General features: G+C 24.4%; 6 protein-coding genes and 3 long non-coding RNA genes across 13 annotated transcripts; 4 read left to right on the top strand and 5 right to left on the bottom strand.

Moving 5' to 3' along the window:
• Positions 1–2,644: 2,644 nt before the first annotated feature.
• Positions 2,645–3,529, bottom strand: LOC129607747 (uncharacterized). The gene has a single exon (XM_055518921.1). The coding sequence runs from the start codon at positions 3,487–3,489 to the stop codon at positions 2,755–2,757; it is 735 nt and encodes a 244-aa protein (XP_055374896.1). The 5' UTR covers positions 3,490–3,529; the 3' UTR covers positions 2,645–2,754.
• A 562-nt stretch (positions 3,530–4,091) lies between these two features.
• LOC129607673 (uncharacterized) lies at positions 4,092–9,852 on the top strand. Its single transcript, XM_055518825.1, has 19 exons — positions 4,092–4,246; positions 4,319–4,460; positions 4,528–4,803; positions 4,893–4,963; positions 5,025–5,178; positions 5,245–5,396; positions 5,488–5,638; positions 5,726–5,892; positions 5,966–6,077; positions 6,143–6,222; positions 6,302–6,458; positions 6,515–6,669; positions 6,723–6,873; positions 6,982–7,151; positions 7,240–7,452; positions 7,514–7,661; positions 7,722–7,891; positions 7,974–8,857; positions 8,914–9,852. Exons 1-19 carry the CDS (start codon positions 4,232–4,234, stop codon positions 9,638–9,640), a joined length of 4,095 nt encoding a protein of 1,364 aa, XP_055374800.1. The 5' UTR covers positions 4,092–4,231; the 3' UTR covers positions 9,641–9,852.
• Positions 9,853–9,977: 125 nt separating this feature from the next.
• LOC129607773 (uncharacterized) lies at positions 9,978–18,210 on the bottom strand. The gene is made up of 2 exons (XM_055518947.1): positions 12,664–18,210; positions 9,978–11,910 (listed from the first exon to the last, which is right to left on the bottom strand). The coding sequence occupies exons 1-2, from the start codon at positions 18,106–18,108 to the stop codon at positions 10,102–10,104; spliced, it is 7,254 nt and encodes a 2,417-aa protein (XP_055374922.1). The 5' UTR covers positions 18,109–18,210; the 3' UTR covers positions 9,978–10,101.
• A 514-nt stretch (positions 18,211–18,724) lies between these two features.
• Positions 18,725–19,901, top strand: LOC129607738 (iron-sulfur cluster co-chaperone protein HscB). 2 transcript variants are annotated; one of them, XM_055518913.1, is made up of 4 exons: positions 18,725–18,823; positions 18,887–19,176; positions 19,287–19,399; positions 19,475–19,901. In XM_055518913.1, the coding sequence occupies exons 2-4, from the start codon at positions 18,889–18,891 to the stop codon at positions 19,851–19,853; spliced, it is 780 nt and encodes a 259-aa protein (XP_055374888.1). In that variant the 5' UTR covers positions 18,725–18,823; positions 18,887–18,888; the 3' UTR covers positions 19,854–19,901. The 2 variants fall into 2 exon arrangements, with proteins under 2 accessions (XP_055374888.1, XP_055374887.1); XM_055518912.1 differs by lacking the exon at positions 18,725–18,823 and having other exon boundaries at positions 18,830–19,176.
• A 114,676-nt stretch (positions 19,902–134,577) lies between these two features.
• Positions 134,578–134,898, top strand: LOC129607752 (uncharacterized). Its single transcript, XR_008696841.1, has 2 exons — positions 134,578–134,632; positions 134,770–134,898. It is a non-coding gene; the product is annotated as an uncharacterized LOC129607752 (long non-coding RNA).
• A 10,498-nt stretch (positions 134,899–145,396) lies between these two features.
• LOC129607749 (uncharacterized) lies at positions 145,397–148,482 on the bottom strand. Its single transcript, XM_055518926.1, has one exon. It carries the CDS (start codon positions 148,480–148,482, stop codon positions 147,955–147,957), a length of 528 nt encoding a protein of 175 aa, XP_055374901.1. The 3' UTR covers positions 145,397–147,954.
• Positions 148,483–148,506: 24 nt separating this feature from the next.
• Positions 148,507–442,148, bottom strand: LOC129607748 (TWiK family of potassium channels protein 7-like). 4 transcript variants are annotated; one of them, XM_055518922.1, is made up of 10 exons: positions 441,753–442,148; positions 403,792–404,203; positions 331,734–331,794; positions 287,640–287,757; positions 271,119–273,212; positions 267,756–268,815; positions 259,683–259,842; positions 231,163–231,259; positions 219,258–219,384; positions 148,507–149,342 (listed from the first exon to the last, which is right to left on the bottom strand). In XM_055518922.1, exons 6-10 carry the CDS (start codon positions 267,934–267,936, stop codon positions 148,507–148,509), a joined length of 1,401 nt encoding a protein of 466 aa, XP_055374897.1. In that variant the 5' UTR covers positions 267,937–268,815; positions 271,119–273,212; positions 287,640–287,757; positions 331,734–331,794; positions 403,792–404,203; positions 441,753–442,148. The 4 variants fall into 4 exon arrangements, with proteins under 4 accessions (XP_055374897.1, XP_055374898.1, XP_055374899.1 ...); XM_055518923.1 differs by lacking the exons at positions 287,640–287,757; positions 403,792–404,203; positions 441,753–442,148 and having other exon boundaries at positions 331,734–331,804; XM_055518924.1 differs by lacking the exons at positions 287,640–287,757; positions 331,734–331,794; positions 403,792–404,203; positions 441,753–442,148 and adding an exon at positions 285,726–285,775.
• LOC129607751 (uncharacterized) lies at positions 163,834–209,871 on the bottom strand. Its single transcript, XR_008696840.1, has 3 exons — positions 209,508–209,871; positions 169,665–169,852; positions 163,834–163,967 (listed from the first exon to the last, which is right to left on the bottom strand). It is a non-coding gene; the product is annotated as an uncharacterized LOC129607751 (long non-coding RNA).
• Positions 442,149–442,977: 829 nt separating the features above from the next.
• LOC129607750 (uncharacterized) lies at positions 442,978–467,936 on the top strand. Its single transcript, XR_008696839.1, has 4 exons — positions 442,978–443,313; positions 455,985–456,152; positions 456,975–457,147; positions 467,386–467,936. It is a non-coding gene; the product is annotated as an uncharacterized LOC129607750 (long non-coding RNA).
• Positions 467,937–492,428: the final 24,492 nt, after the last annotated feature.

The raw sequence follows: 492,428 nt of genomic DNA, 5'->3' as shown, positions 1-492,428 counted from the left end.
TAGTATTCATGAGTAATTATAATTATGTGCATAAATATAGTTAAAAATTTATTAGATTTTTATATATTATTTATTTTCATATTAATTTTTTATTGTAGGTAAGTAGGAAGTTAGGAAGGTATAAAAAATTATTATTTTTTTCCTCTTTACAATTACAAATTAAATATTTTATTAATAAATTTATTCTCCCGTTTATATAGGTATTTTTGTATATTATTTTTCTTAGACACTTTGTACAATTCCTCCTTCGAAAGTTTTTTTATATTTGCATATATTCAATATATTTTTCATTGTTTCCACATTATAGCTATGTGCAATTATTCCTAAAAACACAAAAATATTTAATTTGTACATAAATATTTTAACATTAGAATTCGTTTTTTTTTTTTAACAAAGTAATATTTGTGTTAAATATTTATATTTAATTATTATAATTTTGAAAGAAATATTCCATTCTCATTTATGTAGGTAAATACTTATACATAAGTTATATGCATATATTACAATATAGAAACGTATGTAATTTAAAATAATTTACAATTTTATACTCATAACATGTAAACTGTAAGTACTTGTATGAAAATATAGGTAGGTACTTGACTACATATAACTGAGTTGTATTCTTTTAGAAGGAATTGTATTGTAGTACCTACAATAATTTTTACCTACATAAATACAAAAAAAATAAAAAACAAAAAATCATAATCCAAAGAGCAAACGCTAAAAAAAAGAGAAAATTGACATAAAAATATAAGCAAAAATGCTAAAAAAAATTTGTAAATAGCCTAGGAGGCGCTTTTGTAAAATGAAGAAAAAATCAATGCAAAAAACTTCAACTAGGAAAATAGTGTACAATTAATTTTTTTTCGTAAATTTTGTTTTTTCTTCAAAATTTTCCAAACTAAAAATTAATTACAAATGGTTATTTTTAAATCTTTATATAAAATTCTTATAAACTTTATTTAAAAAAAAAAATTTAATCGCCACGTCTACATAGACTTTAAACTTTTGAGGTAAAAAAAAAAATCATCTTTCTTTTTTTTTTTATTTAAACAGAACGAGCACAGCACTTCCAACTTTTTTCCCTTTTTTTTATATCTAACGATTTTTTTTTCCTTCTTTTTTTTTTATTTGTTCAATTTTTTATTCTCACCCAGTAAGTTTATTAACACTATTATTTTTGTTGTTTAAAACCAAGAGATACACACATATATTTTTGTTTTCCAATTAAAAGATTATTAAGATTAAAAATATTTTGATTTATTTTTTCCCGTCCCAAAAACAAAAGATTTTTTAGATATAAAAAAAATTCCTTAATTTTTTTTTATATTAAAAAAAATTCCGCAACTTCTTCGTAGCAAAATTTTTGACACAAGACAGAGTAAAATCGAATAAGCGAAAATCTTACAAAAAAATAAATAGCAAAAAAAAAAGAACAAAAAATATAATTCTTTGTATGAAAAAAATACCGAAATGACATATTTGACAATTATAAAAAATTTTAATTCTGATACAAGTATTGCCGCTATTTAAATCTACTACACAGTATAGTATTTAATTACAGTTATAATAATATTTAGCAATATTCTACTTGGCACGTCTTATATAAAGTACGTTAACATATTTGTCGGATTATGCTGGATATATTTTGTTGTCAACAGTTGCTGTAATAACAAAACACAAATATATGACGAAATACAAAAGTTGCTATAAAAGTAACTAATCAGCAGCATTTTCAAAATTTGAGTTAATGGAAAATTCATTTCTTCATCTTATACATTTTCTTCATCACAGACATCTTTCTTTCTTTAATTTCCGTTTTTAACTCAGAACAAGAGCAGAACAGTAAAACCAACTATTCAGTTTTCTGTAAATAAATGTCAAACACGCTACAAGAAAACGGGTGATGTCAAAAAAAAACACCAGTGGCAAAATTAAAGGAATTTAGGATATTTTACCACCGGTGGTTAAATTTGCAGCGATACTGACCAGCGCCATTTAGATTTATATGTGTTATTAGACATTTCGAAATTCATATTTCAATTCCATCACTTCTTTTATTTTATGGTTCTGTCCGTTTAATATAATTTGAATATTAAATGAAAAGTGGAATAAAACTGGAGTTTATACTTTGCGGCAGAGAGCATGAAACATAGTGCGAAAACAAAAAAAGAAATAAGGATAAGTATTAATTTAATAAAACTTTTTCCATCCTTGAAAGAAATGTTGATAAACATGAACTGAGCCACATACGTAATGACATAATCCCGGCTGACAGCAATACTTTTGTTTGTCAACCATTAATAATAATGCAAATATGCAATATACATATGTATAATTTTGACATTACATTCCAACCGGTTTGACACTTTTGACGTATTTTCTGATTACATTCTCCTGAAAACAAAATCAAAACATTAATAAACCCATGTATATAAAAAAATTATGGTGTGCAAAAATTTACTAAGATAATTTACTTTCAGACATTTTAATATCAGAGTTAATTTATACCGACATTTTAATACTAGAGTTAATATTGCATTAGGGAGAAAAACCCTTCTATTAAAATAAGATAGAAATAAAAAGTTAAGATTAAGTCGCCAATATTGCTACATATGTACTATTGAAATCACAAATCATGAAATAAAATATAAAGTGAGATATTTATTTGATTAATCTGTAATTTGGTACATATTTTATACTAAATTTAAAGGGCTAAGAAATTCCGATTCCCTCGCAAAACAAAAAGACAGATCACTTGTTTACTATAGAATAATTGGTTTGCCTCGATATTTTTTTCAAATTCCAATTATTTTTTCTTCGTAAAATAGTAAATTCATTGTCAGGTTCTACAAATTGAAATGGAGATCCAGATATACCTTTGTAGTGATATACTCGAAATTTTTTCCTTTCATTCCAATGTCTTATATCCTCTTTATTTATTACACATTGCGGGTCTATTACAGCTAATTTAATTTTTTCCAAATGGGATAAATTTTCACTAGGATCTGAATCAAATTTTCTCCTTTTTATCAGTGGTTTTTTTTTTGTATATAATTCAATGATATCACTCTTTTCAGGATTTATAAAACTATCGCATTCTGTTAACAACTTGACCCCGTTAACAAAGGACTGAGATTTTTTAACTTTTTTAATAGGAGGCAATTCAACAAATTCAAATTTATTTTCAATCATATTTGATAATTTTTTCGCAACAAATTCTTGCATTGTTTCTGAAATTTTCAAATGATCTTGTTCAAAACATTGATTTTCCAAATATCTTTGGGAAGGTATGACTTCTTTGATTGTTTTTGACGGCTCATTACATGTGAATAAATTGTTATTTTCCGATAAATTTGGATGTACGTCTTTTGCATCTTGAATATTCCTACTTTTCCCATAAATATCATTAGGTAGAAAATTTGTATCGACTGCTTGCAAAATATCCTTTATTTTTCTATCATTTATTTCATCTTCTGAACTTGACATTTTCAAGTATTTTATTTCTCAAAATAATTATCTTATATTTTGTTTTTATTTCTCATTTAAAACAGGGGTGTTCCGTATAAGTGTTACCAAAAGGTTTGCTTATAGTTGTATATATATTGAAAGTTACGCAGCACTTTTATTTGACAATTAAGTGAGTCCATATCGTGACACAAACTAGCACTTTTGGCACTGTCGATATAAATTGTTTTTTCGGTCACTCAAATATTTTTTCACAACACATTTGTCTAGCAAATTAAGTAAATTACTAAAAAAATTCTTTAGGAGTATTAAAAATATTCACAAGAATTTTCAGATATATGGTAAATTCTTAAACGTCAAATTTTACAAAATCTGAGTTGTCTGAGTTTACGAATACTCTACTGCGTTTTTATTTTAAGTCAAAGTTTAAATTCTTAAACGTTTAAAAAAAGTCAATTAAGCGTCAAAATTGCAGATTTTTTTTTTTACATGCAGACAGTCTGGACGTTAAAGAATTTGCGGATAATCTAGCTTTGTTTTTCTATGACGACAGCAATAAGTGACATTGACTGACACATGAAAATAGCACAAAAAAATCAATCTCAAAAGTCAAAATCAAAACGTTGCTTGAGTGTAGGACTGTTTTATTAACTTGATTGCTGAACGCTGATCCTTGTAATTAAAAAAAAAATATATTACAAACAAAATATATTATTTTAAATAAACATAAGACATATGAGTCCATTTTTTTAATCTACGCGATATGGCTTCATCCTGGGTAAGAATGGAAAGTTTTTTGAATGTGCATTTTTATGAAGTTAAAAAACAAAACAAATTTGAATATTTCCAGGATAAAAAAAGTATTGATGTTCTACTGAACTACCTGAAAGATAATGAACACATTTATAACCGTCTTCATCCGATGTATAAAACTTATAATGTTATTACAGAATGCTCTCATTTAGCTAAAATGTTCGATCCACCAAAAAATTGTGAGATTTTTATTTTTGATAAATTAATGTTAACAAAGTCTTATAATTTTAATGTTTTTCAATTTAGGTAAAGAAGTGCTGGACAAAATAACTTCAATTAAAAATTTTTTAGCAAAAAATAAAAATTTGCTAGAAGAAGGAAATATGATTATTGAAGATCCTCAATTTTTTAACAAATGCTCTTTTATGTTTTCGGCTTTATTTGGATATTCCATTGGAACGAGTTTAAAAAGAAAATCAGGAAACAGCGATAACTTAAAAGAAAAAAATAAGAAACCGAAAATGGAAGATGTCTGCACGACCAAAAAACAACAGCAAAAAGGTTTAAAAGGCTCCGATAAGGGTATGATAATGTATTAATTTCTATTATAAAATTTAAAAACGATTATATTCGTTTAAAAAGTGCATTAATTCATATTTTATTAAATTTAGTTACCAATACTTTATCGAGGAACCTACGTTCAAATAATATCACCGAGACTAAACGAGATGATCAAAAAATTGTGAGCATAAATTAATTATAAGTTTTTTAAATCGCTTCTAATTTTATGTACCTATATATAGGTTGATGAATTGGAAAGAAAGGAGTTTATAGATGTTATTAATTTTATACGATATAGACCATATTTATGGGACAAAAAACACCCCGCTTTTTCTGAAAATATCAATGACAAAGTTCTGGAAAACTTTGGAAACAGTTTAAATCCTCCATTAACTGGTAAGAAAACTACAATATAATTATGTTCATAATGAGAAAATAATTGTTATTGTTTTGGTTTTCAAGCTACTTTGATAAAACGAAGAATTCTTGCTTTGAAGAAACGATATCTTGAAGAAAGTAAATCCAAACGTGCAAAGTGGCACCTATTTAAAGAATGTGGATTTTTCTCTAAAGATGAAAGCAGTTATAATGATCCACCGCGAAATGGCGACGAGGTTGTAATATTAAAATTTACAGAATCTTGTTATAAGTTCCCATAAAATTTTTAACTAAAATTTTTACTTTTATGCCTAAAAATACTTTAAGATGGATCGCAACAATGATGATTTTTATAGGCTTATATTATTTATCAAAAATAGACCATACTTTTACGATTCAAAACTTCCAAAATATAATTCAAAAATTAAAGACAAAATTTTAAATGAGTTTGGAGAAACGTTTGATCCTCCTGTGTCTAGTTAGTATACTAAAGAATTTAATAAAAATCTTAACATTTCATGTACAAGAATTTGACTTGAAAAAATTAAAAATAAAACCATTTCAGTTTCTTACCTAAAAAATCGTATTGGCTTAGCAAAAGCAGAACTTTTTAAATTTTTCGATGGTGAAAGCTTAACAATTTCGGAAAGGTTTGAAGAATGTGAAACTTCCTTCAAAGAGGATGATGAAAATAGTTTAAAATCAGACACTTTTGATGAAACACATCCAAATGTAAATTACACATTACCACTGTTATTGTTATAAAATCAAAATAAAAAATATGTAAATTGTTTTTTCTTTTTAGCTTGAAAGCGGACCAGAGCAACTTGAAAATGAAATATATTTAGAAAACAGTGAGGAAAATATTTTTCCTCAGACAGGTTATGAAACCAATGATTCTGAAGAAAGTATTATTAGTAAGTAAAATCTAAATAAACAAGAATACATTTCTTAATAGATACATATATTTTAATAATTTTAGCTGTTTCCGATTCAAAAAATGTTAGTTCAAGTGAAGATGATAGTGACGACGATAATGAAAGCACAGAGAGTTACGATGATGTAAGATAAAATATTAATTGCCTTAGTTTTATCATTCAAAAAATAACCAAATGTTATATTATACATTACATTATTCAAGACAAATTACATGGAAAAGCATCAACTTTTACGTATAATAGAATTTATACGCTTTAGAACATTTCTGTGGGATAGTGAACATCCTGCTTATCAAAATGTAAACTTTAATAAGAAAATTTTAAAAGCTTTTGGTGAAACTCTTATCCCTCCAATGTCAGGTAAAAATGAAAATCACAAATAATATTAAAAGACAATTTTAATTAATATTTTTTAGTTGATTCCATCCAATATCGAATCTATTACTTGGAGAAAATGTTTTTCAAAACTTTAGAAGACAAGAATTTTGATTGGCATTTGAAAGACGAATGTAATTTTTTTTTGAAAAAAGAAAGTAACACAAGTAAAACAGAATCACTACAAATTGAAGAGGTAAAAAAGCATACAATCTTAGAGAAATTACAAAATATTTATTTTGTTTGTAGAAAATGGATGAAAACGATATACACAAAATCCTTCAGTACATTAAAAATAAACCGTATTTGTATTATGAAAATCATCCACTTTACAATGATTCCTTGCTTAAGAATAAGACATTAAAATCATTGGGTGAATCATTAAATACTCCTACATCTGGTAATTAGTAATTATAATTTATATAAGAGTATTTTATTAAGTTAACTAACCTTATAAAATATTAAACATAAAAATTTATTAATGTATGTACTTAATAATTTCTTTCAGAAATTGATCTCACAAATCAAATAAACTATTTGAAACAGAAATTTCTAAAGACATTAGAGCAAAACAACATTCCTAAATGGAAATGGTTTAAACAATGCAAATTTTTTATTAAAGATAATGCAGATCTAAATAAGAAATTTTTAAAGAGTGACAAAAAAGGCACTCAGATTGTAAGCGATGCAAATTTATTTTAAAATACTTTTTTTGTTTAAGATTTCATTTTAAAGGAAAAGAAATTGTATAAAATCTACTTTTTAGATTAACACCGCAACTCAAAACAAATCGGCAGCCGTTTGTACACCCCAAATGGACACCGGAGATATACAACAGCCGGAACTAATTTCAAAAGAAGATTCACAAAACCTATTAACAACACAACAGAAACAAAATAAATCGGATTCAAAAAATTCATCAAAATTTTCTGAAAATGTAACAAACAGTGATGTTTGTAAGAATGAAAATTTCGAATTGGTAAAGAAAAAATTTAAAATTATTAAATTGAAGAAATAATAATTTTTTGTTAAATTTATAGAACAATGACACTAATATGCACAAATTCCTTCAATTTCTTAGAGAAAATCCTTATTTTTATGATTCAAAGCAAGAAAAATATACACATTACACTCAAGGGAAGAAAATATTAAAAGATTTTGCGAAATCTTTGGACCCTCCATTATCTGGTAAAAAAATTACAATCAATATTTAATTAAATTTATTAACAAAAATATAAAAAATTTTAGACGCTGTTTTAAAAAGCAAAATAATTTATCTTAAATTAAAATTTTTAAAGTCTATAAAAGAAAATAATAATCCCAACTGGAAGTGGTTTAAAGAATGTGAATTTTTTATTAGAAATGATGAAAAATTAAAGAAAAAATTTGAATCTATTGTAAAGGCGGAGAACATGAATGTAAGAAAGAAACTTTTTCGTTTAATACAAATTAAAAAATATTAATTAATTTTATAACTAAAATATTGAATTAACCTTTTAGCATAATAATAAATCTCAAAATGACTTGAGCAACGAGGTTATTGTGGAAAATGTAGGTATTAATAGAGACATCGGTATTCAATGCAATTTGTATGAGGAACTGCTGGAAGAAAATCTTAAAAGCATCAAATTAAAAGAATGTGAATGTTTAAAAGAAATCTTAGATATTATAAAATCTTTTAATCCAATCGACAAAAATTTTTCATTAGAACCTGTTACAAACAGTGATTATTCTAATAATATTGAAGATGATACTTCAAATTTGAAGGATGAAGAATTTTTAAATATTGATCTTGAAAATGTATTTAAAGGTTTAAAAGATTCCGCTGATGATTCTAGTGATTATGGCTTAGAAGAGATTCCATTTCCAAAAATTGTACATTCCAGAAAAAGAACAAAAAAGGATAATTACAAATGTGATGAGTGCCCCATAATATGTACATCAAAACATTATCTTGCAAGACATAAGGAGGCATTTCATTTTCAACACAGTCTTTTATGTTCAAAATGTGGGAAAACTTTTCCAACACATCGTAGAGCACAAGCTCATGAGAAACGGTGTCGAGTTTCTCGAGATGAAAATCTATTTTGTTATCTATGCAAGCAACTATTTTTATCAAAAATTGTATACGAAGATCATTTTAATGTAATTCATGATAAAAAAACTCCATATGCTTGTGGTTGTGGTCGAACGTTTAGCAGGTACTCCAAACTTGTACATCATTTAAATATATTTCATTGTAATATCGATCTATGTACAATACCACATTATGTATCTAAAGAGTATCTGAAATCGTTTATACAAGGAAATGATGTAAAACCAATTGATTATCAAAATTGGTGTAGAATATGTAAAACAAATTCATGTAATAGAAAATCATATGTGTAAGTTAAATTTATGTAATTAAATTGATTTCACTAATATTTTACTTTTTATATAGATCTCATTTTAGAAAAGATTTTCATATGAAAGCTGAAAAAAAATGGCTTGAGGAATTTGGTATTAAAACATTTCAATGCGAGATATGCGAACATAATAAGAGTTTATTCAATGATATTGCAAGTTTAGTAGAACATTGTTTACAAATACATCGTAAACATATTCATAATGATTTTTTTGAAAAACTTGAAAATATTTCTTCTAATAAAGAAATTTTAATAGTTCCACCGACTGATCTCCATAATATTTATTCTACTTGCCATATATGCAGTAGAAAATTTTTTATGGGTTATTTTGAAGATCATTTTAATGAAGAACGTCATATACAATTGGGGCAGAAATGGTTACAAAAGTACAATATTGAGGAGATACATTGTAACTCCTGTTTTAATAGTTTTGGAAATTTACTTGACTATTTGTTACATAATTATTCCAAACACAATGAAGTACCAACTAATAGTATACTAAAAAATATTGTGGGTGAACAATCACTTGAAAATCCAGGAGAAAAATTGGGTAAAATGACTTATAAATGCTTAATATGTGATAGCAAACCACTTCGAAAAGGTACTTATATTATCCATATGTTACGTCATTATCCAGAAAAATATATTCAATGTTCTTGTGGAGAAAAATTTCATGCAGTCCCAGATTTAAAAGTTCATCAAAAATTATCGGGATGTGTTGAAAGAGGTAGTAAAATACCAAAATTCAAAGTAAAAATTTAAATACCTACTTTGTTTTGCATGTCTTGATACATTAATTATTATTTTAAGTTACACGAGTTGTTATAAAATAAATTTAACAATGTAACTTTATGATTTCGTAATTTTCTAGATCTTGTTTAAGGTATAAAAGAAGATATAAATTAGTAATACAATTTCAATTTTCCGAATTTGTACTAAATGTAAGTTCTACTGCACATGTATATTGTTAGAAGTATTTACAAATTCTTTCTTACAACGCTGTAATTACTTTTAATAAATCCAATAAATATAACTAAATCACGATTAAATTTTTATTTAAAAAAATAATAGATATATCAAAAAATATAATGCTAATTACTGGCGATTCAAAAATATTTAATGACTGGTTCTGCATGTACATATAATAAATCCTAAAACTACTTATAATGTGTAATAACTACTTATAATAAGGAATTAACTATTTTATTTTATTTTAAAAAAAATTAATTTTTCTTCTGTAACTGTGAAAGAACATCCATTAAAAATTGATACCTAATATTGATTTCATTTTCTAATCTTCCAGTTAATTTTTTTGCAATTCTATTCATTAATTCTTCGTGTAATTCAAAACCTAACTTTACTTCTTCTAATATAATTTTATCCTCTTCTCTTGTCCATTGCTGTTGTGTTTGTTGAATATCGCAAATTGATGTATTTTCGGAGTTTTCAGTTTCACATTCAGATTCGTTTGATTCTGGTTGATTTTCAGAACCGCTATCTTGATTTTTTAATTTAGTTTTCTGAATTTTTCTTTTCCTTACTTTATTGGATTCTTCTAATTGATTCTCATTGATTTCTTCTTCACATAGAGCTTTAAGTTTCCTTGCAGTTGCAAAAACATTTGATTCGTTATTCAATGGTTTTTTTATTAAATTGTTCGGTACAGATAGCGGAGATTTTAAAAAATTTTTTTTTGGAGATTTATACTTATCTTTGTTGTTGGGGCAAGACATGGTTGTTGTTCGAGCAAATTGTTTTTTTGGTGAACATTTGCCATCTTCAGAACGATTTGCTTTATAAAAATGCCCAGTAAAATTTTCTGTAGCGTATAAAGAAGGATTTAATCTAACAGCATGCATGCGTAATGTTGCTTCATCACAAAACTCATATTTTGGATGTTCTTTTATTTGATCATCGTCTTCTGACTTTTCATTTTCACTACTGTTTGTATAACTGTCTTTAACTCTTAAATATTCTTCTCCAAGTTGTCTTATATCATGAACGCATTTCATTTTAGATAAGGGTTCATTATAAATTGAGCTTTTATCAAGCTCATCATTTGCATGTTCAGCCATGAAAGATAATTTAGCTGGAAGCAATAATCTTGACCCATAAAATATTCTACCATTAAAATACTTTAATTGACATGATTGCACATCTGTTGGAAAATCATCTATTAAATCTTTTAGTTGTAAAGTTTCATATATTATTCCATTTTGATTTGAATCAATTTCTTTCAGATTCACAGTTTCATTAATTTGTAAAATACTTTCGGGAGGTTTTTCACTTGGAAATACTTGCAAAAACCAGTCAATAAGATATTGATTTCCTTTCAAAAGTGGTAGAATTTTGCTCTTAATTTTATCTAGTGTGAGATCATTGTCCTCAGATAATTCATTTAAGCAATTATAAATTTTACGAATTTGTGCTGGTTGTTTATTAAAATATATATTTAATTTATTGATAAAAGTGCTCATATTTGTAACTATGAAATGCTCAAAAAATTTTCCAGCTTGATAAGCTTCTGTTGGCTGAAGAAATGTCAAAAATATTTCAATTAAATCTGGATGATTTGGAAGGAAAAGTTTTTCTAATTTTTGATATAAACCAACAGCATTATCATTCTCTGGATCAAAAGATTTCAAAATACTGACAAATTTTTTAAATTTATGTTCTTTTCCAGAATTAACAAATGTTTCTTCGACCTTTTCAAAAAAATTATATGCATAAATTGCATTTTTCTTCTTAATATCCTGATCATCTGGATTGTCAGCTAATAACATATGCCTTAAATTTTCTTTTAATCTATTTGCTTTTTTCAATCTAGCTGCATCCTCGTCATGTTTGCTTTTTTTAATAGGAAGTGCTGTGTTTGGATCAAGACAATCTCCTTCTAATTTAGTTTTTTTCAAACTCATATTGAAAAAAGAGACTGTAATATTTTGTCTTAAATTCTTTTCAAGAAAAAAATACTTTTTCTCAGCCGATTTATTTTGTGTACATGAAAATTTGATAAATAATAAATTATTGGATTATGATGAGAGTCGAGTAGTGTCTGTTTTGCTAATTTGGATAAATCAGCTGTAACAGCAGGATTGCAGAAATCATAACAAATTTACTCATCACTCTCAGTGTTGTCGTTTCTGCAATGTCTTGTATAGTAAATTTCTAAATTCACTCAATTTTCGAGTGGTAAAAAACAAATTTGCTAAACAAGTTCCTTTCTTGGGTTACTTCATGTCAACCGCACATTAGCATAAATTTAAATTTAATCTCAAACAGGATCGGAATATAAAAATCTGTTGAACTTTCACACATGATTCTTTTATAAACTTTACGTCAAACTTTTGACAGCAAGTCCAAAAAATAGTTCACTCCATTTTGTTTTCAAAAATTTGGCTATAAATCTGATTTATTTTGATATCAGACTTTGATTACACATCAGTTTTTCATCAAATTTAGATTTAATCAAAAATTTCATCTGTTGTGTTACCACCTATTTTTACCTATTAAACAAATCAAGGAGTTATCGGTGCAGTCAAAGCATATAAAATCGTACTACCGGTAACGTGTGAGTAAAATGATAACAGGTAAACATAACACCCGGCCATTTTTAAATCAACGGTTGACATAGATTTCGCTTCCTCTTACCGCTTGAACTTTTGAATTGGTCATTATGTGGATATTTTATAATACGTGGTTATTTCATATATTTATCTTAAATTTTAAACTTAACTACGTATGTATGTATGTATGTAAATACATGTAATTTTTTTTATTTAAATTCTTTCTTTATTTTTTAATTGCGACAATAAGTTAATTAAAAAACTATATCTATCATTAATTTCTATTAAATTTCTGTTAGGTAATTTTTCAGAGATTGATTTTATTAAATTTTCATTTGTTTCAAAATTCAAACTTGCTTCTTCTAAAATTGTTCGATCTTCATCTCTGCTCCATTCTAATACACTTGGTTTTTTATTTTTGATTAAATTCTCATCACTTGGTTCTACATCCGTACAATCTGAACTTTGTTTTATACCATTATCGTCGTTACTTTTATTTTTTTTAAAGATTTTTTCATTAGCTGTCTTGTCTTTTTTCAATTCAGTTTTAATAATTTCTTTACTTTTATGTATTGCTTCATTTTTCCTAGAATTTTTGCACCGTATTTCTTCATTTGAAAAATTTAAGTCCTCCCTTAAGTCGTGTGATATCTCTTCAATTTTATTTCCATTTTCATTTAGATTTTGATGCACTGGTTCATCAAACAATGACTTTGTAGAATTATCTTCATTAACCAAAAAGTTTTCTTCACATTCTGCTAAATTTTCATTTTCATTGAGTGAACTCCTTTCACTTCCATCATTTGCCCGATTGTTAAAATTTTGCGATGTGCTTTTATTATCGTTATTATTTTCGCTATCTAAGCTAATATTCTCAATTAAATCCTTGATATTTTTAAATTTACATTCTTCCTCCGATTTTTTATTATCGATTACTACATTATTTTCGACAATATTACGTGCTCTTTCAATATTATTTTTATTCAGTTGCGAATCATCTAAGCTAATAACTGCAATTGTTTTATTATTTAATAAAGAATTTGCTAAAGAACAAAGGTACCCTGGTAATAATACTTTTGAAATTGATGTTGAACGAGCATCAATATATTTTAATTCAGAGGGTTGAAGCTCTGATAAATTGCTTATTAAATCGCTCACTTTAAATGTGATACTAGTTTGACTGGAACGAATATTTGAATTTTCCTCAAGGTTTTCTTCAACGAAAATTTGCTTTAACCATTCTTCTAAAAACTTGTCACGATTTATAAGTGATAATAATTTTATTTTTATATCTTCCGTTTGTAATTCTAAATTTTGTTGGTCTAACTCCATTAGACAGTCATAAATTTTTGGAATAACTTCTTCATACTTTTCAAAATATCGATTCAAATTTTCTGCAAAATTTTCACTATTTGATATCATATAGTTTCTAAAGAAATTACTTGCTTCAGACGCTTCAACTGGCAAAAGAAAATGTAGAAATATTTGCGCTAGATCAATATGGTCCGGTAAAAATATTTTTTCCATTTTATTATAAAACCATAAAATTGAATTATTTTCTGGATTAAAATTTTTTAAAATAGAAAGAAATTTTTTGAATTTCAAACCTTTTCCAGAATTGCAAAATTTTTCTTCCACTTTTTCAAAGAAGTTTTTTGAATTGATTATAGATTCTGATTCTTTACTTATATCAAAATTTTTTGGCATTAAAATTTGTACTAAACTTTCTCCAAATGTGCTTATTGTATCCGAAGATGATTCTCCATTTTCAATTCTTGAAACTTTGAATTGTGTAGAATTAGGTAAACAAGTGTTATGACATAAAATTTTTAAATTTTCAAGAAAATCGGAATAAATTTCAATTTTTTTAAAATGTATAAAACATTTTTTTAAAAATATGTTTTTGTATTTGTTGCACATTTGATATAAGTATTTCCAATATCGAAGTAATAAATTTTGTAATTTATTTCGCAAACATTTTCGATCTTTTAAGCGTTTTATAATTCGGAATGATCGAAAACCATATCTGGAACGTCTAAGAGAAAATTTTAATCCTTTATTTTGTAACTTAAATAATTTAAGTAAACGTTTCTCTTTCTGTTCATGCGTTGGTACTGAAATTTGAGATTGCAAAGTTTTCTCCGATATAAATATTTTACGTACGTTACTGTTATAAGCTATTGATTCTGATGATTTGGTTGTTTCATTTTTATTTGGGGCTAAAGAAAAATAGTCAGTTAAACGTTTTTGATCAGTACTCTTATCTTTTACTGAATTATCTATAGTAAAATCATTTTCAGGTTCTATGTTTTCTATGATTTCATTATTAGTAAACTCATGAACTTGCACAGGATTAGAATTTTCTACATTATTTTTAAGGGGATATTGAACATTTAAATGATTTAAATAACTAGCATCGTCTCCAAATTTAAGATCTAAAGGCTCATGTATTTTTGTAAAAACTTGAGAATAATCTGTTGTAGATGTTCTTCTCTCCATTTTTGTTACAAGTGCTGTAGAACCATTATTATTATTATTATTGTTTTGCATATTATTTGGTTGAAAAATACGTTCTCCATTATTATCATATTTACTAGGATTTTCTAGTACATAATTTAAATTAATAATTACATTTTGTCCATTCGGTTTTTTATTTTTTAGTTCTCGTGACCTTTCTTTTTCTTTTTTCCTTTCTCTTTTCTGATCTTTTCGTTCTTTTCTTCTTAGTTTTAGATCTTGTTTAGTTTTTGCCCATACGATTTCGTTAGTAAAATTGTTATTACCTTTTTGTTTTATATCGTTCTTGTTTTCAGATGCGTCAAGTTCTGTGGCGAATTCCTTCCACAACATTGGTAATTGTTGTTTTTTTGCTATCGGTGGTAAAATACAGTTAGGGTCAAATGGTTTTATCAAATGTTCAAATGGGGGTGCTTTTCCTCTTTCGTTAAAATATTTAATTGGATTATAGTTATCACTTTCTAATTCTTGTTTATAAAAATCATATAATCGTCTACCAGATTTTCCAGTCATAATTTCATTGGAAATTTTATCGCAAGCCAATTTAACTGCACTAGTTTTTTTGTGTGCGTTTTTTAATAAATCTAAAACACCAGGAAGATACTTCTCTAACTCAAATGCTAAAAGATGAGATTCTACCGGCGCTAGATCATGATAATCAGCATGACTACTGCTAACAAATGGTAATCTTGGTAAAAATTCTGGATATAAAAAAACATTACTTTTTAACACTAATTTCATAGTTTTAGGCGGAAACTTAATAATTCTATGACTACGAGGTCTTCTATTTAATTCAATCCGTTCGATTTGATGGTGAACAAAATCCATAAAATTTTGATTTTCTTCGTTTTCTTCAGATAATTCGACTTCCCAGCAGTTTATTAGTTTGATAGCATTCTTTAAATTCCAGGCATTGAAAGCTGAGTTTTCATTTAATGAACATTTGCTTTCTAGGTCTAATAGCAAGTCTTTTTGCGATTTAGCTTTTTGCCAAAATTGTGGATGACTGTAAGTTTGCAAGTAGTTTTGAGTTAAAATTTGGACATGAATTCGCAACTGCTGTTCAAAAAGTTTCTTTTGATCAGAGGTAAATCCAATTTGTGTACTGTCGTAGTTGTTGGTTAATGTTGCGAAACGAATATTATTTAATGTTGTATTGTACTTCCTCTCATAGAACATTTTATAGTATTTTTCTGCAGATTTATGTGCGTCACCTTTCCACATTTCAAAAAGTTCTGTATGAGAAATGAATCCTGACTTAGTCCGAAATGATGATCCGTATAATTTTGGCTGTGGAATACATGTAAAATCGCTCGTCAAATCTACAATATCGCTGAATGTTGTTGTGTTTGCATTCAAAGTTGCAATTATTGGCGATTCATTACAAAAATTGTTGTTCTTGGGGTTTATTAAACTAAGTGATGAAATCGGAACTTTTTTGTAACAAGGGGGACCACCGTTTGCAGGGTAAGCTATTAAGGTTACTACACGTTGATGTGACCCTATTATTTCATTATTTACGGATTGAGGTTCAATACTATATGAAGATATAACCCTGGATGAATAATTTTCATTATTCTCATATGGACATACTCGAGCGTTAGGAGATATACAATTTACCAGTGTTGTACTTGAACGCATTGGAGTATAGTTGGATTGACTGTTAATATAACTGTAATCAACAACTTTTGCTTGTGATAATTCTTGTGTTGCTCGTATTGTTCTTGCAGTTTGGGTATTAATAAAAGGAGTAGACATAACATTTGGAGAAAATACTGAATCATTTTGATTATTTATCAAATGTTCATTCACCTCCTGACAGTTTTGAGACACTACTCCAGTTGTATTGGAACTTACAGTAATTAAGTTTTCAGACCGCACTGGTTCATTCGCCATATCCAAATTGTTATCTGAAAAATGTTCATAGGTTGGTGATGTAAATATTGGCTGAGATTTAATACAAAATTTGCTTTTTTTCTTTTGAGGACTTTTAGTCACTGATCTTTGAACAATTACTTCATCTGATATTTTCCTTGGAGTTTCAAGCTCAGGTATATCTTCAAGAAATACGCCTTCTTGTATTAAACCATCAAACAGTTCGGCTACCAAGTCACTCAATTCTTTTTTAGAAATATTAACCTCTTTCAGTTCTTCAGCATCAATTGGAATTTTGTCAGCAGCAACATACTCCGGATCTTCTGGATCATCTTCTTCTGCATTTGCTGTATGATTTAATGGTTTTGAAAATTCATTCAAAAATTGTGCCCATTCCTGATCGATTTCGTTATCGATTTCATACATGTCTCTTGTTATATCAGGTGGCATAAAATTTGATTCGATAGCTTCAATTGATGTTGTTTGTAAACATAATTTTGATCTAGTCCTCTTAGCAATTATCTCATCCTCTTTTGTTAATCCACTAGTAGTTCTCTCTCTTGGTATTTTGAATACTCCATCACTGGAATATTTTTGTGATGTTGATTGAAACTTATTGGGAGATTCAGCCTCAGAACAATAGCTTATATTTGCTAATGGTGTTCTAGGTTGTGAATCGAGATCTGATGTTGTTGTATTAAAATCATCTTCGGAATAAACATAATCTTCTTCTTTAGGTTCATATTCATCATCTTCGTCATCAGTGTTCATTTCTTCAGTTATTAGGGCTGTAACTTCTGGTTCTGGTTCAATTTCATTTAACGATGGCAAACTAACTGGTTTTTTATTTAAAGCTTTAGCTTTTGCTCTGGTTAATTTTGGTGTACTATCTATACTTTTATCATCTTTTGAGGGCGTTGAGTTCCCATTTTTAGATGGAGTACTTAGACTTTCGTTTTTATTCAGTTCTTCTTCTTGAAGCTTAACAAGGGCTAAAACATGATCATTTCCCACAATTTTCCTTAGAAGTTTTTTAACTTCTAATGGGGATAGATTATTTCGTTTTGCACATTCTCTCAGCTTTCTTTCTAATGAAATATCAATTTCCGACTCCTTTTCCGATTCCAAATCAATATCATCGTCTGAAGGTGGCCTTTTTCTTTTTCGTACTTTGCGGCACCGGGATTTTTCTGAATTACTTTTCTTTTCAAAGGATGGCGATATACTTTTCCGGTTTTTACTAAATGATGCATTTCCTTCAATATCTGCCATTATTTTTATAAATACTTTCAATATTAGCTCTCCTTACAATAATTTAATAAATTGTAATATTTATAATACATACTTATTTTAAAAGTATATAAAATTTCCCAAAGTTTGTTTTGTTTGGAAATTGACAATTGACATTTCTATCTCAGAAAAAAATTTTCTCGGTTATTGCCAAACAATAAAAAAAAATCTCTAAAAACTTTCAAAATTATACATTTTACACACTCTGAACTCTTTTTTATTTTGAACTTAAAATCACAACGTTATAAATGAAACTTTTTAGTAACTGATAAAACTAAATTTTAAATAAAAGATGGTTGAAATATTTTGGGTCGCGTGTAATAGATGCATGAAAGTGCAATACAAAAATTTTTACGAACCAAATTTCTAGCACATAAAGTTAATACATTCATTTGTTATCGCATGTTGCGGTGAAAAATATTGAATTTTCTAAATTTTGCTGTTCACATTTTATTCTTTCATTCCATAATAAACCCACTCCAATATATGATATGCATTCTATAATATAATTGTCGTTAGTCCTGTTCTAATTCAATCGATTTAATGCCAGTAAAATTATTAGATGGTCACACCGAAAACATGAAGTCATGTGACAGTTCTTTTGTTTACTTCAATTTGAAATTTACAAATGTTTATTTATATTCTCCACTCTTACTTTTAGATTTATAAAAATTCTGAGTGATAACTGATTGATTAGGTAATATGTACAATAAATATTAATTTTTTTAAACTGATAAGAAAATAATGGTGTTTATTTTAGAAATGAAGAGAATTTTAAATTTAAACCCTAAAAGATCAATTAATTGCTATAGAAATATATCAAGAAGTACTAATAAACTATATCAAAAATCGGTTTATCAAAGTCAAGTGGAAAAAAATGGAATTTATGAAAAAATTGGTGGTTTAACCGCAAATTTTAATTTATTATCAAAAATAAACTTTTGTCAGACAAAAACACAGATATGCTGGAGTTGCGAAAAAAGCATAACATGTGAGAGTCCATTCTTGTGTGATTCTTGTGGAGTAATTCAAAATGTAAACAAAAATGTTGTAAGTTAATGTTTGAATGTAAACACTAAAATCTACACACATATGCACCTATGTACCTAACCTAGCATTATTTATTTTACTAAAAATTATATCTCTATTTTCTTATATAGGATTACTTTAAAATTCTGTCTGAAGAAGAAAAATTTAATATTGATGTTACAAGTTTGACAAGAAAATTTCGAAATATACAGAATGTAGTACATCCGGATAAATATAGTAATAAGTATAATAAATATGTTTGCTCACTTTAGTGTAAATTATAAAATAAAATTATCTGTTATTTAAATTATGCTTTTAGATCTTTAAAAGAACAAACAAACTCTCAGGAATGGAGCTCCTTTATAAACAAAGCTTATAAAACCTTGCAAGCACCTATAGAGAGGGGCATATATTTACTAAAATTGAAAGGTATCAATATGCCACAGGACAACAGCTCATTAAATAAAGAATTTTTAATGGAAATGATGGAACGTAATGAAGAAGTTGAAGATGCTACTCCAAATCAGTTAAATGATCTACTCCAAAAAATAAAAAATGATATGATCATAGAAGAGAAGAAATTAAACAAAGAATTTCAAGCAAATGAATATGAGTCAGCTAAATTCACTTTAGTTAAAATGAAATATTTTAAAAGTTTAGAAAAAAGTATAAAAGAAAAGTTGGAAAACAATTTGTAAAACAAACAGTAATACAAATTAAAAAAACAAAAATTTCATATGTATGTATATACAAAAAAAAATTAAAATTTATTGAATTAAATTTTAATAGAAATTAAAAAATTATTGTACCTATAAATTCTGTTGGTTAACTAGTCTTACTAGGATTCTAAATCCGTTTATAATTTAAATGTCTTGTTGTTTTTAATATCAAATGTTAAATTCTTGATACAAAAAATTTAGGCTTTTATTATGTTTAACGAAATTATTAATAAACGAATCGAATACAATATTACAGCTTAATTTATTTTTTATTTATCGTATATATAAAACATACATATTGAACGAAATTGAATATAATAATTTCAGTATATTATATATTTATAGTGAATGAAAATTAACTATCAAGAATAAAGGTGCCGCTAAGGGTCTTAAATAATAAATGTTCAATTTTCCATAACTAGTTACCATGCAACTATATATTAATAATCTTCCATATTATAGGGGTTATTACAAATTATTCGGCTATAAACATTTAGAATTTATTTAAGTATTACATACATTTACAAGACATACTTAAAAATACAATTTTTATCCTTCAAATAATAAAATCCTTACTTCAACTATTGATATTCTTATTTTAAAAGATAATATTTTATAGTTAAAAGAAGTACATTTAGTACGTTGTTACCAAATATATTTTTAAAAAGTACATTCATTATTTAAATAATATAATTGGAACTCTAGTAATCTCTTCTGGAATTAAGTTATTTTATGTCATACAATATTTTATTTTTTCGAATATATTCTAATGAAACCAATTTACTACCTTCAATCCTCATTATACAATTTGATAATAATGGATGTTTAATTTTAAAAGTGACCTACGTCCTTTTGCTATTTTAAAACTTCTTTATTTCCAAAGCAATGATAATGCCAGTAGTTTAAATGTAAGGTTATGTAATTGTACCAATCAAATAACCAGTTAACAGAATTTTTGGTTACTTTAAACCCAGACAGATCAATATTTCTTTTTTATTTGAAATTGCTTTAGGACACTTTCAAAATTATCTATCCATATAGCCTATATTACACATTTTTTGCTAGAAAATAAATTTCTTACGTCAATTCGTAACTCAGTTTTTGTAGTCAGATGCAATTATTTTTTATTCTAGTTTTCTTTTTTTATAGATCTTTTTATTATATAACAAAATTATTTATCATACGCATTACATCTTCTATAATATGTACATATTATATAATTTATTTTTTTTTTGAGTAATAAATCTTATTTGAAAAAAATTGAAGCAATAAAAAAACCATCCAACGTCTTAACATCAAATACCATTTTTTATGATCAACAATAGAATCGAATCGTAAAATATTCTATAATAATTAGAATTAGAATTTAACATTACACAGAATTCGGATATATGAGTATAATAGATTTTGGTAAAATAAAACGTAAATTTTGTCAATTGTATAGTTTGGAAAAAATATCAATGTAATGCTAGTTGGTCTACCATACCCAATTTTGTATTTTCTTCAAGTTTCCTAACTAATTCTTAGGAAAAAATTAAAATTTAAGAAGAACCTATTATAAACCTATCTATAAAAGATTATGTTGGATGAAATTAGAATTGTGTAAATTCAATATTATGACTGCGTGCCATATGTGTGTATATTTTATTAAACCAAATTTTTTTTACTGGGGAAATAAATCGTAGTTACTGCATGAAATTATCATGGATACAAATTACTTTTTTTTTTCAAATTTTTTTTTTAAATCTTAGTAACTTTAATAAAATAATTGACTTTGCTTTTCTGTTTCAACTATTTGTCATACTTTTAAAGATTTGTGTATACGCAATTTGAAATTGAAAATTTTCTTTTAAGTATAGTCCCTGCTCTTTTGAGTACCTATTGCTTGGAGCCTCAAGTCACTTCTCGCAGTCACTGCCTTCATTTCCTCGCTCTCATATACAGGCCAAAAATAACCTCTAACCTAAAAGGAGTTGTAGCACACAATGTATTAGTCATCTCCACGTATGCCTTAGCGTCTTCCAGCAACCCATTTAGCGAATAACCATTTAGCAGATAATGTTACTTACCCTCATTTATTGTGGCCTATATTTTGTAATCCTCACTTTGCTCTGGTTTTTTCAATAAAATGTATATTTTTTTGGTAAAATTATATCTAATGACATCCATGTACAAATTAGTTGGGCATTCCGAATATAGGGATTTTTTGTAATAACCTCTACTCTATAAACGCTGACAAAACAGTTGCACTATTACTACATTTTCTCTTCTTCTTTACTGGAGAATTTTATTGTAAAGTTCAAATCTTCTCACGTGCCATCATGATATAAAATGGTATCTTTTGAATTTATTATTTGGAGGCCTTTTTTGTGGTCAAAACTATCATTTTCGTTAAATATTACTTATGCTTCTTTTTTAGCTTTTTTTTATTAGTATATTACAAGTTTATCCTTTGAATTATCCTTTTCTTAGTCGATACATATATCTAAAAAAAAAAACAAAAAAAAAATAAATTTATTTTAGTTAAAATTGACATGAAATTCGTGAGGATTTTCATTTTTTCGTCTTATTTTTTTATAATTTAGTTTTACGTTTTATTATTTTTGTGCGGTATGTACTTTGCATGCATGTATGTTTGAGCAACTGTAGAAATACATACTTAAAATGCCGTAATTCTTTGTCGTAATAATTCTTTCTAGAGCATGTTGTAATGATATTGCAAATGATGAGTTAAAAGAGAATTCGGATATTTTATTTTATTGTTTGGGGCAGAGAGAGATAATAATACGTAAAAAATTAAAATTACAGAGTAAGTGAAAAAATGAGAAAAATTTTGATAATTTATTCGATTAAATTTATTTATTTTTTTTCACAGATATCCGATTTATATTTTAATGAGCTTGCAATTTAACAATTGAGTTATAGCGACTGCATTCGTTTATGGAAAATGTACTACTAAATATCCAATTTGGATAATTAAGGAAGGCGACATTTTAGTAAAACCGATCTGAAATGCGCTTAATACTAGCTTATTTTTTAAAATGAGGGCCCTCACTAATATTTTTTTTACCTTAAAAATTAAGTTTGAGTTTTATTTGAGTTGAAATTCAGAAAAAAGGAAAATGAATGGAAAAATATCAGGCAAAAACAGATGATGCTACTTAATTAAAGAAAAGAAATCCTGATTCTTTCTGTTCCTGATTTTGGAAAACCACTTATTTCGAAATTTAATTAAAATTAAATAAGAAAACTCGTAAAAATAATAAGCGAATACGAAAATCTCTTCTAGTTTAGCCAAATTTAGCCATTAACGATTCTTTCTAAAACAGTAGTATTGAAGAATGAAAACGATTTTTGAAATTTTACATTTTTTGTATTTGTTTGATTAGGGTTAAAGTAACGAGCGAAGAGTGAAACATTTTATATGGTATAAAATTCATTCACTTATTGAAAAATAATTTTTATTCACGAATTTTTATTTTCTTAGGAACGCCATTTTATTTGGCATGTTTTTTAAGATCTTTTGTAAACTTAACATTAATAATAAAATTCAAAAAGTAATAAAATTTTCTCATTTCATGAATTTTGTTCGTACACTAAAAAAATATTCTTTACTTTTTTTTTTGTTTTCACTTTTGTTGATTTACCATAAAAAATGGAAAACATTTGAAAAATAATATCAAAATTAAATTTGGTTTTATTAAAATGTTAAAAAAAATAAGGTGAGTTAAAAAAGTTAAAATTAATTTTTTACATTCTGTTTGCATTCTGTTGTGTGGTTATTTTTTTTCCTTTATATGCCATGAATTCCATGAGGCATTCAACCGATCACGATTAAAATAATTTTATTTAATACTCTTTAATTTTAATTTTCAATAAAGTGGACACAAAATTAAAATTTTCCTCGTAAAATTTTCATTTTGTTTTCTTTTTGCACATTTTTTTTTTTTGTTTTGCGTTCATTTTGAGTTTTCCGTACGTAGAAACTTTTATTATTTATTTGTTTTTAAGCGGATTAAATTCTCCTTAACCAAAAAATAAATTTTTGTGTAGGTCGTCGGTATATACAGGTTAATATATAGAAAATGTAAGATAAATGACTAAAAAGTATATTCTAGTAAAAAATTAATATCCAATTTTTTCTTTTGTTTTTTCGGGAATCAAGGGCTTTCCATGTAATAATTTTTTTACGGGGTTTTATACGTGTTCTTAAGATATTGTATTTGTTCTTATGGTAGGCTGCCCTTTAAAATTTGTTAGAGTATTTTTATAGGCATTAAATAGAAAAGTATTTTGATTTTTTAAATTGGAATTTTTTTTTTTAAATTTTAAAAATTTTTAAACTCTAAAATATATATGTATTTGGTCAAATAATAAATTGAAAATATTCTATGGAAGTTCTAAAAATCAATCTTTTCTCGAATATCGTTCTGAAGGGTTCCATATTTTTCGAGTTTTTATGAAATTTTACAATTACAGGTATGGTTTGCTCAAGTCATTGGTGACATTAGAAAATTTATTTATGAATAATTTTTTTTTGTTATAATTTTGAATTGAATACTTATTTTATCGGGTGTGTATTATTAAGCAAGGTGATATTGTATGATAGACCAAGTTAAAATTGTACTTTTGGTTAGACCCACTCATACATTTTGTGTGATCAAACCGATCTTTGTAAAATAATATATGTAAATTTTAATTTTCTTGGAAATGTATATCAGGTTTAATAAACGATGACGGCAATTCGGTAATTGACAATCAAATCAAAAAATATTTTTTTTTTGCAAATTTTTTTTTTAATTCTTTGTTGATGTTAAAAAGGCATTTCTATATTTTTCCTTTTATATATAGAATAATAAATACATAAAATTTATATTAATAATAAGAAATTAATATTTACTTGGACATTTACTTCAAACTTTTAATCGAAAAATCAATTTTACATTTTCCTATATATATGTATGTATATATATGTATATATATATATATACATGCATAATATATATACATACATACATATGTACATGCATAACTATAATTCTCATGGCATTAAAAATTAAACAAAAAAAACGATAAAATTTTTTAATTTATTTTGTTTAATTCTTTTTAAATTGAATACATATGTACATATATTAAAAAATTTCTTAGGGGGAAAAAAATTTTAATCAAAAAATTGATGATTTTTCTCTATTCTTCTCTGTACTATATAATGAAAATCAATTACAGAAGCACAATAATTAAATAAAGACTGAGAATTAACTGTAGGCTCCGAAAAATTATAATTTGTTCTGTGAGAGTCCATTTCATAATTTATTGAACAAATTATAATTTGTTCTTAGAGAAACGACGAACTTCGTGATAAACGACAATTGGACCATAAATATTATACATATTTAAAATAAAAGGCCAATTCATTCTTGCTGATAAAATGTCATATAAAAATGTAACTGATGCAACAGTTTGAATTTCTATCAACTTATATTTGGTAATATGTAGCCAGTAGTATTCACCTTTTAACTAAACTTGCGTAAACAAAATCTAATTATATTTTTCTGTAGACTGATTCAATATCCCTAATATGTTATATCCTAGTATACGACGGCATTCATATACATGGATGTGGCATATTCAAGATCCGGGCGAACTAATAAAGTAAACAAGCTTTTGAAAGTGTAAAAATCAGAAAATTGTGAAGAGTGTCGCTTGATAAAAAGAAGCATAGAAAATAATAATATAAAATTTTACTTAGATTGTCGAGAACTTTTCCAATATTACCTTTTTATACTATGTATTAATCACATTGATATATACATATATATAACGTAAAATTTAATTTAATCTTTTATTACTTTAATATTAATTTATTTCATTTTCATTATTACTTTAAATATTGACACTATTTTTAATATATATATATAATTTATTATTTTATTATTAGTATAGTTTTCTTCCGCAATCACATTATAATGTGTGTGTATGCTTGTGTGTGTAACATTATATATTAAACGCATTTACATAACAATAATTATTTCCCACAAGATTTATTCTAAATAAATAAATTACAATATAAATTATAAATATTTTATTTTAAATTAATTTATTCTAAAATTAGTAAATTTCAATTAAAAACTTTGCCGAAAATTAAATTTTCTATATATTACACTTAATTAATGATTAAATCAAATTATTTAACAAAAATTTATATTATATATATTTTACAGATTTACATATCTATATATATAGGGGTAAATATGCTATACTTGCAAATTCAAATATATTTACATGTGTGAGTATATGTGTGAGTACATGTGAGAATACGCAGAAATCTTTTGTGATTATTTACATAAGAATAATTGAATGAAAATGAAAATTTATTCATTTTCTTGTATGTTTAATTGTTAAAATATTTATTGTAGAAAGGTAATATTTATATTATAGAAAATCCTTAAGTGCATATATAATGTAAAACATTTACATATATTTTCTAAATATTTTCGAGGTAGATTGATGATGCAGAGGTTTTATATGCGATATAAGTTTTTTTAATTAGGCGCTGAAATTCCTAAGATTCTAAGTAAGAGTTTGGAGTATTTCATATTTGAAAATTGTAATTTATTTTTGTGAATGAACATGAAATTCAAACAGAAATATTTCGATTTAATTTCCTATCAACTTTTGAAGTATATTTACATACATTCATAATTATTGTCTTATAACAATTAAAAACCATAAATATGTTAGAATAAATATTAGAATAATTCAATTTTACTTTTATTAACATTATCCTCATACAAATTAATTATTATAACAAATTATCTAGGACCTAGGTAATTTGTCTTAAAAATATATAATTATCAAAAATTAATGTAGATTATACGGTAAATAAATAAATAATGTATAAGTAGTAAATCGAGCTTCTGCAATTAATGTGAACTAACACAAAAAATTCGATTTCTCGGGTTTATAAAAACTATTGAAAATTTAAGTTATTTTTATACCTATTAATTATATAAGAAGTTTGATTAAGTAGATTGAAGAAAATTCATTTATTTTATAATGTAAATTAGCTTGAACTTTACATTATTTTGATTCGAACTCAGGTGGAGTCTACGAAATGGTAGGACGGATGCTATTTATGTATTTATATGATAGATCTACAAATATTAAAAATTTTTGTCTTAAAACAGAATTAAGTTTTTTTAGAAATATTTAACAATTAGGGAAAACTTTCAATGTAGTAGCTATACCATAATTTTATTTGTTATAATTAATAAAATATTTATCACTTTAATTAAATAATATAATTTCATTACAATTCAAAATTTATTAACCGTACAGTAAAATCATATTTTTAAGAACCATATTAAAATAATTAAAACTGTTGATGAATAAGATTGTTCTATGTCATTTTTAAATAAAAAATTAAAAATGAGAATGTGAAAAGTAAAAAACTGCCCGAACTTTAATGGGAATGTGTAAAGTAAAACACTTTGAACAAAAATGCCAAAAATGGATTATTGTGTGCAAAGTGGTTGAGAGCTTGTACTATAAATAAATAGTGTTCTCCGAATACAACAAAAATGTGTTCAGATCAGTTTGTAGAATCTGATTATTATTTTAAAAAAGTCCTATTAAACACATATTAACTTAAAATAAAAGAAAATTTGGCTATATTCCTATATTAAATTTTCAATGAAACCCGGGTATAATAGGCAGTATAATAAATTTATCAAAAAGCTCCAGCAACTACAATAAAGCGAAAAATTTGGCAGCGGGGGGCCTTGCAGACATGCAGTTTGGATACAGAAAAGGGAGATCTACTATCGACGTGGTGAACACAGTCACCAAAATTATAGGCTTTGCAGCGATTAGCAACAGAAAGATAGCTCTATTAGTAACACTCGATGTCAAGAATGCTTTCAACTCAGCAAGATGGATCGATATAATGAATGCCCTTCAACATGAATTTAATATTTCTGGATACCTACTGAGGATAATATAGACAACTACTTGAGGAATCGCAACCTGATTTATGAAACAGAGGACGGAACACGTGTAAACGAAATAACGGCAGGAGCGGTGCAGGGATCAGTGTCGGGATCGGATTTTTGGAATGTCATGTGTGACGGCCTGTTAAAAATGGAAATGTCCGAGGGTATTCAACTAGTAGGATACACAGATGATGTTGCAGCGATAATAACAGCGAGAGAAATAGAGGAGGCGCAGATCAAGTTGAAACAGATAAGAGCAAACACGTGGATGAGTAACCGAGGATTGGAGCTGGCAGTGGCTAAAACGGAGATATTAGTCATTACTAGGAGAAGAATACCAACCAGCATATCACTTCAGGGTGGCACAGAAATTATTCAAACAAAGGAGGCAGTTAAATAATTGGGAATAAACTTGGATATAAAATTACGCTTCTGGCAGCATATCCAACAGGCGGCAGATATGGCCGCAACAGTAACCAATCAACTAAGCAGATTAATCGCGAATATTGTTGGTCTGGCGCCTTTTAGGAGGCGGAGTTACTTGTCCGTTATCCAGTCCGTAATGACGTATGGAACGGAAGTGTGGGCAGACGCACTTAACAAAAAATATTGCAGGAAGCGCTTAGCATCGGTACAACGTAAAGGAGCTTTACGGGTCGCGTGCTCCTATCGCATGGTTTCGATTTGCTAGCGCTAGAAAGAAGGAAAATCTACACAAGAAATCAAAACATTACTAAAAAAGAAGCGGTAGCGGAAGCGAGAGAACAGACGATGGAGATATGGAAGGAACGCTGGAGCAACAACCACAGAGGTAGATGGACAGCTAGATTGATACCTGACGTCGACATGTGGGTTGGACGTGGGCATGGCGAAGTTAATTTTTACATCACGCAGTTTTTGTCGGATCATGGATATTTTCGGGCCTACCTACACAGGATGGGGAGGTTGAGGAGCCCTGAATGCAGGCATTGCGGCGGATTGGAAGATACCGTCTTCCACACTTTTCTCGAATACAGCATTGCAGAAACTGAACGTTGAGACTCCAAAGAACATCGTAGGACGAATGTTAGAGAGCGAGGATAATTGGGTCGTAGTAGCGAAATACATAGAAATGTTGTTACGCAAGAAGAAGAGGCTGAAATATCTGGATTTTTATAAAACTTATGTTCTAAGGAGGATTAAAATATAGAACACGCATTAAATATCTGGAGGAAGCAGACGAGATAGAAGCGGCATAATTTAAGATGCGTAGAAGTCAAAAAGAGGAGAATTAAAAAGGAAGATAGGTTTCATCATAAAAGAGAGCAGCACGGTTCAATCTGAGGTAATGCGAAGAACGGTTCCGGATTGGATCCACCGTGGGATGGTGGGTGTTTTTGTCGGTAGGAGTTCGACAGTATTGAGGTGTGCGTAACCATCTCATTTCCCATAAAGGGTATTTATGGTACACACCTACTTGCCCACGTGGACTAAAAAAAAAAAGCGGAAAAATTATGTAATCTTATCTTTTGATGAAATGGAGATAAAATCTATCCATGAATGGGACAGAAAAAAAGACAATATTATAAAATAATAATACAAAATTGTGATGCTTTTAATTTTTCTTTCAATTCTTAGTAGCACTACTTTCATATAATTTTTCAGTTTCACGTCCTATGACGTCACAGAAAACTGTCAATATTGCCTTGTTTGTATGTCGTGGTGTATTCATATGATTAAGAATATGCTAAGTTGCATATTTTAATTTGCATTCGACTGTTAATTTGTATATAAAAATGATTTTCAATCTAGTTTTTTATTATCATAAATTTGAATTTATATATTTAAGATATATAAAATAAATTCTCTAATAATTCTAAATTAAATTACATACAAGTGTTTTATAAGACTTTTATGAATTTTTGTAATACTAATAGTGAATAAAATTATTTTTATATATTATATTATGTACATATTATAATTATAAAGTTAAACCAAAAATTTTGTATTGAAAAATTTTCATTTTTGATTTATTTTACATAATATTTTTCACTTAATTCAATTTAATTTTGTAATATGTATTCATTTTCAGTGAATTAAATTTTCATTTAATTTAATTTACTATTTGTATATGTATATACACATAGTGTAATATTAAATTTCTCGCATATATACAAATATACGGAAACCTAAAATTATAAAAAGAAATAAATGCATATAACCTAGATTGTATGTAATAGCAAAATAGTAAAGAATATGCTTTAATAGTAGATTCGTAGCTGCACTTGTATACTCTCTCTATATATGAAGATTCTTCCGATGCAATTTAATGTATGTTTAAATATTCATATATATATATATATATATATGTATGCAGGTTTAAGATGTTAAATTCATTTATCATAATAGTCTACTTGTGTATAAAAACTTAAAAATTCATTTTATATGAAATTTAAGTGAATTTTATAGTTGACTATGTAATATGGTGTGTGCTGTTAATTTCACTTAAATAAAAATTTTATAAATTAAGTTGATTATGTTCAACTGTAATACTAGTTTTCATATACGGTACATAAGCGTATTTATAAATAAATATACGATCAATAGAAAGTACTCGTAATTCTCAAAATTTTCTTCGTAGAAGTAGAGTCCTAAATTTCGCCTTATAAGTCTTTAAAAATATTATAGTAATATAGTATAATACTATAGCTTTTTTGTATAACCTTTAAAGTATAGTTAGATTTTAGTCATATATCTAACTAATCTTCAATGTCAATTTTATCTGACAACTTTGGCAGTGTAACTTCTTTTTTATTAAGTGCGGCAATGATCTATTAACGTAAAAATTTTGCTTACAGAGGTGGGCTGTTTTTGTTTAAAAAGGAAAACTGAGTTCATATAATAATGCTATTATATTTCTTAATGTTCATTAACGATAACGCAGCTTATGAATGACAAGCGTTTTCAAGTTCTACATTGTTACAATACGATTTTTAATTCGGTTTAACCATTAGGCAGCTTAATACAAATTCTTTTTCTATAAAATTAACAAATTGACACATCTTGCTTTATTAATAAAATCGCAGGCATTAAAATCAATTCTATTAAAAATTCTATATAAAGTTTTCAATTCAAAAGTTTCCTTCCTCGAAATTCATAATTTTATATTAGTATTTAATTTTTATAACACTTATGTTCTAAGGAGGATTAAAATATAGAACATGCATTATGTAGAGTATGATATGATGTTTGAAAATATTTGTAAAATTGTTCATATACACTTCTGCATGTGTGTGTTCTAACAACCAAAATCTCTAATTTTAACTTTAAAAAAATCCATTTCAATTCTTTTTCACTAGATCACTATGCATTTTATTTAATTTTACAAAAATTTTGGTTGTATCAAGAATCGCTTAGTTTTTTATGTATCCTTGAAAATTTTCTTATATTATAATAAAATGCAGAAAAGTGAACCATAAAAATTCACTTTTTAAATTTTGAATATAGCAATGATTTTGTAATAAAAAAAAATATAATTTTTTTCGAATGCAGGTGCAAAAGATTAAATTTAAGGTGGTTTTCGTATAAAAAAAATCATTTTAAATGAAATTATATTAAAAAAACGAGAAAAAATAGAGTTGAACATATCAACTCTTTGATACTTGTACGAACTTGTTATATAGTTTTTCAGTGAACCAATATGATGACAATGGGATATACTACCTTTAATTTACCTCGCTTTTATTTTACAAGAAATGGGATAAATTATCCACGTGATGTTGAACCTTTTGTATTCGACTGTATTCAACAATTTACTCGACAAATTCATTTATCCAATTGATCAATCAATACAAACGGTAAGGCAAATTTATAACAGTTTTTATATACGGGTATAAAAAAAGAGAGTTTTTTTGCTTTTTTCTATTTTTTAAATTAAATTTTGAGTTTTTGGTTTAACTCTAAAAAAATCTTTCTACTTTATAATATTGTAAAGTTATTATTTCGGTCTTTTGGCAACCATATTAAATATTGTAGTTAATAAGTGCACAACTGAGGTAAAATTGAACTTATGCATATATGAATGAGTGGCTAGATTATAATAAGTTTTCAATCACACACAACTTAACAAGCATATTGAAGTTTTATATACCTGCAATATTACTATGGTGAATAAATATAGAATAATTTCATATTATGGTGAATAATATAGAAGAACTGTTTTTTTTTTTTATTAAATTTTAATTTTTAATTTATTATGCTTATGTGGTGGTATTTTAATACTCGTATTTAAAAATTTAAATTGAGAATTTCCAGGAAATATTGTTAGTATTAGTATAGATGTATACGAATGAATGTTTGAAGGATGTATATATGTTATATAACAAATTTAGAATTCCGTCTGTAGCGTTGAGAAATAATTGTCCGAGATATAGATGCGTATGTATATATGCAAATTCTTGCTAAGTGTTGAATTCTAAGTCGAGAAAGCACAATATTTTTAATTGTATTTGATTAGCTTAAGGTTTTATGCGCATCTGATATCTAAAATTTAATAAAAACTGTTCTAATTCTTTTAAAAATATACTTTTTAAAATAAATATTGAATCATAGATTGTTCATGTTAAAAAATAATTAATAATTTTTTGTTTATTTATGCGTTTGTACATAACAGTAAAATATTTTGATAAGCAGACAATTAATGTGAAATAATTATTTATATAGGAGTCCTATACATAAGCACTCAAATATAATACAAAAGAAACAAAGGAGACAGAACAAATAAAAAAAAATGTTGTTATTTTCTAGTTTTAATTTTGTATTAGTATTCAATCGAGTGCATATACCTGCAGCGAAATTTAGTAAAAATGTGTAATAAAATTTCAATTTTAGGTTAAATTAGAATATTATTCTAAAGCACTCATGTATACAGTATAAGTAATATAATGTAATGGTTAATTTGAATTTTTCTACATATATATATATATACAGTGGACAGCAACTAATTAGCACACATACAAAATCTTTAAATCATTTGCGTTCTGTTCGTTTCCGTTTTCTGGTATTATATCTTATGATGAGCATAATGACTCTTTATAATATGTTGCAACAAATTTTGTTACATTTTATAAACTAGCGCCTTCAATTTTTAGAAAAAAATTAGATTATTTGTTTACGTTCTTATTTTTGAGCCGCAACTAATTAGCACACTTTATAATTTTGCAAAATCAACGTGGTTCTTAAAATTTTTAAGTGATAATTTCGACATTTTGGTTCAGTTGGATTACTACAAATCTAATTTGAGTGATAAAAAGAAAAATAATTTCAAAACTTCTGTAGTTATTTGGAATGAAATGGGTAAGTCGAAAAGTTGTAGACCTGAACAAAGAAAGACTATATGTAAATTAAAAGAAGAAGGTTTTAATGTTTCAGAAATATCAAAAATGCTTAAGCTTGCTAGAAAAATGATTTATAATGCGATTAAACATGTTAACATACATATTTCTTATGAAAATCAGAAGAGAAAACTGTGGCCGAAGAAAACTACTGCACTTTAAGATAGAATAATAGTGAGATATGTAAAAGGAAACCATTGTCGCTCCGCCTCTTAAATTCAAAGAGTCTTAAAAAAGTTCTTATCGAGTTGAAATTGGCAAGATACTACTAGATGACGATTTCATGATGGTGGAATAAAATGTTATGTTTCAAAACAAAAGACCTTTGTATTAAAAAAAGAACTGTTTAAAGAGATTAAGTTTTGCGGAGTAGCATATCGATGAACCCCTTTCATTTTGGAAGAAAGTGTTATGGTAAGTCGAAAGCAAGTTCAACAGAATGGGTTCAGACCGAAAAGTAGCTGTATGGCGTTTTAAGGCTTGTGAGCTTAACCCAAAATATACAGCAAAAACAATAAAGCATTGGAGTGGAAATGCTAAAGTTTGGGATTGTGTGCCACGATGCGGTATAAATCCAAATGTATACATTAAGTAAAATTTAACTCAATATTTGTAGTTGGAAATTTCGAAAAATACGATGGTAAATCAGGTAGATGAAGAAATGTCGATGTCCTGGACCTTAATGCATGACAACGACACAAAACATCCGGCAAGGTCAGTAAAAAGATTGTTAAAAGATGAAAAAATAAATCCTTTGAATTGGCTCCCCACAAAGCCTCGACCTCAATCTCATTGAGAATTTGTGGAATGATGTTGACAAGATTGTAAAACAGAAAGAAGTTAAAAATTTACGAGAATTATTTGAAGAAGTTCAGAAAGGTTTGAAAGCGACTCCTGCTCAAATGTGCCACCGGTTGGTGGAAAGCTGGCTCACACGACTTGCCGAAGTTATAAAGGACAAAGGCTACCCTACTAAATATTTATTTGTTAATATTTGAATAGCACATCACAGTGGTTAAAAATGCGTTTCTTTTTAAGTGTGCTAATTAGCTGCGGGTTGAATATTCTTAATTTTTGATATAAATGAGTTGTTATATTGAATTTTTCAAAATTTATGAAAATAATTTTCTTTTTATTTATTTAGCATTTATTGAAGTTTTTAAAAAATAAAAAAAATGGATGAAAATCCCCAATTTTCAAAGTCAAATATACGTTGTTTTACAAATTTTGCATAGTGTGCTAATTAGTTGCTGTTCACTGTATATATATATATATGTATATGTGAACATGTATTTAGGAAGTCATTGTTTTGTGTAACTTAAAGTGTATAAAATATTTTGAATCGTACATTTCGTTGTGTGTGATGATTTTGGTATTTCTTTTATAATGTATGGGAATAATATGAAAGAATGTTGTATATTTGATTTTGCAAGTTAAAAAGTTGAGATCTCCTTGCCTTAAATTGAATATTTTTTAATAATTCAAAAACTTCAACACTTTTAATTGCAAATTTGAATAGTATATAGAAGCGATACGTCTATATTATTGTAAATTCAAGATTTTTAGCTGTTGTAAATTCAATTGCTTTATTAACATATTACATACTATACACAACTAAATCGCAGTTCTTATTTGAGTTATTTAAAATTCATTGTGTGAATTCCTGATTAAATGAGGTCAGCACCTTTGTATTGGCACGCTCAACCTATTGACATGTACATACCCGTTTTTTTCTCCATTTTTTTCACAAGTTTACTTTATTTAATTTATAATTAAATTTTATCTTGTAAAATATTTTATTATTTTAGAAAATAATTCGTTCATTTTGTTATTTGTTCTAAATTCATTTAAAAAAGTAGTGTTTTTCTGTTATATAAAACAAATGCTAATATATGTATGTGTTCATGTAGATATATTACTTTTTTGGGTCTATAACATTTTTGCAATAAAGCCGGATCCAATTGCCTCTTGTTTAATTATAAAATGATTTTATCCAATATTTAGCAAGCTGTTGTAAATATTTCTTATTTTTTTTTCGGAATATTCATTATTTGAATTGGATAAAAGAGAACGAAAAACGCGTATCCATTTTTTTTCAAATATGGGTTAAATTTGCATGGTTATTAACATGAACCCAAGTAGGTATTTTTAATATATTTTTGTATATTATAGATTTCATGAAAATTTTATTCATGTTAATGAAGTACAAATAAAATTTATTTGAAAATGAATTTATTCTACATGCGTATTTTATTTGAATTTAATAAAATTTGTTGTGTTATATAATAATAAATTGAATAAAATAATTGAAATAAAAATAAGAAAAATAACGGAAAACGGAGATAGTGATGATTTGTTCCTTTTTGATTTGAATCAAGATTCATTCTAAGTCCCATTTTAAAAACTTTACAGGGGAGTGCATTAACGGTATAAGAGAATTGGTAGTTCTCTGCCTATCTTGGAGGGACATAGGACATTTAAAAAAAAACTATAGCACCTTATGTTTTCACAGCAGCAACAAAAGAGTTGGCTAAATATATTGAGCGACAAAAATACATTTTGTCAAAAGTTACACTTAGGATAGCTGTGATCTAAGTTGACGAATTGTAAAGAGTACACGAACACATTTACATATTTATATAATTTAGTATCGAGTTTTTAGCCATTTGAAGGAGTTGTCTGCGGTAGATTTGTATATTTCAAGGAAACCTAGTGGGGTAGGAGAACCCTCGAGCCACTACATCCTGGCTTATTGTAGCCTCTCCACGCTCCCGTCTATAATATCATCGTCCGAAGTATAAAGTCAAAAATATCCCTAAGGGAGTTGGACAGCAGTTGCCGAACGTTAAGGAATCTCTGTCCAAAACAATTGCGACGCCAGACGGCGGTCTCGTCACCGCCCATACAAAATCTGCATAGGGCGGAACCCGATTTTCCTAGCCTATGCAGGTTATACTCCAGTGGACAGTAACCTGTTAAGAAATTCGTAATATCGCGAACCCGGCCCCTGTTCATCCCCAACAACTCTGTGGTGAGTCCCATCATTGAAAAGCAGCGGCTGCATAAAGTCAGCTCCATATCCCCTCCGCGCCAGTCCATCGGCGATCTCGTTGCCCGACACCTAAAAGAGCATGACTCTGTTAACCTATGCCAATTCCACAAGTCCAGTAAGGTATCCCCAGACCACCTTAGATGTAACCTGAGCTGAATGAAGTGCCAAAAATGCCAATTCTTGCTGCCAGAGAACATATAGATGATACGGTTTTTATATGACCTTTCTAAATTGACTCCCAGACAGATCTCTATTGCATGTATTTCGGCCTGGAACACCGTGCAATACGGGTCCAGGGTCGCATATACACGCGTGCCCGGGCGGACACCATATACACCCAAACCCACACCGTTTTGGACCCGACTGCGTACCACACGTACCGGCCTGCCCCGATCGGGAAACAGAATCGGATCGCTCTCAATGAAGCCTCTACGAAACATGTGGGCAAGCTTTCGTTCTGCCTTGTCCTCGACAAAGAGAAGTCGGTAAGTCACTAGCCGAGCTTCACCCCTATCACTCCTAGGGAGGCCAACCCCTGTAGCTTTTCCAGCTTGACCCGCACACCCGTTTGTTGAGCCTTGCGGCACCATACAATCGACGCGTGCGTGGCCTACTAACAAAGACCACAGTGCTGTCCTGGGACTGATCCTCCAGGTCCCCCCGTGAATCTTTTACCCGCCCATAAGGCCGCTGTAGCCCTTTCGATAAGTCTATCTATATGGGTATTCTAGGAGAGCCAATCATCCAGTACTACCCCCAGACACATCACTTCCCTGGAGTAACTAATACGTTCACCAAACAGAATTGGGCTTATTAATTCATTCTTGCTTGTGCATCTGGTGAAGGCAACCAAAGTGCTCTTGCTGGGATTTATATTTAACCCAACGTATTCGCACAACTTTTCAACAAAACGTAAATTTTACAGTATAAGATCAGAAATAATGCTCTCAAATCCGCCGTATGACGAAGGTCACATCGTCGGCGTAACTGCAGACAAAAGCCCCAGAGCCCCCAAGAGCAGCGATTAGATCATTTACTACAATGGAGCACAGACGGGGCGAAAGAACCCTGCCCTACGGACACCCTTTTGCAGCGAAAATGAAGAGTGTATCGTCAGCTATGATGGACTTAGTAATCCTATCCTGTAGCATCCGATTTACCCATATACCCGTCCCCGCATCAATCCCTCGTTTGTGCAACGACTCACAGGCGACGTGATATGCAGTGTTGTCAAAAGCACCCTCAATATTAAGGAAGCAGCCAACTGTTAATTCCTGCACTTCCGGTGAGTTTTCAAGGACCCCCTAGACTTTGCAGAACGAGTACAGTACACCTTCCCGATTGATAGACGTACTGAGACTTTCCTTTGCTTTCAATAAAAAAGAAGTACGGCTGATGGGATGGAAAGATCTTAGGTGGTTGCTTGGTCGCTTACCTGCCTTCGGAATATATGTCACTTTAAGTATGGAGATGTAATCCTCCATACCTGGAGGATGTAATGCTACGCATAGCTGGCACGAAAAATTTCCAACAACGTCCTAGCGATATGTTGGAAACCCCTCTGCAAAAACGTAGGATATATCCCGTCATCACCGCATATTTGAAGGGCCTGAAAGAGAAAACAACCCATCTATGAGGAGACTCCAATTTGTGGATTGAGGCACCCGATAAATTCCTTGTGCCAGACCCCCGAAGATCATGACATCAAACCTAATCTGCCTAAGGTCAGACATGGATGTCTCTTCTAAGACATACCATCCACCAATCCTACTGCCGACGAACTCAGTGTAAAGGGTGATTCCAAGAACCTCTTTCCTAATTGCATTTATGAATGTTGGCTTATTGCCCTTATTCATAATCGTTAATTTATTGCTATATATAAATTCAAGTAGGCACTCACTTTTTTTATTTATATTACTACTTTCCCAGACATTAACATCATTTCCTATTATCAGCTGGAAGTTCTTCCTTCCACAGAAGTCCACTATGTCTCTAAATTGTTCGTCTGAATGGGCACACAGGAGGTATGATGAGCATACAATAAACTGTGTTAAAGTCTTGGGAGATTTCACCTTCATCAACGCAACTACCTGATCCTTGGAACAGTAATCTGGAATGGAAAGATATGTTAGCCTTTTACTAAATAATATGCAGGCTGTAGGACTGCCCCCAATTGTGTTATCATACAATAACTCACATGTTAAGCCCTTAAATTTAAACTTAAGTTATCTGCGGTATCAGCGTGTATATAATTCTTGCTCAGTGTAAAATTCTGCTAGGCTTTATTATTCAGTCGGTTAAGGTCGACGGAAACTTTTTTACGTGTTACATCTTGTACTCGTATTTAAATTAATTTATTAGAAATTGCAAAATAGGAGGCTCCACTGATTAGCAACACTAACAAACTACATAAGCTTTCAATATAATAAAACTAAGAGTTTAAAATGTAAACAGGTGTTTTAAATTGTTATCGCTCATATTTCGATTAAAAATTTTCTTTAAATAAAATCACTTTTCAAGCAAAATTACGTATAAAAGAGTAAAAATTATTTTATTTCTCATGAACATGAACTATGCTTATATAATTAAAACATTTTGTTAAAAAAAATAAAGTAAGAATTTAGAACATTATAAAAAGTAAAATGAAAGTTTTATCAATGTTTAATCGGGCATAGAATTAACAGATAAGAGAAAATTTTTGTCGAAAAAATTTTAATCGTTAGCTTTTATTAAAAAAGTTTTTTACTCTCCGTTTGCCTTTCCATTTTGTTTTTTTCAAAAACATTTTTTAAAGTGATTACATTGCGTCCCACCGCCTCTCCATCTACTTAATATTCGTTCTTTTGTTCTATTCAAAAACTACAATACAAAATATAGAAACTATTGTTTATTTTTATTTTCTAATCTGAATGTTTGTGCGGTTATAAAGAAAAAACTTTTGTTTCATACCAATGTACAATAAAAATTTACGCTACATATAAGATAGGTAGGCCCAAGGAGACAGGGGGGACATAAATAAAAGGTTTCAATATCTAGAATCTAGTTATTTTAATTTAAATTTTGTATTGTAGTGCATAAATAAAGAAATTTAATTATTTATTTTAAAACCCACTTTGCTATTGACTTAGAAACGTTGATATTGAAGAAAAGTAGTTCGGTAGAAAAGTTAGGATATCAAGTTCCTTATTTACAATAAAGATTTTAAGAGCATAAGATTATGTGTATAAAATTTCGATTTTACGAGTATAGTTTTTATTAAAAAATTCAAAAAAATCGTTTACATCACACTCGGAGAGTTTCACCTTCTTCTAGTCCGAAATTGTGCTTTGATTCGATAAATGATAGCTTCCTTCATAGTTATACACGTGCCCTTAAGCATTTAAAGAGTTTAGATGGAATTATACGGAGAATGAAAAGCAACGGGCTACTCGTGACTCATTTCCTCGGTAGCATTTTCCTCGTGACATATCTCTGCACTAAACGGTGAATCTCCTGAGCAATTGTCACCTTTCAGCCATTTAAGTTATGGGGGGTGAACAAAATATACTCTCTCCTCCTGCGAAAGGGTCAAGACTGGGTAATTCCGTGTTAACGAACACATTTGGAAGTAGCCTGGACATTCGCTATATCCTAGAGCTTCTGCAGAGGGTCAAAACTTTACGCATTCCGAAGAGGAGGGACGTTGTTTATTTATTATTCAGGCAAATAAACCACACATCATTTTTCCTGAAAATGATGGAAATGGTGATTGAGCAGTACCACAATACGATCGTAATGTAGGAGATTCCGTTAAATAATAATCATTATGCTGTTGGAACATCGACGAAGACTGCCTACTCGCACATCATTTTTTCTAAAAATAAGGGAAATGGCGATTGACTAGTACTTCAAAACGACCTTGCTGTAGAAAGTTCCAATGAAACGCAACCGGCAAGTCGATGAAAACTGCCTTGTACAGATTGACCAATATAATAATTGAGTTTTTGAGGCGTAAAGAAAAAACGATGTACGCAGTCTTGGGCTTAGGTGACACAAAGCCTTTATAGAGTAACATGCTGTCGATAGGACCTGCCGTGAGACGAAATACCATGTGTTTTTCGAATCTGGGGGTGTCCAGAAGATGGCTCCTTTTAATAGAAAGAAAAGTTTGGAACGCCTGCGAGCAATAACGATGCATTGAGAATAATTGAAACAAAGAACGAGATTAAAGGTTTAAAGTCACGACGGGTGTAGCATAAAAGTGTAAAAAGGAATTTGGAGCAGTGGCATAGGTCAGCATGTATGGTCATCGCAATTGCTATGGGAACCTGCTCAATTAACTCAATATTAAGGTGTATAATTTGTTTAAATATAACAGTCATATGTTACACATAGATTTGCAGTGACGTTTATAGGTTGGCTACGAGTTAATTTTCAAAAAATACCAAAAAAACTAATAATATTTCAAAGCTTTTTTTTTCAGATTTTATTTATTAAAATGAAATTAAATTCGATTCTTATTGGTATGTTCCTAAATTTATGCTTTCAATATAAAAATATTTAGGTTAAACATTTAAATTGTTCTTTTGTTGCAGATGCGAATAGAATTGAATTTGGAAACAAAAGTTAGCATACAGAAAATATTAAATATCAGGACGAAAATTAATTACGTAAACCTACATATGTATGTACATATGTGTATAATATATTGTGCCGTCCTTTTAAAATTATCCTTATGAACTCTTTAGGAATCTATTTTCTAAGTTTTTTTTTTATTGTTAAAAGAGAAGTAAGAAATTTACTGAAAGATATGGGGACTACTAAACTTAAAAATATTGTCAGGTATTTTTTCCATATTTTTACGTTTCTCTCTATATTTTAAAGATATTTAAATATGAAATTGGAAAAAAAGGACCTTCATTTTTTCTTTATTTTCCTTTTTAACATTTAAATATTTACATATATAAAAATATTGTGGAGATATGTATGTACTTGGAAGGAATAAGAATGGAATTTTTTGGACCAGGACAAAAACTTATTTTAAAATTTTTAACATTTCGTTTGTGTAACAATAAAATAATTTTATTGTATTTTTTTTTTGGTTTTGTTTGGATCCTGTAGATTGTTTCGTTGAAGGGATCACATTAGAGAAAATTTAAAAGTTTAATGTCTTAAGTCCATTTTTTACAGAATTGAGGAAGTTAATTTTTTATAATAATAACTGACAAATTTTATGTTTGTTGTTCCAATATACTATACTCTAGAAGTTATAAGGAAAATGGAAAGTGCTTTAAGTAGATTTCTGTGTAGAAGCACATATACAAAACACATTTTGAATATTAAAGTTAAAAATCAACTCAAAATTTGAGAAGGAAAGCATTTTTTAACGTCTCGATTTTTTATCACCGGTGAATTGGGGAGTAGAAATATCCACAGTAGGCATACTTGTGGTACGAGTCCACTAAAATCCGCACAAAATCTAAGCGCGTTAGATCTAAAAAGGACGGCTTACTGGTTTTACGTCTAAGAGGGACGGCAATAGTGAAACCGGGTTTGGGATAATAACCATATATGTTCAATAATACGAATATAACTGCGGTAGGGATATGTCGGCGAATGGCTGAATGTGTAAGACGTTCAGAGAAGTTACTAATAGCAAAAAGAGAACACTTCCAATTTCGTTTACTTAGAACTATTTGGATCCAAAACACAAACATTTATATAGACGCATATTACACATAAGAGTATGTAAAATTTCATTTAATTCAAATTCAAAGATCCCTTCACATTATTTGGATACAATTTTTTTTTTTCATTTAAAACCCTTTTTTTTCTCTTTTAAAAGATAATCTGGTTTTTGAATATAATGGGTGTATTTTGGTTTATATATATTCAAATTTACAAGATTATATACAAACGTACATAAACATTGGGTCAAGAAATTATCATTCGGTAGTCGAATTTGTATAGAGTCGAATGTATGCATATGAATATTACAGCCATTGTATATGCAAAATTTTAAGAGTTTGAATTGAAATCCGTACGTGAGCTTTTCTTTTCGTCGTAGATATTTGTAAAATGATTCAAAATAAATAATTTTCATATTAAAAAAGAAGTCACCCTTTAATTATTTTGAAATCGGTCCTTCTAAAAGACAAAAAAATTTTTTTTTTATTTGTTTTTAAATATTTTGTTTGCTATTGGACTTGAACCTTTGTTATATTGGTTTTAATTTGTCTCTATCTGTCTAAATATTTTATTGAAGATTTTATTAAATATTTATTTTTATTTCTTTTTAATTTTTTATTTATATTTTATATTTTTTTAGTTACTGTTAGGCAGAACATTTTTAATAATAATATTCTTTTAGTTTAATTTATGAAAATTGTGTAAAATTCAATGATTTTGTGAATTAAATAGTGTACTTATTACCTTTTTAATGAACAAGCTACGTCTCTGATTTCAACTTTCGTAATGTATTCATTCACAATAGTTGTGAGCTTAAATTCAATATTATGTTAAGCTATAGCTGCATAACATTTATTGCCATTATTTACTAACTCACTCTTTAATTAAATTCTTTTCTCGAATAATTGTGTACTTAATTTTCCATCTATCTCACATTACTCGGAAAATTTGATGAATTTTTTTTTTTTTGTAAATTAATTCGAACCACAATGAATATAATGTAAATCATTCCTCTAACATATAAACATACATATTTAGTTTTAAATAATAAGAAAATCCTTTTCCTGGATTACAAAAAAAAAGGATCATGTGTAAATGAGGGTATAATTATTTTAAATTGTCGCCTTAAAATTCACAATCAATTTGTTTTTAAAGATTATTTTATTACATGGGGTATTTGAAAAAAAAAAAAAAAAAAACAAAAAAAATTAGGATAATTTTAATTGAGCCTCTACATTGTGTGTGTGCATGTGTGCTTATTTTTTTTCTATATTTTTTTGTACTTTGCTAGGTCAATATTTAAAAAAATTAAAATTCAATGAAATTTAATTATGAGGATGACCTGAATTAACCTGAAATTTTAGAAATTGGCATAAGAATTTAGGTTTTCTTTTTTGAAAATTTATTAAGGCATTATAGTGTAGTATATGTAACTTTGAAAATAATAGTTAATGTAATATTGTTTATAATAATAATATGGTACTAATTGTTAGGGTATCACATAGTGTTATGTAATTATTTTATATAGAAAAAAAATAAATGTTTCGTAAAATCTATACGTTATTTATTTTCCGACAGTAGAAGAAGTTAGTATGTTATATAAAAATGGTTATTAGTTTATACATAGATTGATTTATACAACTATGTTGAAGAAAGCTTGCAAAAATATGGCTAAACAGTGAGGAGTATGCTTCTTCAGCACCCACTTGAAATCCACAGCCCTGATTAACTCGAGGAGCTTGTCGAAATCGCAATGCCGCTGCCGTCAGAGCAAAATTCTCTAGTATTTCATTTCTCCTGCGAGCTTTCAAGACAGTTCCATACTGCCGGGGCGGGGGTACTGAAAATGAAATCAGCGCACCGATAGCAGCCCGTCTATCCAATATAATAGTTATCAACCAATCATATGATTAGGATTGGAACAAGTTCGTAAATATTCTCGTAGGATTGAAGAATTTAATTATAGGCGGATTATATTAGGCCTTTTCCTTTTTCTATCTTCATCTCATTAAATTCGAATAAATCAACACATTGACATAGAGTAGAAAAAATTTTTGTTTTTGGAAAATAAGGATATTTCTAAAAATTTTTTAAGGATATTTTGCGATATAGTTTTGTACACTATATATAACAGAACATTTGCTTAAGTTTTATAAAAACAAAAATTATTGAAAATTAACAGCCGGTTTTTCTTCTTCTTTGTTGTTTAATTTCTTTTGAATTTTTTAAATTAAAAAGTTTTAATTTTTCTCACTTTCAAAATTAAAGTGTTAAGTGATAATGACTTTCAAGTATAATACACATTTCAACATTATAGAAATCTCTTGGCTTGGAAGTCATACATGTGTGTCGGTTAATTTATTATATAATTTTTATTTATTGTTGTCTGGCAAGGAGCCTTTTATTGTTAATGGATTTTTTTTCTTTCTTCAGTTTTCCTCTTTTATGAAGTTTCTTTTTTCTTTTCTAATATCATAAGAATTTTATGATGTATAAGGAGTTTAAATTACTTTTAATAAGAAATAAGGGTGACCATATATTTTTTTGGGTAAAAAATTATAACCTTTGTATGTGTGATTACAGACACCGAATAAATTGTAAGAACATTTGTGACTGAAATATAAACAAATCATTTACGTATTTCCGGATAGTTTAGCTTCGAATCGGTTGTTTAATAAATTAAATCGGTTATGTAATAACAGTTGTCTGTAAGTGCTAATGAGACATGGACGATGGGGGCAAATAAATTGAAATGTTATACCTGTGTTTTTCTTTGTTCTTTTAAAATATTGATTTGGACGATTTGGACAGCGAGACGTGGCAATGGCGGCCAAAATTTTTCATTCGTGATTCATTTTGCAAATATTAAACATCAGAGCGAGAGAATTGTTGAATCTAAGCGGGAATGAATTTCTGCTTACTTTGTCGGGATTAGTATTTTTGCTTAATGGGCACAAATTGAGATTAATTATTTTCTTGCAAATTTCAACACAAAGTTCTCCGCAATTGTGGTGCGTGTGACAGCTATTAACTACTATACCATTGTACAACTACAGCCGATCGGGGTTTATAGTCAAATAGTGACCTTTATTTTAAAAATAATAATATGGTCTCTCATTTTATGCATCCAAAATATGTAAACGGACATTGTTATATGTGAGCATAATGTAATATGATAACACTTCATTTAAAGGATCAGAGAAATGAAATCAGAGAGAATAAATAATTATTGTTCTTTATTTTATATAATATGATACCATATTGTTGTTGTTGGTTCTTATTATTAAGGAGTTTTTGAATTTGATTCTTTATTTCTAGTATTATGGAACTATAATGTTGCTCTATATGTAGTTTAAAAATAAAATTCTATTGCTTGCTCTTGTTGTTGTTGTTGAAAAATGAACATGAAAACAAACGAAAAAAAAATAAATAATTATTTGGCTGAGAAAACAACTAATTAGTCCTTTGGGTGCAATTAAAAGAAATTCTTTGCAATTAAAAGCCTAAAGGATCTTCTAATTGGAAAACTTATAAAGAATGAACAAAAAAGCATAAAATAAAAATTCCAAAAAAAGAAAAATTTCGAATATAAAAACTTTTTTTTTTTTTTTTACAAAATTCAATTCTCATATTAAATATAAAAAATATGGTATGAAGGTGTGTATGTTCCGTGTGTTTAAAGTTAAAGGATATACATGTAGGCTTAGTTATATGTTGAGAAAATAAAAAAAAGAGAATGGAAAAAAATAATAAATAACTCTTTGTGTAACAAAAAAAAAAGTCCAATACAAAAGATTAGCACCGTATTGGAATTTAATTTTAACTTTTAAATAAATTCCAATCACATTTTTGATTGCATAAATTTTCCAAATCATTGGGAAGAAATCATTGAAATATGGGACTGCGTTGTATTGAAATTTTATATTTGTTTTCATTTTAATGTTCAAAGGTAAATTTAATTATTTACAATTTAATGAATTGAGGTAAAGAAGGTTGGTATAACAGTTTTGCAAAGCAAAAGAAATAAATCTTTTACCTGAAAAAATCGATTTTATAAAAAACCAAAGATTTTGATTAAATTGATCAAATTTCTTTCAGCAATCTCGTTAAGTAAAATCTATTAAATTGACTTTTGATATGGGTGAAGTTGATTTGTGGTGAAATTAAAATATGCACAAACAGAAAAGATGTTTAAGTGGAGATCTTATTGACTCCGATAGCAGTAGAAATTTGGCCGTTGAATAAACAAGTATTTTAATCGTTCTTATTTCATTTTTATACATAAATAGTAAAGGTAATCATGTGTTTTGTGTCACAAATAATGTGTCATGTGTTATATGTCATGCAACCTGTATAATAATCATATGTTATGTGCCATGTTTTATGAATCATGTGCTATGTGTCATATGTCAGGAAACATGTGCCATTTATCGTATGTCATGTATCAAGTGTCACGCAACATATATCAATGATTATACATCATCTGTCAGTGGCCATTTGGCACTTTTTATCGCATAAAATTATATTTTTTATTTAAGAATTTGCGGGACTATGTAAATCATTCCAAATAATATGTAGCCAAATGTAGAAAACAAGAAGTTTAAAATGTAGAACGAGGTTATTCCAATTTCATTTTATTTTATAAGCTAAATAAACGTGGAAAATTCATGAAATAATATATAATAAATAAATTCATTATTAATATTTTTTAATTAATCGAAAATAAATTATTCATTAGATTTATTTAGAGTCTCATATAATCTTATTTATTTGGTACTTAATTCATATTTCCGGATATTTGAGGAAAATAAATACAATTTTGTAATTATATTATTTGAATTTTGTTAAGCTAATTAATAATACTCTCGAATGCAAGAGTATTATATGAGAAGTTTAAAATTATTATGTTTAATATAACAATCAATCGTTTTTATCATATTTATTAAAGTGAGCACATATAAAGCAACTATAATTAAGCACACATAACTACTATAATTTGTGATTTCATTGATCATAGCGTTGAGTTAATTTCGAATAAGATTTGGGAAAAATGCTTACAATGATTGGTTGTTACAGAGAAGATTTTTTGTCACATTATTTAGTTTCAATAGGCGGAGCAATTTCTTTCCGCAATACCATTCTAACCTTAGTTCTACATAATACGAGTATTAATGAAATTAGTTTTAATATTGTGAAAACTTTAATTTAATTTTCTAATGGCAAATTTTTATAACTATAAATTTCCTGATTGTGTCTAAATAAAATCTTTATTTAATTTTCCAAATAGTTTCGTATTTTGATGGTTTTGCGCATTAATATCCTATAGTTGACTTAATATAATATAGAAAATATTATTGTCTTTTATTTAATTTAATAATACTTCTTTTAATAATCTTTTAATAACAATAATCGGATCCAAGTAATTAATTTCTTTATTGTGTCCATGTATATATAAAAGTAAAGTGGGAGTGTATTACGTAACCCAAAAAACGAGTATATTTAACACCTTGTTAATTATTCATTGAATAAATTTTGTAAAATTTTTGTTTTTATTTTCTCTCTTGTTCGTTATTTCTCTCTCTCTTTTTCTTATTATCTCTTCGGCCCTCTTTTGATTCTTTTGACAAAAAATTTAATTTTTATTTTTTTTTTTTCTTCGAAAATATTTTAGCCTTTTTAGCTTATCTTTTTTGTGTTGGTTTGTTATTAGGAAAAATAAAAAAAAAATTTTGGGAAATGATTTTTTTTAACAAAAAATTATAACTTGTCCTTTCTTAATTTTCTGAGTTCTTTATTTTAAAATTTTTGGTTTTTTTGGTCGGTTTTTTTTCTATTTTTTGCCTTAATTTTTACTATTGGTTACTAATCCCTGATTTTGAATATATTTGAGTTTTTTATATAATAAAAATAATTTCGGTCTATCTATTTATCCGTCTGCACATTTTGTTATGCGTTTCTATTCATTATGTATAGAAGGATCAGAGCTATCAGAAGGAATAACATAAGTTAAAGTGGTGTTAAAATAAATAATTCCAAATCTTTCAATGAGCTTTTTCAAAAAAAGCATACAAATGGATTTTCGATTTAAACGAAACTTTATATACTGTTTCTTCAAATATTGTCGTACTGAGTAATAGCAGCTATGTGTTTACAAATAACTTCACATTAAATAGCTGTGTTTTAACTTTTGAACTAAAGATTATTTTCAATATTAAATTGTAAAGAAATGACTGGCTATAATCATTCTTCAAACCTTTAAAGCAAAAAAAAAAAAAAAAATTGCATATTTCACGGGGCAGTTTATTGTATTATTAGAAAATATGAGTTATAGTGTTATCCCGTTAACGATTGAAATTATCTACTTACTTATATTATTACATTTTGAGTTTTGTTACATCACAAACTGTGTATGAATGTATAAATGTATACATTTACACATACATGCACATATACATGTGTGTACACATTCTTGTGGAATTAATTTATCGCCAACATCCTGTGAATCAAGAATGACCATCATCAAGGACAATACAATCCATTAAGAGTAAAATAAAAAAAAAAAAATTAAAAAAGAAAATGAGAAAATTGATTTCCCTCAGAGAAGTAAAGGACAGTAAATATAAAGTTTTAGTAAAAAAAAAAAGAAAAGAAAATATACAATTTGTTTTTGTATATGGTTTTTCGATTTTTCTTTTTATTATACGATTACGAATTGATTTCGGTAAAAAATATTATTAATTTACAATCCAGTTTGTAATACCGGAAAAAAAGGATTCGGCAATAAGTCGATAAAAATCGAATTGTTGACTAATTTACCCATATACGGACATCCTGTATAAAGTTTCATATAAGATGTTAAGAAAAAAGCGTTTAAATAAAAATTAATTTGAGCTTGCTTTGGAAAGCGTATTTCTGGTTGCTGCCTTTTAATAACATAAATTTTGAAGTTAGACGGTTTGTACATTGAAAAGAGTTTCCGGTTAGAAATGCTTTAGTAACTTGGGGAACCTAAATAACATTCAATCCTACAATTCTGATTGAATGTTATTTAGGTTTTTTTTCTGATAAAAATTATTGAAACTAAGAATTCACATCGAACTTAGGTTAGGGTAGGATAGACCTGTTGCTGTATCATTGAATCCTTCTTTTTCCGCCACTGATTCGAGCCAGCCCGAACTTTTCAAAAACAGACTGAGATCCCTAACATTTACAAACGTAGTCAAATAATCAAAAATTTATGGTAAATTTTTGTAACTAAATTGAATAAACTTTTACACATCAAATTAAAATTGTACGATCAAAAGAAGATCAAAATAAGAAAATTAATTTATTTTCATAACATCCTGTATATTTAAATATTTTAAATGTAATATGTGTTGCCATAGGTTAAATATGAGCAAAAAGGGCTTGACTTTCAATCTTATTGTTTTTTAATTTTTTTTGTTTTGTTTGTGCTTCTTTAACTCTATTATTTATATATTTATGTATATGTAGTAATCATATATTTGTAAGTATAGGTAAATAAATTGTTAATACAATACCATATATATTATTGAATTATATAAAATTATCCTTGTGGACTTCTGTGTGTGTATGTTTATTGTATGTGACTTTGTGGCTTTCATTTTAAGATTTATTTCATTCAGGACATGTCAGTGTTATTTTTTTTTCAGTTTCTTATTTTTTTCTTGTTTTTGTATATTTTGTGTTTCAAAAGAGTTTTTTATTTCAGAGTCCTTTGGTACGCATTACTTTTAATATTTTTCTTTAGAATTAGTATTCTTCTTAAATGTGTTCGTGTTTGTCTATAGTTTGCTTGATTTGGATTAAATTTTATCTAGAAATGTAAAAAATTTTTTTATAAAAGATGGGAAAAACGCAATATCGTTAGCAGAACAACAAAATTTTTTATGTTCTTTTAACATATGTTATGCCTTAAGATACAATTATTGCCTATTTGTTTGTAATTGGAACTGAAGTTGCAATATTCTTATGTATATAATTTAATTGATTTTCATATTTTCTGTGAAATAATTGAGAAGTAGTTCGAAATGAAGCATGTAAGTCGTGGATCATTATATGGGATAACCATGTTTTGCGACCCAATAAGTCAATATGCAAGTGGCCCTCCAGGCGCAATTACTTAATTTTTACATTGCTCGATATTCATCGCGCCGAGTACTGTACTCATCACCACAGAAGATATGAATTACTTTATCTTCATGCAAGTCTTCGTATAAATTACTACAAGATTTCTTTAACACTCTGTACTTCGCTATAAAACTTTTATTAAAATGTTGGCAATTAAAAGACTTAAAAGTATAAAGCAGTGAATTATTGTATAGTTCTTTGGACTACATATGTACGTACCAAATCAATGTTCAACGTCACCTATATAACTTAATATAAAAAACAAAACGAAAAAACGAAGATTTATGACTGACAGATTAGTGGTATCATTTTATAAAAAAAAAAATATTTTTAGTTTTTTATTTTTATTTGTATTTGTATAGCTTTTTTTGCATGATTTGTTCTTTTGTCATGAAATAGACTAATACTCGCATATTCTGTGATACAAGCTTTGCACTATAGAATTCACAGAACGTATCAAACATTGCATAAAAACACAGGTTTTAAATTTTGCGTATCATGTCATTTGATTTGAGCGTTTTAGTGTGTGCTTTGTTACAGCAAGCACTTGATTTTTTGATTCAATGTACTCTTTTATGTTAACATGTATATATTATGGTTACATATATTTTATGACTGTCATAGGGACCATTTAAATGGCTTAACATTATACGAGTATCATATGTCTGTAAAGATTATAGTTTATTTTAAAATATTTATGATTATTTGTTGTAGCTATATGGATTAGGTTTAACCTAGAAGTGTAACTGCACAGATACACTTCTATATTATAACTATATATATATGTTTAAAATAAATGCAGAAGATAAGCGTTTTTCATTCTCTATTCAAAATGTTTCAAATTGAATAGAACGAAGTGTTCACCAAAGAAAAATTTTTCTAAACAACAAAAAATTATTTTGTAAATTTATGAAAAAAGTATTCACCAGTAGCTAATTCTAGTAAAGCACTATTTCAAACGTAAACGGAAGCGTTTCAAGTAAACGAAGCGGCCAAATTATTAGGAGATATTTATGAATTTACAATGTGAGATTTCCTTTAAAATAAAATAAGATTCAATTTGGCAGTATATCTATTGAGGAGCGAAAAAGAAAATGAAAATCATGAATCAATTAATTATGAGCTTGTTTTTGATACAGTATACATGATGTATGAGAAATTTTTGGAGTCAGAAAAGTAATAGTGTAGACAAGAATAGAGGCAATGCAGAAGCTATAAAATTTAACATAGTTTCCACTATAAAGCATTAGAGAGCATAATTGGGTTAATCTTCTCCTTAACAAAAATGATATGGGAAGCAAAATATATAGAAACAGAAATCACCCTCCCAGTCAACTCAACAAATGAGGGACGAAGGCACCAGGGTCGCCCAGGTGAATGTCTACCACGCCAGAGTAGCTTCGGCTGTTCTGGCAAGGATGTTCACCAAGGAACATCTGGGCATAGCCATCGTACAGGAGCTCTGGGTATACAGGGGAGCACATCAAAGGACTGTCAATTAGGGATGCGCAGGTAGTATGGGATTGTGGGCAGGACCGGCCCAGGACCTGCATTCTAATTAGAAAAAATATTAACTTTATTTTACTTTCAGAGTACATAACAAGGGACCTCACACCTGTCAGGGCCCGCATTAATGTTGTGGGCAAGGACTTGGAGATACTGCTCGCATCAGCGTACTTTCCGGGGGATGGAGCATCCCCTCCGCCACCGGAGGTACGGAGGCTTGTGGAGCAGTGCAATAGGAAGAGGTGGCCACTCATCATGAGCTGTGATGCAAATGCGCATCACGTTGCATGGGGGAGCAGCGACAACAATACTAGAGGTGAGTCCTTATTAGAATTTGTAGTTAAAGAAAACCTAGAAATATTTAATGTAGGGAATGCCCCAACTTTTGTGACTAGAGTTAGAGAGGAGGTATTGGATATCACATTCGGCAGTCCGAATGTGGGGTTTCTGGTACGCGACTGGAAGGTATCGGGGGAGGTTTCTACGTCAGATCATAGAATCATTCGAGTTTGTCTGCGTGGGTTGATGGAGCAGAAATTTTCCTTCAGAAACCCAAGGCGGACAAACTGGGAGGAATACAGAAGGGCAACCTGGAGGCAAAACTGTCGGGCGCCTCGGTTAGAATTGTGGCCAGGCATCCCCTGGTGTTGGAAAGGGCTGTGGAGGAGCTCGGGGGAATTATGGTCGAGGCCTTTGAGTCGAACTGCCTCATTAGTGTGCCAAGGGATTTCACGGATGCACCTTGGTGGACCACGCGATTAGAAAACCTGAGAGTCAGGGTTCGCAGGCTTTTCAATAAAGCTAAGCGAGAGGATACTTGGGAAGAGTACAAGATGAACCTGACAGCCTACAGCAAGGAGATCCGCAGGGCTAAGCGCAGAAGCTTTAGATCGTTCTGCGGGAGCATAGCGGAGACGCCGGCGGGTGCGAGGCTGCACAGGCCCCTGACTAGAGACAGGGTGCCAGTGACTGCTTCTTTAAGGAGGCCGGATGGCGGCTACACGGAGAACGAGGAGCAAAGGGCTCTTCTCCTCCTGGAGGCGCATTCCCCTGGCAGTACTCCGTATGTCGGATCCGAGGCGTGGGAATGCAGAAGACCACGTCCAGAGGATTGGCGGAGAGCTGCGCGCATAATTACGGAGGAAAGGATAAGGTGGGCTGTTGGCACTTTCCAGCCCTTCAAGTCGTCGGGAGTGGATGGGATTTCACCTGAACTTCTGCAACGCGGGCTGGAGTTAATTATGCCTTTCTTAATAAGAATATTTAGTAGTAGCTTGGCTCTCGGATACATTCCCGAGTCCTGGCTAGGTTTGTCTTTATTCCCAAAGTGGGCAGAAGGGACATGGTGCCAAAGTCATTCAGACCGATTAGCCTCACTTCGTTCTTGGAGAAAATAATTGATAACAATGTCCGGGTGGAGATGCTGGCGAGGAGGCTGCTGAGCGATTGCCAGCATGCGTATCGGGCGGGGAGGTCAACAGAGACTGCTCTGTTTCGCCTTGCCAGTACCCTAGAAACCACAATAGAACAGGGAGAGGTGGCGCTATGCGCGTTTCTGGACATCGAGGGCGCCTTCGACAACATTTCTCATGAGGCAATTGCGGGTGCCCTGAGGCGTAGAGACGTGGATGATGGCGCCTCTCTATGGATGTGCAATATGTTGGCTACGAGGGTAGCAGAGACTGCTGTGGGGCAGAGCACCCTAAGAATGCGCGTGGCCAGGGGATGTCCACAGGGTGGGGTTCTGTCACCGCTAATGTGGAATTTGGTAGTGGATGAACTCCTTAATGAGCTGCTTCGTCAGGGAATCGGTGTCCAGGCTTATGCCGATGTTATAGTCATCATCGCTAGGGGTAAGTTTGAGGAAACTCTTTGTGATATAGTCCAAAGGGGATTACGGGTGGCCCGGGCCTGCTGCGATACTGTGCGCCTCAGGCTTAACCCTGACAAGACGGCCCTGGTGCCTTTCACTAGGAGAAGGAAGCTGGAGCATCTGCGCACAATATACGTGTGCGGAGCGGCTGTAGAAAGAAAATCGGAGGTCAAATACTTGGGAGTGGTGTTTGATTCCAAGCTTCTTTGGCGAAGTCACGAGGAAGCTGTGTGTACACGGGCAACTCGGGCACTTATGGTTTGCAGGGCCATCTCGGGCAGGTCGTGGGGCTGCTCCCCGTCTGTCATGTTACGGATGTATACCATGATGGTCGTGCCGCTCCTAAGTTATGGAGCAGTGGCATGGGCAAGAAGGGTGGCTCTTGGTACGGCTAGAAGGAACCTGGAACGATTGTAGAGGCTCGCATGCGTCTGCATCACTGGGGCTATGAGAACTTGTTCAACGGCGGCAATGGAGGTGATTTTGGGACTTATCCCCCTTTTGGGGAGAAATGGAGCTGGAATAATCGGTGTGAGAGATCGTGGTTGTCTTGTCGGGGAGGTTCCGCTCCAATCGATGCCTAGGGACGACATGGTAAGAAGGTACAGCTTCGAGAAAAATTTTGAAGGGACTGGGAGCGTAACTTTTCGGGCCTCCCAGTTGGAACACACGTTATTAGATGGTACGCAAATGGGTCAAAGACCAGTATTGAGACGGGTGCGGGGGTATTTGGACCAAGGACCAAATTCTCCGAACCTATGGGAACTTTTCCGAGTGTGTTTCGGGCTGAGTTGCACGCCATTGAAATTTGCGTGCGGTTCAGCCTAGAAAGAGGGTATCGGGGAAAGGAAATAATGATTATGTCGGATAGCTGGGCTGCGATCGGAGCGCTGAACTCGTTTTCAGTATCCTCCGCAGCAGTATGGGGCTGTCTTGAGAAGCTCAATGAGTTAGGCAGATGCAACCGGGTCACACTGTGTTGGGTGCCAGGCCATGTGGGCGTGGAAGGAAATGAGACCGCTGATGCGCTTCTGAGGAAGGGGGCAAGCACACCTCTTCTTGGGCAGGAGCCCTTCTGCGGGATCGGACCACATACTGTTCGTTGGGAATTAAGGAAGGAATCAGAAAGAAGGCGGTCGGAGCGCTGGGGAGGTCTTCCGGGGTTGCAGCAAGCCAAAGAGCTCCTGGGAGATTATGACCAGAAGCGATTTAAGAAAATTATAGAGATGGGCAAGAACCAGGTGAGAGTCCTCACCGGCATTTTGACGGGTCACTGCAGGCTTAGGGGACACCTCAGTCGGCTGGGCCTGGAAAATGAGGATGCTTGCAGATTCTGTGGGGAGTATGGAGAGACCTCAGTGCACCTCCTGGGGGAGTGTGATTATTTATTGAAATCTATTAATCTACAATCTATCCTATAGTATAGGTATACAAAAATATCGCAAACAACAATAAAAAAGTAGTAGAGTTTAAATATCAGAAAATCATATCATTCAGCGGAATTCAAGGTCAGTAACGTATGAATATATAACAGTGAAAATCAAAGTTCTAGTAACATGTACGAGGAAAAAACAAAAAGGCATGGGCCCAAAATTTTCATATAAAACATAGCATATGTTGTTAATATTTCATAATTTTCTTTTACTAGCTATGTATAGAATATCAATGTTTTATTTTTGTACTTTAATAATAAAAATATAACTTTTAAGTACTCGTATTAACTATTTAAGATTTATTGAATTATGAAATTTCACTTATGGAATAAATATTAGCTAGAATATTTTAGAGAAGTTTCTGGCTATTTTATAAATCTTGGTACATTTTCCATACTTTTGGGGGAAATTAACAACAACACTGTTTTGCTTGTTTTCGATAATAATTGTAAGTTTAAATTTATTACTAGATATTTTGCAAAAGTTGATCAATTCGTGACCAAAACTCAAACCACCGAGAAATGTGTTTCCTCCGAAAACTTGATATGCGAAATTTGGTGCCATAACATACTCGTATACCTCCTTATTTCACGCAATGCGATCGCTATAAACAATATTCATATATCGAATGTATTTGTATGTGTTAAATGTTTAAAAAAGAACCAAATACGATGAAGTAGAGACAGTGATCTTTATAATGGATTTTACAATGTTTATTTGTTGTCATTGCCCCACCTTTAAATACCAGGAACATCAAAAATATTTTTCTTTTATCAGAAATATATGGGATAAAGTTAAAAGTAAGTCCGATAAAATATACATATGAAAAGTAATTATATGTACCATAAACGGTAATAATAACGATTTCATATAACGATAAAAAAAATTATTACATTTTTTCATTTTTACCCTTAAAGCGGTCGAAAAACAAAAAAAAAGAAGAGGAAAAGAATCGAATGAATGTTAAATTTAAGTTTGTAAAAATATTTTTCTATTTTAATAACGATTATTACTCGTATCTATACAAACTCATGTTCTTATATAGAAACGCTTTAAAAACACACAAATTTAGACTCGAAGATTTTTCAAAATGTAGTGATGACTGAGTCTGAAAAAAAAATAAAACGAGAATCAGTAAAAATTATACTAAAATAATTTTTATATGTACCGATCGGACCTATTGTAGGATAATATTCAGGAAAAATGAATTTGGATGGTTGTAATATCAGGAATTTTAAAGTGTTTCCATGATTCCTGAAGTTCTAAACGGCAGCGGAGTACACCAGCCTTAGATGAGAGAATGGAAGAACGTGTAACACGACAACCTAACAAAGCTAACCTTCCGTCGCATAAGGAATTAGATTTCGCACGGACGGGAGGATGTCGGTGCTGCAGTAGGGGATCTGATATAGCAAACATAGAAGGAGGATAGGCATCCTCTTAAAATATGTTATAAAAAAAATATTATTTTGTGCTTTAAATATTGTAGTTGCAAAATTGGAACTTCAAATTTATTATACTCTGCAAAATTATAACAGAATAATTACATTAGAATAAGAGAAGTATAATATAGAAAATAATAAAAATAAAAAATAAACTAAAAGAGTTTAAATTAAATTCAATTCATTGTAATAGAGTTTACTAAAAGGATAAATTTTAGAGAGCAATGAAAAATACACAAAAAAAAAATGAGAGGAAGAAATGAACTAAAATTTCAGAATATAAATTAGAATTAAGTTTCTATATACGAGAATGGGTATATTATTTGTATGTCGATATGTACGTATGCAATGAGATTTTGATATAGTTGAACAATGTTATCAGCAAGAATTTTATTTCCTTGTTCTATTTAAATCTGAGTACATGTATATGTATGTATGTGCATTTAGTTGATGTTTTCAGATTCTTGTGTATTCTTTCGAATTATTAAAATTGAAAGGTTTTATAAAACTAAAATAACGTTTTTTAACAAAATGAATTCCAAACTAATATAGCCAAAAATTTTTTAAGAGATTTTCATAAACGCAATACTGCAAAACAATAACCGCAAAACGCAATGATGCAAAAACATAAAATGATGACAACTATATGTAATACGATAATTCTATGTACAATATCAAAACAGTTCATTAGATTAAACTACGCTCCTCACACAAATTTCGGCATATGGTGAAAAATTAGCCATGGTTATGAACAAACTAAGTTAGTAAAATTTGTTTACGAGCATAAATATAGCAATACTGCGTTTTCAATTTTACGATGATAGCTACATACTTCAAAAAAGCAACTGCCATTGTATCATGTCATTACTAAATGACCTCTCAGTTGAGTAACATTAACTTGTACCATATTAAATTTTCATATAGAGATCCTTTTCATTTCATTTTTTTCTTATTGTTTTTATTAATGATAGAGAGAGAGATAGAAGAAAAGGGAAAGAACGAGTACTATTTCTTTCGGCGAGGATTTAACGAAATTTTGATGATGGTATTTTGTGTTATTAAATAATAAGATTGAAAAACAAGCAAAAAATAAAAAAAAATTGTGTTCTATAGAATTTGAAAAAAAATCTATTTTGAATTTTTGTTTACACCCTATATAGAAAAAATTTAAAATTAAAATTTAAAGAAGAAATTGTTAAAAATTTAAATAAAAAAATTTTTACTTTCTGAACTGAAAGAATTTTCAAAAATTTTTAATAAAAAGTATGTTGATTGAAAAATTAATTTTGGACACTTTCGAATCAAAAATTATAAACTTTTTATTATTTTGATGTAGTTAAGTTAAGGAATTTGTCAATGAAAATGCTTAAAAGGACAAAGAATTTTTAAAATTGGAACACTTTCTTCTACGTGGAAGAAAGTGTACAAAATTGGAACACTTGTATACCGAAAGGTTTCTCGCCTATCCAAAGTTCTTCATTGCTTATATATGTTGGCTAGAATATTCGGTATATATTATTTTGAGGCATCTTTTTGCGACTACTTGCAACTTCTAGCTGACAGTTTTTGAGGATTTTTCACAGCACCGCAATATTCGAAATTTAGTCGCTCTGGATATCTGGCTGCTTCTCCATATCGGTTGTAGTCTGCCAAATGCTGCTCTAATTTTCTTAAGTCTTCTGTTGCCTATATTTACCTGGACCCTGTCATCAGATATTGCTCAAGTTGTAGAAGTTGCTGATAAACTCTATGTCTTGGCTATTGAGTTCCAGGTCGGTTGTACTAGTAGAGTTTGTTTTCATTGAATTAGATTCATATATGTTTATTTTTAGACCCTAATGTCGGGCAAGTTGTTCAAAGTGTTTTAATTTGCTTTGTATGTGGCCATCTAGCATGATTGTAGAGAATAGTTACGAAAGTACCCTGTGTGAGTCCTGATTGAGTGATAAATAGCTCGCTTATTTTTCCTCTATATATTACTGCAAGCTCGGCTTCTTCTGTTTGCCATCGGATCATCCGGATCATTTTGTTCTTTTTGTATTTGAAAGCCCTGTCTTTTAGGGCTTTCAAATACATAATTCAACTATTATGCAAAATGTGTTCGTTTGATCGACACAACTGGATACAGACAGAACCTGGCCTGCTCCTCACGTTTTTTAAATTTACTTTACACGTGCACAGTTTTTGTTAAGTAATAAACATTGAAAACAAATTAAATGAAAATTTTACATCCATCTCATAAACAAAAATGAAATTTCTCTTCATTTCTCTTTCTGTTTCTAATTTATTTTACATTAGTTCTTGTTATTTTAGTGATTTTCATTCCATAAATAAAACATATAAAATTTTAATTTCATTAAATTTAATTTGATATTTTATCCACTTAACATATATACGTTATACATATGGCCGAGAAAATAAACAAAGTGATTCCCAAGTAATTCCCAGGGATAAAGAACCCTAAAAAAAAGTCGGTTTTCGTTTTAGAGAAAAAGAAACAAAGAATAACAGAAAAATTAAAATAATGGAATAAATCTTTTCCATTGAAACATCCTTTTTTCTTCATTTTTGTACTTCAGAACCTTTTTTTTCCTTCCTTAGTTTTTCTCCGAATTTTTTATACGTATACATAATTTGAAAGGGATATATGTATACATATACACAAATAATTTTTGTTCCTTAAAATTAAATTAAAAACAAAAATACTCTGCTTTTCTCATTTTGACATTTTTATTTAATTTTATGCCCTAATCTGTGGTGCGAAACCGAAATATTTTAAATATATTGCAAGGAATAAAATATGCTAATTTACGCAACAATTCCATTTTTGATAATTCAATTTGTGTTGAATAGAAAACCAAAAGGGCGTTTACCAAAATAAAGATCTATTATATCAATTTGACTTATTCTAGTAATTGAAGTTTTTTACTGCTTAATAAGTCAAGTTGACGTTTGATAGACATTCTTTGTTTTCTTTCCCCCCCTAAATTCTCTTGTAATTTAAAAATTTTAAAAGTCAATATTTGAGCATTTGTTTATTTTTGGGATTAGCTTATAGCATTTTCCCGTTTTTATAAATACATAAGATATGTACGTCTTAGTTGCCACCACAGAAAATTAAAAAATGAGTGTATTATGAATGGAAAAGCACATAAATATAGAAATATAAAATATTTAATTTAATGTTACAATTTTCCAATTTTCTCGTTATTTTCAAAAGTGGAAATAAATTTAAAAAAGAAGTGTTTAAATTTTCAGTGTTTTTAAATCAAAAACTAAAAAAAATAAAATTTATTAATCTTCGTTTTTCTGAGAATCGCTGCGGTATTTCGAGATAGTGTTACGAGTAATAAAGTTATACGAGTAATGCTTTGAGAACCGTCTGTAAATAAAATGGTTTTTCATACTCACATTTTTAGGATGTTCCTTGAGTTGATAGTGAACAGTTAAGACACCAATCTTTCTTTTGATTACACAATTTTTTTAAATTAAGATTTAGTTATTATTTTCATTTCAATAGCAATTAATAAAATCTTAAGTAAATAAGAAATTGTAAGAAATACTTCGGAGCTGGTACTAAATTTTCGCCCATATAATAGTTTTTATAGAAATTAACAAAATAATATTAAGAACCACAATTTTAAGGACAATTTATATAATATCTTTGTATGTGTACATTTAATTTCAATTTTAACAAGTCATAAATATTTGGGTACAATTTTTTGGTTTTGGTTTAAAAACAAATTTTATTGAGGTGTCAAATAATTTGTAAAACACTTAAACAACAAAAAAAAAAAGCAAGAAAATTTTTTATTAATTTTAAATGATTTATATTTCGAAGCTTTAAATTAATGAAATTTCTTAAATTTTATTGGTATACAAAATAAAAAAGGTTTTATACAAGTATATTCAAGGATATTTTTAATACATATGTAAAATTAAATTTTTAAAAAAGTGTTGAAGAGCAAAAAGGTAAAAAAAATACAAAATATTTTGTAACTTTATAAAATAAATTTTTAAGAAATTATAGTTTTTCAAAACAAGGATTAATGAAAATTTAATAAAATTTCAGAAATGAATGAATAAGACGGAGATTAAAAAGATCCTTGTTTTATAGCTTATTCCACTCACCTTATTCTCACAAAAATGTTAAAATCCTTCGAATTGTTCAGAATAAGACGATTAAAAATTTGTTTGGATATAGGCATAAGAACGGGCTCACTTTCTATTCATAAGGATAACAACATCTGGTCATTCAAATATATCTCACATATATAATAGCGTAATAACATAATAAGATCAACGCTCAACAGTGATATGCACGAAACACTCAGAAAATTCGAATCATTTTAACTAAATCCAGGTTCAATAACCAGGAGACAATTTGTAGAGAACCGTTCAATATACGTATATAACAACATACCAGCTGAAACTAAAAACGTAATTATTGTAAATTTAAAAATCAGATAAAAACTTTTTCTGGCTAAACTAGAAGAGATAGAGCGATTTTAAGTGTTTTTTGTGATCACTGGGAATTCAGATTCTGCCAATATGTGATAATAGACTGTAGCAAAAATAGTTTTGGAGATATTCAAAAAAATCTTTTGCAAAACTTTAAACGCGTTTTCTTGCTAAACTAGAAGAGATAGAGCGATTTTAAGTGTTTTTTGTGATCACTGGGAATTCACATATTCTGCCAATATATGATAATAGGCTGTAGCAAAAATAATTTTGGAGATATTTAAAAACATCGCTTACAAAACTTTAAACGTGTTTTCTAGCTAAACTAGAAGAGATAGAGCGATTTTAAGCGTTTTTTGTGATCACTGGGAATTCACAGATTCTGCCAATATACGATAATAGGCTGTAGCAAAAATAATTTTGGAGATATTTAAAAACATCGCTTACAAAACTTTAAACGTGTTTTCTAGCTAAACTAGAAGAGATAGAGCGATTTTAAGCGTTTTTTGTGATCACTGGGAATTCACAGATTCTGCCAATATACGATAATAGGCTGTAGCAAAAATAATTTTGGAGATATTTAAAAACATCGCTTACAAAACTTTAAACGTGTTTTCTAGCTAAACTAGAAGAGATAGAGCGATCTTAAGCGTTTTTTGTGATCACTGGGAATTCACAGATTCTGCCAATATACGATAATAGGCTGTAGCAAAAATATTTTTGGAGATATTTGAAAAAATCTTTTATGACAACCTTTTATGGTAAAAACTATGACGAATAATTTGAAATCTGGAAAACTGCTAACTCTGAATTAGACGTATCTTTATTATAAATTTATTCGGCAATTCGATAAGTTTTGTTGTAAAATTTGAATCTTTACAATATTTTGGTTTACTACTCTATTACCCTAATATTGTTGTTCCTTCATAAATCTGTCTAAAAAAAAACTTAATTTAGTACATACAAAATAAAAAAAATATTCTCTATTCTTTTATTTTATTTAATATTCATAACAAAATCTCTTTAAAAACATATAAATTATTTTGTGAAATGACCTGTCAAAATAAAAGAAAATTGAGTATAGCTAAAATTTAGGTTAAAATTTCATTTCTTTTCCCATTCTATAGACGTTTCTTCTCAAATATAAGAATAATATACGAGTACAAGTAAATATTAGAAAAGTGAATGAGAATGAGTAAAATTAGGCAAGAATAAAAAATTAATTTTTTTTATAATCATAATACATTTAGCGAATTACGTAAATTTTTCTATATTTTATACATACATCTTAATGTGAATTCAGAGGCTTACAACACAATAAATGCTTACTTTATTTACAACACAAAAAATATTCAAAAAACTAGAGAGTTCTTTAACTTCAAAATTGCTACGTAAAATTTTAAGTATTGCTATAATAGAGCTCACAAGCTGAATTTACCGTTACTGTCGTATCTCTCACATTTTTACCGTATCTGTCGTATTTTGTCACATTCTAACTTCTAATTAATATCTTTTTTCAGGGTTGTATGGGTCCGCAATGCCATCTAACAGAAATTATGATCTATAAAGAATTAAGCAGACAACTAGGGCAGAGTAAAACATGAAACTGAAACTCTGAACATGTTTTTACGTAGCCTTACATTATTTCATGAATGCAGATAAATCATTTGCGGAGAATCTTTTTCTATATTTTAGCATTTCTTTATATATATGTGGTTCATATACTACTACATTTTATTCCCTTACCCCGACATTTTTCAGTCGTAAATACTGAAAGAGTTAATTTAGAGTAGGAATATGATTGATTTTAGCGGTCTTAGAGCAGTAAAATTCCAAATTGAATATCTTTGAAACTTTATACATATGTCTGCTTATTAGTTGAATAATGAGAGCATATGTTGCATTTAAAACGATACACTGTACACATTTTCATTGAAGAGAAAAAAAAGATAAATAACGTCTAAAATTATGCAATTTAATCGTAATTACTTATAAAAATGTTTAAAGTTAAAATAATGTAGGATAGGTCGAACATATTTGATTTAATAATGGTCCATCTATTTTGTTTTGTTATAAGTTTTTTTCATATTCATATATAATTACATACACACTTCAATATGCAGCTTAATTAATATTATTTTGATAATTTAAAAGGCTTCAAATTCCTTATATCTATGTAAATGAAAAATTCCGATAGCTACAATATAAGAAAATTTTTGACTTAATTTGGTTCTTACGTTCCTTTCTTTAAGGTTTAATTTCAAAATATTATAAGAAATAATCGAAAAAATAAAATATTTGCAAAGTTGACATTAAATATGATTTATTTTATAACTTTTTATATTTTATTTTTCTTTCAAAATATTATTAGACTCAATAATATAGAATTTCATTCATTTAAATATTGTAAATATATGTATGTGTGTATGTATAGGTACATAAGTATTTGCATAGTACTTTACCCTGCCAATTTTAAGAACTTCAGATTTTAAAGAGCAATGAGGGAATTTTCTTTTTTTTTTTAAAGTGAGTTTTCAAAATGACGAATAATATTCGCAACAATACTGATAGAAATTGTATACGACACCGTCTCGAACCACCTTAGAAGGTTATGCGAAAAATGTACAGTAAATATTCGCGGTTATCAATCTCAGGTTTTTAAGGTTGAACTATTACTCGAATTATTACATGTAAAATTAATGAGACTGAAACCGTTAAAAAACTCACTTTCCCAAGAAAATTAAAAGAAAACTTGTAAATAAAAACAAAAACATGATTTATTAATTTATGCGAAAATATTGGGAAAGGCAAGTAAAAAAATTATTACAAAATTTATTTTAAAGAGCAGGTGTATATTTCCTTAAAATTTATTGAAATATTTTATGGCAACGGTAATTTAAGGTCTTATAATTAGAAATTAAAAGCAATAACTACATATAATTTTATTTTTATTTATTTTATAATTTATATACCTAATACTATTAATTCAAAAAGTATGACAATATCCTGCAATTCTGTAAGTATTTTAAAGTCCAGATGTCCTAAGTCTATTTGTGAAAAATTTTAACAGAATATTTGTTCAAAATTTTTTTCAAAATTAAATTTAAATTCCGAAATAGCTAGTCAGCCAAAGTTTTACAAATTTTAGGATTCCCACAGAATAGACTACCATGCTTCAGATTTCTATTTTTATATTAATTTTATTATAAATTTTTTTAATTTCATACAAAAATAATTACAAAAATAAACATAATCCGCAATTTCGCAATTTTCAGTATTTTTAAATAAAACATGAAAATATTATGTAATCTGCACCATTTTTTCTTCCGATTTCAATTCTCAGATGTAAAACAATAACAAATAAGGTAATGGAAGGGGAAAAAACAAATTAAGTAAGAAAATAGCGATTAATAACCTGGATAATTACATTTATAGTATTTAAATTAAAGTATGCGTGTAACGGTCATGTAATACAATTTTGACGCAATTATTTTCAATTGACATTTTAGTTTTTTTTTTCAAGGTGTACGAGTACTCACATAATATAAAATTTAAAAAAAATTCCAGGTGGAATGAAAGAAAATGTAATTTAAAGAAAAAAGTTTTTTTCTTTTTTTTGAAATTCATTAGCATAATATTTACATTAGATGCGCAACATTATGCTAATAAAAGTACAATTTCAAAGGTTGAATTTCAAAATAATAAGGTTTTTTCTTTGTAAATAAAAAAAAATTTATTGAGAGGAATTCCCTCTGGGAATTTATTTTTGTAATTTTACAAGATGAATAAGTGAATATCAAAAATTTGTAAATTGTAAATTTTGAATGAATATGGAGAGCATTTAAATTCTGTCAAAAAATGCAGTTGATCTTAAAAAATTTTGCGCGCCAATGGACCAGTTACTGGAGCAAGTTTAAATATTAAAATGCATGTGCATATTGAAATTTCGACAATGTGCCTTGATTTTTGATAATAAGTAAGTCCACACATACGTATGTATATTCAAATATAATCAAACCACACAATTATAAATTTTAGTTATAAATATAAATTTGTTACAATTACTTACGATTTTTATAAAATAAACTTTCATTTAATACTTATGTACTTATGTATTTATTTATAATGTTAAAAATATTGATTCTCAAATTACTATTAGTAAATTATAAATCTTAATTTTTATTTTTTGAGTTCTTTTCATGAATGATTAATACATACTTTTTATTTCTTTATGTTCTCTATATACACATATTAGCACGGTGACATTCAAGAAAATAAGAAAAAACACTGCCTATTAATTTAATTAAGTATTGTAGGGTGGTATAAATTAACTGTCACCATATAAGTACGTAGACCTATTAAAATAATAGTTTTACTTATTTTTCTTAGAAATTCAAATGATGCGATAAATATGCATTAAATTGCATTGAAATTCCAATAACAAAAAAATTTAGAACAAATTTCGTAAGGATTATTGCATAATAAATATAAAAAGAAAACAATAAAATGAAAAAATGCACATTTTTTTTCAGAATAACGCGCGTGTAAAAATAAAAAGGATTTTTTAGTTTTCTCTTTTCTTCTTTATTTATTTTATACAATTCTTAACCATAAATTATCCTATAAAGTGTCAATTTAACAGAAAATTTGCTGAAAAACACTGGAAGAAGCAAAGTAGTACAAAATGATCTAAAGAGCAAGAAATATTTTTGTTATAGCGGTGGCTTTATTATAGCAAATGAATCGTTATACATTTATTGAAAATCATGTATAGCTGTTTTAGAATATGTATGTATGTATGTACGTATGTACATACAATGACTAAAAATAAAAATAAAGAAAAGGAATGCTTTCAGGAGAAAACATAAAATCTATGTAAAAGAAACACAGAGAAGCAACAGAAAATTACCATGAATATTTGAGACACGAATAATCATTTGAACGCTAAAAAATTCGATACTCTTGACGACATGAGATGATGATGGTGATGCGATGGTGGAATGCAAATACAAAAAAAAAAATCAAAACATAGTTTTATTGAAATTTTGTAAAAAAAATGTAGTTAAAATGTTAGATGTCTTGTTGTTTACCCAGTTTATTCCTTTTATGCTCTTGTTCTAAAATAATGCTAGTTATTTTTATACATAATGTATATACACTTCTTAACTTTTTCACTTTTTTATTGCGATTGGATATTATGCAGTGGCGTGATGTTATGCGATGCAGTTATTTTGAATCTTTTTATATTTTTTTCTAGTTATTTGTTCTTGTTTTTTACTTTCTTTTAGAAGTCGAAGTGTACTTCTTTCTGTTTTTAAATTCATTTTTTTTTTCACCAAATGTACTCGCAATACATTATTGTAATGGCACTAAATTTCACTAAACTATTTCACTCTTTTTCTTAATTTAAATTAAAGAATTAGAATACGACACCTTAAATTTAGACTTAAGAAAATTTATTTGTGTATTAAATGTTGCTTACATTTTTGTAATATAGTAAATTTACTCTTACGATTCTATTACATATTTTGAGCGACATATAGAAACATAACCCAAGCAGTGAGCGGCAACGGCGGACGATTTCCTTCAGCAAAATAGAAACATCAAAAAAAAATAACAGCAAAATAGAAAAATCAGCTATTCAGTATTTTGTATTTAATATCACAAATATATCGAAATAGATAATGTTAAAGAAACCACCACCAGTGGTAGAATTTTATGTTATTTTACCGCTGTTGGTGGAATCCGTGGCATTAATTTCATTTAATAGAAGTCAGTCCTATTTATATATGTACATATTCTATATGAATTTTGTTATTTCGTAGGAGGAAATCTTCCTTCTTTTGTTTTCACTTCAAGTGATTTATAATGTAGATTAACTTATGGCAATAAGGAAATATTGAAAGATGATGGTCAACAGCTTATACTGACAGCGTCTGTTTCTTAAATCTAAAATGCAGTAAAGTACACAATAATTTGATATTTAATGGAAATGTTGCTCTTGTTTTGTCATTTGAATAATAAAGCAAAAGTCAGAGTGTATCCAAATGTGTAATTGTGTAAAGTATTGTTACTTTTATTTGAATATCAATTTGATTTTTCTTATTATATAAAATTACTATAATATTATAAAATTTGTACAAACAATGAATACAAGTGAAGTATAATATTTTAGAATTCTCTATATTTAGAATGAAATACGAAATTTTTTCTAAAACTTATCGTATATAAGTATAAAATTTGAAATAGTATTAAGGTAAAACAAAATTTTTATAAATATGTACATATGTAGGTATTGTTTGAAAATTTTAATCAGTTTGGAAGGATCGAGTATAGACCACAATAACGCATACGAGGAACGATATGTATATTAATGAATGTAATATTTATGAAAAGCAGCCGCTGTTAATGTTGCTCAGAAAAGCTGGACAAATTTTGTGTCGTCAAACTTATAATTGAATGTTCACTTAATATTGTTTAAATTGTTATATGTATCTACGTGAAAAAACACATATTTTAATTCAAATCATTGGCACCATGAAACTATCGTTGTCCATATACATACATAGGTTTTACTTTGTTATCCCCTAGGATTTTGTTAATTTGCAGCTTAAGGGTACAATTTTATATCTCAATTTTTAGTTGATTTAATTTTGAATATAAATATTCTCGTTAGTTTACTTCCAAGGTTTGGTAAATTTTGTTTAGTTATTTTTTTAAAAAATAACTAAAATAATACTTTTTTTTTTTTACCCATCCCACCACTTTGAGTATCCCACTTCGACCACTGTGTAGAACTATGTTTGCATACTCGTAAGTCTATACGAAGGAAAAAATGGAATAATATATGATAACATGTATTTGAACTAATGTCCCGTTGAGTTTTACAAGGAAAAAAAAAATTAAGGCGCACAGAATACAAAATTGTTATTTATGTAATGAGAAAGTTATTTTTATCTTATGTGCAATTTATGTATAATGTGTACTTTGAACTCAGTTTTTTTTAAAGCTTTACAAAAATGGTTTATAGGTCTTACGGTTCCGTTTATAATATTGCTTGCAGATTAGTTGCAGATCTATTGATATTAAAACAAGTAAAGTAAAAAAAAAGAGTAGTTGTCTTTCTTGGTCAATGTTATCAAGTAGGTGGAACTTCACTTCTGTGCACATGAAATTTCCAGATATGCAAACATATGCATATAACTCATTAAGAATTCATTAACTTTGGGTCTATTCATGTAAATTTAAGCTAATTTTTTTTGCAAATTATACTTAAGTCATAATTCCTGAGTCTTAGAACTCTTCCCATTTCTGCAAAAAAAGACACATATAACTTAATAATAATGGTATTGTAAGGTATTATGCGGCATACCTACTTTTATATATCCCTAGGAAATCCGAATGATAAAGCTAATTAACATCTAACTCATAAATCAGTTGTCAGTTGAGTAATCCATATAAAGTCTAGAAAGAGATATAGAATTTGGTGTTAACCAAAAAAAAGGAACAAATATTAAGAGAAATAGTGAGTGGTTTTCAGTTATTTTTTCTATACTATTTTTATTTAACTATTTTAATATTATAATGGTAATAAATATTGAAGTTGAGGCTAATATTATATATAGATTTAAGATATTTGTATAAGCTTATACAACGTTTATACTTAAGTTAAAATGTACCCGTTATATCATAAGGATACTTTGAGAAATATTGGTGGTTTAATTTCTAATTGCAGCATAATCAATATTAAGTATATGCTTGTAAAATGCGAATAATATGTAGTTGAAAATAAGATATAGTGAGTAATTTATATACACTAGAAATTTTAGTAAATAAAAAATCACTGTAAAGTTTAAAAAAAAAAAATAAAATGCCTGTTCACTTTTAATTTAGAATGTTTAAAATTCTTAGTAAAAAGTAATTTGTGTGAAATTTTAATTACTTTCTCCATCTCTAGATAGAGAAAGTGATTAAAAGGATTGAAGGTATTATTTTCAAAATGAAATTTAATTAATACGTACATATATACATACATAATTAATTATTATATTTGAATATTGCCTACTGATAAACTTTTGTTTCTACAATTTTTTTAAATTCAATAATTTTTCTTTTTCCATTTTTATTATTTTCAGTTGGATTAACGTCAATAATTTTAAAATGATTGCCGAAAATGATTTTAATGTTAAACGATTTCCAACGTTGAACATTCCAAATACTGCTGGTTGCAGATGAGTCCAATCGAGCCATTCAAATTTTTCTTCAATCTGTAAAGATAAAAGTATATGTAGCAAGTATAAAAATACAAAAATTGGAAGAGTATATTAGCTGATAAATGATAATTTGAGTGCAGAACTTAAATGGCACCATAAATTTGAAGCATTCAATGTAATGAAGTTAGTGTTCCAGAAAACGGTCATGATGTTCAGGAAACTGATACTTATGAAAAATGTAGAGATGTGATATAAATGCTTTTCACGCTTAAGCTTTTAAATAATTTTTAATTACGTACCCTAAACAGTTCTAAAGCAAGTAAAAGCTTTGTTTGTTGAGTGCGCTGAATTCATTTTACATGGCACTGAATACAGTACCCTTTTTTTTTTACTTAATAAAAATTTTTCAAGTATTCAAAATTTTAATATTTGCTTTGTAGATTCAAAATTTAAAAAAATATGGCTAAAGAATTAAGAAACTACAAGATCAAAGGAAATTTTATTAGCATCTGTAATTGACTCAGAAACAACTTTGAAAAACATTCAGTTTGCAAGTTATTTGAAATTTGGTTTAAATATTACACAAAACCGAAAAAGGAATATACAAACCTGTTTATTAATTATTTCATAGTTATTAGTTTTCTTGCTCTCAGTGTTACGAACATTACAATAATTATTATTTTTCTTATTTATAAAATATATCCTTTTATAATTATTCAATTCATTTAATAATTTATTAATAACTATACCAAATATTATAATTAATAAAATATTACCAAAACAAATGCATAATGTAAAAAATATTTCACCTTGAATTTTATCATATTTTATATTAACAAACATTTGATATGTATGAACTGTAATTAAACTCAAATTAAACCAAATTGATATTAATATTGGTAATTGATAAATTTTAAATAATTTATTATATAATTTTATTAATTTTATATTTATTTTAATAAGTTTTTGTATTAATTTTAAATTTAATTCCATATTCAAATAATTCGTATTATTACTTTGTTTTTTTAAATTTCTTATATACATTTTATTCATATTATTAATTACTAAAATTAATAATAATTTTTTTATTATAATAATATAATATGAAAATATAAAGTTTGTATATAAATATGAAACAGCAATACGTTTTAAACTAAAATATAATTTGTATATTTTTAATATAATTGCAATGAAATGTTTAGTTAATTGTGTTGGTATACAAAATATTGAAAGTTCTAATATTAATAGTAATATTATTACTATATGTATAACATTTTTACCATTATTATTATTATTATTATTATTATTATTATTGTTGTTTTTATTATTTTCATTATAAACTACGAAAAAATGATTTATTTTATAAATTATTTTCATTAATAAATTTATATGAATCCGTAAATTTTTAAAATTTTTTAATTGCCAATATGTTAGTATAACACTATTTAAAATTAATAAGATTCTAATATAAATGACTAATATAAATAAATATCTATCATTTGTTAATAAAATTTGTCGTGTCATAAATCCTAACGTTACTATATAAATTAAAAAAGTAAAATGTATTATTTTTTGTATTATAAAAATTGATTTGATCAGTTTGAAATTTTTTACATTAAAATCATATTTAAAATAAAATAAACCAAAAAAATATAGAAAATATAATTTAATATAAATTATATATTTAAAAATTTTTGACATTTTAAACTGTTTTACTACAATATAGTTTAAATGTTTCAGTAGATCTGTGGAATATATGAAGGAAAATAGTTTTACAAGGCACATTTTATATATTTAATATTATATTTGCTATTTACTGAGTAGTATAAGAAATATTACATGCAATAATATTAAGTTAAAAGTTTTATAAAATATTTATAAAACTTTTAACTCAATAGTTTTAATAACTTAATATTGAGGTCTGTTATTATCCATGTAAATGTTTTATTATCTAATTGACTATGCTTTATAAACTATGTAATTATAAGGAAAGGTCAATAAAAGAAACAATAATTTAAATTAGTAATTCAGTTACACAATATGTGCAGGTGCTATAGAATTTATTTTAGAGGTTAATGGAATTTTGTTCAAACAAAAGTTTTAAACAAGTCGGGTTCATTAACCGATTTTGCTTACTTACCATAAATACATACCTTAAAAGGCAGAACTATAATTTCACTCAACTAAATAATATAAAACAATTTAATTTATTTTAGTTTTCTATTCTAGCGGAATCAGAAGTAATTTGAGTATCATAGTGTACATAACTCATAACTTATACGAATATAACATTTACATAAAATTATACTTAATCTAAATAATTTGTTATGCTAGTGTTACAGTTACTGTGACAATTCTTAAATATTTAAAATTTAGCATTCCTTAATCATCTTTAGTTGGACTATCGTCATTAGATTAATAATAATCGCTGAAAATAATCGTAACGTAAACTTATTTCCAATGTTAAAGGTGCCAAAAACTCTAGTATCAATGAAATGCCAATTTAAATTTTTAAAAATATTTTCGATCTAGAAAAAAAAATAAACACAATAATATTAATGAAAATTTTGCAACTATTTCAAGCGTAATTAAATTAAAAAATTTTGATTTATATACATAGGTAACTTACAATTCTGTGATTTCAAGTAAAAAATTATTTCAAAAAAATGTATATGGAAAAAAAAAGTAAATCTACAAATTCTAATTTCAAAATTTAATTTACATATGTATGTGCTTTATTTAGTTTCTAAGTTATGAAGTTAGAAAGAATAAAAAGGTTCAAATTTGCTTTAAAAATGATTTCAAACTTAGAAATTACTTCACTCGCATTTTTTTTCTTATTTTGGCAGTTTTTTAAACTACAGAATCATACAAGTAACAAAATCAATATGCATTTTACATGAGGTTGCACTACCAAGTTAAGCAAGCGAAGTTTTATAAGTAATCCGAATTAAAACATTTAGCTTAAAAATTAAATTAAGAATTTATTTAGCAAACAAACCTCTTCATTAATTATGAACTGACATTTAAAATTATTGTTCTTATTTACATTATTTCTGTCATTATTATAATAGTAATTAAAATATGGTAATTTAAAAATTAAATCAAATCTTTGAAAATTATATAATTTAACAATTGATAAATTTACAACAAAACCAAATATTGTAATCATTAAAATACAACTGAAAATTATTAAAATTGAAAAAACTATTTCATCAATACTTCTTTCATATTTTGATGCAACAAAAATACGATATGAGAAATCAGTTAATAAAATTAAACAACCAAACATTGACATAAATATTGGAATTTGAAAAAATTTAAATATTTTATTTATTACTTTAATTAATTTTATATGAATTTTCATTATTTTTGTAACTACATTCAATTCTATTCTATTATATTCATCATATTTTTGAAATAATAATAAATTTAAATTTAGTTCATAAAATTTATTAATTTTATTCATTATGATAATTATTATAAGAAATTTAATTAATATTATATGACTTGATGATATTAAAAATATATATAAATAAATGATAGAAAAACGTTTTAAATGAAAAAATATTGTATATTTATTAATAATTATTAAAAATATATGTCTAAATATTTGTATTAATGGACACCATAATATGATTTCAAATATAATTATTATTATTATTAATTGAAAATTATATTTAATATAATAATTTTTAATTATTAAATTATTAATATTAAATATTATATTAATAAATAAATTTAAAAAATTTTCAAATTTTTTATAATTAAATAATTGCCATAATGTTAATATTATATTATTTAAAATTAAATATAGTCGAATTATTATAATTAATATAATTAAATAAGTATCATTGATTAAGGTTAAATTGTTTTTTGAAAATTGTAAAAAAATTACACAAATTAATAAAAAATTATGTAAAAGTTTTTGTATTATAAAAAGAAATTTGAAAAATTGAAATTTATTGAAACGAAAATTGTATTTAAAATGGAATAAACCAAAAGTGTATAAGAATATTAATTTAAAATATATTAAATTTTTAATAAATGACATTTTTATATGCTTTAATTTAATACTATAATGGTAAAGTTCTAAGATTTTGAAAAAAATTTTGTTTTGTTATTTCATTATTAATGTTATAATTTTTCTTGTATAATGTAAAAATAGTTTTTATTATAACAATAATTTCTTTGATAATTATAATAATCCTTTATCTGAAAAATATCCGAATTTTCATTTTTGTAAATAATTTTCTTTTCTAAGAATTAATAAACTTGTGCCTATTGCACGTGTGTTTTTATATAAATTTACATTAATATTAAATAGGCAGTATGTATTATGTATATAATAGGCAGCAAGTATACATTTATGTACATAAATTTGCAAAATATAACATTATTCAAAAAATGAATAATAAGATTAATGACACGCAAAAATATTCAACTAAAAGAAATAAAAATTAAATATTCATAAATAACTCAACCATAAGTACATAGTATTAAATAATTATTGTATATTAGTATATTATTTCCGAAACAAAGGAATTTCATAAAAGCCTTTGTGATATTTTTAAATCAATCCCGTTAACATGTTCCTATGATTAATTTTTAATATCTTCGTTCTCTTCGCGAATTGCTTGCATTTAGTTTATTAAGATTTTTGTCCAGATTTTTGTGATTGTTTGGTTATGCTTTATTTTAGATTTAATAAAAATAACAGTGGTTTCCTAAAACAACAAATAGAATTTCAAATATAATATTTTGAAAGTTAGCTTATTTACTCACTTATACAGTATTATCTTTTGGTCCTTTTACAAGTTTCAATTGTATTAATGTTATTAAATTTACAATAATGGCTGAGAATGATCTCAGCGTAAAATTATTACCAACTTTAAACATACCAATTACTGTAGGTTGTATACGATGCCAATGGAAGCTCTCAAACATTTTTTCAATCTTCAGTTTAAAAAGTTTTCAAAATAAAAATTAATATTAATTAAAAATTATTAATCGTAAGATAATCATAAATAAACATAATTAAAATTGCATGGACATTTTTATGTCCATGCATTAAATATTTTAATATAGATAGAATAGAAGATTTGGTTTAGTGAATGTTCAAAGAATTTAAAAAATTATTTGAATTGCAAACCTCTTCGTTATTTGATGCAAAGCAAATATATGACACCAGATCAATTTTCTCATAATTTTCATTTTTAAAAATACAACTAATTGTTTTGAATTTATATAATATTTTAATAGTATTTACTGTACATAATCCAAATGTTAATATAAACAAGCTTTTACTAATTACAATTATAGTACCATAAATTGAATCATAAATTTTATTTTGAAAAATCATAATGCTCATGAAAGTGTAGGCTAATCCAACAATTATACTAAAAGCACTTAATGTTGAAAGAAATATTGGTATTTCATAAAATTTAAAAATTATATTAAATAATCTTATTAATTTCATATGAATTTTTAAAATTTGTTTTATAATCATTAAATTTCTAATATTAATTTTAAAATATTTTGTACAAAACTCATAAATATTATTTATAATTTGAGATATTATAAAAAATTCAATTATAAGTGTATAAATTGAAAATCTAAAATTATTATATAAATTATTGTAAATGAAATAAATTTTATTTTAATATTACGAAATCTAGTTAAATTATTTGATTTAATAATTAATTTTAAAATTAGATTAAAATGAATTTCTAATTTTTTTAAATTTTTAATTTCCCAATATATTAAAAATATAAAATTTATGATTAAAGCAATATGAATAAATTTTGTTAATATTAAAGAATAAATATCAGATGTTAAATAATAATTAAATTTTTTTGTTACACTTAGTACAGATAGAAATATAACAGAAATCAATTGTAATGTTTTTTGTAATATAAATAATAATTTTAAAAATTTAAATTTTTTTAATTGAAAATTAAAACTGAAGTGGAATAAACTAAATGAATATAAAAAAATTAATTTGAAATATAAAATCCATTTAATAAGCATAATTATTATATTTAATGGAGCACATAATTGAAAAATTAATAAAATCTTGTATACTCTTTCTAAACTATTTAATATATAATAAGAGTGTACTGCCTTTTTGACTTTTTTACACTAAAATATGCCTTAATGTATTTAATGTTACATTGAAAATTTGAATGGTGTAATAATTATATAATAGTTCCAGTTGATTGTCATTGAGATATCAATAAGTGTTATAAATTATGACAAGACAATAAAATTAATCAAAGATTTTTTGAATAAAATAATTATACTTAAGTTAATCTTTAATAGATAATTATTATTACAAACCTTTTCATTAACAAATCCATAACAAATATATATTGTTTTATGATTGCTACCATGATTTTCAATTATTTCAATTATAAAATTAAAATATTTAAATTTATTTAAAATATTTACTGTATTTGTTATACATAATCCAAAAATTATTTGAAAAATACTTGTTCCAATAATAATTATTTCAATATCACTCAATCCATTAATTTTTTTATTAATAATTGCAATACTTAAAATGCTGTATGTTAACCCAGCAATTATACTAAAACTACTTAATATTGAAAAAAATATTGGTATTTCATAAATTTTAAATATTATTTTAAATATTTTTATTATTTTCATATGAATTTTTAAAATTCTTACTGTAATAATTACATTTTTTACATTTTTTAATTTAATTTTAAAACATTTACCATAAAAATCATAAATATTATTTAAAATTATTACTAAATGAAAATATTCTATTATGATTACATAAGTTGTAAATATAAAACTTATATATAAATAATATAAAATTGTAATTTTCAAATTAAATAATTTGTTTTTATCTTGTAGTATCATCAATGAAATTCGCCTTAAAAATTGACTTGGTATGAATAATATGGAAATTTCTAACACCATTAACAATAAAAACCAATTAAATTTGATTTTGGTATTTGATTCAATTAGTTTAGTAGAATATTTTATTATTTTTAAAAATAGATTTAAATGATATTTCAAATTTTTTAAATATTTATTTTCCCAAAATATTAAAAATATACCATTTATTATTAAAACAATTTTTATAAATTTTGTTAATATTAAAGAATAAATATCGGATGATAAATTTCGATCCCAATTTTTTGTTACACTAATTACAATTATGAATGTAAGTGAAGATAAATGAAATAATTTTTGTATATTAAATAGAAACTTTAAAAATTGAAATTTTTTTAATTTAAAATTATATTTAAAGTAGAATAAACCGAAAAAGTACAAAAAGAATAATTTTAAGAGGATCAAGTGTTTAATGCTGAACATATTTGGCCAAGAAAGCAAACTGGGCTTCCTATATGTGCACAAGTCGGCGAAAGAAATTTTTATAGAAACAATTCATTTTTTTGTAATAGGAAAAATGGTTTAATAAGTATTTTTTTCTACATTAATTTATTGATAAAAAGTGGTAATTTAATTTTTTTTGTAATGTAAATTTTAATGAGTCATTTATTAAAATAATAATAACGTTTTTTTTATAATTATTTTTTTTTTAATAAAAACATAACAATTTTAATAGCAAAAAAAATTGGAAAAACGGAACGTGAACCAAGGTGTATTACAGTTGAAAGTCTAGTAGTTAAAAAGACTGTCAGGGAGCCGTAAATGTAATTATGGAATTGGAGTTAAAGTTGTAGTCAAGGATTCGAGAAGTCATAAACAAGGAATAGGAACTAAAATAGTCAGAAGTCAAGCAGTTAGAGTTGGAATCGAAAGCAAAATGCTTAAGTCAAAGAATCGAAGTCAAGCTTTTAAATCTGGGTTTAGAATTAGAGACAAGTTAAAGCCCCGCTGCTGACTAAAGGAATCGAAGTATATGTATATTTATAGAATCTTAAAAAAAATGGTATTCATTAACAATAAAACACTCAGTTTAATAAAAAAGATTTATTTCTTTTAGAACTTACAGGTCGTTATCAGATAAATTGACTTGTTTTATAGGGACTTCGTAAGTTTTCGAGATTTCTTTAGGTATTGAAATAAAAACAAAAGGAAAATCAATCTTTATTTTTAATTTACAAATTTTTTTATTTTTATAATTAATTAAAATTGCTGTATAAATTTAAGTTCTATATATAGTTAAGTTCTATATATAAATACATATGTAAGTTCAATCGTATAATACTTTAGCGTCTATCATTTAGTTCTTTAAGTTCGAAATGTAAAATTACTTTGAATTCATTTCCTGTATTATTTTCAACTGAATTAATGTTGTTAAATTTAAGATTAAAGCTGAGAAAAATCGTAATGTTAAATTGTTTCCAATCTCAAACATACCATATATTTTTGGTTTAATTTGATGCCAATAGAAATTTTCAAAAATTTCTTCAACCTGAAAATTAAAAATTGAATTTATTTACTATTTACATACATAATTCGAATTGAAAGAACAGTATTAATTTTTAAATTTTTAAAATTAATTAATAGAATAGAATAGACTTTGGAAAATAATATCATACATACAAACCTCTTTAATAAAATTTTTATTTTCAAATTGTAAATAATTTTGACAATTTAATGAACATTTTATCTGATTTATAGACTTTATTATAATTGTAAAACCAATTAAATTTAAATTAATAATTAATATAACTTGTGTTGATTTGAAAAATTTAATTTTTGCAACTGTTTCAAAATAACGATAAAGAAAATTTGTGATAAAAATTAAAATATGGAAAAATGTTATTAAAATTATTGATTCATAAAGTTTAAAATTTTTTTTAAATATCTTACATAATTTTAAGTAAATTCTAGTGTAAATATTAATTTTTTTATAAAAGTAATTTATGTCAACATTACTTGAAATTTCTTGCGATTTTATTACAAATCCTTTTAAAACATTTTTCAATTGAAAACTTATATAATAAAATAGTATTGAAATTGTAAATATTGTCATAATTAAATGCGCATTTAATATTGTAACCGTTAAATAACGAAAATATTTTATAATTAATATATTTTTGATATTTACTAAATATATTGCTATTAATATTATATCATAAATAATAAAAAAAGTAGTTGATAATATCAACATTTGGAAATATTTAATTGAACAGTAATTTTCATTTATTCCAAATATTTTAGGTGTAATTTTTAATAGAATATTTAAACAATTAATAAAACAAAAACTATATTTAAATTGAATGATTGAATTTATTATTATATATTTAATAATTATAGAGCATGAAATCGTTTGTAATATTACATAATCTCTTTCTTTAACAAAATCAAATAAATTGTTTTTTATAAAATATGTGCATATCATAATTATTGCTGTAGAATATCGGAATAATGTTATTAAAATATAAAATTTAATAGAAAATTTAAATTTTACTTTATTATCACTAAATAATATATTAGGACCGCCAAGTAAATTAATTAAAATCAATTGAAATTTTGTAAATTTAATAAAAATTTTATTCATTCTCCCAAGGTATAAAGATTTCAATGAATTATTTTATAAGTTAGTTAATCTAATAGTGTTTAATATGATACTTGCATTCACTAACAGTAATTATTTCAAATTAAAATGTTTTTTCAAGAAAATAAAAAATCAGATGGTAATTTAGTAAATGGAAATAAACAGATGCTTAAACCTAGTAAAATATTTAAACAAATTAATTTAAAAAAATTTAAAATGAATTTAAACACTTAAGATAATTGAAATTTTTTTTTTTAATTTTAAAATGAAAATAATTATAAATAATTAGAAATGTTTTTTAATATTTTGCTTTCATTTTAAATTATTTTAGAGTCAGAATTTCAGATACATATTTCAAATTGAGCTACGATGGTTAAGGATCGTCACGCCAGTACATTTCAGAATGTCACGTCAGTACATTTTCTTCTGGGAGGAAAAGTGACTATCTTCTAAATTGGCCAACAAGTGACTAACAATTTTAATTACAAGAATAAAAAATTTTTTATAGTAAAATATCGAAATATAATTTTAAAGCATATAATATAAAACAATGAATATTAAACTGTTGTTCGGATACAAAATACATAAAATCGCTTGAAAAGAATAATATTTTCGTGTGTACCTTTATTTCATGTATACATTTTGCTTTAACACTAAATTTCAGACACAATTACAAAAACTGTATTTTTAATCACATTTTTGAGAAGGCATACAAAATCACAACACAAAACAAAAATATATTTTTTTATTCAAATTAAATACAAACCTCTTTATTTGTATTTCTTATATCAAATTGTAAAAACTTTTTATGATTTAATAAATATTTTATTAGATTAATTGATTTTATTAAAATTATAAGACCAATCAAATTGAAAATAGTTATATAAATTTGTTGAAATGATCTAAAACTTTTACTTATATTAATTGTTAAAATTAAACGATATAAAAAAAATAATATTATTAATAATATATAAAATAGAGCAATAAAAATTGTTGACTCATAAAATTTAAAAATTATTTTAAATATTTTATATATTTTCATATAAATTTTAATATAATTATTAATTTTTTTTAAATAATGTTTTCTATAAACAATTGAATTTGTAATATATTTAAATTTTATTAATAATATTTGTAAAATAATTCTTTCCAATACGAAACTAATGCAATAAATTAATATTGAAATTATTAATATTGTAAGAATTAAATATGAATTTAAAAATGTAATACACATTCGACGTACATATAGTGTTACTGATGAATTATTAAAATTTATAATAAATATTAAAATTAAAATAAAATCATATATAATAAAAAAAGTTATTATTAATATTAAAATTTGAAAATATTTAAATGAATAGTAATTTTTGTTTCTTTCAAAAATATTCATTATTATTTTAAATAAAAAATTTAAACATTTAATAAATTTGAAACGATATTTTATTTTGATAATTGAGCATATTATCGTATATATTGTTAATGTTAAGCATGAAATCATCTGTAATACCATATAATCTCTTTCTTTTGAAAATTCTAAATCATTATTAAAATAATATTCGCAAAGCATAATTATTGTTAAAGTATATTGAAATAATATCACTAAAACATAAGATTTAATACAAAATTGAAATTTTATTTTATTATTATAATAAAGTATATTAAAGCCGCCAAATATATTAATAAAACTCAATTGAAATTTCATATAACAAATTAAAATTTTATTTATTATCGGGTGCATTTTATGTTTTATACTTCAAAAGCTATAATGAAATATTTTTCTATTTAATCAAAATATCATGATTTTTAATGTTGAATATGAATAAAAATTATAATAAATTTTTTACTAACATTGATTTAATTTTGTATACTATAAGACAATTTTACTGTTTTGTATCAGTATTTATTTTTGTGTACAATAAAACACTTTTATTGTTTTATATCATTATTTATTTTTGTATACTATGAGACAATTTAATTAGCAAACAAATTATTCAAATCGTGTAATCTTATATATAATATAGATACTTAAGTACTTTAGATGATTGAAAAGTTTTTTCTTATTAAATTATTACTTTGTTTTAGTATTAAACAGCATTTGATTCGTACGCACTCTGTATAAATTTGAACTAGTGTGTAAGAAATTAATAGAACGAAAGGTACGATATCCTTGCTAGTTTTCTTCAATCTTTTCCTGATAAATTTAAGCATCTTTTAATATTCGGTTTATTTTATATTATTATAATAAGCTAAGAGTCATAAATAAACTATTTTTGAAACTAATTAAAAATTTCTAGCCAATAAATAATAAATTACATAACATATAAATACGATTCTTTAAAACTACAAGTATATTTTACATTATTTACATACAAAATTAAAACAAAAGAAACTAATTTCATTAATTTTAAACATAATTTTCTTTCACCATATTTATTTGAACTAATGTTAAAATATTAATAATAATTGCAGAAAAAAACCTTAATATTAAATTATTTCCAATTTCAAACATTCCAAATATTTTCGGGCGTACACGGTACCAATGAAATCTTTCAAAAATTTGTTCAATCTATAATAGAAAAAAAAGCAATTATATTACAAATTTTGGGTTTTAAAAATTAAAATTATTAAATAAAATATTGAGAAAGTAGAAATAAAAAAATAATCTGATGTTATAGAATGTAACGTCCAAGTCTTTCTAATAACGTGAAGTGGCCTTCTTTAAATTCTAGTCTGTAGCCTGTATTTTCCTATGTATTGACTTATTCAAAAAATTTACAAGATTAATTCAGTTTACGGAAATCGGTGGGGTCTATTTGTCCTTAAACACTAAAATTGAATTTTAGTGTTTCAGGACAAATAGATTGATGGACACATAATAATGAAAACAAATGTTTTGCAAATAATTGTGCAATACAGAAAAGGAATTCGATTATAGCACCATGCAGGTGAGCTGTTATATTCAATTCTGTAGTTTTATTTTTTTTTTCTTAAATAATACTAACTTCTTTAAAATAAGCTTCTTCTTTAATTTCTTTATATTTTAAGACCATTTTATTGTAACAATTATCAGTTAATATTAAATTATCAATACTTTTAAACGAATTTATTGAATTTGCACAGGTAAATTTTAAAATCATTGGTAATGCTATTGTTGTACATACAAATATATTATAAAATATATAATGTACGTATGTATAAAATAAATCAATTTTATGTGTTATTAAATTACGATATGTTAATATTATTATAACAAAAAATATAAAAACCAAAGAATATAATAATGAAAATTCACATAATTTAAAAATTTTTCTATATAATTTTATTATATTTGTATGTAATATTAAATATTTGTAAATTTTTTTTAATTTTCTACTATTATCATTATTATTATTCAAATTTAAAATATATAAATTAGTAATTATTACTTTATATAATTTATTGGATATAATAATTAAAATTAATAAAAAATTTGATAATAAATAATTTGATGATATTAGTATGATATCTAAATAAAATAATATTATACGTTTAAATGTTAATATTATTAATTCATTATGATAATAATTAATGTACAGAGAATGAACTATTGTTGATATTGTTACAAATATAATAATTGATATTATTAAAATGAATATTATCTTATATAATTTTAGGTATATTGGCGGGTTAATTAAAATTTGTATATTATTAATTTTATTATATAATTTTAATAAATTATTTAAAAATTTTTCATATTTATCACGTTCTAAATATTGTTTAATTGGTGTTATTAATATGTAAAATAATAAAAGTTTTGTTAATAATGAAATATAATAATTAAAATAGAATTTATCAATTATTGAAATTTTATCATAAATTTGGTTGTGTAACAATAATGCAAATAATATAAAAGAAATACGCAAAATTATATTAAAAAAGAAAAATTTTTTAGAAAAATTTATTAAATTTTTAATTTTAAAATTATTATTTTTGTTATTATTGTAATTATTACTATCTGTATTATTATTAAATGAAAATAATAATATTCCATAAATATTAAATAAAAGCATTTTTATTTTTATTAATTTATAAATAGAAATCATGATTTTTTTTATTATTTATTTGAATTTTAAAGAGTATATGCGCACTTCATGTATATATGTGTCTATTTTAAAGTTTTTAAAACTTCGCTCTACAGATATTAAATAATAATTTTGTTAAAATTAAATTGAATTCTGAAATATATTTTTATAATTCAAAGCATTTAATTAAATTAATTTCTTACACAATCTCCTTTTTAATCTACGTTCAATAAGCAATGAATGAAAAGAAAAAATTTATTTAAAGTATGAATTTTATAATGAAAATTTTGTGCATATATGCATACTAACCTATTTAAAAAATTCAATCAATTTGTTATTTTGATTAATTGAAAATATTTGTAAATATTGATTTGTTCATATTTAATTTATGTTAGTGAAAAGTCTTTCTAATTTTATAATTGTAATTGAAAAACTCTAAGTATTTAATTTAGCTAAAAATTTTTAACAATTATTTAGTATTCAATTTCACATAATTCAATTTTAGATGAATGAACAAAATTTGCTTCCACATTCGGTCTATTTACAACATAATCCAGTTAAACTAAAGCTTACATTTTGTATTGATGGTATAAACGAGTGCTGCCGGAACGGGTCAGTCTTTTTTTATTATTTGTTTTTAAAGGTTATCTAAAAATTAATTTTAAAATTACAATATATTAAGCTGCTACAAAAATTTTAAAATGCTAAAAGAATATTTTTTATGTACCTACATATACACACATAATATGTGTACAATATTAAAATAAAATCATAATTGTTTTCTTCAAAACTAATTTTTTATTCGCAAATTTCTATTTTCTTAAATACTAAACATGTTTCTATAAAACAATGACCTTAAATATTTTACATAATGTAAGTAACATTATGTAAAATTAAAACAATTAAAATACAATTTTTTAATTTCATTTTCTTACATAATTTTTTTTTACATATCGACTAAACCGCGATACTTTACTCAATAATATTATGTATGACATTGAAAAAAAAATGTGTATCATAATAATGAAAATGCTATTGCTACTGTTCAAAAATATGTATAAGAAAACATTTTTTACTTCATATTATTAATTCAATAAAATAAATTAGAATATTATTGTTTACCAATTAAATTAATGGTCTTTTAATATGTATAGAATTTTTTATGTCCGCATAAGTAGTTTATACTTAATTAGCTTAAACAAACACAATATTAAAAAAATTTCAACTTAATTGACTAGCGTAATAATATAAAATAATAATATTGGTGTTTCATTATTAATACATAGAATATTGGTGTTATTAATTTTAGAATTTTAGTATTATATACATTTAAACATATTTAAAATAGTTTTTTACAATATTTACCAATTTTATAAAATATGACCTTGTAAAAACTGCGAATATATTATTTTTTACATAACTATAGAATTTGTTCTAATTTCAAAATTTTTTCACTTATTCTATTCAAACAAATATCTTAAAAGTATGTTAGTACGGTTCATATGCTTAAAAATAAATATTATAAATAATTTCATGAAAAATGTTTTATTACGATTTTGTACTTATAGAATGTATGATTATTAACTTCTCACATTCAGTAAGTATTTGTTTTTATTTTGTTTCATTTTGTCATTAAAAACGAATTTGAAGAAAATTTCAACACTATGTGAAGAGCATAAAAACTTTTTACTTGAAAATTTAAAGAAAAACAAAGCAGTTATGATCAGCACATAGATGGCTAGTTATATATTAGATCAGATGGAGATAGATGTTAAGAACCTATATACGAGCTAAAGCTGAATAAACGAAAACCTCCTTACTTTACACTACTCTCCCCTAAATGTTAGTTTATTACATTCACAAAGAGAAGTAAGATACATTTTCACAAAGGCCACATCAGTTTAGCTGAAACTTCTATATCAGTTTAGTGATCTTAGACAGAGACCGCCAGCATATTAACAATTAATAAAAATAGTTTCTTAGTTTCGATTTATTAAATTTGGTTTAATCGCTAAACCTCTATAGTGTATAAATCCAAATTGTTAATACTCGCATTTTTTCGGTTTTTTTATTTAAAATGTGGAAACGTTTTAATCGCCCTTAGTCTAGCAATCGGATTATAAAATCAATAGCCAATTGAACAAAATTTTATGGGAAAGTATAAACTATAGTTCAGTTAATTAGAAGTCAATGTACAGAATTACTTTATTATAATTAATTAGTTGTGCATTAATAACTAAATATCTGAATCATTACATTTGATTTATATCTTAACAAATGGATACGCGACAATTATGAATTCAATAAAAGAAATTTCATATTATTTTAAATATAAAAAATGTATTCGCTTGTATTTTCTATTAAAAATAATTTTTTATACTTTTTTTGGTGTTTTCAATTTAAAATTTACAAAGAAGTCGAGATTTAATTTTAAAAATCATAATATATTTTTTTTATTAATACGTTTTAGTACAATTTTAGTGATGTCTTGATTTATTTATAAAAGAACTTTTCAATTAATTAATAATCCACTTCTTACAAATGCATTATATGATTTGTTACTTGGAATAATGCAATTGATAATATTAATCCTAATTGTATTTTTTAACATAATATCATTAATAACATATTATGAAAATACTTTAAAAATGCAATGTAAATTCAATGAAATTTTACAAATTTACTATAAAATTATAAAATGTCATCAAAATGAAATAAAAATAATTTCAATACCATTTAATAACATTGAAATTGAAATAATTTTAATATTTTCATATATCTTTTACCATTATATTATGTCATTAAGAATGCTTAAAAGTAGAAGTATTGAGGATTATTTTTTTACATTTTCTTTATGGTATTTAGGAATGGCGTTATTAATGCAAATAAATTTAATTTGTTCAACAGTGTTAATTATTAAAATTTCAGTTAATGAAATAAAAATATTACATGAAAAAATTTTAAAATACAAAAATGTTCAAAAAATGTTACGAACTAATGATGTACAAATTTCCTAGAAAGTAAAATAATACTTATGTTAAAATTAAATTTAAAAATATTGAAATTAATTAGAAAATTTTTTAAAATGCATGAATTTTTAATATCAATTTATTTTTTATTTAATTTTTCAACTATTTTTACATTTGTGTATAGTGTATATTTAGTGAATTTTTATGATCCCTATCAAGCCATGGGAATACATATTAGATTTAATCCATTAACTTTAGTAACATATTTTATTAATTTCATGTTGTTAATTTTATGTTTGAATCTTGGTAAAAATGTAAAGAAAAATTTCATCAAATGGGATTATTTACATGGAATTTCTACAAATTTTCAAATTAATGTTAATATAAATGTAAGTTCTATTTTCAAAAATTATATTTAACAAAAAAAAATTGTTTTGACCGATATTATTTCAAAGTTTCTAAGTTTTTGTTTCTCTGAGAGCATCAATTTTACTTATTAATAGACTTCTATATAATTTTACTTATCACATCTTTAAAAAGTCACTGTATGCAGTGACTTTCGATTCGATGGTCTTTCTTCACAGATCAATAATTATTATTTATCTTTAAGACTACATTTTATTTGCTCCGGTCATGCTCTATTACTTTTTAAAAGTTAAATGGCATAAAATTTAATATTTAAAGTTTTTTCTTTTTGTATTTTTATGTTGTATGCTTGTAAATAAATACTCTTAATATCTTAAATTGAATATTAACCTAAGATTATAAAATACATCAAAAGTAATATATGAATATTCAATCGATCTTGTATTATTAATTTTGTTGCCTTATTATTTATTTACACAAAAGCACTATTGCTGTCATAAAAAGTTACAGAGGTTGATATGTTATAGTTATTTTTTTTCTGAAAAGATATAATTTTAATAATTTTATACAAAAGATAAATTAAATAATAATAGTATGTATTAGGCTTTGATACTTTTTCTATATTCTGTGAAATTTGATTCGTAAAAATATAAAATTTCCAAGAAAACAAAATCTTTTCCATTCTCATATAATTATGTATATGACTTGTGTTCGATTTTATTTTTTAGTAAAAATAATTATTTATACTATTTTTGGAGTTCTCAATTTAAGATTCATGAAAAAAACGAAATTTTTTTATAATGCAAAAGCCCCGAACTTATTTACTATATTTTTGCGTTTTGGGGTTGTTTTAGTGCTATCATGATATATTCATGGGGGAATTAATCAGTTGCTGTACTATCCATTTTTTAAAAATAATCAAAACGACTTTTTACATGGAATAATACAAATAATATTATTAACATTGATAGTGTTTTTTAATATAATATCATTAATGAAATATTACGAACATAGTTCAAAAATTCAATATGAATTTAATGAAATCTTAAAAATATATTATAAAATTATAAAAAGTTATCAAAATAAACTAAAAATTTCAATACCATTTAATAGTATTATAATTGAAATAATATTATGCCTTATATACATATTTTTTTTATATATCATAATTTTAAGAGTACTAAAAGCAAAACAAATTGAAGATTATTTTCTTGCAATTTCTTTGTGGTACTTAATAATGTTGCTATTATTGCAAATGAATTTAATATGTTCAACATTGTTAATAACTAAAATTCTAATGAATGAAATAAAAATATTATATGAAAAATTATTAAAATATAAAAATATTCAACGTGTACAAAAAGTATCGTCATCTAAAAATGTTGAAATTTTTTTAGAAAAAAATATATTACTATTGTTGAGATTAAATTTAAAAATATTAAAATTAAATCGTAATTTTCTTAAAATTTATGAACTTATAATATTAATATATTTTTTATTCAACTTTTCACTAATTTTCACATTTGCATATGGTGCATATTTAATAAATTTCTATGAACATTATAAACATATAGGTATATTTGTTAGATTTACTCCTTTGAGTTTAATAACATATTTTATAAATTTTATTTTATTGATTTTGTGCTTAACTGTTGAAAAAAATATTAAGGAAAATTTCTTAAGATTGGATTATTTGTATGAAATTTCAACAAATTTTCGAATCAATTTTAATGAAAATGTAAGTTTTGCCTTTTATATAAAACGTCATTTTACAATAGAGCTAAAATAAACAACTTTAAGTCCCTTAGATACACTCCTTGGATTCGATATTCATAATACCTCCCTGAACAAATACAATTAGTTGATAAATGGTTGATAAATATTGTAATTAAACACTACAAGACTGATTTTAGTAAATATATATATTCAACAAAATATTTCATTTTGAAATTAATAGTACACCTATACCCATATCTTGGATTCACCATTATACTAATTCAAAAGGTTAATTCATCTATCTACTTGTGTTTAAATTTTAAACATGTCATATTAACATCAACAATAAAATCATTAAATACCATGGGTTTATTGAAACCATACCAGATTTTTTTAATAAGTTTAAGTGCATTTCAATAACAATTCAAGTGAATTATGCTAAATACTTTACATTATGGTCAATGTAGTGTGCAATTTTTCAATTTAATGATTAGTTGATTATATTATCTGGCTATTATAATTTTTTATTTAATCAATAGTTTTTATGATAAATTTAATAATAACCATAATAATTTCGATTTGATTAATACATTTCATTTGTATTATATTTCGATTAATAGATTTCATTTTTATTTCAATTAATTTCGCATAAATATGAGTTTTGCAAATAAAGTATTACATTATCTTAAATATAAGAATTGGATTCGCTTGTACATTTTATTAAAAACAATTTTGTATACATTTTTTGGCGTTTTTAATTTAAAATTTACGAAAAAATCAAAACTTAATCTAAAAATTCCTTGTTTTTTTGCTATATTATTACGATTTTGTGCAATTTTAGTGCTGTCATGGTATATTTATCAAAAAATATCCCAGTTAACAAATAATTTATTTTTTAAAAATAGTTCAAGTGATTTATTATATGGAATAATACAGATAATATTATTAATGTTAATAATATTTTCTAATACAATCTCATTAATAACTTATTATAAAAATATTTTCAAAATTCAATGTAATTTCAATAAAATCTTGCAAATGTATTATAAAATTTTAAGAGGTTATCAAAGCAAAACCATGTTTTTAATATCATCCAGTATTGCAGTTGAAGCAATTTTTTGCTTTATATATATATTTTATACATGTACAGTGACGCTAAGAGTTCAACAAGACAATGGCATTAAAAATCGTGTTATAGCAATCTTTTTATGGTACTTAGTAGTAACGTTATTAATGCAAATTAATTTGATATGTTCAAAATTGTTAATAGTTAAAATTCCAATGAATGAATTAAAAATATTAAATGAAAAATTATTAAACTATAAAAATATTGGCAAACTATCTGATAGTGTTCAAAATTTTGTAGAAAAAAATATATCGTTATTATTGAGAATAATTTTAATAACATTAAAATTAAATAGAAAATTTGTTAAGATTTATGAATTTTTAATATTAATTGTGTTTTTGTTTAACATTTCAGTGGCTTTTACATTTGTTTACACTTTGTATTTAGTAAATTTTTCTATAAAACCTATTGGCATTTCTGTTAGATTATCTCCAGTGAATTTGATCATATATTTAACTAGCTTTTTTCTGTTAATTTTATGTTTGAACATTGAGAAACAAATTAAAGGTAACTTTTTAAAATTAGGTAATCTACAAGAAATTTCAATAAGTTTTTGGGGTAATTTTGATGAAAATGTAAGTTATATTTTATTTATAAATAGAAGATATAAGTAGGTGGATACAATAAGTTGGGTATCCAATAAATTCTTCCGTTACGATTTTTTTCTGGGCCAAATCGTGACCCACGACTAGAATCTACATCTTATTTTAAAACGTAATCTCTTTGAAAATTTTGAAAACCCAATTGTACAAAAGTTTGGATCTGGAAACGAACTCAAAAACAACTCTGACCAATTCTGTAAGAAAATTTTATGATTCGAACAAATCGAGTTTCACCTTCAAGGCTTTTTAGTTCGAATTTTTTTCCCGAATCAGTAACATATTTCTATTCAACTTGAAATTTTTTCGTACAATCGATAGAAATGTTTTTAGTGCATGTAGCTTTCAGAAAAGCGTATTGATCTTCTCCAAACTTTAAAATCTTCAGAAGATTTTGGGAAGTTTTGGGTTACAAAATTAGAAAAATCGTAATGTTTATTATTTCCTTTATATGTATTGAATTCCCCAAATTTTTGACTTAATGTAAAAATTTATAACATTTTTTATATACTTTACTTTTCGATTAATAATTACACATTATACTTTAATTTTTGATTTCAGATTGATAATTTACACCGTGACTTTCATTTGCATCGCAGTGAAATGAAAATTTATGGAATGTTTTCAATTGGAAATAATTTAATTTTAAATTTCTTTTCCTTTATACTATTAAATTTACTAACATTTATTCAACTAAAAATTGTCAGTGACCAAGGAAGCAAATTTTAACAGGTAGGTCGTTTGAATTTAAATATTCCTGCCAAATTGTTCCTATTCCCATCAAATTTGCTAAATATTTGTTAATCAACTTCCATCCTGAAAAAAGGAAGCGATATTGGTCAAGACCATTTGGTATTTACCTACGAGTATATTTACGACTGATGAAATACAGCAGCATCCATGCTATCATTATTATTTGATCCATCATCATGCAGATTAGTACGGTGGAAATGAGGAAATTATTTCTTTGATGGACTTCCGATATTGGCTCCTAAAATTTTTCCTTGAGTCGGAATGCTTTGATTTAACTCATTTGCTTCAATTAGTCATTTACTCATTTTTTTTTGGATTTGTGTGGAACGGACCATTGCTTATTTGATTTTAGAATTCACTAAACTAGTTCTTGTCACATTAAGTTGAAGAATTTTTTCAACTTTTGATATTTTGAAGGGATTTTTAACCTTCACTTCAATCATTAATTTGTTTTCCATTTATGTGCTAGAACTCCTGTGTGTTCAAAATATATTTTTGGATATTTAAAGGAATTCCACCTAAAAAGATAAATAAAGAAAAATTAATTTAAAACATAGTGCAAGCGTTAGGAGTTATAAAAAAACCTTCATTAATTGGAAAAACTGTTGTACAAAACTGGTAACTGATGTTTGCTTCCATTTATCAACAGACAAAAATTTTAGATATACTTTTAACACGTAATAGATTTAAAACATATTTATGTTCATTGGCAAATATTTATAAAATAACTTGAATTAATTATTGATATTGCCTTAAACTGTAGTTAAATAATTATATTACTGTTTTTTTTACTTAATTTGTTTTAATTAAATTTTAATTAGTTATTATAATAAATTTTTGATTATGTTAGATATTATAATGAATTAACTTTATTATTCACTACATTATTATTTATATTAGAATATTACATAATTGTTATTTCTCTACCTTCAAATATACGCAGCAAAAAAGCAGGATAGGCATAAATGCATAGTGTGTCTTACTTGAAAAAATTGTCAAATGAATTGTAAAAAAGCAAGTAAGATGTACCGTTACTTAGAGTTCTATACTAATGAAGTTCTATAAACAATGAATTTTTCGGTAAATAGTGCTGTTTCATCGAAAATATTTGTTAACGAAATTTAACATATCTAAACGTGTATAGCAATGAGTAAGTATATTTGACAGAACAACTTAAGCATTTAAAGCTTATGCATATATTTAAAACTTTATGTCAAATTTCGCTTTCCTTTTACACAAAAGAGGGTATTTTAACCAACTGTACTAAACCGTATAATGTCTACAGTAAAAATTTTTTCTTGTAATTAAAATTATTCACTCTGTAAGTAAACTAATATAAAAATTAACTTACATTTAAGTCAATTCGTTGACATTTAAAAACTCATTTATATTGTTCATCTAATTAATATTATCTTCCTATTTAAATATCTTTACCCTTCTATTTAATTTAGTTGTATTAGGAAAAATGAGTAAAAATGTTCTAATTAACATTTATTATTTATTTTTAAATTGTTCATTAATTTATTCTCGATTTTTTGGTGTCTTTTTGTACAAATATAACAGTAACGATAATCGATTTAAATTTTCTCTGAAATTTTTTATTATAATTAATACAATACGTACTTTACTAATTATATACTTTTTATATACAATATTAACAAAGAAAACGGAAATTTCTAGTAATTCTAATAGCAATCAAATATTAAAAATTCAAATAAGTAATTTGTATAATTTTTTAACAGCTACAATTTGCATTTTGTTAATTATTGCCGAAATAAAAATTTTTAAGAAAGTTGAAAAATATTCAGCAAAAATTTTAAATTTACTTCATAAAATACAGAAAAAACAAAATTTAATAATTAATAAATTTTTTATAATTATAAGTACAATGTCAATTATTTCAACAATTTTCGGAATATGGAGTACATTGTCCTTTTCTTTTGTGGGTACAATAAGGCAAAGTATTTTCTTTTTTGCAATGGCTTCGATTGATGCATTAAATATTTTGCATGTTAATTTAGTAATAATTACTTTATTATTATTTAAAAATATTTATAAAGAACTGAATTTAAATTTATTAAGAATAATTAATAGTGCAAGGAATAATGGAAAATCTGATTGCCATGCAAAGTTTTTGAAAAAATTAAAAAAATTAGAAATTTTAAAGAAAGAATTGCAATTATTATTAAAATATTATTATGAACTACTAAAATATATTAACAACATTTTAAATCTATATAAATTTTCGATATTATGCATATTATTTATACAATTTTTCGGTATATTATGCTTATGTTATTTTTTAATTTTAAATATTTATATAGGAAGATTAAAATTATATTCGGTTAGTTATTATTCAAACGTTTATATATCAAGCACTTTTACCATGATACTTATTGGAAATATTTTAGAAATATTTCTTTTTATGTTATCAGCTTATTATTTAGACAAAGAATTACAATTTTTCAATAGAATAAATGATATTTTTGAAGATTTGCCAACATATTTCGATGGAAGACTGAAAAGAGAAGTATGTCAAATATTTGGAACTATACTTTAATATTTTCATTAGTTATCTTGAGAAACAATTTCTAAAGCAATTTGTTATTTTTTTTAAATATGAAGACAATTTAAAGCTTTCTTAGGTGCTCGAAAATAATTTTTTAATTTTTATTATTTCAATTTACAGCCTTATAGAATTTAAAATCTAACAAACGTTATTAACGAGTCCTTTCTGTTATCCATTTAAATAATTACTAAATCAAAAACGAATTAAATTATAATATATAATTCTGTCAATTTTTCATGATCCTTCCAATCTTTTATTATTCAATATTTGCTCCGCATGATAAGTAATGACACTAATATTTTAATTGGTATGATTTTGATTTCTTTTATTTTCTTTATAATAGATGACAATTTTTTTATCATAATTAATTAACGAAACAGTTAATTAAATCACATTTGCTGATAAGTATTTAATTAAGTATTTAATGAAGCATTTACTTCATTACTTAATAATTATTAAGTAATAATAATTACGTACTTACTTCAATTAGGTATTTACAAATATGTACATATCTTAAAACCTATTTCTGTTTGAGCATATTTAATATTTTAGTTAATGAAATTTAATGTTTTAGTTAGTGAATATACTATAGTATAGTGTATTATACAATTTTTTAGTTGATTGATTTTATTTAAAAATTCCATAATAATGAAGTTTTTGTTTCGAAATTAGTTCGAAATATTTTCGGAAATTCTCATTTCTTTAGAGTGTTTCGTATTTAGCTTTCTAATGTCTAAAAATTTAAATATGTATTACAGTAATTTACTTTTATATTGTAAATTTGAGCATATTATGAAAATAACTATGTTTACACGACGACTCTTGCATAAATGGTTGAGATACGTGTGACTCTCCTTGTCAGCAAGCTTATTTTATATTTGTCAATTTGTCTTGAAGAAATCGTCTTGCAAGCTAATGATTACCTTTTTATTCTACAAGTGATACACTTTATAAACTGATAAATAAATCATTTAATTTGGTTTCGGTTAGAATAGAATGTTCAATTAAAATAATAATTAAAGTTTTATAATTGGGAAATCTACTTCCCATATTTCAATTTTTATTATTTTTATACAAAACTCATGTAGGTATGAAGACAAGAAGTTGTTGATTTAACTTGAAAACTTTTGTGTAATTGATTCAACAGAAATGTTTAAAAACATTCCAAGAAATATATATAACTTATTTTTAAATTGTTCATTAATATATTCACGTTTCTTTGGTGTTTTTTTGTACAAATATAATAGGAAGTACTGTGAATTTAAATTTTTATTTAAGTGTTTTATATTAATTAATACAACGCGTATTTTACTTATTATATTTTTCTCATATACTGTGTTGAAAAGAAAACCTTCAGTTTCTAAGAATAGCGATAGTAATGCAATTTTGAAAGAACAACTTAATAATTTTTTCAATTGTTTGGCAATAATAATATGCATTTTTTTAATTTTGGCTGAAATAAAGAATTTTAAAAAGATTGAAAAATATTTGACAAAACTTTCTAAATTACTTAAAAAAATTAATAAAAAAATTAAGAAAAATCAATATTTAATAATTGACAAACTTTTTATAGTTATAAGTATAACTTCAATTATTTCAACAATGTTTGGAATTTTAACTACGTTTTCCTTATCTGTGGCTGGTACGCTAAAACAAAATATTTTCTTTTTCTCAATGGCTTCAATAGATTCATTACAATTTTTACACAACAACTTAGTAATAATCGGACTTTTATTAATAAAAAGTATTTGTAAAGAACTAAATTTAAATCTATTAAGAATAATTAATAGTGCAAGGAATTGTGGAAAACTTAACTGCCATGCAAATTTTGTGAAAAAATTAAAAAAATTAGAGATTTTAAAAAAAGAACTGAAATTATTGTTAAAATATTATTATGAACTGCAAAAATATGCTAACAACATTTTCAGTTTATATAAATTTCCGGTTTTATGCGTATTGTTCATACAATTTTGTGGAATTTTATGCTTAAGTTTTTTTGCGATTTCAACTTTTTACTTTGGAAGATTGAAGTTGTATTCAACACAAGTGTATAGCGATAATTATGTGATAGCTACATACTCAATGTATTTATTTGGAGCTATCCTGGATATATTTCTTTTAATGTTATCCGCTTATTATTTCATTAAAGAATTTAAATTATTATCTGACATAAATGAACTATCTTTTATTTATATCGAAGAATCAGAAAAAGAGGTATATTTATACATTTTGGTTTCCAAATAGAAATTAAATAGAAAATAAAAATTATAGAAAATAGTACTCTGTATTTAAGGTCCATAAAACTGAGCAAAGAGTATATTGGACAAGTGTTTAAGAGAAAGAAAGTTTTAAGCCAACGATAACGCTCCATAGATGAATTACCCGGGAAGCGAAAAAAAATCTAGGCCACCAAAGAAGTCTTTAAACGCGCCTGATTAAGATTGCATAATAGGCCGATGATGCGCCGTAACGTAAACGATATATTGTGCTCTCCCACACACACCCAGCGCCTTGCCTAGCACACCCCCCCTCCGAGACCCACATTTTTCCGAGCAATTTTTCCGAAAAATATCCCACAACAGCGAGGGTTCGTTCAAGAGCCTTTCCCTGATGGACCAACACACCATACTCATCGAGAAAGTGAATCAAAGCCTCCTCCCCTTCCTCACAATACCTGCAGGACCCGTCAGTCCATAAGTCCAATTTGTTTTTTTAACCCTACAGTATCCCGTTAGGAAAACCATGAGCATCCTAACATAATTTCTCGGCGTCTTCATGATTGTAAGGGCGGCTCTCTGCCAATCCTTCGAATTTGGTGTCCTGTATTCTATTATCCTACTTGTCGCACCACCCAAATCGTTGCCAGAAAAATGAGTTTCCAGTAGAACAATATTTCGCTCGATTAGTAAGCCCCGATGATCGTTCCATTCAATTTGTTTACCACTTGTTTTAGATCGAAAAGGTGCCACGAAAGTCTTCTAACCGTCATTCGACCTAAGCCAACCGAAAAGTTTTCTCTATACATTTCCCAGTTCGTGTCTCGAGGGTTTCTTGACAAGGAAATCTTCTCAACGAGCCCCAATGTTGAACCAGATGATTCTATGGTTTGACATGGAAGTCTCTTGAGATACTCTCCAGTCCCGCACGAGGTTACTCACACCTAGATTATGAATGTAAGTTGTACCACCTCTTCTCTAACCCTAGTTATAAAAGTCAGGAAATTACCTACGTTATATACATATATCTAGCTTTGCTTTATATAAAAATTCTAGTAAGGCGGGGTGGGAGGAATTCATTCAATTAATTCTGCGGATAAATTACTGTGGTTTTCATTAACATACCTCTTATTTGAATTAGAGAACACGCTTCTAGCGTAAGAAAACTCGTGTGGGACTTAAGGGTGTCTTCCCAGAACACGATTTTGGATATTGCTTTATTTATTTTAATATTTTATACTGCTAACAAAATTTCATTATTATTGTTTTCATTTTAAAATAATATCAAACCCAAAATATAATTCCTTTTGCATTAGTACTCGTATTTTCGGGCGAAAGAAGTCAATTGATTTTGATTAATCGACTAGTTTTTGTATGTATATATTATTCATGTTGCATGTATTCTTCATCCGCGTACTTTATATCGATACACCAATGGTTTCATTAGTATGATTTTGATTTATTATATTGTCTACATAATAATAGACAATATTTGATCATAACTATTTCACATATCAAATTTTGTGATAGGTATTTAATTACGAATTTTTTTCAATTTTAGGTTTATGTGTGGGTTTATGAGTATTTGAATATAACAAAAATATAAGAAGCATTCGCTTTAATTAGTGAAAAATGTTGTACAATTCTAAAATTTATTGATTTGAATTAAGAACTTAATGTTTTAAGAATAAGGATGTTTTTAACGAAATTAATTCGAAGTACATAAGCTCGAAATAATTTCGAAAGTTTGAAAAATTATATTTAAGCTGCAGTAAGTGAAGATTACTGTTTTTAAAAATTTTTTCGAAAAGCTTGAATTTCAGAGCTCGGGATACTGATAATATTTGTCGCAATCATTTCACACATGTCGTTGATTTAGGTTAAAGTTTTGTGTAATTGGTTCAAGAGAAATGTTAGAAAACATTTGGAGAAACTTATATTACTTATTTTTAAAGTGTTCATTAATTTATTCACGTTTCTTTGGTGTTTTTTTGTACAAATATAATAGGAAGTACTGTGAATTTAAATTTTTATTTAAGTGTTTTATATTAATTAATACAACGCGTATTTTACTTATTATATTTTTCTCATATACTGTGTTGAAAAGAAAACCTTCAGTTTCTAAGAATAGCGATAGTAATGCAATTTTGAAAGAACAACTTAATAATTTTTTCAATTGTTTGGCAATAATAATATGCATTTTTTTAATTTTGGCTGAAATAAAGAATTTTAAAAAGATTGAAAAATATTTGACAAAACTTTCTAAATTACTTAAAAAAATTAATAAAAAAATTAAGAAAAATCAATATTTAATAATTGACAAACTTTTTATAGTTATAAGTATAACTTCAATTATTTCAACAATGCTTGGAATATTAAGTACATTTTCGTTATCTGTTGTTGGTACGCTAAAACAAAAGGTTTTCTTTTTTTCAATATCATCAATAGATTCATTACAATTTTTACACAACAACTTAATAATAATTGGGTTTTTATTAATTAAAAATATTTATAAAGAACTGAATTTAAATTTATTAAGAATAATTAATAGCGCAAGGAATAATGGGAATTCTAATTGCCATGCAAAGTTGTTGAAAAAATTAAAAAAATTAGAGATTTTAAAAAAAGAACTGAAATTGTTTTTAAAATATTATTATGAATTGCAAAAATATGCTAACAACATTTTCAATTTATATAAAATTCCAATTTTATGCATACTATTTATACAATTTTTGGGAATACTATGCCTGGGTTATTTTGTAATTTTAAGTTTTTATTACAAAGGATTAAGGCTGTATTCAACACAAGTGTATAGTGATAACTATGTGGCAGCTACCTACGTAATGTATGTATTTGGAGCTACCTTGGAATTATTTCTGCTAATGTTATCCGCTAATTATTTTATTAAAGAATTCAAATTTTTATCTGGGATAAATTTTTTCATTGAACTATCATTAATTTATTTCAAAGGGGTATCAGAAAGAGAGGTATATAAATTTTTATTTCTAAATTATGATAATTGTCCAAATAACATTTGATAATAATATGGTTAATGGTTGGTTGGCGACAGGTGTACCACATCTCAAAATGTGCCATTTTGCCCACTCCCATGATCACTACGGCGTCATTTAGCCTACGATTGCAGTGACATTGCTAAGTCATCCGGTTTGAGGAATCTATCTAAATTTCCGATATCAATCTTTGATACCGCGTCACTCTTAGCTTATTTCACGTGCACTCGTAGATATGCGACTAGACAATTGCATATGCAGTTCCATAAGACATCAGCAGAACCCCATCCGATTACTTTAGGTCGTATTCTGACAACAATTTTCTTGTTGATTTTGTTGTTAGATAATCGAATGTTTTCGACTATTTCATTTCATTGCCCTGCTGTTTATTGACTAATATCTAATTTAATAATAATTATAATAATAATAAAATCCTAAAAATAATTTTGACCAAATAGCATTCATACGTAAAATTTTTTTTTGAATTATAATTGCGATGGTATCATAACATTTTTTACATTATTGCATGTTGCACCTATTATAGAATAACATCGCAACTTTCAAGTAAATTATTAAAATTGTAGACCGAAACTGTAATTTTCATACACTATTTTGCATTTATGGCGAATTAGTGCAATTACTTGACTAAGCGGTATATTTTTCGGAATGCAACGATACCTCTCGGTTGCTTATTGGATCAAATACGTGAGCAAATTTTACATATCAGAAAATTCAATTTAATTTGAAATGAGTTCAATTAAATTTGAATTTGAAGTAAAATTTCAATTTAGTTGCAGATTTTGTGGCTTTATTTCTTGTACAAGCTGTAAAGTAAATATTATTGCTTAATATTAAAATAGTTTATACTCCTTACTGCTATAACTTGCTATAAAATAACAAAAAACGATTTCGTAAATCAATCTAAGTCGATTTGACGCCGACAAATGTAACGAATTATACGTGTGAAGTATAAGAAATCAATACACGAAATATTATAACATATTGTGTTATTCTATATATTATACGGGTATTTAATATGAGAATAGGTGAAAATTAATTAATGTTGAAAATTAATTAATACTTGTAATTATTGATTAAAAAAGAAAACTAAAACTTACACTATACAAATAAATGTATTGCTATTTATACTTAGTATGACTAACAACCGAAACAATAATTGAAGTTAAAATTTTCAAAGAAATTTTTTATCAGAATTATATTTTTTTATTTAATAATCTAGAATTGAATATTATTTTTTTTGTTTAATAATATTTTATACTGTTGATTAAACATTGTTTCTATATAACGTTAATTATATCTTGCCTTTGATTCCTGGTATAGGACATCGGCTGGTATTGTCATTTTCCATACACTTCTATAATTGGACACAAAATTTTGAAGCATTTTTAATAAAAGTTTGTTATTTGAATTTTAACTTGCTATTCGAATATTATAGTTAAAGTTGAGCTGCAATAATAAAGTTTAAAATTATACACAATAGTGTTGTGAATAATAAATATTTTTTTTAATAATTTAATTTTGGGAGCAACAAAATTCTTATTATATTTCCATTAAAAATAATAATGTTGTTTCCAATAGATAACCTTAAAATATGTTTTATACTTTTAAAGTTTATTTTATTTACATTCAAGATATTTGGTATTTTTTTATTTAAATATGATAAAGAAGAAAATTCTTTCAAATTTTACTATCAATTATTTATTTTATACCATACAATACGTTTCTCATTACGAGTGTTATTTTTTTATTTAGAATTAAATCATATATTAAGCCTTATTGATTATGGACCGAGTACAACTCAAATAATTTATTTGATAAGATTTAATTCGATAATGATTTACGCTGTTTTAGTATTAAATGATTTAAAAAATTATTTAAAAATTGAAAAAAATTTGATGAAAATTTTAAAATTATTAAAGAAAACTAATGAATTATTTTATAAAAAATATTCATTTAATAACAAATTCTTAATTATAAATTCATTTATATTTTGTTTCAATGTTTCAATTTTAATTAGTGCTTATGTATTCGTTCTTTTACCATTGTTACTTGATACAATACTAATGTTTACTTGGAATTTTCTAACAGTTGGATTTTTATTAATGCAAAATATGTGCAATATATTTCATAAAAACTTATTAATTTATTACATTAAAAATTATTATAATGAAGATAAAAATAAATATTCTATTGCAAAAATTAATCAAATTAAACCAAAAATCCAATTGGAAAAGAAATTTGTTTTATTAATAAAATGCTACTATAAATTATTAAATTGCATTAATAATATTCTTCATTTTTATAAATTTTTAATATTATTTATAACAGGAGTACAATTTTTCTCAATATTTTCTATAAGTTATTTGCTTATGTTAACAATTAGAAATCGTGATGAACTTACGATGAAAACTCATAGTTTTATCAATCAGTACATCATAGTATATTTGGCTGGGAACGGTCTACAAAGTATCATACTAATGTTGACAATAAATTTATTCAAGGAAGAAATGAATTTCATGACAAAACTTAATTTCATAACTAAATCAATATTTAGCTGCAACAATGTGCTAAAAAACGAGGTAATTATTTCATAAATACTGACAGTCCTTATGACCATTAACGTCAAGTGAGAACTGATGACGCTCAGTTTTAGTTTACTTTTGGATGATTTCGCCTACAAAATTTTGTTAAGCCAAAAATGACTTTAATCCAAAAAGTACTGAGTGTAATTTTTCTTCTAATTTTGTATTCGTTAACACATAGTACACTATGCATACGAAGAGTTTTTAAAAGCTTTTTTTAAAGTGTTTAAAAAGAAGATTTAAGAAAGTAAAAACCAAGTTAAAACCTCACTGGTCTGTTGACAAAACATTTTCGGCTAGATGGCGAGGAAAGCACTTTGAAAGTTGTGGAAGAATCTTTTGCACAGATATTAATACATCTCTTGCATATTTGCTCAGAACTGATCGTTAAGCATGGTGGACCTACTCGGATTCATTAAGGATTTTCATTTAGATTTCTAACAGAATTAGATACGTAAATGTAGAAATACTAAAGTATGATCCAATAAAGTATAAAAATTTCCCCAGCATATAATGTGTGTACAGAAGTACAACTAATAAATTTTAATTAAGATTATTTTGATTAAGTATGATTAACTATATGATTAAAGATTATAAGAGTAAACAAAACCGTAAACACTAAGTAAAATAGACAGTAAAGTTTTTAATTATATAAATTTCATTTATAAGTTTGTAACTCGGTATAGTAAATCAGAATATTTACTCAGGTTTTCGGAAATTCGTATTCACTTAATATAAACCAATAATGTTTAATATTATAAAAATAATAACAAAATATGTTAATTTAAATAATATATCCATTCTATTTTTAAAATTTTGTTTATTTTATTTGCGAATATTCGGAATATTTTTGTATAAATATAACAAGTATACTAAAAAATTAAAATTTTCTACTTTACGTTTTATTGCAACCCACATTTTTTATATTTTTACAACTATAGCGTTCTTACATTTGGAAAGAAATGTATTATATATAAAAAAATATGGATCTTTTGCAATTCAAATGCTTGTCTTAATAAAAATTAATGGGATTATATTTCGTATAATTTATCCAATAATTGAATTAAGTATTTTTAAAAAAATTCAAAAATATTTTACAAATTTATTTAAAATATTAAGAAAATTCAATAAAATTAATGAAGAAAAAATTTCTTTCAATAAGAAATTTTTAATTATTAGTTTTTTATCGGTGACTATTACTCTCTTTTTAATATTAGTTGATTCTTTTCTCACTATTTTGCCTTACATTGTCAATATATTGCAAATTTTATTAAACTGTTTCATGACAATCGGATTTTTATTAATCCAAATGATATTTAATAATTTACATTTAAATTTTTTACAAAATTACATAAAGTATACAAATACAATTAATGAAATCAACGGAAATCAAAAGAATAAATATTCATTAATGAAAGAATTAAATAAAGTAAAAAGAAAATTTTATTTATTTATAAAATATTATTACAAGCTAATAAATTATATCAATAAAATTATTAAATTACACAAATTTACAATATTTTATATGATGTTAATGCAATTCTTTTCGATATTTTCTCTATGTTACATTTATTTGGTAAATGTAGCCGAAACGAATTTGCCGGAAAATAAATTTGCACAATTCACCAATAATTTTATTTACTTATTCATTAATTTTTATTTGGTTGGCAACACTCTTCCATTTATTATATTAATGTTTTCAATAAATAATTTTTTAAATGAGATGAAATTTTATACAAATTTAAATTTTATTATCGACTCACTGTTAAAATCTAATGAAACTTACAGTTTACAGGTAATTATTATCTATATAAATATTTAAATTATTGTAGCATAGTAAAAAGGGTGCTCATTGTGATGAAATATGTAATTTAAGAAAATTTATAAAAAAGGTTACATTATAAAAAGGTTTCTGTAAAACTAATGTTACTAATGTGATTTAAATAATTGTAACGATAAAATGTCGCTTATCCTTTATTAAACGGTAGCTTTATGGCTGTTGCCTATTGCACGTGTTATATTCAAAATAATTGCAATAATTCAATAGTATTTTAATTTTTAGAAAGAAGACATGAGAAAAAACAATGTAGAGACACGTCTTTACAAACTTTACTTGCCTGTCTATATGAATCTAAACCTATAAACTACAACTTGTTATTGGTATTAAGACATTAGTATTTTTTTTGAGGGAATAGGTTCAGAGTAACATATTATGATAAGACAGACATTTAGGTGTTATGGTTAAATATACGGCAGTTAAATATATATAGCAAATATGAGCTTGTTTTATGTACACATATTCATATTAGGGTAATTAGAAATGATTCATTTAAAATTTATTTAACAAAATTTGATTAAAATTCGAACCGTGATATGGCATAATTATTTACATGCAATCATGTCTACTTCATTTCAACATAAAAGATTTATTTATTTTGTTATGAATAATATTTGTTCAAATTTAACTTTAATCAATTTTTTTTAATTAATATTTTTAAGGGCGATGGTAGTTAATTAACTTTAATTTTAAGTAAACATTGTTACTTTTTTCACTTTAACTGTATCTAAAAGAAAAGAAGATATCTTAACTATAAATCTAAAGATATTTAAAATAAATAAGTGAACAATTTTATTTTTGATTTTATTTTTGTTTCATATAACCTGTAACCACACTTCACACTTAAAAAATATCTAATCACACTTTTTATTTTAAAATAAAATTGTGATATTCCGAACTTCGACAAAATTTTTCCTTGTTATTTAAAAATGTGTAATAAAAATTGTATAATTAAAATATCTATTATCCTTCTAAAATCAATACTAATTTATTTTAAAATATTTGGTGTTTTTGTCTATGAATACAGTAACTTTACCTATAAATTTAAATTTTCCTTGAAATTATTTAATATAATTAATTTTATACGTTTTATATTTAGCATATATTTCGCGTATGTGTACATTACAAAAAAATATAATATTAATCGGAATCATAATGATAAATTGTATATTTTAGAAATAAATTATTTAGTAAGACTATCATCAGTTTTCATTTGTATTATATTAATATACACACAATTAAAAAATTACTTAAAACTTGAGGAAAATCTCAAACGAATATTTAAATTAATACGAAAACTTCATAATTTATGTGATGAAAAATCTCAATTATTTGATAAAAACTATTTGACTTTCAGTATAATATCAACATTTTCAACTCTTATTGTTATACTAAGTGATCTTTCATTAACAATCTTACCAGCATTAAAAGACAAAATTTTATTTTTCGCAATGATAGCAATTGATTCAATGCAAATGTTAACTGGTAATTTAATAACTATCGGATTTTTATTAATCAAAATTATTTATAAAAAATTACATTTAAATTTATTAAATAATTATATGAAATTAATTGAGTGCAGCAACAAAATCAATAATAGTTCTCAAAATGAAAAACAATTAAAAAAATTAAATAATTTAAAAAGAAATTTCTATTTATTCTTAAAATATTATTATAAATTATTAAATTATGTTACTAATATTATTAATTTATATAAAATAACAATATTTTTCATAATAACAATACAATTTATTTCCATATTTTGTTCGATATATTTTATGATATTGACGAGTAGAAAGAGAATTCATTTACATAGAGAATTATCATTGTATTCTGATAGTTTTGTAAATAATTTTTTATTACTTTATTCATTTGGTAATGGTTTACAGCCAGTTATATTGATGCTGTCAGTGAATAATTTTATAAGAGAAATGACTAAATTGACAAATACGAATTTTATAAATAGTTCCATGTTTGCAACATTCAATGAAAATTTTAAATTAAAGGTATGAATTAAAATATATAATTATAAAATATTTTTTCTGGTTCTAAGTATATTATTTTGAAAACAAGCAAGAAAAAAATAACATAATTAGTGCTAAATTATATAATTAGTACTAAATCATATAATTAATATGAAAATTAATTTAATTAATTTACAGAGATTTAATCATTAATTTTTTTTTTTCAATTTTTGATTAAACAAGCAATAAATTATTAATCTAATTTATTTTTACATTTTGCCAATATTTTTTCAGAAAATTTATTAATTAAAAAAATAAGAACAATTGTATCAATAAACTTTAATAGGTCTTTAATTCAAATAATCAAAGTTATTTTAATCAACTGTATTAAATTTGTACTAAATTTGTATAGAGTTTTATTTTTTATTGCAATAGAAATCCAAATATTAACATTAATAACTGAGTGTCTTTTGCAATAAAACAACTACAATAACACCAAACATTGCATAATTTATAGAATAGTTCTTATCGATGATAAACGCTGATAGCATAATTATTTTATAAATAACAAATAAATTACAGCTGAATTTTATTAATACATAAATATACCAACGAAATATAATTGAAATTGTTCCACAAATAACACATTGAAATTGAAATCATCGTAATTTATTATGTAATAGTGTTTTCCCAAGCAAAAATAGAAATCCTAAATTACATTAAAAAAAACAGACTTACCAGTTCAAATGATTTCGGGCACATGATTAGTGCGGTGGCTTTTCTGGACAAAGCTCTTCGTGTAACATTGCTGAGGATAACTTTTTGCACGTTCTTAGACACTAGTACCGTAAATATGTAGATGCCATAAATATAAATAGATGATATGTAGGTCATCACATGTGGCAAATTTTGCTTGTTAACAACTTTATTGAAAAAAGTGCCAAATGTCCCAATGCGATGTGAAAGCTCATGTAACTGTAAATCCTTTTTTTTAAAATTCCATGATTCCATAAGAGCAAAAAAATAAACGTAAAGGTATGTTTAAAGCCCCAATGAAATAAAGTTGTTCATATAACAGCTTTGCTGGTAAACTTAATATACATATATTTCCAAATTTTCATTTATTTTTGATTCTTGTTTCCCTTTGTTATTCTTCATAGTATTAAAGATACAAAATCATATTTGATGAAAGTAAATAGACAAAGCAAATATGTATAAGTATAAATCAGCAATTTTCTTTATATTCTGGAATTGTGTATGTTTCTATATCGGTACGCCATTATCAATTATATAAAAAATTTTGAATGAATACTGAAAATTTTAAATTTATTATGTAATTTTATTTTCAATTCTTATTGAATTTATCCAAATTATGTTACTTATTTACATAAATGTAATTGTATTAGCTTATGTTGGCTTTTTCTTAATAAAACGTTATTAGACTTGCCGCATTAGAAAAGTAGCTGTAGGTATCAATTTAACAAATAGTATAACTCTTGTTTACACAACGAGTTTAATGGCAAAGATATAACATAGTGCACAAAGTTTGTTAATAAGGGGAATAAAATTTTATGTCAAACTAACATTGATATAAAATTCGTCATCTAAATACAGGCATAAGTATTATTTTCAATCAAATTACTTGAAAATTGAGAAATTATAAAAACATAAATTAAATATTAATTTTAATAACATTTTATAGGACTTGTCTTTCAAAGGACATGTCCTTTCAGTTTGTTCAAAAATTTTTTAATTAATAATAAAGTGTACTAAGTTTTCTATGTAAAAAAATTGTATTAAATTTTCACTCTATTTAGTAATTGAAATTTGTTTGAAGCGTTACTTTATTTTGTGGGAAATCTATATGTGTAGCTATTCTTAAAAAATAATGTCAAAAAATATAATCATAAATCGAATTTCAATAATATTCTTGAAGATATTTTTGAAATATTTTCATATATATGGAATATTTGTGTATAAATATTATTACTATAATAAGAAAACAAACAAAAAGATAATATTTAAATTTTCATACAAATTATATTTTATAACAAATTTATTTCGTTGTATAGCAATAATCATAATAATTACAAATCCACGTCATAAATATATGGAAATGTCAAATAAAATTCATTTGACATTTTTATTAAAATTTGATTATTTAATACAAATAATTTTTTGCATTTTGTCACCTATTATTGTTATAATTAATTTCATAAATCATTACAAATTAGAGAAATATTTAAATAAAATTTATTTAATTATTGAAAAAACAAATAATATGTCATTAATGAATTTTGATTATAATTTTTTAATATTGTCTTTAATAACAGCAATAATAATAATTTGCATATTTATTTGTGATTTAACTATTATAATTGATTCATCAACTAATGTAAAAATAATATTCTTAGCAATATTATATGCATATTCTGTACCAACTTTATTAAATAGTTCATTAATAATGGGTTTATTATTAATTAATACTAAAGTAAAGGGATTAAATAAACAATTTCTAAATATAATTAATAACATTAATATAAATTTTAATGATAATAAAAATGTTAATTGGAATATTTTATTATATTTAAAATATAATATAAATTTATTCATTAAGAATTATTATGAAATTTCAAAATATATTAATAAAATATTTTTATTAGAACAATTGACAATTTTATGCTCAATTTCTTCAATATTTATTTCAATAATTAGTACAAATTATGTATTAATTCTAATAAATACAGAATGTAGCAATTTATATGAAAATAAAATACATTTCACATACAATTTCATGTTAAAAATTTTATTCTTTTATATAATCGGTGGTAGTGGTCAAATTTTGATATTAATGTGGACCGCAGAAACTTTTTCTAGAAATTTGAAAATTTCAAATAATTTAGATTTCCTTAATAAAACATTTTTAATTAATAAAAATGATATTAATTTCAGAGTAGTTGTAAGTATTGTAAGAACATAAGTTTAATTATTAATTTTAGTATTGTAAGGACATAAGATTAATTATTATAAATAATATAAATTATAATCTTAATGGATTGCTGCTTTATTATTTTATTTTTATAAATTAAGTTGCCATTATAAAAGAAATTTGACGTTAGAAATCCTATATCGTGGTTTTAAAGATTTTCACTTCATTATTACTTCCATACATTATCATTTAAAAACTATAATACATTATTTTTAATAATTAATTTTCATAGAAATTTTTTTGTTCACAGCCAAAGAATTATCATGTAAATGATTATTGACAACTACGTTCTTTTATAGTAAATTTAAACTAATAAACATTTTAAATATACTCGTAAGTATATATAATAAGTTAAAATGTTTTCTTTTAAAAGCTTCGTTAATACATGATAATGTCTTCGGAATTAATCAATTATAATGGAAATTCTTTTGTAATATGTATAAAAGTAATTGAAAAAGTACATTTTTACGGAAACATAATCGATTAAACCTAAAAAGTTAAAATTGAAGAATTCGTTCAAATTTTAAATTTCAAAATGTTTAGAGTTTCAAAGTATAATAAGTATAATTTCGATTTAATGAATTTTAATAATCTTTTTTGAAAATATTTCCCAGTTGATATGGTTAAATTTGTCTTCAAAAAACTGGTTGAAAGCTTAAACTGAAATTGGTTTTTACTAACGTCAAAAAAAATTCACTATATATGATAATAACGTTACTCCTTCTAATTTCAAAATTGATTGTAGTAAACGATATCGATTAAAATTGATAAACTCGACTTTTTTGTGCGTGACTAGTTTTTTTAATCAAAATTTTTGTCTGAATTCTTTTTTCAATTTTGAAAAATGTTTAAGGAAATAAAGAATAAAGTTTCAATAATATTATTAAAATTTACATTAATATATTTTTATATGTATGGGATATTTGTTTATATATATAATAGACGAAATAATAAAAATCAAAGATTTCAATTTTCATACAAATTGTATTTTCTTACAAATGCAGTACGAAGTGTAAATATAATTACAACACTATTATCACCATTTTTAATGAATATAGCAACTCCGACTAACATACATTTAAAATTTTTAATAAAATTTGATTATTTAATGCATATTATAAGTATTTTAATTTCTGGATCGATAATTCTAATGGAATTCATAAATCATTATAAATTACAAAAATATTTAAATAAAATTTTAATAATAATTGAGCAAATTAATGATATAAAATTTACAAATAATTTGTATTTAATAAATTTTAATATAAATTTTTTAATATTAATTTTATTTATAACAATTTTATCAATTTTAACTTTAATTTCTGATTCAATACTTATAATCACTTCACCAATTAGTATGACGCTTCAATTTTTTTCGTTTTCATATGGAAATGCTCCACAACATTTAATTAATAAAGAATTAATAATTGGAATGTTAATTGCAAATATTATATTAAATAAATTTAATAAATATATTCTTAATATTTTCAATAATATTCATTTAAATATAAATGAAAATTCTAATAAAAATTATTTATTGCATTTAAAATATAATTTAAATTTGTTAATTAAATATTATTACAAATTTTTAAAATATACTAACAAAGTATTTATTTTATATCAATTATCACATTTATTTGCAATTTCAGGAATATTTTGTTCATTACTTGGTATTAGTTATACCACAATTCTAACATATAACAATATCGGTTATGTTTATTTTAATAAAGATAATCCTATATATGATTCTATAACAAAAATTTTAGTGTTTTATGTAATAGGTTGTGTTATAAAAATTATTTTAATAATGCTAATAGCAAATAATTTACATAAAAATTTGAATATCATAAAGAATTATAACTATTTTATTGAAGAATTATTATTAAGTAATAATGATTTTAACATAATTAGTGTTGTAAGTAAAAATTTAATTTAATTAGTAAATATGCACAGCTTCAGCTCAAAACGAAAAGAAACGAGCAAAAAAGTATTTGTTCTTCTCTTTTATATTGTCGCAAATTTCAGATTTTAATTTTACATTTCCTAGTCTCCTCGATAATAATCAATTTCAATAATTGATAAGTGCTGTCATACCAAATGTTCCTTTAACTAGACTTATACTTAGGCAACAACTCCACTCAATATAGTTTACTTGTGTTGTTTCACTAATATGCAATTTTATTTCTTATTCTTATAATGTTATAAATAATTCTATTGCCTTGAAATTATTGTTCCAATCGAATTACGTTGCATTTTTTAATATATTTTATTCAATTTTATATCTCGTAAAATATTTATAAAATATTTTTTTAATTTGTTTTAGATTGATGATCTTTTCGAAAAATTCATTTGGAGGCGTATTGATCTAAAAATTTATGGACATTTTGAAATTGGAAATAAATTGAGTTTATCATTTTTTGGAGCTATAGTTTCATATGTTATTGTATTATTGCAATTTACTTTAGAAAAAAGGGGAAATTAAAATATTTTCAATTAAGTGACGCTGCATATCATTATACATATAGAATACATAATTAAATTATCTAGATAAATTAAATTATAAGTTTTGTGAGTATTGTGTGAAATTTAAAATTATATGTATAAAATGAGAATTTTATGATTTTTTTTTCAAGTTGTTTTACTTTGTTTATACACTTTAATCTAAAGTTTATCAACTTGTCAATCAATCCTACACATTCCTACCATATTAATAATAAAACTTTTCAAACTAGTGTTTTTACTGTAAATTCCTAAAATTTTTTTGAATTTGACATGAAAAGAAAATTTCCCGGTTCAATGAAATTAATTTAAAACAATTGTTTTTTAATTTCATTCTTTATTCTCAAAAGTTATGCGATCCAAATTGTGTAAACAATTGAATTTAAATTCAAAATATTTTTTCTCTTTAAACTTCAGATATTATAAAAAGTAAGTATAAAAAGAATAAGGAAATTTTTGTCTCTTTATTTTGTATTTAACAAAAAGATTCTAATTTTCTTTACAATAGAAATATCACATAAAAATTATTTTATTATCAGAATAAGAAAAAATAAATTTTTATTTTTTAAAAGAAAAAGAAATCAGAACCACCTACTTCTTTATTTTCAGTTTCTCATTCAATTTTTTTGGTAAAATAAAAGATTCTTTAGAAAAATTTACATAATTACATCATAATTTAAAGAGGCGTATACATAAACGTAACATATACATTATTATCAGCAAGGTCATCTCTTCCATTCAAAAAGATATAAAAGTATCGTTTACACAATTCAGTTACTACACTTAGTTTCTCACAGTAATTTATTTACGTAATATATCTAGACCGACCTTATGGTTAACATGAAATTGTAAAGTTTTAAATTTATTAGTTTTTTCAAAATTTGTTGTTATTTTGAATTAAATAATAATATTTATTGTTTATATTGTGTTGGTATAAAGGAATTGACAAAGGAGGTAGAGAAGTCGTTGTTTCGATACTGATCATTAAAAAGAATTCATTAATTTGACAGAATTCGTTAGTATTCTTCCAAAATTGTGTAAGTGTAAATGCATCTTAATATGAATATATTTTTTTTAAATTCAGTTCTACAAAGTTATTTATTTACAAATTCTTACTTATAACAACTTAAGTGACCAGATGTAGATCTAAGTATAGAAATTATGTATTCTCAAAGAGAAAAACAGAAATTGTAAAGAAACGACCACAAAAAAAGATAAAACAAAAATAAAAATCAAATGCTAAATGAACAGGAAAAAATGTTTTTTTTTTTTATGCACAAGCACAGCAAATATTATTTTTACATGTATATTTTTACATATACTCGTATATACGTATTTTTTTCAATTGTGCTAGAATAATGTGAAAAATTATATAACAATTTAATGCTGAGCGTATATCTACCACGCGCGATTTATTTCTAAAATGCTACTAACAAATTGTTAAAGACTCTTTTGACCGAATACTCTAGGTCTAATACTCTAATTGAGAATAGTTGAAATCACTTAATGAATAAGAAAAACAAAATTTTTAAGATATGTATTCGGAATTGGTAATAAGTCGAATCACGGAAATATTGAAAATTTTTCATATAATAAAAAGTGCTGCATTCTTTTTTTCTTGTAAAAAATCTGCCGTTTTACAAAGTTAGAAAATTTAAAATGTCTGATTTATAAAAGAAACAGAAAAATTTAATAAATTAACGACACTTAAAGTGAAAATAAAAAATAAAATTTAATGACAAGAAAAGGATGAGTGTAAATCATTTACACATGATTATAATATGTATTTGACATTTTTTAAGCTGTTGTATCTACGTTTCCATAATACATTCAGTACGTAGGTAGGTACTTAATTTAAAATAGTAGATAAAAAATTATGCCTGGTAATGAATAGCAGCCTTCAACTAATTACCGTAGTTATTGTATAAGACTTTTAATTTTTGTATGCTGTCATATGAATGACAAATTTTAGTCATTCAATGCATTATAAGTGGTCAATATCAAATGTGTGTATTTTAATATTTATTTACATAATAATTTATTTACGTTTTCAAGTACATTATGTAAATAATAAAGAAATAGGTCTTTTCTCATAGATCGTATGCCAAATTTATTTTAATAAGCGAAACGTTAACGTGAAGGTGTGACCACTATGGCATTACCACGGCACAGAAAATTTGTGTCGACATTTTGACACCGTTGACATTTAAAGGTGCGTTTGGTTTTAGTTATATCTAACTAAATAATTTTTAAAATTATTTGAATTATTTTAAAATAATTGCTTAGTATTAAGTTAATTTAAATTATTCACATAAGTTTTAGAAATTTAACAAAAATGATGCTTTTATAGCAGCAAAGAGCATAACTTCTAATTTTATACTTCTAGAATGTGGAAGAAGAAGATTTCTCTGAAATGAAGCTGAATTCCCAATAAATATTGGCGGGAGGATTTGTATATCAGACATTGCCGGTTTTGGTTTATTATTGCTGAAGATAAAAACTTTAAAATTAAAATTAAAATCTTTGTTATTGCTCAGAAAAAAACGAAGAAATTCATGCTTTTCTTCAATTAAAGTGGCACCTGATGTTAATTAAAATATCTGCTTGGTTTCTTTTTTGTATATGTACATACAACAAAGATAGAATTCGGGAAGTTTTCATTTTGTTTTTTGTTGAATACGGATATAAAAAAGGAAAAAAAATATGTTAAGTAAAGTTTAAATACCAGTAAAAGTAACTTTACTTTTGTTATAAATGCCGCATTATCCAGTTTAAAATTTGGTACATATATACATACATTCATGTATGTATATGTATTATAAGCATAAAATGATGAAAAAAACGTTGATAAATAAGAATGAAATAAAGAAAAGCGGCAACAGTATTAACTGGACGACAAAGTTTCAAATTAAAATGAAGGGAATTATGTTACATAAAAATTAAAATAGTAAGAAAATTAACGATAATATTGTTAAGAAAATTTATTACTTCAAAGAAAAGAATTCGCAAAAAAGGCCGAGTCCTATAACAATTTGTATATAGTATGAGAAGTGTAGCATCGCTATGAGAAGAACAATACAGTGTAACTACATTAACATACATATACATATGTACATATGTATATGCAATTAACTGAATTTAAATGGAATTAATTATAAGGCAATTTATCATATACATATATACGTAGTATATTAACTTGGCACGATTAAGGTAAGGTCTGAGTTTTTTATTTTGAAAGTTATATTGCACAAACAATAAATTGTATAATGTCAAGTTCCTCAGAAATTTAAAGGAAAGTAGGAGCAATATATATATGTACGACAGCAATAATTGGCATTTATACTAGTCATACCATTTACTTGCTTGTAGCTACTCAAAATAATTTATTTTAATTTTTACATCAAGTTGGGTTATCTATTTCATTTATCAATAATATTTCTTCATCTACTTATATTTCCCATATTGAAGCCTAAATAAAATGTAAAATAGATAGTATGATTGGATAGTATGCAAATCGCGTTTTTATCAGATGGTTACTTACAATTTTATATTTTTAATGACTATTGATGTAAATCGTATTACAAATTTAATAGTTTACTGATTTTACTTTTCTGATTCTCTAAATTATAAAAAAATTTATTAAATTGCCTGGTTAATTGAATTTGTAAGATTTTGATTTATGAAAGAGGAACCTTACTCTAATATTTCGTCTTGTAATTGAATTAGGTATAAATATTACACTATAATTGTATAACTAGGTATAGGAATCTTCAACTTCATATAAATTGAAATCCGGCAATTCCTATTAAAAATCTCATTATTTTTTAATTACATTTACCTAATTGTTTCGAACGCTTGTATTTTAAGTAGCGAAAAAATTCACTATTTATTTTACCAAATCAATTTTCTAAATCAATAAAATGATCGATAATAAGTAAAAATAAAACAATCGATAATAAATAACATACATAGTTTCTTGTAAGCCTTGTTGGTATTTTGTAACATACATACATATATACATGTATACATATTATGTATACATAAATAAATTTTAATGCAAACATAAGTATTTTATAGCTTGATTATATGTACACATAATAAACTTCATACAATGTATAAATCAAGAAAATAATTTTCTCTAAGGATTTATTATTTTTAGGGAATGAAATAATGAAAATTTAATATCCGTAAAATGAAAATAATAATAATAACAATAATAATAATAATATGATGACGATAATGATAATGATTATAAATAACTTTGATATTGATAATAATAAATGATAATGTTTTATTTAAATATTTGGCTAATGAGAATGAATAATGGAAAAAAGTAGGTAGGTACAAAAATACTTTACAGCGGGTTAGGTGCCTATGTACATATATGTGTACATACATATATTAAACAGAGTATAGGGAGACATGTAAATTGTTGTACATACTTGTTTTAATATATTTACATTCGTAAACATTTTTATTTCTCTTTTTATTATTGAATCACTGTAATTTAGATGCGTGCTACTTTTGATACGTATGCGTGCTGTAGGTTAACCCTAATACAATTCTTGTATACGGCTTCAAATTTTATAATACCATTTTTGTTTTCTAATACTTAGGCATGTAGGTTTTTAACGTTACAAGTAATAACATTCCTTTATATTGATATTTTATTAATAAAATATAATGAGTAAATATTTTTTAAAATGTACGATGCATATTAATTAACTTTGTTTTATAAAATTATTTAAATGTTTACATGAGCTCTTTGAAATTATACTTTAAAGTTATGTGTATCAAAGATAAGGATACTTTATTATATTCATTAGTTTTACAAATAGTTTATTTAATATCTTCGACCTTCTCGCCATTACCAGAGAATAAGATTCGAGCTACTATTTACTTTTGTGAAAGATTCTTTAGGGACTGTATTTTCCTGACTTTTTTGTTTTAATTTTATTGAATTTGCACTAGGCATGTGACTCGTTGGCTGCAATTTTTGATTTTTGTATTCCAAATTATCTGTAAAGAAGCTCTTCTGAATAATTGCGTTCTAGTTTTCTGAACATAAGTACAAGTATCTACTTGCTCTTGAATCGCGTTTTTAAAATACTATATAAATAAGTATAAGATGTTACTCAAAATTAAAAAGCTCAAGCAAAATTTGTGATTTCAAAACTTTTATTAATATTATTTTGAAGTAGAAATGCTTTATAAATAGAAGATTGATTAAATTAATTCCGTGACACATATTTATAAAACCGTTTTATCCGCTAACTAACACTAATTAATTTATTAATTAATTAGTTAATTAATTAATTAATTCACATAATAATGATATATAGTATGTACTTTTAAACCATATAATTTAAGTTAAGTATGTTATGATTCTTGCTTAAAAAACAAAAATGGAACTGAAAAAGGTAAAATAATTTTACTTTTAAAATATGTATGTACATATGTATGTACTTATTTATTCAATTTTAGAAATCCTAATAATATTTTGAAAAGGAATTAATTTCAAAATATTATTGTTTAAAATAAAATAATATTATTTTCTTAACATTTGAAATAAATTAAGAATGATGCACACAATATACATATGCATACAATAATGAATTTTATATTTTATTTATTGTTTAACTTGTTGCAGGTTATTTGATTAGCAATTTAATATGGAAATGTGATTGAAAACTAACATTGAAAATTTTCAGTAAATTTCATAGAATTTTAACATAAAATTGAATAGAAGTATTGAAAGTATGATTGCTTTGTTGTGTGGAATTTTTTAATATTCAAGATACCTTAAAGGCTTTGTACAATTAATTAAATATTCTCATTGAATTATTCATGTGGATTATGTATGTAAACAATTTATTAACAAGATTAATATAAATACAATAGGTTTGATTTTTCTATATAGATTTGTTTTTTTTTTTACATATGAAATCAATTCAATAAAGCTTATCATAATGTTTGCATATGCAAAAGGGTTCTTTTCAAAAATTAAAAGCAGTATTGAAATTTGCATAACATATTTGTATAAAATTTTTTTAAATGTTTGTATAAAAAATATTGTAGTTGCTGTTTTTTTTTTGTGTAAAGAAGAAAATAGTAAGATTAAGTTACTAAAATTCTTTTGTTTCAATATAATTAATATAATTTTTATTTTTTGTAGTTTTAGTTGCACAAGAATGGAATAAAATAAACTGTTACAGAATAAGATAAGAAACGTGGATTGTATACGAAAAATTAAGTTGAGCAGCACACTATTGTTTTTGAAAATTACTCGATAGAATTATGCAAATTAGACCTTTGTAAATTGCTGCAACAAAAAATTTTACGAAAGATAGACAGAATTTAAATTGGAATATGGAGAATTCTTAGGAAGATAGACAGAATTCAAAGCTTCAACTAGGGATTCTTAGGAAAACCATAAATGAGAGTATTTTAGATATCTTAGTACGTTCTGTAAACGAAGGAAGCAGAACAGGAAGTAGAACATGATTTCATTCTTAATAATTGAAAAGTGTAAGTATCAAAATATTTTATAATATCAGTACTATAAATTTAATTCTGTCTAATTTTTCTCAACTTCGTTAAAAATACTGTGCAACAAAACTGTAAAGTAGTTTTTAAAATTGAACAACGAAAAAAGTTTTCATTTTTATTCAAAAATTAATAGAATGTTTGAACAAATTATAAAATACCAAAGGAAAAACAAATTATAACAGTATTTTATTTGAAAATTTTGTGACTTTGTCAAAAAACTTTTACTGTAGTGTAATAATTATGAAAAATTTTTCCTAACTTCCGCTCATACCTTTTTTTTTTTGAAATAATTTTTATAGTATAAAAAAATTGTTAAACATTAAAAATATTACAAAATTAAACAAAAACACTACACTTTTAATTACTTGTTAAATATTATTAAATGTCTAGTATAGAAATAAAGTATCAGAGAGTCTTAAACTTTAATAGTTTTTGATAGTTTCTAACATTTTTTTTCTGTTCTTTTAATAAATAATGAGACTTTTTAGTATATACACACATTTTTTATCATCTTATGTAAATAGCATTATTTTAAAATAGTATAAATATTGTGGCTTATTTATTATGAAAAATATTTTGACAATTAAGTATTTGCACCAAAAACACTTTTACACATTTACTTTTAAAGCGAAATTAAGGTTTAAAGTTCCACATTTTAAGTACTTTTATGTAGTAGAAAAATATTTTTTTGTGATGGAGTTTTGGATATCTCACTGTCATAATTATGGAATGTTAGAATCTCTTTAGAATCCGCGGTTTAATTTTACTCGTTCAAGTGTATTCTCTCGTTCTTTATTGAAATTTTTTTAAGCAAGTGTAGGTTAGAAACAACAGAAATAAATTATTTCTTTTTTTTATTAAAAACTATGTTCTAGTACAGACATTTAAACTGGTAGAAAAAACTGAGTTAAGCAAGCAAAATTGGACTAATAGAAAACATAAAAATAAAGCAATATTATCAATTTAATAATTCTAGGTCTGGATACGTTTCTTCAAAAATAGACCTTCACGTATGTACACAAAATGCCAGTTGACTATACAGTAGCTAAGGAGTAAAATTATTATTTCCTTTTTGTATAATAGAATATAAATCTAATGATACTTTAGAGATTATGTTTAATACAATTCAAGATTTAAGTCTATTTAAACTGAAAATATTTTTAGAATTTTATATTTTATTTCTTTTGTTTTTTTATTTATTTTTTCTTTTAAAGAAGAAAATAAGGTTTTTGTATCTTTTCTGGCTTTATCTTTTAGAAAATAAATACATAGATAATAATGTTATTATCGTTTTACAGACAGAAAGGAAACTTATCTTAGCTAACGAAGTCAAAGAACATCAAAAGTATATAAGTTCAGAAAAGAAACTATGTACTTTATATCTTTATATATAATGATATACACACAATGGATATAAAGACATAATAAATAAAACGAAATTTCTTAGAACTTTGTCTTTTTGTGTGAAATTTTCCAAAATTTAATAATGATATTTTGGTAAGCTCATTCCTATCATTGTATTATCCACTCATAGTTTATTTTTAGATTTATGTAATAATCTCATCAACATCATTTATTAATAGATATGTTCATTATTGCTTATAAATGTGTGCTAATATGTCTTAATTACTTGCACGTGGGTACGTTTTTTTCTTATATATTCTGTATAAACGACTTTTTTAGGAATCAGGTGTGTTGTTATAGAAAAATATACCTTGGAATTGTTATAGTTTATTTTTATAATATATAATACTACTCACAGCGCCTTAGCACAAAGTGCGTAGTATTTTTTTGGAATAACAATTTATAGAATACGAATAAGTATAATGTATTTTATTAAATATGTTGCATTTTATAAAAAATTATCAACTTTTAATATTAAATTGTATGAATTTTAAGTTATAGCCTAATTTTTTTCACACGTAAAATGATTCTGATAATTGAACATCATTTTTTATAGGTGTGACATGAATTGAACTTTCTCTTTTACACGTTTCTTATAAATTTAACTAAAAGAAATTTTCTTTTTATAATAGGAAAAAATACTTGTAGATGCCTAAACTTTAAACGATATTAAAAAATTAATTTCAAGAACTGCAATTAATTTAAGGATATCACGGTGTATTTTTTATGTTATTCATAAAGAATCAAAAATCTTTTTTTTAAATCAAAAATATTTTTTTTTTCTAAGTTGTTAAAAAACTTGTTAACCATGTTTTTATTGTGTTTATCAATTTCATACACGTAACATGATTCACTCATAAAAAGGATAAACAATTTTTATATTGAATTGTTATGAGTACAGTTTCGAATGGTACCATTAATTTTCGTTTCGGTTTATATGAACCGAAAAATTAAATAGCAAATTTAAAAATTTTAAAAATTAAAAAGGAATTTTTAAAATTTTTATTTTATATTTAAGGAGACTTTTAAATATTGTCAAGTTAGGTCATTTTTGTTGTTCGTATTTCTGGAAAAATGATTTGAAACATTGTGATTATTGTTGCATACAGTTTTTGAATATTATTGAAGTCAAATTTAATAAAATTATTTAAAGAAACCTCACTCCTGCGATATGATATCCTATAATTGCTTATATTACAAAACTTTTTATTTCTTTTAAAATGTACAATATTGTAGACACAATTTCCATTAATTTTTTGAACATTATTGTACAGTTTTGTATAGCAATTTGCAATACAACATTTTGATATACGTAGCTATATTATAATGTAAATGAAAATGTGTGTAAGTTTTGTATAACTGGCATGTATTTTTGATCAATCATTTAGCTTGCTAGCATATGTAGGTATTTATTTTACTGTATTGAATTTTGGAAGTAGGTATATTTATTTTTAATTATGCAATCTTTATGTAGCAACAAAATGTAAGTTAGATTTTACTAGTCTGTGACTGTTATAACAAGTTAACTTAAAAATAACTAAAGAAAACAAAAAAAAACGCTCTGCACTTAAACGATTAGTTGTTCTTGTTTAAGGGCATTCCGATATTTGAAAACAGGGTGTCCTGACAAATTAAATGAACAGTTTGAATTCAACATGGCGGAATTACTTTCAAATAGATTTCATAAAATGTTTTAGAAGCAAAATTGCTTTTAAAATGTACCGCTGCCAATTTAAAGTAGAAATAGTTTTTACTTGTTTATGATTTAGTAAAATGTTGTATTGGACACCATGAGGGTTCTTTGTCCTTTTTCTAATTATTTCAAATTCGTTCACAAAGCTTGTTTTTGTATTTGAGAGTCTGAAAAAATCCCTCTGTAAGAGTATTACTATTAAAAAAAATTCCACAGTTAAAAATAATAAAAAATTTTTGTTTTAGTTTTTTAAATCTTTTTTTCATTTTAAATTGCTAGTGTTTATTTTGTTGTTACCTTTTTAAACAGTTTTTTTTTTTGTTTTTGCTCTTTACTATTGTTGTTTTGTTTTACTTTTACAATCCCACAGACCCAATTTAGATTTGAATCTTTTCGGACTTATTACAACTTCGAATGTGCACGTATTCAGTAGATACATGAAATGTAAATTTGTAATGAAATTGTTTAAAAAATAAATAAAAGAAGTTTTTTGGTTCCTTTTTCAGTAATTCATAAAATACGAATACACATGGAAACATTAATATACACATATATTGTTCAGTACCTTTGTTATGAGTCTTGATATTTATATCGAAGAATTCAAGAAATAAAATGCTCTAAAAAATTATTCAAAAAATCAACATCAAAAGTATACCAGAATCTGAAAAAAAGCAGGAAGTCTTTTTATTCAATGTCGATGAAACTGATGAGATAAACTTTGCAAATAAAATTAATTGCTGCAAATATTTTGTGAAATATGTATTCGGTTTTTATCGTAGGGATGGTGCCGTATGGATGTTGATTATACAATTTCTTAATTGAGTAACTATGCTGATGAGATAGTACATGTCAATTGAGAGCTAATATTAGATTACACAGTGATGAAAGTACGTGAAAGAGTTAAGATTTTTATTAATATCTTATTTATATTATAAGTTTCATTAACCAAATTTAATAAATTCCAAATTCTTTGTTCAGTACATTCGGTGATGGCAATGATAACAATAATCATTTTATACTTTTCAGTCACAAAAATTACGATTACTTGGAAAAACATAAATTGTAAAGAACAGTCTTCATTGTTATCAACAGTTATGATCATAGTGTTACATAAAATAGATAAATTGTTTGCCTTAAAATCTACCATCATAAAATTGTATAGTTATACACCTGTTTTGTATTCAAAGCAGTTAGTGGTGCAATAAAAGAAACATTGTTGCAAGTCATCTTTCAAAAAAATTCTTACCCTTTTTTATTACAATTTGTAATAAAAGTAGTCAACAGGATAGAAAATAATGAACAAAAATATTATTTTACTTTTTTTTTGTATACATTTTCCCTATTCATTTTAGAATAGAATAGAGAATATTGTACAGAGTAAGGCATAAATAGAACCTTCAAGAAAAAGAGTATAATATAACGATTGGGTTATGCAAAAATGTTAAGAATAAAAAGTAAGAAATCAAGAAGGGTTCGTAAACACAAGATAAGGTCTATTTTTTATTATTAATTTTCTGCTAAAAATGAAAATAGGAAAACTTGGAAAAAAAAAGAAAACTGTTTGTCTGTTTCAGCGTTTCAGTTTTTGTGTTTTTATTATTTTTTATTGTGCTATAATCATGAGTAAATTTTATTGCTTTTCTAATCCATAGTGTTATTATATAATTTAATAATTTTTTTTAGGTATCGAGAATCTGTTCTGCACGTTGGTGAAAGAGAAATAAGATTTTGAAAAATTCATAACATTACATGCATGTATATTTTTGGTGGCGTAAATTAATTGAATACAAAACATTTTGTCATTACCAAGACGAATAACGAAGACTGAGAAATTGCCAATTGAGTAAGAAAAATAGGTGAATAGGTGAATATTGCATAAAATTATATTTTTGTCTAATTTTTAATGGGCAAACAGTAACATTCTTGATGGAGATCCCGACTTCAGATTATATTAGATTCAAAATTAATATGAAAATTAAAATTAAGTAGTATTTTCTTCAATATTACTGATTATGAAAAATTTTTCACACATTTCTATAGTAGAATTAGCTAAACTTATTCAAGACATATCAAACAGTTTTCATTGACTTAACGTTTTTAGCAAAAAAATTTAATTTTTAGATATTTTATGATCTTTATTTTATGAATAGCAACTTTAAATCAAATATTCCAAGCTATTTTAATTAAAGTTCCAAGCTATTTTAATTTAAATTTTTCCATTTTCTTAATACATTGGTGCGAAACTTATGATTTTCATATACAAAAAAATATTTGGTATCTAAATATATATTTTTTATACGCGTTTTAATATTAAAATACAAGTAATTTTCCAATAAATTCAATTGGAAGTTCTTTATGTTTAGGTCAATTGGAATGTTTTGTTTTATTTCTTGTTAAAAAATTTTGTTACATTCTATTAATTCTTATACTTGATTTATATCATTTTTCAATTTATAAATTATATGCAAAAATTTCAATCCTACGAAATTTTGCCTAAAATTCATAATGTGATCAATTGTTGTAATAATTATTAAAACAAATATTTTATTTCTGTATTTCATGGAACATTTTTTTTTAAATGTTATTGCCGGTATATTATAAGATACATATGTGTATATATACATTCTAATATATTTTTGATGTGAATTCATAGATGGTTTCTTAAAAGCCTTATTTTCCAAATCAAAGAGCATTGTTGTTTTCTTGTAAATATTAGATGAATTATTGTGCTTCGAATTTATACCATAAAACCATAATTTTTAATAATTTCAAATTAATTTATAATATTATTATAGTTTCTTCCAATTTTGACATTGATTGATAGAATATTATTATAACTTATTGCTTAAGTGTTTTTTTTAAACACAAAATTTGCTTTACACTAGATCTTTAAATCAAAAAGTCCTTTAAAAAAAGGATTTATTTGTCTGATACTTTTTTATTGCTCATTTATAAAGAAACATAACTAGTTGTACATTCTACATATTTACATACATATACAAGCACATATGTATTTTGATAATAATTGTAAAAATTTTGAAAAATATTCTTATATTTTCTTCGTTTTTTCGACTTAAGTGTAGGTCTAGCTTGGGTATATTATTTTCGTAAGTTTGTAAGTAAGTACGTAAAATATAGAGAAAAAAATATGTTGTTCGCATATAATATGTAGAAGAAATTTAAGAATTTTATTTTATTGCTTCAAAGAATACAAGAGTAGTCAAAAATAAATAATATTTAAGGAATAAAAAGGAATTTATTTTTTTTTTTTGGTTCATATGTTGCTTAGGGTTATTTTGCAAGTGTTATGCTTCTGCTTCTTCTACTTCTCCTGCTATTTCTGTACCTACACTTTGCTGTTTTGTTATTGTTCATTTTATTCATATTGTAACTTTGTTGTCCTTCATAAAAAAAAAGTATAATACTAAGAAATTACCATGTATTTTCAGGTTTACCATATTATGACCCACATATATACTAAAAATATGGAACTTTATGCAAATAACAAATAAATAATGTTTGTTTTTTTTCATAAAGAAATAGAAAATTTTTTATTTATTTTCTTAGTTTTTGTTTTTTTTTTAATTTATAACTTAAAAGTAAGAAATTTACGAGTTCTAATAATTTCATTCATGATGAAAATATTTCTTTTTTTTTGTTTGCCTTTTTTTTAGGTTTAGTTTACTTAAAAGTAGTATAAAAAAAAAGAATTTCCATATAAGTATTATTATGAAAAAAATTTTTGTATTAAAAATGCAGTAGTTTTGCTCTAAATATTGGATAGAAATTGTGTGTATTTCTTGCTTTTCTTTACTTTTCTTTTTAGTCAGAAAAATGTAGGACTAGATTTGAACTTATGAAAAAAATGCTCGAGGCATATAATATGCTATTCAAAAGAATTGAATAGAATGTCAACTGAAGCTGTTTGAAGGTTTTAAAATTCAAGTTATTTGTAATATTTTCAAGTAAATTTATATAGTTCATTATATTTATGTGCCTATTTAAATGATAAAAATAACTTATGTCTGAGATTTGGTACGATAGCCGGTGGTATATTTAGCGATTGCTTAAAAAAACGTGTGGAAATAAATTTAGAAAATATAGTTAAATACCAAAAATTTACAAGTTCATAATAGATATAAATTGAGCAATTTCAAACAAAATAATCTATGTCCCCGATCGATGTTAGGCTTAAAGTTTTCCACAAAAAATTCAAAGACCATGAAGATTTTCGATAATTCAAACATGCACTTAAAGTTCTAAATTAAATCATAAAAGTATTTTCACACATACTTACAAAACTGGAACCGAATATTTTGCTCTTCAAGAATCAATATTCGTATATTATGCTCTTCTAATTTATAATTTTATTGCAGTAGTTATAAAAAAACTTGAAAATAATTAATTCTTTTTATTTAATTCTGCTTATTTTTAAAAGAAATTAAGAAATCTAATCGAGAAAATTAAAATTCTATAATAGAATATTTTTTTCTTATTCAGCTGACAAATATTTTACTTAATTTCATCTCTTTATTATCGTTTTCAGTAAGTCCGAATAAATTAAAAGTTGCCGCAATCCGTGACATCCAAAATGCAGTGAAAGAGATTTACCTAGAGTTTAAATGCTGAATACTAAACTTAATACTGAATATTGAATTTAAACTTTAAAAACGATTTTGTTGCATTGTATAAATTTTTAATTCTACAATATTGATTTACAAATACAATGTGGCACTACATTAGTATGTACAGCATTTTGGATGTCGGGTAATATTAAAATTTTACACCAAATGCTATCATTTTATTTTGATGACTTAAATTGCATTAGGTATGTACCTAAACGTAGAGCATTAATACACTTTAAGTTATATAAATATTTATATTGCCTTGATCTCTGTTATTAATTTTGTCAAACAATTTTTTCTTACAAAAATTATCTTCTAACATGCCTCCTATTGCATAAAATATTTATTTGAAATTTTCAAAAATTTAATAAAGTTTCATATTCATATATGTATAGAAATAAGTTGTGAAATAAATCTTATATAAAATCTACGTTAATATATTTTATTAGGAAAAAAAAGGATCACACCAAAAAAAGGAGAATTTTCATTTAAACTGCAATAACAATACTAAAAGTGCGTTTATCCAAAATCCTGAAACCAAAAAAGATTAAATATAGAGAAGAATTTTAATAAAAAAGTTATTTAGGTAAAAGACAAAAAATAAAATGAGAAAATCAAAAATTTGCTCCCACTTTTTTTGAACAATGGAAAACAGTTAGAATTAGTTTTTTCTTTCAATTTCTGTGTTAAAAAAATAACTGTGCAAGCAAAACAAAATGCAAGAGTAAGAGAGTGTTCATTTGTCATAATAGAAAAAAAGAGTTGAGTTGAGCATCAGACATTTTTTGTTGTTTTTTTTTTTGCTCTTGTTAATGCTATCAACGTTTTACTATCTCCTGTGTCCTACTTTAAAAAAACAAACAAAAGCGGAAAACCAAAAAAAAAACAAATAAAATTAAATATCACGATTTTCATTTACGGGTAATTCCGTTTTGTATTTTTGTGCTCCACATTTTATGTTTTAATTGTTTTCATTGTTTTACAGTTTTTATTTTCGTTTTTGCCGCCCCCCTCCCCCCCGCATTTAGTGAAATGAAACTGTTGAAGCCTTTATTAAATGGGAAAACGTTTTATCAGAAATTTTAACATACACATAAACTTAAGCTGTTTTTTAAGAATCTCTCAATAATCGTAAAAAAGATACAAAAAAATTGTGTATTTTTTTTATTTAGTAAAAAAATTATGAGAAATTTAGGTATGAAAAAGTATTTTGTATTAAAATGAAAAAAAAAAAAACAGAAATTATGATTGAAAAAATTTTTAACAAAGGGTGATGTAGAGTGTAGAGTTAAAGTTAGTAGAAAATTGTTTTTTTTTATTACGTAGGTGTTTATTTTTTTTTATCGTACATTTAAGTTAATTTTTATTGACAATATTGTTGATCCTTTTGGAAAAGTGTAAATTCTTTGAAGAATTCTTTTATTGTAGCACTATCTGATCACTGACAACTCTACTCAGCTTTAATGAACACAAGTAACCTTTCATTATTCCATTTTGTATCATTTTCCAAAGGTTTCTTAGGCTGCGAAAGTATTAAAAAACTTCCTTAACAGAACTACTTAATTGTCAATATTATTACTATTTTCCAGTAATTTCTGTCAAGATTGAATCGGACACATTTTTTATGACATGTACTTCCATATAAACAAAAACTAAAGGTAAACTATATAACTGATTTGAAATATTTTGTTTTTTCTTTACAAATATATTTAAACTAGCCCCTTCAAATTATCTTAGATTAATCGATCTGTGAACTTTGATGCAATTATCCAAATATGTATTGAATTTTATAGTTGTTTGAATGTCCAAAATAAAATTTCCAGAAACTTTTAATTTAATTTCTCGTTCAATAGTATATTGCTATCTCTCATATAAGATACGTCCAATATTTCAAAAAAAATTTAATTTCTGAAAAAGAAAAATTTAAATAATTTTACATTTACAGATGGCAATTGCAAATTGCATTCTCTTAAACTATAATATTTTTGATATAAAATATAAATTTTCATTTACAACATTTTTTGTCACGATTCAATTGTATATAGCTCTAAGAAAAACTCTTTTTCAGTACAGAAAACACTATGCAATTTAAATATTAGAGCAACCAGTAGAATTGTAATAAATTTCATAAAAATTTAATAAATTTCCATTTATTTCTTTTTACATTCAAGTTGTTCATCTTGGAGATATTTAAATAACAATCTTGCGAGAGTATGCTCAGTAAAAATTTAAGAGTATGAAAATTCATAAGCTCATGCAGCATTTTATACATACATGTGTAAGTGTTTTAATCAAATCAAGTATAAAATATCGTTAACTTCTGAAATATTAATATTTATTTTAAAGTTTTTTTTTTGTTTTTACATGTACTTACAATATTTTAATAAATACAAATAAGAGAAATTTTAGTTTCGGAAGAAAAAATTTATGTTTTTAAAAGCATACACAAAATTTTTTATAATTTTTTTCCGTTGGGGGAAAAAACTGAGGTTCGTGATTCCCATTGCCACCTACATTATCGCTATGTCTAGGCTCCTGACAAGTTGCAGTAAGCAAAAATACATTAAAATATTTTCCTGCAAAATTTTTAAATCGCAGTTAGTAAAGATAATGTTGGGTAAAGAAATAAAGGAAAATTTATGAAATTATCGTGTTTCGCTTAGAGAAAGCATGTAAAGAATAGAAAAATTGCCCTAATGACGAGCAAATAGGGCACCTTTCTATAGTAATCTCGTCATAAAAGTAATCTGGCTATTTCTCGTCAATGATTTTCTTGCAAAATTTTACACAACAGTAATTTACACAATTGTCAAAACTGTAATCGAAGCTAAGCTTCCACCTGTCAAAAACGATGTATAAAAATGCTGAGATGTTTGAGAAATCTGAATTGCAGTCTCATGGAATTTATGTATGTTGCATGTTTGTATTATTATCAATTTTACGCTTCTAAAATCCCAAATTACATAACAGTCCTTTATTTTGTTTTTTATTCTCCTGTACTGTATGTAAGAAAGTTTTCTACCGCAAAAGAACAAAATATGAACACATTATTGTAATTTGTAAGATTATTTATAGAAAATTTGAATTTAATTTATTTAGTAATAAAAAATAATATGAAATTGAACAACAGACTTTTTTCTTGGTGTATAAAGTAAAAAGTAGAAAACAACTTTTAGAACATGATAACATGTTGTGTATGAGAATTTTCTAAATAATAAATTTTATTTTTGATTCAAAGAGAAAAAACTAAGATAACACCATTACAGAACAGAACAACACTTTTCATTAAGATTTTTTATCTCATATTTTCATTTACAGTTTTTTTATGACGAAATTATAAAAGCTGCTGAGGGGGAGTAACTGTTTAAAATTAACTTTCGATAACACAGCTAGATTGCGTATGCAACTTGTCTTATTGTGATTCTAAGTGCATATTGAGGCAAATTAAATTATATTGTATGTTTACTCTGGGCCAATTTAACGTTTTTCTTCGAGTTACTTCCCTGTAACAGACTTTAAGTCTATTGCTTTAAATATTTCAATTGTTACAAACAACAGTAGCTCTTGTGTTTTTTTAAAGTCTTCAGAAATAAAGAGATGGCCTTTGATAGAAAAGAAAGGAAAGGATTAAAGTGCTTTCCTTATATTTTTACAGTTAGTTTGTTCTTTAACATAATGGTCCTATTACTTTCTTATTATTTTTTTCCTCTATATTTTTATTTTATTATTCCTTTTCGGTTTTTAACATCAAAAATATAAAAATTTGGAAAGGCTCTTAAACAAAAAAACATAATGCAAAAGTGTTTTTTCTTCATCTGCTTGTTTTTTTATTTGTTTTTGCATATAACTAAAATTTTTTCTCTTTGTCACGTTTATTCTAGGACGAAAAGTGAAGAAAATACAAAAAGAACGAATAAACAAATTGTGGAGAAGTAAAGATTTTCAATTTCTGTTTACATCCTTTTTCCCTATACCAGGGATTAACAACCAGAATAACAACATGTAACAAATATAAGGGAATGACGAGCAAAATAGGATTTCATTTTATACTTAATCAATTACTTTAGAACTGATAACAATAGTCAATAAAGTGGAGGTCTCTTTTGCTTTTAGAATTTTAATTATAAATCACGGATTCAAAAATCATTCGATTCAGTAATCCAGTACAGACAGGAAAAGAAAAAGAAGCTTTGTACTTGTAAAAGCAGCTCCCCAATTTTACTCAATCAAAAGGACCAGCGATAGCTATTTTGTTTATGTTAAATTTTCTGAGAAACAATAGTGTGATAAAAGTTACAGCAATACTTGCAATTATAAGTTTTTACAGGATTTTCATATCTTGATTTTCTTGTACAAAGCGATATATTGAAGGAAAAAGGGATCCTAACCACTTTATAAAAGATATGAGTTTCGAGAATTTCTCTAGCACAGTTACTGTGAATAGAGGTAAGTAAAAATTCATAGATCATTGTCTTCAGTAATTCTATACACTTTCCTTTTAGGATTAAAAGGAGTCGATTACCTTTATCACGGGATATATACACTATAAAATAATAATAAATGGAATTTCTATTGTTCCATGAGTCGCAGTTATATAGTTAAAGAAGATAGAAATAGCAGTATCAATTCAAATTTCCATTTTTTAAGAAGAAAAAATAAGAAAAATTTTTCATATTTCAACAAGTAATTTCTACAAGAGGCTGTTACACTTGATGCCATATGTTGTTGTCTCCTGACTTACACAATATTCAAAATTGAAAATATTTACAAAACATATACACAAAAATGCAAAACATAATTTGTATAGATTAACATAATCGTGTATATTTTCAACAACAACAACAAAACAAAAGAAATTTTTTTTTCATGTTTTGAGAAAAACTGCTGCAAAATTTTCCACAATTCTAAACTAAAAGTAAATTGTAATTTTGTTAAAAAATTGTTTTTGTGTTGGTATTTAGGAAAAAAAATGTGGGGAAAAAACATTACTGAGAGTATGAAAACGGTAAATATAAAAATTTGTTGCTCATTCTTGTTTTTTCTTAATTTATTACTCTTATTACTCTACATTTTTCTACTGTAACATTGTAACTATTTTTTTATTTTGTTTTTTTTTTTTTTTAGTTACCTTTGTTGAGTGTTTAGATGATCTAGCAATTTGTGAATACAGTGATCGTAATTTTTTGATAGAAATTAAGAGTTTCGAAGCAATCCTAAAAATTATTTGGAAACCAGCAATTAAACCAATGCGGATTATGAATTAATGAAATGATGATAGTCGAAATGTATTCTACTTTTTCCAAAAACAATGCATTTTCTGCTATTTGTTTTCCATTAGGATGGTTGAGCTTTTCGGGTTTTTTTTACCTCGAAATTTCATTTCAGCCTGAGTTCTTTTTTCATATACAAATTCTTCTATAACTACACAAAGTTGATGTTACATATTTTTAATGTGCAATCGAACACAAAACTAAAACGATTTCAGGGCTATCCCTTCATTGCCTTCTAAATATCTAATATACATTTAATACTTAAATTCAAGATGTTTGTTCAAAGATTAAATGACAAATTAATTAGCAAATTTTTCTTCTAAGATAACAACTACTGTGTATTCTGTTTATTCTATTTTATTATTTCATGATATTTTTTCTCTTTGGCAAAATACATAATATCCTGTACCCACATACTGTAGTTGTAAAATGTTAAAAAAAGACATAAGTTACTTTTATGTTAATATATACTATGTAAACTATTTACTAGTTAACTGAATTTATTAAAAGAAAAGTAGAAGAAAGCGAAACCAATGAGATGATAAAGAAGATGTCCTTGGTAACGTAGGAAATAAACAAACAGTTGTGTTGAAAACTTTAGATATGGAATTGGAGCTAAAGAGTGAGGTGTTTCATGAAGACTTGGAATTAAAATTTCTTCATTCAATAATACCCGTAAATGCTTTGTATTTAAATTCCTCATAAATCCTTTCATAGTTATTATAAACGCAAGAACTAATGAATGGAGCCTTGTTTTTTTTTGTATTTCATTAGGAAGAATAAACAATGTTTGCTCATGTACGGAAATTCTAGACGTGTGACAAAGTAAATAATATACGGGGAGTTTATTTTGTTAAAATATCTTAAAAAGAAAATTGAAAATATTGTGCGTAGGAACTCAAAAATTTATGATGTCCTCTGCCTTATAAGTATCTACGTTATTTTGGAGGAAAAAAAGACAAGCATGCGTTTCTATAGAAAATTTTTTCATTATTTTAATAAAGTTAAGTAGATGTCATGAAGAGAAGGTCAAGAAACTCAGATTTAAAAAAAAAAATCCCGAATTTTTAAGGAAGGGAAAAATAGGTTTTCGTAGAAATTAATAAAAAAAAATCCGAAAAGTTTTTCTTAAATTTAAAGCTAACTTTTTTTGAACCTTCATAAATGTTTAAACCTCTTTCTTATTTTTAAAAGACATTTACGCTTCTGGAGAAGTATGGGAACTAAAGAATGATTTCTGGTTTATGAAAATACATGGGCAATCTTTAAGATTGGATATTTTGATGTTAACTTGTATTTAAATAGGAAAAAGGTTCTGTGATGAAAGTCTAAACTATAAGTTCATCATTTTACTTTATTAAAATAAAATTTTTAAGCAAATTTCAAATATTTTATATTTTTAAAAATTTTTTCCTATTCAAATTAAAATTTTTTATTTATCACTTAAAAAAAAATTAAAAAACACTCATAAAATATTTTAAGAATTCTGTTATCCTTGTACAATATTAATTAGGCATGTTATAATTACCAATAATAATTACGTTTATTAAACTGTTACAAAAAAGTACAATTTTCAATAAGAATTCAACTTAATTATCCTTATAAACGACAAAAACTGTTACCTTAAAATTTTCGGGCTTTTTTCAAGAAATCAAGAAAATTACTAAGAATGAAAATCTTAATCCATTTCATTTTTGTTGTAAAAAAGAAAATATAAAAACTTTTCTTAATAATAAAATCCTAAATAATAATGAGCAAAAACGATGGTCGATAAATAACACGATTATATTGAAAAAAAAAAAAGAAATCTAACCAATTTTGAGTACAATTTTTGTATAAAAGAACGAACCTTAATAAAAATGTCTAGAAAATATTTTCCAATTTCGAAGTAACAATAAAAAAAAATAACAGAAATTACACACCCAAGAAAGTATATTGATCCCATATAAAAAAAGAAAAGTCAAGGGCATGCCACCAGGGAGAAAAGAAAAAAAATACTTAATTGATGGCAATATATTGAGTGCGGCACATTTTTATTTTGTACATTCCCGGCCTATTTTCAGTAAATTTCAAATTTTAACATTCATTTTTCCATTATTCCGACTGCAATTCGTCAAATTTTATATAGAAAGTAAATTTTTACGAAAAACCGAGTTCTTTATAAAATAGCTGGTAGATACTACTTCTTTCTATCGCGAAATAATTAGCAAAACATCATAAATGCGTTTTTATGTTTTTTACTTGATTAGCCGTCTATTTTTATCGTTTGTTAATGCTTTTTTGGATTTTTGATCAACTTTTTTAAATAATTTTAAAAGACATATTATAATATTAAGAAAATAAAATAAAAACAAAATATTAAATATAAAATAGAAATATGCTATTAGAAAATGTGAAAATTGAAACAGAAATGTGCTTATCTTACAAACCATTTATTTGTTCGACCCGAATTTTTTATTCGAAAAGAATAAAAATGGTTTTTAGTTGAATAAAAATTTTCAATAATATTTTGTAATACGCACAATTTTATCTCTAACCCATATTATATTTTCCTTCTCCATTCTATTTAAATATTAGAAATTTTCTTTGTTCAGATATTTAAAACTCGCGGCATATACTTGCTAGGATTTTGAGTATAATATTGAAAATACACTTTAAATAATTTCCAAAATTTGTAATTTTGCATTAAAAAGAACTGCACTAATTCTGCGTTGCGATAGTTAAATCCCGACACGTATAAATTTCTTGAAGGTTTTGTAAATTAAAAAATCTATATGGATTTAATTTTAAATTTTGAAAATTTTAGTGACTTATCAAATTCTAGTTTCTTAAGAAACACTTTTTTATTAACAAATTAATGTTGTAAAAGAATTCAAATTCCAGTTGATAAAAATGTCATCAGATTTTGTGAGAGTTTGGGGAATCAAGAATCAAAAGTTTATTTACTATAGGGAATATTTCCATCCTGGGAATAATACAAAATGTTTTTAAATTGGTTAAGATTTTGTCCTTGAGACTGAAGTTTTATAAACGTGGTAAAAGACCTATATGTGTATACAATAAGCCTATTGAAAATATTTGGGAAAAAATTTGAAAATTTAATAAAAAAAATCAAAAATTCCTTTAAAATTCTTACACATTCTTAGAATACTCTAAATATGGGTCCATACGTATTATGTACCTCTTTTCTTTTTTTATGCTCAATTACGTATGCGGGTACACGAGTACATTTTGTAACCAAAAATATAAACTTAACAATTTAAGGATGAAGAAAAATTGATTTTTTCTTCTCTTACTTAGTATATGAATTGTAGTAATTGAAGTTGTATGTTGTTTTTATCTTTTACTAATTTAGGATTAAAAATATAAGAAAATCTGATTAAAGTTTTTACATTATAACAAGGATTTAAAAAATATTATTTAAGGATAAACACTTTTTGTTTTGCTCGTCTTTTCTTGATTTTGATTCTTTTTCAAATTTAAAAAAACTTAAGTCAAGTAAATAAGTAAACTAAGAATATATGTATGTATATACATAAGTAAACTATAAAATAAACAAAAATTTTTAGTCCTTAAATTAAAGTCCTTAATAAATAAAAATTATTAGAAATTTTATTTGAAAATATTCAAAAAAAGAACGAAAATTTAAATGAAAAGTTTTTTTGTGTACTTAAATAAAGAAAAACTAAAAAAAAACATGCAAAATTATTATCTTTTTAAAATACATGAATATTTAATAAAAAATTATTTTTTTCTTTTTCTTGTAGTTGACTAAAGGATTACAACAAAATTTAGAATTTGTTGAAATATGGTTAATCATTAAGGATATTGTAATAATCTTGCAATGAAGTTGACAAGTTTTATATTATTAGTATGTAAATGAAAATTAAAAATTGTGCTTTAAATGGAAGAAGAATTGCCGACATATGACCCGACGAGTGATTGAGGTGAGGAACAAAAGGTTAAATTAGATAACATTTGCAATCAAAATATGTGAAAATGCTTTCCAAAACTGAGATTTATAATCAAAGGTGTATTTTATCGCATGGTTTGAAAAACTCCCATAAAAACAGTTTATAGTCCTATATTAAAGGAATAAAGGAGTTAAATGAAATACTCAAAGGCTGAAAAATTAAAAAACAAATATGAACGAGTTTCAGTATCTTAAGAAACGTTTGTTAGCTACAAGTTGCCAATCTTGCCTAACAATTTAAAATAATTTTAAATTTAAAACAATTTCAATTTTGAAAAAATCAACCTTCATTCCAAATATTTTGCGTAATTTCAAAATAAAAGTATATTTTTATTTTAATTAATAACAGAAAAAATGAATAATCAACGTTTGTGACCTCTAGAATTACATTTCAACTAAAAATCATAAAAAAAAATATTAATTTCTAAAAAAAATAAACCTTTATATTGTGGTTGCATTTTTTTTTTTGAATTGAATTTAAATAAAATTTTGGTTAAAAAAATATAAAATAGGAAAAATCACAAAAATATCAGTGAAGTGAAATGATCTAAAAATGAAAACATTATTTGAAACCACAATACTAACAAAAATAGTATTATGTGCAATTTATATTTTGCATTATCAGGTTCCTGAAATCAAAATACCAAAAACAAAAATAGATAAACATAAAATTACTTGAGTTGAAAAATCACTTGCTATTTTAATTTCAAAACGCACACTTCCTAAAAACAAATTTGTATTTAATTTAAATTAATAGGCGTAAAATAAGTATACATTAAAAGTTAATCTACGTGTAAAAATTGCTAATACATAGTATTCATGTACACGTACAGGGTCGAATTAAGAACGATATACAGAATTGTAGATTTAAGCATAATAATAAAACATGCACTTAATTCGAAGTTATTTGATTCAGATTGAGCTTTAGCAGGTATTAACAGGTTTATTTCGGATTTTAATAAAAATTAAATGTGATGTACAACTTTACCTTGTAATAGTACCTATTCTACAAGGGGCATGTACTACGCAAGTAATCTTATAAACCATAATGTTATAATATAATAATTAAAATACTTTAAATGGGGAGCTCAAAAACTGACTCTGCCAAATTAACACAAATTTTGGATAAAAAATTTATTATGATGTTAGGAAGTACACGTTCCCAAATAGGAAGTATGCATTTTCAAATGTAAATATCAAATAATTTTTCATCAAAGTAATATATTTTTAATTTATTTTTGATTTCAGGAACATGATAACTTTCTATTCTTTCAAGATGATGAGATGTGAAAAAGCGGAAAAGGTGATTTTCATTGAAATTTCATCAATTCCTTAATATTCTTTTATTTTTTTAACATTATATAATTTAAGACTTTTTCATACTCTACTTTGGGTACTTAATAATATTTTCATTTTAATATTTCTTTCGTTTTTTTTCAGTAAGAGAAAAAAGAAAATCATTTCGTGAATCCTATTATCAATTCACCTCATTAATTCTGAAAGTTAAGCAATAATTTTTTACTTTTACCACACACATATAGCAAATGTCACCTATATATTCGGAATTGTGTACGTATATATTTACATAAAAAAGCCTGAAGAATAAATTACTAAAATTAAAAAAGAAAAAAATGATTTTAATAATATGCTCAATGATTAAATTAAAAAAATATAATGATATTAGAGGACAGTTTTTATAAAAATCTGGTTTTTCCTGTAAACTTATAGGCTACACCGTGTCAAGTTATTACCAACTAATACAGCATTAACATATACTGTAAGAAATACAACAGGGAATCAAAAATCTAAAAAATTAAAGAAGGCAGGCCCTAATTTCCCTAATAATGGCAGCGAAGATATCATATATTTTAGTACAGGACTGCAGTATTTACTTAGCAGCTATTACATAAACCACAAAAATCCCTTAAAAATGATTTATTTCGTAGACTTAACTTAAAGTCATTTGATTCATAGAGCCAATTAATTAAAGGATAATTTGCAATCAGAATGAAAATGCAATTGCCTTGGTGGCAAGTAATTTAACCTATTCCATAAAATCGAACTTCTATTATGAAAGGAAATTCAATGATTGTAATAATTAAAATACGTACAGAAGGTAAGAGAAATTTCCATGATTAAAACTGTCTATCATCAGCGTTAATTTATAAATTAAAGGAAAAAAAATAATGCGATTTTCGTTTAAAACTTTTTTTCATAATCAAAAAATCATTTATTTTTTTTTTTAAATTCATTATGAAAGCGATATAATCTTTTCATTTGTACTACTTTGCAAAACCTTGATATATAAATATTTCAATTTATACCAGTATAGTTTTAGTATATTTCATTATGCAGTTTAAATTGTATTTATTGTAATAGGTGAACCAAAGAGCTAGCTGTTAGTTTATAATAACAATTGAAATTATGTAATGGGATTCGTCAAACGTAAAAGATATGTTCACTCCCGCTGTATAGTCACTTCCAAGTTCCAAGATTGCTACTGAAATCTTAGTTGCAATTGTTGAAATCATTCAAATCATCAAACCACCCATTATGATAATTATGTCAATATGTAATGAAACAAATCACTTCACCCATTTGTGAGACATTCGTTCATCATTCATGTTTTTAAGAGAAGTTTTTTATAACCTAAATCCCAAACGAAATGATTTTTCAATCAAAAAACTAGAACTCAAATTGAATCACTTTGTATATTTTTAAAAATTACTTGCGTTAGCCGCCAAAAATTAAGTGTATATTTTTTCAATTATTGTTAAACGAGTAAAAAAATAGAATCCCACAGCTGTGTGATACAAGTATAAAAAGTAAATGCATGAATCCTCTTAAAAGTGCCATGATTTTTTTTTTATTTTTCAATTAACTATCATTTCTTTGAGTACCTATTATTCGTTCTGTTTTTTGTTTCTTGTACCAAAGGTGGAAAAATTCAATTAAGTTTCCATAATTTAATTTTTTTATTTTTGGTTTTTCAACCAAAAAAATTTGCACAATATATAAAATTATTTTTTTTCATTTTTTTTTTCAAATAAATTTAAAATGTTTTTGTGGTTTATGATAAAAGATCAAGGAAATTGGTCACAAAGAGAGTGAAAATATTTTTTTTCATAAGAAATTTTATAGGAATAAGTAGAAAATAAGATCTGCTAAATAATTAGTTTGAGCCTATGAGAAATGTTCTCGATTTTTATTATCAAGTTGAAGTTTTTCCAATGATAATTTCTTTAATCTAGTATTTTTATATTGTAAATCAGTGATCAAAGTGGGAATGCATTGTGGTCAAATATGTGTATTGTGTCTCTTTCCTAAACGCCTCAGTATCTTTTTTAGAAAGCTCGCTTGAGACTTTTATCTTCGAACTTTGAATCTCACTTTTAGATAAAGTTTTCTTAAACTCTGAATCCTTGGTCATATAATTAACGGGTAGGCATAATTTTTTTTCAAAAAAAAGTCTTGGCCTGATCCTAATATTTTCTTAGCATTCTGGATTTCAGCCTAAAGAAAAGAATAGCGTGACGCTAACAGTTTTCTTTTCATTTATATTTTATTTAATATTCAATACAATAAATAATTTGTTATCCTTACTTGGTTTTTGACCTTTATTTCACTTCAATTAATTTTTTTTTAATTCTTCCTATTACTATTGCCATCAACTTCAATATCAGTGCTATCATCATATTTTTTTAATTTATTTTTCATCATCTCATTTAATCAAGAAAAAAAAATGCAAAGAGAACTATTTTCAAGTTTTTTCTGATTCTTAATGCCGCGCAATTGTAGAATTTGAGGTGAGTAAATTATATAAAAAAAAACAATAAAAAACAATTTTAAGTATTTTTTTATTTTTCTTTATCATTCTAGTTGTTTGCTGGTCAAAGTAAAGGTAATAAAATGAATGAATAAACGCTTAATATGGGGTACATACTTATTTTATTAAATAATCGAGAATTTTTATAATGAGGTGACGTATATAAATTAAATTTTTATAGTAAAACTCGTGCAATACTGTCATCGTTCAGGTGGTAAAACATTATATACAGATACAAATAATATACTCTTTTGGTGATGGTGAAAATTAGAATACTAATTTCATATCAAGCTGGTAGCACGATAATTTTGCATATCAGAAGAGGAACGTTTTAGAGAGGAACAGCTTCTTATAATCGTTTGAAAGGCACCACAAATGTTATTTCTGCAAATCTAGTTCTATTTGTATTCAGTATGCTTCTTTTGACATAATTAAAAATATTGGTGCTGTATCATAGTATTTAATTAAATATCAGGAATATTCCCAAAAGAATTATTCTCTTCTTCTTTTAGCAAAAAAATATGTGATGTATAACGACCGTATAGCGTTTGCAGGATTTTGGTAGCAAAAAACGATTGTACTAATTGGAATATTAAGTGATCCGGTCGCAATAACCGTTCAAACCGAACCAAGTGAAATTATACTCCTAATAATCTTACTCAAATAAAAATTGTTTTTAGTACTTTCGTAATTTTCGAAAATAGTTTTAAACTAATTCAAAAATTTTAGAGGTTCATTTTTCGTTTTAGGTGGCTGAACTGTAGAAGACGGCCAAAGCAATACTACTTCTGTATACTTCTGTATTTCGCAACTCATTAGTATATATTATTATCCTTAAATTGAATTTTAAAAAACCTAATTTGAAATCTAAAAAAAATATTAGAATTAAAAAACAACTGCTATAAAAATATTGTGGTATATACTCAAAGCACCTCTTATACCTGTCGATTGCATTATTAGATAAAGGTGCATTAAAAAAATATAAAGAATAAATTTAAAATAAAAAAAAAACATTTATTTTTTAACCTTTCCGAAACAGATGTTCTAATTTAATATAATAGCAATGTACAATAAATACAAATTTAAATTATTCAGAATTTTATACGAAAGCACAAAAAATTGAATTTAATTCATAATAATTTAGTTTACGCCACAAACCTGCATGTATGCTTTTTTTGTAATTGAAAAGAAAAACCATGTAAAATTAGATAACAAATATGGCACTGGTAACTTGTGCTGGAAACTTGTAACTGAACAAGTTCAAAACTTATTTCAAATGAATTAAGTCAATGTAATAGTCATGTTCCTTTTTATTTATACCTTAACGCCTGAAAAAAGGATTTAAAAATATTTAAAATGTATAAAAGAAGGAATTCATTAATTATCTTTAAGTTTTAATTTCTCTAATTATAATAAGGAAACATACTGCCTGCTATTAGTTTAATTTAAAGATTTAAAGTTTACTAATTTTAGGAGAAATTCAAAAGATTTCTGATAATTTTGTAATTTATGACATTTTAATTGCATTAAAAATTGAAAAATTGTTATTCACCTAGTTTTAAAAGTTTGTTAATACGAAAAATTCTTTTCAATTGGAATTTTAAATATTCATAATAAGTTATACATGTAGGTTTGATAAATTTACTTATTTAAATTTTACAATAAATAATTATCGTTTTTTAATTATGGTTCCCCAAAATATATTTTAGCACGTTACAACTTTCATATAGACCCGTGCAGTAAAATTAGCAAACTATACAATATGTAGCACCTAGCTAGAGCTTTAGTTAATAAAAATTACATTGTCACCTTAAAAATTTTTTTAATTAACTACGATTATATTTAAGTTAACTTTATTAAAAGTAAAGTTTAATTTTATTATCGTATTATTTAGTGAATTTGTGGGACAAAAAGACAAAAAATGAAAATCTTTGTAAAACTTTGCATTAAATTCATTGTAAAATTTGCACTGAAAGAAGAAAACTTTTTCATGTACCATAAAGAATATTTATAATAAGAGACAAAAGGGATAATTAAGTTTATCACATCTTAAAATCTAGATTTAAAAGTCTGGTGAAAAATTACTTTGCCTTCTTAAATTTTTCTTTTAACAAAAAAAAAGAAGAGTACCTATTAATTATCGTTATGTAATTATTAGTACATGTAAAAGATTACCAACTCTAAACCTTGGATAAGAAAAATACATATAGAAACAATGAAAATATTTTAAAATCATAAATATTAAATCATAAATTTTGGGATTTGGATTTTTATTGCATTGAAAGTGCGGTCGCCGCACTCTTCAATTATAAGAAAAACTACTTTAAATTTGAATTCTTGTTTATTTCAAGAGTAAATAATATTGTTAGGTTACAATTCATATTTTATTGTATTTTTTAAATATAATAAATTGTTTTCTTCATCATTTCGTTTAAGAATCTAACACGAGTCAATTGTACTTTATAATTAAAATAATTTCCATTAGAAAATTTTTTATTACAACACATGGTAACCTTAAACTAATAATTTGCATTTTATTCAAACTTGTTGCAATATTATCTACTTATGTATACATAATACACATTATAATGAATACCATAGCTACTGAAATTTATTAAAAAATATTCTGAAATATAGGGTTAAATATTATACATCTGTACATACTATAGAGTGTTTCTCAAGTTAAGTCTAAAAGTTTTAAACTGTATTAAATTTTTAAAAGTCCAAGAAAAATATTTTCATAAGAAAGAAGAATAGAAAAAAATATAGGGAAGAATATAAATATTATTTTTTAGATGAATTTTGTTTAAAATTCGTGAGTAACCACAAAACTATTTTAAAGTAGAAAATGAAAGGGTAAGAAAACTTTTACCTTTATAGATGTCAATCATATGAAAATTAAAAATTTTAAATTTTACAGGTTTTTGCAATATGACCAAGAGTTTCAATGGAACTCTTCAAGCTTTCCCGAAATATTTATTCTGGGTAAGTGATTTTACAATATTTTCAATGCTAACAAAATTATTTGACTTGTTGATCCGTGAATTAAAAATTAAAGTAGTTCATAAGCCTATACTTCTCTCCGCTAAACCCAACCAAATTCCTTGATAAAATTCAGCAGATCTACCAAGGTTACCCCCGAAAACAAGTCCAATCCATCAAACCGATATCTTAATAAAAAGCGTTGTTCCATCTGAATCAGAGCGAAGTATTCGCAAAACACGTATTGCCACGTACAATACTGGGATCAATATCTCGTTCTTGCACCGTTTGCTCACTATCTCAAGGTATGTTCCTCATCTAAAATGCTTTTCAACTTCCATTCAAGCGAATTTATCGAATATTTTCTTTACTGTTTGACTCCATTAAATTTACAGTAAAATTAATAAAAGAATTTTTAGTTTAATGGAAATGTAATAACTACTTTTTTTCCCTTTCCTTGGTTTTCTTCTTTACTATACATATTTTATTTTTAAATATACTTACGTACATATATAGAAAAATTAAGTTGATTTTATTGTCCAAAGAGCTTGCAACAATTTTTGGTTATTTGAATTTCAGTGTTTTTCTTACAGAGAAGAAGAAAAAAAGTAAAGTAACTTTATTTTTTTCTTCATTTTATGTAAATGTAATGAAATAATAAAGTTCCTTCCACTGAAAAGTAATCAAAAGAATAACAACAGTCAAACAAAAATAAAAGTTATTAAAATATCATTAAAAAAGAAGAAGAAAAATAACAATAATGGTAGCATATCCTTCATTACTTGGAAATTATTCTTCCACAACCTCTTCTTTGTCTCCATTAACTCGAGTCTTTGCTGCTTGGTAACCATTTGAATATTTTTTAAATTTTAAAAATATGACAATTTATTAAGAGTTTTTGATTTACTAAGATCAATTCAAATGAATAGCTCAATAGCTCAATCTAGCTCAGTGGCTCAATCAAATCGCAAAATTCCCTTTTCTTTTCAAATCAATTATTTATTGTTAATATTATTTCAATTATTTTTATGTTTTGCTTTACTTATCTTAAATTTAAATTAAATTCCAATCAGATATGAAACATTGGAATTTTAACGAATGTATAAAAATTAAAGCATGTGCAATAATTATTTTTTTGGTGCTCTAAAATTAAAAATTCTGTTATTTGATGTTTTATACAATGGTCACTTTATCAACAATATTATAAAAAAGAAGACTTTATTTTAAGAGCAAGTCAATCCATGAGAAAATGATGACAATGATGTTGAAATTAGGATGATGAAGAGTTGGTGCAAAACAGAATTTTTCATTGCTATTTTTAAAACGCAAAAATTGCAATTTCTTTTTGAAAATATATTAAAAATTTCGTATTAGGTTTGTAATATTGAAAAAGTTCATCTATTCGCTAAGAATATGCCTGTGTAGTTTGCAACGGGAAACATAAAATGAGATGAAATATGTGAATTTAGAAAAATCTTATTTGATTCTAAAAGCACTTACTAATTCGTTCGATATAGACCTTGCTTATATTACCTCTTCGTCAATGAACTTTCCAAATAAAATGCCAAATCTGTTTGCCTATGCTTCCCTATCCTTATTTTGCGTTACTTTTGGTAAACTTTTTGTTTTATTTTGAACAATTTTCTCTCTTATTCGTTTTTTTTATTCAAAAAAAAAATATTTTTCATCTTTGGATAATTTAAAATTTAAATTTACGATTTTATTATTGAAGAGATGGTCAGAATAAAATATAATTCCAAATTAATGGGGCAAAGTTTATAAGGGAAAGTTGAGATAGAATATAGTAGTAGTGGAGGAAGGAGTAAGAAATGAATAATTAGAATTAGGGTACTTTCTTGTTTTTAGAAGTTTTTCCTATCTTTGCCCACCTTTCCATCATTCCAATGTTTTATGATGACCTATGAAAATAAGAACATAGAAAATCGTTTAAAAAATTTAATTTATTTATACAAACTTACATACATATATGTATACTTTGATTCGATTTTATATTTTATATGAATCTAGAAAATTTCATTAAAGATTTTTAATTCATTTGTTATATTTTTTTGGTTGATATAGCTAAAACTTTTTAACAATGAACTACGATACCTTTTAGGGAACTGAGGATTTAATGAAAACGCATTGGAAGATTTGTTACTCTTTTTTGCATATTTTTTATTTAATTTTACAAAAAAAAACAATAGCCTAAAGCTGTCATGGTCAATGTCAAACTAAGATCAAATACAAAGTTATTTGATTTATCTATTGATGAAAGTGTGACCGTGTAGACAAAAAATACTTTTGTCATACTTAGGTAATATAATATGTTTCTTATGATAAAAGTTATTTGACAATTTCAGGTAGAAATTTTTCTTAAAAAAGCATTGACATCAAAAGAATTTAAAAAAATTGAAAACTGCTTAGATACCATAGAAAAAGCTTAGCAACTCCACAATCGAAAGCAGTTTTCGTATTAAAGGGAAACATTCATGGCAATTAATACTCTATTGTGTATCTTTTGAAATAAACCAAATTGAATCAACTAATTGTCTTAGAAACTAGAATGCAAAGTGTCATGTTAGAAACTAAAATGCCAGCCATCATTGAATTATTAATCTAATTATTATAAATAGTTTTATGTTTATATTTCTTGTTCTACTGGTAATTTTCCGATTTGCTGTTAAAAATTTCAATTTTTTTTTTATTTATTAGTTCAGACTTTAATATTAATTTTGTTTTTTTTTAAATTTATGTCAGTATTTTCCGAACTCATTGCTTTGCCTTTTTAAGCAAAAGCAAAACAACTCTGTAAAAAAATTTTAATTTGACTAAATTTCAAATTCAAAACTCGCAACATATTTGCAATTGGCATTTTAGGTTAATTGTGTCTCATTAACCTTAATTAGGATCATTGTGGCACTTAATAAAGAGTTACACTGTATGTTGCCAGATAAGAGTGACATTGAAAGTTATGTGACTTAAATCTAACTACAAATGCATTTGATGTTAGTTTGACTTTAACGATTATAGTTTAAGAATGCTATTGCTTCTTTCTAAGTGCAATTTTCGCTGAATTTGCTACCACAATCGCTAAAATGGTAATATGATGTATGTGCTTATATTTTCTTTGTTCTTATTCAATTTACTTTTAGTTTTGTATTCACTTATGTAAGCTGCACTAGCACTTTCGTAATATTTCTTTTATTCAAAAAGGATAACTGAAAAAATTTAAGGTGTTGAAATTAAGAGTAAATTCAAATTTGGTTTCTTTTTTTTTTTAAATAATTTTTTTTCATTTTATTTGTTTTTTTTTTATTAATTTTTATTTCAATTTTACTTATAAATAATTATTTTAATTTATTTTTTCTCATTTGATTTCAATTTTTTTTTATTTTTTTTCTTTCAATTTTTATATTTAGTTTTATTTGAAATTTTTGTCACGAATTTCCAAAGGATAATTTTTTTAATAATTGTTTTGTTTACATAATTTGTGATTTTTTTTTGTTTTTACTTTTGATTTTGAAAATAAATTTCTAATTACATTTATTTTTGTGTTTTTTTTTTTTTATATTTTTTAAACATTATATTTAATTATTTTATTTTTTTTATAAATTTAAATATAATGGTACTTGTATAAATATTTTAATTATTTTATTTTTTTTTTCATATACGAATTTGTGGTGTATTTTGAGATAAAAACAACGATCCTTTTTAAAAAATGTTTTCTGTATTTTTTTTTTGTATTTTACCCGTACATAATATTTTTGGAAAAGTTTTTATTTTTATTTTAGATAACTACGAATTAGTGGAATAATTCAACATGGAATAAATTTACTGACAAATTCATGAAAGAAAAATATAATTTTTATTAACTGAAATTTAAATTTCAAAATTCAAATATAAGGCGGTGGACACATCATATGTTTGTACAATTAAAATTTATTATTTTTGGTATATGTATTGATAATTGCATTAATTTGGAAGTGTGGATTGAAATTAAAAGCCGAAAATTGCAACACTGAAATTATTCTTGAGAATAAATTAAATTTAATAGAAGTTGAAAGAAGAGCGAGCGAACTAAAGTGTAAAAATAAGTTCAAAATAAAATGGCAGACAATTTACTTAAATTTTTTATAAAATTTAAAATCATAAATTTTAGGCAAAATTCTTTGTATTATTGTTTTAAAGAAGCAATGAATGAACTTTTCAATATTGTATTTAAAATAATTATTTATAAACAACACTAAGTGGGTGCTTTCAGTATAGTCAAAATGATCGTTATTTGACGCGCCCAATGACGGCAACATTCCAATTTAATTATTGTAATTGTCATAATATAGTTGTTGATTGTTATTTGATTTTATTGAACGCAATTTTTAAAAATTTAACATTTAAAGATCAAAATGGTTTCGATTTATTTACTATTATAACTAATGTATGTGAATTATATAAAAAAAAATTCTTTACGACGTATTAGACTGTCCTAGGAATTCCTTAGAGTGTCCTATACTTAGATAATACATACGATACGATAATATGATCATTTTGACTATGCCGGAAGCAGGCAAAGATTTAGGTATGATATTGAAAATTGCCTTTATACTTAAAATGTACTTAAAATTTAAATGAATTTTATACAGATATTACCTTTTAAACAAAAATAATAAATGCAATTATCCTGTAAAAATGGTTAAATTCTTAGCTTTCAATTTTGTAAAATTTAAAAATTAAATTTTTCACAATTTTAAATTATTCGAACATAAACTTAAACATTTCACAATTAAATACTATCATTTGTTTATAAATTTTAAGTTAATACATATGTACTATATATATATATTTATATATATGCAAAATTATTGTAATTGAAACTAAAATATCCTTTTTTTTAAATATTTTTCGATTTTTTTTTCAATTATATTTTGACTTACATGTAAATATTTTAATATTAAATGACACATTTATGACATTTATTTAATTATTTTTATTTTATATATACAGTTTTTCTAAATATATTTTATAATGTAATATATTATGCATACATTATTATAGTTTATTATGTACATAGTAATAATTACATATTGTTAAAATTATTTTAATTACTTTATATTTACATTAATAATAGATTTTTACTAAATGTGAGTACCCAAATTAGGGTTTTTTTTGTCTTATTCTGAAATTTTCCTTTATGTAAGATCAAAAAATAATAATTATATTAAAAAACATTTTAAAATATTCTGAATTTGTTATGGCAGTTTTTATTTCTTGTCTGTGAGAAAATTATGATATTTTAACATATTTAAATCAATGAGAAATTTAGAAGAATTTCCCAGGAGTCCATTAATAGAAATCATTTAAATTAATATTAAAATAATTAATTATTCTGATTTCTTTCTAATTTTTACCATTACTTTCAAATGATATAAACCAATTTGAACTGCCTAATTTTACAAATTTAAAGAAAACTCATATGATTAGTGGAGAAAATGAATAAGCCATGTATAGTAATGATTCTAAAAATAATGCCAGATTTAGACTTATTATAATCGGCCGAGCGAATTACATTTTTGAGGAATATAAGTTTTTAATCATATGAAAGCTCTATTTGCAACAAGCTTAGCGAATATAACAAAAATGTTTTGGTTAAACAAACTATTTTGAAGTTATGATATTGTTATTTTTAATGTCTCGTTGAAATAACAATATTTTAGATTTGGCGAATGATTGTGATTTAAAATGTTATTGAGTTCACTGAGCTCCTTCAGTGATAAAGCTGGTAATTTTAATTTGTTTAAATTTACTGATACAAAAATTTATATATATATGTACATACAACAATTACAAAATTTTCAAATTAAAAATATTTTTAATTGATTAAGTTTAAAATAATAAAGTTATTTCAAAAATTTTGTAATGTGATAAAACATTGATTTTTGCGTTAATTGACAATATTAATTAATTAAATAAACGATTTAAAAAATTAATTAGTCAAATAAATTGATTTGGGGTTTTATGTGAAAAAAAAAATAAATTTAATTTCTATTTTATTAAATTCAGTTTTTATAAATAACTAACAAATTGAAAAATTAATTATAACATTTCCTACATTTTTTAATAGTCGTTATTATTAATGGATGAATTTGAATTGAACAAATTAGTTAAAATTCATTGTACACCTTCTCATTCCCTAATTTTACTAAAAACATTTTAGCATTATGGGAAATAGTAGGTATTTATAGTGTGCATATACATGTTGATCCGATATAGATAACATTAAAATTGCTTTTTATTTGGTTATAATTAAAAAATATTTTTTTAAATGGATTTTAAGAATTTTTTTTGAAGCATAATACTTTCGGCAGTCTCAAAAAAAGTACAGTAATTAACCAAGTAAAGTTAATCGTATTTGTGAGTGATAGTTAACTTTTAAAAATAATTTTCTAACTTTTTGTATATTTAATTTTACATTTTTATTAATTAAAATGTTGAAAGCAGTCATCTTAGATGTTTTATACTGTTTTTTTTAGAACAATTTTCAAAAAATACTATAAAATTGTAATGGAATCTTAGACGAAAAGGTCAAAATGAGTCGAAAATTCAAAAATCAAGAAAAATGGACCGGATGTGTAAATTACAAATTACTGCATATTTTTATTTGATCCAGCTACTTTAATGTTTCTATAAATACCAATTGTAATTTGTTCAATTAATCCAAAAAGTAACATTTCCTTTCATCCATTTCTTTCTAATTTGCAATAATAATTTACAAATTTCAATATTTTCTGATTAGATTTAATTTACATATTTTATTTACACTTAATTTTGTTATTAATCTATTATTTATTTTTAATTTTTTTTCATTTTTTTTAATTTTAAAATATTTTCTAGATTTAATTTGAATAAATCTTCTAGAATTTTTGAGCATTTTTCCATATTAAAAATTTTATTTGTTGCCAATTTTATATTTGTTTGAAACTTATTAATTAATATTTTATATTATATTTGTTTTTCTCTTTTTTGTGTGTTTTTCTTTGTGTTAAATAAAAAAATTTATCTATTATCTATGATTTAATAAAAAAGTTCTCTGATTCCTCTACAGTTCAGTAATAATTTTCTCTTCAGTTTTATGAATTTTAAATACAAAAATTGTCATTATTATTTTTTTTATATAGATAAATACTGTGAGTTTATTTGATTTTCGTTTTATTTTATCTTAGGCGTTTACTAAACAAACCATGTATATAGAGTACAGCGCATTCTAAAACAATAACAGCCAGCGTTAAAGGGTTATTGAAAATTAAAATTTACTGCCTCGGGGGGAGTACTAATTTTGTTCAAAAGTTTCGAGAATATAAAATTAGTTCCGGATATTTACCTGAATATCCGAATGAGTTTCAAATATTTATTAAATTTTCGAATTAGTAAAATCAAAATGATTTCGTCTCTTCAATTGAGACCTTGTAACACTGGTTATAATTGAATTTTGTTCATTATTATACGTTTTGATTATAATACATTTAAACACGTATCACATCACCGGGACAATGTGTTTTCTGTTCATTATCATTTTCATCGGTATCATTATTATCGTTATCATCATAATCTCTATCAATATCAGTATCATTATCACTATTTAATCTAATATTACAATTAATTTCATCTAAATCTGTATCAATATTACCATTATCTGTATTATTACAATTATTTGTATTATTTACTAAATTAGAAGAAATAACAATTCCATCAATACCAACACCATTATTTTCATCTACTATTAATAAATTTAATTCGTTTACTCATCTACCACCCTCTCGTCACATAAAAACATCACTGCCAACAACAGATGACTTTCTTGGTGTTGTTGGTATACCATGTGGACATGTCTTGGCAGTTGATTCATCTTCAAATGTTACCATTTTTTCACGTGGTGGCTTCATTAAAATTTGTTGTCCAGGACCACCGCCACTTCCAACACCACCACTACTGATACCGACACCACCACCAGCAATAACTGGTGGTAATAAAATTGTTTGTGTTTGTGCTATTGGTACAGCATTTGACATACCAATATCTAAACCCGCTAAACCACCGGGTGTACGTCTTGGTGGCGGTAATGCTAAATCACCGACACCAGATAAATTAAATTCACTAACACTTCTTGGTACAAAATATTCCATTTGATTTTCCATTATACCTGTTGATCGTCTTGCTGGAGTATTTCTTTGAAATGCTGTTGATCTACGTGGTAATGAGCTGTATTGTGATGTTAAACTATAATGTGGATTAACGCCGATAATACTTTGATTAGGACCACCTAATATACCATTACCATTGCTACCCATTAGATCACCAGCATTTTGTCTATGTCAGGATTTTGATTGTACAGATGATACAGCAGAAACTGAAACCAATGCAACATCATCTTGTCCACCTAATAAATTATTTGGATTCGATGATGACGATGTTATTGTTGACGATGAAGATGGTGGTAATACTTGATCTTGTACACCAAATTTCCTTAACCAAAGTATTAATTCAGTTTGTATTAAACTAAAACACATAGCTACAACGGCCATACCAAATATTATATAACCGGATGCCAAATATTGACTTAAATTACCAGTTGGTGATAAATCACCAGAACCAATTGTTCCCAAAGAAGTAAAACAAAAATATAATGATTCTAATACACTCCAATTTTGAATTTTATGGAATAGTAGAGCACCTAAGCTAATATAACAAATTAAAATTAAAATGCATATAGAAATTGGCACACTTGGATTCGTATGACTCGGTCTTATTAAATTTGATGATCCTGCTGATAAACCAGATGACGAATGTAATTGATATGGACTATTATTACTATTGTGTAATTTCGATGAATGTTGATGATGTTGATGATGACTAAAATGTAAATGAGATGCTGCATTACCACCATTTGTATTTGAATTATTTGTATTTGTTCCGCTACTATCTAATGGTGGTGTTTTATTGCTTCCACCCGATGAACCAGAATTACCACGTTTTTTGCTATTACTACTACCACTACTGCTACCGCTAACACGAAATAAACAACGTATTGCCGATGATAAACCTTCTCCCATTGCTGATAAATATAAAAGGACAATGGGTATTCCAAATAGTGCATATATAAGAGCTGCTATACGGCCCCATTGTGTTCGTGGTGATATACCTCCATAACCTGAAAATAAATAAGCGAAAAATAACGTACATTAAATGGACTTTATTAAGTTATATGTAATTAAAATATGGAATTAAAATTTTTCTTAACATTTATTGTTTTGTTAATTATTAAGGACAATGAGTAGAAGTTAAAATTGGGACAAACACTTTTTTAATACTTTGCAAATATCATAAACTAATTGTTTGAATTTCGAATCAATGTGAAAAGCGCAGAGTTCACAAAAACAAGAATATTCATTTTATTTCCAATTACGGTCATGTGTACGACAAAATTTTAATTTTTCTTTTCTTCTTCATTCTAATGATATCCTTGTTCAATATTCTATTCAATTATGTTCATATCATGTTTCCAAAAGGTCTTTGTTTAGAAGAAATGGTAAAGTTTATACATATGATTTCTCCTTGTAAATATGCAAATTGTTTAAAAAAAAATGTTTATGTTAATTTTTTTATTAATCGAATGTCAAAACTTATTTTTTTTTGCTCACTTTTTATTTTTACAACGTAATTTGAATAATGGGTAAATTATGGAAAATCACTGGCGAAACCCATATGTTATAGAGATAATCAGGTCTTTTACCTTTCAACGCATGATGGCAGTATGGCACTGAGAGAGAATAAACGCTTTAAAATAAATTCAAAAGAAAAATTTTTTAATAGATTAGGAAAAGCGGAGAAAAGTATTTTTAAAAGTTTTTAGAGAGAAAAAATTTAATGTGAGTGAGAGTATAACAAAATTATACAAACCAATTTGTTTAAAAATTACTCTTATTGCTTAAATTAGTTAAAAATTTCTTTAAAGACACAATTTCTATAAGATTAAATTCATTAAAAATATAATGAAATTAAACTGGAAAAAGTGAATAAAGAATATAATAAAAGTGGGTCACATTAATAATGTAGATAGCCGCATAAGTAGAACTCCATCAGCGTCAGTAAATGAAAAACAAATGGCACGAGTCACATACAATAGATACAATGAATGTTAATTTTCACTTGTACAGAAAATTTATTATAAAAAAGAGAATGTAAAATTAACTAAATATTAAACCAAAAAAAAAAGAGGGGAGGGAAGAGGAATTTTGACATATATACGTACACACACATGAATATTCTCATAAATTTATTCAACTGAAAGTTTATAAAAATTTAAATTGTAATAAGCAGTAAAATTAGATGACCAGAATATTATAAATTTAAAAGCGTAACATAAAACAAAGTTTTTTTGAATACAAATTAAGAATAAAAAGAAATTAAAAAGTACCAGAAAGATTTGAAAAATGGAGGACATAGACTGAGTTTTTATTAGTACTTTCTTTTTCTATACTTTTAAAAATACTTTAAAAAGTTTTAATGCATAATGACAAAAAAAAAACACTTTTACCATTAATCTCCTACATAAAATGCACTATCATCTACATCATAATCATCACAGTTATAATAATCATCATCATCATCACACTATTCGTAAAATTTCATTTTATTTCATTTCATTATCCGACCACTTTCAGTCAGTTAAAATTCTCTTTTTATATTATTTTTCGTTATAATTTTCATTAAAAACATTAAATTCTGCCTAATTTTATACAATTGCATATTTTAAACAAAAAAAAAAGAAATTTTAACTCATCAAATATTCATAATGAAGAAAAATAATTCTAAACTAGAGAACTTACAGTTGTATGTATGTATGGAATATTCTCTATATCCATACATTAACATTAAATTATAATGTTGCAAGTGAAAATTATCATACGAAAGTAAACGAATGCAATGAGAAAAAAAATTATAACTGTAGAGTAGATGCTCTACTTTTCCGAAAATATTTTATAGAAATTATATGTACATACGTTTAAATTACTTAAATATATGTAGGAATACACAGACTTTATTTATGTATTACTTGGTAATATCAAACTTACTAAATAATAAATGGTACAAAAAACAAAGGAAGAAGAATAAGTGGATGTGGGACAATGAAATGATACAGTAAAAGTAGTTGCAGGACATGTTAAAAAAAATGATAAATTTGAAGATTTATTTTTATTGGATGATACCAATGATAAATAATAGAATGTATAATCAATATGGGGAAGCAATAGTATAATAATTATAATGATTAGTGCCGTGGTATTTTGGCCACATATTTCTTGTCGTCCCGAATATAAACAGAAGCTTTTAATGTGCGGCGGTGGTTTCAATGTTGATGGGAGCGAAAATACGTTCTGCGTTGGAAATGCACATGAATACGCTGTGCCGAACACACTACTGAAATGGCCCGCATTTACTGAAATATCCAATTTCTACACCTTTTATGAATATATACAATGATATAGAATTGACCCATTTCTCTATGCAGTTTCCTAACTATAATGCAGTTCAATGATTCGGAGAAGAAAATACACATTATAAATGAAAGTACAAATTTTTTCTTAACCTTATACGATAAGAGAACAAATATCAGTAAAATAAAAAAACAAAATACAAGTATAAAAAACAAAAAATTCGATTGTTTCCCAATTTCATAAATCGCAAGTCAATCGTTTAAAAAGCCAATCAAATTATATAAATCATAAATGTCAAAACTATTTGCTATTGCTTTCTCTCTTTTATATATTATTAGCTCTTAGTTTTAGAATATAGTTGTAAAAATTAATAGAAAGAGAAAAGTATGTATAAAGTTTTTTTTGTCCTTTTCACATATTGGCTATTAATATTATAATTTTAATATCTTTATTTTTGTCTGTGATAAGAAAACATTTATTTTTCTATGGATTTTTTTTATTGAAAGAACAATAAAAAGGAGAGGTAAAAAACCATTAATTTAATATTAAAAATCATAAATATAGTTTTTGGAGTTTTTCATCTTCTTAAATATAGGATTTGGTGTTTTATATAATTTGTTCTTCGATAGATTTACGTCTAAAGTGCTAAAGACAAAAATGAGGAGGAATATAGAAGAAAATTCGAGAATAGCCTACTTTAATACTCAATTATAGATACACAAGTGTTGAAACACAGTGAGCTTACCAGGAAAGTAATTTTGTCAAAAAGGAAAAAATTGTGTAAAATTTTAACAGCATTTAGTGTCAGAACCAGCAATATTTATTTATTCAAGCATATTTATTATTTATGAATCTCATTTTTTGTTAGAAATATATAGTACATGTAAATTTCCTTTAGCAAACGAATAAAAATACGTGGCCAAAGACCACATATGCATACCTATGTATTAAACTGTATTTAGTCTTTGATGCATTTAATTCACACAAGCATTCCTATTTTGTTAAACTCTGAGGAGTCTACATCAGTGAGATTTCGAAAATTTTTTGATATTCGACAACTTCTGCATAGTTACTGCAGAACTCTAATCCACAATGCAGTACAACCTCTTTATATTTTACTGCACAGTAAATTTTTTTAAGTTGCGGTACTCGTACTGCAGTGAAACTTTTATTACTGCGTTTTGGTAGTCACGGATTATTATGAATAAATCAAACTCTCACCAAAAAAAAAAAAAAAACCATCAGGCACTAAAACATTAAATATATTTTTGAATCTATTTTCGATTAGATAACATTGGTTTTTTGATAATTAAATGTTACTTTATTGAATAACGGATATAGAATGAATTATAATTGTCATGACGTGTATAATAAAATAACATCACATTTACATAATATGTATTATGACAATACTAATTAGGGAGTGTTACCATGTATAAATATATTAATGCTAAATCTAACAAGTTTCCATATTAAACGTCCGCACTATTAAAGTTTCCAACTATGCCTTTTAGCTGCCCCTTTATCTTATCCGCACGCATATACTAACAAAATTATAAAAATTCAGATAACATGGTTAATTACAAAAAAAAAATTATTTTGCAATCCAATTTGGCAGTGATACCGCTCCCTTCTACTCTCTGTTCCCTCTACATTCTTTTTTAATTATTATTTTCGACATTAAGACTTCCGGGTATTTTTTTTTTGTATTTTCGATTATTTTGATGGCAGCACACAATAAGTCAAATAAATTCAACAATATATCTAACGAGTATTTTATTAAAATATTTTTATTGATTTTTGCTTCCAGTTTTCATTTTTTGCGGGTATTATTTTCATTAAGTTGATGCAAAAGTGTAAATATTGACAAGGATATACAATCATTCTTTAATATTTTTCGATTTCAATATTTATTTTCATTCTATTTAGCTATGTATGTACATAACTATGTACGTTTTTATGTAAATGATACTTACTGGGTATTTATAGGACACAACGACTCACGAGTTGAAATTAATAAAAATAAAATTATTTTGAAGAAGCCGGAATGAAGAATAATAGTATTGGTAAGAAATGATATTTTTTTTTTTGCAATTTAATGATTGAAACGATTATATAATGAAAAAGTATAGAAGAGACCGAACAACTAAGAAAAAAAAAAAACAAATAATAAAAATAATGAGTGGGTGGGTGAAAAACAAAATATACAAAAAATTTAAGGATGCCTTTTATATCCTTTTCGTAGAAGGTGATTGACACCTAAAAAGGATTTTCTGTTCTAAATTTAGACTGTTTTTCGTAGGTAAAAACTTAAACTAAATTATTTAAATTTTATTTAATTTTCAATGGTATTTAAGTTAAATTTAAAAATTTTAGGATTTTTCTTAATTCAATTGGTTAATTCAATCTCAACAGAATTAAATTTTCAGAATGTGATGCTTTACGGGTCAGAATTCTGGGGTAAGTTGTAATACATGTGGTTATTTTGCTCGTTATTTACAGAGAATCTATTACTTCAAAATATCTCTTTTAATAATTTTTAAATATTTTTGTTATTTTCTTGGTACTTTTACGCTTTAATTTTTTACTTTATTTTTCTTTCCCTGTTGGTTATTTGCTTTTCTTATATTTCCAAAATAGCCACAGTAAAGATAATTTATTGGCTTCTTTATTCATCCTGTTTAAGGATATTTTTTTTTCATTTCAGTACTTTCCATATTATAAAGCGATGCGTTTGTAACATTTTTTTTGTTAAAAGTTTTGTTTTGCTTATTTTCATTTTTTATAATTTTAGTTTTTGCTTCGGTTATTAGGCATTATTACCGTTATTATCGTTATTTTACTACCGAAAAATGAAGAGAAATAACAATACAAATAATATGAGAACAAAAGAGATGGAAATGGGAAGAGAAAAAGTATAAAAAATTTTTTTTTTCATAATATAAGGATGAAAGCTGCTTTAGTTTCTTTCTTGTTATATTTTGTTATTTTCTTTACTTAACACATTTGATGCTTTAGGGCTGATTTTCATTCATTTTGCTTTTCTAATTCGAATCGTAATGGAAGGTTATTTTTTTCCCATTTATTACAGACGATTAATTTGGTTTTATATTTTTATATTATCGTAATAATATATGAATACATGTCCACTTTATATTATTCTGGCATACACAATGGTCTATAGACATGTAGACTTTCATATATAAAAATTAATACAGAATCTTGCCAATGTTTTAATATATTCTGTTAGTTACGGTATTTCTATTATACATCAGCGTGTGGTTTTATCAAAAACTTAAATATAAAGAATGGTAAGCTTTAATTTTTTAACTTATAAGTATTTAAGCATAGAAATTAAATATAAATGAATATTATGCAAGTTAAGTGTATAAACAGTGTCACGGGTTTTTTTTATTAAAAAGAAAATTACTATTGCTACCTCTAAAGTTCGCCTCCTTGAAATTTAACAATTAAGTTTCTTTCACTTTCAAATCAGAACTACCCGGTTTCTGATGAACATTTCCAATAAGATTACTAGAATTTTTTTACTTGAATTTTTTTTCTTAAAGCCTAATCGTGTATCTCGTTTTTTCATTTTATTTTTAATTCACTTTCATTCTCCGTTTTTCTAATGTATATTACATTTTTTCGATGTAATTTCTTATTTTTCAATAGGTTTTTCTTATTTTTTTTTTTTAAATTATCGACTGAACACGTCTCACTATCAAAAACAAAGTGAATACATTTTGTTATACATTTAAGAAAAAACGGGATACGAAGTACGGAATAAATCTTCTCACTGGAAAAATAAATTATACAAATATATGATTTTATAAATCAGAGAATCATATTCTTCTGACTCATCGAATAAAATAGCGAGATACAGGATCACGCACTAAAATTAGCATAGTGCGTATCTACATATATACTATTTTTATTTTTTGTTCAAAACAGAAAGATCATAACTATATAATGTGTCAGTATAATTTTTTTCAAACTATACATTTAAAAAGAGAATAAAATAATTTACTTAAAAGTAATTTTATTTGCTTTTTCCACATATTCTTTATGTTATGACCACATAATGGGAAAAATAGTAAATTAAAAAAGTATAAAACAAAGAGGAAAAACTGCAATACTTCTTCATAATTGTAATTAAATTATAAAATTCTTCACTTTTAAAACTAAATAGTTCAAGAGATTAAAAGGTCATATAATAACCTCCTTTTTGAAATAGATACCGTTTTTTATAATGTTTATATGAGTATCATTTAAATTATGTTAAAAGAAGGAAGAGTGAAAAAGTATTTGTTACTTTAAAGGTAGAGAGATGTTCAAATACCATTATCTTAAAGTAAACCATTGTAGACGTTTTATAATAAAAAATTCAACAATTGGTTATAATTGGATCAAAAATCCGGGAAAATATTAAAACTAAAAATTGTCTTAGGACAGTGTAAGTTTTGCTTTCAGTTATCACTAAATTACTTAGTTTTGTGTAAGCAAAGCAAGGAAAAACTACTTAACATCGCCTTAAAGGTCACCTGCTATAATAAAACTGTTCCTAAGAAATAATTTAGTACTATGAATTTAAAGCATAAAACATAATTATGTTATAGTTTAAGTGAGAGTGGCGACCTTGAACCTACTACACTAGCAAATTAATGTTGAGTGTTAATGTAGAAGCTGTCTACTCAAAGTTGACAGCATTTTTTTGTTTACTTTTAATTTTAAAATTTCAAAACATATTTCATGATAAAAAGAAAACTAAAAACACTTTCAAATCTTCCATTTTTATATAGAGTCTACTCCCATATATTTAATTTGCTATTATAATTACATTAAGTAAAATTGTATATTTGCTTGTCATGACAGAATAATTCTTAAAGAAATTTTTATGTAATTAAGTAAACCTTGTAAAAAATTAAAAAAAAAAGTATTTTTATAAATTAAAATGTTAACTAAGCTTGGAAAATTTTTTAAATGAAATTAAAACGGATTTTAATTGAGAATTTCCTGTTTGCTATACTTAGGTTTAACTACATTTTCTTTCTGATATGATGCATGTCGCACCAACATTAACACATTTTTTTTTGTTTTATTCAGGTGTTCTGGTATTTTGTTGAAAATATTTCATGTCCCAGAACCTAGAGAGTAAGATCAGATTTTTTTTACTTTTCAAAAGAAAATCCAAGTTTCTTTTTTTTTCTTCTTTCTTAAAATGGGAAATTTTATTTGTACAGAATTTTTTTCTGATTTTGAAAAGTTTTTGCTTTATTTCTGTGCCGTACTTGATGTTAAGAAATTGATAATGCTTTTTTTTAAAGTTTTTATAACGTTGATTTTAAAGAGTGCAAAATGCATTATTAATTTAGTTTTCCGATTTTGTTCTTTGAATGAAAAACGGGAACACGCTAAAAAAAATTGTTTCTTGTTTGTAATTGTTTGGTGTTTTTTTTAGTGCTGCTTCATTCTTCCTTGCAGATTCACTTTGTGAATCTTATTCCGCACTCCATTTAGTTCTCTTTGCTGTATTATAATAATTTATTTGAAAATTCTGTTTATTTTTTGTATTCTAATTGAATTTGATGTCAAATCCCATTTACTATTAAAAGTCCTTGAATAATTAATTCTAAAAACAAAAATGGAAATGTTTCTTATTAAATTTATATAGAAATCTTAAATAGGATTGTATTAATTCGAATTTTATAAAATATTTTTCAGAAATCAAGGAATATTTTTGTAAAAATTTATCATAAAAATTCTCTTAAATTATCATATAAATATTTTGCAATATTTCCTATTGCAATGTTCCTATTGTAATATTTATACGTTCCTCAAATGATATTGTTTTTTATACTATCCAACTTTTAGAGCACAGTTGACAATTTAAAAAAAAATCTTTCCAATTTTATTTTTTTTATTTCTCTACTTTTAAATTGCATTAAAGTTGAATATGTATAGCAAAAGTAGAAGGACTCCCTCATGCTTTCTAAAAACAATTCTTTTTTTTTTTGTAATACAAAAAGTGAACTTTACTTTTTGTTTTCTTCTAAAATGTTTTTCTTTAGTATTAAAAGAGTAAAAGGATTAAAATAAGTAAAATTTTAAGCAAAAAAATATAAAAAAAAAACAACAACAAATAAACAAAATATAAAATGAAATATATGATGTGTATATAAAGGAATATGTATATATAGAATGGCAAGATAAAAAGGATAACAGAAAACAACAAAAGACAAAAACCATTATTACTTTAAAGTAATTATTTTTTTTTGCAGTTAAAATGAAAAATGAATTAATGTTAAAAATAAAGAGCCATTTTCAGTCATATTTTAATTACCATTGCATGTATAAGAACATATGTATTGGTAAGGTACGCAAGGAATCTTCTAATTAAGTGGTAATTCAATTGAGCCCGCTTTTTCGAGCAATAGAGGATTTTTATCGTTTAGAACGTGGAAAAATATTACTGCCAATTTTGTTCAAGATCTTAAACTAAGGTGATAATGAACTACAATTCAAATGAATTTTAAGTTCCGCCTACTTAAAAGTCATACACTTTGGTTAAATAACTCCACTCGAACGTTCCAGAATTATTTAACGATTTCTTTTGTCCACATCGTGGGACTTTCCGGAACTCTCCTCTTCCTCATTCAAATTATTGTAGTGATTTTACAGGTGACAATGCTCTGTAAAAAAAACTCCGTAAGAACATTTTTTATATAAATACAATATTTTAATGATTTGTGGTCACAGAGTAAATCGTAGTGTTCGCCGTGTAATTTAGAAATGTTTTACGGGATCTTTTACTATGTATTGTAAATGATCTTTTATATTTTTTTTGTTATTTAAAAATAAATTAAAGCAAAATTGTTTATGTTAAAGCGTAAAATTAAATTATAACAGTCCCTCTTGTATCTGATATTTTCCTTCTTACATACTTACAACAGCAATTATTTATTTTATAAATGTTATATAACACACATTTTATAGTATATATATATAGATGACATTTACCTTGGAAACAATATGAAATCTAACATATATTATTGTCGTTCAAATTGCATATATAGACAATTTCCTACACACCCAGCTACTAAAATTTAATTTTAAAATCTTTGAAATGGAAAGAAGTTGTAGCAGAGCATCCAGAAGAAACAACATATATAATTGTTACACACTTATTGCTTAATTATATTTTATCGAATATAAGCTATAGATAAAAACTAAATAAGAGTAAGTGAGGCAAATTAAGAAGATAGTATAGAAGACTGCAAAAAGAAGTTAAAATTTAATTTGAAAAAAATTTGAAAACTTTTTTTTTCTGTAATAACTTTTTATTTTCTTAGAAAAAGAGAAAATAAATTTTAAAGATTTCCTAGTTCGCTAAATATGATAGGGTCTGTCCCATTATATTAATTAAAAAAGGTTCTTTTATATCGGTTGTCTGAATGTGATCAGAAATAAATATAGCGAATATAAAAGGTATGATTTTTAGCAATAATAAGAGTTTTTAACCTGAATGTAATAAAAAAATATTCACTGATTTTATACAATATCGAGGCAGAAAGATCCATATTAATTTTTGAATGCATCTTTATACATTTTATACTTATATATTCTTTCGATTTACAAATTGAACTTTAATCTGGCATCGGCAAATGCTTCTAGTAAAAAAAAAATGAAATTGACATACATATAATACAATAGTTTTTAAAACTCTTTTAATTCTGCTTACAGCAACTACCTTGCATAATTCTCATCCATTCTTTATTCTAAAAATAAAAAAAAATTTAATTCTTAACAAAAATGAAAATTCAATGAAAATAATTTCTTTTAAATTTGTTCTTGAAATAAATTTTTTTCAATTGAATTGCCTGCCCTTTCATTTTATTATAAAAATAATTTATTTTTTTACAACTAAAACCTTTGTACATACATATGTATACAGACATAAAATCTGTGCATATTAAATGATTGTATAATAATTAAATTTGTAACCTTTGATATTTAATTGGAAAAAGATTTTAATTTAACAATTAAAAATGAGTAATAAATCTGTGTTATACGCCTTTTTTCTTAGAAGAAAAAAGACTTTATAACTTTTTAAAAATCATTTTAATTAATTTTTAATTGAAATAATTATTGTCTAAAAGTTAATATCACATTTAATTAGGATTTAAAATGTAAAAAGGATAAAATAAGGAGACAAAAAAAATTTAAGATTTAAGAATTCGAACAAAAGTAAAGATTTGAAAAGTTTTATCAAGGTAAAAGTTTTTTCTGGATTAGGGGGTGGTACTTATATAACTGAAATGTACTCTTACACAAAGATACGATAAAGCTATAGTCGTAAATTTTTACTTAAATTTAAAATGCATACACATATGGAATGATGACAAATTTTCGACAATTTAAAAGTGATTGAATTAGATTTTAGAAAGAGAAATAATATTTATTTTTAATCAATGGCATTTTAATTTAATATTTTTAATGTTAAATATATATATTATTTATAGTATATATTGGATATGAAAGAGGTGATTCAAGTTAAAGTGCCTTTTTGATTACTTCGAATGGTTTATAAATATGGATTAATAATGGATTACAAATGGGAACTGGATCAAGTCAAAACCTAAGAAAAATAAAAACACTGCAAAATAAAGCAGTAAGCAATCGATAACAACTCGGCATATTGAACAATAACAGAAAGCTTGTACCCAACATCCTAACCATAACTTAACACAAGGAAAAATGTTACACTAATATGGAACGAAAAATGCAAATTCCTATAGAAATTTAAAACTGGCTGTTAGCAATATATTTAATAATTGATTATTAAATTGATGAATACTCTTGATAATTGTGATAACAAAAAATTCAAAAACATTATTAATAGTCATGTTCTATCATAATATATTTTTTACGACTCGTTAATTTGAATATTTGATGCTAAGTTGATATTATATTAGTTCCTTATTTTAGTATTTTCTTTCTCTTTTTAAATCCATTTACACTCTACTATATTTTTGGTAATTGTTTGTTTTCTACTACAAAATATTTTGTTCATATATCTCATGCTTTAAAACTTTTTAAGATATTATATCAATTATTTTTCAAAATTATTTTAATTTAAATTTAAGTTTGATTTTTTTTCTGTTGATTATATTGAAATTTTTATATATGTATGTATTAAGTTTAATTTTCATATTTTCAAAACTAAAACTAAAAAGAAAAGCAAGCAAACTTTAAACATACAAACTCTGCATGAGCTATCGTTTTGTTGAGTTCATTTTGAGAAATTTTCTTGAAATAAAAAAAAAATTGTTTCCCTTACGAGAAAATTTATGCTACAATAAATTGAGAACAATCGGCTACTGCATTACTTTGGCACTGCATTCAAATCGGCTACCTTTAAGACATCTAGGTATTGTGTTCCAAAATTATACTTATTTTTGGTAATAATTTAAATTCATACTAAAAAGAGAATTCAAAATTGGGGTTAATTTAAATATTTTTAAATTCTTTAAAAAAAAATGCTTACGCTTTCAACTTGGGGGACGTTGAAGTTTTAGCATAGGTAAATGATTTATATTAGAAATATTGAATTCATAAATTAAAAATAATATCATTTGCAATATCAAAATCCATAAGTCTTAAAATTGCAGTTAAATGACATAAAAAAAAAAAAAACCAATCACATAATTAAATGTTATCTTTAAAATGAAAATTAATTACTTAAATAATCGAAATAAATTTTTTTTCATATTATATCTTTTATTATCCCGAATTGATCATACATAAATTTTTAAATTTTAATTTTATTTTAATATATTTTTTTTTTTTTAATATTCGACCATATTTCGTAGTATACAACAACACAATTGTTTTAATAATAATTAATTAATTAATGAATTTATTCATTTTGTCTCCTTGAAATTATCGAATAACAACAAGTATACATGAGTATATAAAAATATAACAATAACTTTTATTTTATTGTTATTGAAAATGAGGTTTAAATTCCCCAATTTTAATTTTAATTTCAATAAAATAATTTTTTTTATTTTCTCAATTTTATTTATATACTTGTATTCATATTTTCACATTAAAATAAAAAAGTATAAAAATCGAAACAAAAAAGAAAAATTACAAATAATTATTATTAAATGAAGTGAACTTTTTTTTCAACTTTATTATAATTACTATCAATAATAATTAGTTTAAAAATAGTTAAAATAAAAGTTTAAAATAGTACAGAAACAAAATAAGACAGTTATTTAAAATAATATTATAATTTTAATAATTTTATTAATTGTAAATGAAAAAGAGAATAATAATTAGTGTAAAATTTATTATAATTATTTGTCATTAAAATATTTGTTTTTTCTTTTCCGTTTGCATATTTATGGGCTGTGAAGCAGAAACATTAGCTGTGTACTGAACTGACAATAAAAAATATTCTTGCCAGCTACTTGGAAAATATTTGAAGTGGCCGTATCGTTTTAAAATCACCAAATTTCTTAGAAATAATAGTTGACAGAAAATACAACTGCCCATTTTTTCATATTTGTTACATAACTAATTAGTAGTATATAGTATCTGATTTTGAAAAAAAATTCCTTGACATTTCTTGTTAAAATAACCCATTACATATAAGTACTTACTACTAAAAAAATTAGAACTGAGTTTTCAAAAATACGGAATTATTGTTTTTCTGAGAAGATTGTATTGGCTTGTAACAACTATTTAGCAATGAATCGATGCAATCTATGCTGTCCTGAAGAGAGAGGACTGCTTTAAAACACGAAAAATTTAATATGTACAATTAAAATCAAACAAATTTGTAAATGAAAGTTGGGTAAGTGCGAACAGAGAATGATTTGATTACTCTTAAATAAGTTTACAACAGCTTTGAAATTTGAATAGGTAAGTAATATTATTTTCCCTTTGATATATTATGTATAGTATTTCTTTTTATTTTTAAGAAAGCCAATTTTTTATATTTTATTATTTTCATTTTTTTTGAGTATTTCATAAAAAGCGAAAGCGAAATGCATTAAAAAAAGAAAAATATAATATTATTTTTTAAAAAAATGTTTTCTTTTGTATTTTCGTTTCATAACGCTCTTTTGTAGTAGGACATCTCTTTTATCTGTGTTTATTACCACTTTTAAATAATAAAAAAATAAAAATGAAGACCAAACGAATGTTTAAAAATATAAAAGCGCAAAAAGAAAATGGGAAACAGAAATTATTAATAAAATATTTAAGTATTTATAAAATATGTGTGTGCTTTAAAAAACACACAATGTGATATAAATTATTATTGTACAATTTAAATTTTATTTTAATTATAAAAATGCTTGTACAGTTCCTTTGCTTTTGCAAAAATGTAATAAGTGATGACTTAATAAATAAATAAAAAAATGTATATACTATTAATAAAAATAATTTACTCTTTCATTTTGGTTTTGACTACCATTCTCTATAGTAATAATTTTTTAATTAATAAAACCATTCTATCAGTATTCTTGCCATCTACATCACAATTGTATTGGATGATTCTATGTCTAGTACTAGCCACATACTTAATTTGTACCTTTCGGAACTCTATCGGTGTGTTTCTCCTACCATTTACATTAAAATAGAATGAGAAGCTGCTTAAGATCTATACATATAGTAAAAGTATTTTGGTAGACACGAGTTATCTATATTCGCTCTTTATATATAATATTTATGATTCCTAAATTGAAAAATGAATTTTGGATATTAAGTCATAATCAAATATATATAAAAAAAAACAAAAACACAATTACTTTTTAACATTTTTCAAAATAATTGATTGAAATGAATTTATAATCATGATTATATTGGCATTCAAAGTGTGTTTAATAATATTTATTATTTAATTTTAATTAATAATTTTTTAATTAAATGCAGTAAAACAATTTTATGATTCGTTAATATAAAAATTACAAAGTTAATTAAACATTCAAAATATTGGAAAATTGAAATTAAAAATAAATTTTAAATAATTTATAAAACAATTATTGATAATGCAATTATTTTGTATTGGTATTTTATTGAAACAGTTTGCATTTTTACCAGTCGAAAAAGTAGTTACTACTGTTTTATTATTCTGGATATTATTTTATCAACTAAAATTATATACTTATGTATTTATGTGTAAGTATTTCCAATTTACAAATTTTTCTTCTTTTTAATAAATAAAAATCAACTATTAAGTATAAAAAAAATTAATTATAACTATTTATTTCAGAAATATCCTCGTGTAGTGTGAATTCACCTTTCTCCTCTTTTTTTAAGGTATTCTAAAAATAAATTCAAATTAAATTTAATTATCAAATTTGTTTTTTTTTTATTTTTTTAAACATTTCCAATGACAATTTTTAATTATAATGTTATATCATTATGCAAATAATTTATCAAAACTATGTGAGGTGCATAATCAATTGTATAAGGTAAAGATTTCACTTAACATTTACTAAAAGGGAAATACGATTATTATATCCCATTTATAAAAAAAGAAAATGGGAATCAATGAATTATGAAACTTAAAAATATGCTAATAAAGGGCTATGGACGGTTAATGAGTATGTGGAGTAACTGCAGAGGTTATTGAGTAAAAAAGTGTAACACTACGTTTAACGAAGCGTAAGTGCCAAAAATTAAATTTTTGTAATATCTGTAATAAAAATCTCACGTATATAAGATTCGAACTTGCAGCTTATTAAAACCATAATGCAAAAACGGTATTTCCCAAATAACACAAATATTCAAAAAACTCTTTCACTTATTATAACTATCTTACTTGCATATTTGATCGATTTACTTTTTCCAATAATTAATTCTGCTAGTCTACAACTCAAATGTGGCATATCTAGTTAAATTTATACCTTAATTTGGTTATTATTTAATCTTACAATTGGATGGAAATTATTCTTCACATTATTTTTATTATTTTTTACTAAAAAAAAAAAACAAAAATCAATAAAACGTAAAAATAAATTTTTTTTAACAAATTGTCTGCTTTTACTCAATTTTACTATATAAAAAGTATTCCCAACTACATTTTTTAAATATTTTTATATAAAGAGAATTTTAATAAATGAAAAATCCTTTTTGACATTTTAATTTTAAAAATTTTTACATTAAAATATTTTTTCAATATTGGAATTGAAACTTATCGATAAAGCATTATAATGACGTTCAAGTTAATTAAATTTTATAAAAAAAATTTAAAATTTAAAAAAATAAAATGATTAAAATATTTATAAATATTTTTGATATTTGATGTACTGCCCTGATAAGTTATTAACTTTAAGAAGGAGAATGAATAATGTTTGAAACTTCAAGAACTACTATAATTTTATATTTATAATTATTGTAATTATTTATTCAGAAAAACTCCTTTTGTTCTTACCTAAAAACAAAGATAAAAATTTTTTTGTACAAACTTATATTTTTAATAATTTCTGAGATCTTCAAAAAACACTCATAAAAAATTAATTAAAAGTTAACATTTAAATTTTAAATAAATTTCACTTTTACCCAACACACAAGTATAATAATCATTACACTTTGGAAACATTATAAGATTTTGATATTTGCCACTCACAACCCAAAAGCTTCAATAAATTTTTGCATATCATGAAATTTTCAATAAATTTTTATGATTCATTGACCATTTTATAATTTTTAAATATCCATTTTATAATAAAAAGTTGATTAATTGAAAAATAAAGAAGAATTATAGTAAATTAATATTTTTTTTATATTTATTGAAAATGAAAAAAAAAAAGCGAAAACAATATTATCCAAAATGGTTTATGTGTTGAAAAAACGAGAAAATAAGGAGAGAGAAACAAAACAACAAAAAAAAAAAATTGTCATATATTGACAATTACCGCCATAAATCAATCCCATTTGACTACACAAAGTGAATAAAAAAAATATTGTGTGTATTTAATCAAAGTTAAAAATAAGTTTTATTTGACAGTCAATCATTAATAAAATTATATAATATGTATTTCAATATTTGTCCATCAACATGTTTGTTTTTATCGCCATTTAAATAAGGTGTGTGATTGTGGATACAGATCGAATTTTCAACTTGAAATGGAGTTAAATGTAGAAGTAGCAAAGACTTTTTATTATAATTGCGGTATCTTTTCTTCCTACGTGCTGAGATATAGGTAAAATTGCTAATAAAAATTACTTGAATACTTTTTTTAATACATTTCCTAAGAAGTTTATTGAAAATCATGTCCGATATTTTTTTAATACATTATTGATGAGAATTTTGACAATATGTAACACTTAAATACAATGCTTGAACTACAAATCGTAAAAAAATGTCAAAAAACTCATGTAGGTTCTATCCAAGAACATCATCAATCTGACGATCATGTCAATCAAGTCCATCGGTTTCACTTGCAAATGACACTCATATGCAAATAAAGCAACTCGTGTCAGTTTATGTTTTACAGTTTACAAATAAAAATCTTATTTTTCTTATGTTTTTCTTTTTACATCAAAATCAATCATTTTTAACAATAAATTTTTGTAAATGTACTAGCACACGAACAAATATAAAAAAAAATCAAAAAATGACAATCAATTGCGTTGGCAACAAAAACTGAAATTCATGACTCAAAAAGTATTGAAAAGCGTAAAAAAGTATTGAAAATACATGATTTTTACAAATTGTGGTTAAATGACTTTCTCGGAAAGTGCTCTACTCATCTTCGCTTGAAATCTTATTATAAAATAAAAATTATAACTAAAAAACTAAATTTTGACATTTTATTTATAAAACAAATACCCTATAATATAAACGTAAAATGTATCATCTTGTAAAGATTTTATTTTTGAAATTTTCCTGTAATAATTTTAAAGAAAAACAAAAAGTGTATGCGCTGTTGATATGGAATTTTAATTTCCAATGTTGATGGATCTACAATTCAGTCCCGTATGATGTTTGAGTATTTTTGCTTTATTATGTTAAATTTTTTTTTATATTTATATTACATAATCGTATAAAACGATTGCAACTATAGTTTTATAAGTTTTAACAAAAAAAGTTTTTTTTATTCAATAAAGTGTTAATTTTTAGTAACAAAAAAAATTTACAAAAATATTTATTTCTTTTGACATTTTCCTGTAAATTTATACCAAGTAACATTCAATAATCGAGCATTTAAGATTATACAAATAAACAAACTGCTCTTACAGCATTAAAATGTAATGTTAATATACTGGAATTTGTAATTTTGCAAAGAAAAAAACAAGGAATTTAAAACAAGTTACAGTAAAATTCTTGGAAAGAATGAAAATGTTTTAAGAATTATACTATAAGTACCCAACTATATGTAATCCTGCTAAAGATGCTTGCGCATTTATGAAAACTTTAATTGAAAATTATTTTATGACAAATTCCTGCCATTATTTTACTTGATTTATATTGAAAATTATTTATAAAAAGGATACAAAAAGTTATAATAATCATTCTTTTGTATTAATCTTTTTTTTCTCCATATTTTTAACATTAAAAAAAACTTATTTCAAAAAATATCTGTCATTTCTCAATAAAGAGATTTAAATTATTTTTTTCTGATTTGCCATAATTTTTTTATTCTCTTATTTTAAATACAAAAAAAAATTCAATAAATCGATCAAAAAAAAGACGAATTAAATCTGCATTTATTTTAAATAAAATCGCATTTTATTGAAAAAAAAAAAACAAAATTCAACAGAAAATAAAAAAAATATTATTCAATTTAACAATGAAATTGTCATAAAATTGCGTCAAAATAACACAACCATTAACAGTAAAAAAAAGAAAACATGATTATTAACGCTAAAGTTATTCATTCATTCATTTGTTCGTTCAGTCTACTCGTACCCTCCTATTTCCGCGTGCCATACACATACTCATTTTTTTTTTTTAAATAAATAGCACCAGTCAGTCTAAAAGTGAATTGTGTGTTATATATGAAATATTTCAAGCTCAAAAAATATGATTGATGACCTTTTTTTTTCGCTGTTTGTTTTTCTGTTCGTTTAAGAATATTAAAATATAAATATAAAAACGTACATTATGTATGTATTTATATAAAATTCAGAATTCACAGGATGTGTGTCAAATCAAAGTTATAGAAAAAAAAATATGAAAGAAATAAAGAAAGAAAATCTGTCACCATTGAAAATAATCATTATTTTAACGTCATTTTACTGTGATATTTATTATGTTGTATTAAACGTGGGTATGAAAATGTACGTGTCACAAGCATGTGATACAAACTTGCTTAATATATTTATATAAGTTATGTATAGAATGATTTTATTTGTAATCAATTCTTCTATATACATATAATATGTAAATATATTTGTAGAGATTTTTAAGCTTCTACAACCACTATAGTATATTAAATAATTTAGGATATTAATAGTGTTATTGTCACTATAAAATAATTTGTCAAAAATTTAGACAAATATTTTGATTCCTACTGTATACAAGAATATAAAAATTGATTTTTAAAATACACATACGTATACATTTTATGTTTTAAAAAAAACTGCCTATTTTAGTGGGTAACTCAAATTTTTTTTCTTTAAATTTATTAAAACCTATCTTAATAATATTAAATAAAAACAATACAAATATGACATTAATTATATGATTTTAAAGCTACCTAACTGGGAAAAACCTTTGCGGAAAAAACCATGTTAATTTGCTTCGAGTCTAGACATATCCTGTCTGCAGTCATTTTCAATGTTTTTATAAAATTAAAATATTCTAGCTCATATGTAGTAAATATTTTGGCAAAAATGTTCAAATCATTTTCAAGATTCTGAAATAAGACAAGCAATTTAAAAAACAAAAAATTTATTTTGTTTTTTCTTTAAAGATAAATGAAAATTTCACATTTGAAATGGTTTTTAGTTTTTAAAGACTCTATTTTTAGATTTTCTTTAGAACAAGTATAAAAAAATCATAGTGAAAAGTTTCGTTTCCCAAAAGATTTTCTTTTTAACTTTAGTTAGTATAACTTTTTCTTCTTCCTTATATATAAAAAACAAAAATAAGAAATACTTAGGCGATCAGTTTTTTATAGAAATTGAGATTTTATATAAAAGGATGAAAAATCTTAAATAAATAGTGAAAAAAAAGAAATATATATATAAGAAAAATTTCTTATCCTTATTCAAAACTATTTACAAAGTTTTCTTACAAAACAAAAAAAAAATAAACATCAAAAGGATAATAAAATTGCAAAATAGGTACTCTATGTTTGTTTACTTGTTTGTTTTTTTTTGGGTTTTTGTTTCTAATTTTAATATTGAAAAAGAAAACATAAAAATTTAAAGTAAAAGAAAAAGATAACCTAATTTTATATGCAACATTGCAAAGAAAAAATGGAAAACAAACAAAACAAATAAACACTCTGAATCCGAGCAACCATTTTTATTTTTATAATTTTATTTTTCTACTCTTCCAACATTTTAATGCATTTTAAATATTTGATATTTTTTTTGCTTCCTCGGTTTAGTAAATCTCGGCTAGAATTTGTTAACCTTTTAACATCTTTCGGTACACAAATTGAATTTTGTACGATTTATTTAGCGATTAAATTATTTTATAAGAAAATTTCAATAATATTCGAATTAAGAATTTGTTTTTATTTGGTTGCTCTAAATTATGAATTCAATTTTTAATTACGCCTAAACAAGAGGGTCGAATGGAATGGCTTTGTATTGGCAATAAGTGCAGTAATGACAGTGTAATTCTACATTATCGTGTTGTTAGTTTTCTAAAAAAAAAATGTTAATAAACAATTCATCTCTTATTTTAATAACAATTTTCGATAAATTTGTGTTTATTAAATTTCTAAATGTCTTTCAGTTCGTGAATTGTTTAAAAATATCCGCGAACCAAAATTGTAAAGTTTTTTGAATCGTTTTCAGATTCTTTTTCAACTCTCCGAGACCTTACGGAAAGCCCTTACCTTAAAAATTTATTTTTTCGTTAATTGCATCTTCTTGCACGGTTTCCCGGAATGTCTCAAATTGAAAAGGGCAATTTTCTAAGGCAAATTCCTTCTTCCTCATCTTAGCCAATATTATTTTGGTTGTATTAAAAGTTGACTTTTTCAAAAGTTTAAAAAGAATACCATATTTTTATACAATTGAATACCTAAAAATATGTAGAACAGTTTGAATGTTAAGGGTTAAAAAGTTTTAAATGTTATTTTTTTATTTTACTTCAATTTCAACTTCTTTAAACATTAAATTTGATTTTATTTCTACAATTCCACTTATAAATAGTTGTTTTTAATTTTCTTTCTACTTCATTTTTGTTTTTTTTTTTAAGCAACGCTAGTTACAACAAGGATTCATAACAAAAAATTTAAAATAGATAAAACATGAATATTAATTTGTAAAGTTTTTAAACTTTGCTAAATTGTAGGAAATTTGAAAAAAATAAGTTTTATAGTTGTGTTCGAATAATACAGAAAAAAATTAATACTATTTCTTTGTCTCATGAGTAAAATAACATCATAAAGCTCTATATTGGTAACACATGTGTGTTATAAGGTAAATCTGAGAGCTCCTAGTTGGAAAAGAATACCATAATTTTTAATTAACTAAAATATACTAAGGATGAAACAAGAATTTTAATTATAATTTTTAAAAAAAAAAGCGGAAAATGCTGTAGAATGTGCGAAATAAAAATCTTAATTATAATAACTATATATACGAGGACGGTGTTTCTGGTTATTGCAAGGCAGAAAACTTATCATATTTTAAAAATTTTAAATTGTCTAATAAGACATTCAAAATTTTTAAGAATTCAATAATCAGTGAGTGGAAACGAAAAACTATAATTGTTTTAGTATTGTTCTATTAAGAAACTATGCAAAATTTTTTTTATAAGAAAATCAGCTTAAGGTACGTCTTCTTGATTTAAAAAAATATTCAATTCTGCGTTATCTTATAGTTCTTGCATAAATTTCCTGGCGAATCAGATTGATAGCAAACTAATTAATTAGCCATCGCTGCTTGCGGGATTGTAATTTACGTAAAAACTGTTATAAGTTGGCCATTAAGTTGCAAATGTTAGACTTTCGGATTTGTAACTTAATTACAATTAATTGTCAAAAACAGCAGATAGTGCAATTGCTTTTTTTTGGTGCATAACGAATTCTAATATTTAGTATTCATGTAAAATTTACTTTAGGTTTAGAAATTCGGTTATTTTTTGATTATACAAGCTACAAGATTCTTTCATCAGAAAAATCTTAGAAAATTAGGAGGAGGTGTCTGTAAGCTCGGAAAAATTAAAATAGAATAGCACAGATCCATTTACTTCATTTTTTTGGTTTACATTAACCTTATCTACACTCGTCAATGACAGTCCTGAAAGCAGAATATTTAATTTTAGAATTTAACTTTAATTATGGGAATTTAATTATTGATTTTATTATGATTGATTTTATGATGATTCTTCTTAACACAACAATTTTTATATGCTTTTACATTTTTTAGTCACACAAAATATTGGACTTTTGAGAAAAATACAAAGATTGTTCTTTGTTTTAAAATGAATTCATATGGAATAAACTTTAAGTCTTAAAAATATCATTACTTTTTTACTGACATTATACATAAAATATTAAGGAGGTAGAAATCATAATAGATTTTTAAATTTTAATAACTCCGACAAATTGTTAAAATTTTTTATTTAGATGACTAGGCACGAATTTATAATAATTGTTGATAAATTGTATTACACTTCCTTGTAAAATACATACCGTTAAGTTGTAGTATGTCGGCACAAGGAGAAAAAAATTTCATATTAAGTAAATCAACTATTAAAAAGCATAACTCTTTTATTTTCATTTTAACGTAAAATTGTTTTACCTTTAGAAATCAAGGATATAATAAAAATTGAATATTCTCTTGTGAAAAATAATCAACCACCAACTACCACCATCCCATCCCATCTTTTTAAAATATTTTATTAAGGATTTTATGGCATAATTGTTGAAATGGGACCATCGGGATTCAATTTATTAGATTAGCTGTAAAAAAAAAGAGGGGATTTTTGTTAGTTGTTAGAGGCTGTGTACGATGATTTGTTTTCCTCCGATGCCATTTAAAAAAAAAAAGTAAAGGAATCTTAAAAAAAAATAGAAACTTTTTAGTGGAAAACTTTTTAATAGATGAAATGTTTTTATGACCGCTATTTTTACATATACCTACAAAAAACGAAATGGTTGTATAAAAATATTACAAGGATTTCTGTTTTTTTCTTCCTTTTTTTTTTTTTTTTTGATTTGATCTCAGAGTCTTGTACCTCAAAAATGAAATTAAAACTATTTTGTAAGAAATTACAAGTTGATAAGAAATTAATGCTGTTAATTCAAGTAAAAGAAAGAACTTAGTGAGTATATGGGAACAATTAAATGATTGATAATGCAATTGATAATTGCTGCTGCAATTCAAATGGGAATATGTTTGTTTTTTAATGATATTGAATCTGTAAATCTATTTTTCGAGATTGAAGTAGAATCTTTATTTTTGAGTGGTATACCCTAATATAATATTTCTAAGACTTCCAAGAAAATTTTAATTTATTTTCTCCTGATATCACCACTTGTACAATATGGTATTCCGGAAATCATCGATTCGAACAGTACATCCATTCCAAAGCCATTGTTTTAAAAATTTAAAGAAAATTTTTGCTTTGCTAAAAATATAGTCATAAAATGAGTCCTGTCCTTTTCAGTTACCGACCATCATATTATATCTAAAAATATTAAATACCAGTTATCATAAAATTTAATTGAAATTTCAATATTTTATGTTTTTTTTAATAACTAAAGCAATTAATACATTAAATGTATATTAATTTTAAATTTATTACAAATTATTTATGTTTAGCCATAAAACAAAAAAAACATGAACCGGAATAGTCCTTTTGTTTCTTTGTGTTATATAAACTGTTACATTGATTGAAATTTTGTGGTGAACGCAACAATATTCCAATAAAATTTTATGAACTAAAAATATACGGTCCAAAATATTCGATTTTTTATTATTAAATTTAGTGAGGGAATAGCCAAAAATCTAAAAGAACATTTAAGATAAAAATATTATTAAATAAATATTTTTATTCGATTAATACAACAGTTAAGTCACATATTGATATTTATAGTCATAATGTCCTAAAATATCTTTTTATATAGTACATATTATTATTTTATAGTACGCATATGTATTTAGGATTTGCATATTAACAGCCTATAAATGAGGTTATATTGTGTTTAACTATGACACATAATAATAGAATTATATGGACAGTATCGAAATTACGAAGAGATTTTTATTTATATTTTGTCTCATTTTATATTTGTCATATTATATATTAAATAACATTATGGTTAAATATGAATATTGAAATTTTTGTAAATATTCACTTATATTAAACTATTTTATTAGGACAAACGAAATTTTATGTTTAATAGTTTTTTCATCGAAATTTTTTCGGTTTTAATTATACATTTGCAAAAAATTGGGAACATAAAAGTAGGAGGAAAGTGAAATATGACGGCAGTGAACAAAAATATCATTTTTACGTAGCAGAGGGGATGCCGTTTATAGCAATTTAAATACTCTTACTCGGACTGACCCTAAAAAGACAGCATATCTAATGTTTTCCTCGTGACTAATCTTGTCCTCGTATACCACACAAGTTTTCATAACATCCTTGATAGTTTGAATACTTCATCAACATTCTCTATTTAATTTTCTATCATAATAATTTTGAATTTTCTATTATCGTTAATTTTATTCCTATTATTTAGTTGATTCTGTTTTAAATATCTAAATAAACCTTATATTGTCAATATTATTTCTATCTTATATAATAACATTAATATCCTAGTATAATGTATGTACAATATAAATGTTAACATTAAGAATGATAGACAATTATTTATTTGATTACTTATATTTAGAATATTGGTCTACAGAAAATAGGTATGTATATACTTTTATTGCGAACCTTTTAAGATCTTTGTAAAATCTTAATAAAATGAAATCAAGCAATCGAATATGTATTGATGTGGCAGTATTTTATAATATTTATTTGGTTGTAAAATTAAACAAAAAAAATTATTGTTTTGATTTTTCAAGGTCAAATCTCTTAATTATAAGATTGTTAATAATTTTTCATATTAGAGGATTAGTATAACCTAAAAACCTAAATTTGAAACCTAAATTTGAAACCTACTGAAATGATAATAAAATAAATTCTAAACGAAATTGAAATTGATTAGAAAAATAAAATTAAAAATTTTTCTTGATATCTTATATTTAAACGTTTGATTAAGGTATAAAATGAAATCAAAGAAAATACATACACATATGTATTAAAAAATTTAAAAAAAAATAATTAAATTTATTCACACGTTAATTAAATTTCAATGAATAATAAAATTTTGCTAATATTATTCAATATGCTTCACTAAATTTATTTGTAATTAATTTTAATAATTTTTTGCCTTAAGCTTATTTATATTTAGTTGCTATTATGTTATTTAAATTTTGTTGAGTTTGAGTTCAAGTTTTAGAATTATCTTCAATTTTATATATTTAATTTGCTCATTTAAACCAAATTTTGCAAGTATACGCCTGTTAACCATTTAAAACTAATTTGAATGTTGAACATTTAAAACTAGTGGATTATGGAACTTAAAAAATTTAATCATATTAAATATGACTAGACGCTAAACAAATCACTGGAAAGCTTTACGTTCGTAACAAAAAACAAAAAAAAAAAGAAAAATTAATGATTAATTTTGCTATCTCTCCCTTCTCTGTTATTCAAAATTAATCTCCTTTAGGTAACACTAAAATAAAACGGTATGAGGCTAACAAATAATTCAAGATTATAAAAAAGACGGAAAGATAAAAAGTTTTTCTTAAATTGGACCTTTACAACATCATTTTGTTTTTATTATTGGGACTGAAAATATCAGAAAAAATTTCTATGTACAAAAAGGATACCATTTTTTTTGACCTTAAAAATTACTTTTTCTTCTCTCTGCTTTTGATTGTTTTCTTTTTAAAGGAAAAAACAGAGAAAAGCGACTGCTGTTTTCTGCTTTTTTTGTTTTTAATTTTTTAATTTCTCTAAGGCTTAGATCACTAAAAAATGTGATCTGGGAAGAAATTTCTCTTTGCTATCTATGAGTTTTTTTTGTAATAAAATTACAGCTAGGACGTGAGAAATTTTAGTCTAAGTTTGAGTAATCAATATTGTTTATGTTTTTTTTTCTTGTTTTTTTTTTTGAGTTGAAAATTTGAAAAACTTGGGTAACAGAAACTAAATATAGCCATATATAAGTTTAAAGATTTTTTTTTATAATTCAAACAAACAAAAAAATTATAAATTTAAGGATTTTTTTGATCCTAAAGAATTTAATTAATATTAATAAGATCTTTAATAGTGTTTGCCATTCTCGGTTTTAGGATCAGAGATCTTTACAATTCAATTGCAAAGACATATATTATGAAGTATTTGCATCATAGAAACTATGAAAAAAAAAAATTGAAAATCAAAAATTTTGTGAAATTTTTTTTTAATTTACTTCAACTTCAGTTAAACAAATCATTAGTGGAAAATTCCATTAATTGAATTAGTTTCGTTCATTTTAAACAATTTAGATTTTTTTTAAATATTTGCAATTAAAATAGAGATTTTCAAAAGATGCAATCCCTTATCGTCGCAATAAATTCGTACATAAAACACAACTGTTTCTTAAAATGGAAATTATAAAAATAATTCCTATATAAATCATGACTCATCTTTTATCTCAAGGCTATCAATCTCATATATTTTAGTTGTTTTAAAAAATTATTATATTGTTCCAAAATCAAAGTAGAGGAACCGAACTTATATATTATGTAATAAAAGAAAATTATGTAAATTTAACAATCCCCATATTGTCATTAGTAAAAAATTCTAGCTGAAAAAAAGCAACAATTTTTGAAAATTTGAATACAAATTTAACAGCATTCAGACAAAAAAAAAAGGAAAAATAAACAAAAAACAAAAATTAAAAAATAGAAGGACACAAAAAATGTTTTTGCTTTTTCTTATTGTTTTAACTAAAAAGACTGTTGACACAAAGAGATTCTAATGCTCAAATTGGTTTAATTAAAGAAAGTATAAAAATAAAAACAAGGAAACAAAAACAAAATATGTACATTTTCAAAACTAGAAAATTTCATTGAAATTCTTTAACATTTTCCCAAAAAATTTTTTTCTGTTATTGTTCGTGTTTCTAGTCATATTATTTTTGAACTTGATTGACTTTGTCCTAGACCTTTTTTCTACATAACTTTATACTATATTTGTTAAAATTGTTTGCAAATTTTAAAATATACAAATAAAAAGAGAAACACAAAAAAAAGGACGAAATAACTGGAAAAATATTTCTTTTCATGTTTCTCCAACCTATATTTTTCTATTCAAATTCAATGTTTTCCAAAATGGCAAAAAGAGAACAGATAGAAAAAAAGAATTGAAATAACAAGAAAATATTTTCATATTCAGCATTTTTGTGTTTCTTTGCATATATTAGGGCGAAAGTTACCAGATCAGTATTTTTACATAATTTAAAATTATTTAGTAAAATTTGTGGTAGTCTTTCTTTTTGAAGGCAATGAAAATGCTTTGAAGTATATGATCTCACACGCATGATTTTGTCAAAATAATGAGATGGCAGATTTTCCGGAACAAAGAGAAGTTTCAAAGAGAATAAATTTAGAAAGAAAGTCCAAAATATCAAAAATTTATTGCGACAAAACTGTGTAAAGCTAATTTTAAGTGCGATTACCCTACTATACCTCCTATTCAAAATTTTTGCTCTAAACTTGCGTATATGTATCTGTACTGAAAAATTCTAATTCGGCCAAATTCGGGTTCTGACAATTAAATTTTTTGGGTAGAGGGAGAATCTTCTAATTCAACCAATTTCATGAGAATTTTTTGAGCAATTTTAAAGAATCTTGAATTAAAATTCCTTACAATTTATTTTTATTATTTTATATTTTCACACTGAATTTATGTCTAGTCAAATTATGAAAGGGATGGCAACTTTTATTAGAAAACACAAAAAAGAACAAAACGTTTGATATTTATGACATTAATCCTTTGAAGCCAAGAAATTAAATACAAAAAATAACTAAACATACAAATTTTTAAGCAAAAGTTAAGATGAAAGAATATCTACAAATATCTAGTTATCTCTGAATTTTTTGCCTCTGAATGGTATGAAGCATTTATTATGGCAATTCATGTAAAACCAAAGGGAAGAAAGATTCCACAATATTTAAAATGGAAATTGTTATTTTTAGGTTTTGAACAAAGAAACATAATCTTTTTTTATTTTTTAATATTATTTCTGAAAAAAAAATTGCAAGATTTTCATTTCCTGTTTAAAATTTATTTTTGAATAGAAAATAAGTGTGCGTATCGTATTTAAAATAGCAATAAACTCAAATTTTATCATAAATCCTCACTAAAGAATAGACTTTAGAGTAATAAATTGAAAAAGAATCACATTTCTTGGTGCCTAAATAAATTTAAAAATTGAATTACACAATATAATGTTAGCAAATTTTTCTATTCAAGTCATACATTTTTTCCTTGTACCAATTCACCTGAATTTTTAATTGAAAATCAATTAAAGTACTCATTTTGCTTTTTGACTATCAAATTGCAAATAAATAAATTTAAATAAAATTATTTTCTATATTCATATTTCAAATATTTGGTCTTTAGAGCACTTAACCGTAATTTATCATTCACAAATCTTTGCACTTTGAACTGCAATTTCAAGTCCTTTGAATACAATTTATGCCACTAAAAATGAAAATTATTAGTGCAGAGAATTTTTACAGTACTAATGTTAAGAGTAGAAATTCTTTAGGGACTATTTTAGAAGCACAATGAAATTTATCCTTTTTCAAATGATAAAAATTAATAAATTGCATGGTAGGGTCAATTTAAAATTTTTGTTTAAATTGGTATTTGGCGTCCAAAATATAAAAAAAAGTATAAATTGAAATGGTTGAATTCCTCTTCATTTTTTTTTGAGAATATTTTTATTTTGCTAACATTTATGAGTAGTTATTCGAAATAATACAAAGTTTTGATACTAAAAATAGTATTGCCCTTTTAATTTTTTTGTTTTCTTTTTATGTTTTTGTTTTCCAAGAGAAATGATGCATAGAACAACATTTTAGGCAAAATGTAAGTTCAATGTTCGCAAATGTTTTTTTTTTCTTTGCTATAGTTATGGAATCTCTCAGATTAGCAATGCGGTTTTAATATTTATATTTGGAGGATATGAAAAATTAAAACATAAAACTAAGTCTATTATCAACAGGACAAAAACCATTAAAATTATCAAATTGCTATTTGAAAGTGTAGAAATTTAAAACTGTTCAAAATACGTTTAGGATCATAAGCAAAATGTAAAAATTTCTATCTCCACAGTTTTTTTTTCACGTTATGTGCAATGTGATTTTCTAGAAATAAACATTTAAAGACGCCTTGTTTTATCCTAATTTTTTGTTAATTCCTTTCTTTTTTTCTGAAGAGTAAATTCAGTCACTTTCACAATGTAAATCTACGCAAAATGACATCTTCATTTCCTTTTTATTAATAATTTTGTTCAAAAACCTTAAGAAAACTGCAGCCGCTTACGAAAAAAGTGCTCATGTTTCTACAGTTACAGCTATCATTTTTCTTATTAAACTTTTTCTTAATGCAAAACAGTTTGTCGACCTCCTTATTGCTATGAATGGAATACAAAATGTTTTGTTCTAAAAATAAAAAAAAAAAACGAAAAAAAAATGAAAAAATTTTTTAACAAAAAAAAAAAAAACAAAAAATGACATAACTTCTTATACACACGCCGTTTGCAGCTAAATATGTACATTAAAGAATTTCGATAATATTTGCAATTAGTTTTGTTAGTTTAGTGTTTTAGTTTAATTGAAATATTACCACAGGCGTAAAAGATTCCTATATATGTTAGTTATTGTCTTTTTACATTTCGTATTTTGTGGTAGCGTACTGGCGAGAAAAGCCAGAGTAGCTTGAGAATTTTATTTAGAAATTTAACAATCACATTTTAAAATTGAAGAAGCTACGTAAATCGACCTTATATTAATTAAAGTTTGAAATTTACGCCCCCTTTAAACGTACATTACTCTGTTAGAATGGACTGGATGTTACTGTTTCCATATCTTCTCACTCTGGTTTTTTTCTACCTTTTTTTATCATAAAACTCTCAAATTTAATCAAATTTTTGTAATTATTTTAATAATAAAAAAAAGCTTTCATTCACATTTGATAGACTTTTGATTTTACCATTGCAGAACTTTTGACCTGATAGCTTTACCTAATAAATGAAACCTTAAAAAAAATAGCTCCTTAACATTAAAATCATTTATTTTTGGTTTTTATTTTCCTTGCTTTTACATTTACCTTTTATTTTTGTGTTCCGTTTATTTGTTTATTTATTTTTGAAAAAAAAAATATATTTTTAATGGCGGACTTATTTACTTTTAGAACTTTGAAGTCCCTATGAACATGTTCCTTTTTTCTTGAGTGTTTTTAAATAATAAAAAAAAATTTTTTTTTGAATTATTTTTGGAGTGAGGTGAGTTTAATTTTGTATTTCTCTTTTTTTTATTGTTATTTTGTTTCTCTTTTCTGCTTGTTTCTTGTTTTGTATTTTTAATAAAACAATTCCTTTAGGATAATTGTTATAAGTTGTAAAAAAATTCAAGAGGTATATAATTATTATAAGTTAAGTATAAAATTTACAGTGTCGAGACTTTTAACAGAGTGCGATCTGTTAAAAGTCTCGACACTGTATGGAGAATTTTTTTTAAGCAGTCGTGAATTTTTCCCGAGCATCAAGATTTTACCAAGTTGGATTAGGTAGAGTTAGGCCTTCAAAATCATTCAAGTAAAAAATTTTTGCTGCTAAGGATAGACTTATTGATGGCTCAAATTCTCGCAAAAAGGAGTCTAAATTATTTAATTCTAAGTATTTAATTCTTTTCAAAATTTAAATTGATGTAAATTAATTTCCACTTACTTGTTGAATAAAAAAAATTCACTACCTCCTCATAATATTCCAGAAATAGACTACGGCATTTAACAAAACTGACCACGACAAGAATATTTCTCCCTCTATATGTGCATAGTTTATTGACTTGATAAGAAATTTTTGTTTTCAAATGCCGAATATAAATTAAGAACTACCTTTTTTTTTTAACTTTATTGTTGCAGGTTAAATTCATATTTTAACTGTGCATCTTATATACAAATATACTCATAATCAAAGGAGATAAATAAATAAAGTATAATAACATGAAATTAAAAAAAAGCAGAGGTAGAAAACTACATGAAAATATTAATAAAGTAAATAACTTCCACATATTCTACAATCCATTACATAATAATAAAATATAATAGGAGGTATGGAATATGTTATTTTGTAAAAAATGCAAACCTGACAAAACAAAACAAAAAAGCAAAAAGTAAGATGAAACCAACATCAACAACTTAAATGAATATTGTAAAAATTTCTCTGGGGCATAATACAAAATAATTAAGAAACTTATGGAACAAAATACAAAAAAAAAGGTGATATTTATGAGCTTAACATTATCGTATTAAGGTATGTAAATATTTATTTTATTGGTATGTGGAAGGTGTATGTAAGTATAATGCATATGAATAAATCGAAACCATTGGATGAAAACGTTAAAGTACAAACAATTTTTTCTCTTAAATAATGTATGCTTCTCACAAAAAGAACACTAAAAATATAAAATATGCAAGCTTCTGTGATTACAAGCAAAGATTGCTTAAGTCGATTTCTTTGGTTTTTAAATTCATTGTAAATTCGTAGGCTAAATAAAAGGTTACGATTCAAAGCTTCACCCGAAATTTACTAAATCGAGTTCAGCAAGTCAATGAAGATTAATTAATTTCCGACCATTTATTATTTTAATCATGTATATTGAACAAAATTTGATGAATTTAAATATTATAGATTTAATATAGAGGTTGAGATATAAATGTGTAAAAAGTTTCAATATTTATTTCTTCGAAAAATGTTTTTTTCTATTTAGTTCTATTTAAGTACCGTTTTTCTTAAAACAAAAGTTTATTGCAATTAAGATGATGAGGTATATTGATACAAAAATATAATTTTAAACCCCGGTTCGGTTCGGCACAAGGTTTGTGTTTGTATCTGTTTTGTTCTATCGAAATAATACAAATGCTAATACTTAAAATTATTTAGCTTTTTGTTTTTACTAAATTATGAGTTAGCCAACAGAATATACTTTGAAATAATTATAAAACTTTATGAGATGATTTGAACTTATATTTAAAATAGTGATTGGTAAAATAAAGTGTGTTACTGCAGTTAGCTACTTTTTATATAATTGATATTCTTGCCAATAGAACTAAGTATAACAAAAATGGCAATATTATTGTGATTTAAGCGTATTTATATATGGGAAGCATTTAAAAGACTACTTAATCCCCCTTTGGCAGACTTTCTTCTTTTCTATTCTTTATATTAAATTTGCATTATTAAATCATATTATTTGCATATATGGCATATTTATGCAGAATATTTTTATAACCAGCATTAAGGATCAAGCAAAACTAAAAAAAAAAAAAAAACAAAAAAACAACATGAAAAATAAATGAAAATTAATCGTTTATTAAACAGGATAACAAATTAAAATTATGCTTATAATGAGGGACAAAATTTTTAATGCGTAAAAATAAAAGAGGGAAAGAATTTTAAAAAGAAAATTTTTATATTTTAACTTTTAGTTAATAATTTGTTTAAGCAACATAACCTTTTCTTTGTTTGTATTTGCTTTAAAGGGAGAGTTTTTTTCTTTTTTAAAATTATTGTAAATAAAAAATAAACGGAAAAACATTGATACAGTTTAAATAATGTTTTAAAATTTTTTTTAACTGAGACTTAATGAGATTTAATTTTCAAAAAATTCTATTATTGTTTTGAAACTATGGTTTTTTGAAATTTGAAATATTTTTATTTATTTAACACAATGAGCTGACTGCATTGGAAAATTAAAATAACCATCGAATCTACTAAATTATCTTCAATTACATTCATTTTGGTACCCTCACTATCTGAATTAAAATCTACCTTAAAATAATCGAATTAAAATCTACCTTATCAAAATTTATTTTCCATTAAAAAGAAATTTTCAAATTAATTTTGCAGCAGTTTTTTTTTTAATTTCAATAAAAAAGCGGAAAATATTTTAAAATTATTTGCAATGAATAATAAAAAAACTGAAAATATTTTTATTAAATTTCAAAATTTCTTTTTTTTAATCAAAAAATCGTTGAATTTCAAGTTCGTATTGAAAAAAAAAACTGCTTTTTTAAACTGTGTGTAAAAGAATTTATATATTTTGATAAAAAATGCATTTAAAATTGTTTTCAATTTAATTTTATATAGAAATTGTAATGAATTTTGTGATATCCCTAAATTTACAAATGAAATACACAGTACAAATGAGTGCACGAAAAAAATATTTTTATGTAGTTTAATATTCTATATTATTTGTTTTTCCAATAAGAAGACGACATATAACAAGGACATTTAAAAAGGATATGAGAAAAATTTTAAACTGTTTTCTAAAAATTCTTTATTCCTGTAAGAATTGATGCAAAAATTGTAGTAATACGAATTCTTTGATATTAATTGCATTACGGGATCGTCGGTCACAAATATTAAGCTTTAGAGGGTTATACTTTGTAAAGAATTTCCAATGATCATACGATATTTGATTCACTTAAATGAATTAGTTAAGTAATAAACTTTTCGTATTTCAAATATAAATCCAAATTAATAGTATTATTAAGAAAAATTTCAATTTTTATAATAGCATTTAAAAACTAAATTCCATGAAACAATTAAACTTTAAATACATAAGTAGAATTTTCCCAATTTATTTCTTTAAAAAATATTATTACTACATAGATTGCTTTACTTAAAACAAATTTTCTTATATGAATTTAGATTTTAAATTACATAGAGAATTTAAGTAAGAATTATAAACATAGTAAATATTTATTGCTCTTTTGAAGGCTTAAACATTTAATATGGTAGTCCACAATGTCCTATACAAAAAGGCTAGAAAATTTCAATATTATTCCTTGCTTTTACTATACTTTTAACTGTCTAAATTAAAGCAATCCTATAATATTTAAAGAAGGATTTAAAGAACAATTTATATTATCAAATAAAGATAGAATATCCTATATTCGATATCCTTTTTTTTATTCCATTTCGTTTTTTTATTGAATATAATGATATAAAAATAAAAACTTCAAACAAATATCAAATAGTTTTCGATTTAACCCACTTTAATCCTTGAATTATATTTATTTATTTACTCTTTTTTCGGGTTTTTCTCGGTTTTGTTATTTACTATTGGATATGTATTGAAAAAATAAAAAGAACTGCAACCAAAAAAAGTTTATTTTTAATAGTTTTTAACCTTTTTCGGCAAAATAACACTTTTGCAAACCGAAATTGTATAATAGTGAATAAATGTTGTAGGGGGATAAACAGAAAAAGTTTTATTAAAAATTAAAGAACAGAAAAATATTCAAAATAAAAAAAAAACAGAAAAATTGTTATCCGTGTACACCAGACAAGATCCTTTTTCTATTACAAAAATTCATATAATATGCAAAACTATATAATAAAATAGAAATAAAGAAAAAAAGCAGAAGGATAAATAAAACGAACAAAAATGTATAGGATCTAGGAGTGAAAATTATTTCTGGTATTAGAAGGGGTACAAAAAAAAAAAAATACAAAAAACAAATAAAACTTTTCGCTACAATACTCATTTGAAAACTGTATCAACCTAAACAAAATATCTTTTCTCCTAAAAATATTATTGAAAACTATTCAACAAAACGTAGAGGATGCAGATATAGTACAGGTAATGGTAACCAGTTTTTTTTTCAATTTAATTATATAAATATAAAAAGTATATTGGATGTTCAGAAAGGCTGAAATTCAAAAAAGCAAAATGAGATTTGAAAACTATGCCTACATGCTAGCAAAATCTCTACGGAATTATTTAATTATCTTTAAAAGATAACAAAAATGATTAAAACTATAAGGTTAAAGTTATATAGGAGAATTTTCAATAAGTTTATTTTTGAAAATTTCAAATTGTTTAGTCTTAATACGTGGTTTTCAATTTGTTATTGTCACAACAAAGTTTTTTAAAGAATTTCTCCCAAGATTTCCCTTAGTTTTATTCATAATCCACAATAAATTCTGCCACTCTTCTTCTATTTGTGTATTTTTACTTGTTTACCAGGTTGTTGTGTTTGAGGTTGGCTCAAGTGTAAAAAATTCAATGCATTAAATTGTTCGATTATTAGCTAAAACAAAAAAAATCAATATTTATATTAAATAATCGCTTTCCAGATATCCTTTTCAAACCATTTTAATAATAAAACCATAATAGTTTTTAAAATAAAAACATAAAATGTTTAAATTTTGGCATACAAAGTACTTATGTACACAATGATGTTATGTAATATAACTTAAGAAAATTTATCAGATTATAGATATACGGTGGCGTATGCTTTTCAATAATGTTATATAAAATATACGGTCCAAGGAATATATCTATTTATGTATGTAGATAAATTTGAATTCAGATTGAATAAACAAATATCTTGAGAAAATTGATAAGAGGATTTTGGTCTCAGTGCGGTCTCTTTTTGGTTGTAACGGCTTCTATATGTTCATAAATTGTGCTTATAATATTGAAATTTAAGTAATATACAATGAAACAATAGACATTAAGGATTTAATATATTTGATAAATTATGAATAATGTCTACATAACTTATGAGGATTATTTATAGGAGTAGGTATATTGTGTTTATTTCGTTCATAAGACATTATTTAATGTTTTATAGAGCCTTATACTTCAATATTAAGTACAAAAATTACATCCTAAATAGATTTCTTGATAGGTGAAATTTATTTTTTTTCTATTTTTATATGGATATAAAATTCAGACTTGTAGGCTACTATCTCTAGTTCTCTAAAATGAAAAAATATGGCATATCCTATATTCCAGTTTTCATTTAGGTATGTGGAAAATGTATTTTTAAAAGCTCGACATAGACATAATGAGGACCACATATTGTTTTACATGCATTACGGACTTGTGTACAAATATTTACATTATACTCTAAAAAATTTGTGAAGTTACCCACTTTATATGCATTGATTGCCCTAAAAACATTTAATATTTATTTTTTTCACCTCAGGTATTTCGTAATATATTAAATATTGCGGTAGATATCTGAAAAGGTAGATTGTACTTTTAACTGGAATTTAGATTTTTATATTGGCCATGTCGCAATTAATAGAATTGCTGCAATTTCAATTGGATTTACAGTTCGATCATAAGAACATAGGATTTTATTGTTGTGAAAACTATGAAACTGAAGATAATTTTATAATAAATCAAGGTAAATCAAAATAGATTCAGACTCAACAATACGAAAATTTCAAAATTAATCAAGTGTTGTTTGCCTAATTTATTAATCTCTTAAGAGTTTAATTTCTTTCATCTGCCCAACACAATAATTGTTGAAACAGAAAATTAAGATGTACAGTTAACGTTCAGTATGTAAATTGAATTATTTTGATATCTTAAGTATTTTGACTGATTCTTAATTAGCTTTCCATTCTTAATCGAAAAAATTAAACATTTTACAGAATGTGTGTCTATTAAATAGAATTTTTGTAACATCTACATGAATAATCAAACTGATATATTGAAGAGATTCTGGAAGATAAATTGAAAAATCTTGATTGCAAACAAAATTTAGTTTTTAATTTGAAAAGCTCTAAAAAACACAAGTTTTTTTTTTCTTTTATTATTATTTACTTTATTGTAGTATGTTTTAATGAAAATAAATGGTTCTTCAACAAAAACATTGCAAGCATATTGAAATCTAATCCAGATATACCAATATGTACATAATTTTACAATTAAAGATTTTTCATATACCTATATGCATGAATCACTTCAGAATCAATATTTGTCTTTGTATCTTTGCTCGAATACTTCACATGATTGTGTACAAATGTATAAGGATAAGAATTGACTGCGTTCAATATTTTCAAATGCATATCAGTTTCTATGTAAACATTTAACATTATCAAAAATTTATGAGCTTTTTTTATAAGACATATATTTTAAATAAAAATGTTAATATTTATTGTCCTATTTAACTATTCTTAAAAACTTTTTAACAGACTTATGTGTTAAAGGTTATTTAATTAGTGAATTTGAAAAATCCAATTCCAAAGCAAAAACAACCTTTGTACTTTGTCGTAATTTCTTTAATGTCAATTGCTTTTATACCCTCTGAGTTGTTGATTTCATAGCATTAGTAAGGAGATCGAGAAAATCAATGACAGTGTAATAAATTAACCTAAAAGTACATTTTGGTATTAACAATGAAATTTTGTTTTATTATATTAAATTTTAGAAATATTTTATTTAATTTAAGAAATATTTTATTTAGGAACCCTTAGTTATTGTAATTTTTATTTAAATTCATTAATTAAAAATTTAGATATATAATAAAAAAACGGAGAGATTTGAAGGAAGCAGTAAGATAAAAATAACTGAGATCTAATAAAATTACATTATGTAAGAGAATTATAGAATTCTCTTACATAACATTGATTTAATAAAAAGACACAGTGTTATGTAAATTTGAAATTATGAAGCACAATGGTATGGTCTGAACTAAAACGGCACGACCTAATTAATTTTTAGTTTAAGGAATTATTTAAAAATAAATATACACATTTCCTATACACAATCAGATATTGAAACAATAAACTGTTATAATATATTGTAATACGCCTATTGGGAACATTGTTTCACTTTTTATTGACTTTATTCCATTTTCTTTGACAAACTATATGTATGTGAAAATTCACTTATATAATCTATAGCTACTAAAATACGTTAAAGAAATCTACTAGAATGACAAAAAAAAAAAAAACAAAACAAAAAACACAAAATTTTTTTTTTTTTACTACCGCGTAATATTTTTCGCATAAAATTTTCAAATTTTTTTTTATGCAAATTAGTAAGTAGTCAAAATAACAACCTTAAAAAACCGAAAACAAAAACTCAAAATATCTAAGAAGCGATATTAGAAATACAGAGAAAACGAAAAAAAGCAGAAAATAGCGTGTATTATGCGAGTATGTACAGTGATATCAAAACAGGATATTTAAGGATATTCAGGATATTATTTAAGTGAATAAAAATAAAAAGGATACGGATATTGATAATGTATTTTGGACATAATAAAAACAAAAAAAAACAATCAAACCAAACAAAGTGAACAACCGCAGGGCAAAAGAAAACGACAAAATATAGAAAGAAGTGAAGATGGAGGTTAAAAGAACAAGAACAGAGAAGAGAAAAAAAAAACTGTAATTCACAATGAAAATGATGATAACTGTAAATTATTTTTGTATAACGTTATGCGTTTTGTGCTCGTTTAAATTTTTTTAACTGTTATACTTTAGACAAAATACTTTCAGTTCCAAATGCGTGTTGGTTTGCGAGTGTGTTTATAAAAATAACAATGAAAAAAAATAAAAATATATAAACGGAACTTTTTTTTATATTTACTTCACATTATTTATTTTTATTGTTTTTATTGACTGCGGTATATACAGAAGGAAGAAATCATTAAAATTTTTTGAATGAAAACAAACAATAGTATACAATACCAATATAGAATAAAGAAGAGTGAAGAAATAAAAATGGAGAAAAAGAGAAAAGAAGAAAATGAAAAATAATAATAAGCAAATATTGAAACGGTATCAGTTACAATATAACGGTGTAATATATTTGATATTATTACACATTATCTTTTAACGGTTTATTTTCTTTCAAAAATATTATTATGGTTTGTCGTTGTTTCTGGGTAATATTAGAAAATCTTCTTGTAACTTATTTAAAATAAAATTTATGCGTATGTGATAGAAATTATTTGTTTTTTTGTTTTTTTTTATATTTTTTAGAATTTTTATTGTTAAAAAAGTTAAATTGAGAATGAAAAATGTTATAAATTTTAATATAAATGTTATCCTTTTTATGGAAATTTTTATAAAAGGAACAGCTAAAAATAAGTAAGCATTGTATTGAATTTTTATTTCTTATATGAAATCGTAATAATATTATATTTAAAAACGTTGAAAATTGAGTATTTTTATGAAATTTTTTAATAAGGCTATAAGTTTAGTTTTAAAAATCAAATAAAATTATTAATAGAAGTTGAGCACTTAAGCAACAATCAAAGAAGAGAGAAACAAATCCGGGAAATGTCGGATTCAAAATGTTGCTAAAATTTTCATTCGAGAGTTTCAACAGTTCTTTCGCTAAAGTATGGTAACATAAGAAAGTTTTTAATAATATACGAGCATTATAAATCGGGTAACCTAACACTATGGATCAGAAAGCCTATTTTTTTTAAACAATCACGGCGTAACTGGAAATCGAACTATGTACTTATGATTTATCAGATATTTGAAGTTTAAATCTACAATATTTAACATTTCAATTAATTTTCAGTTTAATAAAATTTATAAAAAAGACATAAATTAAAATATACTAGCATTATAAATCGGGTAACCTAACACTATGGATCAGAAAGCCTATTTTTTTTAAACAATCACGGCGTAACTGGAAATCGAACTATGTACTTATGATTTATCAAATACTTGAAGTTTAAATCTACAATGCTTAACATTTCAATTAATTTTCACTTTAATAAAATTTATAAAAAAGGCACAAATTAAAATATACTGAATGAAGCGTATATTTTTTAAGTCTAAAAGCATTTCATCAATCTGATATAATTGAATTTCACATTAAAGACTCTTTGAAGCCAAATTATTAATAGCAAATTTATCAATTTTCGATTCGCCCAGAATTTTTTTTTATCAACAGTTAATTAACCGGCGATAGAGTTTTTATTATAAATAATATTCAAAAAAGTTTGAGTTTAAAATGGAATAACTGATAAGAACCTATTTTTTTAAGTTAAAATTTGCTATAAAGAAAACTATTTAAATTTCTTTATCCGTCTTTTTCTTTTAATGATTTTAAGGAATGGAATGGTAGTGCGACATGACATTTAAAGTTACTCCAAGCACCCATTATACCATTTAAAAAAAATTACTTTATTTAATAATTTTTTACATTTCAAATCACATTTTCTTATTTTTTTTTTATTCTTCTCTAAGTAATTTTTCCCACTTTTCAATTGATTTTGTAAAAAAAAAAATAGAAAGAAAAAAAGAATTCTATAATCAATTTAAATAATTAAATTTTCTATATTATTTATCCTTTCTCATTTTATATTCTAAAAAAAAAATTGAAGAAAAAAACTTTATCTTTAAAATCAAAGTTTTTGTATTTGTTTCTTTCTCTTTTTTTGTCCTTTAATTTTGAAATTCCATTTTTAAGGATTTTAAAGTCCTTTTTTCTTATTTCAATTACTTAAGAACATTTAAATGCTTTTATCAATCTGTCAATCATTTCTATTTTATGTGGTAATTGTTGATATTTTGTATAATATATATAAAGGACATTTCGTTCCAGTGACTTTTATTATAAAGAGAAACAAAAAATCAACCACATTTTATTGAAAAATTCTTATTCTAAATTAAAATCAATTTTTTTTCTCACAATATTTTCCAATTCACTGAAATAAAAAAAAGAGAAGCGACGTAAAAATAAAAAAAAAATGATATTTTTGGAACTTTTCTTTTCATATTTGAAATAAAAGAATGGCAAACGGCGAAAAAAATGCAAAAAAAAATTTATTGAATCTTGTATTAAAATAGGAAATTGAGGAAAATAAAATTGAACAGGAAAAATAGAATAATAAAAGAAAAACGAAAGAAAGTTTTTAATTGGGGTATGAAAATTTTTAATTATATTTTACGCTTTCAATCCTTTTTTTTATAATTTCAAACAGTTGATAAAAATTGCAATCTTTTTATTTAAGTAGATAGTTCATATAAGTAGATTAAAATCGTTAGAATATTAGAACTGATTAAAAAAAAATTTTCCATGACAAAATTCCGAACTATAAACGAATAATGGGAAAAAAGTAATTGAAGAATTAGGATTTAAAATAAGAAAATTTTAACTTTTTGATGTTAAAATATTGTAATCAATATTCTACATCAATTTTTAGTAAAAAATATTCCAAATTTCAATTCCGAAATCGCTCAAAATTTACCTTTTAACAATTACATTGTATTAAGAAACTAATGAAATTAGTTTGTAGTGAATTAGTAATGCAACGAACGCATTTAATTGCTTACTTTTTATTTTCCAGTTATCATATTCCATTACTCTAGTGTAACGGATTTGCAGATAAACTTACCACTATATTATTTGATCAATACAATAATATTCATGGAGTTTCTTAGATTTACAATTCTGGATATCATTCTCCATAGTTTAATATAAAATTAAGAGAAAAATTTCCCTAAAATTAAATATAATTTAATTATTAATTTCAAATAATCAAATAATGTAATTTTCTATAGAATTATTTATTTGTGTTTAATGATAAGATTTTAATAACTAAAATGTTTCATATAATATCTTAAATATTTATTCAAAATTATTAATAAGTGATATGCGTAACCTTTGTATAAAATTATGATGTAATATCGATGGAAATGTTGAATAGATCGCTGTTAACTTAACCATAATTTAAGGGTTAAAGTATTACAAGAAAAAAAATCTCAATAATAATAATCGAATAATATTGAATAATAACAATAGAAAATTTCAGTAAAACTTAAATAATAGTAAAAACATTTCAAAAATAAATTTTTTTTTTGCAAAATTCATTTTTTTTTTGTTGGCCAAAATTTAAAAAGAATTGAAATTTTATGCAGAATTGAGTGGAACAAAAAGAAAATAGGAAAACAAAAAATCAAAAATATTTTCAATTGAACCGTTTTCATTGTTATGAGAAAAGTTTGCTATACAAAAAAAGAAGAAAAAAGAAGTAAAAGAAAGTTTTTTGAATACAAAAAAAAAATTTTTTTTTCCTTCCATTTTCTTAAAAGATCCTTTTATTTTGTTGAGTTGCTCCATGTCTATTGTAAAAATTTTTCAGAAATTGAATATCCCAACATGAAGATATTTTTTTTCGAAAATCATTTCTATTTGAAAATACATAAGTACCTTTGTATATTATATACAATAAATATAATAGAAAAATTTTCGAAATCGACTAGATAACGACAACACAATTGTTAGATTTAACATGGAATTTTTTTATTTTAATACCTACTAAATGCATAATGGAGGAGTATTGTCATTTTCACTTGAAATACAAATATTTGTTTTCACTGCAGCAACACATTGTATTCATATATTATTATTATTATAAATTAAAAAATCTTAGTCCTTTGTTATAAAAATATTCAAAAAAAAAAAAAAGATTGTAATAGAAGGAACTTATTGACATTTATATAGTTATTTGCTCATATTTGTAAGGAACAGCTATGCAATAAAAATATTATTATGTATAATTTTGCTTTCTTGTATAGAAAAATTGTGCTATTTACTCGTTTATCACATCATAAAAAAGGTTTTTTGCAGAAAAATGAAGTTTGCAACCGAAGAGGGGCCTATAACAATAGTTTCTTATTAAAATATTGGAATAAATTCTTAATATTAAGCAATGTAAAAGAAACTATATTTTAATATTTTGTGAAACTATTAAAAAATTTTATGACACTCTTAAGATAAAAGTGAACATATAAACTAAATATCTGTCAACTTTCACACTTAACACATTTTGAACAAGATTAAAATTGAATCGTGATGATTTTAATTGATTTTAATATTATTGGTGTTTAGAAAATTCCTCTCTTGCATGCTGAATCTGAATAATTCACTTATTCTTACAAATTGACTTCTGTAATCTAGCATTGACTGCTGGAAAACAAGTAAAAATTATAATTATAAAAACAAATGTGATATAAATTTATATTTGATTTCTTTGAATACAAAATTTAATTCTTAATGCCATAATTTATTAGTATCATTAGATGCAATAAATTTAAACAAATATTCTTTTAATTCTGTGCTTGAATGTATGGATGGAACTGATTTATTATTAATATTCGAATTCAATTTTTATTAATGATTTAATGCTAATGTGATCAAAATCTAATTTGAGATTCCAATGACGAAATAAATTACATATTGGATGATGGAACGCACTTTTTCATTTAGGAGTTTAATATCCCATATAACATAAGGCGATGTGTGTTAAGTCTAGACTTTAATTTTTATTATATTTTTGTTTTTTTTTCTTTTATGTGAAAATGTACGAAAACTTTATCCAAATGATAGAAAATGTTTGTATTAAATCTTTTTATAGAATTCACTTGCAAATTTGAAAAGTTTTAAAGAAATAAAATTAATAGATTAAAAAAGTTTTTAAAATATCTAGTTTATTTTGCTTTTTCTTTTTTCTTTTAAAAAAATCTAGGAGTAGATCACATTAACAATTTAAAATAAAATGTCGGGGTAAAATCAATTTTTGTACTTTTTTTTCTAATAGAAAATTTTGTTTCTAACATTCCACATGATGCACAAATATTTATTTATAAGAATAATAAATGTGAAACTTATAAAAAATTGATACAATTGGAACACCTAAAATTTTCTGTTACACTCCTGAAAGGTGTATATATGTAGGTAAAAATTTATTTGAAGTCTATCATTGTGAGCTTAAAGTTGAAGTATACCATCATCAATCATTTTTGGTTATGATATTAAAATTGATAAAGTTTCGGCAATGGTGGGGAGATTTGTTTGTATTAAAAGTTCTACAATATAAGATTCGTTTTGGAATTGAATATATAGTAGCAAGAGTGTTTTCGCAGAACATGCGATTGCAGATGCCAGTTAAATTGTTAAACGAGCCCGTTTAACCTTTTGGTGGACATTTTCGTATAACTTAGGGTAGCGGAGTGGTCTGCTACATGAAATATGGATTGAGCGGTCGATATATTTTGAAGTCGTTCTCCTTTGATTCAGATCCAATACACTAGTCCAAAACAGGTGTCAGTAGAAAACTAATTCAAAATAGACAATAACGTCAGTAAAAAAATCAAAAAATGGATTTATGTAATTTTATAGCCGCAATTCAAAGTAATATACAATACTTTCACAACACTAAATTTATTAATATAACACTTAGATCTTACATAACATAAAAAAGGAAAAATTTCAAATTAATTTCATAGAATATTTCATGTATCACTATGCAAAAAATTAAATTAAAAATAATTATTTCTTTCATATTGTCATAATTTTTTTTATTAAGGAAGTACTTCCTTTACATAAATGCATAAAAGTGCATATACAACTTTAGATATTGTGTCATTTATCTGGTGTATATGTGACTTAATATGTGCTTTGAATGTACAAGTTTTGCTTCGGTTATTAAACACATATGACATAATGATGAACATTTGTTGTCATGTTAGTTATTCTCTTCTTTTTAAATGACTTTTTGAAAATACATGCATAATGAATATTATAAGCTTGTAATCATTTCTATGTATGTTGGATAAAATTGGCCGTAAAAGAAAAGTTCTGAAATAATTATAATTTTATACATAGTATAATATAAAATTTACGAGTACCACAAAAATATGTTTAGTTGAAGATGCTTTTGCAAAATGTAAACTCGTAATGTAATTTTTTTTAAAATAGAATAATGAATTTTCTTCTCAATATTCTTATTAAATGAAATTTTAAAAATTTTGCATTTTAAACAAGAAAAAACTATTCATAATGAACCCAAACGTCATTATGATAACACTTGCAGAATGACACAGAAAAATTTCGAAGTTTTTGTACCATTTGAATCGTAATATACCTAGTATGAATTTAATGTTAATTTTATAGGGAAGCTTTATTTCAGTTATCAATTCTGTGTATTTAAAATTATGCAATATTCAGTTGATATAAAAATAATGTTTAAGAAAAATTGAAATTTTAAATTAATCCACTAGAAATAGAATTATTATAATACTGATGAACTGAACAAACTTTCCCAAATATTGAATTAATATAAAATATTGCAATAAGCACTAAATTTAGACCATATAGGTTACATAAACGTCAAAATCGCACATAAGCTATGAAAAATCATAAAACTTAACAAGCTTTATTGTATTTATGAAAATTTCCCTATGATATCCTAGAATACCACTACATTGTGTAAAAATTTAATAATCTAATAACAAGGTTCCGTATATGCACATATGTATAATATAGTAAAGTTTGATATTGTAACAGATACATTGAAAAAAATTGACTGTAAATATCCTGAAAAATGAAAAATAGTTATGAAACATACATTATCCTTGATTATCTTTTATAAACTTAAAAAATTTTCTACATAAATGTATTAGTATTACATTTTAAAAATAACAAAAAAAAAAGGAGAAACGAGAAAAGTATGTATTAAAAATTATTATTTAGTGGTTTCCTTTTTCATTCTAAAAAAAATATAAAGGTTAACATAGTTAATTATCAATTCTCTTTTAAATAAAGAAATTATTTTCAGAATTCCATCCATGTTTACTAAGGTACATCTAACTTATACACAGCTTATATTTTTGAACAAAAATAAGTATAAAATTAAATTTTATGTAGAATACAATTACAAGAAAAACAAAAATTAGTAGAGAAAACGAAACGAAAAGGATAATAAAAATCATATATGATTTTTAGTTTAAATTAGAACATATTAAAAGGATCAGAAATGCTTTTATATTATGAAAAATTATGAATATAAAGAATTATTATTAGCTATTCACAAATATTTTAAAATTTAATGTGCTTTATTCACATAGTTGTGGTTTTTTGTTGAGCATTTTTGTATCATTAAAAATATCATGTTAAAAATATTTCATAATAACAACAGATTCTTTATATCATTGAATGGTAGAAGGAAAACACCAGATTTTTTTTTTGCTTTTTCATTGTCCTTAAAATGTTGGAGTTTCCTGTACATTTTATTTTTTCATTTGCTTTCTAATTATTGTTGTTGTCTAGTTAATAACAGGGTTAAATATTTCAAAAAAAAAAGTTGAAGTTCATCCATTACATTATAGGGAGTTGAGAGTGAGTGAGTGAGGAGCTATAATAATGTTTTATGATGATTATGAAAAATAATTGAGGTATTATTTTGAATAATTATGATCTTTTTCGTAATTAATAAAAAAAAGGATCATAATACTCCAACATTATAATTATGTCCTTGTATATTTTATTTTTCTTAAGAACCATTAAAGTACTATTTAATTAAAAAATTTAAAAATTGAGAACCTTAATTGAACAATGTTAAATTATTATTAATTTGTTTGAGGTCATCTTGGTTTTTCGTTATATGAAACTTAATTACTTCTTCTAGAAATGTATGTACATATATCCTTAAAACAATCCCTCGATTTTTAAATCATTAAATTTCAAAGCAAAAAGTTCTTTTTCAATAAATTATGATCCGCAACATTACTACATTAATTTTACAATAAAACTAGACCCCTTCTGCACACCTATCTACCTGATAATAGCTTATATAAATTTCATATTTAATGTAATACCTTGTTTACTTTAATTAAGTAAATTTTACAGATTACGTTCAACAAGTGCAGTAATTTTGCAATATATTATTAAAATACAGCGCTATTCCAATTTCATTGATTACTACATGGAACCTCTCAAAATATTTTGTAATTCATTTTACACTGTAATTATGTTTATTGTATTACATTTAATTACCTATTATAAAAAAACTACATATTTTATTTTTAAATCAATTTAAAGAAAAAAAAAAACATTAAAAAAGTTCAGTAGTTTTAAAACAATAAAATTCTCAATTATTTCCATCAATAAAATACTAATGAATCCTAGCTGTTCATTGTTATTCCACAGAAATTAAATAAACTAAAAAACTAAAAAAAAAACTTCACTTTTTCTATAGATAAAAATTTTCATCTATTGAATATGGAACATTGATTGGAAAATTGATTTACTGAAAGTGGAAAAAAATTAATTTTAATTTATTATAAAAATGAATCAGTTTGCCTGTGATTTGAACTATATGTGAAAAACATTTTTAAAGTTCAACAATATCCCTAAAACTATCTACGTATAGTTAAATATCAATCAACATCCAAGGTTTATAGTGTTTGATGGTTCATAAATAAACGCTGCGTATTATATGAATTTAATTTAACTCAAGATAAAACTGGATAGATGCAAGCGCAGCTACTAATATTATTTGTGTATATCAACTAATATTATTTGTGTTTTTTAAATGCAAAAAAAAAAAAAGAATGAAATATTTACGTATTGTTAATAACAACGAATGAAATATTTACGTATTGGGTGAGCCGAAAAATACGTCAATGCAAATTAAAATTTATAGACATTCTCTATTTTAATAAGTAAGTTTAAAATTTTATTTGTTAAATTTGTTTCTACTCTAATTTCATTTATCATAATACATGGTTTGTATATGGAAAAATTAATCTAGTAAAATTCTTTTTGTTTTATCAAACACATGTATGTATATCTACATGCTTTTATTTGTAAATTAAAAGTTGTTGGAAATTTTGCGATTTTTTGTGAAGATATTACATTCATTTTTAGTTCAGTTTCACAAGGCATTATAGAATTCCTACAATTAAATGATATAGATACAATTTAATTTTATATGAGGAGAACTCTTGAATTGTTTTAAAACTAGAACACATTTTGAACACGGTTTGAATCCGCAGTTGTGATATTCAATTTTTTTCTAATCCCTCAGCACTTTTAAATATTATCCTTTATGATCTATGCACGGCGTCTACACTTCCAAAAACACTAAAACAATAAAAAACTGTTTTTATTATATAAATTGAATAATTTTTTTTTTAAATGAAAATACAAATGATTAAAAAAATTTTGCTTTGACTAAAAATTGTATTAGATCTATAATAATATTAATTTGGTCAAAAATTACTTAGAAACAAATTAAAAGTTAAATTTTCACAAAAACTAATTTGAAATTAAATTTTCTTAAATTAATATTTGAAGAAAAGGAATTGTTTTCCTTTTTTTTCATTTTAGAGACAATAGATATATAAATAAAATTTCAAATTAAAAGTGGTAACGAAAACTTTCTGTTCTTCTAAAATTTTAGAAAAGCAAACAACTTTTATTTTTTTAGTTTTTCAAATTTAAAACTTAAGTGTGGGAAGGCCGCTAATATAAAAATAGCTTTTATCAAAAAAGAAATAATTAAATTAATTTTATTTTATAGACAAAATGAAAGTAGATTAATTTCTCCTTATAAAAAGTGCTTTTGTTGCTATTGCTTTGGTAAAAATACTTTTGATAAAAAAAATGTTTTACCTTTGTTTTATCAAAATAAGCAATGCGGTAAATATTCTTTTTAACATTATACCAATAGTTTTATTGATGATGCTCGAGAAACGGGATTGCTTTACCTATATTTTATTTAATTAAAAATGAATTGTGAAATTTGCTATTGTACAAGAATGGAATGTTTAATTAATTTTTCTTTGAAAGTGAAGGTTGCTAGGCTAATTGAAATAAAGTTTTTTTCAAAACAATAACAGTTTTATATAAATATACCAAGTATCATTATGGTGATATTAGAAATAAAATCTAATTTATAAAGTGTAGATCCAAGTTGTTTAACATTTTGTTATTAAATTGTTGCTTTTTAGATTAAAATTTGACTATTTTATAAGATTTAAAAATATATTGTGAAAGAAAATTTGCACATGATGTGCTGGAGATAAAAAAAAAAATAATAATTTTTTGAAATTACTGTACCGTTTTTATTCTTTAATAAAATATTTTTATATGAAAATTTATTTTAAATAACAAAACCTATATTTTCCTTAAATTCATTGACCTTGTTTTCAAATCTTATCAACTCTTCTACACAAAAATTGGAAGACAAATTGTACGTAAAATATTTTTGACGCCTTATTTAAATTTGTGCGCATATCTAAATAAATAAATCACACTTATGTTTATTCATATTAAATTTTTTTATCTTATTTCTTATGATATTTTTACGCATATGTGTAAAAACCAATAAATTTTATAAATTTCTTAAGAACAAATTCATTTTCCTCTTTTAAATTTTCCACCTTTTATCAGGATTTTTTTATTTTATCAATATAAGTGAAAGCACGTCAATTTTTATGCTAAGTAATCGAGTTTTGTTTTATGTTTACCTATAAAACGTTAAAAACATTTTTTGACAAAACACAAAAAAATTATGGCAATATTCAAATTAAGCATAAAATTGCTAATAAATCCTATTAAAGTCTTAGAAAATATGATTCTTCAATTGAAATTTTCTCTGTATACCTAAATATGTAAAATAAAACAACATCAAAGTGGGGAATATTTAAAAGCATAACAAATCATAAAAAAAAAATTAAAATAGAAAAAAAAATCTAAGGAAAAACGGTTAAAGGAGAGGTGTGAAAAAGGTGTTACAATTTTTAGACATGAATAAATTTGGTTTTTTAATATCTATAAAAAAATAAATATTTGCATGGTTTTATAGATAAGACAGAAGATTATTATCCTGGTGAAAGGAAAAAAAATATTCAAATTTTTTCTATTCGTAAATCAAACAAAATATGACAAGGATTTTTAAAAGTAGAAATTCAAAATATTAGAATTATTTTTTTTGAATTCCGTTATTAAAAAAATTTACTGAAAATATTTGGAAATTTATGTGTATGTTGCGTCTCAAAAGTGGTCGTATTACTTACTATTCATTTTTATATTTGAAGTATTTATTTAAAGTATAGAATATTTTTTGGAGTATAGGTATATACATATATAATCTGCGGCAGTAAGAAATTATTTCCTAAGTCACCTTAAGACAAAAACGGTATTAATTATTATATTAGTATTCTTCATGATAGTATCTATAATCCAGCAATCAAACAATTCTAAGGTCAAATTCAGTTATTCTCCCTAAAAAGAAAAGTCTTTAAAAAAATATTATTTTAAAATTCTAGTTAAGTTCAATAAATGATAATAAATAAATTTTAAGAAAGTAAATTAACATTGCAAACAATCGAGCAACAGGCAAATAAAACCTGATTGTGATTAAAAAAATGAAAAAAAAAAAACTCATTCATTAAAATTCAAATCTTCCAGTAACCTTAGGATAACAGGGTTTTTCCTCCTTATTTTCCTATAAGGAAGCTTTAATTTAATTTTTTTAATAATATTCTTGTTTACTTACTCTTCAATTTAATTTCCTTGATTTAATAATACAAAATAACCCATTAGATTATAATGTGGATTTTAATTATTGTTATGGAAAATAATTTTAATACATTAAAATAATATAATTAATGTTAAAATATAATGAAAATAAAAAAAATGGTGTACTGAGCTAAAGACAATATTTTCTCTTTTGTTTTTTTTTTTTAAATTAATTGAAACATAAAATAATGATGTGTTGATGCCCGTATTACACGAGACAAAGAATAATAAAAACAAAAAGAAATATAAATAAAACTTAAAGTGGCAGAAAATATTAATTTAAAAAATAACTGGTTGTGCACCTCCTTCTCATCGTATTCTTTTATAATTACTGTTTTGTTGTATAAATTTGAAAAAGGCTTTCCTATTCAATATGTACGTAGGAAAAGATAATGGGGTGTTAATATACATACGTTTTTTTATATGTGTTACAGGTAAACTTTATGATGCTTACATCAAATTTCATTAAACAAAACTCCTGCATATTACGGTTTATTGTTTTGCTTTTTATATACGGTATAGGTAGTGCGATTACAGTAAATTTTTTAATTTTTTTGTACTTTTCCCTATTTAATTGTATTCTTTGTACGAATATAAAATTAATATTAATACAGTAAATTAATATATTGCGGAACCAGCTAAATTGTCATAATATTTAAGAACGTTTTAAAAACCTCAAACTGGTAACATTTTCGTGCTACTTTAGCCCGCCCTTTTCATTTTGGACCATAGGATTTATAGTAATTATAATCCCTATATGACCTTCATTTTAAGTCGGTACTCGATAGAGAACTAGGGTAGCTGGGAGAAACTCGTTAAAGAACCTTCTCTAGACCATTCAGTTGAACCCTCGTCTAGGCACAGATAAAAAAACTTAATTCTTCACGTAATCCGCCGTTTTTTGGTGAAGCATAGATTCCATCAGTAGTCTCTTGGTTTTGATACTGTCTATTCAAAGATTTGGTATACATAAATGACAGACTATCCACATCATTTTTAAAATGCCTTATCTAGTTAGTATTCTACATTTCATTTTACATATTTTACATATTTTACAGTACCTCTTGACGAACTTCATAATACCCAATCGAGTTTATAATTGACTGGCAAAAGTACTTAAAAACAGTTCTTAAAGACTTTTGAAATACTAAACAATATCACTGTGTACAATTTCTGTGATTTCTTTTTCATTTTAATCACAGCAACGTATTTTTAAAAATAAAAGCTTATATTCATTTCTGTTAATATACATGATTATGACAGTAGCTATGTGTATACATAACTATGCACATTTTAATAGGCACATTGTTTAAAAATAATTTTAAATGTACTGATTAAAAAAATGTAAATTTTTTTTTGCAATACGCGCATTTTATTCATTTCACTCTCTTCCTTAATTCTATACTTTTAAAATGTACACACCTGAAAAACACCAATGCAATTGTATGTTTATATTAAATATGTAAAAATATTTTGGTTATCAGAATAATTCATTTTAAAAGAAAAGAATATAAGAATTAAGGGAGAGAAAGTTATTACATCGTCTTGTACAACAAAAAAAAAATTCAAACGCTTATTCATTTAATCTTTTGTTTGTAAAATAATGATTTCTTTTCCCTTTTGTCATTTTTACCATACCAACATATAAATAAAACGTTAACATGAGTCTGTTCTTTTTTCTGCTTCTACAAAACGCGGAAATTTAATGAACTGTTCCATTGTCTTTTTCAATCTTTTTTTTGAAAATTTTTCTATAAAGGAAAACGAGAAGAACTACAAGAAGATAAAACAAGAATAACAGTATTTTAAATATCTTACAAAACATTTACTTAGCATTAAAAGCCTCAATGTTCTTCTTAAAAATACTTTTTTTACTTGTTTACCTTGCATGTTTCCCACCTTATACTTGCTAGTTCCCTCATCATTCTGCTATCATTTAAAAAGAAAACAAGGAGTAAAAAATGTTACGGGAAAAGGAATTTTACGGAATGCCAGAATACATGAAAAATAAAAAGAAATAAAAAACAAAAACCGAAACAAAAATTGTATGTAAATTTTTTTAAGCGAAAATATTCCTAAACCATCACCCTCCTAGAGTTCAATTCATATTTTGTAAATGGATTCAGCTTCATGCTTACTTCTCTTTTGTATTTATTCATTACCTATTTTTTTTTACCTAAATTTTAATTTTTTAAAAATTTACAAAAATCTTAATACAAGTTATATTCCATTCATAATGTCTCCGGTGACATACATATACATATATGGCGTATATAGCTTTTACAAGTCCATGTGTTAAAATCTTAACCCTTTATTTCATATCTAATCTATGGCGGTACTATGGCTGTTTGAAAGTGCTCTTGCATTTTCTGTTTGTAATCACGACATTCAAAAAAATCTTTGCTAAAATAATATAGGATTGATTATGATTTTATGAGTCCACTGTTTTATATACTGTTAGAGGTATTGAAAACTCTACATTTCATTTTTCGAGTTACTAATTGTTTAGATACTTTTAGAAATAGTTAGAGTTTAGAGTATTTAAGTAATATATAAATTCCTTAAATATTCTACAGAACAAATGTTATTTGAAATAACAAAGTAAGCGTCCAGATTTCGAGATATAAAGCCCTTTAGTTCAGTTTTGTTTTCTTATTATTTTAACATTTTTTTAAAGAATTTTAAACATTTTTTAAAGAACTGCTTCATTTATATTCAACCCTAGAGCGTTAATTGAAATTGAATTTCCTTTATTATTAAGCCTATAGTTTCGGAATGTAAATTTTTTCATACTCTTTGTGCTGAATGTTTCTCTTAATATTATTCAACAGAAAAATTTCATTTTTGTTCTTGCGTTTTATTCTAATCCAGGTAAACGGATTTCCATTTATGGGATATACTCTTGATGGTTTTGTTAAATTCATCACTTGTTTCCTTTTCTTGTTCCTCTCTCGTTTTTTATAATACATTTAATCACAAAAGGTGCCAAAAATACTAGAAAAGAATAGAGAATTGAACAACTGTGTAGAACTTGAAGTTTTCGGTTTAAATTATTACGAAGGAAGATTTAAGGTGATGTAAAGACTTTTTTCCCCGTTTTTGGAAATGCAAAATGGTGTAAATGAGAATTTTAATAGCAATTTTTTTACACGTCTCCTAAAAACATACATATAATATGAGGTATAACGCATAAATTTTATATTCAAAATATTCAAACGCGATAATTGTAACAATATTTGGTGGGAAAGTTTGGGAAGAAAGACATCATTAAAAGAATATGTGTGGACGATGGCGGGAGTATTGAAGAGTGTAATTTTTTAGGGAAGATAAAAATTTTTCTAAAATAAAATTTTGTTAGCATTGTTGCGTGTAAATAAATGTTAGAGTAATGTGTTAAAAAAAGAAAAGATATTATAAATTTTGTTGTGAATTACGTCCCTTAAATATCGTTAAAAAAATTTTTTATAGTCATTTATATCAAATCAAATTTATGTGTAATTTTAATGGATCATATGGTGGGAGTACATATTTGCTATTTTTAATACTTAGAAAAATATAAATGTGTGGAAGTGCTACCCATGAAGAAACTTATTTAAAAAAAAAAGTGAAAATATTTAAATGTTTTATTTAAAGTTATTGAAATTTTTATGAGTTTCCACATTTTATTTTTATGTCAAGTGCAAGTTCTTGAAAATAAGTAGTAAAGCTGTACATTGCAAGAGATTGTTTTAAATATGTTTTCTAGGTAACTAGAAAAATCAAAGTGGACATGGGCGATTTTATGGATTAACTCATAATATACTCGTAAGATACTTGAAGCACGTATCCGACCATATAGTTTTGATAAGATATAGAGACATTTTCTCCAATAATTTACAGATTTAGGTTACTTTAACTCTTTCGAATACTAAGATGTCTCACCTTTTTTAATAAACGTTTATAATTTTTTAATAATTTCGCTATTCTTTTTAAAGAACCTGTTATAAACTGACATAAACTTTCTCAAAATAAAAATCATTTTTCAAACAAGAAATTTTTCTATTTTCTACTACCTTCTTCCAGGAAACAAAGCAAGTAGTTGTTTTATGCAAAAAAAACTTATTTCAATCTACCTTCAATTCCCTAAACCTTCTAATTTTTTCATTTATAACGTCTTTTAACATTAATTTTAATTTGCAATTTTTATTCATTTTTAATTTGCAATTTATCCCTTTTATATTGAACTAAAATATAACCATATGAATAAATTTATGCAAAAAATAATGCTTAGTCAACTGAAAAACAAGTTTTCAAAAAGCGCAGAAAAATAAAAATTAAGTGTATATGTACCACTTCCTTAAACAAAAATTAAATTCCAGAAAAAAAATTCTTTGACTGCTTCAAATATGAATATAATTTCCGAGTTTACCTCGCAACGAAGACCTTAAAATAGACCATTACTATACGAGCACAAAACAGGTATGAAATTAAAAATTTTTAAAAATTAACTCAGCTAACAAAGAAACACTGTTGAAAATATATACAACCAACTATTATGAAATTGAATGAATTCACATTAAACTTATAAATGACAATGTGTGTTAGAGTTAAAAATTAATTGCAAATAGTACGTATTTACATTTTTGCTTTTACACAAAACTATATAAATACAAATATAACATTCTGGTATTCCGGTATTCTGACTTTTATATTAACACAACAGTAAGTATATTTAGCGAAATAAATCAAGAAAATATAATAAAAATAATAAAAATATATAACAGTAAAGGTTAAATCGTGTTATCACATTTTATTTCATTAAAAAAGCTTTTACCGATATCCATATAATGGAACCGATGCGGTGTAAAGGAAATACACAAGGATGAATGGAGAAAGGTTTTATATATTGTGAGGAGGTGGTTGAAAAAACAAAAATTATATAATAAACGTGAAATATAATTTCTTAAGAGAAAAGGGAATAAATAATATTATAAAAGTATTAAAAGGACAAAAGAAATATGAAAAAAAGAGTAATAAAAAGAGAACATTTTCATATTTTTTGTACGTAATTATGTTGAGTGTCATATGAAATTTTTTCCGTTGGTTGCCTTCAACCATTTCCGTTTATTATTACACTTTAATTTCCATGATGATTTTTTTTTTACTTTAATTATCTTTTGTATAAGTATTTAATACAAGTTGTATACACACATTACAAAACTTTATGACCATTTTTTTTTGGGGATTTTCGTGGATAATTCATTTCGTTTTCAGAGTAAAGTTCAAAAGTTGGAAAAGCATACGTCGTGTGTCTACCCCTACATTTATATATGTGTATGTAGAATATTGTGTATAAGCATACTGGTTTATTAATATCTCGTATATTACGTAAGTTTGTACAATAATTGTATTTATTTTAATTAAAAAGAGGTGTACTTATTAAAAATGGTGGCCTTGATAAATTGGAAGAAGTAATAATGATGTATAAATTAATTTATACAATGGAAAAATATTATCTTGTAAAAAAATTATTCAAATAAAAATAATATGTAAATTTATATGATCTTAGTTTACTTTTCCGCATTTAGAAACTGCTAAATAATTTCAGTAATTTAAAGATGAAATTTAAAACAAGAAATTTCAATTTGAAATAGGTTTCGTACAAATTTGAAATATTATATTTGGGTTCGAGCAACTTTATGACGTACAATTTTTAAGATCACAAATGTTATGAGAACTTTTTAAAACTTTTGTAGTAAGATTAATCACAAACTAAGCTTGAAAGAGAATTATATTCAATGGAGTCCTAAATATTTATTATTCAAAACCGCTAACTTGCTTGTCCCTTTCATCTTTGTTAGTTCTGACTTCAATTTTAAATTTAAATCCGGAAACCTAAAATAATAGTTTTCTTTTATTCCAGTAAAGAAAAAAAAATTAAATTAAAAACAAAATTTAAGTTTTTTTATATGTACATATGTATGTACATAGAAAAAATATCTTTTTCCTTCTTCCAACAACAAATATATCGTTTTCTTTGTTCTTGCGTATAAAAGTGGAAAACAATTTCCTGAACGATAGAAGGAATTGAAAGATCGATAAGAAACATAAGAAAAGAAAAGATTTATGTTTTAGTGTAGAAGATTTTAAAAGTCGTCATATGTGCGATTCTTACGTTTAGATCCTTGAATATATTATTTCAACGAAGATAAACCAAATGACCTCAATAATTTAAGGTTTTAGATTGATGCTTTTATATATGTATGTATAATTATAGAGAACAATAAAATTTGATAATAGTTGAAAATGAAGTGAAAATCAAATAAAAATTTTTTTGTTGGAATGGTATAATATAAATAGGTATTATACTTGTAATACAACGTATATAAAAGGCTCATTTCTTAACAATAATTGTGATACTCAAGGGAGTCTTTTACATACAAAAGATATGTATACATAGAAATTTTATTTCATTTTTCACCTTTGGATATTTACCGTTTTTATACTTTTGATAACAGTATAATTTTTATAGTTGGTTATTTTTTTATATTTTAAAAGAATAATAAGGCCATAACTGAGTTCGTTTTTCTTATTATTAAAAATAATTGTGTATATATATATAAAGGGACCATAAGTCATTGCTGATTTAATGACATATAAGTTTAAATTGATATACTGACGCATAAGAAGTTTAAATTCAATTTGAAGAATTATTTGAAAATCTTTAGCAGCGATGGTTTACATCGCCATATCTACCATATATACAAAATATGCATTTCCAATGACCGCCGAAAAAAACAGGGGCGATACTGAAAACTTAAAAGAAAGTAAATTTTAAAAAATAAAAATTTTTCGCATCACGCATTTTCCAAAAATTTTCCAAAAATATTTCTATTTAGATTGAAATTAATTTGAAAATATGTACCTACGCTCAAACAAAAAGAAAAGCTGAGTGCTTACTTTAAGGCTTTAATTCTATGACTGATCTAGTGTTCAGTTTGTAAAACTAGAAAAAAGTGATTATTATGCGTATTTTGCAATATTAATTGCATATTGTCGTAAACTGTAAGAGTATAATATATCGCAATCTCCGGTTTATCAATATTAAACATTTTATATAAATGGTTATGATTGATAATTAATGCAGAAAAATTAAGTTAATATAATATTTTTATAATCCTTCCTTGTTCGTACCAATTATTGGTCACTATAATCATTTAAAATTTCATATATTTTTAAATCTACTATAAAAATATTGTTAGACCCATAAATTCTTAAGATTTTCTTTATTTTACTTCTCAATTTTGATTTTTTGTATTGTTCATATTCTACCAGCTTTGTTATAAATTTTTATTTCATCCTTTTGTTTATTCAACATTTCAACATCGAATTAGGGGGCTAACTAGCACTATAAAAGGGGAAAAGAAAGGATAAATTCCCTTATTTTATTTTTATTTTAGTCCATTTTATACTATTGTTCAATTACAGCGATTTAATGTTGAAAATTTTATCCGTTTTTTGTTATTTATTTCTTGTTCTCATTTTACCCCTTTAAGGTCAAACAGCTGAAGATTTTTTTTCCAAATTTAAATAGACTAGATTATGTGTATTTTGAATAAAAATGAGAAAAAACAAAGAGAATTTTGCTCCAGGAACAAAATTCTTATAGAATAGAAAAACAAAAAATAGTAAAACAATCTCAGAACAAAATAAATAAAAAAGGATAAAGAGATTTATTATATAAAATTTATGATAGAATTACGATCTCTTAGTTCTATTTGATATGGTTACTCCTGTAACTTTCTTTCCTCCTGTAATTTATTAATTTAAGTTCTACAATTTTCTTTCATATGTATATACACACTCAAGGTAGGTTAAGGACTATAATGTACTTTAAGCAAATAAAAAGAAAATAGTTAATAGAAATTTAGAAAAAAAAAAGCAAGGCGTGTGGCTTTCAAATTCTTGATTCTATTACTTATGATTTTTGCTTAGCTGACATGGTATTGGTTGTGTACTTTTTGAACAATAAACCACTTAATTTAAAGAAAATATTGTTTGCAAAAAAGAGCAATCCCAAAATAAAAAAAATGGCAATCATGTCAAATTAAGCTTGTAATTCGAGACCAAATGTAGACAAACAGTAATGGAAACAGATTTTAGAAAATATTTATTTTCTACGGGAATTATAATAGTTATTTCAACTTGGTTACTTAATATCAAATTATTCGAAAAGTTTTGAAATTTTTAACATCTCATTGCTATTAAATCAAATACAAAAAATACCTATTTAATATATATTAATTGAAATTTGTACACTAAAAGCCCTATAAATAATTGAATTTTCTACCTTAAAATTTCATTGAATAAACAACACATTTTACGTATATAAAAAAAATTAAAAAAAAATTTCTGATAAACACAAACTTCTTTATGAATTATAGTAATTATAAATTTATAAGTGTAGTATTTTGTCAGATAACAGGAAATTTATTTTTTAAATTTTCTTTTAATATTTAACAAATCATATAATCATGTTATATAATATGTATGACTATAACTCTATATATATTATTAACAATTTTCACTATAAATTCTGGAAATGTAAAAATTAGCTTGTTTATTGAAGTTAAAATCAATTTCAGCCAAATCTAATAACGGGAAAAAAACTGGGTATTCCAATTATTGCAATCAAAGAAAATTGAATACCTACATTTTCATAATTTTCATCACAAAAGCCTTAATATTACTGTAATCGAATATAAAATTCTTTCAAAATATTCTATATTAAAAATTTCCTCTACAAATACAGGAAAATTGTTAACATCACCATTAATAACATACGTGATAATGTTATAACAATCTATTTCATTTCCCATATGTTCACTTAAACCTATAACTTTATACAATAAAGTATAAAAAGTCTCTTGACCTATTTATGATTTATTTTACAGGGTAACTACAATTATTATTATCAATTACTTAATAATATTGTTATTATTTAACATTGTAATAATTGGTATAATTTATTCATAATTAGTTATACATTTAATATTTAATAAGTGGTTTATTACTATGCATACCTTATGGCTTATGTGATGAAAATATGGTTTTAATTCTGTATAGTAGTAAGTTTAATATTATATACATACATACTCATGGGTATACATATGTAAAAATAAAATGTGTAATTTTAATAAATCCCTGTTCTATGCGGTATTTTGAATGAACATAAAAATTGTGAAGTAAAAACAGATTATAAAATTATTTTGTGAAATGTGTAACATAGAAAATGAAAGAAAATAAGCTACCTCTAATAAAATTCTCATTAAAATAAATCCCGACAAATACAAAATGATGATGGTTATTCAATCCGTAGTCACTAATTTTTTTCCCAACAGGTATTTAAGTGGGTAGGTAGAAACCTACGTCTGTGTATCTTATCTGTATGCGTATTTGGTTATAGTCGAGAAAATTTCAGATGCCATAATTAATTTTACATGTTCTTACTTTTTCCTCGAATCAGTGAGCATAAATACATTATTTTTATTACAGTTACAACATTGACTGATTGCGCATAGGTGAAATATAAAAAGTGAAAAGTGAATAAAAAGTAAAAAAATAAAAAATCCAACATTATGATGGAGGGAAAAGACTGGTAATAAGAGCGTTGACTTGGCAAAGTATCATATTTTTCTTTTCACCTCTCTCATCTCTTCAGCCTATGATTTATGCAAACTGCAGACGCGTTTGTGCTCCTTTTTTTATTAGATTCCTTATTTTTGTCATTTCAGTGTGCAGTGACAATTTTTGAATAATGTAGAAAAACTTTTCATAATAAAGTTAAAATAACGATCGATGTAAAAGGAATAAATGAAATTAATTGTTGAAAGTGTGATTATGACGATGATGGTAATTAACGGAACCGAAATATGAGAGCAAACCAATAAGTGAATGAAAGTTGATGAAAATTAAAATGTGTGCACGTAAGATGACCAAGAAAAACAGCTATCTATAAGTGATTGATTTTAATTTATTATTCTAGTAGAATATTCTTTTAAAAAACATTAATAATGGGTTAAAAAGTGCTCTGTGATTAGCACTTTTTTACCCACGTATTTTCATATGTATATACAATACACCTACCTACAAATTAAAATTAATATAATTTTTTGATAAAAGTAACTGAACTTATCATTGAAGCATAAAAATTTTATAGAAAAAGTAACACGTCATAATACCTTATGTTTATTCGGTTCAAATGAACTTACCCAAAAGACAAAACATGAAAAAAATAAAAGAACTGCAACACTACAACAAATCGGTCCATTGTTCGTTGACTTGCAGTTGGGGTCCATCGAAGCACCTGGATCCACCTAGCTCGGATCCAGTCGATGTTTACGTTGGGAAATCCACCTAGCTCGGATCCCCTTATATTATCCAACACAGTTACGATCATAAAAATAATCTCAAAGGTGTAAAAGTTGATGAAATCCAAAAAAATACAATTAATGCATCTTGAAACTTAAATCCTTTTACTTAATTACACCATTGTGAGTTGACTTATAACTTAATATCCAGAAAGCACTTTCACTTTATTATACACAAAAAAATTTTACATTTTATATTTTTAGAAAATTTTATAACGGTCTGCACTGAACTGAAGCCATTTTGCTTTCATATTAATTTAAATTTTTATTTTATAAAACGACACTTCAAAACGTCAAAATGTCAAAAATGATCTGCAAAACCAACTAACTACAAAATTTGGGACTGCGTCGATGACACTTAACGAAAAATGTATTACGTTTCCCTAAGGTTGATATTATAATAAATTAAAATATTAATTTTTATGAAATAAAAAACTAAAAAAGAAAAGTATCATATAAAATATAAGTTCTATAAATAAAATTTTTTACTATTTTTCTGATGCAAAGATAAATTCAATTTAAACTAAAAGGCAAAAAAGAAATGAAATGGTCACTCAAAAAAAATTTTTATATACAATGTATTCATTTTTATTGACAATGTCAACTTTACAGAGATGAAACACATTATTCGTCTAATAGCAACACGGCAATTCCAAGTTCTTTCGTTAGCTGTCTTTGCAGATCAGTTTTGATGTTTTGAAGTGTCGCTTTTTTATAAATTAAAATTTTAAATTAATATCAAAATGGCTTCAGTTTGCTTCTCTGACCGTTATAAAAGCATTTTGTGAAAAAATCAATTTTCCGATTAGTTTGCATCTATAGAATCTTTTTATATTTTTGAAATTATTGTTTAATATCAATTGCCATGGATAAAGCAAGTGGATCCGAGCTAGGTGGATCCCTCAACATAAACAACGACTGAATCCGAGCTAGGTGGATTCAGCTGCAACGGTGGATCTCAAATGCTTGTTTTTAACAATTGTCCTTTTTTAATTTTAGGTAAGTTTGATATTGTTGATTAACATTGTAGATCCACTAGGAAATTATAATTACAATTTTAATTTAGCTTATTTTAAAAATAAGCTAAAGTTATAGTTTCATATTATGAGACTACATTAGGTTATACATACATATATAACTACATATGTACATACATACATACATATATGCTTATATTTCTTGTAAAAAGTGTTTGCCTTTTGAATTCTAAATCTAAAAACAATCATCTTTTCAATATTAAATATATTTAGTTGTGCTTGTAAGTTAAGTAGATTTAATTTAATGCTAAGAAATGAAGCAGCTAGTATCAGTTACATACATACATAAAACTAAATAATCTAATCATAGTATGCATATGCAGGTTCCTACATTAGATTCATACTTGCATACCTACCTATATTATACATAAATTTCATATTTAAATTAAACAAAATTTTTAAACTGCTTTAATGTTTTATTAGAAACTTCGAATACAACATTACGTAATGACCTCTATTCCAATAGTATAATTTTATACTATTCAAATATTTTTAAAGGATTCAATTTTTATGTTTTGAAACAAAAAAAGGAAACAACAACATGCATAATAAGCAAGGATGTACTAAATTTCAATTACGGTAGAATAAACAAAGGTTGGGATTCGAATTTCCCTGGGTGTATGTGTATTTCTTCCTGCAAAGCAAAAAAAAATTTACAATTTTTAATTTAAATAATAAATATTTTATCTATACGTACGTGCATATCAAACAATCAATATCTCTGTTTTATTTTAATTTTTTTGTAAAACAGTAAAACATTGAAAAATTTCTAAACATTTTTTTGTTTATTAAATACAGAAGTGAAATAAAACAATTGGTAAATACATATGTATGTATATATGTACATATCTACACGAAAATCTAAATGTGAGTTGCATAAAATAATATTCCCGATTCGATTTATTGGATTGATTTGAAAACTTCAGTAAAATATTATCACACACACATAATTTCAATGCCCACGTATTAGGAATTTTTATTGTAAACAAGCGTTGAAATTACTGGTTGAATTAACTGATATTGACATAAGTGTATGAGTATATTTCAAATAATTTCAGAATATTAAAATGCGTATCTACCTAATTTATTCAGAAAAGAGAATTTTATTTGTTAAGTAATGAGCAAATTTACATTGTGATAGGTGCGCTTTATTGAATTTAAACGAGTGGTAATTTAGTTGATGGACAGTGAGGATTTACAAGATTTTCAAAATATTTTTCCTTGGATGTAAGTAATTAGGTATGTTATACTTAAATTGGACAGAAAACACTGTTAGGGAAGATCAGTCAGCTAAAAGATGAGTTATATTTGAATCCAATAACAATTAAAGCTCTAATAAGAAAGTATTCGAAAGTTGAATAATAAATATTTTTATTTGAATTTCGTTAGAATTTACTTTAACCCTTTTAGTTTTGTCTTGTATTTAGATCCGCAAGATGCGGGAAATAAATTTATAGTCTAGCCCCTGGGGCTTAATAATTTAATATTAAAAAATTTATTTCATTGTTAATAAATAAACAACTACGTAGGTACATATACAAATTAAACATTAAAAATATAATTTTAAAATTACTATTTTATCGTTTTTTAAAACTTTTAAGTGCATAAGTATCAATACAATTTATAGATATAGTAATAGATAATTATAAATTATCTATATCTTATTGAAGTGTTAATGTAAAATATATCAAAAATGTGTAAAATACGCCGGCATTTAAATTAAAATTAAATAGTAAAAATTTTAAATTGCATTTTTTTATTTCATTTTATTAATACATGCCTAAAATATTGAAGTAGGAAAGTATTTAACAAATATCCTATTTTAAAGCAGGCTTATTTTTATTGGTCAAATAGTATGAAATGTACGATGTCGCATAAAATCCTTGTCCCATTGTAAATTCTCTATTATTGTTTTCATGAAAATATATACATATTTAATATAAAACAAAATATTTTTTTCAAATGGTTTCACTTAAAAAAATGTTCTTGTCCATTTAATTGTAAAATTTTATTAAGGTTTAATTACGTACAAATATGAAAGTCTCATTGGATTTAAAAATTTAATTCTTTTTAATTTTATAATTATGGTGCCTATATATGGTACATAAATTTTTTACTATTGGGAGAACTTTAATTCTCTCTAATAATTTTGTTTCGATATTTCTTTTATAGTAAATTTAACATATTTATTTTAGGTGAAAAAAAATTAAATTCTTATATTTTCTAAATAAAATCAATAAATTAAATATACGAATATTAAATATTTGCAAAAAAAAATGCAATCTCTATTTACACGTTTGTAGTGTTTTAAAAACATAATTATTTTTATTTTATTTTCAATTTACTAATGTGTAATTTTAATATTAAATAATATAGTATTATATTTTTATGTCCAATTATTATTCCCTTGTTGCCAATTAAATTGAGAAAAAATTATATTTGAACAATTCAATTTGTGCAATTCAAAAAAAATTACAATATTTTATTAAAAAAAAAATTCATAATGGAATACGTACATACATACATATGTATATGTATAGGTGAAAATGAAATAAGTTTCATAGAATTTAAATTTCAAAAACAAATGTGCTGGTGACTTTAATATCAGATTTGAAGTCATCACTATAATGGAATATTGCAAATGTTTCTAAGATGAAATGAGAATAGGTGTGAACCTACCTATATACCTATCTGTTTTTGAAATTCCTGTTAGCATTGTGCATTTTAGAGCAACGTAATGTTATTCCGGCGGCAAAGTAAAATGCATAATGCAGAAAACAAAATAAAAATTGCAATAGAATGAAGAAACTTCAAAACTTCAAAAGCTCGGAATTTTTATTGTTATTGAAATCATTATTATGCATTTCTATTTTATATTAAAAACAAAAACAAAAAAAAAATTTCTTTTACTTGCATATGCAATTTTCTGCAGGAGTCTTAATGTTGAAATAAATTGCAGGAAAAAATAAATTTTATAAACTTTTTTATTTTCCTCAACACATTTTACATTACTTTTTCTCTTTATTTTTGTTTTTTTTTTTTATTATTTGAAAATCTTTAAAACAAGAAACCGACAAAAATAAACTGCCAATAAATAATTGGGACGTGTTCCAACATGAATTTTAAAAATCTTTCTTAAATTTGTATTATATACATATGTATATGTAATGTGAATATATATATATATATATATATATATATAAACCTAAAGGATAGCAATAATGTAAAGGATAACATACGCTATGACTAGTTCTTTTGTATATGATGAAAAAGAGAAAAATTTTTCTTGAAACTATAAATTTTTGAGCGGGATTTCATGTCCACCTCCAGATGGTAAAATTGCTTTTATACAATCTTCATAGATTAATAATGAAAGCGAAAATATTTTTCGTTTAAATTATTTGTAATATGAAACAAAAACAAGCAAAAAAACTGAATTGCTTTCGAAAGAGAATGATCGAAAAGTTTTAAAAATAATTTCGAAAAATAGATGTTTTTCTTTTATAAATAATTGTAATATTTAAATTGTCGGTTGAAGCTTTTCAGAATCTCCTTTAATTTAAGTTAGTAATAAAATGTAAAAATGATCTTATCTCACTAATGTATTTTGAAATATGTACACACATAAGTACTAAGTAGACACTTTTGAATTTTTAAAATCTAAATTAATTTGGGAGGCATACTTAAAAGAAATACATACTTTAAAGAAAACTAAAAGCTTCCAAAGTCGTTGCAATCCAAAGATTTTTTTGTAGGTTATTTATTAACAAGAAAATTGAGCTCAATATAAATTTTAATAGACGTTGGATTAATAAATTTTTGACAGAAGTTGTCTTGCGAAATTTTGATATGCCACTCATAACAATAAATTACTCTCGTATTAGTTGAAAATATCTTATAGTCTCTTATAATTTCTTACCATCTTTGAAAATGTGAATAATATTTTTTTAATGAAATATTAGACAAAATGATTTGCACAGGAGACAAAAATTAATAAATTGCTGGTGCTGATTATTTTGTGAAGAAACTACGTACATTAAATTATGTATGTACATACATATTTATATTTCATGTATTTCATATTCCTGTTTACGGAAAAAAATACTTCTTTTTAACAGCAAATATTTTTTATTATTCGTTCCTTTTTATATTGTATTGTTTTTGTGCAGCACATAAATGATAATATGTACAAGTAAGAATAGAAGCAGAATATCGTAAAAATAGAAAAATAAAAAAACCATTAAACGAATTCTTACCATTTAATCTCATCTTTTATTTTATATCATACTGAACATAGTAAGCAACCAATACATCTAAAAGCTATTATAGCTTAACATTAAGATTTTTCACTTTTTTTCTTCCCCATTATAAAAACGGCATATAATTATAAATGCTTTTGAATGAAAAGTAGAGTACTAGTAAAGAAAATAATACAGAGAAGCTATATGAAAAATATGATCTGAATTTAATGTACTATGTACATTCATTTGTACATTATATTATTTGTTTTATATTATTTACCTATATATGTTAAAATGAATATTACAAGAATATTTTAAAGAATTTGTTTTTAGCTCATTTGGTGGCAATATTTCATAACTGACTTGGTTTTAATCTACTATTATTATTATTTTTATTATTATTGTTATGTATTTGTTGTTACTGTTTTATTTGCCCTTCGTCTAATATTTCATATTACTATTATGTTTATATCATATTCCGTTTAATATGATTTATTGTGTAATAAAAATTTGATTTAAGATTTTTTACAACACCATCTGTTTTTTATTGACTAAGTCTGTACTTACCCCTTTTGATATTTAAATATTTTTTTCTCTTTTCTTGTAATGGAATGTAAAAGGTAGATACGAGCGTTACTAAAAGTACTAAAAAATGTTTATTGTATATAATTATTGTATGAATGTTTATTAAAGAATATATTGCTGTACTATTCGTATGGCAACACTGAACTGAATAAGATGTTGGAATTTAATAAATTATTTGATAAGTTTGGTTTTGTTTTAAAAATTTGTTAAAAAATAAAGAGAAATTAAAAATCGTGAATAATTTCTTAAGAGCTTTTTAGAAGCCCTTTTGAATGGTAGTTTTGAACACTTTGCGGAATCAGCAAACTGGAACGAAAGTAAACTGGGATAAGATGTTTAGTGCCAATTTTTAGTAATATTTTTTTTCCTTTTGGAAATTTTTATTATTTTTACTTGTAATTTTATAATTTATTTATTTTCACTATTATTTTATATATTATTTTCCTTTTTTTTAGAAACTGAATATGACCGTGTAAAACGTGAGCAGTAGCTATTTAGGAGATTATTGTCATAAAATTAAGTGGGATTGTGGGATAAAACTAATCACACAAATTATTGAAAAATTTTTAAATTATATTTAATTGTAGTATTAGGAAAATCAGATTATAATTCACTAAATTTAACCCGCATCCTGTTTTCTTTATTTAAAATGCATTAAAAATTTTGCAAAAATATATTTCATTTTTAGTAAATTATAATCTTTGACTATTTATGCATAAAAACGTACAATTTAAATTGAATTACATTTTAAAATTTTTTCCCCTTTGAAAATTTATAATATTATTTTCATAATTTTATTGAATTACTAAAATTTTATTTTTCAAAAAAAGAAATTTTCTCTTAGTATATAATTTAATATTAATAATATGGGAATTATATTATTTGAATTTTATACGATAATATTATTAGATGAAATAATTCACATATAATTATGCAAATAAAGTTTATAAATAACACAAATGTACCAGACAAATATGGCAATTTAAAAAAAACTACTGTATTTTTGAAGATGTGAAAATTACGTTATCACAAGAGTTTTGAATTGTAACGCGAATAATTGTATTATGTTTGGAAAGGCCAAATATCTTCTAGTTTAGCTTAAAAACATATGTACATTTTTCATAGATTAAATTTAGACAAATAAGATTATTTTTTTATAGGCAAATAAGGTTATTTGAAACTAATTCGTACAATAAAGTGATTTAAATTTCTTTAATTTTAATTAAACAAAACGACTAAACGCGATTTTTGCTTCTACTACTTATATTAAATTTATTTTCTTTCCATAATTTAAAAATTTTACTAGCGAATTTTTTAAAATACTCTACTTTTCCAATTATATTTACCAAGATCGCATGCACATTAAAATTTTAATTACCATTATTATAATTTCATACCAACCTAACTAATAACTAAAAAACTAATAAACAAAAATCATAACATGAAACAGATGACCAGTAATAACACTTAAATTTATTATTTTTAATTTTAAATATTTTTTTTTATATATTATTTTAGGTTTTCGCATACAAAACATAATTCGCAGAGTGTTTTGGAAAATGTTACTTATTAATAAGATAATCCGTTTGTGAGTTTGAGTTAAATATTTAGCTGTATGATACGAAGTATCATATTCAAAGATCAAATAGTCATTATTTAATTATAAGGTATTTCAAACTCATTAGGAAACTTTGAAAAAACTCTTGGAATACTTTCAAAATTAACTTAGGTCACTCTTAGTAGTAAACATATTAAAATGGAAACAAGTGCCAACAAATTGAATGTCATAACAAAAATGTTTCAAAAAAAAAAATTAATTGAATAAGCTTTTTCATTCGAGTATAAATCTTTTTCTGTAGATTCTTGCCGAATTTCATCCAAAAATATTCAATTAGCATTTTAAGTGAAATGAAAAAGAATCTTAGCATTAATTTTAACCACAACCTGTACAATAGCGCACTAAATATTTTTATCCTTTATTTCAGGATAATAAAAAATTAACTTTATAACTTTCAGATTAACTAAATTTAATTTATATTAAAGCTATTATTATATAATAGTGATAAAAAAAGTTATATTAATTCGCTACATTAATGAGATCATAAGATCATAATGAATACATCATATAATATTCTCTCCCATTTCTTTCTTGCTTGTTATGCTTTTTCTTCATAACATATAAAATATTTGATAATAAAACAAAAACCATATGCACTCTTTATTACTCTACTCAGCGATAACTTATGTCTATGGGGACATTAACTATCTGTATATGAAGCAGTGTGCATACAATATTCTTTAAAAGTAGTATAAATCAACTTTAAATCGAAAAAAAAATTATAAAACTAAAACGAGTAAAAAGTTTTATTTATTTTGCTTTAAAGTTTTCGAGTTTGTTTATACCCTACATTTACATTTATAATAAAATTTCAGTTAGAGGAAATACAATTAAAAGAGAAATCAGTTTTAGGAATATGTAAGAGAAATTTTTGGAATATAATTAAGTTTCAAAGAAACACTTTCAGAAGAATAACAAATAAGTACTATTCAAATTTATTGAACTCAAATTTGTAAACGTATATTAAATGTAGGGTTTAAAACTCAAAACGTGTAAAAAACAACTGGTATTATCCTTTTATTTCTATACATATAATATTTAAACATTATTTACATTGTATTCTAACTTTTTCTACTTTTGACTTCTTTTAGTTTCGTTGCCATCCCAGAAAATATTTAATGTGCAAAGAGTGTCGATATGTTCAGGTACTTGAAAAAATGACCTTTAATAATATTTTTAACATCTTTATAATGTATGTACTTCATTTTTTATTGTATTTATAAAAGCTATGAATCCCAACTGAACTATTAAATTACATTATTATTACTTAAATTTTATTTAACTATGTAATATAAAATCAACATCTTAATTGTATAAGGATAGACGTAATATTTTCTGTATAAAAGATCTCCTAAGTGATTTGAGTTATAATTTATCATGCGATCATATAGTTTTTATTTTGTATATTGTTTAATATTTGGACTTTTGTTTATAACTTCCAGTATAATTTTATAATTCTCCTATACATACTTATATTCTTATATGGATAATTAAAAACATGCATATACCTACGTATATACTTAGTTATATTTTGTTTTTATAACAGAGTTAAAGTTTAATAAAGATCTAGACAGCAACAAATATAACGTGAAATTACACCTTTAATAATATTTAATGATTAAAAAATCACATATGTACATGTTTACAAAACGTGACTATGTATTTTGTATTTAGCTTGGGGATAAAATTGCAAAAACCTTACCGACAAAATATATAAGGTAAATATATTTGCACCAAGAAAACGCTAAATATGCACCAACTAAATATATTAATGACTATAGTCAAACCGAGGCGCGGTGCTAGTTGTAGAAATTAAGAATTCAAGTTTAGTTAAGTCCAGTATTCATTGTCGGAAGCTTAAAATAGCTGTCATTGATTTAACCTACAATATCTCGGCACATACTAACGTAAATAAAATTAACCTGTAGTTGGTAGACTCTATTTAATGATATATTATAGCATATATTATAGTATCGTGTATGTATATAATAAGAGAATTGCCCAAATATATTTAAAAAAAAAGTAAGGGGTATGAATTTATTGATTATTTAAAATTATTTTAATTTCATTTTAGGCTTGATATAAATACGAAGTACATAATTTCACTTACCGATTGTTGTTATTAATGTTAATGAATATAAAAATGCTGAAGCATATGACCATTTATGGGACGGTATACTTGGTTGAACACCAGGCTCCTGAATTTTTGATGCTCTCACAGCACGTAGTAAATTATCCTGGAAATTGAAAAATATTTCATATAGTATTTATCCTGGAAATTGGAAAACATTTCATATCACATTAAATAATTAAAGGTATATTTGTGGCAAAGATAATACATATATAAATATTAAAATTTCAAGGAATATGTAACTAAAACGTGCATATTATTATTCATCCTCGACTGTATACATTTATGTATGTTCGGTATATGATTGAATGTTTAAATTGACTTATTCATTGTAAGTTTTTACCTAATTTACTATTTGCTTACTATTAATGTAGTTAAGTTAAACAGTAATTTATTATCTTTTGGTTAAGAGCATTTAAATTGCAATGTAAATCTTAACATGTTCATAAGCAAGTACATACAAACGTCATGTATATTTTAATAAAAATAGAAGGAAAAGAAAAATTCTTACATTCCACAAAATTATTCAATTTGATAAGAAATAAATATTTACAATGCAGGTAGCTTTTACTTCTATATATTTGAGAATATCTTGAGTAAAATATTCTTCTTTTTCACTTCTTATTTTCTATCTTAAGATGCGAAAGATATTTAAAAACAACACGTTCAACAAATAAATTTCAATAAACTGGAAAAAAAATGGTATAGAAACATTTTTTTCTTGTAATTTAAATTGACAGTTACATACGCTTAAAATCAATTTATTGAATATCAGTTAGGTAGCTATACAAATAGATAGCAGCAAGTTATACAGGCACACGTTAACGTTCATACCATTTACAATACCAAGTACAATATAATTTTTTTAAAATATTAAGACTTTGGATCGTGTACTCAATGATGTGTAGCACGTTTTTAATGAAAGTTACAAAAAAAATGTATTTCCTTAGAGATTTTGCAATTTAGATTGAAAATAATTTTCAGAAAAAATATTTACTCCATATTCAATATATTTACTGAACGCTCCCGTATGTAGGACAAGAAAAAAAACAAAAGTTTCAATAAGTACAAGGTTTTCGATTTTATTGTTAAAAAAAAAATAAAAGAAAAATTTTCAGCATATTTAACGACAATTTTTTTGTAAATTTGTTAAAATATGATCATTCAATTGATAAGTATATAAAAATGAAAAAATAAAAATATTTTGTTCACAAGTTTGTCAAGAAATGTGTGGTTTCTCATTGATTGTTGTTGGTTTCTTGTTGATTGTTGAACAAGTGGCAGAACATAAATTTTAAATGTTCTGCCGTGCACCCTTTATAACATATCCCGCCTCTCTAATTTTATCAAGCTTTGTGAGCTTTTTAAATGGTTCAGTTTCGCAAAATTCATCTTCATCGTATAAGATTTGAGCATTTGCGAAAGGGGTTACTCAATATCCTGAAAACTTCGAAAAATATCTGACGAGAAAATAAGCAATCTGCTTGGATATTCTAGTTTTCTCCACATTTCGTAAGTCATGAAATATTTTGATTACTGTTCAGGCGTGAAATAACGAAAACTTTAGATAATACATAGATTTTTAGATTTTATCTTTTTGAGCTCCTTAAGTTTTTGAATTTAAGTTGAGCTCAGAGCCAAAAATTTATTAATACATGCATTATAATTTTCATTTCACGATCTTGGTCCTAATACGGTACTTTTTCATTTTTGTCTTGAAAATTCAGGAAAATGATGTCGTAATTATACTATTTTGTATGACAACACCTACTGAACCCAAGTCTCAACTTCAAATAAACTTTATTTTATATTTATGTACATATAGTAAGGCTTATGAAAAATTGTACAATTTAACCGCAAGAAGTTCAGCTCACCTTTGTTCTACCTTAACAATTACTTCATTTAACATTGAACTTATGGCATAGATAATAAATTAGTTTTAACATTAACCTATAGGCAAGCCTGTCAACATTGTGGAAAAATTCCATTTAATGAATTTCATACTACAATTGTAATGAGCATCACTCATAAGGGTGTGCCTTTAAAGTTTTTTAAAAGTACAACTATTTTTCATATTATTTTCCTGAAAAATTGAAAACTAATTACAGTGTCCAATGGTATTTTGAATTAAATTTTTCTAACATTTTCTACCACTCTTATTTTTGCACTCATTTTGTACCAAACAAATCATACGATTATTAATAATTTATGTTCTAGTTTTTCATAATTGTAATCTCACCTGTGAAAATAAATATCACAAAAACGAAAAAAACAGAATATTGTTATTTTGATGCTCTGTTTGGAAGTAAAATCAATCATTTTGTGGTAAAGAGCAAGAAAAACAAAATACTTTTTTTTCTCTAGGATGCTAATTTCATTTTCTTGGAAAAAATCATTTTGACTAACACTAAAACGATATAGAAGAGAAAATAAATTATTGAAGTGAGCCAGAATAACAAAAAATAAAAAAAGGAAAAATAATAAAAAGCAAATAAAACTTTTTGTTAAGTAAGGACTATTCTTGCTATAACGCTTCACATGTACAACGTTCATATACAAATCTTATTGAAAATCAAGTGGCTCAGAAAAGTAAGAAATGTGATAAATTTTCACCTGTTACACATAAATAAAATAATAAACTTGTTCAGGAAATTGTCTATATTTTATTATTAATAGGTAGTTCTAAGTTTGGAGCGCATTTTAATATAATCAATTTTTATATTTCACTTCATTTACTAAAGTTTTCTTTTTAGGTTAGGAATTTTTGAATACATTTGGGGAAAAATTGGAAAATTAATGGAAATCAATCACAAATACTCGGAATACATCCTTATGAAAGAGGGCAAACTATTATTATTCGGTATTCTTTGAAAGATATTTCATTCTACTTATGTATATGCATTTTCACATGCTGTGTATATGAAACTATAAAGCGTACATTACTTCAAATCAAAGCGCATTTTTAGGATATTTGCTAAGACAATTTTAACAATCTGTATTCACATTTCGTTTTATGTTAAGACTTTCAAAATTTATAAAAACAATTATTTTAGATAATTGTTTGTAATGACCCCTTGGAATTCGTCCGTATAATAGCATATAAAACTATTGGATATACATATATGAGAATTATATATTTTGCCCATACTTTGTGTTTAAGAATTATATATATTTTCTGTCCTATTCATATTTTCTATTCTATTCATATTTTCAATTTATTTCGTCATATACATATTTGTGCTTATGAATTTTTGGGAAAGAAAACTATAAAGTTTAGGAAATTTTCTAAGAATGAATAAGTGAAATAAATTAAGGAGAACAATCTTTTATACGTTTTAATTAAGGTAAAAATTGTTTTATTTTTGTTGTACATAAGTTATTCTAATTAGGTACATGTGGAAAAGTACTCGCTGTTCATTTATGCATAATAAATAATTGAAAATGTAGAAAAAAATAGTAATTTTGTACGTAATTTCTTAATTTTGTACGTAATTTATATAATTTAAAAGAATTTAGGAAAGAAGGTTAAAGAAAATTGTAAATTGTGTATTGTAAATTGTGTATTGTAAATTGTGAGTTACCATAATCAGCAGTGATATCGCTAGCTAAACGTTCATTGTAGTAATTCAACCCCTTAACCTTTTTTGCTTTTTGAAAATTTAATAATTTAAATGCGGAAACCAGGTTTTATAACGATTCTCTTTTGAGATAAATTTAAAAAAAATCTTAAAAATATTATTAGAAAGATACCAGGTTGATTTCTTGATTTTTTAGGTTTCTAAATGAAAAAAACGAATCCCATTCAATCCAAATTTCAATTAATTCTAAAAATAAAAGCTCAAAATTTCAAAACGAACTTTCTAATAGTAAACAAAATATTGATAAAAGTGTTTATTGTAATCAATTCTTTCATGTTATATTTCCATTGAGATTTAATAGGCTTTTTTCCTTATATAATTACTTACACATTTACACTTTACATACATATAAAGATTGAACTATAAACCATTTTTCTTTCATTTTAATAACCAAATTTCTAGTTAAATAAATTCAGAAAAGGAAAATAATTAACTACATTTGCACTTAAAAAGTTCTTAATTTTCTTCTTATTTACCTATTAAAGTTATAGGTCAAATTTGAATGTTAACCTAAAGATCTAGGAGGATAAAAAAAAAAACAACAAAATTAACATGAGAACTCCATTATATATAATTTCATTTCGTTCCAAATTGATGAGTTTTCGAAACAAATTCGAAAAGAAAAAAAGACGAAAGGGAAAATTTAAGGCATGAAATGAGGAAAAAGGAAAACCTTTTTTCTTTTCATCCAAAACTTTCAGATAAAATTAAACGTAAAATCTTGCTTGCTATAGAAAAGGGAAAAAATTACTCTTAAAACAAAGAGTTTAACTTTTTCATAGACAGGCACCTTCTGATTTAATCGCGTTAATTAGGTTTTTTTTGTTTTCCTTTGAAATCCGTCTCTGTTATTTAGATACTTTAAAAGTTTCCATAAAAAAGAGCTCACTATTATAATAATATTTCCTCCTACGGCATTGAATTGAATATATTTTGTTTTAATTTTTGATTGAAATTAAGTTTTACTTTGAGTTAATATGCGGGTGTTAAAAGAATTATTGGAGAAAAAAAAGTTTGTTTGTACTTTAATAACTTAAAACTTTCTTCAATAGCATAAAAACTATAGGATTATAAAAAAGAGTATTGGGAAAGGGTAGTGAGCTGAAAGTAATAATGTATACTGGTTAGAAGGTGACTTGTGCTACTGCGTCTGTTAAAATATTTATGAATTTACAGATTTTATTTGCAGTAATCGGTTGACGATACTAACTAGGTCTGAATTTGATTCCGGTTGTATAACACACCTTTACAGAAGTTATGACATAGTGTGCCTCTTTTTATAAATTTAATTTAATTTATTTTTCATAGTTATATTTTTTCTAGGTATTTGGAAAGGTTAAAATTCCGGATTTCTCAGTTAATACATAAGTATACTTACATTTCTATAAAATACCATTAAAATTATATTGAAAATCCTATGCTATCACATTGGCTATATCCTTAAATTTATATAGAAAACATTTAAGTTGATAGAACACTTTCACGAGAATTATTTATTATTAATTGTATTTTGGGTATATACCTACTTCAAAAAACCAAAAGTTAGGAAAAAAAAATAACTAATATATAAGTTAGAAAAAAACTTGGATTAAAAGAAAATTAATGATACATGTGAGAGCAACAAGTTTACCTTTGATATATTCTCTTATACTTTTTATTTTCATTTTGTTTTTCTACAGTTACGAGTATATCCCATATATTTAAGTTTTGTTTCTTAAGAAATTACAAAAATTCTAAACTAAATTAAAATAACAAAATATATTAATATATGTATGTATATATGTATATATGTATTATAAAGATTTAATAAGGTTCCAATTCAATTTTTTATGTAAACTTATAAAGTAACTACCAATATTTATATGTATAGTTAAGGCGCAATTTTTAGTTAAAATGTCGTGTAAGAGTAGGAAGGAAATTTTTAGAAAAAGAAGACAAAATTTATGAATATAAACTGGAAATTTATTTGATTTATTATTTTAATGCTTTTGACATTTTATTTCCTCTGTTTGTGAATTTTAATTGATTTTGTGAATAAATTGTGTTAACAGGAAAATAGTGAAAATAATATTGTGAGCAGGAGTGTGAAAATATTTAATCAAAGGGTTTTTAATAAAATATAGTGTCAGTTGAATTATAATAAATGTTAAATTATATTATTTAATTATATCAATTTTATTCTGTAAACTAAAAAATTCTTTACATGTTATGTACAATTAATTTTACGCAATATGCAGCAAAATTCATTAAATTTAAAAAAACAAATGATAAAATTAAAGTTTAAAAATGGTTGTAAAATATTTTTAAAATTTTATTTTGTCTCACAGTAATGATGATTAACACTCGAAGATTAAAGCCAAACAACATCTTATAGTTTTTTCTTTAAATATTATTATTACAAATGTTCTCTTTAATTATTTAAATTATTATTGTAATTTAATATACATAAATAATATTCTTAATTGAATTATTATAAAATTAAATAAAAATTAATATGAAAAATATAAAATTTAATCCTAAATGTATGAGAATGTATGTAAATTTAATATTTAAATTTTATTTAGTTTTTTTTTTTTTTATTTTTAAAATTATAATATTTTCAAAAAATATAAACTTGTTTAAATTAATTAAACTCATCATTTATATAAAAATTTTAATGTATTTAAAAATTTACTCTTTTCTTCCGCATTTTAAATTCTATTCTTATTGTAAATATTTGTTATTTAAAACAAAAAAAGTTTTGAGGCGAAATTTTAAGTACTATTTGTATTTTTTTATTCCATTTTTTAAGATTTCAATCAAAACTTATAACTGCTTTATTTACGCGATATTTTCAAAATTTAATCTCATTAATTATGATTTTCTTATTTCAACATCAATCTACATTTTGATTGTATATATATATATATATATATATATATATATATGTATGTGAGATTTAAAAGTTAATAAATGTAATCATAGTATATTTAAAAAAGAAAATTAAGAGTAAAAGAAACACCATAAACACACATAAGTTTATTTTGATTGCTATTGCTATATAATATAAAATTTAATTTTCTACATAGCAGAATTTACAATGTGTATAAGTATATATTTCTTTTCACTCATAATTAACATACATGCCAAGTTTGCTACAACTATATACATACATTGTACTTTTATTAAAATTTCTAAACTGTTTAATGAAGACATCGAAAAAAAGTTGAAAATAGTAAATGTAGCATTTGTGCTACAAAAAAATTTACTTAAAAGAGCAGAAATTAAAAGAAATTAAGATGAAATTTTAATTTTTGTTGCATACCTCTATAGTTCAGTTAATAAAGCGTCTGTCTATAAAGCGATAAATCAATGATTTATGAGTCTAGCGACTTGACTCGTTCCTTTGGCTAAATTATCCATCAAGATTAAGTTATATTGCTAAATTAAGTTACACACTCTTTACCTAACAGTAACGAAAAGTTATTTCAAATCTATTTTAAAGGTCTATTTTCTATAACGTTAAAATTCTTGATACTAAAACAAAGAAGAATATTCCACCAAAAACTAATGGAAATGAACTTTTTCATGTTTAAATTTTGCTTATTAATTTTTTTCCTTATTTAAGAAATTTGTTTACTATATTTATGTACAAAAAGATTTTTTTCTTTTTTGAATAAATTTCATTTAATTACACTTAAATATGAAATGTTAAAAAGTTTTTAACGTGTTTCCTATTTTTACTTTAATTATTTTAAGAGAAAGAGAATAAAGGAACAGAAAAGTTTTGAAAATGGTTTAAAAATTGTGGCAAAGTTCTTCTCTCGTAATTCCTGTTTTCCTTTTTTTTCTATTAATACAATTTTTATATACGTGTATTGTATACACAATATTCGAACTCATTAAAATACATACATGTGTGTATATTCTTAAAATTATTTTATTTATCAACGTTCAACACTTTAATGTGTCACCTCTATTTCCTGTGAAATATTAAGAATGACGCATAAATTTTAAATGCCATTAATATAACATTTAAGGAACTGTAAAAAGAACAAAAATATAGTTGATTTGAAATAATTCTAATTGTCATCATATCTAGAGCATAACCGCACATAATTTTACATCTTCAGCTACTTGTAATTTAAGAAAATTTTTAAGGAAAATATATAAAAAGAAAAAAAAAAAATATTAAAGAAGGCAGAAATTTCTTTAAAAGAGAATTTTTAGAAATTTCATTAGGAAAAAAGTAAGACATACTATGTATTATCTTTCATTTTTTTTTTTTTTGAATTGAATTGAAAATTGTACAAAGAAAAGAAAAATTTATTGGGAAAGAAATTTTTTAGAATTTATCAATTTAGTAAAAATATTTTTACTTTTGTTTTTCTTTTAAGCTTAGAAAGACGTGAGAGTATTCTATGCTTCCATGTCGTTTTCAAATATTCCTAGAAATTAATAAATGAAATGGAAGGAATTACAACGTGAAGTTTGTGTGTGTGTGAATATCTTAAGCATTCTTTTTGTTTAGATATGTGTAGAAAGCTGCTACACTGTGCAGGTGTCATGAGATTTCAAAAACACAAATTTTTATGTGCTCAAGTTTTATATAATAGGTTCAAGAGCTTTACTGTATACATAATATTTCTAAAAATTAAGACGAAAAAGAGGTGTAGGTTAAAATGTATGTACATATTTGTATTTTAAAGTTAGATCGGTTTAAGTGAACAATTGCAATTTTAAAAAAAAATTTACAAATAGAAATTTATGGAAAAAATATTTTATAAATGCGTCTTTAATAAAAGTATATTATTTTAGTTGAATAAAACCTAAAGCATCATGAGGTGAGGATCCGAATGCACAAGATAATCGAATTTATCAGAAGCACAGGTTTCGAGGGAACGCTTGTGGGCTGATGGGAGGAGGGCGGGCCACAATAATAAAATTTAATTTGAAGAGATGATATTACTAAAAATGCTCTTTCTCTTCGAAAAATTGTATATGAATGCATTCTTTCATAGTTTTTAATTAAAGATCTAATTCAAAACAATTCAAACAATATTTTTCGAAATTGATTTAAATTATTTCATAATTTTTGCTGTTTTAATTTTTTAAATGATTTTTTTTTGACTTGCGTCAAAGAAAATTCATATTAAAAATTAAAATAAAAATTAAAATAAATTGTATTTGTGTATATTTTCGGTACCATTAATTGCAAGGAAATGGGAGGTGATCGACCTATAAAAGCTATACAGAATATTGGTATTTTTATAAATAAATTAATTTTTTCAAGTCTCTTATAAAACTTGAAATAAAACATTTTGATTTGCATATTATGACTTCGAAGGGCATATTTTACAAAAATTTTTTATAGCTATCTCATGAACAAATAAAAAATAAATAAATAAATAGAAAAATGTAGACAGAATGTGACAGGAAATGTTCATGTCATATTTCATAAAATCTTTTTCCTTATCCCTTTTACTTTTGTTTCATAATTTTTCTCTTGCCGAACACATTAACTGTCTTTATAAACATTGTACTAAGGTGCCTTGCTTATATTACATTTAATAAATGTATATATAAATGTAAGTTTATCTCAAATTTTTATGTCAAAGTTTAAGACCCCCAGAGAATTAAAATTAAGAGTTTCTTGTATTTTTTTTTTTATTTTTACTTTGAAGACAAATGTGGCACACATTCAGCTATTTACAAAAGAATTCTTTTATTATTTATTTATTATATTATCCTTGAAAAGTAAATGAAAAACGAATTTTATACGTTAAAAACAGAAAAGAAAAATAAGAAAAAGTTTTTGGGTTTTTCAAAATTTTATGAAGCCATTTTTATTTTTATTAATTTTCTTGTTTTTTTTTTTTCGTTGGATCAATAAAATTAATTCGCAAGTAATTAAAAGTTATTTTATGTAATTATTATTTTAATTACTTTTTGTATGTAAAATTGAGGAAATTATTTCAATTAAACTTAAATTCTATGATAATAAATTTAAAAATTTTTCTGGTAATTCATTTGCAGTACCTATAAAAATAAATAAAGTGCAAGATAAAGAATTTTATTATTAAGTTGTTTAATACTTTATGTAATTTTTCAAAGAAAAATACCTTTACTTTGATGAATGTATATATTCATATGAATACTCTCAATGAAAATTAATAATACTTCTACCGCGGAAATCAATGATAAAATGCAAAGTTTTGATTAATTATTATTTTATAATAATTGTACTTTTTTAGAACAACTAATTTCTCTTATTTTTAAGCAAGTTTCATACTACATTTTGAATTTTAATGAAATATCAAAAAAATACTACTGAAAAATACAAAATTTCAAAACAAAGAACAAAACGTTTTCTATTATAAAACTTTCTACTTCTATAATAAGTACATATGTAGTGTGTAAGAAATTTAATTCAATATTTGTAATTTTTTTTATTACAAATAACAATCCTGTTGCCTATAACAATCTATGTACTTCATTTTTTAATTATGTTGTAAAAATCATATTAAATAAATACAAATGTAAATTAATATAGCCGGAAGATCACTACAATATTATGATTTTGTATTTGTTTAGAGGAGAGTCGAGTATTCAAAAATCTTTATGAAAATTCGATTATTAAAATTAATTAATATTTTAATATAATATTATTATTACAAAGGTATATTTATTTATTTGTAGGTTTAGATTATTGTGTATCTATATGCAATTCAATAGAATGTTCATTGAAGCAATAGACAATAAATTTATAAATTTTAATTAAAATTTATTGTTGTGTATACATATATTTAAAAAGTATGAGCAGAACATACATTCATTCAAAGGATCATATTTTTCAAGTGTATTGCCTTTAGGCAAAAAAAATCATTAAAGTGAAATAATAATTTAAGAAATATTCCAATTAATTATTTTTTAAGCTATCTACAAAAAAACATATTTTTCCATTTGATGGAAATACAAAATTTCGAAATTATTAATATTATATATGTGTATACGTACATACAAATTTTTATTACTGTTATTTATTAAACTCGTATTACCACATTTTATTTTAGTGCGATCTTGTGATGGAATCACCATTTATTGCATGAATCAGATATTTTCGACCAGAAAGATTTTCGCCAACTGGGAGCTCCAGCGACATCATGGTGAGGAATAAATGTGTTATAACATCCGGTGTTAGTTTGCATAAATCTTTAAAAACGGTGTGAGACTTATCGAAAAAATGGAGCGATTTTCACCTTTAATGCCTTTCCGAAATCTTGCTGGAATGTGTTGTTTAAGACAATAGGAATGCTGCCAATGTTTCGGTAAATATGTTATGATGATTTACCTTTGGCAGATAATACTGGAAGGAGTTGGTTTAAGATTAGTTGTGGCAGGTACCCTTATATGTATCTATAACTATAAAGCATTTAGTCATCAATGTAAAAGCTGGCTAACAAACAAATTAAGATACTAAGTATATAAAGACAAACGTACTCGTATTTTAAATATAAGAAAAAAGTTTCCTATCAAATTCTTATTTTATTTTTAGATTCTTAAACCAAAATTCTAACACTTCAACAAAAATGAACGAGTACGAGTAAGTAATTTATAAAATTTGTGTTACTTTTTCGTTTGGCATCTAAAAATTTCACAAAATATTTCTTTTTCTAATGTGCAAAGAAAATTTTTTATTCTTAAAATTTCCTAGAATTTCTCAATGTACAAAGTTTCAAATTTAAAAACGGTTGTTCGAAACATCGTATGAGCCTAAACTTAACTATATCGCAAGGTGGTATGATAAAAAAGGAATGAAAGTTATTTCACAATATAGGGTTTGTGGAACTTGTTGAAAAATCATTTATGTTAATTTTCCAGAAAAGTCGAAGGTTGTTTTAAAACAAGAAATACCACATGACATTTATAAACATTGACGTCTTGATCTACTCAAAATAATGGAGGAAAAAATTATTTGATTTTAAAAGAAAATTTTTATTCTCTAATTATTGTGTAGAGTTTGAAAAATTACTTTTGAAATTTAATGTTACTTTTACATCTGCGCTTAGCGTACTCTTGTTAAAATATGTCATTCTAATTTTAAGTCCCCACTGATTTATTTTCGAAATCATTTGTCAAAAGTACATTAAATTTAAAATTTAATATTGCTTGAATTCAGTGTATATACATGGTTCTCATATTCACAATTTTTAATAGAAAATATTTCAGTTATACTTAATGAGTTCAAAATATTTATTTAAAATTACCTGAAACATTCGTACAACGTCATCAGCCATCTTCGTCCAATTATCCTTATATAGAACATTTAAAGATTCAGTTATTGACCATAATTTATCCACAGTCCTGAAATAAAAAAATAATTTCTCTTTATTATTATTTTAATTATAAAACATTTTAAATATTTATTTGTGTTTAAAATAATTTCAATAAATCATTATGGAATTCAAAGTTTATATTGCTTCGAAAATTTTTTTATTTTTTGAAATTGCAAATTGTTGTTGTAAAATTTCTGTTCGCCGATTTGAAGTACTATTGTCAAAAATTCTAGAACAAAACGTCACAAAATATGAATCGATTTGCGGCCATGTACTACAAAAAAATTATTTCTGAACCTTATAATTACTTAATATGAACTTATAATTCATAATAAAAAATAACATTTTCAATATCATTACAAATTCAGTAGCAATTAAAATTGAATCCATTTGTTGAAGCAAAAACATTAAATACATTAATATAAGCTTTACTCTTAAAGCTGATATAAATTCTTTGAACTTTAATTTGCCTTTTTTTGCTTTTTTTGCATACTCATAGTTTTAAAATTTTACAAATGTATTAAAATACCATATTACCATAGAAACTTTAGAGAATCAAAATATCCTTAAGCAAAAAAATACATAGTGCAATCAAAACAGTATTAAAAAGTACCATAACTGTTATATGAAAATCTCATAAATGTTTTACATAAAAATTCTAGAACACTCCGTGTTTCATGATATAAAAGTTGAATCCTTGAACTTTGTTAAGTTGAAATTTCATAACCATTTTTTTTTTTTTTTGCTACGAGTATAAAGATACAAAAATTAAATGTTGATTTTTTTTTCCTAGAAATGTCTTTGTATTTATGATACTCGTTCAACGTTATAAAAAAAAAACAAGTTTTATTTCAAATCAAGCATTTGTAAAAAGGTGTTATTGTTCTTTAAAATATTCTTGTATTAAGATATCTATACACTAACTTGTATAGATATCTTAAAACAATATGAAATTCGATTTGTGAGTACGAATTCGTGATCATTTAATAAATAATTTTATCAGTGTGTCATACTTGGAATTGAAATTTACAGTAAAGTTTAGGGTGTCAATGTAGTTTCGATTTCATCCGAATTTCAGTCAGAATCAAAATCATTGGTATTACCATTTTAAGGAATTGAAATGTTACACTTAATCAAAAAATTTGGTTTTTTTTCTTTTATGAACTAGTTCTAATGGATTATGATATTGGTTGTTATCGATTAATTGTTCTCACATGATTGTTGGAGGCTTTTAATTTGAGCTTTTCTTTTAATCATAATTATATTTCTCACTAAAGAATGGATTTACTAAAATCAAATATCCAATAATATTCAATTTGCTAGATTCTGAATTTTTCAGATTACTTATAAGCGCATATCTCAGTACAATACAAATAAATTACACTTTTCACATGGTAGAAAGGAAAAAGAATTTGAAAAGGTCACAAAAAAAGAAGAAAAGTAATAATCCTTTATGCTTTGAAACTGTAAATCTTCTTGATGCGATTTATAAAATAAATTTTGGAAATACAAGAAGAAAAAAAAAACACACCAGGCATTCATATAACACACACAATTTTAGTTTTTTTTTCTTATCCTCATTCTCATGTTATTTTTGCGTGATTCATCGATTTTACATCGTATATTGTTTACGAACAGTTAAAGTTCAGATTTTATGCTGATAACTCATATTATGCAATTCTGCATATGATTCGAAAAATTTATGTACTTTTCTTTTTTCCTGCAACTTTTCATTTCTATCCATGGCAAATACCCTTAGCTTCAAACAATTCCCGTTTTTTTTTCGTAAAATATTATTTAATTTACACTCATAGAAGACATGGAAATTTATTATTTTATTACAGTTGAAATAGTGCTATATTGCATGATTATTACATGAATGTGAGTTTAAGAAGAAAAACTCGTTGTAGAATTCGCAGTTAATAAACGGAAATTTTTCTTATGTATTATGTATGTATGTAGCAGTTATGCAAGTGTGAAAAAAAGAATTTAAACATAAGTCTTATACTTTAATCCACAAGCAGAATAAAAATATATACACTTACTGGGACGAGACTTCTATCAGACAAGGTTTATAGGTTGGTCGAGTTCACAAATTTTTAAGTGGTGTATCTTGGCCCAATGGTGGAATATGTATGAAAAAGTGAGAGGCTATTTTGAGTTTTAAAGAGACTGTGTAATAATTCGGATAATATCAGTTTGATATATGTGTGTATGGTAGCATCCACTAAAGGTGTGTTGAAGATGATAACATATTAACGATGAATATGATAAACTACAATGGAATTTATATGATTAAGAGGTTCAGAGGTTTTGGGCTAATAAATATATTCTATAGATATCTGTGAAACTTTTCCGGTACTTCGACGCACACGGGTGTTGCAAAATTTCTCATTATATTAAAACTACTTATAACTCCCTTGTATTTTAAGTGGATTTGGCGAACTAACTGGAGTGGAATTTGACATTATTTGATTAATATTTTCCCAACAACTTCTACTTGTTCCTTAACGCTTTCTTTAAATTAGTTTCTTAAACGTAAATCATGTTAAAAAGTTTAGACATTAAGTATTTATTTCAAATATTTATTATTTTTCATTTAATTCACATATGCGTGAGTATTGGAATCAAATTTCAAAAATTTAATTTAGAGCGAATATCTCATATTTATAGTGATTTCTTAAATATACTCAGTATAACTTAAATAATATCCTTAAATTTTTAAATTAAAAAATCATAAATGAATATTATGTTCATTTGCAGAAAAAGTTTTAATAAACTACTTTTTTTTCGATGATTATTAATTTTCATAAAAAAAAACTAATTTTAAATTTCGATATAAAATAATTAAATATTAATTTTCTAATTTTTATGCCCTATTTATTTAAAAAATGAAAAATTAAATTAAATGATCTAAAAAAAATTAGAGATTATATGGAAGATTTTAAATGTTTTGTTGTACTATCGGAAGGAAAACTATCATTATAATGTAAAACTACAATTAATATTGCTTTTTAAGGATATGTTTTGCATTATTATTACATGTACGTAAATATGTTTATCTTTTCCCTGATTTTCCATTACATTATGTTTATTTTAATTAAGTATATGGTAAAAATCTGTACATTGTATAACATTACCCTTATATGGTACTTTCATTATGAAAATGTTAACCAATTAAAACAAAATTACTTTTTAGTAAGTTATTTTATGTTACCAATTTTCTATTTAAAACGACACAATTATACATTATGGAAACCATATACATACATACATTATTTCAACGTTACCAATGTGTTTAAGTTATAATTGAGTTTATATTTATATTGTTTCGATTATTTGATTCAAGTTTAACCTTTAGAGGAAAGCTTAATTGGATATAATCACATACTTTTTCAAGAAAAAAATGATCTTAAAATTTTCAATCAAATTGTAATGGGTTGATAATTACATTAAAGCCAATCATATTCATTATCAATTTTCAAACTTTGTTAGCATTTCACTAGAATCTCACGCTATACAGAAAAATATGTTTGCAAAATTGAAAAAAAAAACAGAATTTCTTATTATAGTTCATTATTCTTACCATATCATAGCAAAAAAATAAGCATTCGTTAGTGTTATCCCTATAATTTAAGAGCAATGTAAAAGTATATAAACCTTTTTTACTTTAAAATTATTGACACTAAAATAATTTCAAATTACCATAGAAAACAACAAATTTTTCATACAAAATTTTTTACTTTCGTTAAATCTAAATAGTTTTATAAGCAGGTACACTAATATTAGTATATTCATATCATATAAAACAATATAGTAGTGCTCTAAGTATAAAGCTTTATTATATATACATATAGAGGTTTCCAAGGTAATTGACATCGTTTTTGTAAATGAACCACAAATAAAAGTATTATATTTTGTTTTTACATATATACCAGTATACATTCTTGCGCAAGTTTTGTTGTAACCCATAACCGAAATTCACTCGTCATTGTGTTGAATAAGTTAAATTAGAGATTTTATGAAACACTATAACATAATAGTGAATCAATACGAAACCATTCAAAAAATAGGAGAATGAAATTTTATTAAAACTAATTTTAATCTAATAGTTAATACGAGTATGTTAGTTCTCATATTTATAATAGATTACGATTACAGCGCAAAATTAATTTTAATTTAATATTAACAATGCATGTATGTAGTTGTAACACTGGTTCGACTTTATTACTTTTATTTTTAAAGATTCATTGATGAAATTTGAATGAAAATTTGAAAACGAATTTTCCAAAAATTTAATGCTATCATATACGTACATATAACAATAAGCATTTTATAATCAAAAAAGGCAGAATTTGTGATATTGTGATTAATTTTCCACATTATATTATTTTCAGGAATATAATACATACAAAACTACAAATAACATGAAAAGGTAGAAATATAAAGGTTAAATTTTACAATATACAAAAAAAAGATATATCAAATTAAATGATTTTATTGTGGTAGGAATAGTAAATCCCTTACTCCATTTAATTTTAAATGAATTTTTACTCCAAAAAGTTATCATTGAAAAAATAATAAAAGATAACGACGAACAAATTTATCAGAAGAAAATGACTCTAGATGAAAATCCTTTAATTTTCTATTTTACGAAGTAAATGAAACTATATATATATCTAAAAAGTTGTCTAGTTATATACATATGTACATGTAGGTAAATATACAAAATAAATAAGATAGGAAAATTTAGACATTTTGATTTTGAATTTTATTTTAATTAGAATACCTTTATATTACTTTGATATGAATTAGATAACAAAATAATTGCTTCAACAGTTTCTGATTATACTTTTTATTACAAGTTTAAAGCCTTTATCTTTACTTTTAGGTACTACAATATATTGGCATAAAAGTGTCTATTGTAAGCGGAAAATTTTAAGATCAATGATGTATAAGTATTTTGAAAGATGAAGTTGCATGAAAAATCATAAGAATCATTCTAGTACACCTGCAGGCGGAAGCCAAATTTTCAATTTCAATATTGTATGGCCGAAAGTTTTCCAAACTAAAAAAAAGAGTAATTTTGGTGAAGAGCAAAAAACTCTTAAAAATACTCTTAAGAAAACAAAGCAATAATAAAGGGTCTATATATGTATATCTAAAATAACAAATTTTTCTACTACTTATACATATATACCTGCAGCCTTCATTGGTAATTTACAGTAGACAATCTGATTTATCTTAGAAATACTGTAACCGGTTCTATTTTATTCAAATTTCAATTCTTTTTACGTTAAAAGTTAAAAATTGAACGTTATTTTCTCTTATTATTTTCCAAATATGAATTATGTATCTACTTATGTGTACGTTTATAAACCTATTCTTGCTATAGAACTGTATTATTTATGTATATATATGGTAAAATTACATTTTTCAGATTAACGAATCAACTTAAAAATTGATATTCTGATAAAAAATGCTTTCTTTTTCCGATTCTTCTTGAAACTAGAATTTTTGACATTATTATTAAAATATTGTGTTATTGAAATATTTGAACAGTATATGACTAGATATGACTATGTACATTAAAAGAAGTAAAACCCCAAAAAAAATTATAAAGTTTATTTTAAATATGGGAGTAAATATAGTTAAGATTAATATTAAACTCAATAAAAAAAGGAAAAGTTCCACAAAGTTTTATCAGTCATCATAAAGAAGGTATTGTTGTAAAGCAGTGAGAAACGAATGTGATGTGGTGAAAGGATCAAATATAAAAATAAATATACACTTAAGGATTTAAGATATTTTTCAATTAAATTTAAAAAAAAATATCATAATTTAGTTGCACACATCTTTGTATATTTAATAAAATCATTGAAATTTCATTTTGAAAAGCTGATTACGTCTCGTTCAAAATTCAAAACCTTATTTTAAAACTTGGCTCCACTATAATTTGATTATAAGGCATTAAATTCACATTAAAAAATTATAAATTTTTAATTATTTTTATTCAATTTTGTAAAACAAAGTTATGACAATACTTAAAAACATTTTTTTACCTACACTTTAATATGCTTTTCACTATGCTTTTTTACTCTTTGAATTTTTCAATAAATTTTAATTAAATTTTGCACTTAATTTTTTCTGAATGCATGCATATATGAAATTATTACTAAAATCGGGGCAAAAAAAATAAAGATCAAATAATTAAAAATAATGGTACTGATGATATTAATATCACAATACATAATTGTATTTATTAGCACATGATAAAAGTAAAAAACAATTTCAAACTAAAATTAAAAAAGAATTCCAGTTCAAAAATGTTAAAAACCATGTACCAATAAACATTAATGTTGAACAATATTAATGTAGATTGCTCTTTAATTGTAATTAAATATGATTTTAATTATTTTATATGAAAAAATATTTCAAAAAACAAAAAAGAAATTTCATATTTTTTTTTTTGTTAACCATTTTGTATAATTAGCAAAATTACTTTGGAATAAGAAACAACAGTTTTTTTTATTTTCCGGTAATTTTCTTTATTTTAAAAATATTTATTTAATTAAATTATTGTAATCATAATGAAAATTTCTCAAAATTTTAATTTCAAAACTTGTAACTACTCTTAGAATTATAATATATTAATTTTTGTTTTATAAAAAAATGTGTTGATAATTAAATGGGAATAAAATGTTTTTATTTTAATTTAAACAACAAGTTTTATTTGCAATAAAAAGAGTTTTTATAAAAAATTTTAATTTTTTTAATGTTTTAACAAAGTGAAATAAATGTTTAAAATGCTCAATTTTATAATACTTGAATATTATTATAAGCAACTCGATAGCATAAAATTAAAATTTTGATTAAATTGATCTAACTTGTAATTTGATGTGGTAGAGAGGCGTATCACACAAATTTATCTCGATAATTTTTATAAGGTGCAGAAGTAATATAATTACAACGACATATCGATTCTGATTTTCCGGTTAAAATATAAAAGTTCGGACGTTATAATCAAACTTTAAGTTAAATCAAAATTACTATGATATACTTATTATGAAAATTTAATATTTTCTAATAAAAAATATTAATAAATTTTAATAACTTAACAATATTTAAAGGGTACTCTTACTTAAGCTCAATCATACCAATTGAAGTTTAAATTCTCGAATACTTGAATTTAATTTCGTTTAAACTACATATTCAATTTCACATACATGTATGTATACAAATATTTTTTAAACGAAAACTTTATATCAATTTTGCTTAGTTTTAAAAGCATGGTATGGTATTTTTACCCTGTTCTATTTGTATTCATAGATATATATTATGATAGATATAATCACAAAATATCTACTTAATTATTAGTCTGCGTATCAGAGCAATTCTGCATTTTGCTTTTTTATGTCCAAGTTCATATTTAAATTTTCTAAACAAAATAATAAATTATTTCATTTTATGTTTATTTTCTTTATTTAAGCTCACTTTAAAAATATTCTGCTTATTTATGTTTTTGAATGTTTTAGCTCTTACGAACCGCACTGCATATTTATGAAAGGGGCGGTTGTGTGATGGCACCAAAAATCGCATATCGAATTTTGGGCGAAAATACATTTTTTTCATGCTGGGAAAGCGTAAATAAAACACTTGTAGAGAAATGTTTGTCTGGGTCTTTGCACTCTTTTAGCTCTAAATCGGCTGAATTGATTTTCACGAAAATTACTATCTGAGTTTACCTGATTTTTATTTGATCAACTTGTGAAATATGTTAGGTTTCAAGAATGTGACTTTTGCAACGGGTTGAATTCTACAAAATTTCATCTTAAATATGATAAAACAGTAAATCAGTAAATTTTTTTCGGAAATATCAGAGCTCGAAAACAAGAATCGATTTTACAATTTTTAATGTATCTAAGGAACTAATTAACAGAGTTTCTTAAAATGTAATATATTTTTGAGTTTTGATTATCAACGACATTAACAGGGAAACTTTGAAAGAGAATCGGTTCATAAAAAGTGAATCTTTCCTTAAAACAAAATTTACATAGTTCTAGGTACATGTATTAGCTATAAAGGCCACCTACTTGCTTCATAATCTTATTTTTGTTAAAAACTCGATTGGGTGCTGATCACATCAGATTTCTTTTAAATATAATTATGTCTAGATATCTAAATTTAAACTTCATTATATTACCATCTTGTATTTTATTTAGATATTTTATTTCAAAATCCCATCATTTTGTTAAACAAAATAAAATTAGATTTTTCATATTTACATTGTATTTCATTCTTTATAATAATAGTGGCAATTAACATTTTGTTATAAATAGCAAGAACACCAATCTCTTTTTCGTTTCTAGAAACAAAAGCAAAAAAAAAAACAAAAAGCAGAAAAGATGTAAAACCAGTAAAACCAAAAAATAAAACCCATTATAAAAGTCAAAGCTAATTTTAAAATATGTCATTTTATAACATACTTGTTTGTTATGTAAGCAAAATATACATACATATATTACGTATTACACAAATGTTTAAATTGTCAACATTCACAGTAAAAGTACGGGTCGTATAAGAAGAACGAAAAAAAAAAATTACAGTTAAAATATATAACTATAAAATTCTCTTAATGATGTTCACTGTTTATTTAAAATTATAACTATATAAATATTAAGACATATATGATACAGTTATAGTAATATACAGGATGAGAATAACGTTCTGGTACAAGAAATGAATGAAATGCATGACAAAGATAAAATTTGTTAGTTCTTCAAATTAAAAATAAGAGGAGAAATAACTCGAAAGCTTTGCTACCAAAAATCGACGCTTACTTATTTTGGCGAAAAACTTTTCGGAAAAGTTTGAGACGTTAAAAACGGCAAAGGTCAAATGTAAAACTTTCAAGGTCAAATGTAAAACCGAAACTTTGTCATTCAAATAAAATACCTATTGATATTTATCGCTGGCAGAGCATTCGAGATAAAGTAATATGTTTTTTTTAATTATAGCACTCTAGATATCAGAGATTCTGTAAATATAATTATTATATAATTATATAGTAATGAAATGAAAAATGTGAATATAATCAATTTATTTTTTTCACCCGTAACCAAGATTATTGATTATAAATTATTTTGTTATTTAATTTTAATTATTAATTAATTGAATTATAATTTAAACTCTTTTTAAGGAAAATTATGAAATTTCCATCCTGTTTATAGTTAAAAAAAAATAAAAAAAATAAAAGGTTATTTACATTAAAACATGTACATACATTTTATATTTGTAATCTACATGTATATACGTAGTTGCTTATATTATTATATAGTATTTATGTAATTGTATAAAATCTTATATGTTATATGAAATATAAATTTACTGAACCACATAAAATGCCATTAAAATCTACATAGTTGACTAAATATTTCTTGTTATATTTTAAAAATTACATAAAATTATACATATGTACAATTAAGTATAAAACTTCATACATAGTGCACAGAACATGTACATATGCACAGACATATAGATAAGTACAAGAGAGAATACAAGAAATTACAATTTTGGAGAAAAAAAATCTATACATAAATTGAACTTTCTGTGAACATTGAAAATACATGCCCTTGCAATTCATAGATTGAGCACAAAATTCTAATATTTCTATTAATGTTTTTACTTTACTTTTACATAATGATTTTTTTATATTATATTACATAGGTAATTTTTTCTGATGATCGTATTAAAGTAGAATAAAAGATACAGCAAAAAACATATGTATATAATGTAATGTGAATTTTTTTGAAAACATACTAATGCATTTTATTTTTAGTGAAGAGGACGATAAACTTAAACACACCATAGGAATATTCTTGGAAAGTCAACTTAAAAGATCCTGTTGTTTTCGTTGCATGATGTTCAAACAAAATAACCGTTGTAATATTATTTAAGGATAAATTCAATTTTTTGCGTTTAAGCTAAAAATATTAATTTCGTTTACAACTTATGAAAGAACGATATTTTAATAGATAAAGTTTTCAACGTTTTCAAGATTTCGATACCAAATGATCTGTTTTTCAACCACTACGGCACATCATTAATTTAACTCAAAAAATACGAATACTCGGGATTTCGGACCAAAGGTGAAATACATTAATGCGGCAATGTAAATAAGAACCGTCCCTTTTCGAATTATATACACTAATAAGGACATCACTTTAACGTATTCCACCATAGTAAAACTTAATGAATTTTTCTTGTCTACAAGATTCAGTTCATAATTATTTACCCAAATTCGTACAATGACCAGGTATTTATGTATGTATACATATACATCTGAAATTGAATATGGTCGACAAATACAATATGTATATACTTTCACATGCTTTTGATCTTTCAGTTCAATGTTTAACAAAATGTTTAAAATTGAGTTGCAGAGAAAAAAAATTTCATGGAGAAAAATAGGATTATTCAAAAACAAAAGAAGAAAGATATTGTTTAATTATTAACGAGAACACAGAAAGCTAATCTTAAAACTACCATCAACCATTACCCGTGTTCTTATTATGACTTAAGAAAAAATGAGATAAATGTAAACAGTGATAACGTACTCATTGTTATACCCATACCCTATCCTAAAACCTAAATTTTTTTCCTATGTTAACCACTTAACGTATGTCTGTATATATACGAAAACATACACGACTCACACCATATAGTTAACAACAAAAATTACTTGTTCTATTCACTATTATTTTGAAATCAACTTGTCTCTCTAATGGCTTGTTATAAGGCTATTTAACTTTATCAACTCATAGCTATCATTTTTAATGGTGTAAATATACACAAAAAATTACAATAGAAAATAACAAAGCCAAAAAACAGCAATAACAAAAAAAAATATCTAATTTTTACTAACTTGAAGCGAAAATGTCCTTGAAGCGGTCGGTTACTGTGTCTCTTTCGTATTATGTCAAAAAAATACTTAATAAAATAATAAAAAAAAAGCATAAAATTGTTTTTGTTTTTACTTTTACAATAATTTTATGATGTCCTTTAAAATTTCCTTTTTTTTTCCTTTTTATTATTTTATCCTTATTATCATTATTATTAATTTTATATGTTGTTGTTAGATTGTTTTCTTTTTATTTTTTGAAATTTTTTGTTTAAAAAAAACTAGAAAGTAAAAAAATAAATAAATAAACGAAGATATAAGCATACTTAAGTGCAAAAAATAAAGTAAAAAAATGAAGAAAAATTCAATTCAATGTCCTTTAAAAAGGAAGTCTTACTATTATTTAATTTTATTTGTTTTTCTTGTGTATTTTTTACTTTTTTCTTATTTTTTTAAAAATACATTCAAAACTCAATTGTTTTCTTTAACAATTTCTATGGTATTCTCGGTTTTTTTGTGTCTTGTTTTTTCTATAAAAATATTCCCTTTTAATATTAAGCTATAAGAAGAGTGTGTACTTTGCAAACAGTAAATAATTTTGACTCTAATTTTTCAATTTTATTATAAAAAATATACGAAAAACACATTAATATTAAGTTTTTTGTGATATTTTTTTCCTAGTGAAGTGTAAAATGAAACTGTTTTTCCGACAATGATAGAGGGAATGAAGTTAGAAGTTAGTAGATATGTGTTCAATTTTTGTTATACGTACATATATAAATTTTTTGCTTTTAAAGCAAAGCTAAAATATTATTGCGCAAGAGCTAAAAGGTCTCAAAAATATAAGGGACTTACTAAAACAGGTTTTCTTTTCATGCAAGTGCGGGGATTTTCGAAAATTCAAATTAAACTTAGGTCTTAAGCTTAAAATAAAACACGTTCGATAAATTCAAACTGCAAAATTTGCAAAAATAACATGTGCGAAAAATGTTGGATATTAAAAAATTATTCGGGTGTGTTACAAATTTGCATTACTAAAATACTCAGCTTTTTCATATTTGTAAGTAAGAGTGAAGAGACTTAATATTTGATTTAAAACTTTCAGTGTATGTCTGAATTATCGAAAATCCCCTGCCTTAAGTCCAGATTCTATTATATGTAAGTTCTTCATTATTTTTCAATATTACTTTGCAAAAGTAAAATTTTTGTAACCTTCTAGTAAACAGAAAATTTTAATTTTTTTCATTCTTGTGTTTTTTGTTTTTTAAATTTCGCAAGTTTTGCTAAGATATTAGAACATTAGCTTAAATAAACTCGAATCGAACTAATAGTTTATAAAGCAGCACAATTCTTTAAAGTATTACGTTTCCTATTTTTTTTAAATGTTATTTTTTTTGCCCTATTCAATAATATAATCTCTTATTAAGAATGAAAACATAAGTTAAAATATATTTAACAAAATAGCTAACTAAATTTAACATTATGTATATTTTAGGATTATAGCACGAAGACCATTATGAGATTGTAGTACGAAGATCTTGAAGTCTGAAAAAGCATACAAATATTTTTAGTTTCAGAGGAATAAATTAACCAAAATTTAAATATTACTAATTTTGAGAGACGATAATTTAAGAAGAAAAAGGAGATTGAATAAAATTATGTTTTGACAAAATAGAACATTTATAAATGTTTAAAAACTGTGAAGGCATCCCACTTTTACAGCTTTATTATTTGTATATCAGGCAATTAAAAATTTAGCAAACAGTATGTGACTATTAAGTACATTTTTTTTTTCATTTTTTCTAAAAATGTGCTAAGAAAATAAACGAGAAAAAATATAAAAAAAATATGTTTTATTTTAAAACTATCATCTATACAGAAATATGTAAAAAAAAAAAAATAAAATGAAATAATTTTAAAAACGTTTATTGTTGAAATTTATTAGAATACATAAACTTTTTTATTTATTATAGATTATAAAAATTTAGTTTATTAAGATCAATATAGTGAAAAGTTTTAGAAAGTAATTTTATTCGTTCATTAAAAATTATGGTGTCACACATAAATACCATTTTTATTTTGATTACTTTAAGTGTTGTAAATGATCAGAATGCGATAGATTTCTGGAATTACTTGAATTAATTAAAAATCAAAACAAATTATTTTGTAATCTAAAATGTTAACGGAAAAATTAAATAGTTAAAAGTTTTTGTAAACTAAAAAAGTCCTTGGAAACTGATTTTAAGATGTTGAGAAGTTGAATTAATGTTCCATGGATACAAGTTTACGTTACTTCATTTGATTTCCATTTCATTTTCTTTATAATTCATTTCTTACATTTATATTTCATTAATTTTTTTAAACCTGAAATATAAATTTCTGGCTAAAATTTGCAATATATCATTTTGAAATTTATACAAAAAGAAATTTGTACAAAAAGAAAAGATTCAAAGTAACTTGTTTGCAAAATTTTTGTTTTAAACGTTCCTTCATTTCATCATTCTAAGGGGTTATTTACAAATTATAGCTATGTTAAAAAAATTTCAATTACTTTTCCATTGTCATTATTTGTAACAGATTTGTTTTTCTCAAAAATTCTATATCATACCAGTTTGTTTATGGCATGTGTACATACTGCAAGTTTTGTATATACATCTACGAATGTTACATGCTACATGATCTATATTTAATATTTTTGTAGATATTTATGAAGTTACGTGAACACATACAACCTTTATGATACAAATATTGTTTTTCACTTGCACATTTTTGTTGCTTCACATAATTAAAGACGTGATTTTAGTTGAAAATTATTTACTTGTTCCATCGTTTTAATGAAATTGTGGTATACATGACATACTTATAAAAATAATAGGAAAAAATGATTAAGAGAACTTATTGGTTTAGCATTATGTAATATTTTCAACATGAAAATTACATGAGAATTTTTTATTAAATTTCAATAGATTTTTAATTAGGTGTTTTTCGTTACTGAATCCTCCAAATTGATATCAGAATAAACTTTCTGATGTACCTATGCAAGTATGTAGGTGTGTTTAAACTACGTAAGACATCACTTTTAATGAAGGAATCTATATATGCATGATGCGTTTCTAAAATCTTTACCTATACTGTTATAAGAAAAATTTTGAATTTTCAGAAATGCACTAGTTTTCTGCTTTTAAATTTGCATGCACCTTATAGGTATAATTTTCTGTTTTTTTTTCAATTTTTCAATTAAGTAAGAGTTTCGTGACCAAAAATACAATTCCAACCGTAATAGCGTATGTGACAATCGCGAAGTGGTAATCAAAACACGAGTAAAAGTAACGAAAAATAAATTTTGGTTACTTGGACTAATAAAAAAATAATGGTTTTGATTTAACAGTACTTATGAAAGTATTTGCGATGAATTATTTCCAATTTGTAAAAACTATACTTTTATCTTTCTTTACGAAAGTTAATTTAAAATGAAAAAATTCTTATTTAGGACATTTTTGCACAAATAGTTAGCCTGGCAGGATTATCAATATTAATTAGAAAATATTTAACACAAACAATATTTGTGTTAAAGATTAGCTTTAAGAATGAAACTTTCAAAGTTTTCCATTTTAAATGTAATCCAATTCTAATACTACATATAATATTTAGTTTAACCTTCAGAATTTATTTACGATTCATTAAAGTTGTTTAAAAAAATAAAATTATTTTGAAAACGTAACCGTAACGCAATATTCTATGGAACATTGAAAGAAAATAAAATTCGAAAAGCAATTTTCATTTATTTCATCTTATCTAAACATGACTGCACATACTCAGGAACACACACATGCATAAGTACATTCATACATGAATGTATAATAATTCTTGTTGCAAGGATATTTTTATTGTAATTTGAAACTATCATTTTAAATTTTTCAAGATTCCATTAAAAAGTTATAGGGGTAAAGTGGTAAATGTAAAATGAGCGAAATAATGGTTATTTACTTATTTTTTTTTCATTTTAATTCTCTATCCTTATTTTAAATCCAATTTACAGTTAATACTATAATATTCATTTTATTGAACACCTAAACTAACCAGAATTTTATTTCCCAATAAAATATTCAATAGTAATAATTCTAAAATTACATTCTTTGTACAGTATGTATAAGCATTCGGTTATACAATGTTTCTGTGTGTGTAATACAAATTACATTATTTGTACAAAATTCATTTGATTGAAGAAAGGTTTTCATGAATAATTTTATGGCATTACTTAAAACTGGCTGTAAACTCTGACTTTAAAAAAAAGTCGTAATAAACATTTGTTTATAAAATATGTGCATACATATTGATATTATGTAAAACGTAGATATATATCTACATATCTATTTTATTTTGAAGAAAGGATCTGTTAAAAAATGTAGTGAAAGTTATCGGTACTTCAAATTGTATAAGTGTAATCAATCATTTAAGGTTATTTAAATTTGTAAAACGACATACTTGTTTTATAATAAATAAAACTGCCAAGCTTGTTGTTAAAATCATACCGAAAACTAATTGTGTTTCTTTTATTTGAAACCACCTATAAAGTTAATTTTCAATCCAAATGTGGAATTTTTTTATAAGTTTACGTATTAAAAAAAAATTTTTCTTTGTGCCATCTGTGTTTTATTAGACAAATTAATGTTAAATGTACACTTACTGACATCAATCATTTGAAATTTTTTTATAAATCTGTTGTTCACATTGTGAAAAAGTATTTTATGAAACCTTTTTGCTTCGTGTTTTACTGTTCCGAGATCTTATTGTGTTATTTAGGAAAACCTTGTTTCTAAATTTTGCGGTCTTTAGTGCCGTGACACACTAAAAAAATCTGGATAATTTTGATAACAAGCTCAAAAATTTTGAAAAATTAAAGTTGATTTGAAGAAAAATCAAAATCTTTTATTTGACAGTCAGCGAAGTTGATCAACATATTTAACGGGGCATGATATTTTTAACATAAAAACGAACACAATAAAAAAGAAACTTTATTTCGTACAAAGTTCTTTAAGGGCATATTTTTAAAAAATTTTTATATGTATGTATATTTATTTTTAAATAATTTTAGTTTTTATATGTATGTACTTGTCAAAAAAGTCCAAAATGTATTGATTTTGCTTTCTTTTCTTGTTATTTTGTCGCAATTTACAAGTACGACAGTCGGAAAACGCTACATTTATTTTTATTGGCTAACTTCTTACTTCTTGTAGTATCCGTTTTAAAAATTCATAGCAACAAAATTGCTTAAACGGCATCCCTGAAATAATTTTTAGGTATTGCCGTACTAGTATTATATTTTAATATTTTATTCAGTAAGCAACATAGCAATAAGCGTTCATTTAGCGAAAAAGAGTAAAACATAAAAGAACAAAAAGGAAGCCAAAGTAATTACTGATGAAAAAAATATGATAAGCCAAAAATAAAAAAATTGAAGGAAAATTAATATTAAAATAATAAAAATTAAAGGATTTAATTACAACTAAAATTGGAATATATACATCTGAAGCATCATCACGTTTAAATTTTCATCACTAGATTTTTCTTAGCTTGATTTGAACTTTGTATCAATTCCTTACCAAGATATGGAACTTTGCTTCTCACTGCAGAAAATTTCGTTAGAAATCATTATTTCTTGATATTAATGAGCTATTGAAGGAGTGATTTACGGATATTTTGATAAATAGGTAAGTAAATTTACAGTTTTCTATGAATATAAGTACACCAATATTTCGCATAGACTACGCTTGAACTGACAAATATATACATACATATGTACATATTTTTCAATAAATTTACCGTTCATCGGTGCATGAGAACATAGAGTGGTCTAAAAATCGTATTTGATTTAGTTTTGATTTAAAAATATTTTATTACTATCCATAATAAAAAAACAGTTATTGAGATTCTATGCTATTGAGCTTTAAAATGATTTAAAAAAAAAATGTTAGCTTTTGAAAATTTTTCAATAAAGTTAGAGTCTAGGTATTATTTACACAATTTTGTATTATTACAGTAACAATATTCTGTATATTACATTTTTTTTTATTGCTTCTTCTTTCATTGTAGGTTTGTAATGCTGTGAAAAATAGAAATTGATGTTTTGTTTGCACTTCTAATGAAGAGTAACAGATACATAAGTATGTAAATGCTTACTCACTTTAGAGTTGTATATTGATTTCAAAGTCACCTAAGGTACTTGTAAGTCAGTAACATAATAATGTCCAAAAAAATTTGCAATATATCCACTTCAAGTCTTCTAGTAAATTTTAGTAACAGAAAAAAATTCATTTAAGCTTTTCTTATACTCGAGCGTTTGAAGGTGAGATTTCTAAATTGTTTTAAAGCAAACAATTTCTAAATTAGAATATTAGCAATTTGCTTCGGTTAAAATTTTAATTTCATTTTTATTGATTTTGTTGCTTATGCTTTTACTTTCCTTGAACTTTCTATCCTTGATACAATTTTTAACAAAAGGTATTGTTTTCTTTACATTTTTTTGTCAAAAAAAAATGAAATGAAGAAATAAAAGGATTTCGAACAGATTCTTATAATGTTCAAAGTACACACGTATAGGACAGGATATAATTTGAAATACTTTACCGGGTCTTTTTATTATTACAAAAGCAATTGGATCAGAAATGATAATAAAAGAAGTGGATGTACATAAGAAAAATGTTTATATAAAAGTATAGGTCTACCCATGGTCATAGTATAAAGATCTTTTAATCTTTATATATAGGATTCCACCTAAGATGTCCATTTGAGTATTTTCACGTGTGCATACACTTACATATGATAAAAATAATATAATAAAAAAGAGGAAAACATTTAAAATGTCCAGTAAAAAAAATTTTTATGTCCCTTTATTTGTGTTTTTGTTGTTATTCATGTCTTCGGATTGTTACATGTTCATGTTTTTACATTGTGCTTGTTTTTATTTTAACATTGGTGTCGTTATTATTTTTGTTTTTATGAAGAATAAATTGTATACAATTATTTTGAGTGTAAATAGCATTTAAAGGATTCTCGGATTCAAGGATATGTTATTATTATCATTATAATAGAACTATGTACCTATGTAGGTATCTAGGTAGGTTAGTAAGTAGGTAGATACATTTGCATATTACACACAACAGTGTTTAAAATTCATATCAAATTTTCAATTTTCCATTTTGGTGAACATTTTTATGTAAAAAAATTTGAATGTGACCATTCTAAATTACAAACGAGAAATATCTTATTCATGAAAGGTTAAAACGAAAAAAAAAGGAATAAAGAAAATTTACTTTTTACTTGTTTTTCTTTTATTTTTTTAGAAAATTTTCATGAAAAGGAAATACAATATTTTATTTTTTTTCGTTGTTTTTTTTCAACAGGGCATCAACATTATTTTGTACAGGCTCTTCAATAATAGTAACTAGATGAACAATAATACTTTTTTTTAGTTACGTCGCAATGCAACAAAATTATTTTTTGTGCTTCAGGTTATCTGGGTGTTAAAATTTTAAAAGATTGGTCTAATTCTTTAGGGTGAAAAAATAAAAGAAATTCTACACATTTTAACATAATTTTAGAAAATAATATCAAATTTTAATAGAAACCACAAGCATAATATTTTTATGGTATTTTGTACCAAGAAAAATACCACTTTGTATTTTATATAAAAATCATTCTATATTAATGACGCCTTAATTTTGAATGAATTCAAAAGAAGAATTGTATTAAAAAGTTTAAAAAATTTAAATTTGTAGTAAATTATATTGGATACTTCGTTTTTCTAATATAACAATATATTTTAAGTTCATTTTTTGATTTAAATGACGTAAAACAATTATTAATATGTAAAATATAAATGTCTAGGCACTTCTCCGAAAGCCGAATTTTGAACTGAATTTTCGAACCAATTTGAAATTTAAAATGATTACCTACTACTACTTCTTGCATTAAATGGTTTTAAATTATCTCCACCACTATAACATTTTCATTATTTCAATTTAACTTACCAGTAATTCTTCGTAGGAACAAACAAGACAGAACCATTAAAAAATGTAAAAATAGCAGAGAGTAAATTGGAAAATAAATTTGTATAATTTTTAATAAAATTTTTTCTCGAATTCATGATGGTTAGTATTTGTACTACAATCAATGTTCATACAGAAAAAAGGAAAACAAAAGAATTAAAATAATAAATTAAAAAGGAAATAAAAATAAAGCAAAATAAACATAAATTTATCAACAGTTTTTTTCCCCATTATTATCCTTACAAATTTTTATTTTGCTTAAAATTTTTTGATATTTGCTAAAATGAAAAAAAATAAAAAACAAATTTTGTTTGGACTATGGGTACCTTTAATAGAGACGAATTGAAGGTCCTGCAAACTACAATAAGGGGTTTTAAATTGAGGTCAAATTTAATTGGAGAAAATGAGAAGAAAAATAAACGAAGCTAGGAAAGAAAAATCCTAAATATTTTCTACTTTTTATTGTTATTTTTATAAAATTTTTGTTGTGTTTTGCTGTTTATGCTTGTTTATTAAAAAAAAGGATCAAAAATTAAAAAATTAGAAATTAATGATTTACAAATGAACTCTCGGTAGGTAACATATATTTTGCATATAAATAATTTATACTCAAAGGATTTTAAAAAATTGCATAAAAAATTTTCATTTATATAATTTTTGCGAAATAAAATCAATTTGATGTCAAAAGTATTGACTCAATGATAATGGAATTTAATTATAATATTTCATCACAAAGTTACTGCAACGGCCTTGCGTGATAAATTTGTTTTGTTCTTTACCTTTAGACATACATATTTGTATGAAATTTTATTTTATGAACAAATTTACCTGATTTTTAAAAAAAAATTAATTTTATTTTTAAAAACTCAGGATTATTTTTTAGGAACTTAAGTATGTTATTTTCTGTGAAACAATATGAAAGTTTTTAAAATCGAAGACTTTTATAAATATTTAATAAAACATTCATATTAATTTGAAATTCTAAAGAACTCTTCCAAATCCTGTTTAATCCTTTAGACGTTACTAAAGTTAGTAATCGAAATTAAAAATTTTTTTGTTTCAAAATTTGAAGGTAAAAATTGAATCGGTTCTACAAACTTTTTAACATTATTATAATTTACAAATCGCCATGCTGAACAATTTTAGAGATTCTAATTATTTGCTTTAATTTGTTGAGTTTTGTAATTTTTCATATAACTTTTTTTATTTTTCTTTAAATTGTTAAATTCCAGAATGATAAATATTTTGCGTACCTAGTTAATAATAAATAACATAAGAGATTTCTTAGTTATATAACTTTATTTCTGCCGGCAATTTTCAAATGAGATTGCCATTTTGTCCGACATTATCATTGTTTCACTGTGTATATTATTTCTAAAGTATTTTCCTTGAAGTTAGAAAAAAATTAAATAAAAAATTGCTTTTCAATAATTTTTTTGCTGAATTTCATTTTTGAATTTTCCCTTTTATTTCTCTACCTTGAAAATACGATGAATTTTCTCAAATATCATTTTTAACTTGAAATGCAACTTTGTATTTATAAGTATTGTATATTATTCTTATGTAAAATGTAAATAAAAGGTAAATAATAATAAATATAAAAATGAAATAAAAGCAAAAATAGTAAGCAATGATTATTGATAATTTGAAAACTTAAATTAAAAAACTTGTACGTAAATATTGAATTTATTTTCCTTAAATTTATAATAAAAAAAAACATTGAAAGTAACAAATCTCATGTGAATTTTTGATTGCTGATATTTTTTAACCGAAAATTTTTTGTTAAACTATAATTTTTTTTATATTCTAAATCAATATAAAATTGATGATTCTGTTATATTTTTTTGCAAAGTAGAAGTTAAATAAATATTCAAAAGTAAAATTTTTATTAAATAAGTAAAACTCGCAAGAAATTGGAGAAAAAGTGAAATTGAATAATTGAGTTGGGAAAAAAATTTTTTTAAAGGAGTAAAATTATTTTCTTTAATATCTAAAACAAATCATTTATTTAATTTATTTAAATTTTTTTTTAATTATAGAGGCTGAATAACATCACTTGAGGTATAGAAAATTAGTTTTGGAGCAAAATTAAAATTTTCAAAATTTTATTAGAACCAATGGGTGTAGGACGATTTTTTTGATGTTCGAATTTTCATAATTTTATTTTTGTTGTTTCGTGTAGATCGTTACAATTTTCAATATCAAATTGACTTAGTTTTTGGAGAAGAAACGTTCAAAAAATGCTTTCCAATTATTGAATTGTTCAAAATGTGAAAAAAGATATTTGATGTGCTGTTGATATAACATTTTTATATTATTTTCATGGATGATATTTAATAGTAGTAAAAATATCTGGTTTATGTCACCATGCAGCATCGGCTGCAATTTTGGAAAACAATATTGCACGTCTCCTGTCTTAAATTTATCTTATCCACGTTTCCACATATCAATTGTTTGTGACAAATCGTCAGATATTTTTATTTCTTTACTTTTGTGAATCCAAAAATTACTGATTTCCTTTACTAAACTAAAAAATATTTTAAAATATCCCTTTCATACTTATCAGGTTTACATATTATTTACGATATATTATATTCTTTTAAGTTTCATCATAAATTTTTTGATTTTTTTTTTAAATTAATAATTTCTACCAAAAATCACTTTAAATTTTTATATATTGTATGCACCTACACACATTTCTTAAATATTTTATAACATGTTGATATTTATCTACTTAGAAGTGTAGCATATTTTTTTATATAAAGTTCGTATTTTTTTATTTTTTTATGTCTTCTTGACATAAAAAGAAAATTTATTTCCTTAACCTCCACAAGGAAACGAATTAAAATGTAATAAAAGTTTTTTTTTTTTCTAATATTTATGAATGCAACAAGAGTTAAAAATATTATATTTATTAATGTAATTTTCAATATAATGCACATTATATGTAAAATGTATCATAAAAATCCTTTACATTTTTGCTCAAAAAACAAACCTTATACTCTAAAAGATTCTTATTGTATGTTGTGCACATTTTAATACCACAAAAATATTATGGTTGTCAGTAATATTTTAAAAGTTTATATTTAGGTAAAATTCATGAAACTAGGAACTTATATTATTTGAATATTAAAGGTTTCAGAAAATAGAAATATTTTGGTAGGTAAATGTTTTTTGTAAAATTTTCCCAATAAAATAAACTTGTTACCTAAGCTCATGAAATTTTTTTTTTTCGGTTATAGACTTTTAAAATTAAAGTTTTGTTTTAAAAATTTTACAAAGCTTAAAATAATATTTTGATATTACATATTATGTTTTAATACAAAATATGGTGTGTAGAACTATTTATTATGGTTTTTTTGACTTAAATAATGCTGAAGTTATGAATATTAATAATGAATTGGATATTAATGAATATTAATACTGTAAAATGTAATTAAATTTAAAAAAAATTCTTAAAATTATACCGTTTTAGTTCTATATCAGCTTAACCAGAAAATTTTGTGAAAATTAAAAATTTTATTAGTTTTCTTTAAAGTACCTTAAAAGAAAACCGAGTAAGCTCGTTCTCCATTGGGAGAGCAACCGCCTAGAAAAAGGTACATTATGAAAAAATCTTCTTTGACTATTCTTGTCCAATATATAAGATAATTGGATTCGAATAAATTTTTTGCTTTTCGAATAATATTGTAATTTTATTAAATTCATGAATCTAATTTACAATAATTTTCAATTTAAATTGTGTTAAAAATTATAAAAAATTTTGAATTAAGACAAAAAAAAGTTTTTCTGCGAACCAATAGATTCGAAAATATCAATGAACCATGAAATTAAAACATTGACTTGAAATAAGTTGTTGTAGACTTTTAAAAAGAAAACATATTTTAACTAACAAACCCAACAAAAATGTAATATGCCATTTATTTGAAGAAAATTACCGTAGATTATATAATATTTAATTCGGGTGTAGTAAGAATGCATGACTTGTCTTTGAATATCTACCTAATTTCGAATTATGTTTTCCAAATATAAAAATAAATTATACTGTGAAAATTCTAAACACAACGTACTATTTAATTGAAAATAAGTTCAATTTTCCCAGTTCTTTCATTTTTTTTTTGTCTTATAACAATCCAGACTTTGCCATCACTCTAACGCACAAAACTGTACGTAAAATCCAAAAAAAAAAATAAATTTCTTTCCTTTACGACTTAAATGCGTTCCTAATTCAATATTCTAGCAGCATAACTTTCATTCTATCAATTTTTTTTTATTTCTTTTTTATTTATTTATTTCCAAAAAATATTTTATTATTCCTCATGCTACTTATTCTTTATTAATAAGGAATACTGTAGAAATATAACCAGTGCCAAAAAAATAATAACCACGTAAAATTCATAATTTACACGCCGTTACATGGACTCGAAAAAAAAGCAAGAGAGTATAATCAAAATTATCATTTCAAAAAAAAAATTTTTGTCTTTATACCACGAAAACCACTCAAAAAAATTGCTCCTATCTAGATCTTTAAATGATGAGATTTCTGCCATAATAAGACAAAAAGTAACGGTAGATGGTCGTCATGTCAAAAGAAACCGCAGCTTTCATAATAATCTTAAATAAAACGCATATTGAAGCACGAAAATAATGTAACTCGCTCTAATAGAAATACCGAAGGAAAAAATACAAATTGCAAATAACGAAAGAAATAAAGAGCTTCTGAACAATAAAAGCAACAATAATTCTTTTAAACGCAAAAATTTATGTAATTTCTTAGGTGGAGGAAAATATGGGGACAATATAATTTTTTTTTTGATAAAAACAGCAGGACAATTGTATAATATATTTTGCGCTTTTATTGGATAATAAAGCGAATTCACAATACAAAACATTTATTGATTTTTTCAATTCTCGCCCTTTGTTGTTTTGAGTTTCACAGCAGGGGTTCATAAGAACATTTAAGCACAATAAGAACAAAATGACTTAGAATAGAAAAATAATATTTAATACAAGCAAACAAAAAAGAACAAATAACCTGCAATAGATCGTAATTATGTAGCATAAAAAAATCGAACTCTAAAATGAATTTTAAGAAAAAGGCCTGCTTTGTTTTGGTTTAATTATAAAGTTGAGATAGTTTTCTGCCAAAATTTTAATTTAATTATCAATATAACAGTTTTAAGACACATAGTCTTCTATCATGCCCTCTGCTCATATTCTAAAACAAGAATACCTAATAGATCATATTATTTATTGAGAAATTTATAAAATCTATTGAATCATTTATTAAAAACTTTCTTTGTATTTTTGTTTTTGTTAAAATATTTTTGTACTACAAATTTTGTATTTAAATAAATCAAAAATTGCACAAAAGGAAACCCTATATGTTGTTCATATTTCCAACTAAGGATGAATTATTTCTATTGTCATTGAAATATTACAACAAAATGGACAATTAGACAAAGCCCAAAAATATTTCGAAAAAAATAAACTGCAAAAACAAAAAGTCGATCAATATCTAGTATAAAATCATAATACATGCTGACCAGAAACAAACACAAGAAATTAGATGGGGACACAAAAGTGATATAAAACAGTACAAAGAAGGTGGCAAAATTATTATTTAGGTTTTCGTCTGTATGCAAGAGAATTTCACGAAATCAAGAAAAAAAGAAATTCTCCCACAACATTTAGTCGTGTCTTTTTGTACTTTTGTCTTTTTTTAGGGTAATTATCAAGATTGCTCTGAAGGCTTTAATTTTTTAGAAGTTCTTTCAGATGATTAAATTCAATTATGGAAGAAAGAAAAAAATGATAATGAAGAAGTATAATAAAATTGCAAATTTATAGGGTCACAAAAAACTAAAATAATGTGATTTATAATTGAAAGATGGTAGTTTTCAATAATATTCCGGAATGTATTTGGCAAAACTGATCATCGATTTTGGATCAGCCTACTCGTGTTCAAGTAGACTATCTCGCATTAGCGAGGGACGAAATAAGAATATAGAAGCGTGTAGACGTACATTTTGGAATGTAAAAGAAATTATAAAAAATTATAAAAAAGTGTTGAGGAAAGAATATACTGAATTTATTAACTCTCAGCACTTTAGGGGTAATAATAGAACAATCAATTTAGAAAGTCTTCGACATGTTTGACTGAAAAGTTATAATCTACAAATAGAGGAATTTTGCAAATTTTGATAGAGATATGAGTTAACAATATCCAACTTGATTCTCTTAAAAGCAAATGGCACCAAAATTTTAAATAACATCAAGATTTTATTTTTTTCTATTTTTCTAATTTTTAATCTAATATATATTTTATTTTTTTTTTTTATTGCACATGTAGTTAAATAACTTTGATAAAATTGATATTTAGTGAAGATGCTTTACTGGATTTTGAAAATTAATCGAATATGCAACATTAATCTCGGCTTTGACAGTACTTTATGATGAACCTAAACTACAGTGATAATAAGAAAGTAGTTTTAATGAAGTGAAGATGCATTACTGGATTTTGAAAATGAATCGAATATGCAACATTAATCTCGGCTTTGACATTACTTTATGATGAACCTGCACTACAGTGATAAAAAGGAAATATTTTCAGTAAAAATTTACAAAATTAAAGTACAATTTTTCTAAACAAATTGTAATGAATGATGCAAGTCGGTTTTGTCGTGTTTATCATCAAAATCCGAGTCTACATGCGATCATCGTATTAGGCCTTAAATTTGAATTTATTTCAATCGAAGGCATTTTAGGTGTTTTAGGTTATATTCACAGTGGGAAATGTAAATATATAATGGACTTGTACTTAAGAGGAAACAATACATCAAGAATGCTCAGAATACATGTAAGAAAATGATTTTTTTTTTTAGAATAATTATTTAGTTTAAAATTTTTCGTAATTAGCGATTATCAATGTTGTAATGTCATATTAATCTTCCATTGATAAAATATGCGCACTTTTGTAATCGCCCATTTTGCAATATTGCTTTTAGTTTAGAAAATTAAAATAATATTAGCCATAACCATTAGCCGACAGGGAATAAAATTATATTTCTAATTAAAAAATGCCCTGAAAATAATGAACCTTGGTTTTGGACCTTCGTAGGTTCTTATGTTATTTTCTAGTTCATATTCAAGTTGGATCTTTACCGATTTTATTTCTGCTTTCCATAAATCGATAAATGAGGCGTCGTCTAAAAAGGTTTATTTTTCAAAATCAAGTTAGTGGATTTGTCTTAATCTGGCTGCATTATGGGGTGTCTCTCACTATAGCTTAATTTTGAAAAACCGTTCTAAATCTTAGTAGAATGCCATTCTAATGTAAGAATGGTCAATTACTGTAACCGACCAGGTTTAATTTGCGAATTTTTTGTTTAATTTGCAAATATCTACATACTTGCCTTTCAAGCAATCAATGATTTGTAATAGGTATATTATTGAATAGACAAATTTATTATACAAAGTTTCCTTTTTCTCCAAAGAACTTTTGAGTCTTTTTAAACTTAATCTGTTAGTTACAAGTTGTAATATTAATATCTCCGAGCAATCTATACTTTATAAGCTTTACTTACTTTATCTGTCTTGTGAAATGATTTAGTATCTTTCAGAAATTGGTTAAGTGACTTACAGAAATATTGTATTCAAATTAGCATTTATACCAAAAAAGAGAAAAATAAGTAGAAGAAAGGAACAAAACTTGTATTGAATTTTGAGTTGACTACTGAAGAGAAAAGTAGGAAAAAACAAACCAATATGATTTCAAGATAAAATAGGATTCAAATCCTTTTAATATAAAACAACACAATACGATAACAACAAGAGCGTTAAATAATGAAAAAAAAAATTGGATACAATTTTTTGCTTCTTTTAACAATTTTATATGGGTATGAAATTATAAAAAAAGTAAAAAGTTTTCCTTTTCTTTTCCTTTGCTTATGTTATACATTTGCTACAGTGTTTTTCAAATATAAAGAGCACAAAGAAGATAATTTGAAATTAATTCTTATTTCTAGTGAACATAAGAATGATTAGTATAAACTCTTAGGGAAAACTTTGGCCTTACCCTACTGCCGTTAACTTTAGAAAATTGCTACATATCGAGGTGATTTTTAAAATTTAATCGGATTTTCGATTATTTATAATTAAATAGAACCTTTACTTTTTTAATCGAAAGTATTGCGTTATAAAAATGCTTGAACAAATATAAGGCGGAGACTCGTAATTCTCTAAATTACTACTTCAACAAACAAACAAATAGTTCACAAATTAATAATAAAAAACCAGTTCGAAATACTTTGAATTAAATGCGTATAATTGTTGGAAGCTTGTCTCCCAAATATTCTGTAAATTTTTTTGGAGCGTTCTTTCCCTAAATTGTCGATTTGTTACAAGTTACAATGCAACAATTATCATTCGAATTTTTCATTATTTTTGTCGTTCGAGAAGCCCTGTTATCAAAGAACTCAATTGAAAAAAAAAACACAGAAAAGAATAATATTTTAAAGAACATTAAAAATGGAAAAGTAGTTTGAAATAACAGACTGAGGTCACAAGTTTTTTTCTCAAATCTTCTTTATGAAATTAACAGAACTTTTCTTTTGCTTTACTCTCTAGTCTATTTAACAAAAACCAAAAAAAAAAAATCACCTTTTGCTTATCTTTCTTGCTTTTCTTCAGAAGAAAAAAGAGAAAAGCATCTGGGATAACATCTACATTAAGTTTCACTTCTAAAAAAGAACTTTTCTACATAATTTTTCTTAAAATTTAAAAGCGTAGATATGTTAGCATTTCGAGTATTTACAACATTCGTATGTACAAATACGAGTGATTTAGGGGGAAACTGCAGGAAAAAAAAATGAAATTAAAAAAAAAATATATGTATATATTTTTTAGAAATAATTTTTCATTTTTAGAATTAAAATAAGCACAAAGTGCGGCAACTTTGTGTCTTTAAATATAAAAATGATAAAATAAACTTATTTGAATTTAAAAAATTTTTGCTGCTTTGAGCTCGTATGTTTCTTTTTACAAAAATTATGAAAATTTTCGATAAGATTTCTATTTTTATTAAGTTTCGAAAATTAAACAAAAGTTTGTACTAAATTTGCTGATTATAAAAAAGATGAAATCAATTTACATAAAAGCCTCATACTGTCGCTTAATACCATTATTCCTTGTAATTATTTTTAAAAGGAGTGGCGTTTTCATTCCACATCAAGGAATATGGGTTCAACTAACTCTTTCCACTTTCTATTTGGTACTGCGTAGTGATATAATACATCTTAGCGCATTAAGTTGCTTATTAAACTGTATTGATTAAGAATAACTTTTATATAGAAAAGCTTACTGTATAACGACATGATAACAATTGTATGGCCTTCTTTATAATTAAGCTAAAATCAAAACAAGTTTGTTAAATTTAGGGCCTTCTCAAAAAAAAAAAAAAGTAAAATAAAATCCAATATACAGAATTTTGAATTTCCACTTACATGTTTCGTATTTTCTCTGCATCTTCCAAATCAGTTCTAGTATAATGTTTTGATTCTGCTACTGCTGTTTCAATTGACGCAATATCCTCTATTTCACTTTCAAGTGTTACAAAAATTATTGAACCCATAGCAGTATATAGAAGAACTAGTATTAGAACTCCTGCAAGGATAAATAAATTCTATTGAAATAAGATAAATATTAGAAATTTAATTTATTTAATAAAATAGTGATATATTTATTTTTATTTTGATAAAAATATTTGGTATCTGCAGTTTTTCATTAGTATGCCAGAAACCTAATTCGCTAAATTAACTTCCTGCTGGCTTCTTCTTCGAATTTCACTATTTAGCTTTTACATCCATTAAATTTTACTTTTTTCTCAATTTTGATTATTTCTTTACTCCATTTAATTTTAATTAGGAATTTAATTTAGATTACACAAAATTGTAGACACGGCTTACCAATTAAAAATGTAATATGCTAATTAAATTATACTAAGTAAATCAGCGTCATTAATAATAGTAAAATTATATATAATCTTTTTTTTGGAATTATTTAAACTAATTTAAAGCAGTGATTATAAAGTATGTAAGGTTCGCATATTTAAAACTCGAAATTCATCATTTGATTTTTAGAAATAAAACTTAAGGGTATAGACATCCCTATAGTAAATCTTCTAAGGGTATAGAAATCCCTATAGTAAACGCATATAGAACCCAAAATTTGTTTTCAAAATATTTCAGAAACTCTATGATTACTTACGCTTTAATATTGTCAATATATTTACGAAGCCTTTGATCTCAGATTATGTTTCTGAAATTTTATTGTCAAAACCAACAACTATATTGAATATTCTTGCATAGAAAATAATGGCAATGTTACCTTAATATTTTTTAATTTTTTTTTGTTTGTTTTTCCATTTTTTCATATAAACAAAAGTAAATTTTCAGTTGGTCCAGTTTCAGGAAATTAAAATACATTTTATGTCTGTTTGGTAACGTAATATCCCTGCTCATTCCTACAAGTCGTTCGAATCCGTCAGAGACTTGTGTCTCGAGGAGGTGTTGTAAGTGGTTTTTACTGAATGAGAGGTAAATACAACAAATCTATTTGGGTTGAATTGTGGTGCCACAACTACACTTCTACATATACATTTCTGTTACTGGGTATTTAACTATTCTTGTATAGTTTACTTCAATTAACCTCTTTTTATTTTATATAATGTTTAACAAAAAATATTTGTATTAAGTTCTTTTGGTTTATATGTGTACTTAAAACCAAGTCTTTATAGCCAAATTTGAATGTATTTAATTTTTATATCAAACTAAAACACTCCGCACATAATACTAATTTTTTATTTCTTTGGTCATTTTTTTAGTAGATTTATATTTACTTCAGTTTTTACCACAAAACTTATATTTGAATTTTTTTTATTTTTTTTCACTTCACTCAATTCCGTTTTTGAAATCGCAGTGATAGGATATCAGATAAAATTATAAGTATTAGGTGAGGATCTAACGTAGGCAACGAAGTTAAATTGAAATTGAATTGCGGGTTTTATGTATAAAATTATTTTTAATATGTTTATGGCAAGCAACGATAATTTAAAGTATGTTTTTGTACTAAGAATACATTTTTGAATTTTTAGTTTCCTTAGTTTAAACACTTGATACTTTGATATTATGGTTTTTTTGTCATACATTTATATAGATTCTTTTATATTGATTTTTGTTTTATATTGATTTCAAATTTATGCAAATATTCAAAATTGATTTATATATTTGTTGGTTTTTAATGACTAGTGCAGAAAAGATTTCGATTTCAATATGAAAATAGCAACTTATTTCACATATTTTGACTACAGATTTTGTTATTCTTGCTGTGATTAATTTTTCTCAAGCATTTAGTGTCAAATATAACCTTAAATAAATTAAGTTTGAAAAATAATAAACAAAATCTAATACTAAATAAGTATTGAAAAAACAAGTTTAATAAATTCGTATATTACGCCGTTAGGTGTTAATTAAAATCTTGTACCAAAAGCGGAATATTTTCCGAAAAGGATAAATACATTATTTATTCAATGTAATAATAATAAAATTTTCAATTTAATTTTATTTTAATATAGAAAAATGATCTATAAAAATTAAATAGAAAACCTTTTCTATATATGGGCTAAATAATTTCCGTTTCCTCTATACTAAACTGTATCAATATAATCACATCCTTTTGTAATGACATTTCATTAAGTTCTTTTATTATCATCTTTTTTAACTGATGCATATCAAATGCAATTACAATTAAAACAAAGGTAAAATAATTGTTACTAAAAATTTATTATTTGAAGTTATAATTAAAATTTCTGTAAGTATAAGTTGGTTTGTGGCGATATATAATATTTGAATTGGACTTCCTTCCTACAGGCAATTATAGGAAGTTTACTATTTATACTATAGCAATAAAACGTTTGAAACGTAACGAAGAAAAGTGGTGTCAAATTTGCGAGATTGCCCTTAATGGTTTGGTTAAAATGTTAGTTATGATTAATTATGCAAGGTAGTCCTGTGCTGGTGTTAAAGCTCTTGGAGCTTTTTTTAAGAAAAAAGTTTTCATTCGGGGGAGGAGCAGGTGAGCTCTAGGATGTCTAGGATTATTTTTTTTCTTTAACGTCTAGGGATAGTTGAAGGTGCTAGAATATTTTCAATATAATTATTTTTAACCTTCTAAAACTATTTCTAATACATTCAGGACATGTTGAATATATTCATTGCTATAATAAGAATTTTCGCAAAAACGCATTACTAAACTGTGAACCTTTAGTAAACCTAAGATAAAACCATTTGGTACAATTTTTTTTACATTTTGTTGAGTTTATATTAATTAGAAACTCAAATTCTATAAAATTATAAAAAAAAATTACTTAAAAATTAAATATCTTCCGTTCTTTGTATTTTTGCATACTTTCATATTATTTGAAATTCCTGCTTTGCTTTTAAATGATAACCGATTTAATAAAAGAAGCAAAACAATGACAACTGAAATAAGGAGAAATATGTTTTTTTTTCTCCACAGTAGATATAGAGTAAAGTAATCAACACTATTCCAGGAAGGACAATAATTACATAGTACAATATATAAGTGTTTCCACATATAATATATTATATGGTACCTATAGTCTACATGATTCTATATAATAAGAGCTGCAGGCAAAGCTTTATACTGTTTGCAAATGTAAAATAAATATGTATTAGATATGTGGATATAAATATAGAATTTTCAGTAGAAAACTGAATACGTACAAAATTTTTAATCTAACTTTTTTCTTCCTGTAAATACTTTCGAATAGAATTTTCTTTAATTAGAATTTTTATTGCATTTCCATGATATTTTCGACATTACACTTCTCTACTTCTTTATATATTCTAATATGTTCATAGTGGAAGCAATGGAAATAACAAAATACCTAAACTTTAGGTGTTATATTTGCACCCATTTTATTTTTATATTATAAAAATCAGCTTTTTTTGTCTGTTTTTGGAAGTAAAAGGATAGTGATAAAATTTATTTTTGAGATATAAAAAATAAAATGTATGTAGGAAGATAATTATTGTTAACACAGTCTTATAGAATTTCTATAGAATGATGGTAATAGAATTTGAAATATTAAGTTTTTTAATGAGAGTTTCACATTTACAAAGTAGGTATCTGTGTGCCCTTCGAAGTAAAAATGAAAAAAAAATTATGTAATGTTTAAGATTTATAGGATTACGGAAGTTAATAATGTAGGGAGCTTTACTTTTTGTTAGATAAAAAATGTGATCTAGTACCAAACTGAGACAACCAACACCGTGTTGCAAAAACTTTTTCCTTTTTCAATTTTTTTGGCATTTTGAAAAATCTATCTCCACCATGAAAACCGAAACATTTTTTATTAAAACTTATTGAAATTCTACTAAGTGTTAGTAGTAAGGATTTCTAGGAAATATATGGCGTGAGCTGAGTAAGAATCAATGATTTGATTTATATGAATTAATGATTACGTATAATTGTAGCTTCTTCTAAATACCTTTTCAGATTCAAGTGTCAAATTTATTTTTATGAAAGCAATGACTATGTCAGACTATTTAAGCATTATTTTACTTATATTATTTACTTTACTCTTAGTATTATTATTTTTACTTGAAATTTACCCTATACAGTAGTATCAAAGAATGTTTATAAAATTATTAAGGAATCTTGTTTTTCACTTTTATAGATACATAATATGTGTAGTATATTAAGAAAGAGTAGAATAAGTTAAGAGTATTAATTAATTTTATGACTTTCAGGATTTATATTTATGTGACTGTACATAATATACTGTTATACTATTTATATACCCATATGCATATGCATTATATGATGCTAGTTACTCTTACAAAATAGATTATTACTTGTAATTACACTTTGGTGATAACTATTAAAAAATTTTTGCTTGCTTTTATAGACATTACATTCATATTTATATACTTGTTATAGAGATTCCATAGATATGTAGATTATTGTGACAGAAGAAGATATTCTGTAAAATAATTGTTTTTTATTCGAATTATGAAAGGTTACTAAAAAAAAGGAAAAAAATAATATTTTAGATAGATAACCCTTAATAGATGGAAAGGTTAATTATGTTACTAAAACGATTAAGGTTGTGGTTACTATATAACTATTAATTCGTTGCACGTGCACACTTTCGTATAGAGAAAATAAAGATTTTATGATGTATCGGATCGTATTCATACTAGTTTAAACTTTAGTTGAAAAAAAAGACAAGGGAAAAAACTATTTTTTTAGATGTTGGATTGTTAAATAAACAAATTTTTTTAACATTTTAAATGTGAATAAATTAAAGTTTGTTTAACCTACAACAATAATGATATAGACTACATTTGTAAGTGAACAGCTTTCAATAAAAGAGTCGATTCCATATACAATGCTGTTTTTTAAAAATTTTTAAATGATTATTACTTTGGGGAATATTAATTTTTAAAGATATTTACTTCTAAAAATTTAATGAAAAAGTTGAAAGCGATGTTTTAGCTAAAATCAAAATATAATGAGAACAAAAAATTAGATAGAATATTTTTAAAATTTCCGAATACTAGCTGCATTTTAATATGAGACTGAATTTAATTTCGAAACAATTAACATTTGTGATGCACTATTCAATTTAATAATAATTCATTTCGTCCTAAAAAAAGGTAGGTAGTATTCAATGTTTTACTTGGCCAATTCTTCAAAGATACTTAATAAGCTCTTCTTACTATGTGAAATGGCGACAATTTAAATTTATGTTAGTTAAATAAATTTAAGTAGTTATGAAATTCACATGTTCGATATCCCTTTTCAGTTTATTAATATGGATTTTAATATAAAAAATATTAAATACTAATAATTTAAAACCTAAACTGTTTAATTTTTTTAACCATCGAGATTTATGCGTAAAATGAAAACTAAATGTATACAAAAAAAATTTGAGAGATTTTCGATTAAATTTCGCGGCCAAATTTTTTTATTTAAAATGAAAGTTGAAAAAAAAAACGAAACGAAAATTGAATATAAAGTTAAAGTTTTGTTCTTTTTTTTAATAAAAAAAATTTTTTAGATTTTTTCAAAGATTTTTAATAAACCAATATTCTATGCTAATAATTGAAGAACCCCAAAAGTCACATATTATGTATGTATTGAAAATTATAAAAGTTTATAAGAAGTTATAACGACGTGTTAAATTGTAAATAACGAACAAAAAAATTAAAAAGAATGGGAGTAAAACAGTAATAGATTAAATAATTAAAATTGAGTAGTTTTAAGGTTAACAAACCAACGTTTTAAATTTTCACCATTTAAGATGAATTAGTTATTGTTAATTATTTTTAATGTATATTATTATAAGTTACTTCGGGTTATAGAGTATATATTATATATAAAATATTTTGTGAAACTGTAAAAAAATTCAATTTGAGATTTGACTCTTTATACGCAAATTTCTCACAACTATATAATAAATTAGTTTCTCAACCAATATTAAAAATTGAAAAATTTAAACACAACATGTTTTATATTTTTCTATAATAGCTCTCATTCTCAAAATATATATTTATTAATTGCATATTTCAAAAGTAAACAACATTTTTTTCATAATGTTTAACTAATTTAATTTAAAATACTTTTTAATAAATACAAAATAAAAAATAATTTATTAAGTTGTCCTAGAAAGTTTATCTACAACGTTAAAAAGTTTACTATTCAGTTGAAATGTTTTACATATTGCCATATAGCATGAAAAACTTGTTAAGAAGAATAAATTTCAAAAGACAAAAATATTTTTCTTATAAAACTAAATTCGTGTATGTTATAACTAAAGTATAAAATACCACTTAGGAAAGTGAAGATCCTAAAAATATGTTATATAATAATTTCTTAATAAAAACATGTAATATGCCTATTATATAATGTTCTCATATAACAATATAAAATTTTGTTTATTTAAACTTTATGAGATTTTTTTTTTAAGTTAAAAACTAGGAATTAAGAAATAGCGAAAACTTTTAGTTTTAGTAAAAAAAAAACTCTTGAAATTTCAATCCTTTTTCAAATCATATGTATTATAAAATATTATAAAATTATAAGTATACAACATTATATAAAATGAAGGTAATAAAAAAAACTTTTTTTAGGAGAAAAGTTGTTTTGAAGCTAGTTAGGTATTTTAGGTATTTAACAAGGATTTTTAAAGTATTTAAAAGCAGAAAATAACAAGAAGAAAAGCAAATATAAAAAATATTTTAAAAGGATAACATTTTACAGTATAAATACAATCAAATATAAATTTTTGAAGAATATACTGTTTTAAATGTATAACAAAATGAATAATAATAAAACTGTATTTATAAGTATGTGCTAAACAGCCATTTTCTAATCCTGTTTATATAATTATATTCAATTTAAATTTATAAAACTTAAAAACATATTTGTTCACCTAAATGAAAATTCAACTAGATTAACTTTTTCGCTATATCTGCGTTTTAGTTAATTGGGTTTTGTTGAGAATTATTTTCCGATACAGTTTCTATTTTAAACACTTCGCACATGCGCATACTGTTACATGATACTACTTCTTTACTCCCTTCTTCGTTCTATCGTTTTGTAAACATATCTTTAAAAAAAACTATAAATACCCCAATAGTTTAACATTATAAAAAGGAATTGAAAAAATTTAAATTTTTAAATTTTTAAACAAAATCCAACCGAATTAATTCAAAAAATTTATTAAAGTTTAAATAAAAGATTAAATTTGAAATATTTTAAAATTCACTAACTTTTTTTTAATTTTTGTTGAATTAAAATTACAATAAATTTAAAGGAAGAGAAAATAGAAAAAAATGAGAAAATTTATATTTTATTGCGGTTGAGGTTTGCATAAAATCAAAATAAATTACAAAAGTAAAACAAAAAAAAAAAAATTTTTTATAAATTTCAAATTTTTAATTTAGAGTATTTTTTCATTGTAAGGGATCACACATAAATATAAAATTGAAACAGTCTTTATTTCATTTATTCTGAATCAGGTCAAAAGTTTTTGTAATAATTAGGCAAAATTAGTAACTAAATTATTATTGATTGAAAACAAAAGGATAATAATAATTTACTTTAAAGAATTAAAGAGGAACTTTATATTTTACAATATTCACAAGTTTAAAATTAAAACGTTTGTTTGGTTTCGTAGCTTTTTCTCGACCCGTAACATGATTTTATTGAGGTCTTCTGCAGATTACAGTGTGAAACTATTTTTGATCTCAGAACTTCCGCATAATTACAAAAACGAGAAATATCTTCCAATCACAATATAAATTTTTCCCAATTTCACCCCTATGTCAAAATACTTATTAAATTATCAAATTATTCATTCTAAATTCGTTTTTTTTGGTCATGTCCTATTTCCTTGCAGCTTAAAAAAACTTTTTATTCGATTCATTACAACAACTTACATTAGTAACGGTTCATATATAAATAAAAAAAAATTTTATTAAACTTACCGATAGCTGATATACAATGTGATTTGGGTGCACGTTGACAACCGCATAAACCTTGATGTTGCTGTTGTTTATCGCGTTTATCATTTTTATTTGGCGATGGGAAGCACATTGAAGGACTCGGTGGTGATAAATTTAATGTATCAGTAAATTGAGGCACATGTAATGGTGCCTTTTTGCTCATAATTTCAAATTTTGTTTTATTTTTACTTTATATTGTATTTTGATATTATGTTTGGAAAGCTGCAACTTTTCTTTTTTTTTTTGTAATTCAATAAGAACTTCTTCTTCTCAAGTTTAACCAAATTGAGGACGTTTGTTTTTTCTCTTTCAATTTTTTTTTTATTATTCAAAAGTTACACTTTTTAAAGGTTTTTCTTCCTAACCGAAATTAACTACTATGATTTTAATACCGAAGAATACCAAAGTATTTTAATTAGTATAATTTTGGGAGCCATTTTCAATAATGGTAAAATAGCTTTATGGTTTTTTTTTTGGTGCTATTGTTGTTTTTTTAATTTTTTCAATGATTTTTTTTGTATAAAAATTAATAATTTTATGTTTAACAATTAGTTTTATTATTTGAACTTTTTACATTAAATTTTTTTAATTAACAAATTTTTCATTCACGATTTTTTTTGTTTATAAGTTGGAAACTCCTTAAGAACTTTTGTTTTAAAGTTTCTAGCCCAAAAATTTTGTTTCTTTCCCGTTATCGTTAAACTTCATCACACCAAAATAATTAATTAGAAAAAAATATGAGAAAACAAAAATCCTTAAACCTGCTTTTGTTTTTTTTTTTGCTTTGCACGTGATTGTACAGTTTTTGTTTTATAACTGCAATAGTTTTTGTATGGTGGTGTTGTTTTCTAAGAATAAATGTTTATTTTTAATTGAAAAATGAAAATAAATATGTATATATATTTTCATTTATTTTACTATAGTAAGTATGATTTTCTACAGTAAATAGCCAAAACGAACAACATTTATAGAATTTAAAATGCTCCGGCAACCATTTTTTTTTTACAATGTTCATTTAATCGTTATCTTTAATATCGCAATCCTGAAATGAAAAATAAAGAAAAACCATTTTAATTATATAAATTTTTTTGTTTTACTAGAAAAAAAAATTAAGTAAAGTTATACAAAAAATTAATAGTTTCAAGATTATTAAAATATTGGAGGAGAAGTTATATTCCCATGTTGAATAAACGAGGTCAAATTAGCCAGGGTAAATTTTGTTTGCATTTCATGACAACCTCAAGAGGGTGTTAGCAAAAATGTAATAGAAATAAGTAGACGTGGACTTCTATACCACAAGTTTTTTCAAGAAATTCTATACCTCTAGTTTTTTCAGAAAAATAAACTTATATGAGTTTGTTCATAAATTAAGAAAAAAATTTAGAACATGATATTTATGAGCACCTTTTTTTAAAACTTATTTTCAAAAATTCATTATATTATACTAATGTTATGTTACTAAAATAGTTCTGAGACATTAGAGGGTTAAAATATGTGTTTTCTTTATGTTATACATAAATAAAAATGGATAAAAAATATGATCGTAAATTGGAAAGAAACGAACAAAAAAAATTAAAATAAATAAATAATTTACAGTCGTCATCATATTATTTTACTTGTGTAATGAAAGGAATGACGGAAAAATAACAGATTGGTTTTTATCTCTTTCCTTTTCACATGTTTATTATTTATACTCAAATAGTAAAATGAAACCGACGAAAAAAATTACGAAAGGAAAGAACAGAGGGAGAAAATTGAAAAAAATTAATTACTAAAAAATAAATAAAAAAAATTGGATTCATCTGTTCTTCTACTAATTTTTTCACTCATATTTTAACGGAATATTTATTGTTTGACTCGCTTATACAAAAATATAACGGTAAAAGGTGTAATTACTTTCATATTCTCTCTTCTTTTTTGCTTTATTTCGTTATTTTTACTGCAGTTATTTTTTCTCTTCGGTTGATCCTTATTGTTGTTGTTTTGTTTTCACATAAAATTGATATCATTTTCTTTAATATTTTTTTCCGCTCATTTTCACAGCAAAACACAAATACATCCACCCAATTATCTTGTACAAACACATTTTTTCATGTACACCTTCACCTATCCTTGTAATACATTTATTTTTTCTTAAAATAAAATAAATATGCAGATATAAAAAACATTTTACGAGACTAAAAAAAAAGAAAACGCGCAGGCAAAAAAATAAAATTAAGACGCGTCACGTTAAGCACAAATTATAATAATTAAAAAACTGAAACTCAGCTGACAGTTAGAGTATAATAAAATTAATTATATTATGAATGTATATGCATACATATTTTGAAGAAAGTTGCATTTATTAGTTAAAAATTTTAGTGTTTGTCTCACCTATGAAGTTTTTATTGCTGCATAATACATAGTGCCAAACGCAACGTTAAGAGGGAAAATTCATATGTTTTTAATTTAATCATAAAAGTAGTTGTGGGATAAACTTGCACCATACAAAAAGGATAAGTAAAAATTTGAAAAATGGAAGTCCATAATAGGTAAATGAATTCATTTTATGGGAGAAGATATTCTTGTCATTTTAACCTTTATGAATTTTTTGCATGTACACATTTCGTCTTCTTTGATATTTGGATAACAATTATGAATTTTGATCTAATGTTAGAAATTACATTTGAGATTTTTTGAGCTTTTATAATTTGAAATACGTTGATATACTTTAAAGAGTACTGGAACAATATTATTATTCTTTATAGAGTCTTAATACATGCTGCATGTGGTATTTGTTAAAACAAATACACTTTTTTTTACACTTATTTCGTTGGTAATTGATTTGAAGACTTTATTTACTTGACTTCCATATTTTTGTATAAATTTCTACTCGTAAAATTGAATATTAGTGATTTGATCCTAAAGATATTCTTAGTTTCCAATAAAAGAAATCATTAATTACAAAACCTCGCCATTGTTAAAATTAATTTTGAAGAAAATATGGAATTACAAATGATGAACTAATTCATAATATTTTCGCAAAGTTTTAATCTTGAACGTCTCAAAATTTTAATTTAATTATTTTTATATATTATCAATGTGAGATATCATTAACCTATAAAAATTAAGAACAGTTACTGTTTTAATTTAAAGGAATAATGGTTATCTAAATTACTTATATCAAAAAGTAAAACTTGAAAAAAGACAAGGACAATCGCTGAAAAAGTTTATCCTCCCCAAAATGCAATTCAGCATCCAATTATAAATTTCGCATACATAATTTGTACAATATACAAACTTAAATTCATTAAATAAATTTTTGTTTTCCTTTTCAATTTTTTTTAAATTTAATTAAATCATTACCTTTATTTGTTGCACTCAATTTTATCCTCCATAAAATTTTCATATGAAAATAGTATGTTTTTTTTATTTGTTTGTTTGTTGCTTATAAATGAAAAAGAAAATTAATTAAATCGACAATTTAAAATTAATTCGGAAAAAGATGGCGTTAAAAATGGCGGTGTTGTTTTAAAAATTGGTTATTTACAGTTTGTTTCTTTTTTTTTCTCTCTCTCTCTTTATTTGATTTGTTGTTTAATTTTTATGTATTTCTGAGTACGTTTCCTTTTTAAATATATGTTTTAAAAAAAGTTGAATTTATTTTTATTTTTGTTATTTGTGTTTTTTCGCTTTCTCTTAATTGTAATTATTAACATTTAACCGTTAACTAATTACGCCATGTTGAATTTTAATTTCCTTTTTATACAAAATATCATAAACGTTTTCGTGCATATTTTATTATATTGTATAATTTTTATTTTACGTATTACATGCATATACATGTATTTTTATTTTTTTTTTTCAATTATATGATTTGCCGCTTTAAATATATTTTTTGCTATTACTTTTTTTTCTTAATTTTTATTTTGTTGCAAAAAATTTTGTTCTTTTTTTTTGAGAACTCTTTTGGAGAGAAAATCACCTTATTAACGACGTCTTTTTTCTTATTTTCCTTTTTTTTTCTTTTAAATAACAAGGTAATTCTCTTAATTATATGAAAGTTTATGTTGTGCACGTACATATATTATTTAATTGTAATATTTTATGTGCAGCAGATGTATTTTTAAAGTGTTAATATTTAAAAAAAGTGAAATTTTTTTTTTACTTTTCGAATAAAAAAAGTCATGATGATGATGATGGCGTATTCTTTTTGTAAGTTAACAATCACTTATTCAAATCGCGTTTACGTTGTATGATGACTTTTTCACTCCTGTATATTTCGTATATAAATGTGTCGTATTCTTATTTAAGGGGGTGTTAACATTATAAATATTAATATTATTTGAGATGTTGACATTAGTATGAAATTAAAAGTGAGTCAACGATTTAATTTGTTCGTTTTAATTCCGACACAATTCAGTTTAATTGTAGAATTTATTCTTAATTGCTTGATTGTTTCCTAAATTATAAGCATGTATTGAATTTTATTTTTTACTTTTTTACTATTTTTTTTTTCTGAGTGTGCAATTTTTCTTGTACTCATTTATTTTTTTCTTAATTTTCAGTGGTGTTTTATAAAATCGTTGGCACTAGTTTCATTTTCTCGTAACTATTTAAATTATAAAATACTCTTCTTTTTTTGTTTATTATTTAACTATAATTTTTATTTTATAATTTTATAATTTTTTTAACCTTTTTAGTCCTTTTTTTTATTTTTTAGTTTAATAATAATAAAAAAAAGCATTTTCCTTCCATTATTAAATGATCATATTATTTTGCATTTGGTAGTATACATGATAAAATTATGCTATAATATCTCGTTCGGTCTTTTATGAGTTTGTTACAAATTTTTTAGTGAAATATGCAAAGATGCAGTCATTTAAAATATCATATACATATGAAATGTAAATATTATTTAAAAAATTATTTCACATTTCAAATATTAAGATATTTTTATATACAACGTTTTTGTGTCAATGCCACTAAATAGCGCGCTTGAAAACGAAAAAAACGGAGGGAAAGCTTTTATATATGAATTTGGCACTTGATTTTCTTTTTTAATTTTTTTTTATCTGAGTGCATTAAGGTTGTCGGGATGTAAAAGGTTCTAAAGAGGAATTGAAGCATATACGAATTAAAGGGAAAAAGAATTATATTAATGAACAGTTTTTATATGGACTGTTTTTTTTTCACTTTGTTGTCAATTTTGTATGTTGCATTGCACTGTGTTTTACCAATGTTGTCATCAAATACTGTGAAATTTTATGCTCTTTTTTTTGTTCCAGAACGATGTTGACTGACATGAAGTGCGGTAGCTTATATTCCACTTAAATACAAAATTACGACTACGTAAATATGTTTAAAATTTGTTTGTATGTAGGAGTGTATGATCTTATAAATGATTTGATTCCCTATGTTTGGTGTATGACATTTAGTTCTGCTATTTTGTACGTCTGACTGAAATGAAAAAAAAAGTAATAAATGTTAGGGTGAAAAGGACACGTTCACATATCATATACTTACATATATATGTATGTATATGTACTTTATTATGAAATATTTATACATAAAGAAGAAAATTGCATATTAAATTTTTTTAAACATTTTTTAAAAATTTAAAAAAAAAGACAGGATAAAATTTAACGGATTTAATTGGCAAATTAAAAAGTTTTTCTATAAAACAGGAGATGTGCACCTGTTCAAAATAGTTCTGTATTGTGTTATAAGCAGTTTTGTTTTTTATTTATTATAAAGCGGACCGACATTTTTTTAAAATTAATAACTAAGTTTAATAGGGAATTAGCAACAACATGGAGTTCCTTTATTCAATTTTATAACTTTAAATATGGTATTAATTTCCGAACTTTATAAGAGAGCATTTCAATTTTAGTCATTGAGTAAACATTACTAATTGAGTCAAGAAAAATAAGTTCTTTACAAGTGAAAAATCCTTCATTTTTGAGATATTTGGAATTACAACTTAACAGTTCTAGTATTTATTCCAACATAATCGCGTAGAATTTAAAAACCCATCAAAGCCGCTAATCTTTTGCTCTCTATATAACCAAGGTTACTGATTAAATTTCAAAGTAATTTTTATTCAAAGAGAAATTATAGTTCAGCAGAAGTATTTCCAATAATCTTTTAAATTATATAATATATGACAAGCAATTCACACACGGCGACTTCTAATAAAAATGTTTCGCTTCGCTGAAATATTTTTCATATAATTTTTTTTTTTAATTTATGCAAGTGCAATTTTATACAATTTATTTTATATTTCTTTGAACCCTACTTATAACCGACATTATAAATATAATGAAATTTAATTAATATTACATACAATTGCATGCATCAAAATTAAATTTAAAAGAAAATTTTTAATAAGCGTTTACAATTTTAAAATGACATTGTGAACATTTTTTTTATTCATCTTACATACAAATTGATGATGGAAATAAACATTTGGTTAATTTTTAATATTAAGTAACATATTAAATTAATTAATGTTATGGTGTTATTGAAGAATTTCAATTTAAATTTTATTGAATTCAAAAAAGACTGTAAATTGTTTAACAAATGCAAGGATATTAAGAAATTTTCTTTTTTAAAAATCCTACTCATTCAAATTGAAATTAAAAAAAAAAATCTCAGTTTATATGAAAATGGAATCTCAGCGTTTCTACTTAATTTGAAAAGAAGGTTCTACGTTTAAAAATTTATAAGTATTTGCAAATATTTTTCTTAGATCTCATTAGAGTTAATTGATGTTAAAGGCGTCATTTTTAACTTTTTACGTAAAATTGTCATTTACATCGGTAAAAAATATTTTTAGAAACCTAAAATGCCTTCACATTTTCCCGACCGTTGAGTTATTATCAGATAACAATCGCTTGCTTACTTCAATTAAAATTAAAAAATTTTGTTGACGACTTTATAATGTTGACAAATTTGGGGACTTTGTAATGTTCAGAAGTTCCGTTGTTGTTAAATTGGCTGTTCTAATGAGGCTTTTATTCCGATCATAATATTGTTTTCCTACTACAAAAAAGTAAAACAAAAGAAATATTTTTGAAAAATACCTTGGAAATACTTTTAAGCTGTTTTTTTTTCAAAGTTTTAAATAACATTTGGTTTTGCATAAATATAATTTAAAACTTTAAATTTTCTTTTAAAATAATAAAGAAATTTTCTATTGATTTAAGCACGATATTAATTAATTTTATTATTATCCTTAAATATATAACCTCAGAATAAAGTATTACGGTTAAGAAAATTCTCATATTTAAATATGTTTCTACGAACTTATTCTCATTTCACTGGCAAATAGCTTTACTAATTATTTTGCAATTTTACATAACTTGAAGGTTGGATTTTTCTTTAGATTTGTATTCTTAATTCTTGAGTATTTGAATTATCACTATAAAAGTTATATGGAGCATTTTCTATTGTTAAAAGTTTGTTATATTATATTATAAATATTTTTTTTCTGTAAATTATCCTTAATAATTTTAACCTATATTTTTAGATTAAAGCAAAAACTTTTTCTTAAAATGGTGTTAACATTTTTTAAAAGCATTTAAATAGAGAAAAATTATTTTTAAAGCTTATTAGAGTGAAAATATAAGAAAGCAAGAGACAGACTTCAAAGAATCAACACTTTTTTCGCTATAATAAAAAAATACGAGTAAAGTATGAAAAGAATTTGATTTAATTCAACCTAAATAGTCCAAATATCAGTTTAATAGTAATTTTTTAAAACTAGAAATCAGGTAAATCTCAAAATCAGTATCTAAGCGATGTTTCTACGTTTAGGATTTCAAAAATTTTGTTCATTTAATAGTAAACAAGTCTTAAAATTCTGAGTGAACTTGCATTTTAATTAACATAAATTTCTCGGGTCATAAAATACTTTACATGCTCCTTTAAAATTATGTAACGTAAATTAAAGGACCAACAATAGTATACTGAATAATTGAGAAGATATCTTGAGATGATGATTAAAAATTAATAATGATGAAATTTCGGCCTTAATTTTTCAGATCAGAATTTCTTTTTCTATAATTTAATATTACTTCATGTGCTTTTTCCTTTCTTGATTTATAATATGAAGAAAAATCAGAAAAGCACTCAGATTATAAATTAATTACTTATTTAGAAAAGTTAAAAGTAAAAAAAAATTGTTTTATTGTTTTTTTATCTTAATTTTGCTGTAGAGATTAATAAAAATTCTAAGAATTTTTGAAGCAATTTTCAGTATAATTCCATATTATTTCGTACGCAAGAATGAAAAAAATAAAAAAATTTCTTTTTTTTTTTTCTTTTGAAGTTTCCTTCATTTTTGTAACTTTTTTATGCTATTAAAGAATAAATTTAATTTTGTTGTTTTCAACGCTTTTTGAATATATTTTTTTTATATTTATTTTATTGTTATTCTAAGGATATTTAATTAGAAATTGTTTTTTATATTCTTTTATTATCATTTTTTTTTATTAACTAATGGCTAAAAGTATTTGTCTATTTCATAATAATTCAATTGAAATAAATAAAGTCATTCGGTAAATATGTTCATTCGGACCATGTAATTAATTTTGTGTCGCATTAAATACAATTTTTAGACGTTGTATCATGTTTTAAAATTTCTTAGCGGTATAATATATAAAAGAATTAGAGCTAAAAAATCTAATTTCAACGATACAGGATTCAACAGAATTTCGCAAAAATTTTTCTTGCCCAAATACGTTGTGTACTAGCTTCCGTTCTAAGAAAGGTTTCGTGAAACATGACTCTTCAAAGCAAAACTTTTTGAAATTTTTGATTAAATCTAATGAAAAGAATACAAAATTTAAATTACCCTGTATAAGTTACCACTACTATTTGCAAATAGCATTTAGATAAAAATGCTTATATTTAGAAAATAAAATTTTTGTTTTTTTTCTTTTTTTTTCATTACAACTTTAAAATTTATTTTGGGAATATAAGGGAAAAATTGTGACATAGGGAGGCAGGGACTTTTATTTTATAAGAAGTAGTCTATTTTTTGTTTTTTGATTACAATTTAATAGATATATTTCTAACCTAAATTACTTAAATTATTAAATTTTTAATTTAAAATATAAAAAGAGCATGATTCTTTGATGTCCCTTTGTTACGAAATAAATTCATTGATATACACCCACAAAGAATTTCCTAACAAAAGATTTGGAATAATAATAAGTTCTAACTTGATACTTCTGATCTTAGATTTTTAAAGAATTACTAACTAAATCGAATCTGAACATCTTATTAACATAAAGAAAATTATGTATTAAAGGACAAAATATTATAGTAAAATTGTTATAAGAATGTTTCTAATTTTACACGAATACGCATTTACTATTTCACTATAATTGAATAATGAACTTTTTACTGAAATTTTTATTATCAATTTGCTACCTACATACATAGGTATACTTCTAATCTATTATCTTTGTATACAAGAATTGAATTATATAACTATTATCTAAAATATTAGAAAAAAAAAAATTTAAAAGATTAATACAATATAAAAATTCAACAAACATAAACGTAACAAAATGATTATGACTATAACTATAATGTGATCGAATGAGATCTTTTCTTTAATAGAAGGTACATATATAAATGTTTAATATTTCAATATTGAATAGTAATCCTTAAATATCAAAAATTAATAGAAAAAGAAAATGAAGAGAACGAAGAATTTAAATAATCGTATTTCGGTAATTCTAATGGAATTTCCAAGAAAATTGAAAAATTGTTAGTTTCATCTACCCACATATATAACATAATATATAACATAAATACCTATAATTTATATTCATGTATGAATATATTATATGTGTAGATGCTAAGATATAAAGTACGATATGGTTCCCCCTCTTTCGATATGTTTTTAAAATGTATATAATGAAATTTTCCTTAATCCTTAATCTGGTATTTTCTCGTTTCCTTTTATATTTTTTTCTACTATGTCTTCGGTTTCTTCTTGGTTTCTTTTTTTTATATTCTTGGTTTTTCTTTTACTTTAACAGAATTTTTAAACTATATAATTAGATTTTTTATGTTATGCTAAGCATATAGAATAAAAATACATATGTACATATACGAGTATTTCATTATTCTATCGAACATTTAATTTTTATATGTTATATATTGTAGTTGGCTTGAAATTTAGCAATTCCGTACTCTCGGAAGTACGAGTATTTCTATACAATTATATAAAATATGCTCTATACAATCATATATGAATACATAATGTTTATATCATAGTAGATCAAATATACGCATTTTTTTTATCAATATATGCATATTATCATACGTTATCTATTTAAAACTTAATTCTACATAAAGGTCAAATAAAATATTTTTTTAAAAGTATTCGTTTAAAATAACATATGAACGTTTAGAGTGTGAGTGTTATTGAAATTATAATTTTAAAATCTTATTTTATTTGACTCTTGCCCATAATCTAAAAAAAACATAATTCCACATTTTTCACGTCGCAAAAAAGGAATGAAAGTCAAAGCCATTTGAAAATTTTAAAATTATTAAATAAGTGGTGCTTATTCTGAGAATCGAATTCCTAAGTGATAGTGATAGTTATCTTATAAAGTTCGATATTATTATTGTAAACACAAACCAATTCAAGAAAATTGACTTTTGCCTATAATAAAGTATTTACAACTTTTACGAAAAATATCATTGTCACTTAGTGATTCGACACTCAGAAAAAGACCCATTAAGTTGACCACAAAAAAATTGAATTTTATTTATGACATATTTTTATTATAAAAATTACTTTAATTTAGAAGCTGTTTTACAATTTTTAGAAACGTAACTCAAATTAAAAATTTTGAAAAATAATTTATTTCCATTAAAATTTTCCAATTTCAAAAAAAGTATTACATGGAATAAAAAAATTGTAATTTGCATATAATTATGGGTTACACTCAGTCATTCAGTTAAATTTAGTATGATGTTAGTTTTTTATTTTTTCGAGATTTTGTAGAACAATTACATATTATTCGTATTGGAAATGCACTTAAAGATTCACATATACCATACATATCATATTTAAAAAATATTTATTTAGATGATATACATACATATGTATATCGTGTACAAAGTATAGTATTATGTATGTACTATGTATTTACTATGTATTGAATTATATTATATCTGCTATGTATGTATATTGAATTATATTATACTAAGTTATTTTTGAAATTTAAAAAATTTGAAATATATGTATGTGACAATAAATTACAATCCAATTTAAAAATATAACTTAAACAAGATATTTGACGACAAGCTGAAAATATTTATGTGTACTTAGATTTGATTTTAGATATTTAACGTTTTTTCGAGGTTTTAAAGAACATCAAATTCAATTATTGAATATAATGTATATAAACAGAATTTGCATATTGTTAATAAATTCATAATAATAATATAATATTCAAATGACAAAAGTTTTATAATTACCGATGTTTACGAAAGTCTAAAGAATTTTTTTTTACAAAATTACTATTTATATGAAGATTTTCCTTCATAGTCATCTTCTTAAAGTGAACCGAAAATAAAGTTATTTTTATTCAATATAAGGTAAAATAATAAGGTTTCGTTGATTTATAAAATTTCAGTTAAAATAATAGCAAAATTCTATGAACTTCTTTATTCTTATATAGATTGATATCAAGGCTAGCAAAATGTTCTAATAACCAGAATGAAAAGAATACTATAGAATTTTTCTTGATTTTTGGAAGAATGTGGCATTATTGTATGCTACGTGTTGTGCAAAACTGTGGCAAAATTTTTAAAGCTTTAAATATGCTAGAATGATGTAGATACTGCTTTTTGATTAATGCTATGTTCATTGCCTATATATTCCTTATAATAGAGTTATAAATAAATTTAGTGGCGTCTGAACATGCGTCCTTTCACAAAAATTTTAAACAAACTTCTAATAGTTTTTAAAACATTTAGGTTCATTATGAAATTAACGCAAAATAATTTTGTATTTTATTTTTCAAATAAAAACAAAAACAAATTTTCTAGGGTAATTTAACTGTCATAAAACGATTTTACATCTGTTTATTTGCAAGCATGTATGGCTATTAACATTTACAGTACATAAAGAAAACGAACATCATATAAATCTTTGTTAAAAAAATACTTTTTATACATGTATCAACATCAACAGAAATCAAATAAATCCTATAGGATGTAATGAAACAAATAGAATTATATAAAAACCCTTTTAACATATACATTCTGTTTTGAATATATATAAAACCCAAAATAGGTAGATATGTGAATGATATCGGCTTAACTGACCTTTAGAGAGTTAAGAAGAAAAACATAGAAAAAAAAAAAAAGGAATGAATCGAACATTTTTTTATTTTCTCATTTCATTTTCATTTCAAGGCATTCTATCACTTTAACCTCATATTCAGAATCATTTTTTATATGTTCTTTACGACTTATTGATTATACAAAATAACGGTACCCATACATATATAATGAAAGGATAAGAATAAAAAAAAAGGACTATATTTTCCATTAATGTTATATTCTGTGTATAAAGTAAAATATCGATGGAAAAATGAAAGGGTGTATCAAGAAATCTTCTCGTAGTGTCATAAAATTTATTGGCGAAAAGTTTAAGTATACTGTTTTTAAATAAAGTTAAGAATACTTGTCACATAGCAGCCCTTTCATCACGAAAGTAAAACTCATAAAGTTAAAGAAAAGCTAAAGTGAATTGGTAAAAGAAATAAAAAAGTCTATTTTTAATATAAAATCTATTTAATATCAACACGTGCGAAATAGTTTAAAATACGCACTTCAACTCCAACAAATTTATAATTGTTCGGTATCACAGAACATTGCCTAAATTTTTAACTTCGAAAATCACTCATTAGTAGCCCAGGTGTAAAATTGCTCAACAAAAAGAAAATATATATAAAATTTTGGTGAGTAAAAATTGAATAAAAAAAAGTTAAAATATACTATCCTTTCTTTGTTTCATTTAAAAGGATTAGAAATATAAGGAAAAATAATATAAACCATAGAATGTGCACCATACAAATGAAAAAATAAAATAAAATCTCTATAGGATTTATTTAAATAGTAGTTGAGATATAAAAGAAGAATCATTTAGTCGCCACCTATATAGATCAATAGAGTAAAGAGTTACGTTTACATGAACGTATTATATAGACAAAGATGCGTTGTATCAAATAGTCAAAAAAATTTCAAAAGATGTCTTTGCCATACGCCATTGTATTTTGTGTTGTTGTTTCTTTTACCATTGTTTCACCAAACAGCATTTAACTGATCTTTTGTATAATTTTTCGTAGGTGTTTTAGAGGTTTTTAAAAGTGAAATGACCTAAATATCCCGCAATACATTTAAAATTGAATTAGGTTCTTTCTTTGCTTTTAAAGTATAAAAATGCCTTTTGTAAATGAATATATGTTCAGCACAGTAGAACAAAAACAGAAATAAAAAAAAAATTGGGAAATGTTATGACTTTAATGAAAAAAATTGTGTTTTTCTTTTTTGGTTAAAATTATTTCAAATTTAATCCTTATTGAATGAGGATATTTTTATTATATTATGGGATATAAAAGCATTTCAAGAATTTCTTCACAAAAAAAATTATGTAAATAAATTCTGTAGAAAGAATTATTAAAGGTTTTGCAAAATATTAGAATTATTTAGGTTTCATTTTAAATTTTTCAAGGATATTTTTTTTTTCATGTCGTTGAATAATAACTAGAGGCGAAAAATACGCATTATACATTATTTCGTCAAAAAATATGAAAGAGAACTTAAGAAATTCGCTATTTTTTGTTCTTCACATTTTAATTGAGTTAAAATCTCGAATTATGATTGACGTTGCTGCAAAACTGGATTCGGGGCAACAATTTTATCCATAACAAAAAATTAAATGAAATACCTCGACAGAGATTCAATCGTTATTTATATTTAATTTTGTTGTTCTGAAAGGAATTATATTCTCAGAAATATTGTATTCTTTAGTATTTTCAAATTTCTTAATGAAATTTCTCAGTTTATCATCTTATATTATTAAAATTAATAAAAAATTTCCATGGAAATCACCCTACGCTATTTCAAAAAAAAATTTTCTTAAAATAAAAAATAAACTTTTTAATCCCCATTTAATTGAAATGAGAGGCCAAGACAGTAATGGAAGTTTTTTTTTCATTATTCATAAAATTAATCGGTTTAATAATTTACTTTTTATACTCATATATACAGATCTCTTGGAATCAATTTTATTTTTAATAATTTTTAATAGCAAAATTATTTCATAGTATGCGCGATTGAAAGGTCATCATCATCATAATTCTTTTTGACCTTAAACAGGATTAAATAATAAAGAAAAAAATAAACGAAAAAGACAAGGGAATATAAAAATTTAAAATTACTAAAATGTTTTACACGCCTTTAATTGGTATAGTTTTATTTGAATTGTGAATATTTTTGAAACTTTATTTTAAAATCGAAGGCCTCAAAATATCAATTTAATTTGCTAGTATCATGAAATAGCGACATAAATAACTTGAGTTTTTATTAAAAATTAATTATATAAGTTACAATTAATAATCGGATGATTCTGTAAGATTTTCTTGAATTGTTTGTTGATTTTTCGCGTTTTGCGTACTTTTTGGGAGAAAATGAAAACTTAAGGTAAAACATGAACAGTTTTCGGAAATATTACATTAAGAAAAGCTGATTATCATTAACGGTTTTATAATTTGACTTTGAGTTTTTGGTAAAAAGATACTCTATTATATTTTTTTTACTTTAAATGGATTTAAAAAAAAGGTTTTTTATCTCATTAAAATAAACTTTAATCTGATATTTCAAATTTTTTTTGCTGAAGTTGGATGCATCTATGATAATAAAAGAAAATAATAATAATTAAAAAGTTATATTTATGTTGTAGAAAATTTCCACTTATAAAAATTTGATTTTAATTACGTATATTAAAATATAAATGTTCTCATTTTAAAAATAAAGAAGCCCATCGTTTAAAATTGAAGTAGCCTTAACATTATAAATAATTTTTATATAATTTTTATTTATAGATTAAACTTCTAATTTCAAGTAATTTTAACTATTCCTCTCACTTAGAATTTGATAACTTTAGTATTCTTATATCAAAGAATTATTCATTTCATTTTTCTTATTTACTAGAAGAAAGCAAAATTCTATTTTTTATACATGAAATTCAATATTTAATGCTACCAATTTCAAATAAATTTGAGCATAACATCAGTATTACTCTTTTTCTATTCCAAAAGAAACTAATATATAAAGACGAAATCGAAAGAAAACAGCAAAATTGGAAATCTATTAAAAAATTCAAAAAAAACATCATGTGACTATCAGTTCATACAATGCTAAGCAAAACCGAAAAAACTGAAACATAAAAGAGATATTAACGCAAAAAATATGTTATGAATACATTGGCAGAATAACAGTCTCAAATATATAGGAAATTAAGGAGAAAAACGATAATTTTATGCACAATTTATTCTAAATTAACCCTTAGAAGCAATTCACAATTTACACTCAATCTACTTAAAAAAACATATCACACATATTTTACGAGTATTTATGTATACCTATAGATATTATATCTAATATTCATTTATATTTCATTGATGAGATTTCTATACCCTACATTCAGAGTTTAAGATAAATTATCAATAAAATTTATGAGATATATACAATATTTAAATATATAAGCATATTATTTAAAATCTTGTCGAAAGCTTTTGAACAATATTGTTTAACTGGAAAAATTCTTCTTACTATTGAATTTTAAATATTGTATCTCTCTTTTGTGGAATACTACGGTATATTTGTGGTATTCTTACAGCTTGACACCACAACTTGTCTACACAGAAGTTATATGATTTTGATCTTTATTTACCAAAAGGTTTATTTATATTTTTTCAAAAGAAATCGTTGGTAAAACTTCACAAAAAATTATTTGTTATTCCTTACATTAGGATGAAATTTTCTGGTAATTCTTAAACTAGTGCAGAAAGGATCTATATTTCTATATTTTTAAATGCAGGGTATTTATAAATTGACATAGAAATTTACCTAAATATTTTTCTTTTCATGTATTCGTATAATACTAAGGCACACAAATACACAAAAAATTATCTATATAAGTAAAATAAAGAAATTTTGTATTGTAACAAAAGAATTATTCATGAAAAATTCATCTACCTTCAATATTTGTGCGTACCTCAACGCACTTTTAAAAATCTTGAACTTCTTATCACATAAATGTCCTTAATATTCTCAAATATCCTTAAAAAAACCTCTTAAAAAATAATAACAAATATAATATGTATGTATCATTTAGATATATGCGAAAGTAGACTCGAGAAAAGAGAAAATTTTGAATTTTTCAACCATATTTTTTTTTGTTATTCAGAAACCCTACACACTCAATTATATACCATCGTATAACATTATAATAATATGATGTTTTCCCTTTGTATCTGTTTAAGGACTATAGTGTATTCTACTTAAATCACCACCGTCGCTCTCCCCAAATCACCTGCAATGCCTACAACTAACTATTTTCAAATATGTGACCATTTAAGAAAATTTTATTTTTAGATAAAAATGTTTTTATAACATACAAGGAGAGGCCTGGTATACTTTACTTTTTAAATCTTCATATTATATCCTTAAAATGATTATTCACCTCACATCATCTCATTTGAGATTTATATGAAGGTATATATGATAGCTTACATGTGTGAAGAATTTGTGTTTTAGTGCCAAAATATATATGTATGTTTTTTACCATTTTAATAACAATTCTCTTCATTTTCTTTCATAATTTTTAGAGTTAAGTTATAATGATTTAATCAAAAAGTGTTATTTGAGTGCAAAGTTTTCTTTTTTATTCTTTCAAGAAAAGTTAAGATAAAAAAAGAAGTAGAATAACCAAAAACCAGAATAATATTGTTTGCTTTAGTATAAAAAATAGGAATAATAGAAAAAGTGAGAAAAATATAATTTTTATCCTTATTGTATGAATGTTTCTTTAAAAGTATTGGATAATGAACTAGAATAAAATATATGTCAATAAATGGAAATAATAATGCAGAACTTATTAGGAACTTTACTGATAATTGATTTTATTAGGAATTTAAAGAAGAATTTTAAGATATTGTAGCTTGAATTGATATGAATTGTTAAAATTTATTTTGTAGATTTAAAAGAAATTCTGAATGATAATGGAAAATTTCAACGAACTTATATAAAAGCTTATAATTTGTGGTGATTTTGTAATATGTAGTACAGCATGCTGGCGATTAATTAATAATTTATTAAATATTCCAGGTCAGGGTAAAAGTGTGTTGTGCATTGAATCAGAACAGCTTTCTAAATTTTCATATGTTGTTGATTTCTTTTCACAATTACTGAAATAATCATTCCTGTTTTTGTCCTCCTTAAAATTTCTAGTTATTTTCCGGAAAAGTGTGTATTTGCTTTTTTAATTTTCCTGTGTGAGGCTCAACACGTCATCACGCGAACGGTTTTTTCGCTATAGTTTTCATTTACTGAAAATTGTGGTTCACTCCCTATATTTTTTTTTAAACAATTTTTCTGTTCAATCTTATTATTATAATAGTTTATCAAGGTCGATAACTTAAAAAGTATTTAATTTTTATATGTTATATATATACATATATATATATATATATATATATATATATATATATATGTATATATGTGTGCATATCAAATACATATTGTATTGGGAACGTAAAAATATATGATAAAGTTGTGTGAACTATAATATTATCTCAAGGATACTGTATGATAATAACAGATATAATAATAATAATAATATGCAAAGATGATAAAATATTGTGTATTTACCATAGTGTTTTCCATCTTCCCCTTTTGATTTTTTTTTAATTCTACTGAATTTATTAATATAATATTGAACTGTTTTAAAAATTTTATCGGGATTGCCGTTATTAAAATTTTATAAAATTAATACCATTAGTACTTCAACACTGCAAATGTTATTAAATAATCACACATGTTTTTTTCATTAGGAAACAGCTCATGTTATCGTACCTATAACCGTTACACCATTCTTCATCTTATTAACTGCTCTTTTTATATACCTTCTTTTAATTACATTTTGTTTGACTCAATTTCAATTTCACGGTAAACTTTTTTTAAGCGAATTTTATTGTAATTCTCTTTTTTAATTATACGAGAATAAATTATTATAAAAGAATTTATTATCAAAATTATTTTATCACATTATTTTTATTATGAATATTCAAGTATTTTTTTTATTAAATGAAAATATTCTTTCAGCTAAATTTAAGCAATTCATAAATTTTTTCATATAATTAAATTAAAGACAGAAACGATAGGAAAAGGAAACTTCACAATTTGACAATGTTAATTTCAAAAAATTGTTTCGTGTTTATAAATATTTACGTATGAGCTTTTTAATATTGTCCTACATACGTACATATGTAGCCCTTTATGAAAATTTAAAGTTAAAACAGACTTTATTTTTAAATAACAAACCTTAAGTTTTCATAATATTTTCGCTTTGAGTTAATTGAAATTGTTTTCGCTTTCTAATTGAATTATAATTTAAATTTCTTTTTTTAATTAATTACAAAAAATAAAAATTGTGAAAAGAAAAGACAAAATTAAGTAATCTGACCATAACCCAAAGCCGAAAAATGATTTCTGATTGAAATATTGTTATTTTTAAACACATTTTATTTTTTACAAAAAATTCAATTACAATTTTATTTAATCTTAAATTAAGCCTAAAACTAAAAACTTAAAGTAGTTAATTTTAATAATTATTTAAATCATTTGACGTAAATTTTAATTGTTTGGGAAATATTTGTAAAATTTGCGTTCGTTTTATGACACAATCATAATTGAAAGATTTAATTATAGCAATTGTTGACGAAATATTAGCTTACTATCTTGTACTCCTTTTTCTACCCAGTGTAAATACTATATTAAAATATATATGAAGATGTCAAAATGTAGAAACCTGTAAGAAAGGACATTCGATAAAGCTCACTCGCTAAAGTTTCAATCAAAATACGTACTTATGACACCCTGAAAAGTTTTACAATTTTAGATTAGTAGAATTTTCCGTATAACGAAGTGTAAAGTTGCCAAGAACAAATTGAATAGAAATAATGAAAATATAGCCTTGCATTATATTGTTAAAAAGATAACAAATCAGTCATGCGAACTTTTGCGTTCTTAGAAAAATTTCTAATTTATAATTTAATAATTTTTTAGTTTTATCACATGAAAATATTTCAAAAGTAGTTTAAAATGTATAAATATTCGAGGAAATTGTGATTCGGCTCATGGATTTTTTAGATTGCGTTATTATGCGATAACAGGAGGAGTCCAATCAACGAACTTGATATCTAGTCTTAGTTGATACTCAAGTTAGTCATATGAGCTTGATACTTAGCTTTGCAAATATTTTAAAATTAGTCTCTTTAACGGCATCTATTCGTATTCAATATAGAACTTTTGATCAAATTATGTGTTGTAAAAATTTGTGTATAAATTGTTTTTTTTTTACTTGTTTTTCCCCTTTTCTGAAGAAAAATAAATCATTTTCTGTTTTTTTTTTTATGAATTTATTATCCGCTTTTTCTCTTTGTAGTAATATTAATTTTATTAGGATTGAAAATATATTTTCCTTATTTTGCCCATTGTGTTCGTTGTGTTTTTTTTTTTTTTTTACAGTATCCTTGTATTATATTATTTTATGGTTCAACATACCCAAAATGGTATTCTTGTAGGGATGAGGAAGATACACACAAAAAAAATTATTTCATGTTTTTCCTTTGATTTTGTGTTTTTTTACTGTTGTTTCTTTTGTTGATTTGAAGGAAAGAATCTGAAAAAAGTTGTAAATTTATGAAATCGAGGAAATAACAGAAAACATTAAAATACATAAGGATCTCAAGTGTAATATGGATTGATGTTAATAAAAATAATAAAAAAATGGAATAGGTTTAGAACTAAGTACGACAGAGACAGATTGACAAGTTCCATGGTTATTACTGGTTCTGATATGAGTTTGTTTTTATATACACAAATTGAGAAAAATATAAAAAAAAATTATCAAAAAGAATAAATATAGAGATTGGAGATCGAGAAAACAAGAAAAGGTTGCACATATTGTGTAACTTACATTGAAAAGTTTTCTTGTTTTTTTAATAACAATCATGGAATATTAGTCCCAAAACAAAATGGTTGGGCAATGAAAAAGAACATGTGAATTTAAGAAGTTCAGATTGATTTTGTGAAGCATGTTGATATAATAATTGCAATTTGTGATTCCGTTTTTCTTTTTTTTTAATAATAAAGGTAGATCAAGTTTCATATTATAACTTTAAATTTAGATAATTAAATCAGATAAACATAGAAATTATTTGTTTTATTATTGAAATTCGACCGTAACTTGAACTAATCTTCTTCAAGATCTTGGAATGATAACAAGCTATAATTTAAGTAATGACCTTTAACCTTAGGGGCAGAAGTGATTGGGTTTTTGTATTTTATGCAGATATTATAGCGTTAATAAAGTTTAAAGTTATGTTTTTTAATAGCAACACTAATATATATAGACTAAGATGTCTCGATTTCTTCAAATGATTTGCTATTTCATAGCTAATTCATGGATTTTAAATAGCAACTTTCATACTTAGTTCACACTATTTTATATTACTTCACTATGTACTCTAAAATTCAAGGGAATAATATAATAATTCTGGACCTAGAGTTATCATAATAATATTAAAAAATACACTTATCCTTATCCTTATAAATATACTTATTGTAAGGCCTAAAAGCTTTCGAAAAACTAACTCGTATGTATGAAAATATCTCCATTTTCTTTCATATATTCCTATATAAAATTTAGTAATAAAGCAACAAATAAATGAATTGTTGAACAGAATTATGTTGGTTTTGGTAGATAACTTTACTTTATTTAAAAGTATATTTTGGCTTTCTAACTTTAATAAAAAAAAAAAAAACAAAAGCAATCTGCAAACATATTTAGGTAAAATACTTGCTGTAAAGTTCACTTTAAAGTAAAAATGAGGGAGGCAAAAACAAAAAAAGGAAAAACTGAAAAACAAATAAAAAAAATTATTATAAGATTTTTGTCGGACAATAAAACCAAAATTTCAATAGAATTCTCAACCAAAAGTAACAAAAAAACTAGGATCAGCAAATGGGTTTTTTTTTTTTTTGTTGAAGATATATTGTTGTGTTAACTTAATAGATAAGAAAGAAGGTTTTCAAAATGTTTCGGTAAATAAAACCCTTATCAATTAAATTAAATTTATGTGGTTGGCCATATATGGATTGGCAATGTAAACCTACCAACATAAAAATATATCAAAATATTTATTTATATGCGTATATTATGTTAGTAAAGTATATTATGATATTTGTAGTATACGTATTATCGCCCATTGTTTTTGTTATTGCCCATATTATTCAGGAAGTGTAAAAGGTATCACGGCATCTGTATAAGGCACACACGAAAATAGAATAATCAATAGATCTAAAGGCGTGTAAGGTATGCACGGTAGAATTTATAAACTAAATTCCTTTTAGTTTTCTTTAGGAACTTTGTTGCAAGTTACGAATCAGCAGAAATTTGTCGTTATTTCTAATATTACAATTCTGTCAGAAATTTATAAAATATCACGCTTTCTCTATATACAAAATAATAATTTTGTTTTTTTTTTTTTTTACTTACGGTTCAACGAAATTTTTTGGCTTAAAATCGAACTTTCGTGCCATCGCTCTTATGATCACATATTTAATTAATGAAGAAATAAAACATGATCACATATTCATTTCTTTAACACATCTCATTTTTTATATTTCTTTTCTTATGTGATGAAAATTTCGAATATAATACAGTTGAAGGCTTTTGTAAATCAGTAAAGGCTTATTTTCATTGAAAAATACGTATACTACCATTCAATTTCAACCATTTTAAATTATGTATTACCTTTAAAGCAAAAATTAGGACAACTTCATGTTTCTTCTTTATCATCCTAAAACATTTTACAGTTCGTTTACCAGTTCATGTAAGTGCATTAAGCTCTCACATAGCATAACTGAGCACAAATATACAATATTTCTAACTATCTGCTATAATTTTCATCTACTCTTCTCTAAAACCCTTTACATTATTCTCATATTCAATTTCAACTTATGTAATCACTAGTGTATAATTAATACATATATCCTTTTGAATACGATTAGGCTTCAACATAAAAAAATACGACATCTGATACCAAAAAAATATTTAATTTTGGGAAAAATATACATATATATGTATGTATAATAAAAAAAGTAAATAAAAATACAAAATAAAAATATGAGATTTCATATAAATAACAAATAAATCATGGAAAAAAAAATATAATAAATAAAACAATAATACAGAAAAGGTCCTTAGAATTAATTTTAATATAATTAACAATATGAATAAAACAACTAAAAATTGAATTATTCTTTATAATATATGGGTCTATAAGGAAAATATACAAAGATCTAGGTTTTTTAATATTGAAGTGTGTTGGAATAGTACTTTATTTGTGGTCTTATACTTGAATATTCTACTTGATAGGATATTAAATTTTCAAAAAACGAAAAAAAAGAGAATTTATTATATTAATTTATATACACGTATATATACACATATTTTATTTAGAATAATTATTAGTAAAGAAGATTTTTTACAGAGTGTTTCTAAAAATCCAGTGCGATAGAGGTAAAAAATCCAGTGCGATGTATTTAAAAATTAAAATAAAATATGTGTCAATTTTGTTAGTTAAATTAAGTAATACGTATTTTGCATTTATTTGACATACTTGTTATATAGCGACAATGAGACAAATGAGATGTTTTATTTACACAAAATTCCGAATTTCGAATTTTCAATGGACATGTATACTTCTTTTGTTAGAAAATTACTAAATTTCAGCAATACTTTTATTGGTCTGCCGATCTATCTCACCGTATATTCATGTATTTCCATGTAAAGCGTCTAACTTAGATAAAAATAAAGAGGTGCAAGGTATTATTCTATCAATGGCTGCTAAAAGCTTTGCCATAAAAATTCATATTTATTTTGAAATGAACTGAATTATTTTTGAGGTATTTTGAGTTGTAGAAAATGTATGTTCACCAGGATTGTATTTTTGACCTTAATATTGAATAGCGCAAGAATTTGTTTGCATTAATAATAATTACATTGCGAACAGATGAAATTGAATTCTGTGGAAAAATTTTGATCATAGCTATTAGGTTTTTTTTTTAAGTTTTACTATATGTTGCTTGTCTCAGTATCGAACTTGGGGGCGTATTATATTAGTATTGGGTATTGTTACACGTTGTTCAACTAAATAAAACAGAAAATATTATATAACTAACAATATAGTAATATTTGAAAAAAATAGTTGTTTTTTTCTTTTTGTTTTCCTACCTTTCCTTTTTTTTATTGTTATTGTTAATGAGCTGTACATAACCTTTCATTATTAGTATATATTACATATATTATCCTTTATATGTTTGAATTTCGCATGGGTTTGTTGTTCTGTTGCATGCATTTTTACATACATACATAATTTTTTTCTTGAGTATAAATCAACATTAGTAAAAGGATTCTTTTCTGGTGGATACTTTTTTTTTAAGTGAGAGGTTAATTGAGATCTCTTTCATGAGATTAATATCCTGTCAGGAGAAGATTTATTTATTATCTATTTGCTCTGATGTTTAAAAATCAAAGTATATTATAATAACATAGGAAGTACATACATGTGTGCAAATATAAAATAATATGCAAATATTCATGCATATTTATAATAAAATAAAAAAAAAATCTTTCCATTTTTTAAGAGATTTTTGGTACAAAAACATTTTTCTTTTGTTTATTATATAAGAGTATATTATAATAATGTCTGTAGAAGAATAATTTATATTGAATTTTATTTTTAACCTTAAATTAAAATATATATTCTTTATTTTAAAAATATTTGTGTAGGAAATGTTGAATTCAAATCGTTAAATTTGCCAAAAATGAAGTTTTAAATAAATATATTTTTTTTAAATTAATAAAGCAGAAATGGCAAACAACAACGAAGCTTGTTATGAATGTTTCACAATAATTAAATGTTGGAGATTGCTTTTCACAGCCTTTATAATTACATATTCCTAATTTCAGAAGCCTATGGCCTTTTCCTAATACTATTGTTGTTAACAAAAATTGATGGTACTACCCCTTATCTATACTATGAATTAATATATAACAATATATACAACGAAAAATAAAGTTATGAGTTCAACATAATACATTAAAGATAAAAATTTACTCACAAAATTTATTTTAAAACCAATACAGATTTTATAATTTCCTGAAGCATATGGCTATAAATTCATCCTTAATCAATGATATTTTCGAAGTTAAACAAGAAAATATGATTTTAAAACAATTTTAATATAAACTAGTTTAGAATTGCTAGTTTCTCTATGATTTTATTAAATCATATCAATTAAGTCTTTTCCCTTAAAAGTATGTAGTCAATTAATTATTATGTATATTATAGATTGTATGTCTAATAGGTGTAAATTACATTTACTATTGAATCCTTCCTATTAAAATGTGTGCATTTTGGTTTATATTACGAGTGCATACTAAAATACAATTTTTCATTTTAACCGAAAATAAAGTAATAAATTCATTTATAAAACAAAATTATTATGAGGGAAAGAATTAGAATAATAATGAGATAGAGAATGAAAGAATATTCGTAATGGTAGAAAAAGAAAATGGAAAACAAATATAAAATATCATTATTTCTATTATTATTACTAAATTACCTAAAAATATGCAAGTATAACTTATTTTTATTATATTATTATGTTTTATCAATATTTTGTTACAAAAACTATCATCAGCATATCAGGAAATTTATAAAGCAACGAATTGTAAATAATAATGTGTGAAAATATGTGAAAACATTCGTAATATTTTACAAAAAAAATAATTGAAATAAAATAAAAATAAAGAGAAGCAAAAAAAAATTAGAATTTTATTTTTGTTTTTTTTTTTTTTTTTTTTGCTTAAGTCTTCTTTCTTTGTTTTTATTGTATTTCTTTATTTCTTATAGATGTCCTATATAAAGAATTAAAGGGAATTATTTTATACGGTATTATGACCCTAGTATTAAATATACAGAAAAATGAAAAAGTTTTGTTTCTTAAAGATATACTGAGAATTTTATATTGCACATTCATACATACATAAATACATATATTGAAAAAATATCTTGTAGGAGGAATATTTTTCTTTTAAATCAATGCTGCAAAAAACCACTCTTCGATGAAAATATTAGAGTAAGATCTACAAGTTACTGGAAAAACTTAATAAAAAATATGAATCGAGAAAATAGAAAATAATATTTTTTTATTTTATTTTCCTTTCTTTTTTGTTTTCATTTGAAGTTGAATTCAATATTTTCGGTCGATTCGAAAATTTCTTAATATAAAAACAAAATATTTAGATTCCATGGCCTTTTCTTTTCGTTGAGGTTTGAGTAATGTATTCTTAACTTTATTTTTTTATGTTTTTTTCAGCTTCATAAAGACGTAAAAAGCATAATATTAGATTACGCGTGTGAAAAACCTCTCACTTGAATAGATGTTTCAGAACATGTGACAAGTGAAATATAAAGTATTTCATAAAATGATGTTTAAGTATAAAAGAAATTTTTCGGTAAATTTTGGGTGTTGTTTTTTGCTAATATTTTTTTAATATTATTAATATGAAAAAGGGCCCCGCAAAACTTTTTTTAGTTCTTTAACTTTTGTATGCAACCAAAAGAATTTTTCTGTTTTAGAAATTTCATCGTTCATGTAACTATATCAGCTCTGTCTCTGTTTATTTTGGCCAAAATTCCATAAATTAGAAAATCTCACAAACGGTTCAAAGGAACTCTTATTTTCGCTTCCTCAACGTTTTTATAACAATGTATGAATTTCTTTAAGGTGTTATTTAAAATTCAATAAACGCTTTTAAATATTACGTATAAGTTTAAAATTTATTTACTAACAACTATAAGGTCATTATTAAGCCAAAATATGTACAAGTTATCGGATTATCACAATATCATAAATTTATAATGTAATTCAGTACTCGAATATCTACATACATGGTTTTTGTTTCTTAAATAAATCGTCATCTGTTTCTCCGATTTTCAATGAAAAATGTGTTGAGATCGTACATAATTTTATTTTAATATTTTATTGTTAAATCTTTTAATATGACAGCTTGACTAAGTGCCCTGTAAATTATGCGTTTTTTTTTTTCAAATCCAACGCTCTATAAATTATTACACATTGTTTTCAAAATCAAATTTGCCTTTTAGCTATAGGTATATTATAAATTGGAATATATTTTTCATGTGGCTAAATTTAAGGAATTCGAACGTAATGCGCCTTATACATGTATTTGTTTTAGCCTCTTGTAATATTGTTATAGGTGGCCCAAAAAACAATTTACAATACAATGTTTTTTTTTAATACAAAGAACATAATTTTGTGGCATTTTTTCATTTCAATATTTTCCCGCTTATATTCTTAAGCACAAAGAAAAAATATTTATGGTGAAAATCTTTCACGTGACACGTGTCACATATATGTTGAATTAAACTCTTAATTTACATGATATATTACTTAAAAAAAAATTTTATGTTCACTTTATATAACATTCACCAGCCTTACCTACCCACTTCACAAGTATATATGTAGTACAGTATATCGGGTTCAGATTAAAAATTATTCCAGTAACCCAGAAAGGAAACAAGATACAAAAATCATGTTGTATACTAAATGTAATAATTCAAAAAAATGTAATGTGCACCATTATATCAAAATAAAACATAAAAATTTAAGGACATACACACGTATCCCACTTACATAACGTTAAGTCTGTATGTAATGTAAACAACATTATGTACTACATAATATGAATTCCATATTAATATCAATTGAATTTCACCTCATTTAAGGAAACAAAAGAAAAATTAAATATATTGCGGGTTACATACATACGTCCATACAGAAATTTATAGTAATGTAGAAAAAAATGTATGTGTATGTTATACGACGTATGTAGCAATTAATGTTAAAGATGGGAATGAACAGCATCACTATGATGCTAAAATATAAAAGCAACGTAAGTAAATAGACGTGAAAATTTTTTTCTTCTACCGCATTGCACGTGTATGTATGTATCTATGGATGTATCTATGCACGTGTATGTATAGGTAAATTAATAATATTACGGGCTTATATGAGTATAAAATAAAAAAATTATTTGTATAAGACTAGTAAGTCGTTTAAATACTTGTAATTTACACATATTTATATTAATATTTATACTTATATTTTTTTTCTACATAAATAATATTATGTGATCTTGGGTATGCTAGAAGCTAGAGTACATTTATGTTTACGGGAAATCTGTTAAGAAAGTCTTGTTTATTGGTTAGGAGTGAAAAAATTTAATTAATTTTACAGTGTTAAGTAAAAGAATTTTATGGTGGTGGGAAAGAATATAAGAAAATTAAAGTAGATAATAAGAGCAGAAGATGGAGAAGAAGAAGAAGACAAATGAATGTGAAAGAGAAAGAAATATATTTTCAAGTTAATTTTATTTACCGTTAACATTTTTCTATAAATCATTTTTTTTTTTTTTTTTCTTTTTTTCATTTTTCAAAAATAAACATTCTTTATATCTTTTTTTTTCTTGTATTCCAAGTAGGTGTAGGTAGGTGTATAATAGTCGTAGTGTATGAATTGCAAGAATAATTTTAAATCTGTAGTGCCGTTATTTTTCGTTTTCTTTTAAGAAAATTAGATTTTTAAGTTTTTAGTGTTTTTAATAAATTTCAAAAAACAGATTCTTAATCATATTAAATATTTGGTTGTGTGGTGTATATACAGTGATTTGAGAGACTTGAAGGTAGCTTGGACAAAGTAAATACATGAAATTTTAAGACAAGATATTATTTTAATATTGAGTTTTTAAAAATAGAATTTATTAAAACTATGCTTCTAATCATCAACCTGCTCTCCTGCCAAAAAGGATATCGGTTTGAGTCTTCTCTGCAGAGTATTCTTTTTAATATTCCCACATAAATAATGATGACCTCAGCTGACACACCGCCCGCCATCGTCAATCATCTCGGCCTGAAATACACTACTGTAGAACGGCACCCTGACAAACATGTCCAGTCCCATTTTCTCACAAAATACTCCTGCCCTAGTCAAACTGGATAATTTAGAATTATCAGTGTAAATAGAGAGACCTCACCCCCAAAGGGCTACTTCCCAAACTTTTCTTTTCGAAATTAATATGTCGTAATCCACCGGGATCGAATAACCAGTCCACAGATTTTCGACACTCAACCCTTGTTCCAACAATCCCGACTTGTTTGCGAATGAAAAAATTTGTTTTGAAAACTATAGACTTTAAAATTATTGTGAGGATCACCACTCAAATTGAAATTTTCATTTGTTTTTTTTTTAAATAAAAATTTAGAACGATTTTTGACGAACAAACATTTTATTACAAATATGAAAATAATTTAATGGTACACCATCGCATTTCTTCTGCAGAGTGTTCTTACTAATATTATTGAAACACAAAAATAATTCATTAACTTGATAGCTTTCTTACATTTAATTATTTTTCCTGTTTAATTCACTGTATATCTTAAACAAAGAAAACTCACTTATTTATTCTTAAAAATAATTTTGTTTTTACATTCTCATCCGTTATTAAAGAAATCAACACCATCATTATCATCACCATCATCATTACAAAACAAACAAAAAAAATAAGAACACACAACCCAACAGAAATGAGAGCATAATCCTTTTGTTATTTTTATATTTTTTAAAACAAGAAAAAAAGAAAAATTTAGCAAACCAAAAAAGAGAGTTGAGTACCATGTTTACTTAATTATTTTGTATACATATGATAAAAGAATACAAAAAAAATTTCATTTATGAAGATTTTATGTTTACCGTTAGTTTTGTCTCTCCTACATCAAGAATTCTAATAAATTTCTCTTTAAAAAAAAAACATAAAAAGACACAAAAGAACACCGTAAAACCGTTATTGTGTTAAAACATTTCGGGTGTGCGCTTGAAGTGCCATGTATTTATACATATATACATATGTTGTTAACCGTACAGGTAATGTGCTACCAACTATATTATTATTCTATTCCAGCTTCTATGAAAAATATTTTTTAACATATCATGTTCTTCTCTCTGTTCTTTAAAATATAAAGTCATATTTTTCAGTCTTATTTTGTGTGCAAACAAAACACGAAAAAATTTATTTAACATGTTTAAAAACCAAAATTTGAAAAAAAATTTAAAGCGGAAAAGCAATGTTTCCAAAATATTTTCCACTCTACTTCTGGTTTAAATTTTACAGAAACATACAACCTCTTGATTTAACATTTCTTTTCGGAATTAATTGTTGACCAGAAGTACAAACATTGTTTTCAAATACTAATTTAGAAATTGTTGAGAATATAGTTGATTCTATAAAATGAATAAGATATGAAAATTTCGATTAATTTTATTTTGTTGAAGAAAAATATCTTCAGCTTGAGTTTAGTGATACTGTGTTGCGTACTGTGTTTAATGCTATAAATCATCCACTTTCACTTTCTTCTCGTTTGAATACCGATACATGCTTCACAAAAAACCTTAATTCATCTAAGGCATCTGTTGATGATTACTTGTAAAATTTAGAAAGTGTTTCGCGTTAACCATGATTCGTACTTAATAAGCTTTGTTACTTCTTAGTAACAAAGTTTTTACTTACTTAAGTTTTTTTTTGCACTTGATTTTTGAATACCTTTTTATATCAGTTGCAACTTTACAAATGTTCTCTCATTTTCCCCAGCTTGTTGTCGATTCCTTTAGCTTCAACCTATGTTTAAGTTCGTTGTACTATTGTTTCTTAGAATTACCATTATTGAATTCAAAACCTTATTGGAACATATTGGTATATCTTTTCATTATAAGGAAATATTAAACTATCAAAAAGCACATAATAGTTTATTACTCATTCTTCCTAAAGATATGCAATCTAAAGTTCTACACGAAATTATTTTGATCACCTTCATTCCATTACACTGTAACACTTGATTTTAAAGAGAAAAAATTATGTTTTAAATTTTTTAAATAATTTTATGTTGAAGTACCGGTTAACATTTTCCTGTTCATATGCATATAAGCCTCACACAAATATTTACTTTTCAAGGACAAAAAGGAAGGAGGCAGAACATAGCCATACCTATACGGCAACTAACTAGGTGGTAGATTTTGAATATACATAATTTTTTTTGTCCCTGTTTTCCACCCTCCTGACTTAATTTACTATAATGGGAATTAAGTTGTTGGTCTGTAACGTAATGTACGTATGCATACAAATCTATATAAATATAAGTAAAAAAACTTATAGACAAACAAGTAAACCTCAAAAGACTAAATATGTTCATATATACGTATACGTATGTTCGTGTATGTTCGTGTATTGTCTTGATACTCTCTCATTTTATTAATTAGAAATGGAAAATTATTATTAACAAAAATGCTTTTTACAGCCCATTAAATTAAATGTTATAGATTATAGTATAGTGAAGGTATAATAATTACTATAATAAGATATGGTTGATAATTAGAAGTTATGATGTTATAATTGAAAGATTTTCAACGGTATATGCGCTTCTTTTATACTCAATTATACAAAAATAACTTAACTATAACAGTATTTTAAGTAGATTATTATTTTTCTTTTTTTGCATTTTTATTTTTGGTATTTTATTTATATTGAATAAATGTAAATTGCAGGTTGTTCTTATTTACGTCTCTTAAATGCGAAAGAAGGTTGAAAAACAGAGTATGAGAGAAAGAACTGAAATTAGAATTACAAACAAATCTTCTTATTCATCATTAGTTTTACACAATATAATTTATTATTGAAAAAGCAAAATTTCGTTACATAAATTAAATTTTGTCCTTGAGCTGTAATTTATATAATAATGTAATTATAATACCCTTGTAAAATTTACTTCACTTTAAAATTTTATGTTTTACATTTAAAACTTTGTTACGCGACGGAAATTATTTTTAAGGAATACTTTTTTTTTAAATAATTTAGATATTAAATTTCATATTAGAATTAAAATTTAAATACAACCCATGTATTCAAAATAAATGTTAAAAAATGTTAAATCAAAATTGATCAATATTCATGATGTGATGTAAGGATTTGATAATATAAAAAGATACCATTAACAAAGCCCCTGTCATAAAAACACTTTCATGTGAATTCGGTTGTAAATTCCATAATTCAAAATACGCGTCCTTTCTTTCAAGAAGGAGATTCGAATAAAATCTATTTTACACAAAATTAATTAAATCTTGTCGTATAAGCATATTTTTAGCATAAAAATATACAAAATGTAAAGAAAGTCTTTTCAAAATGAAAAAATTTTAAAAAATTTACTTTCAGTCACTAATAAGTTGCATGGCATGCATTGATTTTGATTTTTTTTTGTAAATGTCAGTTTATTAATCCTTTATAGAACCTAATTGCGTTAAAATAATTTTTCTAATGAGGAAACCACAAAAGAAAAGGGACAAAAACTAAGAAGTTCGACATATTACAATGTAAATAAAGTCTTTTCAAAATTAGTTTTTTTAATCTAATATTACACAAAAAAATAAAATGCAGCTACAATTGGTAAATTTAAAGCTTTACGTGGTAGCCCGTAGATTTGGAACAGCCCAAAGTCATCGTTTCATAGAAGTGGTCAATTTTTCCATATCAATTTAATCCAAAATTATGGACAATTCTTCTATAATATGTTTTATAAGGTCACTTTTGGATTTTAGTATCCTTTTCGCTACACTTTTCTTCAAGTGGTCCCAAAAATTCTCAATTGGATTGAGGTCTGAACTTTGGGGGAGTGTTTCGAACACTTTTCGGCAGTCATGAAGCAAACAGCTTCTTACCAAATAAGATTTATGCTGCAAGCGGTTATACCAATAGAATTTATAATAACCAACAAAACCAAATTTTTCGACTTTGTTTACCAGGTTCGTTTTTAAAATGTCTAGATATTGTTGCTTATCTATATGACCATCTTAAAAAAACAAGTATAACACCCCGTGACAACATATACAACTCCAAAACATTACAAATAATTTTCCAAATTTAACGGTTGGTATAATATTTCTGTTGTTTGGAGCCTGTAACGGATTTCCTTACACTAGTTGATCCTTGCTTGTTATATAGCATAATTTTAAATTCATCACAGAATATAACATCGTTGCAGTAACGTTCTGGTTCATCCTTATAAGTTTCGGCAAAACAAGTATTATACCAATCGTTAAATTTGGAAAATTATCTGTAATGTTTTGGAGTTTTATATGTTGTCGCGGGGTGTTAAAGTTGCTTTTTAAAGATGGTCATGTAGATAAGCAACAATATCTAGACATTTTAAAAACGAACCTGGTAAACAAAGTCGAAAAATTTGGTTTTGTTGGTTATTATAAATTTTATCGGTATAAGCGCTTGCAGTATAAATCTTATTTGGTAAGAAGCTGTTTGCTTCATGACTGCCCAAAAGTGTTCGAAACACTCCCCCAAAGTCCAGACCTCAATCCAATTGAGAATTTTTGGGACCACTTGAAGAAAAGTGTAGCGAAAAGGATACTAAAATCCAAAAGTGACCTTATAAAACATATTATAGAAGAATTGTCCATAATTTTGGATTAAATTGATATGGAAAAATTGACCACTTCTATGAAACGATAACTTTGGGCTGTTCCAAATCTACGGGCTACCACGTAAAGCTTTAAATTTACCAATTGTAGCTGCATTTTATTTTTTTGTGTAATATTAGATTAAAAAAACTAATTTTGAAAAGACTTTATTTACATTGTAATATGTCGAACTTCTTAGTTTTTGTCCCTTTTCTTTTGTGGTTTCCTCATTAGAAAAATTATTTTAACGCAATTAGGTTCTATAAAGGATTAATAAACTGACATTTACAAAAAAAAATCAAAATCAATGCATGCCATGCAACTTATTAAAGACTGAAAGTAAATTTTTTAAAATTTTTTCATTTTGAAAAGACTTTCTTTACATTTTGTATGTATCATTTCATTATTTTTCCAATTATATTATGCAAGTTGAAAAAAAAATGAAAAAAAAAGCATGATTGTCCTGTGATCTCAATATTTTTACATACGTTAAAATACCATAAATATTTTAATTTTATGTTATTGTTTTTATTACTTCCATTCACAGTATCTGAAAGAAATCGTATGTAATATTTCTGTAACATGATTACTGTGATGTTTCAGAATTCTAAATTTGTTTAATCAATTCAAAATATCCTTAAAACAATTGAAAATTTGAAGAAATTTTTTAGCTATGCCAGCGACTTTTATAACTGCTTTTGGCGATTCGTAACCAAGACTAATTATTGATATATTCAATAGAAATATTTTCATTCAATCGCATGAAAAGCTGACTTAAACTATAGGTGGCGAAACGCTTTGTGTGAACGCAAAACTGTTGGCTTCCTAAAGTGGAAATGTTTTGGTAAGAGTCCATGGAGGTATCCAGCAAGAGCGGGAATTTTTAGTTATTTTATAAATTCTAATACAGATAATTACAATGTTCTTTTTTAACAATAAAAAATTTATTGTCCATTTCATAATTATTAATTTATCAATGCGTCTTAGTCTATTTATTCCCTTTTTTTTTTGATTTTTTTAATTAAATTTCAATTAATCTTCATTGAAAACACTAAATTTTTTGCTAAATAAAAATAAATAAAATAAAGAAAAAATTTTGCAATAAACATAGTAAGTTGAAATTTATTGCTTTTTTTTATGTAAATGCCCTCGATATTAAGTTCCTCTAACACTTTGTTTATTTGTGCACCACAGTCTCGAATAATAATTATCGTGTACTTGTAATAAATTTAATGGCCAATGACCTTTTAAAAAAAACAAATTCATATTATAAAAAGTCATATTATCACAACTTTTTATTTTTGCCATAAAAATAATCAGTATTTTTTTTCGTCCTTAAATTCATGATGTGGAAGTAATAATCCACAATGGTAAGATAACTATAATTGGAAATAGGTTAAACTACAACAGTGGTAAAGTAAAGAAACGTAAGAGAAAAGTTTTCAGCATTGCATTTAAAATTCAATTCGTTGCATAATAAACAAAATAAAAGTATTCACAATTTTTATTTATTTTTTATGTTTTGAATAATGACTTTTTTTTAAAACACAAATAAAAATCTTATATCTCATTATATTTCGAAATTGTGGGATGGAGATGAAAAACAGTAACTATCATTACAAATATTTTCATGTCATTAAACATTAAAACCAAAAATGTAATTTTTTAATTTTACAGTAAACATTAGATTATTGATCTAAATCTTAAGTTTTTGAACTAAATGTTGAATTTTGAATCAAATGTTAGTAATTTCAAATTGAAATACTTATATAAGACATAAAAGAAATAATATTTAATATAAAATTATGTATGTATATATTAATTCTTTTATTTCTAAAAAGAAATTATGCATTCAAAAGAAAGAATACGTTTTTTATTTTATAGGCCTACGTTATTATGTTTGGTGTTAGGTATGTTATATTAGTATTGTCAATTTCTTTACGGAATGGCATTATTACACACTATTGACAGTGTTTAAAGTTAACTATCACAATAAAATTTTTTATAATTTCGGCAATTTCGCGTACTTGTAACAACATAGGCTAATTTGAAATACATAATAAGCTTATAGATATGAGATAAAAATATAGCAATAATATCTAATTTAAAAGAGTTTAATATAAAAAAAAAACCTATAATTGCACGAAAGTTTATTTGCATAACATCAAGAATATGCTTTATAAAATTGTTATGAAATGGTCCCCTTGAAAATAAAGGGTACTATTTGAAAAATAAAATTTAGATATGAGAGTTCAAAGACATTCTTTTCTTTATTCACATTACAAAAAATTTGACAATATATATGTAAGTATACAACATGCATCCAATTTGAAATGCATTAGGGTGAGAAGGTTTTGTACTTGTAATGCAATGGTACGTGAGCATAATATATGATAAAAATGTCTTTGTTTGTTTCGAAAAAATTATTTAAAGTATGTAGAACGAAAAACAAAAGGACAAAATTATATTCTTTATGTGTCCATCACTTACAATAAATATATTTTAATAGATCTATTATTTTCAACTATTCTCTTTCAAATTCAAGACTTGTATTTCCAGCAACACTACCATTGTTTCAACTTTTTTTGTCCAATAGTAGCTATCCCAATAATTTTTCCATAAGAGAATATAGCATAGTTAAATTCAAGTCAATGAATAATATTTTACTTGTATGTTCTTTATTACCATAAGGAATATATTGAAGAATAATAGAAAAGATGGGTTTAAAAAAAAATTTTATATTTGAAATTTTTCAATTCTTTTCAATTCTCAGTACCTTTATTATTAAAAAATTTTATATTGTAGTTTTATATGTGTAACATTGAAATGAATGATTTTTAAAATATACTACCAAATTTTTTAAATTAATGTTCATCTTTGACTTTATGTTCACATTTATATTATGTACACTTATGTACATACAGCAGAGGCACTATACAAATGTAAACTAAATCGAATATAATTTTAAAGAATAAAAATACATTCTGATTCAGAATCTAAAAAATTCCCTAAGCACTAATATTCATTGTGTCTTGTGTATCTTATTATCTTAATTGATTTCATATAGTTTACACAATTAGTATCCAGAATTTGTACACATGCACGAATACTAATATCACATTGGCGTCTGGAGCATGAATGGCAAGTATAATGTGTACAGTACTTAAAATTCAATTTGAATGTTTAATTTAAAACAAAAAAAATGACATACATACTAAAATTTTTCTTCTTATGAATTCAAATATTTTTTTTTTATTACCTTAGAGGAATTAGAATTTAACATTGTATTGAAAATTAATATCAATTACCTTAATTAAAAATGAGTCGCTTGTTTACCCGCTGTCGAATCTGTATGAAACTCTTGATATAAAGAAAATATTGTTAGTTTTAATTTCAAAAATTTGTTTCGCAGTAGCATTGGTTTTTGCTTCATTAGACTCGCAATTTTGATTTTTGCAATTACAGATTAATTAACCAATTATACTTTGAAGTTACTAAACTGTAATCAGTTTATAATAAAATACAAACTGTTTGAATGTTTAATTTCATGCGATCTCATACAGTTGCAAAACTATAAATTGCGTGTCTTTTAGAACTCTGAGTGTTCTTTATAAAAAGATTCCATTTTTATATAATTTAGATCTAAAACAGCATTATGTTTTTAAAAATGTTTTTCATTAGATCAATTTTTTATATTACTCACATCTAAATTTCAAAAAATAATAATTCAATTTTAATCTTGTTTTAAACAAATTATATATAATGGTATATGTGACAACATCAGAGCCATAGTACCAATTTAGAGAATAAATAACCTTTATACATATTCATGGATATATTGTAATAAAAAATGCTAAAATGTGGTGTCATCCTATGGGAAATGGATCGTTTTTTTAAGAAAAATTTAGAAAAAACATAGCATAGTTTACACTATATAGTATAAAAATAATTTTGATGTCATTTTAATTTATTATTCAATATAGAAGTATATCATTCGGCATATGTATATGTTAAAATGATGGCACTTAGGTAAAAATATACAAATAATAACACATTACAAATAACAACGATAATTGTAATTTAGTTAAGGATAAAAAGGCTAGACGTGTCTCAATAGAATACAGTTAATATATAAAAAAGGATTCTGTAATCATTAAAATTTGATTCAATGTCAGTTACAATTTCTACATTTATTACATATACATATGTAGAAATGTAGAAACATTATATAAATTCTTTTATTACATAATATTGAAATTAATAAAATTTTTAAGAATATTAAATCACTATTACTACACACTTTAAGACAATTTAGTTAAGTCCATGGAAAAATGAAGTTCATAGATTTTGTGAAATTTTTTAACAAATATAATAAAATTTCGTGTTCTAACAACTCTAATATAATCCGTCCATAATGTTTCCTCTATGATATTAAAAATAGCTTTTACGATAATTTAAAAAATAAAAATATAGAAAGAACAAAAATTAATTTTTGAAATTTTGAATAACTTCCAAAATTTTTTTTTTTGAAACATTAAGAAAGAAAAGTTCCTATTCCCTACGATTCAATTTACAATTTTATTATTTTCTGTTAGTTTAGTCATTCAAATAATTGTAGTATTATAGATATGAATGTATACGTAAGTAAGTAATGTGTTGCAACATCATGCCGAAGAAGAGCTCACTGATGTCTTTTGAAGGTTCCAAGGCGTGTGGAACGAATAAGATGTTAAATGTTATACTCTTTTTTTTTTCCTTTCCTTGTTGTTTTTTTTTTTAAATTGTTCGACATGAAATTGAGGGAAAAAAGTTTTTTCTTTTCATTCTTTTAAAAGCAAAAATTGATTAACGGACAAAGTTTTCTTCCTCTTTACTTGCAAAAATCTGTATGTATACATAAGAAAAGAATGAAACGGATATTATAATAAAAAAAGAAGAAAAAGCAAAAATAAATCAAAAATTGGAAAAAAAATTTTTCAATAATAGATTTTGTTTTTACATTACATTACATTCAACCATATTTACAAAAGAGTTTTCTGGAACATTTACACTCTTAAGAATGACTTTTAAGTAAATGAAAAAAGTTTGATTTTCCTCTAGAAAATGAAAAAATTAAAAGAAAAATCTTGGTCATATTAAAAGTTACTTTCTATTAAAAAATAATATGGTTTTCTGGTAGATTACCTAGCGCGTATACTTTTAAAACATTTTACATTAAGGAAAAGAAAGTTTTCTTTTGATTTTGATTTTATTTTATGTGTGGTTTTAGATTATTAATAAATTCAGCCAGCATTACCTTCAATGCAGGGCGAAATACTCTTATACAAATAGTTATACAATTTATTCTATTAACATGGCTTTTAGTGTTATTTCGTTATCAGGAACTATTAAAATATATACAAATATGCTTAAATTAAAAGATCTATTAGAAGTAAGATGAAGAAGACGAAATCACTTATTTTTTAAAATTATTGATATGCAACTTTGAATACTTTATCAAAAGACAATATAAAATTTTGCAAGGTATATGTTTGTTGTTAGCATGGATAATGCGTCTTGTATCATAAATTTTAACTATCTACATTATTTTATTGTTAAATTTGTATAAGCAGGTATTTCTTTTTTTTTAACATATTATAATTTTGCTTTTACGAACAGATAATCTTTAAGGATACTTGCCACAGATTACCATACACATATTAAACGTGTAATGTGCTAAGGTAGCTTAAAAAGATTTATGATAATGAATAACGATATAAAAAAAATGATAAATGGCAAGAGATTTTTTCACATTAGAGGATACCAGAAGGGGATCCAGTGGGTCGGAAACATGACTCTATACATGATTATAAAAATATATATAATGTAGCTATATATGTACATAATGTTTAGATTAAAGTTAACTAAATTATGTGAGTTTGACGGGAAAAATGTCTCTTTTTCTTTTTGACTTGAGTCATATTCAAGTAAAGATATCATAAATTTATTATTTCAAAATATGAGAACGAATACAACATCGAGTAGGATAAAAACATTTTATATTTTGTGGTTACTCACTTTAGTATTGCACATTTTAAGCTTTATACTTGGAACAGGGACATTCTAGGCGAAGTGTAGGAGGGCTAAAGCAAGTTAGGAATAGCTGTAGTGGCTTGAGAGGATATGTCCTCTTTCTCCTATTCGGTTCCCTTGGAAACCTACAATCTTGGTAGGGTGTTAGCCGTCAATCTGGTTTTTTTAGAATTCGGTAAACTCTTAGTAATTATATTTATGCAAAAAATTTGAAACTATCTAGTTGTACAAGAATTGAAAATCCTGTAAGATGGCAATACTGCTTTTAAACTTTATAGTAACATATGTAACGTATACAAAATTTCTTTTTAGAAAATATTTTATAAATGCTACCATATCTATACAATTTCTGAAAAAAAAAAAGTTTAAATGTTCTGCGAAATTATGCTGATATGATCTGAAAATTTATTTTTTACGAAAGGAGTTGAAATTTTGGTTTTTATACAATAAAATACATACACATACCTTTATAAAAACTTATTACAGTACTACATCCCCATAAAGATATATGTATATAATTTTCTAATACATTTGAAACTTTCTATATTGCAAAAAAAAATTTTTGTGAAAAAGAAAACAAAAAAATGCTTAAAAAACGGGAAAACTTTTTTATTTTAATATTGCTGTCGATCATAAAATATTTTTTTCAACTTTCATTCAAAAATTTTTTTTTGGAAACAAGTAGCTATATTAAATTTGTTAATTCGTTTTGATTTAGATTTTCGAAATATTCGAAGTTTTCATGCCGCTAACTGTTAAAGAATTAAATATTGTTTGTGTGGTGTTACTTGATAAGTTATATAAGGTTATTCGCTAGTTTACTAGCTTCAGTTTCATATAGACCGCGAATTTTGAGTCTGTAGGAATACATCTTCTCCTAATAAACTTTGAGTTCCATCAAGTTGTGACGTTTACAATTAGCGCTTAATTAATAGCTAGAGAGGAAAATTGATTTTTGGGACTACTGATGAACGCCAATTCATGATACAATAGATATTCTAAGATTTTAGTCTGTTTTATTATTTCAGGGAAAAAAAATTATTTTATCAATAATTTCTTTTAAAAACTTGAGGTTATTCGGGTTCTTGACAAAAAAAACATGATTCGACTTTTTTTATTCCTCTAATATGATTAGATTTCGATAAGTTTTTAGTAAATCTCGAACCTTTTATACCAAAATAACACTATTTTTAAAGCATGAACAATATGTATTCCTTTGTTAGATTAATGTTTTTTTTGTTATATACCGAAAGAAGGGTGCTGTTTTCATCTTTAATCTACTTTCATATTACAATATTCTCTATTAGAATTTTTTTATTTTTTAGTTTTAATGCTTTTTGCTTTTAAGAGATTTGGTTTTTTGGTTTAATTCTAAATAACAACATATTCGTTGAGCATAACAGGAAAACTTTGATTTTTGTTATGAGCTTGTAATTTATTTATTTTTTTTGGTTTTCTTTCTTTCTTAAAGCTCCTTTACCTCGCGTTGCATTATTTTTATATAGTTCTTGCTATAATGTGTAGGTGCTTTTTTTTTTGGAGGTTGGTGATGCTTTAAATTATGTTAAAAAATATTTTTTAAAATATTTTTCAACTAACATGTAGGTGGAAATATTGTGTTAGATTTAATTTTTGAAAATATGAAGGAAGTGTCCATGAAAAGTTTTTTAACTAACAACGAATGAAATATATGTAATGTACGTATAGACGAAAGTTTACGGGAGAATCAAAATTCCATTACAAAACATGCATGCTTTTCAGAAAAGCATGGATGTTTTATTTTATATGTAGTTTTTATATTTTGTTGTGCATGTTGCTCTTTTTACTTGAAAGTATAGAAATAACATAATATTTTATTAAACTTTTTTAATGGAAATTAAAGGGGACGTGTTTTTTTCTTGTTTTTTTTTTTTTTGAAAAAATACAGAGAAAATAAATTTCAGTTGGAAAACTTTTTCATAAAATTTTTCAAATTATTTTTTTATCGTATACCGTAGTTAATGTCTATATTAAGGTAATGTAGACGACCTCAGTAATAAGTTTATTTTATTTTTGGTATATTTTTTAAATTAAAAATTTATTTTAATAAATTATTTAATGATTTCAGTCGTTAATGTAGTTATGGTTGTAATCTACCAGTCTTAGGGCGGGAGTCATACATGAGAAGAATTTATTCAATTAATTTATAATTATTATTTGTATAAGTAACGCATCTATTCATAATAATGAAATTCGAATCTTCAACTTGAAATAAAATAATTTATATATGAAGTTTGTATATTGAAACCATTTTATTAATGAAATTTAAAACTTTAGTTTGAAAAGTTCAAAATATTCAACAAAAATTGAGTTCATGACTGTAGTGTTAACAAAACGCTTTACAAATTATAAATAGCACGTTTTTAAAAATATTAAATGCTTTCACTTCGCCCGGATGTTTTAAAAAATCTAAAAATTTGCAAATAAAGTTATACAAGTTAAAAATAGTATAATAGTTACTATAATATTAGCTTATAATATTTTAAATGAAGATGATTCTGTAGGTATGGTAATCCTTATTTTTAATATATTCGAGCAAATAATTTATATAAACCATGTGTGTAAAATTTTAATGAAATGTGCAATTATCATTCAAGCATATATTCAAAAATTTTCATAGTCTGTTATTAAGTTGCAATCTATGTACATACGTATGTATATATTACAGTATTAAAAATATGAACATGTATAGTTTACATTAGTTTTGGTAAAAGGATTCAATATTCTTTTATAAAAGAATTACACGCAACGCAAGAAAATTTTATACGCAAGAGTTGATACAGAATTAAAAAAAATTTAAAATATTTTCATCTTAGAAACTTCGATAATTTGAAAATTTTTGAGTTCGTAAATTTTGAAATTAAATTTTCTAATAAAGAAAAAAGCTTTAATGTTATGCAAAATATAAAATGTTAAAGGAAACAATTTGCTTTTATCTTATATAATACATATGTATATAATTGTAAATTGTTAATATGTATGTTCATAAAATAATCAAATTTTTGGTATATAAGTTCATTATTTATTATGTAAGGCTAATTGAAGATGATTTTCACAGAATTTTAAAGTAGAAATCAAAGTTTTATGTAAAAACTCAGGATTTAATATGTACTTTATTATGTACAAGTGATTTTGATTTAAATTAAATTTCAAACCTTCATATTTACTATTTCCAAATCGCTAAATTCTCAAAAAACTCGTTATAGTTGGTTGAGTTTCAATTTCAACACCGCTCTATAAAAAGAACATGTGGTTAATTATAAAAATTTATTTACTCCCTTAAATATACATAGTTGATTTCGAACTTTCAAACACCTTTTTCTGTTGTTTTATCTGATTCTACTTACATAATCCACAAAAAAAGAAAAAATTTAATTAAAAACACGGGTATCATAATGCTATAGAAACCAGCAAAATATATTTTTAAATATCTTGAAATTTAATAATTTATTTAAGAGAAAAAAGCAGAAAAAAATAAAGAAAAACCAACAACAAAACGATTTATAATGTAAAAAATTTTTTCAACTAAGTGATCACATACCCTATCTCTATTCCCAATTAACAAGTGTTTTAGTTTTATTAGAAAAACACATTAAGGACATCTTAAAGTCAAAAAACCACAAGTTTCTTTCGAAAATATTGCATTATTTTTAAAAATATTAGCTAAAGGGTAAAGATAAATTTTTTAATATGTTTTTATGTCTAAAGAACAACTTTAACGTGTGCTCTTTAATCGAGAATTTTTTTATCTCACAAAGGCTTGAAAATTAATTTTAATTTTGCTGAATTTAATTAAAGAAAAGTTGATTGTTTTATCCAAAAATAATTTTTTATTTTTTAACATTTTCAATGATGTATTAATTAAAAAAAAATAAAAACGTTCAACCAAACATCTTCAAAATTTAAATTTTCAAGTGTTCACCGTTTTCTTACTTCTTACTTTTTGGAAAAATTGTGTTGTATATAGAACCGAAGAAGTGCGAGTGAATTAAACCGTGTGCTGAAAAAAACCTTAAGAATTTTCAAGTAAAAAATTTTAAGGAAATAAAAAATCAAAATGTCAAGTTTAAAACATCAAAGATAAAAATTATTTTTCGAAATTCTGAAAAAAAGTGGGAGGGATTAAAAACCCCTAATTTTATTTTAAATAAAAAAAAGATAAACTTTTCAGTTATAATTAGAAATACTTTTCAGAGCCACAAAAAATGTAAAAGTCTGTAATTTTTGAATGATTTTAACGGATTACAATAATGATAATATTATTAACAATATTTGCGCTAAATTATGAGGTGAACTTAAGAAAACTTTTTCCTTTTTGTTAAAAGGATCTTTTAATTTAAAAATTAATTTCAAAATTATTGATGAAAGGTTAAAAGAATAGTTGTGATCCAATGAGCTTTAACAATTAAAACGAAAAACTATTGAACACCTAAACTTAGCAATAGAAATTAGAGTTCAATTCGATTTACAAACGAATTATCTAAAAACATAAATGAATTGACCCTAAGTCACATTTCAGATTCGAAAAAAAAAGTTTTTCTTTAAAAATTTAGACATTTACCGTGATGATATCCAAATGAAATAAAAAAAGTTTTGCTACGGTGTTTACTACCGTAGTGAAACTTTAAAATTGGCTGCATTGTAAAAATAATGAAAAGTAACTGAACACTTTGAATCATTATATTGGCAGTTGGAAGGAAATCGATGTCAAATAAAAGAATTTTGTTATGTAGCAATTAAGATCTTGCAACTTTGTATAAATTTTTTATTCTATAATATGGATCACAGTCACAATTTAGCATTACATTAATACTGCATTTTGGATGTCAGGAATGTTAATGTTTTTAGACTATTGCATTTTGCATATGTAGGTCTTAAATATTTTATGTGGGTATATATCTCAAGTATTTTATATTTTCTTGGATCTTATACAAATACTTCTTTATGTTTTCTAATAAAATTATGCGTCTATTCTTTATGTTTTGTGAAAAAATAGGGGGGGGGGGGGACGCGATTTTTTATGGCAACGTTGGAATAACTTTATGTTTTAAAACCCAGAAAATTCACATGATAATGTAAACGCTATTCTCTCAATTTTATTTCTTAATTTTTTCCTAAAAATGAAAAAAAAAAGATGTTGAAAAACCGCATTATCCTTGAATATTTATTACTGTTAAGTATAAGAGAAAATTAATTTACTCAATTTTTCTGTTTCTTAATTTTTAATAAAAAAAACGAAAATGGTTTCCTCTTTCAAGAATTCTCGTATAAAAAACGTACAAAGCAAAAATAATAATAAATTTTTACATGTATGTATATATTTATTATTACAACACTGTTAAATTATTGCAATGTAGTAAAAATGTTTATATAAAAAGAAATACATTAGCAATATATCAAACATAAAAAGGGCACAAAAACATATAAAAAAAAAGAAAATTTGGAAAATTAGAAAATGCGATGAGGGAAATAACAATTTTTTTTAGAAAGAAACTCGAAAAAAAGCACGCAAAAATAAATAAATACGAGTATGTATGGTAACCAAATTAACCATTTTCTGCCATAATGGTAGATAACTTTTATTTTCATTCTTTTATTTTTTTTATCAAAAGTTACTCTTCTTGTTACTTCATTTTATGTCTTGTAGATTTTTTTTATTAAAAATTATTATTATTTTACACAATAATAACGTATTTTAGTGGGTGGGAAATATTTTAATGTCTTAGAAAAACCACTTTTATTTGCAGCTTGTTTCCTAATTGCTAGTAAATATTTAGGCATGTGTGAAATGAAAGAAATATTTGTTAGTAGATGCATTAAAATAATTAAATTAAAATTAAAATATTTTGTTTACTTTTAAGGTCCATAATGACCCATTATTTTGCTTTAATTGTTACTAACATTAGATTTTGATCATTATTTTTGTACTGTTTGTGGATTTAAATTCGAAACTCTTCAATTGAAGTATCGAATCAAAAACATATTATTATCGTATTTCCAGCCAAAAAGATCTAAAAATAATCAAAATTTCTTAAATTAAGTCTACTTTAAGATCAGTTAACATGAACTAGGTTAGCTTACTCAGTTATTCATTAGCAAACCAGCAATTTTCGCTTCATCTGATATATTATTTTAAGTTCGTGAGGAAAGGGAAGATACCATGATGCGGATACCAGGCTGGTATTGAATTAAAAAATTAGAAGGGAAAGAAGGGAAAATTTTCCTTTTATATTTATTTTAAAAATTTTATGATTTTTTTTATTTTTGTTGTCAAATAAATTTTATTTAAACATTAATCATTTTTAACTAAATTTAAACCAAAAATTCAAAATTTTCATTTCAATGTTTTAGAACATGGAGTTATTCTATAGAACAAGGAGTAATGCGTCTCATATAATAATTTGTCTTTCTTTAGAAAATTGAAAATCAGTTTATTATAATGGTTTACTATTTAATATTAAATACCCTAATTCCTGAACGTTTTGTTATTTCGTAAATGACAAATTTTCGTACTTTACTTTTATAATTAATTAGTTACTACTTAGTTACTATACTCATATAAATACATATGTAGCTACTACTTATAAAGTGTTAGTATACACTGTAAATTATTACCTTAATTAGATGAGTAGCTTAACAAATTATTTTTTACTCGAAATTTTAGAATATGGCAAGAGTATATTTTTTTATATTTTTGTCAAACTCAATAACTAATATAAAAAATTATTTCTCAAGATTAAAATGCAATCACTTCATTGTTTGTATATTCTTATAATATATTACAAAGGGTACAGTAGTAATATTTAAAACAGATTTTTAACATGAAAATATCTGTTTTAAATTCTTGTATTTTTTTTTACAAATACATTTGGAATATTGTTTTCGATATTACTGCATATACATTCAAAATAGAAGGTTTTGTTATTACAAGTCCTTCATCATATTTTTAAATAAAAAAAAATTTTTTGTTTTGTTTTATTGAATTTATATTTCATGTTGAGCTTTTTGTATTTGAAAGTTAATTTCCGATTACCTCATATCGAGAATTTTTGTTTATATATGTATATCATAATTTAACAACAATATTTTATTCAAGGTTCATTAATATTACAACAAATCAAGAATATTAAAAATTACATCCTTAATTTAAAACAAAAAAAATCTAATTTAAAAAGTAAGGATTCGTGCGGTTTTCATTTTCAATTTTTGTTTTATTTATTTATTTTTTTTTTTTAAATTTTATTCCTTGTTTTTGGTATACAACGAAAAATTCTAAATATGAACAAAATATAGATTGCCTATCGCCATATTTTATGTTCATTCAGAGAATTTTTTAATAGAAAATTTATTGAAAAGATTTACTTTTGAATAGAATCCTTTCAATCAAATGAAATCAGTTGGATTTATGATTTCTATTATTGAATTAGAATTTTGTATTTTTTAATTCAATTTTTTGAATATATGTATGTAAAATAATTTTTATAAAATGAAAATATTCGAATAAAATTCGCCTTAAATTGAAGATTTCTTTCGTTTACTTTAAAAGTTCAACAATTAATTTGTAGTTAAAATTGTTGCGTTTTTTTTTACTATTTCTTGCATTTTGTAATTCTTTTTCCTTTTAAAAATCGTTTTTCAATTTTCCACAGCTTTAAAATCTCGTAAGAAGCAGGATTTTGTGAAAATAGACTTTTTTTTTGAAGAAGGAGTTTTCAAACTCAGACGGCCAGAGCAAACCTGTATTACAAACTTGCCTCATAAACTATTGATTGGAATCCAATTTATTACGTGAAACAATTCCGTTGAATCTGGCAGCTGTGGAATTTGCGCCTATTTTAAAATTTATTCATATGCATTGTATTTGCAGTATTCGGGCAATCCGAAAATAATTCCTAAGTTTAAAAAAAAAATTGTTTTTTTTTTGTTAATATTCTTATTTTGATATTTTTTAAGAGCAAAACTTGAAAATGTTTATGGAAATGTTATGTAAATTAGCCTACAGATTGTTAAAAGGAAACTTTCCTTTCATTCATAATTTTTGTATATGTGTTGATATTATTTTTTTTTTTTCAAGGATATGTTTATAATTTTTATAACATTTATGTTATATACTTATATGTATAAATAAAAACATACTTACATATATGAAACGTATGTTAATTTTACGTACATATCTGGATAAAGTATGTACTGCTGATTTAGTTATTCTAATGCTTATTATACTTGAGTATACAAAAGAAAATTATTTTAGACCATTTAAACCATATACGATTTAAGTACACGGCTACGGTTTCACGATGCGGCTACGATTTAAGTACACGTGAGACAAGATGATTTCTAAAAAAAATCTAATAAGTTCTATTCTTTAGTCCTGCATTATATACGATATGCGTTAAACATGCCCCTAACATAGAATAACTTTAATTGTCGCATTTATTATCAAGTCGTATCTGTTATCTATGATTGCGTTTTTTAATGCAATCATGTTATAATCCATTCGTATTTTACATTATAACTTGATTTTCCGTATAAAAGAAGTAAGAATTCATTTAGAATGATATTAATAAGATGAGAGAATAATTAGGGAAAATTTTTCTCAATTAAAAAAAGAAAATGTGTTCACACTGAACACAGAACCGGAAAAAAATATCTTTGAAATACTTTCCTCCGTTTCGATTGTTGTTAACATTACTTCAGAATGGAGCATACGGGGCTCAATCATACCGGTAAAGAATGAGTAAGTTCATTTAATCGCATATAAAGCTGAGTAAGAAAACGACACGGGTGACATACTGTTTGCAAGTCTGTAAAATTTAATTTATTTTTTAAATTTTGAAAAAGACTGTACTAAAAATGTACTTGGTTTGATACATATATAAACAAACGCAAGGATGAATGTCTAAAATGTAAGTACGAGTGCATTTTATAAGTTAAATTTATGTACTTTCAACTGTATCTACATATTTACATTCAGCATAATTTAGAAAATTTACATAATCAAAATTAAAAAATAAAGTCCTTTGAATTTCGTTACATTCATCCTCACGGTTTTATTATTTTTGAAACGGTTAGACTCTGCTACTTTTGAAGGTTTGCTGTTACAATTTTGTTTATTTATTAAATTAAGTTGAAAACTTGGTGTAATCTATTTGCTTTTAAATTTTTTATTTAAAAAAAAAAATCATTTCTCCTTTTTTAAATATTAATTTTTTTCCCTACATATTTTTGTCATTGATGTTATTTATTATTTACGTATGTAAGTATACAAATGAATGTATTTGAATTTAGAAATAAATATTGTTAAAATATCCCTAAGGCAATTTGGTTAGTCGCGAACAATTTAAAGAGTTTCATATATAAAAAAAATGGTAAATAGCTATGGGTTTTGTATTTTAAATTTTTCTAAGAATTCCTTCTCATATAAATTTTTTCTTTATAAAACCTTAAGGAAAAGGATTTATTGTTTTATTAATATATTTGACTTTATAATTCTTATGTTAATATGCCCTTGAAATCATTGTACATTAGAGTGCAATAGGATGTATACTACTTATTTAAATCAAAATTTATATTGAAAGAGCATTTGAGTACATTTTGAATAAGAATGACATTTTAGAAGATGATACTATGTGTCTGATGCTACGTTGATGCAATTCCGAAAATACAGTTTCCGTGACTTCAATAATGCTGTAAAACAGATTTAAGTACGATATTAATACGGTTGTAGTACCGTCTCAAGGCTTTCAATACTTTTACATTGTAGAAAGAACTACTAAAGCTTTTCGTACATTTTGGAATACAATTTCTACAATATTATTACATACTTTGACGTTTGTTTGAAAAGTTCAATTTAAAGTTCTTTAAGTTTATTTGAAAAAAAAAATATACATGAATATATATACATACATATATGTATTTTATGAATTTAATTGGTTTTGATTTTATTACATTTATTCCATAAGAACTCAGTTACAGAAAAATACTTAATTATTTCTTATATTTATTAATATAATATCGAAATTAACTATACTTTTCTTTTGTAGGTATATAAATTCTGTTCACACTTTACTGTACTTTTATGTTGTAGGTATATAAATTCTATTGTAGCCAAATACATGTAAATATTATTATAAAACACAATTTAAATAACATTTTGTCTATTCGATAGTGCTGGGCACCCAAATTGTACAGATTTGTAAATTTGTAGCCATGAATATTTTCAAAATTTGCAACACGCATACTGTAAAATAAATAAGTAGCTATTTACATTATTTTCATTTTGCAAAATCTCCTGTAACAATAAGCCTAATTATAAAATAATTATTTCAATTTTACATTAAAATGCTTTTAAAATTGACATTAAAAGTTTTTTAACTTTATTATTATTTTTTTCCTTTTTTTTAATAATGATTAAAGTGATGGTTCTTGTTTTTTATTATAATTTGAATTGAATTTGAATATTTTTTTACTTTTTGGTTTTCTTGTTTTAAATAATGAGCTTAATATGTATTCATAACAATACCAACTGTATTATACATGCAATAATATACCATAATAAAATTGCATACTTTTGGGAACGGAACAAAAAATAGATTATCAATATACTTTGTTACATAATAATAATTATGAAAACTTGGGAAAAAAGCAAGATTTCCAAGTTTTGCTCTTTAGTTACTTTATACTTTCAAATTTTACCATAATAATTAGATTTTGTTGAAATGTAATTATTATTTTAACTATATATTTTAATATATTAATAATAACAATAACAATAATAATAAAAACCCCAAAAATTATTATAATTTAAATATTCACAAAGCTTTATATTATATTCCATCATAATTCCATAGTATTATAAATCGGGTTCAACTAATTTGACATTTAGTTAAATGTCGTCATTTATTTAAATATATTTTTTTCTTTTTAAAATAAGAATATACAAAATTCAAAAATAAACCTACAAATATGTAGATAGGTAAACAAATTCTTAGAATATTTCAATACAAAATTACTACGTACATACACAATATATTTTGACTTAAACATAACGTAGGATCCTGACAAAGTGAAAAAACTTGTTATAGACAAATCCAAAGATACACATACATACATATAACCAATCTTATGTTTTATAAGAGTATGAGCTAAAAAAAGGAAACCATTCAATGTTATTGCCATCAAAAATAACACAAGACTATTAAAGTATGATAGCTCGCAAAAAGAGAAACAAAGAAAAAATCAAATGAAAGAACAAAAACAACGGGAAATAAAATGAATAACCAAAAATAACAGCATTTGAGGATTTTGAGCTCATCATAAGAATCAAAGAAGCAAAACAAAAGATAAAATACTGTTAAAATACAGAACGAAATGAAAAAAGGATTGCAATAAACTTTTATTACAATTAGGATTTTCTTCTTTTTCTCTATGTTTATTTGAACTTAACTTAGCGTTTAGCTGGCTTGGTAGGTTTGGTATAACGAGTTTTGTTCTCTACAGAAAATTTTTATTATTCTCAGTTTTTTTTTTTTTTGGTTTTCTTTTTCTCGCTATTTTGTGAATGTATTATTTTATTTCTTATGATTTTTACTATTTTCCGTTTTTATTTTTTTTCTCATTTTTTATGTTTTCTAATGTATACGAAACTATACAATCAGCTCATAGATCACACACAACATATACACAGCCATATTATAAAAATGATGTACGTATGCGTATTGTTATAAGGCGTAAAAATGTTTTTGAGGAAAACAAAAGGAATAATTGAGGAAAGAAGTAGTTTGTGAAGACAAAAGAGTGTAACAATATTTAAACCTTTTTCAACCGGATTAGGAAAATTCAAGCTTTTGAAATTAATTTGAATTTTTTAAAAGATTTCAATTGATAATTAGCTTGATGTTGTTTTTATATGCTAAAAATGATATCTAATATGAAAAATTAAACCTCAATGTACAGACTTTGAACCGTAATCATAAACTTTAAAACCGGAAACTGGATTTTTCGTTTTTTTCGGAAAATGTTTTCAAAACAAACGGATACAGTTGAACAAACGGAATTGTAGTATAGAATAAAATTAATAGTTCTTATATCATAATTTAGTAGTAGTAGTAAGACTACGTCTGGCCATCCGTCCTAGTGACTTCAAGCTTCTTGGGCAATTTCCCCAAGAGGCAATGGCCCGTCAGCGCTAGTATGCTGAAATCAGCCCAACAACGGCTTCTCATCCCTACACAGCATTACCCTGATGTCAATGAACTCCTTCAGCGGCATACTAACCGTTCTATACACTTAGTCAGTATAAAAGTTTCTACTAATCATCTTATTTTGGTTTCAATTCTGCGTTATTTCGTAAAGTGTACATTCGAACTTCTTGAGCAAGATTGTTATTTACTTTTCATGATTCCTTATAAAACATAAAAATAAAAAAAAAACCATAAGTAATTCCCATGTAAAATTTCAATTCGAAGTTTAAGTAAACAATATTTTTAAATTCACATATTATTCTCTTAACATAAAAACAAAATCTACAAGCTCATACATACATACAAGAGATAAAGATTGTCATAAAGATTTTTAAGTAAAGGAAATAGAAAATTAAGGAAAGGGTCCTTTACTTTTTGTTCAACTAAACGGAGTGGTGTGTGTTCATTTAATTTTTCTTTTGTGGTTCTATGTTTCTCACAGTTTTGTACTTCTCCTGTTACAGTTTTTGGTTTTTAAATATGTGAACACGTCATAATACTGTTTACATAATGGAAGAAAAAATAATCATAAAAATAAAAAAAAGATGACATTTACGGTAAAAACTAAGGAAACTGAGGACACAAAAAAAAACAAAAATGAAGCTTTTTTTGTTTTCCTTTTTTTTCAAAATTTTCTCAATGATTTCATCTCTATACCTACCGTTATAATATTATCAACTTCTTAACTCACTCATTTTATCTACCGCTAAAGATTATTTTCCTTTTCATTTTATTCTATAAAACTAGAAGATTATACGTGCGAGTCTTTACATATCTACGCACAAGAATATCTTTACTAATAAATAAGTTTATTTGTATATATTTATAATAAACTCATTTGAAATTTAATATAACAGTGCCATAAACAATACCTCGTTATGGATTGTGGTTATTGATTATAGATGAAGATAAGGAAGCATATAATAATCGTATATAGAGCTTAGGTAAAAAATACTAATATTTGTTATTCTTATTGTAGGATAGTTCAGTAATTTTAACAGGGGTCTACCAGTGTGTTGTAATTTTATAAAATCCCATTAGTTCATTGTAATTTTATACAAATTCCATAAATGTTTACCTGCTTATTCGTATATTATTGGTAATGTTAACTAGCGCTCACACATGCAACTGTATGAGGTCAGAAGCAATTAAGCTTGTAACTTTAAAAAACTAATTACACTTTAGTAATTTCAATGTTTAATTGATTAAGTATGCAAATAAATTTGCAATCAAACTTTAACTGCAAAACTAAAAATTGCATGTCTACCAGAGCCTAACTTATAATTTCAATTTCTAGTTTAAAGTACCTAACGTTCCTGTCTATTGTTCGCGTCTCCATATGTGCCAACACGAATTAAAAGCTTTTAATTATTTTTAATTAGCCCAAAACATTGCATACACAATATGACGAAAATTCTATGTTAACAAAGTAAATAGACATTTTAAATTATTTATTTTACAATTATGTGTATGTATGTATGTACATAATACCATTCAACTTTCACGTTTACAAATTTTTCATTTACAGATTTTGGAGAAGTCTATTTTGTTGGTTTCAAATTTTTCTGATAGAATTTTTAAATTGTCCCATATATAATAAACATTTATGTATGCGGTTTTGTAATGTGGTAAATATAAATCGAAAAAAAAAAATGTAATATCGTATATGATATAAAATTGAAAAAAGACAAAAAGGAAAAATTTAAAAGGATGTCTAGTTTTTTTTTGTTTTCTTGTTTTTTTGGTTATGCTGTCATATACCAGGTGCTAATGACACGGACTTAAAATTGTTGAAAATTGCTATTTTTATTAAAATGTTGTGGAAGTTGAAATATTTTAGTTATGCGAACAACATGCCACAATATTAAAAATATTATAATTAAAGTACTTTTTTGGCACTTCAAAAATTTAAATTTTAAATATTGAAAAAAAAAATAATTGACTTTGACATTGTCATAAGGTTAAGCTATTAATATTTATAAAGTTTTTAAAAGTAGTGTATAGAATGAAAGAAAAAAATATTAGTGCGCATATGGTATGACTTAAATTGAATTTAAAAATAGGGAAAAGCATTGTCATATCAAAAGAAAGATTTTAAATAAATTTGAAAAGAATATTAAAAGTTTTTTTTTATAAGAGATGCAATTAGAGCTCATCATATGTTTCTAGAGCAACTAGTAGTACAGTTTGTAGGATTTCTGTCGAGTTTCGATGTCCCGCATAATATTTCTAATGATCGTTTGTTTCTGGTGCAGGACATGGTACAGTTTGTAGGATTTCAGTAGGCTTTAGATGTCCTATATGATAGTCTTAAAAATTATTTGTTTCTGGTGCAGAATTTCGTATAGTTTGTTGGATTTTAGGTTTTAAATTCTCATATAAAATTGTAAAAGTGGGAGGATATCGTAAAAGTTACCATATTCACTTATTTACGGAATATTGAGATTTATGGTAAATTTAAAAAAGTTCTAAATTATTTGAACTTAGGAACTATTCAAAATTTTACTTGATTTATTAAGATTTTTGATATATTTAAGATTGAAATGATATTGAATAATATTATTCTTTAAATAGAGATGAAAATTAATAGATATATCTCCTTGATGCTAAGAAATTTATAAAAAAAATAGTAAAACAGAGAAAAATTTAAAACAAGAAATGGAAAAATTTTTTCGGAATGTCAGATAAAACATATTTTACAGTCACTTAATATCTGTGTTATTAAAATAAAAGCTATAAAACATTTTGACATGTATTCGACAATTTTAATTAGAACGCTGTAATTCTAGTAAGAAAAATAAAATTTAATTAAATCTCTATTAATATTATTTAAAATGAAAAAAAGAGACCTCATTGTAAATAGTTATTTGTAGAAAATTTGAATAGAAAAAATTTTTAATAGTTATGAAGAAGGTTTTCTAGTTTCTATATCAGACTTGGGAAATTTTTGCAAAACATGATTTTTGAATAATTGTTGAAATTACGTTCTTCTAGCACCTCACTATTGGTGTTAGCTGTGTTATTATAAACTTTTTTTCTCTTTAAGGTTTTTAATTTTTGTTTTCCTTTTTACTATTCAAATTCAAATTCAAATTTATATTTCGAATTTCTTTGCCTTTTTTGTTTAAACTTTAAATTATGAAAATGTATTCAACATATTTGAACTCTACAATCTGTCAATAGGATATCAATTTTAAATTCATGCAAACAAAATCTTTTTTCCTTTTTTTCCCTACTATAAAATACTGCAAGCAAAATAGTAATATTAAAAAGGATACTGGCAAAGTGTAATATATAAGTGAAATAGAATGAGTAAAGTGTAGAATGGGCTGGGTATGATGAAGTACGAAATAAAACTATGGAAAGGGTGTATGGATTTAACATTATAGGATTCCAATGTTGTGTCATAATCGGAGAAAATTTCCATATTTTCATTTTATGAAAACTATAAAGAGGAACAAAAATAAAAAGTAAAAAAAAAAAGCGGGAAGAAAAAATCCTTTTTGCCTTTTTATTACAAATGAAAAATTATAGTTTCTTTTTTTTTATTTTGGTTATGTTTTCAGTTTTTAGCTGATTTTCAGCAAAGTTAAGAAAAATATTCTTCATAATCAAAAACTTATTTAACAGCAGAGTCTTATTTAACGACGAAGAACCATAGATATAAGACTTAAACGAAATTATATTTTCGAACCGTGAAAAGAATTTTTTGAAATATTTTGCAATAGTTTTTTACTTTAAACTCTGCCTATAGTGCAAGAAATTAAGTGACTGCAATATTATACGATTTTTTGATTAAAAATTACGAGATTCGATTAACCTGTTTTAAAAATATTGAGTCTCACTTAGTTTATTTCCAAAACTATGGTATAATTTGATATCGGTGATATTGAACTTAAATAGGGTGCAATATTAACTAATCCGAATTTAATTAACGGGAATTTAGTTGGGGGACAAGTCTAGTCTGCACTTCAACTGTTACCTTTGGTGTATTTGACAAATTTTTGCATTATTTTTAATAAAGAATGAAGTTTGGAAAAAGGATTTTTCTAAATAACTACCGAAACTGAATTTATACGGACTTGTTTTTTTATGAAATCTTTATCTTGCATGTAACTTAACTTTCTTCACGACACACTACTGTATTTAAATATCATATCTTTGCAGAAGTATCGTATGCTTACATATGATGTATGTATGTATGTAATTTTATGTATCGTAGATTATATATTCAATGTATAGTTTTTTATGGAAAGTTGTTTATGCAAATTGCAATGTCTCGCTCTTGTTGTGCTAGCTATTTAATATATATAATTTTTCTTTGCTATAGTAGCTACAATGTTGTAGAATGTCAAATATTAAGTATGATACCATATTGAAACTTATAAAAAATACAATTTCAATATTTTCATTTGTAAAATTGTAAATAGTAAATTTTTCACTTAAAAATATTTTAAATTGAATTTCAACATTTTATTTGTTTACTTTGATAAATTTGAAGCAGTTTGATGTCGATAAAAAATTCAAAGAAAAGAAAACCCTTATCAACTATTTTGTATAACTTAAAAATCAAATTGAAGTTTTCTTTATTGTAAGGATGGAAGAGTTTTGAGGGTTTCTAACCGGAACTGTTAATAATGAATTATCGGAAACTTAAAGAAGACAATGTCAATTGCAATGAAGTATAAATTTTATTTAATTTAATTGAAATTGTTTTATCTATAGTCCTTAACAAACTCCAAAAAAAAATTTATTACATTATAATAATGTCCTCTAACTTCTGTATAATAAATTTCCTTAGGAGGCTAAATTCGTTAATAATTACAGTTTACTTATAATTCAATTACATTGAAATCTTTCTACCCTGTATGTGCTCAACGACTACCTCTAATATAAAGTGCTGAATCTTTAATAAACTGTTCAATTTTTTAGTAATATAGTTGTAACTTTCTACTTGAATAAATTTAAAAATTATTATGTTCATTGTGTACATAGAAAATTTTATTTTATGAAAGTCATAAAGATTATGTAATGTAACTTTAGAATTGTTATCATTTATTACGACGGGTATGTGCTCACTTTCTATGAAATTGAAAACTTTTTCAATTATTTACAAAAAAAAAAAATCATAAGAAAATAACTTCAAAGGAATCACAAGTAATGGTGTACTGTACAAGGTCGAAAGTTACGTCACACACTGTGTTATTTTACAAAGCTACATAAAATTTTAAAAATATTTCATATTTTTTGGGAGTCTTTAATAACATTTTGAATTTCATTTGGAAAATTGTATTTTATTTTTTTTTTCACAATATTTGTGATTAATATAATCATTATGGTAACCAATAAATGTTTCTGATGTGAAATTTAAGACCAAATATCGATAAAATTAAATCAATTTAAATATGCTTATACAAAATATTTTGTGATTTCATAGAAAGGTATGAAAATATTCGGTAAAAATATTTATTTCAGAAATATATGTACACGAATTTATATGCGAAGAGAACTTTGCATTTAGAAATGATTCAGGATTCTTATTATTCAATTTCAAGTAAATTATTCTTTTTTCAAGTAGTTTTTTAAATTCGATAATTTTAATAATTAATTTGTTTGTTATTTTTTAATAGATTTTATAGTTTGTGAGACCGGGTCAATTAAGATTATCATACTCATTTAAACTTCTTTTCCTTCTGTTGACTTAAAGTGTACTACTATTTTTTTTTCTAAAATACTGTCTTTTCTGCAACAATTTTATCAGTAACAGTTCCATGCTAATCGACCGTTGCAATACGAAATCTAGTTTATTTGAACCTACATTAAATTTAGGGATCAGAAACATTTTGTCTCCATTAAAAATTTTCAGTAAGTTATTCTTCTGCATTTATTACTGGTAGGGAAAACATATTAAACTATATTTGGAATTTTTTTTTATAAAACAAGTAAATTCGTTCGAAATACATACTTTTTTTTTAATGATTTACATTTTCTATGAAAGACTTACAAGATTCTATTTTTATAATTTTTTTTTGTGTATGAATTCGTGAAATGAAATTTTAAAATTAATTTCCGTTCCCGGTAATGCCATTTAAAATTTTCAAATATAAAAGTCTTCTACTTCTTTTGTTATAATATTAATTTTCAAATATTTTCTGATTTTGTTGTGACGATTTTCTAAGATATCCGGTATAATATGCTAGTTACCTTTCTGGTTTGCTTATGCTTATTTATATTGTTAAAAAAATATTCTTTGTTTAGGATCTAGGCTGTTGCATGAATTTTACACATTGTTATCTTCTCTAATTTTTGAAAGAATAATAGTAGATGAATGAATTCTGGGTTATGGCGCTTTTTTTGAAATCTTCCAACCGATTGAACCAAACAAGTTATTTAAAATTGTATCTCTATTTTTGAAAATAATTCTTTATTATTACCACCATAGCAAAGAATTAAGTTGAATTGTAACAAAACTTATTTGAACATTATTTTTTAAAATTTATTCATTGCACTTGTGCACCCTGTGTTGAATTTTTTCCTTGTAAAAGATACCGAAATTTTTCTGTTATATAAATACTTTTTTAATAAGTATAACAAGAAAGTAACTTTTGGGAAACCTCAATAGCTACCACTTTTTTTTTTGTTGAAATTTTATGAAAAATTTTAATTTTAGGAATCCTTTTTTTTTTAAAACCCATTTACTTTTAAAAATAATTAAAAATGAATTTAAGAAGGAATGTAATTTTTTATATGTATGTACACATGTAAGTCATTTAGATTTAAAGAGCTCGTTGCAAAAAAATAATTCGATATGAAATTTATGTAATGTGCTTGAGCTTTAAGCTGTATATAGTATGTAAAAAATATTTAAATTAATTCAAGAATTTTTTCGAAATTTTATGTTGTAGTTCACATTATTTTTAGAGTTGATTCAATGCTCATAGTATGCGAATTAAAAGCAAATTTTTGTTGCTTTTAATTAAACTCTCTTTGATACTCTGAACTTTTTTTTAGATTGGTAGATTTGTGCAGGTAATAGCGCACAGCGATCACGTATAAATATCTATTGTGTGGGACGTAGCCTATAACATCAGCTCCATACACGCCCACTTCATGACCTCGACCACGTTGAGGGGAACCAAAGACCACAGCTGCGTCAATGTGAGGGCAAAACCCCCCAGCGTTTCCCATCCCCTAAGAGTGAGAGCATCACAATCTTTTAGAACATGTACTGAGGTTTCCTTATCCTACGTACACTGTAAATTTTTAGTTTACATCAAGATTTAGAGAGTTAAATGCAAAGAATTTTAAGTATATTTCTTGTAATTCAAAGCTACTGTCACAAATTCCTTTAGCACACTTTTATTTTTTTAACATTTTAAATCAGTTAATGATAATTTTCAAAGAGTGCATATTTTGCAATCTACACTCTACTTAATCGGATTGCGTTAGATAATATGAATATACAAACACTTATGTATATATTTTTATAATTTCTATAAATAAAAAGATTTTTCTTTATTTTATTTAAAGTTTGCTATGAAAATTTGTATAAAAATTAAATAATATGAAAAAAGTGAACTGAATACAATAAATTTAGTTTAAATATTGGGAAAAAAATTAAAATTCTGAAAATTTATAAGACCAAAATACCTTGTTAAATTAAAAATTCCTAAATAAGTCTTAAATTATCCTAATTACTTGACATTAGGTTGAAATTCAATGTTCTCAAAATATGAATTAAGGACTTTTTTTTAAAATAAAAAAAATGGAAAACAAATCTGTTAGAAGAAAGCAGGGCTGGAACTTGCTACTATTATAAACAGGTTCTTACTAATTTTATAATACGCATAATATGGTGTTTTGTTTTCGATATAAACTGCTATACAAAACTGAAAACACTAAAGTATTAGGCGCCCGATTTCAATTTACTTTATATTTGGTTTCAGGAAATGGAATCACTAATTTATAAAACAAAAATTCATGCCCCGATTTCAAAAAAGAGTTACACTAAATAATTGTAATTGTACTAAATAAATTGTATTAAGAACAAACGTGAGCAGTAAAACATCTGTTTTTTTTTTGCAATTCACTCCCTTAGTTTTTGTTTTTATCTAAATTTTAATATGAAATTATAGGAAACTCTCTTTTGCAAAATTATAATTATATAATAATACTCTGTTGCATTTGAAATAAGAAATACGCCTCTGATTTTTTAAATAAGCTGCTTTGAAATGATAAATTGACTAACATTCCCATTTTCATGTAACCTTCATTTGTTTTGTTTTCCTCCTTTATTTCTAACACGTTGGATTTCGTAAAACATACTTGTTTTTTTTTGTTATTAAAATTATATTCTCAGATAACGTGTAAGCTTCTAGCTAATTTGAAATTTCATTTGATAAAGTAAAGAACGAAAAAACAAAATAAGAAAATAAAAACAATGTGAAGAATAAATCGCATTTTTCTTTTAGGTGCACGCGTATAGATTAATATTTCTATTCCTAACAGCTATATAGTAAATATGTAAAAAACACTTTCAATTTGAATATAATTTTAAAAAATATTAAAATAAAAGAAATTCCCTTGAATCAGAATGAAGAATTTCGTATGTTCCGACAAATATTTTTCAAGAAGAGCCGGTACTTATTATTTCAGATTTCTTTCTTCCTTCCAGTGTCGGTGCCTTTTTATTTATTTCTTTTTATTTTATTAAAACCAAGAAGAAAAAAAATGTACGAAAATTCTAAACACGTCCTTTTATAGAGTCAGCGTGTTGGCATTTAGTAGAAAGGAAAATAATATAAGACAAGGCAGTAGAAACAAAATACAAAAACAGGAATAAACGAGGAGCGAGAAAATCTGTCATGTGAGAAAACCCATATTTTCATGTCTTCTATGTTATTTTTGTTGTTTGCTTCTACAAATATACGAAGAATTTTTTAAAAATGGCTCTTAGGCATTTTGATTTTCTCTTATTTTATTTTTTTTTATAAAAATTTTTTAAATACTGGACAGCATAAAAGAAGAATATAGGAAAGGAATTCAAATCTTTTATTCTAACTTTTTTTTATAGTTTTATAAAATAATTTATTAGGATTTAAAAAAATAATATTTTAAATAAAAAATTTTTTATAATGCTTTTATGCTTTCAAAGTAGTCACTTTTCTTAATCGAATGCTCTAATTAAATTTGGAAAAATAAAATTAAATTGTATCATATATTTTTACGAAATCCGGATGGGAAAGAAGTAATTTTATGGAGGTTTGAATATTAAAACATTTTAATAACTACAATGACGGTTCTTGAAACTTAGAAAACATAGTTGCAAATTTTTGGTTTTATGTCGATATTTTGTTCTAAACTTAAGAAACCTGTCATCATGAAAAATATCCCGAAACAAACCTTAAACAAATCTTTTGTATAATGAAAACTAAGCAAATTATTAATAGTTTAAAAAAATAAATACGAGTATTGATATAACTTTTATTTTAGCTTAATTGAAATGCAATTTACTACACTGACTCTATAATGATTGTATGAAATATTTCATCGATAAGATAGCTAAAAATTAAATTGATGCAATTACACAATATTCCTGACTAATAATTTTAATTATATACATACATATTTTTTTCACAATATTCAAATATTTCTAGCTTTTACTCTTACATACATACACATTACAATAAAATTTTCAATGGCTAAAATTCCTACATTATATACAATGGTAGTAGTGCATGTTCCTGACAAGTTAATAATGGAAAAAAGATATCCTTTTCAACTTTTCTTTTATTTTCTAAGTCATTTTTGCTTGTTTCCTTGGTTTTTTTTAATATAAAATTGAATTTCAGCACCTTTAATTTTTGATTTACAAAAAAAAATTATGTCCTGAATTTCTAAAACACATTTAGTAGATATGTAAAACGTTTTTATCATACGTTAAAGAAAATATTTCACTTATACAATGTACATTTATACATCGCTTAGGAAAAGAAGAAAATTTTGGAAAGTCAGTATGATGATAAAAGAAAAAAAAAATTTAATTTTTTTATTTAGATAAAACATTCTTCAGATTGATAAATAATTCTCTCTCGTGCAGGAATTTTGTTTTGGAACTAAAAATTTTATTTGGAAATCAAAGTAAATTTAGTCTGCTGAATAGCATATTATGAAACTTTAAAGGAAAATTTTTTGTTTTACACATGAGTAATTCCAAATGCACGTGTAGAAGCTCAAAGAATTTCCAACTTTATCATATCAAAAATGTTAAAGAAAATTATGTATATGTGTACATATTTCGATATTTACTCAAATGTGAAAATTAGTAGTAGGTATACGTACAATTGGTATATTCAAAAGAGACGAGTTAAAAACATAATTTAAGATAAATATAAAAAAAAGAAAAACCAAAATTTTGTACACAATTGTAACTTTCTATGAATGGCGATATTTGTAAAACAACAAGAAATGAATATGAAAACTAAAAATTATATTAAATTATAAAGAGAATAAAAGTTTGTTTTTGAAATTGTGGTGGAGTTACATAAATACGAGACTATAGCAATCAAAAGTGCTATACAATATTGTACATGTAATTATAATTTAATTCAAATTTTTTAAAAATATTTTGAAGTATTTGATTAACTACTTAGTTTTCAACTGTTTGTAGAAGACTATACTTATGTAACTTTAATAACTGTACATACTACTATATGTTACATGCACATAATTTACTAACAACAATGTATATTTTCAAAAATTAAATAATATTTTACGATTGCCCTTTTATTATGAAAACACAACAATTTTGTTTTTTTATGTTATCCTTAATTTGGCGCTTAACTTAATTGTTTTCCTTTAAAACTTTCTTATATATTACTAAAAATTCCTTTTATTTTTTTCCTCTCCCCCGAATAAGGAGTTTTTTTTTAATAAAAATTTATTTTAATAAAAATAAAATTCATTTTTGTAACGGGAGAAAATAGTATATTTTAAATTATAAAGTAAGTAAAAATCAACGAGAATAATAAAGAAAAAGAATGTCTTAAGGATATTTTAAGGAAGAAAATAATTTTTTTCTTATTATTTTCATTTCAGTTATAGTAAACGAAGTAAAATTGAAAAAAGGACCTTTGTGTATCCTTTGTATATAGTTCATAAACGTCTTCAAAATGTTTTACTGTTTGTTTTCATAAAACTTGAACTATAAAAATGCAATTTGAAGTTGCTTTAGAGACGAATAAAATAAAAATAAATAAATAAATGTTGTGTACATATTATTGCATTCAGTTAAAAGTTCATTAAATTAAATAACAAAGTAAACTTCAACAAAGAAAAAGAAGAAAAATAACAAAACAAAATAAACAAACAATTGACCAACATTAAATAAATTGAATACTTAACTTAAGAACCTCGTATATTCTTCTTATTTTGGATTTCAAGTTTTTGATGGAATTTAGCGCTCTTTTTTTTTTAATTTTTTAAATATTCAATTAATGTTGAAGCTTGTAACTATGCTAAGCCGATATTGGAATCTAGTTTCAAAAGACACAATTAATAAAATTTATACTAAAAAATCATGTTATATATTGCGCCTTTTAATTTTACACCTTAAGACTTTTAATTTAACTTAAATTTTTTAGTAATTCTAAGGAATTTAGTAAAATTAACTGGGAATTTCCCCATAAAACTTAATAAATTTGATTTCATTTTAATTTTTATTTATTCTTCACAAATGTATATACAAAAGTGCGAAATAACTTAACTTTCAAAGGGCTAAACTTAAAACTGTTTTATAGTCTACAATTAAATTAATTTCAAAAATTATATATTTACACCACATTAACCTACATATGTGCACAAATATTAGACTGTAAATCCAAATTTATAGAAATCTCATCCAAATGTTTGGATTTATCAATTCAATTCCCATAAATAGAATGAGTTCATACTTGGTTGAAACATTCAGGACTTCCGCTCTTCTCACAATCAATTTAACGTTTATCTTTACTTCTTTAATAAAAAACTCAACTTAAAATTTTGTGACTTATGCAGGTTTAAAAGATTTTCTTACTCACTTTCCAATATTTAAAAAATATCCAATTTTCTTTTAAGTTTTGTAATCCCGTTAATAAGGAATGATAATCGAATAAACTACTATAAATCAAAATTTATGGTGAGCATATTATGGTTATACCAGTTCTATTAAGAACTTGGTCAACAAATAATTATTTACTTTTTGGATTTAATAAAAGAAATTCGACCGAACTAGCTTTAATTACATTAAATTATCAGCAAAAAAGTTTCTGGTTAAAATTCAAAAAAAATATTATACTAGGTAGGAAAAGTCCATTATCACTATACGTAATAAGTTCCTATTCGCATTAATGAGCAAAGGATATAAAAAATAAAGCAATTTCAGAAACTTTTTTTTTGAAAAGTTTAACTTTAGTTTCATTTTTTTGTTCAACTTTAGTTTTGTTTCAAGAATATTTTATACAATTTACATAGGATAATAAAAGAAAAATCAATAATGAATTATAGATGGAGGCGGAAGGGAAAGTTTTAAAGTGCAATTTTTTTTTTTTCAGATAACAAAAACAGAAAGAAAAAGTAAATGAAGAGGAGAACTTACCTTTTTTAAGGTATATTTACGTTTACAATCAAAGTTTGTTAAAATCCTTATTGAGTATATTCTGAAATTAAAAAAAAAAGAACAAAAAAATGAAGATATTTAAATATAGTACTCGTAATTCGAATAATAAGATTAAAATAATTAGGTTAATTGCAAGAAAAAAAAATGTTTTCTATTTTTTTTTTTTTTTCAACTCTTTGATTTTGTTTTTTGTATATGCAATGCAGCATTGATAATTGCATTTACAACATTTAAGATACTTAATGAAACCGTATTGTTAAGTTTTATTTAAGGAACTTGATGAAAAAGAAAAATATGTACAAATACATATAATTTCATCTATAATTATTAAAATTAAATTTTAGATTAAAGAAATATCACGCCTTTTATTTGAATGTGACAAATTTGATTAAGGAAAATTACTGTTGTAACAGCTAACTTTTTATCAAAAAATCAAATCAAAGTATTATTGATGTTATATAATTGGTACATGAAATAAGATAAAATTAGAATTCAGAAGATTTCGTAAAATCGTCAAGATCCTTAATAATTTTTTGAGATAATGCATAATTGTAATAATTTAACAGTAGTATACATATTTAGTTTACTAGCAAATAGGTACACAATTCGAACACCTCAAAGTTTATCAATTTGAAAAGTTTAAAATCTTTCAGTTCCATAATCTAATTTGAGCTTACTATAACTAATATAATTTTTAAAATTAACTAAAGCAAACATATATTCTTGTGTTTAAGCATATGAATTATTCGTGTGTGTATTACTGTAATATTGAAATAAAGGAACACTTTTATTTTTGAATATCAATAATCGGTTGCTCATAATCATTTATTCTATATAATTTTAATTTTTCTGCGTACAATATCAAAAGTCAACTATATATTTCCAATTGATAAATTTCTATTATATTACAATAAGTGATAAGTTTTATTATCATTGATATTCAATTATTCTGAAATCATGAATAGATAATGAATATTTTCAATTTCTTTCAATTTTACATAATATTACCATTATAATGATATGCTCTCTTATATTACTTAAAAAATTACTATCATATATATTTCTTTTCCATTAGAAATTAATGAAAATTACGAAAGAAAAATTAAAAATAAAAGGATTTCAAGGATAATTATTATTGATTAAGAGAAAATTTTCAATTATACATGAGATAAAATTGAATTATAAATGAGAAAAAACTTGATTGCACTTACGCTCTAGAATCCTTTTAAAGGATGTAAAAAAATTTTTTTTTATTATAAAATTTTATTATATAAAATAATGAAAATTAAGTGAAATAAGATTTAAGCTAAGCACTTTCTTAGTTAATTTGCAGTAAAAGCAGCGCACATCGAAAAAACAGAAAAACAAAATTTTATAGAAAAAATTTGAGTGCTCCTTTTCTACTTTTAAATTAATAAAAAAATAAATTATTCAGTGATTTTAGAATTTTTCAATTCAATACATGAATATTGAAGCTGTGACTTTTAAAAATCAATTTATAAGCCATTGAATACCAACATTAAAATTTTTATAAATTTTTCAGTATTTTTCTTTAATTATAAATCAAAAGTTTGCTTCTCAAGAACCACTTGAATTCAACTTCATCTTTAATAATTAAAAATTTCGGTCCATATTTTTATTAAAATGAAATCCATTTTAAAAAAAATCACGTTCTTTTTTTGCTAAAGTTTTTTTATAAGATAGAGTCCACCAAATTACTCCGATATTTATTATTAACATGATATGACTCCGATTTTCACCATTAACAAAAGTTTAAATGTAGACATAACCAATAAAACAACCAATTGATCAAGTTGATTTCTTAAAACTTATATTATAAAATCACATCAGTCTTCATATCCTTATATAAAATGTCCTAGCAGAAAAATAATCTCTTATTCTTTCTTTACCATACTAATTATATTCAATATTTTATCAGTTTTTTTAATATCTCGCAATATTAAATGCTAATCTATGTAATAAAATAATATCATTATGATCATCAGCCCACAAATAAATTTTCTAATTCTGTACTATAAAGTAAAGACATTATAATATAACACTTAAACTATGTACTTAAATATAATATGAACATATTCGTGTGTGTATATGTGTGTTTATATTTTTGCATATATGAACTCAATCATTTTTATATAAACTATACAAATTTGTACGTATATAAGAGAATATAAAGAAATGTATGTAAGAGTGCATATATTTTAAATTAATTATTCAATTTTGAAGATACTAAAATTAGATAATGACTATCTATAATAATATAAGTACCTACTAAGGACAACAATCTATTATATAATAATTATTTATAAATGATTTGCTTTTTGTTTTTGCCTTATTAAAAATGTCAACATTTTCTTTAATAAAATTGAATATTTTAAAAATTGCATTATCAATATAAAATTTTTTTATTTTTCTCCTTAACATGTACATAATTTAGATACGAATAATTATTGTGTATGTATAAAATCCTTTAAAAATAAAATACACACATAAACATATATATACGAATAGTATAATTATTAGGGTATATAATAATCTTCGTTATTTAATGTGTTTGCAATAATAAATTTAATTATGTAATTCATTCAAAATTCTAGTGGTAACTATTATAAAACCATTCAAAATTTCAATCTTTTCTAAAGCAGATTACTTTTATAAATAAGAATTATATACATACTTACATATGTATGCGCATTGATAAGAAACAGTGAATTCTCGATTAATGTGCAAGTTCATCAAACAAGTAGACCAACAGCACTGAGACTACACAGTACTCATTTGTATTTCAGAAAACTCACATAAGATGTGCATAATCGAAAAGACATTGAAGAAAAACAATTAACTAAAATTTAACAATAACTAATTATTTTTAAATAATAATTTCCCTTGTAAAGGATGTAGGCCCTTAAGCCCCTCTCACCTCACCACATAAGATCTTAATTTAAAAATTATTCGGCTGTAAATATAAGTGGAGGTTGCTTTATTTAAGCTGGTTTTCAATTAGTTTTACACAAAAAATTTGAATGAATTTTTCAATTATATTTTTGTATTAAACAAAATTCAAATTTTTCACAGTACTTTCCATTTAAATTATTCCAAATAGGCGACTTTCGTTCAACATGGACAAATTACTTGCACTATAATGTAAATGTTTTTCATATATTTCATATAAATTTTGTTTACATTCACAAACATGCAGTGTGCCTGTTATATACGTACATGCATATATAATTATAATTTTATAAAAATGAATTGAGATTCAAAATAATTTATGCGAGTAAATTTTAACGCCCTCACTTGACTGTTATTATTATTATTACTAGCATGAGAAAATAGAAGAGAAAAGTAGAGGAAAAAATAACCCTTATAATTTTCTATTTTAGCTGCTGGAACACTTGATTAAATGAAAAATCTAAGAAAAAAATAAAATAAAGAGAAAAGAAAGAAAAAGGAAAAAAAAAACATGCAAATCTCTTGAATACCAATGAGTTAAATAAAAAACTTTTTTTTTTGCTTTTTGCTGATTAAAGCATATTTTTGTTTTTTTAAAATGCACTTGACTATTTATAATGAACTCAAAATGCACTACAATATACACATACAAGAATAAATGTGTACATATGCACTTTAGAATATAAGCAAGTGCATTCTCTATATATAGGTATGGAAAGAAAAGTTTTTTTTTTATTTTAAAAGATTTATTAAATTCTAAACTCAGTCAGGGTGTTTGTAAACTATTGAGATTCAATTGTTCAACTAGTGTATGCTATATTTATGGTACTTATTATGTAATTTAAGCAAATTAATTGTATAATAATTCGGTGAATAAAATATGGATAATTAATATAGAAAGAGTTTTGAGTGCTTAGTCACTTCATTCAGAATTTTATTGAGAATATTCTTTTTTTCAATAAGAACATCGAGAATTGAATTTTCAATTAAAAATGCAAAATTTAATTATGATTATGATTAAAATTTGTAAAAATGTTATGGAAACATAAATATTTTGATTTTGTGAAACAAAAGAATTTTTTCCGGTTTACTTTGCTGCAAAATTATCTGAACTAAATTATAAGCTAACTTGGTTTGTGAACTGAATTTATGATATGCAAATTCAAGGTTTTCTGGAAAATATAAAAATTCTGATTAGACTAAATTTTGAAAGTTAACTTGGAAATTGATTAATCCAGCCATTTTAAATTATTTTTAAATCTTAATTTTGCTATTTAATTAATCATAAGACATATATTAATTTATTAGTCCTAGTTCATAGGAGCCTCTTGGATTTGAAACGGGATCAAAATGTTTAAACTAAGAAATTTGTTTTCAAATTAAGCATCGTGGTTCAAAATACTGCCTGTAATCGAAAATATTACAAGCTGATTGTTAATGGAGAATTTATCTTAAATAACTGAATGGTTTACAAAATCTTAATTAATATACATTTTTAGTATTGACTATAAAATTTAAAACAATATTCAGTAATTTTGTCTAATTTTATAATAAAATTATTTTTAGAAAAACGTAAACTGACCGCATCAGCTCTCTTTTTTATTTTAATTTTTTCCTGTTGTCGTTTAATACTCTCTATACAAAAAATATAATAAATTTAAGTCAATTAATTTTAATTGGCGATGAGTTTAAAAATTATAGGCAAGGTTTTTTTATTATAGCGAATTAAAAATAAATTAATTTAATTGGAAAACATTAAATATATAGAAAAGAATTTTTAAATTACAAACATTTTTCTAATATGCAAGTATAAATAAATCTGTTAAAAAAAAAACCCAAATATATTAAAATTTTTTATTTTTCTAATTTCCTAGCTACATACATTAAAAAGGGATTAAAAATTTTTTAATTTCACTTTAATAAAATTTTATTTTAAGTACAAAATAATCTATTATAAAATTTATTATAATAATAAAAGTGATTAAATGTAATTTTTAATAGCATTTTAACGTTTTTATAATAATTTTTTAATGAAAGTTACACACTTACACCTATGGCTGGTAGCATTGATTTAAATGAGAAGATTTTAATTTTATAAGGTGAATAGTGTTATAAAATTATATACAGTTTATAGCACTTATTCTTTAATTTTATTGTTAAAAAAAATTGGATATAATAATCTAAATTTTTATAGTTAAGAAAATGACACAGTTATGGCGTAAGGATTGAAAATTTTTTCATCTACTCAATACTAATAGCGAAAAATAGTGCGTTTAAACTCGCTTGTAATACTCTTTTGAGTTGTAATTCCCTTCTTTTTGTCATGAAATCCATAATAATGAAATTTGAATATATTTTTGTTCTACCGTTCTCGTTATTAATTTTTTTCTCCGTCTTGGAAACCCTTAGCATCTTTGTGATCCACATCTTCTATATTAGCTAGGGCTCTGGAAAATTGTAGTAAATCAAACCGCGAGATTTCCATCGGAGCGACTAAGCGTCTTCCGAAGCATCTCAATAGTAAGCAAGTAACCGCCTAACATTCACAAAATAATTCCTTTTTCTCGCTATTGATTTGCTATATTGATTTGCACTTAACAAATTATTACAAATTTTCTAACAGTTTTTTTTTTTATTTATTAATCTCAATAGTCATAACATTAAAACAAATTAAGATGATCAGTTAATTTGTCTATTTTATGCAACCACGTCCATCTGTTTAATATTTAAATGTGTACATAATAATATTTTAATGAAAATTAAAATAAATAAAAGTTTTTTATAATAATTTTTTTGGTTTATCGAAAGATGAAAGATATCATAATTGAATAAATGAATAAGCAGCAATTTGTACGTACCTAATAGAATGTTATTATTGTAATTCACAATCAACTGAGAAGAAAATATATTCAACAATAATTTTTTTTTGTGAAAATTTGAATGAGAGCGGTTCCTAATCAATAAATTAAAATCTTTTAAAAAAGAATTTCTTTTATATTTGGGTTTTTTTTTCTAAGGAATCCCTAAAATACACAAAGTATAAACAAAAAAAAAAATTGATTTTTTAAGACTTGTTTTCTTATAATATTATTTAAAGGATATTTTTATTATTATTATGATTTTTATTAAGATCCTTTTTTCTTTTCCTTTCTCGAATTTTATTTTCTTTATGCATATAATATCCTGTCCGTGAAATAAATATTTTCTTTTACTATAGTACTAACAAATTTTCTGATGATTCAAAATGAGGGTATAATAAATTTAAAATTATATTGATAATGTAATATTTTGTAAATAAATTTAAGTTAGTTGTGGTTTACATATCGAAAAACAAATAAAAAACAACTATTTTATATTCTAGAGAAATTCTATATCCAAGGATGCCTGGTCCAAGGTGCAGGATTCAGAACTGAGGACTTACATATAAGAAGGTAGGGTTGTCCGGAATAAAATAATCAGATTCAAGGAGTTGGAGACATAAATTTAAAAAAATTTCCTTTTAAAATTAACTTTTATTTGGAGGCCGGAATAACACTTAAAGCTGCAGTAAAATTTGTAGTTGAAAAAATGAATCAATTACAGAATCACAAATATTTGCAACCTAATCAATCAAACAATTTTATATTCTCAGAAAAATATATTTTTATTTGACAAGTTTAAATAAATAAATACTTTATTTATTAAATTTTCCTCAAAGTATATAATTAGGATTTTATTGGATAATATTCAAATGCAATTACAAAAGTTGTTACAAAATTAATTAATTTTAATTTTGATACCGATGTATCCTCAAGTAGGGCAAGTTTTTTTTTTCTTTTATTATTCCTCTATAATTTTTATATATTTCTTTATTGAAGATTCTCATCAAATTCTGTAAACATGTTATTTATTGAAAATGAAACCAACAAAATAAAGTTAAAATGGAATAAAGATGAGAAAAAATGAAAAAAATTAACAAAAATATATAAAATAAAAATAAATGAAAACAAACAAAATGAAACGTGAAGTGTTTCATCCATGAATTATTTTAAAAACTGGGGGCAGTCAATCTTAAAACCGTTAATATATGTATGTATATACTATCGTAGTCTTTTTAAATTGTCTTTTAAATAAAATAATCAAATATATATGCATAACAAAAAAGCACGAAAATAAAGAAAACAATACTCAAAATAAAAATTACAATATAAAATTTTTACTGTTTTATGATCAAGGATATCAGGAAAATAAAAACAAAGCACAGTTAATTTTTATATTTCACATTGATAAAACTGTATTTTTGGGCACACTTACGAGGGCAGTAAACTTTCTATGTCTAGATGATCAATTTGAAGTATTGCTGGAATGAAAATCAACATTTGCTCACTAACAAGTCTTGATTTGTCAACTAATACAATTTTCAATTTTCAAATTTAAATTTTGAGTGTTCGTACTAAATCAAAATGTGAGTCTTGAATACCATCAAGAACAAGTGTGTAACAAGAATTTACAATTATGATAAAAAAATATTTTTAAATTAAAATTACAATTTATATAAAATTATTCGCCATATCAATTTCCAAAAAAAAAGAAAAAGGAAATTTCCCGCTGTTAATCTTTTTTAACCTTCATCAAATTCAATTTCATTCTTCTTTCTATTTTTTTATACATAGATCTTATTTTATTTATTCTGGCTTTAATATTCCAAAGTAGATACATATTTATTACTCAAAGTTTTCTTTACAAATCTCGTACCTACAATTTTTTTTTTGAAGCAACTCCCGTACTGCATAAATAAAATAGATTTTTTTTATGATGAAGATTTATACCTAAAAAATTTAATAATAATAATATTTTTTTTTAATATTATTCAATAAAAATCTTTAAAATAAACAGTCTTTAAACTTCTTTAAATCTTAAAGCCCTTCTATTATATTTAAATGAGATATTCTAATATTGTGTTGTAGGCAGATTCATATTATTTTTTTTTATGATTGATTTGTGTCAGAATACGATAGGGACGAAATTTATTTTTGGAGAATAAAGTGCAATCCACTTTTGAAAATAAAATAAAAAATGCAGAGTTAAAAAATTATAAGTCCGGCCTTTTTATAACTTTTTTTGCTTTTTTTTTTTTGTAGTAATAGTATTTACGATATAGTTCATGTAAGTTACTCTGAATGCACTAATTAAAAATTAATCTGTTCAGGTTTATTACCGAATTCAAAAAATATAACAATTTCTTTATTAAAATTTTAGCATTTTTCAATTTATTAAAGCGAACACTTTGCAATGTTGTTATAATTCAACCAAGGTAATTTCGAAATATTGATCAAAATTGGAATAAAATCGTCTTTTTTTGTAAATATTTTGCGAGATTACCCACGGACAATCAATGACAATGAAATCAGATAAATAAACTAAGTCAAGTCAGACAAAAAAGTAAACTTTAATCATTTTAATGGCTTAAAAGATTTTCGTCTCATGAATAAAATATACGCAAAAATAATACAGATTTTATTTTATATTTTATATTCCCTCCCATAATATCGTAGCCCTCCATATATTTCTAGTACATATTATAATATATTTTAGAATGCTTTACAAGTATACAGAGGAGAACGATTTTATTTAATATTTTTGAATTTCATCTCCCATTTTTTTTTCTATATAAATCTATATAGGCTAAAATTTATGTGTGAGTTACATAACAACTCGAAAATAATAATGATATCCTTGTCATTAAGTAACGTAATTTTTCATAGGCTAGCTATCATCTTTTCGTATATTATGTGTTATGGATACATTGTGTATCCAAGTATTGTATAAAGTAACTGAAATAAATTGGTAAAATATTATAAGTAAAAAATTTTTTCGTATTTTTTTTTTTGCAACCTAGATTGATGTTTATGTAAAGGATGTGTGTAAGTGAAGTAATAAATTTTTTTTTCAACATTTTAGACTTTAAAAGTCTTAAAATGTTTTTATTATACGAAAATAATATGATATTTTAATCAATGTTTTACAAGTGTTGCAAGGTGCTTAATAAGGATAACTATAAAAAATAATTATTCTTATTTATTAAAGGTGACTGCAAATAGTAAAATATATATTTAATTTGAAATATATTTAAATTTATACAGAATATTTTTAAATATTTAACTAATATTTTAGAATAAAGTCTAAAACCGAAAAAATAAGAAGACTGTCAAAATGCCTCCTATTCCCTACAAAAAAAAAATAAATTGCTCAGCGTAAACCAGCAGGTGAGCTAGCATATCAAATGTTTTATTATTTTAAAAAAATTTTTTGATTCTAGTGATTTTCAATTAAATCTGATTTTTCGATTACTCCGTCCTAAATTTGGCATAGATTTTCTGTCGCATATATAAATTTTGTTTTCATCAAAAAAAAAAAATTGTAAAATTCTTAGAAATAGAAATGAATTGTAACGTGTTTAACAAATATAAAATCAATTCAATAGCGTATCATATAATATACAATTCGGAACGGGACAGAAAAAAAGTTCATGATGGATTTTAGGATTTAAAAAGGATATTTTATTGACAAATTGTTTTACTTTAGCAAAAAAACTGATTTTTTCTTTTTAAAATTTGTCGATTTTCTTGTTAAGTTTAAATCCTTTTTTTTTTACAAAAAAATAAGAAAAAAAAGTTTTTATTTTTATAAAAACATGTAGATTTTTGTAAATATGTTATAAAAATAATATTAAAACCAAATTTAACGAGCCATGACTTTATTTTAATTTTCATGTTAGTAGATTGAGTATAATATAAGGTTCATACGTGGGATGAAAGTATGTCATGGCTTCTGAAGCCTTTTAATGCGGCGTATTTAATGAATGTTTACGAGTTAGTTAATAATAAAAGATTAATAATATTTAATTCAAAAGTGAATTCAGCCGCTTCTTTTAAGTTATCTACCCGTCTAGTTTTTTTTCCTTTCAAAATGTCTTCTTTGTCATTTATTTTCTCGCATATAAAAATCACTTATGCATCAACCATTAAAGAAATGTAGAGGGAAGACTAAAATAATAATCATTTGCAACGAATACTGGAATTTGTGATGCGTCCGACATGCCGCTTTGAAATTCATGACTGATGCCTGTTGCACGCATTCGATATAAATTGGAAAACTACCTACGTAACACAGTGTTAGAAGCTCTGAGTTTAAAAATATAAAAATAATATAAGAAAATATACAAAGATTTTTAAACTCATTCCTATATTACCAAAAAAATATACCGTTCCAATTAATTTAATAAAATAACCCTACACAAATATTGTACGAAATATTCTTAAAATCTGCTTTAGTCTTTTTGTAAAAAGAATAAACAACAAACAAAAATATACAGAATGTAAACAGGAAAATTTTCTTTACTCGGACCTTAATACTAATAATAACTTGATTGATTGAACATTGTTTGATTGCTAAAGAGAAAATTTGGAGAACAGAAAAAAAATAAATAAATATCCTGGACCAAAAATAAAATTAGAATAAAATTTTTATCATATGGTCTAACCAAAGTATTATATAGTTTATGTATGTATGTGCAGCTTCCTAGATGCATACATAAATCTTTATCAAGTGGCACCCTTTTTTTGTTTACAATTTTCTTGATTCATCATTTTACGTCATCCTTGATTTGGATTCGATGAAAAACCATACATTGCTCAAATTCCATCCAAAAATCAATAAACCTAAAAAAGAAAATATAATATTTTCTTTGTTAATCTTTATTGAAATTTTCTTACACAAACAGTGAAAATTAATTTTTTCACTAACTATGGACCACATGAATAATTTAACAAAAGCATATTATCTTCTTTTTTAATTTTTTAAGTGCATTCGAATCAGAAAAAGAACAATGCTAATTAGAACAATATAAGAATCTCAAGGTCCAAGGATAATGCAAATTGAAGTATATGTGAAAATATAAAATTAAAATATATTTAAATTTTTATTTTTTTTGTATACTTTGCAATAAAATTATTTTTTGTCGTGAATATAAATCAAAACTTAATGGAAGAACAAAAATTTTTTTCTTGGCAAGAACCTTTTTATACATTGTACACTAATTTGCTTTTTGTTTTTTAGTTCTCTATAAATTATGAATTTCATTAATTTTTAAAATTTGTTAATGCAGTACAAAAATTTGAATAAGAAGTGTACATACCTGGATAAAAGAATGTCTTAAAATATTTCAACAAGAAATAAAATGAGTTCACGAGGACAGTCCCAGTGCCAAATTAAATCAGAATATGCAAAGAGTTTTGGGTGTTTTCCTGGGTTCTGGGAAAGTTTGATAACATTATCAGAAATTTTACTCTGCCGATTTGTCAAATAGCATTTGTTCAATATATGGTCGAATTAGAAATTAACAAAAAGAAAATATAAGTACAGAAGGTTTTTATTTTTTTCAGGAAAAATTTAATATATTTGTAAGTATATAATTATTCTTAAATAATTTCTTAATTTTTTAAATATTTATTTATTTAAGAATCTTAGTCACGGAAAAAATTGGAAATGGAAACGAATGCGATTTACTTAGCTTAGAAACTGATACTGGGGGAAAAAATCGACAAAAGATGAAGTAAAGCAACCAAAAGTTGAACGTTTGAACTGATATGTACACATCACAACTACTTCTGAATATTGCAAAACATCAATTTAACTATATATACTTAAATATATAGTTAATATCTTCCAATTTCTTTTCCTTCACTTCAGCTAGTTTTATTAAAAGTGCAGAATATTTTCATTTAGTTTACATTAGGGGGTAAAATTTTGTTTTCAAATTCGTAGTAAACTTGACCTTAAAATGTTTTTATGTGTGTGATTTCACAGTATATTTAACGTATATTCATTTTAAATTCGTTTGTCCATCAAAAATCAAAAAGAATTTTATATCCGAAAATAAAAATAATTTTCTTTATCGGTAGTACTTCAAAAAGTAGCTTTTTTCCTTACATTTTTATTATTTAACATAAGGTAAAATAATACTCGTAATTGCAGTTCAACCATATTAATTTTAGTTCTAAGAAATTCTTACGTTTCTTCTATTCTCATATAATATATTAAATAAAAAAATAAAACGATGATTAAAATTCTACTTAACTTATATAATTTAAGTTTTGTTACTTAAAACAAAAATAGTATCCTTGAATTTTAGTCAAGGTAAGCCAAAAAAAAAATAAAAATATTTCTTAAATATTTAATAAAAGATAAATATGTGAAATATTATTTTGCAAGGACACTATATTGTGCTCTTAAAAATTCTGTACATATATTTTTATAAATGTACATTAACGGTACATGTTAACGGTAATAAAAGAACGTAATTTATCACAAATAACATTAACGGATGAAATGAAAAAACTTTTTGTCAAAATTGTGCTCTCATATCCTTGTGAATGATGAGCTTAGAAAATTTTTTGTTTAAATTATAAAAATTTTATACGAAATAAAAAAACGTAATCGTTACTAAATACAAAACTCATATCTTCAAGTTTTTCTATTAAGTTTCTGTATAGTTTTTGTATACTCTATTTAAATTATATATAAAAAAATATCTCAAAATGTCTATAAAACAGTGCACCTACCTAAATACAATCTATAATATATATATAATAAAAATTTATATAACTTCTAAAACTAAAGTGTTAACAATTACACCTATTATAATCGCCTGTTTTATTCCCCCACGTATGTATATAATATCCTTTAAAATATTGAAATTGGATATTTTACGTTCGGTATACGCCTATGTTCTAATTTTAATTGAATAATATGTTGGCGAAAAGAAGAATCCATATACAATCTACTTCAAATAATAAAATATTAAAATTTTACCCTAAAGGATAATATGATAGAATCTCTTAATTATTGTAATATTACTTACATATATATTTCGTATAGGTCTCCATATCCAAATGCACTCAAAATAAACTTTCGACATAAATTTTAAACTAATTTTTAATTAAAAAACCGATAAAAGTCACCACACCATCAAAATTATGGAAAATTCAAAATTATTAATTACAATTTTGCCGATCGCGCTAACTACATACATATATACAATCAAAGGATTAATAAGAAAATTTTATAATATCAATTCATTTGAGATTTATTATCCTTTATTAAAATATTCTTGCTAAAATTTTTGTTTTATAATATTTATACTAGTATATACATATATAATATATGTGTAGTAGATCAACGGTTCATCAGAGGTGTTTTCATTAAGTTAACAATTAAATTTTAGTATTCAATGTCAATTTTTATACCATATATTGCTAGTATGTTAGCTGGTACATACATAGTTGTAAGTATGGAATATTGTAGAATTATTAAAAATTATCCTTGTATGCAAATATGGTATATAGTAGAATTATTAAAAATTTAAAAAGATATACGAACATTTTTTTTTATTATTCATAACTTTTATGTATACGTGAATATTTAGTGAAATTTTTGGGTATTGTAATATTGGTGTTATATTTTCACTTTTAAAATTGAAATAATTTTTAATCACAACGCAAACTTTATACGAGATTATGTTGCGTTAGAGACTGGATTTTCCTGTATGGGTTTTTAATAGAATAATCACTTACATATTTACTATTTTAAATTTTCATTGCTTTTATAAAATTTTACTAATTTTTGAATATTTTTATTTTCATGTATTAAACAGTTGAATATTTTGTATTTCGATAGAATTGAAAAATTTGTGAGGCATTTCTAGCGTATCCATGAGATATCATACACATATGTTACAATTTGTGGACAATTTCTTTAAGAATATAGTTTAGTTGAAACGGGATGCACACGGTTGCAAGCTGAGGTTCATTTTTTCAAGATCATACAAAATTTGTAATATAAAAATGAATACTCCTTTAGCAAAATAGTATATCCATCTAAGCAAATATATATTGCTTTTTAGTCGAGTCGATTTAGGATTTCAATAACCGGTAATCGTTCGTTCCACGTAAGCTTTTGAAGTTCTAAAACCACCTTGTAATTTGAACAATTAAGTATTTCGATTTTCAATTTGCCACTTAACATTTCCCAAATTCCTTGTTCATGTTATAATTTTTAATCCTGCTAAGGTATATTAATTTTTATATATAAAATATATAAAAAAATTTTTTAAATTTTTAAAAAAAGATTTCAATAATTGAAATTTATTAATCAACATACTTATAAGCATAATGCCTACATTCATATAAGATTTTTACTTTTTAACATTTTTTTATTTTATTTCTAATTGTGTATGGAATATTAAATAGTTTAAATATAATTTTTGTTAATATGAATATATGAATATAAAATAATAGTAATTTTATAAAAGATAATCATAATGTGAAGTGAATATGAATTAGGTATCGATCAAGATAATCTAAAAATTTCATTTCCTGAATTTCTGGTTTTAATTATTACATATAACGAATTCACCATATTAGTTTATTGCAATTTAATTTTAACCATGAATTTAATATATTTACACATAATATGTATAGATACCAATAATAAGTTAATAATATTTTAAATATAAGTAAGATAAAAGTAATAAATTTCAATTTTGAAATATACATTATTGTATTTTTAGTAAGTAATAAAATTTATATTTGTAGGTATTATATGTACATATGAAGATATTCTGAAATTATTATTAAAATATTTTACACATTATTTAAATTGGAAAAATAACTAAATTATTTTGTATTAAAATTTAAATTAAATGACAAGGGCAAAATTTTTATAATTTTTTAATGAATTTAAATGAAATGACAAGATAGAAAAATTGAAGTTTACATACGAAATTTATTTAATAATAAGAATTTCATAATTATTAAGATTTTACTCATAATCTTTAATATTTCCATAGAATTATAGAAGAAAATTTTCATATTATAGAAGAAAATTTAATGAAATTGCAAGATAGAGATTTTCACAAACACTGTATAGCAATAACTGCCAAAAGCAATAGTGCAACGCAATAACCGTTAAAGCAATAATACATAGCATGTTGAATGTACAATATATTTTTAACTAGATATTCTAATATCAAAACAGTTCATTGATTTAACTGCACTAGGCATACTAATTCGCCTATATTAGGAAATATTAGCCATGTTTATGAACAAATTAGATTAACAATGTTTGTTTATGAACACAAATATGTATAGCGCAGTTTTCGTTATATATCACGATATATTGCATTTATGAAAAAGTCTTATACAATTTATCTTAATTAATATTCAGCCTCTTATTTCAATAAAGGATATATTTTGACTTTGTAACATAAGAACTACATATTTACAAAATTTAAGGAAAAAAATTAAAATGTAAATTCCTTAGGTTAAACACGTTTCTTTCTCTTCCAAAATTAAATTGAAATAGAAACATAATAATAAAGTACGCCTTTAACTTACATATGTAAAATTAAAATCTTAAACAATTTTAGATTATATAAAAAACTTATTTTTTGTGTCTTAAGTCATCATATCTTATATTTCTATTTAGAAATATTTTTATATTACCTACAATACCCTTATTTTGTCAAATTTTGTCCTTGAAATAAATATTATTGCCATTTAATAAGTTTTTATTTAATTAAAACTATATTTAAATGTGATGCTTTCAATGTGGTTGATGCAAATATGTAAGTTAAAGGACGCAAAAATTAAATTTGGATAATTTTTTCTTCTAAATTACACCCACAATGCTATTGTACATATATGGAGTGGTAGTAGTAGTAACCTTTCATTCAAAATATTTTGTAAACTTTTAATAAGTAAACAAAAAAATTGATTTATTCTTTTCTTACAAAATATCCTGGGAAAATGGCAAAAATAAAGCAAACAATAATTTTTTTTTCACCAATATTTTTTTTTATATTTTTTGGGACTTTTATTTCTATAGAACAGATTGATAAGTTATGTCAAATTAATGTCCTTTTTGTGTTCATTTTGCATAATATTTTCTAAGATAAAATTATATCCTTTTAAAGGACTTTTGTTTCCTCTTGTAACTTTCTCTCTCTTTCTCTGTCTTTCTCTTTAAACATGCATTAGAATGTTTGAGATATCAAAAAATGTATTCCAAAAAATAAAATATGAAAAAATTATTTCAATGCCCCTCCATCCCTCCCCAATTTTATAAAAAAAATTTTGAATTATTTGCGATATAGAGAGAAAGGGGAAGGAATAATAAAGAATATTATTAGTACTTTGAAAGAATCGATTGCAGAAGAGGGAAGAGAAGTCACGCAAAGAAAAAAAATCTTTTCGGTTAGTTATATAGTAATAAATCAATAAACGACCATTAAATCATCGATTTTCAATTATGTTTTTAAAAATGAAATATGTCTATGTACATATTTATGCATATTGGAGGGAACATTTATTTGCTTATACGCCTTGGTTGCTTTTGTTTTCATATTTGTAGATAAACCATATTTTATTTAAAATTTTTGTTGATTTTTCAGAAAAAGGTTTCAACGAAATTACGTTTTAAAATAATTAATTACTTATAAAATTTTCATATTTAAAGTCACTGCACTATTTCAAAAACTTAAATCTAAGCACAAAGTTTTTAAAATTTCTGGTAGAACTCAAATATGTACATATAATACTGTTAGCATTGGATTTCGATTTGCACACATACAGCCTTAATCATAAATTATAGTATTATAAACCGGACCGGAACCTCCAAATTTTCACGATCACATTTATTTCAACTTATAATTATAATTTTTCTGTAATATTTTACCAATATTCACTAAGATCTATGCTGATATTACAACTCCTTTTGATCTGATATTTCACATTGTAGCCTTATTCTATTTTATATACAATAAAATGTACATAAACAATATAATATAACTGTAAATAAATGACAATTCAATAAAATATGCGTTGTCCTTTCTTTTAAGCTTTTTTAGTTTTAAATTCTTTATTTTCTTTTGCTCTCTTATTATTTATGGTTTTCTATTATAATATATGAGTATTTATAACTTAAATGGCATGCTTATTGATTTTGTTATACTTGAAAGAAACAAAAAAAAAAATCAAAAGGAAAGGAAAGAAAAAAAATGGAATTTTAATCATAAAATTTATAAAAGTGACAGAGAAAATCGGAAAAGCCAACTTACATACATATTGAGTGAAAAACAAGAGCCGGAAAAAGAAATGAGCTTAAAAATGAAAAGAGAAGAATGATTTTTTTTTAAATTTGTTACAAGTATTCCTATAAAAAACAAAAAGAAAAATAATTTATAAACTCAAGAACGTTTAGACGAAAGAGGAAGAGGCAAAGAACGAAAAAGAAGAAAAGCGTTTGTAATAAAAAATTCCTTTTATTTTTTAATAAAATTTAAAGAAATAGAAAATATAAGAGGATTCCTCTGATTTTTTGCAGCCAATTCTATAAGATATTTTACTCGAAACGTTGATTTTAAATTATCAATATTCGCAAATTTTGAATTAAAATTCAGTTGCATTATAAAAAGCACAAGATTATTAAGGTTCTTACAAAAATTATTTTATTTTAATATGAACTAATAGTAGTAGTAGCAGTAAGACAATTAACTTTCGACAACACTTGTACAGTGTAAACTCCAAAAATAAACAACCGGAAACAACCAACCATCTTCCCGAATTTCAAAAGCATCACTAAAGACTATTTTGACACGTCTTCACGACCAGTACTATCTAAGATTAGTCTACTGGTTGGGGAGCTGCTCAAAAACTATTGCATTTAAAAAGGAAAAACAATTTCTGTATATAAAATATTTTTATTATTTTTACTTCAATTGTACAAAATCGCCCTTTTTAAGTTTGTATGTTCCAACATTTTTATTTCTAATATTTACACATTCACATAAGTATTACTCGTGTATTTTCGGACCTTTTGTAAAAAAAAAAAATCGTCATCATCATCATCAATAACTGTCAAAGAATCGGACAAGATAAACTTCTAAGACAATATAAGACGAAAGCAGAAACTAAAGAACTTTTACAATATATAAAATGACAACAATTTATAGTGGAATAGAAAAAAAAAACAAAATAACAAGAAAACTTAAAATTTATTAAAATAAAACTTGAGACTCTTATATATGTATATGTATATCGTTTTGTTTCTCTATCATATATACTTCTTATTTTTTTATTGAAAACTTTATCCTCTTATTTCATATATACTTATTTAAGCTCAAACAACTATCATACTCCATAATATATTGATTAAAATTGATTACAAAATGAACTATATGACTCCTTATATCGAAAATGAAGAATTAGGTTATTAAAACTAAGTAGGTATTTTAAGGAAAATATAAATTGTTGTTGAATGTATGTATGTATATAAAAGGATTGTTAATATTGTAATTACATGGTAAGAAACTAATGTGTTTAGGCAAATAGAACAGAATTTAGACTAGGAATAGAAATCATGAATATTTTTTTATCAGTGAAAAATATTATAAATGGAGTCTAGGTTCATTTTAGTAATTTTTTATAACGATGAGAAACTTTATAAGATAAAATTATTGAATAATAATAGCCATATTCAATACTCATACTAAATTTACTTAAAGCTTAACTTATTTGAGTATTAAAATCATCGTATTTTACAAAAATTTCTTAAAATTTCACATTACACCCCATATTAAATATATTACTTGCATTTGAATTGCTCTATAATTGTTTTTTTTTTTGTATTTTCTTTTGATTTCATTTATAATCAGAAATATAATTGAGAAAAAAAAAAATTAATATGTATCATATTGCATTAAAAACCCTTTGAAAAATATTCATTGTTAATTTTATATAGCAAGTTTTTCCATAAGTAAAACCACCATATTTTTTTCTACATCACACTGTTAAAATGTAAACCGTATTGTATTTTAATAATTTTCTACAAAGACACGCGTTCTTTTCATATAAATTAAATTAACCTTCAAACTTATAAAAATTTATAATGAATTATTAATATTTTTTATATTTAAAAAATATATATGTATATAATTATTTTGTAACAATTTGAAAAATTTTTCTGTTTCCTTTACTTTTATTTCACAAAAATAAAGATAAGAATTAAAAAAAGGATATGAAAAAATATACATAAAGTGAAAAAATAATACGTAAATATAAATTGCATACGCTCAGGGGCACAACAACACAAAGATAGCAGAAAAATTTCATATTTAATTTTTTTTTGATTCATTTTTCATATATCCTTTTTTTTCTTTTTCTTTTATATGCTTCCTTATCACAATTAAGTATAACTCCTTCTGATTTTAAAGCAACAATAATATAAAAATAATAATTATTACTGAAAAAAAAACAAGAAAAATAAAAAAATGCGCGTTATTTTTAAACATTAAACAAAAAATTCATTTCCTTCAAAATAAACACAGTTATAATTTTTTTCGCTACATTTTCTTTTTATAAGGATTTATTAAAATAAAATAAGTTATTTTTGTTTTATTTATAAGAACGGATGTCTCGTAGGTTGATAATAAATAAAAGGTATGGCCACCGAAACAATTTTAATTTTAAAGGAACGTCTTTTAAATATTATGATAATAAGGGAAGTTCTAAATATTTGATAACTGGGGCTTATTTTGAACATCTAATCACTAAATGATATTGATCTTAATAAATCTGATATTATTATTGTAAACACAATTAAATTCATACAAATAATCAAATAATTCGAGTCTACAATAAGATTTTTTAAACTTTTACGATAAATATCTTAGTGGTTCGATATTTGAAATAAGCTCGTCCCGATATGGTATGAAACTGATGATTTGGGAAAATTCAATTTCTGGTTTTAGTTAATAATTCTTTCAACAATTTCTGCGGTTCAATCCAGAATAAAAAGATTTGCCTTTTTGTATTATACAAGCTATCCCTATGAAATGTGAGCGCGTCAATCCCTGCTTTTTGTTTGTAGTTGTCTTTCCTAAAAAAAATTTAAGTAATAAAGAAAAATCATTTTTTACATTTAATTTTTTTCAAATAAAAGTATTTAAACTGCTATAAGAAAGACACAAGATTCACGCACACGATATTTATTTAATATTGAAAATAAAGAAAATAAATTATGAATTCTTCATGTATAAAAAGAGAAAATTAAAAATTATTCAACATTGCTTAGTTATTCAGGAAATTTTACTAATTCATGTATGCATGTATGTAAGTTTGTATATTTATAATTTAAATGTTTATAAAATAAAATATTGACATTAGAATCAAAATTTGAATTTGTAAAATATCAAGCAAAAAGATTAATTCTTTAAGTTCGGAACTCTTTTAAATTAGAAAGTGTGTATATGTATCGAATAAGAACTTGATGTAAATTTTTTTGGGGAAGACAAATAAAAGTTATTAAAAGATTAATTTTTTTTACATCAAAACATAAAAAGCGAGAATAATAAAAAGAACTTACACAATAACATTTAACCGATATTTGAAACAGATTTAAAGTATTTCTTTCACTTTAATCCCCTTTATCCTAGACGAAGTAAATTCCTGGTTTCTTTCCACATGACCATTTGCTTGAGATAGGACAATTTCATTATTCTCAGACAGTGTTTCGATTATCCAATGATTGTTCGAATGAGTACTTAACAAATCTAGATCACTTTCAATTGTTTTAATTACTATTCGTCTCGTAACGCAACCGAAACATATGTAAACTAGCTTCCAAATACGCTAAAATATTAATACGAATTAAGATCAGCTTAAGTCCTGCAACAGATCTTCAATTGAACAAAAGCTTCACAATGTCTAAAATTAGTTTAACAACTAGGCTCCACACGATTTCAATGATCAACGTAACAGCTATAGAACTCTTCAATATACTCATACTTTTCTCTGCAAATAATCAACATAATACCTATATTTTATATCGATTAGATTTTACATACGTTAGATTTATATATTTCCACTTCTTTTTCCAAATCTCTACTTTCTCCCAGGATGATGTAAAAATATAGTATTAAAATGGAAAATAAGTTTTTGAAATGATTGTTTTAGAAAAACCAAATTGTATGCAGATATTTACATACATATGTAGGTATACAATTGACATTCAATACTAAACATAGTAGTGTACATAATGTTGTATGTAGTTTTTGAAAAATTGAAAGGTAAGTCGTAAACTCGATTTATTGGAATTGTTTTTAATAATTTTATCTCGCACAAAACATTTAATTTATTACACTTTTTATTTTTCCAACTTTGAAATGCTTGACATTTCAATAATCTTTAAATTTTTGTGTCTTTTGTTCTTATCGTTTTGAAAATTTTCACTATTTACAATTCATTACAAAACAGGAGAAAGCAAAACAAATTTCCAATTTTTTATTCATTGAAGTTTGTCCTTTGTTTACAATTGATAATCTGGAGTTTTGAATGAAAAAACAATTCTGTTTATCCTGTTTTGCGTTGACGTTTTCTAAAGTGAAATTAAAAGCTATATTTTAATATACATATGTACCTACATATACATAAATAAAACAAATATGCGACAAAAGCTTACATAACTTTAGTTTTCCCCGATTTGCTGTAGTTTACATAATTAAAATGAAATGAAAAATCTGTTTTTAGTCATTTCTTTTTGTCAGATTACGTGTTTTTTCTTTTCTTCTAATATTAAATCTATACCTAACACTGCATTTTTTTCATTTCTTTTAAGAGTGTGAAAAAAATGTCTTAAAATGGCATATTAAAATGCTAATGGTCATATGGCAACTATTCATAAAATATACAGATCTAAGCTTGCGTATTTTTAAAAATGCAGTTTGCGTTTGCATTTCTAACTAAGAAAACGGAAATAACCGATGAGCCGCAACGACCGGCGCTTTGCGTTGTTAATCCAGAAAAAGTATAGAAAGGAGAAATCAACTAAACAGAACATTCACACGCATATGGAAACAGATAATGGCAAAAAAATTGAAAGTTTAACTATTTCACTGTCAGCGGTGGAAGTTGCGTTTGTATTTTCGCATGATTCTCGGCAGTCCCGTTTTAATGTAGATAATCGGTAATACAGACGCAGAAAACAGATAATACAATAAACTTTCAACTTTTTCAAATATGTAATTTTTTAACTTTTTAAAACTAACTTTTATATAACACCATTAAGCAAAATTTATATGAAATTACATACATATAGTGTTGATTGCTGATATACATAAGTATGTATTGTTAATGTAAAACAATAAGTCAAAGGTCATTATTAAAATTTTATTATCATTTTAAAATTTTGTTTTCCTGAATATAAGACTAATTCAAACTTTAATTTTTTTAAATTTTTTTTATTCGAATAAAGTCAAAAACATATTTTCCTTTACAAAATAAATTTAATATAACACTATTTACATTTTAAAAATATTCACAATCGATAGGTTTTTTATATCGAATTCATTTTTAATTATTTTTTATGTCAGAAAATTTAGTATTGTAGTTTTGAAATAAAAAAATAATTTTAACAAACAAAAAAAAAAGATTTAAAAATTGGAAATTATTTCAAAATTTCACGAAATTTACTTAAAATAAATTTCTAACTCTAAACAATGTTGTCTTATCAACATCGAAATTATTACTGTTTAAATTTTTTTATTATCAAAATTTTAATAAATTACGTTATGTGCTTACATTTTAACCGAAGGAAGTAGTGAACGTTTTGCAAAAATATAATTAAAAAAGAATTCAGTGGTTAATTAGTTATGATAATCAATTTAAAACTCTTCTCCCAATTTTATTTTTCTTTCAAAATTTTGACCTTTTGCAAACAAGTTCATCTAAGTTATTGTGCTACAAACTAAAGATAAGAAATAATGATCTCATGCTTACAGTTACTTCATAAATATTATTTACATACAAGAAAACAGGAACAAGGCAAATCTGTCAAAATATTTTTAAATAATAAATCTGTCTACATGTTTCCAAACTAAGAAGTACGGCAAGCGTTATAAAACGTACAAAAATTTTTTTTTTAATTTATTGTCTCCTCTAAAAGAAATGATCAAAATAAAGAAATGTCTTGCAAAAGAAATTATCAAAATTCTAATTGAAAAAAATTTTTAAAATCATAAAATATTTATTAGAATTATTCACGATATTAAAAATCGCAAACATGAAAGCTTTTCCCAACGGAAAGTTGATAATATATTTTGGATTTTGGAAAACTTTTAATTTTATAAACAAAGATTGTTTGAAAAACTTTGGAATATTGAAAAAAAAAGTTTCGATTATCATAAAAAATAATCAAAGCTGTTTCAAATGGGTGCGTAGTACGTAGAGTACATAGGTACGCATATGCGAATATGCAATAAGGTAATCGAATTGAACATACCGCGTAGTTTGACATTATGTCTAACAAAAAAATTTACCTACGCATTGTCAAACTCAAAATTCTAATACGTTTGCGTAGGTGATAAAATTTTGACATAAGCACTACACGCCCATTGAGATGAATACCATAATTTCAGTTACTGTAAACTTATGCCTAATAATCAAGCAAAGTAGATGAATTATTAGCTATCAAGTATAAAATCAGTAATATCGATACATTTAACCATCGATATTTTCGATATATCGTCGTGAAACATCGCGATATATTGCTAGTCCTTTAATATGCAAACTGCTTAGCGTAACGCAATGTATAGAATGAATGGCATAATTGTAAATTTTGCAATACTAAAACAAAAAGTGGCTTTCTTTCAATTTAAAATTTTTGAGCGCAATACCATTACTAAATCATTAGTTTGACATTATGTCTTAAAAAAAAATTTACCTACGCATTGTCAAACTCAAAATTCTAATACGTTTGCGTAGGTGATAAAATTTTGACATAAGCACTACACGCCCATTGAGATGAATACCATAATTTCAGTTACTGTAAACTTATGCCTAATAATCAAGCAAAGTAGATGAATTATTAGCTATCAAGTATAAAATCAGTAATATCGATACATTTAACCATCGATATTTTCGATATATCGTCGTGAAACATCGCGATATATTGCTAGTCCTTTAATATGCAAACTGCTTAGCGTAACGCAATGTATAGAATGAATGGCATAATTGTAAATTTTGCAATACTAAAACAAAAAGTGGCTTTCTTTCAATTTAAAATTTTTGAGCGCAATACCATTACTAAATCATTAGTTTGACATTATGTCTTAAAAAAAAATTTACCTACGCATTGTCAAACTCAAAATTCTAATACGTTTGCGTAGGTGATAAAATTTTGACATAAGCACTACACGCCCATTGAGATGAATACCATAATTTCAGTTACTGTAAACTTATGCCTAATAATCAAGCAAAGTAGATGAATTATTAGCTATCAAGTATAAAATCAGTAATATCGATACATTTAACCATCGATATTTTCGATATATCGTCGTGAAACATCGCGATATATTGCTAGTCCTTTAATATGCAAACTGCTTAGCGTAACGCAATGTATAGGATGAATGGCATAATTGTAAATTTTGCAATACTAAAACAAAAATTGGCTTTCTTTAAATTTAAAATTTTTGAGCGCAATACCATTACTAAATCAAAAATGCAATCACATTAACATTTAAGCTTATGCTCAGTATGTGAATGACATTGTCAATTTTCAATGAGTGTTAAATCACAATTTTAAGTTTTGACATGACTATTTTTATTTGGTTTCATTTGCTCAAGAGGTAATAAAAGGGACAGATTAATCAAGATTTCTTCACGGAACATTTAGAGTGAACGGAATAAACCACCATAACCGGAAAAAAAATAAAATTTTGTTAACTAAAACAGAGAACAGGTATGCGCTTATGTATGTTTTTAATACCTAATAACTTTAAACATAAAAATTTTTATGAAGTTTAAAAAAAATTTAACAGAATATTTATACGCTGTGTCAAATTTTCAACTTAAAAATTGAATAATATCTTAACGGGATTCTTAATATTTTATTTAACGATAGTATTATATCGATTTCGAAAGCCTCAATAATATCGATATTTAAAAACTATTGATAGTGCCATCGATAGTTGCTCATCTCTTATTATAAAGTGTAAATTAATTTTTATATTGGTTTTATAAACTGGAGTTTGGTCTTGTAATTTAATATACTCGTATTTAAAGCGTTATTTATCTTTTTTTGCAATACAATTTAACGAAATTGAAAATTCATAATTTGCTCAAAAATTATTGATTACAACGAATTCGTCTTAAAAATGATCTTAATAGCAAAATGAAAATCCTAAATTTTTATTGAAAAAACAGCGTTATCGCAAATAAAACAAGAACAGTGCTGGAAACGTGAAAATGTAAAAGTTTTTAAATAAACAAATTGAAAAAATTCAAAAACGAGCTGGAAAAAGTGTATAGAGATGGAAATGAATTTATTTTCTTTTTGGAATTTTTAAAAGGAAAAACTTCACTTCCCTAAAACAAAAGTGAAGTTAAGTCTGAACAGATAAAGTTATCAAAGTTTTTTATACTTTGAATCGTTTTTGCATTCAAAAACATATACATATGTATGTATTTATATACTTATATCAACATATTATCTATTTACCTTTGTATTTGGAGGAACTCAAATAAAATATGGAATTCATGTTCTAGTAGCTGCTATACTAGGTAAGCAATTGAAAAATTTTAGAATGCTTTTGCGACACTTATATTGTAATATACATACTTATATAATAAAAGTTGATAAAATTTTATTTTTTTTCAGTAATTTCTCCAAAATTTACTTAAAAATATTCATTTTGATATGAATGAATATTTCTAATGTTTTGCTCAAATCATTTTTAATTTTTCTAAATTTCTTATTTTTACACGATGGCTTAGAAATATAGATAAATAGGTGCCCGCCTAATTGTTATTCATTTGCATGCGACTAAAATGGCTAAAAATCGAAAATTTGCTATGATTCAATAAAGTATCTATGAAATAATACAGTATTTATTACAATTTAGTTAATTAGTGGTAAATTTTTTAATATCGTAATGAAATTGTAGCTGTATTGTTGCTGCTATTACTTAATATCTTAAATTTATAAACTTAATATCTTCATCGCCAATATGAAGCAATTCATTGGTGAAAATCAATAGCAACTTATTAATTGCAAAATTTGGGAGTTTATTCCATTAAGTAGGTAGGTAGGTGCCTATACATACATTTTATGCTTTGATTTCTTATTTAAGTTAAGACTGCTTGCAATAAATATATATTTTATGCGGAGGAATTAATTTTAATTGCAGTTTGTTTATTATATACCTCTTAATTGTAGGTACAGCTGGCATTTCAAGGTACAACGGTGTTGCTTCTTTTTTTTTAATTCAATACACAAGTACCTACATAAATATATTTTCACCCGTAAAATTCATAATTCAAATTATTTACTTTGTCTTTTACCCACTAACTATATAAGTATATATATATATTTATTTCCCTTCTTATTCTGTCTGGTATTTTATCCTAGTATCGTTTCAAAATTTAATGAAATTAATTCGCGTTCATTTCATTTTTAACCCATAAATTGAATTATATTATGCATTAGACTAGAAAAATTTGATTTGAATCCTTTAGAAATTATAAAGAAAATGAAAATAAAAGTAAAAAAGTTTGATTTTTCGAAAAGGATGCTTTCAACAATAGTAGATATGTATATCTACCAACCTACATATAGAATATGGGAAAAAATATTGTAGAAGCACGAGATGTCTATGATTCTAAGAATATTTATAAGCAAATTGTACCAAATGAAATAACAAAATAATGTTTTTCACCTTAATTTAATAACAATAAGTATAAAATTTTGGATGACTTAAATATTTTTTCAGACAGTAAAATATTTGCATATTTTTGTATTTAAAGAAGTGTGGTATCCAAGCAAAAAACATTTTTAGAATCTCAAGAATTTTTATTTAGGCTCGTTAATAAATTTCTGAAGTAAACGATGATGGAGAATATTGTTAAGGAAATATGAGTTGCGTCTACATAATTTATTTTTCGATATCTACGGTCAAAAATGAGCGAAACTAACAAATTTTTATTTGCTTGTACAATACGTTAGATGTACATATGTATATACATTTCTTCTTTTTTGAGTCAATTAAAGAATGTAATTCGATTATTTCAAATTATTTTCAATTTATCACTGCGAAACGTAATGACGAGACGCAATGTTAATTAAATTTTCTAGTGCTCGTGGATAAATTGGTTCAATTTTGTATAGTACTTATTTATAAAATATAACCGGAAATTTGTAATTAAATCAAACGTTTCACATATCCTATCCCGCATATTTTTCAAAATTTACTAAACAATGTACATATATACATACATACGCCACAAAATGTATGGTTTTTACAATCCACTTACATTTTTTTTATTGCAGGTAACACCACTATACATGAAACTTATTATAAGTAACTGGCTAGATAATTTTCCAATTCAACAGTGACACTGCACTTACATCAACCTTGTCATATAATGGATAAATGTCATGTAGATGACGGCATGTGGTGAAGTACCCACTTGCATACATATATAAAAAAACATCGGTAACTCTATATTTCCATGTATGGATAAAAACGTTAGAAAGATGAAAACTTACTGATTGGAAATAATATCAAAAATTACTGTTAACTAAGGACAGAAATTTTAATAAGGATTATTCAAGTATAAAAATGAAAATATACAAGAGCAATAGGATTAATAATGAGAATTTAAGTAAGTAACAGTGGTGGTTGCTTTTTTAGTAGAAATTCATGTATTTTAAGAAGTGTTTTTTTTTTTTTTTTTCTGTAATTTCATTTGTCAGATTATTAGAAGCTTTTAAAAATTTTTTGCACACTTGATTCTTAAAGCTATGTATGAATGAAAATTATGTATATATTTATGCGGATAAAAGCACTCGTAAACAAAAATAGTAACGTGAAATATGTGACAATTGCAAAAATGAGGAAATATAGTAAGATTTTCTCTTTTTCATATTTAAGTTTTTAAAACATCTAACTTTATTCTTTTTGGACACCATTTGTATTATGATATTGGCAGATATTGGCATTATGATATTGGCAGAAAGTTTATTGCAAAAATAAAAAAGGATAAAAATTGTAATAGCAATCTCATGTTGCAAATAGCAATGCATGTTAATAGTCCTATTAGAAGTACATTTTTAAAAAAATTAGTTTGAAATGAAAAATGTTACTCAATTAAAAATAAAATTTAATATTTCGGAAAACTTCAGTTTGTCTGTTATAGTCTCTTATAGACAATTGGTCTGGGTTCGTCATTCTCTCACTTTAAGTTAACGGACAAAACTTTAATAGAATAGTACAATTGGACTACCATACATACAATAATATTGACATGTATATTTTGATAAAAAATTTGGTCCACAAATAACATAGTGAGAGCAAATGTTGTATACGTATAGATCCTCACCACTTACAAAGCAAACTAAAATAATTTCTTGAGGCAAAATATTTAAATATTTTGTTATTTGAAACTCGAATTTTATTACAAAGAAAAATTTATAACAACAGAAAAAAATGTTTATTTCCCATTATTTTCTTTGATAAATTTTCAGCTTTACTACATCATCTAAATCCATTAATAACAGAAAATAACATAAAGCAGATACTCTTAAACTTGTAAAACTAAATATATACATATATGCTTATATGTATATATATTTATGATGTTTTCTCTGAAATATCAATATAAGTAAATGGGCATTTTATTTTATGGGTATTTCGAATTATTTGAGAAGTCGAACAATTAGATTTTGCGGAAATCGGGCACTTGTAATTCAATTTTACATTCTCGCGCATTCTTGTATAATCGCATATTTATAAGGGATGTAACAAACATGATAATGCTGTATGCAAATCATGTCAATATCCTTTCTTCAAAAATTGGAATAAACACTTTTGGAGAAGCTTTGGTAAAGAAAAAGGAACAATTATATTAACAATACGATTTGATACATTTGAAATGACAAAAATAATATTAAATATAGTTTATTTTTGGATATAGAATATTCATAACATTTTCTTTATAACTTGTGTATCTAGTTATATGTAACACTGTAATAAATAAAAATGAATTGAAGGATTTAAATCATAAAAACTAAAATAATATAATACCATACATATTTATTTATATACTTACATAAAATTTTTTTGTAAAAGGTGTTTCAAGTTGTAAAACTTTCTATTTGCATATTTTATTATAAGTATAACGTTGATGTTCTTGAACACAAGACTAGTATTGTTATATGATTTTTTAATTTATTTTATTTTAGGTACAAAGATTATATTATACAATTCAATTTACAATGCCACTTCTGAATTTTTTACTACACAATTCGATTTTAGGGGTGAAACTCATTGAGTAACAATTCCAAGTCATCGACAAAATTTTAATTTACTGATTTTAAAGCTTGTAAAATCGGGAAATACATTTAGCTATCCATGCGTGAAATTAAACGAAGTATTTTTACTTAAGCAAACTTCTATATATACCTAATAATTACTAAAGGACGAAGCAAGCTCTTGGGAAATTAATTTTTGTACTTAGTGAATTTTACTTTTATATGCATTTAGTGTAAAAAAATAAATTCCTTAATTAATTTTGCAAATTAAGTGCGGATTACATTTAAGTCTAATTTAAGAATATTAATAAAAATTTGAAATTAAAATAGAAAGCCTGAGACAAAGACACAAGAACATGTTTTTGATCAGCGTACAATTTTGAGTCGATTTAGCCAGACCATCGACTGCAGATTCGTGAGGGTTTTCTTATTTCACTATATTATTTATATACCAAGTTCTTGGGACTCGAAATGTGATAAGACTATTTTTTCTGTTTGTTAATGTCGGTTTGTTCTAGCCATGATGCAAAAAAGCATTGAGTTAAATCAAACAAAATTTTTACATAAATATTATGTACATTATTGTCGTAGCATGTAACGTATGTATATTAAATTCTGGAAGTTTGCTATATTTTAATTCTTTTCTAGATATTTTTATTTTGAGTCAAAAGTAAATACAAAAATTATATGTTGTCACCACGGTTTGTGAATTTTAACGTGATTTTAGTCTTACATTTCACTGAATAATCGGTACAAATTGAGTACTTTGTCTTTTTTGGAAAACCTTGTTCAATAAATTATAATTTTTTTTTTCTGTTTATGCACAATTGGTTTTATAAGAAAATCTTCAATAAATTTTATCATCATATTGTGTTTTTATTTAGCTTTTTTTGCTTTTCTATTTCATTTGAATTCAAAATTAATATCATATATCATCCTTTTTATTTCTTAGATATTTCAAGGACATACTCATTCTCTCATACATACACTTATATATGTATATTATTATGAATAGACAATTTTTAACAGTAAAATTGCTTGGTAATAGTTAACCATTTTCTTTATGTTTATTTTAGATTTTTCATAATATTATTTTGAATAGTTACTGATTTTTTCTTTATGGTATGTAGAATAAGTGAATATATATATGGTATAAGTAGTCGTATATACTTAAATACATAAAATATTATTTACATATGTCTATTTATTTGAAATTGTAAAAAAAAGTTAATTAATTGTATGTAGTTATTGCGGAAAACTTAATAAAATTGTTTTGGTTTATTTTCAAATAAATATTTTATCTAGACAATTTTTTTAATATTTAAAAAATATTCTTTTTGCAATTGTTGCCATTAATTTTCGTTTATTTTATTGTACAATTACTTTAAATAATTAAGATTTTATGGAACTAGTCTAAATGATGTGTTCCTAAGCCTTTGAAAATTGCAATAATATTGTTCTGTTATCACGATTCAGCAATAATAACACATAAACTGAATTGTATAACACTTCTTTATAACTATGTAATTTTAAATTTAAAGATCCTTTGATTTCAAATAACTTTGTATTTGAATTCATGCTATTTTTCTTTATATTTTCTACAAACTTCACTTATTACAATAAGTAAAATAAATTATACTATGAATTCCATATGTGAGCATAAAATATAACTTAATTTTATATCTTGGTACTGTGTGACAATTTCTCAGGAAAGGTTCTTAATTTACATAAAAATAATTGTATTATAAATATAGTATCACTTCGCGTAAAAAATATTCAAATTTTTATTAATTAACTTTACAAAATAAAAAAAACAAAAAAGAAAAGAGAGGCGAAAATGAAAAAATGCGAATAATCAAAAATATTTCCAGCTTGAAATTTTGTTTTTTTTTTTCAGATTATAATTATTCCCTTGTTCGTTTTTTGCCTTGGGGTTTCAAATAATTAAGTCATTTTATATACAAATTTCATCTAACCTATATTCTTTTGAAATTAAGTGTAATTCACTTTCGTTAAATAAAGTATGACCATTTTCATATTTTATTGGTAAAGGGTTGTTTTTTTGTGTTGAACATTGTGAGGAAAGAGAAAATTATTTTATTGAATTAGTGGAGAAAAAAATGTTGAAATACCTGTATTAAACACAAAATTTAGAAATATTTGTAAATATGAAAAAAGAATGAGAGCGATTTTTCACGGCGAAATATCAAAATTCATATAGAATACACACATTTAAATTGGGCTGCCTAGAATCAAGCGATATTGCCGCTGTGAATTTTCTTTTTTGTCTATTTTTGTATATTTTTTGTTCTGTTTCCATGTGCGTGTGACATTATACAACGATAATAAATTCGCCTAAAATTACTCAACATTAATTAAAAATTCTTTTATAGTTCATCAAAATTGGTTTTTTTTCTTATTTGTTCGGATGTTGCTAAGGTTTCATGAATGAAAATTATGTTGAGAATTTATTATAACCAATCAAAAGACTACCTCGTACACACATTTTTTTTCAGCGTGTTACAATTATGTAAACCAAATTCAAGTCTTAAATTCAATTCATATTTTTGTATATGGAGTACAAGCAAATACCAAGGAAGAGAAAATTTTAACCTTGTCCTCCGATTAGGTTCATTAATACATATCCCTAATGTTATACTGCTGTTTAAAATTGGAAAAATCTTTTTTTTTTCTTGTTATCGTTCTCTCGTCCAATTTTTTTGTACTGTTAAATATAATTAAAATATTTGACCCTTTTTTTGTTCTTTGGTTATCATAAGGAATTATATGAAACATCTGGTTCATTGAAATCTGTCAAAATGGCTACATTTTCTTTTTTTTTTCCTTTTCTTTTGTGTTATTTGCATTTTTGTTATATCGGAAGAGGACTACGAACGATAAAAGCCATGAAATTGTTGAATTAAAAAAACATTTAAAAATAGAGAATGGGACATTTTTTTATATAGAAGTATAAAAAGTCACTGAATATGGAAATCACAAATTGATGAGGTCCTTTTCAAAAAGAAATTTAAATAACTTGAAAAAAAAAAAAGAAAATATCTTTAATTTTAATTTTTGCCTTTTTTTGTGTCGGAAAATGTCGAAATTATACAATATATTTTTTTTGTAAAAAAAATTTGTTTTATGAAGGATTGTAGAGTGTGAATGCATATATAGAAGAGAAAAAGTATATTAGCAGAAGTTTTCTTGTAAGCGTATAAAATTATAAAAACATGAAAGCGTGAAAATTACAAAAGGAAAACTTAAAACGTAGAAAATTGGAAGAAGAATGACGATACGTGATTTTTTCACATGGAAAACAGTTAAAATATTTCTATGACACGTGGTTAAAATACATTAAAAAATTATTTTATATTTTTCTTTTGCAAAAGCAAATTGAATTTTTTTTAGGAGGCTTTGAAGTTAAGTGGTTGGAAGAGATTTCTTTAATAATATTACATCTCATACTAATATCTTATAAGGGAAAGGTTAGCCACATTTGTAGTATAGTCTCTACAACATTGCAGTTGCTGACCGTAAAATGTATTTCATTAAAAATGTTAATGTGAACATAAAAAAGCTAAGAAATATGTGAATGCAAAACTGTTACAATGTTTTCATAATTAATATATAGCTTAGAATTTACTATAATTTATTTTTATAAAATTTATTTATTAATTTTTTTAATTTATTAACTTTAGTAATTTTTTTCAGTTCAATTGGTAGTTCATTATAATTCTTAAAAACTGTCTTATATATTGCTTCCAAATTATTGAACCTTACGTTCTATGTTCGTGCATAAATATGTATGTATGTTCCAATTCATTATAGGTCTCACGTTAATATTGATATTTTTATTCATAATTAGGTGTGCTTGAGTTACTAGCTTAGTTTTGATGAGAATTTGAAGTGCTTTAAATAACAAAGTTAATATCTTGTTGGTCTTGTGAATCAATGTTATTGATGTTCTTGATTTATATCGAAAAAGATTTTTTATGACCTTCTTTTTAAACACGTTTTAAAAGATCCATTTTTTTTTTCAATGTGTTTTCTCCAAATCTCTAGTACATATGTGGCAGAGACATGAAACATACAATATGTGATACAAGCAAATTTTCATGTGTCTCTTGGATCTTTCTAGACCTGCTCAATGATCTGTTATCGCTAATTTAAATTTTACTCTTTTACTGTGGTCGCTAATTATTTTTTAAATCATCATATCCAGTATGTGTATTGCTGCCTATTTTAAAAAAAACTTTTCGAAAGATGTAAATTTGATATTTTCGTCATGTTTTATTCTAAAACATTTTGTAAATTCTTAAATTCTCATTTAATTTTCAATCTGCAGAATATTATTGACATTATTTCTGAAAATTTTTTATTTTTGATACCATTCCATTCAACCACTTTTTTAAATGTATGATTTTTATATTTATATAGAAAAAAGAAAATATGCAATATTTAAACTAAATAAGCATATTTTTTTTATGTATTCCGATTTTATTCTAATGACAAAATAGTGCCAAATTCTACGCCGCATGAACATTCTATATAATATATATGTATATATATTTAAATACATGTTCGACAATGTGCTCAAAATTAAAAAATAAAATAACTTTTATAGGACAAACTATTCTTAAGATAAGTAGAAAAACAAAATAATCTCAATTTAAAATTACTTCAAAATTTTTATACAAATTTTATTGAATATTTTGTATACAAAGTGTGTAATATAAAGACGAATTATAAGGGAAAGTGAATTCCAACCAAGAAACTACTTCTAATACCATAATTGTTCAAAAATCTAGAGCATTAATGTACACAAGATAAGTTACTCTTATTAAAATTTAATTGCTTACTAAAGATAACGAAATAAAATTACAAATAGGTGTTGCAGTTGCTTACTATTCTTATCTCTGATCCCAATTTTACTACTAACGTCGATTTATGGTTGCCGATTGTTGTCCAACATCGTTGTCATAAAACTCTACATATTTTAAGAATTGCTTGTATGCAAAATCAGCTCACACGACTCGGGTAGTATTACCATCATCTTAGTGTGCACCCTATGTCCAATATTATTCATGTTTGTAATTTCCTTATTTTATGAATGGAAAATTGTTTTTTTTTATTTTTATCATAATTCTGTTGGACTTTGTCCAGACAATTTTTAAATATTTATTGGACAAAGTATTTGTATGAAAAATATTATTGCAATATTAAAAAACTTGCATCATACAAGATTATTTTTGTTGTTGCGTTTTATATTGTTGTAGTTTTTGGCATAGAAACGTATATTTCGTCATTTGAATTTCTGGATTAAATCCGAATATGATGTTATTATTCAAAAAAAAATATATATATATATACATATATATATATATATATTGATTAATTCAAAAATTATAAAAAAAAATTAAAACACACAATTAAATTTCAATCCAAAATTTTAAATTTAAAAAATTCTTCAAAAAATTCTAAAATATGATTATAAAATTTTATTTAAAGTGTTAGTTTAAAAATTGGGTTGACACTATAAAATTGAATTTAATGACTCAAATTAAGGCAATTAGTTTCGAATATTTTTGAAAATAGTTCTTTTGAGGCACTGCAAATACATATTTAAGTATAAAAGAGAAATTGCAAAAAGGATTGCTATATGCGAGCGACAAAGTACGCAAGAGCCCGATATAGCGAAGCGCCACCTTGCTTAACTTAATTGTAACCTTTTTAGTTTTACATAGAAGTTTTTTGCGTAAATCCTTGCGAACTCGGGCAATGGAAAATTCGTTTACTATAGCAGATCTAATAAGAAATGAAAAATTTTAAATTTCATCTAGGACGACAACTGTTTTTACAACTTTTTACAAAATTTTCAATTTAATATTAAAATCAACAGTATTGCATAATATTCTATAAAACTACACTCATAATAATTAGACCTTAAAATTGTATAATATTTAGACACTTCAAAACTATGCGATTTATTTGTGATCAGACAAGGAGGATTATTTAAATAAAAAGTATTAAATTAATTTCGTCTGAATCAATTTCCTTCCAAACTGTCTATGGAATCTGGACATAGAAAATTCTTTTAATTTATATTCAAATACACCACATGTCTATATACATATACATATATGAAAAAGGTACAGATGTGTGTATTAGACGTACAAAAATACATGGATGTTTTATTAATTCAAAAACGATGACAGTGTCGGCGACTAATTCAGTATATTGCCAAAATGTTAAAAAAAAATTATAAAAATATTCATATGTACATATGTATGTATATGAAGAAATATTGTAAATATGCCAGGATATACATAGAAATATGTATATATATACACATATTAAGGTTTTCCATTTCTTTCTCTAATTTTCGAATAATAAATCTTCTTAGGCGGACATAATTTACGAAGATCCTTTTGAACATATAAATAAAGACTTACATATATATTATATATTATGTATACATATTTAAAAACAAAATTTATGACTAAAAAATACAAGATGTCTATATGCATAATGAAATTTTCATATACAAAATTTTTTTGTGTAAGTCAAATGAATTGTATGTTGAAATGACTGACTCTAAAGTGTAAATAAGCGCGTTTTTGTAAAATATTAGAACACACAGCTTTTTGTGAGTTTGATAGCCAAACACTAAAGCTGTGCAACAATGTGCTACTTTAATATAAATTGTACTTCTATCAAAAATATCATTCACAATTATCGATCACAACAAAAAGCTCATGGAGCACTTTTGCTGGACAACTGGAAAGATCATGAAAAACATAGTTATAATTACACTAACAGTTTTTTTCTTACCAAGTTCCTCAACTGTATATCGGTACAAGTTTTACACGAGTCAATCTGTATAGCAATAATATTTTTAAATGTTATTTATAAAGGCATTATAATAAAAAATTTCACAAAAGGGAAAGAAGCAAAAAAAAAGTCAAAAATTATAACATGAATGGGACATAAACATGGACATGGAATTTGGACACAAAAAATAGAATAACTTTTTTCATGTTAAATTCATAATACTCTTATATATAGTTTTAGTTATTTCACATGTTATACATAATTTATTACAGAACGTGTATATATAAGATCCTTAGTTATTACCTATACATAAATATTTAAGACTCTAACATGGTTTCTATACATGCTATAGAGTTACAGTTTTTGAAATGGGACGTAAATTTACCTATTTCTACATATGATTATAGATTTATTTTTAATATATTGAATGTTAGTCAATTTAATGCTTTTTTTTTTGTTTTTTATTCAACTAAGACCAATTTCAATGCGCAGACCAATTTTTATACTCAAATCATTTTCCCTAATGTTATGTAATATTAACAATATTCAAGCGTGTCAATATTGTATTACAGTGTACATATTTAAAATTCTACTACAGCCTTTAATTTTCGATTTTTCTCATATCCTTCTGAGAAATATATAGCTCAGCTCATTACACCTTAAAAAAAATATTTGAGTGTGTTGACTTTTCAATAAGAAAAAAGAACAAGAATAAAAAATATATAATAAATAATATTTTTGTTAATGGTCTTTTTGAAAAAAATAATTCATCATTTTTTATTTTTGAAATGTTTACGACATTGTTATAATGTCATCTTTCACTTTATTACGATACGAGAAGTTGACTTTCAACTATTATATTCGTTCACTCTGTTAAGTGGAACCATAAAAAATATTAAATATCATAATTGTGTTATGGAGAATATGTGTAATCGATTTTTGGGTATTAAGATATGATTTTTCTAATATGGTGATAAAGTCATAAGTCATAATAACATATTTATTATATTTGGATTAAAAAATTTTTTTTTGGATTTCCTATTTCTATGTAATATCAAAATATTAAGGATAGGAATATGTAACATAAAATTGCGGATGCATATTTATTAATGACATATGCTAGGTAAGGTGAAATGCTCGCTAGATAAAAAACAAACTGAGACTTTACGTTGTTCATCAATATTTTAGACTGAAACATATGCTATTGAATTGTTTGCTGTGGAGTGCAACAGAAGAAACCGCAGTAAAACTGTTCTTGGGGCTCTCTTGTTTAATGTATTGTGATCCAAATTGCTAAGGGAATGCGTTGATGTTTCTAACATGCTGACTAGGTACAACAAGGTGCTTTATAGAATAAGCGGAACTTTATAGAATAAGCGGAAATGAGAAAGTTGATAGTCTTGCCCGGAGGGTAGTGAAAAACTCATTTCATTGAGCCGGAGCCATTGAGCCGCGCGCCCTAAATACCCCACTCCAAAAAATTTAAGTTCCCGCCCTCGATTGGTATTGAGGGAGCGGAAACTGGTCACACTTGATCTTGGACGACATTCGAGACTACGATATAAGTGTGTATATTGACTGGACATTTCCCTTCGATAGTTCATCTGAAAAAGATGTGCAAAGCGGAGAATGAGGTTTGCCATCTTTGCCTTGAACTTATTTTGTGAATGCTAGGCGGTGGCCTGCTTACAGTTGAAATATATATACTAATGTACGTATGGATAGGAATCACAAAAGATCCTATGGGTCGACGTGAGAGGAGCCTCCCGTTATAAGGCAAAAAAAAGGCAAAATGCTAGTTGAGTAAAGTTCTAGGTTTTAGAAATTCAAGCTTGATGTCATATTTATAATTTTATTCCTCCCACACCATAATTATTCTGTTCTCTTGTCATGTCTTTAAATTCTAAATAAAAAATTAATTTATACAGTTCCAACAAATTTTCCATCCATAATTAAAAGGCCAACCTTTTTTTTTAGATTTTACATGAATAGAAAAAATTTTATTCCTAGAATGAATTTTATAAAATAATGTGTGTAGGTTTGCATTACTATTTGAAAAACATTGTTTAAAATAAAAACTACTATATAGCAAATAATTATGAACGAAAATTATTTTTTAATCTTATAAAATTGTTATTTTTATGCCCTAGTTGACAAAAAGTTGTTCTATTATTACGTTATACTCTAAAAAGATTGTTTTTGTACATTTATTTTGGTATTTATTTAAAATATATGGTCCATATGATTAATACATTGATATGTATATAATGGAAAACCATAAATATGTAATGGATGTATGTATGTACATGTATGCACTAAAGGTTGATATGCGGTTAAATGTTATGGTTGAATTGTTTTTAGTCTTGTTCTATTCGTCTTAATTTTTCATAAAAATTCCCAAAGCTTTATGCAGTCATACATTACAATGAAATTTATTTTTTAATGCTAAATACAATGTTTTTTAAATATTAAATTTTTGCTATAATTTTCTTGAACTTTGAAGAACATGATGCATGGCATGTACAATAACGTATAGAGGATGAATAAATAGAAAAATACTTTTGCAAAAGGTATGTGTGTACATGTGAACTTAGTTATGCAATATTTTTTCTTTGAAAGGAACCAAAGTTAAACATTTATATGTAATGAAATCTAAGACACCGAAATCATTAAAAAATTCCGTTTGTCTTAAAAACCTTCTGACAGTTTACGTGTGCTTCATTACAGTTTTCGATCTAAAATCGATTCAGTTATTCAGTTATGTTTGCATTCGCAGCGCCTTTTTGTAAGTGGACTGTATAAAGCGGTCTTTTTAGGCTTATATGTAGTTCTGAGGTGATAAGGACTGCAAACATAAAGTCCACTTATAAATCATAGAGTGCAAGTATAAGATGACAATGCACCTTGACCATGACAATGCAATGAGTTGGACCCATTGTGGCCCGCTCCTGAGCTTCTCCTGGACTTTCTGTGAGCCTATTCGGCAAAAAGGTTCCGGCCTTAGTATTCCACTTATTTAACTTATTTGGAAATAGATAATCGTGAAAATATGTTAAAAATATAAACAATAATATTAATGAAACTCAAAATACCGAAGGCACCTTATTTTCCTTAGATATTACAAAAACTTATTTCAAGAAAAACAACTAAAAAAAGAGTGCTAAAATCTAAATTGAAAATAAAGTTAAGAGCGGGATAAATTTATTTAAAGCACAATTATACTGGTATTTTATCACGTCATGACATGATGTCAAAAATTGCGTATATTAATTCCTTAGAGAAAATTGAGAAAAAATTAAGATTGGACGTGTCCGATAAAGAAAAAAAAATCCAAAATTACATGAAGGATTCCTCTCACTTCTTCCATTATTTTTTTGTGTTGTCTTCAATCTACATACATATGTATGTGTGTGAATTTTATTACAAAATTCGCAAATATCTCTACAAAATTCATTTAAAACCTTTTTCATCCTTCTGTTGTATACTTTTTAAGTTTTGCAGTTAAAACAATAATAATAATATTAAAAAAACAGCAAAAAATAATTCATATACATATTAGTGATTCCGTTATTTTATTTGTTTTCATTTTTATTCTTTTCCATAATAGGTTACGCTCTGCCATTTAAACCAGCATAAATTTTAGTAAACATAACATTTATTTATGTGTAGAAAGAAAAATAAACAATGACGATAACCGGTATTTCAATAAAATATATGTATGTACATACGATTATATATGTATGTAAGTATACATAATGTATACACACGATATTACGATTTACGGTATGTGGGAGCGCGCTGCTGAAAAATGATCTAGACAAATAATATATACACGTTTTATGCCTTCATACAAAGTATGCGTACATGATGTCAAATAAACCAGCATTGCGAAAATATTTTGTAGGGATGAATGTGTGTTTATATACAACCACATTCTTTGATTTTACAATAATATGAATTTTTCGATAAGATATCTTTGGAAAAAAAAAATAAAATAAAATTTAGAGAAGGGCGTAAATAAATTCATATACACACATTTACATAATATATTTAAAAAATATTTACACGTTCATACGTGTACCAACACATACATACATAGTAAATTTTTTTAAAAGACAGTAAATTTATAATAAAATGAAATAAAGTCAAATATTAAGGTCGATGGATTTCCAAGATAAATGAAAATATACATACAGTAAGTCACATAATTGTTTGCAAAATGAAAAATTCACTAATATTTCGCAGTAAGTTCAATTTAAAATACAGTTAATTAATACTTTTTAATTTTTTTTCAATATATTTATTACAGCGCACTATTTAGAAGAAATAACTTAAGTGTTTGAACTGATTAAAAAAAAAATAATAACAAAAACATAATAAAAACCAAATTCGTTGCAAAAATTGAGTGACACAAAATTGTTTGCAATTTATTGAAATTATTTGGTTAAATTTAAATTTGCAGAAAAAAAGAACCGTTTCGGCGACATAATGTCGGCTGTATTTTTGAATTGCTTATTGCTAGAGAAATTATTCCAAAAATACAAGTCATTCAGTGTTAAGAAAGCTGAGAGATCGTCATATTTTTTAATACTAAAGTTGCAATTTTTAATTATAATGCCAGGAAAGAGGGTCCCCGATAATTTGATCCAATTGGTTTATTATAATTATTACAAAGGTCAAAGTGCTAAAGAATTATCAATTAATTTTAATATTAAGTTGAGAACAGTTTACAATATTTTAAATCGGGCTGAAAATGAAGGGCGTTTAGAGTTAAAATCATCAAATGGTAGACCAAGAAAATTATTACCCAGAAGTGAGAGAAAATTAATTAGAAAAATTGACAAAGATCCTCAAAAATCATTAAGAAAATTAGCTTCTGAAATGGAAAACGAATTAAATGTGGAAGTAAGCCGTGAAACCATAAGAAGAACCTTAAACCGTCATAAATATTCATCTCGTTCTGCTTTGAAAAAACCATTACTATCTGCTTTGAATGTTGAAAGACGATTAAATTTTGCCAAAAAACACATAAACTATGGTGATACCTTCTGGGATGACGTCATCTTTTGTGATGAGACTAAAATAATGATGTATTACAATGATGGGCCTAATAGGGTATGGAGGCAACCACTAAAAGCATTAAATAGTAAAAATATAATTCCGACAGTAAAATTTGGAAAATTGTCGGTTATGATATGGGGTTGTATATCAAGTCGGGGGGTAGGAGATATCAAATTTATTGAATCTACAATGGATCAACACCAATATTTAGACATTTTAAAAACCGAATTGGTAAACAGTGCTACACGATTTGGCTTAACGGATGTTAATGGTAAAATTTTTAAATTTTACCAAGACAATGACCCAAAGCACAAATCCCATATTGTGAGGACCTGGTTGTTATATAACTGCCATAGGGTGATTGATACTCCTGCTCAAAGCCCGGACTTAAACCCTATTGAAAATTTATGGGCATATTTAAAAAAACAAGTGGGTAAAAGGAACCCGAAAAACAGAAACGAGCTAAAGTTATATATAAAAGAGGAATGGTCGAAAATACCTGAGAAATATGACCTTGCCAAATTGATTGGGTCAATGAAAAAAAGATTAAACGATGTGATTGAAGCCAAGGGACACCACACTAATTATAATATTGATGTAATAATTTCTGATTTTTTGAGGCTTTTTTGAAATATTTGTGATAAATTGCAAAGAATTTTGTGCCAGTTAATTTTTTCTAGGAATTATGTTTTTGTTATGTTTTTGTTATTATTTTTTTTTAATGATATGAAAAAATGAAATAATTTGTGTAAATATTGTTTTTAAATACATATATTGAAGAAAAAATTTAATAAATCAAAGTTTACTATGTTTAAAATACCAGTAAACTCAAAATAATCAAAATTTTTTCATTTTGCAAAGAATTATGTGACTTACTGTATGTATGTATGCACATACTTAGGTACCCTCTCTTATTTAACATTATAAGTTGACACATTAATGGAAATAAATTTTTGTGCCACATACTCGTATTACATACTTTAAAATTTGAATTTAAAGAAACCATACCACTTGACGTCATTCTTATTTTTCACACGTCAGTTGCCCTATAAATAACAATTTTTTTTACTAAATAGGAAGTAAGATAGATCAATCAATGGAGTTCCAACCAAATGGCCAGGCTACATTACCTTATGTTTTAAACTAAAGCCCCTTGGGTTATCCAACAGTTAATACACAGTGCAGATGTAGCTAAACACAACATTTTTGTGGTGTTTCACAAACACCATTAGTTTTGTTAAAAAGCTAAGTGCAAACTGTCACAATAATTTTAAATTTTACTCTATAAACCAACTTAATAGAATTTTTGCAGTTTAAAAAAATCGTAGCATATGTTAGTAGTAAAAATAGTATCAAATTATTATACACCAATTGTGCCGATATATTCAAACCGAAATTTCTCGCAATTTACAAAGAAGTTCTCGTGGAAAACTGTTTTGTCGGCTTTAAAATGGTATACAATGTATACTCGTACTATAAACTCCGTGAATTTAGTTACCAATTGGAAATTAAATGTTTTATCAATTAACTTCAAATAACTTAGGCCCCACACTTAGCTGTTATAGCGACGCATGTCATATAAAATATTTTCCACAATTGCATTGGTAATATTCCCTCTAAAGAAAAAGAAAAATAATAAAAATTTAGAACGGAATAAGGCAAGCGGAATTGTGATGGTGAATATTTATACTTTTATTTTTAATTCATATAATCAGATCCTTTTGAAGAGTTTCTGTTAAAAAAAAGGAATGAAACTCTTAGCGTTTTTAACTGATTTAGAATAGAAAAGTAAGACAAAAATAATTCAGTTTCCAGTTGTATAGTAAAGTGTATTTCAGGACATTAAATTTCTGCTATTTAGAAAGAAAACGAAAAAAAATAAAATAAAAATTATTTTTTCTTATTTCATTTCATTTTTTTTATTTATTTTTTTTTCCTTTCATACAAAGATTTCTATCCTTCATGTCTATTTCATAGAAATTTTCCTATATACAATAATGACCCTTCTATTTGGGTCATGAACAGAAGTATAGAAAAAAATATTTCTTTTTTTTCGTTCCTTTATGATGTTAGAAAATGAAAATGTTTATTTCTCATCAAGAAAATGTAAACGATTGCAGAGTTTGTTTGGTATAATAAGCCTCTACAACTATACAAGTATGTGTATGTAAGGAGAACGGCGGTAGGGAAAGACAAAAACATTGGAAAACTATTCTCGGTTAGATCTGATAATTATACAATAAAATTATTATATAAACGATGCACACTAAAGCAACTCTAAGAAAATTTTCTGCTTTTAATTGACTTAGAACACAAACACAGAAAAAAAGTAAAAAAAAAAAAAAGAATAATAATTATTGTAGTTAACTGGTAAATAATTTAATTTTATGGCGAAAAAATTTTATTACAGTTTTGGGTTTAATTATAGAAGTATGTATGAGAAAAAATAGTTTTCATTAAATTTGTAGTTGAGAAAATGATTAAGAATTAAAATACCTACATACATTTTTTCAGCTTTTTTTTTTGTAATTCAAAAACAAATTTCAATGACAGGCAAGTGAATAAAATGAAAAATTTTTTGATTTTTCCGATATTTTTTTTTTTATTAAATTTCACCTTGCAATTAAAATTAAATCAAATTATATTATTTTTTATTAATCATCTAATCCGTTCTTTTTTAAAAAAATTCTGTTAATTCTTTGTAAGTTACATCCAGTAGTAAAGTGAGCTTGCGCGCCCTGATATTAATTTTTTTTTAATTTTCAGTGGTTCCTTGTTCTGTCAGACAAAGCTTATATATAATATTTCAAGTTATCAAAAAGGTAAAGTCGGTCTGTAAAAAGGCCGAGTTCACGAGGCCTGACATATACCAAAAGTTAGTCAATGCCATAGCCAAAGTAAGCTCATCAGATTTCATTAAAATCGGTTCAGCTTGTCTTGAGACACACGCGTGCTGATGTCCCTAAATATAGTTTATTTACGCTTTCCTACCATAGAGATTTCGATCACCGAAAACTCACCATGCAAAATTTGGTGCCATCACATCACCTGCCTTGTTGTATTTAACGCCTGTCTGTTAAAAAACAATTGTATGAAAATACTTGGACATTTTTTTATTACTTTTTTTTATATTTTGCATTTATTTTAATGTAAATTATCAATATTGTTATATTATTATAGGAAATAACAAGAAACTTTAGCAAGAACCAATATTCTTTTTAAAGAATTTTATATAAAATTTCTTCTAATGGATTTTTACTAACTACCAGCTTCTCATGTTTTCTTTCGTTTACATTGTTTTTGTGTTTTTTCCATTACAAAATATTTTTATTTCGAGAGATGGCAAAATCGATAAAACTCCATTACCTTTTTTTTGCAATGAATTGTACACGTCATACTGACGAATTGTATACAAGTTTAAATATAATTCGAATGTATGTAGGTGTACACTGACACTCACATAATTTTTTTTTTGTAAATTTCTATACATACATACTTGTCTACATTAAAGCTTAAAAATAACGAATGCTTTTTAATATAAAACAAAAAAAATTTACTTGTATAAAACGGCATATCACTGCCGTTTAAAAGAATGATATTTTAGAAAATATTTTAGCTTCATTTATGTGTATGAAAATAAAATTAAATAAAACGTTCAAAATAAAATATTTTGACTTTCCAAGAAAAAGAAATGAGCAAAACTTGCTTAAACATTATAAAATACCAAAAAACCCTCTGATGGGAGAAAATGAAAAAAACAAAAAAGAGAAAGATATTTTTTCATTTTGTCTTAAATCAGATTTGTTTATAGGCATTTTTTTTGCCTCTCATCAAAATTGAATTTATACATTATGTAATTGCCTAAGATGCTCGTATAAAGTTACTTACAAGTTGCAGTCATATATGTACATATGTATGTATTTATTTTCCAGGTTTACTTTCGGACCGAAAGTCGGAATTACAGTAATAAGATGTATTTAAATTTTAATATATCAAAAGAACATGTACGATTAATTGAAAAAAAATTTAATCATATGGGAGGTCTTCGAAAAAAAAAAGCCAGACCAGAGAAACACCGTACAGATCAGTATAAAAAGAAACATAGAACGACCGAAAGACGTTGCTCGGACTGAATGAGCTGGTGAAATATAGAGTGTTATAAAGAAGCTTTTATTGCTCTATGCTTCAAAAGGAAGAAACATATATGTTCTATTTGATTAAAAATCAGCCGTAATGGCGAAAATCTTTCATTGAGTCGTGAAAATTCAAACGGAAAAATACTGAAAATTTCACTTATTTACAGTCTCTGAAAAGTTATTATTACACGTCAATATTTAAAATACATTGAGTTATTGACATACATATTAATGTTTACTCAACATATACTTACGCACATCAATAACTCATTCATATAGGTATGTACATACCTTTAAATAGGAAGAGAAAATTATTTGCCGCTGAATATTTAATATCGTTTTCATTATTTATTTATACTTTTTCTCTTTTTGATAAATAATTTTTTAAAAATTTAATAACGCAATTACATAAATCTTTGTATGTATTGCACATATTTTTTCCAAAGTATATTCTTAAATACATACATACATAGATGCACTCAAATACAATTGAATGTAAATTAAAATTTTAATATTAAAAATTTTGATTTGCTGCAATCAATTATTCATTCCATTATTTGTCATGCAAATCTAATTTTATAATCCTTGCAATTATTTTACAACATTGTTTAATTTAAGGATTTGACTGACATTTTCATTTGCTATAAATTTTTAAGGTTATCTTTTTAACAAGCTTGTTAAATTATTCTTAAATTTATATTGTATATACATACATACATTGCCTAAAAATATTCAGAAATGGTTTCACATTTTAATTGATTGGAAAATAATCCGCCTCCCAAAATTAACATACATGTATACATCCTTTTAAATATATGGATCTACAGTCATAGTCGCAAATCTTATACATACATACTATAGTGTATGTTCATTTTCACATTTAAAATCGCTAACAAAATCATTAAATCTACGTATAATTTATTTGACAAATACAAATAATAAAATTAAAGCAGTGAAAAGCATAATGATATAAATAAAATAACAAATACGCGTTTATACGTTAAGTATGTTCCACCTATGTATAAGGATTTGTTGACAATTTCATTTTGTTTTCATTAAAAATTTTATAGAATATTTTTAACTTTTGTAAATGTTTGTTGCATAGTTAGTAAAAAAGCTAATGAAAAAAAATTTGTAGAGTTACTTTAATAATATTTCAAAAATTTTTTAGAAATAAACAGGACGAGGAGTGCCCCACGTTCAAAGAAATTGGAGCGAGCAATTTTTTGAGTTCTATACAGCAATATTGGTAGCCGGCAGTATTGGTACCTATTGCTGAGGATTCTACAAAAAAATTACAAGAAGCAAGTGGTGACATAAGTAAATAGACAAATAAATAGGAGATAAAGCTAAATGAAGGTAAATATCTGTGCATGTGAATTTCACAAACAAAACTTTAGTCCAAAACACTAAAAATATCTAAGGATGACTTTGGATGTCAAGCTTACATGGAAAGAACATGTTAAAAAATAGAATTAGAAAACAAATATAGAGAAAACTATTGGCACGTTCGTCGTTTGTTTAAATTGGCTACGTACAAACAAAGTGCTGATATATAACCAAAAAATAAAGCCTATGTGGACAAATTGTATAACCAAACCAAGCAAATACACACCTTTCAGAGCAAGGTGCTTCATAATATGCGCTCCCTGGTATGTAAGCGGTAGTGATTTTTATAAAGATTTGGGGATCCCCGCAAGTAAGTGAAGAGAATTACAAAATCGCAGAACCAACATTAAAGAAGCAGAAAAATTTTATCACTATTGCAATAAAATGTAAAAAAAAGAAAACAAAGAGCCAACATTCGTGGTACCGACAAATAATAATGTGTACAATCTACTCTTCCATCTTCTCTGCATTGTATGGAATCTAAAGCTGATGTACATATATGTTGGATGACGTTCTATTGAAATATATATATATATATGCTATGAAAAGAAAAATAGAGAATTACGGCAAGCTATCATTTACACAATCAAGAAAGAAAAAAAGGATAAACGAAGATCACACATCAGATTAATCTTTTGACGTAATGTGTTGGTGTTACGCTTTTACTCTCACATTAATATAATAAGGTAAGTACTAAAATATTGCACCCAATTCCCTCCACATTTATTTTTATTTGTTTGAAATTTAAATAAAATATATATTTTTTTTATTTTAGTTTTGCACATACAAATATATATAGATAAATAGATTATTTATCCATTTAAATTGTTAAAGAAAAAAGCGGAAAAAAGCAAGAGCAAAAAAAGTGAGCGAACGTGAAATGAGCACAAATACAAACAAAATGTCATGATATTTAGATTTTTTATCACCTGAAAAGGATCCGAGCAATCTATAGCCTCTTTTTGTTTTTACTGAGAATAAGGGAGAGAGAGTAACATTTTAATGTGATTTTGTTATTATTTTTTTTATTTCAGTTCAATCTGTGAAGCATTAAATTAACAATGATTACTTGCGATTTATTTTGTTCTTGCTTTCTTTTTAAATCGAGGATTTTTTTTTCACCAATTTTCTTTTTTCTTTTTGGGTATATTTTTCATTCCAATCATTCCAGTCATGCTTGAGTTTTTTTTTCATATAGATTAATTTTTAAAATTAAGTTACGAATACAAAATTAGAATAATAAGAAAAAGGGATTATTTAAAATGGTAAAATGGACATTTTCAAAATTTATTCTGAAAATCAGTTAAAAAGCAAGTGGCACGATAAAAGAAGAAACACAAAAATTTATGAAGTTCCAAGGTCAGTTTTTTGTTTTTGAAGTTTATTCTTTTAATAGCATGAGTTTTAAAAAGAAAAATTCGTTTAAAAATATTATTAAAAATATGAAACACTTACAGTTTAATGGAAAATTGAAGAAATAATTTTACCGACACTCCAAAGTTCACAGGCGAAATGTTTCAAAAATTTAAGATCTTACAGTGTCGAAATGATGGTGTCAAAAATAGGAAGCTAGTGGAATGCCAATGCTTTCGCGACCTGGCGGGGATGTGCCTTCCATATAGTGTTACATTCTTTTGGGTCACGGGCCATATACATATATTACTTTTGACTACATAGCATATATTTTCATTTTGGCTTAGAGAGCCCTTGTATTCAAAATTTTGATTTTACGATTTTCTTTTACAAAAAATAATACATTTTCATAGTTTGAAAAGATTAAATTCCTACACGTTTGAAAAAAATAACAACTTTAAAATTATAAAAACAAAAAAAAATTAAATAAATTTTCAAGGCTAATAAGAGTAACTCAAATAAAAGATGAAATATATACCATGACGGAAGACCGATTATAAGCTCAAATTAAAAAAAAAAATATTTAAAGTATAAGGGCGACACGAAATTCCATAGCGATAGTTAACTTACAATTTAAAATTAAAAGAGAAAAAATTATTTAAGTACAAGAGGGAAAATGAAAAATTGCAAAAGCAAAAGAAAAATCAACCATATTTATGGATTTTTGTTTACCTTGTTTTAAAAAGATTTTGCCGGGTCTTTGTGTAGATGTAATTTTTTCTTCATTGCCACTTTCTTTGTATTGTTCTCAACTATGTATTTGTGTTCCCATGAAAAAATTTTTGGGCTAACCATTAAACTTGAATAATATATATTAAAGGATTTGTTACGATTTAGTAATTTTATGGTTTGACAAATGCAATAATTAATTAATTAGAGAATTTCGAAAAGTTTTAATATTAGGTAATAAATTGTGTAATTCATTAATAGTCTATTAATTTAATAAATGGCAAATTCGTGAAGGAATCTGTCGAATGAGGTGGTTTAGTATTTCGTATGGTGAGTGTTTGTTTTTGTTAATTCGGGAAAGAAATTTGGTGAATGAAAAATATAAGGGGATAAGTACGAGAATTAAATTAAACATATAGAGAATTTGCCACCTCAAGAGAATTCGATAAGTTAGTTAAAAGGACAAAATTTTTTTAGGTTTTTAGAGACATTTCTATGTCAGTACATTTGCATTATACTCCAGTTGAAGGTTAATCTTATTACCTTAGAGACAAATAAATTTTCTTGTGTTTTTCAATTATAGAACTTCATTCATAAGTAATAGTAGCCCACCTCGTTTTTATTTATTATATATTACCTAATTTTTAGTTAGGGATAAATGAATTTTTTTATTTCTCTTTTCCAAATTGTTTTTTAACTATTTTGTACCTACATATATGCATAAGTAAAATACCTTTACGTTAAAAACAGAAAATATTTTTACCTTTTTTAATAGGAAAAATTTAAACAAATATGAATTTTTTTTTTTCTTTTTTTCGCCATTCCGATGAAATCGAGAACAATATTTTTTTTTGCTTCTCTGCTTTTATTTTTATACTAAAAAATTTTTTTTGTAATAAATGTCTGAGATTTCAGCAAGTAAACTAACATCGTCATATCTTCCTTATGCAAAGGTAATAGAAAATCTAAAGAAGAAAATTTGAAAAATTCTTATTGTCTTTTATACACCGGCTTTGTAAAAATATTTTTTTTATCAAAACAGACAATAAAGAAAGAAATAAAAAGAGATAAAAGAACAATAAATAGACGTAAGAAGAAAAGATAGTCCTTGATATCCTTTTCATTATTGTTTTTTGTATAATCGTAATTTAGCAAAATGAAAATAATAATTCCCTCCTTTCAAATTAAATACTCTTGTACTTGGCCACTTTAATCATTATGAAAAACAAAAACTATACTACAGCCAACAACTTTCATATTTATTTATTTTTACCTTTTTGTGTAGCGTCTATGTTTTTTGTCTGATGAATTGAATATAGAAAGTGGTGAATTACTTTAAACAATGATGTTTCTTTTAAACATTTTAAAATATAATTTGTAAAATATTGTAAAAACTGAATTGTAATAACAAATTAAATAAGAATTGGCACGAGGACGTGAATTGTATTCAGAATTTTAAGTATTGGATTATTAAAAATGCATTATTGTGCTATCCTTGTTATACTGTGCCTCTTAAGCAAATTAATTTGTATTATTATTTATTTTATTTACTAACATTCTATTTATGTTCTTTTATTTTTAGAATTAGAAAATAATCTTACAAAAACATGAAACTAGCATCCATTTCACCGCCGAAAGGAACTAGGATCAAAGAAAGAAATATAATATTTTTTTTACAAAAACTTCCAGTTTTGGATATAAGATGCGGAAGATTATTTTATGACATGAATGTAAAGAAAATGAATAAACAAAATATGGATTTTTGAACGGAAAGGAAAAACTAATTCCGTTTTTTGGAACTCTGCTGCTAATATAACCATAATTTGAGGTTCATGCTGTTTTATTATTGATTTTATTATCAGGCAGTTTCTTGGATGGAAATAATATTAGCACTTTTTAATATAACACATTCTTTTCACATACGTAATTTGTGATGGTCTGCAATGCTTGCGTGACACACAACACCAGAATGTGTACGAGATTTTATTTTTCAGATGTACACGAGACTTTATTTTTCTTTAAAATTTTATTAGATGCAAAAACATTGATAATATTACCATAAAAATATAAAGAAGGTAAATGAAGCAAATATATGAACAAAACTTTATTTAAATTAGAAAAAAAATGAAAATATAACATATGGGTTAATCTTTCCACATTATTATACTAATTTAGATTAACATACTAAAAACAATTCAGTATAACTTTGCTAAATAATTAAAATCTTAATTCTTATCTTAATATTTTATAATTTATGTACATTTTTTTTTCTCCACTTAATTCTATTTGAAAATGTTTAATGTCAATAACATTGTCCCAAAATGATTTTATTTCTTTTATTGCTCTAAAATTAATTTAGTTGTAAGGTTTTGAGAATTGTAGAAATTTTTATACTTAATTCTCTATTAATTATAGAACCATTAATATAAAAAATTGTCTACTATGTGAAATTCTTCAAATGTGTTTTCTAACTAGACTAAGTACCCTTTCGTTTTTAAGAATTCATTCAGTAAAAGAGTAATTGCAGATTCTCAAAGAGTCTGAATATGAGAAATCACTAAATCATATTAAAAATTTTGTAATTTTGTATTTTAATATTTCTTATATAAAATTATACCGTTCTTCGATCTGTTTGGATTTCTATGCCTGATTTCGGGATTCTACAATTGAAGTATCTGACATCGAAATTATAATAATATCTTGTCGATACACAATTCAAAAATTGCCATTTATAAGCTAAATTCTGCATTGATACAACATAATTAAACAATTCCGATCTCAGGCGTACTCTTCAGATAGTAGTAGGGTTTGAAGAGAAAATTGAAATGATATTACACTTTCTTATTAGGCTATATTAGACTGAAGTAAATCCAAGAATAAACGTAACACACTTTCGGATTTTGATGGCACAAATTTGAATGACTATAACAAAACATGCATACAAGATATATTTTATTTTTTATATAACACTTAATTTAGTAAATTCATTAATAATTAAAAATGAATCATCAGCAATTATTGTTTATTTTCTTCTTTTAAATTTTAGATCTTCAAGGTCTTTACTTCTAAAATGTTTCATTACAAAAACTTTCACTTGAAATTTATATCATATTTTAAACAACCTGTAATTATAATATTGTTTTCTTTTCATATTTAATAATCAATTATTTATAAAGCATTATGTTGTAATTTCTATAAAATTCTAAGATATCAATTACAAAAAAAAAATGAAAAATTTTTATAAAATTCTTTTTGTTTTGGATTTATTTCTATTTCAAAATGGATGGTATTTAAAATTTCAACAGTTAGTCTGTCATCACGACCAGAATGCTGAGATAGTAAAAGAGTTGTCGAGAAAGACATTGAAATACTGATGCCAATAATAGAAAATAAAAAATTTATTACAATCATCACTTTGATTTTAGAACGAAGTATGCAACAATTGGTCAAGTGCAGGGAATAACAAATATTGTAGAAAAAGCATTAAAAGGAAGGGAAATATGTTCAACAATATTTTTGGCGTTTAAACAATATTTCAGCAATATATTCAACAATATTTTTGGCGTTTGATAAAGCTTGGCACCAATCGTTTTTATTTAAACTTAAGAGATTGGTACGTTTCGAATTCGAAAAAGTATAAAAGAAAAAAAAAATCAGAATCAGATAGATCAGAAAATTTATAAATTTTATACAAATTGAAAGATGGAACGATCATCTTTATTGGAAATCGAGAGCTGTTTGCTTAAACTAAATTAAGGAACAAAATTCAACAGATTTAAGTGAGCAAAACCAATTCAATTTAAACTAAGTAATAATTACAAAGTTATTTAAATTTTCCTCAATTCAATATTTTATGAATTTGATTTGTATTGGTTGTTCTTTTTCAGTTTCCTTTTCTTTCGACTTAAATTTTAAATTTTCAATATTTTTTCTGAAAAAAAAATTTATCTCAAAATTAGTTTTTCACCTAACCTCTATTAATAATTATTTATTTTTTTCGTATCCTAGTTCACAAAAACAAAACAGAAGAAACAGTTCGAAAAAGAAAATAAAAAAAACATTATTTTTTTTTTATTGTTGAGGTTTTCCACCTCGTTGAGTGTTACAACGCTATTACAAATGTTTTTCTTTATGAGCTTGATAAATTTCAATAAATATTTTAAAATTGTTGCTATTTTTTTCTTTTTTTTTTATTATTATTATTTTTAGGGTTTTTGTTTTAAGTTTTGCATATACTTCAAAACCATATTAGATAATAATATATATACATAAATGTATAGGTATAGTATATATGGGTATAATGGCGTTAATATTTACACTCATAAAACCTTACAGTTGAAAAATTTTCAAGTATCATAAACTAAAAATATATAAAAAAAAAAGTAAAAGCTTTTTATAAATATAAATAATATCATATTTAAATGCAAAATTTCTATAAATATAGCGCACATCTGAATTTGGTTAATGTGTGTGGTAATAGTTATTGGTATACAAAAATAAAAAAATTTGTTCACATAAAATTGAATGTAGGTACATTTTTTTTATTAGAATAAAATTACAAAAATCTCTAGTATAATTTGAATTTCGAATTCAACTTCGTTATATTTTAATTTCCAACCGCATTTCATACGTTCTTACATATATATTAAATATGAATTTCATAAATTTTACTATTAAACTTTAAAAAACTTATGGGAAATACTTTGAATGGAATCAATCTATTCTAATATCTCAAAAAAAAAATTGTCTTTAAGAAATATTTGCCAAAAAACTTATTTTGCATTCTTACAAAATTGGGAACCCGGCGATCTTGCAACTTTATGCGCAATAAATTGCTAATAGTTTTCGGATTTACATCAAAACTGTTGAGAATTGTAAGAATTTTTAACATATTTTATAGATTGTTATGAATATCATCACCTTATGAAACGTGAATTCAGCAACAAACCATAAATTTTTTCATAAACATTCTTATAATTCTTTCAATTTATCAATTATGTGACCTCCAAATAAACTCCTACACCATATATATACGGTAAAAAGTCAGTAAAATCGAATTATATTCTTGACAAATATTTTATTTATGAACAATTTTTAGAAAAAAAAAAATTGAGTATATAATATATTTTTTATAAGTATGCTTTTAAGAAGGTAAAATTTAAAAAAAACAAAGTTAACCTTCATCCAATATATATACCCTTGTTTACACATCTATTTAAAAAATATTTTACATATTTATAAGCTACAAGTAAATTAATTTACGCGACTTTTTTTTCTGTAAACCATTTTTTCCTCCTTTTCGTGCTTATACCTCAAATATTTAACCTTACTTCACACAGAAATTTAAAAATCAAAATTAAAAAAAAATTAAAAATCTTAAGAAAATATTTTAAGAATTTTCTTTCTTCTTTTTGTTTTCTTCTCTCTTAAATAAGTTTCCTTTAAAAATTTCTTATTAACTTTAGAGGTATATAAATATGGCGCTTTACAAGCAGATGAACAATTATTATACTACTTTAAGGACATGCCATTTTTAGACCTTAATCTGTGCAAAAACAAAAAAAAATTTCTTATATCCTCTTTCAATAATAAAAAGAAACAAATCTGCTTTATTAAAATAACAAAAAATTGATAAAAAAAAAGAACTTTAAGCCATGATGAACTCATACATGTGTAATAAATACTATTTTTATGTATGTGTGTATTTATGTATGGGCACAAGGATATTATAACTTATAGAATGGCAAAATATATCGTGTTTCACAATACGCACATATATATATATATATATATATATAGACACCTTCCTTTATACTTTTATGAAATGGCATAGCAAAGATACAATAAACCGCATTTGATAAGGTGGGAAAAGTTATCTTAGCGTAAACATTTTCAATGAAAACTCAACATTAAAGAAAAAAAAATAAAAAAGAAAAGCATATTAAAGCAAAAGCGAAAAGAATTTAATTTAGATAAAGAAAATTGAATTTGACATTTCACTGACAAATAAAGAGCAAAAAAAACGAAAAAAAAAACAAATATATATTTTATTTCTCTCTTTTATGTTTGCTGTTATTGTTGCTTTGAAACTAAAAGAAAATGGAACTTCAGACGTGAATTTATGTCGCTTTAAGACACCCTAATTTTAGATTATAACTTTTAATTTTCTTTCTTATGTGCTCATCTGCAGTTGAATGCAAATAAATTATGATAGATCTAGTTTTAATTACGCAGGAAAATAAAGTAAGGTTAAGTAAACAGTAATCATATATGTATGTATAAGCTTATTTCAAGGGTTGAAAGTTTTTTGGCACAAACAACTTATGCATGTTCCTTCACTTTTCCATTTAAACATAAAGAGAAAACAAGGTGAACTTATTATGGGACAAGACGCAATACAACTAAAAAATTTCAAATAATATAAATATTGCTCACTCATAACCCCCATTTAAATTTACCATTGAAATAATTTTTAAGCTTCTAGGTAAACTAGAGTTGTCAAGTAAAAAAAAAAAGAAAATTTTTTTATTATTTTCAAGCAAAACAAAAAAAAAACTTTATTTTAACTTGACATTACTTTGAAATGGGTATTTCATTGTAAAACATATTAGAATAATAATTTAATAGAATATTGCTTACATTAACAAAGGAAAATTCTATACACTATAATATAGAAATCAAGGTTGAATTTAAAGGAACCAACTCATAATAGGAATGTGATATACCCGTGTGACCTTAATCAAATTTATGTACTATGTAGTATATACATATGTCCCAACACAAATCATTCATATTTTTGTTTTATTGTTTTCAACATTTTAATTAAAAATATATGTACTGTTCAGAAAGACCGGAAAACCATTTCTAGTACATTCTATATAATATTACTCCATATTGTGTTAAGCCTCTGCATTAGAGAGATTACTATTGTAGATCTTTAAGAATGAAAAAATTGTTAAATTAATCTTCTTCAAATTATAAACATTAGAAACAGATAATTAAATAATAAAATCATTCACTTCTATTACATTTGAACAAATATTAAACCAACCACCCCTCTAAAATATGAGTATTTAATTATCAGAAAGTATTTCAAATTATGTAATTACATATGAGATTGACGCAAACTTCTTAAAACCTAACTGATCATGAAATTTTAAAAATGAAGAGAGATGTGGGCAAAGGAGTTCGTTCCCTCCGACCACCGCAACCAATCTTGAATCATGGAAGTCTTCCCATATCTTCCCGGAGATATCCCTCAGGGGGTTAGAAATGAACACTAAGAAAGTCCAGCTCAAACCATCTGTGTCTAAATGACCCCCATCGTTTCGGCGGAATCTACACAGATACACAAAAGGGAGTCCATTTTTTCCCATTTTATTCAAGTGATATTTTAGTCGACTGCCCAGTGAAGAGTACCCATTAATGGCACGAATGATGGTATCCTAAGGTAGCAGTGGAGATTTGATTCCTCCACAAGAAGATCGCCAAGTCTGCCGTAATGACAGAATTTAATACATAATAGTTATAACTTAGATATAAGTATGATTTAAGTTTCAGCACAGTTTAAAAAAGATCTTGCTACAAATTTTAATAACCTTACATTTAAAAAAAACAGTTATCATTCATTATAGTTCTAATTTCTAATTTGAATTATAGAAAAAAAAAAGTTTCTAAATTTTCCTTCTTAGTGTTTTTAAAGCAAAATGATTTAATTTTTTCTCCTTCATCTTATATAAGAAAAGTTTTATAGAAGCACTTTAATAAATGCCCAAAGCAAATTTAGTTTTACTTAAGGATATGAAATTATATGTACCCTTCAAAAGAGAGAGAGAGAGAGAGAGACTTCTAATTAAGTAAAAAATTTTTACCTACATATACACATTTAAAAAATTGATGGAAGGGTGTAAAAGGGAGGAATATAACAGAAATTACATTTTTTTTTCTAAATTATTTCATTAAATTTATTACGAATAAAAAATATAAAACGCGTTAACGGCCATCAACAGCAGTTTTTAATTTCGTAGATTTAATTTTTTTCTTCTAATTTTTCTGCTCATAATTCATACAAGATGTGCCACTGTATAAGCCCTCGAATATATTATATGAAAAAAGCAAAACAAATCTTCACAATTTCATTTTGAGTAAAAAAAATCATATATTTGCGTTGTATACAATTAATTATTTGAAATTTTCGTAGTGGAACTTTTACAATTTGAACTTTTACAATCGATTTGAAACACAATCAACAAAATTTGATTACTGCAAAGCAATTTTCGGAGATTTTTCTAAAACTTTAGTGGTAATTGACTATTTCGGAATCCGGACCCCGGATCTTTTTTAACAATTCGAAGCTCTGAATTTCAAAATATTTCGGAATTCAGAGTTCTTTTATTTCTTACGTAGTTGCCCCCTATAGTGAAAATAATAATACTTTTATACTTTACCAAGTTTTTAAAGTTAAATTGTAGAATAAAAAAACATCACGTAACGCAAGTTATTTGAATTGCAACGTGTGTGCATAACAGAAATAAAATCACAAAAAAAATTTTAATTAATAAACTTTAAAGAAAATTTTTATTTTAATTTTAATTTTCTCTTTTTTTATATTTTGTAACAGCTTTATAATTAAAAAGAGAATACAACCATCAACAACAATCACTCATTCACAATTTCTTCGTTTGTTTTTAAAATATTTTTAACTCATTAGTTAGATCATCACAAGAATAGTTCCGACCAGACCATTTTAATGTTTTTGTTGGTTTCTGATTTTAATTTCGCAATTTTACTACAATTTGTTTTTTCTAAAATTGTTATATCTATACGTTTCTTTCAGAAAGGAGTAAGTTTCATTGTATATATAACGCAAAGTATGCTTTCGCCAGTAAAAATTCTGGGAATAAAATACATAACAGTAAATAATATTTATTAAATTAAATTTAGTTAGAATAATATATTGTATCGAAGTTACAAGAAGAACCGCAAAAATTCTAAGAAAACAAAATTAATTGAAAAAATCGTATTTTAATATTATTAAAACGCCTTTTCTAGTGAAAACAGAAATGGTTTTCTGCTTAAGCAGCGATAATATTGTAAAATTGAAATTGTAATACAAATTTAATAAAACAAAATCATAGTAATAAATAAAGCTTTCTAATGCTAATGCTAAAAAATTTTAATTGTGAATTAGATCACAAACGGCTTCAAAATATGAATTAAAATTTAAATCTCATTAGTCACAAAGCTTATATAAATAATTAACTTACTACATCAAAATTTAAACGTTAACACTAAACTAATTTTAAATTCTGTTCAAGAAAGTTTTAAATATTTTTTTCTCACATAAATATAATTTACTCCTTCTATATTTCTGTATTTTTTGAAGTGACTGCTGGGCAAAGAGAATAGACATCTGCCAGCTTAAATGAAGTTGATTACTAAATTTACTTTTGTATTTTATATTTATGTATTTAAGTATATATATACCACTATATAGAATAAGTTTCTTATTTCAATTTAAAATGTATCAATTGCTATGTAAATACGTACACATATATATAGGTTTATATAGGATAACTTGTAACTATATAAGTTTAATATAACATTGGGAACTAAATGGAATTTTCCAAGGCAAGAAATTATTAAGTGAAAAACAAAATGAAACCAAATAAAAAATTGCTTTCAACTTTGTTGTTGTTCTTAATAAATTGTTTTTGTTTTCTTTGAGGTTAGTTTTGCTTCGAAAAGATTTTATCGCGCGAAGTAAATTGTTTGTAAATCTTGATTTAATGATTTTCCAGATGATACACAACTTGGTACAGATTTTGTAATACACTAAGTCCTCGAGATACGACATTCTCTAAAACGACATTTCGAGTTACATGATATAAGCTTGGATCATTTTTATTCGACTTACGATATTGTTCTTAATACATTAAAAATTTAAAAAAAAAATGTTTGACAAATTTTACTGATTTTTGAATAAAAATCTATACCGAATTTAGTTATAAGACAAGTCTAAAGCACATAATTCAATAATGAACTAATGAGTTTCTAAAACGACAATTCGAGTTACGACATAAATTTCTGGAGCCAAAAATGTCGTATCTCGAGAACTTGAGTGTATTAATAAATGTTTTGGTGCGGATTTTCAGTTTTATTTATACTGTACTACCAAAGTAAATATTGTAAATCAGACTAGCAATAATATTGTACGTATATGTTTGTATGTACATAAAGACGGCTTCACAAAATTTGCGGTTTTTAAGGTTTTGAATATAAAAAACATAATATAGTACATATACCAATCTATAAAATACTCAGTTTACTTGATTTCATATTATTATTTGAGTACGAAAAAATTCATTCAGTTTAAGGTTTGGTAAGTTTTCAATTATAATAAGCAACTACTGTTCTCTTACACATTAAAGAAGAGTAGTTGCTTCTTGCCTTTCTCAACAATTGTCTCATTATATCAGCAGTAATTAGATCAAAGTCTGGGCCGATTTAAAGGATTTTACTGCCTGCCAAATTTCCTCTTGCGTAAATTGAGCTATCATGCTTTCATTCATTACAAAATCGCATACTAAGCAAGCACTTTTTTCTAAGCATGATCAGGAAAAATTTCAGCCTTGATTTATTGTCTTTTATTTATGAACCATCTGATTTTTTTTCAAGAAGGGACCCGCTTTAAAAATTTGATGAAAACTTTTAGACATAAAAAAAATCAATAAGATTCGGGATTTTGTTGACATCTGCAAGCCAATATTTCGGACTGGGTGAGATCATTTTAGAATTATAGTCACCTAGTAAGAATAGATTTCTAGCGCAAAGGAGGTCTTTAAAAATATCTTTCTTTACATTACGCGTCTGTGGGTTTACATACTTGGCCATCATGCTTAGCTTCAAATCAATTTTTCTTTTTGAGAATCTTTATTAACTGTGCGTATTACGCGTGGAGACTTGTCTTTAAGTTTATATTTCCTTTGATAGAGATTGATGTACTTAAGTGTTATTTAATTCCAATTGGCAATTTCATATCTGATGAATATTGCTTTACTTTCCCCATGTAGCGGGCTTTTTATATTACCTTCAGAGGTTTTACTTTTGTTGTCCTCAGACTTTTTTCCTTTATAACTTTGCTTTTAAACTCCCCCCCTGGTGATCCTTCAAAACAACTTTGGTAATTTTATTATATTATATGCTTAAAAGCCAGGTTCGTTTCTGCCATCCCTCTAAATTAGATGCAGACAGAAATTCGTACAAATTTTAGATCAAATTCGCTTTTATTTTGTTCGGGTTTTAGTGGATTCAAAACGAGTATGCCTACTGTTGGTATTTCTACTCCCCAATCTATTGGGTTGAAATCGTTGAAATATTTTGAATATTGAATAAAGTTGGGTCAAACCAATGGTTTGTATTGTAGCACTTTTCCCTTCAACAAGTGAAAATTCTGCTTTTAAATACAGTCTATGTATACCTACCACTCTTAAAATTATTTTCATTCATATACAAAACTATTTCTAGGATTGCATATATTTAGGATGACGCATATATGCAGTCTTGGAAATAAAGCAAAAATTAATATAAAAAGGGGTTAACATAATGCTCGATTTTAAGGGTTAATTGTGTGAGTTAAGAAAAATAATTATATTTTTTAATTTCAATGAATTTACCGTTAGCTTTTTGCGTTTATAAAAATTTGGAAAAGCTTGCGGTTTCGGAAATATAAGGTATCAAAAATTCAAATTTTACAAATTTCAAGAGGCGATAACTTGAGAGGGGGTGGAGATGGAAAAAAATTTTCTTCTAACGAAATGAACTATTTGTTAATGTCTAAAAGCTCCTAAAATTTTAAGCTTCTACAGGCTGGGGTCTAGATAAAAAACGACATCAAAAATTTGGAAAAAAAGGACTTTAGATAACGGTAAATTTCGACGGCCATTTTGTTTTTCTAAAGTTTAACTGTAATATACCGCGCTAGAGGAAGGAACTAACTGCCTTTCTGCGTTTGAAAAATTTCAAAAATGCTTACGGTTTCATTGCAACAAATATTTAAAAAAGGCCATTTTTATGGTTTTGGGAGGGTATAACTTCTATAGGGGGGGAGATAGGTAAAAATTTTATTCTACGGAAGTAAGTTTCTAGTAAAGATCTATGTACATATAAAATTTCAGCTTTCTATCTTCAAGGGTGTAGAAGTTTTGTAAACAAAAAAAGTGTCCACGGACGGACGGACGGACAGAGTGAAACTAATAAGCACTTTTTTCAAAAAATTTTTTGGAAAAGTGCTAAAAAATAATCAATAGAAGCAAAATCAATAAGAAGCAATAAATTCTCTTATTACAACATAAAATATAGAAGTTTAAACAAAATTATGAAAAATTGTAAATAATAACAGATGCTTATTAAAATTCTCATTTTCAATGAGATATCAAATAATAGATTACAAATTTTTTGAAAGTTAAAAATTTATTAAAAACGAAAGTGTTCGAAGGAAGCTATAAAAAATTTAATTTCACAGAAAATTCTAAAAATATTAAATTGCAAGATAAATACAATTAGATTACAGAATATAAGAAAATCCCGTTTATATGAAGGTTCAAATTGTAAGGAAATTCAAGGGTCATTGGAAATTATTTCACTAGCACTATCATTTATCTCTCCAAAATAAAATTCACAATACACACACATATTATGTATTTTACAATAATCTTTAAAATAAAATAATAAAGAAAATGTTTTTAATAAGAAATGTCATAATTAATTACAAAAATGGTTGATAAAATGCTTATACAATTTTTTTTCGATAAAAAACGAAAACAAAAAAAGCAAGCTTAATATTTATTGCAATAAAATTAATATTAATTAATTTTTATTGCATCAATAAAACTGAACTACAAATAAATAAGTGAATAACAAAATTGAAAATCCTTGATGGCCAGCATATAAAATAAAAGCAAATAACGGTACAATACAAAATGGAGATTTTTTTTTATTTTTTATTTTCGTTCTAATTTGTGGTTTTCATAATTTTCAATTGTTTTAATTAATTTTTTATTCATATTTAATTTGATTAAAAAGCAAAAAATTTTCTTAAATTAAATTTATTTTAACAATAAAATTAATTAAATAATAAAAAAAATTTAATAAATTTTCAAAAATTATTATTTATTATGGAATTTGAAAATAATTTTTTCTCTTTTTTTTCTTTATTTTTAATAAAACGTTGAGAAGAAAACAAATGTTTTTAGATTGCTTTCCATTATTTTTAAAATAAATTTTCATTGGAAATTTCATTTTTGTTTTCGCGGCGAATCGGTTCCGATACATTAATTTTGATTTAGCGATGGCATAAGCGCATACCAAAAATCACAAGAAATTTTCTTAATGTACGAATATTTGGTTTTCTTTACTTTCGTTTTTAAAATAAATGAATAAAAAAAAGAATTTTTAACAAATATTTTGTATGCGCATACTTTGACTGTTCTCAGTTGTATTTTTGTATTTTTTTTATTGTAAGAATTCTTTATATTTCCTTCCAACACTCTTACTTTTCCAAAATTATTTCATTAATAATGAAAATTTCTATTGTGCCATCATATTCTTTAACCACAAATTTTCTCATTCATCCAACCATCATCAATTCATTTATCATTCCGTTGTTTTTATTTCTTTATTTTTTTTTTTGCATTATAGTGTAAAAGAAAAAGGGAAAATTGTTATTTCCGTTTCTACTTTTTACTTTAATTTATCAAAAAAAAAGAGGAAAGTGAAAGCGAGAAATATGATATTGACTCAAACAACGTAAGAATCTATAACACCGTTTTAAATCAGCACCGTATATGGACAAATAAGTAATTTGGTTGAAATTGTTTTAAATTAATACATATATAAGAAATCATGGGCATATTAGGCTCTCAGATCAAATTTCAATAAAATGTCTTGATTGCTTTCATACAACTTTTGTTTTATAGTCAATTATAATACAACAACAAAAATTTTACAACCCAGCATATTTTTCGCCTTTATATCTCCGAAGATCTCTGTTTTTATATGAAGAACCCCGTATATACGACAACACATTGTAATTAAACACCAAGTTTGACTGAAAACAAAGACATTTTAGTCCCCGAGGATTAATAAAAAAATTAATTTAACAAACACATTTAAATGCTTTAGTATTAGAATATTTTATGAATAAGAGTTAACGAGGAGTAACAATAAAACCACTTTCTCTTCCGAGACAATACATACATGAAAGTAAAAAAATAATTAATAATCAGACGTCGCAACTCAAACTAGAAATAGTTAAATGGTTCTTTGAAAATTAAATAAATTTCTTTAAAAATAAAATAAATTTAATTATGAAGCGGGAACGAAATCAAATACATAAGTCAGAGAAAAATGTGATTGGTACCGAGGAATGTAACAATATAACTTGAGTTATTTTTTAATTTTTTATTTTCTTTGGGAAAAATAAACCAAAAAAAAAAACGCGAATAATATCGTCATTCAATTAAATATTCATAGTGAAAATGTATGTGGTGAAAATTGAGGCGAGGTATAAAAAGGAAAATATTTTTTTAATTAATTTTTACTTCATACTTTTTTCCAAGAATTTCATGAATTTCTTTTAAAATAAGCATTTATTTTAACACCCCCATACCTCACTACATTTTTTTTATATATGTAATAGAATTGATGCTTTTCGCCTTTTTCGTTCCCTTTTTACTCTCACAGGTCTTAAATAAGTGATACTTTTACATTATTTTAAGTATGAGCCGCTAGCCTTGAATAAATTTTCATATTTACAAAATTTTTATTACATTTTCAAGTTTATATATTTTCTGCCTATACGAGTATACAATATGCAAATATAGCTTTTTATTTATATTGCAGGTGTATTAACAATATGTTAAAAGTGTTTTTTGACATTGACAAAATTATGTTTTTGTTGTTTTATTTTCCTTTCAGAAATGAACCATGATGATACCTTTGAGTAAATCCTTAATTTTTGTGTGAATATACAATTATTTAAGTAGAAAAGATGAGCTCCCGCTTAATTTAACAATATCAATTCTATTATAAGACCATACTTCGCATAGAAATTACCGAATATTGTTCTTTTTTTTGTAGTGAATAAAATAAAAAAATTTTCTCATATTCTGTTAATCTGAATTTCCCATGTAAGTCATTTCTGTTAGTAGTACGGCCATACTTTGAAACGATGGATAGTATTGAAAGGGATTTTGTTTTTCAGTATAGGATTTTGAAATAGATTTTATTTAGGAAAAGTACAAGATTTTTGAATAATAACTCATCACGTTATTATTAGTGATTCAACTAATAGAATATGGGTTTATAATCGAAATCATATGTTTTGAAGATAACCTTATCATGAAAATAAAATGAGATGAAAAATAAGTGTATTGGTAATTAACAACCAGTAAGTAAATAATTAAGGTTCTAAAATAACATTTACATAGTAAAGTGTGATTCATCATTTCTTGTGTTTCAAAATAAAAGCCGGTAAAAGATAGAAACACAAAGAAATAAAACCAAGAATTAATACTTTGATGGAAGTTTAAGCGTTAATAAAATAAAACTTATAAAACAACCCGGAATCTAAAACATTTAATAGCATCTTTACTGCTAAAACGAAAAACTCAAAAAAATTATGAATACAAAAGCAGATTAACAAAGTAATTGAACGAAAAAAAGAAATATAAAACGCTAGAAACAAAAAAAAACAAGTAACGGTAATACATAACAGTAACCCCCAGACAATTTTAACTGAATAGATAAATCAAATTTCCTATATTTATAACAAAATTAAGTTACATGGCAAGTAAAATAGGAATACATTAGAAAAATTGAAATTAAGGGAGGAGATTGAAAATTGAAGAAACATTTGAGACCCCAAAATATAAAAATGCATAGAGAGAAAAATATAAAAGAAGAAAAACAACAACTAAAACAAAAAAAAAAAACTTTTCTACCTTTAACAAAACGGTTCAAAAAATATCATTACAACTTAGTTAAAAAGAGATGAAAAATAAAAATAATTCTTATTCTCGATTAAAAAAAAAATGAGAAGAGCGAGTAATAATAAAATAAATATGTACATCGTAAATATAACGGAAAAGCACGTGCTATTCGGGTTAAATTCATGTCTTAATTTATTTATTATATGGCTTCTATGGGCTATGAATATAAATTGGAGGCTTTCTTAAAAACTTTCTTTAAAAAAAATCTAAAAAAGAGAAGATATAAAAAAAATAAACATTAATAAAATAATAACTACGTTTACCACCACCGCTCTAAATTTTGCCATCTCTTTTTTTACCAAATAAATAATAATTTATTTCTTTTTACTTTCACTTTTAGCAATTAACAGTATAAATTGGAAATTATTTTCAAAAATGTGGTAAATTTTTATTTAAAGAATTTTTTTTCCAAATTTTCAGCATAAAATTTACCTATTATATGAAGTAATATAAGGCGTTTGAATTGAGTTGGTACGCATAAGTATAGTAGAATACTGGTGCCTAATGGTAAAATAACGATAGTAAATTTATTAATGTAAGTATACTCGTATGTATATCAAGTATATCTGAATATAAAACATGCTTAAATATTTGTTAAAAGTAACAAAAGATTTTAATTTTATTTAACAAAAGTTCTTTTAATTTATGATTGTCAGGTGTGTCCAGATTTTTTACCTCCTACCACCTACAATTTTTTTAATTTTTGTATTCGTACTTATGAATTCCATGTGAGTTTTCTGCAGTTTGATTATAAGATTTCGATTATTTTTTCTTGAAAAAACGAATAACAACGTTTCCTTTGATAACAAGGAAGAGTAAGGCTGTAGAGTAATTTCCCATTCATACTTAAGTATAATTTATTGTGTTGCTTTACTACTTTTTACATTTAAATTTTTTATCAAATTTTGGGATAGTATAAAATTTACTGATTTTTGTACATTTACAAAATTCAGAATAATAACTTAAATATTACACAGTTTGTAAATTAAAGGTATTTTTATATTTATATAAATACGGAAAATTTAAAAAAAATTTCCTTAATATTTGTACTTGTTATTATAGAAGAATTGTTTCAATTCTTGGGTCGCCTGCTTTAAATTCCTTTATTACATATGTGACGATAGCAAAAGAAATCATTACACGACAATTAAAATATTAATGCATTCTTACAAAATAAAAAAGTTAATTTTGGAAAAATAGGAAAATATGACTAAGATTTTTGAAAATTTTAAAACGATGACTACTACTTATTAATAATTTTCAATTTTTCTGAACGAATTTTTCGCATTATTCACAATTTTTAATATTTAGTTCTTTTCACTTTTACCAACTTTACCCAAATTTTTCGATTAATTTTGCTCAGGTTTCTTTATTTTTTGTTCTTCAAATCTTCAGAGAAATATTATTATGATGATATTATGATATCACCTGATCTTTCATCTTTTGCAAAGGTAAACATTAATACATTTAAAAAATTAAATTCTGTTTAAATAAATTTAGTGAAATTAATTTTCTACTTTTTTAAATTTAAATAATTTTTTGCTTTGACTCTTTGATAATTTATAGACGTACAATAATTTGTTACGTGATTTTTCTTAAAGTGAGTGATATTGGTGACTATATTACTTCTACTTCTCCCCTCTGCCACTCTGCGTTTTTTTTTCTTATTTTGAAATATGGTAATGTAATAAATTTAAAATGAAAAATTAAATTTAATGAAATTTTGTTATTATTGGGTGTGATACCGAGCCTCTTGTACTCATACATCCACATTTAAGTACCGATATTATGTCAAAAAGTGACTTATATTCTAAAGTAATGGTAGACTACTTAAAAAAAGTAATGAAGAAAATTTTTTTCTTTATTTTGTTGTACTTAAATTTTTTTTCAATGAAATTTAAGTACACTATAGGCTTTGTAAACTGTGACGTAACAAATGTTTAAGCGTTTCAGTGGCAGTTATGGAAGTGGACTTACTATTTGAAAGTGTCAGTTTGGCTTGAAGGAATAATCACTTAGGTACTGCAGAAACGCGAAGGAGAAGGAGTATCTTAAAGTTTAGTTAAGTTTTAAAGGTAATCCTGGAAGTTTGTGTACCTACGCTTCCAAGAAAGTCGCCCATTAAAGCTAAAAGTCTTTAATTTTCTAATTTTTGCTTAAATACACGTATATTTACTTAGTTTCGATACAATACGACAATAAACTCCCTTTTAACATTTTGTTAAAAGATAAAAACAAATACATAAAAGGGTATCTCATCTCTCTCAAAATTTTTATCATAATTTATAATTAAAGAAAAGGAAAAACCCCAATCATATCTTATTTATAAGGAAATAAAACAAAGAAAAAACATTGCTTTATTTCTGTTTTCCAGTTGATTTTCCTTAGCTTAAATTTCATAAAAGGTATAGCAAAAACAAAAATGATAAAGCCAAAAAAAAATTACAAAAGTAAAATTGAAAACTGAAGATTGCCTAAAAGCATGATTAAAAACATTCCAAACTGTTCCTTCTACTTTTTAGTTTTTTTTCTTTGTCTGGAAAATTCCTTTCTTTTATGTTATCATTAAATGTACCGACACAAAATGTTGTTAATTGGGTATCAGAAATTTATCAATCCATTTGTAATAATATAGAAAAAGATATTTAGGCCTTTAATTTGTAAATTTTGAGGTATGTATTTAATTCGCTCTGTAATTTTTGGTTAAAATTTCTGTGTGTTCCAATAATATTTATTAATGTGTATAATAAAAACTGTATTTACTAAATATTTCCATTAAGTTTTGCTTACCATTAAGTAAGTAATATTTAAGTATGCGTTTGTAACTTTTAAATTGAACTCTGTTTGCAATTAAAATACTAAAATTTTACAAAATTTTGTTTTCTTTAAGGGTTATGTTAAAAATATAGAGTATAGATTATAAAGGGACTAAAAGTACTGAAAAGTTCTTTTTAATATTTTAAAATATAGATTTTTTTTTAATTTAAGCCCGAGTATTTTGGAATTAATCCCACAAGATTTAATTTTTATCCCTGGAAACAAAGCAATATTTTGCCGCAGTACAGAATTTCTAAATTTAGCTCAAAAACTATGCCTAAAGCTAGGTTTTATTACAATTTATGCAATTATTTGCATTTGTCCCGACCAAAAAATAATTTCCCTTCTTTTAACTCAAAAATAAATTATTTTCGTTTTTATTTTATTTTCATATTTACATTTGCTTGTGAAGGCTAATAGGACACGTAATTTAGTCTGTACAATCTACTTTTTTACTTTAATATAAAAATGGAAATTTTTGAAATTTTTAAGGATTATTTTTTCTAATTCTGCTTTATACAGAAAATAAAGAAATTTGAGTATGTATTACAAAAAAAAATTTTTGTTTTTGAACATTTCAGAACAATGTTAAAAAATTTAAAAATTCAAAAAGAAAATCTGGAAAACCAAAATAACAAAAAAAAAAATTATAAAAGTACCTTATGGCACTATTTAAGGTATTAAGGAATCAAAACCTTTGAAGAATTCTAAAATCTCCCACCATCTGCATGTTATTGTACACTTTAGTAATGATAATTTTATAATCTAAAAATAAAATAAGAAAATCTAGAATATGAAAAGACAAAATCCAGTTTTTTTGCATTCCAAGAATTTGTGTTGTTAATTAAGTTAATAAGGAAAAAAAATTTATATAAGTAAAAAGATATTTTTTCTGTTCTTTGTTTTCTTATAATTGAAACAAAATAATATGAAAATTGATTTTAATTGGTTATATTTAGATTAAAATTTTAAAGGACATTTGCCTCAAGGCCTTAATTTTTACAATAAATTTTTCTTTTTATAAAGTGGTAGTTAACTTTTTTATTGAAATTAAGACTAGATAGAGTACAGTTCATTTAACAAGGCTGCAGGATAATCAGAAAAAAAATGTATTAACTTGTATTGCACACCAAATTCGTCAACATACTTCTAAAATTCTCAACATGCGAAGGGCAGACGACAATTGTTCTCAATTATTTTCAAATATTTTATGTGTAAGAATTGCAACATACAGACTTAATTTGCCATCTTCGGAAACAAAGTTACCAAGTCGTAACCAAATTTCGTATGTTTTTGGAAAAAAGCAAAAAAAATATTTTTCTCATTCGAATATTATTACAAAAATTTGTAATGCTCTCACTCACTTCCTTTTCACGCGGTGAACAAAAATGCGATTCACAGAATGAAGCTCTATTCTTGTCAATCGTAAATGTTCAAATGAAATTCATATATACTTCAATCTTCGATACCTAGTGTATTGGGTGTAATGCACTAATACAAACCAAAATTTAGCAATCATAACTGTAATTGAAAATGTGTTTTTCTTATTTTCCTTCAACTTTGAAAAACTATTATCTATAATAATTCATTTTGCGAAAATACTTATGGCAATAAAGTTAAAAGTTTACAAATTAAAGTTTTATTATGAAAAAAGTCACGTTCTCGTATAATTTAAAATATTACTGCTCATATATAATACAAATACAGGTTACTTTTAAAGCGCAATAATTTAGAAAATAAGAAAATAGAAAAATTATTAAAAATATTAAAAAATTTTTGCTATTTTTTTTCAAATATAATGTGTTTTTGAATCAACATCTTCTGCAGAATTAACAAAAAATTATTTTATCAATCCCCTTGTTTAATTACATAAAATGAAAAACTTTTATCTTTTTCTGTATGTTATGAAAAATGTTTGAGTTACAAAAGCAATTATTATTAAAGTTGAAACTAATATTATAGTAATAAGAAATCTCTAAAATGTGAAAATGAATTTTGAAAAATTAAAACTATTAAAACAAAAAAAAAGGACGTATGAAAAGTAATGAAATTAATGTTTTGTGTTTAAAAGCATGAAATTATTTTTGATAAATTTAGAAAATTAATTTCTTTTATCTCTTGATAAAATTTTGATTATGATAGTTATTGGTTTCGAAATTAATCAAAATGTAAAAGAATATTTGAAAAATTAGAGGAATTTTAACATTTTCTATAAATCAGAAATTAAAAAACTATAAAAATTTAATTATGAAGATAAGGCTGAGCGCATGTACACTGTAGCTTCAACAGATAAAGCTAAACTGCTTACTGTATTGCTAAGCAAATAGTGTTTCTTGTACAAAATTTTTTGAAATAGTGTTGCATCGGAGTTACTGTTTATACAAAAATTTAGATATTCATTTCATAAACTTTTTAAGATTAAGTATTTAGTTTGACTGATTAAAAAATAAAGTTAATTGAATTTCAAAATTTTTAAAACTAGGCACATACATGTACTGCTTCATTTAATCTTGAGCCCAAAATTCTAGAATTAAGATAATTAACTTAAGTATATTTCCGCGTCAAGATTCTAAATATTCTAATAACAAAAATTTAACTTGATTTTTTTTTTAAAAGCACTACTTGCAAAAAAAAAGAAATGCTTGCAACAGATAAAAAAACAAAAATTTAATTTCATTATTTTTGTTACTTTTTTACACATTCAATTATAATTTTTATATTTTTTATAGGATCGTTAAAAACTCCATAATTTCAAGGTTGTGTCTTTATAGTTAAAAATATCATCAATATTAATGAATATTTTCCTGACATTTAAATTATGACAACATCTTATATTATGCGTTTTTATATATTAAATGATGTGTTTCAACACAAAATTTGTTTTATTAAACACAACAATGATTAAAATTTGATTATCAACCAGTCATTTTATTTATTGAGGGAAAATATTCTTTTTTTTTTTATGAAAAATATTGTACAATATTATATAGCCCCTACATATAATAATATTTATAGTACCTTATTAAATTGGCTTTTCATGTTATGATTTTTATTACACTGCACATGCAAAGAATAAAAAAAAATAATAAAATTATAAAAATGTACAGAATGTAAAGAAATTATTTCTAAATGATTTAGGTGGAAATAAATTCTGTTCATCGAAATATACAAAAAAAAAACAACGTATTTTATTAACAAGAGAATTTTATTTAATTTTGGATGACTAAATGGCTATATTAATCCAATCTTTCTGCAACAACAGAATAACTAATAGACTTTAAGAATATATTTTGTAAGAGTAGAGTGATTCACAGAATTTATGTGAAATATTTTAATTAAAGAATTGAAAATTCTTCTTTAAACCTCAATTATATAATTTTTGAAAAAGGTTTTGAAACATACTTCGTTCTTGGTTTTTTTTTTCATTCTGTAATATCTAGCAACGTGTAACTCATATGAAACTTTTACATATAAATGTTATAAAATTTAGTTATAGAAAAATAGCAAATTTTATGACTCGTATAAACCTTTTTTAAGAGCTAATAAAAAAAAATAATGACAATTTTCTTCTTCATACGTAAATGTTCAGAGAGTTTTTTTTTAAGAATTAAATCGAGATTGCAAAAGATTTGTAGTTATTTTGAAAATTACATCATCCGTCGCCGTGTAATCATAAAATCGATAATTCCTGTCTTTTATATTTTTATAAAATTTAACTTAAGCTATTTAGCAAAATTCAACACACATTTATAATAAGTTTTAAGTTTAACAATAGGTAAAACACATGTTTCTATTGAAACTTTTAATGTTTTTTTTATTATTTTCAGAGATTGAGGAAGCTGAAAATTAAATCTCTAATGTTATAAAAAAAAAAAGAGAGAAGGAGCTTTAGTTCTGTTCTGTTCAAACACTTTAGTATTAAATGCAAATAAATATTCACGTTTCAAAGGTGCTCTAATGTGGAGCTCTGAACTCATTTAGCTTTAACATAGTTTTACTCAGTATTTAAATTAAATTCAGCCGCGATAAAATTTTTTTTCAAGAACTAATGAAATGTTTGTTCCAACACTGTGCACTGAAAAAAAATGGATTCTATCAAGAGACTCTAAAAGTGTTCGTTTAATTTTTTAATATTTGCGGAACACCACCTCTTTGTTCTTAACTATATTTTTAAGGTACTCATAGGACCCGCCTTGGATCCATAGATTTTGAAGGAAATTCCAATATAATTTTACGATTCTACAAAAAAAATACATTTAGTGAAAATTTTAAATTCTTTTTTTTTATATTATTACTTACAGCTTTTTTAGATTTTTGAATGACAAAATTTAATTTAAGACTTTCGATTCCCAATTTTATTTCTCTTCTATGGTAATTCATTTTTATTATTAGATTCTCGTTTTTCTTATTTTTGTTTTCCTGCTTTTCAATACAAATCCCTTATTAGGTTCCTTTTTCCTGTTTTTTTTTATTTTTTGGTTATCGCTACTCCTCGATATTGAAAATGACAAAGACGACGTGAAATGAAATATTTTCAGTATCAATTAAATTATGTCCTTTAAAATGTTGACTTTTCCGTTTTTTTCTCATTTTTTTGTTCTGTTTTTTATGTCATTGAAAATATTTTCGTATTGATATTTATTTATTTTGTTGCTAATGATGAGGAAGGGAGTGGCGGAGAGGATGATAAATGTATGCGTATTAAACTTTTCTGGAGGATTTTTTAAAATAAATTAAAAATTAATTTTCTTTTTTAAAATAATTAGCATTATAATTTCTATTGGATTATTAGTATTTTATTACAACAAATTGCCAGCTTATATTAAATTTTGAAAATGAAAAAAATTTTATTCACGTATTTCTTGTTTTAATTTTCAATTCAATTATGCTGAATTTACGATGATTTTGGTATGGTCGTGCTGTCAAGTTAATGAAGGATAACAAACTTTTTGTGTTGAATAATGGTTTTAAATTACGGTTCTCATTCCTCTTGGTTTAATATAATTTATTATAATTTGTATGTGCGGTCAACAAAATCATCTCCTTATATATAGTATGTTAATATACACAGCGTAAAATGTCAATAAAACAATAATTAAAATTAAATTTGAAAATTAATATGGTTTTTGTATTAAAAATAATGTTGTGACGTTGTGTAAATGTTGTGAGCAAATTTTAAAGAGTGTGTTTCACATTACAAGAATATTCACTTACAGAAGATTTGCTTACGCAAAAAATCTCATTAAACTTGAATTACCTGAAAATAAAAAAAAAAACAAAATTAATTGTTTTGTTAAATACATACATACATGCAAATACATGTGTAGATATAAAAAATTATTTCTATTCAAAACATATACATATGTACATATTTTTTTCAAATTGTAAACAATTATTATATTTTAAATCATATTTTATTTAATCTTTTGTGCCGGCATGTTTTATGCCATATTGTCAATCACATAATATAGCATAAATCCATGTAAGGTTTTGCTTTTAGCTAGAAATTCTAAAGAGATAGATGGAGCCATAAAAAAAATCGAATGGAAGAAACATTCAAAGTTATTTCCTATTCAAAACATGAGATTTACCATACATATATTTTTTTGCATTATTTTAGGTACCAATAACAACTTTAGTTATTAACACATGTATTGATTAAAAAAAAACTAATTCACTACCTACCAATATTAATAAAACATCGACTTTAACTAAGATTCAATTTTGCACTTTTTCTGCTACAAATTTTATGTTAATATTAAATCTAAGAAACTGATCCTGTACACCATACTTAAAAAATTAATACATATAACCTTTACATAACATAACAAAATACATATAACCTTTTAAAACTTCTAAACAAAATATATAATTTTTAATAAAAGATCTGATTTTTTTATTTTTTCTTTTAAATTTTCAAGAGCATCAATTTTTATAATTATATATTGACAGAATTGGTTGCAATATATAAACATTTTGTGTATTGCTATCAAGACACAAAAGCAATATTGTATGTGAAAATGGGATAGTTTAAATTGATATCTTGGGGTTTAGCCTTATTTCATATTAACGGTAATAAAGTACAAGAGACCGTAATTGTGAAGAATATTCCACTAAAATGTGAAGAATATGTGACCATTGAAAATTGCGATCTGTTTTTTGAATGACTGAGAATTTTATCTAACGTTTTCTTAACTAAATATTCTTCAATATTTAAAATTTGTATTTTGAACGGTTATCGAACAAAGGAATACACAAACAATTAAATGAAGAATAATAACACAAACATATCATAAGTACAAAGGTACTTGATCTACTTCAAGACATTTTCAAATTCAGAAACACTATGGTTTTATAGAATTTCTTCATTGTTATTTTTCTAAAAAATTATTTCTTATCGCAGAAAAAACTTTTTTGTCAACTTTCTTTCTTATCAATTCAATCTTTATATATAAAAAAAGTTATTTATTAACATACAAAATTTTTAATTTGCTTAATAAATATTAATAATGTAATAACGCAAATGTCTTGGAAAGAGAAGAATTAAACTTTGTTAAATGATGTCTAAAATGCTCTGCTTGCTGCAAAACGAAGTTCTTCATTGAACAATATCTAATGGAAGATTGGCAGGTTTTCCAACTTATAAAACTAGAAAGATTTATGAAGTACTCGTATTTATTACTTAGATAAAAAATAAATTCATAGGCAAACCCAAATTCTGATAATAAATTTCTAAGCATAAATAGCAAAATTCTAATCAATATTTAACGAAAAAAAGTGTTTTTAAGATCAAAAAAAGCAAATACTATTGAATGCAACAAAATAAATATTTTCTTTCCATTTTTATCCCATATACCCAGGTTTCAGACGACTTCATTTCCAACTTTCTAATTTTACATTCAAGTTAACAACATAAAAAAAATGGAAAGAAATTCCAAAAAATATTTTTAAAGATATAAAAAAAAATAAAACAAAATAACTACAAATCTTTTGCAACCAGCAGGTTTACACCATACATATTCTGTCTTTTTTTTTAAATTTCGCTTCTCTTTTCTTTAATAATATGTGCTTTTATTTTAATTTTCATCAAATGAAAAAACAAAATATCCTTTAAGTGATTTATAATACAGTAGCACTCTTCGAGTGCGAAGTAGACAAAACTTGTAAAATTCTTAATAAGAAAATATGCGCCTTCTAATACCTAAGTAAATTTTTTGAAGAAAACTAAGGGACCAAATTCTTTATACAATTTGAAGAGAAGATGCGATATTTTTCAAATTTATTTAAAGCAAAAGTTAGTTTAAATATTGAGTTCAGTACTTCGTGCATGAGTAGTACAGAAGCAAGTGCTAGTGTTACTAGCAATTTGGTTAAGTTTTCTTAACTATTATGGAACGATTACGTACGCATCGTAAAATCAAGATATTACTGTACAAATTGTATGATTTTTTATTGAAGTTGAATCCTGAAATGATTTCCATGTTTTGTATTGTGTTTCATATTCATTCTCTTTCTCTAGAGAGTTTTAAAAATAAAATCCATTTGAAAAATGGTACAAATATCCTTGAGAATGTACTCGCACTCACTATGTATGTATGCATCATAATATACATACATATGTATATAGTGAAAAAATACATAAGTGTAAATATTATTTATAGGTGTATAAAGAAATCAATTTGGATAATCCAAATGTATGTCTGCTTGTGTGTATTTTTAATAGGAAATACAATATCCTTACTGTTTCATTTTTTTATTGATATTTATTTTACTTATTTTTATATTTATTATTGCTTGTATATGCTTACATATAATGTGCTAACATTATTTTTATCACTACAGTAAATGGACAGAAGGTATAGGCAAAATTTCAAGTGATATTTTAATTGATTTTTATCATTGCCAAATAGTACTCCCATATAAGGACCTTTAAAAATAAACCTATACATTTTCATATATATGTGTGTAATTATGTATATTTTCATAATACAGTGTTATTTTGTAAAATTTATTTTGAATATTTTGAACTACTTTGTAAAAATATCTAATTTAAAGTTTTGTTTTGCTTAATAAATGCTTGAAGGAACATAATAGAAAAGTAAAATAAATACAAGTTTTATAAAGAATGATCAATATGGAGACACGATATAAACTTCTTGTTTACAGTAGAATTTTGCAATATACATATATCGGAGTGATTTGAATAATGCAATTTAAAACTCTGTTTTAATCAAATCTATATATTAATAATATTGTAAAATTGGCATACACATATTACATTTTACATATATGCACAAAATTCAAAATTTCACCAATCACTCTGTTCAAATATTTTTTCAACAAAAGCCATTCAGAGAATCAAACGCATCTACTAAAAGGTAATTACAATATTAATTTTTTTTAATTTCCACCTATTTTATTTATTAAATTTAAATGATTTGCAATATCTAAATTTTTGAAAATTTGATTGAGTTTTCAAACGAAATGTTAAAATAATCACAACGCAATGAGGGGACATATCGAAGACATAAAGTTAGGCAAATTTGTTGTACAATATTAATTATAGTAGTGAAATTAAAATTGGAGTTAAAAGTACGATAATTACCCAAATTTTGATGAATGAATAGCTCAATTTTATATTGGTCCCCAAGTGTTTGGTCAAATTTAAATTCAAATGTTTTTAATAAAACAAAGTAAACTTTGGACAACTTCCACATTTTACATATGAAGTTCTTAAAACTGCATATAAAAATTATGAGTTTTTTTTTCTAAAAAAATTCCATCCTTTTTTTGATTTAAATTATTTTATCATAAACTTTGTCTTTCAGATCAAATAAATTCAAACATTTACACCATCATTACATAACAAAAAATCTTTCAGTCTCTTTTATATCTTGTATCAATTTATCGGACATGTTAGACGACATTAGGGATATGCATCAATATGAATCAAAATATTGTTATAAAACAATATTTTATTCATATTGATGTTTGTTTTTTACTTTCCTTTGTTTCTCAGTGATTCTTTTGAATGTTATTTTGAATTCTTTTGAAATTTCATTTTAATTTTCAATTAAAGTTTTATTTATTTTATTTTTCTCGTACATATAGCTTGTCATATTCGACATCTATTGTGTATGTAGAAGTTAAATATATAACTATGTTGTATGCGAATTCAGGAACCTAAAAAAAAGTTGTTAAAATACATATGCTAGATTTTTACTGTTTCACTTTTATTTGAGTTTTAAGAATTGCAAGGTGTAAAACATTGTCCTCTTGTCAGAACAATTTTTTTCTCCAACTAAAAGTGAAACATAATATTTCAAATTTTTATGCTAATCCTCATGTTTTATCTGACAAATCAATAATTTTATGAAGAAAATTATATGATTCAATAGTATTTCAATTGGGTACCCATTATAGTATCCATAATGAATTATAAAATGAATAAAAAAATCTCCATCACTTGTTTTACTTAATATTTTCTTGGACCCTATACCACTTTAACGCAATTTGTATAGTGAAATTTTAAAATTACCACAACGAATGGAAGAGAAAACATGAAATTCAAAAATTAAAACCCCTAAAGTTATGCAATTTGTTATTATTACTTTTTTCCTATCCATCGTTGTAGCTATGTTTTATTTGATTTTTTATTTAATTCCAATTTTTATGTTCTTTAGGGATTAAACATACGTTTCCCATTCTATTTTTCGCAACTTCTTTGGTTTTTCAATGTTTGATTTTATATTCTCGCAATATAAAATAAAATAATGTGAAAATTTGGAAGAATATAAAAAGTATGAGAAAGCGTAAAAAATTTCAAATTTGATAAAAATAAAAAAAATTCACATTTTTTATACGTTTAAGGATTCTATTAAAATGGAAACAAAAAAGTGTAAATATTCGATTTGATTTAATGAAGAGAATTGAAAAAGAAAAAAAAAATCTCCCCAATTCCTAAAGGAATAATACGTATGTGTATGTACATATACTGTCGAGAACCTCTTGAATAATTCAAATTTTTAATCTTCCACACTATTTTTAAGTGTGAAGAATGAAATTTATATGTACATAAAATGCATGCAACATTCTACTCTAGGTAATTTTAATATTGCACAGATATTTCAAGGGAATTCAAAATTTTGAAATTAATATTAGAGAAATGTGGCTAACAAATAAAATTTTTATTTACTTTTGTTTTGGATTATGCGTATATAAAATGTAAATTAGTTGACCTTGATATCATTTTATCTATATAGAATGTATTTGATTTCATACTGTATTTGTAATTTACAAGAATAATTGGGTTTATTCTGAGCATCAAATCATAATTTATACAAATTATTCGTACCTATAATAAAGTTTTTGAAACTTTTACGATAAAAATGTCATCAGCACTTAGTGATACGATACCCAGAATAAGTCCCGATATTCACGAAGATTTTTCCTTTGGAACAAAAACAAAAATTTTATGAAACCTGGTCTATTATATCTATTCTTTTCATTTCTAGTGGAAATTATGTCTATTTATGTTTATATTATTTCACAAAAATCTGTGATATTATTGACTCTAAACTCTAACGATTTAATTTTCATTTCGTTTCATTTATCATTAATAATTTCCACTGTAATTAACAAATAATTACATTACGTAAAAAATCGTGTTAAAATTACGTGTTTAAAAATAATAATCTAACTTCAAAATAATTAATTAAATATTTCTTGCCCCAAAATGTAGTTATTTAACACAAAAACTCTTTAACTTTTCTTCCTTAAAACAATCAAATATTTTTAATGATAAAAAAAATTTTTTTTGTTAGAGTTCCTCTGAAATTCATTTCTGACTTCAAAATACTTGTAAGTCATTTATGGAATTCTATGCGTATATGCAAAAATTTTCAATATAAATGTTAATTCAAAAATATTGTTAAATTATTTCAAGTATGCCAACACACATTTACAATATTCCTAAAAAAATTCAGGAGCTTTCATATTTTTTATTTAATAATTATTTTTAATAATTGGCATAATAATTCAAGTGTATGCAGGCATAACACGTTTATATTATGTAGCGTATCATAAGCGTAACACAATATTAAAACCAATGGTTCAGAATATGGAATACTCTATTTGAAAGGGAACTGATTGCAATAATTAGTCAGGATTGTGCCTTTTGTGATAGTCAAGCTCGGTTCTTAGATTTTTATTTTTGGTGTTAATAATCAAAATACACGTAAAACCCAAAAAGCAAAATATACTCGATACCCATTTTTAATTTTCTTTCAAATTTCTTTCATTAATATGCAAATAAAACCACACAAATAGTAGAGCGAAAATGCGGAAAATGAGGATTTTTTATCTTTGTTATTTTTCCACTTTATCACAAACAAAAAAAGAACATGGCAAGAAAACCATTCAAAAAAAAAAAAATATCTGAAATATCCAAAATATGTAAAAAAAATTAATTTATTTGATTCGGTTATTCATTGGTTTGAACTTTTTGTTTCTGATTTTTATAAAAATGATTAAAATGTTCCCTCTTTCATGGCATTCCTGCTGTTTTTCGAGGAAATTCTCACATTCTTGTGATTTTCATTTAAAATCATTTCGGTTTTTTTTGCTTTTACATGTATTCAAATATTATGACATTTTCAAATAATTAAGTAAAGTGTATAAGAAGTAAGAAAAAAAACAGAGTATGTTTTGACAAATTGACTGTTGAAGATCTAGCTCATTTGTACCTAAAAGAATTTTTATGAAGACTTTTAAATGAAAATTTTTTAGACGAGTTCAGACGACAATTTTTTGGAATCTTAGTTAAGTTAATCTAAGTAACTTTTAAAAAGGTGGGCTAAATAATACCTTCAAAATTGAAAAATCATCATCCTGTCATATAAAAACATTTGAACATTTTTGCTGCATTTGATTTTGTCAGAAACAACCAACTTTATTGAAACTTATTTTGCAATTCTAAGTTGCAAATATAAAATTACATCTAATTTTACCAGAGCTAAATACCTCTAATGATATGTAAAGCATGAGCGATTACTTTTTCTTATAAAAGGTAAATTTAATTTAAATTTTTCTGATGAAATTTGAAGAATTTATAATTTTTTTGTTATTAAAACGAGTTGGAATTTTTTAACAAAAATTCTTCTGTTGGTCTTATTAAAAGAAAAAATAATAAAAAAAATGTTTGCTACATTTTTAAATTTTATTAAAAGAGTAAAATACAAATTTAATATGAAAAATTACACTAATTAAAAAATTTTTTGAATTATTATGGACTTTTTAATTTTATATAGAACAAAATATAATTTTTGTAATTTTCTGGGAAAAATCGTCTTTGTTATACGAGTACTTTCAAAAGTACTGTTAATGTATACGGCTGTTCAAAACATTTTAAAATTTTATTCTTATTACATTTGTATTGTTGTTTGAAAATTCTATAATTTGTTTTTAATTAATGCAAATCCTTGAATATAATCTTAACACCGATTCCACTTTCATTTTAAACAAAAAAAAACGAAATTTTCATTTAAAAATCTCATACCAATTTTTTATCTTTCAATTCTTTGGATCTATTTTCGTTCTTTTCATTAATTTGGTGCTCAAATGTTTTGGTCTTTTTGTTATTTGTCGTGCTAATTAACTTTTACTGTACATATCGCAAGACAGCTTGACTTTTTCCATAAAGAGAGAGCTAAAATGAAAAATCTATACAAGAAATTAATTTATTTTTCGATTTAATATACATATTTTTCCAAGAAATTCAAATTTAATTTCTGATAAACAAAAAGTAAAGAATACAGTTTGGAACAAGTTACCAGAATATTAAAAGCAAGCATACATAAATTTTATTTCTATAACTAAAGAGAAGAAAACAAAGAAAAAACAAAAACAAAAAATGGCAAAATATGAATTTATAATTTTCCATAAATGATTTTTCAAGCGAACAAATTAAAAGAACAATCAAAGTCCATTTCAAATACGCTGACAATTGAGCTTTCTAATGAAAACGAGAAGAAGAAATGTCGAGAAAAGTCAAACAAAATTGCTAAAAGGGATTTTTGTTTTTCTTTTTTCAATCAAAAGTATGACAGAAACGTTAACGCTTTAAATGAAGAGCGAAAAAGGAAAAAAATTGAAATCAAAAGCGTTCATTTTCGTTATCATAATGAAAACGACATTTGCATTCTTATTATATTATGAAGTAAGAATGTTTTACAATGCTTATTCAATTTTTTTTTCTTCTTGGCATAAAAAATGTTTTGGAAAAAGGAAACTCTATTAATTTTGCAAACTAACCTGCCTGTGAGTTACTTTATAAAATTTCTACACCGCGATTTCGACAACACTTTTAATGCACGAAAATTAGTTTTCCTAGAAACTTCTCTAGAATAACATTTTTTAGTATTCTTCTTATTCTAGAAATTATAGGTCTTGAAAATCAGGTAGTAACAATCTTCTTGTCCAAAACTTTATCGTGATGGCTTAACTAAATTATGTACTTAGTTGTATAAAATTTTCTAGAATGGTTACTATAAGATTTATCCTAAATTTATGTTTAATTATACAGTAGTAAGAGAATTATTTCAAAAAATTGAAATATTATACAGACTGTATTAATAGCAGCTCTCTAGACTTAAATTGTTAAATAAAATGGAAATGTGCCATTTTACAAACCAAAGATTTGGCAACTGTATTTTGTCCTTCTTTTTCAACATTTTGTTTTTCTTTAAAGTCTTGATGAAGATATTATGTGTTAGTTTGCTAAACTCTCCTTATTCACATTCAAAAAAAATAAAAAACGAGAATGACAAGCTCGTATTGTTTTATTTATTTTCCTTTGAAGTCTTCTCAATTGCTTGCTTTTTCTTATAGTTTATGATTAAGAAAATTAAAACATTTTATTGACGGCTATTTTCAACATAATCTTAACGCTATGTATAAAACGCACAAAGGAATCAATCTTCTGAAAATAAAAAAAATAAAAAAAACTTGGAATTAAAATGTACGTTTTGACATGAAAACCAAATGAACAAAATTTAAAAAGAAAAATTATCAAGATTTTGTAATGAATTTCATAGTCAAGAATTTCATTTAAAAATATTTATTGGAGAAAAAGTAAAAAAAATAGAATCTGTGATTATCCTTGAATTGTTTATTACTTTGAAGTAAACCACTAATTTATTAGCAATTCATTAACGAAAGAATACATAATTGCTTTTATCTTAATTATATATTCCACCTTAAACTCTACAATTATATTGGAATCATATGGGATTAACTATGAATACGATTTAATTCTAAATATCACAAAATATTATATTTCAAAAAATATTGATTGATCACACATAATTCCGATTATCAATGAATAGCCAGTAATTCTTCTCAAAACATAATCCAGTTAGTCCCGAATTTTGTATTAGAATCTTTTTTTAGACACCGTGTATACGGCATTGATATGGAAATTCTATAATATTATGCCAAATTATGAAACATAATATTTTAATACTTTTGTAATCAGCTGGATTTCAATAAGGAGGAAAAAGCATTATAACATACATATTGCAGTATTTACTTGTCAAAACTATTTTGAAAACTTAAATTACTCATATATAATATGATCTCTAAGCAACTTAATTATTTCTAAGGTATTATTTACTATCTTAAATATTCGATTACTCTATTCATTCATAAATAATTTTAGTAGCTCTTCTTAATTATTAAATAAATTAAATGCATTAATTGTAATCTTACATTAAAAATATTGGTCAGCCTTTGATTTGAAAAGAATGAACTTATACTTGTGTATTAAATTATACGCAATAAAGAGTATTTTAATATTTGAAACTTGGTGAACAAGTGCCTTGACTTCAAATTTTAATTTAACATTGATTTCAGTTTTATAATTTACACTAACCAATTATTTTAATTTTTTCTGTGGTACCTCATCATAAATAATAAATTACAATTTTACTAAAATGAAAATAAACTAGAAAATATGAATAGTAGTCTGAATCCTAAGGAATTTCTAGATCTCTTTTCCATTTTATTGAAATATGTTACTTAAATAGGCGTTATAATGCACACGATTATTAAACTTGTACTTAAAAATAGCTGCAGTATTGGAATTTAAATATAACGATTAACCACAAAAACATATTCTTCTAACTTATTCATGTGCTTATATCTGTTTACTTCTATATTCATTCATTTATCTAATAACTCTTGAAAAGAATCTTATATTTTAAGTTAAAATATTAAATGCTGACCATAAAGAATTATTACTGCAAGGCATCATAAATATTTTTTGATTATAGTCACATATATATATATATATATTACATACCATAGTAAATATTACATATTCATACACTAAATATATATACAATAAAGGTTTTACTTAAGGCTTAATGGTATATTTTTAGCATTTATATTAAAACGTAGATGCAGGAGAATGTGTATAAAAAAAAAAAAAATTGGTATACCCTTTGAATGTGGTGCAATTTTTTTTAAGGATATTTTGTGAATATAATATATATCTGTGTGAATTCCTCTATTCTATATTTAAAAGATTTGTTTTAAGTGGGTGTTAAAAGGCAAAATATTCTGTTCAAAATTAATCCTAGTATTTGTAACGTGAAATGAAAACAAAACAAGCAAAAAGCACAAAATTAATGTTTTCTCTTTCAGGGCATAATCACAAAAAAAAAAAAAAAAAACAAAAAGTACAGATTAAAACTTGAGGCTATTTAAGAAAATCTATATGAAAACAGGCTGTAAAAAAATATTTGAAATTTTATAATTGCGCATACTATTTTTGAAATGACACATAACAAAGTTACTTTTGAAAGTAATTTCAAGTTTCAATGTCTTATAAACCATTATTAATCAATCTGGCAATTATTATAGATTTATATCAGAAGCGGCAAAAGACATTTTGAATAAGTTCGTACCATACCTTCACTTTCTATCGCCAGTTTCTCTGTATTCGAGACATTTACGAGTAGTATGTAGTTTTGTCTATTTAATATTTTTATTAAAGTTGAATGGAAAGAATGAAAAAAAAAACTAAACCATGAAAACCATGAACAACAAAATACAAACAAATGTAAAAAAATATGGCATTTAAAAAAGAAATAAGACAAAAATACATGTTACGTGAAACGTTTACATATGTAAAAAACAAACATGTAGAGATGAAACTAAAAACAAATGTATTAACTTAAATTTCATTTGAGAATTTCCATTTTATAGAAGACAAAAAACAAACTAAAATACACCCGCTCTACAGTGATCATTTGGTCTACTTTTAAATTTATTGCTTCAAAATTTTTGAAAAAAAAAAAAAAAAAGGAATAGGCACACACATATTCCTCTTATTTTTTGAGTAATTTCGTAATTTTAAGATCCTTTGAGACCAAAAAAAAAAATGAAAAACAACTAAAAATAGCCTTAAGAACTAAAATAAAATAAAAAAAAAAACGGCAGCTCTATTAGTTAAAATATGAAAAATGTTTAATGTTTTTAAAAATAATTTTCACAAGAGGTCGATCGATTAATTTTTGAATTTTCGTATAAGAGAATTGTATTTCTAAAAAAAATTCTTATTTTAAATCACATAAAATCATTAATTGGTAACAAATTCTTAAAAATTAGTTCGAACAGTTGAGCAGTTTACATAATAACCCTTTGCTTCTTTTGAGAAATAATTAAATAAAAATTAAATTAAGAATAATGTATGGCTTCCACTAAAATTATGCAATTTTATTTATGTTTTAAAAACTGTCCCAAGTCAATAAAATTTTCAGATAAAACCGGTTAAATAATTTGAGATAACGTCTTCTCATATTCAAGTCTTAAGGATAATTCAATTATTTTTACGTACATACTTTTAAACACTGATATCGTAAAACTATGGTAAGATCAACCTTGAGTTCAATATTTAAATATATATCTGCAAACAATGTGTTGTCATTAAAAGATATTGAAAATTTAATAAATTTTAATTTCGTTCCGATTCATGTATGTAATTATATTGTCACGCTATTAACTAAAAATTTTCATTTTCAAAATAAGCTTTTGTATAGGTACATACTCGTATGTACGTAAATATTTTCTTTTTTGCTTAAATATGAAAACTTTAATGAAAAATAAATTTTCTTTATTGCCAAAAAAACGGTTATTTTTTGAAAGTCATAGTCCATTAAAATTCACGTTATATAATATTATTTACGCTTCAGGTGATTCACTAGTAAAATGTTGTTGTTATCCCTGTACACATTGTATACTATTTTTAAGCTTTAATTTTACACTTCCACAAGGATAGCGACTGTAAAAAAAAAAAAAAAAATTAATTCACTTTGTATTTTTCTTGGCGTTTTCAGTTTTCAAATATTGACACATAAATTTTAACACGATATAGAATTCACACTTTTCAGTTTTTTTCACACTTAACATTTTTCTTCTCTATATATACATATTTTATTGCTTTAAGATTTTGAGCATATTAAAAAAGATATGTCAAAATGCCAATAACATGCAGAGCAATTTTTAGAATTTTTATTTTTTTAGAAAAAAAAATTATGTTTAGTAATTTTAGACGTACAACATGGATTAGAAAGAATTTCTGCCATCGCATCACTATATAAATTTATATTATACTAAAATTATAAAAAAGAAAAGTATTTCGTTTTCCCGAATCTGCAAGTGATTTTTAAGCAAGTTTCATTCATGTTTAGTTCAAAATTAATTTCTATTTCAAAATTACTAAAGAATTATTTTTAGAAACAAAAAAAATTAAATTTTTGTCCAATATTTTTCCTATTTGAAACACTCATGTTGGAAACAAACCAATAATGTTAATGCTTACAAGAAACCACCGTAATTTGCATGCTTTTAAGTAACTGCAATAAAAAAATTCAGTAGTTAATTTATTATTTACTACAATTTTTTCAATATGCTTTAAAATTTTAATGGGAATATTTTTGTAAGAAATGTAAGTTACTTTGTCGAAAATGTTTGTAACACATTTATAATGATTGCTTGAGTAGAGAAGTAAAATAAATCAAAAAATGGAAATACTGGGCATTTATATATGCAGTATATATAAATATACCGCATATATAAAAAACATTTCCTTCTTTAATTTTGGACGACTAAAGCCATTACGAACTTGAAATATACAAAATTTTCCTAATGTCATTCAAACTGCAAAACTATCGTCAATTAAACCTATTCAGTTGTATTACGGATTTTACTTGCTGAATAAGGTAACGTTGTATTTACATTTTGATAAACTCTCTTTGTAATATTTAAATATAATTAAGTCAAAATCGATTTTGCATTTTTTATTTTGTGCTGGGTTGCAACACAAATTGAAACAAATGTATAGGTAATTTTACATTAATGCTTCAATGAAAAAAAATCGGGCATTAAAGTTAAAGCTAGAAACTTTTTTAAGCATTTAAGAATTTTCTAACGTTACGAGTATATAACGTAATCTTGAATATTAAACTACGCTTTCATTTTCTGAAATGAAACTTAATTTTCCGGTAAAATAACTACAATAATAAAACTCATGGAATACGAGTATATTTAAATTTACAAAAAGAAAATATTAAACTTTCTTAAAAATATTGTTTTTTGTTCTTTCTATTTTTTTCCATTAAAGTTAATCAGTGCTCTTATATGCATTTTCTCACATATTTTTATAATATGCTTACATATGTACATACATATATATATATGTATTATGAATATTACAAGGTTTTGTACTCATCCATCATATTTTTTAAGATCCTTATGTGCGCGTTGCGTTTTTATATAATTTTGAATTTGATTCAAGAAATGATATATTTTGAAATTAAATGTATCTTTACTATACATATATATATATATATATATATATATATATATATATATATATATATATATATATATATATATATATATATATATATATATATATATATATATATATATATATATATATATATATATATATATATATATATAGTTGATGAAGGTAACAAAATAATATGATAAGGATGTGGAGAGTTTTATCAAATGGAAGTGTTCTTTAAAAATATAAGTTGAAAAAAAAATTAAATTTTAAATTTTCGAAAATTTAAGACAAAATTTTATATTCCGTCACGTTTATCGTATTCCATACATCTGTCTCCAAATACAAAAAACATTGTTGCTAAAATATTTGATTGCAATTGCAGTCGTGTCCGACAAAAATATTATTAAAGTTAATTAATCAAAATTTATTTTTTGAAATAAAATTTTTATATTAGTCCATGGATTTGCATTAAACTTGTCTCATAATTTCTAAAATCATAAATGGCAAGAATTTTGTTTTAAAACCAAAATCGTAATTTTTTGCTCAATTAATCTCGTTTTGAATTTCCTTTCGTTTTTCCAATTTTACGACTCGAAATATCAATGGCTACTAAGAAATTTTCAATTGATACGTTCAATATGCAAAATATTTCAGTTTGTAAATTTTTATTGTTCTCGCTAATAAAATTTTTTAAGTTGATCACTATGAACTGTAAGTTTCCTTTGGATTTTTCTTTTTTCCATCTATGCAAATTTATTTTCTGGAATTTATTAATATATATATGTATATACAAGTCAATAATTTATGAATGTTCTAAATTGTATTCAATCTAAAAGTAAAAAGATATTAAACAAATTTACTTATTTAGTGTAGTTCAGTTTTCAATATTAATCAAAAAAAATCAAGGAAATTTTTTAAAATTTTTTACTTTCTTGTTTTTTTATTGCGTCGATTCTACAAGTTTTTTGATGCGCAATATAATTTTTATAATAATTATATAACTTTGTATAATATAATGAAGCTAAATTAATTTTATTTACAATGTGTCCATTTTATATTCTAGTTGAAAGTTAAAAATTACTACTCGTATAAACAAACCACCTTAAATTTTTATTTCAATGAAACGAGAAAACTGCTTAATAATTTGAAATTCACAAAAAAATAAAAATAGAGATTTTTTTTCTACATTTTGTCATGAGAATCAAAAAAATAATCGCGAGGGTTATAAATTGAATTGCATAATACGAGTATAACTTTAAATTATGCATAAAATTTTGTAGACAAAAATTACGATACTACAATTTTTGTTATTTGCACCTCCTTTTTCCTCTACATCTTCTACTGTTTCAGCAGCAATAAGAAAAGAAATATTTCACTTCAATTGTTGTTTTATTACCGCTATTTATGAAAAGTATGACATCTTGCTTGCTTTTATTTTTTTTTTGTTGGTACGTTTCTTATACAATCCTTCTAACCATACAAAGAAAATTTGAAAAAATATAGAATAATAAAAATTGTTTTTCTGTTTTTTTTTGAAAAATACAGAAAAAAAATTTTTCTAACGCAATAAAAGAAAATTTTGATTTTACTTTTTATGCAATTTGCAATCCAAAATAAAAGTTCATTATTCATTGCACAGCATGTATAAGATGTTTGTTACAATTTTGAAAATTTAAATAGTCTTGTTTGACAATCAAATGATTTTAAAGTTTAAAGTAAGGGTTTGCTTAGTAATTTAGCAACTAGTTCATAAATCGTCTTTAAAATCAATCTAGACTCTGTGATATCTTAACCTAGAATTTCGTATTTTTACCGAGAAACATGAAAATTAAAATTTTATACAACGAAAAATACAAGAAAATAAACTTTTCGCCGCAGCACAGATATTACAAAATATTAATTAACTTGCAGAGGGATATTTACTAATCCAAACTTACGATTTTTCAAATTTAACAGCAAACATTTCGTTTTAATTTACAATAAGCGAGTTGGTGTCAATTTGTAATCTATTGTAATACATAACAACCGGCTTCTACAAAAATTTTTGCTGATAAAAACACCGATAACAATTCTTTTGAATAAAAAGCTCATACTTTTTCATATTTCTTTTATAGAGATGCAAAATGAAAATTCCTGTTTAATTTTTTAATTTAAAAAAAAATGTTTTGTTTTGAGTTTTTGGTTTTTGATTTTTCTTTCATATTTTTTAAGCGCTTTTATAGCAATCAACGAGAACGAAATTTCCTCGGTAATATAAAAAGAAAAACAAAAACAAATTTTAAAAAACTTTTTGATTTAATTTTTTCATTTACATCTTTTGCAGCAGCAGCAACAGTAGCAGAAGCAGCTTCTTTTTCAAATAGATTCATTATGGCACACAAAGTATTGCAAAATAATAAAATGTGAGAATCACAAAAAAAAATTTCTATTTTTTTCTTTTTTTAATAAAATTTCCTGCAACAAAATTCTTTTTTTTAACATGATTTTCATTATATGGAAATGCTATAATAAAAATTGGATGATGGTTAGTTATGGCAAATTTTTCTTTCCCATATTAAAATTAAAGGATTTTTAATTGGATTTCATCTGTTTTCCCCTCTTTTTTTATTTTTATTTCAATTATTAATTTTTTAATTAAAAAAAACGTAACAAAAACAAAATTTATGAGAAATATAATATTAAAAACTTTTTTGATTAATTCTAAAAAAAAAATCGTAGACCTACAGGTTTGCGGTTATACAAATTAATAAATTACAATATTAATAACATTTTTATGAAATTTAAAAAAAAAAAATCAATTCATTCATGATTTTATTTCCTTTTCGTTTATATTATTTTGAAGGTCTCAGCTTGTTTTACTACAAATTGATTAACACTGGATTTTCTTGTACAGGAATTAAGGGTATAATTAATTTTATTCTTTTTCTCATCTTGGCTCTCCAAATTTTGCACAAATCATTCGTCTATTTTTTTTAAATCATATTAAGAGCTGAAATATAAGTTCGCTTTAACTGGATTAAATTAAAACAAACGTCTCGTCTTTGCATAGAAGTTAATAACATTGTCATCAACTAAATTCAGGCAATGCATTCATCAACTTTTCCAAAACGATCACTGATACAAAAATTTTTGAATTCTTTTTTTCTTGTATACTTGACACCTTTATTTTAAAATATGGAAGGGCTTTGGCTAAAATTTTGAAAAATACCTTGTCTTTTTTTTTAATCAAATGAATTGCTTTGGCGAATTAAAAATTATTTTATTCTGTTATCCAAAAAAAAATATCCTGAAGTAAAAATGACCACATATTTATCATTACCTAACAACGATTTATTATCCAATACTTTTGATATTTGGAAAAATAAAAATTTTGAGTAAAATCCAAAGTAAAAATTAAGTTTAAGTTAATAATAAAAAAAGTTTTTTGCTTTAGGTTAAGTTTTTGCGTAAGCGTATAAAATGCCCTTCAATTATTTTGAAAAATGTTTATTCTTTTAATTTTTTTATTTAAAATTTACTTGTTCATAATTATTAGGTTTTAAACCAAAAACGGTGCTCCCGAAAAGTAGTACATATTTTTTGACATCAATTTGTATGATTAAAACGATAAAACTTTCTACACTCAATGACAAGATAAGATTTTGTAAAACCACTGGTAAAACCACTGAAAGACTAAAGTTTATAGTGAAGTTTATTACTTAGTATAAACCAGTTTTAGAGAGCAAATAACCTTCGTTCCACAACAGAATTTTTTGGATTCAAGGAGGTAAAAGAGGTAAAGAGATAAAATAAAATCTGAATACAATAGATTTCATAAAAGAAAATAGACTAAGTGTTAACCGAAACTACGCCCACTACAAATCTTAACTTAACAAACTCAACTTTCTATTAAGGTTTTGTAATACAAAATGGTAATTGTTAAAATTCTTTGGATTTGCTATAAGATGCAATAGCGTGGCTCTAATAATTGCTAAAACAAACAAAAAATAAAAATAATTTAAGTTTAAAAAAAATTATACGCCACCGTATCGACTTGCTTACAAATTTTAGAGCTTTTTTTTTTGTTCCTTAGGTTCATAAACAAAAGCAAAAAAATCAAAAGATTTTCTATTGTCATTTTAAAACAATTTTGCACATAGACATTTCCACAACAATTATAAATCGTATGTAGTCTTTCTTGCCCAACCTATTTTCATCCTTCAATACAACACTAAATTGTATATGGTGGTATTAAGAACTTGCAAGATTTTATTCCACAAAGGTGTCAACCAATTTATAAAGAAAAAACACAGTTTTAATACTGACTGTTCTTTTTTCTTTTTCGCCATCTTCTGCTGCTGCTGTTGTGTTGTAAATGTAAACACAAAAGAATTTATTCACAAACATTTTAAGAGCATAGCATAAAAAGTTTCAATATTAATTTTTTTTTTGCCATTTTATCCTTTGCTGTTATTTACACGCTTCATTCTGTTCTTGTATTTTTTTCCTTGACAAATTTTCATCTCCTCCCCTGGTGGCTCTAGCATGCGGATTTTATTTATTGTTCATTAGATTTTTTCTTGGATTTTTTATTTTATTTTATTTTTTTTTTTTTTGTAGAATTAAATGTGAGAGAATCACAACGTTAAGAAAAAAATTGAATAGAAAAGAAAAAATGCTGAGCGTCTTTTAAAAAAGTGTTCACTAGTGATGGTACTTTTTTCTCTTATTTATTGCTCTTGTTATTTCATTTAAGTGGGCACTTTAATTCAATTACGCTGACTCCTCTCACAACGATGTCTTATTTATTCTACATGGTGTTTTCTGTTATAATCTATACACAACATCATTTCATTTCTTGAATTATTTCGAATTTCTTTCTTGCAGCTTGCTTATTTGTTAAATAAAATTATATTTCAAAAGATAAAATATTTTGATCATTTAAATCTGACTGTCTTTCCTCAGAAATTCAATTGATTGGTGTATATTTTTAATATCAGATTTTATAATTATAAAAATTGAGTTAAACCACAAGAACACACTCTCATAAGCAGCTTTTGTGATTTGTCGAAAAGATGCAAACGTCGCAGTTTTAACTTTTTATTTGCATTTTTTGTATGAATTTAGAACCCTTTAATTTAAATTCTTTGTTTCGTTTACGAAACGCTTATACTAACATTTTGCAAATTTATGTAGATTTTGCCTTTCTTCCGAAATATTCCAATTTTTTCTCCGACTTAATTATAATCATTTTAAGAACACACAGAGAAAAAACACTTCAAACTTGTGTAAAAAAGAACGCTCTATGAGACGGCTCAGTTCCAATCAATGTTTCAATTCAGCACAACTATTTTCAGCCAATGCTCATTTAATTTCAATTAACATATTATAATGGACAACTTCGGACTTAAATTTAACCCTAAATTAAATTTTGTCGATGATTGTTGAAGAGTTTCTTCCAGCTGCTCTTAATATGATAAAAATATCATTTTAATTCTGTTTTTTTAATATTTATTCATTTCTACTCGACCCATTTTTTTATTTTTCGTATTTTTCTGCGTATTTACTCCGGCATTGTCTCGTTTTTTTCTATTTCTATTCTTCCTTATGTTGCTGTATTTGTTTTGCTTTTACCCTGTTAGATCGATATGGTTCTTAACTTAGTAAATACAAAACCACTACCTACCCCAAAAAAAAAAAAAAAAACAAAAAAAAAAAATTAGTAGAAGGAAAGTATTTTTTCACTCGTTATCTTGCCCTCCTTTTTTTCACCCTTTTCGTTTTTTTCGGGTTTTAATATTGGAAAAAGAAAGCTAAAAAAGAAATATGAAACAAGTAAAAACTTTAATGAAGAAAATAGCATAAAAAAGGTAGATAGGAAAAAATAAATTGAAAGAAAAAAACGTAAATCTTTGAAACAAGGACCTTTACATGAACATTAACATTTCTCTGTAATCCTTCCTTGCCGGGGGTTCCATGTTCATGTTATAAATATAATTCTATTTTATTAAGATGAGGTTTTGTCTTTAAAGTATCCTCTTGTAGGCTCTCATGTTATTGTAAAGGAGCATGTATATTAAATCCTTCCGTTTATAATTTATTTTGCTTTTTGCTTGTTCTTATTCTACTTTTTATTCCTTCCTTCCATAAAAGGGTTTCAAAATACACTTAAACTTATTATATTCAATGAACGTGCACTAGAGCTTATACACAAAAGCATACATATATGAATTCTATGTTTTGCAACATATTCGTGTAAGTTTCGATATTCAGCCTTATTACTTAATATTTTCTGTATTGTACTGGAATTAAAATGCTTTTAAATTTTTTTTTTTGTTTTTTAATAGAAAAATAACAAGTTGTCTTTAAAGCATTTTAGTGTCTTACAAAACTTTTTAAATGAAATAAGTAGAACATTTTGAAACACAAAAATGAAGTTTTAAAAATATTTTTTTTTTGGTTAATATTTCTTTCTTTTATTTTTTTCGATGATGGCATGGCACAAAAATGATATAAATCAAAAAGTAGGTCAATTTAAGATCGATATGTATAAATCCCTCAAAATTCGAAATTTTTGTATGTTTTATGGAAAATCTTTTCAAAAGGAATAAATTTTTAATAATTGTTTTTGTTTAAACCAAAATATAATACATATTTATAATATGAAATAATTGTGAATGAATTTTGAATTGGGAAATATAGTTTAAGGGGTGAAAATTAAGGTTCCATTCTTATCGTTATTTTTGTTTTCGATTTTATAGGAAGTAAGTAGATAAATTTATATTTTAAGATTTGAAAATATTAAAGGAAATTAATTTTGTTAAAAGTGTGATTCGCCTGGGCTAAAAAATTGTTAGACCTTTAATAGATTTCTGAGTTTTAAAGTTTCATATTTTGTACCATAGATTTTTTATGTATTATAAAACTCTGGTATTTTTACATAAAATGCTATCCTTTCCCATCAGTATATGTGCAATACATCTATCTAAAATTTTCCGCGGAATTTAAGTGAAAATTAAGATTTTACAATTCATAACATTTTAATTTTTGTAAAGGACATTATTCTAAAGCTAAGCATTAATCTCTATTGTATAATTCAATATCCGTCATTATTGTTTCAGTTTTGGTATAATTCAATCCTTTTTAATATCGCAACGCATTAATAAACTATATAATTCCATTCAAAACAATTACAAAATTATTTCATTTTTTCAATTTTGTGTTTTCAAACAGAACCGTATATGTAAAATGCACATTCACCAATCAGTGATTAAAAATTCGAGAAAGGCTACATAATTCAATGTTAAAGTTAAAATATCCTTGAAAGTTTTCTCAAAAAGAAATACAAGTGTATACCTATAAAGTATGCTTTAGATAATATGAAAAATATTAGTTTGTATATTTTACGATCTTGTTATTGAAAATAATCCCATTTCATTTTGGCTAAATTGATGTTTTTTTGCTCCTTTAGAAAAACGAGTATAAAAGAAACAGAACGAAAACATTAAAAAATTTTTTAAGTTTAAATTAAAGAAGTAAAGCGAAATATGAAAAAGTTTTCAAGGTTTCAAATAAAAAAAATTAAATAAAAGGAAGTTTTTTTTCTAATTTCTTTTCTTTTAATTTTTCTTTTCGTTATTTTTTATAAATGTAAAATGTCGAAGCCTTGAAATATGGCGATATATATTTGCACCTTCCAATAAAAAGTAATTTCTCTTAACATATCCTTTTTGTTCCGTAAAACAAATATATTTAAAAAAAAAAACAAAAAACCAAAACTTGTTTTCCTTTTTTTCATTCTCAATACACTCTCCTATACTCAATATATCGCCAATAAATTTAATAAATATTTAATATTATCGCTTACACAGGCTCCCCTCAGATTTAAGGTTTTGACTTCAAATATTATTAAATTATTTGGCTGAAATTGTATTAAAAAAAAAAACAAACAAACAAAAACAAAATTAATTTTAAGTTATGGGATATGATTTTTTTTATTATTCTTTCAAGAAATGATTGTGTTGTAAACCGGGAATATAAATATTTTGTGACAGTAGGGGTTATTTAAAGAATTTGTAATCGAACATGAAAAAAAAACAGAAACTCTTAAATTACAAAATTACAATTACAAATTTGTACTTAAAATGAGACCAAAAATAAACGGAGATTTAAAAAATTACTTAACCAAATCCAGGTAAATGATGCTTCATTAGAAAAATTCTTTTTAATTTGAATTATTTTGTAACAAAGCTCTGATTCATAATATAAACAAAAACTTGAGTGTGATCAGAAAAGTAAGCCTTTCAAGTAGATAAAGAAGCCTTTTGATCGTACTAAATTACATAAAGTTCCAAGTAGAAAAAATTTTCTGTAATGTGTAATCTTCGAACGGTACCCAAAATACAACCTATAGTTTTCTAGAGGAGCACTTTACAAATTTATTTACAGTCCCTTGAATATCACTAAAGGCAATTTTACGTCTTATATCTCTTAGAAAATTTTTCAAAATACAAAAAAATTCGGAATTATTTTAAAAATTTCAATTTTCCTTCCATACATCACATCTCAGTCAATAAAAATTTAATATGCATTTCAATATAACTTAAAAGGAAAACTTAAAAAAAATTATTTTGATCCAAAAATTTTATGTTCAAAATAAATTTATCATATTTCTTTTTTGTTAATCTTATAAATTTACGAAGTCATGTGTACTATAATAAAAAACATTGAACAACACGAAATTACACATAATGAATATACATGTACACAAGTACATATTTTCCTAGACCCATAATTATTGACTATTCATCAATCAATCATTAACCTTTATTCATCAAGATTCATGTTTTCTAAACTATGTTTACTATACTCCATCACATCGTGCAGAGCACCTACATATTCATAAACAAATGAATACAACCATTCATAATAAAATTGACGCAAGGCATTCGACAGCCGTATGAAATTTTATTTTGGAAAATAAACTTTAAGAAAACAAGAAAAAAACAGAAACCTAAAGAAATTAAAAAAGAAATTTAATTTCAATCTTTTATTTTCATATTTTCAAAATATTGAAATATAAAAATCAGCTCGATGTTATCGATTTTCAATCTTCTTCTAAGAATAATTGAAGAAAACAAGGAATTGAAATAAAATAGAATAACATACAAAAAATATCTGACTTGGCATCAACCTTATCAACCTTATTTATGTCAAATGAAAATTAACAACAGAGAGATAGAGAACAAGGCTGAGATAGAACAAAAAATAACAAAATAGCAGTAAGGTTTTTAATACTATAACAATAGTAAACTATACCAGAAATAAACGCCTGGAGTCACATAGTTACTTTTATTGTGATCGCATAAAATAATAATAATAATAACAAGACAACTCTGGTATCCACAGTTGATCCATTGTTATAATTATATCAATATAGTTGTTATAATTATACTATATAGTTGTATAATAATCATAACATCAGAACAAAGTTGCACATAATTATTAAGGTATGTAGTTAACCTAAACATAATAGTCATTGAAGTTGGTCTGCAGCAATTATTTTTATATATACATTCCTAGATACCTACTACAGGAAAGTTAAACATTTTACATATAGGGAGTATACATTACAGGCAAAATGGGGTAAAAATTAAAGGTAATTTTGTTCTATTCTTCTATATGCATGTGTGTTTCTGATTGCTTTCAAATCCTTATAAAAGGTAGATTAGTTATTATATGTAATAACATGTGAATGAGAATACAGTTATATACACAATATCGATGGTAAAAGACATTCAAGTCACTGAATATAATGTTTATTATTGTTATATTTTTACGTATACTGTATAAGCTTAATGTATATGTAGGTAAATATGAGTGTTATATTATATTGACATTTGTTGTATATATTCTTGAAATTCAATAGAAAATGCCGTTAGAAATAAATTAGAGCACAAATAAAGTTTAAGGATGGTGTAAATAAAGTAGAATACATATAACAGAAAAATGAAAATATAGAAAATAAAATATTAATGCAAAGGGATAATTGGATCTAGCATAAACTAACAGAAATAAGTATGTCGGTATACATTAAATAAGTAAATATCAATAAGTGTGTTAAGTACATGCGTGAGAATGTATTCCACATTTTTTTCACATGCGTTATTCACATATCACATTCAAGAATGTTAATTTAGTATCTAAGTGATTTCCTATTACTGTTGTTACTTTCTCATTTACACCTCCAAATACATAATTCTGAAAGTCATTATCATATTACTCTGACTAACAGTTTAGTTGAAGTTATTCAAAGTTTTCCCTTTTTATGACTATGAACATTAAAAGACTTACTTAACTAAAAATAATTTATTCGAACTTCTTTTGGAATTAGCTCATCAAGGATTAAAAGCGCTTAAAATCTAATAAACACAAAAAAATTATAATGATTATGTACGATTGAAAAATTTAGAACGCCAGCACAAATAATTGTGAAAACAATTTTATAACAAAATTACAGCTTGCATAAATTTCTAAGATTTGTTAACTAACGAAAACTGTTCATTATTACATTGTACTCAAATAAGCGCTAAGCTTTACTAAAGAAGTATATAAGGGTAATTTCGTTATTTTTGAATAATAGAAATAGTAGAAAAAAATGGAAATACTTTTATAAGCTCACATAATTCCAATGGTATTTATTCCTTGGTCCATAAAGGATTAACAGCTATTATTGTTCATTACTTTAAATATTTAATGTATATGGTTCAAAATTTTCCTATTTAATGAAACTTAAATGTGTGTGATATGGTCATGTAATCCATAAGACTAGCAATATTATAATATTCATTAAAAATTCAAGTTCATCTATATAAGAAATCAAAATATATGTGTAGGAAAAAATTTTTTTAGATTCCTGTAGTGTAAAATGTTGGATTTTATCTATATAGATACAATTGAAATAAAAAGAAGAATAATAATATAAAAATTATCCAATAAGGAAATAGGAAATAAAAAATACAAGAAAATTAGTTAAGATAAGAGCAATTACATTTAGAATTGATTGTTTTAGGAAATTGTTTTTCTGGTTCTCCCTAAGACCTAACTAATAAAAGGGACAAGAAAAATAAATAGTGAAAAAAAAAAAGAAATATTTAAGAGCAATTTATTGTTAAGGTGTTCAATAAAAATTGTTCTTAACAATTTATTATCGTTATAATTTTTAGTCCTTGTTTTTTTCTTTTTTTTTTATATCATCGTGGAGGTGAAAAAATATTCTTAAGAATAAGTTTTGTTTTGGGAATAATTTACTATCATTTTTTCAACTTTTATTGTTTTCATAACTTTCCTACATTACCTTTGTACTTTTGATACTTGTTAAATGTACAAAAACTATATTAAATGCTCCAATTTTTAATTTACTTAAATTGATTTTTTACTTTATAAACACTAAATAGCACTAGACACTACGAAAATTTCGGTATTCAAATCATTTTAAACTATTATTACACAAAATTTTTATTATCTACCTTAGGGAAGCTTTGTACAGGTTTGAAAAAGTTTAGTGAAGGAACAAATTGTAGCCTTTATGCAATTTTAAAATAAATTTTAAAAACTACCATTAAATTATTATTGACTTTGACTTTTATATATTGAAAAAATTTCGAATTATGAAAAATATTCAAAAATTGTCCAAACACCTCATAAAAAAATGGTAAAAAGCAATAGAAATTCGATTCCTTATCCAGGTTTTCGATGCGAATGAAAAATTTGACTATAAAAACAAAAACAAATTTTATTTTATTTGCAAAATAAAAATTTAGTCTAAACTCAAGTACGTTTAAGAAAAGGAAATTAAACGACTGTTTTTTTTTGTTATATTTATCGATTTTAAACAGTTATTATTAAAGAAAAAGTAGACATTTAACTACGGAAATTAGTCATAAACTTTATTCTTGTACTATTATAACTTCCTCAAATCTGTTTATAGCATAAACATTTTATTTATGTTAAATTTTATAACAAATTTAACATTATAATGTTAAATTCAGTCTTCAACACAAAGAAAAGTTAAGTGCGGCAGGAAAGATGGTGGACTAAAGCTTCACTTATTAATATTTGAAGCACAAAAAAAATGAGAATAGAAAATTATGACTTATTATATCTTCGGGGATATTTTAGTTAAAGGTGCTGTTGTTTATAATGCTATTATTTTTATTTCTCAAATCCTTAACGTCTTTTACCCAAAATTATTATTTACTTATGCACAGAAATATAATTTAGGTTTTTTATGCCTGCCTTTTTCTTGTTATTCATAAAACTTTTATTAAATGATTTTCGGACACTTTTCAAAGAATATTAAATGATTGCAAAAAAAAATGGAAAAAACATAAGCGTGGTAAAAAGGACATTCTATAATTTAAGAACAAAAAAAAAATAAAATAAAAAAGAAAGCTTGAAGTTATTAATATCGCAAATAAAGAAAGAAACAAAATGCGTAAAAAATAACAAAGAAGAATGGGAGCTTTAACAATACTTGGCTGGGTGTCTTTGATATAAAAATATGTTTTTCTACTTAACACAAATACGAACCAAAAACGTTAAAATTAAATTGATGCGTTAAAAAATTGACTTGATTTCAAACATCCTGTTTTAGTATTTGCACTATAAAAAATTTGATCAGAATTTCATCAAGGAAAAACTTGCTAAAATAAAAAAGAAAGACACTTGTTAGAGTAAAATTAATTTTAATTATGAAATTTTTGCCTTACCGATATTATTCTGTGGGCTTATGTTCAAATATTTTAAGACTTTATACACGTATCATATACTTTAATAAAGCCAAAAATATCGTATCATCTTCGATTGTATATAAAGTACAAATTTTACTTTTCCAATCAGATAAGCGATACTACCATAATAAAATCAAAAATTCCTAAGTGCAAAAATATGTTGTCATTGCGGCAATCCTCAAAGTTTTCAATGTTACAAAATTTGTGTTGAAAGAAATCGGTATATACAGTACCAGATCGGTATAGCAATGGTGCACCAACATATATACTATGCCTGTATAGCAATCGTGCACCAACATATATACTATGTCTGTATAGCAATCATGCACGAAATATACATAGGTCATAGCCATTAAATGTCAAAGCGTTTTATCAAAAAATAAAAGAATAAATATGACAAAACTTTTCCATTTTCTCACTTTTCCTCTCGCACTTTCTCCCTTTCTCTTCACCTCTTTAACACTGTCTCTTTTCCGCATTTATAAACTTGTTTTTTTCGTTTTTATTATTTTATAGTTTTATTTTAGGTATATTATACATTATTGGTTATAAGGATATACAGGATATATAGAATAAAAATTATTGTAATTCAAAAGTCTTTATTAGCATTCGGAATGCTTGATAGATTTCATATTCTTGAATCTTGAAACAATTTGTGCTCGTAGTTTTTCATTTTGTTGTTGTTGATCGCCTATTTAGTTTTTTCCTTGCTTGCTTTTTTTTTATTCTGATCGTCATCATTTTATTCATTTTTGTTTTTTTCTTATAAGTTTTTTCTTTTGGGTTTTTTGATTAATTTCTTTTTTCTTTGCTGCTTAACGCTGGTAAATTATTTTAATGCCGGAAGTTTACTTTTTTCTATTAATAATAATTCTCTTTTTTGTTGCTTTTTACTGTTTTCCAACTGTTAGCTGCTGCCATATTTATTATTAATATTTATATCCTTACGTTATTTTCGCCTTACAAGGTTTTATTGAATATTATGAAAGTTTTAATCATATGCCTATTGAGTACCATTATAAGAATAAAGTAAAATCAAATTTTGAAGAAGAACCGAAAAGAGAAAGAGAAAACTCGAATATATAATGTTATGTTTTAGGTGGTGTGAAAAGGACCACCTAAAAACAAAACAAAAAAACGTTCTAAATTTATTGTTATCCTTTTGGACTTTATTTCTTTTTTCTTTATTTTTCTATACTTATGTTGACTTCTTTAGTTATGGTATATATACATACTTATTATGCTATAAGCTATAATAATTTATTAAAATATTGAAATGGAAATAAAATAAGAAAAAAAAAGGAATTATTAAGTTGTGAATTAGAAAGTCATTAAGTAATAAATTATGATTTTTAGTTGGTAAAGTGTTAATAACAGCCACCATTATAATTTTTCTTTAATTAAAATTAATTAAATGAATATGCTAAAAATAGTACGAAATTAATGAGAAAAATGCAAAAGTTCAATAGTGTTGAATATAAGAGAGGGATTTGAAGAGAGGGATTTTGAAGAGGAAGGATTTAAACATGAAACTAATAATATTATGGTAGCATCTTTCGCAAAATCAACAAATTGAAAAGCATTCATCATTTAAAGGAAACAAATGGTTAGTAATGTAGAATTTCAGTGGAACACATCACAATCAAGTAATCCACAAAACGCGATGTTGCAGTTCAATTAAGTAGGGGCTGTGGCTTCAAGTAAAAGTGTATTACTACACTTTAGGCATTATTCAAAATTTATATCAAATAAAGTAAGGAGTATAACAGAAAGCATAAAAAATTAAATCAAGTTCACTATGAAAAAACAAATTTTTTTTTTTTCAAAATTATAGTTCAAACAAAATCTTGAAAGTTCTACTTTTGTTTTAAAAAAAGAAAAATTTAATTTATTTGAACTTCTTCACTTTGTTAAACAAACTGATTTTTTTTTTCGCTTTTTTTTAACAAGAGCTTCTAAAAATTTTGAAAGAAATTAAAGTTTAATAAAAATTCAAAACTATGATTTTTAACTCTTGCTTCAAGTTTTCAATTCTTTTCAAAAAAAAAAGAAACTTGTTGAAATTGCAATTATAATTATTCCTTTTATTCTACGAAACAAATCCTTGGAAGTAGACAACAATATTGTCAGCATAATCATTATAAAAATGTCATTCCCAAAAAAAGAAAAAAACGAGAAGAAAAAAAAACAGATTTTTCGCGTTTTACTGTATGAAAATAGCATATAAATTGACGTCAAATTTAATTTTCACGAAGTTTGTGTTATTTTTTACACCCTAAACTGAAATAACTTCAAGCTTTAAACAGTAATAAATTTATAATTTATGAAAATTGTGCTTCTGTAATCGGAGGCCTGGTGATATAGTTCAGGTTTCGTACAAGCTTCTAAGTTTTAGAATACTTAGACCACGAGCATTTCAAGAAAATTGTTGAAATGAAGAAGAATCAAGTGAAAATTGTAGTAGCCCTCATCACAGAATGTTTCTAACTCATTCCCTCTTAATGAGAATGAGTTTTGATCTACAGGAAAATTGGATCCCTTGCACGCTAGAAGAGGAGTCGCAGGCTCACTTGAATTTAGACGGAATTACTCGCACTTCATTAACTGTGAAAATAATATCTCCTTTGAAAATGGAGTATTTTCTTTTCAATTTTATATTCAATCTACTCTACCTTTGTACTCTGTCAATGTGCTTTGAATTTAGTCATCTATTTCTAAAAAAGAAACACTTTTAGCAAAATGTTAAAATGACTAAATAAAAAATTTATATTGGTACGGTATAAGCTAAATAAAACGCGTATAAGGGTTTTATAGATTATATTTCACTTTCATATTGAAGTACAACTAAATGAACTGTCAGTCCCATTTGATGAAAAGAATAAAATGTTGATTTGTCATTTAGAAAAGAAACCAAAATATAGTATAGGAAATTGACAAAAAAAATCCCCTGAAGTACGAAATTCATTATACAAAAACTACTTGGATAAGTTCTTTTAATTAATCACAAATTACATATTTCTAAACCAGAAATTGAAATTGCATATTCTTTTGTTCGAGTTGAAATGCAATCTCAGAATATAAATGGAAAAATTTGTTGGAAGACGATTTCGTTAATTGCATTTTATTCGCCAGCATAATTATTAGTTTTATATTTATAAACGAAGTGCGGAAATTAAGCAATAAAAACGAATTGTGCTCTAATTGAAAATACTAACTGTGTTTTCTTTATAACTCAAACATCTTCTACTTTGGCAATTTAAAACAGTTATAAATAAGAAACCATATTTTTGTTAACAATATCAATTCTTTTCTTAGGATAATGGCAGGATATTATATAGTGTTCCACTAAGTTTTTAATTTACTTGTGTACAATAACTATGAGCAAATTAAAAATATAAGTAAAATATTTTTTGCTTTTTTACTTTTTTTATTCGTTATACTTTCGTATAGCGGAAACTTTGATAAAATTTTTCATCATTGTTCACTTTTTCAAAGTTTAAAACAAACTTTAGAAGTGTTATCAAAAAAATTTAAACTAAATGTAAAAATTTTCTAACTTTTTAGAACAAATGTTAACAAACAAAATATACTTTTTAAATGCAAATAAAAAAGAAAGCAATCAACAACAAAAAGAAAACGTAAACAATTGAAAATTAATTTCTATAGAAATTTGTTTTTCATCGCCCCTGCCCCCATTGCTGAATTTTCAAATCTGGAAAGTGCCTACTAAAAGTCAAAAACTTTTACTTTTTTGCAATCGGCACAAATTTTAAATTAGATGACAGTCAAGGTCTACGAGCATTATAATTTTTTATGTTAGTAATTTTAAGCTATTTACAGTAGAAAATGAATTTTTTCGCCTTATTGGTTTTGAGTTTTATATTAAAATTTGAACAATAACTAAAATTCGTCATGGAATGTTAATTTAAAACAAAATCTAACGCAAAAGTGCAAAAAAATTCTACAATATCAAAAATGAACTCTACAAAAAGCAATATTCTCGAAATACCTCAGACATTCAAATTTATTTTATTTTATTTTTTATTTAAATTAGACCCGTGTCAACAATGAAACTCAAATTTCAAAATTCGTATTATTTAAACAGTTCCGAAATTATAAAAACAAACATGAAAATTCAACAATCGAAAAATATAATTTAAAAATATCATAAAGAAAACTCAATATAAAGATTCAATCAAATGTCATTACAAAAGACAGGAAATATTTAATATCGATTCAAATTCGGCGATTTTTATTGCAAAATACAAAAATGACTTGAAATTTTTTTCAGTTTTTATACTTAAAAATTTATACCCTATTACATAAAAATTTGGACCTTTCATTTTATTAAGAGTTAATACTTATTAAAACGTACCATTGAACTTCTGTTTACTTAATTTTAAAGTTGCAAGCCTCCACCTGGGATTTAATGTGATTTTGCAAACAGATTTAGTACACAATGCAAAAGATGCTCAAACCGATCCGGTAGCTCGACAATTACCTGTTGTGTACAGTTAACTATTTTAACAGCAGGGTATAGAAAGTAAAATGGACACAATGGTCGTTTAAAGCTTCCTTGACGATGTTAATTCTAAATAAGTTGGCCTTTTTCTTTGATTGTGTGGGCTTGTTTTCGATATTTTTTTCTGTAGCCTTTTGAATTTAAAATTATTGAAATTTTTTATACTTTTTTTTTTTGAAATAAGTACTTTTTTCTGTTTTTATTACTTTGTATAGAAGGCTGAGAGTTGAATAATTATAATGTTAAAATCTTTTATAAAATCAATCATTTAAAATTTAAACGAAAAAGAGAAAGATGAAAATTTGCGCGCAGATTTGGAGCAATAAAAAAAAGGAATTTTACATTATTTATGTTAAAAAATTTTCTTCCTATTCCTTTTTCAATCTACATGTAGAGATCATAGTCCGCATCATGATTCTCTCAGGAAGTAAAAAAAAATCTTATTTTGATTGAGTTGTGGATATAAAATTATATTCAGTTTTTAAATGGACAATAATTTCTATTTAATGGATTTTAATGAAAAAAATGCTAAAGAATTTGAGGAATACTTAAATAAGGTTCTAAAACGGCAGTTAAGTGTAGTTTTCAGTTCCCAATTTTGACTGACATTCCTTTCATTTTTAACTCTGATCCTTGCTTGTCTTATAAAAATAGCATTTTCGAAGCTTTAAACAACTTAAATTTCCTTATTTCTGATTTTTTACTTTACCAGCTCAATTTTCGTTAGTATTGAGGTAAAGTATTTAATGTTTTTTTTTTTTCATTACTCGTATTAATATTTTCTAAATGCATGTTCCTATTCAAACAAATATCACTACATAACAAAAAGCACTATATGTTCATATATAGGAATAACACAAATTCTATTTGAAGACAAAAAAAATTATCAAATTACTTGAGTATTCTTTTATATACTTTTTTATTCTAATAATTCCTTTTCACTTCTAGTTTTTTTTATTTTAAAATAAAAGTAATAAACAGAATACCTATTAAATGCTTATTTTAAGCAATACCTATTAAAAGAGAAGATAAAATAATAATAGAGTCAAGAGAGAATAAAAAAAAAAACTGTTTAATTAAAATAAACATAAATAAGCGATACATATTTGGAAACGTTGGGTCACAGAAAGGAAAATAATCGGAAACAAATCGGAGAAATTCGGAAAATTAAATAGAAAATTGGGGGAAATTAATTGGCAGTGGCAGAATATTATTATACTCCAAAAACTGATTTTCAATATTTAGTTTTCTTCGGAATTATTGTATTTTATACCCAAGTTTCAATGAGTAGTATTTCGAAGTTTCCACACAATATAAAATTTTAATGCTTCGCCGTTTTAAAAAACTTAAGCAAAGTTTATAACCTTATTATAAACAATTGCGGTTTCCATAAAATTGAATGAACAAGTAAATGTCCAACATGTAGTTGTTCTAAAATGCAGTCACCAAGTGGCACACGATTATCAATCGAACTAAAGTATGTAAAAGTTGGATGAAAATTGGCAAGAAAATTATAGTTCATTCATTTTTGGAAGAAAAATTTTTATTACGCAATTTAGGAATTATTTAATTATATGCTCTAGAACTTAGGTTGCCTCAGTTTCATTGGGGACCTCACTCCATTGTTCTTTCGTATTCATCTATGCAGGTTTGCTTATGAACCATTTTTTTTCAAATCCAATTTAAATTCTCTATTAATAATTTAAAACCTAAATTATTAAAAATGTATCCATTTCTCGTTATCTTTATCAATATTTTCGTTTTAATGAACAAAAACAATAACAAGAGTATTGAATTTGTATTTAAATGCACACTCTGGCACAAGCAAACAAAACATCTAAATTTTTATCCTTTTCACTATATCACTTCAGTTTTCCCCAAATTTTTTTCCAACATTTTACAATAAAATGTTCAATTTCTATTTTCTTTTTTTTTTACTTAGCGCTTTATTTTATTTATTCTTTTGAATTATATTTGAAATTGTAATGCAAAGTAGGTCATATAAACATTTAAAAATTCTGCTATAACTGCGTTTTTCGGAGTTCTTAATTATTTTTTTTAATAAATTATTTTATTCCTTTTTTGTTTTTATTTATTTAATATTTTTTATTTTTCTTATTTAAACACAGAAAACGTTTTCCTTTTTTATAAAATAATACGCGTTGATATCCAAACTGTAGGCTTCTCTATATAAGAAGTTTTTGCAAGAAGCAAGAAGAAGATGAACAACAGAACTATACTTTTGAATAGTAAATCTAATTCGTGTATTATTTTAAAATATTTACACAAATAAAAAAGTGTTGCTTGTGTAAGAGAAATAAGAGCCACAATTTTACTTTATTAAATTTAATTTGCCATAACTTTTTTATGTAATACCAATTGGGTAAAAATTTCCACTTTGTTTAATACTTCCGCTCTTCCACCAAATTTAATTTAACAAATTTTTTTTGAAATACTTTAAATATTCAACAAAAATTGCACTGCGTTTAATGAAATTTAAACAAAAATAAACCAAACACAAAAAATGTCTCCTTTTATTTAAAAATCAATTTAAAATAAAAATAATAAGAAAAACTGTCTTCCCCTACTCAAAAATTGACCACCTCATTAGGTGGCAAGTAAAATATTGTGTACTATGACTTCTTTTACATGACTAAACAGAAATAAAGAGAAAGAAGAAAAGTGGAAAATAAAAAATACAGTAGGCCTCTTTAACCCAAGTCGTATTTAATTATATTTCACATTAAACATTTCGGTTAACTTTCAATTTCTCTACATACAAAACAATATATGTATACTCGTAAACCTGTTGAACTGTGAAAGTGTATATATATACAATAATGTATAAAATATTTGGAAAAAAGAAAAATAAGTGAAAAAGAAGTCGGTAAAAATTTTACGTGCAGCCACACCAATAAAAAGGATACAAATTATTACTTAAACAATAATAATAAAATGTAATATGCCCCTTTAATTGTATTTTGTTTAACCCAAACTTTTTTACTCTATATACCTACAAAAATAAAATAGATAAGAAAACATGATGTTAAACGTACATATATACAGAAATTTCAATAAGCGGCAATCAGTAAGCTAATCTTCAACACTTTGTGCATACTTTTTTTTTAATTTGTTATTTTTATTTAATTTAATTTTTTATTTGATATATGTATTTATATGAATTTTGAACTCATTAAGGAAGAATTACATGCGTCCTAATTTCAATATAGGGGCAAAAATTAGTTTACTAGGTTTGTTAAGTAAAAATAAGTGAGTGTAATAAGCAAAAGCCTCCTGAAAATGTTTTTCTTAAAGTTGAAATTACAATCTTAAAAGCTTTATATTTAATATTTACATAAAAAAGCTTAAATATATTTAATATTTACATATTAAAGCTCTCTTAAGGTTTTTGTAATTCTAACCCTGTTTCTTATTAAACTAAGAATTGCAATTTAATTTAACAACCCCTTTATTTTTCTTTGCGAACCCAACAGGAAATTTTTACTATTATAGATTTAATTAAAATTTTGTAAATTGTTTTTGGTAAACTTTTTAAAGAAAGCAAAAAAAAAAAAGTGTTAAAAAATTTCGAATTTCGCCTTCGCGCCTATCACAAGATTATTATAGCCAAAAATATAGTTACCACCGTATCCATTCAAGTTATAAAACTTAATTTTCATATATTGCAATCCTTTTGGATTTTAGGCTAAGAATAACAAAATTGTGCTAAATAAACATGATACAAGATTGAAGTTTTAAAGATTTAAGGCAATAAAGCAAAATAATATCATTCTTGTTCTATATTTTATATTTAAACATATATGTACACAAATTGAAATAAAGAAAATTATAATGTTGAACACTATCATTTATATACCGTCCCCTTTTTATTATCCTTTCTCTACATACATACTCGTACATACACATATTATTAAAAAAAAAAACAGAATTTATAGAATGTATGAACATACCAATTTTAATTTTCAACAAAATTTTATGTCTTTTTGTTCTTTATTTTGATGAATTTTTAATTGGAAAATACAAGCCGTAGATAAACAAAACCCTAATGTTATAAAATAAAAAAAAAATATCCTTAAAATGTCCAGCATATATTCCAAATTTTCATTGTATATAATTTTTCATTCCTTATAAATAATTAAAATTCGTTAAGTTGTAAATTAAAATAATATATGTTTGTACTATAAAATATGATATCCTTTGCTTAACATCAACTTTTATAATTAAATATAACTTTTATATATAATCTTGGGCAACTGTAATTCAAAACATCATTTAAATTTTGTATCTTAAATTTTTTTTTCACTTAATCATGAACCGACAAAACAAAAGCTACTGAAATAATGAAACAATTAAGTTGAACATAAGCACATACATGGGGAAAATGTATATCAGGAAATATAATTAACCGTCCAAAGGACTATAAGGGTATAATATAAATATAGAAGGCCCTTAAAATAAATTTTTATACTTTTCTATTAGTTTATTGCTATGTTTATAAAAATTGAAAATTGAAACCCATTTTGACTATTAAAAAGGTAGAAAGTAAAAAAAAAGGATTTTTATTTTTCAATTTCATTGAGTTTCAGTAGGGCGTGTTTGCATTCATTCAATTTTATTTATTAATCTTCCTGGCTAAATTTAAGATTAAATATATTCCCTTTTAAATTTTCCAAATTTATCAAAGTAATATTTTAAGGCATTTTACTACTTAACCTTCAGAAAAGCTTTTTTAAACTTTCAAGAATAATATGCAAAATTAAATATTTAATGAAACAAACTTAAATTTTGAAGAAACCTTAATAATTTTTTCCAACCAAAAAGATAAAAAATTTTTAAGGATGAAGAATAAATAAGATATTTAAAATAATTTTGATTTGAACGCTTAATTTCTATAAGTTTTCAGCTTTTTAATAATAAAAATTTCCTAAAATTTTGTTATTTCTATATTGATCTTAAATTTAAGATTTAATTTTCTATTTTAGTGAGATTTTATTATAGCAGGTTAGCGTCATAAATTGCAATTCATTACAAATTACTGAATAAGAATGCTATTAGTGCACATAATTACTTATTAAGTAAGACAAATAATTCAAGTTAAAATGCAAAATTTTTAAATTCAATTTCAAAATTTTCAAAATGAAGTCATTCCGGAAAACTGCACCGCTCAAATATTTTTGTATTTATTTATTACAGTTATCACTATGTAGCTTGTATAATATAACATGTTCACAATTATTATACATATACCTATCACAATCATTTAATTTCCAAATCTTGTTGACAAGATAATTTTTTTAAGTTTTTCAATATAAAAATTTGTTTGCCAATTTTGTATATTTAAGTACAACATACAAATTTTTTTTTATATTTTAAATAATTTCATATAAAAATTTTGGCACAATCACATTAATTTACAAAAAACTTAAACTAGCAAAAGACATAAAGGCAATATTATAATAAATATTAATGGTCCTCAAAAAACCGAAATGATGCCAATTTTTTCAGTTTCCTGTTTTTCAAGGTAAACATCTCGAATAATTTAAATTTTCAACTTTTTTACTAGCACACCTATCTAAAATTCATTTTTTCAGTTCTAGGGATTTTCTGTTGTAAGTAGGTACCTTGTATATGAATAAAGAAAATTTTCAGATACATTTGACGTTTTTTTTCTTTTTCTATACACATGTGGATTTTTAAAATCATTTTCAGTTTTTAGTAGAAAAGTTCTAATGTCAAGCTATAGGGAGATTCTAAGCTTCATCTAGGCTTACCTTAATTTTAAAGTAGGAAAATTTTATTTCCTGTTTTAATGACAAAGGCAGGGAATAAATGAATATTGTGATCAAAATCAAATACACAGATACATACGTACATATAAAATGAAGCGATTTTTTTCTATTCTCATATTACATTCATACATACACATGTACATAGGTATACGTAGCAGCTACGTACACATTTGCATACATATTTCTAAAATGTAAATGCGTGCGTAGCTATTTATTTGGGTTCATCGTTTAATTTTAACAAAGATATGATGGAATAAAAAAAAGATTATAATAGTTTGCTTAATTAGCACAATTGAACTTACCCAAAAGATAGAACATCAAGAAAACAAAACTGCAACACTACAAATTGGTTTGCATTTTGGGTCCATCGTGGCAGCTGGATCCACCTAGCTCGGATCCAGACGTTGTTCATATTGGAGAATCCACCTAGCTCGGATCCCCTTGTTTTACCAATGGCTGTTGATTTCATAAAATACTCTTTTATGGTGTAAAATATTCTATAGATGCGAGCTATTTGCAATATTGAGTTATCCACAAAAAGTAAGGCTATCACTAAATTCCACATGTTTGAATTCGCTTATAAGTCAAAAAGCACTTTCAATTAGTTATTTAATAAGAATATTCTTAGATTTTACATATTTAATTTTTAGAAAATTTTATAACGGTCTGAACTAAATTGAAGCCATTTTCATATTAATTTCATTTTTATATAATGCGACACTTCAAAACGTCAAAAGCTCAAATTGATCTGCAAAGATAAATAACGAAAAAAAATAAGAATTGCGTCGATGATACTTAACGAATAGTTTATTAAGTTTTCTTAAAGTCGACACTATAAGCAAATGTTTCGCATCTTTATAAAATAAAATTCTGAAAAAAAATTCATATAAAACAAAAATTCGATGAATAAATTATATACAAAATATATTTTATTAACTGAATACATTGTGTTTATTTTTATTTAAAAAACTAGTAAAACACGTGCTAAAATTTATTTATATGGGTATAACTTATTTTAATATATAGTTTGTAATCTTTCCTTTATATATAATTTGTATTTTACATGGAACTTTTTTCTTTAGCATTCTACATATTTCAAAAATAATAATATATGTATTTACTTATAGTGTCGTGTCGACTTTAAGGAAACGTAATAAATTATTCGTTAAGTTTCATCAATGCAATTCCTAGTTCTTTCGTTAGTTGTTTTTGCAGATAATTTTTGACATTTTGACGTTTTGAAGTGTCGCTTCATTATAAAAAAATGTAATATAAAAAGCAAAACGGAGTGGCTTGGCTTCACTTCAGTTCAAACAAACCGTTATAATATTTTAGAATTTTTCATATTTAATAAATAAGTAAAATTGCTTTACTTTTTATAAGTGAACTCATAAGTGCATTATTTAGTGATCGAATATAAGATTTGAGATGAAAGCACTACGTTTTGTAGATGACAACACTGCGATCAACTTATGTACATTTTTTCAGAATGTAACAATAGTCATGGATAAAACAAGGGGATCCGAGCTAGGTGGATCCCCCCAACATGAACAACGTTTGGATCCGAGCTAGGTGGATCCCCCCAACATGAACAACGTTTGGATCTGAGCTAGATGGAACCCCTCAACATGAACAACGTTTGAATCCGAGCTAGGTGGCTCCCCCAACATGAACAACGTGTGGATCCGAGCTAGATGGATCCCCTCAACATGAACAACGTTTGAATCCGAGCAAGGTGGCTCCCCCAACATGAACAACGTGTGGATCCGAGCTAGGTGGATCCAATTGCGACGATGGACGCCAACTGCATATCAATTTGTTATAATGTTGCAGTTCTTGTTTTCTTTATATTCTATCTTTTGGGTAAGTTCAATTTCAATGATAAACCCACCTTATTTTATTTTTTATTCATTATATGTAGATGTTTTTTTATCTCACATTATATGAATTCATTAGCAAAAACTATTGCGATGTATGTATGTACATATGAAACATCATTTGGTCAACTATTCATCTACATATGAAGTATATGTAGATAAATAGAAAAAAGTGTGCTAAAGTAAATGTAGCTACATATACATATATGTATGTAAATTTTTAGATTCTAGATTCACTATATATGTATGTAAATTTTAAATTTCATTTTCAATTCAAATATTGGCCCGTTTCATTCGATCCCGTTAAACTACCAAGAAATTTGAGTTATAATAAACTGCTGGGCTTTAGCTCCAGCTAATTTAAAGTATGTGCAAAGGTACGTACAATGTGATTATAAACGTTACAGAATCTTGTCTCTGAATATCAAATTCGTAATTTGTAGCTAAAAATAAAATAAATGTAGATGCAATGTTAAAACTCAGGAATTGTGCTAAACTTTAGTCGAGTGCAACATTGTTTTTAGTGTAGTATTAAAAAAAAATTACATAAAATTTCAATATTAATATTTCATTTAACTAAAACAATTATAATATTTTTAACCCCTAAAATAGTTGAATTTTACTTTTGACGAATATGTGATATGTATACAAGAAATTACGAAAAATATTTGTAAATTTGTAAGATAAACTCAAAGTGTTCCAAACACACAGGGGATTATTTAAACATTAAGTAAACCATTCTGCGTGCTCAAAAATTACAATAAGGGAAATGTAAATATTTTAAATTCAAATAAATTTTCAAAACGAAAAAAAATATAATCAAATATTTCATTACGTGAAAATTATGTTGAAGTTAATAAGCATAAATAAAAAAAAATACTTTTTCATCATAATAGAAGCAATTTTTTGTAAAATTTTGCATATTTTTCATTTACATGCGGCTATGTATTGATTTTTCATAGGAAAAAAAAACACATTAACTTTAATTTTATTTTTGTGGTTTAAATTATTAATTATTATAGTTTTTTAATTTAAAAAACCAACAATTAGTATTTTTATAGATGTTTTAAATAAACTCGATTGTTTTTTTCTCATTATAACTAATTTTTTACAAAAAATTCATTATTAATGCATTTATTATATATTTGGTAAATTAAAATATAAAATGATTGAATGACAAATTTTATAATAAGTAATTTTAATAGTGACATTGCTTTACGCAAGAATTTATTTATCAAGCTGCATACATACATATATGATATAAAAGGGATATTACCGATTTTTCTTTTTTATATTTTAGTTTAATTTCATAGTTATTAAATAAATAGTTTAGTAATACATAAAGGGGACATAAGTATAATAAAAAATTTAGCAAAAGCAACAAAAACAAATATTTAATAAATCTCCTGATTCTCTGTTTTATATTATTTTGATTGTTATTCAGAAACAAATTAATGAAGTTTAACATTTTGGTAATTGTTTAATTAAAATTGCATTGTCCTATTTATGTACAATTTGCATATATATAGAGCAAACAATGAATAGAATTTGATCAACGTAATGTTACTTGCTATATATTGGGGCTTTTAAATATTATTTTAATGTGCATAGTTACTCATAAACTCTATGTACCTTTCTTTATGAAATTATTAAAAAAAAAAAATACTAAAAAAAATTATCCGTTATAAAATCCACTCGTGTTACTATTCTAATACAATGGCGATATTTTGCGTATACAAAATTGTGTGTTTGTTGAAACTTCATTAGTCAAACACTTAATTCACAAAAAAAAAAAATTAAAGCAAAGTTCATTTTTTTGCTTATTTTATTAATAATGTTAATTAAATCATTATAATTAATTACTTATTATCATAATAAGTTTAATTCCGTGTTATTGACATTTTAAATTTATAATATGGTCTTATAGGTTTTAATTATTTTAAAATAATGTAGATACTTGAAATTCATATTATTTGTTGTTCAGAACATGTGTAGGAATTGCTAGAAAGTACTTCGACGTGCTTTTATAATTTAAAATTTTCGCGTCCACCACTTACTATTATTGTAGCTTAGTATTAAAGTTCCAAAATACATATTACACTAAGTCCTCGAGATACGACATTTTTGGTTCCAGAAATTTATGTCGTAACTCGAATTGTCGTTTGAGGATGGAAAAAAATGTATGGAAACAAAAAGTGAATTAGACAAACTATGTTGTAAAATAATTAACCTTTCATTTTTAAAAAAGGTGACAAAGTTTAAAAAAGCAAAACCAAAAAAATTCGATGTTGTAACAAAAATAAATAAAATAAAATCTGATTAAGTTGATATTTTATCATTTCAATTCGTATTCTTAACTACTGACTAGAATTTTTAACTAGAAAGAGTTCATTATTGAAGTACGTGCTTTAGTCTCGTCTTATAACTAAATTCGGTATAGATTTTAATTCACAAAACAGTAAAATCTGTCAAAAAAAAAAAAAAAAAACATTTGTTTTTTAAATTTTCAATGTCGTAAGCCGAATAAAAATGATCCAAATTTATATTATGTCGTAACTCGAAATGTCGTATTAGAAGATGTCGAATCTCGAGGACTTAGTGTATGTACTTATAAAAAAAAAAGATTTTCTATCTTGCCCAGACATAAAAATTTGTGCATTGAATATGAAAAACAGAAATTATAAGTAAATAGAAAAACACTATGTATAAGTTATCACTTTGAACTTAAGAAGTAGGGGTAAACTTGATTATGACAAACACAATAAATTATTGTTAAAGAGTGTTTATTCAATAAAAATGAGTTCCATTTTAAGAAAAATTAAGATGTAAATAAATGAGGATAAAAAAACATGTCGCCTCATAGTTATATTTTTCCGGATAAATATTATGTTTGTAAAGCTAAGCAAAATCCGAAACTACAAAATTAAGTAGCATTGAAATATATTTATAATATATAATTTAAGTTAAGCGAGGTTTTTAATTTATTTTATATAAAGCAAAAAGCCAATAACTGGCAATGAAAATTGTTCGAGACGTACTGATTAACGTTTTCATAATTCCATATAAAAGCACTAATGAAAAAATTTAGAAATTTACACGAAATTAAAAAATATCATCTGCTAAAATTTTAGTTCAAATATTAAAATGTGCTTAAGGCAACATTTAATGCGAAAATTTATTTTGTAAATATTTTAAAATCAAAATTGATACGTGATTATTTTTAGGTTCATTGACCGTGAAGTGTTCACATTGATTAAAATAAAAAGTTTTCACCCCTTAAATTGTGATTAAAGTGGCTCACATATACTCACATATATCAGTTTTATTGATTTTTATTATTCAATTTTTTTTTTGCTTAACATGATGCAAAGCGACGTCAATTAAATAAACAATAACTTTTTACAAAATTAAATTAGTTTTTTTTTTTTAAATTATAATTGGTATATTTTATATCGGATAAATATAAAATTTATTTTGCAAATTGTTTTAATTAATAATTAATAATAAATAAAAATTTTACAAAGTTCATAATTAAATTTATAGATATTTTTTTAAATTGATATTACAAAAAAAAATTATGCTGAACTTTAAATTCCTGCAATTATTATCCGTTTAATATTTAAAATATTCATTTTTTTTATTTTATTTATTAAAAAATAATCAATAATTTTTAATAAATTATTTATGTAACAGCAAAAACAAAAAATATTAGAAACATTTCGTAGAAAAAAAAGTTATGTAAAATATTTTATAGTAGCTAAAGGACCCAATATAAAATCAATTATGGTTAAGTAATGTGTCACAATCATATATAGAGCAATTCACCATGTTTTGAAAATGAACACTTGAATATTTTAAAAACTAGGTACAATTTGTTTTATTACTATTTATTTGAAAGTATAGGACCATTGTATAAGATGGAAGGATAATTTGTAAAATAATTGCAAAACTAGCAAATAACTTATAAGAGTATAAAGACATCGAAAATAGACAAATTATGAAATGAAAAAATTGTTAAAAATTATTATTTTATTTCAAATAACCTTTCACAAAAGTAAAAAATTATTTTTTCATATTCCCACATTACGTTTTTGAGCTACATTAAAATGAATAACAAAATTCACAATAAAAAGATCTATAAAAGCCAAAACTATCTAAAAAACTTTCATAAAAATTATAACAATTATATTAAATGTAGAATAATTGAAATCAAAAATCATTTATAGAAAAACCGTTCCTTAACAAAAAAACTGCATAAAAATTATTTCACTGTTTGCTTATTTATAAAAACTTAATATTTTATATTTTAGTTAAAAAAAAAAAAAAAAAATTTATTTTACACAAAACTTTAACGAATAACTAAAAATTATCAACATTTTCAAAAATTCATTGAAAAAATTGGGAGGAAACCGATTAACATATTAAAATTGGAATGAAATTTAATTTTTTAAAACTTGCCTAACCAAATGATTGGTTACCGATATAAATGTTCCGCTCATAAATTTATTGAAAGTGAATTTGAAATGAGAAAATTTCACATACTTGCCTGATATCACAATTTTAACCTTTAACAAACTATTTGCAAAATTGTTTTCAGTATAACTTAGTATGTAAATGAAGGATTAATAAAATATACTTGTATGGTTTGCAAATGAGATATAAATTTTCCTGAAATTTGGGTTTTGTGTATAAAAATCATAAACAAATTTCATATTATAGCTTATGAGTTTCTTATTGTATAGAATTAGTTTTAGAATTAAACAAGCTTAAAAAAATTAAAGTTTAATGAAAGTTTTCTAACTGTACCCCTATAAACCTATAAGCTTCTTATGTGAATAACAAAGATAAATCTCTTTTGGTTTCACCATATGACGGAAATTCATACGGAAAGAAACTGAATATTTTCTGAAATTTTAATTAAATTAAAGTTTTTTTTTTATTTAAAAAAACTGGCACAAAAAATTCAAAAATTCTTTAAGACAAACATTTCAAGCCTTTTTTTTTAATTTTTTTTTTGTTCTACTTTAAGTATATGTTCTGGCTTTTTAATTTAATTTTAATATAATGATGTTACATGTATATAGCTTAAAACTCCCATATATTTATAGAATATTTACAGATCCTTTACATGAACACAAAAAAGCATAAACCAAAATAATGTAATGCTTTCTTTTAGAAAATCTTAAATTTTATTTATTCATGTTATAAATCATTTAATAGCCGCAGGGACTTAAAAATTTAGTTTAAAACTAATAAAATATCTATAACAGAAATTTACATTTACTAGAATATATAAGTAAAATCCCATGCTATTTATATGTTAGCAATATATAGGTAGAATTTACTTATTTAGAAACAAAAAATAGAAAAGTTTTGGTATGGGGCAAGAGACTGGAAGGCGATGAGCTTAAAAAGTAAAAAAAACGCTTTTAAGTTATTAAACTATACGGACATGAACATAGAAACGAAGACAAAAACTTTCATATCGGTTTAATACTACAAGTTTTTTCATATTATATTATTTAAATACAATATAAAAAAGGTCTTCCAACTTAGATCCCAAAGCATAAAAAAGAAAAAAATAAGAAATAAGAAGAAATGTAAATAGCTGGAGAGATGTTTTTGCTTGTATATAAGAAAATCTTAAAGAAACAAAGGAGAAAAATCAGGAAGTAAGCAAAAAACTTCAAAAACACGTTTCTCAGTATATATTCTAAGAAAAATTGGATCCTTACTTTCCAATCGAAACGGAAATATAATATTATAACAGTACATGTATGTATATAATATTATACTTATATACTGTAATATATTATATAAATATTGAATATTGTGCAGGCTTATAGCAGAACTCTAGTGTAAATATACTACTATTACTTTTGAACATGTATGACTTTGGACAAGAGCAACATAAGTACAAATGTAGACATGTAGAATATGCTAGTAAAAGCTAAGAGTAATATAATAAATAAGAAGAATATTGAATTTGTATTTAACAGAGAAGGAGAAGAATAAAAGCAGAAAATAGTTACTATATTGCAAAATGGAACGATGCAAAATAAAAGCGACATGATTCTAATAATTATAGATTAAAGTAAAGATAAGATTTATCAGCTATTTTAAGAAAAAAATTAATTTGCTTTTTTAAGAGCATGATGGAAACATAAAATCAAATCAGATATTAAAATGGATTACCTTATTCCGGAGCTAATACGCATAATTCAATGCTTTACTATTAAAGAGTTAGTAAATTTTTGCAGTTTAATATCGAAATTCATATTTAATAATTCGATTGATGTCAGCGGCGGCGATGCTGTTGCATTACATAAATACAGCTTTTACATGAAATTATGACATTAACAACTTACCTGTGAAAAGCATCAGTCAGATACGAGTCAAAATTTTATTAATTTAAAGATAAGATCTGAAACCACAGTATACATATGTGAAAACTTACACTTTCGAATATTGTGCATGAATTTAGTTCGTTTGATTGAAAAGTGTGATGTATATGTTCGCGAACTTCGTGAACAATTTAGCAATGCGCGATGTTTGATGAAGAAGTTTTTTATATTAATGGTAACTCGTTAATTTTAGGTAGTTTTTAAAAGATTATTGAGAGAAAATCAAGAGATTTCATTCATCACAAGATTTGGGGGGTTTTCGTTTATGCACGCTGCGCTGAAAGTTCTACATTAGAACTAAAAATTCTAAGTTGCAGCGTTAAACAGTATGCAAGAACTTTAGCCAAGCTTTTTTTGTTTACGCAGTCTACAAAGTCTGAAACATAAATGGCATTGTTTATCCCAATACTTATCCCAATACTTTTCGTCATCCATCTTGAGGCAGCGACAAAATTTATACTAGAGGTCTGCGCTACATTTCTAATATTTAACAGCCAGTAATATCCGAACGATCTATATTTTTAGGGTGTGTAGCGTGAATTTTCGAACGTACAAGTTAGAACTATTCTAGAACTAAATAAACGAAAACCCACTTGCTTATATCAAGCATTTTATTTTACAAATATAAAAATGAAAAAAACGTTCATTTAAGAAGAAACGTCAATTTTTTACTTCTCTCACACATTTTCCGCTATGTCAATAATAAATTGGTTTTATATATCTTCATGCCTTCATTTATAAAATTTTAGAATTAAATCATTGGCATAAAAATTATTTTTTTTTCATGGAATTGTAAAACACTTTAGTTCTAAAAAGTAGTAGCAATGTAAAAAAATATTTAATGCTTTTAAAAAAAAATCCTTCCTAAAGTTTTTGTATTATTAAATTGTTGTTCAATTTTAAAGTATAAAAATTCAAAGATTAAGCATTTCTGGAAACTTTTATTTTTTCTTATATTTTTATAAGAAAATATTGAAATATTGTTAAAGATTTATATGGATTTTACCGTAAGGTACGGGGGTACAATATCCTTAAATTTATTTTTTTTTAATATTTATACAACATATTTTATTAAAAGATGTTTTCCAATGAACCTTTTCACTTCATAACATTTATTTATTACTTTTAAAAGCGTTTCTTTTTTATTTTGCCTCTATTTTTTTTTTTGTTTGTTAAGAAAATTTTCTATTAAAACGAAATTTATTACAATATGAATCCTTTTTTTTCGTATTCTGTTTTGGTTGTATTGTTTGTTATTTTTCTTGATTGTGTGTAGAAAGTAGTCCTTATTGTGACGATAATTATGTGTAACATAAAAATATAGGGAAATGATAGGAGCTTAAATAGAATACAATAATTTAGGTTCACTTTTTCTATTCTTTTACATATAGGGAATTAGTATCACGTTTTATCCCTTATGAAAATAAAGGTACATGATCTGGCAACAATATAAAAAAATTAAAATATTTACTTTTAAGTTTTTAAATTTTTAAAATATGACATTTTAGGCCTTCGTATAAATATTTTGCATTTATGGTGCTACTATGAAATATATTTTTATGTTACATTTGGTTTCAGAAAAATTTAGTATTCTGAAAGAGAGTAATTTTATTTATTAATATAACGAAACGAAAATGCAAAACAAAGTACATACACATAATTTTTTTAAGTGGTATTTTAATAATAATTGCCTTTTTTTGGGTCTTAAGATTAAAATTTTCATATTTCTTCACAAAAAAGAAAAAATTCAATTTATTTATTTTGAGCTCATTTCTTTCATACATTGTAATCAATATTTTTTTTATCTACATCAAAAATAATTCAAAAATAAAATTAAAAGCAATTTATAATTTTATTATGTCACGAATCTTTTAAAATTATACTCATATATCGATCCGACCTAGTAATTCCCATTTGGTCATATAAATCTTACGCTGCATAAAATCAAAATTAACAACTTACTGAACATAAAAAATATAAAAATAAATGACCTCTTTGATAACCAATTGTTAATGTTTTCAATCAGTTTATAGAATATTGTTGACCTCTAATGTGTATTTTTAGTTTTTGTTACTTTTAATTTTTTTTTTCTGAAAAAATATATGTATATCAAACAAAATGATTTTCGTTGGCCATTTTTTATCGATTTTGTAATGTGACTAAAAAAAATTTTGCATCGTTTTCATTTTTCCATGCTGTTTAACATCCAAGCTGCATTTACTAGGATTTTTTTATAATGATGTGACCTATTATTTAACATGATACTTATTGTATGTATATATGTATATATAAACTGAAATATATATATATATTTATAGGTCAATCAAACAAATTTGTATAAGTGATATTACATATGTACATTCGTACAAGTTTGTGTGATTGAGTAAAATATCATTATTTATTAAATGTATATTCTTTATGCGTCTAATATTATTATATTTTGCCATACCAGTAGAATCTTAAAGTGTTATACTTATTCTGTTCAATCAATTGTAACATTGTAATAATTTTCAACAAAAACGACTAATATTAATCATATTAAAATGTAGTAAATATATAAAATAGTAAATATTAATATTTTGCGAAGAGTAGTAGCAAAATATTTCTCTGATATGTTCTTATACGAATCCAACCTTAAACTTTATAAATATTCTGCAAAATCATGCCAGGTCACAACAAAATAAAGCAAAATGAAATCAAGAAATTTTTTGGATGAGCTTTTTTTCTCACCCCTTAATACGAGTACATAATAAAACCTGCACACATCCATATTCACTTCATATAAAAGCGTAATACATAAGTACATACACAAGTGTTTTTGAAAAAAACAAACTTATTCAAATATGTTTCTAAACGATAAACATAGTATATAATTATATAATGTTAATAAATAACTGTATTTAAAGTCATTATGAAATTATAGTAATATTTTAAGTATGGTATGCCGATTCAATATTTTGTCCTTCATGTACTGTATAAATATTTTAAGTGTCAGGTTGTATAAGAGTAATATTTAAATGAAAATTTTTGTATTCTTTTGATTAAATGAAATATTTTGCCATTGGGATTGAATTTATAAATATAAAATAATATAAAAAAATTATTCTTTTGTAAACAAACAAGTGCAACGAAAAAAGATTTTTAAATGAAAATTTATAAAAATATTTTAATTTGTAATGACTGGTTGACAATTTAAAACTAAATTGTTTTTAATATTAAAAATAGAGATTGTAAGAGTCAAGCCATTGTAATAGCAATTCTTGATTATGGAAAGATGGTACTTGGAAAGTACGTTTCTAGAACACTTCGCAATTTTTATATAAAATATTTTCTCAATTCATCACTATATTTTATATGTTATGTATATTAAGCTATGTATTATTAAATATAATTTTGTATGTTGACCTGATCGTGCTTTGAACGAGAGACTCTTCGGTTAAAGAATGGGTGGAATAACAACTTACTTCACTAGTGGCAAACACGTTTCATGGTTTCTAGTAAAATTGTTGTTCATTTTTGTCTTATTCAAGGTCCGATATCAGTCATTCTAGTTATTCTAGTCATTCTAATCATTTTTAACACCGAGTACTGCTTCAAAAGATATCTATTTTTCAAAATTTGTCAAGTACACCGATAAATATTATTAAAAATGTCCGGTCAAATACGTTCGTTAACTCAATTCAATAAATTTGCTTTAACTTTTTTTACGTAACAAGTAATCTTCATTAAATAAATCTCATTAATATTTTCTTCATTAATAATATAATGCATCAATATATAAACATAACATATATACATACATAAGCTATATGTAAATTGTATCATACCAAAAATTTAAATTTATTATTCAATTTAACATTTAATAATATTTTGTCTGACCTATATTAATATAAAAAACACATATTTATACACGGATATGATTTTCTGTTAAAAATGCGCAAATTAAATAATGGTACTTAAGAATAATACTTGTGTTAATTATATAATTTATTCCACTTAAAAAAATTTTCCATAATTTTACAATAATTATATGAAAAATAGGGGGAATAAGTTTCGCAAATAAATTTTATTATTTTTTACAGTGAAAATTTTTTTTATAAAAAACCAAAATTTAAAGGAAATAAAAAAAATTGATTAATCATAAAAAGTGAAAAAATTAAATTGAAATTTTACGTAACGTTAACCAAAATAATTGCAAAATTAAAAAAAATTAAATTGAAATTATAAAGCATTTAATATTTTTTAATTTAAAATTTCTGTTTCTAATAAAATTTGCAAATTTTTGAGACGAAGTTTTTTTCAGCTTTAAATAAAATTAAACAATTTTTAAGAAAAATTATGAAAATATTTTATTTTAATGGCTTAAAATTTACTACTTTCAAAATTAGTATTAAAACTTTGGAAAATTCCATGCATCAAAATATTCTAATACTCGCATTAATTTTTTTGATAAAACAGGAATTGTTCCTGCATTTACGTTCATTTACAACAGAATTTTAATATTTTTCAAGCCGTAACAATTTTAATGTTTACATTGTTACGGTTAAATTCTATTCTTCGATGATCAAAAATGTTGAATTTATACAATTCAGCTATTGAATATTGTGATCTTTCTAAAAAGTATTCAAACAGTTATAAAGAGAACATAGACACAATTAGTTTTATACAAAAGTTTCAATCTATCGTCGGTGACAAACTAATGAAAATAAATTTTACAAGATAATACAAAAATAAAATTATAATTTATTATTGTATAACTTACGGTCTTCTTATTTATTTAGTTTTTTTTTATAATATAAATTATTTCAGATTGTTTACTACCGTAACGGTTCTTATAATTTAATAATCCTATATCTACAGTATTAATATTTAAGATAATACGAAAAAGTTATTCATCTTTTCATTTAAGATTAGAATGTAGAGAGATTTAAACATTCCTTTTAATTTTATATTAATTCACATATGTATATAGCACAGTTGAATTACAAATTTATTTACTGTTTACACGCATATAATAGTAAATAAGAATATTCGTTTATTATTAAATTATAACTAACATCTATGTACCCAAATATATCAAACAAATTCTAAATAAATTTCTATACGTTTTAGAACAAGGGAAGGCTAAATAGTTAAATAAGTAATTTTTTTTTCAATATATTTTTTTTCTATTTTCTTGTAAAAAATAATTAGTCTCCACATCCAAACTATTTATATATATAATATTTAAGTATATTATAATCTAATAATAAAATAAGAATTATCGTATTAATTGAAGATAATTTACGATACTTTAATTTTTTTTTTTTTTTGATTTTGGATTTTTGTATCCTAATTATTAACAATTAAATTAGATGCCCATATATGTATGAAACTTTTATAAATTTCGAGTAAGGATATAATGAAAATATAAAAACCGAATAAAATAAAATTCAACAGGATTTGTTTTACTTTGTGTCATTGATATAGGTTTTAATCCCGAAGGATAATTTATCGTTAAAAAAAATAAATATTTTTGTTTTTTTTTTTTTTTTTTGTATTGAAAATTAATTAGAAGAAGAGAAAATAAATTGAAAATCTAAGTGAAAATGCAAAAGGATTTTAACTTAACAAGAAAAAAAAGAAACAAAAAACGGACAATCATAATAAATTTAAAGGAAAGACACAATTATTTTTTTTTCAATAACACACAAACACGTATAATGTTTAACATTTCGTTTATTACTTGTACGGATCAACAAATTAAAAAACATTAAAAGGACATTGTCTTGTTAATCCTATTCTTTATCCACTTCATAATAATATTAAATTTATTAAGAAGTATTAAAAGGATTTTATATTATATTTAAGTTTAACTGTATATATACTACGAATGAAAGAATTTTTTTTTGAAGTATTTGGCTAAAATGAGATTTTACTATTCTTTTATATCAAACACAATAGAATTTGTAAAATGAATGATAACGTGATTTATAATGCATGTGCAGTTCCATTGGAGGTTATTTAATATTTAATTCTTTTCTTAAATAAATTAGTAGAAGCTGAAGTAATTGATTAAGAAGTCTATTTTGAAGCTCTCGTTATTAATTAAAATTTGTTATTCCGTAATTATGTTATAAACTTTTATATATTATTATTCGTACAATAAAATTAGCAATATACAAATATACTAAATAAGAGAAAAGATTTTTAATTATCAAATGAGTTGATTTAGAAAATTGAGTGCTAATCTAAACTTTTCTTTTAATTTTAGGTATACAATCAATTTGAGGATTAACACTACAAGTAAATTATAGCTGGACACGGACTTTGCAATAAAAATTCATCATATTAATTTTTTAAAGTGTTGTAACTGTTAAAATACATTAAAATATCTTGTGTAATTTCAATGCCCGAAACTGAAATTTACAACACAATACAAGTAAGAATCAATCACTATCTTATCACAAACAAACCTTAATCTTTATTTTTCATAAAAGCAGATTTTAAATAAAAATTTTGTTTTCGGAATTTTATTACCAAACATTAATTTTAAGTAATTTCGTGTAAAATTTTCAAAAAAACAAATAAAGCAAAGAAAAAGCAAAATATACATAAGTCAACGTCACCATTGTCATTAGTCAAAAAAAAATTTCAAAAAGAAAATAAAATTAATAGAGAAGAAGAATATTGTAATAATCCTGAATGAGCAATAATTAATTTATCTATTTCCTCTTAAAATCACTTCAACCTTATAAGAATTTTAAAATTTTAATGAAAATAACAATTAATAATCATCAGTTTTATGTAATTTAATTTGATACTAATTGCCAATTTTTTCTACTTCAACAATACAAACTTATAAATAAATATGTATATGTACCTTACATTTGCAATGTTTTAGTAATAAGGAGTGTTCTTATGATTTTCCAAATATCGAGATTTTTTTTCTAAGGATATTGAAATTTTGAAGTTCATAAATCTTTTTCATTAAAAGTATTTTTCATTTTGTTTTTAAAATTAATTAATTGTTTGTTAAATTTTTCTTTTTACTTATCGTTAATATTCCGTAGTACTGCGACTGTCTTATTACATAGTCTTGACTAAAAAAAGTTTTGTAATTGAACATATTAATTCCTTTTCTTATGTTATTATCACAGTTATATAGTTATGATAAAATTGTGGAGGATAACATTTATGCCCCTTCATTATTTTAATAAGTTACAACGTATAAATATTTTGTTAAAATTTATTTTCATTTTAGTGGTCGCGATGCCAAAAATTTTGGGGATGAAAGTTTATCGGAATGAAATTTACTTATCATATAAATGAATCACATCATATTATTTTCTTCAGTCAGTTGTAACTCATGTTTACGAAACTTAATCTTCATCAAAATAGAACAATCAATTATACATCAATATGGAACAACTTAAGGTAACATAAAACTACAGTCGTTAATTGGCTTTTATAACTTTAATTGACTTTGTATAGCAAGTGTTTTGAAAACATTACATGTTTTTGTCTGACCTAATCATCAGGAATGCATATATGCATCTGGATTTTTTGAAAAATTTCCTTTGTTTCCTCATATCTTTTCTCTTTTTCTTTAAGTAAAGTTTTCTATAACTCCATTCCTAAACGCCATTTCTGAACACAAACACTATAAAAGTTCGAAATTTCTTTCACAATAAGAACAGAACCGCAATCTTATAAAATAATCTAGTAAAAATCATGACATTATAGAATTGTCTATATCAAAACTAAATTTATTATTTCTACAAATACCCAGAAGGATTGCATTGGTATTTTTTCTTTTCAGATTTACTCTAATTTGCTGAATTTGTCGTGATTAATAAAAAAAATACATAATACATACTTGTATGTGCATAGGTTCACATAATATCATTTTATACTAATACATAATTTACACAAAGAAAAAAATATACAAAATGTTATTTCACCTGAATTTAATAGTTTCAAATGAATTCCCACGATTCTTCAACAACTATTCTGTGTTGAACGTTTTGTTTTTTTCCTCCTTAATTTATAAGTCTTTTCTCTTTTTTTTTGTTTTTGTCATATAGGTAGGTTAAGTCTATATTATTTTTATTTATTTTTTTATTTTCTTTTTATATTGTGATATCTGAAAATCCTGAAAAGATAATAAATATTGTGAAACATCATTTATCTTGATTTAAAATAGTATTTAGGTATATTTGTTTGTATGTAACATGAATACTTATAGAATAATTTATGTAATATGAATAAATAAAAGAGACAAATAGGTATATAGAATAATATTTTTATTTTTAGTTTATATACAACAATCCCTTGCTTAACGTTTAAATTTTTTGAGCCGAAAAATTGTAAAATTGTTACGTTAAGTGAATTTACATTATAAACTTATTTGTCTAAACTAGTAAATTTTATGTAGATAAAACTTATTTGTCTTATTGTCCAGCAAAACTTATTTGTCTAAATTAGTAAATTTTATGTTGATAAAAATAAGCTCAAATTAAAAAAATATTAGACAATTGCATATTAAAAGATTTTATTATCAAGCACAAACAACACATGAAGTATAGAAATCATAAATTACGCATCAAGAAAAGTAAATTGACATGCAAAATATTTACAATGATTTACTGACATGTAAGAAAAATTACAGATAATCGACAGTGTTGTTGTGAGTCAAAGAAAATATGTAGTTAATGACAGTTTATATGTGCGAATAAGCGAATGAGAATTTTTTTTTGGTGAAAGAAAAACACGTTAAACAGGGTAAAAATATTAAATGAAAATAGGTAGGAAAAATGAAATTTACATATTATATCGAAATTATGTAGTAGATGTTACGTTATAGAAGGGATTGCTGTTTTTAAATATGATAAAATATTTGTATAAAGGTTTATTACAAAGCAGAAAATAGAAAATTATACGGGATTAAAGAATTCCTAATAGAATGACAATGAGATGGGAGTTTTCAATAAATTCCTTTATTCAGATTTTAATGATTTATATATATTTATTTACATATAAACTATTATGAATAGTATGCTATAATTAACAAAATATAAATTATAGAAGACGCATTGTAATATTTAAATGAAACTTATATACAATATTGTTGGGTTTATTATGAATAAATTAAATACACGTAATTTATAATTGTACACACATACGTAAATGTGGTTATATAACCAATAATATAAATAAATGAAGAAGTAGGAACACATACAAATTAAGATTTTATATAATATTACATAAGTGTAATTGTAATAAATGTGTTTAAGATATTCGAATTCATTTATATAAATTACAGAGCATAAATGAAATTAGAAAATAATCTATCAAATTTAAAATATGTAGATTGTGTTAAATAGTAGTACCTGTATCATGAAATGAGAATTATTTTCACTATTATATAGGTATAAACTTTAATTAGAATTTCTGCTGAGTTTCAATAAATTTTCTATAATTTTTGCGTATCTTTTACCTAATAGAGCTATTTTAAAAGTCTAATAATAATTAAATGCTTTTGGTATTTAGAATATTTAAAAATATTAATTTGAAAATTAGATTTTATTTCGATATCGCCATTTTCATCATATTAATGTTAGTTTTAAATTATGATGGTCAATTTTGATAATCAGCACAAGATATAAAAGAACTAAGAATACCTCAATACTGTATTTCAAGGCATCACAGTTTGAAAACTAAATAGACACAACTATTTGAATGGAAAAATGTAATTTATTTTTTTTTAATCAAATTGAGAGTGTCTTTTGCAACAAAAACGAATTTAAAGTGTCTTTGGAACTTATTGAGACGCATAAACAGAATATATTTGATTACAGATAAATTATTGCAATACACAATTTTTCGATGATCCATTGAATACTTTTCATGTTATTAGCATTACGTGTACTTTCAACATTTTTATACATTTTAATTACTAATTAATTAAATTTTCACTTTGTAAGTAAACAAGAAATGTAGGTAAATATTCTTTTTATTTTTTGAGAACAAGTAAACAAGGAGGTAAAAAAAAAGTAAACAATAAGATAAAGATTTAGAAAAATTTTCATTTCATTATAAAACATTTTTTTCCCTAAAAATTTCTCGTGCAACATCCATATCTTAACAAAAATAATATTGTCATAGTATTATTATAAAATATGAAGAAAAAAATGGAATATTCTTTAAACATATCCTTTTCAACAAATTAAAGAGTAAACGAAGTTAAAAGCAAAAAGTACGAAAAAAAAACAGCCAACATTGAAACAGAGAGCTTCCTTTTTAGAAAAAAAAAATTCAGTTTTCTAAGAAAAATGTAAAGGTGCGCTCAAAATTAAGAAAAGAAATTCCTTTAGAAACGCGACAGAATAAAGTAAAACGTACGTGTGAATGCCAGGGTATATGTGAAGATTTTTTGCATGTAAATGAAAAAAAAATAGTAAATCCCTTAATCAAAATTATAAAAGTAAATTACACAAAAATGTTGAAAACGAATCCCTGTAATACATTTACTGTACCAGTACACCTATTTCATGTGAGTGTGTATGGGCACAAAGTGAGAAATTAAAATGTGGTCCACAAATATCATTAAATATCGATAGGAGTCATTTAAATGAAATTGTTTTTATGATCAAAATTATTCTTGTAGAAAATCAGATATGTAACAAGCATTTTCAAGAATTTTCGAAAATTCTTTTTTTCTCGATATAGGTCGAACTATTTTACTTTTAACAGGAAAAAATTTACGGGCCTGACAATGTAATTCGATTTTTGTGAAACGATTATCAACTAAATTGTAAGGTACTATTGATTGGTGATCGTTTTATAGAAATTGATTGGTACTACCTTATAATTTTTCCGGATACGTTTCAAGAAAATCGCATTTTCAATCGTTTCAAGAAGATCGCATTACATAATAAGACCCCAGGTTTCTAATTTGTTTCAGATCTTAGAACATTTACTTTAGTACTTTACGCTCTAAGATTTTGAAAGAGAAATTTTCCTTATTAATCTTCTACGACTAAATTGAAATTGTTTCTTTTTCAACGTATTCGTTACTTCTGCGCAACATGTTCAAACATTAAGCACAAATGAAATCCTTTAAGAAGAAGAGCAAAATATTAAATTAATTTCTTTAAATACTTCCTTATTAAGAAGAGCATTTTAAGTACATGATTTTGATAAAAATATTAAAAACTTTAATGATTTAATTAAAAAGAAAAGAAGAAAAAAAATCTTGAAAATAAACTTTTGTGTTGAAATGCCAAAATTCTTGAATAGTTTTTAATGTTGAGTAATATTATAATCCTTAAAGAAAATAATAATAAGCATATAAATTTGGTTAAATAAATGTTTTTTGGTATAAGTTTTATTACATGCGTTAAAGAACGATAGATTAATGTTTTTTTTTAATTATTTCATAAAATAGTGATATTTTAATGAATTATTAAATTAAAAAATATTTTCTTTATAAAGTTAAGTATTGTTCAGGAATTTAAGAGATTTTAGTTTTTAAATTATTTAAAATAAGTGAGAATTCACTTATTTTAAATATTTGCTAAGTGAACTTCAGTTAGCAAATATAGATACATTGATTCTTGATTTTTTTTTTAGATTTTATTTGTTGAAACAAATAAACCTAACATCTAATGAAAAAAATTATAATTATATGACCAATCCACAATAAAATATCAAATCGAGAAATGATTTGATGTTGTGATATGATTATATAGTAGTCTTTCCATTTTAAAACATTTTTAAAAATGTAAATACTTATTTTTTACATAATGGATTTATTTGACCCGTTATTTTAAAAACTGTTTATTCGAAATAAATGCCTCTCATTCCTTTTAACTTAGAATATAATTCGTATCTAAATTTTTATTTGTAGAATTTGCTTGAGCAAAAAAAATTATTTTAAAAATTATTTTGTATTTTTTCGCGTTCTTTTTTCTTTTCTTTCTTTTGATGATTTTTTTAAATACTTTTTAAGGACTTTGTTTAAATAATTTCTTTAATATGTTGTTCATATTTTTCTATGAACAACATATTAAAGTTCATATTTCTCATATTTCATAGTATGAGAACTTAAAAATACACATTCATTTTTTTTTGTTTTTAATTCTAATGAAATTCAAATGATTCAAGATTGGGGTGGGGTAATGTAAGAAATTTGTACGAAAAATTTTATTTAACTCTTCTTTTTCTTTCGGTTTTTCACTTTAAAAAAGTACCTTTTACAATATTAATTAATATATGCCTAAAATTCTCGACTTTATTATTAAAAATTTGCAATTATTAAATAATTTTCAAATTTATATAGGGATAAAATTAACTAAAAGTACCTCAAAATAATTTAAACTAAATTAATAACTAGTTTCAACTTAGAAGAAATTGCTTTATACAAATTTGGCGAAAAAATTATCAACTCTTGATTTTATTTTATTTTAGGTTAAAAAAAATAATTCTTACGAATTTTAATTTCGTTTTGCTAAGCATAAGCAACTATTAATACAGTAATATTGCCTTAAAATACAGATTAAATTAATTAACAACAACTCGAGAAAATTATACTTTTCCAGCAATGTTTTTAATATAATTTTTCTATTATAAAATTCATTAAATTCATAAGCATTACCCAATGGGAGATGAAAATTATTAAAACTAAGAATAAAATAAAATTAGAAGACTTTTAATAATGATTATAATAATTATTACTTTAATAATAAGGAATCCTTTTTTCTTCTCTATACACTCACACATGTATTCTTATAACTTATTTACATGTGTTAAGACAAAGAGTACGTACATATATAAGAACCCTAAACTTTTACAGAACCTAATTTAGGAACAAAAAAAAAAGAAAATACAAGAAACCTACAATTCTTTACTTTTAAGACTGTTTTTCTTTTGTTTGTAAATTTAGCTTTTTAAGTCAAAAAAAATAAATAAATAAAAAAGAAAAAAAAAATTCTAAATTTTGCAAGGAAAATACAACTACAAGCAAGTAGACAAAAATCTTACATATCTTTTTCTTTGTAAAAACAAAATTTAAGAAACAAAATAAAAAAATGGAAAAATGGAAAGAAATTTTTTATGAACCAGAGGAATGAAAGTAGAATCTCCACCCTCCCTCTCACATTCAACAAACAATATAAACAGACCTTCTCAAGAAATTATTTTTAAAAGGATTTTGATGAAAATGTGCCTATTTATGAATGTTTAAACAAATTAATAAAAATTTTAACTATACTTGTACTCGCAATAAGAATAAATTTAACTATATAGAAAATAGTAAAGGAAAAAAGGAATTAGGTGGAAGACACATTAAGAAACCATAAAAATAAGGAAAATTTAGGAAAAAGGGGTATTTACTGGCTGTGAAAATTAATTAATGTAGAAATTAAAAATTTAAGGAAATTTAAAAAAAAAAGATTATTTTAGAATTGTCATAAACATTAAATATTAAAAATTCATTTATTCAAATAGCAGTAGTACAAAATTGATATACATATATTATTATGAAAATGCTAATACCGAAATTTTAATCCAAGTGCTTGTTGGGAAAATAATATACTACCATTAGTAAGAATTACAATTCGAATATTTTTTTGATTAAAACTGTCCGCCTTTTTGAAAATAACTAAAACTTTAATTTCTTTTTGAAAATAACTTAAACTCTAATTGAGTCCCATTTACAATTAATTTTATAAGAATAGGATCAAAAATTCTCATTTTTCTTAAAAATTAAAAATTACATAACAAATTTTTTATAAATTTAAAGAAATAATAAGATAAAAAAGTTAAAAAGCGATCTCTTGTTTCTGCCAAGAATTACAACAATTAATTTTATTTACCAAAGAGGAATTTTCACTCCAAGCGATTTTCAAAAATTGTCTAAATTAACACTTTTACTAAGAAGTTTTTTTTTTATTGCTTTTCTTCCTAATAAGCGCGGAAATAAAAACACAACAATTTTTTTTCATTAAATCAAAAACTCAAATAAAAAATTTTATTTACAATAAAGAAAATTTTCTTTTTTAATGAAAAATTCGCAAAATGAAAGTAATTTTTCTCTCATCTTGGTTAGTGTTCTTCTCAATTTACTCCAAAAAGGAAGAAAATTTTCCAAAGAAAAACACGTGTTAATTTTTTTAATTTCATTACTGTTATGTTTTTCTTATTTTTGTTTTGTATTTTTCTGTATTTTTATATTTTTCTGGTGCTATTTTGTTTTTCAACATTGAAAATTCTATTGAGAAACACTAAATACACGAGAAGACAAATTAATTTATTAAGTAAACAGAATTTTACGCCTTAATGTATGCAAATAACCTGCTTAAATTCAATTTATGTCAATTTAGCGTAACGGGGGCAAAATATAATTTTGTAAAACATAAATACATAATATATAATATGTATGTACATATGTATATCTAATAGTGAAATATTTACATTCATGTATACAAATAGATATTTTTAATGTAATTGTAAAACGTTTATTAAAAATTCGTTAACAGTTTACGAATCATCAAAATACAGTGTAGCATAATAAGTTTAGAATTGTAAGTTAATTTTAGAATACAAAAGAGTATATTCGTAATTTTGTAAATAAGACAAGGATTTTTGAATAATTTATTGTAGAATTTTAAATTTAACTTCTAACCTTAAGCCCAAAACTTTTGCAATCTCATCAGCTATCAGAAAGGAAAATGTAAATGTTGGTGTTGTTTCTGACTAAAATAAAGATTTTAATGCCATCCCGAAATGAATAGCCTTAACTTTGTTCTTATCTAACCGAATTGGTGTTAAATTCTTGCAAATAGTCGGCTTTCATTGTTCATTTTGAAATACTTGCCGTAAAATTTATGTGGCACATATAGGGCAAATACTATTATTAACATTTCCAATAACCACTGTTGTTGATCGCCAACGTCACTCCGAAATTGATGCGTCGAATAGCCTAATCCAGATTTTCCAAGCAGGAATTATCTTAATAAATTTTTACTTTCAAGGTTAAAGACTGTTAAAAATTATATATATAAGCGCAAACACAAACAATTGATGAAAAAGAGAAAATAATTTTTTCTGTTTAATTTAATTCAATTTTATATTTGCCTTTTGTAGATATTGAAAATTTCTAATACTCTTTAGTACACACTTAATATTGATAAATCAAGAAATCAAATGACAAGAAGCGTAATAAAGATAATTTTTAATGAACTCACGTAAAATAAAAGTGTATTTCATTTATTTTCATTTTGTTTCTTCAAAGTCAGATCTAACCTAGATTTTCCTCCTCCCACGTCACAGAATAATTTTTTTTAAATGAAAAATTTTTTGGAGCGTATCTTATTATTTTTTTTTCTATTTTTGTATTACGCAACATATTAAAATTCTTCAATTTTTAGCTAAACAATATAGGAAAAAAATTTTGAGGCACAAAAAATTTAAGTATGAGATAAAAGATTGACGGAAATATTCTTTACTAGAACATCCTTTGCAATATTTGATTATACAGAATTTGTTGTACCGCATAAGTAAAAGTTTGTTTTCAGCGTTAATTATAAACATAGCTCAGGTTCATTATATAACAATACTTTTTAGCTTATAAATTAAAGGATTAAGAAACAAGTTTATTTTAGTATTCAAATTTGATTAGAAAATAATTTGAAAATTATATTTAAATTTTTATTGTAAAAAAAAAGAAATCCTTAATTCTATAGCTCTAATAATTTTTAAATTACAAAAAAAAAAAAACAACTTAAATTTAATGAAAACAAAAATAAAAAAACATTTTTTTATTTAAATCTTTCTTCTCTCTATATATATATATATAAATATTCTTACTTCCAGAGATTAAAACTTTCAGATAAATTGATTTTAATAATATCTACAAAACCAAATTTTTAGTTATTTTTACACGAGCGAAAATACAGTGAAAAAATTCTAAGTAAAAATCAAGAAAATGAAAACAAGCTAAGGTCTTTTTTATTTTTAGAAGAAAAAAACACAACAAAAATAAAATAATTTTCATTATTTTAATTTAATTTTATGGAATGTCGGCCTTTTGTGTCTTTTAAAATGTAGAAGATCAAAAAGAAACGTTTTTTATATGTATAAACATAAATTGAACTTTTGTACACAATACAAAATTATGTACTATGACGTACACATTCGTGGAAAAATCAGGATAAAAACAAATCAAAGCTTATAAGTTCAAATTAAATCATAATACGTATGAAAGTTCTTAATTAAAAGTCTGCTAATAAAAGTTCTTAATTATAAAAGCATGACTGTGTAGTTCAGTTTGGTTTTATAGAAGAGTAAAACGTATTTTATTTCAAGAAGTTCTTCAATTAAACGTCAATTTTTGCAAAACTAACTCAAGTGTAATAACCAGAACTTCACACACTTTGAGAAATGAAACAAAAATAAAATAATGTAAACAAAAATTAAATAAGAATATTGTCCTTTAAGAGCAAAAAAAAAAATAGGAAAATACTAAGTTGCGGTTTACCGAAACTTACAGGTTTCTCAAGGAAGTTACATGCCTTCAAATTAAGAAAAGCGCTTATGGATTTTTATACCAAGGTCGCGATGCATTTACAGTCTAATATATAAAACTTCAGTTTACAAAAATTACATTATCTTCTATAATAAAGTTCAAGTTGAAAGAGAGAAAAAATTCTTATTAAAAGTTGATTTCATAGTGTGCTTTATCTTCGAAAAATTATCTTCAATAACAAGAAATTGGCTCTTAATTTTTCAATATTTGAAATTGATTTTAAACTGTGTATTTAGTTCGCAATTTAACGCGAAACAAAATAAAAACGATAGTTTAGAGCTCATGTAGTACAGATCCAATTTCATAAATAAAGCATTCACAAATGTTAACCAAAGATTTACCTTATTATGTTCGTTTTATTTCACATTACAATAGCAAAAAGTCCATACCAAATTATTTCAACTATAATTACCTGGAACTTTTAAATAATATCCACTCCTAAACATTAACGTATTTGTGTGTCATTTATTATTTCTATTTTTTAGGCAAACCAATTTCATTTCATGCATATCGTACAAAATTCTTTAATTTTTAGTTTTTCCTAAAGAAAATGAACTCATTATGAATTTTTGAACAATTGAAAAATCGTTGCTAAAACTTTCGGATTTTTCATATTTTATTTCAAATCAAGTTGTTTAGTTTTTATTATTCCTTTGCTTTATTTTTTTTAATTAACTTTCAAAAAAGCATGAAGTTTTGTTTTCTTAAATGTCCCAAAATATTTTTCTTTGTGATTTCGCCACTGTTCCGCTTTTTAAAATGAATTTTGTTTTGAAAATTTAAGCACACTTAATGAAAATTTCTGAAATATTTTTAATATAATAGAAAAAAATAATTAGAATTTTTCTTTCTTAATAATAACGGTTGCTTTTTCTGATGTAAAATAAAGAGTTCTTTTTTTCAATTTTTACCCTTCCGAATGTAAGGAAGGATACATGGAATATTCCTGTCCAGCATTAATTTTCAATGAAATATGAAAGTGTACGAATTTATTTTTAGAATTTAAAATTTCTATTTTCACACATTTTTATTAAAAAAATTTTTTTTTAAATGTAACTTTTATTTTTAAAGTTAATTTTTTTTTTAGTTTCAGTTTGTTTTGATTTCAGTCTACTTGTTAAAAAAGTCAGCATTTAATTAAAAATAATTGAAGGAAAGTCAGCATTTAATTTAAAAGAAACAAGAAGGAATATAAAAGAATGATGTCAAATTATTTTGTTTGCTCATAACACCGCAATTAAACAACAAAAGTCTATAACAAAAAAAACACGTTTTAAAAAAATAAAAAGGAAATTCATTATTAGTCACAACCAGTTTATTAGTAGCCACTTTTTTTTATTTAAGTAACTCATACATTGAGAATGAATACCTATAGACTTTGTCTTAATTTAAATGTTGTTGTGGAAAGCTGTAGAACACGAATATTTAATGAACGCACACTTAAAGTTCATTTTAGTATCCTAAATCGTTTTGATATGGTAAAGAACAAGGGAATCTGTGAAGAGAGCTGTTCACAAGTTTAGAGTGTATCTTTTAACTCATGCTTTTCGTATGTGTAAGTTAAAAAAATTGATAAAATATTTAAGTACGTGATAACAATAATTGGAATTGAAAGTTTTTTTTCACTTTTACACACAATCAAGCCACTCTAAAAAAAAACAAGGTTAATTTTTTAAAAACAAAAAATAAACAAGGTTAATTTTTTATAAAAAAAGAACAAGTATATCTGTTAATATTTTATCGACCGGTTTATACCCTGCAAACATCGAAGCACTATGATATCAGGAACAACTTATTGATTTAAGAATAAGTGGGTACGCCAAATTTGTTGTTACAACAATTAGAGCTCTGAACAAATGGTAAATAAATAATTAAAGTAATTTTTTTAATATTGTACAGTTCAAATTTTTAAGTTAAGAAATTTTTTTTTAAATTTTATCTATACTCTCAGCATAATTATATACAAAGTTTGCTTGCGTGAGTAACTCGCGATCTCGTTGAGTAGGTTACGCTTAAAGAGCTCATAACGATCTCCATGTGCCGGAAGAAGAGTAGCTTCAGTTTTGGTACTACATATTTATTTGTGTGGTCATTTGTATTGCGTTCAGATTGAAAAAGATATAGATTTAGAGTGAAAATGAAATTACAGAGTACGAATAATTTATTTCAAATTTCATTACAAAAAACAATAATTATTTTCAAAGAAGAACCATTCTCAAGTAGCTTGCATCTTTGAATTGAGTAAAGGGTGTAACATAATAAGTTTTATCATGGAAAATATTACTTACTTATTCCACAAAGCCATCAAAATTGGTGTAATAATATAAATACAAAATACACAGAAAGTTCTTGCTTAAAAAAAAAATTCTCATATTTTCAACCTTGAAAATTTCAGAATGTGTACTTGAAGAAAAATAGGATTCTATTTTTGTTTAACATTATTTTTCAAAATAGGAATTGATCTCACGGTTGATTTCAATATTAAATATAGAATATAAAGTACCCTTCAAGGAAACAAGTGGGAGTATTTTTTTTTCTTTTTTTGTAATTTGCTTTTATTATTGAATCGATTATCCATTTTTGATAAGAATAAAAAACAACAAACAGAAAGTTTTTTCCTTGTAATTTTTCTGTACTCTTTCTCTTACTGTACTTCAAATATTCTTTCGATTTAATATGTAAACAATGGTTTGGTTTTTAATCAAAAATTAGGTAAAATAATATTCTGAGAAATTTATAATTTAAAAATTTTTTAACAATATTTTTCTTAACCACTGAACAGCAACACGATCATTTATTCAAAGTGGTTTAATTGAAAAAAAAAAGGAATTTTTTTTTGTTTTTTTGTTTTGTAACCTTGCATACTCAAAGGTCTTTGTATAAATTAAATATAAAGGGAATAATGGATTATGAATACTGAGTGCAATAATTGATTACGACAGAACATGAAATTTTAATCTTAAGCTTTTAATTTCAATGGAAAAATTTAAACTAAATTTCTAAAGCGTTGTAAATTTATATAAGCGTTGAGCCTGTAATTTATTACGAATTACTCGAAAAATTTATAAGTAATAATTGACTCTTTCAGTAGTTTGGCGCAAGTACATAAATTAAGTTTTGGTAATTTAATTTAAATTAATAAGTTCTGGAAACAATGCGCTAAAACATTATAATTTGCAACAACCAGTTTACGGTTGTTAAGACCAACTATGTCATTATTTTGTGCACTATTATAGTTCTCGTTACAACTCTTCCTACGTCTTTCAAACTACAAATATAGAATATATCCTTCAATTCTCTTTAAAATATCCTTTGATTACTTTTTCATAATCAAAATCAATTATCACAATAATGAAAATCTTAAAAATCAACGATAACTATTATTTTTAATTTCGAAGCACATTGGCTGGTATTTTGATTCTTTCGCCTTTACAATTTTTCCTATTTTATTTTTTTCTTGTCTTCCTATTGATTTTTCTTTTGATTACTTCTATTACTATTATTATTTTTTTCTGTTTCTAGTGTTTGACAATATGATGCTGATTTATTGCAAATATAGTTACTTCCGTTCAAGGAACTTACATAATTGTTGACATTTGATATTATGAAAAAGCTCTTTTAACAGAATACCCGAACCATACATTACTCGACGTAAGGTAGATTGTTCGAACCAACCGACCGTTATAGTTGGTTATGCATTTCATAAAACAAATTTTGGTTTATAAATCACAACGTTTTTGAGAGCATAAGTTTTGTTACGTATATTATTCTACAAATTTTGCTACTCTTCTTCCGGCACATGGAGATCGTTACTTCTACAAATTTTATATTTCAGGTTTAAAGAAATCTAAAATTCCAAAATGACAGAATATGTCAATTTAATATGCTACATAATATTGTCTACGAAATGGATTAACTCTTCCTTGGAAAAAAAATTCTTTTTATATGCCTAAAACTATTCTATATAATTACTATATATAGCGAATTAAATATGTGTGTACCTACATTATATAAAGTCATAAACGTTATTCAAGACTTTTTTATTTTTATACGGAATATTTTTTATTCCCTTCTTTCCTCAAGATATGGTTCCATCAACATATTATGTACTTGAATTTACTTGCGTATTTAAGCTTTTACCTCTTGCTTTATACACATGATATGATATTTTTTTTAGTTGGATGATAAATTGCGTACTCAGATCACGTATAAGACTTTTTGATGTATAAAGAAAATCGAAATTTTTTTCACCATTCCACGTTTTTTTTTTATAATATTCTTAATGTTTGTAAATGAAAAAGAAGAAGAGAAAAAACCAAAATTTTCAATATTAAAAATATTGTAATACAATAGTTGAATTCAGTGTAAAATATTTCCTCAATGTTATTATTATTTCAGGAAAAGAATAGGATTCAACATGAAACAAGCGATGAAATCATTAACGAGGGATAAAACTTTAATAAATCACACTGCGGACTGTTGTAAAATGAATAAGGAATCTTATATATGCCTTTGTTCAATGATTTATTGTACGCAATCGCGATTATTTTAAAATAATTGTAAATAGAATTTACAATTATTTTACATTTATTCAGGAATTACATAGTGGTCGGCCTTTACCATATATTAATATAATAAACATTTCGATTTTTTGTTGACGAATTTTATAAAATAGATTAGTATATTATGTAAAAGGAAAGGAACGGAAAATCTCTTTGAGTTTATTTTACAACTTATAGATTAACAATACATATAAATTTCTTCTTGGAAAAATTTAAGAAAAAAATTGTAAACTGTTTATTAAATTCATAATATAAATGAGTTCACCCTTATAGAGAGAAATTTTGTAAACAATACACTTTAGGAATTGGTTGATTTCTGAAAGAAAAACAGAACACTTATTAAGCATAACAAACATGATTTAAAATAAAATTCAATAACAAATAACAACAAGAAGAAAACCTAAGAGTAAAAATTGCAAAATTACAAGCACAGCCTACATTAAATACATATATTCTTACGTAAATATACAAAGTAAAAAAAGAATAATATCAGTATAAGTAAAGGATTTCTATCCTATTTATATTGATCCTATTTTATGATTAAATTTGACTTTCATGATTATATTACAAAAAAATATGATTATGAATAAATGCTTTACATGATTTTCTTTTATAATTCAATATTGTTAAGTTTGTTAAATTCAAGCAAGTATGGTGGCTTATGTGGGTACAATGTTTATAAAGAGAAAATTTATTATAATTTTATTTAGTTTATACGATTTAGATTTATCATGTGTATAGTGCAGTAATAAAACAACTAAAAATTAGAATAAATGCAATTTATTGAACCAAATTTCATATACACTTAGTATTTGCAGAAATAAAATGGTAGTACCATACAAATTGATTGGTGCTATAGAATTGGATAGTAAGGAACCTAGTTTTGCAACATTTGAAAGTATGAATAGAATTAATGGAACCACTAAGTATGTAATTGAAAAATCCGAAGGAATCGCACTATAAATAAATTTTTTTAACTTTCTTTTAGAATAAATAATAAAATTGAAAAAAGTAAAATCCATATATTGCGCAAATTAATGCAAGGAATAAACGGATGTTCAAAGTTAATTGTTTTTCAATTTTTTGAGAAATGTACTAGGATAAACTTTAAAAATGTAATATTTTCAATTCAATTTTCATATGTATACGTAAATATACATTTTTATAGTGTAAAGATAAACGCTAACATTTACTTAAAAAGCAATATTTAACAATGGCAGAAATCATACAATTCAACTTTAATAATAATTCTTGCTTTCTTATTCAAAAAAAACAAAAAATATGACAAAACTCAAAAGAGGTACTGCTACAAACACAAATATCTCATACAATATCATAAAATATCCTTTTGATTTCTGCATCATATTTTTTATGAGCATATCTCAATCTTTTTTTATCATATTAAACTAAATTGTTCCATTTTCATTACATAACTATTATAAAGAAAATCCTATTTATTTAGATAGGGAGGTGGGCAGGTAATGTGGCCTCCTAGGTAGATAGTTTATAACAAATATATTTTGTTTTTTGTTTTAAACCCTTTTGTAAATGTACAAACTCAATATGTACATCCATAAGCAAGGAAACTTTAATCTTTGAACATGTTTATTTTGCGTCAATCTAGAGATGAATAACATTCTGAAGGCCAATGTTATAACATTTAAAATGCCCCAGGAAAATTAAGAATTTTAAAAATTTCTACAAAAATACAACGATTTTAATAAAAAGTGAACTTGACTTAAATACTTTCATATTTTTTATAAAGAAATATTTAAATTATGGGACATAATTTAAAATTTTTTATTTAAAAAAATATTTAAATTATAGGAATATTAAAAATGAAAATAAAAATTTAGAAAAATATCAAAAACTGAAATAGGTAAATATTATACATTATATAAAAAAGTTCAAGAATACTTCAGTATAAAGTATAAATATAAGAGAGTGCAATGCACCAATTCTACAAAAAAATTCGAGTTAAAATCCTTGAATTGAAATTTGTTAAATAATGTTGGCAGACTGCTTATAAAAACAATTTCATAACAAAATCCTTTCGAGGCATCAATAAATAAACGTGACTCTATAAAAAAATCAACTGAAACGTCGATTGCCTATTTTGTGAATTTTTTTAAAAATTGTAATTTTCATAAATTTTGAATATAATTAGGTCAGGTAATTTTCATTTTATTTTTAATTTTATATTTTAATTCGTATTTAATCATATTTTTGGCATTTTCCCTTGAGTGCACATGTACAAAAAGAAAAAATAAAAAAAAGGAAAAAATTTTAAATTGTTAAAATACAAAAAATAATTTTAGCATCATTAAAGTACTGTAATTGAATGAAAATCAAGTAAATATTTGGCTTTTAACTTCTTATGTGCTTTTTTAACTCCCACTTAAAAATCCATAAAAATTAAAATTTGATTCGTTAAGTTTCGTTAAAAAAACATTAAATATAAATTTAAAAGAATTGAACATTATAATTGTCCAATGCTCTTACATTCAGCTAATGTCTAAATAGAAACCCGAAAGAAAAAACAATAAAATGTAAAAAAAAAATTTTCATTAGAAGAATTACTACAACCTCAAAACTCCAATATGTTATTATTTTAATAAATATTTCTCATTTTTAGGTAGCACTGCAAATAAGATGGTTGAACAAAATGAAATTAGATGCCGCCTAATCGAAATCTTCTTTGTAATGTATTGTTGAATAAGAACAGTTATCTGGTAACGAGATGAATTATGTAACAAATAGGCGATAAATGGAGAAACGGCTTTGTCTACATACCTGCAAAATTTTTTTGTTAGTACTAAAATCTTTGATTTAGCTAATATATTTTAATATTTTCGTGCACAAGAAAAATTACATGAATTTTTATTTAATTTATTTATACATACTTACATGCATCCTAAATTTACTAAATTTTAGACCAAAATATGAGAAACTTCTAACTTCACTCATCAACTACAGTATATGAAGCAAAGTAGGGAATGCGTTACTGTACCTACCATCTACACACATATTTTTAATAAACTAAATTATCTCACCTTAAAAATTAAATTTTCATAATTTTTCAGGAATTTAAAAAGATTATCATTTTTAAAACTTTTTTTCATCTATGATACTTAAAGTATAAAAATTATATCATAAAAAAAACAAAAAATATGTATTGGCTGGCATAGATAAATAAGTTACAATAAAAGAAAAAACTTTATTTTAAAAAGGATTTTTAAAAGTATTTCTGACAGAAATAACAAAAAATAAATAACAAGGTAGAAATACCAATAAATACGCACTCATTTATACAAATATTTAGTTAAGATTCGAAAAGTTTGGCTCAAAAGCTTATAGAATTTTTGAATTTTATGCTTTTGTATGTGACGATTAACAATAATAAAAATTACAATTTTTTGATTATTCTTTAATTAAAAGCAAACTTTACCTATTTATGTGTAGAATTTGGGATAATTAAGAAGCTCAAAAAATTTATAAACTAGATTCTTCTTTTTTCGCCGAAGCACAAAAATCATTGAGAAAATTTTTAATAAAAAGAAATTTATTCGAAATTTTTGCTTTAAATAAAATTTAATATGAAAAACAATATTGTTATTCTATCAACTAAATTGAGTCAAATTCAAATTCATGATTTTCAAAAACAAAATACTAAAATAATAAAAATAGATATGATTTCTTTGGAAATTTAATATTATTTACCTTAACTAAACTTTCTCATTTTTTGTTTGAAAATGAAATCGTTGTAAAAGGTTACTAATTTTCTCCACGCGTAGTTGAACCTTACATTTATGCAAATCTATACGAAATTTGAAATTTTAAAATTTCATTTTAAATCCTATCAACACATTTTTAAGTTACTTTCACTGAACTAATTATCTTGCAAGATAATTTTAATAAATCTGTGTATGAAATTAAAGGAGCATTCTATGATAATCAAATGGCAAGTTTTATTTTAACTTTTTAGTCTATTAGAATACAAAATTCATTATGTCCTTTTGTGCAGGCATAATATTAGCAGTCAAAAACATGAAAAACTAAACTAAGTTTGAATAATTTACATTTTCAACTACAGCTTCATACTACACACGCAAGATAATAAGCGTTTATTTGCTTCGTGGCGTATACGGAAGCTTAAATTAGTTTAATTAAAATTTTTCTTAAAATGCAACTACAATTGAAAGTATGTACAATGTACTTTTTTCAAAAGGTTGAAAAATTTTGAGTGATAGATATTTTAATTCCGTTTGTTTTTGGTTATCCGAATTATAAATTCAGACTTTCATTTAAATAAAATAAAGTTAAACTCATTATGCATATACATCATGCCTATTATATATTCACAATTTAACATTAAAAGCATTTTAATTAAATTTTTATATATTTATATTTATAAATTTTTATATATTTAGGTGCGATATATACGTACCTAAATATAATAATTTTATAATCCATTTGCGTTCTTGATTGAGGAAGAAAAAATCTTTTTTATTCTGTTTGCCAATATTTATGCAGGACATTAAAAAATATTTTCTCAGAATCAAATCAAATTCAATTTCTAGAATGAATAACAGATTATTTTTATATCAAAAGAAAAAATTAATACTTCGTCTTTGCAGATGGTTAATAGAAAACTCCTTATATCTGCACTAAAAGATTTTACGTTTTACTTTACTGGTAAAAATCTGATGATCATAACTTTTTATGAAAAAATATTTAGAAATCATTTTCTATGTACGTAGCTTTTGCTTAACGTTTTATTTTTCACTTTTTGGAATATTACAGATAGCATGAGAATTGACATAAATTATAATTTCAATCAATTTATGATGTTCTATTCGATGATATTCCCCGATTTCGTAAAGTAACAAAACAAAGTGAAGAGTTAGATCCCCAACATATCTGTTTTCATATTATGTATTTTTAATTTAAAAACTAATTCAATAAAAGTATTCTACAAACTGCTTTTTGAATATTTATCTCAATAAAAATTGTATTCGAACATGTTTAACGAAAATAATATTATTAATTATATTTACGAATTCTAAACATTTTTTTTTCAATTTCCTATAGTACTCGTATAAATTTTTTCTCATATTCTAAATTGCAAAATAACTGCTTAGAATTTTATTTTACAATAATTGTTTACTGTAAGGTAGGTTATAATAATAATTTTTATTTTGCAATAAATCTGTGAGATATATTAATAATATACACAGATGTATATTCTGTATATATGTATGTACATACATTAAATTAAATTTTTACCTGCACGTTTTATAACTTTCATCATTATTTACAGAATAGTTCATTTATTTATTAATTTTTTTTTCTTATATTTCTTTTTATGATTCTTAATACCATTTTCATTATCTTTTAGTATGCCAATTATTATGATGGGTCAAGAAAAAAAAGTACAGAAAAGGTAATATATAATCACCTAAATGGTTCATATTTTTATTTATATACAACAAAAAAAAACTAACTCATGAAATATCAGGATCGGAAATATATACATATAAAACAACGAAAAAGAAAGTGGAATTCCATAATAAAATTACAAATAAGTTGTACAGTAAGTTCTAGTAATGCGATCACAGTGCGCTGTCACCCCGGATTATACAAATCTACAAAATTCTAGTATCGAGAAATAGATGCATTATTTTATGAATTCATTAAGCAACTGGTCTAGTTTTATTACTTTTTATTAGCTGTTCCTGTAAAACATTTGGAAGATTTGAATTTCATTTTAAAAACATTGTCCTTAATGAGTTAAAGTGAAAACCATTATTGCTTTTGTGAATTTTAGTAGCAACCGGGAAATTCTCCCATATTGCAGCTCTTTTTTGGGACGTAGTAATGTTGAGAAATCGAAATTAGTGATATTGTATTGCGACAAAGTTAGATAAGATTATTATACAACAAGAAGCATATTATACCGTACTATAAAACTAGCAAATAAATCTATACTGAAAAAATAACAATTAAAACTTTACAAAAAAAAAATTATTTTTCATTCTTATGAAAATTAAAAAGTTTATTATAAATGGAAAATGCTGTTTTACAAGTATAAAAGTAAAAAATATCATTTTTATTTTTACCTTTTGAGTTAATATCCTTTTTTCATGATAAATTGAAATATGAAAAGCATCCTTATATTTATATATATGCACGATGGTACCCGATACCTTATAATAGTATTTATTTCGTTAGGTCTAAAATATTATAATTGTGTGCATATATGTGTGTGGATAAACTATTAAATATAAATCATATTTTATTTTTCTTCTTTTTATATTCTTATTATTTATATGTTTCATATTTTATGTTTGTACATATTATATACATAAAAAACACATTCCCGGACATTTCTTAGGTATTTTTGATGTCTTTTTAGATTTTTTATACTTATTGTAATTTTGTACAAAATTGTAGTAGTTTCTTTAAATTTATGTTATTCCAGAGTAGGTATTAAATTTTCATACTATTTATTTACTTAAATATTGTTTTATTAAATATTGTTTTTGTTAAATAAGTACAAATGAATATTTTAATGTATATATAGGTATATATATAATATATAAAATTATTTATGTGTATATTAATAGTATATAGATTTCTTTATGTAATTTTGCTTAAAAACCTTTTTACATATAGATTTTTCCTTTTTATTTTTAATTAATTTTTTAATTATTTTTCATAATAACTATTATGAAAAAAATTTGAAAATTTTTATTTTTATTTAAAAATTTCACAAGAAAACTTTTCTTTTTTTAAACTTTTAATTAAAATTTTTTTTTTTTAATAAAATTTTATTGCACCTTTTTATTTTATTTCTTTGAGATTTCTTATTTTAAATTGTATTTAATGTAATTTTAAAATTTTAAAATCATTACTTTATACATATACATATGTATGTATGTGCATTTACAAAATTATGTATAACATTATTTTTTCTTTATAAAATTGAAATATTTTTTTTTCAAATTTTTCACTTTTACCTTCTTCTTTGAAAATTTTATTAATTTTCCAATTTATTTTTTTATTTACTTTTCATTAATTATAATTAAAATTAAACAATATATTGATTAAATAATAATTTTGATTTATTTTTTATGTTTAATTATTCGACTTTAAATAGTTTTTAAAAAATGATTGCTGATTCTCTTGTGTTTGGTGTATAAACTAAGCATACAATATTATGAATATGAATTTTGTAATAGAATTAAATAATATTTCTTTGGTAATTAATTTTAAAATTATGAAGAAAATGAATCTTGTATAAAACAATAAAAATAATTGAACTGTAAAAATTAATATAAAAATAAATTAAATTCAATTAATAATAAAATATTTAAATAAATTTCTATTTTTGTATATAATATTTTATTTTTATTTAATTAAAATAAAATCTGGTGTATCAATCACTTTAATCATTTTTTATTCATCATAGAAAATCTCGTTATTAATTATTTTTATTGAAATTTCGATTTAATTTATTATACACATAGTTTTTGATATAAAAATTTATTAAGAAGAACTAATTCTCAATTCTGTAAATAATATTAAGCAAATAATACACTGTTAATTCACTTCGAATCATTATTTATATTTTAGTTGTCAAGTATTTTTACAAGACAAGCAAATGTTGACTTCAAGTTTTAGTATTTAGAAATTTTGTCGACCTACATTCATTCATGTCATGGAAAAGAAAAATATTTTTATAACATTGAAAATTAAATTTAAATAAATGTAACATGTTATTTAAATAACACAGAACCTGTGAATTACATTTTGAAATTGAAAAAAACTCATAATTTGATAAATTTTCAATATTCCAGTAGCATGCTTTTTTTCTTTTAAAATTTGAATTTTGCGTCCAGATTTAGAATTTAATAGCTATTTTATTTTGATAGAAAAATAATAATTAAAAATAATAATTAATAATAAATAAATATTAAACCTAAATATTTAATATTTAGGTTTAATATTTTATTCGAATAGAATATTTATTTGGCACTCAATTGAGGAAATCAATATTGAACGAAATGTGATTTGATTTTCATTTTCGTGTTTTGTTCGTTCGAATGAAATTTTCGCTTGGACAGACTAATTATTTTATTTAGTTAGTTAGTTAACTTTTTTATTTTGAAAAGTTTTAAATGAATTTTAATTTTAAATTAATAATTTTTAATTAATTTTAAAATCTAATACCTTGTAATTGTTGTACATTTAGTTTTAGATACAATTTCATTTTCATAAAATTAATTTAGTTTAAATTATGTATGTACGTATGTACATACTAAAGCTATTTTACAATGAACAATATTTTTTTTTTTAAATATTCCAATTTTTTTTGTATAAACTTGATCCAATTTCATTTATTAAACCATAAATTCATATTTGAGTTATATATTCGGGGATAAACGAAAAAAACTAAAATATTTATATAAGAAATATATACAAGTGTAGGTGTACATATGAATATAGCGATAAATATGGCTTTAATTAATTAAAAATTTATTTAGTGTATAAATATCTTCCAAAAATAATAAAAAAAATATGTGATGTAAGTAGCTATGTGTATACATACGAGTATAAACATTTTTATTAAAAAAAATGAACTAAATAATATATAAAACAAAATATGTTCTGGTTTTAATATTTGTGCAAAAAAAACTTTAATTAATTTTATATTTGAAATGTTTTCAAATAAAATAGTATTATGTACAAAATATAAATATATTTATATGCATATTAATGTTATATTTGTTCAAATAATATACGGTGAAGATGAAAAAATAATAGGGTTTTTTTTTTTGGTACAAAAAGTATTTCACTTAGTCACGCTACAGTGCAATATTTAAAGAAAGCAAAAAATTTAAGGATAAAAGCGTTGAATCAAAATTCATGAAAGTATAATTAAAATAATAAACAATAACAAATTTTAATAAAAAATAATTTAATTGATTTTTGTATTATTGAATAAATTAAATGAATTATAAAATATAAAATTTACTATTTAACTTAAGGATAAAATTGTAGCTTCTAAAGCTCATTAAACTGACAACATTGAAAATAGTTATGTATATCCATAACTTTTTTACTTAGATTTAATTAGTTTCAGAGGTAAAAAATAGAAAATACAAATATATGTTTGTTTATATAAAATTATATATACAAATAATTTGGGCTTTCATTTAAAACCTACAATACAAAATGTATAGTTATTCAAATATTTTTATAGGTACATTTTGCAACAATAAAAAAGTTTACTTTAACTTTTATCTTTACAATTATGGCAAGATATCATTTATTCAACTATAAATAAGTCAGTTCACTCTATTTCTTTAATTTATTGTATATAAAGAATTAGATTTATGCAAGTCAGCAAATTGAGAATTTTTAGAAATATTGTAAAATTAAGAATCCAAATCATTAACTTATGCATACATGTAGCTAAGTATTCAATCCCCTTATATTTATTTTCAGTCCATAATTATTATGTTTTTGTTCTTTTAACAAAATTACTCCGGAACAAAATTACTCCGGAAATGTTTTGAATTTTAGGATCTTGAAACTAAACGCGAAGCAAGTATATGTATGTGAAAGTGTAATTTAGTTTTGGTTTTCAATACCAATGCGCCCTACAGGTATGGTAATATTATTTATCAGCATATTATTTAATAACAACAAATTTTAAAAATTATTTGATTGTACTTTTTTTTACCTTTTTTTACAAAGTGGCAGAAAAAATAAAGTAAAAGTTGTTTAAAATTTATAAAGCTTTACTATATAAATACTATTTTTAATTTATCTTTAAATAATTCTATTTAAAATTTTTATATTTTCATTTTATTTACAGTTTACATCAATAAATTTTGAAAACTTTTACAGCCACCACATTATCCTATATAAAATTTTCATGAAAATTTAATATTTTCTCTTCTGTTTTTGTATTACATATCTTTTTTATTTTTGTTTTTAATTGTGTATAATACCACATAGTTATTTTACGATTTTTTACAATTTTTACATAGCTATTGTGTAATATGAAATTTTTCACTTTTAGAAAATCAAATTTTAATTTTGTTTTTCATTTTTATATTTTATAACACACACTAATTTCAATTTCTTTTTTCATGGTATAAACATACGAGTATCCGAATAAAAAAACTATTTGAGAAATAAAAAATATTAATAAAACGACACCCCGTTAAAAAAAAATAAAAACAAAATTTTCTATAAAAACACACCGACTTTTTATTTCCCAATTTAAACGGGATACACATACAGAAAAACGTTTCGAAAACAGTATAAAGTGCACCTGCTTATTATTCGAAATGAAAATTTCAACTGATTTTTTAATTGAAATGTATATCTTGAAAAATATTTTTCAATATCCCATAAGAAAAAAACATAAAAACAAAAACAAAAGGACTAACAAGAAGGATAAGGGCATAAGAAAATGTGAAGCATCCTTTTTTTTGGTTTTCCATTTTTTTTTTCTTATTGATACAAAAAACATTTTTGTTTTTCCTCTTGTTAGAAAATTTTTTGAGTTAATTTTAATACATTGCATTCTCATCTCCGTACTTTTTTGGGGAAAGAGAATAATTCTGATTTTTTTTTTTAAAAGTTATTTTGCAAAATTTATATTTCATTAAAAGAAATCTGTAATTATTGCTCTCATTTTTTAATAAAACACTCTTTTTTGAGAGCAAAACATGAAAATGTCAAAAATTTGTAGAGAAACACTATAATGATTTCATTTTGAAATTTGAAAGGAGAAAATGGGATGACATAAAATGAGAGAATGTCATAATGATGTTACTATGATAACAATGATGTATGTATGTATTATTAAAAAAAAAGCAACATTGTTCATCAAAATTTAAAAAAAAAAAAAAATTATTTGCTCCATTCAAAAAAAATGTCAAAGTTTCGCTCTCTCTCTCTCCCACATTGAAAGGTGTATACATATATTTGTTCACTTTTTATAATATGTTTTTGTATATAAACCTACTTATCATCTGACAAATATTGGTTAACCTATTCATTTTTACTTTAAAAACATAATTTTATTTATACTCAATGTTATAAATGTCATGCGCATTGCAAATTTTAGCGAATAATTTAATTTTATATTTTCATTTTAAAATATGAATGATTGAGCAATTTTTAGTTTTTCTTTTATCTCAGAGAGAAAATAGTAAAGAAAATTTTGTTTTGAGTTAAAATGAAAAAAAGGAATAAGTTTAACTTTTAGCTTTTTAAGATTTTACATATAAATGCTGACTCTATTCTGAGTAAATAAATTTAATACTCTTAAAAGCAAAAAAAAAATACAATTCTCTATCATTTCTATTTTGGATTTGTTAACACTGCATTATGAAAGCGTCTATTTTACAATGTTGTACAGTGTTCAAATTACTTTACTAGTAATGAAAGTATATAATTAAAATAAAGAAAGAAATATGTAATAGAGATAGTAAAAATTCCAATTACTTTGCATTGTACTCTCTAACATTATAACAATAATTAGTACTTAGTGATGGGGATGAGAAAATTAATGGGAGCGAAATACAAAATTACTCTCATATTTTAAAAAAATTTTTTTTTGTTTTTGATAAATTTCTAGAATTATAGTTTTTTCATTCTTTTTTGGTGACTCATACTAAAAGTTATTATACTTTTTGTACATTCGAATATATTTATCTATAAGTATATTATACAGGGTGTGCTATAAAATAATTTAAAAATATATTATTTTTAGGGTTTCATATTAATAAATTATATTTGTTTTTCTCTGTTTTCTTCTCTCATTCTACTCAATTTTTCTTCGTTTTTTACTCCAAAACTACAATTATCCTTTGGAATTTTGGTTTCTGCTTTTCATTTTATCCTAGTGATCAAAATTAAAAGTAAATAATGAAACACCGGTTTCCCTTTTTTTTATTAATATTATTTCTAATGATAACTAATATTTAATAAAAAAAATTCATTAATAAAATGGTTTAAAATGATTGTATATATAGCGTTTAATGTTTATGGTACGTCAAATATAATAAAACATAAAAAAAAATAAAGTTAGGAAAAAATTTAAGTTTTACATGCAAGGAATTCAATTTGAGAGAGTATATCGTTTCACAGAAATAGAAAAACATGAAAATGTAAGTTGGAATCTTGGAAATATTAAATTAAAAAAAATGTTATAATTGCTAAAATTGTTGATGAAGAGCCGGTTGAAATGTGAACGAATTGGGTATCAAAGAGAATAAAGAAAATATTAAAGAATATCCGGATATCTTTTTACATACATTCATACGTATGTACATTATATCATTTTCATTGTTGATGTCGTTATTGTCCAATCATTTTATGGTCGAAATTAAATTTACTCAAGCTATATTATACCTCTCTGCAAACACATGGTAAACAATTTTGCATAAATATGTCTGCCAATGCGTTAACCTCAAATTTCATCTCCTTATTGCTTTTACAACAATTTGGAAAGAATAGATTTATTTTATTTTTGAAATAATTTTTTTTTTGCAAATAATTTCCCATTTACGTTATTTAATTCCCAAAAGAAAGTTCAATTTTTAAATATTCGATTATTTAATTTAGATTCGCAAACTATTAACATATTTGAAATATAAATTATTATACAATTCAATAGTAATGTTATACAATATAATACTATATCCTTGAAGTATAGAGGAAAATCCTTTTCCTGAAACGTAAGCAAAAATATTAAAAAAAAATCTTAAAAATTATTATTTTTCTTTCCTTATATTTATGAAGCATAAATTATTAATAAAAGGACTCCAAAAGCCAAACATATCTACAATACATATTATTATATTCGTATTATATTTGGATACTCGTACTAATAAAAAACGTTATATAATTATGTATAAGTACAATATACATACATGCAAAATTTAGAATAATTTATGATTCTCTTATACCCATATGCCTATAATTACATTATTTTTTTTCAATAGCGAAGTATAATATTCTTACATAGATGTACTTGTATATGTCATCTAATGCCCAGTTATAGGCTTTGGAGAACCATGTCATATACTTAATATAATGTTGAGCACTATAAAAGTTAGAAATAAAAAAAACTCACATTCACATGTGTTTCTGACTGTTATACTGCCGGTAGAACTTACAGTTATTAAATAATACGCCGGAATATGGAATATAGACTACACAGTTCTCATATTACATGGAGCATTTAAAAAAAATGAGGTACTTAATTTTCCAATTCTAAATAAATCAAAAATTTTAATTAACATTTTGTCTTAATAATAAAGTGTCGTGTAGTATATTCAAATTAATCCTGTATATGCTTGTTTAATACAGCAATATGTTATATATCTCTTATATTACTTTCAAGTTATAACAAAAAATTTGAATATACTACACGAATATATATATACTATTCTGTTTACAATTTTAATCGCAAAAACTAGTTTGAAAATGTGAACATAAACAATAACATTGAATACGAATATAAACCTCAACAATACATATTGCTATACATATTATTTTTTTTTCATCTTTATCTTTAAAATATTCCTCTCTGTAAATTACTAACATTTTATATACATACATATGTATGTACTTGAAAATCCTAGAATAATGCAGTCGTATATTACCATTATTATTAAAAATCCTTTTACTTACTATTATCTAATAATATTTAAAATCTAACAATTATTTATGCTTGTGCATTTTTAATATAAAAACTATATAACAAAAAAAATTAACTATAACATAAATTTATTTAAAAGTAGCGCTATATTTTTATATGTAAGTGGTTCACATTGGTATTTGAGCAATTATATATATAGCAATTATATATGTATATAGCAACCGTGTTCATAAATTATTAAAAAATATAATACTTTTAGTATTAAATAAGATGAGGATTATTGTATAACATAATTGTCATCTATATTTACAAATAAATTGTACGGAAATTCTCTTACCATAAAAATCAAAAAAAATGATAGTATTTTTAAAATGCAAAGCGAATGAAATTTGTTATATGTAAAGTAAAATGAACGTAACACCGAAAAAAAAAACACACAGAGGTCAAGTAAAATCGATTTCATCAGTCTTAATAAATCATTAACAAAAATACGAAAAGTAGAGCAATTTATATGTAAGTATAGATATATATGTACATACTTCTATATTATTTATGCATGGAAAATATTATACTTGATGTTACAATTTATAGTTAAATAAATATTAATATTATTAATGTACAATAAATAATGAAAATATCCTTTTTAACTGTCATCCTTTTATATTATAAATTTTTATACAGATTTTTTTTTTCACTTCTCTCTTTTATTCATATTCTTACTCTCATAGTCTCATTCAGATTATTATTAGATTGGGTTGGGTGCATGGAATGCAGGATGCAGTGAAAAAAATTACTCTGTATTCAGCAATATTCAGCTGTTTCCATATTGCTTTGTTTCTCAAAATTATTATATAGAAAGAAAATCTGTATCTTATTTTTCATTATTTTACTCTTATCCTTGTATCCGGTAAAATTTCAAAATGTATGCTCTCAACGATGTAAAAAAAATGCTGCCAACTCCAAAACATGCTCAAAATACTCTCCTTATTATATTGAAAAAAATTTAGTAGCGCGCATAACTGTTCAAAAAAAAAATTTTCAAACCCAAAAAGAAATGGAAACCGAAAAATATAAATATTTTATTGGAATGTAAAAAATAATTTTTTAGCCGCATACTTTAGGAAAATTTTCAATTCCAATCTCTCAAACATCTAATATTGAGTATGGAGAAAATTTTTTATGTTTTTTACTCTCCTTTAAAAAAAACATTTTAGAGGAGAAAAAACGGAATCATAAATTGCTCTACTGCCCCATATATTATTTTAGCCATCCATTTACTTTTTGTTTATATCTAAAGTGATAATAATATTGTTGTTGGATTTGTATAGCTTATTTTCTGTCATAATATCACTCATTATTTGTCAAAAGTCAAAATTGAGAGCATAATTTTGAAATTTCTCCTTCTTCATTTAGGAGATTCTGTCAATTTTTTTTAAACTTTATATACTATTGTAATCTTATTATTTATTATGAACATTGAGTAATTGTTTATTTCTATATGTACATACATATATAATATTAAAGTGAGCGAATTTGAAATTGAAATATTTGGTATTGGTACACGATAAGAGTTGTATTTTATATATTTTTCTAGATTAACAGTAAAATATACTAAGAAAGTTATATTATTGCAGAAAGTCTAATTTTTTATTTAGAGTTAAATTATTATTAGGTGGTTAATCTGAACTAAACAATTATTATACAAAAAACGATGTATTACTTTATAAACAGAATATTATAATTTTAACGTCTGATCTGAGGGACAAAAACTATACGAATACTGAAAATTTTAATGTTTTAATGACATTTTTTGAAATTCTTGCAATAAATTTGCGTGACCAGCTTTTGTACCACATTATATAAGTTGTAAATTAATATCATATATTATTTATCTGCAAAAATATTTATTTCACTTACATTTTGTGAAATTTTAAAAAAAATTATGGTTTTTTTAAAAAGTCGTAGAATTTTGATAGTAGGTGTGTACTTCAATGTGTTTTTCTCTGTGTATAAAAGAAATTGATTTGGTTTCCGTCGTCTCTACTGTTAGTGAGCATACATATCTGCGCTTAATTTGAACTAACACAATAACTGAAAATATTCTCATAGAATATTGCAAGTATTTTTAGAATTAACTTGAATGACTAGGTAACAAGCTCTCTGTATTAATTATTATTAATGATTTATAATTTGTTATTATTTATTATTATTGATGAATTATAATTTTTCGCTTTTTCAGTTAAAACTTGCTTTGTATTGTTTAACTGAAATATACCATTTTAAAAAGTTAAGGATAGAAGAAAATTTATGTCAGTAATATTGTTATTTGCTTATTTTTTATTATTATTTGACAAATAAAATTTACTTTCTTTTTTTACATATGTATGTATGTGGATTATAACAGGGAGAAACAATCTAATGCTTAAAATAAAAACTTACGTTAAAGATTTTCTTTTTGATTCCTAATAATCTATATTTGTACTAGACTTTTGTATAAATGTTCATAACACAAACTTGATAATAAAAAAATGGCTCCGAAAAAAGGATATAAAAGGATATGATGAACATAAAGCTATTTTTAGACAATTAAACAAATGAATTATTAAGTAAAGGAAAGAAAATTAACGAAAAATTAAATACCAACAAAAAAAACCAAAACTGTTATACGAAAAAGGACATTATTATTCATTTTCGTTTAAGTAATCTTTAAGGAGACATTTACGAGAATAAAATGAAGAAAAAAAAGGATATGAAAATTAAAATAAAATATTTTAATTTTATTACTTTATTCTTTTTCTTATTTTTGGAAGTTTAAGTATTTCTTCTAAAAATAAAAGTTCTTTTGTATAGAACTTAATTAAATAATAATAAGGCCAGGAAATTATACAATTACTGTCATAAAAGAATTACAAAATCCTGTAAAAAGTCAGTGAACTCTTTAATACTACTGAAATATAATAGAATAGTAGGCACGAAAAGGATGTAAGTGATTTAGTTTTGCATGATAGTTAATTATTATTAAAGTATTAAAAAGTGACTGGACAAGAAAATTATCTTCAGAAATTTCTTCTTATTACCTCCTTTTTCTTTTCTCTCTCCTGTTGTTTCTACATAATTCTGTGCACATTTATGTAGAGGTTCAGTTACTATGAGCAAAGATTTTAATTGTTATTCACTTTTTGACCCAAATTTGACGTTTTTATATTAGAAAAAAAAATTAAAGTTGAACAATGCATTTTAAAGTTTTTTTTTTCTGAAATTAAAGATTTTTTTTTGTTTTTTGGATATTTTGGTACTAAAATTAAGGAAAATCAAACTCAATCACTTTACATGGTTATATAACGCATATAGCTACACAACACATGAACAAAATACGTACACATGTGTTTCAAATACATATTCCAACAGATTGCTTAAAATTGAGGTGAAAAAAGTGCAATCTAGTCCAAAAACAAGAAATGGACAAATTTTTTTATGGTATAAAAAAGTTTACCTATAGTTGTTAATTGTTGTCGATAATTTAATACAGACTGAAAATTTTTGTGTATTCTTTAAATTCGTTATTCAACAAGTTTTTCACAATATTTTTCACAGCTATAAATGCAAATACTCCGTAAATTTATATATCTAGAGCCTCACTAATACTTATGCATACTATTTTCCACTTTCTTTTTAGCACAAAAAAAAAATTGGAAAAGAGTGCTTATAAGTTTCACTTTGGCCGTTCGTCTGTCGGTCTGTGCATTTAATCTGTTATTACATCTTTTAAAATAGGCAGCACCTTTAGACATTAATAAACTGTTTATTTCGTTGGTAGAAAATTTTTCTCCACCTCCATCTTTGACCAAGTTATCACCGCTCGAGATTCGTAAAATTTGAATTTTTTGGCACCTTATATAATCGAAACTGCGAGTGCTCTTTCAAACTTCAATAAATGCAGCAAGCTGGCGGTAAATGGCATTCTATCAACAAATATAAATATTTATCTTAATAACAGTAAGATAAATATAAATTTATCTTACCGTCATTTTGAAGACTATGTTAACGTTTCTATGTTTTTATTTTGAAGTCTATGTTAACGTTTAATTTTTTTTTGTCTTTTTTCTTCATCCTAAATTTATGCAATCTTTGAAATGTTTTTGTATATGAATGAAGGTAATTTAAAATGAAAAAGATTGTTTTTAAGAGCAGTATTTTCACTTATTCAATTAGGTGAAAGTGCTACTTTACAAACCATTGATTTGATCCAACTTTATTTTTTTTTTATTCCTACCTTTCTTTAATTTAAGTATTTGGTCCAGGATATATGAATAATTTTACATATTATTATATAAAGGACTTTATTAACTTTAAATTTTTATTCGTTTTGTAAAAAATAAAAGAACAAAGTCAAAAATAAATTCGAAATAAATAAAAATGGTGAATTTTGTTTTGTTCGTGCGCTTTTTCTTGTTCATAAATTCTGAAATGGCAAATCCTTTATGATAAATGACTTTATGATGTTTTTGTTTTTTTGCACAATTTTCACTTGCTTTATTTATTTATGCTTTCCCTTCATTTCTTTTGTATATTTTGCAAAACTTTTTTATTATTACTATTGTTGTAAGTGCCGTTACATTTTTTTTTATTTCGTAATAACGGAATGTTTGCACCCTATTTGTTTCGTGTTTTTGTATTTTGTTTATTCAGTTCTTTTTTAAAATTTCTTCTAGGATTAAAGTGACTTAATCCAGGGAATATCGTCAAGGAAGAGTTAATGTGCATTTTTTTTTTATTAAATAAAGAAACAGGACAAAAGAGACACAAGTAAAATGCTATATTTAAATACACACAAATCTATTATAAAAACAAGTGGTTTTGACAAAAAACCCCAAATCCTCGAGCATATAAGAAGAGAGAGAAAAAAAGAGAGAAAAAAAAACATTATATAATGTCTAGCTCGGACCATATTTTTATTTTTTATTATTCAAATGACTTGCATAATTTTTTTAGTCAACCAAAAAAAAAAAATTTTTTCTCTACACCTCAATTTACGTGTATTTTATTTTTTTTTTGATTAGAACTAATGAAGTTATTCTAACAATTATTGTACTCCACGCGAACGTTTGTTCGAAGGGTATAATAAATCTGCCTTATCGCTTGTAAATCTGCCTAACACAAAAAAAATAATAATCTGCGATTTAGACATAAGCGTAAGTTTTTGATCAGCGTCGAATCCTGAGTCAATTAATCTATGTCTGTACTTCCGTCTATTCGTCCCAACAATAACTCAAAAACTAATTGAACGAAGCTCACAAAATGATTTATAACAGTAAATGCCAGAACTCTATTTATTTGGTATCTGCCCTACAGCTTCAAAAATTATTTAGCTATATCTCAGAAATTATTGAAGCTATAATATCGAATTTTCGATGTAATTAATATATTATTGTGGCAGATATGTATTGTTAATATACTTGTTAGGTCATCTCTTATAGAAACTATTGAAATTACAGTACTGAAATTTTGCATAAACTATTATCTTAATATGGTAACTATTATTTAGCAGTGCAAACGTACCTTCGAGGGGTGTATCATAAATTCGCTACTCTATGAAATACTCTACTTTGCCATGGTATAATTGTTTGCCTATAGGATAAGAAGGTGATACAGGTATCACACAATTGACATGGTCAACTCTATTATTTCTCGTTTTTATAATATTTTTTTTAGCAAAATATGTATTGTGAGGATAATAATGAAATATATCCTATGTTTGTATTCTCTTTAAAACTAGAAATAAGACGAAAATTATTATATATAATGTATAGGATAAATCAATATGGTTACTTCCTTTTAAATGATGATTATTCTGCAAAAAATTGAAAAAGCCGTTTATTTCTTTTTCCTTGTTATTCCTCTAGGGAATATATATAGGGCTTCAACATAGCCTCCCCAATTTTCTCTGCTTTGTGCCAATTTCTTTATTTGTGCCCATATTTTGCTTGATTGATCTATTTCTCTTTGAACACTTTTTCTCTAGATCTCTTTTGGCCTTTCCACACTTCTTCGCCAATGGGCGCAACCGATGCTACAGGGGATCTTAGAATGTGGCCGATCCATTTTCCTCTTCTTATTTGGATCGCTATTGGATCCATAGATTCGTTATCACTTACAACCCATGGTTCATGATCCTTTTTAGCCAGAATATTTTATATATGATTATTAGGCATTTGTTAACGAAGACCTTTATCTTCTGTATATCAGCTCTGGAAACCAACCATTTTTCGCTTCCGTGAAGCAGCACCGACTTAACAAATGTATTGAACATTCTTACTTTGTTTGGTACAGCCCCGATTCTGCCTTTGATACACTTTTGGCTGCCAGTTTGATTTTTATGTTTGCAGTTAGGATTATGTGGTCACTTTGAACATCCGCTCCCCTGCAAATTTTTACATTCGTTACTGATTTCGCCCATTTCTGAGCAATGCAAATGTAGTTTATTTGTTTTTTTTTCTTGCTTTTTTTCTATTCGGGGATACTGAAGCATATTTATGTATTTCTTTATGTGAGAATAATGAACCACCTATTTCTTAGTCGTGTTGTTCTGATAAATCTTTTAATACTTTCGTTATTGTTTTGTGTACCAGTGTCATGTCGTCCTATTGTTGAGCAAGCGCTCACGTCATCAATTACTATCAGAATATCGGAAAAGAGCCGGGTACAGCTACAAAATACTAACTCCAGTACCCGACTCCCGTTACAGCAAACTAAAATTGTTTGAGATCATTAAAAACAAACCTGATATAATTATGTTCATATGATTAATTGGTATTAGTTTGGCGAGAGGGTGCGGTATTTCGCACTAAAATTGCAATATCAATTGATTTTATTTCATCTGAATTTGGAACAAAAATCTATATGAACGGTTCTCATTGACGCTTCCATAAGGGTTCAATACTGTTGTTTAAAATAAAAACGTACAGTAGCACAAAATATCTGAAAAAATACTCGAAAAAATATTTTCAGAATATTCCTCACCACAACTGCACAATAGTATTACACTTTCGTATCCTTTTTGTATATATTGTCAGGTGTTGACATATTTTTGAAATAATATCCACTAGAGTAACGAATAATATGATGAAAAAATATACGTTCCATGAAATATTAAAGAATTGTGTGACTATAACAATTCAAAGATTCATTCGTCTAGAACCCATAAATTTCACCATCTATAACAATATAAAAAAGTAGGTGCTTGTATAAAGTATACACATAAATATTAACTAAATTCATTTGGAAATTATATTCGAATCATACATGTATAAATGGCGAGCATTTTCACATTTTATTTTTCTTTTGGATTTAATTGTAACATATTTAACTAGTTTTCGAAATGGACATATTAATGTGCAATAAATTTAGCAGATTTTTTAAGAGTTTTTATATACGTATGTATAAAAAGCTAAATAACATACTTGGTTTTTTCACGCAACCGACAAAAAAAAATTCACATGGTAATAAACATTGCATTTAAACCATTATCTGAAGGTTATATAATTTATAATATTGTGCTGGAGCATAGAATATTTTAGGGAGGCGATGGGCAAGTGGACCTTACACAATTTGTAACAAATTACTCTTTATTATTAATGTATATCTGTCTTAAGACTAGATTAGTTGTGGATAATGTTATTAATGTAATGGAATAAACGATACATCTAAGTATAATGAAATTTTAGTTTATATTTGAAGGATTAAAGAAGTATTATTTGTATTGCTTCCTCATAGTTACGGAAAGGAAATCGCATAATTGAGAATTACCAAAGGGAGGTGATGTGGTAACCGTAATCCTTGTACTACTAAAATTTTCCGTTATTTTTTGGCTTGCCAATTTTT

This window comes from Condylostylus longicornis, unplaced genomic scaffold (genome assembly GCF_029603195.1).
Source record: "Condylostylus longicornis isolate FDR11 unplaced genomic scaffold, ASM2960319v2 ptg000028l, whole genome shotgun sequence".
Classification (NCBI taxonomy): Eukaryota; Metazoa; Arthropoda; class Insecta; order Diptera; family Dolichopodidae; genus Condylostylus; species Condylostylus longicornis.
Note: the sequence above shows the minus strand (reverse complement) of the source record. Positions and strands in the feature narration are given on the sequence as shown.

Bases quoted from the DNA above. Each gene is read 5' to 3' on its own strand.
- LOC129607748 (XM_055518922.1), bottom strand. From the start codon at position 267,936: ATGAGCAAAAAGGCACCATTACATGTGCCTCAATTTACTGATACATTA. The intron at 259,843-267,755 runs GTAAGTTTAATA...TTATCCTTGCAG, and splicing joins ACATTGTATATCAGCTATCG to GAGTTCTAATACTAGTTCTT. The intron at 231,260-259,682 runs GTAAGTGGAAAT...TTTTTATTTCAG, and splicing joins GCAGAGAAAATACGAAACAT to GACTGTGGATAAATTATGGT.
- LOC129607673 (XM_055518825.1), top strand. The intron at 4,964-5,024 runs GTGAGCATAAAT...ACCTATATATAG, and splicing joins AACGAGATGATCAAAAAATT to GTTGATGAATTGGAAAGAAA. The intron at 5,397-5,487 runs GTTGTAATATTA...AAATACTTTAAG, and splicing joins CACCGCGAAATGGCGACGAG to ATGGATCGCAACAATGATGA.
- LOC129607747 (XM_055518921.1), bottom strand. From the start codon at position 3,489: ATGTCAAGTTCAGAAGATGAAATAAATGATAGAAAAATAAAGGATATT.
- LOC129607773 (XM_055518947.1), bottom strand. From the start codon at position 18,108: ATGGCAGATATTGAAGGAAATGCATCATTTAGTAAAAACCGGAAAAGT. The intron at 11,911-12,663 runs ATTTAAATAAAA...CTCTCATCATAA, and splicing joins AATTAAAAAATAAAGAAAGA to TCCAATAATTTATTATTTAT.
- LOC129607749 (XM_055518926.1), bottom strand. From the start codon at position 148,482: ATGGGTAGCAATGGTAATGGTATATTAGGTGGTCCTAATCAAAGTATT.
- LOC129607738 (XM_055518912.1), top strand. From the start codon at position 18,871: ATGGTGTTTATTTTAGAAATGAAGAGAATTTTAAATTTAAACCCTAAA. The intron at 19,177-19,286 runs GTAAGTTAATGT...TTTCTTATATAG, and splicing joins AAAATGTAAACAAAAATGTT to GATTACTTTAAAATTCTGTC. The intron at 19,400-19,474 runs GTATAATAAATA...TTATGCTTTTAG, and splicing joins CCGGATAAATATAGTAATAA to ATCTTTAAAAGAACAAACAA.